Source organism: Lagopus muta, chromosome 4, assembly GCF_023343835.1.
Source record: "Lagopus muta isolate bLagMut1 chromosome 4, bLagMut1 primary, whole genome shotgun sequence".
Taxonomy (NCBI): domain Eukaryota; kingdom Metazoa; phylum Chordata; class Aves; order Galliformes; family Phasianidae; genus Lagopus; species Lagopus muta.
In genome coordinates, this window is record NC_064436.1 from 24,682,400 (window position 1) to 25,182,189 (window position 499,790).

Here is a 499,790-nt window from a genome sequence, read left to right on the forward strand (position 1 = left end):
TAAAAATGAGTTTCTTTGTTTACACCGAGGTATGACTCTTTGTGATCTGTCATGGCTTTGAGAGACAAATGTTATCCAATGAAAAAGAAGAATATAATCTAAGGAGAAAATAGCTTACCCTGCAATACTGTCCCTCTGTATGTCTCTAAATGCTTGAATATTTTGGAAGAAGTATTTAGCTTTCCAAGCAACCAGAGCTGTGGAACAAAACACTGGATATCTGTTTCTTAGCATGTTATTGTAAATAAAATTCATTATTGTAAATAAATCATGATTTCATCTTCTACCAAAAATGCAAATCTGCTTAATGCTGAGATATGAGCAATTCTTGACAGATGAGCTACAATGGACACGAATGAAATCCTTCTGTCTCTAGTATAAGCATGTGCTTGTTAAAAGCTAGTAAGAAGTGACTCAATCCATGTATCGAATGTAGAACATAGTTTTAAAAATGAATCTAATGTATTGTTACAGAAATTCATTGTAAAAGTATGAGTCTAAATACAGATGCTACCCAAGCTTAGAAGAACTGGGGCTGTTCAGCCTGGAGAATAAAAAATTCCAGGGACACCTGATAATGGCCTTTCAGTAAGTAGAGAGGACTATAAGATAGAAGAGGATAGACTCTTCTGCAGGATCTGTTGTCACGGGACAAAGGGAAATGGTTTCAAACTAAAAGTAGGGAGATTTAAATGGGATATAAGGAAGAACTGTTTTATAATAAGGGTAATGAGGCACTGACACAGGTCGCCCAGAGAGGTGATGGATGCGCTGACCCCGGAAACACTCAAGGTCAGGCTGGATTGGCCTCTGAGCAATCTGATCTAGTTGTAGGTGTCCTTGCTCATTGCAGGGGAGTTGAACTAGATGACCTCTAGGGGTCCCTTCCAGCTCAAATGATCCTGATAATTAATGTTTTCTGGACCTAAAAAAAGTATAAAAATCTACATGACTTCTGAAGAGTTTGTGGGGCAAGGGCAGAAAAGAGCTGATCAATAAATGTGCGCAGATATCTGCATGTATGTAGAACTGTAATACATGTATTATGCTCCATGGAATACAGTGATAACTAAAACAGCTACAGGTACAGAAATGCAGATGAAAGACTTAGCATTCTGCTCTTGACAAGCAAACACTAACAGGCATTATATTTTGAGTACTTAAATCTGTGCTTTTGAGAACACAAATCTGTTCTTTCTGTAGATTTCGAAAGTCTTATCCATGTGTTTTAGTCTCTAGACAGATATATTATGAAGGAATTGTGCACGCACAAAAGAATCCAAATGATTGTACGTACTGTATACAGCATGTATGTATTTCGGTTTCAGTACTTTAAAACAGTAACAACAAAAGTAGAGAGTGTTGTTCCTTGCCTAATATAATATTTGGAAGAGGTTTAAAAAAATGTTTGAAGTGATATTATTTAATTCTCAGATATATGGTTATACTGGACAAGAATGGGGTAAGTTACTCTAATCAGGTTCTTTTTAATTTCAGAATTACCACAGATCAAGATAATTAAGTAGTGGATGTTTCAGTAAATATATTACAATCTTCTATTATTTACAAAAATTAAGCACCCAAATATCCAACTTCATATGATGCACACACACGTGAGCTTTAATGCTGCTCAGCCTCTTACATCATTTATTCATATATTCTGCTGAATCTCACCAAACAGCATTAACTGATTGCTGTCCACATGCTGGGAAAAAGGGGGAGAGCATGTGAAACATTTAAAACATACAAGTATTTCTTCCTGCTCTCATCTTCTTGTTTCTCTTTGAAGCCAAATATAAAACACTCTAACAGGTTTGAAGATAAACAAAGAAAATTGGTTTCCTAGCAACAGTAATTTCTGCAAAGCTCTCTGAAGTTTCTCCTGGGTGCTTTCAAGGCTTTGCCTGTTTACTAACATCTGAATAAAAGCGCCCAAACAAGGGCAAACCTCTGTTTCTTTTCAGAATTGAAGCACAGAGTTCAAAGACCTCATTGTCCTTCAAAAAAAACCCATAAATCATAAATTTCCTTTCAAAACTGAAAAACAAACAGCCAGCATATATCCAGAAGGCACAAACAGCTTTACTTCCTTGAAACATAGTTTGTAGTCTATCATTGACAAAAACTAACAAGCTCCATTTCAAAACACAAAGCTGGCAGCAGAAGTTCCTAAACTAATAGTTCTCCTAAAGTATGAAATTGTGTTCTAGGGGTAATATTCTAGATATATTGTTATCATTATTTGACAAAAACAGTGAACTACAACACATCCTTGCCCAGGGTTACATTTCTATAACACACAGTGTTTTCCAGGCTAGGGTGTTGATACCCACCATGCTAAAGCAAAGGTTTGCCTGGCTGTGCTAGGAATCAGCAATTGTAATTGCAGAGAAAAGAGTTTCCCTTTCATCTTCTTTGGCAGCTGTGTATGGAGAATGATGGAAAATAGATTTGGTCACTCCAACTCGAGCAAACTTTCAAAAAGAATGAGAAAAAGGAATGGCGCCACCCTTCTCTTTAGGATGGTTTTCCAAAATCCCTCCGTAAATTTCATATTTCTTTAGAAAAGCACATCTGCAAACCATTTTATCTTATAAGGCTTCCCTTTATATCAGCGTACCTTATAAATACCAATAAAAGCTATGTTCTGAACAAAATCTTTGTCCTACTCAAAATAAAGCCATAGAAATCTGTTTCTGAGAAAAACTGAAAACAATAGTAATGAAAAAATCTTAGGGTACAGCTGCTATGAGGATATCTCTTCTAATATCTCTTCTAAGCTAATTATAGAAGGCCATAATTCCTTAGTGATAAAAGTAAAAGGACTTATCCAAAAGCATTATATTGGTCAGAAAGATTATTCATTTTCTCTTTATTTTCTAAGAAAAAACAACTGCTATGTTATGCTTTCTGGTCTATGTGGATCCACTGAAAAGGTCTAAAAGCTGTATAAACCCATTAAAAAATACCACTAACAAACTGTACATTATTACAGTTTTTGTATTGTACACCAATGTCAGCAGCAGCAGTAGCATAAATCTAATAGAAGAGACATATCAAAGTACCACCATTCCTAAAATCCAGTAGTCCCAACATTACCCAAAACCAATTTATTACACTACAGTAGTCACTCCTTCATATGCTTCTTGAAAATCTGCTGCTGCAAAATCATTTCAGTGTGAGCACGACAGACAATATTCAAGTGGGTTGTAAGTCAGATGTATCTGTTTTAGCTTAGAATTTGGTATAAAAAAATGTTTATGTTTCATTTATGCAGCATCGGAAAAGCCAAAAAAAAAAAAAAAAAAGGAAAAAACAAAGAAACCCAAAAAACAGACAGCGGGAAAAATAAATGTGCAAAGGTATACATCCATGGTACAATTGCTTGTTGAGCATGAAATTTTCATGCCCTATCTCAAGGAAAAGCATGACAAGGCCAGAAAAGAAGAGCAGACAATAAACAAAAGTATAAAATGAATTTCATACACATAGAAAATAAGACTGTTCATCTTCCAGGAAAGGTCGCTATAAGGAGTGAGAAAATGGCATACCACGAGTTTTCATTTCAAGTTGGAAAGTCCAGCTTATTCCTCGTGCCAAAAGTGGGCATTATGGAAGCATTGCTTTATCTCTTATCACATGTACCAGCTTGAAGTCGGACAGGCTTTCCTGGATGAAAGGATGAAATTTGTCGAAGACTGCTCTGCTCACCCCATAAGATATGAGCATTCAAGAACATTTTTCACTGCACCCATCCCTGAGATATCTGTTAATGTTCTTTGACCTGCCCTACACTTTCCCTATATACCAGACTGCACCATTATAGAATTTTTAAATTACACTAAAGTAGTTAGGAGTATTTGGGGCATCCCAAGCTGTCTTCAATTAACTGTTGTCAGTTACACAGTCATTTAACCCAAATAAGCTCTACCAGGAAAAAATATTTACCATCTGTCTATAGTTGCACACAATTCCAAATCTGAAGCTTGATAAGGAAGAAGTGTTAGAGTATGCTGCTTAGCCATTCTCACTGTCAGTTCAACAAGAGGAATTGCTTGTGCTTATGTCTTCCTAAGTTACTGCTCTAATTTTTTTATATAAATTTAAAGAGATAGTATTGTCCTGATCCAAGCAGAGTGCAATGCAACTCGGATGTGGATCTCATCTGCTTGGTTACTCCTCATCTAATTACTAAACTGCAAGTGGAAGTGAGATTGCAGAGTTTCTCTATTTTATAATTATGAAACATGCCTGGCAAAGCCCAGTATTTTGTAAGGCTCGGCATAATTCAACAGCTAAGCTTATTAAACAAAATAAGAAGGCTTTGCCGTTGGCAGCTCTACCAGTCTGGCTGCTTTTCTAGAAAATCACAGTCCCAAGAGCTTTATGTATTCTCACTTCTTAGCATGTACTGTGCAGCAAAAAACGGTTTCTTGCTGACCAACTAAACTGGCCATGAAGTTTTATCGATGAGTCATAGAAATAACAATTTTTTACCTAAAATGAATGGTCTTTGCCTTAAAAATTCATGATGCAAATGTGGCACATTTATAACCTGTTCTGAGTCACTCTGCTGTGTTTTCTGTGGAACAGATGATGCAAATTCCCCTCACTGCAACTCACTGGCCCAGTTGCTGGCAAGAAAACAAACCCAGCTTTGTTCAAACAGTACTAAGCATTCCTGGCAAACTGACACCTGGCATAAGATGCTGGCTGCCCATTTCACTGATGAAGTAGAAATTCCGCATAAAATGCAGATAATTGCTTCTAGGATCTTCTAAAAAAAAAAAAAAAAGAAAAAAGAGGATGGCCCAAAAGTTGCCTCCACTCCAGACCAGTGTTTAATTTTCTTGTTGATTTTTAAAAAAATTCTTTATATTTGTAGGTATATTTCTTCCTTTTTCTTTCTCTCTCTATTTTTTATTTACTTATTTATTTATGAAGAGCAGTAAGAAAATAATAGATTGGGGTTTTTTAAATGTGTAAATGTAATAGTACTTCATTAAATAGATTCTTTGGGGAGGAAGGAGAAGGAGCAGCAGTGTGTATATATATGTATGTGTGTGTATGAGAAAAGATTTCATATGGCCTTGGTTATCAGCATGGTAGCAGATTCTTAGATTGTATTTGTCTACTATGTGCCTAGATTTTCTGTTTTTATAATGGTGATTTGAAAATCACCATTTACAGTTGCACAACCAACTTCAAAATATTCCAGTGTCATTTCCATGAAACAAATATATAGAGTCATTTCTTAGAAAGATCAGACTGTTTTCCTCTCTTATTATTGCAGCACATGGATATGTAGAAGAAAATGGAGGCTGATTTAGTCAGCTGCTATACAAACAATGAAATAGGAAACAGGATGGTTAAGAAAGGAAACCCATACAATATCCTTACTTTACAGATAATAAACTGTGTGATATTTATTGAAAGACTTGAGACTCGGTCTGTGTACAAGCAGTTAGCTGAATAAATTGAATTCAATAAAGGCCCAGACAGACAAAATACATTATGGTGTTCTGAAAGCAAGACTAGTGATCTAGAATTATATGCCTGATGTTGTGCTGCTCTGCATATTTTACACTTGCAACTTGATTGCTTAAAGCATCGTGATGCTATGCTTTTCAATATCTTTTTGAAGAGAAGCAGTCACTAATGTTTTACAATGTTATATATTGGAAATGTTGCTGTCTCTGAAGTCCCACATATTGGCTATGCTTGCTAAATGAAATTTTAAACTCAAAGGGATGCAAAGTGAGTGCTGATGTCTGCTCAGCTAATCAGAAGAGTAGCTTCCATTTGTTTGAACTCCCATAAAGCTGTGCCGTATTTGAGTTGAAATAATATTTGCTGCTTCTGCGGACCTGTAACTGAAACTGTTCCTGCAACTACTGCTATACCAGCAGCAGTCTAATGCTGTAGCTAGAACAGCATAGGAACCAATTCTGTTCAGCTCCATGCTCAAACTGGTAAAGGTTTTCATATTTTTTCTGAGCATTAATTAATATGTCAAGGAAAGGCAACAGGAAGCTAGGAAAACAAATAAATAAACACAATGGTCCTTGAATAAGAAACATCATGAATTGTTATAAATGTAAAATATTAACTAAAACAAGCAAGAAGCTTAAAATATCCACTACAGATTCTGTATTTACTATTTTGAGTGGCTTAGAAAGCAGGCAAAATGCATTCACTCCAATATGTACATTTATGAAATATGTTTGCTGATAATAACTTCTGTCTATATTTACAGAAATAGACAAAACTTTTAGGAAGTTGTCACGGAGTTGACCAGATCAATCTATGTCTGTGACAGGGGCGACAGGCCCTGTTGAAAAGACATTTTTGATCTGAGTCAACTTTGCTCTAAACCAGAGAAAAACCTAGGATCTTTATAGTGTTTTGTACCCCCAGCTGTAAGCAGTTGAAACAGAATGGAGAGCAGTGCCACGTGTTAAAATCCAGACAATAATTATTCCTCTATTTGGGTAAGTTTTAATTTATGCACAGAACTATTTCATTACAGGTGCATTTTTTCAAATAAAGTTACTAATTCATAGTTGGAGGACAGGAATACTTTCTGCACAACAGGAAAGCAGTCTGTCATCAGAGCAATTCTTTCTATACCACGGCTTTAAATGTCTCAACTGGCAAAACATCAGTGTCTACCACCACCCTGTATCTCATCATCACAGCAACAGGGGTTCCTACCATGACAACAGACTCTTTGATGTTTTTGTTTGAACATTCTTTCCCCTACAGTTTTCTCAGATATTTTTACTGAATAATTTTCCATAATATTACTACTGTCTTCTGAGGACTCATTACACTTCCACTGAATATATCTTGAGCCTGCATACATTTACAAATCCTTATTATCTAGCCAAAACCTTAGCTTAGTTCAGGCTCTAAGATCTCGGCCTTACCTCTGTTGAAATACAAACATTCTGGTGAAAAATCTGGACGAAAACATAGCAAAAAATAAACCAATAAAATAAGTAAGAATTAATATTTCCTCTGGATCCTGCTCCAAAATGTTCTTCAATGAAGGAACAAACTCATAGCATAAATGCATAACTGTGGTGTGTCCTGGGAGTTGAAAGTCTTAGTTAACACTCCACCATCACTGCCTTATGTGCTGTATTATGGGTGATTCTATAAAAGAGAAGATCATACTCTTGCTCTTCATAAGGAAAAATATATATATAAATAAGTAATTTATGCAGAATATTAAATTCTAAACTCTAAGTGAAATACTATATGTATGCTCAATTACTCTTAGAACATTTTATATTTCATTTCAACCATGCCTTCATTTGCTCTACTGAAAGTAAAAAAAAAAAACCAACCTTGGAAACTACTTTTAACTTAAGCTACTTTTAACAAAATATCACAAAACACGTTTCTTAGAAGGATTTGACTACTACTTGTTTCACTGATGGGACAGTGTGTGTTGCCACCGCAGAACCACATCTACATCTTACATTCTAATATCTTGACATGTTTGATATCATAATCTAAAGTGAACCTTTAAGAGCAGAGGTTGAATGAGTCATGAGACTTGATTGCTTTTGTAAATTGTCCTGTGGTATGAAAACTATCCCTGCTATTACTGTCTTGTTTACAAATTGCACTTGTCTGTTGTATCAAAGTTAATGAACCAGTAGTGTTAATGGAAGAGCTAAGAGCTAATTAAAGTATTAAGTAATGCATGCAATTAAATAGTTTTAATCAATGTTTGTATGTCTTACTGATAATAAAAGTACTCTGCCACCTACAGTCAATCTCCATTAAGAAGTCAATCTCCATTAAGAACATAAATTGCTGAGATTGTATAGGAATGCACCCTTTTGCTATTACAAACTATATACTATTAGAAATACATTATTATTTTGGGACTTTTGGTATTAAAGCATTAACACCTCCACATGTGAAAAATCTAACAGATTCCCAACAAAGAGTATTGGGTCCTGATATAACTTGACACATTTATGTAGAAATAATTAAGACTGGATACCTCTATGCTTAGTTTGCAGGCAAGCAAATTTATGCAAGCCTTTTCTTTATTTGATTGATGCACGTCTCTTCAGCTTAAGTCACAATATTTCTTCCATTTCCAGATGGTTTGTGAAAGAGCACACAGTTAAATTAACATGATTGATTAGAGCTCTGGTTCTGATGCTATGAGTTTTCTGCTTCATTTATAATTATACGTAGCTCTTGATCCTGACAATGCTTATCTTCCTCTAATAAAAACCACTTTCAAGCAAGCAAGTGGAGTCGCTCTGAAATTTTTTATGTCCCTTCTGAAATAAGAGTACTACCCAAATACGAGGCCTAAGCACAGTAAAAAACTCATTAATGCCATGAATATTTTAAAGAAATTATATACCTAGTTCATGGTTTCATGTATTATTATTTTAAATTTAATTTTCTCTCATATTATTCTGCAAAAGCCATTCTTATTTGGAGTCAGCATTACAAGATGAACTTTTGTGTATGTAAAGCAACAGATTTTTCCATAATTAGCAAACTAAAATGTTTGAGTTTAATTTCAAGGGTAACAAATTTTAGACAAACAAAGCATAGGATCAGATTTAAATCAAACACGGGGAAAAATATTGAACCAAACTCTTAGAACCTGAGCTTAATAATCTGTAGGGTTAGGCTATTCAAGCTATTATATCTGTATGCCTGTATTATTTCATACATCATGTGAAAACGTACTGTGTTTCATGAATATTTTATTTGAATCCTTGAATTATACAATGAAATATCTATACCATAACCTTTGTAAAGGAGTACAGACTATGTCCTGTACAAACCTTGTTATGAAACATCATTTCAACTCCACCTTGTGGAAATCTTCTGCATACACTGTATTTTCGTATAAAAATGAATTTCTTGATGTGATCCAAACCATTCCAGTAATGTAGCTGTAGAACTCAGTGTATTCACAGATCCTCCTAAATTTGTCGTCATGTACTTTACAGCTCCAAAAGTAAGTTTTCTGTTAGATGGGCCTGAAACTGTCTATGAGAGTCACCAGAAAGGATGAGGGGAGAGGAGGGGAAATGTCACTATTGGAACAGCTCAAAAGGAAGACTCGGGTTTTTGTCCCAAAGATCATTGAATGCAAAGTTGAATATGAAACAAAACTACAGTGTGCTCAACTGTGCTGAACTGATATTGTGAGATATTTAAAATATCACTGTATTTCTGAGCACTAGTCCTATTCAGCCTCAAAAAAAATTCACTGAAGCACTGAAGAGTTCATTTCAGGAGAAAGAAATCAGGAACACAAATAAATGATTAAAAAAACAATCTTACCTTGCTCTGGAGGTGCGAGTCCGGCTGTAAAACTGAAGTGGCAGTTTCCCTTTTCCCTCTCCAGCTGTACTTCTGACTCCCAGAACATATTTTCCTCTGCCATTTAATGGTGTGAAAACAAAGGCAGAAAAGCAGACCAAGAGTGATCACTGGGACAATTGCATTTGCATCTTTACTGTTATTAAAAACAAACAAACAAACAAAGCTTACTTTAAAAACACTGTTAAGTTCTATTTTAATGCTTTCGTATTAGAAGGTTGTTACAGAAATAATTTATATTAATAGTTCAGAGTCTTTTAATTTCCATCTTGAAAGAATAATGGTTAACTTTTAGGTATTTCTGCTTTTTTTTTTTTTTTTTCCCCTCTCTCTCTTCTTTACTATTTTTTCTTTTTAGTGTTAGCTCTTAGGTTCAGCAACTATTTCTCCATCCCAGGTGTTCTCTTGTATCTCCTCAGCTTTTCCTCTGCTTGACTGAACATGTCAGTCTCTTCATGTCCTATTCTCCATTTACCTGGCCATCTATGAAGCATTTCCATGCATTATTTTTTTTCTGGACTCATCTCCTTTTCTTTAAACTGCATACAGTGTTTTAGCTAAGACCTTACCAGTCCCTTGTAATATTGCTATTCTTTGGTAAAAAATTAACATATTTATTCTTAGTTATCATACCTACACCGCAGTTCTTGAGAAACTGCCCACTCTGCCTGAGTGTGTTATGTCCAGGAGAGATTTCTTTTTCTCAAATTCTTATCTTTCCCCTAACTCTATCTAATATTTGTAGTAAAAATATTATTATTTATTTTCAAGTCTACAGAAAAAAATTGCTTTTGCTAGGCATGTAAATTAAAAAAATGAAAAAACCCGATACAGTAGTCAATATATTTTTAATAGCTGTATTTATGTATATATGTAGGGATATTTAATTAAAAAATGCACATTGAAGCAGATATTTTATTTCTTGTATTGCCACCCAGGAGAGGTAGAACTCTGGGGAGTGCCAGGTGTGCAGGCACATTTTGGGCAGAAACCTGAATGGATCTCCAGCTGATATTCTGGTTTAGCATTAAACCCAATAAATCCTTTCTCACAAGTGCCTGCGCAAGTCGAAAGACAGTACAGTTAGCTTATAATTGCCATTTTACATCACTATTAAATCAGTCAGAGGACAGGGATTGAAATACTCTTCTACTTCTGAAAACAAAATGCCCTGTACTCATTTAAAAACGATATACTTTCTCCTTGTTTAAAGACTGCTTAGAAAGTACAATATTACAACACAGATGTGGACCTGTAGCTATATGGGCCTCTCTGTGTAACAACAGCAGATGGCAGCACGAGCTCTGTTTTTTAGCATTCAATAAAAAACAGTGGCTCCAAAGCACCAATGCTGTTAGATGACCAACAGCTTCCACTGCAGTTGCATCTTTCCTGAAAACAAAACACCTTTCTTGAAAACCAAGTTACCTGAGAAAACATCCCCCCCTAAATTTTTGACTGAAACTGAAAAGTTTTGGCTTCAATTAGCCCCACCTAACCCAAAGCTACCTGACAGGTTTCATTTCAAACTGATTTTTTTATTTTTACAAATTCAAAACCACCAAATTCATTTCCTTAGATTAGATATTTGGGGAAGTAGCAGTGGGCATCTTCTCATTTACAGTCTCTTCAGCTAAGCTCCCAGAGGCTCCAAATGCTGTTTGAATCTCTACATCGCAAGATGTACAGGTCAAGCAGCCCTGTCAGCCAAGACTGAGCTACATGTCTTTCTAGCTACCATTTCTCTCTGCTTATTTCAGTATTCCCACAACTAAACTGAGAGTCATTAAAGAATGGACCAGAAACGCCTGTAGGATGCTAAGCGAGATTTCATAATTTTGTTATCATACAAGAAGTAGTCAGAGAACCATCCTCCTTGAATGAGAATTTCCACAGACAAGGAACATACAGGACAACTGTTATCACCCCAAACAATTAACAAAAGATAAAACAGAGTAAGATTAGGACAACTAGAATGATTAGATAACAAAACAAGCAGATATTGGAAGAGAACTACTGCTGTTCCTTTGGCCTTCTTATCAAAAAGATTCCTCGGGTGAAGCTGGAAGATTTTGGCACTGGCCAAAGCAGCAGCGTTAGCTGCAGCTGAAAGCTGGAGAATCTGTGTTTTCCTGAGAGTAGAGTTATCCTCACTTTTCTCCTGGTTGAATAGCACTGTAGACAAATTCATTTCTCATAAACAATATCTTTCCAGCAATATGAATGTATCACACTTTCTGAACCTGAAAGCAGCCATTTGCACAGCGCTTGGTTTCCTTGTTTCTGTTGGACTTAACTTATTCATTACTATTGCTATTTTTTGTTATCAGCAAGGTGTCCCAAGCTAATCACACAGGCTATACAGCCTTTAGTGTTCAGTGGTGCATCAGTAGGAGTTAGAAATATGAACACTCAGCCTCTGTCAAGTAAGATATTTTCCATTTCTAAAGCCATGGGGCAGAAATGCAAGCTACAGGAGACTGATCAAACAAGAGCATAAAGAAAATCTACATTTTCATGGAAAAAATTATGTCTTACTGTCAAGTGATGCTTATGACTAAAAATGAGTTCTTTATTTCTTATTTCAAGGCTTGCATTTGAAAATTATTTACTGGTCCTGTCTTTCTAGACTCACACCTGAGATCTGCAAAGAATGCTAAATAGTTCTTCATGTCTCATCCAAACCTCTGTTCACACAGATTTTTCCCCCTCTTCCTCACTCACTCACACCTGCCCTCCAGCCTCCTATCAGATGGCAATTAGCACCCCTGTGGCTGGGTTTGTACTCTGTCCCTTATTCTGGACATGACCTGTCTCTGCTCTGTGTTCACTCTCATGGTTCCCTGCTGCATTGCATCAACTTCTAATTCATCAACATCCCCTTAAGGCCCTTAGTTTTTTCACCCTGTCACTCTTCATTTTGCCTTGCTTCTCCACATCCTCTTTGCCACACCAGCAATATCCATTCACCCATTTATTCATCATATCCATCACTTCTTTCCCTCCACCAGTGCAAAACAGCACTGTCCACCAGCCTCTTTCCCAAGACCAGCTCCAACACAGGCCTACACAAATTAGCAAAATATCAACAGCACATGCAGACATACATTTGGTTATGTGACAGCTGAGGAGACACTGTCACCATCAGAAGCATTAACACACGGAAAGTGTACTGAGCCAAATAAAATGCTTGTTAAGGACATTTTAAAACTGAAGGTCTCTTTACCTGCATTTAAGTTCCAGACTTCTCCCCAGAATGCAGATGCTGCCAGAATTAACATCAAAGACAGAACAAGAAGATATTTCACACGTTTTTTATGATAGTGAAATCAGGCTTTGGCAACTAGCACACTTTTACATTCTGCCAAGATTTCCATTTTAACTAGAAACTTAACTGGAGATATCTTGCCTTTTAATTTGCTCAGTCTCTTACTTTGGTGCCTTATCCTGTACTTAAAAGCCTCCCTTCTACAGCCAGTTTGTAATTACTTTTAAGAGAGGAGATCTGCCTAGAGGCCTATGTCTCACAGACTTCAGAAGAAAAATACAGGGCTTGGGAATCCAGGTAGGACTCCTGTTTCACCCCCAGATTCACCAGGTCCTATTTCCAGCTACCTCTCCTGCTTACACTGTATAAACCCAAGTTCTTTCTACAAGTTCCTGCAATCCAAGTCCTGCTCTGTTTCAGATGGAACTTCTTTCCTCCAGTGCACAGTACCTAAACTTCAACATTTTGGCCTCTTACTTTTTGCTTCTATGTTTTTCTGCTTTTTCACATGTGGCTGTCAGGAAACCTCCTCTTCCCTATGCTCTTTGCATGAAAACTGTGGGATAGAGTTTATCTTTGGAGTTCAATTTCCCAGTATAACCTTTCATTTCACATCAGACCTTTAGTTCTTAAAAAAACCTTACAAATATTGTCCCATTGTATACACATGACCTCTCTGAAAGAAAATTTATGAATCTCTTAAAATTAAGCAATGGCCAAGGTGCATTTGTCGTGCTAAAAAATACAAAACATTTGAAAAATTTTATTTGGAACATGCTTTATGCTCTAACCTATAAACTTCTTTCTTGGAAGGAAATATTCATTGTTAAATGGCACTAAGGGAAAACTAAGAGAATCTCATGCTCAAACATTTATTTTCAGAAGTTTTGCTCTTCATAAAATTTTGCTTTGATAATGACTGAATTTATGAAAAATTCTCTTAACTGAATTCACGTATTTTTTAAGTCTTTTTCCTTGATCCTAAATTTAATAAATATTTTCAATTTCAGTCACTGAGTAATTCTGCTTTATGAAGGCACCAGACCGTAAAGCATTAGAGTTCTCATCTTAATAAACAACCCTTTATTGATAGCCTTTATTAAAAATATTCTCATTTTATTAATTAGTTTCCCACATTTTAAAATCCAACACCCTTAACTGATATTTTCACACTAGTTCATATCTGCATTATCATTACCTGGAAAGAGGAAGTGATGATTTTGAGAGCGATGCTACACATGCAGTGCATGTACATACTGTTCCTCGGGCTGGGAAGCTGGGAAGCCACAGATGGGTTTGTCTGTAGTGTCTTCTTGCCAAGGAACCCGGGCTGGAGGCTGAGTCAGAAGCAGCAACAGGGTTGTCTCTGTTCTGTCCTGTGCTGAGAAGCCACAGCCAAAACACTGGAGATAATGTAGGCTTTGTGTGCTTTCATATAACCGGTTTGGGGCTACAGGTGGGAGATATGGCCTGTTTGAAAATCATCCCATATATATTGGTAGCAGTTTGGTGTTGTTTTTTTTTTAATATTCAGAGTATTTCCTTGCAACAAGAATTATTAACAAATACCATTTTAAAAGTAAGTGGCAGAAATTCATTCAGAATAATTAAGTTTGCTGCTGAAATTCCTTCATTATTCACTTCTAAATTCACCAATTATTACTAAGATTTAAGGGATACCTTTGTACTTGCATAATGAAGAACTGTTTTGTAATGCCTAAGTTATGACACATCATAGTTTCCCAATATGCAAAACTGGAAAAGGAACAGATTGGAATAATTGTCTGAAAGTGGTTGTTTTCAGTCGCTGCAAGCAATCATCAGCTGAGCACACCTTTCTGCTGTAAGTATTTTTTTCCACCAGATGTCAGTATTATGCAAATGTTGGCATCAAATTCAACAGTCTTCCCCTTCCACAAACTCACTGTCATTAAAAGTTGTAAAATAACTCTGTGACTGTCTAAGGAGTCAACCTCCTGGGAAAATCTGTGACACAGATTTAACTCCAATTTTCTTCTTAACACAGCAAATTGTTTATCTGTATGCAATCTTAAGTTCTGGTCCGTAACGAATCAAATTGTCTGTGTGTCTGTTCATAAATATCTGTTCTACAGGTCTGGCCCATGTACAAGTCCAGGAGGCGAATGGATTTTTTCCTCAAGAATTTAACCCAGTTAAAGAGGTGAATGCATGAGACAACCAGCTGTCCATGCCATGCAGGGAAACTTAGGGAAGAGAAGACTCTCACAGACTTCAATGGTTTCCTCCGTGCACATGGCTCTCTATCCTATTTTAATGAAAGGAAATACAAACAGATATATTAATCTGTGTATCTATTGCCAAAATGAAAAAACACCAATTACCACTAGTGAAAACACGTGTATAGTTCCTGAACACTCGTAACCATTCTTGCTTTTTAAACAAGGAAATTTTTCTTCTTTTCTTATATATATATATATATTTTTTTTTTTTCATAGAAACAGTTCCTGTTCACAGAACTGCATTATATATCTTGTGGCATAAATTCACATTGTGACTTTCACCTTTTTTCACGATATATGTAGTTTGCTGCTTCAGTTATCTACTGCTTCGTCCCAGTTGAATCTCCTACCAAGATTTACCAAAACATTCTTTTGTCAGATGAAACAAAATCATACAAAACAACGTAAGAAAGAAAAGCAAAAATCAATCTTGAACACCATCTAATAAGTATCACATAGCACAGATTTACACAGCATCTAAGGTAACATGACACAGCAGGTATATAGGTTTCTCCCCTTCCTGATTTTCCCATATTTTTACACTTTGAATACTGAAGGACAATAGAAGTTGTTTTATGGGGCTCAGATTTTTCTTCTTAGTTAATATCTTCTCTGTAGCCTTCCCAGTGTACCTCGGGTTTTCTCGGTACCTGCCTTTGCTATACTCAGCATATTCCTCGAAGTTAGGCAGTCAGGATGAGAATGTGGTAGAAGAAGTGCGATGAATAATTGTGGCAGGGACTTAACTGGGTACAGCCTCACGTTTCTCAGTCAGGTAACATCAGTCCCAGTGTCACTCAGTTGCTCACAGCTGGAGCTGACCTGACCTGCAGAGAGAATGTGGAAGGGGGGCACAGCAATGGTTTGCCTGGGGACAGCGATGTGTTGGTGAAGGAACTATTAGAAAAAGAGTTGGGGGAAAGCAAAACATGAAGCTTCAGCACACAGGGTAGTTCTCCAGAGACTGTGCAAGAAGGGGAAGAACAGTATTTAGCTTGTTGAAATATGACAAAAAAATCCTGTTCATGCACATGTTAAATTCTGGGAGAAATCCTATGTACTGCTATGCTTAACACAAGTGGTTTGGAGGAGTTGAAGAGAAAAAAAAAAAAAAAAGCAAACACAAGGTACAGAGGCCTTTCATTAGTAGAAATCAAACTAAGGTGATTAAATCCATTAATAACAAGCAAAGCTGCTATTATTTTTGTAGACTATCTTATCATCTTTACAAAGATTATGGTATAGTAACTGTCATTTTAAATATGAAAAATACTTCACCTTATCATTGAATATCTTATTTTCCCATAAAGATGGCTCTAACATTAGTGAAGCATGGAAGTGCATTTTCCACAAATGCAACTGCTATAAAAATCTAAGAGGACCCATATTCAGTACAGCAGGTGCCAACGAGCTAAGGAGAATTATCATGGTCATAAAGTCCCTGAGTCACATTCCCCTGAGTCACTAATAACAAAGTCAAGATAAATTAGATTAGGAAAAGACAGAGAAGTCCAACTCCACAGAAATGACCAAATACTCTTTCTGAGAGGGATGGATGTGTCCATGCAGCTGCAGGATTGCCCTGCTCAAGGAGAGTCTAGAGCTTAAAGTCTAAATACAACCTACCTCCAGTGTACAAACTGTTGTATTTATAATGTTACCCAACACTTTTTTTTTTTTTTTTGACCTATATAAGAATTTGCCTATGGTTGATTAAGCTTAAAATCCTTTGGCAAGAAATAATGTGAACCTTTAAAAAAATAAATCATAAATATACCGTACTGTCAGTATCTATATAGCTGCTGACACCATCCAATATTTTTCTTAGTAGATTTCCATTTGTAAAAGTCATTTTGTGTCTTCTCAAGTATATTTAATTTACTCAGGTGCTCATTAATTGTATTCTTTTTTACTGAGGTTTCTAAGAGAAACAACTGAACAAAAACTATGGGCTTACAGGCTACAGGATATCAGAATACCAGAACAGTCTGCCCAGTCTGTATGGTACAATTTCAGATAACTGAGCACCAGTGAATTGCATATCAACAAAAAACAAACAAGAAACAACAAAAATAATAAACCAGCCCATGTTTTATCAGACTATATCGATATTGTGTTCATATGACTAATACGAAAATGTAATCAGTTAACTTTAACTATTACACTGCAAAAAAATCCTAACATTTTTCATTTGTTTTTCAGCAGATGATACAAGCATCCAATTTTCCAGATTGCAGACCCTGAAATTCTGGCTTTCTTCATTTCTGTGAGTGAAATGCAACCTTGATATAGAGGGGTCAAGCTTCTGTCTGTGCAGCAGGGGTCCATCCTCTTCTGCATCTGCATCTTCAAGCAGCCACAAATGACCACCTGGCTGTTCCATGCTGCTGCACATGCAGTACATCTGCCATACCATCATGCTACACATGCTGGGAAGGCAAAGCAAGAGCACATGGCCACACCACCAGCTACTTGATCCTACTGCAACAATTAAAATCATGTCATAAAAAGTCATAAAGACATGTAGCTACAGGTTTCTCTCAGCTATCTGTTCCTCTTGAATTCCTCTAAGGAGAAATAAGCTTTGGAACTGCTCAAAATTCAGGTTTTCTTGATAGCATTTGCATTTTGTATCTTGTAGGAAACTCTCACTAGTCCCAGGGTGTCCAACCTTTTGGCTTCCTTTGGCAGCATTTAATGAATAGAAAATGTCTTGGGTTGCATGTAAGTATGCTGCTCCAAAAGTAAAGCCTCCTATTTCCATAGGAAAGATAACAGCTACACCAACTGATACAGGAGGAAAAAAAATAAAAACAACACCAAAAAAAACACAAAAAAAACCCTATGTTTTAACATAGTCATCACCATTAACTATGCATTTTTGCCAGCAATGAACAAGAGCCTGCAAACTGTGATCATAACAATCTGCACCAGTGAATGTGACCCACTATCACCACTACTGAAACACCCACCACCTCACCGTGTTCACATCCACTCTTTGGTCTCCGTAAGCAAGCATTGGCAAATGTCAGTGGGTGCAAATCTTTCCACCTGGAGGAATTCAATGATACATCTTTGCTTCATATGCATTTCCATATCAGACACCATGTTGTCAGATTGCCCCTCTGCTGTCATCTGTAACACAGCAACAACGTATAATGGAATATGGTGGGAAGGTTCAAGCTCTCCTGCTGTACCATCACCACCATCTGCCTCTGATGTCATGGGCCAAATCATGAAATAGAAGGCATTACTTTCAGAGCAGCATATGCAAAATATACAATATCATTAATATGTAAGTAACAAAACATTTCAATTTAAAATGTTTGTCTTAAAATATTAAGAGAAAAAGAGAGATGATCAAAAACATAAAGCTAGTGGGACATGTGACCTTGCTTTTGTGAAACTAACACACAAATCTGAGTTGCTACATTGTGAGCTGTGCTGGGCCTCATGAGGTCTGCAGATCACGGGTTAGAAATGCCTGTACTAGTCCTTGAGTTGTGTAAGGCATACGCATGTAAAAATGTTTTAAGGCAGATGCCCTGATCCAGATTATTAGTGTACTGCTACGGCTACTATAAGGGAAAATTCTTGCATTTCTTCACTTCTCTCTTGCTCTTTTTCACTGCCCTCATCCCTGTTTTATGTTATTTGGTTCCACTAAAAATTATGGTACAAAGAGCAGCATGTCAAGGAGAAAAACAAATAGTGAAAGGAGAACCTAGCCATAAAAGAAGAACCTTAATGAGGTATTCCTGCTCAACATGTTGCTTTTTGTCCCCTATCATAAAGGTATGGTCTCAATGATAGGAGTTCAAGACCGCCTTCTTGATTGCACATGCAAATAAAGCAGATAGAATTAGAAAATTGCATGTTTTAACTGGGACATGGAATTTCTCAGGATAATTTGTTCCCCAGTGAGTTTCACTCTTAATGCTTATCTTCAAGAAGAAATTCAGTCAGCTCTAAGTAAAGCTTTTTAGAAGATACAGGACCAACAGCCTCAGAGAGCAAAATACTTTCTTATTAATTCTACGAAAATGATTCATGCATACATATCCTTTTTTCTTGGAAAGCTGAGTAAGAAAACCATTTAGATAGATGGTCTGGAAAACACAGTGCTTGTCACTATTTTACTGGTCTATGCACTAGTTCTGGCTTGAACTCAGCATGCAGAACCACAGAATATTCATGCAAACTTCTTACTTCTTCAGGACATCTTTTTTTATAGCATGACTGGGATTGAGTGGCAAAATTTTAGTTGTTGCTCTGTTATTGCTAAAGCTGTGGCAGCTGCTGTAAAAAGAGCTTTAGTTTGACATGGCCTCATCACTTTTAGAGGAGATACAGCCATCCTCAAGCCATTTCTTCCGAACAGGGAAAGTTCAGTGACATCAAAGAAAAGCAGACAGATCAGAAATACCAAATTCAAAGAGGAACCAAGATAATCTCTCCTGGATGATCTGGGCAGACTCAGCATGACATGAGGGGAAGAAGTCCACAATAGATTGTACAATTTGGGCAGAACCTTCTTCTAAAAACAGGTCTCTCTGCAAAATAGCTACCAAGATCTTGGCTGACGATCAGTCAAAAAAGATCCACTACTAACCGAGTAATCATCACACTAGCAGGCATCACTTACCGATGTTGCCATCATTGCTAATACCTGTTTATTGCCAGAATAAGCCTCTGAAGTGTTGGAATTCTCTGTAGATATCTGAAAGAACAAGAAAGAACAAGAAACTATGGTTGAAAACTTTCAGAAATGGCTGAGTTCCTCTTTTGCAAAGAATACAAGTCAGAAAAAAATCATGTGGGACTAAAGCTGCTAAATATATTGAATGCTGCTCTTTTCAAAGGACATCCACCCAAAATGACAGTGGTGCTGAAAAGGGATATCACCAGGAGACATAAATGCTGCATAAATAGTATCTGTATGCAGCATTTGGTGCAATTCAGTGGAAATAAAATGCTGCTTATATTTAAAAGAGAGTTTGTTCAAGCAAAGCCCTTCCTCTCCTGGGATGAAATGCATTATAGTCTGCTCTTTTATGGCTTAGCTGAATTGAATGTGTGTGTGAAAATCAGCTAAACCATCAGTTGTGGTAATGCAGAAATGACTAATTAGAAAAATACACTGGCACTTAACTGTGGAAAGAATTATATAATATTCTGTCACTGATTATTATGGTAAGTACGGTACAGAGAAATTCTGTTCTAAAATTTACAGTGCCAACCATAGGTGCATTGCATCCATGGATCAACAGATAATTTTGATCAATAGGTGAAGTCAAATTATTATCCCTTAAGATCTGTCCAACTACAGGGAGAATTTATCTTATAAGTTAACTTATACCTTATGACTTATACCTTAGTAGTATAAGAAAGTCTGAGAAATAACACTTGAGAGCTGTTTTTCATTTTGCAGTTTTGGCCATTTATCTTGTTCCACTAAAATGAAATTTGCAAATAATTTCAGTGTCTCCTCTTTTCAACTTTACAGCCAAACTATGTGATAAATTGACCTCAGGAATAAGATTGGTTTTAAAATTTCTCTTTTCATCCACTCCCGCTGCGCACATTCATCCCCCACATCTTTAATGCATTTTGCCATTGCCAAAATCATGCTGATTTGGTTTGTTTGGCTGTGCTGTAAACAGAGACATCAATAGGATCCTGCTGGCATACAAAGTTTCTTGCACAAAAATAAATAAATAAATAAAAGAATGGGTAAGAATAAGGGCAAACAGGTAGGAAGATCTTGTAACTCAGAGAGGTTTTTTATCTGTTTTGTAGCATGCTTTTAGTACTGTTGATGAGTAAGAGCAAACTGAAGAAAAAGGGAAACTGAAGATCAAGGGCTGTGAACTTTTAAACCAGTCTTCATCAAACCTGCCTTTCCTGCAGCAATAAACAAATAAGTAAGCAAGTAAAAATCATCCACCAAATATTTATCTACAACTGATTTTCTTGCTCCTGAAAAGCACAAGTCACAGTTTGACTAAGTGCAGCGGTGTGTATAGAAATGAAGACCCATGCAACCCACCGCAATATAAATCAGCTTAGGCTGCCAACAAACAAAAAAAGAGTGTTTGTTGACAGCCTAAACTGATATATAGTAAATATACGCAGAATTTGAAGTTAATCAGTTACGGCTGATGTGCTGAGCTTTGAGAAGATCTGCTGCTCCCTTGGCTTGTGCTGCTGATGGAAAATCACTTGCCATTATGGCACGTGTTCTCAGCTGCACACAAACGGCACATACAACAGTCAAATGAGAAGCAAACACATTTTGGATTTATAACTATTTTTCCTTAGCAATATCACGCCAATTGACATATCAATAGATTTGTATTAACAACTTAAATTACATTACGTGCACATAAGTAGTGTATTGTTACCATAGTTTTAAAGTTATAGCTGTTGTATTATTCAGGTACCTGCATCTTCATCACTCTTCAAAATGATACCAGCCCAGCTTCTGGCAAAATGTTCCAAATGAGAGCAAAGTAACACCAACCTTGTGTATCTCTTCTCATGACTTACAGGTAAAAATTACAGCAAGTATGCCCATGCTACCTTGCTTTTCCCAGGCTATGAATTCTGCTTTTAGAAATCTTTTACTCTCTTATTCTTAGGATATATCATTTCTGACAGTCGATGTTGTTTAAGAGACAGATTTAAAGTAATGTACACACTGGCAGCGATTGTGAGTTTTAATGCAGTACTTATACTACCCATAATCGAATCTCATCTCATTGGAAAGCTGCTTATTTTATTTTTACCCATTTGCAATTTGTGAGAGATACAATCCATTGGGAACTCACAGTCATGACAGGGGATGAAAATTTTACTCTCAGTTTTAGATTTTCTTTGTCACTTTTCACTGCAATAAGAATTTTTTTTTTTAATCACATATTTGACCGAGACATGATGTATAATTCATATAACACCTCCATCTCATTTTTTCTAATTCTGGTTTTTGTTCTCATAATTTCTGCTAAAGGATTTTTCTCCTGGGCTGTACAAAAAATGCATGACACCATAAGCATTGGTCCAATAGCAAGGGCAATTGAATGAACAGGACTTTCTGGTTGTTTTTGCTGTGAATGTCTTGGTTAACTATAGGCAAAGAAAAAACTACACAGTGTGAACAATTAATAAGTACACAAAGTACACAAGTGTGTTTATTACATTTTTGCAAGCACTTTGTTCTACATTTCAAAAACGCCACCATCAAGCTGTTGGCACATTTATGTACAAAACAGATTAATTGTAATGCCTGCTACAAAGCATTCTTTGTGAAAATACAAACTCTAATACCAGAGAAGAGCCAAAAGCATTAACATCATTACATGAGTTTAAAAGACATAGTTTTAAAAATCAGCACAAACGTTTTAAGACACAAAACTGAAACACTACAATATAGAATCCAAAAGAGGTTCCTAATACTTTTTGCAGAACTGTAATACTGGTACTGCACATTATGAGAAAACTGTTGACCCTGTAGGACAGCCTAAGTGTAAAAAAAAAAAAAAAAAAAAAAAGAAAAAAGAAACAGAAAAAGAAAAAGTTTTTTAAAAAAAAAAGAAAACAAAACAAAAATTAAACCAAAACTCCAAATCAAAACCACAACCAAAAATCCCCAAAACAAGCAAAAGAAAAATAATCAATCAACTAATACTACCTAATGCATTATCATGCCACACAAATAACTATAGTAATACCCTCTACTTACTACAAGAATTGTTAAAAATTACTGATGATGCATGACTAGTAATAGTACAAAGAAGAGTTTTACTCAAGAAGTTTTATTAGAAATGCACTTACACTGAGAGAGAATTCACAATGGTCCAATAAGTGCACAAACTACCTAAGTTTTTAACACTGACAAAAATGTCTTGTCAGGCTACATCACTTTAAAAGACACTTTACAGCATTCTTGTAGCATTAGAAATAGGCAAAAAAAAATTAATTAATTAAAAAAAATCCATCAAATTTGGTCTGATAAAACTGACTTAGTTTAAGTAGGGCTTTTTGTTTGGTTGGTTGCTTGCTTGCTTTTGTTTTTGATACAGGAAATTCTTTCAAATTAAGATGACTTATCTTTCTGATAAAATTTTCCTATCAAAATAAATGTTCAAATATATTACTACACTTTAAAATAATAAGCTCTGTAGTGGTCTTTCACCCAACTTTAACGTAATACAGGTAAACCAATATGAGTAGGAAAGCTAGAAGCCAAGCTACAACATTTATGGAAGTCTCCTTTAATATATCTTGTACAGTTCAGACAGGTGCAATCCATTTAAATTTTTAAAGCAGGTAAAAAGACTTCTGATTCCTACGATCACTGTATTTTTGATATATTACTTTCATAAATGTAGCTAAGCAGTAATTTCTCACATCATCACATGAACAACTCCAATTTAGCATAACCATCATTGAATTAAAGAGAGATCATTCTGTAAAAAACTATGGATAACTATATCACTTAAGTAACAATTGTCTATATACCATAACTCTTTAACAGGTAACCGTGGTATTGAACTCCTTCAAAAGGCAAGTGTCCATGCATTGTTAGCACCACGGTCGGCATGCTCACAATACAAACAGGAATTATCACCCATGGAACTTGGAACAAGAGAATATTCTTTAAAAACATCAATAATAATACAATGTTAACAAAGATAAGAAGCACTTTTTTCTTTTTTTTTTCTTTTTTCTTTTTTCTTTTTTTTTTTCCCTTTTTTTTTTTTTTACCCACTATTACAAATTTAGAAATTGCACCTTTGATCGTTTAAAATGTTCTTAGGACCTTCGTTCAAGTTGACGAGGGTCCGTCTGGCAAGATTTCCAAATATAAAGGAAAGTCATCAGTGTTTTCTTTATATATTGTACATCATGTACAATGGTCCCTTTGAAGTATACCTGTAGTTAAAGTAGTTATTGAACTCAAAACTAAAAAGTATAAAAAGCTACCTTTTTTCAAAAACATATAAGAAACAATGCAAAAGGTGTTATGCATAACACATACAAAGTGATTAAAAAAAGCAAACACATTTGTATTTGACAATAGTTTAGTATCTTTCATCTAGCGGAACTAATTAGCTGAATAGGATTCAGGAGAGGCTATATAGGAGCTCTGTGGTAGAGAACGATCACAAAAAGTAAAAACTAATTTAGAAACCAAGTGCTAGACAACCAAGAATTGCACATGGGTGATATGTAAGTCACCCAAACTATCTTTTGTGAGAAGCACTTTCAATTGTTTTTGAAATGGTTGGATGGCCTTGAGTTAAACGACAAAGCATTCACGTGTTAGAAAGTAAAACAAGGTTTCTTTTATGTGTAAGCGTTGAGCCGCTCTTTAGAGCGAGTGGAATGAATGTCATGAAGCTCTTGCTCCTCCTTTGACTTAATATCCTCATATTTTTGCATTCTGCAGGCATCTTTCACATAGGCCCAGTTGGCAGACAAGACCATGAGATAATGGACCTGTAAGAGAAGTAACATGCAGTTAAGCATCAACAGACCTAATCAAATTCGTGTTCAAACTTCAGAAATTACAGGGCTGAGTTTGTTGTCAATTGTGTTACTCTTGAACACTTACTGGTCATCATTTAATACACAGGAAAAAGAAATCAAAGTCAATCAATCCAAAAGCTGGCACCATGAGTAGCATCCAGGTCTGGGATTACTAGATCAAATGAGAGATGATGATATCCAATTTCCACAATCTCCATTCAGATTAATTAAATGCCTTACCTTTTTTTTATTTTATTTGTTTATTTATTTCTTCCCCCACTATAAAATTCTTGACAAAATTCGAAGAATGTGACTGGAAGTTCTAATCATTTTGTCATCTCAGACAATTAGACCATTGCTATTCTTTGGACAGTATGATTTCAGTTGAAAAATATAATTTGAACCTCTCAAAAATTATACCTGAGCAGGTAGACAGATGAGAATCCTACAGGCAGAGAGTATCTGAGTGTTCTTACAACTTCCTTTTTAAATCCACAAGCCAGAAAACCTCACTGCTGAAGATCATGTGATGAAAATGGGACCATGTAGGCCCTGATTTCTTGACACAAAGTATTTGGTTAACATTGCACAATGATGCTAGAGTCTTGCATTTTCAGGTGGCATTTTACTTGGCTTTTAAAAAGTACAAAAAGCCAGACGAACTACTCTTAAGATACATTGCGCACAGTTGGGCATTCATTTAACTCCAATTTTTCTCTCTTCTCTCTCTAAAAAAGTTACAGAACCAAAGTTCTGGCATAGCTGTTGAAATCTCTTGCATGACCACTCACTGTAAGTAGGTTGACTTTCCTGGAATAACTACTAATAACTACTACATCTATAAAGAAAAAAAAATCTCAAATAAATGTTTATGCTACATAATTACATATTGGTTAAAGAATCCACCACCTCTGTTGGTTTTTTTTTTTTTTTTTTTTTTTTTTTTTTGTTTTTTTAAATTTCACACCAAGTTCCCAGATAACGTTGACACAGGGAGGAGGTCATCTTTAAGTGGCTGTCTAATTGCATTTCACACTTCCCTGACCCGAATAGCCTGAAGCCAATGGGGCCCTGTCAAGGCTTATTCAAATTGAAATAGGGCAGCTTCCTCAGTTTGCCTCGGGACGTTTCAATTACAGGCATATGCAAGATAGTGCAGGGTCTTTCCGTCGTCTATTAAACATTCTTGCTTAATTTTCTTCCGAAGAAGAAAGTACATTTTCACCTTTCAGATCTGTAGAATTTGGAAAGGATTTTTTTGTTTGTTTTTTCTTTCCTTCTGGGACATTCCACGATCTCAGCAGGGTAGAAGTCTGAAGAACTTGCTTTTCTCCTCTTACCTGCATCTAACATCCTTCAGAAGAACACAATTCTATTTGGCTACAGGAACGAGCCTGCTTACGTATTTCCCTGACTCTTGTTTGACGTTTTCCTTCTCTATAAGTTTTCCCTGCCATGTAATCCTGAGAGTATATGAGTTTTTCTATGCTCCAACACTAATTTACATACTTTTTGATTCCCAGAGTGCATTTCCTTTTGGAGACTAAACAGGCAGCTAATTAATTGAAAATAATAATAATAATAATAATAATAAAAATCCATGTACAAACAAAATAAAAAAAACATCCATGTACAAACCTGAGACCAAAAGAGAGATTAAAGTAATAGCTATGGAAAAAACATGACTTGTGACCACATGGTTTTGCAAATTCTAACAACTTTTTGCTTGTTTTTGCAATAAATGCTTACATTTCTCTACTACATATATGTTTTTAATCCAGATTAATGAAAAATAACTTACTCACAGATGGTCCTGACATGTACAAGCAAACTACTTTCTCTGGAAAATTTCACAACACTTATATCAACTAATTTGGGTCTTGCAAGTGTATCTCCAGAAGTGATGAAGTGAAACATATCAATGGAATGATCAAAATGTCATTTAAAAGAGGTGATTTCAACCATTTCAGTTGTTCAATTGAAAACAACTTCATGGATAAAATAGCGTTATTGCTGAATGGTAAAAATACAAAATGCTTACTACTTCAGTCAGATGAACTACTCTGTTTTAAAGTAAATGTCTAATAAATGTTTTCAACTTCAATGAATTCATAAGCTTTCTCCTTTGTAAAAGACTAATATTTTGATCACATTTTTCTGTTAAGAAGAACTAAATTTCACAAATATAGAGTTTTGCTACTACTATGGATTCATACAAAGACACTAGAGTAACTTCAACTTAGCATTGTTCTGATTCTTTTTGCACACATGAAGAAGGATGTTGATTCTCCAGTGACTTAAATTACCCCTATGCAACGTTTTTGATACCCTAGCCCACTGTCAACACCTTCTGATTTGGAGCACAGGATCTTTCTTCGTACTGATGAGGCATTTTGACAGAAAGTACAGACAGTACAAAACCTCCTTTTTGTGGTTTAGCATCTAAGCATCAACAGCTGGTCAGTCACACCCCAGAGATGGTTGGGGAGAGAAATGAAGGAAAAAAAAGAAAAAAAGAAACTCATGTGCTCAGATAAAGGCAGTTTAAAAAGAGAAAAGAAAAAAAAAAAAAAAATCTAAAAAAAGAAGAAAAGCTCAATCCCCCTGCCCAGCTCCTCTAATGTTATTGTTTTAAATGACACCATATGGGGTCAGCTGGTTCTGCCCCCTCCCAGTTCCTTGCATATCTCCAGTTCCCCACGGGCAGGCCAGTATGAGAAGCTGAAATGTCCTTGCCTCAGTACAACCACTGCTCTGCAACAATAGAATCACAAAAGTGATTCTAAGAGAGCAAACAAACAAACAAAAAAACAAAGTATGGCTGTAGAATTCAGTGACAAAATACTAGTTGCAATTGTGAAGCACACACCATCACTAAAAATTCTCAGAGGGAATGCATCAGTATCAAGTAATAGTCATTTTTCATTCTCTATACCAATTTTTATCAGGGTTTCAGTAGAGTACACATCAGTACAGGGAATACAGTACAGAATCCCCACTCTAAAAATATCTTGATATTTGGACAGACACTGCAGGCAAAAGGCAGAAAAGCAGGGCACTGTCTCACACACTTTTTATTCCTTGGAACATTCTCACTGGCAAAAATTGAAAGTAATCTTTATTATAAAAGTAAAAGTAAGTACAAAAGTATAAAAATATGTCATAAAAGAGAAACTAAAATATTCACATATATGCACAGAGCAGACAAATAGATGCAGTTCATAAGATAGCAGCATGGTAAGCCTGTGAATATCCAGAAAGGCATCGATCATAAACAGATATTGTTTGGGTCATAAGAAAGACACACAGATTCATACAATTGTCTGAATATAGCAATAAAATGATAAAAATTCCTATTAGGTACTCAAAGGTGTATCTTATTCAAAGTAATCATGACACTCTACTTAGAAGATAATCCAGCAATAAAATTTAAATTTACATCTAGGTAGTAGTATTGAATTACAGAATTATATTATACCAATAGGCACACAAACTGAATAAGTAACAATCAGAACATATTAGTGATTTAAGTGACAAAAATAGTATAGAATAAAATAGAATAAAATAAAATAGAATAAAATGGTGTTGGGCAGCTTACCATAGCAATGACTGCTGCTCCTGCTCCAGCGAGTGCCACAATGAACAAGTGGAATGTCATGTTTAGCTGCAAAAAGGGACAAAGAAAGGGATCTTTATGCATTTAATACTAAATGGAAACAGAACAAAAAGCCTAAATAATGCAGAACAAAAGACTGCAAACCTGGTACCACTGTTCTACAAAACTGGTGATTACTAATACTTCTTACCAAAAGATTGAAATTACAACGTGACTTTGTTACAATTCTCATACTAAGGACAAAATAAATAAATAAATGAAAACAAATATTTTAAAATTAACAGGACTCAAAAAATAGTTTACGTTTGCAGTGACACTCTCTATGATAGTCATTATGATATTACCTAACTAGCTCTTCAAAACTTTAGTTTCTCTAGTGGCAGAGAGAGCCTAAGAATTTGTCTCCCTCTGCCAGCTGTAGCTTTTCATATACTCATTTGCAGATTTTCCTCCAAATTTTGCCAATAAAATTTGTTTACAGTGATATAATATAAACAAACTTAAATAATCCAAGTTATCTTCCCCACTCTATCCCAAACTAAATGACTGCATCTGTTTTTCAGATCAGTGATCTGGTTTACACTCACCATACTGACTGTACAGCAAAGGTTACATTTTCTTAAATGCTTTTTGATATAAAGAAGGGTGATTGTGTAACTGCATTCTAGAAGATTTATGCAGAGTAAGACCATGTGATACACTTAAAGAAGCACCCTCTGACTTCAGATTGATCAAGATTTTATTCTCTTATAGTTTTAGATATACATTTTGTTTGCCCTGTTTTCTACCTTTATCATTTAAAAACAGAACCAAAGATCTTAGTTGTACTGAAGTTGTGGTCTTTGCCTGAGAAAAAAATAAAAAGAGGTGCATTTATCCTAACCCGCTGCAAAATTTGGTCTAATCCATTTGAAAACATTATTCTCCTGTCACAACAGCAACTGAGATCTTCAAACAGTAATTATATATATAGTCTTCTTCATTGTGCAGCAAGGTGCATTAGCATTCAAAAACACATGCACCTTGTTTATTTCTTAACAAAAACAAAATACAAGTATGCTTAAAAAAATAATGGCCAGAGAAGATGCAGTGGCTAAATGCAGTATTGGTAAAAAAGCAGGAAAAGTACTTGATTATTGTATTTTCCACTTTCCACACCATTTTATCACTCTAGCTAAAATCAGAACATAAAGAGTAAGAAGAAAAAACACACACACCAATTACTCATGGATTTGACAAAATATCATCACATTTACTCACCTCATTTGAGTCGCACATCTTGATGAAACTTTCTGATGTGGTACAAACCTTCTTTTCCTCTCCAATTGTTACAATACCTAGAGCAGAAAAAATATTCACACTATTTAGTTCTCCCAGTCCATAGCAGTCTACTTCATGTGTGCCAGGAAAGCTAAGAAATACCAATTTTTGCCTCCTACATAGAAATCTAGTTAATAACAAAATCATTTTTTCCTAATTTCAGTCCTCAAAAAACCAAACACATCATCTTAGTAAAAATTCTACTAGGAAGCACGTGGGCAATGATTTTTGTGCCATTAAAAAAAAAGTCTTTATTCTACATCTTAATCAGCACAATAATTGAAACATTAGGAAATAATTTGCAACCAGTGTGTACACATATCATGCTGGATATTCATAAATATTCTCTACCCTCATGTTGAGAACTGTGCTGTATATTGTATTCAGATGTGTTGACCTGGTGGTACAAAGCTTCTTCCGAAACTTATAACCAAGTATTACTCAAACACATACTTGATTGTAATAATAGTTTCTATCAGCAAGAATAACCAGAATTTATGCTTCTTGCTTCAGCTAATGTCTAAACTAAATCAAAGACAGCTTGAAGAAAATCCCTATAAATCATTTATCATGAAAACCAGTAATGTTCTTTCTTATTAGAAACAAATAGTTTTAAAACAGAATTTATAGGAAACAGATATATTCACAGAATATACATTTTACATGCTAGTGCTGTATGCAGATTTTAAATAAAAATAAGAATAAAAAATAAGTATGAACAAAATAAATATGAGCAAAAGAAAAGCTAAGAGAAAGAAGAATGAATACTTTGGTGAGATCTGTACAGATAACTGTCTTTTCAACTCGCCTATCATGTTGGGGGGGATTTTTTTTTTAAATAGATCACCCCTGAAAACAATAAGGTGAAGTATTTTGTTTCAGGTTAAGTTAAATATTCAATATATTCACTCCTATGCAGTGCAGCATTTTTTCTATCTTAAGGCATCAATTAAAAACGCACCACATGTTTATATTTGGCTAAGGAGACAAAGGAATGAGACTCACAGAAGTGTCCAAGAGGAATAAGATTACCCAAGGCTCTGTGGGCTGAGAAACCACAGAGTGCAGAGTATCTAGTCTCAAATCAGTCTTATGAAAGAAAGGAATCAATATCAAATCCAAGAATTCTCAGACTTCTATAAAATTCCAAACCACTTTATGTCTAAATTCTCCACCCTTCAAAAAACAAAAATATTTTCACATTTTTTAAAACTCCACAGCTCATCCTGTAGCCCCAGATTCTTTCTCCAGAAGCCTCTTAGAAAGTTCCTATTTGTATTGCTCTTCACCTTCACCAGGCCTAATAATGCAGCAAATCTCTGATAAACTGCCTTGACTTGTAGGTAATAGCATAGAGACAGGTTTGGTTTTCTTTTTTGAAACATTGGTTGGAAACATTCAGATACTTGGAAACAAAGCAACATGATATTTTCTGTTGTGAAACCTTGCTGTATTTAGTATTCCTCACTCACATACCATACTGACGAAGATCCAAGCAGAGATTAGTTCCATCCACTAAGGTGGCATTTCGGCAAATGGTCCACAGATTGAAGTACATGTAAACAGGCAGAGAAGTGAAGGCTGTAACTCCAAGCCAAGCCAACATAAAGATGTATGTCAGCATAATAAACTGTAGTAAAAGAGGGAAAAACAAGTAAGTCAGAATTTAACTGATAGTCAAACGCAAGAAAAAGAGAATGAGAAGAGAGAGGGAGAGAGAGAAAGAGGATTTCTGATTGTTTTTGTCTCTTTCTTTGTTAGTATTATGGTTTTGGTCTCATTAGAAAAACAGAGCAGTTACACTTTCAGAAATGCAAGCTTACTCCACACATTTCTGTCACTCTTGGGTCTGTGATCATTGCAAAGCATCCCACCTGAAGTACTGACAGTGCTGCACACTTTCAGAAGAATATCTCTACCTATCTCTAATCTTTAGTTAAAACAAGAGGCAACAGTGACTGGTTTTACTACTATTGTTCACAGTAATACATATATAGTGTAATACTATATTATGCTGTACTTGCTTTTGCTATTAAAATCCAGGTATTAAAAAAAAACCTAATCCGTAGCTACTGCAAAATTTCACTGGTATTGAATGAGACCATCTATCTGTCATTTTGTTATTACGTTTAAAGAAACCTGAGATCAAAAGAAATACAAGGGAATTCATCACTGTGGACAAACTAGGGTGCTTACCTCTGTTAACAAGGAATTAAACTACTTGTTTTGTAACACATTTCCCAAAGGGTCAACACATTTCCTTTTTTAGCCCTGAGCCTCGAGAGTGTGGCATTTGTTACTTGTATAGCAATATGCCTGTAGGACGCATTGAACTCTATTTGCCTCCAGGGCTGGTAGTCATACTGGCACAAAGCATAAATATAAAATAAATAAATAAATAAGCATTCCACCTCAGACAACTAGAAGACATTCATCAGTAAACTTTTCATTTTATGCCGTGGAAAGGATATGAAGATGCTACCCTGCTAAATGTGGAAGAAAGTCAACCTCTAAATGTTGAATCCAAACAGTCTCAAGATTTGATGGTTTCAGAAAGGTTGATGGATCTAAACACACTGCTGAAACAAAAAAATATTAAGCACACTGACATTTTTTGAGCTGCTTACCACAGCAAAAAAAAAAACCAAAAAAAAAAAAACCAAAAACAAAACAAAAAAAAACCCAAAAAAGTCCAACAACATGGAATCTGAGAATAAAAAATAAGACCTATTTTTGAAAGCAGAATAAGCTAGTCCACAGAGTGCTTAAAATTAAACATTAAAGAGTAAATAAAGTGAAAATTTAATTTTCTAGTTATTCTAATGAAAGATCTCATATATGAGGTCATAAAGGAAAAAGCCTAATAAAAATACAATTTTTAGTTCTTGAAATCAAATAATATCAGATATAAAGGGTTGTAAACGGTACTGAAAATTGCTCCAGGCATAGCTTGTCCACATGTACCTGTTCAGGAAAAATAAGCCCAAGCAGAAACTAGCTTTGAATTTCAGGTGAGATAGTTTTATTACTTTGCTGGTATAGGATGGACATTCTCAAGCCATATTAAAGAGACTGTAATTTGATTTACCTTAACTTACTTCCAAATAATATTTAATAAAAGCCATTTTGCTTCTGAGCAAGTGTATTTACATAAGATTTAATGTAGCTTAATTAATCCAGTTTAAAATTTAAGTCAGATTGATTTTCCCGATTGTCCCTTGGTAGATGAGTCTTTCAGCAGTATTTTGAAAAGCTGGAGAATTTATAGCTCTAAAAATAATTATCAGAAGGATTCAAGAAACAATAAGGTAAAGTGGAACAATGAAGAGAAACATCTTTTCTTTGTTCCATCTTACAGTCTTAAAGCTGATGAGGCAACATCTGTTTGAACCTTGGGCATTTATTTACAAATAACTACTCAGAAAATTACTTGGAAATGTAGACTCACTTAAGGACTATGAATTCCCAATTAACATGCTATGTCTGATCCTCATTTATTATCATGCTAAAGAGTTTCATGCAGCTTCTGTAAAGCAGCAACAACCAATAGGAAAGAATGTTCTCTGTGTGTTCTCAGAACAGCCTTAAAAGTCTCCCTTTACTATTTTATATTCTATAGATCACTGTTTTTTTGAAGCATGTTAAAGGAAGGACAGCTTCCTTAGTATATATCCTATGAGTGTGCCAAACACAGCTATATCTGCAGCCATACTTTTTGAGCCTCCTTCCATACCTTATGAACTAATCAACATTTTAAACATTTAGCATAGTGCTCAGTGTAGTACTGCATAATAATATGACAGAGAGGACAGGGAGGAAAAAGATCAGCCTTAGTATGAGCATTACAATCTTTGTTTAGTATTTGTGAATTTTTTGATCTGTAGGAGGAGTGGATCTCTCTGTCGCATAGAACAGGAAGCCTGCTTAAAAATCTGTGCTGAGATAACACAAAGCATCGGCATAGCAAAGAGGAAAAAACAGAGCTCGTCAGCCTCTAATGAAAAAAAAAACAACACAAAAAACAGCCTGCCTCTGCCTGGGGCATAGAATAAGAGCAGCAGAATTCTGTCAGATGAAGGCTGGGAGTCATAGGAGATATTAACTCAGAGAGAAACGTCTGCTTGTTTGTGGAAGGGATTCTCTTTTGAAGACATGATTACTTGTTTTAGTGGCGCAGAAAAAGGGAATCAAATGCTGATTTAATTTTAAGAAATAATTTAGAAATAAGAAGAATTTCTTTTTTTTTTCCTGCCAGCTTTGACTGAGGAGCCAGTGGTCAATTATGTGCTCAAATTTTTGTCATAATACACTAAGCACAAGGAAAAGATAGATAAATTTCCTTCATCTCACAGAATAACTGAAATGCAAAAAAATCGTGTTAAATCATGGTAATTAACAGTTATCCCTGGAAGATGCCATCACTGACATCTGTGAGGCAAGCTTTGTAATCTGGACATGAGAACAATTTCCACCCTAGGGGCAGTAAAAACGAAAAAGTTAACCTTGCTCAACAAATTATTAGTTTCTGGCAAAAGGAAATGTTACAAATTCCTTTTATTATGGGGTGAAAATGCAAACATATTTGTTTGAAAACCATAGATGAAGGACTAAAGTATTTTTAAAAATAACTTCCTATGCCATGACAGTCTACCCTCTGCTGCAGACGGCTTGTAAGAAATGCTTAAGGAGCCTGTTCACTGCAGGAATTAAATTCAGAACTTAGTCTCCAGAGATTCAAAGGGATCATTCTGCTTTGAAGTAGCATTCTGCTATATGACAAGCCAAAGATTTATGAAATAGCAGTACAACATCTTAAAGAGGTACCACAGTTTGTTCTTTACTACTCTGTGCATTGCACTGATAATGATGATGTGGTTCTCTGGTCATCTCAATTGTCTCTGTAAGAAGGCAAACATACAAAACAAAGTGGAAGTGATGGAGAAATTCATTTAACTAGATCATAGTTTCGAAACAGATATTTAATCTATGTAGCAGTTAAGTTCTTGCACCAAGTTCTTGCTCTGTGGCTGGTAATACCTTCGTGCCAGATTTTACAAGCTTTTTATTGGCAACAAGGGCTGTCTTGAATCATGATGCATCAAAGTAATCAAGCCACCAACCCTTTTGGAAGGCTTTTATGATAAAATCTGTTTCGCAGATCAGCATCAGGAAGCAGAAATTTCACTGTGCATTCTAAAATAACACATATATGGCAGAACAGCTTTTATGGCAGTCACAGCTGGGTAAAATCCTGTTTCCATTGAAAACATTACCAAACTCTATCTGTTTTAATAAGATCAAGTTTTCAATTACTGCTTTCTTTTTAAAACATATGGATACTGGTCCCATGAAAAGCACTTTGATTGACTGTCTAATAATGTTCTTATTTTAGTTTTGTTATAAATATTTTAATACTCTTAAAACAACATTTTATGACTACTTCAGTCACCGTGGAGACAGACTGCAAAGTCATGTTTTAAAGTTCTGTTACTACAAAGAGATGAATTGAAATGGAAATAGTGAACTCCAACTGTTACTCTAGTCATTTTATTGCATGAAGAAATTTCTGCTACCTATTACATATATACAAATATAGCAGTAAAATCAGAAGTGCCTGAAAATATACTTAACTCTTAAAAAGCTCACGGTGCCATGTAATCTCATCTGTTTCAAAGCACTCATATTCTTGTTTTATATGAACTCCCTGACATAAAGCTTTACCACAGAGTTATGAAAAGAAGTACACTTCGCACTGTTTATACCTAATTTACACTTATTATCTACAGTGACACATACTTAATATTTTTTATTTTCAGCTTGGCCATCTAAGGCATTCCTTCCAAACTTCTTCCCAGACTCAGAAATTACCATTGCAGTTTTTGGTAGCAACTCAGAAGCATGAACAGGAAGATCTCAACTTCTTCCTAAAATGTTCTGTCTCTACAACACCACATTTGAATTTGAATACCTATAGATCTCATTTAAATGCTAGTAGAACATCACGGTACAGATATCTTTAAACTCACTGACATATCAATGCTTAAGTGGCTGCAAATCATCCTTTGTCATCCTAGCCATCCTCATTTTCTCTTTTTACACCCAGTTTGAAATATAAATATAATAAAAGAAGGACATTTAAGTAGATCACAACCTAAGGGACTCCTCTTACATTCTCTGATCTGTTCTAACTAGCATCTCCTACGTTCATGCCTCATGCCCCACTCCTGGACAGAAGTACATGATAAAACATACATTTTTCAACCTCTCTTGTTTTACAAACAACACTGCTGGAAGAAAGAGTCTGATGTTCACACATTACTACTAAATTTGCTACAAATCAAAGAAAATACACACTTGTAAAGACTTTTCTGCTTGGTCTAGAATATTGCACTCACTACTCCTAGCACTAACTTGTTGGTCTTTATTATTGCCTCTACAAAACATGTACATCCTCTCTCTCTCTGACATGTTATATGCCTAGGCACAGCTCCAAGACTCTTGCTGAAACATGGATACATTTCATGCTATGTTATTACTGTTCTGTGGTTAATTCTTCTTGGCTGGCATTCAAATCAACTGCTTCAAGAGAAAAAGAAAGCCAATAATATTACAATATTGGTCCAAATTTCTCTTAATAGCAGGACAGACTGTAACAGTCAAAATAACTTCTCAAGTTTGCCTAATTGCGATTCATTTACACACTAAATACTAGCCAAGGAGACATTCTCTAGATTCTTAAAAACTGTTACCAGAGAATGATGAAATCCTTGAAATTTAAACTTTTGAAGCATTCTTTTTAAGGAACTGATTTTTTTTTTTAATTTTTTTTCTAACATTTAACTTTTATGGATAGTTTAAATGGATGAAAAACTCATCTTGTTAAAATTAAAAGCAATGATCATCATTACTGTTCTCTTTTCATTTAAATGTATATTTTTCTAAAATTCCTTTAGATGTGCCTTTCAAGGCTGATATTCTATATGTGATATCTGACAAACTGAAATATAATTAGCAGCCTATAAAACAACTGTTTAACTTTCTGATTTACTGTGAAATTAATTTATTGGCAGCGGTAGGGGAGAAGATTTTCACAGCTGCATTACAAATACATTATAAAGATTAATTAATCAATATTTTGAAATTAAATAGAAAAAATTTTAAAAAAGAAAAATTGATATTTTGAAATCCACTAGCTATGAGACACTCAGTTTGAAGAATACATCTTTATAATGACAGATGAATAGGTTTTCCCTGAAGATTTTAAAGTTTATCTGATACTTTCTTGTAAACCAACCATACCCCATATTTTATTTCTGAATTTTCTTTATGATGTTGGTGGTTTTGTAGCATTAGGCTGCATAACACCTCTGACGTTCAGTATTCCACATGTTTTTTAGGCAAGACAAAAGTCTTTAAATCTTATCTGGTATTTAACACCAACAGAATTTTTCATCTAATTTTAAAATCTTCCAGATAGGATTTTTAAAAATTTATTTATTTTTTTTAACACGCTGGTGTTTTCAAAATGTCTCTTTCTCATTGACCATTTGAAATTTGGAAGTTCTTTGCCTCAAAATGCGTATACTCACTCTCAAACCTTTCCTTCTCCCTTTCTATCTCTTTCCAGTGATGTTTGCGAAACACATAAACTTGAGTCTGAATCAAGAGATATGGATTTTCAGTGAAAGTCAGTGATTTGGCTATTAATCTTATGGTAGATTCTAAACATGTGACCATCCAGACTTCTGAGAAGTATTACCTTTCTGAAACTGCAGAAACTATGGTCAACTGGCCAAACTGCTAAGATTTCTTTGCTAGCTTCTAGGTCATTTGGAACAACAACTAATTATTCTAAGAACTATGCAATCTGAAAGGTCAGAGCACCATATGAAGCTCATCTTGATCACTTTTCTTGTCAGTAGATAAACTGTTGAAGGAATTCACCATTTAGCATATATCAGGATAGGAATTTTGTTAAATGCTTTCTGTATGGAACATTGGATTAAGGCAGTTTAGACTCATACATCTTTCTCTCTATTCCTTCTTTTACACAAAGAATCAAATGTCATCATGATGCAGCTTTGCTGTCTCTGAAATAACTGCCTCAGTAAGGACAATATGAAATGACAAGTTCACACCCCTCAGATGTATTTTTTCAAGGCGTTTGTAAAGCTTTCATGATTTTCCTTGCAAAATAATAATAATAATAATAATAATAATAATAATAATAATAATAATAATAATAATAATAATAATAATAAATTGGTAAATGCTTTGGACATTTCAAGTTTTACTTTAAGAACTTGAGAATCATGAGTAAGATAGAACATAGGTATTCAGGTAACTAATACAATTTTCAAAGGCAGAAAAATCCTTTTCACTCATTAAAATACAAGGTTCCTTAGCACTAAACATACAGAAGATAATGTTAGTGACTTAAACTATTCACAGCCAAAGTGCTAAGATCACACAATGACTTTTGATTGGAACAACCAATATAAAAAAGATGAAAAAGTAGCATTACTGTGGAGCATGTTACATCTGCGTAGGAATTACAATATATTCTGAGTTTCCTAATTTCTAGTGTGTAGATAACCTGTGTACACGTTTACTATTAAGTGTCAGGATTTTCAAAGTATTCATTTTAATAGCTACTAGTATGACAGGGAGATGTGACAAGCCTATACTTGTTCCTAATCTGTATTCCAATTTAATAAATGTCCAGACCTCTCACCTGACATCCAGAAGAGTCAAATAACAAAATATGTAGTTATTTAATTGGTTTAGAACAGGCCTGCCCACCAACCTTAAAATAATCCCAGCCCCAAAAAGTCAGCAATTTCACTATGAGAAACCTCTGATTAAGTCCCTGTAAATAAATCAGATTTCTCTTAATCTATCTTTTCCAGGGTAATAAGTGAATTGGCTCTTCAAACCAGAGATAACGTAGGAATAAATAATGGACTGCTTCTTGTTCAAAAATGAAACAAAACAAAATGTGATGAGAGAAGTCAGCTTGTCCCAAACTGGAATGGGTAAGATTTCTAAGTGCCTGTGAAAATAGTAAGAAAAGTATTTATTGCCTAGTGCAGCTGAAGGCATTATAATCTTTTGGCCTTTTTGGTCAAAGAGCTTATTTTGCTGAGAGAATAAGCTTTCCCACTCAGATGGTAGAATTAATTTCTTCCTAGTTATTTTACAATTAACTGACATGGAGAGCATTTCAAACAGCCTATTATACTTTGCTAGGATTTTCAATCACTGAAATATCAGAAAATATTAAAGAAAAAAGTAATAAAAACATCACAATGCATTACAAACACACAAATTGTATTAAAACTACAAAATCTTATCCACTTACCCAGGCACTGACACATCTGCCACAAGTGGTGATTTTGAAATCTCCATAGAGATCTTTGATGGCACCAGTTGTAAAGAATCCCTCCACCATCAGCAAAATGCCATATACAAAGAATGCAGCTGCTACACCATATATCACATACTTGAAGATGTCAATCCTGTAGAGGAAGAGCAAAAGTTACTTATCCTCATAACTATTTAAAGCTGACTCTGAAATTTCATGGTGAGATAATTAGATTCAGCATCAAAGTTTCAACTCTGGAGTCAGCTTAAGTGTTGATACACTATACCAGCTGAAGCTGAGTGCAAGAGTGAACTTCTGAATAAAACAACATCAATATAAAAATACTAGCTCATTTAATTGAAAGAAAGACTAAACATTGAATCGTGCAGGTAAGAGAGCTCAATTTGTCAGAAAAATTTGAAAATCACATCAAATTCATTTCATTTATCATCTAGATAAAGTGGCAAAGAAAAAAACAGAAAAAGGTTACATATCCCCTGAGTAACACATTGCCCCTAACACTGAGGTTTCACTTCATTAGTGATGATGTATTTTGTTATAATCTTCAATAAATCTACATATGCAAGTCGTTCTCAAGTTGCAATATCAGTCACTGTTATCATCTCCTCACTATTATTTTTCTGCTTATTCCTCAATGATCAAAGTCTGACACAAAATAGCAAGATCTTCAGATCTCTAACTTCAAACCAGAAAGATATGCTTCTCAAACAAAAGCAACAAAGACAGATCATCCAGAGATTTTCTATAGTGGAGTTTAAAGACATCATTTTATAAACCCAAAAGTCAAGAAATCAAACGATAGTTTGCAGTGTAACATGCAGACCCCATAAGACTGAAGTGATTAAAAAGATTTAATGGGCTGTGCTGTGGTTGGCCTGCCCAGCACTCTCTGCAGTGCTGGCAAGGAGATACTGTCTCCTAAATGTTCTCATGAGAAAGGTTTCTGAAGAGATGCTCAGAAGGATTTCTCTGCCCTAAGTTTCTTTCCAAGCGTAGACTTCTCATGATCATTATCATGAATCATCAAGTGTCACTGTCTTATACTTGGACCTCTCTGAAAAACTAACCACAGTGAGCTTTCAATTTATTGATGCAATTTGGCAGGTTGTGTGATGTTTTAGAAGGTTATGTATAGGTTTCAGGTGTTAGTAAGTTCCAGTCAGTAAGTCCAGGTCAAGATAAAACAGCTCGTTAGGGAGTAGGATGAAAAATAAATCAGGGTGCCATGAGGAGCTACAAGATGAATTTTGACACGCACTGAACAGCTATCCACACTGAAAATCTCTCAAGACACCAATATTGATACCTCCATTATTATGAAAAGAAACATTTAACAACATTTCTTTGGGTTCACACTTTCAATTGTCACCCAAAAATGAACTCTCAATTCACAGTTGACAATAACAAGGCTCAACAGCCCATTAACTTATCTTTGAATTTGAATGGTTTTTAAGAAACTCAAAGTCAGATTCAAGTCTGCAGCTGATGTTTAAGATGTACCAGTGTGTCAACAGCAGCACTGATTTTAAGCTTGCATTATTCTCATAAAAATTCAGCTAAACTTATGACCTAGCTGAGAGGGTGAGGGATGGAACGTGTACTAAATTAATGCAATAAGCTTGTTGCAGCATTTTTGCAGGGCAATGACGGAAGTGTCCTGGGAATGAAAATGAATATACTTTCTCTCTTACATCCAAAAAACAAAGTCGTCTTTGTTTCTTTTCACATCATCCTTTATTTCACAGCCAAGTGAAAAATAATGCAAGTGGAAACTTGTGTGGAAGAGATACATAAACTGTTCACAATGGTAAAATAAATCTAGCACTGTAGACAATACTAGGTAGTGCAAAGATGACATTTATTTTAATAGATATAATTACTGATTATCCTGTAAAAATACCATCTTCCTAATTTTGTAGTAATTCACTCAGTGTAACGCTGTTTTAACAGGAAAATGATCTTTTGAGCCTATCTTGCCATTAGTGATGAAAATAAATGTATTGTAGGCAACAGACAACTTTGTGATCATGCTATTGGATACACTGCCCCTCCTACATTATACACCTTATAAAGGACAACCTCTGCCAGTGGCTGAAGTGTGGGAGTTATGCCAGCAGCAGCTCCTCACAGACCTCAGTGTGCTCAGTGCTGTAGAAATTAGAAGCTATCATTGCCCCGAAGGGATTAAGGCTTTTGGAAAGTCCAGAGACTATTTCAGCCCTTGCAACAGCTCTTTAAACCATCTGTGCTGAGCCTCCCACTGAGCTGCTCATATCAAGTAGGGTACCAACATATCTTTGTTTTTCCCTCAGCCTTATGTGTAACCAAAGGAATAGCTTTCATTACTCTTTTAACAACAAAAATATAAAGAGATAAACACTAATCAAATATATAATATATATTCAAATAATATATATACTAAATAATATATATTCATATAATATATATACTAACCAAATATATATTCCTCATACACTCCCATCACACACTCAGAAAATAGAAAAATTTCTGCTGGACAGACTACATGAAATGAAATAGCAAGACTTAATGCAAGGAGATGGATCTTGCATAATGCAGAGAGTAAGAAGTAAAAATAGTGAAACAATGATTTCACTACCTTTTAGGATATCAGAGAGAATTGCATTGCAATATATCTACTAGGTACACTATATTTAAACAAGATATATTACAATCGTTGCCCTTTAATCACACATAGTTTAGAAGATATTACTGGCATATTCTACAGCATTTATAAATTTCACATAAACTTTGATCTTCCAATGAAATTATAATAGATAATAAAATATAGGCCTTGTAAAACAGAGATTGACATCCTCTAAAAATAAAATTTAATTCTTCGTGAATGAACTCAGAGAGATCAATTGCCATCTGTGTTTCGGTAAAGTCTCAAATGCTGCAGACAGAGCATCAGAGCAGCCAGGGAGGTAACAGTGAATAGCAGAAGGAGCAATGAACAGGAGCCAATGGGCAAGGGGGACAAGGGCACAGCAGAAGGACAAACAGGGCTCACACTTGTGCAGGCTGGAGTGGGTGGAAAGAGATGCCTAAGCAGCTAAGGAAGCGGAGACAAAATTAAAGAGGTAAAGTCTGTACCTCTGATGGGACTGGAAAGATACACATTAGGTGAATGCTGAGGCTACTCCAAATGAGAGGAACAGTAAGAAATCTCAAATAGTTATTCACTAAATGCAGGAGTCCTAAGGATATTACATAACGATACATTCACAGCCATGAAACATTTCTGCTAAAAGACAGTGAGTCAAGATTACAAATTCAAACTGATAGTGCCGTCTTCACAGATTAATGTAGGTTGCTGGATTGAATAAACTGTTGAATTATGTAAACATAACTTAATAATGAAAAGCATCCTGAAATTAGAAATTTTCTTTTTTTAAATTTTAATTTTTATTTTTAACAGAATAATCTAAAATGTACTTCACATATTATCTGTGTCTGGAAGAGGCTGTCGTAGGGTCCAGGCTTGATTTACTCATTACACTGTGTTCTGAAATACTAACAAACACAAACATGTCATCTTTTAATTTGTAATTTAAATCAAGTTGATCTTTTACTTACTTGTCTACTGCTGGGACAATAATCATTCCATATTAAGCATACTTTCTAATTCATTAATCTGAATCTGGATTCTATCCAACCATATGAATGTTAAAATAGCTGTAGTGAAAACACTTTCTTTCACTAGCTGAAGCTGCTGATGGAAGCCATCAGTGCTAACATCTTAACAGGCTGTAGCTGAGTATAGAGTAGACAATCCCAGCAGACAAGTCAGAGGTGAGTGAAAATATTCTTACTGAGTGAGATAAAAGTTGTAGATTCCCTGCTGTGCATTTTTGTGGTGTTTTGCAAATACAAGAATAGAAAAAAAATCAACAAGCAATAAGATTAATTGCTGGATGATCACGTCTATTTATAGCACAATTTGGGGAAGAGAGTTTTAATAAAACAGCTAGTAATATTCTTTGAAACTCCTTCAGACAACTGGACTGGTAACTATTGTATCCTATTTTGAATGTATTTCAATATTCAAAATTAGCTCCTGTTAAATACTGTGTCTTTAAGTAACAATGCTTTGGGCTTGAAGAACTTGTTGCTTCACTGGAGTTAATCAGTATTGCTCTGTGATAACAACTGTATTTACTACACATAAACAGATAAACCAAAAAGAACTTTTACCTTTGACCTTTTATCTCTTCCAAAAAGGTTGAGTGTAGAAAGGTTACAAATTGTAGGAACTCTGCGGCGTTTTAACTGTACTAGTCTAATCACAGCAACCTTTCTACACTCAATGTTGAAGATTGACATTTACCTAGGACATACCAACATATATATTTATATCAAAATTAATTAATATTCTTTTGGAACAATCAGCATATCATCTAGGGATATTTTTATTTAACTCCACTAAAATATGACTGCATTACAGACAATTATTTGCAATTAGTAGCAACAGCAACTACAATAATAGCAACAAACAATTTTTTCTGTGACACGTGATCATCATGTTTCCCAGAAACCTTTATATCTAAATGTGTTCATTTCATGCTGAACATATCACAGAGGTTTGGGTTTGTCTGATCCACCAGGATACCAGGTATTTACGTGGAAAGCAGTTTTTCAGGCTTCATATTTCTACTTCACACTTCTCTTCCTGAATTTATAACATAACTTCTCCAAATGCAGATAATGTATTTGGATACTACAGGTGTTGAATAGCACATAATTGCCATCAGCCCATACCCATATTCTCAGTGTGCAATTAAATTCAGGCAATTATACCTATACCCAAGAGTAAAAATAATAATACTATAAGTAAAAGATAAATTCAAAGATAAATACAACACCATCAAATACAAAGCTAGTTAGATTATCACAGTAAAATTTCTCATTTGCAATTATAATTTCTTTATAACTGGCATAGAATAATGAACGTAATCATCTCCATTGGTTAAGATCAGCTTTGCTGTTTTGTTTTTCTCTTCATATTTTGTTTTCTCATCACAAAGAAATAATCAATGCTGAATGCCTTTATGATGATTCTTTCACCCCCCTGAGAGACAGGTCCTCAGAGGTTGCTAAGAGACTGAGAAAGCTTTCTGCTCTCTCAATCTATCTCAAGATCTCAGTTTTGCAGTGTTTGTTTTGTGGTTGTTTTTGCTGTTGTTGTTGTTTGTTTGTTTTAGATAAACAAGGCGCAGAGGGCTATTTGTAAGCAAGAAGTTTCGTATGGGGTCTGCAGAAGTCAAGTTCCAGGGAAGTTTTGGAAAGAGGTGCTTAGCCTGTCCTGCACACCAGCTGGGAACAATTTATTGATGCGAGTTCATGATGCTATTCACTTAAATGGTTTGAGGAAAGAGGTTTTGGTGCTACGAAGCACAGGTCGTTAAGAAGGAGGGGAGAGACAAGCAGGGACAAACTTCAGAAGGAAAAGATATAGCCAGCAGGGAAAAAGGAGGATTAACAATTGTACACAGTAGTGAGTAAAAAACTCCAGGTAACACAATACTTGAGGTAAAAAGAGACTAAAATATTCGCAATGTAGAGAAAAGAAAAATGAGACCAGAAAAAATGTCAGCATAGCTCCATAGGGGATTTTTCAGAGATTAATTTAATACAGAATCTAAACTTACATAAATAAAAACTTATATTAAACTGTATAAAATACAGGTGGGAAACAAACATACCAGAGTACAGAGCGTTCAATTAAAGTTTGTGAGAAAATGATAAATGGAGAAAGAAAGAAAAATCAATGAATGATGAGAACAATGAAGGCCCAAAGGTTGTTTTTTTTTAAATTGTAAGAGAAATGAAATGTACTACACATGAAAACAGTTGACAGAGCTGTATTCTGTCTCTGTATTCCTGAAATAAGTTTTGTAAATAAGCATACAAACATTCGCTCAAAACTGAAGTCAGACTGCTGGGATTATATAATGAAAAGATCACTGTATTATAGGATGCAAGATGCTCTTGTATTCTGCATTTTGTTCTTTTACTCTGAGCAGCAGATAATATCACATATGTTCCCACTGTTTTTAACAGATTCTTTTGTGGTATACAACTACAAAAAATGCAGAATTCTACCTTAAGTCAACCTCCTTTAAAACTGTGATGGTTGCATCCTTCCCAGGAACAGGAAAGTTGAGCTGAGATTCAAGGAGCATTTCTAAAACCAGCAGAGAAATCACAATCTAATGGAATAGTAAAGTATTGCACAAACACTAGGGTAGATAATTATTTACATAAGACCACTCTGCTGACATTCATATGTGCTCATGAACTTCTTATTAGCCTACTTTATGAAATGAACACATTTTTACTGGTACCTCCCCAGTTTTTGAACTATTGTTTCCAAACATATTATAAAACAGAACTGCATAAGCTTGCAATTGATAATCCTGACAGAGCCTTACAACTTTTTTTTCTTACAGTATAGAGTGTTTAAATGTTCACATTTGTAGAACATCAGTCTTTTGTACAAGAATGAATACACACAGTACTATTATATACTAGGTAGATGACTAAAACAGAAATATCACATGATCTAATGCAAATATTTATAAATATTGTATTTCATATCAGCTAGCCTTTACTGCAAATCGCATTGTAATACCTTTCACAGAATGCCATTAATATTAATGCAATATTAATAATAAAAAGGCTATTGTCAGTTGTACCAATATTTAACTTTTGATAACTGCAAAATCAACACAAATGAAGAAAAACAAAAGATCAGAATAACACCCATTCATTTACCTTCCTAAATTCTGTTTTCAAACAGTAGGAGTGCATGGTAGGGGGATATAAAAGCTTCTATGAATGCTGTTCTTTTTCTTCAAATCAAAACAGCTGCACACACATATGTCTTTTATTAAATATTACCCTTTTAATGAATCATGAATACACTCCAACTGACAGGAAGATTATCAGCAAGATTCAAACCTGGATGCTTCAGAATACAAACCAGGGGCTTTAGTATTTTTAAAAGAAGAATTTTTTTTTTATCTGTAAGATGGATTCTGTGGAGCATCCACAGTGCATACAATACCAAGGATAGTAACAATGGATTTACATATAGTAATTTCATTAGTTTACTACTTGGTATCACAGCTTTAAAGTGAAGTGAATTTGCCATGACCTGAAGTAGCACTAACTGTAGTAGGAAAAGGTTACTGTTCCTACCAGGAAGGTTTCTTCATTTTCTACTCCAAGAGCTTAATTCCCTTGTTTCATGGTCTATGTTTCACAAATATGTGACAGATGGTACTAACTGGCCTTGCACAGTGAAAAGAGAACTGTGAAAATATGCTGTTGGGAAATACACCAAATGTATCTTGTGCTGTTGATTGCCTAAAGACTGTCTTCTAGAATTTGCTCCAATCACCAGAAAAATGTAACAATGGAGTTCAAAAAATATATGTTTGACAATTGTCCAATTTCTGCTGACTTTGGAATCTTGACTAAGTCAGTGATAAAGTGAACCAAGTACCCATAGCTTTGTAGATATACTGTCCAGTGCAGGTTATTAAGCTATTAGAGTAACAATTGAATACCATATCTACCTGAAGTACATTATTCATTCTCCGTGAAGTCTGCATAACTGTTAAACTGACAAAGTATGCAACATAAACCATTGACCTCTTATGGTTAGAATGCTATAAAAGCAGTTTTCAGGATAAATTAAGCTACCTTATATATATAATATTATTTTATATATATATATATAAAATATTATATATATATTTTTTTTTTCTGAGAATCTCTTCAAATCACAAGAAACTGAAATTGTCACTCCATATCAATTTGAAGGAATTCACACCTCAAACACAGAGCTTAGAATATCTGTTTTGCCCACAACGCCCTGAAGTAGCTTAAGCCAGGCTGCAAGCCAGTACTTCAGAGACAAAGTTCACTTAATAAAATCCTCATTGATTTTTAGAACATAATGTTTTTAGAACCTATTGTTTTTAGCACATTATAGGCAAAGACCGCTTGTTTGTTTTCCAAATAAGCAAAAGATCATGCATTACTGTAACTCATTGCTCTAAAAGCACTACCTCCTCCCCACTCAATGTCTCTGCAGGATGTCTCAAAGGTCTAAGAAGTACTGACAATGATGTTCCATATTTCAACTTGGAAACAAAAATCACAAATTTGAGGAAATTAATTTCACTGTCTCACATTTAAGGAATTTTAAAACAAGATACAAAACTCATACTCTTTTTTTTTTTTGTTCTTTTTTCTTTTTTTCTCCAAATTGTGAATATTTACTACTTATTAATATTCCCAAAGCAGTTTTGGCTGAACCCCCAGGGGCAGATCGCTCAGAGGGGACTTGGGACACTCATTGTAGATCATTAATCAATTCAGACCTCCCTATGCATCAGAGTGCTGTGTAGGATGCGGGCCACAGGGCTAGCAAGGCTAAACCTCGTGGCCAGGGCACATCCCAGTGCCCCAGCCAGGAACAGGGCAGCTGGGGCATCCCCAGGCCTTCATCTGTAAGAGATAAGAACTGACTGAATTGAGCAGAGCATGGGAGGTCCCAGAGGAGGCCTTCTGGGGACAGTAATGGATGGCAGTTCCCTCATGGCTCTGATATAAAAATTTTTCTGCTGCTGCTGTGACATGGACATTTCTGAATGGCTTTGTTGGATTTAGGTACTTTGGGTTTTATTTTCAGGAGCATAAAGGATGCTTCAGACCTCCTTTGTTTATTCTTTGGAGAGAAGCTACATCCTCTATAGGGGTTTACTCCTTTTAAATTGCAATGAGTAACTATAAAGAATGCCTTGTGAGCTGTGTTATTTGAGCTCAGAACAAATGCAGTTCTAAGTGTGACTAAGAAAGCCTTTATCTCTCACCACCTGCATAAGTAGTTCTATGAAAAATATGAATTGATTTTTACACTGAATGGCATTCAAAATCCAGCAGGCTAATAAAAATATAGATAGCAATCATAGGTGTGATGAAACAGAACACACTTCATTCCACTGGGACATTGCCCGCACACATTCATCACTGAAGGACAGACTCCAGGTCAGCTTCGGAGTAGCAGAAACTTTAAAGAGCCAAAATATCTTAAATAGTCTAGAAGTAATTTAGCAGAACACCCCGCTGTATCTTTTCATTCTTATTATTTGAAATCAAAAAAATAAACAACTTTGTTAGATGTCCATTTTTAAGAATGTAGAAACTACACTGCTTCTTCTAATTACACATTTTTTTCTCTGCTTTTTGGTCTTTCAAAGGAATATAATTACCATAGAACTTTTGTATTGCCAACTGTTATTCAATCAATAATTATGACAAAACAATCACTGTTTCAGCATACAAGATTATTTTAAAAGAGTACCATCCCTTTAAGTATGTGGAAAACTGATAAGCAAACATCTTTGAGAATCACAGTTTCTGCAGTTTAAACAACTTTAAGACATAATTTCAGAAATATTTATCACTATTCAACGAACAGAACTTTTGATCCTAATAGGTCTTCCAAGGAAATAATTAGCTTTAGGATGTATTTAAGTAAATGAACAGATGAAAAAAAATATCTCATTTACAGTTCCTTAGTCATTTCAGTGAATTGTCTACATTTGAACAATGAGGCTTCCTGACTGATATATTTTCACTTAAGAATTTGACAGAGGGAAGCTGGAAAATTTGCCATGAAGAGAAAGCACTGACTTGTGGCTGTTCCACACTAATGGCTTCCTTAGGGACTAATAAAATAAGTTAGAGCCTAATAAAAAGGCTGACCTTTTATTTAGGATAACAATGAACCTTAGCTGCCAAGTTAAGTCAGACCCATTATTCTAAATGACAAGACAAAAAGCTTCAAAGCAGAAGTCACATACTTCCCATGAACCTAATATATTATCATACAAGAACACTTAAATTTCTCAGTCCTAAGGAGAATAAATTTGTATGCGGTGAAGCAAGACATACTTACTTGGTAAAATTCTCCCTTCTGACTGCGAATTTCAGAAATAATACTGCTCATAGTTTCAGAGAAGCTCTGGGGTGGATGTTGATGATACAGCACCACACGAGATTTCGTATTCATGGAACACATGAAATGTTGTGACAATCATAGCACCAAGTCGGATTGCACAATTTTCTTGTTCCATTTCTTATCTCAAAAAATAGATGCAAAAGCCTAAGAACACAGAAGTCAATAGGACAACTCCCAGTGCTCCTCCAGCCTTTGGGACTTCTAGGCTGGCTAAGTCTGTTACTTAATTGAAAAAAAACATCACTTGTAATGCGTTCTGAACTGACACCTACTGGTTTCCTCTGATACCACCTCTTTCTCCATAGCAGAAGAGAGAAACAGTTTATCCTTACATACACTGTGAATCATAGCATCATTACAGTTGGAAAAGACCTCTAAGATGGTCTACTACAACTCATGTCCACTAAACCACATTCCTAAGTGCCACACCTACCCACATACCCCTAACATAAGTCTCCAGGGACTGTGACTTCACCACTTGCTGGGAAGTTTGTTCTAATACCTCACTGCTCTTTCCAAGAAATTTTTCCTATTCGCCAACCTGAACATTCCCTGGTGCAACTTGAGGCCATTACCTCTCATCCTGTCTCTGTTACCTGGGAAAAGAAGCTCATCTCCACCTTTTTATAACTGCCTTTCAGGGAGTTTGTAAAGAGCAGTAAGTTCTTTCCCAAGCTTCTTCTCCAGACTGAACAATGCCAATTCCTTCAGCTGCTACTCATAAGACCTGTGCTCCAGATCCTTTACAGCTTCGCTGCCCCTCTTTGGACATGATAGAGAGCTTCAATGTCCATCTTGCAGTGAGGGGCCCAAAACTAAACAGTACTCTTGTACTGTTATTTCTAATTCAAGCCAGGATATCATTAGTCTACTTGGCCACCTAGGCACATGGCTGGCTCATGTTCAGCTGATTGCAGACTGATATCTCCAGATCCTTTTCCACCATGCAGCCACTCTGTCCTAAACCTGTAGCAATGTATGGTGCTATCACTCAATGCAATGGATGATCAAATCACTTCTTCAAAAAACATTTAAGAAAGAAAAGGCTTAAAGAATTGTGGATAAGATTCTTCAGCTTCAGTTAGGAGTATGAGCCAGACAGGATTTTGGAATTCAAATAACCAAGATAAAAATATTTTAAAGAGGCAACAAGATTATAAAGTTTATTTATTATTTACTTCATTATTAAATATAGTTAATTTACTAAACTGAAGGAGACTCCTGACAAAAGTAGTATTGCAAACTTCATAGAGACTTTCCGGGAACAAGTTTTTCAGGAGTAGCAAAGCATGACCCCTTCAAAACACATGAATTCTAAGAAAACCAGGGGAAACATTTAACACTTCAAGAACTGAAGTTCTGTAGAGCATTTCAGTTTCTTCCTTACTGCATTTATTCACAGAAGTAATCTGCTACATGCTACACATTCCTTCTGCATTTATTTGAACTGCAAAGAGGAAAATTTTACACATTTCAGTGAAGACATTTTCACAAATGAAAACAAACGTATTGAAAAGGTCTATTAGTATATGAAGTAATTTTGGTCCTAAATGATATTAAAAAGCATTATAAATTGTTTGTAATCAATAAAAATATCAGCTCTATCAAAATTTCATCCACTAAGCTTATCCAAATTTTCTATGATTTTTATACTGTAACACATTTTCTTGACTCAAATTCATATCCCTCCGTGGAATTTTTCAGCAGTTTTAAAAGGAAACAATTAAAAGAAGGTACTAACTTACATAGTAAAGACATCAATAACATCTCCTGCAGCTCTTGTCATCTCAAAGTAGGTTTGCAGAATGTTGACAGTTCCTGAAAGTGCTTCATGTCCACAACCACAGAACAGCGCAACACCAGCATACAGCAGGATGGTAGCAATCAAAGATGCATAGGGAATACCTCCCAGGCATTTGATGCAACACTCAAAGCACCCTACAAAAAAAGGAGATTTTTTTTGTTAATATATTATACCAAGGAGAAGAAAAAAGTTGCTTTTTTTTTTAATCTTGAGAAATGCATAAATTGAAGGTGGCAGGCCAAAGACAGATTAGATCAGATATAAAAATCCATCAGTTCAGAAAATCTGTGAGAGGGCACAGGTTAATTCAATTTTTGAGTTTTCTTAGTTGTTATTTGGCCTATTAAATGTAGACACGGAACATGGAACGTTCAACATTGTATTATTCCTTGTGCAGTTTCATATTTTGATTAAGAGCAGATTACAGAGTCAATTCCAGGTTACACCAATATTCACAACTCCTGTTTCTCATTGGATTTCTGAGAAGAATCCTCAATAACGGGAAAGCCACAGGGAGCATCCAATTCAGTTCCCTCTATCACCATACATTTTTTTCCATCTGCAGAGAGTGACAACAGAATTTTTCCACCCCATAGCACCATTTCGAGGATGCAAACAACTTTTCACATGTCACTAAAATAGCTAATAATAATAGAGGAAGATACCACACTAAAAAGGCACAGATTAAGACACCACTAATAAAAAGGTACAGAATAATTGCAGAAGCTGAATTATTTCCCAACTTATTTTACCCCGTGGAATGTTTCTAGAGAGAGAGAGCAATTGCCTTTTGATTATACCAGGCCAATCTTTCCTCCATTCATCAAGTTCTAAGCTCAGCTTGGACCAAAGGTTCTCAAATTTTTGGCACTTCCTTGCCTTGCTTGACAAGTAGTTTCACAAATGCAGCAATCTCTCATCCTGTCAAATCTCAGCAATCCCATAACAACTTGCACATCCTGTAAAGCCCTGCCTGTTAACTTTTGGAAGGACAGAAAAGGCAGGAACCTATAGTAGGGAGAGGGCAGACAGAACTGTAGGTATTAAGGAATCTGATCTGTAATGGGAGAAAATCCTGAAGAAAGGCACTGACTCAATAGCTAGAAACTTTATTTTCTCCTAATAATTGCTAGCTTGTGCCACAAAAGATTTAGATGAAAAACAGCGTGAGGCTTATAGATTTTACACGGATGTGTCAGCGATTGCCAATTAAAGATTATATATATGATGTTCAGCAGGTGTCAGTGTATTTTAAGATGCTCCCAAAACCTCAGGCTATGCTAAATCATAGGAATGCCAGAGTTACAGTGAAATAGCAACAACAAAAGTGCAAAAAGACATTTTTTAAATAAAATATGTCTACCTCACTCAAAGTACATGTAGCCTCTACACATAATTTGTATTTTGTCGTGCAGATTCTTGTTTCTTTCTGTCCAGATAATCAGAATAGTCATTTCCTCTGTCTGTTCAAACATTCATTTTCTACTCTTAATGAACAAATGCCAATCTGTTTATCATATATATATTTAGCAGCTGTTTATACACATCAAAATCTCTGATCAGTTGTCCTGGTTTCAGCAGAGACAGTGTTGATTTTCCTTCATAGTGTCTGGTACAGTGCTTTGATTTGGCTTTAGGAGAAAAACGTTAATAACACAACGATGTTTTAGTTGCTGTTGAGCGGTGTTGCACAGAGCCGAGGACATTTCTGTTTTCTGAGCTTCTCTTATTGCCTTGCCAGTGAGGGAGCTGGGGAGGCTCACTGAGATCGGAGGGAACAGAACCGGGACAGTTGATCCAAATGGGTCAAAGGGATATTCCATTCCATATGAAATTATGCAAAAAAACACAACCAAACAAACAAAAAAACCCCACCAATCCAAACGTCAAAGGGAGTTGGCCAAGGGGACAGCCACTGCTCAAGAAGTGGCTGGGGTTCATTTGTTAAGTGGAGAGCAACCGCTTTGTGCATCACTAGTTTTGTGTATAAGCATACATGACTATACATGTGTGTGCATATATATTTTTTCATTGCATTTATCTCTCTCTCCGTTTTTTTGTCCTAGCAAATTGTGTTTAGCTGCTTGCCAGGTTAAACAACAATTTAGGCCAATTTCAAACATACACATATTTTAGTTAAATAGAAACCTCTATTGATATTTTGTAAATAAAGATTACCTGAAAAGCAGTGTTTGAACTGCTGGATAATTTCTATAAGAAAAATAAAATAGAAATATACTAAACATACACAAGACATAATCAGACTTCATAAATTAATGTAACTGTCAAATACGTATGATGATTTCATTACAACAGAAGCAAAGATTGTTTGAGACTAGTACTTTACAAATTATATCAGCAAATCATCCATCTCCAGTTGCCTTAACACATTTGCATGATTGTAACACTGCCCTCCCTTGCAATATTTTGGCTGAAGGATATATCTTCTCTCTACTCATGACACCCTACTGTGCTGACAGGAGGTAGATTTCCTTTTCAGCAGCTACACAGGGCTTTCAACGTCAAGAGATCACTTTTTGTCTGTTCAACGATTGTAAAAGTCCAGAGTTTTATATCTAGGAAATCTGGGGGGTTTTCATTAGTGGGAGGTTTTAAGAGACTAGGAAAACAAATGCTTGTGGAGTAACTAGTTCTGCAAGCAGATAAATTACTCAATCTTTTAAAATTCTCTCATTCCCATTTTCTAAGATTACCCCTAGCAATACCTATAACTACTTCCTCAGAGCTTAAAATCCAACACAAATACTGTTTGTGGATCCTGCACTGGCTAATCTGCTCTCTAATAGGCATAGAAAATAAGAAATACATATTAAAATATATATATATATATTTTTTTTTTTTTCAAGGAAGACAAGGAAATAGATATATGTTTGATTGCAGAGATTAATGAAAAATGCCCATTGCAATGTTCAGCACAGCATAAGGGCAGAAAAAGCCTTTGGAAATTAGTACTCTATACCTCTCAGCATTGTAAGAAATAGTAATGAGGGAGAGATGACAGTAGAGTGACACTGGGAGTGAAGTACTAGGGCCTGGAGTGTTAAAAATGAAAAAGCAAGCTGTACCTAAGTAAGTGTATTGCCGCATCTCCATGCCCTCCTCCCCCCTTCCCCTTCCAAAATTGGGCTGCTGTAAGTCTTACTTCTGTCTGCCCTGGAAGTTAATTCTGTGATTCTGTGATTTACAGGGACACATGAACTTTAGAGAGCATTCCTTAATATTGCAGTGGTGTGAGGCAGGGAGGAGGAAAATTAATTCCAAAAGCTTTCTTTTTCATCTTCAGAAACAGACAAAATGGGAGTGAGAAAGCTAAAGAAATGACAAGATAGGAACAAAACCAGCTAATATTCTGAATTAGAAGAAACATGATTAAGATACGACTACTATATTCATTCTATGAGTATTGTTATCAGGAAACAGTCACCTTTGCACTGCCTCCTGAAGCTGCTGAATCTGACCCACCAGTCCAGTGACAGCTGTCACAATCTGACCCCATAAACTGCATCAGAAATCTCATGTAAGTAATATTACTTTGGCTCTATTACAGTAAAACATACACTACCATGAAATAGCAAAGCAAAGTGATATATATGGCATAGCAGAGTGATATATTGTAGTGACTAGCAGAGAATGAGCAAAAATGGATGTAATAAAGTGCTATCTAAATTTTATCAGAAATTAAATTTTTTTTTTTAAATTGTTTAAATTCTAAAAGGTAACTGAAAAATTTATAATTTGAGAATTAGAAAAATTGCTTCTGTTCCTATCTCACATTACAATTTCTCACATTTGTAAGCCTGTGACAGAAACTTCTACAGCAGTCTATTTTACCAGTTCAAGAATTTGTTGCTGACTGAGGAATCGTCAGAAAATTTCCTTTAAACATGTAGCTTTTCAAATAATTGTTTATCCCTTAAGACCTTTCTGATTTATGCAGCTCTTCCTCATGCCTATTACCTTTCTAACTACTTACTTCATGAGTAATGCTAGAGTTTTCAGTGTTGTCAAACCAAATAAAAACTAAAGAAAAGCAGTGTGTCAGGAATAAGGTGTAAAAATGGATATTGCTCATCAATCATACACCACAAAAGGTAATGTGCTGCAAGTTACATTTCCTCTGATTCTTTTTTTCAGCTATTCAGAATGTGAAAATAGATGTTTAATAACACAACAATAGAAATGCTATTTTAACTAGCACAATACTATTGAACCAGTACAGAGTATGACTCAGCTGTACCACGTGTGTATAGTATGTGTCTGTGTGAGAGAGACAGTCATTCAGGGCTCTGAACATCATCTTCACAAGATAGAACACACAGCCACAGAAATAATTACTAGGAAAGATAAAAAAATGTGCACACTGCTTTGATGTTTGTTCTCCTCTGGAAATAAAGACATACGTGCTTTCAAACAGTTCGCTCTGCAAAATGAACCTATTTAATCTCAAATATCAGCATTTAGTCTTATTATGATGTTTCAGGCAAAGTTCTAGATCTGGTGGAAGTATATATTTCTACATAAACCATAGGAAGTAACGCAAATTAGCATTCTTCTTTGGAACTTCCAATATGAAGAACTGCATCGATCACATTTTTTGGTAAGTCATTGCACAGAGAAATCATAATAACAAAGATGGCAAGACAAGGAATTTTATGTTATGTGGATAAAGTCAAAAACCAAATACCGACTATATTTAGTTATCCAAATAGGGCTTATTAAGGTTGCTTTTCATATATTTACTTTCCAGTCAGCAAAGGTCTCACACACAACCACCTCATCTCCTCTTAGTACAATCCTTACTGTCCATTATCAGTAATTATTCTCAATAAGAGAAAAAACTTCTGCTTTAAAAGGCTTATAAAACTTTCCTTGTACTGTCTTTGTCCAGACAAACCATTCACAATTCTTCCACTTTATAAAATTTTTATTTCCGGCCAGTACATTAAATAAACAGATAGACAGACAGGTACATGGATAAAAGAGAGATTTAGGACATACCTTCTACCTCATGCATTTGTGAAAGTGAAATTTAGATCAGTGGTATAACCAGATTCAGAATGCAATTATGTTACTATCTTCTAAATAAACTGTTATAGAAAACCCAATCAACCCAGAATTTTATGGAAAAAATAAACACAGAAGAAAAAAAACAAACAGTACAGAAGGATCTTTTAGGTTTGTTTCATTTCTCCTTCACAAGACATTTTCAGCTAGAACTTCTATGAGAGATTACAAATAGAATGTTCAGCAACAAGGAAAAATCATAAAACTCATTTCAAAGGAAAAATGGGGGAAAAATACAATACAGTAGTCTAAAATTAGGGTGTTTGAGATACACAAATTGAATGCATAAGTGAGGAATACTCTGGCAACAAAAGCAACATCATTTTATTAACATTTATAAGAGCTGATGTTTTCTTAGGGGACAAAATGATGAAAAAATACGAATTGAAGAAGCAGAAGTGAAATAGTTGGCCATTCATCTGACTTGAATTCCAGAAGGTACATGGGAACTTGTCTACAGTAATCACAACAAAAGGAATCAATTGATCAACTTAGTTTTTATTTCAGCTCAGTTCTAGTGTTGTTTTATCCTTAGTAGGCTCAAGGAAACAAAACTGAAATAGTGAGCTCTTATTTTCTCTACCTTATACCAATGTAGGAATGTTCTGCATTTTTACTTGAAAAGTAAAGGCTCGCAGTTACATTGCTACATACATGCATACATAATAAAATCTAAATAATATAATACACATTTTAGTATTTTAGATGAACTCACCTTAAATTGCCAGGTGTCACAGTTTTGACAAAGGCTTTAATTAAGTCAAATTTTGAGATATTTTAGTTACAGATTTGAGAATTAAGACCAACTTATGCCAGTAGTCCAATGCAAACTTGTAAGTTCCATAAAATGGAAGACTTTTTTCTTTAGTTTGCAAAGTCTTCTTGTGGAAGCACCAACTTCTTTAAATAGAAAACAATGCACTGGAAACCTTTTTTTTTTTTTTCCAATGGGAAAACAGTAGCAGTCACTATTGTGACCTTCAAATAACTGCCTTACAAACCCATTTAAGAACACCTTTTTTCTTTATTCTGAGTGCATACACAAGCTGTGAATTTCTTTCTGTTCATAATTATTTTCATTGGACAGTATGGAGCACTGCAGACTATAGGGTGTTTTAATAATACTATTAGCATAAAACAAATGAAAAAAACAACAAACAAAAGAACTCTCCCTGTCTTACTTACAGTGATAGACTCTTACTCTGAGTCTTGAATAATGGTAATTAAAGTTTAACAAGGACAATAGAATTTGTAATTTTTGTACACTGCTTAAATCATAAAATCTTAGAGTTGCTTCAGTTGGAAGGGACCAAAGGGAGTATCTCAGTTCCAACACCCTGCAGTGGGCAGGATTGAGAAGCATTAGATCAGGCTGCTCAGAATCCCATTCAACCTGGCCTTGAGCACCTCCAGGATGGAGATCCACAAGTTCTCTGGGCAATCTGTTCCCATGCCTCACCACCTTCCGAGTAAAGAACTTCCTCCTAACATCAAATATAAATGTATCCTTTTCTAGTTTAAATCCATTCCCCCTTGTCTTATCACTATCAGACTATGTGAAAAATCAGTCCTCTAGCTCTGTACGGCTCTGCTTCCTTCCTGTACTGGGGGCCCCAAAAACATGGTTAAATGCTATGCCTTCACCGTGCACATTGTATGGTCCATTAGGGCCTCTTTCATCCTTATCAAAGGGAACACTCACCTTCTTGCGTTTCATACAATAAGAAATTAGCTATAACTTCATTCAGAACTGCCCCTTAACATTATTAAGTACTCAGAATTCCAGCTGAAATTGTCATGTTTGAAAAAACAAAAATTGCTAGAGAAAAAATTCAGTTCAGTCATATGAATAATGCATCACAGTACATTCTATATCAGAAGTGTAAAATAGATTTTCATTTTCATCGGGGCATTTTCATATGCCTTCAAAACATTTTTCAATTATATTCAAGGTAATTAAATCATGAATGGATTGCTCAAATGGTTTCCCAATAATTCTGTTTTAAGGTACCATGATATTAACATGAAATAAGCTACCTAGAGAAGAAATACTATTTCAAGAATCTTGCAGTAGAATAACACTGTGCAATTCAAACAACTATATTTAGCAAATCCACCTGGCAGAGAGATGTATAATTTCTGTGTTTCTACTCTCTGATACAATAATCTTTCAAGACAAATTGAAGTCTTGTATCTGGGCTAACTCATATTAAAACAAATACAAAAAGGTTTTCAACTAAATTTGAAGACATATCTAACGTAAGTAAACATGTCTTCAATCTTTTCAAAGCACGCAGCATGGCCACTTACACATCAAATAAGAGGAGATCCTTTATTTGGTCTAGATTAGAAGTCACATATGTATCCTTACTTAGCCCAGACATCAAACATGCTTCTGTTGTGCTTCATACTTCTGAATCTGAAAAAAACAAAAGCCACCAACATCTTTTCCTGGGAAACTGATACACACTTACATCACAGCACCCAATATGAAACTGAAAAAATGAAAAAATGAGCTGCTGAATATATCTACAAAAAATAAACAAGAATTAACCAGCACATGCTACAATTTCAACTCCTCTTTTTTTGTCTTAGCCATACTTCAGCAACAATCAATTACGTGAGTACAATGTACTCTCATAATAGCCTGCACTCTTTTTATCAGTAAGTAAATAACTTGCTGTCTTCCCCTGTTGTGCCAAAGTAATCCAACAAAGGTTTCGTGTTTTTGTTATATATATTGTGACAATTTTCTATCAAATTATGAGAACTACTTGATAGCAAAACATTAACAAAACAGTACCGTGAAACAAGCTACATAATTTGTCCCTTATAGCAAAACACAGATCTAAGCTATTGTGACAGTAGAGAATCAACAAGTTGGCAGTAAAATCTTATTACGAGAAATGTCCAAAGATCTAATTTCGCATAGTGACGGCAAATTTGATCATTCACTTCATAATATATACTAAACAACTACTTTGCATCACTTCCCTACTTCACAGGTCTCAACTACATAACAAAACTATTCTGAATGGAACTGTTTAAAGCAAAACATTTTATTACCCTTGCTAGTCAGACAGGAAGTTAGCCTTTCTTTTCCCTACTTAATTTTGTTCATATTATTATTTGATAGACAGATAAATGATCATCCTGTGTGCTGCATACTTCCTTCAAGGTATCTGTGCCACCTTTCTCAACACTGTCAATTGTAGCTCTAACAAAGTGCTAATTTAAGTGAAAGCTCCTGGCTTCACATCTCACACCTTGTCAAGGAAATTGGCTCATTTATGCCCCTACACAAGGATTTGTTTTGTAAGAAAATGGGTACATGCTTGACTGTAAACATGGCCTCTCTCATCAATTTAAAAGGAAATTAACTCTATAAATTCAATAAGATATGCAGAATAGGAGATCAGGAGGTGACATAACACCACAAATATTCCTAAATACTATGGTCTCATCCTAAACTTGAATTCATTGTATCTTTGAGTAAACCCTAAGAAAACAATTGAGGGGTGAAGTCCCACTAATATAAGTGAGAATAAACAGTACTAGTTCAGGCTCTTTATAAAACACTTCCCATCTCCTCAACCACAATTGTTGCTGCTGTTCCTTAGAGAATCATGGAATGGCTGAAGCCTGAAGGGACATTAAAGATCATTTACTTCCAACTCCCTTCTGCAGGCAGGGTTGACGACCACTAGATCAGGCTGCCCAGAATCCCATCCAACCTGGCCTTGAACACCTCCAGGGTTGGGGTATCCATAGATTCTCCGGACAACCTGTTCCAATACTTCACCACTTTGAGTAAAAAATTTCTTCCTAATACTTAATCTGATCCTTCCCTCTATTTTATTCTATTTTAAAGCCATTCCCCATTTTCCTATCACTACCAGACCGTATAAAAAGTTGGTGTCACTCCTGTTTATAAGCTCCCTTCAAGTACTGGAAAGCCACAGCAAGGTCTCCTCAGAACCTTCTCTTTCCAACTCCCTTGATCTTTCTTCATAGAAGAAGTGCTCCAGCCTCCTGATCATGGCCCTCTTCATGGCCATGTGGCCCTCTTTTGGAACCACTCCAACAGCTTCTCATCTCCTGTAGTGGGGCTGGGACACGATACCTTCAGATGTGGCTTCAGAAGAGCAGAACAGAGGAGGACAATCACTGCCCTCTCTCTGCTGGCTACTCCTCTCTTGGTGCAGCCCAGGATAACATCAGCCTTGCAGGCTGCAAGAGCATACTTCTAGCTCACATACAGCTTTTCATCTACCAGTATCCCTAAGTCCTTCTCTGTAGGGTTGTTCTCACGTAGTTCTCCTGGTCATTACTTGTATCTGGGATTGCCTCAACCCAAGCGCAACACCTTATGCTTGGCCTTGTTAAACCTCATTAGATTTCTGTGTGCCCACTTTTCAAGCATGTTCAGGTCCCTCTGTAAAGTGTCCCTCCCCTCTATTGTGTCAACAGCACCACAAAACTTGGTGCCATCAACAAACTTGATGATAGTACACTCAATCCCACTGTCTGTCATTAAAGATATTGAAGAAGGACAGTCCAAAGAAAGGTCTGTGGGGGACACCACTCATTACCAGCCTCCACTCAGACACAGATCCATTGACCACAACTTTCTGGCTCCAACCCTTCAACCAATTCCATATCCACCAAATAGTTCACCATTCAGATCTGTATTACTCCAATGTAGAGAAAATGGTGTTGTGATTAGTCATGTTCTTCTCAGTACATTAGGTTTATTGCTGCTTAATTAAGCAAATCTTACTCTCACAGACAGGAGCTCTGTTCATAAGTTCATAAGCATTCAAGTTATTGACACAGAGCAGTCCTTTCTTGAAATACAAACCAGTCAGGCATAACATAGTCAGTCTTTGTTACCTTTAAAAAATATTGCCAGCTGAGTTATCAGAGACATCCATAACATCCTTCAAAATCATTCTAAACTTAATGATGCAGGAATGAAAAAAAGTAAATCCATAAACAAATATTTCTTTATTAGTGTCATATTTAAATTCTTACACTAATAAAATATAGGAGTAATTTCAAATGTTTTGTCTACGTTTTATGTCATGTAATTTGAATTTGAATGATGAATAAATTAGTAATATATTACCATTGATAAATAGATTATAAACATTTAATATATGTGACAATAATGCATGCGTGATGATTGAGTCTGATATGAACGACTATAACCATGTTTTTGATCTGCTTGAAACAGTAACAGTTTGTAAGAGCACTAATTCAAAACAACATATTGAATTGTACCACTAGCTTTAAAATGAGAGTAATGTTACAGATCAAAAGACTGAAAAAGTATCCATTTCATCTCTCTCTTCTGGAGTTCATAAAACTCACTCCACCTCCTCATCCTTGAGCAAAGCTGTTTCTCCCAAATGGAAAACTACTACAAAAAAAATGTAATGAAATGTAATCCTGCAGCATCTCTTCTCCCCTCATTCACAAATAGGCTGAGTTCCACTGGGCTTTAAGCCACTTCTTTTTTTAGTGCATTATCCAAATCTTGCACCTCAAAAAACATTCCCCCATGAATTTTCTGTGCAGTCATCTGTTTAATTGGAATAGTCCACAAACCTTTTATGTATTTAAAATTTTCTCATTTTAGCAGAGGTAGCATCTCCCTTTTATGCGTAGAGAGAGACAAACAGGTTACTTGCAAATGAGCTTCCATTCTTGCATTCCAGATAGCACGATTTCTCAGAATACCTGTTTTTATATAATATATAAATAAAATCAAAGCACACCTTAATGATGTCACTTGCAGTCATGTGTGCTCAACACTTAGAAATCATGAAAATACAGTTAGAAAATTTTTGAATGCTTTGTTCTCAGCAGCTGTTCAGGACATACAGGAAAGAGGTATCTGAAGATAATACAAAATACTCAGCTGCCTTAAATGATCTGTTTCCTTACAAACACACTGTTAGGGATAGGGTGCATAGGTTGTGTAACTGCTAGCTGACAGCAGTGGAAAAATTTTCAGATTTTTCAAACTGAAAAATCCTAGGACCTTCGGTAAATTAATAACTAAAAATTTATTTTTCTTGGTATCACATAGCTTATGCTCCTTATTCCACATCTCATGCAACTTCTGAGCCCATGTTTTCCATTGCTTTTATTTTAAAAGCCTCCCTTCATTTGTAGGCTGTTTCCACCCTGACTACTTCTATCCCCCTTACATGCATATTTGCCTGAGAGACAAACAACAGATAATCTCACTCATCCTCTTCAAAGCTGAGAGAGAGCAAGCTCATCTGCTGTGTGGGATGAGCAGTGGGAACAGAGTTTCACCTCCCTCTTCCCCTGAAATCTTTGTCTGTCTACTGAATTCCATATTTCTCGAGGGCACCAAGATACTCAATGAAACAAGCACGTACAACTTGTGTTTATTACCCAAAAGAGCAGAATAATTTCAACTAAAACAGAAAAAAAAGAAAGAATACAAAGCTCCTGTCTGAAATTTTGACTATTCTGAATATTTCAGTCTGGAAATAAAACCATAGTCCTTTAATGGAAGGAATGCATTACTTTATATATGTCTCTCATTTCAATACCTCAGGAAAAAAAATAAAAAAAAAGGTAAAGAAACAGGCAATGATTGGGCAGGCAACTGTCATCCTCTAGGAGGATCTAGATAACCCACTCATGCTGTGTGACCAGTTTTGAGGAAGACCTTTCCATGAAAATTAATGAATGCCATCTTGTATGTTTTTCAAAATAAGTATGTGAATGTGTGATACATTTAAATGTACTATTTACACCTCTGTATATTAATGCTTTTAATCTCATTTCAAATCACAAACTTTTGAAAAGAATGTTGTAGACCATTGCAGAAAGGCGTCTCGTGTTTGGAAAAAGCAAAGATAGTGGCATTAAATGTTACCTTCAAGAAATTGCTATTAAGTCAATATTTTGGGGGGTTGGTTGGGGGATGGTTCTTCAAAAGTAACAGAATTTTTTTTCTTGAATTTTCAGTGTAGTGTAGTTATTCTGATTAGGTATCAACAACAGTGAGAACATACCAACAAGCAAAAAACTATGATTAAGAGAATAAGTTAATGAAATTGATATTTTGAATGAAATTTTTCAACAAAATGTCAAAGAAGACAGATCTCTAAACAAATTTTCTATTGAATTTCTTGAAACACTGTTGATACGAGAATTTCCATTGTATGTATAGCATACTATTGAACATGGGAAGCTATGTATAAAAACTAAGACAAGACAAGCAAACTGTAAACAATGTTTGAAGTATTAATAAAAGTAACTTTATATGATTTATACTGTTATTACCACTTATTTATATACTAAATGTAAATCCTAAGCCTTTTCCATTACACACAGCCAATCTAAGACCACCTGAGGGGTTGAAGAATGCAAGTTCTCTCCAAAGCCAATGATCTCTTCCCTACACAAAGATTTCAGAGCTGTATGTGCTGCAGGCAAACATCACTGGGGAACACTTGAGAAAATTGCTCTAGCTGCTGCTGTAACAACTATAATTGTCTACAATTCCTGCTGCAGATGAACATCATGGGAAACTTTCACAATTATCCTCATTGTTAGTCATTCCACTGCATTCTTAAAAAATTGAAATCCAATATTCAATTTCATTTTAACTCAGGGAACAAATCAGTATGTTATGTGCAATGGCAGAAAGGTTTCTGTGAATTGTTTTTCAGTCATGGATTGATTTTAATTGAGCAAGGTTCAAGCCATAGAACAGGGAACAAGAATTCAGCTGCCTCTAGGGATTTAATCAGTTTCCTGACCTAACAAAATTCATCCAAACAGATGATGGAAAAAAAAAAATCAATTTGTGGTAAATGATGCCATCACTCAACAGTCAGAGTAGAGTCACTTTTTGAATAGTTACCCCGTTCCTAGGGGGCAGTAGGGTGGCTGCAGGACACATGGTCAGGGAGGCAGCTGCATAACTACAGACTATCTTGAAAGGTAAATAGAGTACCAGCAATACCACAATTTTACCTTAAAAATAACAACTAAAGAGGCTTCAAAACTAGCTTTTACATTGAGCACACAAACATAAGTCATACGCAAACAAGTATATAAGCTAAAGGCAAAGCCTTTTCTATGGTTACGTAATTTCTCACGTCTTCACTTATCTTTATTTCAGTGTTTCACATCAAGAGAAGGTTTATACAGCCAAAAAAAAAAAAACAACCTCAAATTACTTGGTTTTCTGAATCTGTAATACCACTTTTTTTTTTTCCATCAAATTTAGAAATCTGACAGTTCAGGCTAATTTCAGTGGACTGAGCTATACAGTAAGTTTTTCAAAATCATAGGGATTTTTTTTTTTTTAAGACACGTTCACAAAATTCAAATTTTTAAACAGACAAAATAATCTGAGCTAAAGTATGCAAATTATATCTTTTCCTTAAAGAGACAGTGATGACTGTGTCACAAAACTTTAAAAACTCAAAATAAAAATAAAAATGCAGGAGTTGTGAATTATCCCAAGTGCAATACACTGCACTATTGAAGCAACTTAGTCCATCATTAGAGTCTCAAGAATGACTTCTGAGAGATATTCACCTTGTTTGTTCTCTTGCACTCCAGTACAGGGAACTGCAATTCTTCAGGGTTCCAAAGCAGAGCAAGTTACTTCAAAGTACTTCAAGGCCCTGGTAGCATTTGACAGGAAAAATAAAGGAGTATTCTATATGCTTTACCAAACACTCCTTTAATTTCTCCTTCAAATTCACAAATTCATGAGTTTTTTGTGATACAGAGGCAGCCAAAAATCAACAGAACTCAACTGCTAGCATTAAGATAGAAACACCCACTGTTTTCACACATCCACGAGTAGGACATGAAGCAGAATCTGAAGGAGCCCTTAAATAAACCAAGCAATGAAATAATGCAGGATCCAGACAACATAAATGAAATGGAGACCAGGTTTTTCTTTTTTAAGGCATCACCTGCTACTAGGTCTGAAGAATACAAATACTTCTCATACAACAAGGTAAACATGAATATTTGAAGGAAGGAGAGGGAAGAAACCTAACTGCCCTAAAAATCCATCTTCACTCCGGATCTCATCTCTCCCTGTGGTGATTTAGTTTTACAAACTCTGAAACACAGACACGTCCATTTCACTTTGCTGGAAAAAAAATCAAATGTCAACAAAATACAGATGAATAGCAGCATTTCTCAAGATCCACAAGAAGGAAATAGACTCATCATGCGTTCCATTAAGGTGAACGTCTTCCTGGACAGATAATGTGCTTGATGCAAAGAAAAAATGGTCTAATTCCTAAGGGCTGCCAAATATAACATAAACTTGTATTTACTATCATTAGGGAAGACTTCCAAAACAAAACAAAGTTACAACACTGGCCAAAACCCATGAGGTGAGCCCCAATGTCAAAAACAGTTAAAACAATACTTCTATTTTATTTCTGCAGTTTTCATTTCCAGATCTATACCCTTGCACTTCACTGCAATACATATGCTGCAAGCCACAGGGATTTCTGTGACAACTGTAGGTAAGAAAATGATGTGTAGCATCAAGAGTCTCTAGGAGCAGCATAATCTAGAAGATTATTAAGTTTCCATTGAAACTCAATTTTATTCTGATGCTCTAATAGGAATTTACTTGCAGGTGTGGTTACCTTAAAAAAAAAAAAAAGTCCTAACAGAGAAAACCAGGCTAAGTATGTCACCCCGATTTTCTCTGTTACAATGCAAACAAGTATTTTCATGATTTTTGTTATTTAGGCTAATGAAACTGATTTTATCACCAAAGGCAGGATTATTTGTCAATATATTTCATACCTGCATAGAATAAAGATAATAATAGTGCTCTTTCATCAGATCATAGCTATTCTATTCTTTACCATGCCCCTAACCTCAGGTGCTTTTCAGCTAGGACTCCCTCCTTTCATCTGGAGAGTCCTCATAAATTGATTCACAGTGTCCGGCTTTTCCAATATCCCTGATTATCTTGTTTATCAACACAGCTGTTTTCCATGGATTATGTACATTCTCAACCAATGTACTAAAGAAAGAAAGTGAAAGGACTGTGAGGAAAGTAGGACACAGCCAGGGATTGAAGGAAAAGCCACTGTACTTACACAAGAATAAGTGGTGGGAGAACAAGAATGAAAACAAGATGATGCAAGTTAAACTTCAGGTCCTGTCTCAGTGAAACCCTGTGGTTCAAGACCTCATGACTTGTTTTAGACCCAGAAATGTAAAAAGTCTGGACAAGAACATAAAAGACACGAAAGGGAAAATATATTCTTAATAAATTTTTAAGAGGACTACATGCACTTAACGTTCACTATACAAAACTTTGTTAGAATGTTTCAAATACAATTCTTCCCTAAAAATAAATTTTGTGCCAAGGTCACAAGCTAAATTCTATCCAGTTGAAAACCCAATAAAGATACTTAAATTCTCTTCTAATTTTAGCTTTCATATTTATGATTTTCTCACAGCATTCCATCCTCTGGCTTGTCCATGTGAATACATTGATGCTATGATACCAAAGTGCTTCAGGATTTTTTTTTTAGAAAAATTACATAACATTAACCTACATCATTCTAAGATAAACTAAGTCTGTTGGAAACATGTAACAACTTAGCATATTGCTTATACTGCGTAGCAGATCAAGAAAAGACAGAAGATTCCAGAGCGTAGAAGAGAAAGTTTGTCACCAAGATTTTGACACTAATATGATGGAAAAAGATCTAACTTCACATTTGTGTCTTCAGCTTTAAAGAAACGCTTGCTAATATAAAAAGAAATCTGAATTTTTTCAATATTAATAGTAATTTTTTCCTCTAAAAATCATTCAAAAAATGCCAATTCAATGGTTATAAATGTTTTGCAGAAATATATTTGTTTAATTAAATTTATTTTACAAAAATTTCCTTCTGTCATTTCTAGACTAGAACATCTGCTGAAAAGTATGGTAACTGCAGACAACTGGTAATATGAAAACATGAATCTTTTTCAAATGGCAGGTATTTACTATTCATTTTCCTGAATAATTTTTGAGTCCCAATTTGTGAAGAATAGAAAGCTTGCTTCCTGCTTCATTCTTCTCTATAAAAATCAAGTGTTCTCCAAGTGCAAATAGTAATAATAGTACAGCATTTGGAGCGCAAGAGTTTAATAGCTGTAAAATGCAGTATTGCAGTAATTCTAACTAACATAGAAATATATTACAGGTATGGTCAACATGTAGCAACACAAACTCCATAATGTTCAAGAGAGATTCACTTACTTAGTTGGTTAGTTGGTCTACATTATTTGCAGTAAGTATTTATCATTATTTCTACATGAAGCACAGTCAGAAATGACTCCCAGATGTAGTTATATTTGAACTTGTTGTTTCTTCTTCCCCTTAAACTTATAATCATTTATAGATACAAGAAAATCATTTACAAAGAAAATTCTGTGTCATCGAAGAAAGTCTGCAGTCCACAAAGCAGGTGCATCAATCAGGTGGCTCAATTTGAATATTTTTTTAATCTATACCCTGTAACTTTTTTGACAAGCTTATTTTCTATCTCAGTAGACATAAAAACATCTATTTTTGCTGCTGATAGAGCAAAGGATTTTTTAATCTATCTATAGGTCTCAAGCATAGATTTGCTATTAGATCTCAGAGGTTAAATGCATTGTTTTGCACAAGTGAAAAATTTTGATGGTTTATGTTATGTCTAATCAAAATGATGTTGACAAAGTCCAGATGTTCAAACTAAACTGTACCTCCTAAAAGAAGAGAACAAAGAAGAAAACTATTGCAGTCTGAAAAGTAACTATTCAGTCAATGTTTTAGTCAGTGAACTACTATAAAGTGACTCAGCATCACTTTTAGATTCCTGTCCAGACAAACACCGTCAGTACAGAAATGATTTAAACAAGTAATTGAATAAACCAAAAATTGGGATATTTCTTTAAACATGCAGAACCCAGACGGGTTCATGTAACACATTAAATTATAATTCACCGCTCTTTCCTACCTCCGCCCAGTTACAACCCAACTTTATACATCTATATTTCTTTTTCCGGATTTTTTCCTTCAGGCTCAAGTATTAGGATTTTCTTTCTATGGAGATGTAAAGTACTGCTTTTCTTACTGTTTCCAAATTTTAGATCATCTGCCAAGGTTGGAGAATGACGTGGAATAAATGAACACCTGCTCTTGAAAAGGAAGCTATCTCAAATGCCAGGCTTTGGCATGATGACAATAGAATGAGCACGTCACCCAGAAAATCTGTTCTAATGGCCTCTTGCCAACACATTTGTTCCCAGTAAAGTAAAGGTTAAAATTGCTGTCAATAGTTTTTGTTTGTTTCTCGAACACAAAGAATTGAGTAGAACTCAGCCAAAGTCTGTGCGTGTGTGTGTGAGTGTATGAGGGAGGAACACGCGCTTTATTCTGGTACTCTACATGTGTAGCATTTAACTTACTTAAGGAGCTGTGGTTTACAAATAACAAAAGGGAAGTTTAAAAAATTCTGTTTAATCTGAATGTCAACACCAAGACAGAACTGACTAAAGCTAAATTATGGGCTTCATATAAAGCATTCAGACAAAATGCATGGTCATTTCCTGATAGCACACTAGCAAACGTATTCAGGAATCTTAAGAATTATATTTCCAAATATAGAAAAAAAATGAATGGTCATCTAACAACTTTTATGAGAACTGCACTTCTAAAGAACAGTTTTGAGCATCAGAAACAACTTTTAACAACTTAAAATTTAAATGGGTAACATACTTCAGGTCTGTAACTAGTTCACAAGAATAGTTCTCAGAAGTCTACATTTTTGAATACACAGTGACTTCAAAGCCATATACAGTATATTTTTGAAAGTCTTATTTTCAAAACTTTGGATTATTCACTCAAACAGGTTTTCAGTCAAATACAGTGAAAATTAAATGTAAGATTATTGCTCTTGAACATTTATTCAGAAAGTAAATGTGTACAAAACTGATCAAAACATCCTCCACACCTTAGAAAATAGATGACATTCATAATGGAAAAATCTAAGAAAGTCTGTCGTAAAAAAAAGTTTCTCTAAGAAACAGTTTACTGAGAAAACTTCAAGTAAAAGGAATAACTTTTTGTATATTTAATATTGAAACTAACAGGGAAATTATGTTCTCTGATAGCTATCAGACTTGTTCTGCCTTAGTACTTGTGTAAAGACAGTCTTCTGTGTCAGTATATTGCAGAAGTGCAGCTTTCTTGGGTGTTTGCAAAAAAAAAAAAAAAAACACCAAACAAACACAACCATAACTTTCATGGACCTGTTTGGCATGTGTAAATACAGAATCTTAAATTTTCTTTTGAAGAAACCAGAGGGTATTACTTTTTCTTCTTTACGAAGGACAGTATTAAAAGTAGCTTTGTTCTAAAAATGGAAACAATTATTTTTCTTCTTTTACTGACAACAGTTAAGGGGTTTTAATTTTGGTTTTTAAATTGATAAAAACATTATTCTATTCAAGACTAAATGATGAGCTGGCTAAGCTGACTTATTTTCAAGCAATGATCTGTCAATAAAGCTTTTTCAGAATTTCACCAAAATTTCCTTCTTCTGTTAGTTTTATCTCTCTGTACTGGGTTGAGTCAGAGAGCCCCTTAAAAGATGCCTACAGATTTCTTCCACAAAACATGTGTCTTGATGATCATAAAGCCAGGTCACTGCAGAATTTGGCTACGTAAGACATATCATTGGCATCTTAACCTGGAATGATCTGTACAAGATTTTAAAGAGCACAAAGTCTTGCACAAGAAAGGAATCTGAACAATAATCCATTTCCATCATTTGGGGGAGGGAAGGGACTTTGGGGGATGGAGTGCTTTTCTACAAATAAAGAGGCTTTTAAAAAATTTTATTCCTCGACATATTTCATTGCCATATTGATTGATTTCCCCATCTTACTATTTGCTTTGGGGCAATTAATTACACGTGTCCTCTACTACAGAAGTAGAACACTAAATTTCTCAGAGACCACTACAAATCAGTAGGGTAGATGTTGATTTTAAAGATAATAGCCTAAAGATATTCCAGGACTTCCAACTGAAAAATCATGTCAAATTTCAACTTGTATGGATTCCTAGTTGTGACACTTCACTTTTTCCTTGTAAAGCTGATTTTGTTTTATTCTGTCACCATTTTGTCAAACTTCTTGTCCAAAAGATTTAACAGTTCTACCACTCAAAACAATTCTATTGGTCAAAATACGGCCTACTCATCTATACATCAGTAGATGCCTTTTTTGCTTTCACAGCCATAGTAGCTATAAAAGCAATCAGGTTCCTGGCATTTCACAAACTGTGAAGAGCAGATTTTGTGCTAGCTTTGTACTTCTTCACACAGTTAAAAGAAACAATGACCTACCAAGCTAGTACAAGATATGGGTTATTTCCAGTGCAAGCATACTGATGGCACAGAGCACTGAAATACTACTACGTGTCATGAGACACAGAGAACAAGTAACACATGCTGATCTTTTTTTTCTCTCTCTAGCCAAGAAAGAAACAAGAGTTGTATGAAACGTACTCTGAGTACAGTGTATTTGGGAAGTGGAGATTTTCACTTCTATCCTAAAATAGTAAACAAGCAATAGTAAAAAAAAAAAAAGTAAGTTTCTATCCTAAAATAGTAAATGAGAGAAAAAGAATACCTACCTGCAGAAGCCATCTAGACTATTTCTACAATCACAGCGAAACCAGTCATACCTAACCTACTCATATCAGCTTTGTTAGGCTGGTCACAAAACCCTCTACCAATGAATATTGTCACCTCCTATTAAGAGGAATTGCTACAATAATATAATGCCTCAATTAACTGTAAATTGCAGCTGTGAGAAATAAATCTCTGTATTGCACTCAATTGATTTAAGATAATTCTTTTCCTAGACATTTTCCAGAACATCTAGAAATTAATTTCCAGAAATTAAGCACTTTCTAAATAATGAGAAACATAATCCAGCATTCAACAGAATCAAAGTATTTTGTTACCTAATGCCAGCTGCTTCGACTTCATTCATTCCACCAGTTCATCACATATCTGGCATCAACACATTTCTGCAACTACTTTCACAGAAACTTCGAAGAACATCTGACAATAATCCCAGATACTGCTAACACTACAACTTTCCAGAATATATTTATTTCCTACTTGTGTCTATCTGACATGTGTTGTATAGAACACAGGAATCTGTACAAAATAAAACTAAGTTCTTCAGCCCAAAATAAATCTTCCAAAGAGGTTATAAATATTTGTGATCACTGGGGACTTTCTTAAAGAGCATCAATAAAATAAAAGAATAAAATTGTAATTGTTCTGGATCATGATTTAAGAAAAAAAATAAGAATAGATGGATCTTCTTACTTGTTTTTCATGCTCATTTATTCAAATACATCATCCTCCAATGCTTACTACACAAAAATTCAGAAGCAATAGTCATCCCTCTTTATACACAATTTCCTAATAGCTAAATTCATGGACAAGCTGTAAGTAGCACAGCTTTATTCCTGAAATCATTTGACTGGCTTCATTTCAGCTGTCACTGGGGATACGAATAGAATATTAAGTCTCTCTAACACAACCTACTTGTATGAGCTTTCCCTGCAAGACTATCTTCGCTTGAAAATTAGAATTCAGGAGTGAGTCCTATTATAGTGGTTAAAAGAAATAAATAGATTTCTAATGAAGTATTGACTGTAAAAAATAATCACAAAGATACACTCAAACTCGCTATCAGTGGGCTCTTCTGCATAAATCTTTGAGGCTTTTTTTATTATTTTTTTAATGCACCAAAGCATCCATAAAAGCATTTATACATGTGTATTGCCAAATACACATGGACATGCAGCTATGGAAGACTCAAAGGATATCTGTACCTTATAAAGACCTCATCTGATATAAATGAATGTAGCTTATTCTCAGTCTGTAAAACATATCAACATACAACCAGTGTTTTATTAAATATTTATATTTCTTACATAACATGAAAAGAGAAACTCCAACATTTTATTTTTACATTCACAAGAAACTAGGACAAAAATGTTTTGGTTGTTTTGTGTTGGAAGATAGTGGGATGGATGTGACACCTGAGTAAGCGAGGATGTGCGATAATCATATAAGGGGGAAAGTTCTAGCCCTGTTGGCTCTCAATTAAGTCCTCTTACATAGATCCATGATGGGTTGTTTCCATTGTCTCACCTAATAATTTTGGTATGATATGTATTTTACAATTATGATATCAGTAATATCTAACATGAATATACATTTACAGGCATGGTGTGTTTTTTTAGATGCAAGAAATTTCAACAACAAAATGTGTATGCTGATGTGAATCATTAATGAAAATAATCAGAACTATAAAATGATGTGAAATAAAAAAGCCCTATGGTTTCTGTCTTACCATCAGGGAATTCTACTAACATACATATTGAGATGTACTTTAGTCCCATCCCACAGCAATCATACTTTACTTGCCAATTTCCCCTTATATAAACACTTCAGCATGAAACAAGACAACAGAACATCGGGGAAAAATTAAAACTCAAGCCTTATTAGGATTCTAGTCAGATACACTTGCTGCTCTGGCTTCCTGCTTTTTATTTGCAGATTTTTTTTTTTCCTAAGCTCCCACAGCTGTAAAAAAGACCAGAAATCTGCAATGTACAGCCAGACTACACAGAAATTCTTTTGGAAATAACTGAAACGGTTCCTGAGATCGTGATCAGAAAGGTATTTTTTATTACCAGTGACTGTGGCTACTGGGAGGATTTCTGCTGTAACAATTGGCATTACTTTCAAGACTGGTGATTCTAGACATGCAGTAAAACCTCTGTGTAAACAGCTTCTGCACAATCTTCAGACAGTGACATCTACATATCAGTCAATAGCCATTTTTTCTTGCTACCACATGCCTACAAGCATTTCAAATTAAAACTCCGCAAACAGAAATTACAGAAATTCCTACATATTTCATTACCTTAGGAATTATTTTTATTGCATAAGCCTTGGAACTAAATGTACACTAGCTAAGAGAGCCAGTGGATGCCAGTCTGTTCACTTCATTTTTATTCTCAGTCAACATGTCCTCACTCAGCTCAATCATCAGCAAATGTAATAGGGATATATGACCACAAGTGCCTGTTATGACATGTTTTGCTCTAATCTATGTGCAAAAGATAACCTGCCCACCCCTAGATGGTTGCATAACTGACCCTCTAATGTGTCCCTTGAAAAGCATAACAAGTATGACACCTAAAACCACAAAGAGCCATTTACTGCTCAAATATAGAATTAAATATGAAACTCACAAGATTTAAACAGATTTAACTTACCACAGTTGATAAATGGATTATGTAATATAAACTCTCATTCACAGGAAACTTAGTCCTAAAGAGGTCTTCGCTTCCAATACACATCACAATTCGTGAAATTCAGCACACTGGACTTATAATACTTGAGTGACACTCTCAGTGCAATTAAAATAACTCTCATACCTTCTAGAAGATTTATATATAGCAAATTGGCGTCATTTAAGATTATGCAAGATTGTAAGCATTATCTAAACAAATATACAGGGGATTGGTAAAATTTTGTTAATAAATTCTGACTTGAAAGGCTAGATTTAGATTAACTTTGCTTAGATCTACACACACACACACACACAAAAAAAAAAAAACACAAAAAACACCTTTGGTCACATTCTTCCATGCTGTGAACCTTTCTGAAATGCACAGATCAGTTTATCTGCTCATTGTGAGTGCAAGCCAGATTTGCCTATGAGAATAAAAGGCAAATTTTCAGAAGCAAAGTTTCATTCCTGGGTCTTACATTGCGATGTAGTTCTCAAAGTCATCTGCCAGACCTTTTCCAAAAACCAGCTGTGTTATTTATATACCCTTGGGACTAGCAATTGGTTTCCATCACATGCTAAGTAAGCTCAGACTGCCTACTGCTGGTTGAACCTTTGGGGAGGCATTAGGGGCACCCTCATATAAATGTCAGTCCTTTGAGGCTGGTGGGACAGACATTCTGGAAGTATCAGCATGGTACAGAAGTGCACCCAATCCTAAACACTAAATCATTCTAGAGAAAATTTTCATTAGAATAACCAATTCTGCATGTATTTGCAAACGCAAATATTACAGAAAGGCAACTATTTTGTCCTTGAGGCCCTGGAAGACTCCCTGTATTAAAAGTACATGCCAACTAAGGGAGAGCACTGATAGATCCAGAAGAAATCACAGTGCTACAACTCCAAAATCTTGACAGATGACAACCATGTAATTAAGAGAGCCAACAGTGATGCTTCATGTGGTTGGAATAAGCTGAATTCATTCTGGCTTACATAAAGATGATATAAATGGAATGCAAAAATGGAATGTGTAAGCTTTTTTTTTTTTCCCTCTACAGAAGTCCACCTGAAACCACAGCAGTATGTAGCAGCATTTCAGTAGATAAAAAATTTAAGCTATTAGATACATATGCAACAAAACTCCCCTAAGGTTGCCTATGTCATTCATATTCAGATAACTTCAACTTGGGATTTCTCGTACCAAGTTTCTTAATGAAAAGCCACTGAAACCAGATAGTAATTCAGCTCATATCTACTTTTAACATGGAAAAAATGAGTGGAGTGTGAAGAATTTATGGATATCAATGACTTCCACATTCAGCAATTAATCTTACTCAGAGAGAGAAAATGTTTTCTATAATCCATGAAGTGAATTTACAACAGAGGAAACTATTCATATGGTATCTCACGATCTTTGTATAATTACAAGACAAGCAAAGAAAGTAAAGACTCAGTCATCAGATATTTACATTAGTCACACAAGCAGTAATAAGTACAGTCCAGAGCACAACTTCTAGTATTATCAGTATCACATCATATTATCAATAGCATTATCATCATTACTATAACCGCAGGCCAAATATCTCTTTGAGTACTGAATAACCTAGAAAGTTACATGAGGCACTTGAGACACTATTTCTACAGCCTTAATCTTCTTGTGATGATCTTTTAAACAGTGAATTCAGCAATCTATCCTGCACACAGAACGAACACTCCTTTACATTTTGGGAGACACATAGTTGTGTGAAAGGGATGAGATTACCATATTCTTTTAACTGACTGGAAAGCACTACAAAACAGATGTGTTTGTTTACTCATGCCAGAAAGTCCTTCTGAAACTAAAATGCATACCAGAGAGGAAGGTATCAAAATCACAGGCCTATTTTATATTTCTGGTTGCCCACAAAGACATGGTTCTACTGCAAATTCGCTACAGAGTACTCATTATCTTTCTAAATGAGTATTAGTAAGTTTAACCCACTGCATGTCACTTTATTTGTCACACATTATAGAATTAACAATATTAAAATATAAAATGTTTATGCTCACACAAACAAAGTCAAGATCTTACCACAGTGCAATGCATATGTGCCCAGGCAACAGGACCTTCTCCTGTTCAGCAAGTGCAGAGACCGATGACTTTGGACACCCATACAGCTGTGCACAGCATTCATACATGATTTGTATGCCCACAGCCATCTATAGACTGCTGATGCCTTTTAGGGACACATCAAAAGGAGGAGGGTACACAGAGCAGAGAAATAAAGGACTTCAAACACTCCATGCTGCAGCAATGACAACGGCAGTATGATTTTCACTAGCAGAGGGAGTTTATCACAAAAGAGAATTAGGGAAGAGCTGCTCACATTTCGTACCATGCCAAACAGCAACTGTCTCCTATTGATGGAAAGAAATGAAACAATTTCAGGAAAACATAAGAAACCAGTCAAGACCTCTCAGAAGACTTGAAAGGTCAGACTGCCTATAAAAAGCTAATCACCTCAAAATGGTGAAATACATGCTATCATTTAGTCAGAAAGCAAGTAAAGCAAGATGAAGAGCCTTATGCACAGCTACACTGACAGATCAACTGTATTATCTGTTACATTTATCTAAGCATCTTATAATCATTTGTTTTGCCTGTATTAAGTGCTATATATGCTTACAGTTGCATTTTTATTTATTTTGGTTTGAGTATGATTTCAGGAATTGAATAATAGCAAGTCAATTCTCTCAAAAAGACATGGAGAATTTAAAAACCTTAAATGCCTTCTATTCTCAACACGCTTTCCACAGTATCAAACAGGTAGCAAAGCAGGGCCCCGCTGGAGCTGCACAGGACAGGTATGAGATGATGTGGCAGAAATGAGAGAAGCAAAAGGGACTCGGATAAGGTTTCTGAAACTTTGCCATTCAATAAGCTGGAATACATTCTAGAATCTCAAGTGCCAAGGTGACAGAACAGGACTAAGGGGACAGTAACCAATCCACAAGCCAGTCAGCAAGTTGAACCACATAGATACAACAGGTTCTTCAGCAAAAAAAAAAAAAAAAAAAAAAAGAGAGAATTTGTGTTTTGCCTTGCTGTATTCAGAATAATGGAAAGTGTATTATAAATTAATATATAATTTATTAAGTGTATTATAAATTAATTATAAAACCACCACCAATGAATAATTACTGTTCAACACTTTTCCTAGTGTTCTTCTGGTTCCATTGGTTTGGAATTGGAGGGTTTTGGAACTGGCGTTCAAAAAGGAAAAATAATGGGGATTTCTAACAGTCAGCCCCTATTAAAACAAAACAAAAATTCTGAGCTAAGATGCCAATTCTAAATGTTATGAGTTACAATCTCTTTGGGATTTGTGGGGAGAAGGGAGAAAGGGGAGAAAAAAAAAGACTTAATTTTAAAATTGAAAAAGTTTTTGTCAAATTCAAGATTAATATCTTAGGATTTGGAACTCTATCATTTTTAAATCAAAGATCATAAACTACCTCTGTTATGTAATCTAAGTTCTATTTTCTTTTTATCCATCCTTCCTTTTCTAAAGGCTTTTCATATATGTCCCCTTACTTTTTCACTGAAATGAAATCATTCTGCTTTTATTCTCTCTTTTTTTTTTTTTTATTTTTTTCTCCTTTCCAGTTTAACTCATGCTGACATTATTTTTATTGTTACTTGGTTGCTTCCCTTTTCTTTCAGGAGCTATTTTTTCTCTCAGCCTTACATCATTAAAAAGTATCATGAAGGCACTTGGCTTTTCTCCTGCTTCTTTCATTCTGTTCACTTTAAGATGTGATCAGTCATGCCTTAACTAGTGTGCTTTTTAAGACTGCTCAACTGTGTTCCATTTTGCAGAATTTTCTGATTTTCTACTGTACTAATTGAATTCCTCAATGCCTTTCATGTTTGCTTTCTCAGATTCTAAAAATCTTACATGGCCATATGCTATTATAGCCTTCATTTCCAGGTTGAATTTGAGATGATTGTAAATACAGTAATTATTTCTCCTGATTTCATACCATTTCAAGTAACTATAATGCTTTCTTTTATAATAATTTTCAATAGTATTCTTGTTATTCACATTTATTGTAATTAAGTTTTCCAATGGAGCTTAAGACCCTCAGAATACTGGAATTTAAATGATTAAGCAAATAAATAAGCAAATGTTAATTCATACAACAAATATATAATCCTAGTACACACGCTGGCAACATGATATCATAAACATGATATAAAAATAAAAACTAAAGTACTAAAAATGTATGCAAGTAAAAAAAGTCATAACATTAAAAAACATACATAAAAATTCAATTCCAGTTCCATAAAAATTATTTTAGTAGAGCTTTTCTGTTATTATTCAGATAGCACCATTACTGTGCTCGGCACTTTACAGATGTCTTTGAAAATGAGGTCACTGCCTTGAAGAGCTTATAATTAAACCCCCTGTGAATTATATACTGAGTAAGCGAGGGCAGTGCATCTATCTGCCTGTGAGCTACACAGACAGCATGATTCAGTGTTCTATATTACATATTTGCATTACTGTAGGTTCCAGGTTTTGAATTACCTAGCATGAAAATGTAGATAAGTGCTAAAGATTTAAGGAACAATTCCAGTCAGGCCACTGTTTCCTCACTTGCTTTTTCATAGATGTAAGCAAAAAAGTGGGTTACCAAGACAACCGTTTCTAAAAATCAGATTGTCAAAACCTGTTAGGAAACAAGTACTCTATAAAATCAGCCTTTGGCTAAACAAGTCAGCTGATACGAGGCAGCTTTCAAATTACTTATTAATTTCAATTTAAGCTACTTGAAATCTGTGAATGTTGACTGTTATCACAGTCCACAACTGCCTTTATCCAAATTATTAGCACTGAAAATAAGTAGTCTATAGTCTAGGAAACTTAAAAAAAAATAAATAATAATAATAGTATCTCAGCAGTTCAGCAGTTCCTTTCCCCTACCCACTGTTCCTCAGTCTGCAATGCTCAGTACCAGTGGAATACCTCTGCAGAGCTAGCAGAAAAAAGGTTATTTTTTTCCCAGCCACAAAGCTGAACTGAAGAGATTGTTTAGTATTCATAATATCACTTCTTCCCCTACTTACTCTGTTCAGGCAGCTAGGGACTTAGATCCTGAGTATGTTAACCAAAGAGAATAGTCTGGGAAGAATAAAGGCTCTGAGTTTACATTTATTTTCTCTTTCTGTCTTTGTTTCTCTTTCTCAAATTCTCTCATCTTAAGGCATCATGAAGTTTTCACTTGCCAATACTAAGAAGCAGGAATCAGTATTACTATCAGAAGAGCAACATGCTGAAAACATCGTAAACTAAATCTCTCAGGGAGTATACATCAGACTTTTTGACATCTGTCCTGGATGCCAACCTTTTCACAACTTAGAAAAAAAGAAGGCTACAGTACTACAGTCTATTCCTATATGTTTGTAATGTATCTATATATTAATGTAACATTTATATATTAACTATATAACAACAGCCTTTTGTATGCACATAAAGAACTGAACAGTACTAGATACATAAAAACACATACACTCATACACACAGCTTTCGAAGGATATCCTTCACAATTCTCAAAGGAACTTTCCTTTTAAAACAAATATATCAGCTTAACTTTAGGCCCTGAAACACTCCAGAATTTCTTTTGGAAGAGTTTCTGGAATCTCTTGAAAACACTAAGAGCTCCAGATGGAAGAATTTTTTTTTTTAATGCTTGATTCAAAAGACTTCTGAATTTTGGCAAATAAATGCTGCATATGTTGTTGTGGAGGTGATCTCCTGTGGGGGACAGGAAGATGATCTCTTAATGCACATTCACCAACTGTCATAATGCATGTATTGTACAAAGATACTTATTAAAATTTCCAGCCCATTTTCTAGTGCAAAAGCTGAAAGAAATCCTAAAAATGAATTGCCACTTTCTTAAGGGGATGAACTTAATATGCAGTTGAGTCTGTATACAAATGAGAATAAAGGCCTTTACCCCATATTTCTATCTTTCTCACTCAAAAATGTACCCTTCTAGTAGGGGAACCTAAATCTTAGCATGCTAGCATCACATGCGACAATGCAGTTGGGATACTTCAGCCTATGCGAAGGTAGTGACAATTCTAAGTTGAAGGCAAAATAACTACAGTAAATAATTGAGTTGGGACAAAAATGCAAAAAAAAAAAAAAACAAAAACAACAAAAAAAAAAACCAACAACAGAATTACATTGTATGCCAGCTTTTCCACCTAAAATTTTAACTGATTTTGATGCGCAATGTTTAAAAAAATTCACAAAAAAAAAACCCAAACCAAAATCAATCATCTCCTGTGGGATATTTCTATTGCAAATACACAGAGTTCTCATTAGGACAAAACCAGATTTCAGTCTGATTCAATTGTGCCAGTTCTTGTTGATGATGCACATGAATTTCCCTCTTTATCCAATAGGCCAAGTCACAAAACAAGGATGCAGTGGCACATAAAACTGCTTTGGAGAATATTAATAAGTATGCTTTTCCTTAGAGGCCACCATATGCTCTTACAGGACATGGAAGGAGTATCTATATAGCTAATAAGGATTTCAGTGCTCACAAGGAAACATCTTTTGCCCCAAGACGGCCATCTAATTCTCAATACTGTTCTGCAAACTGTCAGTATATTCATCAAGTCCTGCTGTTATGCAGAAGTATACACGATTGGTAAATAGCTTTTTAAAACAAAAAATCATTAACACAGTCAACCTACTGCAGTTTTTTTTATTGTCAAGTTTTTGCTCTTCATCACAAAGTTCTGAATTCCTTGGTTTTCATTACTTTTGTAGATATTTTGTTGGCTACTTCCCCAGTTATCCATTTCATATCTCCTGTCAGAACAAAATGCCCTTTTTTCATAAGTGCTCCTTTGTGAAAGCTAGTTAAATGAAAATACTGTTTCTTAGATATTGAGATTACATGTGCAGCTTTTGTTACTTTTCTTTCAGAGCACTGAGGAAAAAAAATACAATGGGTATTGCATGTACCTGATGATCTCATCTGAAAAAAAAATAAATAAATCAAGATCATATGAATGGCCTTTTATTCCACAGAGATATTCCTGATGCCTTCGGACATTAAATTCATCTTATACTCTTCTCTGCAAGAAAAAGAAAGCTTCCAAAACAGAACCCAAAGATTCAAAATTTAGGGAGGCCTCATGCATCAATCCAGGCAGTGTGAAAAAGCTTCCAGAGAAATGCAGAAGCTTATTAAGGCAAACAGCATCAATGCTTTCTTTGCACGCCACTATTTTATTCCACAGAAAGCAGGCAGCAAAAAAGGCTTCTGTCATTGACTGTCTGTCTAGAAAATGGAGCCGCAACACCAAGGTTCCTGCACATGAATGTGAAAGGCAGAGAAACTTGAAAAATAGGTACTTGTCAGAAAAACATGCTCTGCTTCCAAGAAGTTATGGTACAGAAAGAAGTCACAAGAGAATCAATCTTGCAGCACTCACTAAAAGTCAATTATCCATTATTGCAATAGTAAATAAAATATTCTCAAAATTTGTAATAAATTTTTCAAAAATGAATTTAATCTTTCTTTGAGTTATAAATGCATTGCGCATTGAAGAAAGTGGTTGAGGTATAGTATTTTAGCATCTTTGGTCTGTTACTAAAATCCATTCTGAAATAAACTTGGTCAGCTTGTCTATACCAGAACGTGAAAAACTAGTCTGAAAAGACATAATGCCAATAACTGGCAATTGAACTTGTATGGGGTTATGAGGAAAATCCAGTGGAATATACTAAGTTTTTGTACCAACATGGATCTAAAAGCCATACATGAAAAAAAATATTCAGGCAGCATTAAAAAAAAATCGATGTTTTTAAACACAAAATTCTGGATTATTTGCACAGAAATCAAAGCAAGCAAACATCCTATTTATTCAAGATTATTTTTTCAAACTTACATCCTTGTTTAATTCCAGTCAGAGACCCAAGGCATGAGCCAACCAAACTACTACTGGCACCTCAAAACAGAAATTCTGGAAACTTCCCCTGGTTTTCATGCTTTATGCAGGGTAATTAACAGAAATTACACTGGAGCTGCCACATCCCTTCCCCTTCTTGACTTTCTTCTTCGACTTTCTCCAGCCTAAGTGCATTTGTAACAGCAGTTGAGATACATTTGTCTGCAATGTTGCTCCAACAATTGTTAGAGCTAAAAATTAATTGTATTCATACAAAAAACATTAAATTGAATTGATTGGACCATTCTGTCCACAGAACTTAGATTACCGTAAGATATAAGAGAAAAAGGCAGCAGTTTCTATAGTAACAAAGCTGCAGATAAAGCACATCTTGCAAATACCATTCCTCTACAAACTCACAAAGCAGAGTCATGTTGTATGGTTAAGCACACAATAAGAAACAGCAGCAAAAGATACTAAAATTGCACAATTACAGAATCATAGGGGTTGGAAGGGACTTCTGGGGATCATCAAGTCCACCCACCAGCTACAGCAGATTCCCTACATTACTGTTTCTAAGCTATTAATATTTCAAATTGTGACTCTGAAGTCTTATTGTTTGAGCCAATGACTTCAATTTATACTTGCCATGACTGAAATTCAAGTATTTGAAAACTAGTACAACCTGAAAATTGGTCATATTACAGTACTGACCAAAATCTTTAATGCTCACTCCCTTGAATTTCCAACCATGGCTACATTAACTGCCTCAAGGAAGCGTGTGCTTCCTTTTGGTACTAAGTTTAGTAGTAGCACTGTATTTTTCATTCTTCAAACGATATTTCCAGTATTCAACACTTGATTATTTAATAATACTTCAGTAGGTCTTTAGTCAAGCTATGTTTTTAAACCAAGCTTTTATCAGTTTTAATTCCATGGATTTTATTTATTTTATTTTATTTTATTTATTTATTTTTTTTTTTAAGTCCCACACAAAGAGATTCTTTAAACAATCAGTGTCACAAGCACAGAGCTTTAAGAGCTGTGACTATAAATAATGTCAAGAAACTATAGTTAAATGAATAGAATATTCTAACACATACATAGAAACACATCTTTTCTTATTTGTAAAGACATTTGAAAAGACATTTAAAGAACTGGATAATCTTGTTTATTCTGTCAGTAGCTATAAGATCACAGAAAGAAGGACTGGACAAGATTTCAGGTCACTTTGCACATCCTTTTCCCTTAAGACAAAATAAAGTCAGCTTTAACCTCTTCACAACAAAAGATCTCTCTTGCTAAAACTATAGTTTTTAAATATGTGCTGAAATTTGTCAATTTTTCCCAAAGACTCTACACGTAGATTTTTTTCCAATACTCTCCCCCACTCCATGTCAGTGTTGGAACAGAAACATAAATCTGAGCATGCTGTACCTTGATGCATTCATACATCTTTCTATACTTCCTTCTACATGCTAAATGCTTTTTACTTTCTGTGGCCAAATATCTAGCTGTATTCATGAGAAGTTGTATATGTTGTAATGTAATGTTGTAATGCTTCATTTCCAGTGTATTAATACTCTTTCCTTTCATCATAAAAGTATTTCTTCCAACTGATTTACAGGACAAACATATCTTCTGTGAACAGAATGCTCGATACTCCTGGTAGGTGGCAGAATGCCACCTGCCTCAGGAAACAGACGAGCAGCTACATTCAGAGTGTGGCAGATCCAAGGCTACCACAGGGCGTGATAAGACTGCGTCCAGTATGTTCCCTCGAGATGCAGAGATCAGTATTCTTCCTCAATATTGAAAATTTAAAGAATTTCCTTGCCTTGATTCTCTATATTTGCTTTCACATTTAAATTACGGCAGGATCAAATTATGCAGAGAGTCAGAATGCCCAAGTGTGTGCAGGCATCTCAGAAGGCTGCACCCACTGACTGAGTATACCAGACACTTCAGAGGTTTGTCCCCAGCAATCATGAGAGAAAGGGTCAAAAAGTCATTTAGGCCTTTACAACAGATATGCACCTCAAGAACAGCTAGACAAACACTTTTTGCATATTCCTGATGTACATGAAATTAGTTTTCTGGAGTTAAAAGAATTTGTGAAGTTAGGTTGATTTTAGCAAATGCTATTGGTTAAATAGGCAAAAACTTAAGCTCAAAATTTCAATTGCACATAGCAATTTGAGTTCCCCCTCAAACAATGAATGTCCTAATTCTTAGCATTTTAAGTCATTTTGCTCTCTTCCTGAATGAAACCAAGGTCCCCAAAACCCTTCTGTTGACCAATTTGTTTCATTAAAATTTCATTACTGACAAATTTAATATTATCTCCTTAGGATTAAACACACAAATTGAACTTTGGAAGTCGCCAAAAACAGGACTGTTTTGACATGGAAAAAGATGTTCCATACTCTAAGCCATGATTATTTATCTAGTTCCATCTTTCCTTGAGCTATCAACATTTTTAAGTGTCCAAAATAGGTTAGACATTACAAGTTGAGATATGTACTGTTTTACAAACCCAAGTATTTCAACATATTTCAGCAGTTACTTAAATACAAAACTATGTGTATAGAAGCCTACAGAAATTTACAGCTAGCAAGATGTATAACTTCTGAGTTTCACGGAATCGCAGAATGGCCACGGTTGGGAGGGACCTTAAAGATCATGAATTTCCAACCCCCCCCCCCGCCACATTCAGGGCCACCAACCTCCCCATTTACTACTAGACCGGGCTGCCCAGGGCCCCACCCAATCTGGCCTTGAACACTTCCAGGGACAGCGCACCCACAACCTCTCTGGGCAGCCTGTTCCAGCACCTCACCACTCTCTCTGTAAAGAACTTCCCCCTGACATCCAACCTGAATCTTCCCTCCCTCAACTTAAAACCATTTCCCCTTGTCCTGTAGTTATCTACCATTTCAAAGAGTTGATTCCCCTCCTGTTTGTAGGCTCCCCTTTAGGTACTGAAAGGCTGCAATGAGGTCACCCTGCAGCCTTCTTTTCTCCAGGCTGAAGAAGCCCAGCTCTCCCAGCCTGTCTTCATAGGGGAGGTGCTCCAGTCCCCTGATCATCTTTGTGGCCCTCCTCTGGACCCTCTCCAACAGCTCTGTCTTTCTTGTACTGGGGGCTCCAGACCTGGACACAGTGCTCCAGATGGGGCCTCACAAGAGCAGAGTAGAGGTGGACCATCACCTCCCTGACCCTTCTGGCCACTCCTTTTCTGATGGAGCCCAGGATACCATTTGCTTTCCAAGCTGCAAGAGCACACTTCTGGCTCATGTTAAGCTTTTTATCCTTCAGGACCCCCAGGTCCTTCCCCGCAGGGCTGCTCACAAGGACCGCTCCTTCCAGTCTGTTTGGATGCCTGGCGTATGAGTTTGCATATACCATTTGGAAAGAAAAATAGGCTTATCTATTCCTCTCAAGGATTTTCAAAGTTACTTTTTGAATTTACTACTTAAGCTGTGAAGTTAAAAGAACTTGTTATCAGTAACAAAAGCTTCGATATCTTAAACTTTAAGACACTAAATCAAAAATTCTACAGCATACATTTACTCTGAGTTTTAAAGTAGCTAATTCAAAGTAACTGTATTTTACAGAAGAAACAAGTTATCTCAGAGTAAATGCAGTAAGAAACCAGTAAAATTTAACTAGCCAGTCTTATAATAGTGGAAATAAATTGGCAACGATCCCAAAACCAGAGGAATTTTGATGCTAGAATAAACCACTGTATAGTATAGTATACATTTTACTGTATAGGCATGATGCAAAATCATGATACGTTGTCTTAAAGTAGAAAGCCACATCAACAGGAAAAGCACATTAACAAATGCTTTGATTCTTCCTCTACAAGTACAAATTAATAGTCTCACCATCACATGCAGTAGTCTTATACTGGTAAGTACAAGGGAAGTTTCAGTTGAATAAGATAATTCAAGCTTCTTCAGAAAAATACACAAACCTCGAAGTCTACAAGACATCTCTTTACCAAACATCATGCAAGTATGCAGTCTATATGTCAATATGCCTATCATATCTCTACATTGAAGCACATTTACAGAAAATTAAACTGATTCATATAAATGGATGAGAACCAGTAAATGCCAAAATGTTACAAAAAAAACTGATCCAGTTAGAGAATAAATCAGTGTAAGATCTCCAGGTCCAGATTTCCAAGGAACAACCAGATTGTGTATGGTATTTTTTAAGCTGAAATCAGCTAAATTAAAAAACAATATCCTGCTTTTGCCATTGAGCAGCTATTGCAATAGACAGAAAAACATAATAAAATTTGCTATGATTTTACCACATTTTCACTGCACAATTTTGAAAAACTGAAAACCAGACTTAGTTAAGCCACAGATTTTATCTAAACACTTCAAATAAACCAGCTAGTGATATCTCCATTAGCCATCTTCAGGGTGACTGAAGTCTGTGTCAAGAGCATTATAAAATTTGACAAGGATTAATATCATTTGTCTGATGGCTTTTTTAAGTTATTAAAGGAAACCAGAAATGTAGGCTCCCTCTGAGATGAATTGCATGGCTTTGAATAAATAGACAGGGTTAAAGGAACAGTTTGAGGACTTTGATGTCCTGACGCAGGTGAGATTAAATCAACAAAGAGTACAAGGATGGACTCTACAGGATGCGAAGGGCAATATGCTTTCCTGTATTAGTTGTCTATATCAGATAACTGATTTATATCAGATATCACTGAGATCAAGACAACTGAACTCAGAAAAAAAAATTAAATGAAGAAAAGACTTAGCTGAATAAATTCCTGAGGAACTTACCTGCTTTAGCAGACCAGATCAACAAAGTATGCCAGTAAACAAAAAAAAGATTGCGAGCTTAAGCTGGGTGACTAAATCAACCATGGTTAAACATTACAGATTGCTCAACAGTTTGGGAAAAGGCAGTCATATCTGCATAACTGTCTCAAAACATAAGTAGATCTAACAAGCCAAATAACAGCAAATGTATTTTTGAGCAATCTAATAAGTACTTGCAAATTTTGGCTTAGTAGTGTAAGATACAGTAAGCAATAGCTTTTCAACTAGTTTTGACACATGCTAACATTCTTTTGTTCATTAAAAAGGCCAATGTCTCATCATACTTATTGAACCTGTTCTATTTACATAGATAACCTTTTAATAACAGCAACAAATGAAGCAAAACAATATATGCATACATACCCTATTTTTAAAGGGATATATTTGATTTGAAGGTTGTTTTAAGTCTTTTTATTGTCTTGATAATTCTATAATTTAGTCTTGTGTATTAAAAAACTCTACCAGGAATTTAGCAATGCAAATACAAAATGTTTTGAAAATCTGTGAAGATTTCAAAGATGCAGCAGAGAAAATGCTTATAGTATCTAGCCTTTATTTCCATCTATCAGAGTTGATTGAGGCCAGCTTCTTACAGCATGCTCACATCAGCAAATTCAGATAATGTAAGAACAAGATGAAAATCATAGTCTAATGAAGAATTGCAAAGAATGGAAATGCAGTCACTAATAGCATAAGTTAAAAAACAAATCAGGAAATACACAACAGTCATAACTAGTGTTAATTATGTCACTTCTTACAAGACACTGACTTTGCACAGCTTGTTTAGGAGTTCACATTTTCTGGCTATACAAACCAGCAGCCACACACAAATCCATTCAAGAATGTGCTATGCTTCTGTGAGTCACATTAGACAAATAAATGTCAGGCAGCATGCAAACTGATCATTAATATGATTTACAATTTTTCTTGCTGTGTAAGGATGATGAGGTGGAAATAAGGTGCTTTCAGTGCACATTCAGCAAACCATCCTATACTTAGGAAAACTGTACAATGTCATCTTATGCATTTTTTCACTGGTAAACTAACAATCTTCAGTTTAATTAAACAGCAGTACTACTTTATATTTTGTGGACACTTCCAGTAAAATGAGACTATAATTTTTAAATTTCTGATAGAAATAATGATCAGTGTCACTGAACTTTTCTAAAAAAAAAAAAAAATCTGATCACAGGAAATTCTAAGAGCAGCATGAATCCAGGTGATGAGGATTACACTTGAATAAATTAGCTACACACCTTTTCAGACCATCAGAAAACTGGTAAGCATAGAGTAATAATAATTATAAACCCAAGTATTTAAGATATCTTCCCTTTTCTACATTGGTTTGCTTCTTTTATAAGCTCACAATGAGTCATTTTGGATTTTTACCAGGCCATTTTCTTCTCATCCTAGTTAAGTCCAGTAATTGAAAAAGATTCTTAATGTGATTTGGAATGCACTTTAATAAAAAAAGACCTAGACAATGACAAAATAAAAACCAGCAATTCAAACTTTATAGAACTTTGTTTCTTTATTACATTTCACTGAATCATTCAAGCCTTTCTTATGAATACTTCATTTAACAATGAGCTATAAATAAAGCCAACTTCACATGCAAGATACAACAACGAGGATTTGCAGATGTGCACTGTTTCATTTACTGTCTCACCCATAATGAAAGCTTTGTATTTCATCTTAAAAAAAATCTTCCATTAAATACTATGAACTACTACTGTTTATCTACAGTTACATCAAAGAAAAATGCTTAAAATATTAAAATGTTTATTATTTGCATGGGGAAAGTGTCAACTACACATTTCATCTTCATCGTACATTTTTAATTTACAGCATCATTTAAGATTTAAGCTGTTTAGGCAAGAGGTTACATTTTATTACATATTTGGCCAGATTGAAAGCGCTTAAATAATACACGCAAAATGCATTAAGATGTGGAGTGCATTGTCCTGTGTGTCCTAATGCTATGAAAAAGAGTGAATCTAGTTGTGCATGCTGAAGTGAACCCTCCCATAAAAATTTTAAAGGAGTAACAAGCACAGAAGCTGGGCATCTGAGAGTACCAGAAGTATTTTTAGAGCTCTTCACATTCATCATCATGCATTTTTCAAAAAGCATTCTCAGAATACCTTTACAATGCACAGTGGCTAGTAATCCTACATCACAATTGAAACTGACAGATTTTTTTAGTACAGGTGTCTGGACTTACACCAAGGTACAAGTCTAAAACAAGCCTTGTTATCTCGTCTGTTTTACAGTACCCCAAAATCCTCTGGAGATGCATTTTCCCCACACAGGGCGAGGGCATGAATTGCAAGCGGGAGATCATCATAGAAGAACCCAGCACAATAAGCAGACTTGGAAATTCTTACTTCAATAATTAATTTCATGACAGTTTAGATAAAATATGCACGCAAACACTGACTTCATTATTACACACTCTTTACAGTTATGTTTTTTTGTTTGTTTTTTCCTTTTAATCCACTGAATATGAAATCATTTTCAGTAAAATCCAACAGTTTCAGGAGAGATGGGAAGGGTCCCCATTTCAGCCTGATCTACAACTGAATTGTTAGAATACATTCAGGGACCTAGGAGATGTGAATGAGAAAAAAAACTCATTTCTAGCCATTAACTTAGCACTCCCCAACTCCAGTGCATTTTCAGATCAGACTTCACAAGCTAAAACCTTTAAGTGCACACAAGCAAAGCAACACCCTTGATGGTCCTTTACAACCCTGCACATACGTGAACTGCACGAAGATGTGAAACCTGCTAAACCATTTTCAGGATGTCTCCAATGCAGCTTAGATATTTGGGTAAATATAGATTTTAGAAGTCCTCAGAATGAGACAAAACCTTTAGCAAGGATCAGAAATTTAAACAGTACATTCTAAGTCCCTTTTGGATGAATCTTGAATCATCCTCTTGTTTTACAAGGACAATTGCAGGAGATTCAGGCAGTGAACCTAAAAATACAGTGCTACTGTCCAACACAGCCTAATTTAACTACTGCAACAGATTCCAAGAAGCCTTCCCACCAGTTAAATCCAATGCCAAGTTGTGGGAGGCCATCCAGGGACAAACATCTAGGAAAGTTTGGGAAAATGAGAATGGAAAAAAGAAATCAAACAATACAGTCAGAAGTCTTAGATCTTATTGGTATCAAATAGCTTCTATACCTATGTTTTCTTTCATACAAGAATACAAGTAGCTTTTATTTACCCCAGATAAATATTTAATAAAATTAACCTCTTGTTAAGCTTTTCTGGATGAAGACTACATAAATTTATGCATATTTTCACTATCTTCTGCATATGAACTGAAGAAATTATGGTCAAGTACCAGCATCCTCATTCCAGAAAGGTATCTCAAAAATAAAAACTAGCTGTTCTTCTTTTCCTTTCATGTTGTTTGCTTATTTTTTTTTTTTATTTTGTCCTGTGACAGAACAGAAATGGAAGAGTTTCAGTTTCCAAGGATGCTTTAAAATCAAAGATAACTGTGTGATATTTTCCAGTAATATTCTACCTACTGTGCAAATAAGAAATTAGAAGAGAGATGCTTTAGTCCCCGTGATGTTTAGATCCATTGGGCTGTGGGCTATTTTCTCAAGAACTAAGCAGGAGTCTCATCTAACACTTTCAATGTTAAAGCCAAGAATAAATAGAAATGGAAAGTACTCCATAAAAAGACAACCTGCCCTGCCAAATCCCAGTACAAAGAAAGATCTTCCAAATCTCTCCCACAGTGCTTTAAATTTCTTTTCTGGTTTACCTTTCATTCCTAGTAGGCTATTAAAAAGATATCTATTGAAAAGATGTAATGATCAGATCAAAAAAGCACTTCATCATGACTTAAAAACATCAAAATAACTTTTTTTTCCTTTAAATTAATCACAATCTCATTTGAAAATGCTGTTCTTATTGTTTTGAAAAAACATACAGATTTTAAGTATGCAGTAAATTACTTGTCAAAAATTATTGTGCTAGGATTTTCAGGCTTATTTATTTTGGGACAACTAGGCATTTTTATTGTGGGAAATGCTATTTTCCTTAACGTCTTAAAATATCCTTATCCCTAAACGCCTTTACTTACTGGGAGCTGACAACAGCATCATGTATGCTCATCATTGATTGGCAGCTGATACCAGCTTCATGTACAGTCACTGCTGCCCACTCTTTAAAACAAATATTGTGTGAGTGTTGAAGGAGGAGTAAATTACATTGCTATGGGTAACAAAATCAAATTCCCAAGTCTTCTGTTAATCAAGAGTTCACTTTGGAAATATGTAACACATTGGAAGCTATATTGCTACAAACATGAAATAAAAGGTAGAGATGCTGTGACATTTAAGACTATACCATATGTCCTCTGCTATCTTGTGCATCCACCAGAACATAAACTTCTTAATCACAGCCTCTAAAAGTCTGAGGCCCTCATGCAGAAGACTGGAGTTGTGGCACGTTTTATTTACTGTTCTGGCCTTTTTGCATCTCTGTCCCTCACATTCTTTAACTTCCTCCAATTATGTATGATGTATTTATTCTTGGACTGAAGAAATTGAAAGCACTGCAGAGGTAGATAATTTAAGGTCTGACTATAAAACCGTGAAGTCCATTCAGTTTCAACACGCATTTCAGTGAAAACTGCACTGAGCTTTTAACCACAAGGGCAAAGTAGTCCAGGACTACTTGGATTACAAAGAAGAGCAATATGTCTGCCTAATTTACTCAGGAAAGACAAACAGAAAATATTGAAATAATGAAAATAAAGCCTACCTATGGAAAAAAGAAAATCTTTCATAAAAACAGTAGTAAAAAGCTGGAAAAGATTTATTTTCTTTTATTCAAGGAAAAACTAATTATCTCAAAGGACATTTCCTCCAAAACATGCACCCAAAATAAATGAGAAGAGTTTTCTATGCTCTTTTGACCAAGGGAAACATGCTAATATGCATATACTGGATTTTAAAAATGCCTGTGTATACTAGCTTACACTTTAACTGAATAAGATCTTTAATTGCCTAGGAAACAGTGATGCAGTAAAGGTGAAAGGTTAAAAATAAGCAACTTAAACTAGATGAAAAGCTTAAATTACATTAACAAAAAAAACAAAAACAAAAACTCTACTGTCCTTCTCGCTAAAGCTTTTTCTGATTAAAATATAATACTCAACTAACTTGAAAACTCTTCTATTCAAATGTTGGTTTATTTTAACTACGCAGAGCAAGAACAGAGTCAGACAGGGATTGTTCTTAAGAAAGCAAGGAGAACAGTACTGAGAAGACCAAGACTTGTTAGCACCACTTCTTCCACTTCTAAAATACATGCAGAGTATAAGTGGCATTGCACCAGATCATGACTCAATGTTCCTCCACCCTCAGTTTTAAAATTTTATAAATATCTTTTCAGCCCCCATTTTCAGCTATTTTGAGTTGAAACATATCTCCTTATTTCTCCAGTGTGCCATTTCATGGTAATGAAGTGTATGAGTATGCATTTTGAAATATTTTAGAACTCCTCTAAAATCCCAAAGTAGTTTCAATTTTGTTAATACATGACAGGGTTCCACAGCGTATTTTTTTTAATGCTACTTCTGAAACAACTACAGCTCTAAGCGTGAAGTGTTTGCAATGCAGTGTTAGTTCTTCAGCAGAAGCAAGTGATACTGAACAGCTTATAGGGCTGTGAAGCACAGGAGTTGTGAGAGTGAAAAGAATTTCATGCTCTGTAAAGTCCTCATGTGCAACACTATCACGCTGGAATCAACAGCATATTTGAACATCTGAGACTTATGCAAAAGGTACAAGGGAGCCAGGCTCCTTCTATAAAATGGGAATGATGCTACAAAGCTGCTGCAACTGTAACCAGCACTATAACTACTGTCATGAGAATACTAATCATGGCAATTCCTACCTGATTTCATTTAAACTAAATAAAATAAAAACATTCATATCTACAGAAAGTATGCCCCCTCAGTTCACTGCAGTGCTTTTATGAGATTAGCAGTGCCCATCATGTTGAATCATCCTCACTTGCATTTATCAGCAACTCCACCATCACAGATGTACAAGTAGCCAATGGAACAGCGTTGCTAAGAAAGCTAGTTTCCTGCAGAACAGGATTTTCATTGATGCTCAGGGAAAGATTTCAATCTCCATTCAATTATAAAACTCCTTCCTTTTCCCTTCATAGCCCTTGTCTTGCAAAGCCTTTTAGTGCTAATATTCAGTCTTCACCTTCAACTGCAGAAATCAGTTAATTAGATCAACCGTGAACTTGTGGATGTTTAAATCTGTTTCCGTGGCACTTGAACTACTTTTAGGAAAATGAATTCAATTATCGCTGATCTCTTTCGAATGTTGGATGATTGTTTAAACTAACCAAGACAAAATGACAATTCTTTCTACTCTGGGCTCTTCTTGCTAAATCAAAATAGCCAATTTATAGAGTAAATGCTAATAATAAATAGGAAGTGCTAGCAATTTATATTCTATTTGAGAAGTTTAGAGTCTTCCATACCTTTGAGAAAAGCTACTAAAGCAGTGATGAACAGCTCTGCTCATTTTTGTCGTCTTTATTTGCTAATGAAGATTCCTAACTTACGGGGAGAGAAGCATCTGCACTATGTGGTATAAATGCATTTCTCACACATTTCTAGTTGTTTAAATGAAAACAAAACTGGTTCAAGAGTCTGAAAATAATGATAAAAATAATTTACATTATTTAAAATAGAGAAGCATTTTATCAATTGCGTTTTTAAAACCTCCAAATAATTTCGCATTTCACGTCCTAGATATATTGGTAGGACAGAGAAGAAATTGTTTCAGTAAGACACAAAGGGGTTTCTTCCCTCACTTCAGATTTTTAAGTAGGCATAGACCTCAAATTTATTTAACTTAAGTCATACATAACTCCACTTGCTTTAAACATCACTTGTTAATTATGCAGACATGCAGAATTTGTCTTGAGGTGACTATAAATAAAGCTGACTGGCACAGGTTATTTTTACTTAACTGGTGATTTAGCAGCTGCTTCCAGGTATATCAAGACCACATCCCTACAAACACTGAACAACTCTTTAATCCCAGCTTTCTGATTTATTTTCAGTGTTCCCTTGAAATAACTTTCCAACAATTACATACTGAAGTAAATAACATTTTCAAGACACCTACAGAGGATGCAGGTACATCATGCCTCCTCAAGAACACATTATAGCATGACTATAAATTAATAATTAATAATAGCAGTTCATGGTATTACTATTCCAATACTACTAATGCTAGCAATAATGACTACTACAGAATAGCATACCATTCTTAGAATTCATTCCAAAAAGACAAACTATTTAGAGTAAATTTTTGTATTGAAGCCAACGAAGCTGTGATTTAATCTATAAAGATAATATTCCTTAAAGTAAGACATCTTGAAGCGAAATAAGAAGATCTTGAGAAATTCAGTGGCTGCACACTGATCAGTCACACTAATTGTTTCCTTCCAACAACAAAAACCAGCAAAAAACACCTCAAAAGCACTCATCATAAATAGAACAGAAATACAACGAAATTGGAAGCTTAGAGATTGCCTCTCCTTTCTTGTGTCAGCGAGAGAGTAGCTCTCCCTTTCAGTGCCCCAGCCTCTCTCTGTTGCGGGACAGCACAGACAGATGGACAGACAGGGCTGATGGCACAGTGCACATCAGCACACGTGTGGAGGGACACACTGTGACCCAGTTCCCGCAGGGCAGCCTCCATGACAAGGGGCTGGACTCCTACCAACAGCTAGCCCTAATGCTTCCTAATCCCCTGTGTGTCTGGGGCTTTATGGGGGGAAATCTCCGCCACTGTTCTCCACATGTTCATCTTTTAACTACGCTCACAAATCTAATTCAATAAATGCTTCTTTTCCATTATGATCTTTGCCAGAATTGTCCAGATTAGCACATACAAATGTTCCTTCCAGCTACAAAGAGGTAATGCTCAATTATAATACATTTGTTCGACTGCCATTGTAGAAGCAAATCATTGAAAAAAAACTGATTTCAGCAAGATAGTTATGTCATGTATTTATACTTAAAATCCACATGCAGGTTAGTTACAGGCTTCCCAGGCTCTTCTGCACCTTCATGAGCATGTTAATACAGACATGGTCAAGCTTTAAGGCTTCTCCCACTCACTTCCCAGGTTCCTTCTGTTCTTTCCATTCTCTAAAAATAGATGGCTCTGATTTAAGTAATTTGCTTTATAAAAACTGGCTACCATCAAAAGAATGAAAATCTACATAATGGTGCATTACAGAATGCACACACATAAATACCTAATGTATGCTTACCTATGTTCTTTAGTTTCTTAGTCCTGTGACTCTAAATTAGCCTATTTTTTATTTTAAGGCATTTGTCACCAGTTAACAAATGGAATTGTCTGAGGAGCCATGCAGAGAGAAAAATAGAGCTGCAGCATTCTGCAGTATACTATAGAGCGTGCTATTTCTTGAATGAGTGTAGTTTCCCTCAAATCCTGAAGCTAATTTTTCCCAAACCTGAAACACTTCTTTTTTGTAGTGTTCCTGTGGGTTGTTTTTTTTTTAAGTTTAAAAAAAAATGTACACAGTGAACCACTCACACCTCTTTCACTTTCAACCACCTGTCCCACACACATTCCTTCTGTCTCATGCTACTGAGCACTCAGTCCTTCCTCTGGACTCCTCCAACTCCCTTTTTTTCCCCACTATCTGGCATATCTTCAAAGAACTGCCTAGGCACATGCTACTGTGCCATGCAAAAGTAAGACACAGGCTTTACTTCCAGTTTCCCAGGAGGATTATTTTAGTCTATAATCTAAACATGTCTCATTCCACACAAATGCTATACACCAGCAAAATAGATACACACCTGTGTTCATTCCTATTCTTTTCCTCTCATTTTTTCACTGATTCTCTCTCAGAATTGGCGGATTTCTGTCATTATGCCAGTATTTTCCACGGTAAATACATTGGGTTTATTTCCTCATTTTTCTAAACTAATTCTTAGAGATGAGACTGTTTGTGTAAGATGTCCCTCTAGGCTGAAGTCTTTAAAGTTTCAGACAAAAAACCCTCCTGCTTTTCCAGAGTGAAATTAAACCTAAGTATATTAATTTGCCCTCAGGGGTGAGAAACCTAGCAAGCCCTTCTTTGGGCAACTTTAGGATCTCCTCTAGGCTTTACAGAAGGGACTTGAAAACAGCAAGAGGACAGATTTGGTATCAGAGATGTGCTCTCTGAAGTGTTCCTAAGAAGCTCCTCAGAAATGGGCCATGAAACCTGTGTGTACACATACACACATACATACTCAGCATTCTTGCTATCTCTGTGCAAGAAATGCTGTCAGGAGTCCCGTCTGCGTCCGTTGTGGCACAGCAATGTTTTTCTTGCATCACTGTAAAACAGGACATTGGAAGCATTATCCTGAACCAGCTGCATCACATTCAAAGCTCTGGTAAAGAGGGAATATCTAGTGTTAATTAAAAAGTCACCATGGTTTCCAATTCTCATTAATTTCATAAGAATTTGCACGGTCCTATCCACTGTTCTTGGCTACAGGAGAAGTTAAGCTTCCACTTCTTTTTTTCCTCAAGATCATATGCTTTTCCTCTGCCACTGTCTAAAGGCAGACACCTTTGGTTTCTCCTTAACATATCTCTAATGGAGAATCAGAGAACAATTTGGGACTTTGTTTTTATGTTTTTTTGCCTGTGTGGTAACCAAGCTTCACAAATTTTACTTGGCATCATCACTTAAAGGAACACTTGGGAGCACAATTAAGTACTACTGCAGCTTTATCCCTGCTCCAAGCTATCTCTAAGGGTACCGTCTGCCTATACTGCTAGAAAAGATTTTCCTGACCCCTATGCAATTCTGGTCCTTCTCCTTAGTTAACAGCACAGAGAAAACTCCCAGCAAACCTCAGTCCAACGTCTCCTACCTCCATGAGAAACAGCAGCAAAATACATTCACCAATAAGAAATACTTCCTGGCACTGTGTTGTATTTCCCAAAACCAAAGGCTGAGGGCAGTAAAAATGAGATAATTCACTCTTTTGTATTAGAAAAACACTTTGACTGATTACACATGCTGCTCTCAGCTTTTAGAAAGTATCTCCAAAAAAACAGCTTTATCAGTGGACTATATTTGAGAGTTACTGCTCAAAGCAAAGCAACATTTTTGTAAAAATTAATGTGTATCCTATGCATCACAGCAAGGTAACTAGTGATACAGGGCCAAGAGTTCATGGGAACTCTCCAACCAACAGCAGTCAGCATTTTCTGTCTCGCCTTTGTTGTTGCCTGGGGGAAATACTGAAGTCCACAAGGCTTCCTCTGTGGCTAAAGCCATGGTGCCAGCACCACCCCAATAGTACTTTGCACAGATTCAGCATAGCCTTCCAGCTGAAGAGTGATTCTGGCTTCCTTTTAATTTTGACAGCAAATAGCAGAAGTGAAGTATCATGCAGTTATCATATCACATTCTAGATACAGAATAAAAGAGACTCTCCCAGCTTAATGCCTCTCTTCGGAACTGAACACTCCTATCCAATCTATAGAAAATATCTGGCAGCCACTGGAAACTCCTGCAGCTCCCTCTCAATCATGTTAACACCATCCAAGCCAGGCAGTATCTGTCTGATCTGTCAAACAGGGCTCCTGCAAGCACTGAGGAGCTTCACTGAACTGTTATAATGACCTAGTTTGGTATACCTAGTATCTATTTACAAACTGTATTTTACAACTCTCCTAGACACACAGAGCTCTGACTCTGAACAGCCCTGTTATTACTTCACAAGCAAAAGTCCATGGCTCAGTGAAAGGAATAACTGAAGGACAGCTCTCACTCAAGCAGCAGCTGTTGCGTGCTCACAGGCTTTGCTGTTGTAAACTAATTATCTTTAAGACTACATTATTTTCCTTGAACTACAAAGGCAGGAAAATTGGGCCCCATGCCGGGTCCCCAAATTGGATGCTGAACACTTAATTTTTTTTTTTACTTGAAATGGAAAGATAAGATTGCTTGCTTTCCTTCGTTTTCTCACTCCTGAACCCACACAATGCATCCACTTCATATTTTCAGTATGTTTTCTATATTTATGACATTAAGACTGATCTTTGCATTTAATCCCTATTACACAGCACCTAGAAATTTTGTAAGCTTAAGCAGACATGCCATGAAACTCCAGGCATCAGTTACTTTGTGTACTACATAGCTGCTCAAAGCTTCACAACAAAACTACTGTTCATGCTGTTGTTTCCTTTCTCTCCAGTGGTAATTAATAAGGGCAATCATTTCTTTCTTCCAGATTAGCTCACCTCTAGACCTTGGCTCCACTGAACAGTGCAGCATGGGAATGCTGCACTCCCTTTCCATCCTCCTCTCTCCTAATTTCACTTGGCAAGGAATACCAACAATCAATACCAACATTCAACTCTACTTCACCCCTGCTTCCAAGTATAGGAAGCATTTTTTCTGAATTATGATATCAGAAGACCAAATATGATGAACTAAAGCTTGTTTCAAAAGAAAGGCAGGTACTCTACAAAGCGCAGTCTCCTCAATATATTTTGCTGAAGCTGCACTCATTATCATTTTTTAGACTTTGTACTGCAGAACTGGGAAAACCCAAGTTGCTCTGCAAAACTTCATATGCACTGCTTTTCTGGCAACAGCAGTACAGTTCTACTGACAAAGAGTTACAGAGTTGTTGCAGCACAGCTAGTTCTAACATAATATAGCCTGTAGCTCAAGAGATGCATCACCAAAGAATTTTTCTTACTAGTGAGATGCAGAACAAAATTTCCTTCAATGAAATCAAACAGAAATCAGGCCATGGCATGTAATAAACACAGAATCACAGATTCACAAGGTTGTAGGAGTTGGAAGGGATCTCTAGAGGTCATAGAGTCCAACCTCACTGCTAATGCAGATTCCCTACAGCAGTTCGCCTAACTAGGTATCCAGACTTTTCTTGAATATCTTCAAAGAAGGACACTCCACAACCTCTCTGGGCAGCTTGTTCCAGTGCAAGAAAGTGTAAGTTCCTCCTTGCAACAGTATGCAACTTCTTGTGTTCCAGTTTCTGCCCACTGCCACTTGCTCTATGGCTGCACTCCACTGAAAAGTCTACCCCCATTGACTTTACTCCCACATTTGAGATATTTATAAATGGTTATGAGATTCCCTCCTCAGCCTATTCCTCTCTAGACTGAACAGTTCTAGGCCTTTCAGCCTCTCTCATGCAGGAGATACTCCAGGCCTTAATCATCTTTGTTGCCCTCCACTGGATTCTTTCCAGGAGATCCCTATTTTTTGAACTGGGAAGCCCAAAACTGGACACAGTATTCCAGATGTGGCCTCACCAGGGCAACCCCTGGGGAATACCGTTAATTACAGTCTCCTGTACGTTACTTAAAATTGTTCACAAATAGCAACAAGCTTAGTGTGAAGTAAAATGGAACATCAACATGATCTCTGACAAAGGTTGAAGTCTGTCAGAACAAAGAGACAGGATTCAGTGCATGAAAAACAAAAAAGAATATCATTTTTTATCTAGGCTTATGTCTGAAAGCTGAACAGCCTCAGAAAAGACTAGTTTTGCTTACTCCCAATCTTTTACTATTAAGTACTATCTTAATCTAATAAGCCACAATATCTCCCCATTAATAGAAATTAACAAGGTCTCAAAATGGAGAAATACCAAATCATTCAAACTTGAGACATGACACAAAGAACAACTTTGTCTTCTATTCCTCTCACAGCAGATGAGAAAAACTTAGATACATATTGGCAACTACACTTTCTATTTTGAATAGTGGCTTCTTTTCATTTTGTCTCCCAGTTAAATATTAATCCTTGTTGCCTCTCACCACACACAACCCTCATTTTCCATCCTTCTCCCTTTGCATCCCCATCAGCTGCTTACTCTCTGATCTCCAGACCATTCATTAGGAGCTTCAGCTAATCAACCTATGGTGACTCAGTCCTAAAGAACCCACCTTTAAACTGGCTTTCCAGCAAAGTGAACAGAGCTACAGCTTTCTACAAAGCACCTGCCTTTAGAGAGATGAAATGAGAAGATTCAACCACATCTACACTACACCTGTATCAGAGCCTGCGAAAGACAAAAACTTTTATGGATGGTGTCCTTAGCTTCTTATAAACCTTCTGAGGAAACTGAGTGGGTGGGAAGAAGGACAGGATCCTTGCCTGGCTCTTACAGCAAAGAAAATTTATTTCATGAAAACATATCACAAATCATTGATTGGAAGACAGAAGAATGAATGATAAAATTGCCATGACACCTTTTGCTTCTTCATTTGCCTCTGTTCAGGACTCATAAAAAGCAGCAAAGCTTTTATGAGTAAGTTAATCTACTGTATGTTTACAGCTTCTGTCAGCAAAACATCTCTTAGGAACAGCAGTGTTTACATGTATACAAATAACAGTTTTCTATCCTGATATAAAGAACGCGCTACTTACATACAGAAAAAAATTAAAATATATATAACTTCCAGCATGCCCAAGGAACTGCCACGAGATTAGATAGAATTTTGAAAATAATCTTATTTTTCTAAATATTTTGAATTGCTAGTTGCAAGTCCATAGATTTGTAACAAATTAATACAAGTAGGGAAATTAATACTGAGGGAAAATATACAACTATATACACACACACTTGGGAATAGGACATTCCCACTTTCCTTCTTCCTCTCCCACTCCCATCACCCTCCCTTCCAATTTCTAGCATAATCAAACACTTAGTTGTACAGCATTTCAGGATACTAGCATTTAACATTCATCGTAATTTACGCATACTCAAACACTTCTTGGGAGTCTTGACAGATGTTTATGTTATCTCTATATTTGAAGATTTTGAATACATTGCAAACAAAATGTTTTTAAGAAAAAAAGCTAGTTTTGTGGAGCTCACTTTTTTTTTGCAGGCAAAGTCTGGCAAATTTTCCCCAGAATTATTAGTATTCATATTGTGTATGTGACACATTATAAACAGTTGATGAATATCACTTCGTTGCTTAAAGTCATTTAGCATGGCCTAATACCTTGTGGTTCTAGTGTTTGTGAGCAAAGAATCATTCCAAATCCACGTCAATAAGGCCTTTCTTTCGCTTGCTTGTGGTAATCTGTCTTTCAGTCATTGCAATTTCTTCACATTTTCTGGTGATGTGCAGGATTTAAACAGGCTTGATCCTTCTACTGTCACCAGGATACTAATTCAAAGAGATCACCCTTGAAAGTGATTGGATCAACTTTCAGATAATCACTGTGAGCAGTGACAAGTGCACTGATATATTATGACTAGTCTACATTTTTAATAATGGATTACAATAAAAACTCTGCTTTTTAGCTTTGCTTGTTTCTTTTTGTTTGTTTCCTAAATCCTTCCCTACCATTCAAGGGAATGAACGCTTTTGGACTAAGAAAAATTACAAAGAAAATTTGTAGTCAACTGAAACAGCAGGAAGAGGGAATCTATCACCTACTGTGGAAAGCTGGAGAAATCACTTTCTTTTGACACTCAAAGAAAGCTAATCAGTAGCATCAGAAATAAAGCCATAAAGCCATTATTTGATTTTTTTTCATCCTAAAATATACACTTTTAAAAAGCTGTTTTTATTTGTTAAAATAAAAATGCTGTTAAAAGCACTGAAAAACACAGACTTGTGACAAAAACAGTGTGGAGCCGCATTTCATCACAGATGTGATACAGATTAGTGATTTATTGGACTGACTTCTTAGCATTATCATTATTACTCTCTAGTGAGCTTCTTCCGCTCTTAAAATTCTTGGTTAGGTGTTGAACATCTAATTCCATACTCTTTTCCTCAAGCCTCATACTAGAGAGCCCTGTTTCAGAGACCTTCATGCCCTTTATTCTATCTGTTCCCTCTGAATAAATCCTTCCTCTTTTATATATATATGTCAGGAGGTGGATAATTGCTTGACACTGTATTCTGTCATGTTTGTTGTGGGCAGTCAGACCCCAAGGAAACTGGAATTGCTTGCCATTGTTATTCAGCATGTTAGCTGCAAAGGCTAGATCCGTCATGTGCTTTGACTCTAAAACTAAACTGAAATACAAAACCCTGAAGGCTACCCTTACGTATCACAACAACACAAAAACAGCATTTCAAGCTATTTGGAAGCATGCAAATGCAAAATGAGAGTAGGGCGTATGTATGTCAATAGCATTGTCAAAACCTCCAGGTAACACATCCTACTGATGGAATATGACAAATATGTAAATTAAATAATTTTTCCTTTGAAATCATGAAGTCTGAAATGCAACTGCCACAATTTTCTTTTTATCTCGTGATCTCAGTAAGAGTAATTTAGACTGGAAACAACCAGAGAAGATGCTCAGCATCTCTTCCTGTGCAGGCAGTACACCAAGAGGATTTATCTGCTTCCTTTGAACACAAAAACAGTCTTTCACGGATATTTCTAATAAGAGTTCGGTAGCCTTATTTCAGTCTGAAGTTCTCTCTATATATTTAGAATTACATTCTATCAAAAACCTTGTTGTATAAAAATAGTCTGATCATCTTCCTAAAAAAATATTCTGAAGTTTTTGGGTTGGTTTTTTTTTTTTTAAACAAACAAGCAAACATAAGCCAATTAGTCACTGTCAGGCATCAGTGCTATGAAATGAGTACAAATCAGATTAATATCTAGTATAATATTTGTCCTAGACTTTCCATATTACATGTATATTATCACTAAGACATTGAGTTCTACTGAAAGAGACTGAAGTTACAACTTTCTAAGCTGTTCCTTCCTTTGACATACTGAGCAGACATCCACCATACGTACATCATACCATTCTTCCTTAAATTATCACCGCTAAAAATCAAAGGTCTGTCACTCTTAATTTTAACACCACATTTGCCATAACCATGACAACTTCAACTCCTTTACCATTTTCCCTCTATATAAAAGATTCTAAAATTAAAGACTCTAAACTGGGGCATACCCAAATTACACTTTATTTTCACCTTTAATAGCAGAAAGCACTACTTGATGACTGAAAGCACTTTAACAAATGGGTAAGTATTGCCTTGAATTCTTTGTTTTCCTGTAGCATCTACAGATCATAGCTAAAATAAGACTCTCACTGAAGAAGTATAAATACTAAAACCAAATAAACAAGTCATAACATGGGTGTAAGAAATTAAAAACTGTCCTACGTGGTTTTTGACAAGTGGGAAATTAAGGCACAGTAAGAGCTTTCTAAATCACAATTTGGTAGTAAGTTCCATAAGTCAAACTGAAAGGTGCAAAAGGTATGTAATTTCATATATATCATACCTTAATCCAGAATTTTAAGGATACAGTAACAATTTTCTGAAACACTAATTATCTCTGAAACATTAATTCTTAAACTACTGCTTGATAGCTTGCTTGTTAATCCAATAATATAAGTTTGATTCCCTTACTATGATTTCATTCACAATTATTATCAAGCATCATGAAAATTGTAGCCGTGATGTTTTCCCATTTTTAATAGTTTACTCCTACTGAGAACTTACTTTGGATGAAGGTCCAATTTTTTTTACCTACTGAATCTGTATACTACCAAAATTACCTGGTAGAAGTTCCTCTATGGGATTTTTATTTTTATTTTTTTATTTTTTAATGTTACTTGTAAAAAAAAAAAAAAAGTTTAACACCAACCTCAGCTCCAACTCAAGATGTAAGATAGCAACTGGGAAGTTTTGCCAGAAGCTAGTTGCACAAATAAAACAAAGATTGTGTACTTAAAGCAAAATCATTAATATACACATCTGCAGCCTAACATTTTTTGAGCTGAACAAAGTTAGACTTTTTCATAGCAACAAATCATTTAGATAAAGCACATCAGCTGTAGCCCTCAGTGCACTAACTGTGCCAAGAAGGTTGTCACAATTCAGAAGAAGGGCTTATTATAAATTAAGAGAAATGAAAACAAAAAAACAATTAAGCAGCCAGAATGATGCTGTAAGGGTAAAGAAACTTAGCTGCCAAACCTTGAAACAACACTGGGAACACAGAGCCTAGAAGATGTCATTGGCATTTTAGGCCCACACAACATATTCTCCTAACAAGGAATGGGGTCAATTTCATTCATTTCTAAGCTGGGCAGTTCACTCACACTGGAACATAAGAATAGAATGGAGGTAAGCCAAAAGAGCATGTTTTACTAGCAGATAGATGATAGCAACAAAATAAACAAAGCCCATATTTCTGCTTTATCCCAATACTGAGGGTTCTGTGAAATACCAGGTTATTTTTTCCCTGTATTTGTCCTTCAAAAAGGATATATCATAAAGCATTAAACACAGTGTCCTCATTCATTATATATTCCAGTATGAAAAACAGCTCCAGAACTGCACTCTTTTAATAATTTTAATTTAGCAATAGGGTTATCAATACTTTGAATATTCATACCTTTTTTTTTTTTTTTAAATTTCCCTGCACAATTAAATAAGCAAGGTTTGTTGATTGTATCTGCAAGCTAGGTAACTGAGATGTGCACATTTTATTATACCACTGCCATTGTAAAGGTAAGAAGGTCCAGCTGGTACCAGCTCCAAACACATACTACACAACCCCTCTACATACAAATAAAAGCTCAGTTCTGCCTTTTTTGAATACCTTGGATTTACAGTGGCTTTGTTGGAATGGACAAGGAAGATAGGGCCAAACAATCAGCATGAACATTTTATTAACTCTAAATATAGGCATTTATTAACTATAATCCTAGAACCATACATTGATAAGACTATTTGTCGTGCATTATATCAGAAATCTAGTTTCAAAAAAATCGCAGATTGTGGAATGAGAGCACCCTGAATTAGTCATCTCCATTAAAACTATGAAGTAGAATTGCCTAGCAACCAAGAAAATTAATTCAGAGACTAAAATAAACACTGACACTGACAGAGCAACTGCTGCTCTATCCATAAAAGCACTCAAAACAGAATAGTGTTTCCTCATTTTTTGTTAAGGAAAAATAATTTCAGAAAGCTAGTCATAATGGACAAAGAATAAAAAAGTAATTAAGTAAAGCTAATGAAAATAATTGACCTCTTTTTACATGTCATTAAAATGAAAAAGATAGTAAGATGGTTTTGTTTTTTTTTTTTTTTTTTTTTAGAATTCTGACAATAATGAAAAATTTTACATGAAGGTTTCTAACATACTTTCCCACTTGAATAGAGTAAGTTTCTTCACATGCAAGCATTCTTAATTTTTCTTTATACTACCTGAATTTACTACAGAATTTGTGACCTTGCCTACCTGAAAAAGATCTGCAGAATGATTACTCACTAATAGCTCTAAACAAATTACTACTCATCACATTTCTGAAGGACAGAGTTTGAGTTATAAAGTTTATCACACTGAGGCTGCTATGGGGAAAAAAACAGATCGTGGACAATTAAGATACTGCAATATTTTAGTTTAGTGACTGCTACTTTTATAATGTTTGTTAACATCTGGCCCCCTGTGTGATTCATTGTCCTGGTAGAACTACAAAATCCTAGTAAGATTATCTCTTTACAGGTAAAACAGTGGTGTTCTGTAGCAACACTGAAATATTACAGGAATTGTTACCCATCAGCCATTTCTGAGTGGCAGTACTTCCAAAGCTCTCATAGCAGAAGGTCTGTCTTGTCAGCTTGAATTACCGAGTTCAAGCACTCCAAAAAGACCAGGAATTATGAGGGCAATAACAACCAAAAGAGAAAATTGAGATGCCAGAGAACAACACAAGTCTTAGCAACTGCAGCATCTACATCAAATCTAATTGAGTCTATGTTAAAAGGTTATAAAAACAAACCTAGGTAAGAAATGAATCAAGGACGAGAACTAGGAGTAACTGTGCATTACAAGATAACTCCACAATTACAGCCATAACTACAGTTTCTAACAGGAAAGAATGGGATATTTCACTACTCTGTATGTGCATAACACTCTCAAAATATGTCAAGAGATAGCTGCAGGTACTTGAAAGTCTTCAAATCTCCATATTCCAGTAACATTTAGGAAGAGATGGATTCTCTTGCAATGGATTCTGAAAGTAGTATGGTTGTCAATAAATACATAAGAAAATATGTTTTCATTCTACATGGGATGTGACAGGTAACAATGAGGATATCTGCTGCTAGCACAGGCAATGCAGACAGTATGGGTCATATATAACAGACCAGAACAATGAAAAAAATTAACAGCGAAAGTCTCCCATGTGCAAACACATACACAAAGCTGATGAAGGGCCCCAAATGTATATAATAGGTTCCCTCATGTCTTAAATATTTAATGTCTGTGGCAGATGGGTTGGGCAAAAAACATATTGTCTGAACCAATAGCATAAACACAGCTGACCTGAAAGGCCTAATCACCACTAGGTTATAATTACTGCAGTGTTTTCACAAATGAACACTGCTCATAAAACTAGAATAACTTTGAAAGATTGCATCTTTGACAAATTATAGCCTCCATATGCTGTTGAACAATTTGCTTTTATTTTCTGGCCTTTGCACCATATGCTATAGGTGTGATTGCAGCATACGTTTTAATAAATTCATAGTTTAGCCACAGTTAGAAGCATCTTTTTTTGATTAATTTCTGTGTAACTGAACAGTGTTATAAAACTGGAATTTATTCCCTAACTCTAACAATGGCTGAATATTGTATCCTTTACTAATGGTACAGCTTAGCATAGCAAGAAAAAAAACTCAAAAACAAGCATCCATTTTCTGCGTTCACTTCAGACACTGTCAAACTCCAGCAATCACAGACAACCACGTAAGAGACACTCCACTCAGAAGGCTTTAATTAAAGATCTACACTACCCTTTGCAACAAAACACAGGTAATTAACCAGCACTCTCCATCAGATCTGCAATAAAAAACTAAAAATCTCATCTATAACTCATTATAGGACAATAACAAGTACGATAATACCAATGTTGTATGTCCTTGCATTAGCAGCAGAACTCAAACTCCCAGATAATCTTAGAAAGCATACTATGCTTATGTTATGGGAGAAAGGTAAAAAGAAGGTCACTCACAATCCGCCTTGGGGAAAAATTCCTTCCGCATGGTAAATTTGATGATCAGCGTGGCTTAAGTGTGTGAACAAAACACACCAGCAATATATTTCAGTACTGCTACTACTAGGTCCAGTTTACCCCACTAAAACTCAAAAAAAAAAAAAAAAAAAAAGCAGCCAAGGAAAAAAAAGGCAGTATTTCTTGAAAACAGACCCTCTGGTAGACAGACAGGAACATATTAATTTGCTGTGATTTCATGCAAACAAAAAAAATCTGAGACACCATTCAAACTTCCTTCCAGTCTCCGCTCAGATCCCATTTAATTGCATCATCATGTCCTCTCACAGATTCCCAGCCCAAAACCTGACAGCAAGTTACACCACTGCAATGTTAGTCCTAATCTTAAAGACTGTGCAAATACTTCATTTTTGCATAAATTAATAATCTGAATAAAACCTATAGGATTTACTGACAGTGCATGACAGCAAAAACATGCAGGCAAGTCTTCTCAGGATCTGAGCCCTGGTTACTGACTTTCACCGAAGTTACACAGGTCTAGTATGCCAGTTTCATTAAGTTACACTAAAAGCAATGGCAATGTATGAATTTACAAGCAAATGCTACTCATTTTTTACAAGTGGTAGCTAGTGTGAATGAAGGCAATCCTTAATACTTGGACAATTGATCTTCCAGCAAAGGGGAAGTATTCTGCAGCAACAAAACTGAATTGAAGAAATATCTTTTGGCTTAAAGAGGAGCAGATCTCTAACTAGTTATGTAGGAACAGATTGTTCACTGTTCCAGTCTACAGAGATCAGTACAGCAATCTACTTAGGCCACATGGTAATAAGATGCTTTTAAATAGCACGAGAACAAAAAAGAGAATCTACAGTTGCTTGGATTTTTTTTTTTTAAATAAGGAAATACAACCTAAGAGAAAAGCAAGCATGGATACATGGATATGCTAGTTTATAATTTATCAAGAATATAAGTAAGATCGGATTAACTGTTTGATTTCAGGTAGCTATCAGTCTCTCAGTGAGAAATTAGAAGGCTAAGAAAATATCTAAAGACATATATTGAAGCATCATAACAAAAAGTATTGTAAGTATTAACATACTTAGTTTCTTGGAAAAGTCAGTCACTATGTCACTGAGCTAGAAATGCAAGATTCCCTTTCTATATAATTGTGTTTTTATCAAGGCATGGACAAAAGCAAACCACATTAAGAGTTAAACCACATTGTGCTAAACCTATTATGTTTAATAAAAATAAGAGCATTCAAAAAAATGATTGAATATATCTTTCTGAGCAACACAGTGGCAGCCATCTCAAGGCAATTTCAAACATTTGCTTTCACCCTCAGCAATGCATATCAAGTTGATATTTACTATTTTATCCTTATAAAGTACATCCTTGTTGTTGGTATAGTCTTTATTTTAAACACTACTACGTTAAAGTTTTCAGTTCTTCCGTACCACACGCAGGATTCAACAAGGTACTTATTTACTATTATAATTATCAGTAAAAATAGAAGTGTCTTCTCAGTTAAGGTTATTCCACAATTGACCAATTCAACAACCAGAGAGGCTAAATTGGGTTCACTACGCATAGGAGCAGCTACTGCATCCCATTTTCTTTTACAGCAGCTATCTGCCCTAACTATACATAGGCAGGGCTCAGATGCATTTGTCTGCTTAGAATGTCAGCAGCACCTTCTGATCTGTTGATCTGTCTCCCCATAAAAACAGAGTGGATTAGATATAAGCACCCCAGAGATCAGGTCCAACCTTCAGTTTGCCCCATGACCAATGATAAATAAGTTACACAGAAAAACAGAGTTATAAATTTAATATTGACCATGGACATCCAAGAACAAGCAGGTCAGTACCAAGCAAGAAGTTACTCAATATTAATCACTTCATATATATGATGCAAGGAAGCAATATTACATTTAACTGGCAAAATGAAAAAACTAATTTACCAGGACAATTAATGTTCATTGCCACTCACTAACAGGCAATGCAGTACTTCAGTGAACAGCCTAACAGTTAGTTGCATGACAGATAAACACTCTCTTAAGTAATCATGAGTACTGCCTGCTGCTGGAGCAAATGTTCTTCTGCGTCTCTAATAAATGTCTCTCATATTTACAGTGGTAAAGGTCAAGGTATTCCTTATATTTTAAATACGTATATGGAGTCACCGACCCTGGAGGTGTTCAAGTAACATTTGGACATTGTGCTGAGGAATATGGTTTAGTGAGAACTATTAGTGATAGGTTGATGGTTGGATTGGATGATCTGGGAGGGCTCTTCCAACCTTGGTGATTCTATTATTTTCGCATCATATTCTCAGGGATTAATAAGTTAAAAACTTGTCTTTTAGCAAAAATTAGGTCACAAGTATTACAACCAGGTAAAATCTGAAACAGCAGATTTCATAACATATCAGCCTCTGTGGCATACTTCTACAAGCTAACAGAGATGCAAGTTCCTTTGGTGCTTTATATACCACCATACCTAGAGCCTGGACTTTCTATTTTTTATAAGAAATTAAATTAAAACACCTAAGACCCTAGATGTTTACTAGTGTGAATTAAATATTAAAGAATAGCCTTAAAGAGAGCTTATTTACTGACAGAACAGGAACAGTATTACTGTTACAAACAACTATCAACTTCAGCACGCAGATTCCAGCTTTTAATTATTAAGGCAAACCAAAGCATCCAAGGTACCGTTGGTAACCTGCACTTTATAAAAAATGAGTTTTGACGGTGAAAAGTTGTTTGAGATAAGATTTGTAGAAGGGTAAAGGAGATGGGAAGCAAGTCATTTTTCTTTCCTGTATGAAAAACTGCAAGCCCAAGTTCTTAGCTATGACCAAACACATTTCAGATAGCTCACTTGAAAGCTATAGAAAGAGACCACAAGCTCTTCCCATGCTAGATTTCCAAAGGCTTTTAAATTGGTCCAAAATTATGCTAGCTGCTTAGTATTGCATATAGCATAACAGTAAGAAGATTTGGTGGGAAAACGGAGTGTGGCAAGTTTTAATGAATTCACACATACACACAAAAAACAAAGCTAAACTGATTCACTAGTAGAAGATAGTGTCACTGGGCTAGAGGAGTTTCCCAGACAGTGTATGCTGCCTAGCTAAGTGATGTAGCCAGTTTCCCTCACCATGGAAACTAGGCCAATGGGTCAACTGGGAGAACTTTCCAGTAATGGGAAAATGTATACTCACCTTTTCCAAGCATGAAAATTTTCCTATCACTCACTGCTTTCAGTTAAGGTAAAACCAAACTTGCTCTCCCTCTTTCAATTACCTGAGCATAGCTTTGAAATACTTAGATACTGCTCATACTTGCAATATTAGCATAAATGCAAGGTGCCATGAATGTATCATGTTGAATGTTTCCTCAGGGGGAAAAAAAGTTACTGGTGCACTGTTATAAAAAGGGAATCTGGACTTACTCTTATGGTAGCTTTTTTGTGTGTAACATTTGAAAAATGTTTTACTTCACATAGTATAGAACATAGCACAGACATAGAAACACCAAGATCAGAAAAGACATCTAAGATCATCTAGTTCAACCATCCATCTACCACCAATATTTTCCCACTAAACCATGTCCCTCAGCACAAAATCTAGATGTTTACTAAACACCTCCAGGGATGGTGACTGTGGGCAGTCTGTACCAGCACCTGACCACTCAATACCAATCTAGTATTATTCTTCTCAAACCACCCCTATGTGTTGTTTTGTTTTTAAATTTATTGAACCTTTAATCATTACATTAACACCTAAACAGATTTTTTTCCTTGAAAGACAGAAGACAAAGATTGGAAACCACTTGAAAACACCCCAGTTCAAAACACAGATTTTGTGCATAAAGAAATTGCCAACACTTCACTTGACATTCTCACTCTGAAAGAGTGGCTAGGCACTGGAACAGATTCCCCAGGGTGGTGGTCGAACCTCTATAGGTCTGACATGAAAGGACAACTGTATATTTCAGTATTTTAAATCAAATATTTTTCTCTTCCCATAGCAGTTTTAAAATTCTGGATCCCTCTGGAAAGAAGTGTTTCACACCATACTTTTTTGTTCTGATACTGATTCTCATCACTCTGCAAAAGAAAATGGCAAGAATTCTTAACCACTCCTTACACAATGAAATTTAAGTCCCTATACCTTTTCTCTTTTTCCCCATAAGCAAAGGACTTGTGACAATGCATTAATGTGGAGCTTGCTGGCACATCTGAGAAATCAGTCACCTGATGACATACTAGCAGGAATTTCGCATCGCAGTGGTATGGACTGAAGATTTTGTAACATAGAATTGTCAAACTGAAAATTAACTGGCAAAGCATTTGATATAGGATCATATTCACCACTGATTTTTTTTCTGTTTGGATTCAAATGCAAATCAGATGCTTACGTGCTTTATAATGGTCATATAATTATACCCGGTGTCTGCAACCTGTGGCAGAACAACCAGAACCATTTTTGTGGGTTTTTTTGTACTTCGTACTCCATATGAAATATTAACAGGACAGAGCACATTCTCTAACCCGTTGCAGATCAAACAGGGTAAAAAGTACATGGGCAAAACTGTATGAGGTACTTAGAAATAATGCATAGTTATACTTAAGAATAAATTTTCAGATGTGTAAGTCCCTCTTAGAACCTAAGCACTAAATTGAATCTAATTTATTTTCACCATACTTGCAGATTTTTGTCACAACTGTTGATTATTTTCAGAGTAGTTAGAAAGTTTTCCCTACCAAATTAACTTCTACTTTCACAAATCATACAAATATCTTGGTGCAAATTTATAGCACTATTTTCATTATGTATTTTTAAATAATTGATATAAACATTTGTAATATATTCAGTGTTTTTTCCTAAATAATTACACAGCTTATTTATGAAATCTTTTTACAAAAGTAGTTTATGAAGTTGACATAAGCGTTAAAATTACCATACAGACTTCAATTCTCACACATTTAACTGAGAATGCTACCCTACGGCAGCTAGAATACTTTTTGCCCTGTAAGAATTTATATAGGTCATACTTAAGCTGGCTTTTCATGCCTACAACTAGTATGACATTAAGCCTGCAATAGTAAAAAACAGTGTTTCTTAAGACACACTTTTCAATATTAAAGATTAAATAAACAAGAAAGATGAAATTTGCGTCTTTGTCTGAATAACAGCATAATATATTGAATAATAACAGATGTTCAAATTACAGATCCTAATGTAAGAATTAATTTAGTCTGATATTACTATATAAATATGAATAATTTACAGTGTTAGAACAATTTCAAATTCATATTGAATGATGTTATGGAATTTTTCTTTGATAAATGTATTGATTAACAAAGAAGTATTAAGCGTGAAATAGAGTGAGAAACTTTGCCAGATACTAAAATTTACTTCCATACTAAACATTGATTAAGAAAGAAAATTAATTACTCTGCTAGTGGCTCTCCAATTTTCAAGTAAGATTTTACATTGACCTCTGTACATCAGGCTTTAAGAAGAAAACATTGAAAAATACAGATTCAGAATGAAGAACATCAGCTGGCAAAACTCCACTACTTCCTAATTATAAGGCCAAATTTAAAGTTTCCAAATTGCTCAGAAAACTGATTATAAAATTCAGGAGTCCTAGAGGGCTGAAGTGCTAACAATCCAAGAAGAATCCAACTTAAGATACAAACATGGCTCGCACCTATAATTTGTATTTGAAACGAAGAAGTTAACTCTTCATTTACAAATAGTGTCACCAAGAAAATCAAAGTGCAAAAATGCATGATCTGCTCCTTTTTATTTTAATAAATTTCCTAACAAGATTTAAAGACAATTATTCTTTTAGAGGTGAAGAAAAAGATTTAGAAGAACACAAAAACTGCCAGCAATGTTTGCAATTTTTTAGCTGATATTTCATTTCTGAATATGAAATCAAGATCAGTTTCATCTACTCCATATTAGACTACTACCTACTTCCAGAATAAAAGGAAGTAATTCTATCTCTTATGTCTGAAGAAGCAGAATCCGTGTGCACACTGCTGATAGCATCCTAGGCAGCGTAAACCTTCCTTTTTATACTTCGGTAAATAGACTGCTGATCCATCACGATCACTAATGCAAACCAAGTGCTAACTCATTAACTCCAGTATTCAACCACTACCTGTCACAAAATATAGCTATTCTGCTACCACTGGAACCTTGCCTATTTTTGTCAGGCATACTACAGCCAAGAGAGCTAAAATAAAATCAGTTATTCACAGTGCTTGCTGTTGCACAAACAATTGCTCTATCCATTCACAACAGCATATTTTAGAAATGAATTCAAACCACTACACCATTAAAAAAATATTTTCAAATGGTGTAAACATGTCTTGCTGTGGTACAGAATAGTTTGTTTTTTTTTGAAATGGGTATGTTGTATGAGTATTCAAAGCTCCACTCTTTACAGTGGATTTACAGTGCCTGCCCTCTAGAAAGTGTTTTGTTTTATGAGGGTGAATGACAAGAGTGGGAGTCATCATTGCAACCTCAGTGCTTTCATGGAGAGAGGACCTGTGCTGCAGGAGCCGGAGCTTTCGACGTCACTGTCTTCCAAATACTGGCAGTTGAGACCTACCACTAACACGCGTGCTAATTTATGCATAAGGGTTTCACAATTAGCATGCATCCCTACGGACATCAAGAAAACTTATGCTTCTAAGTGCAGCTGATCATTTTAAAATATGTCAATCACTTAAATCACAGGCTTTAGTTATCCGGACTTTTCCAGACTGCAAATTTACAATCAAAGGTATAGAAAGTTGAAGTTTCTAGGCATATAGTACAATGCCATTGTTATAGAAATTGTTAACAAGCTGATCTTTCTTAGAACGTATTTTAGGCATTCACTTGTAGACACTCCAGCCAGGTTTTCTGCACAGCTTCAGTTCTTGGTCAGCTACAAACAATTGTATAGCAAATGTGTTTGAGACATACAGACTAGTCTGCACTGGCTTGCAAGCTTAAGTAGCAGAATGTGAACAAAGACAACTGAACAATAAAAATAGGAAAAAAAAAAATCTAGTAGCTTAAAACAGAAAGAGTAACCAAATATTCTTGGTTTAGATTTTCACAAATGAAATCCACTGGGCAACAGCAGTAGCTCCATTTATGAAAAAAAGAAAAAAAAAAAGGATAATTATGTCAAAAAGAAAACACTCAGTAAGGAAATTTTAAGTTTCTGATCTCCAATCATTAATTCAAACTGTATAGTTTCTAATAATGCATTAATTTCAGAAACCAGATGTGATGTACTCTGACAATTTTCCAAGCTAAAGCCATAAACAAACCTCGTTAAACATTAGAATGCAGCGATTGTGTAAGACGGAATGTCATTATTAAGAATCTCTACGGTAAGAATTCCATTTGCACTTCTCAGTAACTTATTGCATAACAGTCTCTCAAATAAGAGGCTTGCAGTTTTGGTAGTCTTGTTATTAGAGATATCATTATATATTTATGAAATGCATCACTATGAAACTATCCAATTCCATCATGGCTGCTAGCAAGACGTAATGCTGTTCAGTGGGAGGTTCAAAGCAACTGCTGTAAAGAGCACTGGAGTTGGCAAGCAGTGAGATTTACACACCAATTGATTTTGTAAGAAACAGGAGAAAAACATGAAAATCAGAGCATAGATATTACAGATGAAGTTGCTGAGGCACTACAGTTAGAAAAACTGGTACAGATTAACTGGAACTGTATCACTGATATCAATAAAACATTCAATAGAGCAAAAAACAGGCATTATAAAAGAGGAATATCCAGTCAGACTGATAATAGCCAACACTTTTCAAATGCAAAGTGCAAACCTTAAACAGATTCATCATTTCACGATCTTCCCTGTGTCCAAAGTATTTTGCTAAAATTCCTGGATCTGCATTCAAAAACCCACAAAAAATAAAGATTTTTTTCATTTTGCTCCTACACTAGATGTTTTCTTCAAACTCCAAATACATTTTTCAAGTCATCAGAATCTAAAGCAGGAACACAAGTCGAGATGACAGGTTAACAAATATGGTGACAGCAACTAAGCAGCTCCCCCTTTCCACACCAATCAGGAAAAAATAAATATAATTTGTCAGGTCTTAACATTCTCTTGTCACTGTCCACAATGACAGCTGGGTACCACTAAAGGAAAAAAAGGCCAAAAATATTGCATTGTAAATGGGAAGAGGGTGAGGGGGGAATAAATAGTGTTAGCTGCTGTAATCAGACTATTAATCACACCATTTTGAGTGGCTGTTGGTCATTCAGCTGCTTATAATATGAACAATGAGAACACAGTTCATTAACAATGTGCGCTTTTAAAATACAGATTCATCTTTCCATGATTTTTTTTTTTCCTAGTAAGGATTTGGGAACTTTGAATTTCAGTTTCTTCAGGCAATAACAATGAAGCATTTTAATTCAGTGACCAAACAGTTCTATTTACTCTAGCACTATGAAAAACGATCTTTAATTTCTAAAGTAACACAGACCAGGCAATGAAAGTATTGATTTTACATTCAGAAAAAAACTCTTGTACTTTGCCATTATTTCTGCCATTTGCAAATAATAAAATTTAACTCAAGAAACTGCTAAATCACTAACAAATTATAGTCCTTATATATACAATAATACATATGTACACAGAAGGTGGTCATATGTCTTCCTTTAGTCTTCTTATGATTATGTACTATGTTTCTAGACAAAACGAGAACCATAAACAATCCAAAGCTGCATTCAGTCTAAATGGGTCACTTACAATGAGAAAGCACGACATTTACATGTAGCAAGCAGATTGATCAGGGAGCAGAAAACAGAATATGGCATCAACTCAGAAAAACATGCCATTGCAGGCAATTTTCATTAACAAACTTAGTGAGTTTCTCATTCCTTCTCAAAAAATGGCAATAAATACAGAATTAAGAGTACGCATTATTTATCGTGGCCAATATTCCCCAGGATTAATCTTTGTTCTGCAGTAAAATGAAAAAAAAAATCCTTGACTCCTCTCTCACTGCTGTAATGTCAATTGTACAGAATAACATGACTGCAAGGACTTCATAAACACTGCATTTTTCAGAGAATCAGAAATCAATAAACAATCAGCAATCATCTTGTGTTGCATCTTTAAGTGCTAGCACACTGATGTTATTTTCAACTTATCCAGAAACCTTGGATGTTCAGAACATGCTGTGTACGTCTTGCTAAAGCAATTTCAGCTGCTACATGCAGAACAAAATTCAACAAGATCCAAATCTGAACAGTGCAAATAGTAAGATTACTTCAACATAAAGCACAGGAAAAAAAAAAAACGCCAAAAGATATCAGTGCTTCCTGAATATATATATACAAAATATATCCCTGTGTCTTTGTTCAGTCTGGACTCTCATTCTAGGTGTAAATACTGGCTACATTGTTAGATATCCAACAGCAACCAGCTTCAAATACTGTGTGAGTAGCTCTCTCATAGTTCACACTCGGCTCCCTTGACCCAGCTAGACAAGCGTGAAAACATGAAATAAATGAAGGCTAACAAAGACTGGTCTGGGAAGCAGCCTGCATTAAATGCTTGCAATATTCTAAGTATAAATGTAAAATTCACTGTTTAGATCCCTTTAATATTAAACATCATACAACAATCACTATATTAATAGCTGCAGAGAAACAAATGAATGAAAGCAGTACAGAAAGGAAAAAAAAAATCTTTCCCATCTGCCGCATAAGGACATTCACTAACCTTACAGCATGCTGCTAAAGCAAATAAGGAACTGCAAAATCATTATCTCTTCGCAAACAGAAAGCAATTATCACAATACCTTTCTGTGTTTGTCCCTCTTCCATATTCTCTTCCATGGTTACCTTTCTTCACTAGAAACAGCTACAGAGAATTAATCAAAGGTTTCAGTCAGATGTAGGAAGAAGTGTGGATTTTTTTTCCCTGGGAAGCTCCAACAGCAGAGGCTTAGGCAAGTCCTCAGAGCTTAGCAAGGCTCCCTCACTCTCCTTGTTTGCTTGGAGACAGGCTGTCAAGTGTAATTTCATTCAAATTACTCTTCCGTGAAGATTATCAATTTTTCTTCTCAAAGCTGCCCATTGTGTACCACTGTAAGCAGGTATTCAAATGAACAGCCTGTGAATTTTTTGGGGGGAAATTTGGTCTGAGCCCTTATGGCAATGACACCAATTCATAAGCCTTACTTTGCATATAAAATGGAGAGGAAAAATTGAGGTTTGTACTGAAATCTGTGTTTTAAATTGGAAACAGGCTGTACTGAAAACAGATGGAGGGGTGTCCTCTTAACATGCAGCAGACCACCAACCCATAATTCCCCCTATCTGCTACTGAAGTGGGAAAGCCCAGATGCCTGTGGGTTCTTTATGCTGTATTACTTGTCTCTCTCCCTCCCTCCCTCGCTCCCTCCCTCTCTCTCCCTCAGCACATTTAAGAATAATACAAGTCTTCATTTCCCTCCTTCTCATGTATCTGTATCATTTGGAGCTAACAAATATACACACATTTAGAATATACTAGAAAACATTTACAGCAAGCATCTATGTATGCACATGCGTGCTTATGCATATACACAAGCAGAATTTAACACATTATATTAATCACTACAAATGATACACACCCTATACATTATTTGCCATCAGCGTCACAATAAACAGCAACTCAGGGACAGTGCAGAGCTTTAAAACAATCACTATCTATTCCTTATCTGACTGCTAGTATCCAGATTTATCTCTATGCTTCTATTCCCCATTTTAAAGAGTAGATGTCTGAAAATGGTGAAGCACAACATGTTTGTATGGGCTTCCTTATGTATACACACACACTAACAGATTTACTCAGGAAAAGCATAGGTTAAATACTCTGTGAGGGCACACAGTCATTTGGGGAGCTCTGCAGCCTGATTTGGAATGCAAATCAGACGCTGCAGTCTAGCAGTAAATTAGCATTTTGTACCTTAGTCTATGGGTGACGTAGAATCATTTCAAGAGATTCATCGTTTCACCAAAACTGCAGTTAAATCATACTTTTTTTTTTTTAATTTTCTCTTCTCATTCTCAGAAAAATGTGACAAAATTACATACAACTAAAATCTACTATGGCTGAAAATTCCTGTTCACATGTAAATGATAACTTTCATTTTCTTTATATCGCCTAAAAAGGAAACGACAGATCAATCTATATCACCAAACATAAAGTTTATATATTTTCCACATAAAATTGCTCTTACCAGAATCACACCAGGATAGCTTCTATGTATGAATTTCAAGTTATATATATTTTAGAAATCATTCTTCCTCATTTTAATTTCACAGAATCACAGAATTGTAGGGGTGGGAAGGGACCTCCAGAGATCATTGAGTCCAAATCCCCTGCCAAAGCAGGTTCCCTACAGCAGGTCGCACAGGTAGGCATCCAGGCAGGTCTTGAACATCTCCAGAGAAGGAGACTCCACCATCTCCCTGGGCAGCCTGTTCCAGTGCTCCGTCACCTCACTGCCAAGAAGTTCTTAATTTACCCTTCTAGGATTCTCTTTTCCAGAAGAACAGAAGAAATGTGTAGTTTTAGTTCTCACATCTGACACTCTTAAAGACTACTTGTACACATGGAAGTGCTCTGACATCATAGTCTCTCATTGTCATTTGCCTTTCTAGAAATTACCTCTTCAGGCAAATAAAATAATAAATTAAAAAATACATCCTTTTAATGGCTTTACACAGCCATCTCCTGTATAAGTCACTTCTGCTGTAGAAGCGACGTCTACCTCAATTATCCACCTCAATCATTCCAGCCCCACAATCCCTTCTGGAGAAAAGGGGAAAAAAAAATGGAAAGGGAGGGGACAAATATACGTATAATGATCTAACAAGATCCTGAGTTTGGGAAAAAATGTGAAGGAATTCTGTACAGGAACACAGATGATATCACCAATGAAAAAAAAGCTTAGAAGACATCACGTCTGTTGGCTTCTCTGCATTGCACCCTTAACCACTATTAAACATGGTTATTTATACTTTATTCTCAACTTATTTTCTTACATAAACATTAGTATATCTTCATATTTACCAAAAATCAAAACAAAAACACCAGGGTGCTTAGGCTGTCTCTTGCTTCTGAAGTTTGGTTCCTCTGGGTAGCATCAAAAATTAAAGTAACTGACTGCATTTACAGGGATGTCTTCAAGACATGAATCTGTAGATTCCTTATGGCACCAAGAGACCTCATTTCTTGAAACAATCATACAAATATATTATTTTTAAATACAAATAGTACAAAGAATAGAAAATAGGCTGGAAATAGATAACTGGAAGAGGTTACAGCTTACATCCAGACAATTGCGTTGGTGAATTTTTCATCATGAAAGGCTGAATTAAGAAAGCTTGTTTACCAGTTATTTCAAAGGGAGAGGGCTGTAAAGAAAGGAGGCCTAGAAGATGAAAAGGTGTAGAAACACAGTATGTACTTCAGCTGTGAACCTTGTTTCAACTGGGTCCTGTAGAGGGGGGAAAAAAAAAAAAAAATAAAGAGAATCTGGATCACATGAAAATTCACAATCTGAAGATATCCCTTTACATCAGGAGACCCTGAGTAACAAACTATTGAATAGTAAGGAATATTTTGAAGGTTTTTTTTTTTTTTAATCTTGTACTGCTTCCAGGAACATCTGCTTTGGGACACAAAGAGATGAGATTTTGTGTTCTGTGAATAGTAGATCTCATCCAGGAAGGTCATCTTCAAAATCAAAGTGTATTTGAACCTGGTAAAATGATGGGATTTTAATTTCCAGAAGACGAATACATTCATATGTCAAAGATTAAGGTGAAATCTCAGGGACCAGTGAAATGAAGTTGAAAACTGCCAAACAATTGCTTAGAGATTTTTTTAAGAGATGTTTTTTGTTTTGTTTTTCCTTGCAGTGGTTTATTTTTTTTTTATGTGCAGACATAGCTCTAATGAAGGTATAACAGCTTCACCCGTTTAACAAAAAAACTACTTAAGTTTTGAAATTTTGTCTTAAGAGGCCTTGGATTAGTTTCCAGTGTTATTAATTGGCACCACATGCACACAGATTTTAGATCTCTTCCCTTCATATTTTGCTGTATTTTATTAACATGCTTACAGTAAAACATATCCGCCTCTCAGATTATTCTGAAAGCCTTTGCAGATGAAGTTGCAGATCAACTTACAGTTACAAAATTCTGCAAACATTAAAAGTACCAAGAAAAACAAGAAATGTTATTTTCTAGGATACAACTGTTGGGGTTTCCATCCTTCAGTACACTGTGAAAAATATTTGATACCAGTAACACAGTGGAACAGGTTGCCCAAGAACGTTGTGGATGCCCCATCTCTGGAGACATTCAAGGCCAGGCTGGATGCGGCTGTGGGCAGCCTGAGCTGGTCTAGTGCATGGTCACCCTGCCCATAGCAGGGGGGTTGAAACTAGATGATCATTGTGGTCCTTTTCAACCCAGGCCAGTCCATGATTCTATGACACAAAAGCTCCATTAAAGTTATAACCTCTCAAAGCTGCTAACCTCTTGCTGGGCACATTCCTAACACAGAAATAAGTTATTTTAGTAGGAGCTTCATATAACAGCCTAAAATTCCCTCATAACACAAGATGAGATTATTGGCGCAAATGATCATTGGATAACAATGCCACTTGTAAGTAGCAAAGCAAGACAGAACATCCAACTGTATAATGAATAAATAAACAGTTAATCAAGAGAATAATTGGAAGCTGATGACATTAACAGATCCCCTGGTATCTATTATGATATTATGAAATGTGGTTGAGCACTTACAGCTTTAAACAGAATGATAAAACCTGACTTTTACTCCCTGTTCTAAAAGGCCTCCAAGTCAGTTCACTATTCCATCTTCTATACTACTGCTTTCAATTGCATAATAAAGATAACGCTGTGGTGCAGGGATGTTTTGATCAGCACAGGGAAACATTACTTAAAAATAGAAAAATAACACTGTGTCTCAACAACTGATAAAGAAAAATCAAAGCCAGCTAGAACTATCCAAGCACTCTGCTGCAATGAGTGCATGAGCAAGCAGTGAAGCTTAACTGGGCGGATGTGAAAATAGAAGCCATATTGATGCTGCTTATTTCGGGGAACTCATTTCAAACTAACTCCAGTTTTGTCCCATAGATTCACTGTCCTGCAGAGCTCAGGTGCATTAGGTATGTTCCTAGAAAGCATGTTCTAATTTCTTTATTGGAAGAACAATTTTATGTTCTCAGAGAACATCCCATGATACAAACCAAAACACAGCAGCTAGGAAAAATTGTGACATTTTGTATGCTCACTCCTGATACAAACAAAAACAAACCTGTAGTAATTTTTATCAAAGTTAGGTAGTGGATTAGGGAAATCTGAGAAAACTTAAATTTGATTATCAAATTTGGTATTTAGAGTGCTCCGCAATTAATGTTTATATTTTTATATTCAAAATATAACTATAAAATGCCAGAACAAGAAGTCCAAATAGATTTAGTTGAAGCACTGAAAATCTGCCTGATTACATGTTCTAGAATGCAAGTTCCTTATCTACAGCTTTACATTATGCTTGTCAAATAAAAAAATAACAGTCCATCCCGGAGTCCATGCCAGACATTCATGAAAGTGTCTTGGGGAAAGGAGAAATGCTTAATGACATGACAAATTATCAGAATTAGTAAGGAAATGGTTAAATTAGCAGAAAAAGGAAGGAAGTGGAAGGTAAAATGTAACTTTGGTTGAGTGTTGTTCATCTTAGTAATGGGATGTGCATAACTCCGTTAATCAGAAATAAATTTAAAAATTATTAGATGAATATGTTGTCAGCTCAAGGAACAGAGCAGCAATTTAAATCAAACTATTACCAAAGAAATGGCAGGATGGTCATATAATAAAGCTATTTCTGAATAGGACTGCGCTTGATTTGTATCTATTGCTACTTAAAGAAATATTGAGTCTGACTAATAATATCAACTACTGACTGCCAAACAGAGAGAAACAAGTGACATACAAATGCAGAATGATATAAAGGAGTCTAAAGAGGTTATTACATTCCTACTTTGCTTGAGATGCAACAGACAGTAGTATCTTTTTTGTTTTTACATCTTTAATTTATTCACATTTATTTTTCAATCTTTCCATAATCTAACAGTTCTAATAACAGAAATTTTATTGAAGAGGGAAGTGTGAAGTGGATGCCCTTAAGTCCAAAACTAAGAGCTATTAACACATCAGAAAAAGGCTAACCCCTCTGAGAAACTTTCATCTGGTTAAAAAAAAATTCTTCAGTGAGAAACTTTTCACTACTGTATAAGATACCCAGCCTTACAACACAATAGATAAGAACTTGCTCCTCTCAGTACTTAAATACATCTTTTCTACATGCAGTATTAACCAAGAGGAGAATTATAAGAGTGATTAATAGGACCTTAAATTCAGAATACCACACTTAATAGTCTGGAAGTCTATTACCTGTAACTATTAATCACTTAAAAACTCAGTTTTGACTGCATGTTCTATGACAATTATCAGTAAGGATTTTTGAAATGGGTAAAAATTCCAAAATTAAATAGAGATAACACTGCTAATGTTATCCCCCAAAATTCTTAAGACCTTGACCCACTTTATTACTTCATTAGATAAAAGTAAGGAAATTATGGCTTTTTTTAAATGGTTAAGTCTTAAGACTTTAGGAGCAAGAATAGTTAGCCACATTTCCAAAGGATACTGGCAAAGAGGGTGATTGAGGACAGAACATGAATGTTGCACAAGAGAATTCAGGGAAACCTCCCACACTTATTGCATCTAAACATACAGCACACTGAATTGCTTGGCTAGATCTTCCAACACAGACACTCTAAATCTGACTCATATGTGAACTGGCATGTAAGTGCTACAGCGCAACAGCAGCTGGCTGCTGGCATCCCTTGTGAATACTGGAGGCCATCCCATGAGCACCGCACTGCCATCCTCCAGGAGAGCTCTTTCTCCCTTAATAGCAATGGGTGGATTGGATATCATAAAATCACACAATGGCTTGTATTGAAAAAGCTTGAAGATCATCCTAGGTCCAAACCCCTGTTGTTAACAGGGCTGCCAACCATTAGATCAGGCTGCTGAGAGCCCCACCCAAGCTGACATTGAGCACCTCGAAGGATAGGGCTTCCACAACTTCTCTGGGCAACCTGTTCCAGGTGTCTCACACACCCTCTGAGTAGATATTGAGAACCAGTTACTTAACCTGAGTCTTTTTTTTTTTTTTTTTTTTAAAGTTTAAAGCCATTCTCCCTTCTCCTATCACTACCTGCCTGTGACAAAAAGTCAGTCTCGCTCTTGTTTATAAGCTCCCTTCAAGTACTGGAAGGGCACAATGAGGTCTCCCCAAGGTGTTCTCTTCTCCAAACTAAAAAAAGAAAAACTCCCACAATCTTTCTTCATAGAAGTGCTCCAGCCATCTACAATCATCTTTGTGGCTTTTCTCATGACCTGCTCCAACAGCTCGACATCTGTCTAGTGCTGAGGCCCCCAGGTGTGGACGCAGTAATTCAGATGGGGAGTGGTTTAGCAACATCAGTCAGTTCCTTTAGGACCCTGGAGTGCATACCATCTGGCCCATAGACTTGCACACATTCAGTCTCATGAGGCAGTCTCGGACATGCTCTATCACAGTGCAAGGGAGGCACATGAGCTGAGCATCTCAGCTTTCTCAGTGACTGCTGAAACCAGTTCCCCATTCTCATTTACCAGGAGCAACTCTCCTTTATCCGTCTCTTCTCAAGGATGTACTCATTGAATCCCTTCTTGCTATTTTTCACATCCCCGCCAAGTTCAGTTCCATCTGCACCATCCCCCATCAGGAAGAGAGCCTGTAAATGCAATATCTCTTGCAGCCAAAGCAAGAAGGCCTTGTCAGGTTCTCCTCAATCAGGTAGCCTGTCTTATACCCCAGCCACCAGTTGTCCTTTGTAGGTCTGCTCCCTAATTTTAATCAACAAGGCTCTCCTTTTTTGTTACCCTGCCTACCCCTTCTGAGAAGTTTTTATCTCTCAATTATAGTACTCCAGCTGTTTAATTTACCCCACCATGTTTCTGTGACAGCAACATGTTTCTGTAATACACAAAGAACATTTCACAGGGTAGTATACACACCTGTTCTAGCTGACCCTGCTTTAATCAGGGGAATTGACCTGCAAAATCTCCACAAGTCTTCACCCAACTAACTCATACCATGATTGTGTTCTGCGATTTCCTACTGGTGTTATTATTATTGAAATATTCCAAGCAATGCGAAAATGCTGCTAAAAAAAAATGAAGATACTTCCAAAAAAAATGGCCATAGACATGGTTAAAACAAAACATCCTTTCACTTAAAAACCTTAAAATAATTGGTCTAGTAAATTTAGCAAAACAGGTTAGCAACCACCTACATTGGAATTAATTTAATTACAAGGATATTGACTTCATGAAAACTGTTCACGTTAGTCAGTATTGCTGGAATTTGGATCCAGACAAATTCATTGAAAAATTACATTCAACAGTTTTGTTTAAAACACTAGAGAAGTTTGTCAAGATTAGATCCCTGTAAGAAAAATAAGAAAAAAGAAGAATACCTCATTTTTGTAGTAATATTTCAGTTAAATTAGGTCACAGGAATTCTCATTTGTTCTCACAGTATCTGGGAGTTTGAACTAGATGACCATACTAGTCCCTTCTGGCTTTCTAATCATTAAATTAAAGCTGCAATTATGTTCGCTGAGAGATTTCATATCTTAATGTGCTGTGATTCCTTTTACTTCTGTAGTCTATATATACTAGTCTGTATTGAAATAGCTTCAAAGATGTAGATGTCTGATGTAAGTTACCACCAAAACCTTTGCTTTTTCTTCCGTTCCCACCCTTCTTTTGGAGCACATTTCTGACGCTGTGATCCAAGATGTTGTTCACCCACACGTAACTGGGCACGCCACTGTTCTACAAGTGGTATCAATCCATTAAATACTTCAAGCATCTCTTCAACTATGTAAAGTCTTTCTCACACTCAAAGCCTTAGACTTCTGAAAGTAGCTATTCATGCTTTCAAATGGTTGAATTTGGTCTAACATGGTTTGATGAGGACTACATTTGTCTCAAATTATGATACAGCTACAAGAAGACAGCTAAGTACAGAAGAACATGCAACACAAACAACATGCAATTAAAGTAGCAAGAATGGATAAGTATGGAAGAAAAGAGCAAGAAAATGGAAAAATGCACAGACAAGAAGGGAACTTTTTCAAAACAGTCCTCATACTCAGAAATACCTGGTAAGTATAAGCAAGCAAGAAAGAAAGGTTTGATTTTCCCCTTGGGAAACATCATCATCCTATAAGAGATGCCACTTAACAGGAAAAGAAAACATCAAATCTTTCCAGCTGAATTCATGCTACTTCACTGTCATCATAGTTTGGTTTGTAGAAGTACAAGCAACAAAAATTAAGCCAGCTCCAAAACACAATTCCCATTTAAATTTTACCTCACAGCTCTCTTTTAACAAAAAAAAGTTGAAATTATCTCTTCCATTTGAATCTTGTAAGCAGGGTGTTTATTTGTTAAGGCTCTCTACTGGTTAATATAAATCACTCTGTGATATGGGCTATATGCTGTAAGCTAATGATTATTTTTTTTTTTAAACTTCAAATAACTTAAGGTTATGACTTGACCTCATGACCCACAAAATGCAAAATATTAACCTACAAAATCTTGAAGTACTGAAGTAACTTTGCCTTTCTAGCATTATCATGCATTCCCTCTGCTTCACACTTCAGCTTTCTCCACAGAGATGATAGTACAGAAGGAAAAATGGATTTCTGCACATGTAAAAAAAAACCGCAGAACAGCAAACTACTCAGACTACCCATGGTAGCCAGATCACTTGAACTTATCTCTGCTGTTTTATAAATTGTAGTTTAGACACTTTATTCACACTTTGTTTGGTACAGAAACATTCTTTATAAACTTTTGAAGTTAAGCATAATAAGGAATTACCAGTGCTTAGCCTTTCACATTTTAGGGTGAAAAGTAATATCAAGTAATATTGAGAGAGTTTTATTTTGCACTCATGAAACAGCCAAATCCTAAATCAGAAGTCCATAGAAGAAAACTATTTTACACACAGCTGACACTTATTCTCAACAGAAACTCAGAAGTGAAAAAATACCTGAGAACACTCAGACTTTAAATTGTTGCTTTTTAGAACTGCAAAGAAAACTATGCATTTGAAAAAGTAATTTTGAGACTGTGTAATATATAGTTTTGATTTTCTCATGAAGAGCTCTTCATGCCTTCTAATTAACCAAATGAAAACACTGCTGCAAATTATGCTTTTAATACCATCCATACACCGTGAAGTGCTTGAGAGGCGCAGGCAAGGTACTAAGATCATACAACTTCAGAGAAGTTTCATGTCAGCTAATGCAGATTTTGTTTCTAAATTAAAGCTATAGATGGAAAAAATACAGCCAGAAAAGATGTCCTTGCAGTAGAAGTAAACACTTGGTTGCTAACAAGTTGAGATGCCCCCCTGTGGACTCTTTTCTTGAAGGCCTGTTTAAGAAGCAACTACAGTAGATGCTTTGTGTAGATGCCAGCTCCATTTCCTCAAACTGCATTTATTTCACCCAAGTTCTGAAAGGAATACAGAAGAAAAACAACCCCCCAAAAAAGGGGAGATTATCAGTCAAGGAAAAAGAAAAGAGAAATTAACAAAAGCCTGTTGGGTGGCTCTTCCCACTGGCACAGAAAGCTCAAGACTAACGGAGAATTGAGCAGCTGACAAAAATCATAGATGTTAAACAGTTATTCTAGAGTCAAGTTCAGTTGCCTGTGTTCACCACTTACAACTGGAGAGATCACAAATCTTTCATAAAACACCACAAGTTGAACTACGCTTACAGCAATTCACTAGCAAGCTTTTTACTCCTTAGTATATCTTCTAACAAGCAACACATCACTCCCTGTGATGGTCTACACATGAAAAAGTCTAAGTCTTAAACAGATATAATCATTTTCCTAAAGTAACATTCACAAGAAGAGTAAACAAAACCTAACTTCCTTAAGCAAGCTATAAGCTTTTAGGAGTATGCAATCTGTTTTTTCTTGTTTGTTAGAAAAAAAGGTTGCTAGAAATAAAGCTCCCCCACATACCTATGCATGTTTCATATTTGCATGCACATATTCACATATGATATATATAGAGATATGAAGGTATGTATACATTTCATGTATCTGAATAGAAATGCAAAGGCAAACGTGTATTTTATAATTTTACGTGTATGTATCCATAATGCACACACAAACCACATACAGAATCATAGACATACTCCTATGCAATTCTATTTGCCTGCAAAGTATTCAACAAATGAAAGCTTCCAACAATATGGATGCCCAGCAACAGAAAAAAGGCCAGTAAATCATGTCCTAGCAGAGCACACAATACGTGTTGCACTGCATCTCTCATCCCAACACATTACCACTCATAAGGAAAAAGTGTTAAAGTCAGAACTGAAATGGACTGCGCAACCATAGGCCATGAAAGAGCAGTTTGTAAATACCTTCATGAGCACTGATGTAATGATGCTGGTTCAGCAAACTCACTAAATCCTATAATCCCTTTTTTTCATCTGTTATATACTTAGTGCCTTTGAAAGGATCAAAGTAGCATACAATGTCATCATTGCACAGCAATGGAGGAAACAAGAAAGATCAAGAAAACATTTTTCTTCAAGCAGTACATTTTAGGTGGTATTCAATTTAAGATTCCTTTACACACTCTACTTGTAATTGCTTAATACAACACAATTAAAGGATCTTCCTAATCTGGAAAATTAAGTCACATAAATGGATTGCAGATTAGTTTTCAGATGACCCTGCCCCCATCCAAAAAAAAAAAAACAAAACAAAACGAGGAGGTTATAAAAAAACAAACACATAGCAAATCAAACCACATCTCCTGGACTGCTATCTTAACTATAAAAAAAAAATTTTAGACACCAGATATCCCTACACCTCCCTTACACATACTCAACTGCAGTGTTTAAACAAGGGTGGAACTGCAATCTGCAGTGTAGAAATTTTGCCAAATAAAGAATCAAAAATAACTTTTCACAAGTTCATGGTAAGTACAATAATTTAATGATCCAATACTTTTTTTTTATTACAAACATTTAAGTTTCCCTGGGCTATGTCTCAACATATGGTCTAAAGAATAAGAAAAAATGGCTGAAAAATCAAAAATATTATGCATCATTACCACATGACATCTATCCTCCTAGCAGATGAGATTGTTTGTTTTTTAAACCAAGACTTCAAATGCAGATATAGTAACTCAACTCTTTCCTGAATCACGCATTATAGACATGAAGAGTCTTTGAGTCGTCCTGAATTTATCTGCTAACATTGTAGATTCTAGGAATACTTATCCACTTCATGAACTCTTTTCTAGTCATTTCCAAAATATCTCATGTACTCACTAAGCATTACCTAAAAGCAGTAATCTGAGGGGTTCAAGTGCAGAATAATCACCTTCACGGCCAACTTTAAAGGACAAGCTTAAGGCAGCACTAACTTACTAGCACACCTTTTCAAATTATTACTAGCATGCATTTCCCCACATTTTCCTTCCTCCACAGAAAGTGGGAAAACTAACTTTTGATGCCATGTTTAAAAGATCTACCTCACAGGAACTCAGCTGTAGATGTCATTTCACAACTACTATTATAATATGAAACCTGTAAAGGAGGTTAAATTACCATATTAGAGCTAAGACAACATCAGATCCAACAGGAAGACATTATGTAATTTATTTCTGAAGTATAAACCTTTCCTCAGAAGTAACACATCTGCAGAGTAGAGGCACAAATTACACAGTCTGAAGCATGCTCCCTCCCCTTCTGACTCAGTAGAAAGATATGCGTACTTGTTTATTTTTACAGATCACATACTTACAGCATTATTTTCCTATATACATGCAGAAAAAAAGCTATTATAGCAGGAACCATGCAGGAAGATATGAGTAATTAGTGATCCAGAGATGTGTTGTCCCAAGTAAGCCTCCCTAGCCAGTGCTCGTATATTAGGTTAAGCACCTGCTGTATGACCCCTCTCCATGTCTGTTATGCTTGTTTGCAGCTATTGTGGAGGGTGTACATGCAGTCCTGTCTCATGTTCTGACGTGTGACCTGTCCTCTGCAGACATTCTACACTCAGATAACAGTAGTAGCACTGCCAGGGAAGAGAAGACTCTTAGCGGAGAGTGATGTGGTTTACATGGAGGAAAAAGGATACGGAAGTGTGGCAGGGAAGGTGTGCTGAACCTCTTCACAGATCAGAACTTGCAGCGTGCCATGGCCACCTTAAAGAGGACTGTCTGATGCTGGCACACCTCATGCCATCTTGGTTTCTGAAGGGCCCTGGGGTTAAATCATTACTCTCACTTTCTATTCAGTAAATAGCATTTAACTACCTATGTGTTTGAAACATCTTCCTTACTGAGATCCAGGAAGACCCAGCACGAAATAAAAGGCAGAAACAAGCTCAAAATGTCTTTATGAATGAAAAATTTTGCAGCAGCAAATATCCTAAGTCAACAACAATTCACAGAAAAACTGCATTGTTTTCATGACCTTCCTCCATAGCTTAACTCTTCAATTTTCATGTGTATGTAAAGGAAAGAGCTAATAACATCCACTTTTTTTGTCATGTAGTTCTGTTACCATTTTTGATTTTAATTTTATTTTTTTCAACTCATTCTTCCTTGTAAACATGACCTTTTTTGTGACATACTGAGACTACTGCCTCAGTGTGATGAAGCACACTCTTGGTATATTTTTATCTGCCAATATATTTGTTTCTTCTTTTCAACATCAAATCCTAAAGGACATAAAAGAGAAATAAAAGAAAGGATGACTACTCTTCCATGAGGTACACCACTGCTAGTACAACACCAAACTTACAATGAAAAGACTAAAAAGCAAAGGAGAGCAAATAAACCAACTTAAAAAATAAAAGCCTCCATTCCCATGGCAACAGAAGCACATCATCAAGGGCCAGAACATTTCAAAAGGATTTGTTTTATCAGAGCATACACTGGCTATTTTTGTTTATTTTTTAAACTGAAAAGTTTCTCCTCTGGAAACTTTCCATGAACAAATAAGGGTACAAGAGAAATGGTTTCCTTGGATACTTAAGAAAGCCATATTTCACTTAAAGGTAAGAAACAGTTACTGTGAACAACATTGAACACATTTGCTTCGCAGAAATCATCATTCAGTTAAAAAAAAAAAAAACCAGAAATGCAACAGAATTCTCATCAGTTCATTTAGTTAACAGGTCAGTGTAGCTCTGCTACTAAGAAACTGTTGTTCATTGTTATTTACAGCTCTGTCAGTTTCCTTTCTCTTCGTTCATTATCATGCACAGCCACCATATCATCACAATATGGCCCAACATTTTACACATTTAGAAAAGTGCAGATGAAAACAGAAACACAATCAGTCTTCCCTGGCTAGGAAAGTATACCTGCCTTCCTATTACATATTAACCTATCCAGTCACATCATAATGATCCCCATTCTGAACAAAAAATGATCTTTCATAATTTACTTGGAAACATTCTTTTCTTTATACTGTTAAAAAACACCCTTCTTCCTAATTACAAAGTCCAGCATTCATGAGACATCTGTTTCCACCAGCATCTAGATTACCTAACACTACTGTATGTCACTACTGACGCTGCAAGCTTTGTGGGGAGTAAGAGTGACTGTTTTCTTTCAGTGGAATTACATTCCAATGTCAATGGGAAATGATCATGATTAAACAAGAGAACATTATCCACTGAAAAACCAGCAGAAAATTCTAACTTTTGAGTGGTATAACTAATGTATGATGATACATATGTATCATTGTGTTAAAAATAATGATGAGTAATAATGACCACCTACTAAAAAGTCCATTTAAGTTTTTCTAGGATACATTAAAAGCATGAAATAGCTCTCTGGACCAGAAAAACAGGTGCCACACTGAGAAGAAATGCTAAGGTCAGAGGAAAAAAAGCCAGTAAAACAGAAGAGTTATTCAAGCCTTATTTAAATGAAAAAATTACAAGTATGTAACTTCATATGATTAGCAGTCAGTATATTCTGTCCATTCAGGTTTCATCCCTTTGAGGGTATGCACACCCTTCTATGTTCTTTGCTATCTTTTTTTTTTTTTTAGTTTAATCACATATACAAATAGTACTAAAATACTTAAGACAATTTTTTTTTTTTGCCTTTTCTTGAAAAAAAGAGCATAAAGCACTGAACCAACAATGGTGGCAGCTAGAGCTGCAGACAGAAGTAGGTAAGTACACAGAAGTCTTCCAGACCTATTTAAATGTTTTCATAAACATTGCAAAGTTCCATGCAGACTTAAGCAGCTACTTTACTAGTTCTACTTTCTCCACATTGTTGTTGTTGTTTTTTTAAACAAATATGCAAGCACATAATTACAAGCCAAGCCTGAGAACCTACAAATCTTTATTTTCCCTTATTTAAATGGTTTATGTGAGGGAGCTACATAAGTACCTTCAGGGCATTTCTTTGCCACTTTACATTTGTAAGGACAGCCCAGTATCATCCTCTCTTTTTTTTTTTTCAAAGTACAGTCCCAATTTCCTTGACTGACTAGGACAGTGCCTGCAGCCATCTTTACAGAACAATTGTCAAAACAAGCTATCATCTGGTTACGCTGGAAAGCTCCTTTCTATAGCAGCGCTTTGTGAAATGCTCACAGCAGCACAGCGTTAGTTGCAAACTTATTGGTTGACTGTCCAGCATGGCTTGGCTCTTGAGCATTGTCCAGCAAAGCAGGCTTCTAGCTGCACACCCAACACCTATATTTTTGCTGTTTCTGAGCATCTATTCAGTCCCAATGATGCCCCTCCCCCCCATCTATAACATGACACTGCATTCTTGAGCCTGCTGGTGCATTGAAGACATCGCATAAAAGAGTATTTGCTTCAGTTATTGGTTCATCACTTACTAACTATAAGGTCTACTTTGTGAGTACAGCTGAGCTGTAGAGAGGAGGAAATCTATTTGCCTTGTGCTTGCTGCTGCTAATCGGGACAAAATGTGCTTTCTGGAGGGCAAAAGACTGCTTCAAAACGTACCCGTGAACCTTCATTTGGCAAATGTTTACATAGTACACAATGGGGCAAGCTGTGGCTGTGAAACAAGGCAGGCAGGGAAGCTGCCAGGGTAAGCATCAAGGGAACGTAGAATAGGGAACAGAGCATACTGCCAGGCCAGCCTTGGAGATTACTGAAAGCTTTGCCCAGGAAACCCAGAGACATTGTACTACTTACCACAACCAAGAATACCCTTGAAGAATGCTGTATTAGCAAGGCAGGGTGAAGAAAGGATCCATCACACATTTTCACTTCAAACTATAATGCCCAACAGATCTGACTTCCTATTTCCTAAGTTACAATATTTTAACTTTTGGCAAAAGCTAGATGTCAAATATCTTTACATTTCAAATGTTTGGTGTATGCACTTCAAGGAAGTGACATGCTGACAAAGAAAACCAAACATAACTGAAGAAGTGATCCAGAGATCCTCCACATCCAAATAATTCCTTTATAAACACATTTGCCCACTCACAAATGGGTATCAGCTTTGGCTATCCAATGCCTAAACTTACAACCCTCTAAAACAAACCCCTTTTTAACAAATTGCCAGGAGCAATTATTTCTTCATTTGAGCTCTGAAATGTTTAAAAACTTGTCTGAAACTTTGATGCCTTTTCATTCAGCATTTTCATCATCAGTATAATGAAATAGAAATTACACTAGTAACATTTGCATGTCATACAACTTAAAGGGACTACAAGTGTCTTAGAGGACAAGAACAGAATACAAACCAATATTTACATGTAGGAAAAAAAGTCTCCAAAAAAAGTAAATGACTGCATTAAGAACAGTGCTGCTCACAGACTCCCATTCCAGTGAAAAGCTTGAAAGGATTGTAGCAAATCACAAAACAGTGCACCAGAAAGGATGGTATAAAGAAAAAGACAGTCATTTTAGTAGGGGTTATAAAGAAGATCATAGCAAGCAACAAGTCTTTCTTCTCTGCTTAACATTCTTAAGCTAAATCTATCTGCTTCCTGAAAAAAGGGGTGGCCTAAGTGATCTCACAGTATCTTTCCAGTTCCTCTTTAATAGTAGCAGAAGACCATGTTTCAGAGCAACACAAATAAGTCAAATGACTGGCCTTGGTACGTTTCTATCTTTTAAGTGAAATCTGTCATTACTGCTATGATCTAACTCTTCATTTCTCCATTTATAACATCTCTGGACTCTGGAGAATGAGAGGGAGAAATCTTTAAGTTGGTTATTTCTTAACATCTTTTCCATATCATTTCTTATACATAAATATTTTCCACATAAAAATTGAATGGGACTAGAAAAAAGTAGAAGGGAAATACTGCAGAAAAAAATTGAGAAAATGCATTTAAATATTTAATAAAAAGCATTTCAATGTTTTATTTCACTTCTTAAATTAAAATCATTTACCATAATAAGGAGTAATTTTACTACTAAAAGCTTAATTCTAGATTTTTTGTTTTCCTGTTACAGAAAAAGCAACAGAAATTCCAATGGTTCTATGAATGGCAACAGGGTCAAAACCAAGACATTTGGCCAGCGGGGAAAAAATGCTCATTTGACACCTTTCTGCAACTGTTTTTCTGGAATAAGACATCAAAAAGAGCAGCATGCATTACATGAAAAACCCCCTTCTGATTTGTGAAGGACTGACTTCTTATTTGTGAGGTATCTCTCACAAAGGATTGGGTTCCAGCAGCACTTTCTTTCCATACTTGGTCACCTGAAATGACTGCCAGTGTATATGGCCATTTCACAGTCCCATCATTGCCTTGCTTACTGTTAGTGATTTCTTACAGCATGAGTTACATTTTCTGTTGTACTTCTGCTATGAAAGGAAAAAAAATCTAGTTAAATCTACTATAGTAGCTTGAAAATACAATGAAGAGGTAACTACTGAAGCTTACTCAATTATTACTTCGAAAAAGCAGCAAGATCCTGAAAACTTCTGTTTGGGATTATTGCTATGAGAAATGAATAAATATTCTTTCACTCCTTTCCACTGACATCAGGGAGAAGTAATACAGGGAGGTTGACAGAGGTCACACACTAATGTGAAGAGCACTGTAGGAGCATCTCTAGATTGTAATCCAGACTGACAGCTATCCTATTCTTCACCAGTGTTATGTATAATGCACGTACAGCTTCTCCTTCAGAGTCAGAATACCCCTCTAACTCTTAAAAATACAATTACTAGGCTTCATCTAGTCTTCACAGCTAAACTAGTCATGAATAAACTATTTACTTAGCTATGTGGTAGTCCAAGTGACTATGCTAAAAAGTGGCTGAAGTCCAGAATGTACATTGCATACTTATGCAGTTCTAAGAAAACTGGAACATCCATAACAGCTCTATGGTCTGAAAGAAATTATGAGCATTAAATTCAAAGAATTAATTAAGAGTGCTGAAAGTAATGTATGATCAGGAGTTCTCTGAACTTCCTCACAGTGAAAAAGTGCTTGCATTGCATTGACATACATTTAATTTAAGACTGAGATAATCACTGCATCGTTGATTTACTTCAACAGTATCAATTATACGTGCATTCATCCACCCTTAAATGGATCTTTACTTCTTTTCCACATGTATCTGTGAAATCTTATGAGTTCTATTTCACCATACCCAGTCACAATTCAGCATTTATACACACACACACAGTTAATTCCTCCAATACAAATTTAATAAAACAACATATCTATATATAAATCAGGTGTAATTTTCCTGAATTCACTTTTTAGAAGTGCCTCCGACTCACAGTAAAACCCAAGATTTTAAAACTGTGTCTAATTTACTTGCACACAGCGCTGTAGAGACCTCCTGATTAGTAGAAAAAAAATATTGCATTCTCCAATGCCTTAGATTAAGACAGGTCTCAGGACCATTTTTTACTACAGCAGTAGAGAGAAGTAACAAAAATGGCTCCTCCACTTTCCTTTGCTGGTATTCTATGGTGATATAATTCTTGTGCAATGGAAATGGGGTAGCAGATGAAAATAGAGACAACTCATATCTGAGAAATAAACTGAAACATTTTGAATTCCCGAAGAGTCTTTTTTTTTAGTGGCTACTGAACATTTTCAGAACAGTGAATTTGGAAGACAGTTTCCTTGATAACAATATAGTGCCACTGCAGACAGATCTATTAGAAGACTAAACACAAAGGCTGGGATTGCTCAGGGAGACCATGGTGCTGCAAATGCTCCTAGATTGAATAGTTTACACCTTCAAATTCTAGGTTCTGCCTCTTGAGATCTCAGATTTTCAGTCATACGCAGAGCACTGTTTTACCTTACACAACTCATCTAAATAACATATAGCTTGCATTTCTAGGCTAAATATTTTCCTACCAATAGTAAGATACCCAGAACTCTCAGAAGATCAAATTGTGGGTTCAATTCCTTCAAAACAAGGTGCTTGATGTCCAGTGCAGTACCCATTCTTTAAATGTATCTCACTATTTCCTTTCTAGATAGTTAATATCAGGCTAACTGTAAGGGGAAAAAAAAAAAAAAAAAGGAAACAAAACTATCTTCAGTATTTGGGCTGAAGAAAAAGTATCCTATTTATTTCCTAAATTTACTTTGTGTTATACACTTGTCACTGCCATAGGTTTCATCTGCCACATATCTTTCCTGTCAATCTATAGTTCCACTAATTTCTACTCACTCTACTAGAAACCAAAACTGATTTAAGGTGGAGAAAATGATATTTTTCTGTTGAAGACTTCAAAGAATATTTCTGCTAGCAGAAGGACTAATAATAGCTTTGCTATATCAAATGCCAATAACTGTGATGCAACAGTGATGGAGTTACAACCCCATCCTGCTGGATTTTGACTTTCCAACTCTGATCTTTTTCAAGCATGGATATTCTGACTCCTAGATATACTTTTAACTGATCTGACTGCATTATGCACAATGAGAATACAGCCCAGTCATTGTGTAGTTCAAAAAGAAAAAATTATATAGGAAAGTGAATTCATAAACCTATTGGAAATATGGCAAGAAAATTCTTCCCTACTTCTACTTATAAAACTCAGTAACTCAGTTTAAAGTAGTTAATTGCAGTGGGAACTGTTGGGGGTATAATCTCAAAAAACACACTGCAAATTAACATTAAGGAAAGACAAGGAGCTCATACAGGAGTAAAATTAGTATCTCAAATAAGAATCAATAAAAAACACTCCTGTTCACCTCACTTCAGTTTGTTTCATGAAAATGTTTGTGATCTGGAAATTCTAATCCTTATTGTGAATAATATTATTCACAAATATTATTTTCAGGTAAAGAAGTGAATATTTTGTGTCTCCAGTGTCTCAAACAGAACTCTGAAAAAATACCTATGAAGACTTTTCTGAATTCTGTATGAATTACATACTTTTCCTTCAGTAGTTATAAGAAGTTCTGGAATTCCTGTTTGACACAACACAATATCTAAAAGAAAAACCAAAGGTATCTTTGATTTGGCAAAGGCATTAAACTATTTGGGCACAATATATTCCAAACTTCGCAAGGATTTCGTGTGTTGCTACAAGCTGCTTAGGAAATTTACATAGATAGGCACCTGAATCTTTGGATTTGGAAAGTTATTAGCTGTAATTCATTACTTGAAAAGTAGACTACAAGATAAGTGAAATAGAATCTTTCTTAGCATTGAGAATATTACTAGAACTTTCCTATTTGTTCCTCAGTTATCAACATAAGAACATCGGTCTAAAAGAGTGAAAGTGAGAGCCTTGTAAGGGGTGGGAGGCAAAGAGAATAAGAAAGTATTTTCTTCCTTGCAAGTATTTTGGGCCAGAATATACATGATAACTAGCACTGTAACAGACAGTAAAGTTACAGCTCTGACAATATCCTAAAACTAAGAAGTGAAAGTCACTCCAACAGAAGTTTCTGCATAGCAAACTGGGGGAAAAAAAAAAAAAAGCAAAAACACATTGACAAGCCTCAACTTGTTAACATTTAGAAAGCAGCAGACTTTCTTACTGTACAATTCAATTTACGCAAACTCCGCCATGATGCAGTCCACATGGATAAGTCAAGCAAGCAGCACAGTACCTGCTAGGAAGTTGTTCCAACACAAAACTGTCTGCGGCATTAAACTTCTGTCTACTTCAATATCAGTCAAAAATTTTTTTCAACATTAAAACCAAAATGCCAAAAGTTGATTGACTACACTGAATCGCTTTTCTATTTTATAGTTTTTATTATATCGTGCTTTGTGACTAGGTCATCTCAGAACCTCTTTATAGATAAATGGTGTTCTGCATTCTTGCTATGTTTCTTTATAATTTATCATTTTATATTTTGCTTCAGATTCCTGATTAAAACAATATATAATCAAAGTATTCCATTTCTTGCTTAAAACAGAGCACATGGGTGATTATACCACCTTTAAAATTAATTCAGGAGCCATCAGACAATCCCTATTCTATTTGGAGTGTACCATTTTGATTTTGTATCACATCTTTTTTTTTTTAATCAAAATGTCAAGTACTAAAAAAATTGATTCTGATTTTCAGGGTCCCATCTGCTTTTAAATACATCCTTACAACATTTCTTTTGTCAAACAAGATCTACTTACCATTTATCCCAGTTGACTGCATTAATTAGATTATATTCCTTCAGTTTCTGATTAAACAAGTCTCCTAAGAATCATTTAATCTCTTGCCTGGGATCAGCATCACACTGGTAAGAATGCAAATATTAATTTTTTTTTTCCACTTATTTCTTTTTCAGTATTGAAAACAGCTTTAACATTATAGTTCTCAGAAGCTACTAGTAAGAGTTTCTCTATCATTCTCATTTTTAGGAAACAAGGCTAGTTTTTAGAACTAGAAAGCTTTTTGCAGGCTATTTAATCTCTGATAAGAGAAATTGCAAAACATGATGCACGCTTTGACAGCAAGGAAGGTCTATGAATATCACCACCTCCAAGCACGGAGAATAAAACTACAATCATGGTATGAATTCATAAAGACTGAAGTTATTATGGTTTGGATAAATAGGCCTAAAGCTCACCTTTTGCTCAAGACTACTTAAATACCAGTAAAAGAAACATTATTGTCAGTATATGAAATAGTTTGAAAGCAACATGCTCTAAGAATCTTCCCTGTCTTTTATAAGTTGCACCATGTTTCCTAACCAATTTACCCAGTGCAATCACTCAGCTCTTCTGACAACGTACTTTAAGTACAAAGCCTTGAAATATGAAGGTATTTAAAAAATATCCGTATGTTTAAGTGTTTGACCAGCCCAACCGTTTTTCATCAAACCATCACACAACCATGTTACTTTACTGATGCACAATGATAGAAGAGACTTTTTATGACTGTTGTATTGAATTAATAATGTGATAAACAGCACTCACACTATTTCAAAAATTCAAAAATGAAATCACACACTTCCTGTACTCTGCAATAGTAAACAGTAAATAAACAACACAAATACCAAAAAGAAATTAGTTTTCTAGGTGGTTTATTAATAAACAAGAGAAGTTTTAAGCGATTGGAACTCAATTTCCGAAGCACATATACACTCTCTCATTATTCCTGAAGAAAAATGACAGGCTAAACCACAGAGCAATAGAAAGACCTCTTTTTGAAGGAGGTCAGTATTACGCAGCTGACATTGCAGCAAAGAAGAAACACTAAGTAATAAGCATGAAGAAAATTAAGTCTCCGTTCCTGAGCAGACACATATTTACCTCAGCAAGACTGTTGGGTGATAGCTGCTGATAGTTCTGACAATACAGATACACCACAGAAAAACTACAGAAGCTCCATTTCTTGAAGCATTACGGCATAATTTTAAGCCTAATAAAATTAGCATGTTATTAAAAGAGGCCAAGCAATTAATATGCAGTTTTCTGCTGAGCTCTTAATTAGGCTAATGATTTAGAAGGCATACAAAATAAAGGAGTTTATGCATTCTGGACATGAAAAGAATTAAAAGTTATGCTAATCATACACTAAATAAAGTGAGGCCAGATGGCATAACCTGTGAAAAAAGTCTCAACGTTTTCCTTCTCATAGAGCTGTAATGTGAGCAGCATCTTATGTACTAATTAGCTCAACTTGATGATCCCACTTTCAATATACATATGTACATGTGAAACATATGTATTTGAGTATATGTACAGCTTTCTATAATAAGTAATATATGTCTATCAATATTTATTTCATCTTTTTCCTTAAAATCCTCATACTGCATTTGAGATGTACATAATATGAACTCCTATTGAACCACGAATACTGATCACATACAAAGTGAAAGCGAACAACAGTACATATTGCAATACTGTGGTGATGCCCAGTAATTCAGTGAAGTATCATACATCTTCAGTACCACTGTGGAATGAGAAAAATTAAAGACAAGCCACATCCCAGAAATCTTTTATCTCAACTATTAAGCCAAATCTTGTTGCAGAGAAAGTAGAGCCATTTACATATCTCCTGAAATAGTCCTAAAAATAAAATGCCAAGAAAAGAACGAGAAGGCAGTTCAAGAGAAGATAAGGCAAAAGAATTAGAAAAAACATCTGAGCATTAGGAACATGGGTTTGATATTCGTATTTTATTATGATACCTAGCTGGCTCTTAGACTTCAGACTACTTTGATACTGAGATAAAAATCCATGCAAGATTTCATTTCATGCACATGCAAGATCAAAATTTCATTCATTTTTACTGAGTTCTATTTTCAAGATAAATCGCTGACCTAACAAATATCCCCTGCGGTGTTAATTGGAGTTATTACACCTTGAGGTACATTCATTTCTGATTCTGTGACTAGCTAGGCCTGCTAGTGCAAAATTAACACTGAAATTACAGGCTTGAATTCCATACTTCCTTATGTCTCTATACCAAGTAGAGCTACCTGTAGAATTTTCTCCTAAACAATTATGACTGGAACTGTATGCCCTCTGAATGGCAGATTCTTTTTTTTTTTTTTATTAACATGTATTCATAATACCAGGTGCAATTTTTCTGGCAAAGCATACAGCAGCTTCTGGGATCTTAAGGTATACTATTTTTTTGCAATAGTGATGGACATTAACATATGGAAGATAAATCATACAAATTAAGGAGTTTAAATTATTATGTTAGTCTGAACTGCTACACGGAATTGACACTATAGATATATATAAAGCCTTGATGAGCCTTCAGGTATTCAGTTTCCAACTGAGCAGTCCTTCCAATTTCTAGTTCTCTCCCAGAGGTGATCGTGATTAACAACCTGATTCACTGATTTATTAGCTTTGCTAAATACTACATAAAATCTAAGCCAGCCACCTACCATTCCATCACATCAAGGAAAATAATGAAGAGTTACAATGAAACACTGCAGACTTAAACTGAAGGTTATCAGCACACACTAGTTTATCAAGGACACCAAACCCTAGGGGCCAAAGCAATCTATTATATCACTGTAATCACCAGGAAGCTAAGCCACAGTAACTGGAAGTGGAAGGACAAGGCAGATTCAATTAACAAGTAAAATAATTTCCTTTTCTAAAAAAAACAAAACAAAACCATTTTCCTCAAATGTATAATACATAATAGGTGTTTGTCTGCTTTTTGTTGGTGGTATTTATAATTTATATATAAACATGTATAATCCAAACAGGTGCATGCAGAGTTGATGTCAATCCTTCCAATGGAAAAATAACTTAGAATTAAAGCCAGTAATATAAAAAGCAAAGCAGCTCTTGGAACCATAAACACAGCTTTCAGAAAGCTGTGTCTAAAAATCAACTGAATAAGAGCAGAAATATACCCTTTATGATTTTAATTCAAGTCATGCTCTGTCAATGAAAATAACTCAATGGCTGCAGAAACTAGAAATATTTTCAAGGTCTAACTACACCGATCCATTTGTTAATAATCTTAAAATGTTATTCAAGTAATCTTCATTCAACCTATCACCTTACTCACTGTAAAAGATTACAGGCCAAAAACCAAAACTGAAGGCAAGAATTCATGGCAAAGTACCCTATTTTAGACAACAGGGTTGAATTGATAACACAGCTAGTATCTACTCAATTTTATAAAGCAAGATACACTATATAGAGCATACACTATTTAATGGAACATGCACTATTTTAATGGAACGATGGTTTACTTCTGTGCAACAGCTCAGTGCTAACAAATCAAAAGTCACAGAACGAAGCCACAGTAACAAAGAACTAGAACATCCAGAGACACTTCAATTTTCATGTGTGCAGATCACTTAGGCAAGGGACTGTATCAGAAAGACAATTTATTTATTGAGATGTACAACATTTGCTTTTGTATGTAGCACATCCTACGCAATCAGTTTATTTTTCTCTAGATTCAACTTCTATGACATTCTGGAGGCTGTATCTAGATTTTAGAACAAAGTACATATTCTCATCCTGCCAGATCTTGTTAAGAAGAGGCAAATTTATTCTCAGGTCTTCAGAAATCTTAAGTTTGTCCTTGGGCACCAGGTGAACTCATCTAGATGTTTATCAGACTGCCAGCTCCTCAGCAACAGGAAGTAGCAACCCACATCTTGTCTGGCTGCAGGATGTTAATCCAGATTGGCACTACTTTCCATCATCACCACTCTTCTGCCTAAACCAGATACCTAACCAAAGAAGTAGTAAAGCGCAGCTCCACATTCACAAAATTAGATTTTTAGAAAAGCTACAAAGAGCACTGAAGTGCAGAAAAGACATGTTTAGCTTACTGTCTTCTGTATTACCTTCAGAAACTGACACAGAAAGCAACATCATCTGGGGATCATGCCATACTCCTTAAAATTTATCACCCACACTTGCACTAAGGAAATGTAATGAAGTCCAAAGGAAAAAAGCATTATAATTAACCAGGTCACTACAGACTGCCTCTGAAACTCCTAGTTCAACTAAATCTTTAAAATGTAAATCTCAGCCTCTCCTGAGAAGGCTAGACTGGTTTTAGCCTGCACTGTCATGCAAGGATTAAAGTCTAATCCTTATTTCATGGTTTGGCTAAGTAACAGTGACTTTTACTCACTCTCTAGCCAAAGTGGACAGAATTGACTGGAGTCTACCTGAGCAGGCATGTGGTAAAGCAGCACAAGGGAATGAATGAAGTAGTGGCTATACTGCTTAGACTAGCTGAGAAAGTGAATAAAATGAGTGGTGAAGAAAAAAGGCACAAACAAGCAGAGAATAAGTAAAACATCCTCCTCTCAATCAGTTTCATGTAATCTCTTCTGTAAGAATTCAAAGAAAAGGGTGAAAAGAATAAAGAATTAAAGAATGAGAAGCAGATGAGAAGAAAAATGCTGAAGGACTTGAAAGGAAACTTAGGAAAGACAATTTTCATCAGAAACGCCCCACCTGTATTACCCTCACAGGAAGAGAAACAGTCTGATGTTCTCATTACATAACCATATATAGTTAAAATACCAATTCAGATATTTCAGTTTGAGATCAGTTTACTCCACAGAAGTTCAAACAATTATTTGCGTTTCAAGATAGCTAAAAGGGTTTTCATGTCACTTACTTTATTATGCTTCAATCAAGTCCCTAAGGAACTTTAGCAGAAGGATACTTATAAAGGATATCCCCTTACTGATAGGATTCAAATAATGGCCTTCAAAAAACTACTGAAATTTTAAAACAGATCCATATATGTACCAGATGGTGTTTTATTAGTTTGCTCTTAATTTACACTATGCACTTTAACAGACTATCTAGCTGAAATAAGACACAACAGGAAAAAAAAAAAAGGCAATGGAGGTTTGAAAAAACCATTCCTTCCTCAAAGAGCAAGTCAGCATACATAAAGCAGAGCTACTTTTTATCTATTTTGAATAGAACTTGTCAGCTATTGGTGCACTGGTCTAATGGCTAAACTCATCTCTACCCCTCACTCTACTATGATGTATGAGATAGTATCAAAACGTCAGTAAAGTTCTACTCAGATAGGTTGTTTCCTCTGTGTGATAGCCATGTTACCCTAGAGAACAAAACAAAATTTTCTGCAAAGATAAATACTTGTTGATTTGACATTTCAGTAGTACAGACTGCATGTTGCCTCTCATAAGGCTTCCCCTACCCATCGCAAACTCTCCACGTCAGGGAGTACATTTGTTAGCACAGTACTTATTCTAGGACACCACAGACTTGAATGTCTTCAATCTTTAGCTCCCCTGCACTACTGTTTTTCATTTATTTATATAATCCCCTTTCTTTCATTAAGGGAACTACGCTCCCCATCTTCCTCCATCTCCGGAACTTAATTGTTACACACAAGCATCTCTACCTTACTGTGAGCAACCTTTTTTAATCATCCACATCACTTGGAAAGAGCCTGATCTACTTGATCATGACACTGAAAATAAGAGACTTGATTACATTTCAAGGCCTTTACTATCATCATCTTTCAGATACTCCACGAGAAGAGATTTTCATCATGACAACATTTTTAAGGAAAACACAACGTTTGTTATGTTCTAAATTTAAAGTTGTGTGTTTAACTATAAACTTCACAACAATAACAAGTTCACATTCTTTCATCATACTTCCTCAAAAAATTAAATCACTGGGATTAAGATTAAACTAGATATAGTATTTAGCAAATGCACAGATTTATGGAACTGAAAACCAGCTTCTTCTCTAAAGTGCATTAGATACCTTGAGGAACTTTCAAAAATTCAATCCCAAAGTATCACTTCTTTAAAGACTCAAAGTCTGCAAACTAGTATTTCCAAAGGATCTAGCAGATCTTCAAGTGAAAAATATATTTTGCAGCAAGCAAATTGGCCACAGCATCTTAGAGAATCACCTACTTTTCTCTACTAAACCAGATGGCTATATTCCACAGCAGTATTAGGCCAAGGAAACCATAAACTCAAACAACAGTCTCACATAAACAAAATGAAATGTGTCATACATTCCTTGAAACTTCACGAAAGTTTTTGCTTACACTGGCATTGAATCTACTAATTCAGATACTCATGAAGCTCTTCGTAAACTGGACTTTTTAATGTCTAAAATAAGAAAATAAATAAAACACACGACCTCGAGCAAATATCAAGAATCTTGGAAGACAATTACTGCAGCAGGCAGACAGAGGAGACAGATTACTTTAGTTTTGGTTATGCATGATGGGTTAGGGATTATAAACAAAGCCTTCTGTTGACTACTTCTTAAAATTGATTATTACAATCTACCCAGGCATGAAGCTGCTACAGAACTTTACTGGCACCACAGTGATGCTCCAGATGACAATAAAATATGAAGTACTAGGCTACAGAAATAACACTAGAAATACATAGTTCTAAATAGTGTTCTTTACTCTGGCACACATGCACCACTGATTTTATCATTGTCTATCTTCACTGATTTTAGGAGAGCTAGTCATGACTAAGTTGCAGCAAGTCAGAAAAAACCCAGCCATTTCACTTTATTCCCATAGACCACAGAACAAGATATCAATATTGACTACCCTTGATGTCACATGCAGAATTCAAATTTGAGAGCCAGCTGATATTCAACATCAAGTGATATCAGCTACAGTGAAAGACCGTCATTTTACCTTATTTGCCATCTCCTGATGTTTGGAATAGTAGTAGTCTAACTCAGATCGCTAGTGAAAAGTACATGCGTCTTCAAGACAAAATATTAATATTGTGGAATTTCACATAATGGAAAGTATCCTCACCTGAACACTGCAGGAGATGCAAAGATAACATCCTTGACAGAAATAACTTCCCGAGCTACGTAATTCATGTGTTACTACTTTAAAGTCTGCCTAATCAATTAAGTAGAAAGATCTTCAAGCTCATTAAAAGTAAGAACTCTATCCCTTAAGAATCAACAAAGCTGGGTTACTCCCAGCTAGTAAACAGCTTCCTGGAATGATAAACCTCTGCTGAATATTATCTTGCATCAGATGCACTACATAAACTGTGTGGCAGAGATTTTCTTTAAAATCCACTGGTTTGAACTCACCCACTAAATCAAGACAAAATTAAAATAACATTGTTTAATCTGAAGTTGATCTTCCTTTTTTAGGCTTCCCCAGTTACCTTCTGCCTCTGCAGACTTCATGACAGTGTTCTAACTTACACATACATCATTCAATCTTTCATCAGCCATTAAGCATGGAGAATTAAGAGTTTTACAAGACACAACACATCTTCAGCAAAGATCTGGATAAGAACAGCACGGAATGATCTTGTGTTAAACTAGCAGCAGTAGAATATCTCAAGTATTTCTATGCATTCTTATATTTTCCTTTTGCAGTCAGCCATCTGTTTCCTCATAATCCAGCAACATAAAGCAGCTGTAGTCTGAAGACTGTTCGTGGAAAAGATAAGGCCTACAGGCCTATGATACAGATAGGAGAATTCTAGTAAAGCAATGAAGACAAGAAGTTAGCCTGGCATATGTTAAAAAGAACTTTTATTTAGCAGAAGGGATTTGGAGTTCAACAGTTCTCATGTTTATTTATGATTTTTAATCAGTAAATTTAATATTAGACATTTTCCACAAGTGAATAATTTTGATACATTGTTCCAGTAAACACCTGCATCTCAGATTTATGAGGAAGTCAATGAGTGACTATGAAACAGTTCTAGACATAACTCAATACTATTGCATACACCTGGAAATTAGGAGATTTCACAAAAGAAAACATGGTATCCTATCAGAAGGGTAAATAAAAAAGGTAGTCAAACCATCAATGTTAGGCAAAAGCAAAATACCCAGACAGAAACAAAGCTCAGTGTGAAGGGTGCCCTTAACAAAACGATGATTAGGCACAGTCCAAAGCAAGGATAATATTCAACAAGATGAATACTGTCAAAAACAACCACAGAAGCATAGGGGTTGGAAGGGACCTCAGGAGATCATCAAGTCCAACTCCCATGCTGATGCAGGCTCTCTACTGCAGGTTACACAGAAAAGTGCCCAGTCAGGTTTCGTACATCTCTAGAAAGGAGAACCCACATATTTCACTGTACAGCATATTCTAGTGCTTTGTAGCTCTTAAAGTATAGAAGTTCATCATCATGTTTGTATAGAACTTCCTATGTTACGATTTGTGACCACAAACCCCTACTCTAACACTGGCCACCACTGAAAAGAGCCTTGTTCCACATCCATTAAGCACTAACAAGATCTCCCATCAGACTTTTCCTCTCCAGACTGAACAGCCTCAGCTCTCTTATCCTTTCTAGACACAGTACTCTAGATTTAGCCTTACCAAGGCAGATGAGAGGGTAAGGATAACCTCATTTGACTTTCCAGCCACGTTCTTTTTAATGCATCCCAGAATACCATTGGCTTTCTCATGATATAGTGTGAGCCTCAGCAGATCATGTTGCTTCACTTCCTCACAACCACCATCCTTTTCCTTCCACCACTACTCAATGCCTACCAGCAACCAATACCTTCTCCATGCTACTCTTGCAAGAAGCATTTTAACATTAGATTTATCTACTGATGATTTTAAACTGTCCTAACTAAACACAACCAAGTAATGGCAGCAGAGCACAGCCTGAGTTCTATCTCCTGGCAACAGACTTCAGGCCTGTATAATCCATTAAATTCCAAAAGCTGGGCTTTTGTCACTCAGACCGTAAGTCCAGTGAGATTTTGGACAAAGTTTTTAAGTTCTCAGACAATGCTGAAAGAAAGAAAGTTCTAAGCACAGGTGTAAAAGTAAGATAAATAACTAACATTCACAGTTCTAACATGTACAGCATCCAGGAAAGGTCTCCATCAAGGGATAAAAATCTTTTTTTCCACTAATATTTATACCAGTTTTCCTACTCCAAAGAATTTGCAACACATTTTTAAAAAGGTAAGTCTCAGCTATTACATATTTCAAGACACGTACATCTATTATTCTTTTAAATCAGTACAAAGATATTAAATACATATATATAGATACTGTAAGACAAACTACTACATGCTGAAAACCATATGGTCTTCTCCCCTTGAAATAGCATAAATACATATGTTTATTTATAAACACAAATCATTTTCAAATACTAGATGATACTCTAAAACACACTTAGAGTAAATCTCTTCACAGAACTTCTTAGAAGTGAGAATGCAACAGTAATAGCCATTAAAAAAATAGATTCACTGGGAAAGAACAGCATTATTTTAGATTGCCTAGAAGGCAGCATGTATTATATTAATAAATCAAGAATAAGTTCCATTTTACTCCTGGAATAAACTTGCAGACTTCCACAACTTAAAATTAACACACTTATTCTTTTGAGGCAAGAAGCCTCTGAAATAGAACTTCTAGAGTAAATGCAATTTCAGTGAAACAGTTTACCAAGTTTCACTCAAAGAAAAGAGTGCTTTACTTTGAGGCACTCAAAAAAAAATACACAAATAAATATTAAATAGACAGTATAAAATAAATACACAAATAGATATTAAAGCAATATGCTTAGACATACACACTTATTTCCTTTTACATCCCACAGAAAACTACATAAAATCTCAGAATATTCTACAACACATAATAAACCAAAATAACTTCAATTAGTAATTTAAGAGGGATTCTTGCATTCACTGTCACTTAGCAATGACTAGCCTGTTTACAGTACTATTGAAGTAATTAGTAATATTAATTCTTAAAAACTCATTTTTAAAGAATAAAGTACTTGTTGAGATTTTAAAATGTTTGTCTTGAAAAAAAAAAAAAACAAAAAAAAAACAGGAAAAGGACCTTTGAAAAGCATTACTTAATCATATTATTGTTAGAGAACTCTCTTTAGTTACAAGTAGGGATATTTAGTAGTTACTGTCTACACTCCCCTTTAAGCATCCAAACTCTAAGGCACAACTGAGCTAGGTACTGAGAACAGCATCACCATGTAAAGTGATGAAAAACTCAATAACAACATCAAAGTAAGGCCAAAAACTACACTGCATAAGGACTTAATCCAACACAACAGCAGTAGGCACAGGAATAAAGGAAATGCTTACCTTCAGAAACATACTAGCTCAGATACACAGAGTGCTCCAGTAAGATCCCCTTACCTCTGCTGCCAGCTCTTAAATAAGATTTTGGTAGGGGTGGATCCTGGCTCCACACCTTCTGGCCACTCAGATGCATTATGTGCACATGAGCTCCCTTGTGCTGGCCTGACTTCCCATCAGGTGCTTCATCACTGGTTCAAGCTATGACTTAGCATTTCCACTACACCCTGCTAACCCAGGAAATACCCAGTATATGCCTACAAAGATAAGGTCAGGGTATGCTACTCTTCTGTTGAGCAATCTATTTCTGTGACAAAAGGCATGCTTTGTATCACAGGACTATAATGATTTGGCACATTTTGTAGCTCAGACCCACAGAACACCTAATATATAGACAATACTGAGACTATGCAGGGAACACCACAGATACATCTGTGCCAACTACTTTTTGTTCAGAAATCAGGAAATAATGATTTCACTGTAAAAGACAGAAGATGTAAAATATATTTTTCACTGGAGTCCAATTGAGGAATACTCACTCGAAATAGAGGATACAAATTCACTTCCTTTTTCTGTCAGAGATCTCTGTCAGAAAAGATTGAAACAAGTCCTTAATGAAGCATAATTCTCTGCACGGCACATACATGGGAACTTTTAGGGCAGTGCTTGAACAGGTGATGGAGCACCTGGTGAAGGGCTGTGGCTAGCCTAGGAAGCACAGGTACATTGTTCACACCTGTGCTCCCCACATGACCAGAAGGAGTGAACCCAGTGTGGAGACAACCTGGGCTCATATAAGGGCCAGCCATGGATAGTAGGATATTTTTTGGGCCTAGGCTGCATAGCTAGAGACCCCCTTCACCATTTGGGTGAGTTTGATTTTTATATATTTATTTATTTTTATGGGTGACTATTAGTCTATTTGCAATGTTTTACCTGATATTGCTAAGAATTTGTTAGAAGTAATTCTGCTCCTTCATAGAAAAAGAAAAAAAAATTAAAAGCCCCGCATATTACAATTTCTTTTTCCAAATGTTAGAAAATATTAAAGTATCTACAGTTCCTTTTGATAGCTTTAAAAGTACATTCTTTTGTTATGTATCACTGATAAAGTACCAAAGTTAGTCATGGATTAAATGCTACAGCTGCCAATTAAGCAATTTCAGGTTTCTTTCAGTAATCTCAGATGAATTCTATTTAATTCTTGCAATTAGTCACTGATGAAACATTTCTTCTGCTGTATGTAATGTTTTGGGTCTGTCCCCCATTAAGTGGACTTTTACTCATCTATATTAATTAACAGTCCAGTAAATAATATCATAACTTAGCTTTATGTTTCATGGCTATATTTTTCCTGAACTCAGATTCTGTACCTCAGTAGTCTACCAGTTCCCACTTTAATAGTTTTCTTATGGCTTAAGCAAGTTTGTTGGGGGAGTTCATGCCCGTGGGAACTTGCTGATCACCTCTTTTCTCTTGACTTAAACAAAATACAAGCAACAATATTATTGAGCTTTTGTGCTTTCCTCTACTAGATATGCTGTTTTTGATAGTAAAAACTATATTCAACTCTCAACAGGAGCCTGCTTAGGACTCCTCAATTTTTTGTGTTGTTTTTTTTTTTTTCCTCCAGCACTCCTTTAAAAATCATTAGGCTCATTAAGGTCAGAGAAAACCTCTAAGATCATGGAGTCCAACCATCTGCCTACCACCAATGTTGCCCACTAAACTGTGGCAACACAGTGTGGACAACACTACTGTGCTGAAGTACTGCGTCTCCATGTTTCTTGAATGTCTCCAGGGATGGTGACTCCACCACCTTCTTGGGTAGCCTGTTCTAACGACCAGCCACTTTTTAAGAGAAGTTTTTCCTGGTGAACCAGAACTTTTCCTGGTGAAACATGAGGCCGTTAGCCCTCATCCTACTGCTGTTACTTGGGAGTTCATATCTCTGTCAATCTGCAAATCCCTATCATAACTTAACACATAAGGAAAGACTATTTTCGATTCCCAACAACACAGATTATTAAAATACAAAGACATTTCAGTTAAGCTGACTGCTGCTAAGCAAGAACTCCAACAGTTCTGATTCTTCTCATGCCACTTCATGTTGCAAAAACATGTTTAGGAAGATAATGTTTTAATATAACCGGGGCTTGGGAAGGAGAAAAGAGTTGAATAAGGAAATAAACTGTAATTGTTACTTAAATAATAACTTAAGATTGTATGCAAAAGGGGAAAACACTATCTTATTTAATAACTGAAGATCAACAAGGTTTGGCATGTTTTTCAATGGCACTGATCATCAGCTGCCACTAACTTCACTGTTTTATGTGTAGCACTTCATTACGTGACCTACCTGCATTCACTGAGCTAATCCACACTGAAATATATGTCTACTTCACCTGCATTCTGTTTTGGAACTTGAGTCCTGCATACTGCAAGATCTTCAGGACAGAAGGCATATGTAATCTGTTCTATTATTGTGTGAAGAAAAAAACACCTAATTAAAGAACGTGTAGAAAGAATACAAAGACATTACAGTCTTCACATTGACTAAACACTTTGAAAACTAGATGGATTGTAATGGATGTTCAGTCCTACCATATAAAATTAAGACATCAGCCTTGGATACACTCCATTCCTTCATCAAATACACTCCCTTGACACAGATCAAAGTATATATTTAAAAACTTAATTCTAATAAAATTGAGCAGGTCAAATACGATGTGGTAATGTGCTACTTCAGGATATGTGGTAATAGAATGCCAAGGAACAAGCTGTAAGCAGTTTGTTATTTAAGATACTCAAAGAATTAATTTTATGCTGGCATATACTGTAATTAGAAATAGCTCCGTGCATCATGATTAAACTAGTAGCTATGGAAACCAAGGCACATGAGAATAAATCTAAAATGAGAATACTGAATATACTAATCATAAAACTCCTCTAATCTGTTTATATTTCATCTTTGCCATAATGCAAATTGGAATACTAAGGGTAGATACTACTGTTTTTTCTTTTCCTTTTTATGTTTGGAAAGAATACTGCTTCTTATCAAATGCATAGATTCCACATTAGTTTCTTAGCCTACGCAGCCTTAGGTGTTAAAAGCACATAATTTAAATGATCATTTCAATTTAAATAATCATTTGTCATTAACTAATTATATAGTTATCCCTTTATAAAATAAGAGATCTATGGTTTCAAGAACATAAATCTCCATTGTGCTCCATCCCATTAGCCATTCCAGTAGCTGTCTGCTGATCTTTCTCTAGTTTACCAGTCTCCTTATAGAAGCAGGAGCACCTTGCTATGCTGGTTACAGTTACCGTGGCTGTTAGGGATAGAGATAGCTTTCATTACGAAATACTGGCTCATATTTAATACTGCTATTCATTGGGGCTCTCAGATTATTTTTCACAGCTTTATTCCTTAGGCAGTCACTCACCAGTTTGTGCCATTGAATGAGTTTATTCCAGTCTAGATGCAGGACTTTGCACCCGAATTTATCAGATTTCACCACATAGCTTTTTGGTTTGATCCTACAGCTAGTCAAGGTTCTTCTGAATAGTAGCCCTGTAGAGTCCAGTGTATAGACCACCTCTCTTCCTCACCCATTTCACTGTCATTCATAAGCGTGGTAAAAGGTACCTTCCATCCCATCATCAATGTCAAAGATAAAAACATTAAGCAATATTTGCACCAGTAGCAAACCTTGAAGAATGTCATTTTTAACCAGTCATAAATTAGGCTTCAAACTATTTACTTATTTAAGAAATACAGTGCAGTTGGCTTTCTCAACCATCCTATGGCCTCCAGCCCGTCTTCTCTCCAATCTGGCTACCAAAGTGCTACAAGAAATCATGTCAAAATATCTGATAAGTCAAGGTAAACTTCCTGTGCTGTTCTCCCTTTGTCCACAGAGCCAGTTCTTTCATCATGGAATGTAATCAGGCATGATTTGTGCTTGGTAATCCACGCTGGCTGTTTTGAATTACCTTCTTTAAATTCTCATGTCTGAGAATGGCTTCCAGGAAGATTTATTCCATAATCTTACCGAGAATTGAGGTTGGCTTTTATGTTCTTCCCCAGGCTTCCTTCCCAACCATTTTGAAGGTGGGTATGCTATTTGCTAGAGACCTCATAGTGATCACATGTTTTCAGAAAAAATGGGGAATAGCCTCTCCCATGTTGCTTATCTGATTTTTTTCAGCTCATTTTTTCCTCTATCAAAGGTAATATTTTTCTCCCCTAAGCTATACACTAGGTATAGAGGTCTGGGAATCTACTGACCTGAGAACTTTTCAAGTCTCTTCAAGAAATCTGTTTCTTCATTCTCCCAAAACATCTTACAGTGCTTTTCTAAGCTGTTCTTCATCTTTCTTCAACAAAGCAAATATTGATAAAACAATATATGCAGAGTAACACTTCAAAAGACATAGCCTTTTCAATCTTTATCTTTCCTGCTGCTTAGGCCTGTGTTTTTAGCTTCAAAAAGTCTCTCCCCAACTACCAAAACTCCCCTCAACTGTAGGACCTAATAGCTCTGCATCTCTGTGCTAGAGGGTGGAACTGGCAATTTCAGTAGGATATCATCAACAGTCATAGAATCATAGATTTGCAAGGTTGGAAACAATCTGCAAGATCATCTAGTCCAACCATCCTCCCATTACTATTGCTACCACAAGCTTCTAACCCATATCTCGTAGTATCCCATCATAACAATTTCAGTATCACAGCAGTTTTCCTTACACATTTTTAAATTCAATCTCTGTGATCTACCCAGTGACTACGTTGAACATTTTTCTATGTTTGAAGTCACGCTCTTGTTAGTAACAGCAGGTAAGCACTTCACAGAATTGCTGGGGCTGGAAAGGACCTTGATATTGTCAAGTCCAACCTCCCTGCTAAAGCAGGTCTCCTGCAATAGGTCACACTGGTAATCACCCAGGTGGGTCTTGAATATCTCCGTAGAAGGAGACTGTGGAGACTTGAGACAATCTGTTCCAGTGCTCTGTCACCTTTACTGTAATGAAGTTCTTCCACGTGTTTGTATGATACTTTGTATGTTTGAGTTTTAGGCCATTGCTCCTTATTCTATTGCTATGCACCACTGAGAAGAGCCTGGCCTCATTCACTCTATGATTAGCCTCCTATCATCCTTTAGTTATTTATAAACACTTATTAGATTCCCTCTTGGTTGTCTTTTCCCCAAGCTGAACAGCTTTTCCTGATATGGGAGATGCTCCAGGCCCATTACCATTTCTGTGGCCCTCTGTTGCACATCTTCTAGGAGATTCTTGTCTTTTTTGAACTAGGGAACCCGGAACTGGACACGATAGTCTGAATGTGGCATTACCAGGGTAAAAAAAAGGGGGAGGATTACCTCCTTTGACGTGCTGGCCATCCTCTTTTTAATGCAACCCAAGATACCTCTGCCGTTCTTGGCCACAAGAGCATGTGGTTGTTCATGGCCAACCTGTTATCCACTAGGACCACAATGTCCTTCTCTATGGAGCTCATCTCCAGCAGATCATCTCCTAACCTGTATCAATGTATGCTGTTATTCTTCTCCTGGTGTAAGACTCCATGCTTGCTGTTGTTTAAACCTTGGCAGGTTCCTCCCTAACTCTCCAGTCATCTTCCCACTTTAGGGGATGGTTACAAACATAAAACTCATTGCTTTTGTGACAGTATTTTGACAACTGAAGAAGATAAATCTTCATCTGTGGAAACTTTAGCCACATTTGTTTCTTATAGCTAATACATCATTTACTCTGAAAGATGGGAAATCGCTCAAGTTGCTTTTTTTTTTTTTTTATGATATTGGAATTATTTTAGTTTTAGAAGCCACTTGGAAAATTTTGCCTCATGGGAGTTCAGGCTCATTGCTACTGAATTTTATGTGTGGAAAGGAAACAAAAATGCATTATTAAAATGCATTAGTATTTAAGATAAAGAAATTACATCTAGCTACAATACCTGTGAAATTGTAGCAGCTTGGTTATCAAAAGAACTCCTATACAGAAGTGTCACTAGCAAAATATTTACTTTTTTCCTACACAAGTATCCATTCATTCATTCATGTTTTTATCATCCTATAATTCCCCACAGTAATAACTTCAGTGATTGCCTGAGCTGTCTCACTCAGTACCAAAGAATATTTGACAATTCTCTAACAATTATCTGACCAGTTTCACTATTAGCAACAGGTTTCTCAACAGCAGTCGAAGAATATACCATGAAAAGCATTTTTTTGTCACATTCCAGAGCATTCACCTTTTCAGAGATAACTGAAGTGCTGCTTATTCTACAAGTGACACTATGGAATCGCTCCCCTCCAACATACTCCCTCTCACTTGCTGCTAGTAAGATATGCTATTGTTTTAACTGAAAAATGATTATTGCTAGTTTGTTGGGCAACTGCTTACTCACCTTAACAACATCTGAAGCAATGCTGCACTGCTTCACAGGCTTAGAAAACAGAAACAGCTATCTACCAGAACTGGAGAAAAAAAAAGAAATCTTGGCAAGAATCAGGGTATGTTGGCATAATGCCACTGGCACCTACTATCAGTCAGTACTACTTACCTGTAGCAAGTTCTGGACCACAGCAGTCAACATCAACAGTGACATTTGAGCGCTCATACCGTGGCTCTACCTTTACTGAGCACAGCTCTAATACTGCTCAGTGGCAGTTTAAGATGTGCTCTTATACTGGGTTATCGCTCTATATGCAGACTATGATGACTGATAATAGAAATATGTACATACTAATGGAACTACGTGCAAGTTCAAAGCACTATATAAATCACCTCTGCATTTTTCTTTTTAGATGTTTCTACCAAATGTACAGAGCATACATTTGCATTTTGCAACTTCCAATGCATGCTGACTGGCAGCAGCAGAAGCTTATCTACATGAGAGAAATCATTCCATGTAGGCTGAGAAGCACAGAATACACCATATGGAGATTGTTCTTGCAACTGGAAAGAGCCCAGATGTGACATCAATAACACATGTGCATTTCCTCTATTACAAGGAAACAATTTCAGAAGATGAACAGGCATGCGAATATTTAAGCTGTTCTTTTTAGGGTTCTGCTCTTGGAGATGACAGCAACATTACCTTACTACATCTAAAAGGAGTTTTTATTTTTGGCAGCTACACCAGATTGTATTATTATACTAATGATTTTCAAGTGCACAGATATTATTTTCAAGCTGATGGAAAGAAATAGTTGAGTACTTGAGGTTCCCCACATACTTCACAATGAAGAATTACAAATATTCCAATTGGAAAAAAAAAATCAAATGAAAATTCATTCTTAAATTAATGAGCTTCACTTATGCTTTTCCTCTGGGTATTGCTGATTCTGTATTTAAAACAGAATTGCTGACAGGCCTTGTAAGAACAACACTGTAATTGTAGTTGCTTACATTTTCCTGATGACAACGTATTTTTTGGCAGAACACTATCTGAGAAAACTTGAATTCGTGTCTTCTAAAGATGTTAAGAAAACAATTCATCTCACAGAATATATTTAAAAGAAAAAGTAATTCCCATAGAGGTAGCTTGGAAAGTTAGGTAATACTTTGTTCTTTTATTGTAGTTTTATTGTGGAGTTGAAGTTAAATCCTCTTCAAAATTGTCAACTATATGCATGTCTAGGAATGAATAACAAAGTTGAGTGCTAAGCTACTAGTCTTTGAAAACTGTGACTCTTCCACAACTGAAGAGAGAATTTCCCCACTGATACTAATTTAATGCCCTATTATACAGTATTTTCTGTACAAAACTGGGGTTTGAAGGCTCAAACAGGAAAGTAGATTGTTCACTCTGTCTCCTTGTACAGGTATATGTATGAGATAGTCCTCAGACAAATAAGAGACTACAGTTCCCAAATTCCTTCTTACAACACAGCATTTCTAAATAAACTGGAATCAGCAGTACCTTGATTGAAAATCTGGTCATTAACACTACAAGCAATCTTCAGTCATTTATCAGAACTTTGTATTTTTACCCAAGTTGATTATCAATTGTAATCAGCACCACAATCTCACATAACATCACAGTTAAAACCTCCTGTAATTAAAAAGATGTGGCATACTTTTTTTTTTTTTTTTTTTTTTTTTAATGCCAGCTATGACACTGTAAACTTTTCCCAAGCCTGTACTCGTATATCAACCTGCTGACTCCAGGACCAGGGGAGAAGAGCAACCCATTCTTGAGGTTTTTGGAGAGAATGAGATTGAGAAAGCTCTGAAGCTTTTGAAAAGACTTGCTGGATACTAAGGGAAGCTCAACAGAAGAAGCACGTAAGATGGCACTGGTATCAAGATAAAAGATCTTTTCTTATCGAGAAATAACAATGCATTTCACAATATTTGGAGTATTTGTATAACCAAGCTGTACTTCTAGTCAGCAGCTAGCACAATGTGTCAGTTTATGGAAGTTAAGACTAAGCACCTTTGTAAAACATCTCCATAATGTGCTCTCTCTAAGATCTTTATCTTATTCCCCATTTCTTTAACGGCAGGCAGACGCAAGGACATGCAGCATGTCCTCAGAAAAACATTAATCAGCCTGACTTCATTCAAAGAAATCCCCATAGAAAAAGTATTCCACTCACCTGAAAAACACATCTTATAGTCATGGTTAGTTTGTATGTTGTTTTTTGTTGTCTTTCTTTCGTTTCACTTTTTTTTAGTATTTACTACCATAGGTTAAGGGAAGTGAAAGAAATAAAAGTAATGAAGAAAAAGCAGGATGGTAACAAACAAGAATATTCTAGATAGTGTTCTCATTTTCATTTTGTTCTGCTGTTTTTAAGTGCTACCTAGAAAATTGCACTCTTATGAATTCTCAGTGAGAGAAAGCTCCCCTTGGTTAAGGGGAGATATGAACAAATAGGAAGCAGGTTATGGAAATCTGTACAAATGGAACCAACAGGGCAGACTTCCGACCCTGCAGCAGAAGGCTCGCAGCGACTTGCAGAGGCGCATTGCCCTCTGCTGGGTGCACCGCCCGCTGAGGCTCTGCGAAACCTGAGCCGCGTCTCCTGGATACAGGCGATGAGAACGCTGGGACTTGCAGTAGGTGTTTATTTATTGGTACTTTAAATATGAAGTCAGCTGTTATACAGAAAATAGAGAAGTTTTTGTGTGTTGTGTGTGGGTTTTTTCTGTTGTTGCTGGCTGTATTATTTTATTTACTTTTTTAGTAATGAGTGGCATCAAAGAGCCACACTTTTTATTATATTTTTTGTCAGCTCTTGCTGTAAAAGGGGAGCTTGCCACAAACCTACTATCCATGCTTCCCTGCTGCTCTACAGGATACCAAAATAGGCAGTTTAGTTGGGGCCAGAGAACTCCAGTCAGTCCTCTAGATTTTGCTAAGGAAATGGAGAAGTCTCAAAACCTTAGAGGGAAAAACAGCAGAATGGAGCATTTGCAGCATCTCCTACTCTCAGGGACTGTTTTTTTTCATCGCAACTTTGCACAGCATTTACAGCATAGAAGCCTTCATCAGCTAACTTTGATAATGATCAACTGCTTCAGCAAGCTTTTTCTTTTTGTACAGATTTGAAATAGCTACTCAGATCAATTGTGTTGCTCTCCATTTCCATGCTACAGAACATTACAAAACTGTAAAAGAGGCCTGAAAGAAACCCTCCCCATTGGGCAGCACTCTAATAAATGAACAAGCCTGAATGAGGTATACAGGTGCTCATAGGCAGCCAGTAATACTATCAACCTTGTATGTTTTTACAGGACCAACTACCATCCTGTTGTGCAGGTAACATAGGCAGCTTACAGGAAAACAAAACCTATCAAGGAAAAAAACAAATAAAGCAGAACCAGCCCATAGTTCTTGCTGGTGCACTGATTCCTCTGGGAACAAGAAGTCAACAACTTTTATGTTGATCTTTAAGATTCCAAATGCACTGAAAAATCACTTCTCCATTCTCCAAATTAATCTTGCTGCTTGCTACATTTCTTAGTAGTGTTGAATGAAGTAGCTAGCCTCAGGAAGCAGAAAGGCTCGGAGATGGGATCTCTCAACAGCAAAGGCAAAAGCTTTGAATTTGTTACTGGAAAATAATATTCTGAAAGCTGCAAGATTTGCAGTCCAAAATGAAAACTCACTTGGCTCATCTTTTCCAGAGCTACAAGTAAAAGTAACAAGGAATAAGAAAGGAAAGCAAAGGGGGAAAAAATTATTTAAAAGAAAAAAAAAGGAAAGGAGGGGGGGAGGAAAGGAAGAAAGGAATGGATGTAGTGAAGGAGGGAGAAAGAAAAGAAAAAAAAAAAAAAAAGGAAAAGGAAAATAGTACAAAATTGCACTAATACCGGTGCATGAATAAGACTGAGTTTGTAGATACAATTAGGTAGAGACAGAGTACATAAGATCTCTGGTCACTTGGTTTTCGGTTCTGCATTTAAAAATGCTCATAGGAAAGCAACATTTCCCTGCAACAGCACAGAAGTCCAAAAGCAGGTCCACTATTTCTACTCTTATAATATTTTACATATAAGAAGGAAGCTATTCTTGATTTTTTGTAAGAGTTAGTGGGAAGTTAACAGTTGATCTTTAATGTTGATCATTAACACGTCAAATCTAACGTTCATCATTTATTTCTCTTTTGCTTTTTACTGAAGTAATTTAGAATCACACTCTTCAGTAGTTTGGCACAGCAGTTAAAAAAACTTGTGATGACTATATAAAGAAAATTAATATAGCTATATAAAACACAATATATTAGCTATTCTTCTAGGTTTGCCATACATCAACCTAAGATATGCTTGGGCACAAATGAAAGCTTTCAAAAGGTAAGAAACTGCGCACATAAATACTGTAACCAGCTTATGTCAGAAAAGTTTTAAACAAATTTTGCCTTTTCCTTGCTCTGCTTTGGTGAAAAATTACATGACAAATAAAACCAGTGACATAACCAGATACATTTGTCTAGATTAGAGTAAAACTGAACTGCTGTGACAGTTCTCAAAAGTAGAGTTCATTAATTAGAGCTCAAAAACATATAATTTCCAAACTTAAAATTGAAATGTTACAATGCATTTATCTACCACAATAGTCCTGCTGTGCTGCCCTAACGGTATGTTTAAGGTTTCAGTAGACTTTGGAGTCACAGTGCCTTCAAAACTGACCTTGATATTCATCTCTGTTTCAGTCACCTCCATGTGAAATCCTGTCCCCACTGAAAATGAAAAAACTGTTGCTTGATATAATGAAAGCCAGAATTCGTTAACCCAGTATCAAAACACTATAACTCTTTCTAAAATGCAAGATATAAGATGCAATGCCTTTATAAAGACTGTTATAGTTTTATTACATTTTATTTAATATAGATATCATAATTTTACCAAATTGAAAATAACAACATCTTTGTTCTGGAACTTAGTTCAGTTCCAGTCATATTCACTGTGTTGCTCTCCTCAAAAACACTGATTTAGCCTCCAGAAATGATTAAGTGAGCATGAAAAAATTACACCTGCATGAAAGCACTTGACAAGAAATATAATATCCTATTTTATTCAATGAATACTGAAAGATTTGAGTGGCACTAAGGTGACGTGTGGTGGGAAAGAGAGCAAGAATGAAGTTGGAAAGAAATGAGTATCAAATGAAATTGTTGTTTAATACTTTGTTCTCTGCATATGAAGGATTAATTCTTAAAACACTGCACTACGCATAAGAAGAATGTGTGAACTCCAGCTCTTTTTCTGACTCTTCAATCAAACTGTAATAGCCTGATATTGCATTACTTGAGGTTGAATATTATCCCATAATTCCAAGCTGCCGGCTTTCAATCTGTGATTAAAAGAAAATGATAGAAAGCAAAAAATAAAAAAATAAAAAATCAGCTAAGAGAACTTCTGCCAAAGGGGCTACAGTAAGTTAGATTTAAACACTAGAAATGGCACAGCAAGGCAAGAAGGCTGGAAACGAATGTGTGCCTGGTCCCTGAAAGGCTACTCAAAACAAACAGAATATGGCAGGAAAGAAGTAGAAAGAAAGCAGAACAGTAGGAGACAACAAGTATAAGGAAGGACACAGAACAGTAAAGTGATGACTTCAGAGATCCAGGACAGAGATCAGACTTTAGCTCTCCCTCATGTACAGTCAGTGAACTCATAGGGCTGTCTCAAAAACAAAGCTCTAGAACAAATGGAAAACAGACTAGCCAATTTCCAATCTCATGAAGCAGTGAGGTCTGCCCCCTGAACATGCTGCAGGCTCTGCAGTTGAAGAATGCAGCACCACTGCATGTCCCCTGCACACACTGTATGCCCCAGGGAACTCAACAGCCTGTACACAAATCAGTGTTAGCCATGGCACTGAATCTGAACTTACTAATTGAACTCTGTTTGGATCCAATTGGGGTTGTTAGAGCAAGGCAGAAAGATTTTGCTAGCAAAAGCAGTAACTTTAGTCTTTATCTCTCCAGACTGATAGATCTGGGCCTTAGCCCGGATTACATTCCTGTGCGTTCCTGACATTCAAACATTTGTAGCTTCAGCCTGTACAAATATGCATAAATAATCACTCAAATATTGCCTTGTATGAATGCATGATACAAGCAAGATTTAAAATGCAAGCAAATACCTCTGTAGCAATTTCAATAACGGCCAGACATTTTATCTTGAGCTGAAAACTGATTCTGAGAAAAGATGTGCCACTACCATGCTGGTGTGGTCTCCCACAGCCATCTGAGTGTAGCCATGGTTACAGACTGTAAGGGCACAGCCAGGCTTGATGTCTCTTCCCCCAGTCTTCTACACCATTGTTAGGACTCACTGCACCTTATATTGCCCTGTGGCATCTCATCCTATCTCATGGCATTTCAACCCTCATTTCTTGTGACCTCGTCACGGGGTTACCCAAATTCATTGTAAGTGATGAGTTTGCAGCTCAAACAAGGATAAATCCAAATCAAGGCATAATAATTGTAGTAGAGCTGACAATATGTTTTCATTCTTTCTAGCTGCAAAGAATTACTGAGAATGAATAGAAAAAAAAAAGAAAAAAGTGTATTGTTAAAGACCTAAAATTATTCCTGTTTTCTGCCATTATCTAGGACCAAAAAAAATCAGTGTTTAGTTGTTATAAAACATAAGCAACTCAAAACAAAGCTTCTAAGTCAACGGATACTTCATAGACTTCTATATCTACGAATTCATACTAGCTCCAAGATAGGAAAAAAGAAACTTAGCTTCCGGGGGTTTAATTTAATGCTACATATGAGCTGAGAATACTTGCCCAAGTTTAATTTGAAATGTATGAAATATGTCATTTGAGAGAAAAGATAATTACTGCCTGTGAAATAGGAGCTGTTTTTACTGGGACTGAGTGATAGGAAAGTTAATGCCTGTCTCTCTTTCTTGTAAATATTAGAAGAAGAAAACAACAATAAAACAATATTTCTTGTATGGTTGGAAAAATCTTGGATCTTACTACTAGAAGTATGTTTACCTGCAATTTTTTGTGTAACAGAAGGGAAAACATTTCTTCATCTTATCTAGGAGATCTTCTTACGTTTTGTCTTTTTTCAGAACATCGAGCATGGACTTTTCTAGAAGCATTACATGATGTAGAAAGAAGCTCTGAAAGCAGATGCTTGCAGGAGCCACCTGTGATTAGCACTGACAGTTGTGTTCTGTATATATGTGTGTTTGATTTTTATTTATTTATTTATTTTTAATACTTTTAAACAAATTCTGATTCTGAAGTCTGTAGAATACTGATGGAAGGTTACAGAAGTTTACGGTTGTAGCAGAAATGCTTGAACCTGTGATTGAGCACCTGGTAGAAAGGCAGGGCCAACGCACGAGAGCTCAGGTGCATACAATGCATCTGAGTGATTGGAAGGGGTGGAGCCAGGAGCCACCTCTTCCCAGACCTTATTTAAGAGTTGGCAGGGGAGGCAAGGACAAGGGCAATAAGGCTTGTGAAGTGTGTGGAAAATATGTCCTGTGAGGAATAACTGAAGGAACTGGGGCTGTTTAGTATGGGGAAAATGAGGCTGAGGGGAGACCTTATTGTACTCTTCTGATATCTGAAAGCCACTTACATGAGAGCAGGGTTGGTCTCTTCTCACTGGTGACAGGATGAGGGGAAATGGCCTTAAGTTGTGCCAGGGTAAGTTTAGGTTGGATATCAGGAAAAACTTCTTTACAGAAAGGGTTATTAAGCACTGGAATAGATTCCCCAAGGAGGTGGTTGAGTCGCCATCCCTGGATGTGTTTGAAAACCATTTGGATGTGGTGCTCAGGGTCATGATTTAGCAGAGGGTTGTTAGGGTAGTATGGTTAGGTTGCAGTTGGACTTGATGATCTTTAATTCTTTTCCAACCTGAGCGATTCTATGATCTTGTTGGAGATTCCTGTGTACCTGAGGCCTTCTAAGGGTAAGTAGATTCTTTCCTTTGCTTTTCTGTCCACAGCTGCTAAGTTTGAGCATATCCTCACTTGATGCAGCCTAGGACTTTGTTACTATGCTGTTATTGCTGTGCTTTCCTTTGCTTCACAGCAGTACAATGGCTTATGACTGCTAATATTTCAGAACAACTTCCCAACAATTTTTAAGTCAGTTGTAATGTTCTTTCTGGATCTCAGTAAGAAATGTGGCTCAATATGTAAAGGAGGACATATGCTATTTACTGAATAATTAAAAAGTAAGAATAATGAGTTAGCTCTAAGTCCCTTTAGGTGCCAAGATGGTTGAGTTGTGCCAGCATCAGACAGTCCTCTTCAAGGTGGCTATGGTATGCTGCAAAGAGCTCCAGTTCACGGAGAGGTTCAGCACACATTGCTGCCTACCATGCTTTTTCCCCCCATAAACCACATCTCTCAGCTAAAGGTCATCTCTTTCTTGGCAATACAACCACTACTTTGTTATCTAAAATGTGTAAAATGTCCACAAGGACAGATCAAAACATCAGATAGGGCCATTTGTACATCCTTCACAAGCCCAGTGTAACAGGATATGGGGGGGAGGGGTCATTCAGTAGCCACTTAGCCTAACATAGAAGCCCTGGCTAGGGAGGCTTAGTTGGGTCAGCATATCTGCCATGCGTGGGGAAGGGAGCAAAATCAGCCACAACACTTTTTGGTTTTGAAGGCATTTCAATTAGCATCAACGTAACACTGAAGTTACTTTTTTTTTTTTTTTTTTTTTTTTTTTGCAATAGGCTAGATACTGCACGTATTTCTGAGCAATAAATTAAAAGGGAATGGGGAGGAACAACAAAAAAGAGGTGTTCTACGTGAGGAATTTCTTCTCAGTTATGATCCCAGTCAGATCTTCGCCAAGAGTGTGTAAAGTATCACTTAAAAGGCTATTTATTAGAGATAACAAAAATAAAGAAATAGTAGTAGAGATAATCTTACTTCCCTTTAGATGCTAGGAATCCCAGGTTTCATCTAATGAGTCTCCATCAGCAAGGCAGTACACTGTGCAGAGTCTGTCTGTAGAAAGAGTTTCTCCATGTTGGTTATTTGAGCTACCATAGGATTTTTCTTACAAGAAAACAACTCAATTATTTCCACTGTTAAACAGAAAGGATATCCATTGCAATTTTAATGAAAGCAAGGCCATGCAGGTGCCATAACTACCAGTACCAAGTGGAGGCTGCCTGTTAAAATAAGCTGGCAGAGTTAATCCTTCTGCCAAGGGATAGCTGCATTACAGTGTAGCCTGAAGGGACCTAGCAAACAGGTTCTCCGTGAGACTGCAAAAGATCTTGTGGAGCTCTGGTGAGAAACTCACTGCAATGGCAGTTTAGATACCTTCTCATGTCACTCTTTCTCATGCCCCTCTTGGAAGCAGCAAGAGAGAACTTCACATTTCTCCTGGAGGTTTAATGGGAGGGTTCCTCTAACAAGGTGATGTGTCAGAAAGCCCGGCTGAAGTGCCTTTATGCCAGTGTGTGCAGCATGAGAAAAAAGCAGGAGGCATTGGAAACAGTGATGGACTTGGAAAATTATGAGTGTTGTGAAGCACTGGAATAGGCTTCCCAGGGAGGTGGTTGAGTTGCTATCCCTGGATGTGTTTAAAAACCATTTGGATGTGGTGCACAGGGACATGATTTAGCAGAGGGTTGTTTGAGGTAGGGTGGTATGGTTAGGTTGTGGTTGGACTCGGTGATTTTTAAGGACTTTTCCAACCTGAGAGATTCTGTGATTCTATTCAGTGTGTAACATGGTGTCCACAAAGGAAGCACAGATAGCTCAGTGGCTCAAGATTCATGTCGTGTTACAAATGAACACCTGTTGGCTCTTTCGCCTGAGGGTGTGAGGCCAGCGTTCCCCTGAGATCGTGGGAGCGCTCACAGTCTGCCTTTCCCTCCTGACACTTACAGCGCCTCCCCGCCGCCATGATAGAAGAGAGGGATGCCCCTCACCGCCGCCGAGCAACGGACGCGGAGCGGCACAGCCAGGCTCCCGCGCGCCCCTCGGCGGTTCTCCCCGTGCTGCCGTCAGTGGCTCCAATCGGCGCGCGGCGGGGCGGGCCAGTCGGGTTACCCGGGCGACGGGGTTGCTTTGCCCCTGCGCTGCAGGAAGGCAGGTGAGGACTGGCGGCCGTTAGGCTGGTCCTCGTCTCGGCGCTCGCTGCCCCGCCGCGGGCGGCGGTTGAGCTCGTTTGTCTGCGCGCGGTGCTCTGTCGCCTACCTGCGGCCTCGCCCGGGGGAGCTGCCGGGGTGCTGGGCGGCTGGCGGAGGTGCGTAGGGTCGTGTTGGGGGGTGGAGTTGGGCTTCGGCGTGGTGTTCGGCAGTGTTCTGTTTTATGCCTCTCTACAGGCGTTCTCGCGTGAAAACGGGTGCTTGTAAGTATGTAAATATGGGGGTAGGAGTACAAGTAGTTGTACACCTGGAAAGTACTCGTCCTCTGCAGGAAGAGAGCTTTGGGCTTGCTTGTGCTTCAGGTGCCTACCGTGCTGGGTGAGTGGGAACAAAAGCAAGTGTGGAGAATCATAGAATCCTAGAATAGTTTGGGTTGGAAAGGACTCTGAAGATCATCTCGTTCCACCCCCCTGCTATAGGCAGGGACACCTCCCATAGAACAGGTTGCTCCCAGCCCCATGCAGCCTGGCCTTGAGTGCTTCCAGGGAGGAGGCATCCACAGCCTCACTGGGCAGCCTGTTCTGGTGTCTCACCATCCTCACAGTAAAGAATTTCTTTCTAAAATCTAGTCTAAATCTACCCTAATGATTTTTTTCAAACAAAAAAGGCAACGTACGGTCTGAGCAAACAAGCTCATGAAGATAAGCTTGAGATGGTTGACACTGGAGAGAAAAAAGAAGTATTTAAAATTAGTTCTGTTAAATAAATTTCTCTGCTGTCTTAGGGATGCTGATTTATGTAGAAATGGTTGCATGCAATTTGTGAGACTGCTTTGGAAGGCTTGAAAATAGCAAGTGTAGAATCCAAGTCTGGCGTTTTTGGAATGCAGTAGTAAGCTTCGTAAACCTGGATTTTAAAATCAGTAAGGAACTACAGCATTAAAAATATAAATAGCTGAAAACTTGCGTTCAGTCACAAAACTGGTTGTTTGAAGAATGTATTTTTTGACATCCATTTGTTCCTGAAAGACATCATAGAGAATCTATTGTGTCTCTTTATAATTACATCTAGGGCTTAAATCTCTTCACTATTACAAGTGTGGAGCTTTCTGGTTATGAATACCTCACTTAAAAACTAAAAACTTTGTCGTGACCTCCTGCAGCTTCCTGCTTTTTGCAGAGGCATTGAAGGTGGAAGTTTCTGATAATGAGCATGTATGGCAAGCAATCAGATGTTCTTCAAACTTAGTACATATTATTTTGTCTGTTTATCATGATAAACTACACTTCCCATTGTTTAAAATTAAAGTTGGTGACCTTTGCACTCCCTATTTTTGATAGCACTAAAATAATGGAAATACTATTAGGTTGCATGCAAATATTTTTTCACCTGCTTCCTTTCTTACTAGAAATATAGCTGTATAGGTTACAGATGTAGTCGAAGGTCTGTGTTAGAGGAAAAAATATCTTGCATGAATCAGTTATGTAAACTTTTGTGTTTACATTATGTTTTGCAAGTCAGAATTGTTCAAGTATGTCAATTAAGACCATAGTCAACTCTGGCCAAATGTTGTAACCTATACGGGGGCAAGATGATGTAAAGAACTTGTGAACAAACATGAGCTATATAAAACATTAAGGTAACTTGCAGGCATTGTCTAACTTTCTGATTTATTGTTAATGTATGTCGTAGCTGCTCTCCTTGACAAGGTCTTAGAATGGCTTGAAAGGGACCCTGAGTCGCCCTGCTGGGGGTAGAGTTGCCACCTACCAGATCAGGCTGCCCAGGGCCCCATCCAACCTGGCCTTGAATACCTCCAGGGATGGAGCATGCGCAACTTCTATGGGCAGCCTGTTCCTCACCACCTCTGAGTAAAGATTTCCTGTGAATCATAGAATCACTAAGATTGGAGAAGACCAAGATCACCTAGTCTAACTGTCCATCTACCACCAATATTTCACCACTAAACCATGTCCCTTAGTACAACATCAGAGTGTTCCTTGAACACCTCCAGGGACTGTGTCTCAACTGCCCTCTCTGGGCAGCCCATTCCAGTACTTGTCCACTATTTCAGAGAAGATATTTTTCATAATACCCTACCTGAAATTAACCTCTTCTTGCAGTTTGTTCTTGGAGATGGGGTTTATTACATCTTTTTGATTTATGTTTTAAGATCCTCAGTTTTATTTCTGTCTTGGATGTAATGGTTTGCATTGTTTGCTGCCATCAGACAACATGCCTCTTATTCTGTAGTGTCTTAACGAGGCATGAACTGTCTCACTTACTGTAGCCTGGACTCTAATCTCTCTCTCTTCAGTTCCTTTTTCAGTTGCTACCAGACCTCTGAAAATAGCTATGATGGGAGGCTGATGATGGAATGAAAGAGGATATGTGAGATTACTGAGATAAATTTAATAAATAAGTTCATATGCTTAGCTATACAAATTAAGACTTACCATACTCAAGTGTGTGGTTAGTGTTCAGCAGAGCTCCATAGTCATTTGTTATTAACCTATATCTTTTTTGTTCTTAACTTGCTGGTTTTGAACACACAAGTAGCTATATCTCATTCAGATTTCCAGAGAATGGAGTGCAATCTTGTTGCAGATGAAGTGTTTTCTGATGATAAGGTTGTTTTGGGGATTTTCTTTGTGGGTTTTTTTTTTTTTTTTTTTTTTTTTTTTTTTGTGGTTGTTAAAGCGTGTGGCCCCAGCCCCACTGTGAGCTGTTCATGCTGCAAACTGTCCTGTAAAAATTCTTAGGGCAGAAGATCTCCATGTTTCAGAAAATTATGCTGGAGACAGGTGCTGCAGTGTTCTGCTGTTTTCCTAATGAAGTCATTTTTATCCTATCTGTTTCCAGCTTTAATTATTTTCCAAATTTAGGTTATTGACCATCCATATTTTTTTCTATTTAACCTCACTCAGCTAACCAAAACTTGTTAACAACAGTAATGATGAATTGCCCAGGGACACAGCTGGACTCTGAGGGGTGTAAGATACTTGCCTCGAGTTTCACAAGCAGACAGGTTTATTTCTTTTTGTCATAGTTTTCTCTCCAACTTGTAAGTTATGTTCCTTGGGGGCCTGCTTGTGCTTCTGATGCTGAAAATTGTTTGCTTTTCGCTACATTCTTAACATGTTGAGATAAATATACTCATCTGATTTATATTTCAGTGCATTTGTATGGCAGATATAGAATAAGAAGTGCAATTGTCTTAACATCCAAATCAGCAAAATGCAATTTAAAAACTGATTAAGTATTTTCTTTGAAAGATGTTCATTACACTTCATGCATTTGCATTTTTATAGTTTCAACTGTTTTTTTTTTTTTTTTTTTTTTTTTTTTTTAAACATATTAGAATGAAATAACTTGCATGCTAGCTACACCAGGACAAATTGTATGGGCATGGTATAACAAATAGGTGTAGCATGTTTCCTGCCATATTATCTCTTTTCTAACTGTCAGAAACTGCGATACTAAAGCTTTGATTACATCCAGGTTTGATTTATGTGTTGTGCTTGTGAAATGGAGACCAGTATTGCAGCATATAATTAGCTTTGGGTAAGGTTATAATTCTTCTCCACGCATAAGCAGTGTGCCTTCCTATTTTTGCTTTATTAAGAAAGTTAAAAATCAAAGATATGTAATTTTCCTTTTTCTTCGATGTTGTACCAGTTCTTCATTGAATTTGAATAGAAATGTCTGCTAAACAGTAGTAACAGTGATACTGCGTACATAATTAACTCATTTATATTTTTTTCTTAGTAGATGTTGAAGTCATTTTCTCAGGAAAAAAAGTATAACTGAAAGTTTCATTGAATTTGTTTTTCAAAATCCAGTTACAGAATAATCTTAGGAAGATGTGTGATCAGGTCCAATCCACTGCTATTGTTGGCAGCTAGAGCCTAATCTCCTTAACCTGATAAAGCTTAGTCTTAAAATTAGCTACATTTTTGCCCTTGTACTCTTACAGGAAGGTTATTCTAAGGTCTCGTGCCAACGTGGTTCTAGTGATGATGATGGTGTTTCATAGGTGTTAACTAACAGCTTGTTCTGATCACTGTGAGGTGGCCTGGCTATCCTATATGCTATCTTGTCTTGATAAATCTATATAACTTGTTGGAAAGAGCAAATGTAGGGGAGAAGGGAAGGAGAGACAACATGCTTGCTTTTGTGCTATCAGTAGTCTGGGAGGAGTGGGGGAAAAGACTTAATTCCTGACTGACCTCATATAATAGGCTCCATGAGACCTAGGTTGATTATGGCTTATTGCACAACCTTACTGTGGGCATCCTATTTTCGGATTTATTTTAGAATATTAGTAATCACTGCATACTTCATGTTCTCACTATAAAAGTTGTTAAAGCACAGATTAGTAAGTAAAACCAGATGTTTTTTTTACTATAGATACTGATATAATGAATTTGCATAATATCATACATATTATGAAAGAAAAACAGTGGCTTTCTATAGTAACTAAGGATTTTTAAATAGCGTTGTTTTTAGCTTTTTTTTGTCTTTTTATCATTAATTCCTATCAATATTATTGTTTCGAAATACCACATGGGGGGGAAAAAAAACTAATGCAAACTTGTAGTTAATCTTCAAAATATTATCATATTCAATAGTTTATAGCAATATTATGGAATATATTATGAAATAATGTTTATGATGTGGATTGACAGAATAATTCTGTGAAAAAGTTCCAAGTGAACTTAGAAAATAGCAATTTCTGTAGTCCAGTTATTTGAAAATCATTCTTTTCAAAATCTGCTTAATGGTGATTTAGGGCAAGAGTACATCAAACTTGGCCATATTGTTTCTTAAATAACAAGTAGCTAAAAATTTCTGAGTAAGTTCTAATAACTGCTTGTTTCTGTTTTAAAAATGCCTTTGGAGAAAAATAGTAATACGTAGTTGATTTGACGTAGTGTATTGAAAATAGAAAATCTGATCAGAGAAGTAATAAATCAAGGTACAGAAGTTGTAACTGCGCATCTGTTTGAAGATATTTTGTCAGAACTGAAATGAATTGCTGGCTTCAGCAGTTGTCAGGTAATACGGTAGAACAGTGTCAGCTTGTTAATTTCAATGTCATTTAGACCTTGATTTTCAGATGTAATATTCTGTCCTGTGTGTTTTAGATAAAGTATATATGAATGTTACATTTAGGGATATGTTTTAGTGTTTAGAGATTGAGGCTACAATACTCTTCGGTTTGTCCTTTCAGATTCTTTTGAGGATATGTCTTTGTAAAGAACTTAGTCTCATAGTGAAAAGTTACCTGCAGTTAAGTGAACAGACGTAAGATAAACATTGATATCGCTGCAAGAAAAACATTAGTTTTGTATGTCTTGAATTTTGTAGCTCTGAACTTCAGTGACACTTTATGGTGGTTTTATGCTAGGATTACCATTTACTATCACTTCATTTATCTCTTAGCTGGTTTTACTTTTTGTGTTTATGTCTAGTCAGTTAAACGCAGGGGGCCAGTAATTCATCTCCAGTAATGCAAATAAAACATTTTATATATGCCTTAAAGATATCTCTTTTGGTCTGATCTACTCAAATGCCTTATTAACATCCAATGCTTGAAGAAAAATTCAATATGCTTTATTAGTACTTTGATATCATGGTAGCTAAGTCATGGCTTGAAGCAGTGATTGAGCGACTGGTGGGAAGGCAGGGCCAATCGGGGGGGCTCAGCTGTGTGCAATGTGTCTGAGTGACCAGAAGGGATGGAGCCAGAATCCACCCCTTCCCAGACTTCATTTAAGGGTTGGTAGGGGAGGCAAGGGGATCTTGTTGGAGATCCCTGTGTACCTTCCAAGGGTAAGCAGGTTCTTTCCTTTGTTTCTGTGTGCATGGCTGCCAAGTTTGCATATATCCTCGCTTGCTGCAGCCTGGGGTTTTGCTTCTCTGCTACCATTACTGTGCTTTCCATTGCTCTGTGGTGTTACAATGTGCCAAGTGGATTTTTGGTTGACTGCATGCTATGTTATTTATGAAACGTAAATAACTGATGTATGCTTTGAACACCAACATACCTCAGTTACTGCTGAACTAATAAAGCTATATACCATACGAAATCTTGAATTATGTGCCCTTATCAAGAGGCAGAGCAGTCTGAAACCAGCTTTCCTAAATGTGCTGGTATTAATATACTCAAAGCTGTGGTTTTTAGGTTCTGAAAAACAGTAATAATGGTCTGTGACTAAATGACAAAGAAGTGCATATGATTCATTAAACAAGGATGTTGTTGAACATTTCAGTTGTTTGAATTGATGTATCTTATGTAGACCTTATGTAAACCTGATGTAGTTTGATATTGCATAGAATTGCACACTTTACATTGTTTATGATTGACGTGAAGTCTTTGAAGTCTGGGATAATTTCAGCAGTATGGTGGGAAGCTTCTTTTTGTTCTTATGTACGTACCTGTTGAACTGGAGGGCTATATAACTCCAGGTGACCTTTTGTTAATCTGGGAGTGTTATTTTCCATAAATGCATTGGGTGTCTTGATTTTAATTTTTCTGTGGTTTGGTGCTTTGCCTTTGAGTATGATGGTTCCACAGTAAGAGGTTGGAAAGTAGAAACGTTGCTGTTTCTCTTCCCTGCTGTGTATCTGAGGACTTAACATGCTTACCTGATTGTCTTCATGAAAACTGCATGCTTCAGTAGAACTGGTACTGACACTGAGTTGCATACTGGTGTTAGGAGGGAATTCAGCTTTTTTGAGACAATAGGTAATGTTGACCACAAACTGGGAGTTAATATTTGGCATTTCAGACTTATTTTATTTTTTTCTTGATAGAACAGTTCAGGCTCTTGTAATTATTCTATTGATAGCTTTGGAGAAACAATTCAGACTAGAAAGATGCAGGTGGTCTGGGTGCTGGATTAATAAATTGGGATTGTGTGGTTATCAAGGATCTCTCATTATGATGTGAATAACACAACTTCTTTTTCTTTATTGTGAAGTCTCACATGAAATTTACTGTAGAAGGAATAGTCAGAAATATGAAGTTACCCTGAGGGAGAGGAAAGCAGCAGATGCATTCTGATGAATTAGTGAAAATTAGGCTTCCTAAATTTCCCGGCCACTGCTGGTGACTGTAGCTGAGCCCTTCAGGCTCTGTACGCTGCAGTGAAGATGCAGTGTTTGTTTGTTTTTTGTTTTAATGTTGTTAAGCAAAAGATGTTCAGCATTTACAGTCATTGTGGCTGCTCCTCCCTCTGCCAGCTGAAAGCACTCTCTCTGTGTAACCAAAGCACGTCACACCACATGACTTAATTTATATTTTAATGCTAGCTCTTGTGCACTGAACCGCTCTTCTTACAGACAGTATATTTAGGGGAAAAAGACAAGTTGTTATGGGAGACTAATAAGAATGATTCAAACAGTACCTCATCTTCAGAGCTTGGAAGCACCCTAAAATCAAGCTTGAAGCACTAACCTGCTTTAGTTTAACATACTGGAGGATACAATCTACTGATAGTGCTGATTTCTTTTTCAGTTCAGAATCCAATATATGGATAACATATTGCTGCTAAAAGTATTTCAGACAATATATTTGAGTTTAAAGCTTTATTAGGGAATCATGTGACAGAGTTCTGTTCTGATCTTTTGTTAGCTTGTAGTTTTCAGTCAATTTTAGCATGGAACTCGTTGTACTTGCAGGTGTTAAGATTCTGTATTTTTAACTTCCACATTCAATCATGGCTTGGATGACTTACATTTCCCACTGGTTTGATGAAGATGATTGGTATGCAGGACAGCAACGAGTAAGAATTGCTTAAATTAATATTTTTCTTCTTTTGGTTTTGTTTCTCTTTAAGCTTCTGTTTATTATGTAACTAGTATCAATGTTTCTATGGTGGTGCAAGTTTGAATGGGGTTCTATATAGTATATAACATCTAAACTGTTTTTTTATTTGAAAAATTAATGTTTCTAGATGGATAAATGATATTAGAAGTTAAGAGCTGTTTGCATTTTATTTTGCATAATTTAATTGATAGAATTCTTTAATATTTAATAAGATAGAAATCGAGTATTCAAACTTACATTAATTCCTTGTGATACAATACTGTGCATGGAAAAACTAATTAGAGGTGTTAATTGAATAAAACAGCAAAAAATTTTGGGAGATAAGAAATTCACCTACGGTCATCTCCAAGTTTTACTTTGGATATTGGTGTTGTGTTTTTTTTTTCCTGACATTTTTCTGAAGAGAAGGTGTGGTTACTATAGCAACATCTGCTGGGTAGCCTGGAATTTTTTCATAACTGCATGCCTTGGGCAAGATTGATCTACATCTTTCATAGATTTAGGGTGAGAAATGAATATCAGCTTTCTTCAACTATATCAAGTTGTTTTACATAATTATGTGTAATTTCTATTTCTCATTTTAATGGTGTATTCTCAGCTATTGAATCAGAATGTAGGTGATGCTACTGAAACACAAACGGCTGCAGCTTTTAAAACCTTCTCATGTATTGCCTGCTAATATCATTTATATGCTCATGAATATTAAAAAAAGGTGGATCCTAATACTTCTTGCACTGTTCTAACATTACATGTGACTTCTGCCTTAGACTGTCTCAGAAATGGAATAATCTTTTAATAGTTGCTCATCAGAGACTCACTGAGATGTACTAGAGGTAACACCTTGGCACTTAGCCGGCACAAAAGCTGTCTAGTGATTTTGGGGATCTTTGGATTGCAAGATGAGATTCTTATGGAGAATGTTAGATGTTTTATGCTGAGGTAATGAGAAGTACATAAAATTACATATAATGTATCTGAAAGTTCAAGTTCTGGTACTTGATGGACAGTCAATACCTTTAGTTTTGCTACCAGTTATGTATGATGTCTCAAGTTGATTGTATGTACTTCAAGGTTCTTGATGATGTATTGTTAGAAGTACCAGATTTAGTCTGTTTCAAACTGTAGTATTTCTATTTAGATTGCCTTGTTGAAATCATACTTTCAAAGATATTTTAGTGAAGTTGTACTAGTAGTGTATTAAGGAAGTCAAGAATGCTTCTTTGCAAGACTTCCCTCCAGCTTAGATTTTTGTAGTGTTGAAAACGTAACAGTAATAATTAACATCTTAATGTTTTTGTTTTCAGTTTCAAGTAAGAGTTTGTTTCTGCTTTAGTATTCTTATTATTGTGTTCCTGGGAAGTTTTTTCTGTATTGTGGAAGATTGCAGTTATAATTTCAAATATTATTTATGAAAATGTTATCCTCAAAGATGTTTTCATAAATAATCAAGGTGTCTGAATTAAAAATATAACAACTCCTATCTAATTTCTGAATGCCTTGCCTTGAAACTAGCGTGTAGGTTACCTTGAATATCATTTATATGCTTATAAAGAAAAGCATTTGATTAAAATTGTTTCAAAGATTCTTTTGTATTACTGCATATCCTTAGAATCGTGTCATCAGAGATGGGCAAAAATACCAGCTTGCAGGAGGATAATTTTAACAAAAATTACACATATTATTATGTAATAGCCTGTAAGTGAGGGATTAGGGGAACAAGTGAATGGAACAATCTCTGTATTTGCTGAGCTGGCACCATTAAGGATGGTAATATTTTTTTTCCTTTTCTCCCTGCTTTCTATCTTAATGTTTTCCAGGAAGTGAAAATGAGCTTTGTGAGGAGGCTTGGTTGGTTGTTTCTGTATTTAAGTGGGGCTTCTGATTCCTTTGCCCTGTATCCTAAAGTCACTGCTTGTACCATAAAATCCAACGTTATGGGGCAGAATGCACTTTCAGTCTGATTTAAATCCAGACTTAACCAAACATCAGCCTGATGCAGAGCGTTTCTAGGACTTCTTCCCATGTGAAGTTCAGATGTGCTGTAGTTAAATCAGTTCTGCTAGTATTTCAGCTCTGGGTGTATTGTGGAGGTTTAAAATAACTGTGAAAACTAGGAGAACACGTTTCTTTTAAATTATTTTTTTCTGTAAGTGTTCTTTTCAAAGTCAGTGTCCAGATAATCGAATGATTAACAAGTTTAAAATGAGTGCATAAGTTAGAGAACTTGCAGTCAGTGTTTGCAGCTGATGCGTCTGGTTGGGGCTTCTGCTGTTCTTCAAGAGTGGTGCTGAAATTCGAAGCCTTTTTCAACTGCAGTACACTGAAAGTGGAACTCTACCTCTGGGTATTCTTCTGGTACCCCAGGAGCAGCAGGCAATGCGTGTTCTATGAATTGTGTACAGAAGTAGAAAGAAATATCTGCTTCTTTTTTTTTTTTTTTTCTTTTTTAGAGAAGCATGCAAGCTGTCTGTGCTGGTCAGTGGTAAGCTAGCAATCAACCTGGCATTTTAAGGAGTAGTCAACTAGCTAGGTTAAATCCTGCTGAGAAGTGTGAAGTGCTTAACTTCTTTTAACAGCATGTCTCGCTCCAATTTATAGGAGGGAGATGAGGTTCTTTTAATATCTGTATACTGGTGTGAGATTAAGAAACAACGGATAATTATACTGCTTTGTCACTGTTGTGATTTTATGTAGGCAGTTTTAGCTCATCTTTTGCTGAGAAGCATTCACTTTGAAGCAGTGCACATACATCCTCAGTAAGACTGTTTCAAGACCTACGTTAGCAACTGCAGTTTGATTGTATCAAGAGTGAAGTTCTTCAGGATTTTGTGGTACTCCCTGCAAAGCAGGAAGGATTTTTATTTGAAGGTAACAGTTCGAGTGTCATCAATATCAGTTCTAGTTTTAAGCACTTAGCTCTGACCAATAACATGGCCCTCTATTCTTTGTTTCTAACTTCTTTTTTTGTGAATCTGCCTAAATCCATGGCAAGTGATCTTTGATAATATTCATCAATTTGTCATTTTCATAGTGTAAGATTTCTTCAGTGCTTTCTTTTACTTTTGAAGTTCTCCAAATGTATAAATTTACAAACACCAATTACATTTTAATCTTAGGGATATAAAATTGTGCAAAATACTGATTCATGCAGGTAAGCATTCACAAGTATTTCCCTACTTTATGAACACAGTATAAAATTTAATAAATGTACCAGCTTCTTAAATGCTTCAGAAAGGATAATTTATTTAAGTTTTGGGGAGATTTTATTGCTCTGTTTAGTCTTAGGTTTAATTTGTCTGTTTACTTTTAAGTTGCATGTGTAATAGAATATTTCCAGTTATGCTTTATTTGATGGGACTGGGCAGATTACTAGCTGTAACTTCATTTCTTAACGTGACTATAATGTGCTTGGTGTTTTGTAGCCACTTTGGAAAAGTGCTGCTTAATATTAAGGCAAACACAGAGAGGAGGTAGTTTGGTTTCTGCAGGCATGGAGACTACTTGTTTTGAAAATCTCCATGTTTTTAACCAGAAGAATTTTGTCTGTTCTCTGATGTTTCAAACTGGTCTGATTAGATAGGGAAGTAGAAGTGAAACTCTAAGGCTTGGAGTTCACATTTCATCTCCAATAGTTTTTCCCCAAATCTGGTGTGTTCTTAAGGAAACTTGGTCTCCTTGAAGTAAGTCATCTTAAAGTAGGTCTTTAATTACTATATTGTCATTGACCTTGGAGCAATAGTATGGATGAAAGACAATATCTGTATATCAAACCTGCAGCTGTGACAGCAAGCTTTTCTCATAAGAAAATGTACAAACTTAACTGGAAGACAGTAAGAATTAGAAGCAGGGGACACTAAGACCTTAGTATAAATAAGGGTTCAGAAAACAGGCTTTCGATATATACAGAAGCATACTGATTAATAAAATGTTGTATACTCACTTCTGTGTGCATGCCACATTGTGAATATACATTTGCTAATGGTATTAGTATATGATAGCGGTTGGTGCTTGATGGTAATGCATTTATGGGAAAAAAAACATGCAAGCACATATAATAATTAAAGGGTGCTAAATGTTTGATCTAAACAGCTATTATTAAATAAATATTGTTGTACAGTCAGAAAAAACAACAATGAAGTAAATTGAGTAGCTGAAGCAGAAAAAGAGGGGTAATGCTGAAATTGATTTCGTGCCTGTTAAAGACCTGCAGTTGCTAGGCTACTAACACTGCCAATGTGTGATTGTTGTGCAACACAATGCTCGGTCTTTTTTCCTGCATTCCTTAGTAACTGCATTGTTACCAGTCAAGGTTTAGTTCCTTCACTGTCAAGTGAAGTCATTTTATTCTACAATCAGAACAAGATTGTGCATTTTGACAGCAGCAAAATCTTGGAATGATCGTGGAAACTCTTAAGTGGTTTGCAAAATATGGTTCTTAGGCTAAGGTAGAAATTACCTTTTATAGCCATGTCTATGTATCTAGTCCATCCAAATGTTATTTTTAAATAATATTAATTCTATGACGACCAGAATTGCAGTTTAGTGTTTTCCCCCCTATATTTAGCAACTTGAAACATTGTTGCTGCTCATACCAATTGGGTTTTTGTTGTTGTCCTCCCTCTTTCCCTCATCTCCTTGGAAACTGTGGGCATCCTTTATTAGATTTCTGTGGGCAGTATATGGTTTTACATGCGCCGTTTTTTCAGTGTGTACACTTCAGGGTCCAATATAACTACTCGGATATCTTTTATTTTGATACAAAAAATATATTTTTTAACAAAGGATGCATTTTTCAACAATGAAAAAATTTGTATCATGTGAAGTAATACTAATTTATGTTGCATTCAGTAGTTTTCACCAGATTGCTAAAGTGAATACTGCTTTTCTTTTTTCCCCTCATATTACAAGCATGTTCAGCAGAAATCTGTAATGTCTGAAAAACAATCTGTAGTAAATCATCTTTGGTACATGATGCTTGTGAGAGACATAGCAGTCAATGTCACAATTGCAATTTCTTCTCCCAAGTACAAAAACAATAGAATTAACAAGATACGTATGCTTTGAAAAGAAGTATAATTGTAAAGGATTATGGAATTGCTTACAAGAAGTTTAGAGTGCTTTCTACAATGCAGCTTAAGATATCTTACTTATGTAGTTTGTTTTTCTGTGGGTTGGTGTTTTTACACTAGGAAAAAAGCTGTACCAGAAATTGAAGTTTATAGTGCTTCTTAGGCATAAACTGTGAAATGATAGAATATCACAACACAATGCTTGTCATTCACGTGATAATCTTATTTAAAGGATGCTTTTATTTGGGTGTCAGACCTTAAGAAGAAAAGTACAGGATCACTCATATGTGGGATGCTCCAGTCACTTAGTCATCTTAATAGCCTTATGTCCAGGTCTCTCTTGAAATGGGGAGCCCAGAACAGAATGCAGTTGTCAAGGTGTGTGGCCTCACCAATGCTGGGTGGAGAGGAAGGATTGCTTCCTTTGAGCTGCTGGTAGCACTTGTGATGCAGTCTAGATCTTTTAGCCTCCTCTGCCACAAGGGCATGGTCTTAGTATTAATTCATTTCACTGATGTATGTACAAGGAGAGTTCTAAAATTCTGTTGATATGTTAAGTATTTATACTTCAAGTGAATGTTTCCTTAGTGATATGTCTTGATCTTCCTATTTGGAATTTTTAAATTCTTGTAAGCAAGTGGTTGTGCTTAATACATAACAAAATTTGTGCCTAAATTATTTTGTTGCTTTCATATCTAGTAAAAGAGAACTTTGGAATTTTTGTTTCATAATGACTTTTTCAAATTTGCTTTGGCCTGTAAAGGTAATTGTGTAGAAAGTATGCCCGAAAATAGTTCATCCACAGTGACACAGTTGCATTTCTGAATCATATGTATAAATAAAAGTCTGAAGGTGAACTAACCTTAGATTACTAGTAACTTCCTCAGAAGTGTGAGGCTAGTGCCTATTCTGCTATTAGGATATGTGCATGGAGTACTTTGTAGTTTTTCTGTTGATAGCTATAGCCCTACTACCCATAAATAAGCTTCTAAATGACTGACCAGGCTTTGTTTTCTACAAGAGAAATAATAATAATAAAAAAAAATCTGCAAGCCCTATTTTTTAATCCAAATAACTGAGTCGTAATGTGAAGTGACTATCGATAGCAAACCCATCCTAATATGTTGTTTGTTTTTGTTGAAAGTGTTTGTATCATACAACTTGTTATATTTTGTCTTAGAAGTACTTAGTATGTTGATTGTTTGCACTGATGAAAAAGTGTTTTAAGGGTAGTGCTGCACTTTAACAATCTGTCACTCTTACAAGTGAGAATGAAGTTCATTATAACATAAAATTGAGAATAAAGTATGTTTGTTAATTTGCAGGGAGGAGTAAATTTTAGCAAGCAATACCTTTGCAGATGTTTGCATTCTTGGTATGTAAATAGATCATAGAAAAATGACCAGGCTCTTGCTATATCTAGGCAGCCTTTTGATATATAATCATTTATCAAATATTGAACTAGATGTGTAACTGATCTGGCTCAGCAGAGCACTTCTGTTCTTATGTTAAGGTCAGCTATCCTCTCAATCTGAGCGGAGAAAGTAGTTTGAGATTCCTTTTGTAATATTGTTTCTCATATATATACATACATTTTCCTCTGGCATTTGTTTTCCAAGGACCTTTTCTGCTACAGCTTTTAAATTCTGTGCAAATGATTATTTCCCTCATACACAGTAGAGGAAATGTGTAGTTAGAGTGACTGACTTTGTGCAGACATGTAATGCTAGTTAGCAGAGGTGATCTAGAGGAAAATCTTGTTTCAGACACTGGAGTCATAGATTGCTAAACAGCACCACAGTAGTGCTGTAGTGAACTTTGCTTTTTATTTTCCTCAACTCACAGTAGTTAAGGAAACTTAGCTTCTCTTGAAAGCATGGTGATGTTAAGTAATTCATATTTGTACTAAGCTAGTGGTATAGAATCGCATAGGTTAGAAAAGACCCCTAGGATCATCCAGGTCCAACCCATGCCCACTAAACCATGTCCCTCAGTGCCAGGTCTACGCATTTCTTGAACACCTCCTTGAGCTGAGCAGTCTGTTTCAATGTATTACTGTGCTTTCTGAGCATTTTCTTTGTATCCAACCTGAACCTTCCCTGGAAGAACAATTTATGGCAATTAACCTCTTGTCTGATCTGTAGTTTTGTGGGAGAAGAGGCCCAGCACAACCTCCTTTCAGGCAGTTGTAGACTGTAATAAGGTATTCCCTGGGCCTCCTTTCTCCAGAGTAAACAGTCCCAGCTCCCCCAGCCGCTCCCTTTAAGACTTGTGCTCCAAACACCTCATGGCTCCACTGCCCTTCTCTGGTCATTCTGGTACAGGTTTCGATGTCTTTCTTGCAGTGAGGCACCCAAACACAGTAGGTGTTCAGTTCGAGGTGCAGCTTCAGCAGTGCTGCGTACAGGAGAATGATTACTCCCCTGCTGGCAGTGCAGTTTCTGAAACAAGCCAGGGTGCCATTGGCAACCTTAGCCACACGGATACACTGCTTGCTTGTGTTCAGCTGGCTGCCAACATCCCCAGATCCTTCGTTTGTTGTTTGACATAACACACAAGTGTTGCACATGGTTTATTTTGTCCAGATGCCTCTGTGGGTAATGAAAAAAGAACAGCAGAGATGACGTTATGCTTTGATTTAGAAAGTGTTAAAATCTGACTACAGAGGAAAGTGAAGAACAGCTTCAGCTTGTGCAACTCGAGAATGATTCGTATTTTCATTCACTGTTTCCAACTTCCCCATATCCCACAGCTCTAAGAGATTCTTATGAGGGGCATCGAAATCCCCTCCTTTTGTAATGCTGAGAGAGCCTGTGAACAAAATGAATAAATTATTTATGGAAACAGAAAGGTGTTGATCTGTTCTGTAACATGTTTTCATGCTGTATTTTAATGATTTTCTGTCTTAAAGGCAAAAATGTCACATGTTAGACAAGTGGGTCTTCTAGCTGCTGGATGTCAGCCATGGAACAAGGATGTTTGTGCTGCTAGTGGGGATAGATTTGCCTACTGTGCTACACTTGCTATTTATGTATATCAGGTAAGACTTCTTATTTAACAGACCAGTTGTTTGTTTGTTTGTTTTAACATTGCTGTCTATATCACTTTGAGCCCATTCAGTATATTTTTGTTTGGAAGCATGATTGCTGCTGAGAAGGTACCTGTGTAGTACTCAACCTCCTATTCAAGATACCTTTTCCAAATTATTTTTTCTGCTAGTTAGAATAGGTGCAAAAAATTATTTAAATGTTGTATTTGAAGTTGTATGTGTCCAGAATTATTTGCATAAAAAAAAACAAACTCAGTACAGCAAATGCCTGAGATGAATGAAATGCACTAATAGAACAGGTTTTGAGAGGGAAATGAAGAAATTACATGATTTCATTTGAAATGTAAAAGTAATCTTTTAAGGTAGCTTTAATCTGTTGTTGGGAACTTTGGACATGGGTCTGTGGAGTTGTGAATTCCTTGGCCCGCCTTTCTTTTGTTTGGTACAAGCTATTACTTCCACTGTTTCTGAACTGCAGAGCAGCGTGGTCTTTTAGAATTCCCAGTTGCTGTACACCAATGAATAAAAAATGTAAATACTGTCATGTGGAATGTTCAGACTGAGAAATACTGCAGAATAAGCTTATTTTAACTGTGCAAGTTAAACTGATGGTGGAATTAGAATAAAAACTTGTGTAGAGTTTAGGAAAAATTTCATACTCATTTTTCTATTCTGTCATTTGTAGATTACCTATAAAGAATGTACTTTAGAATCGTTATGTGAAAATTGAGTGCAATTATTAAAGGAATATAATTGTAAGTGAAAATAGTAACTTACGTTAATACTGTTCGAGCTGATTGAATATTTGATAACTTTTCAGTGTAAGTTAAATACATAATTTAATTTACTGAGATATCAAGTAGTCAATAGTTAAATCCATCATAGTTCTATCTATAAGCCTGAACTGTTCTGCTCAATAATATTTAAGGTGAATTTTCAAAATATTTATTTATTTCTAAAATGGATTTTGACTTTTCGTTTAGCTGGATCACCAATACAATGAATTCAAGCTCCGAGCAATTATGTCTGAGCATAAGAGGACAATCACAGCCATATCTTGGTGTCCACACAATCCTGACATGTTTGCGAGTGCCAGCGCAGATAGTTTAGTAATTATTTGGAATGTGACTGAACAGAAAGTCGTGGCCAAACTGGATGATACAAAAGGTATTTCAGATGTGGAGATGCTTGTTCCATACAGCTATTCTCAACATAAAATAAAATGGAAAAAAAAAAAAGTGAACAAAAAGTTCAAAACAGTTCAAAAAGAAAGAATAAAGTACTTGACCAATTCAGGAATTTGTTGCCATTGATTTCTAGTTGAGCAGAAACAAACACTTTTATCCTTATAAAAAGGATTAATAGTTAAGATTTAAACCTTACATCATGTATTTTCATGGTAACTTTACGAAAATGAAAGCAAATAATGTAGCAGTCAACAGATCCAAATAGAAAATATCCATGAATTTGAAAGACTGTTTTTATTGAAATATTCTAATGCTTGTCCAAGTGCATAATATCTCAGCACTTAAAACTACTGATTAGGAGAGTGTAGTAGACATCTAGAGTGTTAAATGTCTAGACCTGTCAACTTTTCTTGTTCAGTTCTGAATCATTCAGTCAAAACCAACTGGTTATGTTTTCGTTACCAGTTTGTTGGCCGTGTTTGACTCTTGCATTTACGTTCTTGGAAAATAGATGCTGCCTGTGAACAGTCAGTATCTCAAGTTCTTCCAGGATACTTTTGGACTTGCTACTCTCTACTGAAGAGAGTATTTAGGATACCTTTGAGTATCTTCTATGTCTTGCATATGCTGCAGAAGGAATAAGTAGGGAAGCACACAATGATTTGATCTAATCAAAACAGAATATTGGCTCCAGTTATGCAGCAATGTAAAAACTGATCCTGCTTCAACCAAGTAACATTTTTTCTAATTTTAAATTTTCTAAAAATAATTTTATTTTTAGAATAATCTGTTTAAACCTCCTGATAATGTGGTAGTAACAAAGACAGCAAAAGTATCATTTAAATATGTCCAAATTGGAAGAGTTATGAATTTTCAGCTTGAGGAGAGTTTGTCTTGTTGTTTACCCCTTCAGACACTCATTAAATTACAAGGATAATTAGTGTTGGAGTTGCTAAGTTTGAAATCTTTAACCTGCTGACCCTATTGGTAGGTGTTATGTGACTGAATTAAAACTGCCAGATGTCCAAAGGTAAATATTAAGAAACTGCCTTAATTTCCAGTTTAGTCACAATAATGTCTTTTATCTTTAAATTTCATTGTGTTTTGCAAAAATAGAAATTGTAAGCTAGCATTTACTATGTTGCTATTCACTTTTGCAAACAGCTTACAAAAAAAAAAAAATAGTAGAGAATAGAATTGTGAATGTAAGAAAGGAATGCTTTATAGGATCAAGCCTATTCTCCTTCCTCGTGTGATTGTTCTTGGCACTAATGAAATCAAGTACAGCTATCATAAATTACAGCCCATCAAAGTAGCATTAAGATAATTTGAGAAATATTTCTACTTTCTGGATAATGTAGTTTATTTTCACACCATAAGGTGTTCCTATGTTTTTTTAAATTTCAGTTTAATAATTTGTGTATAAGAACAATTGTACAGGTGTTCAGGATGATTGCTGATACTGGGCCTGACAGTAAGGCAGTGTATTTCAAATCGTTATTCTGTATGTTTCAGGAATTCCTGTGTCACTTAACTGGTGCTGTAATGAAGATGACGCAGTTGCGTTTGTGTCCCACAGAGGTCCCTTATACATCTGGACTATCTCAGGACCTTTCAGCGTGGTAACGGCACATGAAGGAGCACATAGTTTCTTGTCAGATATCTGTCTGTTTAGGTGGCATCCAAATAGAAAAGGGAAGGTAGTCTTTGGACATTCTGATGGAAGTCTGTCTATTTTTCAGCCAGGTAAAAACTGATATGGTAAAACATGTATATGTTTTTGTTGTGTATGTATGTTTTTATATGCATGTAATTCTGCTCTTTTTTCATTCAAATTTTTATGAATGCTTGCACACATTCAAAACTTATACTATATCCACTTCTTGTATATCACAAAAATTATTTAAATGAAAAGCATACAACATTTTTTTTTGTTCTTCTGCCTTTTGTGATAACACTGAGATTTTTGACCAGTTACTGAATGAGAGCAGACACAAAATTCTGCTGAACTCTTTCCCAGTAATTTTTTTATTCTGCGTAGACCAGTTTGAATTTTTCAATAGTCTCTTACTTTGCTTCTATGTTGTTTTAGAGTTCTGTCTTTTTGTCAGGCTTCCTATAAGCCTGATCTTGAATACCTCTTTTACTCATGGTAGTTATTGGGACAATGTATATTCTTTCAATATAAATTGATTAATCATAGTAACAGCTGTTTCTGTTTTTTGCTTATTAACAAAATAGTCATCTGCAGGACTACTTTAGGTTAGATATTGCGAAGTCAGCTTTCTTGAGTTCAGTGCAGCAAACAGAAGAGCAGACTACAAACAATTTCAGGGGGAGGCAAAAGTGAAATTAGCAAAGTATTCAAAGGACATATTTGTTATCACTTTGAAATAATCTGTATTCTTGTGCTCTTAAAGGGTTTCGAAACCAGAAGCATGTCTTAAGACCAGAGCCTCTTAAAGGAGCAGATGAAGAAGATCCAGTTACAGCACTGGAGTGGGACCCTTTGTCCAATAACTATCTTCTTGTTGCTAATTTACATAATGGCATTCAACTGGTTGATTCGGAATCTGCGTTCTGTCTCATAAAATTTAATTTTCCCAATGCAGCAGCATCTGTTCGGTGTTTAGCCTGGGTTCCTAGTGCACCTGGAATGTTTATAACTGGAGGTAAGCCTTTTATTTCCCAATTTATGGGAAAGTGATAAATGTAGCATCTGGTTTTCAAAACTGATATCAAAGGTTTGATCTCTGCTGCTTAACATCTCTACAAACAGAAGAGTATACATTATACAAAAAAGCCCCCTCAAGTATCTGTGTGGAAAAGAATAGAAAACTGTGCTGAACAGTGTACGTATTTACATGGAAGTGACTTCTAACTACTGTTGCTAAATATTTTCCTTATGCAGACTTCAGCAATAATACTGAAGTTACTTGGGAATAAGAAGTGTTGTGCTAGTGTGCATCACTTACTCCTCTGCTTTCTCTGTTCTTTGGGGAGTTTATCATTTTTTTTAAACTATTTCCTGCCTCTTTCTTATACCTTAAAAATTAGTGTCAAGGTAGAAGAACCAGTGAGTAAGGAAAGTTAAACTTTGAGAACGCTTTATAACAGGAATTCTGTAGAGTATGTTTGCTGTATTTTAAATAATTAATATCACTAATTACTGTTTTTAATAGTGAAATTATGGTAGAGGTGTCTGTACTTGCCTACAAGGTTTTTTAGGATCCTAAGTTCTAATTCATTGGTTTTGGTTTTCTTTGCTTCTTTGTCCTTAAATAGAATCACAGACTGACCTGGGTTGAAAAGGACCAGTGATCATTTAATTTCAATGCCCTTGTAACGTGCCTATTGTTATTTGTTATGTTGCCAACTGCTAGACCAGGCCCAGAGCCACATCCAGCCTGGCGTTGAATGCCTCCAGGGATGGGGCTTCCTGGGCAACCTGTTCCAGTGTGTCACCACCCCCTGAGTGAAAAACTTCCTCCCAGTATCTAACCTATACCTTTCCTGTCTTAGTTTAAAACCATTCCCCTTTGTCCTATCACTATCCACCCTTGTAAACAGTTGTTTCCCTTCCTATTTATATGTTCCATTAAAGTATTAGAAGGCCACAATGAGGATCTCCCTGGAGCCATCTCTTTTCCAAGTTAAACAAGCTCAGTTCCCTCAACATTCGTCATAGGAGAGATGCTTCAGCCCTCTCATTACCTTAGACCTGGACCTGTTCCAAGAGCTCCATGTCCTTGTTGTGCTGGGGGGCACAGACACAGTACAGCAGATGGGGCCTCGTAAGAGCTGAGTAGAGGCAGACAATCACCTCCCTCTCCCTGCTGGCCGCTCCTCTCTTAATGCAGCCCAGAACACAGTTGACCTTCTAGGCTCCAAGCATACACTGCTGGCTTATGTCTAGCTTCTCATCCACCAGGACCCCCAAGTCCCTCTGCACAGGGCATACAAAAATAATGTACATGCAGTAAAACAGAGTAAATAAAAACATGTTTTTATATTTGTAACTTCAGATTCTCACGTTGGTGTGTTACGTATTTGGAATGTTTCACGTTCGGCACCTATCGATAATTTAAAATTGAAGAATTCTGGTTTCCATAGTTTGCATGTGCTAAGTTCTCCTCCAAAGAAGAAGTGTAAGTGTACTTTTGATTGTTATTCATTATGATGCAAGCAAGTTAAGAGAGTATTTTTTGTGAATCTTGGCATAGTCAAGTCACTTTCTGAAATCTTGTGGTTGTTCTGTGGTTCTTAGTTAAACAGAGCATCCTCTCATGCCAGTGAATGGATGTGTAAGGGATAAAGCCCTTTATGCAGTCCTTTAGCAGACCAGGCTTTGTACTCCCCTTTATATATATATATGTGTGTGTGTGTGTATGCACATGTGCATATATGTATAAAGTATCTGGAATACAAATTTTCTCTATATAACTATTATTACATAAAAAATAGAAACACTTGTCTATTTTTCTTTTGTTAAGTATTCTCGTGTCCATCTCCTACTAAATATCCTCATACATCCTCAACAAGTGAGGCTGTTCCTCCTCCGACTTCATCACAAAAGCAAGCATTTTCTCTTCCTCCTGGCCATGTTGTCTGTTGTTTCATGGATGGTGGTGTTGGCCTTTATGACTTGGGAGCCAGAAAGTGGAATTTCCTTAGAGATTTGGTAGGTCACTTTTTTTCTGTTTTGAAATGATGTTTTGGCTTACGTAAATCTGTTGTCATTCAGAAATGAAGATTTAAGAGTTTTCTGGTTGGTGGTGATGAAGTTTGTTTGCTTGTTCTAATTGAAATATTGCTGATACTTCATGAACTTCTAAGAAATATTACCTTTGGATCTACCCTCATATCAGCTTGTTTTGAGGGAGAAGTTTGTGATTGGGTTCATCGCATATTAAGTGAACCTCTTTTTCCCTGATTGGTCCGTTATTCAAAAGGATTTTTTTCTCCACTCAGTTTTCTTTGAAAACCTTAAATAGCTTGCAGGTGTACTCCAGTATGTGTTTGAATAGAGGCTTATGTTGTTTTCATTTTTAATTGATTTTTTTTTTTCTGTAAATCAAATGAGGCTTAAAAAATTTGTGTTTATTATTTGCTTCTCATGTTCCTGTCAAGTTAAATTCCACAAGAGTGTTTTAATCAGTTAAGATGGGAAAGTTCTGAAGGGTTGAAGTATAAACTGCAATATAGAAATGTCCGGTTTTAGAACATGGAAATCACTGGAATTCTAAAAAAAAAAAAACTTATAATCTACAGAACTGGACTATTTTAGTCAGATACTCTTTACCTGAAAGGTAACATTAATTTCTGTTTTACAGTTTTCTCTTGCTTTTGTTTAGGTTTAGATTTTTTAATTATTATTATTATCAATTCAATTCCAATGGACAATGCATCCCTGGCATTGCATCATCCTATTGTTTTAGGGTAACATATCTCTGTTTTTAAAAATGTTCTTCAAAGGATAAAGTGTTATAGTCTTAGCTATTTTAATCCTTTTTTCTTTTAACTGAATAGTCAAAATGTGCAGAGGTTTTTGAACTCATAATTGGTCTAATTGCCTTTTAATAGAGCTGATTTTAGAGTTTACCTAGAGATGGACTTCTGGGGAGAAAACATTAAGTGTAATAAAAATGGATTCAACTTTTTTTTTCCTTAAAGGGACATACTGAGACCATCTTTGATTGTGAATTCAAACCTGATAACCCTGATCTTCTTGCTACAGCTTCATTTGATGGTACAATAAAAGTTTGGGACATTAATACTTTAACAGCGGTTTACACGTCTCCTGGTAATGAGGGAGTTATTTATTCCATTTCGTGGGCTCCAGGTAAGAATATTTTGCTTAAGGTATATAAGATCTTGAGTCAGCATTGATTTGCAGCAATTTGTGTCACAAAAATGTTCATTTTAGACAGAAGGGTATCTTGAAAGTTCTGAAATGTAATCAAAGTAACATATTTAAGCCTTGTAGAATCCAGTTCTTCAGCACCTGTTCAGATTTACCCGTGTGAGGAATGATCTCTGCATTTCATATTAAGTCTGTAGGAAGGAAACGCTCCAGTTTTTCTAACGTTACGTTACAGAGGTGATGAAAAGGCTTCCTTTGCCTGGGAGGCAATTGTTTAGAAGTGTTCCAATTGTATTTTATGCTGAAGAAGTTGAATATGTGTGTTTAGTTCTGGCTCGTCCTTAAGTGGTATTCTAATCACTGAGCTGTGTATTAAAGACTGCTTTTTTGTTAAATACTGTTTTTTAGATGACACTGAAGTTGGTGGGAAATTTTGATGTTGGAACTGTTCTGCAACATATTTAGCTGAATTAAAGAGAACATTTATGATAAGAAGTACTGATGTCATAGGGTTCATGTGACTGAATAGCAGAGAAATAGCACATAAAATTTTATTGTTTTTTTTTTTTTTCCTCAAGTTGAAATTCAACAGACTTTCCTATGAATTCAAACTCTTAACAAGAAATATTGTTATGGGAAGCTGAATGTAGCCTATATAAATGAAATGAATTGGCACTTCGTATCAGAGCATCTCTTGCACCTTGTTCTTCACAGATGATTTGAATTGCTCTGTGTAAATTATGACAGTGTGAAAAAGGATGTTCCATTTTTTCAGTTGCTTTGTTTTAAAATCTTTGTTTTTAAAATTTCAGTTTGTACTAGCACCTCACATAAAGAGAATAACTTGTTTGTGAGGGGGAGGAGTAGAATTGGTGCCTTTCAAGATTTGAATTCTGAATGATTAAAAATGCAAATTAGTAAATTTAGGCTAATTGAAAGCATGTCCTTTAGCTTGTGTACTCTTTAGTTCCTTACACTTCATTGTTACCCATCTCCAACAGAACATCTTTCACATCCCTTATTCCTAGCAAGTTCCTCCCAACCTTTGTACAATTGTTTAAGCTTCATTCATAAAATATACTCTGGTATTAAAATATACTCTAGTATTTGTCATTACTTGACTTTAGTCTCAAAAGAACTTTTTCTATCTTTGTCCCACCAGAATTTCTTTCCATTCTGTATATGCACCTTTTATCTAGACTCCCCTTGTACAAATTGCCTTTTTTTTTTTTTTTCTATGTCGGGCATAGTCGTTCACTGTGGTGAGGAGAAGCTTGATTTCCTGATTCTCACACTGGAGTCTTATGTTGTTATTTCCCACTTCATAGAGTATGAGTACAGACTCAAGTACAGACTTGTTACATCAGGTGCTGCCTGGTGCAAGATTTAGGAGAACAAAAGAAGTGCAGCATTTTGCATGGTTTGTATTTGTACACAGGGAACTTCAACAGCAAATGATCTGCTTGAAGCATTGAAGTTGTATGTGTTTCTCAGTTTGAGTCTTTTATCAAGGTTTTATCAAGGTTTTATGCTTTTATCAAACGTTATTTTCTTGTTACTTTAACAGCAAAGCTTTCAGCAGGCATTGAGAATACTTTTTTCAACTATACAACTTTTAATTTACTCTTTGTTCAAAACAGGAATGTAGGAAAAAGTGTGAAACAGGTATTTACTACTTAATATCAAATACTGGCCTTAAAGTGTGGAAAAACTACTGGTTTTGTGCCACTGTTGATTTCACATAAATTGTGATAGCTTAAAAATGTCTTTCTCTGAAGGAGATCTGAACTGCATAGCAGGTGCAACATCCAGAAATGGTGGCTTCATCTGGGACATCTCAAGAGGCAAAATAATAACACGATTCAGTGAGGTAAGATTATTTCCTTTTTGTCTATTGAATGTAAACTAGCTGTTCCCTCTAGTACCAAATAAATGTAGCAATTAAAAAAAAAACCAAAACATGTGAACAATAGCCTATAACAAAAGCCAATAGAAAGATGTGAGTGCCAGTTTGTTTGTGAGACCAATGAAGTCTTTTTTACTTCCTCTGATAATGTTTGCAACCTGAGAGTAGTGAAGAACCAGATAGTCTGCAGTATCTTAAAAGTGGTTCTATAGTGATATACAGCAAAAGCAATGTGGCTTCTTTCTTAGAAGTGTAAATATATATGGACATAGACTTCAAAACTGAGGATCAAAACATAAAATAGTGAGATGGTGTTCCAGATTTTGAAACATTAAACCTAGAAAAGAATTTCAGTTGCTGAAGTCTAGACTAATAAAACTGCCTTTTGAAACATGCTAAAACATGTGGCTTATTTAGAATCTTGCCTTACGTTACCAGTAATCTGTACAGGTTTGTGTATGTCCTGGGGCAATAGCTGAAAGAGCATGCAAGTGGCACGCAATGTTTTGTAGTTTACTGTTTTTTGTATTCTCACTATGTAGCTCTAGTCTTTGTGTTAGACATAGTTACCTGTGGCTACATCTGTGTCAGAGGAAAAGGCTGCTGTTTAAGAAGACAAATGTAGAAAAGAACATCTTTAATAAAATAAAGCAAACAACCATTCAAGAGTTCTAACACATCAGAAGATTGACACATTGCTACTATTAAACAACTGTTTTTGACCTCTGGTTCTGATGGACATCTCACTTAAGTTTTCACACTTACTCATTCTCACTAATTTTGATATTTGATAAAGTAGCTAGCATTTATTCAAGCTTCAGATTCATGAGCTGCTTATTCTTAATCCAATTTTGTTTTCTGTCCTGGAAACTAGGACAGTTTTACTACTGTCTGTGTCTCCCACTATGGCTTTACGCACTTGGGACCTCATGGTTTTGTACATTACACTTTAGTGGGAGAAAACGGCTGGAGCCCATAGGAGAGGGGGGAAAAAAAGCACAAATCAATAGATAAGAGAAAAGGGTGAGTTATTTCTTATTGATAGGTATTTTGCATTTTTTGAAGCATGGAAGGAATGGGATCTTCTGCATTGCCTGGAGTCATAAAGATTCCAAAAGAATAGCAACCTGCAGCGATGATGGATTTTGGTGAGTGTTACTGGAAGGAAAAAAAAAAAATTGCACATCTCAAGCCAGTAGATTTTGACAACATCATCAGTGATAAATTTTAAAACCCTACTCACTGGACAAACTTTGGGATATACTAATCTCCTGTATTTGCTAGGATATATTTTTATGATATAAAAATTACAATAAAGGAAGTGTTTCCAAAAGGAATGGTGTCTGACATTTTGGTACTGAAACCTGTTTCATAGATTTTATTTAGCAAAATGTATCTTTGTTTTTTATCTGTAGGTAGAGCAGACACTGCTCAAAAGCTATTTCCTTGTCTTCATTTTTTTTTTTTTTTAACTTTAAGAATCACTATTATAGAACAAAAAAGTATTTCCAATTTTATTATTATAGAAGGGTAATAGTTTATTTGCAAAAACTATCAAATGCAAGGGAAGAATTTTTGTGTAATGTGTTTCAGTACTTCTAAAAATCTTCCTTTCAGCTCTTTCTAATGTTTTTCTTTCAACCCTAGTCTAACAAGAAGAGGAGAAACTTCATATTCTATACAGAAATAAATCAATTTTTTTAAAAGATCTGTTCATACCTGTTTTATCATCATGACTTAGATTCTGGGCTGTAAGAATTCTTTAGGGATGGAGGTACCACAGTGTGAAAACTTTATAGCTCCGCTGGAGGAATGTTTCATAGATGATGGAGTCCAATTAAACGTTTTGCTGGGAAATATATGGAACTGTAGCTGAGGGGTAGGAGTAAAAGCTTCTTTCTGTATGCTTTTGTTGCTGTGTATTTATTTGCATAGAATCAAAGCTGACTTTTGAATAGCATACTCATAATATTCTATTGTAATTGGTTTCAGTATTATTCGAACCATTGATGGCAATGTTCTTCACAAGTACAAACATCCAGCTGCAGTGTTTGGCTGTGACTGGAGTCAAAACAACAAGTGAGTGGAAAATAACCCTGATAATTAATATTTACTATTGAAATGGATTACCAGCAATGCCCAGAAAGCTAATTTTTTTTACAAAGACTCCTTAATAGATTCCTAAAAAATCTATCTTTAAACTAGAAGAAAGAAAAACAAATTGAGTATCATGCCGTTTAATGGCAGACCTGTATGACAAGGCATTATGTAACCTGTTTTGGAAATGTATGTACTGCAATTAGACAAGGCATGAGAATCTCTTAAACTACTGTTGAACACCCTAGACATCCACTAGGGCATCATATTATGCCTGAGCCAATAAGTTCCTGTCTCTCAGATGGTAATTATTTCTAGGAAAACCATTACAGTGCAAAATGCCTTTCAGTTCTGGCAGCTTCTATGGTACTGCATTATATAATAGAATCATGCTGTTAGATCCTTCTCACAAAAACCTTAATATTTAACAAATTCCTGATGCATTTCTGACACGTCTAATTCTTGCCAACTGTCCAGTTCTGAGAATACCTTATACTACTTTGATAGCTGTTTATGGATATTTATGTCTATAAACGAATTTGCATCTAGAGAATTGTGCCCATTCTATGAAGTGTCATTAGAAGGAGCCCAATGTGTCTACGCTTTGAAGAGTAGCTGATAATTATTCTATGACTATAAATAATATAGCTGAATAAGAGCCTTGTATCAATTAGAGGTCTTAAATTAATGATTTACATATTCAGTTTGAAAGCAAAGATGAATCAAAGCAGAACATGAAGAAACTCTTCCATTAAAATTTTAAATGTTTGTACATCGTGCAATATTATAAACTGATAATAAGCATTGATTTTAAAAAAAGTATGGCAGCATTTACCCCAGTGACAAACAAAGTAGTATTTGAAAAACAATATATTGGTGTAAGACCTTTAAAATAACTAAAGAATTCTTTGCAAATACTCGAGTTCTAATTAATGTTGGAGTTCTCATGAGTGGTTTTTAAAATAATTCTGTAGTAAGGCTGTTCTTTGCTTCTCCCCTGAATTTTATCAGATTGTTTCTTGGTGAGTTTCCCAATGTGCAGTTTGTTCTAATAGCATGTAAGAAATCTGCAAGAAGGGACAAGAAAGGGCTCTGTTGTAGGCCTTATCCTCCTTGAATACTTGTTCCACTCTCCTCTACTTTTTATGTTTTTAATTTTGAAACTTGGGTTTTGAGATAGATATGAACTCTCACAATCTATGGATTTCTTTCACATTCTTTTTTCTATTTCATTAAATCATAAAGCAGCAGTAATTCAATCTAGTAATAATTCTATTTTGAGTTCTGAATACGATATACTCACTATATTCAGAAGTGTTTGATTTAGACTCCTGTACAAACACTATTCTTCACCCTTTTTTCTGATTTCATCTATTCATGAGGTTATTAGTAATGGCATTATAAAAAGACAAAAGGCAAACAAAAATAAGTTATTTTTAAAAGTGAATTGCAAAATATGCATCATATTTATTTTTAAACTCCAAAATCATAAATACTTATGATTCCAGTGACTAATGATTTACAATTTTTATTTTGTAGAGACATGATAGCTACTGGTTGTGAGGATAAAAATGTTCGTGTTTATTACTTGGCAACTAGCTCTGATCAGCCACTGAAAGTTTTTACTGGACATACTGCAAAGGTGTTTCATGTACGATGGTCTCCTTTGAGAGAAGGCATCCTCTGCAGTGGCTCTGATGATGGGTGTGTATTTCTGAACTATTAGAAGATCACAAAGGGCTGTCAAAATGACTTGAGCTCTGTGCTCTTGCTGCCACTGGCACTTTAAGAAGCTCTGGGAATAATACAGTCAGTCAGACCTCTCTGTAGGTCAGATTCAGAATGCTGGGCATTAACTCCAGCCTCTTTTGTAAAATCTTCACAGAAGTAATTATAAGTAAATATTCTGAAGCTTAGAATGTTGCTGAAGTAAGTGTCATTTCAGTAGATGATTTAATGACCATACGTCTTTTGTATCCTGTTCCAGTACTGTTCGAATATGGGATTACACACAGGATGCGTGTATAAATATTCTTAGTGGACATAGAGCTCCGGTACGAGGACTGATGTGGAATCCTGAAATTCCATACCTTCTGATATCTGGCAGTTGGGACTATTCAATTCAAATCTGGGACACAAGAGATGGAACGTGCTTGGACACTGTTTATGATCATGGAGCAGATGTATATGGTATTACTTAAAATATATTTTCTTTCTGTATTAAAATGAATTTTAAGTACTTGACCACGCTTTTAAATTCTATCTCTGCTAGGATTAACGTGTCATCCTAGTCGACCATTTACTATGGCATCTTGCTCTCGTGACTCTACTGTGAGACTTTGGTCACTGACACCGCTTATAAATCCTCTACCAATAAATATCTTAGCAGATAGATGTTGGGATGAGGTTATTGGTAATATAGGTAAGTAAATTGTTTTGAATGTTATACACGTTACTGTACTTAAAATTATGTATGCATATATAATTTATGAATCTTTATGTGTATTAGATCGTGCTGTAGAATCTGGTGCTCCTCCTTTGCTGTGTGGTAAAGTTTCCAGAGATATTAAGCAAGAAGTGGAAAAGATGGTAGGAAATCCTCGAGAAGAAAAACTAAGGTGGTTTTCAGAATGTTTTTCTGTAAGTATTCTATAAACTTAAGGATCATTGCGACACCTTAAGGATGTTAGACAACATACTGTTGGCAGTTTGTCCTGCTTTCTCCTGTAAAGTCAACCTCCAAAACAAAAGCTTTTTTCTTCTGCTGTTCTTTTCTCTCTTTATTGAAGGGAACTCAAAAAACAAGCAGAAATCAAATCTTTCTCTTAATAATTCTGCGTGCAAGAATGTGTGACTGAATTTGTGAAGACCAAGCTTTCTTAAAGGGAAATAGATGGAACAGCTTAATTTTTCATAAGAATATGAATTAGACTTCTCTGTTGAAGCAAATGAAAATACATTTTATATCAAACTACACTGAATTTTAATCTGCCAAAGGGTTGCTGGATAAGATTTAAAGTACCAGAGTCTGTGTGATACCAGACTGCTGTATAATCTTCTAACAGCTGTAGATGCAAGCCACTTTTGCTTGGGTGTCCATCTGTTGACTTTGCTTTGTTGCAGAGTAGAATTTCCTATAAATCACTGTAGCTTTTTGGTGCAGTTGAGTTAAAATTATCAACTCTTGAATCTCTGTGAGCACTTAACCTGCATGGGAGCTGAAATTGAGGTAGAAAAAGGCCAAAAATGTCTTAGGATTACAGTTTGTATGAGACACTGATGTTCTGTAAATGAATATGCTGATCTACAAAGACCAACTTCATGCAAAATATGTGTATGCTTTGATTTCTGGCTAAATTTTAGGATATGATGCTGAAACACTCTTCCTCAATTGCAAATCCTGAAATTTCCTGACTGTTCCTTTAAAATGTTCTTATACAATTCCTTGTTTGATGAAAATGCTATATTTTGATGTCTTATGTTAATTCTAGAATACTAGAATTTTATACTACAGAATACTAAAGTTTTCAGAGAATAGCTTTTTCTCATCAGCTGTTCAGTGGTTTTTAAGTCCAGCACCTGCTTAAACTACTGTGAGTAGATTCTTCTGGTTTTTACCAGCTCAAAAATAACAAGGCTTCTAAACATGTCATTTTTTTTATTCTTATAAAGGTTCTTTCAGGTCAAAGGCTTAATGATTTTTTTTTTGGTAAGCATTTCTAATTACTTATTCCCTTCAAGTATTAATTCAATATAAAGCCATTATCGTCCTTTTACAGACAAATATTGCAATACTAGACCAGTGTAAATGCTTAAAATTTTAGGAAAAAAAACTCAAAAAATATCACTGTAACCTGTAAGAACTTGTGTACTGATGCACCAGTCGTGTCTCTTTCTTAATGCAGACAACTGGATTTTGCGTTGAACTTGGGCTTGTTTTTTGTTTACCTGGCTCATGCATTTCTTCCACAAAAGATAGTAAACAACTTCTTGGATATCCGTTGCAACCCAGCAGGTACTGTTTTATGCCTGCACTAATTACAACATAGCTAGTATCCACTAGGAAAGAAAAGAGGAAGATGATGAGCCTTCAGCTGTGACTACGCATAAGCAAATACTTAAATTCATGAATCTTACGGTATCTTCTGTCTTCAGAAATGAAGGGGTTTTATTATCTTGAATGTTGTTTTCATAGTAAACTTTTTAATTTTAAAACAGTCTGGAATTATATTCCTTGGAATTGATCGGCGAGCATTTCTCCAGGTCTCAGCAAGTTTTGTTTCTCTTGAATATTATTGTAATACAACTTTCTTTTTCATCCATAACAATTTTAGCCTCCAGGAGGCAGCAAAAATTTGTGGAATTTAGTTGCTGTAATAAAAGGACAGGATGATAGTCTGCTTCCACAAAATTACTGCAAAGGAATTATGCATGTCAAACATCTTGTTAGATTTAGAATGGTAAGTGAAACATAAATGTTATGTGAAAATTGTTAATAATCTGTTTATTATTTCACTCTTAAAATAGCGTGTGATCACAACTTCATGTGTGAAAATTATTGTGCAACGTTAGTTCTCTGTGCAATACTGATCTGTTAGAACAGGGGCTTCTAGGTGAGTCTGTAGTGATTTGATAAATACTATATTAAAATTCTAAGTTATATCCTATACTCAGTAAAGTTATGTTGTAATATAGACCCAAAGTTTATATGTGTCCATATGAGGGACAGGGATATTTATGTGTGAAAAATAGGGAAGAGGCAGCAGAAATAGGCTGTCTGGAAGGAGTGGAAAAGCAAGAACCTGTCGTTAATGGAAATGCATAGCTTTAGACTGATGCAGATACGAATGCAAAATTCCAGTACCAGGAATTATTTATATGTGAATATGCAATCAAATGTACAATTTGTACAGAATACGAAGATATGTGGTTGTTTCAGGGACTTCTCAGGGAAACTAAACAATCCCATGTTCTAACGACTGAGTTGGAAATAGAGGAAGGTGATTTATTTGTGTGAATGAGGTCATGCTTAACTGCCACCTTAAAGGACTAAATACCCACTGAGTATTATGTGCTGTTTGCTATTGCATGCTGTCTTTTTTGTGTAAGTCAGAAGACTCTTATTAAGGAGTAGCCTTATGTATCTTAAGGCTGTGGTGATAGAAACTTTTTATTGCAGATGTTAACTGTGATTATAGCAACTACATCGTAGCAAAGTAAGATAGCGGAGGAATTTGCTCTTACCTCTTAAACCAGAATAGAAATTGCAGTTGTTAGAAATATCAGTTATTTATTGGTCATACGGGTGTGACAGAACATTAAACCCACTGTCTTTATTCTTTCTTTATTTGGAAATCAGTAGAAGAATAATAACTATGACTTCTGGGAACATTTTAGATTCAAAATAGAGAGATGCTTGTAATGGACATTTAGGTGAGGTGATATTACGTATCAGAGAATGGTTGAGAATGAACCAAAATATGTAAAAGATTGAAGGACATAACAAGGAAAGTCTATGCTATTCTGAGAAGAGTTTTTCTTAAACTATCGCTTTTGTATTCCATTGTAATGTTTGACTATAATGCATTCTTAACAAAACTTGTTTTCTTCATTGCAAACTAACTGAATTATTTCTTTTTTTCCTTCATTTCTGTAATCAGTCTGAAGCGCATGAACTGACAGCAGTAAAAATGTCCAAGTTTGGAGGCGGTATTGGTGCACCAAGTAAGAAGGAAACGCTTAAGGAAGCTGCAGAAATACATTTAAGATTAGGACAAGTTCAGCGGTATTGTGAACTGATGGTAGAGCTCGGAGAGGTAAAATATCAGAAAATTACTGAAAAGAATTAAATACAGAAGATTATGAAAACCATCTGGTATAGCAACAAAAGGCAAAATAAATCTTGAAAAGTGATCTTGCTCCAGTTAAATTGTTTTTAACATACAAAGACCAATCTGTAGCTCATTATTACACTTTTAACATTTTGACAAATTTATTGTAATGGAAGAAATATAAAAAAATAATTAAAGATACAGCACTTTCCCGACGTACAATCATCAGGAAAAACATATTGCTGCTTTCTTCTAGTGGGATAAAGCTCTCTCAGTTGCACCTGGTGTATCGATGCAATATTGGAAGAAGTTAATGCAAAGGTAAAGTGATGAAAATGAAGTGCTGTGTTGTAGCTTCTGTATTTAAAGTAACGCAACAAGTACTAAGATGAAATACTTGTATTAGTATTAATTGCTTCTGTTACAGCACTCTAGCAATGTTACATTTCTTTCAGTAAGCTTTGGCCTGAAACTGTCAGAAACTTCAACACAAATGTGATTGTGGATATCGAGTTAAAAAGCTAAGCATAAACTACAAGTTCAACTCAAATCTTTGTCTGGTAGAATGCAGTATCCTTAAAGCTTGCATCTTCTGAGATTTGCAAATGCAGATGGGTTTTGGTGAACTTTCTGTAACTTCATCTAACACCTATACCATGAAGTGTAGTGGTCAATTTTATACCTAGATCTTTCTTGTTTATTTATTCATTTCTTTAATTAGGAGAGCTGATCAGTTAATTCAGGAAGAAAGTGATGATGCCATCCCATACTGTATAGCTACTGGAGACGTGAAGAAACTAGTTGCTTTCTTCAGTTCAAGAGGACAGCTGAAAGAGGCTCTACTTGTTGCACAGGTATACTACATATACCAGTGTATGTAATAGCATTTAGCTATTCATTTCTGACTCTGAAGACGACAAGCATATTTAAAAGACTAGCTCTGTTCACATTATAAAATTGCTAACTAACGAAACCCTGCTTTTTACTTTCGTGCTCTATTGGCCGCTTTTTTACTAAGGTCATAAAAAATGCATCTCACTGATTTTAAGCCTGATTCTTCTAAATTGCAAAGGGGCAGCTATAATAAAAACTGATGATTAATGCTAGGTTAAAGTAAAATATATATAACCTGACTCTTATCAATCTGTTATTTTAAATTTCTTAGTTTTTCATATTTTTCCATCAAAGCCTTAGTTATACTTCTTCCTCCAGAATCATAGGGTGAAATTTTTCAGCTGTATTAGTAATAAACATAGGAAATCAGCACTTGTATTCAGGTAACCTTTTAAATTAATACGATAAAACAGTATAATCACCTTGTAAATGCAAGTTAAAGGGTATGCAAAACATGCAAGACTGGTAATTCATTTCCATTTATCATTGTTCCTTTATTTTCTGAGTAATTTTTGCCTGCTTAATTCAGCTTCTTGAACTGTCAGGTTTTAAAGAAACAAAAAAGGCTTTGCTTATGCTGCTTTGGCTTTTCTGGATTTGCTCGTATGCCTACTAAATTATGTCCTTGGATTTCATCTTCCAGTCACAGCCATTTGTTCCTAGTGGCCAAGCTAGCAGCCCTCACTATCCATTTGAAGCTGATTCAAAACCTGAAAAAACTGTCTACAAACTCATAGAAGAGATCTCTTGCTTTTGTAGACTTCCTTGTGTAGCTGAATAAAACCAGGCTAAAACTTTACTATGAATAGGTTTGTTGATTTAAACACTTCTTTTGCTATAGTTGAACTTTAGAAGAATTTTTAGAGAGCTCAGATTTATTCTTATTGAAAATCACGTGATTGGTTATAATTCACATTTTCATGAATCTGTCACATTATGCTCTTGCAGGCAGCTTGTGAAGGAAATACACCGTTCTCCACAATGAGTGGATCTTCCAATTCTGATTTAAACAATACAGATGATTATAATGCGTAAGTTGTTGTAGTTTATAATTAAAATCATCAAGTGGAATAAATCTTAGTAGTTTAATTTGGAACTGGCAATGCAAAATTTGACAACAAAAAACTACATCTTCTAGTGTTTATTTCATGGAGCCAACGGATGCTGTACTGTGTAATCTCCCCTGTATTGCCCCTTTCTGGCTATTTTTTTATTATACATATACTGCTATTGCAAGGAACATTCTTATACACTTAAATATGTCCTTAAACATTTAGCTTTATTTCATTAGAGTTTTTGGAAAATGTAGAGTAAGTTTTATTAAGTAGTATCTGGGAGACCACATATTTTATACATCTTCTCCTGAAAGCTTTGGTGTTTTTCCTCAGAAGCCACTTTTCCTTCCTTGTTCAGAACAATGCTCAAAAGTCTCTGTGACATTATCAAGCTGTATGTTTGCTAACAAAAGGAGCTTGGAGACTGTGTGGTTACTTCATGTACCTGCATAGGTTTTGAGCAATTGGACATTACTCCTGTACTTGTGAATACTGCATAAGTTTCTCTCCATGTACTGTATTTTTCTTAGTCTGAGGCATTGCTGTACTGGTGTTGATTTTGTGAAACCAATCCACTTGAATGTGCATTAGCATAGATGGATTCAGTTCAAACCAGTAGCTTTTTTGACTAGAATGTCATTATTTGTAATTTAAATATAGAAATTTCAGGATACATAAGCAAACTTGTATTTAAATTTAAAGCTTAACGTTATTTTGCTGAATTCATATGTTGTTAACTGCAGGCTTCTTCAGAAGGTCAGTGAGGAACTGGCAGAGTGGTATTTCCAAGATGGCCATGCAGTGCTTGCCGCGTGTTGCCATCTGGCTGTTGAAAACATAGAGGTAACTTCTCGTTTCTCCTTTCCGTTTTTTCTTTTTAACTCTTTATTTGCAGAAAGCCAACATTGACTTTTTATATCACCACATATTGATGATCTGGTTTGTATTTTGTTTTTCCAAATGTGCGTGCTGCATTCTAAATGCTGCTAGTTAAACTTGTTTTTTCCTTTGTATTTCTTTATACACAGGCTTGATCTTTACAATATTGAAGGTAGTGGCAAAATCCTGATTTTTTTTTAATTCTGGATTTCTCTAATGAACACAAAGGTTTCTTCTAAAGTAGTGCTTCCTGTTTATTTCCATGGAAACAACAACAGATACAGAGAGCACAATAACACTGTTTGATAGAACAGATTGTCAGCTACAAAACATTGTTTGTTGTTACCATTAGTTATGCATTTTCTCCAGTGATGAACAAGAGCCAGCATGCCGTGCTTGTAACAGTCTGAACTAGTGGAGGTGACCTGTTGTTGCCACTGCTGATAAGCCCCCCACAGCTCTTCGCTGTGCTAATATCTGCTGTTTGGTTTCCATAAACATGCAGCAAGCATCAAAGAAAGTCAGTAGGTGCTTTTTTTTTTTTTTTTTTTCTCCACATAGAGGAATTAAATTGCAATCTTTGCTTCACGTGCAATTCCATGTCAAATGCCATTTTGTCAGATTACCTCTGCTGCCATCTGATACACAACAAAAATGTTTCATGGGATATTGGTGGGAATGTTAAATTTACACTGCTGTATCACCGACATCTGCCTCTGACATCATGGGACAGTGTAATAAAATAAATGACATTGCTTTCAAAGCAGCCCTCGTAATATATTGTTTAATTGAATTTTAGTAAAGGCAGTATATATGATCCTTGAGATCCCTTCCAACCCTGGCCATTCTGTGATTCTGTAATACACTGTACCTAGATATGTTGCATATATACATATTCACAGCGTTATTGTTTACTGTTTTTGTGACCCAAAATACCTATTCAGAATTGGAACTTCATTGCACTATGAAGAATGTGATCTCCACCAAATTTGATATAAACAAAGTCAATAGGAAAAAAAAAACCTTGGCCAAAAAAATGGCAACTTGTAAGATTTTCGTTTTCTTATAATTTTTTAAATTACCTCTTTTCCTTGCTCTTTGGTCTTTTTTGCTTCTGATCGAACATGTTCTAACTTTGCTGTTCCTTCAAATGAGTAAAATCCTACTTTCTCTGAAGACCAAGTTGTCAGTTAATGTCTGTATTTCAAATTATACACTTGAAGTTTTGTATAGTCTTGCTGTTTAATGTTCTACTATTCCTATCAGCAACTCCAGTTACCCAGAGGATATGTACAGGAGAGACATTACTGGGTTTTTTGTTTTTTGTGGTTTTTTTTTTTTTTTTTTTTTTGGAGATCCATTTCAGCAAGAAGGGTGGTGAAATATTTATTCCAAATACTACTGTCCTTACCTAGAACTTAGCAATTATGATAGTGATTCCTTTATGTATGAAGTTTAATCCCTTTGATCAAATGAAGGAAGTATCTGCAAAAGGAAATCTATTAGATTATTTGAAAACTGATTAAAATATGATATGTAATTACTACGCATACAAGAGGCCTAAATTTTATGCGAAAAGTTTATTTAATGCATTTTTTAAAATTCCTTTTTGTAAAAAAGCAGTCTTGTAAATGAATGTCATGTACTGAACATGGTGAATCTTCAAAAATGATTGTGTCCTTTAATTATACAATTTTTTCATTGAGCAAGCTTGCAGTGGCAAACCTGATTCGTGGAAATGAGCTGGAGTTGGCAATCAGTGTGGGTACTGTCTTAGGAGAAAGAGCAGCACAAGCAACACATTATGCCCTAGAATTACTAGCAAGAAAATGTATGACAGTAACAACATGGTAAGAATTTTTTACTCCAAAGAAGATTTGTTTATTCCCCTCCCCTGAAAAAATAATGGTCTGTCTCATACTGAGGCTTACATACACCAGGCCACTGTGAGTAGATAAATTTCTGCTTGAATCGAAATTGCACCTATGAAGTGCAGAGAACGCAAACATTCTACTTTAACCTCACAATAGATTGTGTGGACTTCAAGTGAGAGAAGAGTCATTGTCATTTACAGTATAAATAACACTGAAAAAGCTAGATATCTATTTGGGCACTAATTAGCATAATAAGTCCTAGTCTGTACTGAGTAAAAGTGATTGCTTTGGATAAAGTGAGGCTAGTACTGAATGACAAAATCAAAAGACACTGAAATTTAAGCAGGATCTGCAAAGTGATTCTAAGTTCTTGTTTGACGACTTAAAATCACAAGAGATTGAGGAATTACTTTATACTGAAACTGGATATCCAGGGCAGCTGACAAGATTTGAAAATGAAATTAATGTTTAAGCTGGAGGAGTCGGTTATTTCTGTTACATACAGGGAAATTTCATTTCTCTGCTAGATTTTTTTTCTTCTTACTTGTAGTGGCTTGGAAAGATATGTTTTTGGTCTGTTTGTTCTTTACCAATAAAATGTTGCTAAGATATATCTGGCAGCTGTACAGTTATTGCAGAATTTACATTCAATAGACCACGTATTTAAACAGATGTGATTGGGCCTCAGTTTTGCTTCTAAACTTAAAACTTGCTCAGGCAAATAAAAAGATAGAAATTCTTGAGTCTCTTCATATTTTGTAGTACAGATACTGACAGCATAGAGTAGTATCCTTTGGTTTTCTGTATGCATGTGATCATGCATGGGTAAGATGGAGCTTGAGAGCCTCTGAGCTTATTTGAAAGGCTCACTTCTTTGCACCAGTTCTTGTTTTTAAGAATATCCACCAGCTGGAAACATTTTGTTTCAGAGAAACATTATAGAGACCTCAAGGAATAAGTTGATAACTAATGAAATCAATTTCTGATGGAATGTTTTTTCTAGAAGTGCTTGAAAATATGAAATCCAAACAAAAAAAGTCAAAACTAAATATGAATGCCCCTCCCAATCTGCGGCCACAGGAAAAACACGCAGCTGTTCAGAGTAAATGAGTGAGAGTTTATGAACACCATTTTAATTTTATTTTATTTGTTTAGCATCTAAGTACAGTTAAAATGAACTTTCTTCAGAAGGCAAGTAATATGTTACTTGAAATACTGAATTCTGTGTAACCTGATAGAGCCACCTTATTTTTTCTTCTACATAACACAATTTGAGGCCATTTTATGAGTGTTTCTTTGAATTTTTTAATGAACATTTGATTTTAGTTTTCAGCTGAGCAGTTTCTAGTCAATTTTAAAAATAGAATAGGTATTGCTTATTCAAGTGATTTTTTCCAGTCACCCTGCCAAAAGCAGGTTTGCCACCCACTAGGTCTAACTGCCCAGGGCCCCATTGAACCCAGCCTTGAATGCCAGCAGGGATGGGGCATCCACAGCTTCTCCCAGCAACCTTTCCAGTCCCTCACTGCCCTCTGAGATCTTGAAAATTTGTGAAATATGCTATATTCTCAAAGTCTTTTTGTGTCTTGGAAAAATGGCTATTTCATAGTAATTGTATAACACATCTTCCAAAGATCTTTTGGCATTAGGTTTTCTAGGTTGTCAAAAGGCACTGGAAAGATTTCTTCTGTTATTCAAGTAGGCTTACCTGATTCTGGGATATGCTGTTGTTATTTAGTTATTTCATATTCAAAATTTCTTCTGTATTCAAAGTGAGAATATAAAACAAAAATTTGTTCAAGATTTGTTCATTATTGTTTCAATGTCTTCCTTTTAGCTTTCCATCACTTGGATACAGGTATATTGCTTGTTTCTAGAAAGAGAGAAGTGTGTAATTTTGTTTATTGTTTATTGCATTGTTTATTGCACCAAAAATAGACAATAGACTCATATGTAGTTGCTTTGTTGCTTCTATCTCATCTGAAAGTAGCTGTATTGTTTGTTTTCTTCTGTAAAGCAGTAAGTGGAAAACTCTTTCACATTCTTTCTACAAACAATCAAGAGTAACTGTATGTTGTCTTGCTTATGCAGGGACTTAGCAGCTGATCTTCTTATGATGATTCCTGATAATAAGCTGCAGTTGATAAAACTTTGTGCTTTTTATCCTGGATGCACAGCTGAAAGAAATGACCTACATGAAAAGGTATGTTGAAAAAGAATTCATCTGAATGCTAGCAGAGCTTGTGTGTTGATTTGTTTCTTAATTTCAGAATATTTAAGACCACGGCCAAATAAAAATTTTAAGATTTTTGTCACTAACAGTCTTATATGTTGTATACTTAATCTTGCTTTCTATTTTGTTCACTGTTTCCATGGCACAAGTTACTTCCACAAGTAGCTTATGATCATCAGAATTACTTGTCTGTAGGGTTCATAGCCTCCTCATTACTTGTGTAGCCTAACCAGATCTTGGTAGGTCACCTTTATCTACTACCCCGAATTTGTTTTACTTCTTAGATCTGTAACTTCCTTAAATCCTCCCTCCCCTCTTTTTGGTAGTGAAGGAGTCTGCTCCATTAACTTCATTAATGTTCAACATCTATTAAGCAGTAGTAGCAAGTTTGCAATCATTAACAACTGAAACAGATGTTAATTGTGTTCAAGTTAGAGAACTACCTCTTCTGTTCTCTGGTCTAAATGGCTTCCTTTATGCCTGGTGTATGGAGGCATCTTTTCAGAGAGAGATTGATCTAAATGTTATGTATTCTTGTGCACCTTAGATAATTATTTAAATATTATAATAATTCTTTAGCAAAATCATTGTTTTCTAGTGTAATCTTCCTGATGTAGAAGAGTGTATGCGATTGGCAGAAACAACTGAGGCACTCGGTGATATATTTGAAACTATAAAGTACTATCTGCTAAGCAATGAACCAGAAAAAGCTCTCCCTATTGGCATTCAGTATGTGAAAGGTACTTGAATAAAGAAACTTTTTAAAGCATAATTAATTTGTATAGCTTGTCTCTTCAATTATTTTTTCTGTTTTTGAACAGAACAACTCCGTGACTCACATTGGACTTTAGATTCAATATGTCCATACCTTGACCTTCTAAGTTACATTCGCACTGAACAATTAATGCTGACTAACTGTACGGAGTGAGTATGTTTTCCATGTTTATGAAAGTGGAAGTTTCACTTAAAGAAACTTATAGATTAAAAAAAACATCTACTGGTTCAAACTGTTAAGTATCACTTTTGTTTGACAAGAACAGTGGTACAAACAGATTGCTGTCAATGGGTTAATTCTCAGCCTGGAGAACTGAATGTGGAATTCTCCTGAATTTTCAAGGTTTGGCAAAAAGAATAAGAGATTTGCCTGCTACTTTTGCAGGCATTTACAGTGGGTGTGTCAATATTGGTCTTATTTGGAGAAGCTCACTTTGATTAGTTTTCTGTTTCAGTTTTTTGAAGAAGAGCAGTGATATCACACACAATGTGTTTTTATGTCAATGTGTTAAGGAAATTCAAGCAATCAGTCTTAAAATTAACTCTAAAACAGACTGCTGTGTTTCACCATTCATTAAAAGATGGTTTAAATTAGGCCTGGATGGCTGCAATTATGTATTTGTATTGTATGTATTATGTATTTGAATGTGAGTTTGGTTTTTTTTTTTTTTTAAATGCTTGAAATCATTGAATCAATTGTTCATAATTAATACTTGTTCATTTATAGATTTCGGAATGAGTTGCTAATTTTGTGTGGTTATATCGGTGCTTTACTTGCTATCAGAAGACAATACAATAGCATTGTACCTGCACTTTATGAATATACAAGGTAATATTATGCTTTTAGTAACACTTCAAAATCTCGGTTCCTTTTATGGTATATGCTGTAGGCAGATCATGTTTCTGGGTAGATCAACTTCTGAATTAATGATTTCAGTAAAACACTTTGTTGTGTAAGGAAAAACTAGTTTTTTAGATGAGCATTCAGCATTACTTCCGTGCATGATTGTTTGCTGTGTAGACCTCTTGTGAAGACTTGCTCAGTAGCATCAAGGGCAAGCTGTGACTTCAGAGCTTGTATCTGTGCACTTGCTTCCTTTCCCATCATGAAACCTTCTGGTACTCAGTGAGCTAATATTCCTTATCTGCAAGCTTTTTGCTTGGTCTAGCACACTTGACTCCACTTGGTCCTGCCCAACCGAGTCACGACTTGACCTGACTTAGCCTTGCCTGCTTGTCTTGTCCTCATTAAGTTGACCTGGGTTGACTTAACTTGGTGCATTTGATCTGATGTGATTCGGCTTAACCTCACTGACGTGGCCCCACCTACCTGACCCTACCTGACGTGGCCCATTTGACTTCACCCACTTGACACCACTTGGCTTGCTTACCTGGTGAGATCCCACTTGGCCTGAACCACTTAACCCAGCCTAAGTTGTCTTCACTTGACTCTCTTGGACTTGACTGAATTAAATCAATCCACTTGACTTGAATTCAGATCAATAATCTCTGTTAATCTGCTGCTAAATAAAATGTTTATATGCAGTACTTCAGTACTCCTTCAAAAATGTAACCACTATTATTTAGTCTTCCTCTGTGCTGTCCATCTGACTAATTGCCATTTCTAGCAATAACATCTCCCTCACAGTTTGGCGCACTCAAATCTTCTTGATTTTATTCCTGTTGGGTAACAAAGCCATGTCCGAGATGTCACTGATTTCACAGTGCAGCTTGTTTTGCCTTTGCTAGATATGATATTGCTTCACATCAGTTATATATACTTAGTTGCAGTCAGCTTGTCATTATTAGGAAATAAAAGTCTTAAAGTATTGAAGGGCCTCTTAAAAGGGGAGGGGGGGGAGGAAGAAATTAAGATAATTAAAGATGAGCTTAAATATATAAACTGAGATACCTAAAGACAAGTTTAAAAGAAAAGGTACATCTTATATCTAGTAATTTAATATTTCTGTGGCTTCATACTGGTGACCATCATGAAGGATGAAATGATGAAGTTGTATAAAAAATAGTTGAATATTATTTCTTTCAAGAAAATATGCATTGTTAATTTGGGCTTTATTTTCATTCCTTTTCAGTCAGCTTTTAAAAAGACGGAAAGTATCTGTACCGTTGAAAATTGAGCAGCTCTCTGAGGAATTAGATGCGTGGAGAGCCTTCACTCAATCAACCAAGTATGTGGAAAATAAAAAATTAGTATGATGATTCTACTAGCATTTAAATGTTTTGTTATGAATACAATATTATCTCCTTCATAGAATCTTTATATTAATGTTTAAAAAAATATTTAATGGATGTTAGTTTCCAAAACAAATTATGATGTGTAGTTGGAGAAAAAAAAAGCTTCTTTTTTCACAGATCTACCAATGAATTGCCATGCACCCCACCATCTGAGTCACAGAAAAAGGTCTATTCAATACTGGTATCACGGATACAGGAGGAGCCTCTGAAAGGAATGATTGGGCCTGACTATGTCACTGGATCAAATCTTCCCAGCCATTCAGATGTTCACATCTCTTGTTTGACAGGGCTAAGGATACAGGTCAGTTTCAGACAGCCAAGGTAACTCATCATGGTGTTAGCAGTGAGTATTGATGAGATTACCATAAATCTAAAGTACATACCATCATGTACGAAGACTAATATTTTCCTTATTTTCACAGTAGCAGAAGTTAAAGATAAGGACAAATGCTGAGATCTGCTATATAAATAAGGTTATGTAAAGAGTTGTCCAGCCAAATGATTGCCCAGTTTACCAATCTGAAACTTCTTAGTTTTCATGGGAAAAAAAAGCTGCATTCATTTTGCCGAATTTTGTTTGTATTCAAATTTATTTGAATTTATTGTACTCATTTATTGTAAATTATCTCATATATATCATTATCTCATTGCAGCTTGATTAAAAAATGCCATGTTCAACCACATACTGACATTGTGTTTCCATTGTGATTAATAATAACAACAGAATAGTTAAAATTCATTAATTGAAGTCAGATATTGAAAATTGAATATTCAAATATTTTTGTTTCACTTCCATAGGATTTAAAGATCAAAACATGCTTGCCCTTATAATGCCTTTTTTGGTATTTCTGGGAAAACTAGATGGGTCCTGAAAACACTACTCTGTATGGCTACTTTCTCTAAGTGCTGCCTCAGTGTGAAATTATTCTTTTATATGAGGCTATCTGTTTTCTCTGTGCAGTGCCAGATGCCAGGCCAAAGAGTAATGGGGTTGTTCAGGGATTGAGAGGGATGGTTTTGCATTGGCAATGGGAGGTCACAAAACACTAGTAAGATCTTTAGGTTGTTGTTAATTCTGTTTACCTTAAAGTCTAAAGGATTTGCTGCCAGTACTTCTGTGTGAGACCAGTGATCTCTGCTGTGGCTCAGTGAAAAATGCATGCACATGTTAGTGGTTGCTAATAGCCACAGAAAGCTGCTGCTATTATACTCCATTTGACAAGAATAGCAAATGTGGTGTCACCAATTTGACATCTACAGTGTTTTAATCTCTGGATTAGTGAATAATGTCCTAATTCCCTGATTAGTGAATATTAGGAGTCTTTGCTTTAGGCATCCAGATTGGCTCAGAAATCATTGAGTAAGTACTAAGGTACAATAACCTAATTACTTGGTTTTACAGTTTAAGTAGCAAGTTCAGAGAGCATACCACTGTAAAAATGCACTTAAAATTGAGTTACAGCTTTGAGACCATGTTTCATCAGATTAAAAAACTGGCAGATACCTTCTCTCTCATCATATAAATCAGTGCTTTGTCCTTCATGTTTCTCATAGTGAGTACTGGATGTTTAGTAGAGTCCATGTTTTAAAACTATTCATGGAGCCTTTTTGGTTTCATTTTGTTTTTAAGATGGAGAAATCCAAAAGATACAACATCAGGCAAAATTTAACTGACAAATGTGCAGAAATTGTTAAGATTAAGAAAAAAAATGTGATGAATACAAAATTTTCAGTTTCTAGATTTTAGAGCCTATTCACTTAACAGTTGCATATTACTATAGCTTTGAGCTGACCAGGTAGTATTTTCATATGAATTTAGGTGATAGACTAAAACTTGTTCTTCACGTTCTTCTCAGATATAAATGTGGTAGTCTTTACACAATACACATGGACTGTCTTTTTCTTTCTCTCCAAATATTTCTGCTCTTCCAGGGTCCAGCATTCTTCCTTGAAGATGGAAAATCTGCAATTTCACTGAATGATGCTTTGATGTGGGCCAAAGTGAATCCATTTTCACCACTAGGAACTGGAATACGGCTTAACCCATTTTGATGCAGTATTTTCCTCTTAACATAACACTGATTGTGAAAGGACAGAAAGATGCTAGTCAAGCTCTCTTGGGAGACAAATATTTGGACTTTTAAAATTGTAAAATGAGAACGAGAAAAGATTTCTATAGAAATGTTTGTTGATTATCCAAAGAAGTAGTTATTGAGAATCCAAAGAAAAAAAATCCTAACTTAATTGACAGCCATGTCTTTTTTAATACAAATTGTTAGACAGCACAGACATATTTCAGCTGAAATTGACTAAAATCCCTTTAAAGCACAGAGGCAACCCTACACATCATCAAAATACAGATAAACTGTGAAACCCAAATACGCTTTCAAAGGATTAATGACCTCATGAATAGCCACTGCAACTTGTTTTAGAATGACTGTAATAACACAGTGACTACTTTTTTAATTTTAATTAGTTTTTACACAGGATTCTGGAGCAAAAGTAAAATTTCAAAAGTGCACAGGTGACTTTTGCGTTCATTAGTTACATGCATCATTAATAGTAGTACAAAGATGTTTATTAATGTTTTGTTAAGATAGGTTTGAATGTCTGGATTATAATAGTATATTTTCTAAGAAGTTCATCTTTGGCACTTTGTCCCCCTGTATACTCTCAATGAAATCTAAGACGTATTTATAAAACCTTTTTTTTTTTTAACGAAGCCTTTGTAAGGAACAGAAAATGTAGTGATGTTATTAAAGTTCTTTATGTACATTAAAGTGCTTTCTTTTTACATCTTATGTTAGTTATAAGTGTAGTGTGATGGACCAGAAACAAACACTTCGCATAGATTTTTATTTACTGATTGCCATGGTTTTGTGATTTGTTATTGGTAGTCTGCATCATAAGATCATGCAGTGCACTGGGAATTAAAGAGTAATTGCTGCAGATCCGGTCTCAGAAAAGAAGAATGGACCACAATTTGCAGAAGACTTCACTTTTTTCATTTCTGTTTTCCATTAAGGGGGAAAGCTGAAACTTACTGTAAGTCATGAGAATGTCTTTTTGCCTGCCTTGGCTCCATGTGTTTACTGGCTGTCTCATCTACAGGATCAGAGTAAGGCTTTCAGTTTTTAGTTACTCCCTCATTTATTTTATTAGCTTTGATTCCAATTATATTGTATTGTCTTGCATTCCATTATCATATTTAGTAAATTAGTTTTCTCCCTTAGATTGTTACCACTGTTACTGTTTTGGAGTTTTTTTCCCCAACTAGGCCCATCTCCATAATTTTTCCCTTTTTTCCAGGGCATGGTCCGTGGGTTTCAGACAGTGACACATTGGGAACCTTCACCCCATTAGTCACAGAATTAGGCCAGACCAGGGCTGGAATCATGGCGCTATTTCTGTGCTCAAACAGGAAGAAAGTTATGGCAGTACAATACCAAGATAATTTGAAGTTGTGTATTGTAAGCAATTTAACCATAGAATTCTTATGATTGGAATTACTGATCTGTAGAAAGCTTGCTTTGGTTATATTATTTTCAGCTTGATGGCATACAAGCAGAAATCTATCTGACCTTCATTACAGTTGTGACAGCTGCTTTAAAATAAATATAAAAATCCTGCTAGTTACTTAAAATACAAAGAAGTTATCTTTAGAAACTGGCAGAACTATGTCTAGAGCAATCCTTTTAAAAACAGCAGTAATACAAAGTGGTATTTAGTACCTCTTAGTTCTCAATAGCTCTATAAGGCACTGCCCTCATCTAGCTAAGGATAACAATGTCAACATGCCAGAAATGTACTATGGAGGTTAAAAATTAACAATTCTCGTTCTCTTCATTTCTCTTTTAAAATAATTAAATTTTTCATTGCCTGTTCTAGAATGGTATCATAGAATTTCTGTGATAGGAATTTATTGGAAAGAAGATTAGCTGCTTTGTTATGTGTACAAAAATGTCTGTTCATACTTAAGAGTTGGTAATATTTTACTTCTTGCAGGTGTTGTTTGAAAAATGTTTTCCTTTGTTCAACCTTGTGGAGTTTGGAGAATTAAAGTTACATTTCAGAACTAAAAATTTATATTTGGTGACAGAATTTTCCAGCATTATCTGATGGGTTGCTTCAAAGATGAAAGATTATTTCCTTTTACCACATAAATCATACAATTTTGTGTGTGATATCTGTTCATACAAAATTGGTGACAGAAACTAAGAATTGAATTTACAGTCTCATGTCTGATGACAGGATCTGAAGGACTGGCTCAACTGGCACTCTGCTCTATTTCCAAGTTTTTGCTGCATTGTAAGGATTTTTACCAGTACTTCATAACTTAAGTATCTTAAAAATATATAGTCTAATTGCATCAATTTGTTGCAAGTAATTTGTGCCTTAACACATAATCTTAGGCAGATTTTACTCCCTCTTCAAACTAGAGAGGGAGGGTTAATTTTTTGTTTCATTGATGAAATAAAATAAGTCATTGTGAGTAAAATGGTTGTGTTTTGTCTACTGCAGTTTTAACCCATGTGGTGAAGAAATGTTCTTCATTATCCAGCACAGCTAGTCAAATAGAGGTATTTTCCCTTAATATTTAAGAATCTTTTTAAGAGTCTTCAAGTCACTGTTTAATTTTTCTCTAATAATGAGTATTTCTGTTTTAATGAAGAAATTTAGCAAGCTCTATAATAGTGTTTTCTAATAACTATAAATCTCAGCATATCTGAGATGTTAATATCATTTTATCCGTACAAAATCAAACCTTTTCTGTTGAAAAAATCTGACCATTACAGACATCTTTAAGCTTCACAGACTGTAGCCAAATGTGAGTTCCTCAGAACACACTTTCCTACATGGCTTAAAAGACAATATTGAGGGGGGGAAAAAAAAAAGCAATGGTATGAACTATGCCTTTAAAATGAGATATGACACCTTGAAGTTTAATAATATGGAGTTTTCACAAGTGAAAAATATTAAATCCAGAATTACAGGAATTTAACATTACACTAATGCAAGGAAGTACTTCTCTAAAGAATGAAGTTAAACTACCCAGCTTAGATACCTCTTTCAGAATAGATATTACTATTTTTTTTTTTTAATTTGAAGCTTTCATGGTTATATAGGAATGAAAATCCAGAGTCTTTGCTCTTATGATGACTGAAAACAAAGGAACCAAAAAAAGCACTTGTGAAGACTGTCTTTATATCTTAATCTACTTCATGTACAATGTTTAACTTTGTAGACTCTGATCTTCTATCAGTACCATCTGTGTCAGAAACCTTCACTGATACATATCAACTTTAGTAAGAAATGAAGCTGAAATGGATGCTAGGCAATATTATATGAACAAGTAAGTTACAGTACTGTAGAAATAAATAAAATCTGTATTGTAGAACATGATATAATCTTTTTTTTTTAAATTAATTTGGCTTTAAATAAATTTGTGCCTAACTAATGGCCAACTTAGATTTCTCTTTATTGATTATGCAGTCAACACAATTGTGATTGAGAGATTGTTTGTATTTAAAAGTTCCTTATCTCTCTGGTTATTCCTTTCAGCAGTATCCAGATGGTTCTAAATATCTATCGTGAGGGGGGAGTTGTCAGCTGTTTCCCCCGAAGTTCTGTAGAATGAACATGTTTTGTCTCCGGTTTCTGATGAATCTATATGCAAACAGGTGGGGAAAAAATCATGACAGCATTAAAGAAGTTGTTTTAATCAGATTTAACCATAAAAATCTAGACTGAGTTTAAACTCTTAGAGTCTCATTTTCCCTTCTGAAGAAATTATTGTAGTCCTATGTATAAAGACAATGCAGTACCACTTTTTAAGGGTGTTACTATTTAAACCAACACAGACAATCCTTGATGGCAAAGAGGAAGGATACATACAAAGAGGCTGAAAGCTAATTAATCAGATCAATTTGTGACTATTGGCATCAGTGCCCAAAAGAGCCAAACAGGATTTCAGCATAGTGAATGTACCCAAACTAAATCAAAACACTGAGAAAAGTAAGGAAGGCATTTTTAAGTGTTAGAATAATTGCTACTGCTGCCGTATTAGGGAAAATCTCAAAGCAATTGATCTTAAATAAATAAATAAATCAGTTTAACACTGCCAACCCTCTCCAAGTCTCCTATTTTGTAAGAAGATGTAGCTTCAAAGTTTTTAAACACATCTATTGGCTGTCTATATAGCAAAAGTAGGAAAAAAAAAATTAACCCCTACATGATCCAGAAAAACAAACTTACATGAGGTAACAAATGGTGCTTTGGGATACTAGCTGTGTTCGTAGAGGGTATGATGCAATCCAAATGGTGAACCACACGCTGTCCAAAACTTGGTTTAATGTTAAACCGTCCTTTAAGACAAAAATACCACACTGCTCATTTCAGCAGTATGTTGAGCATCTCATCAGTTAGTTGTTTACTTCTCCAGTTTACCTGTACGCTGTAACTACCCTGCCCCCCATTTTACTTAAATGCTCAGATGATCTGGCAGCTCTATAAAAATAACACACTCAGAAGAAAAGGGGGAACGTTAAACATTGTAAGGTAAAAGTACTCTGTATCTTCTTTTCAAACAGGATATTTTTTGTATGTTTAAATAGATGAAATTGTTTCAGTGTTTTATTATTTAAAATGCCTGAGATTGTAAATAAGCATTAAAAAAATGTTTGAGATTGCACAGTATGTCTTAACCACACATTTTCACACACATTTAACACACACATGCTCAATTTGAACAACTTCAAAATATCTCAAGACTGTAATCATCAAGTCACTGCAGTTAAATGTACTACTTGGCAAAGAAAGTCTTCAACTGGACAAAACAAAAAAACTAAACAGCAAAAAAAAAAAAAAAGGCCCACAAATTGACTATTTATGTCTTGATGGTGATCCAGAGCAAATTTTTCATTTGACATGATCAAGTTAAAAACATACTTCTTGAAGTCTGATATCTAATTTCTTTCCTTAAGCCTTATTTACTCCTGCAGCTACCTTTGATACACTCCTAGTATGTGTAATTTGTAAACAATTTAAGATAATTTGACTTGGTCTGTGATATAGAAGAGATTGACACTAGAATGCTAGGTTTAAATTTGGTGCCAGAATTTTCAGAAGGATACAGAAAACTCACAGGAGTGTAGCTAGAGGCTCCAAAATGGAAACAAACCAGAGAATTCAGTTTAATTTTGGAAACCACGTCATGTTTTTACTGGAGATGGAGCATCCTCCATGACAGGGTGTGCTTTAGGTGATGTTAGTTATAAAGCTGAATATAAAGAAATTCAACTGAAATGCTGTGGCTTGCAAGACTGAGATCAAAGTAGACAGGCTCATGATCTCTTCAGACTCAAAAACCTGCAAACTGGTTGCAGTGGAACTGATGCATGTAAAAGCATGTGCCTGCAAGACTGAGGGACTTCTAAAGGTCATATATTGTGTCTTGGAGAAGAGTAACAAACATTAAAATGAACAGAGTTATCACTAATTGATTTTTAAAATGTCTTTCACTGTTGAGGATTCTTTGATAGTATCAGTGACAGAGGATAACTGATCCAACTCGTAGCATTCAGTAAGTTGAATTATCCTAATAAGCAGAAAGAGGAAATAATCAGCTTTTGTCCTTTCACCTTTTCTTAAAGCTGAAGCAACTCAGTTCTTCACTCTTCTTATGTCATATGCACTAGCCCTCTAGCTACTTTGCTGGCCCTCCCTACATTATGTTAATCATAGAATGTGCATTTGTACCAGGGAATTCAAAGCTCTTTCTCAGCCAGATGCCTGCAGTTGGTAGCAGTGTGTAGGTTACTTGGTTGCCAGGACAGGATTTGTCTTTGTTCAGCATTGAGTCCTGTCATTTCTCCAGCCTGCTGCGATATCTCTGAACTTGAAGGAGCCTCTAGTTTGCCAGTCACTCCCCCATTTGCTCAGTGTCCTCTCTCTCTCCATGTCCACATGATTAATGAAGATGTTAAGCAACCCTAAGAACTGATAGCTGAGGGAGGTCACTTGTAACTGGCCATAGCTGGACTATATTGAACAGCTCTTTGATCAGAGTCCCTTTAATCTGATGGTCCAGACCATCTTCTCTCCAGCTCATCAACCGCTTAGCCACTCACTCTCTATCTTGATAGTTCAAGAATACTGTGGGCCTTTGTGCTATAAGCATTTCTTCCAAGAGCATCGGGGCAAGCTACAGCATCTCTGCTGTATGCCTCAGCCAAGAAGAGCTAAGGAACAGCATGGCTTCTTTCAGGGGTAAGGAGTAATAGAGGGGGATGTTTAGTGATAACGTTAATGGTGAAAGTTATTTAATACACTCACGTGGATTCTCTGCCCTCTCTTGCATCCTCATTCCTATGTGCATGTTAATGATGGTAATGGCCTTCTGTCTATTGGTGCAGATGCTGGGTTCTACCAGCATCTCTGTCAACCTGATGTTACTCTTGATGGCTGTGGAAGCTGTTGCTCTGGCAGCTACTGGTAGCTGTGTCTGGTAACAGCAGTCTGTAAAGTCAATCTGCCTCTCTTGAAGACTTCCAATTCTTTTTTTTTTTAAAAAAAAAAAAAAAAAAAGTGGTGTTTGGGAATTAATTACAGTAAAAAAATGGCTAAGTACCAGTTCATTTTTATGGCTTTATAATTATTTTCACATTGACAACAGCGAAGCCCATATGCACTCAAAACACCTCAGGCACAGTGATGCACAGAGAGATAATGGACGAGCTGATGGCAGAAAGAAGTAGCTATTAGCAAAAGTTTGCCTAATATTCAAAACTCACTTCAAAACACCTTTTTGCTTGCCAAGCCGGGGCCGGGCAGGAGAGGCCTCCTGCGGGCATTGCCCACTCACCGGCTGCTGGTCAGCGCGGAGCAGAGCTCTCGCAGCAGACGCTCTGCCGCTCCGGGCTTACAGTGAATCGTTCCGTCTATCAGCTCCTGTGTGATGTCGAACTCTTGCTTTGCCAAAAACTTGACGCGGAAGGAAAAAAAAAAAAAAAAAGCAATTACAAATTAGAAGATCAAGGAAGGAGCACGGTCCGGGGCTGAGAGGGGCCGCTGGGGGGAGCAGGGGGCAGCAGCCGCCCCAGAGCCGCCCCTACGCTGCCGCGCGCCGAGGCGCCCTCACCCGCCGCAGCCGGGACCAGTTGCTCAGCTTGGTGGCCAGCGAGCAGCCGTTCGTGTAGGCGTCGGGCCGGACGTGGGCGGGGAAGCGGCGAGACAGGATCTCCGCCACCAGGTACCCGTTGGAGAAATCCCTGTCGAGACAACGCGAAAAGCGCTGGCACCGCCTCCCGCTGACGGCGCCCTCCCTTTCCCCGGCCCGGCATGGCGGACCTGCGGTAGTTCCGTGGGCTGACGGAGAGGCCGAGGCTCAGCAGCCAGCGGAGCACGGGGCGAGGCAGCTCCGGTTGTCGGAGGGCCATAGCTAGCAGGGCTGCACTCGCCGCCTCGTGGCGCTGCCGTCACGAGGCGGCCCACGCAGGAAGCGGAGCGCGTGTGGTGTGCGGGTTGTGTGAGGCGCCGCGTGGTACCGGCTGTGTTTGTCCGCAGTGCCTTACGGCAAGCCCGCGTGATGTCACAGTTGGGTTCCAGCGCGGAATGGAGATGTTACGCGATATATATGTCTTTGAGAAATTGTAGGTTGCTCCAAAAGTAACGCCTTCTGCTGATGAACGTCAGTGGGTGCCATCTTTTTGGCATGAAGGAATTTGGTGGCACGCTTCTGAGGCCTGTCTGTGTCGCACCTGGTGTCAGGCTGCCCCTCTGCTGCCATGCAGCAACGACGTATCATGGAATATTGGTGGGAAGGTTCAACCTCTGCTGCCATACTACCAACATCCGTCTCTGATCTCGTGTGTGCCAACATCGTAAATAGGAGGCATTGCTTTAAGAGCATCTGTTCTTTAATTTCTGACTAATCATGTATTTTGGAATTGCTTTACCAAACGCTGATGTCGTCTATTTGGTTAGTATGTATTTCTGGTACATGGCATGAGAATGGGCTGATCTGAAAGCCTGTTCCACAACACAGTCCTGCCACAGCAGCTGCCTGAGTTCCCAGTTTTGTTTGTTCCCATCCAACCTGTCTCAGTTTGTTGAAGGGATCCTATTTTCGTATTATTATCTGTTAGCAAAAGATTAAAGATTTAAAAGTGAGTATTACCCAAGATTCAAGTCACAAAAATACCCCTGCAAGCTGGATCTGGGTTAATCTGCTTGTCTACTGCTCCATAGAATTAAGGAGAAAGTAGTACCCTGTGGCTCGCACCTCTTAAGAAGATCTTGTTTGCTCTTTGGATGACTGCCGGAATTAGTGGCAATGGATAGTGCAAATGGCATGACAGTGCAAATCCACCTAGATGACGTAAGACAGCAGGGACTCTAATGCCTAAAGCCAAACCAACATCCTCTTTTTTTCTTATGCAGCTTTTCCCAAGTCAAGTTTGAAAAGCACTCTGCACACCTGAAGGTAAGCGTCCAAGTGATCTTGCTCTGTGTATACAGGTGGAGTAATGCAGTAGTTGTCTCGGCACTACTGTGTTTCTTGAAATAATAATGGTAATGGCATTATACAGAAAACAAAACATTCTAAGTTTCTGAGTGGGGAAAAAAAAAACCAACAAAACAAACAAAAAATCTAGACGCTACTCAACCTAACTTGCTCAGTGCATGCTCTAAATCCTTAGACTATGCACAGTATGGAATCCTATGCAGTCTCTCCTACCTGCATCCAGTCTTCCTTTAAAGGGACTCCAGAAGAGGCTCTCACTAGAGTTTTTGCAAGGAGATGAATAAAGTAAGATTCCTTTAAACAAGGATAAAAGTCAGAAAGCTGGATTTTATTAGGTGGACATAAATTAGCAACTGAGTATTAGGCTTGTAAGTAGAAGGCGGACCAACTTTTTACATGAGTATATAGTGATAAGACAAGGGGAAATGGCTTTAAACTAAAAGATGATAGATTTAAGTTAGATGTTAGGCAGAAATTATTTACTCAGGGAATGGTGAGGCCCTGGCACAGACTGCCCAGAGAGGCAGTGACTGTCCTGTCTCTGGAGACATTCAAGGCCAGGTTGGATGGGCTTTGGGCAACTTTATCCTGTGGTTGGGATATGATATTGGCAACCATGCCCACAGCAGAGGTTTGGATCTTTGTGGTCCCTTCCAACCCAAGCTGTTCTATGACACGATGCAGTAGCCTTCAAAAACCATGCAATAAATTATGTTTTTCTCTGAGGCAGATTATTTGTATGTCCCTAAGTTATGATATAGCACTGTTAAGGAAAGATTCCAAGAATGCTCTGTTACAAAAGGGGATCTGAAAGTATTTCAGCATTATGGCTTCCCTATAATTTGTAAACTTATATCTTTACAGATTTTCTGTTTTAAAAAGTTACAAATAATTTATAAACTAGATATGGCTAAAAAAAGAAAAGCTCAAAACACAAAACTCCAGTTCAGAGCACAGGCAGTGAGGAAGAGTAAAGGAAGTTTCTCACTGTCATTAATTAAGTGTCTATATAAAGAAAAGGAAGATAAAATGGCTATTTATTCATTTATTTATTTTTTTTTAATCAACATTTGTAGTGCACCTACCACCAAGTATTTTTCAGTACACAAACAACAGATATTTAAAAACACATAAAGAAATGACTCCAAATGGACAAAGTTAACAAATATAAATGAAGAAACGCTGCAGTTCCCATGTGCCAAACAGATTTTAAAGTATAAATACAAATAAAATTAACAGCACTAAAGCTAATTAGTAAGTGTTAAGCTAAACCTATACAATCATTTCCCAGAGTATCAGCACACTTATTCAATTCAGCCTTGTTAGCACCTTGGTACCAGTTGCTGAATGGCTCCCAATTGTGATTACATGCCAACACCAGGTGTCAAAGATTTGTGTCTTATTGAAGTAATATGCAAAAGGCTTTATTTTCCGCCCAGCAGTTCTTTAGGTAAAATTTACAATAAACAGAAGACTTGTTATTCAGCTTTCTAAAGGTTAATTATTATGTTATCTATACTGTAAGAAATTCTTCAGTATTGTTGGCAATTGGAGTTGTGGGACAAGATGCAGTCTAGATCTTCCTATGTAATTTCGGATACGTAGTCGACAAAGCTGACAAAGAGAAGATGGTGTGGCTGCCAAAAAAAAAACAAAACAAAACAGGATTTTAATTACATAAGGGTGAGTTTCATGCCAAAAAGAAAAGATGTTGACATATTTGCTATATGCTTCTAAAAATCCTGTAGTCTTTGATGGCCTCTAGGTAGCTAATTCACAAAAACAGTTGGTTTTAGTGTGGGTTGTTTTTTGTGGTTGGTTTTTCTTTGTTTTTAGTTGCTGTTGTTCTTAACAGTAGGCTGTTTTGAAGGAAGCATTGAAACAGTGCCAGTTCACCTCTAAAGAGATGACAATTAGCTGAGACAGTCACTTCTTTGGTTTTCTTTGTCTTCACCTGCATCTTGTGGCCTTTGTGTCTTGTCTTACCCTTACCTTAGACAGCCTGAACAAATCCAGATCCCTTTGGGATATATTCATTTCCTCCCTCTCTCAGACTAGTCATAAGAGACTATTTGTATCAATTGCTATTTCTCAGGTAATTACAAAGTAAGCAATGTTTTCTAAATTTCATTTAAATTAAAAACCTCTATGGTCTTTCATCGTATATTATTATAAAGCATTTCATATCAGATAACTCATTATTATTTGATTTTAAAAATTCCTTGTTTGTACATTCATATGCATAACTGGGAATAGACTGAAACAGTTTATAACGTTACCTTGTGAAGTATGACAAGACTTTCAAACAAAAAAATATACTTCCAATATTTACATATTTTTTGTCTACACTCAAAATAAAGGGCTTTACACGTATATTAGGAACACGTGTATTTTTTAATTTTGGGATGGTTGGCAAAAACTAAATACATTTTTAATCTGAAATTGAAGTATCCTGTTTCTTTATTGCAAGATCAGATGTAGCCAATAAAAATGCAGTTTTATTGTAGTTTAACACCTAATAAACATAAAAAGATGTTTTTTCAGCTTGAATAAATTCTGATGCTGCATGGCTGTGTGCTGGCTGTGGCCTGAAAGTAAATATTACTAGTTACTTTTATAGTTAAAAAAGGAACTTGGCTGAAAGTAAACATATTCAGTTGTTGGGGTTCTTTGTTACATGTTTGTTTACAAACATACACTTGCAAAAGCATATGTAAAGCTTACCTTCGTGGAGGAGCAGCAGCCTCTCTACTAAACTGCGAGGAGCAGCTAAATCAACAGGCCTCTCAAAATCTGTGTTTTTGGCATTTATGTCTGCCCCAAATTCAAGGAGTAAGTTTACAATCTCTGTACTTGAATGCTGGGCAGCAGCATGCAGTGGAGTTTCCAAATGCTTTCCCTTCTGCACATTGGCACCTGGTATGCAGGCAAAGAGATGTGAAGAAGAGATTAATGACAATTGTCATTGAGTAAAAATCCGCGCTGTCTGGGAATGCAACAGTGAATTTAGCCACTTTATTGATGTTATTACATACCAATATAGCTAATCCTATCACTGAACCTTTTGATCATATAGTTATCCTAGATGTTCTTACAAAGCACAAGATTTTAAAGGAAAATACTGTATAGAAGGAAGAAAAAGAAAAAATCAAACTAAGTAATGTGAGCATCGTAGTTGCCCTAACTATCAAAAAAATACATTTAAAAAAATTGCTACAGGTAAACTACTCTTTCATTACTGAAGTCCTTAAAAACAATTGCTAAAATAGAGTTTGTAAATTAAAATGGACTGAACTAATTTGCAGTGCAGCATCTATATTCATAAAATAAAGTTCATACAAGAGTTAAACAAAAATAGCTGGTATGGGAGAACTTTTCTAAGCAAGCTGTTAACCTTTCCCCTCAAACAGGATTTCTCCAACAGTCATCCTATTAAAAAAAGAATCTTATTAAAAGAACTGTACTGATCTTTTGAGACCAAAAATTGGTTTCTGTACCAAATTTTGGCACTGAATAAATGTTATTTGCCTTTTAAATTCCGACTTGAGTTAAAGAACTTTTTAATATCAGAGGCTTAGCAATCTGATTCAGAGTCTAAATAGGTCACTTTTACCAGCATGAACATTTTAAAAATGCTTCCACAGTGTCATTCTCTTGCCTATTTCATTGTCTGTTAGCATTATACCTCCCAATACACTCTAAATAGCTGATCAATTAAAAATTCAGATTGACATAAGTAGCTACCTCTGTTCTCAATTTACATACACTTCTCTGCGTTATCACAACAAATGTAGAATATCCTGTTACTGCCTTTAATCTATGCCAGCATATGAATCTCAAAACATGCCAGTTATATTTCTTGATTATATATTCTTGATAACCTGCAATTAACTAGAAAAACAACTGAAGTGCAATGATAACAAAGCAGTAATTATTCAAATATAATTTTTCATTTATTTTTCTGCAGGACACCGAAGTCCTGTATCTCATTACCTGAAACACAGCAAACAATCCTTTGTGCAGATACTGACACCGGATTCATGCTGACACAGACTGAATGTCCGATTTCTATTTTTGTTGATTAACTAAATAAAACAAGGCTTAGGATGAAGTACCTTTTACCTTACTGCTTCTCTTTGCAGTTCAGCCTCTATGCTTTGTAAAAAGACTGAATTCAGAGTACACTGAAGATTAAAAAGAATGGGACTACATTGCCAAAAAAAAAATCTGTTGAAAGCATATGGTATAAAAAACTTTTAAAAGCAACACCTTTCTCAAAGATAATTTTAACTTTTTTTTTTTTTCTACAGAAAATGAGTATCTACTAAGCTGTGGTAAGTGCTGAATATTTTGAAGGCCCATTTCCTTTAGTCTTGATCCCTTTTCCACTCATGTTTGTTATGCCAAAAAATAATAATAATAATAATTAAAAAAAAAAAGATGCAGTAAGTTGATGTAAGAAAAAATGCATCACAGCAAAGTTACAAGTGTCCTGCAAGCAAGGGTTCTAGTTCTGTTGGCTGAGCACAGATTATTTCAAAACTCAGTATGCTTAATTAGACAAATTAGCAATACTTTTATTTAAATAATGACATACCTGCATAAAGAAGCTTTCGAATACAATGGATCTGCTGTGACACACATGCTACATATAGAGGTGTTCCTAAATGAGGAAGGTCTTGGTCAACATCTATACCCCAAGATATCAGTACCTCCAGACATTCACTGTGTCCTGTCAGTACAAAGCATAATAATTGGTTCAGTAAGTTGGCTCAGACAAAATGGGACTCATTTCCTCACACTACATTATTGAGATATTTGTCAACTGCTTGTCTGTTGAGCATGTAATTTCTTACCTCTGCTGGCTGCTTCGTGAGTTGGTGATGGAAGACAGGACTCCCACTGAGCTTTGGCACCATACTCTAACAGGAGCTCAGCACATGCTGCGCTGCCTCTCGAACACGCGTTAAATAAGGGTGTCACTCCATCAATTGTTGTAGCATTTACCTAAAATATATAAAATCGAGGTAACAAAAACATTGAAAGAAGAGTAGTTTTAAACAGAATATAGCTAGAAACTGCATGAAAATAGTGACAAACTTACTGGTTAGAATAAAATAGCTTAGCTGTTCAGTCCTTGCTCTGTTGTTCTCCCATCACCACACTCCTCAGTTTACTGTTGCTCTTGTTAAATTATGTTGAATGAAAGAAAATACACTTTGTATGCTGAAGGCCACATATTATCATTTGGGCAGTAAATGACTTAATTTTCGGAAGTAATTGCACTTGGCTCTTTTCACTGATACAAAAAATCCACACCTGTTGTAGTAATGGGAACCTTCTCTCTGTAGCTTTAGCAGACTGCAAACTTCGTATTAAATGCAGGAATTATTTGCCTTTCTGTGTTTTTAATCTCTCTGTTGGAGTGGTATTTCATGGAATGAGACAAGGCTAATAGGGAGAATGACAAGAAAGAAAAATTGTGATGATGCTAAAGGAAGGAACACAGGTATTTGGAGAGGGGAATCTCGCCAATCCTCTTACGTGCATCCTCTAAACCCACTCCAACCATGAAAAGCACTACAAAAATTGAGATACGAAAATAAAATTTGTTCTTATAGATCTGTAAGTAGTATCTATATATATTCTATATATATAGAATCCCTGCACTAGCTGAAGTGGACAGAGACTGCTTTTTGGAATGCATCTGTGTTTTTCCTATCTGTACACATATTCCAGATGTTTCCCAAAAGTAAATTGTTAGGACAATAAATATTCCATCACCAAGATGGAATATCACCAATTACAACTGAGAAACTGTAACTGTTGGTGAATCTGATCTCAGCGCAAATTGTAGTAAAAATGGTCTGTGAATTCTCACTTTCTGTTTGGGATAACAGGTAGAGAGTCTATGTCATGAATACAGAAAAGAGTCAGTGTACTGACTTAGTGTACTCAGACCAAAGAATCTTAAGAGCATTTAGCACAATGTGACAAAAGTTATTCCAGAGATTAAAAGAAGAGACTCTTGGAAGCCACTCAATGGAAATCAGCAAAGGAGAGATGCATTCAGAAGTTTAAAAGATAAATAATGCAATGAAATTGTGGTAACACTACTAGCAGATTCTGTCCAGTTGACTACGCTATCTCAGTTCCTTCCCAACTCCCATCTGTTTTCCCTGTTACTGTTCTTCTGTTTGAGATCTACTCTTACATACTCGCTTAAGTAGTCCTTGTTTCATTTTTTCATTTAACCTAACATCTCTATACTGATGCTTGTTTGAGCCAAAACTTTCCTTTGCTAGCTTTCAGATGACAGCTTATTGTAATTAAGTCAATGTCATCAACAGAGTACAGAGAAATACCAATGTAAAAAAATAAATCAAGGAATATATCCTTCTTAGTTAAACCAAAGTTAGCATTGGACTTCATACACAAAAACACCCTTACATTTGCTCCTGCTTCAAGAAGGATCCTTGCACATCCTACATGATCTCCCAGGCAGGCTTCATGAAGTGGAGTTACTTGGTCAATAGTTAGTGTGTCTACATTGTAACCCTAAACAAGATATGAATGACATATGAAGATCGTATGAAAGCTGTTAGGTCACACTACTTACTATTCAAAGGAATAATTCATAACACTCTACTTGCAATAAGTAAATCTTTAGTGAGCATATAAAAAAAATCATCAGTCAACATAGATAGCAGAATCAAAGTTGTCAGCTCTTCTTTTTTAAAAATCAGAAATATTAGATCCTGGATGGGGCATAAAGGGGGTATAAAGACAATGGAGCCTGACTCTTGAGATGCACAATAATCAGACAAAAGGCAACAGAAACAAGTGGTGAAATCCGATTAGTTGTATGGGAAAATGTAATAATTTGCTATGGGGATGGTGGAACCCTGGAACAGGTCTGCAGAGAGGTTTGGGAATTTTTATGCTTGGTAATCTTTAAAACCCAACGAGGCTTCTGGGTTTAAATGGCACTGTGATTCTAAGAGTTAGAGTTCTCTGACTTAAGGACTGAAATATCTAGAGACATCAGCTTAATATTAGCAAGGAGAATACTGCTTGGATTGATAAAAACATCAAACACTGGATTTTTCTGCAGTAGGTATTGTTCAACTCTTAGGAGCTAAAAATTGTATTCATCAATTTTATGCTTTACTGTAGGAGCTAATATGACTAAACTAATATTAACACACAATGGTTTATAGTCTCTCCCTTTGCTGTTAACAAAACAATCTTTTTTTAATCACAACTGTGCAAAGAACCGGAATTTTTCAGTGCCTTCCCTCTAAACAAGTATCTTCCTGGCTAGCTATCTTTTCTGAGTGAAGCAGAGCTTTTGGACTAAATGATCTCTGTGGGTCCCTTCTGACTCGGGATGTTCCATGATTTTATGTATATTGATTCACAGGAGGAGAACACTGATACAGTTACAGCTTTGATAAGGATTGATTTTATGAAGCTTAAAACGTACAGATAAAATACTTTAAATATCAATTTATATCTTATTGTAACAAAAATTAGTAAATTTGTGTTGTTCTCAAAAATTCTGGTGAAAAAAAAGAAAGCAAAACATACTAAATCTGCATTAATAATTATGCTGAGAGATTAAGTAGCATTAAAAAGTTAAGCAATTTTAAGAACACAGCCTTCACCTGTGACAATAAAGTCTTTAGAGAAAGAAGACGTCCTTGACTGGCTGCCTCATGCAGAGGTGAGCGATCTGCCCAAGAACCTATGTAATAACAACATTTATTGAGTAAACCATGTGAATAAGAATGCTTTTGGAATGCAGAGAGCAAAGCAAGAAACATAATGCACAGAATGAAGTGAAATGTCCTGTGAAAATAATTCTTCCCCTGTAGAGACTGTATTTCAATTGATTTGTTCATAGATAAAGCTGTTATATTAACTGTAAGCATCTATAATAAATGATTACATAGAACAAAATATTGATATATAGATTTTAATAATATGATGCAACAGATGCATTTCACCACATTTTTAACTCTATTTTTCATTATTTATTTTTAATTATCTTACAGTTTATTTTAGCAGCTTGCAAGTAAGTTTACAGGCTTCAACAAATTGATATTTAAACCAAAAACAGATATAAACCTGCCTGAAAAAGTGCTGATAAAACTGAAGTATATGAAATCCAATTTGGAAATCTCCATGTACAACAAGATTCATTTCAAGCTACTACACATGTACAAGAGAAATACAGTGAGAATCATAGTACAAAAGGTTGCTATAGAAGGAACAGGATATTATGTTCTCATCTTGATAGGCTGTTAGCACTAAGAATAAGAAGTTATCCGTAGTGCAAAAGCTTGTATTTATTGCCAGGACTCACCACCCTCAAGAAAGGACAAAAACAAAAATAAAACTCACAGTATCTCTCTACCTCATGCTATCCCAACCCTTACCTCCAACCCAACCCCAGAGTCAACCAGTGGTTCCTGTTGAAGAGCCTGTCCTTTGCTATAGAAGGCTTGCTGCTGATAGGATCACAGGCAAAGCTGATACCCATTTTTTGTACTAATTTTGCAAATCAAGTTCTGAGACCATGTAAGAAAGAATCATCTTCAAAGTATATTGTGAATTACTGATACTTATAAGAAGAAATTACTGGGAATGTAAAGAGGCTAATTCAATTACTCTCGTGAAACCTGTAGCTCTCTGAATCTTTCTGACACTGACAGAGACTTTATTCTTGTCTAGCTGTCTGGAATGAATGCTAGAGCTTGGTCTAGGACTTATTTTGCTATTTCTGTTATGTTGAAATCATACAAAATGTGTTAAATAGTGTAATTCCCACTCAGTTCATTTTCCTACACCATTTTTTTCTCTGTTCTAATATTTTTTTCAGAATGATGTGCACTAAGCTCTGATAATCTTGATGTGTGTGCTCACTCTGTGCATTCTCACAAACATTGTTCCCTATGGTTTTTATTTCTAGTAGGAAAAGTTAAAAAAAACATATACAAATTGTTTGGAATTGTAAGGGATTTTATACAACAACAACTGAGTTCAGAAATCATACTGACCCGATTTTTACAAAATAACAATAGTTTTTCACTGCTATCTACCATACAACCAGCACTCATGTTGCTCTATTTCAAATAAAATAAGATTCATTAAGTTCTCCTGCTGGCAGTTGCAAAATTCCTAAAAAATTATTGAAGACTGCATTAATGGTTCCCTTTGAACTTTCTTCCTTATCTCCATACATGAGAATTTTTCTCAGTGGTTTAGCCTATTCATAAATTAACAGGAAGAAAACAGCAACAACAAAAAAACCCTGACACTTAACTATTGTATAGAAAAACATCTAGTAAGATTGTAAACATCATTAATTCTTTTCATCCATTAAGTATAAATATACTTAGGACATTTTTGTGTGTATGTCCATGTATAACTATCAGAACAAAGATGCAGACAGAATGTGAAATCAACTTTGTTTCCACCTTTCATTCCATCTTCTCCTTCCCCCATAGAATGCTCTGAAGAACATCTGTTAATATAATTCTTAAAGTGACATCTGAAATTCAGTGATGCCAGATCCCACTCTGAAGTCTGTATTGCATCTACACCCACCTTATCTCCCTGCCCTCACACAGAGACATCAGCAGCTGGCTGCTAAAACCTTTCAAATCTAAATGCTTGCACCATCTCTATTAGAATAAAAATCTTTAAGCAAAGTACTGCAGAAAAAAATTGTGCAAATCAGGCTTGGGAAAAGCTTCCACATTCCTACTGATTTATTGGTAAACATAATAATTAACCATGAAATACCACAGAGATGAAAATATGTTCAAAATAAACATGCAGCATTAATAAACATCAGATTTGTTTTAAAATAAATTTTGTATCGAGATTGCTGCCTTCTGCTATTCTACAACCTTGCTAAGCCTCTTATTTAAAAAGCATCAACAAGAATATAAATGAAGAACTGTTTTAATTCAGCATTGTCTGTGACAGCAAAATTCGTAATATAGTCTATTCCAAAACTGTTCATTTATTAAGTACCTACTGATGCAGTTTCTGACAGATGCTGAGTATGTTGAATACAAGGCATCTCTACCTTTATTTACCACTAGCCACACTAGTCCCAAGTTCTCTGGCATTCATTCAGGAAGGGCAGCCTACATTACTTTGTAAACTCTAATAAGGAAAGAATAAATAGACTAAATAGAATAAATAGACTCATTGTATTAATGGGCAAAGTTAAAAATAAATTAATTACAAATTATCATACAATACCTAAATCTCCATCTCCCCATGGTACTTCCAAACAATTGCAATTATAAATCCTACTCATTTCTTTCAATCTGGAAAAAAAAAAACAATAAATTTAAATAAACCCATTCTTGCTAGCTTGGCCTGTTCTTAATACATTCCTACTGTGTTTGGAAGGAGATCGGCGGCTGACTGTAATACGAACTTTCACCCTGCCATAAACACAGCTCTGAAGATATGAGCATATGGAGTTGCCAGTTTCTTTTCTTATACCAAAGGACAGTGACCTCTTTTTTTTTCTTTTTTTTTCTTTTTTTTTTCCCTACATTTCTTTTTTTAATTAACTTTGAAAAGTGTCAGCATCTGTGTATTTGCCTTCCGAGACTACTTAATTGGAATTTCAACTCCAGAGAAACTGATAGTGAAGACAAGAGAACCGTGAGCCGAACAAGAACAGCAAAATGAATTCCTCCCTTTTTAACCTCATTCAATTGTTTAGTATCCTCAGAAATCTAGGGGAAATGCTGCCAAATATTCCATAAGATATTTTACTATTTGCTTAGCTATAGAAAGGAAAGAAGCAGAGATCTTCTGAATATGATTTAAATGATACTTGATCTACTCACTTGACTGGGTTTTTATTTCAGCAGTTCACTGTGGTCTGTTATGTTCTTAATAATTCTTGTGTTGTTAAACTGGGTTTTTGGTAACTACTCTAAGCAGTGAAAGACTCAGTTCACTCCCAAAAATGGGAAAGTTCTGACTGATCCATTTCTAAGCCATCAGTGTTATTTTCTTCATTTTCCTATAGCCTTCACATCTACTCTGTTAGCCTGTATACATGATGACAGTAATAAAATACCTACAATATTTTAGAAAAAGTCATTAAAGTCATTAGTTGTAGTCATTCCATCCCTTTATTTCTAGAGATTTGTGCAGTCTTTGGAAAAAGAGTAGGAAAAAAAAAAAAAAAAAAAAGAAAAAAAAGAAAAGAAAAAAAAAGAAAAAAGAAATGAAAACAGGAGCTTTCTCACAGTTCATCACTGAGATGAAAACCACAGACTCTTTGGAAACTCTTGCTGATAATATTTATTTCTGCAAAACTAACAAAGATTAACTATTTATTCTGCTCATTCCTGTTACCTTTCTGTTTGTGGCAACAGCTACAGATATGATCAATACCTACTACATTGAAAATACCTTGTAGCAGTACAGTACAAAGATCAAAGGACTCACTTTGCTCCAGTTGATAAGACATCCTGGCATTTCATACATATAATTAAGTTGTACCAGATTTTTACTGAAGCACTATCTACATTAAAACTGTCCAGTAAAATAGAACTGTGTCAACTACTTAATTGATTTTTGATACTAAAAACCTATTGAAAAGAATATTAGTATTCTAAGCCGAGCCTTTAAAAGCTAGGAATTCCATCAGTGATGCTTAACTAATATGAATAGATCTGACCAGCTGAATGGTAGCCACCTCTTTTTAATAAGTGAAATTCCAACAATCAACACTGCAATATTCCAAAAGGATCAGAAATTAGGTTAGAGATAAAATATATTTGAGAAAGAATATAAAGCTCAAACACCATTTAAGTTTTTCACTTCAATATTTTGAACTGCCTTTGCTTTAATTTGACTTTATATGTTACAATAATATATAAGTATACATACATAAGCATGTAAATATACACATACACAACAACAACAACAACAAAAGAATGGAAGAGAAGGGAAGAGAAGGGAAGAAAGAAGAAGTCCTGACTGATCCAAACCAATATTCTTTGTGGAGATTTAATTCCAGAGCCAATGCCAGCAGTACCCCACTCTTGAAAACCATGCAAAACAAAATTTCTTTCCACAGTTCAAGAATGTACATTATTTTCACCATCCTGGTGCTATACTCAATGAATAAGTTATATCTCCATGTCTAACAGGATACCTACCCCCGTATTGGTTACGTTACAGTATTTGGTAATTTTGTATTTCCTTTTTCATAGTATTCTCCCAGTATCATAAAAATATTTTGAAACCCTTATTATGAAACCCTTCATAGCATCATCCATTCATGTGATTTTATAACTAAGGAACCAAAACACAGAATCTTAAGGCTCATTTTGTAAAACTAATCTGATAGCATATTTTTTCCAGAGTGCTTAGGTACTGGAGTATGCATTGAAAGTTTGGCTTAATTATGCTTATAAGAGCACTGAACTGGCTTAGGTAATAATAATCATGATCCACCAAGAAAGTTCCAGTTTTGATGACCGGTCTTGAAACATATAGTGGCCACGGCAAAGAAATAAATAGAATTTTCTTTTAGAGACAGGGCACAAAGAAGTTAAACCTTTTTTCTTGTGGATTCCTACCATTCAACTACGTGCTTTCCAACCTTTGGAACCTACAAGAATATATCTCCATATATAAAACTAACGCTCTCACAACACCATCCATCTTGCACATCACAGAAGGAGCTCTGTGGAAAAGTACAGCAGGTGACCGTGTCATCAAGCGCTACGTTATAATGCATTAGAAGATCAAATCAGCGTGGCACAACCAAGACTGCTTTTAACAGTTCCTAATTGAGTGCTTGGTGTTGCAGTTCAACAAACTTTATGCACAGAAACATCAGCCACTAAACTGTTTTTAAGTCCTATTGAAAAAAAAAAAAAAAGAAGAAAAAAGTGCCAACAGAAGCAATGTCATACTACGTGAAGGCAGTGGTAGTGACGATGGCAGCAGCAGTTGTTGCTGCAGGCTCTGTGCCAGACCTTGAACACAGAGGAAGAAGCATGTCAAGCCCCTTCTCCTGTCACATGAGAGCACAGCAACAACTCCCCTGTCTGTTACTCATGCACAGTTCATATTTTCTGTTTTCCTGGAGGATCAGCAGCTGGCTGGATATTTTTCTAGTCTTAAGTAGCTTGCAAACTCTATGTGCCATATCTACAGCACCACCATCTAAAACCACATTAACCTTTAATAGGGTAATCTTTGGAAGCTGTTGAACCCACATCAAGCTTGATTTAAACGTGTGGAGCAGCTGGCAGCATGCTAAGACTGCTGTTGTTTCCTTAGACTAAAACCAAGAGTTTTGCAGTAGACTAGAAGCTGAGAGGGGAGGAATGCTGACAGTCTGAGCTGACCTGAGGTTTTGGAGGATTTCTGCCTGAAGTAATTTTGCTCCTCAAACACAGTCTTAGCCTCAGTCCAGACTGAAAACCATTTTCCCCAAGGTGTGCTCAGATTTCTCTGTATTTCCCCAGTGTGCCAGACGAAATGCAGTATGTGGTATAATTCCTAGCCATAAAGGCAGAATCCTGCTGTCTAACAAAGCTGTGGTACCACACCATGAATAGGTTTTCTGGCATCCAGGAGATTTTGCTAAAATAGTCTGTTTATGGACCCTCGTGCTGAAAATCTTTTAATAGCTTGGCTCCACCTTTTCTTCCACTTCTGCCAGATCTTATTGTGACATATTCCCCCTGCTTCCCCATCACTTCTAGACCATTTTCCAACTTGTGTATTTTGTGAACTGATACACGACTTTGTTCTGGGGAGAACAGAATCTGATTTGGATAGCCCCATAGACAAAAAGGAAAGAAAAGCACATCCTTCAGATTTGGTATTAGATACATTTGTTATTCAACCAGAAGCACTGATTGCAACAGTAGTCTCTTGGTATTTCAAGTTGTCAACCAATACATACACAGGTGTGTTTTGTCAGTCACAAAGAGGCTTCAAGTAGCTGGACCACATTAAGATGGTATCTTCAGAAATTTTTGCTCTCTGTATTTTGTGGCACTTCTGAATTTTTCAAAACTTGGCTAACTGGGGCTAACTCTTTGTAAGAATGGGAAAGAGCCCAACCCTGAGCAAGGAACATCTACAGCCAATGTTTTAGACAGAACATTTCTAAAATTCTGTTTCAGTCTTGTGAAGAATGTCCTTGTTTTTCTGGAAACTGGCAACTAGATGAATCATTCACATGTATCAGATACAATAGATTGGGAGACCTTCACCCACATGGTGAACAACAAGAAAGTAAATGGTACACTGCATATTAACCAATCAATAACTGTAACAGGATTGAACTCAAACAGCTACTTGGAAAGCTATGTTTCTTTATTGTAATTGTTTCTTTAATTCTTGAATACTGCTTAGTTTAGAACTGACAGTCCTGAAAAGGTATTCTTATAACATATACCTATGTTTTCAATGGTAAATTCATAATTATTTTTATGTGTACTATAATCAAGTTTCTCTTTCCTCTCTCCTGTGCCTTTAATTCTCTTTTTTACTTGACTATTTTAACATCTCCACTTTTGAAACACTGTAATTTGATATATCAACAAAATCACTCCCCCCCACTCCTTTTTTTTTTTTTTTTTTTTTTTTTTCCCTCACTCAGCTTCAGGTTATGGTCAGTATAGGACTATGATCACTTTAAAAAAAAAATTCCTATTAGGCTTTAGACTGCCACAATTATTCAAAGATCCCCTTTACACGCTTAATGAAATATGAAAAAAAAAAAAAAAAAAGAAAAAAAAGAAAAATACTGCTCTGATAATAGCAGCCCAAAGCAAGTCTTTTATAGCACAGTTCATTTTCCATTGCTCCAAATGTCAGTGCTCCCTAATTTAATTTCGTCATAAGTACTTCACTGTGCAAACCCTTACATTTATAACTTTGTCCTTAGTACCTCAGTACAGAACACAATAATTCTGTCACCTGTAGTTCTTACATTGTCTCCTGTTTCATTTACCTATAAACTGTTCTTTATATATAAAGTTACTCGTTCCCCTTTCATTCTCTGTTTCTCCCTCGTAAACAATTAGCTTTCAGTATCCAGTTACCTTGTGGCAGGAGAGGAAAAGTCAGGGTAAGTCAAGCCTTAAACACATAAAACAAATAGGGCAGATAAACATGAAAAGGTATTTTAGATCAGCTGATATGAGTGCAGAAAGAACAAAAATAGCTTCAACACCCTTGTGTTAACCCCAGCAAGACAAGAGAGTGCCGTTAACATAAACATGCATTTATATTACAGCTGGAAAGAAAAAGCACAGAACAGTTCAGAGCAAGATTTTAGCATATTTCCGTACCATTTCTGCAATGGCTGCTGTACTAACCTTGACTGGTCAGAATACCCCAGCTAGATTTTCGTTTTGCAGGACACTCCCCTATACTTTCTAGGCGTCTTTTGGGGAGATTCTGGCTCCTCTGAACAGCAGTGCTTGTTGTCATTATTTGTTTCTCGAGGAAAGCCTGTCTATCATTGGTGCAGGTGCTCTGGTCTGTCGAACAGTCACAGATGGATTTCTACTACCTTTTTTTCTCCTTGCAGTTTTTCACAAAGGCTCTTCTTGTACTTACTGTAGAATGGCTACAACACTGAAATCCATTCAGTAACATTTACTAGCTTGGACTAGTGAGAACATAGTGGGGGAAGGGAAGGATTGCTCTAGCATTTTCTATTTTTAAAGCAGAGAAAGAATCAGCTTAGCTACAGCATGAGTCTTAACTATTTACACAATTTAAATGGAAAGAATGTGCTATTTTTTTAATAATTTAATCAAAAAAGGAACAGATTCTTAAATCATAAGTATTAAAGCATAAATTTTGTGGCATGAGTAACAAGCAACCTAAAACAGGAAAATAAATGTGTTTTCATCAGCCTGGCAATTTTCATAATAAAAGATAAAAACATTAATTCTTACTGCATATATAACTTTCAGTTAAGAGAGACATTATGGAATCCAGAAGAATCCATGAAATCATGAAACACTTCTGGTGTTTTTGTTTTGTTTTGTTTTTCTTAAACAGAGGAGATGGTATCCTATGGATATCATCTAGAAACTACGTCATGAATAATAATAAAAATAACTTGGCTTGACTGCTTCACTGGTTAATTTGAAAGTCTGATCCCATTACAAAAGTCAGGCTGCAGACTTATTATATGAAGCCTAAGTCAGTAGCAAGTGCAATTATTTGCTAGTAGAATTTTCTGTTTGTTTTTATGTATCATTTGGGTACTGAATGACAAAACCATGAAAATCTGCATGGAGAAGCAAAGCACAAAAAAATTCCTGCAGGGATAAAAAGAACAGTGATTTCTTTGTTAACATGCTGCCTTTACCCCCTGCCTTCTTTCCATATACTATTTCTTAACTATCCTCTTTTACTGATATAAAAATTAGCCATCTGTAAAATTTTTAAAGGAAATTCATATTACTGGGTTTTATTAATACTATTCTTCATTTATTCTTAATAATTAACTGGAATAATACATATTTATTTCATGGAATCTTTTTAGATTTCCCCATATCTCTTTAAGAGAAAATCAGAGGCAAGTTTATAGTTAGGGGTGTTAAGAGAATGAAGGAAGAGCAACCACAGCTTTTCACCTTGAAATTACAGGAGATGGGAACTGCCCTACTGGAACTGTCTGCTTATAGAACAAAAGTAGGTGGGCTACCTCTGTTCTAACAGGAGAGAAGGAAACTGCACTCTCCCAGAGGTTTTCTTCAGATTTTATCTATCTGAATCAGCCACATCAGCCATAACTCACACATACAGCGCTTCTATATGTCAAGCAATCAGACTCTGCAAGTAAAAGCTGGAAGAGAGATTTTGCAAAAGGCCATGCACATCATAAGTTTAATACTGGGATTACTTGTGAACTCATAGCATCTTCATCAAGAAAACAAATACATGAAAGATATGATCAATCAACAGAAAACCTTATTAAGCACATGTGTGCACATGACTGTGTCAGGAAACTATCAGCACTATTTTCCAGGTATGAAATAACTGATGACAATTTCTCTGCTTGCCAGGGTGTGGGGGCTCAACTCAAGTTTTACTTTTCCTTTCTACTTGGAATGGAATCCCAGGACTTTCAGAAGAAGGTGGTGAGGATTAAGATCAAGCAAAGCATCTTGGTCTGCAGGGCGGGTATTGACAGGGGTCTGAGAAGACCTGCATGTTTTTGTAGGACTTCTGTGGGTGAGGCTGTCAGCTGAGAATGAAGCTGGGTCCGTCCAGTGGAGTGGCACCAACAACATAAAAGTAGTTCATGCTACTGCTTCCCACAGACTCCAGCCCCCGCATTATTATTATTCTCACCATCCACACAGGTGTGACCATGCAGCAGCAAGGAAGACAGCAGATACAATGACAACTGCCCTGGCTTGGGAGAGGAAGACTCCCAGGAGAGTCACAACACCTGCTCATTCTGCTTCCAAAAGCAGCAATCAGAAATCAATGAAGGTAGACTACAGCAAAAATGTGACACCTCCTAGGCAAGAGTACTGGGAAAAGTATCTCTAGTCCACAGATGCTCATTAACTTATTTTGAATACTCGGGAGGACATCAAAACACAATGTTTAAAAATGTTTATTTCTTTACGCTTTAAAGCAGGCAAAGCTTCTCCCATTCAGGACTCTAGACTCAGCTTTGCACTAAATTCTGCTAGATACAACTCTTCATATTCTAGACAGAAATCTTGCATGTAAAGGAACTTTTTTTTCTCTTCCACTGAGATGTCTCTCTCACATAGGTTAGACTTAGAATTCACCATTCAAATCAATCAAGCACATAAAAATGGTCCCCAGTCCACAATGCTGAGCCATTAATGTTTTTCTCTTTAAAGTGAGAGCTAGACTATCACCATAAATTAACTAAAAATGTATTAAAATATAACTGAGATGCTACTGGACATACAGTTAAAAAGGTGTAGTAAGAGTGAAGAATTCATTATTTCATTTCCATCTATGACATTGAATTGCCATCTGGTCTTGCTCAAGTGTAACATGAACTTCAAAATAAAAAAGAGTACTTCTCTATCTCATTAGGTAATAACAGTTTTAGCATTTGAAACTACTCAGTCTTGGTACTCAGATTCTGTTCTTCAGATTTACTTTTTTTAATAGAAGACAATCACTTCCAAAATCCCACAAAAAACCTGCCACAGAAATCTAAGTAGATACTTAAGAACATAGTAAATATGGTAGACCAATATTTTGCTGTCCTGGTTGCAAGCAATTACAGACAATATTCACACTATAGATATATATATATGTACTATAGACATATATTCAGATACCCTTGGAAGCACTGCAGATAATCAGCCTAAAACCAACCAACCAACCAACCAACCAAACAAACAAACAAAAAAAACAACCAGCTGACAAGAGGACCTGGATTTTATCCAGATCTTTATTTAAAAACAAAACAACAACAAGTACAATTTCAGTATTTCTATGCCAGCAAATAGCTCCAAGTTTACTCTACAGGGGCAACTGTTCTAATAACTGGCAATGAAAATGAAAGACATTTTTATTCCTCTCTTTCCATGGGGAACCCGTTCTAATTTTGAGGCTGTTTTTCAGGCCACAGAGATGCAACTGCACTGACAAAAGGTCTTTAATGGAAATAACGACAAAAAGAAAAGAAAAAAAACAATCAAGATATGATGAAGCTCAGTGCAATACAATCTGAACTCCAATAACACTAATTTATCTTAAGAAGAACAGAACAAAACTGCGCTACTTTCAAACAGCCCAGATCAGTATTCTTTGTGTGTGTGTGCAACCCTCAGCAAAGTAGCCAACTGATGTACCACCTAGCCTCCCAAACTGTTTTGTACTGAAGCTCTTTTTATTTGCATGTACTTGCATATCTGTGTCCAATTCAATAATACAAATAGCGGTCAAGTAGAAATGCAGGCATTACCCAGGCATCATCAGTCTTCTGCCCACCCCATATCTCGACAAATGCCCACACATATGTAGATGATATTTAAATGGTCATTAATTATTTAAGCAGGAAATGCTATTTGTCTATGAGACTATTAAAAAAAAAAAAAAAAGCTAACACCAAAAAGTCCTACTACAGACTCTTGTTCATTATACACATCTTCATATCTCTTAATTGGAAATTCAAGCTATTATTATTAAAATATATATATTGTATATTGTAGTGTATAGATAGCTCTTTGTTCTACCTCTTCTGCTGAAGTTGTTACCATTTGTTAGGCCTTACATGCCTGGATGCTAGGAAGCATAGCAGAAGGTTTAGAAAAGGATTACAATTGTGATGTCGTAAATGCTCCGTCATCATAGAATTTCAGCATGGAACACTGATCCATTTATTACATTTCTTGCCTTGTGGATTTCCTGTGCACCTGCCAGATCTCTTCATGCAGACAGGCAGTCATAGCTCAGAATATTTTCTAACATGGGTCAAGTTAAAGCAAATCAAAGTAACAGTGCTGATTAAGCTAGCCAAATCAGATACCAAACAAGGCTGGGCTTCAGATATTGACAGACGTGGCCAGAAGACCAACAGTCTACATGGGAATGGTACAAAGTACCACAGAGTTAATCTTCAGCCAAGTACAATGAGAGAACACAGCCATAAAGAAAGAGATCAGATCTATTGCCAGAAAGACTCCAGACATAGCAAAAAGTAACAACCACCAGTGCAACAGATGGAGCATGCCTTAATGGATTTATGGCCAGCCAGGCAGCATTGCTGCAATCACAAATAAAGCTCAGCACTTAGGCACGTAATGCATTCCCCTAAAGCCATCATCATCAAACCCTGGCAGAAGTTCACTCGCTGTTTGCTTGCATTGCAAATGTTTGAGAACATCTCCTACAAGAGAAGAGTGTGAATAGCAGAACACTGGCTATAGCAAGTCTATTGGCAAGGGAAGGAACATCACCTTTAGGGAGCTATGCTATTTTGATATTCCCCTGGTGCCTTATGCCACACAGCTGCATAAATGACCACTGCAAATGGTACATTTGGGTCTACCTCAATTCATTACTGGGGCTTCCTAATGACTTTTTATTTCTAATTAATTTTTTTTTTTAACAGTTGTCTGTAAGGTAGGCTGCTCTATGCTTTCTTTACTCCATTGTTATCTTTCAGTCTTACTGTTATGCACTTTTAAGACTCAGGTTTCAAGCAAGCTACATCAATGTTCACAGTATTTTGTTTGTGGTTTGAAAGCTTGTTAATCATTCCACTCTAAAAAATAGACTGATGAAGGGAATTTCCATGAGTTAAATCAGAGTACACAAATCAAGCATGCCAATAGGATTAGTGTTTGTGACAACTTAATGTCCAGCTTCAGAAAAGGTACATATTAAGATGACACAGATGAATGATATTGATCATAATATAGAACCTGTAGTCCTCTCAAGGAAGTTTCAGTGTACAGTAATAAAAAGGAATCTACACGATAGGGTAACTCAGTTTCTGTCAGGAAAGCAAGCATGCACAGTCCCCAGCAGACATCTACACTGGCAGTTTCTGTAAGCCTCAGAGATTTTCTTTAAGGTGAAGGAAGAGTCAGTGCTCTCCAAGAGGTGTGCTTGGTTTTTGCAGCTGCAGATAGGTCAGGACTCTGGCTTCACGAATTTCCATGCCAGTCTAATTCTATCATGTAGCCCTCACCAAAATGCCCTTAAGGTAACTTATATTCTTCAGGGGAGAACAGTTCTGGTATCCTGTTGATACTCAGTGTGATTTGCTCCATTCTATGCATATACCTAAAATCTTGAGATGGATTTTTAAATCTGGCTCTCCCTTAGTATTTTTCACATGAAGCAGTTATTCAGCATATCAGAGAGAGTGACAACCTCCATCATAAAAAACTCCCTTGAACTTTTCAAAAAGAACGTTCACACTATCTTAAGCATTTTTACACCATTAGCTTACGTGCTGCGTATGAAAAACAAATGCTAAATGTGGCGCCTTACACTGAGTGGTATGGAGAATAGGTATGCCATACAATATTCCTATCATTACTAAATGAATCTCTATTGTATCCAGGAAGCAAGTAGAGGTCTTATATGGCTTTTATTAATAGAACTGTGATCTCTGTGGAATGCAAGTTGAGAAAATGCCTCATGCCTTTCTTCCCTACCTAACAACTGTTGCTGAGTGACATTATCAATTGCAACTTGTTACAACAGAATAATAGGAAAAGTCTCTGTAATCACTCACTGCACTTAAAAATGTAGTCAGGCTTTCTTCAGCAGTGTAACATAGCATTACTTCCAATTTTTGAGTTGCATTCAGTGAACCTGGTTTCTTGAGTCTGCCCAAGCAGTAATCAGTGTAGAGGAAAAAAGGGGGAACAGAAGACCTAGACTGTTTGCCAGTCTCATAATACCAAAAGATGAGAGACTCCAGTCTTAAGCAGCATGCGTTCATGAGCCATGAATGGCTTCATTTAGGGTAACTAGGAATAACTGAAGTACTGGTCATTTCTACCATGCATGGCTAAGGCAGATAAAGCAAAAAAAGGTTGCTGTGTTCATTCAAATATAAAGATGCCCTAAAAAATAAGCAGGCGGGTTGGAACTAAATGATCTTAAATGACCTTCCACAAACTATTCTATGATTCTACAATCTCCATTTCTGCAAAAAAAAACAAAAAAAAAACCAAAACATAGAATTAGAGAATGGCTTAGAATGGCAAAGACCTTAAAAGATTACCTCATTCACCTAGTGTACTTAATTTTTAGTTATGCATAAGGTGATATTCTATGAAGATTTTTGCAGTTTGACATAATTAAAATTAGGATATTAAAAATGAAACATTTCACACTGTCAAAAGTGCTTAGCTTCTGTACAGACACCACGTGCCTCATCTTAATGCAAAGAAAATACAAATATCAGCTGAACCTTCAATTCAGCTCTTGTAGACTACTTTAATGCTATGGCCAGCTGGTTGGAATAGTAGGAATAGGCTGAAGGTTGCTTTTGATCTTTCAGTTTCTATCAAGCAGCAGCTGCACAAAAGCCTGAGTTATTAACTCTCCACAGGTCTGGAAATACAGGAAGAGAATTAATCTTACTGTGCAGGTCATTGTCACTGCAGATAGCCTATTAAGAAGCTAATTATACCCCAAATTAATCTGCAAGCAAGTTCATTTGTGTAGGTCAGTTTATAGGGTACAGAACTATAGAAGTGAATAAAAATGTACGTGCTGTGACTTCTTCCATAAAATAAATAAATAATGTGTCAACTGTCATGATTTTCATAGAATAATAAATAAATATGTCTTCACTTCAGCACAATAAAAAAGAAAAGCTAGATATCATAATTATTTATAACTTGGCTGTAAGACCCTGACTACAAAGCACTTAGTTCTGAATAACAAATCAGCCCCTTTCAATTCAATGGGGCAAGAATGTGTATATGAGTAAGTGTTTACAAGATGAGTGCCAAAGTTAAAAGTGATCCAGTAAATGAAACCTTTACAATAGAATGGATTTTCCTTTTTCATTTGATTATTTTATAGTAGTAATACTACAATTTCACTGAAAAAAATAAATTCTAATAGCTTATTAAGACATAGTCTTTAATGCACTTTAAAAAAATACAAAAGACTGCGGAGTTATCTCCTGCATTTGGTGCTATTTAGTGTTCTAATACTGTAGATGATAGACTACTGCATTTGTTTTTTTCTGAAATCAGTATATGACACTGAACTGCAGGTGTTCCAACTGCTCAGAGGGAAACAGTTCAAAATAGATTTCAGTGCAATGGAGAAATTGTCTGCATGAAGTTAGCTAAAGGCAAGTATAAAGGAAAAAGGCAAATGCAGATGACACTGTTATAACATCAGGTTTATAGTTGGCTACAGACTGAATCCATAATACTATACTGTTGAGGAAAAAGAAAAAAAAGAAACCTCTCTCCAGAAGGTGATACATAGGTGATGCATATCACATGCATGGCACACGACCTAACTGTCCCACTTTTATACAATTGATATTTTCACCGGTTCCACTAATAAAGTCTCAGCTGAAGCACTCTATTGAACATGGGAAACCATACATCAGTAAAAATGTCTGTGAACTGTATTTGAACTAGCACAAGTCCAAAAATGGCAACAGCAATTCCAGGTCTAGAAAACAAAGCTTAGGAGCACAGACCAAGTTAAATCCTGTCCTCTTTACTCCAGAAAAGCAGAGAGGTGAGGAGAGGAGATGCATGCTAATAGTCTTTAAACTGATCACTTTTCCTATTTGGAGAAAAATTCCTAAGTGCTTTAATTATATTGTATATGTTTGGTTCATGTAAATAAAAAACTAAGTAGATCTTGGGATAAGTGGGAAGCATTCTACTGATAAGAACAGTAAAAAACAGTACTGGTTGCATCAAAATACCACAGAAATCACTATTACAGAGCATTTTAGAAACAGGTTAGACAAACATTTGACAATCCATGTATATTTGGTACTAGAGAGTCCAAATTACCTCTCAGGGTGCCTTTCAGCTTTAGAAAGTGTTACTCAGACTTCATCTTCAACAAATTTTATGACTTATAATTAGTAGAGATTTTATATGCACATTTCTGGACTTACCTATTGCTGAACACTGATCTAATTCATATATTTCAATGCCACATATGCATTACTGATTAACTATGGGCACTGAGATTTAAAGAATAAATTTAACACAGTAGTCTGGTGACAATCCAAACCAGAGAGAAAATATTTCTGAATTATTAAGGAAGAAAATATCATCTGTTTCACTACTTCTGCCTAGCAACAGGACTACACAGGCCTCAAATCCTGTACTGACCTATCCTGTACACCTTCAGTATGATAAAAGAAGTTCCATCAAGTACAACTATATAAAATGTCCTCGGTTACACAGGCTTTGCAAAAAGAAAGGTTTATTTTAGTTCAAGAACTCAGGTTGGTAAAACTGCAATAATGCCTGTTTCATTTTCAAGAGATCTTTCCTTCTTCAATACTATAGCACTCTATTGTGGCCAAATCATTTTAATAGCAAAAAGTAATTCTGTAGTATTGCAAGGAAACTGAAAATACCAGCACAAACAGGATTTTAGGAGTATATAATCGAGTTTAAACTAGAAAATGAAAACTAACATTTCCTCTAATAGGAGTTACTTTTAAGATTCTATAAATTTCAATTAGGCAATAATAGGCTATTTTTTTGTTTGTTTTGTGGGGAGGTTTCCTGCTGAGGCCTTTGTGTGCTTAATAAAAACGCATATTCAAGATCACTCATTAAGTGGATATTCAATATTTAATTTTATCATTTAATAGAAGTTGTGGCTTCACATAACTTACTGAACATCTTCTAGACATATGAGAAGTTGAGAACCAAAGTTACATGGTACTGTACAGTCTCTACTGAGGCATCCTCAAACTGTACTTCAAAAACATAAACAAACCTGATGCCACAGTGTGCTGTGAACTGAGGCAGTATATGACCCCTTCTACAAACACAAGCAAAGGTGCAGACTGCAAGATAAGGGAACACCAAATGCCTTCCAACTTGATGCATTTTATTCTTTTCCCTCTGCTTTTCTCCCAGTCCTTCTCCTTCCTTACTCAGATTTTCTGCCAGTCATCCCAGACTGATCCACCTTACAGTGAGCCTGAAGTTTCTAACAAAAAGTTCGTCCCAATTTCAATCAAAGACAAACATGTTCCCTCTGAGTGTTTCTGCCAGTGGGACAGATGGTCATTCCTTGCCATCCCACTCCAGTGAGTACGTGTACATGCATACACCCACACATACATCTATACAATTATTAACACAAAAACACACACGCACAGTAATGCACTAGTTCAAATGTTCTCATTAACATACTCAGATGGAGAAGCCACGAGCCAGAATTTTCTAAATCATGCAGAGAAGACACAATATAAATCCACCTCAAGTGAATGTGTAACACAAACTAATCTCTGCTTTGTCCCAGTATAGAAGAATGAAAAGATCTTCAGATCTGTAGCTGTTTCTGGCATATTTCTACTGTTTCCCACTTTGCATTTAACTCAGGTTATTTCTTGTTTTTTTATGGTGCCTAAAGATGAGTGGTGAATGTGTTGAGAGATGAGACAACCCTTCCTGTTATGCTGTCTAACTTAAAGTTTCTGTCATCTCAGAACATAAGGAACCACAAGACACAAGCAAGGCAGCAAGGACCCCATATTGAGAAAAAGCATGGCTCAGTTGTGCAATAGGATAGCATAATCAAGAAAAGAGTTTGTGTGTTCTGTGACCCAGAAGAAGAATTAAACGAAAATGGCATTGTCTCAGCAGAGGTGAGCTTGTGGAAACAGCAATACACAGCTCTGCCAAAATTCTGCTTGAGCAAACAGAAAAAAGAATTTTGAAAGACCTTTCAACTCAGTAGAATGTAGTGGGTCACACAGACACCCAAAAGCTCAAGTTGACAAGTATGTAGCTTCCTGATACCTGCCAAGATGTAAATTCAGAGGAAGCAGAAGGACTTCTCAAATAATCTCAAATAAATCACAGGAAACCCCTAATCAAGAAATAATTCCCATTAATACATGGATTAGTTTCACTGGAGTACTGCAAAATAATAACATACAAATGTGGACAATTTCACCCACATATGGCTAAAGTGGGATCAATTTTTAAAGCAATTAGGAATAAAAAAAGTGTACTAGAGTGGTAATATGTGTCAATCTTAAGTACAGCCTTATTAAGTATAGGCCTTTCTCTTAACAAGATACTGACTATAATACATTCTGAACATAATGTTTTCCTGCAAAAAATACTACTAATAATAATTTGCTTAAAAACATCTAACAATGTTGCTTCAGATTTTTGTTAAAAAGAACAGAGAACTACAGAAAAATCTCCTGCAGACAAGCAAGTGCCTGAAAAAAATCAAAACAAAAAATACACAGCAACAAAAAGCCCAAACAGTAGTGATTAGACTGTAAATATAAACATACCTTGTCCTTGAGGAACTCCATAAAATTCAGCAGCTATCCTTGCTGCTTCCTTACGGTTCCCTTTTACAATGTAGAAATGACTAAGTATAGCAAGGCTGATCTTCACAAAGAGTTTAAAACAAAAAAGAGAAAGTATAGTAAAATAGACATTGGATAGCTGCTGGGCAAAAGGGCGACTTTCCTCTATGACAGTCATTGCTGCACGAAAATCTCTCTCACTGTTTGGGTAGGGCTCTCAAATGTGTTGATAAGATCATATGGCTTCAGCCACGCACTCTTGGGAACAACTGGTCCGTAGGAAAGAAAATATCAGCTGGTCATGATGCTTGCTGCTCAAAATATGAGGATTATTTATACTGTACATAGTATTGAGTTCACTAACACTCCTGCTAGCCCAGCAATTGCAAGTAGGGCAGAATATAACAGAGAGAGGTTCCAAGACCCTGGATTGTACTTGTTCCTCTTATAAGGTGTGTTTTGTTCCAAATCATGCATTTCTAATCCATTTATTTATCCTATTTATAGATGCTTTAAAAGATTCTGCCAAAAATATTATTTTAAACTACAGTTTCATATTCTAAAACAGTAATTCAGGTAAATAAATCAGTTCTTACTAAAATAATTTATCCTGCTTAAGTACAACTGCTCTTTTATGTGTATTCATTTTTTGGCAGAACAATATCTTTCTTACAAAAACAGACCACATCACTAAATATTTGAAATATACTCTAATAAAGAAACATAGATTTAAAATAGACCACCTCCTGTTACTTTGTTCAGGCTGAGTGAAAATAGCTAGTATACATGGCTTTTAGCATTATACAAAAATGGCATTCGGAGCAGATGACTGGAATCCAACACTGATATATTTTTATAAATATGATCACTATCCATAATTATACAAAATTAAAAAAACATACAAAATTAACCCATAAAGGCACCATTAAATATATTGCATGGAATGTTTTTAATGGTTGTGATACACATTGCATTGTGCAGTTTTGTATTATTTTAAACCAATGACGTAACAGGCTTTATTTCTTGACCAGTTTTAGAGAAGGGAATCAAAGTTCCTCAGATTCTTTATGAATTAATTAGCTTATATACCAGAAGCTTATTACTCACAGTTATCAGAAGTTACACACAAATTGTTCCACTAGTGAGTAATGAGTAAATGCTGGTGTCACAACGTGACTCAAATGGAGGAGCTGCAGGACAGAACCAGATTCCTCAGTAAGCCACATCCCTAAAATAAAGGATTGTGGCAGCATAAGTCAGGGTCCTGTTCTAATTCCATTGCGCTTCCTTTTAATTAAAAAAGAAATAGTATATTTACTTATAATTTTAAATATTCTACACATAGTAATCCTAAACTAAAACACCCTTTCTCTTCTTCTTCGGATTCTCATGTTTGATTGTCTAAACAAAACATTTTAGAATGTTGGCAACTGTCCATGGGTATCATCCAAATGTCACTGCATCCAAAGATCCCCTGACTTTAATGAACAGCATAGCATGGATACAATACAAAAACGTATTTCTAAAGAAAAAGTGGCAAAATAAAAATCCTCTTATCACCTGGCTCCAGGAGTGATTTATTATAGTAAGAACTAATATTTTCTAAAAACTACACTCAAATAAACATTTATAAATGAAGAAAAGACAATGATAAAATAAAATATGCTTAGAAAAAAAATAATGATTTATTAACAAACAAGATCTAAATTGTGCTTATCTTGAAAGAAGCAGACATTCAGTTGTTATTCTTGGGAAAAAAGAACAAACTGCATAGAAAACAGTAACTACAAGAGGCAATAACAAAGTAGTTTACAGTGTAAACTGTATTGATCTGTGAAAAAAAAAAAAAAAAAAAAAAAAGTATCAATTTTCTCCTAAATTTTGTTTATAGACATTTTCTCATCCAGCTAGAATAGGAACTGCTCTCCTTGTACCATAGTTAGAAGTAGAAGTGAGTACTTAAAATGCCAAATGAAAATCCTTTTTTATATTTGGCACATTGTTATCTGACACTGAATTGAGGTGTCATGTTTTCCATAAGGATAAATAGGCATTATGTTCTGAGCAAGCACTGCCAATTTCCGTTCTAAGCATTAGCAGAAATGCTATTTCCCTTAATAACATATTCAGCATATGAATTACATTTGTCTTCCATATTTCTACTTCTTCCATATTTCTCACAATTCCCAAACCACCTGAAGTACCTGTTCTTACAAATTAGCCATGCAGAATAAAGAAGAATCAATTATCTAATGGGAACAACTCCCTACTCCCCTTTTTTTTTCAACCTGACTGCATATTGTTTAATCTCATAGGTGTTCTTTCTCATCTGGACTTCTCCCATGTTTTGTTAAATAACAAAAGAGAAGAGCTTTTCTTTGTAGAGGCAAAAATCCAAATAGCAATTACTATAAATAACAGAGTTAACAGCAGCATTCAGAGTTAATCATCCACTTACAATACTGTTTTCATGCTTCTTTTAACTGCAGTAGATAAATCACTGAACAGAGAAATTTCTCAGTCCTTAGGTGCCTTCTTCAGGTTGAATTTTTCAGTAAAGAGCAAAAAAATAATGAGTGCCTTTACAAAAATAAGGTCATAGATGCATGTAATTTTTGTAAGTGATTTCTCAAAAAAAAAAAAAAAAAAAAAAAAAAAAAAAAAATCTCACTGACCTGTAAATCTTTTGCATTTAGAAATAGCAAAAAGGAAAAGAAAGAGCAGAATTGTTCCTCTATCAAAGCTTGTCTTCCACGCTCTCTTAATTTTCTCTCCATGGCTATAAACAGTATGCTAAAGAAATGAATTATAAGTTTTGAGAGTTTTGGTTCACACATAGGAAGAAGCTATTTTAGCAAATTTAGCAAAATTACTGTCCTAGTAATATTTCTGTTATTTCTTTCTAGCCCCATAACTCTCTCACGTGAAAACAGATATGAAAACAGAATAATTGTTTAAATGTTAATGTTCATGTGGTATTTTGGGAGAATCAACAATATAAAGAACGAGACTTGAACACAAAATAACTGAGAGCAAGACTGGGAAAATAGAAAACAAAAGCTACAGATGTTGGAAATGAAATCAGAAAGTGTAGGTCTGAGTAAATAAAACAAGGAATTGACAATTGCTGTGACTGTCAATGTGTCTGAACATAAAAAAATGGCAATAGTAAATGTTCCAAATTTTGTAATGCATGGCAATGTGAAGCAACTGGAGGCTGATCCGCAGCAGTGCAGAACAGTGATGGCTTCCAAACAGAAATCAATGTGCAACATTATAAAAATAGGAAAGCCCTTAAAACAGCATGGTCTCAATCTGGACATTCTGATTTCTTCAATAATTTTGACATCTGAGAAAGAAATTCCTCCATGCCTCACTTTGTCACTTCAAAAATGGGCTTAATAACACCACTCAGTAGCAGTATTCTGCAGATGACCTCACTGCTGTAAACGAAATACTCAGAGTGAAAACAATAGGTGCATAGTGAAAATAGGTGGATATTGAAATATTCAGTAAGTGAGTAGTGAAAACTAACCAGGTACATAATTTTTCTTTTAATGCAAAATTTGGATAACATTAATAAAATGAAATACTGAATGATAATTCATTTAATGGTTCCAAAAGGGCTTACCACACCACAACATACAATAAACACAGTCAGTAAAACCTTTAAAAATACCAAATGTTCTTTTGAGCTGTATCCTTAATAAGTTACACCTCCCAGTGTAAGCACAGAAAAACAAGCAAACCATGTTTCTCTGATACCTAGGAGTTCTGAAATTGGAGGGCATGAAACAGCTGCTGGGTCCAAACAGGAACTCAAGCCCAGTAGAGCAACCCAGACATCACTCTTCTTTGTAAAATAGGAAGAGATGGTACAGATGCAGTGCTGCTGTTTTGGAGGAATGAAAAAAAAAAGTGGGAGAGCACAAACTTTGGTCCAGAGAAGTGCAACAAACTGTCTCAGATCTACTGCTTTTTGGCTGCTACCTGTTGGCTATCCTTAAAAATTCTATAAATTTATTCAACTTATGCCAAAGCTTGATTCTCTAAATAGAAATCTAACAGTTGTGTTGCCAATGGAGGCAAATGCAACACTGTTAAAATAAACGAATTAAAGGCCCACCTCTTTTTTCACATCTAGTTTTCATCCTCAAATGCCTTAAGGTCAAGTCTATCAAGAATCTACACAAACAATGCAGTGCTACGATGTAACTGGTATCCAAAGTTACACTTCTCTAAGAATTTTACAGTTACAATAGTTTCTGTTACTATCTTTCTTGTCCAAACAGTGCAATGCAATGGTATTTCATGCACAAGAGGAAATCAAAATAAGCACCATAAAACATGTTATCTTCCCTCTCTCAGTAGACATGCTCTGATTTCTGACATTCATTCCACTCTAGGGCTTTGTGTTTAGACACCATTCCTCCTTTCTCGTAAGACTTTGAAAGACATCAGTTTATTTAAAAACCTTTAATGCACAGTTTTGTTAGATACCCAGTTTCTCTCTATATTTTGCTATTGTACCTTATTTTGACCAGTTCTTTAATTGCTCAAGAAACTCCAAATCCATGCATTCAGGTACATATTTTTACTCCTCCCACTGTATAAAAAAAATCAGTACTCCAATGGAACTTAAATTCTATATAAATCTAGCTCTTCCATTATTGAACCACAGGAATGATACAACTTTGCATTTGTAACATCATGAAAATTTTATTTAATCAATTGCTAAATTTTAACAAATTTAAATTGATTTTATTCTAGTGTTTGGTCTTTGGAAAATAGTTCCAACATACAGACATGCAAATCTGGATTTACAGAGGATGGAATTACTGTCCCAGGATTTAAATATCAATCGATACCTTTTGACACTCCAGACACTCATTGCGTAACATATATTTAAAACCATAAAAAATATTTCAGATATTAAAATGACTATGAAATTCCAGTTTTCTAACTCTCTCAATCCTTTAAAAGAACATACAGAAATTTTAAGGCCATATCACTTTGTTACACACCCAGTGTACAGCTGCTTGTCACAATGGTGATAGATTCCACTTCAACTATAAGTCTAATATCAAACAATCTCTGCTATCAGCAACATTATTTTGAGCACCACAATACAAGAAGAACATGAAACTATTAGAGGAAAGGACAGCTACAAAGATGCTGTGGGACCTGTAGGGCAAGACACATAAGGGATAGCTGAGGTCACTTGGCTTGATCAGTCCAAAGAGGAGACAGAGAGGAGGCATCATGGTAGCCTATGGCTTCTTCATGAGGCGAGCAAAGGGGCAGTTGCTGATCTCTGCTCTCTGATGACAGTGACAGGACCCAAGGGAATGGAAAGGAACTCTGAAGGATCAGGTTGGGTGTCAGAAAAATGTTCTTCTACGTGGTGATGGCATGGAACAGGCTCCTGAGGGCAGTGGGCACAGCCCTGAGCAGCCAGAGATTCAGGAGCATTTGGACAATGCACTCAGATGTAGGGTTTGAATTCTGGATGGTGCTGTGTGCAGCCAGGGGTTGGACTCCATTATCCCTCTGGGTCCATTCCAACTCAGGATATTCTGTAATTCTATAATTATCCTATGAGCATGTTTGATGTGCTTAATCACTCCATCTACTCACTGACAGTAAAGCTGATACCTACACTACAGAAGTGAAGCATGTATAACTGACCTGCTTACAAATAAATTCAATCTGTATTCTGCTAAGAAGTGCTTTACATTTGTCCTACAATATTTATTTCAGTCCATTTGGACAACTGAGTTATTAAGAGTACTACAGCAGAAGATTCCAATAGAAGTCACGTATCTACTTGGAGACATTACTAAAACCAGAAACATGTCAGACAGCAGACACACACAGACTGTTGACAGATAAAAGTCTTGCCCCATAGAAATTTTAAAAGTTAGCACATCCAGCTGCTCATTCCATTCCTCTACTCTGAGTTCTTGCCCCTCTCTCTCCCTTCCTGGAAATTAGCAGAGAGGAATGTATATTGGCATTTAGCCACTTCAGTTCAGAATCTGGCAATTTAATTTTAACTTCTTAATAAACTAACTTGCTGGACATTACACTAAAAAGCATTTGCACACCTTATCACCCATTCTGCTACAGAGATAGCAACCTCCACTTGAAGAGTAGCGAACAATAATGTCGAAACTCATGTACAAACTGCCTATTAATAAAGAAGTTTGGCTGTAATTTTTGACAGCTGAACTTAGTGATATAGCTGTATTAATTAATCTTTGAAGAGTCTCCTCATTTTGTACATCATTCCCTTTTCCATAGTACCTTTTTTGGGTCCCCAAAAAGATATTTGATATTTGAACTGCCTTGACAGAACTAACTTTGCTGTTTCTCTAACAGACAGCTCAGTAATCTGAATTCATACAATTTATTCTGGCATTCTGCAGTTTCTACAGTCAATCTTTTCTGTAATAACAGCACAATGACATATTCTTATTAAATAGCTATCTCTACTTAAAAATAAATAAACAAGTCAGCAACATTGAAATTCCGGAAAACCCATGATGTGAAGACTTGTTTTTCATCACAAATAAGAGGTAGTATATATCTGAAAAGTAGGACCAGTGGAAATTTTGGTTCAGAGGACAGTTTTCAAATTACCATGTTTGCACCTGTAACTAATGCCTCTCTGCTATTTTGTAACCTATACGGTCCTTAGCTGTTTGAATTAATATTCCTTGGAGTTAATAAACTATCTCAGATCTACAGAAAATCATTATTTATTTATCTACAAGGGCTTCAAATGATGTTGTCAAGATAACGAGCGTTGATTATTCAAAAGTCAAAAACTTGACTGAAATAATCTATCCAAGTGGTGAATGTTTCTTGTCACCAATTTGAAATCCTTTCATAATTACTAGTTGTTATTCTACATTATGGCCTATCTTTTAATTTTGCTTTAACCTTTTAACTAATTCTTTATCATAAATTTCTTCTAAAAGGGGTGAAATCATCTCTTTCCTTTGTCTTTGTACTCTCTTTCCTCATTTTTTAAAATGTTCTTATTTTTGTTTTTTGGCCACAATTTATTCTAGACCAAGTAGAAGTGGCTTAATTTATCTCCTTTTTGTGTAAAGCGTATTTCTGGTGCCTATAAATGGTCTTAATATAATGAAACTGCTAAGACAATTTCATGACTTGGAAGCGCTGAGAGTAAAAAGATTATACAGCAAGCAGATATCCAGGAGTCACTATATCCTGACTCTCATGGCTAATGATAACATCAGAAAGGTTTTTCCATCCACTAAATTTGGTATCAGTTAAATGATATCATGACAGAGCTGGCAAAACATTCTTTTCCTCAAGCTGAGGCATGACAGTCTTTGCTTGGTGCTTTTACAAGAGATGTAAAAATACTTTGTGATGAAGAACTTGTGAATGACTTAGAGAATGAAGTAAAAGTAGGGTGAGGTGGATCAGTAGCACACATGCTTCACACCACAGAATGCAAAGCACACGGCACAGGGAAAGCTTCAGCTAAACCAGCGGTACATCAGAGGACCTACATGGCTTTTTATGTCATAGAATAGGTGATAGCAGGTCTGCTAAGAACCATAAATGAACTACACTGAGCGCTGAAATAAACAGCTGGTTTTGGAGCTAAGTCTATCTGGTCCCATCTCCAATACAACATACTTATGCGGTTCAATGAAACACTGTTTAATAAATCAAGTTCACTCGTTTTAAGTTCCCTGACATTTTCTTGCTGAAGCATTATAAACAGGAATATAGATGCAAGTGAAAGTTCATGTTCAGCTACCATAGTATTCTCCGTAATTTTTAGGTCCATAATGAAAAAATGGATGTGAAAAGAAGGTTAGAAACAAAAACTCTCTGAAGAAGTCCAGAAACATGACTACTTATGGCAATGGTCTGTCCACACCAGTTGTAAAACTGGCCAAGTCAGAAGAAGTGCTAACTGAAAGGGGGTTGTTGCATCAGTGACAAAAATTGCCCAAGCAGCTCGCGGCCACATTTGCTGTAATATTTGACAAAATCCATTTTAATTTTCATCTGCATATCCAATTGCTTCTGTGTGTTCCTGTTGCCCATTGAAGAGCTAACATTTCAAGAATCAATAGGAGATAAATTCAATAAAGGATTTAGACATTTATGGTAAAATTTAGGAAGTATATGCATGGCCTTAAACCAAAATAAGTTACCTATAAAGCCTTCATTTAACTATCTAGATGCCAAAGATGCCATAGGCCCTTAAGCTTTCATCTGTATGACCAATTAGAAACATAAGGACTGAAAAATCTGAAGGTTCTACTACCTGAGTTGAAGCAAAGTGAGCTCTCTCTCTTCACCTGGAGTTCACAAAGAATACATCCAAAATTGCCAGTCACTGTGAGAGATCTATCTCAGCATACCCCAAGCACAGTGCATTAGAACCATCCAGACTTCAGCAGAAAAAGTACTCTGAGCAATCCTTGTTGATGTTCAGTGTCAATACTTGCCACATTCTTTATACAGATACTTAAAGGAACAACTCACAAAGCTGAGCGTCGAAGTAGAACACCTCATCCAAAGTTCAAAGCAGTTTCCTCTCAGAAGACCACCATCGGCATGAGCTGCTCAGTGGGATCAATCCTGCTACACAAAAAGAGCACATGATTAGAACATCAGAGAGCAAATACTGTTTCTTTTAAGTGACATTTAATTAAAGATTCTCTTAAAATAAATTCACAACTACATAAGTAACAGCCACAATTACTCATTTCTGTTAAGAACACAGATCTAACATGAAGCCTGCCTAGACCTTTTGATTTCAACTTTCTGCATGTACTCGACTGCCGCTTTGTAAATTTTACTACTTTATTCCTAAAATTTCTGTTTTCCCAGCAGTGGAGTTCTCTAATATCTAATGACAAGAACTCCAAACAGCAACTACAGATGCAAGAAAATAATACTGTTATTATTTGGAACTGTCTTTTCCATTCTAGCAGAGATTTTATTACTTCTGAAATGTTTAATTTCCCTGGTTTGCAGCAAGTTTCCTTTTTGCTGCTAAATCTTCAAATATTTTGGTGGAATATATCCACTTTGCAGTAACAGTTATCCAAGGTTTCAGTAGCATTCAATTCTAAACCATAAATCATAAAACCTCTACCTCCCAGCAACTGATGTTTTGAATAGCAAATCAAAACATCAAACAACAAGTTGATAGGCACCTTTACACAAGAAAGTCTGAGCTCCGTATTTCTGGAATTATTTTGGAACACGAAGAAAACACAGAATTATCACATGCAAACTGGCAAAGAATTTAACAACACACTGCTAAAAAGACAATCCTGTTTGGGTCTGCAACTTATTTCAGTATCGGAGAGGCACAGACACACGGAAAACAACAGCACATCCCCATGGATACCTTCACACTCTAAAGTTAATAATCTGTAGCACAAATCTGTTGATCACTGTATTTAAGCTGTGTATGAAGAGAGAATTAGTACTAGACTGAAGGAACTGGAGCTGTTCAGACTGGGGAAAAGGAAGTTGAGGGGAGACCTTATTGCTCTCTTCCAATATCTGAAAGGTGCTTACAGCGAGAGCGGGGTTGGGCTCTTCTCACTGGTGACAGGTTGTCACAAGGGGAAATGGCCCTAAGTTGTGCCAAGATAAGTTTAGGTTAGATATCAGGAAAATCTTTATAGAAAGGGTTGTGAAGCACTGGAATAGGGCTCCTCAGGGAGGTGGTTGAGTCACCATCCCTGGATGTATTTAAAAACCATTTGGACGTGCTGCACAGGGATGTGATTTAGCGGAGGGTTGTTAGAGTTAGGGTACTATGGTTAGGTTGTGGTTGGACTCGGTGATCTTTAAGGTCTTTTCCAACCTGAGAGATTCTATGATTCTATAAGGCCTTCTATCTTTTCAGACCCCTGTGTGTTAACTCCTGTGCCAACTCCTAGCATTCATTACGCTGGAATAGTAGTGTTGGGAAGTTAAATATAAGTGAACCACTGCTGACACCTGTTGTCCACCCTGAGGAATTGGTATTAATCAGGCCTAGCATAAATAATACAGTTAAACATGCAAATACCATTGTACAGACTCTATAAAAACAAAAGCACTTATCACTCAGGCTTAGTGATTTAGAAGGAAATGGAAAGAAAACGATATAAACTGTCCCTCTCCTGCAACTCCTAACGCTCCAGCTCCATGGGGCAGGAACAAGCCCTGAGGAGGGGTCTGCAATGATGGCGAATGAACCATCGCACTGCATAAACCGCATCGTGCTGGCACCCACCCGCAGTGAAATTCCGACCTACTCACTGGGGCCAAGGACTGCCTTGTGCTGCAAATGGCGTGGGATCACAGAGTCCTTTGGTAAAGAAAAGCATTGTAATGACAAGATGATGTACACGCTAAGCGTACAGACAACAAAACGGGAATGCCAACGAAGCCCTCCTGGGGGAACGCCTCCATCACACGCAGGTCAAGACGCGGGCGACGTGCCTGAGCTCTGCCGGCCCTCTCGAGCCAGGCAGACAAGCTGTCAGGATGTCTGCTCGACACAGAAAGCAAACACACACAAAAAGCCTCACCCACAGCCACACCGAGCGGGCGGGGCTTTTCTTTCGGCATCCTTCCCTCCGACACACGGCGCTGACCGAGAGGCGGAGGCAGGCGCTACGCCAACTCGCTGCCGGCGCCCGAGGGAAGCGCGGCGGCCTCGCGCGCAGGCGCAGTGCAGGGGCAGGGCGTGCTCTCGGCGGGGCCGCGCCTCTCCCTGCCGGCCGCGCGCCCCTTCCTCCGCGGCCCAAGCGACGGCGCCGCCGCCGCCCGTGTCTGCCGCGGCTCAGGACCGGCGGAGCGGCTCCCCAACCCCGCCCCGAGCAGCGGCTGCAGCCCGGGAGCCCGCACAGCGGGCAGAGCGGGGGGGGAGATGAACACGGTGCTGTCCCGGGCCAACTCGCTCTTCGCCTTCTCGCTGAGCGTGATGGCGGCGCTCACCTTCGGCTGCTTCATCACCACCGCCTTCAAGGAGCGCAGCGTGCCTGTCAGCATCGCCGTGTCCCGGGTCACGCTGTGAGTGGGGGTCGGGCGGCGGGGCGGGCCGGGTAACGTCCGGCACCGGGACCCCCGCGGGCGGGCCCTTCCGCTCCGCTCCTCCCCGTTAATCCCCTTTTTCCGCCCGGCGGCTGAAGCGGCCGCGGCCACGGGGCGCTCCGCTTCCCCCAGCGGGGCCAATGAGGGAGCCCCACGACGGCGCTTCGCCGCCTCCCGCCCCGCCAGGCGGGGTTCCGGGAGGGCCGGGGGCTGGGCTGTGCCCCGCAGGGGCGGGCGGCTGTGCCGCGCAGCGGCGGCTTGTGCCGGGCGGTCGGTGCGAGCTCTAAGGCTCCGTGCTTTGGGGCTGTGCGAGGGCAGGTTGGATGGGACCCCGGCGGCGTGGTCGGGTGGTTGGCGGCCGGCCCGCCGCCGGGGGCTGCGGCTGGGTGGGCGTCACGGGCCTTTTCCGACTCGAGCCATGCTGTGACCGAACTAGATCCGAGCGAGCTGGTAATGCGTTCTTAGACCAGCTTGGAGGTTTTGTTTTCCACTGGACCCTGCGGAAAGCCCCATGCCCACAGGACACAGCGGGCTGATGTAACCTCTTTTTTTCAGCATTTTGGCTTTTGTTTTTTTCCTAGAGAGTTTGTCACAGGAAGCTTGCATCAAGTTCACGGTGGCCAACGCAGATGGCTGCGGTTCTGCCAGCAGCCAGGTTCCTGCCACAAAGAGCCCGAGGCCCTAACTCCTGCTTCTGGTGGCGTGGCTCTTTACCGGAGTTACATCTGAGAATGGGACAGTTCTGATCTGCTTTAGCTTACCTGAAATGTGTCTTTTATCTTTATTTATTTATTCTCCTTGCTGGGCTTGTTTTGGGCCTGGTCAGTGAGTTAAAGCAGCTCTCAGAGCTGCTCAGCTACCCCAAGGCATGTGGGTGGCTGGCAGCAGCCTTTGGAAGGTGAAATGGTCCCAAATAGAGTGGGATCTGCAGTCACCTTTTTGATTGCTTTAGCACCTTTGTTAGCTCTGTGTGTATACAGTGTGGAGGATTGCAAAAGAAAAAAAAAAAAAGAAAAGCTTAAAACTGGCACAAGGAGAAATATAGTGTTCTGCTGAACTTCACAGCATTAATTTCATGCTAATGCCTGACCTAGATGAAATGTATGCAACCTGTCCCTTCAGTGATGCATGAATCTGCTAGTAATGAAAGAAGAGGCATTATACCTGAGATATTTCTGTTGAACTTCTAATAAGTTCCACAGGCCCCCAGCTTCAGGCCCTTTACCCCAGTAGATTGACAGGCAGTTATTTGGAAATTATGTCAAGTGCTTGACAAGAATTATTACTTAAAAAGGTGTTTGCGTAGGAATGGAAGTTCTTAACAAGTCTTACATTGGTGAGTTTGGGTGGTGTTTTTCTTAATTACTGTATCCAAGAGTGTGTTTTTCACTGGTTAATACTTTTTTCCTCTGAGATTACTGAATTTAGTTTATATGAAATTACATTTTCATAGACTAATTTTAACAGCAGAATAAATGTAACTGGTAAGTTCATAATTCCCAAGGTCTTTGTTACATGAGGAATTAGGGCTCATGGTTCATTGCCAGTTTGCTTTCTGTTGCAGCGTAAGCTTGTAGCAGTAACTCTGGTAGGCTAAGTTTTAACAACATATGTATGTAAATACCTGTGTTATTTTCCACTTTCTATTTTTTTAAGTGTTTTATGGCGATGTCAGATAATTTATCAAAAAGTGGATTTGTAGCAGTCTTCCAAAACTTGTCTATGATTTCTACTGTGTAGAAGGATTTAAGTGTTTTCTTCTCCTTAATGACTGAACGTGCCAAGGAGAAATTCTCTAAGTTGTTTAAACTGCAAAATGAATGACAGTTAATCAGAATGGTTGGAGTGTCTTGTATGAGACTAAGCACTAAAGGTTTTCTAAATAAATATTATTTAAAATGATTGCCAGCTGTTGAGCCAGCCTTCCAATCAGCTTACAAATTTGAAGATGGGGATAGGTAACACGCACTTTGCTAAAGGTGAAATGGAATGCAGTTTAGGTACAAAAGAAACAGCAAATGTTTGTTAACTGGAAAATAATTTCAGGGTTTCTGTATAATTTACATAGACTTCTGTGGGGGTAAAACCCATCATTTAAAACTGGGGCTCTCAGCCTTCTGGAAGGCAGGCTTTATTGTATAATGTGGTAATATTTTAGCCAAATGCTTTTGCAAGGAAGTACAGGGAACGCATGGGGAAAGTATGCAGTAAGAATAATAATTTGCTTAAAGTGTGAGAGAGAAATAAGGAGAAGATAATCTTGTGTTTTGTTTTATCTTAGAAGAAATGTAGAAGATTTCACTGGACCTAGAGAAAGAAGTGATCTGGCGTTCGTCACGTTTGACATTACTGCAGATATCCTTAATGGAAAAAAAATGGTTTGAAAACACTTTGAAATAAGATCTTGACTTTTATTTTTGTTAACTTATAATCTTGATACTTGGGACTTGGAAAAAAAGGCAGAAATTTGTCTTAAAATCTAAGTTTAAAGCAGTGACAAAAATGGTATTTTGCATATTTAGGGCATGAAAATAGAACCTGGAGTAGTTGATCTGTAAATGGCGCTGGGTGAGCTGTTTCCTTTGCTTTTTTTTATGCCTGCTCTTAAAATAAAGCTCTGTTCTCTGTAGAGAAGTGCAGTGCAACTAATCTAAGAGAAGTGCATTTTAACACTGCCAGGGTAGTGTGAGTGTTAAGTGAAGATGGTATTTGTGTTTTGAGGTATGAACTAGTTACAGTGTTTATATAACCAGTGTTCAGACTGTCGTAATGAATCTAGGAACTCTGATGTAACTTTGAAGCTTTTCTGCGATGAGGTTTTTAAAGTTCCAGCTGCATAATAGTTGTATACAGGTATCTGTCCTCTTTGAAAAAGAAATGGTGTTTGTTTACTTTCTTAGATGCTGAACTATCAAATCTCTAAGACTTAGTACCACTCAGTTCATTCGTAAGCATACATGGTACTGCAAAATCTACTGTATTTATTTTTGCCCTGCTGATAACTTCATTCAGCTTTCTTTGTGTGTTTCTCTTTTTGTGTGTCATTCTTGTTAGTCTGATTTTTGGTTTTTTGGTTTTTTTTTTTTTGAGAAAGGGGGTGGGTTGTGGGTATTGTTAGTTTTGTTGATGAAAGGAAATCATTCTTGGGATTAAGATACAAAAATCCTATTTTTCAGAGGAAATCAGTACCAAATATAAGGTAGCATGTTTTAGCTGAAGTGACTACACAAAGCTTTGCTTTGCAGCTGGGTTCAAATTCCTGTAATTTTTCCCTGTTAGCTGTTTTTTGTCACTGTGTTAGACAAGGCACAGATTTCCTCTTTGCTTCAGAGGAGACTGATACATGGAACGAGCAAATCAAATATGGTTCTTGAGTGGATGTAAAAGCTGGATGAACCCTTGAACTGAATTTTTGCTTGTGTTTCTTGCATGGTAGTGAGAAGGTTTTGTTCTATCAATCAGCTGAATGCAGAAGTAAGCTCCTGAGACTATTTCGTATCTCTGAAATGCTGGTATTTATTCAAACCAGAAACTAAAATGCTTCTGAAGTTGATTAATTGAATCGCATATGGGGAGGGCGCAGGACAGGACCCCTGTAGATGTTCTCATACAGTATCTGCAGTGTGTGGGTGTAAAAGACTCCATGTTCTATTGAGGTTTTTTATACTAGCAGTAGTTTTAAATTTGCTTAAGAAAATTTTGACTTAATCTTTGATGCTTGGCATAAACAAGTCTCACAGTATGTAGGGTTGTAATACATAACTTTCTGATAGTTTGGGTTGTTTTTTTTTTTTGGATAAAATCTGTAAAAAGATATGGCTCTCAACTAATGGATGTGATTTGTTAGTCCCAATGAGAATTAAATACATTGACTGTTAGAAGATAACTCCCCTCTCCTTCCTTTAGATTCAAAAGCTCTCGTGTCTGTACTTAATGACTGGCTTTAGAAATCATTTTGGAAGTGTGTTTTTGTGGGATTTCTTAACTTTGTTGTTTTGAGTTAGCTGGAGCTGCTTTACCTGAATATTTTAGTCACCTATTCTAGTAATAGCAGCTATGATTATTTAATTCTTTCCTTCCTTTGCTTTTGAACTCGGGTCTTCAAAATCTGATTCAGACTTGGGATGAGTGGGACAAGATAGATTCTCCAACCAGCATCAAAATCTGTTCTATTTCATTTTTGTTCCAAGACAGAGAAGAATAGAATAAAAAGGGATTACATTCTTGTAGGCTGGAGGAGTAGAACATCATCTTTAATCTTTATTATTATTAAAGAGGTATTCACAGAATCACAGAATCACAGATCACTATTTTCCTTAGCGATCACATTGCATTTCATTGCTAAATGAACAACAGACATTTAAAATATCACCTTTATTACACTGATTGTCTCAAATGGCAGTTATCAGTATTTTACCATTGATGAGAAATTTTAGGCAGAGGCCTGTCAGTTAAATAAGCTAAAGTTCTTTGTAGAAAGTAGATTATTATATGTGATGATTTCAGGTGTCCCAGTGTGATAAGACTTCTAGTCTACTGACTTTTCTAATGCAGATATTATAGGCTCTTTGAGCTCTCTGCATTCTGTAAGTTTTGTATTATATATTGATTATTGCTATTATATCTTCATCCTCATTTGGATGCTAACGTTCTTTGATAGTATAAATGATAGCTTTAAAGAATTGCTGAAAAACTCTGTCTTGCTTTACATTTAAGATTTTCTAATAGATTGAGTAGCAACGGATCTAAGTTACTGACTTGTAATGTCAAATATAGAACTCCTAAATCATTACATGAAATAGCTATTCATGTTTTTTAATCTGATTTATGAAACCTGTGGCTTAAAAGTGATTGAAGAATGTGCTGGAGGTCTTGGAAAAGCTCTGATTTATAAATAAAATAAGGTGTATTGAAATGTAAGAACTTGCTGTAATCATCATGGTCTGGACAGATCTAGTGAAAATATAAAGTTTACAATATAATAACCTTTTCCTTAATGTGCATACATTTGCAGAGTATATTTGACTGGAATGTTAAACAATTGTTTCTATATTTGTCTGCAGAATACTCAACAAAAAACAATGTAAGTACAAACGAGAAAGTTGAAGTGATTGCCCATTTTGTACCGCATTGATTTTTAACACTTTGAAATTCTGATGGGAAGGGTTAAGGTGCTAGAGTTTCCTACTGCCTTGGACCATTTTCACTGGCTTTTATGGTTATTTTCTGGGCAGTTTAACTGCTAGGTGGGAAGTCTTTGAACTTGATATGTGCCTTGTAGACAGAAAGAAAAGTAATGCGTACCTTAAAATTGAATTATTTTCACCTGTTTGTGCTGTCTGATGTACTTTTCCCCAACTTTTTCCAGTTGATTGTTGTTACAGATGGATGTTGCAGCCTTTGGCTTGGCCACGTGTCGTGGATTTTCTGTTCATTAATTTCTGATATCAGCAAGGATGTAGTGAAGGCTTTTTTTTTTTCATTTGCTACATAAAACTTTCTAGATTTTTTTTTTAAAGTTATTTTACAAATGCTATGGATGCTGCATTTGCATGAGAACAGTTTTTAGATTTCTTTGTTAGAAACTGGGAATTCGTTGTCTTGTTTCACCTTATAGGTTTGTTTCTACATATACCTCCAGTTCTCACTTTAGCCAACTACTCTGGGCAAATTGTGCTGTATCATACTGTATGAGACTTTAACTGCGTGCCATTCTTACTACATCTCTACTTAGATCAGTATACAGTTACTTAAGATTTTGGGATCCATCTTTTTTATGTGCTCATACAACTCTTGGAATTGTACTTGCAATTGAAATAGAGATGTTTTTTCCCCCATTGAAGTTGGAAAAAAAAATTACAATACCTGAGCAATGCAGCTGAATTTGTCTTTTGAAAGAAAGTCTAAATTCTTCTCTTAAAAACTAACTTTTGCAATTCCAAAGGAACACTTATCATACTTTTTAAGTCTGACAATCATCTGACTTGTTAAAATCGTGTTTGTGGTGTTGCACTGAGCTGTTCTGTTGTCCCATGTATTGTGCCACACTTCAGTGTATAGTAGCATCAGTTTTCCTGTGTACAGCATTATTTTTGTCAAACTGCTTATGTGTGTTACAAACACGTACTTCAGATTTTTAGTGGATATGCTTTGTAATTTGAGTGACCAGACATGCTCTGAGACATAATCTTGCTAATTTAACTGTAATTGTGTTCTTAGGCTCTGAACCAAGTGGTCCTTTGGGACAAGATCATTTTGAGAGGAGATAATCCAAGGCTGTTCTTAAAAGACATGAAGTCGAAGTACTTTTTCTTTGATGATGGAAATGGTCTCAAGTAAGTAAATCACTTTGTAGCTTTTGTGTTGTTTTTTTTTTTTAATCCTGACATCATCATTTACTTGCATGCTTCTCATTTTACAAGTATTTGTATTGCTATGATAAGGTATGTGTATTCCATCAGTCTGTTGTCTTTGTACTTGTATCCCAAGATCATGCTTCTATCATCCTTGTTCTACAGAATTGGTTTTGTGCTGTACTCAACTCCAAAAGAGTAGAATAATTAAAAAATAAATGAATTCTTAACTGTAAAACAGGGAATGTTTCATGAAGTGACTACGTAAAACTTGAAATCTTTTTTTTTTTTTTTTTTTTTTTTTTCCTGGATCATGAAAATTATTCTTATCCTGCATTAGTTAATGTTAGTACTGATTAGGTAAATTGGTAAATCTTGGTACTTATGCTGATTTTTCTTTCATGTTTTTTGTTTTTGCAGGGGAAACAGGAATGTCACTTTGACGCTCTCCTGGAATGTTGTACCAAATGCTGGCCTTCTACCTCTTGTGACAGGATCAGGACATATGTCTGTACCTTTCCCAGATACCTATGAAACAACAAAAAGTTATTAAATTATAATACTGAAGCAACATATTTTTATACTTGTATATTGTGAATAAATTTTATTGCGGTTTCTTCACACATCCCACACAACCCTCCTATGAAAGGTACTTAATTTCCTCAGGTTCAGCATCATGGAAAAAGGAAAAAAATTGAATTTTTTTAAATAAAATGTTGAAACTGAAACCTAAAGTAAAGGTAAATTGTGGAGTACTGTCTTTTGGTGTTGGGGTGGGAAACAGTTGTTTGTTGTGGGGTATTTTTTTTTTTTGTTCATTTTCTTTTCTTGGCCATCTGGGTATAGATCTACCTTTCTTTGAAATAAACATTTTTACACCAGAAACTGGTCTTACTGTTGTGTTTTTTTTAAGGTACTCTGAGTTCTGCATTTGCATTCTGTGCACATAACTCCCAGATCTAAATGAAATTTCTGCGAGTACCTGAAAGATGGGTCTATTCTGTGTAATAGTATTTTTGCTGAATGCAAAAATTTGTGTTGCAGCAAGGTAACTGACCCTTTCTAATGCTGCCAACAGCCATTCATAATCTGCTGCAGTCATCCCATAGATCTCCTTTTGCGTGTCACTGATGTATGGCATATCCACATTTCTGTATTATAAAACATTTTAATAATTGCTTATAATACAGATAATGCACCTAATTAGAACAGTAAAAAGAATTCTTCCAATGTGTTGAGTTTAGATCTGTGAGGAAAGTAGAAGCTTTCATTTTAGAAAGATCATTTCATTTATTTTCTTTTGCTCCCTGCTTAACAAGAAAAACATGCTGGTTTCAGAGGGGCCGCAAGCAGGGTATTGAGGTGCCCTTCATCACAAGGTGTTGTGCAAAACACCTGTGATTACATCTAAGAAATACGATCTCCAATAGGAGCAGAGGAATTCAGAGATGTACCAGCTGGTATTAATGCAAGTGTGTCTGAAAGTTTTCCTGATGTTACACCAACCAGGGAAAAGTAGCAGTTTTGACACCTCTGCCAGAACTGTTGTGGTTACGTGTTCTGCTCTTCCCTTTCTTGGCTATAGGCACAAATGATTGTAACTGTAAAAAATGAAAGAAAAAAACACTGTTGGGATTATCTCTTGGCAACAAGTGATTTATGCCAGTTGTAGGGGAACTGTTAGGTCGTGGCTTGAGCTGGTGATTGAACAGCTGGTGAAGGGGTGTAGCTGGCTGATGGAGCACAGGCAAATTATTTGCACCTGTGTTCCACAGGTGATCAGAAGGGGTGGACCCAGTGTGGAACCACCCTCATATAAGGGCTAGCCATAGAAGGGAGAGCACTACTTGGACCTGGGCTGTTTGCTGAGGAAAAGTGCTGCATAGCTGGAGAGCCCCTTCACCAGTTGGGTGAGTTTAACTCTTCTTTTTGTGTAAAACTATTAGCCTATTTGTGAATACTTTGCTTGGTGTCGCCAAGAATCTGTCAGAAATGATTTTGCTACTTTGTCTGGAATGCTAATCAAAGGGTATTTCTTGCTTATTGTGTGTAGGGGGATCATGTGCTGTTACTGCTTTTCTGATGTAGTTATTAATGTATGTATTGAAAGTATGGTGGAAATGAATGCATTGTGAAACACTGAATCTTTTGAGTGTGCTGGGAGTTTTCAAAAAGAGCAAGCAGAGAATGAAGTGCAAGGCTTCTTTATTATTTCTTTTTTTAAATTGTGAGAAATAACGGGAGAAAATGTTGAGGGTGGTAGTATGACAAACTTCTGAAAGGAGAAAGTGCAAAACGTTGGAAGCAAAGGAAGCAAAAGAAAGGAAAACCAGTAGATAATGAAAAAGATGAATGTAAATAGGTAGAAAACTTGATGTTGACTTTGATTTGCTTAATGTTTTAAACACTGAAGTTGGAAGACTTGATTCAAAACACAGTTGTAGCTTTTGCAATTTATATATGAGCTATGTAGCTTTAAAACTGCATGTAGGCTGGCTTTTAATGATAGACTGATCTGTGATGGGACAGCTGCAAGTAATGAGAAACATCCCGTAGGAGAGTTAATTGTTCATAATCCACTGTTCTATTGCTTTGATTTTATTCTGAAAGATACAATTTCCATCCTCAAGGTTACGGAGTAGGAAGATATGGTTCATCTTTAACCATTAAAATGTACTAATAAGGTCTCTTTCCTCTTTTCCATGTGTAATGCTTTACCCCCAAGGGGGAATAATACCAAAAGAAACTAAGAGGAGCTGTGTCCCTCTGGCATATGGAGATCATGTGGTACTGTTGATTTGGGGTACAAATGCTGTTGCTTAGTGGTAGTGCTGTGAAAGGGGGACCCTAGGATGGCTGTGGCACTGTCAGTTTGGAGTGGCTTCAGTTTGTGGCTGGATGAGCTTGCATCCTATCTAGTGAAAACTTTAAAATCCAGCAGAGGGGTTGGATGTGTGCTTGTGCTGCAATTACAAGCCAGCTGCTTGCACCTGCTGGCATTAAGACGCTGTTGGCATGTGATTACTACAAGGGTAATTCCTGCAGAAAATGGTGTTTTGAGTATCAGTGTGACGTACAAAGGAGAGAAGGTTTAGAGTTGGGTATAATACAGTACAAGCATCATGTCCTGGGTAATTTCTAACTAGAGTGGAGCCAGAAGCATGGTCTCATGCCTTCCTTCTTAGAGGAGCTACAGATAATCCTTCATATAAGGAAAAGATATCTGTAATGCGTTCTATTACACCTTTCTGAGGAAGTTGTTTTTGTACTGAAAGCATCACCTTTTTTGTCCCCTGCATACTCATACGAGTTTCACTTCTGAGTCTGTGCTGTTTCCCACAGGTTTACGTAATCAGCACTCTGTAATGCACCCTATTTTTTTTTCCATGCCTTGATAAGAAATCAAAGTAAGTGCTGTAGGGGAATGAAGGACAAATTGCCATTCCTGAGTTTATGCTCAAGTTCTTGGAGGAAATTGGGTTTATCCTGAGGGAAAGGTCACCCTAGATGAGTACTTAAATAGTGCTGTAATTACTTCTCAGCTACAAAGAGGAACAGGATCTCTGTTCTTTTGATCCAGGGAGGTAAATTTGTTGGCTGATCCCTTAAAAATCTTTCAAAAAGTAAAATTACTGCTATGTTTTCTTGTGTGTGTGTGTGGGGGGGGGGGGGGGGGAGGGGGGGGGGGGGGGGAACGGAAAACCAATACCACTCTTTTAGTTATGCAACTGATCTTGTCTCTTCTGGTGCATCTTATAAAAATCAGTGTTGCTGGCAGCTGGTTGTTCTCTTAGACGTGTCACTAGCTAATGCTGTTTTGTGTTATGATGTGTACAGAAGATGTATTCCTTGGCAACTGATTCACTTCATGGGAAGGGGCTTAAAAAAAATTACATAGGACATCTGAGCCAAAAACGCTTCTGATGCATTTCAGATAGCAGCTCACTGAGGTGATGGAGGTGGGAGTTCTTGTCAGAGGACAAAAGGAAAAAAAAAAATGCACCCTTAAAGCAGCTCAGTTTTCCACTTTCTGATCAGGGCATGCAGCACAAAATTGAAAGTATGGGCAGGAAAGAAAAGTAACTATTTATAATTTCTATTTAAACTTCTGCTCCCCTGCATATTCAGCCTTACTCTATGCATTAGGACAAGAGATACTGAACACAGAAGGTCATGTAGAATAGAAATTACTATTTCTTGTGTACTTTTTATTATAAGCTCTTTCTGAACAATTAAACTAAAGTTGGTGGTTATACAGTGGAAGGTTCCTGTGTTCTTTTTGGACTGTAGATTAAAAATGTTGTGTTTTTTTTCTGCAAAGAATTTGAAAATACATCTGGCATTTCTATAAAATGAAATCAATTTAAATTGGAAGTTCAAGAGCTGAAGGGGAAATTACTCCAGATTTGTGTCAAAAGTACATTAAAAAAAAAAAAAAAGAAGAAGAAAAAACCTTTGAAAATCATGAATTTAAGGGATTTTTACTGTAGTTTATTTGGCTTCTTTATTTTGGAAGACATTTTCCCCTTATACAAAATTAGTATCCTGTAATAATTATTCTTAATTTGCTTTTATTTACTTGAGAGGGTAATTAGAATCTCTTTTTGTTGTTGTTTACTTCAAACTCCAACACTGTTGCATTTCTGATATCTAATTATCTAGTAATAAAATTCTTAATCCTCTTTGTAAGAACTTTCTTTTGTCTAAGGTGGTAATGAAAGGTTAAAATGAAACTAGGCTAACAGTGGGAACTGGCAGTGATGAGATTGATTGTGGCTGCTTGTTACGGTTGAAAAGATTAGTGGTGGAATGGCAAAAGAGACAAACGGGAAAACAATGCTCATCTGTATCCAAAGATCTGGGCTCATGGGGAAAATCTCCACAAAGGAGGGATCTCCAGAAAAAGATCCTTTCCCAGTGGCAGTCAGCCCTAAAATGGGGTCTAGGAGTTGGCCTTCATCAGGGCTGACCGATCCTTTCCCCAGGTGATCAATCAGTGGTTCAGGCAGTGACTCGACAGTTCCTGTACACTGCTTAAGTCTCTCTTGTATTCCTTTTCTATTCCACATTTATCTCTAAGAGGTGATTTCCTTCCTTTTTTTTTTTTCTTTTTGGCTCTCCTAATTGGAAAGGACAGGAGACTTAGTGTCATTGTCTCTCACCTCCCATCTCTCCTTCAGTACTGTTTTTGTTTGTTTTTGGAATCAACATAGTGAAAAACATGGGTCTGCAGAGATAGAAGGTCAGATGAAGCTGTGTTTTCCTTGTCGTGAAGGAGGGGGGACGTCTGGTTTATGCAGTTAGGGGATGAGGTGGAAAAGACTTTGTAGTTACAAGTTGGTGTTTATGCAATCTTACTATTGTAAATGAAGCTATCCCTCTTGACCAGAATCAATGCACCAGCTCGTGAATTCATCTTCACACAGTGGGGATTCCAGGTGTCTGTTTCAAAATGGCAGGCCATCATGAAAGTTAAGAAAGCAGTTTCCTGAAACTGACATAGGCTTTCAAGATTTAGTTGGCTTAGTTGCCTGAGCTTAGACAAGTATCTCACTAACATCGTTTTTGGAACAGTCTGCTCAGGGAGGCTGTGGAGTCACCATCCCTGGAGGTGATGGAAAGTGTAGATATGGCACTGGTCTAGAATTGTCACAGGCATGGGTTGGTGGTTGGACTAAATGATCTCAGTGGTCTTTCCAACTTTAGAGATGCTACAAATTCTTCAGATGCCTATAGCTGGTATGACTTTGTAAAATGCTTCAGGAACGTAGTCGTACTTTACCTAAAATGTTAGGAATATAGTACTGGTAGCAACAGCTCTAGGCTCTAAGAAAATAATCTGAGAAAAACATTTCTAACCAAAGCACTGTTATTTTTTTTAGTTTTGGGATAGCGAGGGGAGAAGGATAGGTGGAGGGATTATTGCCAAGGAAACACTTTTAGGGTTATTTTTTTTATTGCTTTCTAGATTCAAAAATTGCATACACTTGTGAAAACAGAATGTAATATCAGATAATAAAAGTACATTTTATGAAGTACTTGTGATTGAGTATTAATCCTTAATTTCCCCCTTCCTATCCAATTAATCTTTATTATTAATCTATGTACTAATATCTTGAGTGAGTTAAAGATGGCTCTGGCTGTTTTTATAGCCTTTCTGATGCTTTATGATAAATTGATAACTTATTGTGCAGTAGGATTTTGATATTTATTTATTGAAGTTACTTCAGTGTTCTTTTTTTGTATTTATTTTAGTTGCCTGTAGGTATCTTGTTGCATGAGCTCATGCAATTAAGTACATGAAGAACTGTATCTGCGTAATCTAAAGTACAGATCAGAAACTGGATTTCTATTGAATAACTTGGTGAGGTAGTTGGCCTGGACTGAGTAGGAAGTGCTACAAATACTGCTTTTGAAAAGTGTTCAAATGCTTGTTGCCAATAAATATTTTCAAAGGGAACTTTCTGCTCTCAAGCTGAAAGTGTTGGCAGAGTTTGTTCTGTATGATTTTTAGCATATGTCACCAAGTAAACAGTTTGTTCACTACAGGCAGGAATTCACATAAATAAGTCCATTGAATATTTCACACCTTTCATGATTGTGGTATTTCACTATTGGGGTTGGATCTAAGAAGCATACTGCTTATGACAGGAGTCCACAAAGGCAGCTGGGAGAATGGTTCTGAGCAGCTTCAAGAGAAACAGCTCCGTCTCTTGGAAAAGGGACATAGTAGTCAATGGCTCTGGCATCGAGAACTGCCTCCTTTTCTGTTAAAATATAAATGTAAATATCTCAGATCTAGAAACTAACTTGGACCTACGACACTATGAAAAGTCCATAATCATCCTATACTTACTGTATGACAGGGTAATGCCAATTTTGCATGAAAGAAAAGGATGTTTTTTATACTTGGTTGAAAAGTCTAAAATCAGAAGTCTGTGCTGCTTTAAGAACACGGTGCCTCTTAGATTTAGAACAGAAAATAACATTGTTACAAACATTTTCTGTATCTTAGATTTTAATATTTTTTCCATCAAGTTTATTTTTCATGAATTTCCTTCTATGTAAATAAACAACCTCATCCTATTTACCATTTAGAAATGTGTAACTAATGAGTAAAAAAACCTTACCAAATCAAAAACACTGGCAAAGCAACTCTCTACCATGCTTTTCATGTGTGTATTCTTCCTGTTTGTCCTGTTTTCTAGCTATGGGCTCCTTCATCACAGAATCACCCGGGTTGGAAGGGACCCCAAGGATCATGTAGTTCCAACCCCCCTGCCTAGCAGGGCCACCAAACATACACATTCAGATCAGGTTGCCCAGGACCCCGTCCAACCTGGCCTTGAACACGTCCAAGGACGGGGCATCCACAACCTCCCTGGGCAGCCCGTTCCAGGGCCTAACCACTCTCCTAGTAAAGAACTTCCCCCTAACATCCAACCTAAATCTTCCCTCCTTCAACTTAAAACCATTTCCCCTAGTCCTGCTGTTGTCAGCCCTTTTGAAGAGTTTACTCCCCTCCTGGGTGTACAAAATGCACAAAATCAGTTTGTAAATTACATTTTACCAAGACATGGTGTTATATAGTTGCTTCATGAAATCCACAGGGGCTTGGATATTTTAAAAATGAGTCATCCCAATATTCTTGAAAATATTCTCATGTTTAATACTTAAAAGTAGTTTTGGTGCAGTTCACTTTTGAAACCACATTACATCATGACTATAATTTAAACATCTCCTTATTTGAATAATTTGTCTTCTAAAGCATATCCCTTAATCTGAAAGCTGACCTAAAGATGGTTTAATTCAGCAATCCAGTTTACGTAATTACTAGCAGATGCCAGGGATTCTTTACAAAATTACCTAGCTTGAAAAATGCACATATTCACAAAAGGATATAGGAAGATTTCATTTTCAATTTAGGCTCATTACAGCAGTGTGCAGCTTTTTACTTGTTAGCTGAGAGAGTTTAATAACGACAGTTAAAGTGATCTGTTTGATTTGTTATTAAATGGTAGAATCTCTACAGTTGACGTCCATGCTTGGGGTTTAGGGAAAGAAAAGCAAAAACAGCCAACCAACCAAAACCCTGGGATATAATATCCCAGTAATTGCTGGCTTTCCTAACAGTCTTTTACAGATAGGGGCACTGGTTCCATTACCTTGTGAACACCTTGAAATCTAACTAATTGTGAATAAAAGCCAGATCTGTCGCATTGTACAGCAACCCTTTATCTATCCCTCTCTATTAAGAATATAGCTCCTCTTCAGTCATGCAAAAGAGAAGCAATTAACACCTTCTTAAAACTGTACCTCACAGGATCACAGTTAAGGTTGATGGGACCTCTGGAAAACATCTTGTCCCAACCCCCGTTTTCCTGCAGAGCCTCCAAGGAGCAGACACCATGGGCTCCCTGGGCAGCCTGTGCCCCATCACCTGTGCAGTTCAGAAGTGCTGCCTGAGTTGCACAGGGCCTGGTGGCAGAATGGGGCCGGCTTCTGACTTGGAGCAAGGCTGTGACTCAGCTGCGGTGCTGATCCACATCCTCTCAGGTCTTATGTTTATTGTTTTAAGAGTATCTTGTATTGATCGCGGTTGTGGCATGTGAAGAGATGCATCAGATTGTTCCCTTTTAAATGGAATGTGTGTAGAAATGCCTGCAGCTGTATGGAGCACTATCAGCATGATCTCCAGCCACGCAAATAGACCAAATGTACCAGCTCCTGCTTCCCACTGATACAAAGGTATTTTTCATTATTAATACTGCAGCATACTAATGGGACTACAGAAGAACTAACCATGAAAACACAATCTCACAGTGGAAAACGGATCAAGTAATAAAATTTCCTATGTTACTAAGTTACGTTAATGATTCGAATAATCTTTTATTAAGGCCCTCTACTAATATACTGAGCAAGATTTGTTTTTAAAAGTGACTGAGAATTTGTTCTCAGCAGAAAACACCCTCAGCAGAGCATCGCTAGATGGCACTCTTACATAGAGCTCCAGGAAGTTAGAGTTAAAGCTAGTTTTTAATTTGTGGAGAAATTGGCTTTTTAGGAGTTTTCGCAGATAGAATGCAGCAAACAAGAGGAGGGTTAATCTTATCTTAGCGTTCCCTAAAAACTGTGCATTTAAGATCCTGAAAATGGACAAGTGTTAGTGATGCTTGTGGTCAGTTGTGTTTGAGGACTGTCAGTGTGAAATGGAAATTACACTAGGTGTCTAAGAAGAGCTGACATTATAGTGTTCTTTCACTAAAAGGCGAATTGAAAGATATTGGCAACTGGTGCTTCTAGTAGCTGAGAACACTGAGTCCAGCACTCATGACATGTTAAAGCACGTAAGGCCATTTTGTTACCACTGTTCATTTGTTTGTTGAGGTTTTCTTATCAAACTTCCAGACTAACTTATAAGAGGATCACTGAAACAGTAAGAAAGCAGCACTTGGCAGAGCTTGATGTGAGGGTATAACATGTGTCATGCTCAGAAATTCCACTGGCAAAGAGAGCTTCACAGACAAAGCACATGAAGGGTCCACAAGGCAAAGACTGTATGTAATGAATAATAGAGAGGAAATTGTGCTGCAGTCTCCTTCATTTATCCCAGTGTTACACTCTGTTGCACAACAGATGGGGTCGAGTGACCTGAAATGCACGTACAAACCAATATCCATTAATCTTGAAGGGAATTAAGTTTTCATAGTATGTAAGGATGTTTTTTTCCTCTAATGCTGAAACATAGACACACAATGGGGAAATGAAGCCTTGATGGTGCGTTCACTTTGTGTAAATGCCATATTCTTTTAAGATAAAATCGTATTCCTTTTCCTTTTTGTTGTAATGGGTCATAAAACAATGTTGCACCAGATGGGTGCATTTTATCTGCTGCTGTGGGGTCAATTCTCAGTTTTAAATAAGCTTGTATCAAACAAGGAAACAAAGTTCTTAATTCCTGTTTACAATCCACAACATTAGCAACTAACATTGAACGTATACTTTGACAGGACGTTTGAAAATCTACTGCAGTAGTTTTCTCAGTCCTTATTATCAATAGATTCGTTTCCATTACTATTGCTCATTCATGAGAACAAGGGAAATGATGCAGGATGAGCTGGTGAGAAAATTTAGAGGAAACAATAGTAATGACTCACAACTGAAGTCTGTGCTTTAGAAATTCCCACCTTTCAAAGAAGGTCTGCTGAGGAAAACTCAAAGCAATGTTCCAGCAAAGTCAAAATGATATTGAAGAAATTCTATGGCATGCAAAGCATTGTTTTCAAAGAGGCAAACCAATCTGCTTGCCTCTTTTCTTTTGAACTTTTTTTAGGTTGACGGAATGCTAAAAATTGTTTGCCTGCTACATTGTCTTCAGAGACAATCTTTCTTTGAAGACTTACAGGAGCTGAGTTCTACAAATAGCAGGCTGCTTTTTCTGAGGTTAAATTTCTCCACTCTTTGCAGTTGCCTTTTGAAGTGTATAGGAGAATATGCTTAATACTTCAAAGGCGTAGATCTTTAAATTGTCACATTCATCACAACGTTACAAAAAGGCTAAAATATGAACACAGTGTAGTAAAGAAATAATATGCATCTCAATATAAGCAGTAGATGGTGATGGATTTCTGCGGGTAAAGTGCATGACAACTAGAACATTTGTGACAAAGGAGAGGTATTCATACACCATTCTCCATTTTTGTTTCTTTGGTGGTTTTTTGTTTTTTGGTGGTTTTTTTTTTTTCTGACTCCTCCTTCCTACACATTCTTCTGTAAAAAGTCTTTTTCCTAGCTAGTCTGCACAGTTCTACTGGAGTTTCCCAAACGCTCCTCACTGTGGCTACATTTGTGAACAAAGTAAGTTGCACATTTTGTTAAGCTAGTGACAAATGTACTCAAACGAGTAATTGCTCTTCTTTGTTTTGGAAAACGAGATGGTGTCGTATCTTGGGGAAATCAAGTTCACTGTAGCAAGATTTTTATCTGCTGTTGGTATGTGCCTCTGCATATGGCTCCTGTTACTTGACTGCTTGGAGGACGTATTTTCTCATGAGTGCTTCTAGCTGTCATGTTAAAGGAGACGTTTGTTTATCTGAGAGTTGAAGTTAGAATTACAGAAGTTGTATTTTTAGTGGTGACTTGATGTGTATATAGCACAGAGAACGCTAATAGGTTAAAGTTATCTGTTAATCCTCTAAACAGAAAACATACCATGTTGCACACGGTCATTTTCATGTTAATTTATCAGTGCTCTTTAACTGTATCTGGCAAACACTTGAAACTGCCATGTGGATGAGTTACTCCTAAAGTGTATGCGTTCTTTTTATTTTTACAATAAAAGCCATAATTGAGCCTTTTCTTTTATACAGGCATATTAATGTTACCAAGTTACCAGATATTTCCATTTATTGTCTATTTAAATTCATTAAATATGCTGTGACATGAATAACAATAAAAAACACAGCTTCAGATCATACGTATTTTTTTAATAAATAAACTCTATGTGAACTTTCAAATGGATACTTATAACCGTGTCAAAGTGCTTCATCATTCTTAGTTAAGCTGCTGAACATAGAAGAATTAAGTAGAAAACACAAAGCACTCTTCAGATGCTAATTTTAAGGAAATGTTTTTGGAAAGAAAATGTCTTAAAATGCGTCCTTGATACTGTAGGACTATTCAGATTCTAATGCATTAAAGCACTGCAATGTTAAATACAGAAATTGTAGTGACTCTTGTAAATGAGGCTTTGTATCATTTAAGGCATTAAAGTACAAGTGCTGTGTGTGATCACAGAAGGAAAGAAGGATTTATTATTTTTTTCTGAATGCAGAATTAAGGAGAAAAAAAAAAACGATTACCAAAATACTTTCAGTTAGCTTTCAGTTACCTTCTCCTGATTCCTGGTGTGCTGCCATTTAAAACAAAAAACAAAACAAAAAACAACTTTGAAATGATGACATTAACACTTGATTCAGAAACAAAAGCAATGGTAAGAGGACCAAGTGTCATCTAGGTTTCGCTTTTCAGGACTAAGTGTCACCCAATTTTTGCGTTTGAAGAAGAGATAGCTTCATTTCCATCTCCATTTGCCACACGTGCAGTGTCCTGTGATTCCATCACCGCTCTTTTAACTGATCATTTCTTTACTGCTGACTACTTTAAGTAAATAAGTTGATGTTTGCTTTCTGCTTGGTCACAATTTGCTGCTGAGAGATATCTTTCCCAAATGTGTTGTTTTATGCCACCATCTTTTGTGGTGCTGGTCTTTAATAATCTGAAGTACAAAGCTTTCAGCTTTAACTCTAAAGAAGCAGAGGTTGTACTAAGGTTTCAGTTCCTACATAGTAGCACACTGTGTAAACCCTGTTAGAGCAGCTCAGTTAGTGTCTCTTCCTAGCTCCTCACATACCACGACTGTCTTTAGCAAGATTAAAAGTACAGTTGATCTGCAGCCTGTGCTGTGCTTCTGGATGCAATTTGATAGCATCAAAGGTTATCTACCAGGCAATATACTACTAGAGTCCAAATCACCTAGGCTGAAATTTTGTTATGTATTTAGGTGTCCAACTCCTAGCAAAATGAATTCCTGGCTGTAACAAGTAGTAAAGTGTGGTGGGGAGATACATTGCAGGTGTGAAGGCTGGTGTTGTCACAACCTAGAAACTTACTGCAGTAAATCTCCACGTTATTGATAAATTATTTTGTTCTAAGGTACCTGTCCTGGACCTAGCTCAGGGATTTCTGCACTGCATGATGTTCTGTGCTGCATACATTATTCTATTCCCTTGTGAATACGAATTTCCCACTGTCTGTGAATCTGTGCTAAGTGTGCTAGCTGGAAGCACTAAGAGACTGACTGGTCTATAATTTCTACCAAGAAACAGTGAGATAGAAGCCCTTAGAAGGGAACACATAAACATGGAATCTGGTATTCTGTTTCTGGAACTACAGAAGTCTCTTTGTGTCTTCAGACTAGTAATTTATCCGCTATCTTTATTTACTCATTTGTGAAAGAAGGATGATAATTATTTACCGCATTTGAAGTTACGATGGTTCATTAGCTTGTTTCCCAAGAGCTTCTTGACAGCTGAGGCTGACCAGCACACATAGACAGAAATGTCCCATGGCTGGGGCCTGGCAGCTCAGTTATGCTGATCCTTGTCCAGCCAGCTGTCTCCCTTCTGCAAGAAAGCTAAAGCTGGCTTTGAGATGGATGCCTTTTATTTCTTTTTTTTTTTCTTTTTTTTCTTTCCCCCATGGATGTGTTAGATTTTTATATGTATGTTTTCCTACAGAACCTGCTCCGTGGTGTCCTCTGTGAGTGTTCCCCAAAAACCTAACTGAATTGAACAGATTGCCATAGGAAAATGGTCGTGTGTAAATGACTTTTAAAGCCACTAAAGAACTGGGGTTTTCAAAAGGCTTATGATTCAAGTTTTGTAGTAGAAACGTGACAGTTTGATCTGCTTGCAGGGAGGGACTAGCTGTCAGTAATAGTAGAAGGAAGGTAAGCAGGAATATCATTGGAGTAGCAAAGTTAACAGAATGTAAATAGTAGCATCATTCTCTGTTATGAGTGAATAGAAATAGTACCACAAAAAACTACTCCTGATCTGTCAGCTTGACAAATTTACCTTTGCTTATCAAATGAGGAAATGGATTATATCTTAAAATATGCAAGCTTGAAACAGAAAAATATGATATACATCTTAAATACATCTTTGTATATTTTTTTTAATATTTGCTATTTGTTTGTTTTCTTTTTCTCCTTTTACAAATGGGACTTCAGGGTACAAATAAAAGATTTTTTTAATTATTCTGTCCTATTATTTAAAAAAAAAAAAAAAAAAGTCAACCATGCCAGGAAACTTTTTATTTTTTCCCCACAAATTTGCTTTACTTTTGACAGTCAATTTTGAAAATTTGCCTCAAGGAATTAAACAAATCTGTATATGGAAAAATAGGCAGTAATTGATGATCTCTACTTTTTGCTGATGTAATACACCAGATGTTTGCTTGTCCCGCACTTCAGATTATCTAATGAAATAGTTGTGGTTTACAAATAATTTGCTGAAACATTAGTATAAAAAGAGTAGCGATTGATTTTTGTATTTTCACTGGTTCCATAAAAGTTGTCCTCAGATTCTTTCAGATATGGGAAACTGGTGAGATAGCACCACAGATTCTCATAGCTGGAAGTTCTATTATTTTTATGCGTTGGTTAAAACAAATATTATGTTTTTCTTCTGTATTCTTTAAGAAAATTGGCTGAGGTAAATTGACATAAGGCCCTATTCTTCCCTGCTCTTCTATTTGGATTTTAAGGTCTTAGTATTACTTCAAAAATAGGCAAACAGAATTGGGCTTTTGGATCAACTCTTGTCATTCTTGACCTTGATCTGAAGTATTCTGAGTATATTTGAATACCCTTGGCAGCTGTAATAGGAAGAGAAAGACGAGTAAAAAAAATATTTAAACGATAATTCATCTTACTGGCGGTGACACAGAGGTCTCTACTGGCAGTGTGTTTGTATATTTTGAGCAACTTCTACAGTACCACAAGTTTTTGACTGCCACTTCTGAATGGAATAAGCTTAGGATTTTATCAGCCATTTGCAGTGCCTGAAAGTTTAGTAACGGTATGCATATTTGAAATAATAAAAATCTTCAGGTTGAAAGGTGATCAGTATCAGTTTGGTTCATGAATCATGAATTTGGTTCAACAGTTGTTCATGGATATTTCTCTTCTCTCTAAGAGCAAATTTTGGCCTCCTCATGCCTTCGTATGCAGGTTATACTTTCAGGATTTTCATAGACATATTTTAGAGTTATTCTCACCTAATACTATGGCTTTTAGAAGTCATTCTCTCACTCCTTACTATTTTTAGAACACTGAATCCTTTGTTTACACAGAGATAAATTCTCTGTAATTTCAGAGCCTGATGCTTTAGAGAAGTCTCAGCTGGAAGCTGTTTCCAGAACTATTTGCAGAACAAGGACTATGCTCATGAAGAAGTATCTGCTTGAGCTCAAGGGGTAATGGATAAGTAGTTGAGAAAATTTGTACATACCGTTGTTAAACAAAAAAAATACACCAAACTTGGGGTAAACTTTGAGATTAAAATAATTGAGAGGGCTTTTTCGTGAACAAGCTCATTTCTTTTGTTCTCATTTCTTTCCAACCATGGAAGATTAAGGTACTTATCTATGTGGACTCTTGGTGTCACCAAGTATTCCTTCTATGTTTTGCTTGTTACATTACAGAACATGAATTTGTTATCACATTTCACTTATGTTTACTTGTGTAATTGAGAATTTAATCATAGAATCACAAAGTCATTTCAGTTGGAGAAAAACCTCTAACGATCATCAAGTCCAACTGTCAAACCATCCCCACCATGCTCACTAACCATGTTCTTCAGTGCCACATCCCCACAGTTCTTGAACACTTCCAGGGACAGTGACTCCACCACTCCCTGGGCAGCCCATTCCAGTGCCTCACAGCTCTTTATGAGAAGAAATTTGTCCTAATATCAAAGCTGAATCTCCCCTGCTGATACTTGAAGCCATTCCCTCTTGTCCAATACTGTCACATGGGAGCAGAAGTTAACCACAGTCTGCTTTCAGGCAGTTGTAGAGAGCCATAAGGTTTCTCCCATGAGCCTTCTCCAGACTAAACGATGACTTGAAGAAACCAGAAACATTCATAAAACTATTGCAAAATCTGTAGATATAGGGCTTTCAAGTGAGTGCGTACTCTACTATTTATTGTCTAAAATTTATGCACTTCTCATACGTGTAAAGGTGTGTATACATATGCATATACAACTTTCTGAAAATATTTCATATGGATTTCAATTGCTTTATGAAATCTTCAGTGCAATTGCATTAAAAATTTGATAACTATTCTTTTGACTTAAACATCTCTTCCAATTCTTCGAAGAGAAGGCATTCGTTAAAAGTATGTGTTGCTGAATATGTTTTACAGTATCAATTAGAAATAAATACTCTCCTGTTGCAAGTCAAGCATTTGCACATGCGATGCTGTTTGGGTGTTACTGCTGTTGGGATTTGTCTCACATGGTTTGGCAGTTAAATATTTTCAAATTTTTCTTATTTATTTTTTATTATTTCTGATTCAATCTGATTTAGTTGAGCTGGAAATTAGATATAAAACCAACTGTGTTTAAGTGTTAGGTGTGTAGAAAAAGAAAAGCATTCTTGCTTATTAGTTTTTTGTCATCAAGTGAATACATTTAATAGGACTTAAACTACCTTCAGATTTTCTTCCTGAAAAGATCGTTATTAGGTTATGATTTGCCTGGAGTGTGCTGTAATAATGCAAAGTATCAAATTTAGGAGGGGAGAATGCAAATGTGCTATTGAAAGACTTCCTTTTCTTAATCCCCAAAAGATACTTCTAAAGACTTCTATGGCTGAGATGGTTTTCACTGCTGGGGCTGGTATTGGGAAGGCTTATAGATGGACAGCGATATTGGAAATTTTGGAGGCCAGTTACCAGCCGTGGAATTTCAGGATTTCTGGATGAATACGGACTTTGTAAGGGGCAACCAAAAACACTCTTTGTGTATGGCTGTGAGGATTGCTGAATACAGTCTCAGACCAGTTTGGAAACCATTACTAAATATAGTATCCATTGTTTCTCCTTGCATAGGAGGATGTGAAATAGGCAGAGAAAAACTGAAATCTGTAAAATTTATCTACCTGTAAAATGGTTCAGTGACATTTCCTTCCTTAAAAAAAGAAAACAAACTTTGAGATCTTGATGAAAAGTATTGTAAAAGAATAAAATAGTAGTGTTACAAGTTACTAAAACCTTATCCAGAATTATAATTTGCTTAACATTTATTGGCTTTAAAATCTCATTGCAGTAGATAAACAAGACATAACAAAAAATCTGATGTTTTTGTTTTAGAAGTAACTGCTCAGAATGTTCCCTTCGTAATGAAATAAGTACAAGCCTGTGGGTTAACTGTAATATTCTACCAAAATTCAAGGTTGTAAATGCCAACATTTAAAGGGCTATTATAAATGTAATCTACTACGAGTCAAGTTTCTTTCTATCCAGAACATGTGATAATTCATAGCTGTAATGCTGAAACACAGTATTTTCTGAAGAGGTTTTGTGCTGGACACTGTTTTCTTCCCTTTAAAGGTGAATAGGAATACAGCAGATAACAACATGCTAAGGGTCTACTTACTTAGGAAATTATTGTTTGTGCAATTAATTCAAGATGTAAATATGCTTGCATAATTGCTTTGACCTATGTTAATTGGGACTAACATTCTGAGTGTAAACTTGAATCTAATGTACTAATAGAATAAGTACTTTTAGATGGTCCTAATTAGGAGGATTAAGTGATGTAATGCAGCTATCACAAGACACTTTCAAAAATACACTGATTAAGGCCAGAAATGCAGTGACTTTGTTTTAAAAACAGTCCATGTGTTTATGAGAGGGGTAGAAAATGTGTTTTTGCTATTTCTTTTTTAAGCTTTCTATAAACTGAAGATTTCTACAAATATCTGGGCTCATTAAATAACTAAAAATAAAAAAAAGAAAGGATTCCTTGGCATCTGGACAAGATGACCTCAAGAGGGTCCTAAGTGATCTTGTGATTCTGTGATTTCTGTATCTTAGGAACTTGGTGGAATAACGTGAGGGCTGCTCCAAAAGTAATGCCTCCTATTTTATGGTGTTTGTCTACCAGATGTCAGATGCAGATGTTGCTGGTACAGCAATATTCCATTATGTGTTGTTGCTGTGTGACAGAAGGCAGCAGAGGGGCAGTCTGACACAGCGGTATCTGACACGGAAGCACATATGAATAAAAAGTGTGTCACTGAATTCCTCCATGCAGAAAAAAATGGCACCCACTGACATTCATTGACACTTGCTGAGTGTTTCTAGGAAACATCTGAACAGTGGATATGAGCACAGTAAGGCAGTGGGAGGTGCATTTCAGCAGTGGTGACAGTGGTCCAAACTTCCTATCTAAGAAGCACCATTTTTAGCCTTAGGTTGGGTGATTCATGGTGTCCCATGTCTGGGCAGTGACATCTCACCCCCTAGCCAGGGAGCAGGGTGACAAGGGATAGCACTGGCTATTGGTCACCTTACTGGGAAGAGACACCTGTCAGCCTGCAGGTAAGGGTGAGGATCAAGTCCTCTGAGGAGAGCCAGTGTTAGGCATTGCCCCGTAATTGTGGCACTGGGCCATGGGGTCAGGGCCAGAGGCTGGTATGGTTTGCTGACAGCAGACATTTGTGCAGGCCCTGGCCCAGAGTGGCTGACAAAAGCCAAGGGATTGCTAGCTGCAGCTTTGCCTTAGCTGTGCTTGGCTGTGCACTCTGTGTTGGCAGCCAGGGTGAGGTGCACAGGGCCTTTGTGATGGTCTTGCCCAGTTTGCCGATTTCCTGGTACATCCAAGGGAACTCCACAATGGTTGTACTCTATATCTCTGTGCTACTGGCTTATTTTCAGAGGTGATACTTCTCAAAGGTCTCTTTACATAGTCACGTCTTTATGCTGCAAGGTATTGCTGAACTGTAAGTACAGTAGCTGTCTATCCTGAAGATGCTTTTTAACATGATACTGTGAGCTAATAAACAAGTTCAGTTGATGTCAAAATCCCAAGTCTTCACCTTAAAAAGAATTTGTGGTTCTGACTTGCCTGTATTTGAGCTGGTTTTCTTGAAACTGATGTAAGTCTAAGGGTGAAATCTGTTTATGCTAAAATTACAGAAATTGTAATTATATGTGCTATACATCCTATCTCTGACTGGCTGAAAGTATTACAGTCCAAATTAAAGATATCTAAGACTTTAATGTGTTGCTATAGTGAGTACGAAACCCCTTCTCCCCCTTATAGTGGGGTCAGGATTTGTGACCAAATTGAGAAATGTATATTTACTCGAGGAGATTCGTTTTCCTGCTGTGGATTTTAACTTCCCAGTAAGTTTAACTTCATACAGCCGTGAGTCCACGCAGGGTGGAAGAGGTAGTTTTGGTCTGTAGAACCATTCAACATACTACTGACACTTGTGTTAATAGTCTCTGTGATAAGAGTAACAAGTGCATCATTCATGCTTGAACACATGAGACAGGGAAGTTATTTCCTAAAAAACTTCCAGAAAAGACAGTGACAAAAAGTTCTTGTCCCTCTTGTTATCTTCAGTGCCTAATTGCTTTGGTTTTGTAACATGTTATCTGTGTAATTTTCCATTGTATTCTAGGTGTAGTTTGATGTGCTTGTGCCAGGTGGATTTTCTCCATGCACGTGTTAAACAGTGAATTAATCTTGAAGTTAAAAATAAGATATGTGCAAGTTGCTTTGTTTTGCCAAGGCAAGTAATGGTGTTTCTCACATAGACTGAGGATTACTTTTTCTGTTTATACTGATCATTACACCTGAGAAAGGCTAATGCTGCCATAAAGTTGTGTGCTGTTTTGGGCAAGCAGAGGAAAATAAAACTGCACAGCCGTATTTCTGAGCTGCATTTTGTCTAATACATGCTAGTGACATTAAATGTGCATAAGAACTACAGCGTCTAAGCTGGATTTTACATTTTACTTGGATTTGTAGGGTTGAATATTAATGTTCTTTGCTACATTCATTGTAAACTATACGTGCAATGTTAAAAACTTTTTAAAATATATTGGAGATTTTTAAGATTAGTAAAATGAATTTTCAGCAACTTTGTGCTGCAAGTTAACATAAAAATATTACTAATCTTAAAAATAAACAACAGTGGAGTACAACTTGTCTAAGTAAAACTGCTAAAATACCATTTTTTACTATGGTTTGCAGTGTTGAACTTTTAACATGTTTTGTTTCTACCTGCAAACTACATATATGATATGGAAAACAGTGGTGGATTGGTGTTTTTTTTTGTTGTTTTTGTTTTTTTTTTAAGATCATAAACATCTTCAGAATGTTTGTGCCGATTCAGTTAATTCTATTGCCTTTTAAATCTGCAATGAAAGAATATAATTTTCTCATGTAACAGATTTTGGATCTTTCACTTTTAATATCTATACAGTCTGTTCATAATATAGAAAGGTAAAGGCTTTCTCATGCTCTCTTAAACACTTTTAATATAGCTAAGGTGCAGCCTTCAGTGATTAGCATGGTATTTCTTGTTTCCTAGAGACCAAGTGCTAAGTCTATTAAACATTTCCTGCTATTCTTTTGAATTGTAAATACTATTCTTCTAAATTGAAAGGCCAGCGTGGGGAGATACTCATGCAATTTCCCATCTATTGAAGATGTAGATTTGAGAATGGAGAAACAATAAAATGCAGTTTTTCATAGAAATATTCACAGGGAGCAAATATTTGGAATGCCAGCATCGATAATTTTTCCTTTCTTATTATTTATTTGAAGAAAATATCAGCACGTTATTAAAGCAAATGGTCGAATGCTGACCTCAGCTATCCTGGAGGAAAGTCTGTAGCAACTCTTTTTTAGCGTCAGTGAAATTATTCAGTGACATAAGTGAGATCAGAATTTGGTCTCCAGCTTTCTTTTCAGAAAGTCCTTCAGTATACAAATGCAGATGTTGTAATTCTCAACTTAAGCGATGTGGCTAGCATTTGGAATAACAGCCAGTGAGAACACAGAGAGCTTACTGCCCAACAAACATTGTTGGTAAGAATTAATGTTTGTAGCCACATACAGCTAATCCGAGGTCAGGAGAGAATGAAGGGAAAGAAGGAGGAGAAAGTCGATTGGGGCAGGGGGAGAAAATAAGGAAGTCCATAGAGTGAGAGAGAAGGGAGAATGAAACTGCAGGACATACTGAATGTTAGCTGTGGGTCTCAGGCTGAGAGGAGGAGGACCACCCATGGGGAGGACAAGTGAACCTAACCTTAGCTTGGAATTCTGCCTTCTTCTGAATGCAGGGTCCCACAGAACAGCTGCAGCAAGAAGTGTTAACTAGCCTTCAGTGCAGGTATAAACTTCACCTTGTCCAGACTTAAAATGCATCCTGTCAGCTGTGTTTATATCTGTTGATCTCATTCACGTAGCATTTATTGGGTTCAGATTTACATGACATTTATTGGGCGCAGTTAATCTGTACAGTTAACCTGATGTAGGAGAGCTCAGACCTGCATATCCCTGCTGGGTTACTTCTTTTTTTCAAGGATTCTGCCAACAGGGAATGGCATTACCTTACAGCTTATATTCATGAACACTTATTGGGGATCTACAAAGTATTTTCTGGATTGACCTGCTTCTTAAACACTGAATCCGAGACACTTGGACAGTAACATTTTCAGTTAGGATTTGTATCAGTTCTCGTTTGATGTTCTCTCGGAGTCTTCCCTTTCTTAAGGCAGAGTTTTGAGCCCTTTGGAGCATTTTACCCGTGTGGCTGCAGAGACTGCAGAGCTAAAACAACTTTAAGTGGTTTGCCAGGAAACTATTAGACAGTGTACAGGATTTAGCTACAGACTGGGGGGGGGGGGCATGAATATAGTATGAGGGCAGAGGGAGCAGGACTACAGCATGCTCCCCTGTGATAGTTCCTTGATTATAATAATATCTAAACAGCTCACTTTAATGTGGATCTTTTTCTGCTGCTTCAAGGCGTGTTACAAATGTCCTATTTTTTCTTTTTCTGCCTGTCTGAAACAAAATAATTGGAGGTGGCAGCTGCATTCTCATCCAGAATTCCTCCACATCAATTACAAAAAAGCAAAATAAATTGTAATGGAAAAATAAAGAGTGGATTTTGTTTTCTCATGGACAAGATTTCAGTTTATTTTGCACCTTTAGCTTCCAGGCGCTCCTTAAGAAATCTTTGGAAAATGCTTTTACTGTAGGAGAAAGCTTGCAGGTGCAGCTGTGTTTTCAAAGTTTTGATGGTGAAAGCAACCCCTTTCTTTCTCCTACTCACAATAGATAAGCTTTGTTCTTAAAAATAAATGTTGTCCAGTTTACAGGATAAGAATGTGGGTTTTTTTCTGTTTCTTTTTTGTCCTCAAGACTAGCTGTGAGGCCTGGTTTGATGACGCCAATAGTTCTGCCTCCATCCGCACTTTCATTTCCGAAAGTGGTGGAACAGAATCTTCTTGTACCTCTCCTCTGATGGGGAGAGAGAGGGATTGAAAAAGGGAAGGCTTTCAAGAAGGATCACATTTTCACTGACAGCAGTGCTTTGCTGTCTGACTAGTAAAAGCGCTCTATACAAGCCTGCTGCAGGCTCCAGCTCAGGCTGTCTTTTTCACTTGTGCAATAAGGCATATTTTAAATGCAAACCTTAGTATTTTATTTTTGCAGTTTTCTGTACATTCAATATACTTAAAAGCTGCATGTGCCTGAACCATTACCACAGCTGGCCTTGATAAGTAAGAGTTGGAAGCACTGGAGTAAAACCAGTGTCATACCTGCATTGTGTTATTTATGTACATAGTTTGAAAGATGATGGATATATCTGCAGTTGCTACACTTCCTTTTTAATGATTAAAATCCTCATAGGCTGAAGGATAGGCTGGCTAAGTTCACTCAAGAAAAGACTGATATGACATAAGGAAGTCACTACTTCAGTTGGATGCTGGAAGAGCGCTCAAAGAAAGTATTGTTATACCCTTGTATTGTATTATTATACACTTACTCTTTCCAGTTGTGTTGGCCAATCTTTGAGAGAGAGGATACTTGTCCTGATGATCCTTTACTCTGAGCCTGCACCCTTTTGTCTCTAGAACCAAAATAGAAGCATCATGTACGTCAACAAGAAACTGTTCTGATTGTACAACCAATGGAGAAATCTGTCTAGTCGGATGGCTAATTTTTTGTTTTCATTTTATTCTAATACATTTTGTTTTTCAAGGCTACAGACTGACTTTGTTTTAGAAAGTCTAATAGAAAATATTATGAGTCTGGGAACTGCAAGGGAACGCTTTTATTATGGCATGTTTTAAAAAGTGGATGAATAAACATTGTTACAGGCGCTGTGTTCTTGTAAACGTTTGGGGCAGTATGTGAAGTGGAAAGCATAGTACAGTCTCAAATTGGTTCTTACAGCAAATATAACCCCAATAAATCAGTGCTGAGAGTGATGCATAGTTCCAAACTAGAATAGTTGGAAGTATGCTATTATAGCATATGTCTCAGCTTATTTAAGTAAAGAGTCTTTTTTCCTAACAAAACCCTTTTTTATTCAGGAGGATGGGAACAGTGTTTTTGGGCCACTTAAACAGTGCTGCAGAGATAGATAGTTAAAAACAAAATGTAAACCTTATTTCAGTGGAAAAACAGAATAGTTTTTTTCCTCAGTCTAAAAAAATATCCCTACTGTGTTTTTTGATAGCAACCCCTTAAAAGTTTATTTTCACCTCTTGGCACTGGTTGTATTCAGAAAAACTGTGTTGCGTATCACTGTGTTACACTGGGATATCCTGACATTAAGGAATACTTTCCTTTTCCCGTTGATACCAGTAAAGCCATGCTGGGGGCAGAACTATTATTATATGAAAATTGTAAGCTATTGTGTTCCATAGCTATTACTGTTGTTTGCTAATAGCTTCTTTCAGAAAGTTGTTGCCTATCTGGGAATCATTCACTAATCTGATATACTTCAAATGGATAACACTACTCAGACCAAATGTTTGTGATTTATTGCTCTGTACTGATCCCAATGACTGCAGGAAGTTATCATTTGTGTGATTAGGAGTTTGAATGGCACGGTGCTGGGTACGGCTGTCTGACCTTTGAAAGTGGTGAAGTAGTCTGCAAACTACTATGGACTAGGGATAAAACAAACCCAACATGACTTGCTAGCAGCATCAAATAAAACTCAGTTATGTTACACTAATTATATTCTAATGTCCTTTCCAGAGATACTCAATAATAATATATATGTAATGTCTACGCTGAAGTTCCATAAACAACAGCCTATGCAGAACAGCACAAAATAATCAGTCTTGTCTTAAGAATGGCTAAGCTGCTTCTGATAAGAGGATGAGTGATAAGTAAAATCATAATATGAGAGACGTGGAAGAAAGCCAATGTAAAGGAAAAGGAGGCTGAGAAGTTCATCTTCTCCTTTCCAGCAAGAAGAGAATAGAGAGGAATAAGAGGTTTGGCCACTGCTAGCAGTGCTAGCAGAAGACGAATTAATGATTTTGCTGCCACAGGATCAGTTAGTTAAATGAGAAGGCTGCATAAAAAATGTGCTATAAGAACAGCTGAAACTTAGCTTTTCCCATCCAAGTTTAATAAACAATCCAATGAGAAAATAAAATGCTTAGTTTATATAGTATGCCTATTCTATCCCTAGCACATTGTTGATTTCTGTTTGGATGTAGTTCTGTTGTTCATTTATTAGTTTATTTAATTATTAGCGTTAGCTTAAGTATAAATTATGACATTGACTTCTATATAAGGCTTCTGGGATTGGGTCAGTGGTTTTCTATAGGATGAACAACTTGTTGCTGTATTTTGACTATATTTTTACAATACAAATATTCATTTAGGTATTACTCACAGGAGCACATTGCAGTAAATAATATGAATTTGTATCATTTAAGTAGTCTGATGTTTCCAATGTTAAAAGGGAGCTAGGACAGTCTAATCCCCCAAACAAATAAAAACAATGAAAAAATTACAGGAAATGCTTAAATAGTATAAGATAATTATATTTTATTCAATTTTTATTTTGATATTTGCATGAAAAACTGACAAAGGGACAACTATTGTTTTCATCCCCAAATTTGGATACAAAAAAGGATGAAATGATGAAATTCTCATTTTGTTTCAGGTCATTGGCATTCTGCTGCTGACCTTAGTGGATTCTCAGTCCCATTTCCTCTGGGCTGCACTGTGTGATAGGAGGCAACCTGAAGCCATTTATCGGGAGGATTTTAAATCTTAATATTTTTGATGCCTGTCAATTATGTGAGCAGATTGTAGTTGCTTAAGGACAAAGAAAGGTTAAGGATAGTTAAAGCCTTTGTGTTGAGCTAGGAAAAGAGGTCTGCTTGCACCTCTGGCTTTGAAGTTCTAGGAGTTACATCCCTGTATTTATAGGAGACTGAAGGGAAATCTTTGTAAGCTTGTTCCAGTCTATGCTTTGGTAGTGAACTTTGCTGCTCAGGGTAAAATATTAAAACAGGTTTGTCGGATTGCATACAGTTTTTCTTTCAAGATTATTTTTCTTCTCATGTCAACCAATTGGCCTCTGAAAGATCTGGCAATTTTTTGTGGCTTGTATTGCGTTGTACACATTTGTTGTTTTCTTTGACACCTTTAAGCATGTCCATTTTAACCTTCTCATGGAGGACTGTAGCAGATCTGCTTAGAGAATGAGCTCCAGCATCTACATATAACAGATTTAATTTTTTTTTTCATTTCCTTCAAGAAAATCTAGATTTCTCTTTTACTGACTGTGATGCAGCTATGCTATTCTTCCTTTTGCAAAGTCAAACTGTTTACCCCCCAAAATGTTTTTAAGTCTAAGTGAATAGTGGTTTAAATCTTAGTATAACAGGATCTCAACATCAGAAGAACTGTGGCTAGCTTCAGCTGGTGCAGGGGTCTTTTTAGCTCTATGCTGTGTCTTTGCCACAGGTGTTTGTTGCTTTCATTCTGCATTTGGGAGCTGCTTTGGAGTGAAGGGGCACAAACAATAAATCACCTCTGACATCTGCAGAATGCAGTAGCTGTAACTCATGGTAGAGGTCACTGGTGGGACAGGAGGTTTGTCCTTTGTCTCCCCTTTTCCTGCTGCCAGTCATTTACTTTTTATAGGCATTAACTATTAAAATAAAAATAATTGTACATTATAAGCACTTCCTTTGATATATACAAATGCCATTTAAAACAAAGCGAACTAATTCTATAACTGATTTAGACTCATTTGCATCTCAGATATGGCTGCTACTCTGATATATATATTTTTTTCTTTCTCCTGCTAATAAAACCCAAATGATAATAGCTAGTTTGTAGGAGTTGAGCTCGTAGAGCTTGTTACGGTTTGAAGGGCTTGATTTCTTACCTGGCTATCAACAGAACCCAGAGTTCTGTGTGGGTATATTAATAGAGAAACACTTCTTGATGGGTGTTGTGGCTTTGAACATTATTGAGACAAATGCTGTCAATTTATTTTCTAAGTTTGGATTTTGTTATTTTTTCTTGCCATTAAAATATCTTTCACTCACACTTGGTATTGGTCCTAGGTGTGGTAGATTAAGTTAATTTTCTTCTTAGCGGCCTGATGTTAGGTTTTAGGTTTTTGAGCAGAAGGGTGTTGATAAAGCTGTTTGAGCACTGCCAGCACAACCTAAAGGCCTCCCATCCCTGGGATCATGGAGTGAGCAAGGAGCTAGGAGGGGATGCAGCTGAGACAGCTGGCCCCAGCTGACCAGAGGGATAGCCCATGTAGAGTCATGCCTGGCAATAAAAGGTGGGAGTAGGCTTTTCAGAGATAGCTGTTGGTTGGAGGTGAGCATCAGTCTGCTGGTGGGAGGTGGTGAGTTATTGCCTCTGCATCACCTGTGTTTTGCTTTTTTGTTGTTTTTTTAAAAAGTTTTTCTTTGATTTCACTTACTAAACTGTCTTTGTATTGACCCATGAGTTAGTTTTACTTTCCTCCTGGGAGGGAGCTTAGCTGCTGGCCAGGACAGTCCTCTTCTAAGGCCACTTTAATTTTGATACTGCAACTTAATGTTTAGGTTTATGAGCTTTGTACAGATGGTGAGACAGCCCAAATATAGAAACTAATGCAAACCCCCTTTTCTTGTGCCAAATCTGAAATCTGTTGATGTGGGAAGTTTCTTTAAATGCATAGACAGAAATAGTGTCAGCTACAAAACAGTGAAACTTTTCAACAGACTGGGGACCTCTCCCAGAAAACTTCAATAGTTTTAGGGGAAAATTGTTGCTTGTGATCTAAACTATCCATAGGATATACTCTTCATTAATGAATATGCATGCATTCACCTAAATCAAGATTAAGCCACTAGTCAGTTGGTTTGGATTTAGTGTAAAACAAACATGGGCACGGAAACTATTCACAGAGCCTGTGCTTTCACACTGTATTAAGTCAGCCAAATATTTTTAAGCTTTAGATCAAAGTAATCATACATGAGAGGTGTTGGAAATACTAATCCAAATTAATTCTTGGTTCCTGATCTCTCTGCTTCAGATCTTGGAGGAAAATATAGCTTAGTAAGAAAAAAGAGCCGTTGTAGCAGTTAGCAGAAGTAGGAACTTTGGGGAAGCCTCCAGGGAATTCATGTTAGAACAGAACCTTCTAAGCTGCAGCATGTGTATCCCTAGCTGAATGTAATCATCTTGGAGTGTAGGGCAAGGTACAGAGTTAAGGGTGTTAACTTCTCATAATGGTAGTTGTAGCAGCAAGAGCTACATTTGCAACTGCTGGATGAGTTTTGCCAACTCTTGACTTGAAAAATAAAACAAATCTACAACATCCCTTCAGCGTAAGTTGCTGGGCAAATTAAATGGCAAATTGGTCTGGCAGAAGTATTAAAAATAAGTAAAACACAACAGTGGTCTCCAAACCTAGAACTAGTGCATGTGGCTTGGACTACAGTTCCATAACTTACAGAGGCTCTTATAAAGAAATAAGCTTGTAACAAGGAAAGAAGAAAAATATCTATAAAGTCCCAAAAAGCAGAGGCATAGGAGACTTTCTGCCAGCCTTCTGCTGCTGTGTACCAAAAAAAAAAAGAGTGTAATCTATGGAATAATTTAATCTGTGAGAAATTTGTATTGGACTTTACTCAGGCTTTTCAGACCCAATACCTGAATTACCTAAAGAATAAGCTGTAAAATGCCTTTCATTTTCAGTGACTGCAAAGAGGATGTTTCTGGTTAATTATTTTCTCATTACGTTAAAGTGTGAAGTGCTCTCTTCAAAGCCTAAAGAGCTACAGGATATCTATGTCAAATATAGTGGTTTCTTTTCCGACTTGATCTCAGGCTATGAAACTGAACTCCTTATGTGTTAGACACGGGGCTCCGTAGTTTGAAAAAAATGTTAAGCATTGGGTTACAAACTTTTGAGTTTCAGTGTCTTAGTAAACAAATAAATAGACTGTTTCTGTTCTTCTGCTTTATGATGCTGATAGTTTTTATGCTAATCTGAGCAGTGTCAAGTTGTTCCAGGCTATGCCTTTGCTACCATTTCTTTCCAGCATTGTTTTGGTCACTTGATTAAAATAGAAATAATAAATATGAATTATTTATTCTAATATATATATATAAGAATTTCCTTACTAAGTGTAATAAATAAGGAAGAAAAATATTTGACTCCAAATGTTTATACCTTTCCCCCAGAAGACAATTTTCATGCGTATCAGGCTATTTTTTTCTGATAACACTGAAAGCACTTAAGTCCAAGCACTTAATAGATATTATGCGATTCAGCATCAAGTTCATAGTACTTAAGAATTCTGAGGTGTAATTGGGTGTCCCACCAGAGGATGAGTTCGTGTATGCTTTCTGCTGTCTCAGTTTATGCTGCTTTCTGCTTGCTCTTCAGCCTGTACTGCTTTCTTGTAGGTCTTTTTAACCAGATCGATTAATGATTATGTGTTAGAGACCCGTATGTGTGTACACTAGTATGTGTGTATCTATATTCTGTTTAGACCATCCATATAGCAGAATCAGGGTGTGTTTGTTTTTGCTTTTAACAGATTATGGAACTCTGGTCACAGTGAGTTTATCTAGGAAAAAAAACCTTTCTTGGTTTTCAGCTGGGGAAAAACTAAGTAACAGGAATGATATGCCTATATTTAAGTAATTCTTGAAGAACAAAAGTAAACTAACTAAAACCTGAAGACAAACTCATCTGTTTGTACACTTGCTTTGTACACTGATTTCTTTTGGTCGATCATTTTGTTCCTTTCATTGTGCGTGGACTGTTTTCTTAACTAGTTGTTGACTTGGCCTCTAGATATAATAGCTGATTTTTTTTTCCCAATTACAGTCATCTTTTTTATTATTTATTTATTTAATGAAATCTTCCTATATGAATGGCTAGAAACATGCAAAAATGTATACCATGAAGGATAATTACAAATGGCAAATTACAAATTACTTCTACAAATTTAAGAACAAGGTTCTGCAGTGGTCTGTCTTTGTTGTGGGTGATTCAGTCTCATGAAAAGCAGACACCAAGTAGAATAAGATTTGTTCTAAGTAATCCAAAACTTGACCATATAAAATTTGATTATGGTGTACCTGTGCATCCTCTTGTGTGTGATATAAATGCTACCTCTCAAATTTCGGAAACGTTCTTTGATTTTCTGTTTAACTGAATGCACAGGAGGTGTAATGGGACATCATCTGGTCCTAAGCTGAAGGTTTCATTATGAAGTGGTGAGGACAGTAGGGCTTCAGTTTCTTTTGTGTTGTCACGTTGACTGAATAGCTATCAAGCCAATCCTTGTCATGGGTTATGTGCTGAGTGATGTCTTTTGTACTGGACTCTAAAGAAAACAACTGGCTTTCCAATCAGTGAAAGCCTTATGGGGATTCTTTCTAGCTGTTAGAAATAATAGATGAGTGAGAAAGTCAGGCACAGAAAAACGTGCATGCTGTTGTTGTCTCTGTAGTTTACAAATTTTGTGGAATGTGCTTAATATGATCTCTTGATCTCTGTTAGAAAAGTGTTCTCTGGAGATATTAATATTTCTTTTGAAAAACAAATGAACAGCACAACCAAGTTCTTCATAGGTACTTGAGGTAGATTAGGAAGATTTTCTTTCTTTTTGTTAATGTTTTGTTATACAAGGAGTTGTGTGTTGCATTCACAGCTTGTTTGTGTCATCTGTATGGGGGTTAGAACTTACATTTCTTCTGATGAGAATTATGTTAAAGCTCTGGGATTAATATTTTGAACCTGAATTCTTTATTTTGGTCTTTCCGAACTTGTTCCTGTTCTTGGGGGGATGGAGGGGAGGGGGGGGAAGAAAAAGAAAACCTTAAGGAATAAAGAACTAAAGAAGATGGTTGTATTGGTGGACTGTGGAAATGTTAAGGGATGAGTAGTAAGGAATGGTCTGGTCTCACATAAATCCACAGAGTTCCTGGTATCAGTATATAAGTATTTCTGATAGCCAAGCAAGCTCATTTAAAGAGGATATGTTTATTTACCTTACATGGAAAAGTGCTGGAAAAGCACTGTAGTTTGTATATTTAGGGCAAACTACCTAAATTAGTAGTCAAATTCTTCCAATTAAATAAACAGGGCAAAACATCACAAAAAGTTGAAAATGAGAACTACTATGTCTAACAGTCTGGATGTTTTTGTAAATGTACATTTTGCTTTTTACTCTTGGCAACTTTCACAAAATTTTATCAGCATTCTGTGAAAAAAATATTTCCTTTAGTTTGTTTAAAAGCAACAAATTTAGATTTGATGCAATCTTATTCTTTTGCAGTGAGACACATTACAAAATACAACTAAAACTTGAACTGCTGCGCTTGCATAAATGCAGTATTATCTGCATTTCTTTCAAAATTATTGGAAGATTTAATGAGCTACATTCTGGGCCTTTGTAGCTTAATGACAGCCAAGCAGAATGGAAATAATGTTTAGTATGTGTGAGTCTCATTTAGAGGAAGAGGGGACAAGTTATTAACCCATGAAATCATACACAGGTAGGTTAGTAGTTAGATAAAGGAGGAAATAGAGAGGGTATTTGTATTAGACACTAAGCATTTTCCTTGTGGAGTCCTTGGTGGTTCAATATGATGATGAGACAATTCAGAATGAAGATATCAATGTTTCTCACTTGAACTACGATGGAACTTTATATGAAATTACTGAAACTCATAACAGAGGTGTAACTTCTGAGAAATTGTGTTTCCCAAGGCCTTGTTAGCATGAATGACCTATTCTGTCAAGTATTTTATTTTTAACAGGATAGTTGCAGTTAAGAATTGTTAAGTGTACGTTAGGTTCTTCTCTTATCCTTATGAAAGATCAAATTCCCATGCTGAAATCAGAGAGGAAGTTGAAGCTGCTGTCATTTGTAAATTAAGCCAATATTATTTGGCAGTTGCTTTCATCAAATTAAATAATTACAAATAATTAAATGATTACAAATAATCAAATAAAATATTTTTGAATTATTGGATATTTTAATGTTCTTTGTCAGAAAGCTGTGTTCATTTAAAAAAAAAAAAAAGTATTCTGACAAAGCAGAGTTCTTAATTCAATGCTGCAATTAAATTTTAGCATTAATCCGCCTCTCTTATAATTGAACTATATACAAAAATGAGGTAGTGTAGACAATTTAAGAAAGGAACTTGCTTAAAATACTTGATGGATGTGAATATGGTCCAATTTGGCAACCGTAACTAAATAACGAAACAGCCTTGCAACTTTATTCCCCCTTCTTCTCCACTAAACGTGACTAAGGAGGAGTGTTTTCTTCCTCACAATAAGAGGAAATTTCATTTGTTACTTGGCAACTTTTAATGTTATCTCTGTATGCACTACTTAAAGGCAAATTACAATACCAAACAGATTTAATGCAAAAAACATGTCTTGAACATGGGAAAAATGTATAGTTTGGTCCTATGAAAATCACTGAGGTCTTTTTTTCTGGGTAACCTGTTCTACACCAAAAAGAAAGAAAATGATGAAACTTCTTTCAATCTGGTGTCCCCAGGTTGTTTTCAATAGACATTCCATGTTTTATCTTGTAGGCAATACTTTAAAGCTGTCTGCGCTGCTGTAAGAGCTGAAGAGAGGGACAGAAAATTTAAGACTTCATTTAAAATTTTTGGAAAAGGATTTTGAAACTAATCCTGATATCTGTGTTAGTGATCCAAGAACTGTTTGCTATTATGTTTAACAAGTCCTGACTGAAAACTTAGTCTCTAGTCAGTGCATCCAAACCTCACTTTGTTAACATCAGAAGTTTATGGGAAATTGAGAGATGTAATGCTTTTTAAACTCCGGAGTTAAGATGCTATTTCAGTTAATTTTTCTTTTTAATCTAACATGATGTTGAATGATACAGCAAGTAGGAGAAGCCAGCACAGAAACCTGCTCTTGTCGGTGTAGTGTAACAATGTCCTTATCTGGGTTTTCTGATCTTGTATAAACATGCTGAAATAATTGGATAGTACACTGCAATGTATTTTCTTTTGGGGTACATTAATTTCAATGGCTTACTGATAATAAGGATTCTTCATTGCTAAACTTCCTATAAAACAAAGAGGTTAGTCATTTTCAGAGTTGGTGGGTACCACTGTGCAAGTAAACTAGATGTAAACAGTGCCACATTCTATTTTGAAGGGGGCGTGAGTTTGTGTGTTCTGCCACAGATAAGTCTCATTCAGTTTCTGTACAGCTCTGGCTCCTGTTCCATAATATGTAGTCACTTACTCTTTTAACAATATATGTTTTTATAGTGATAACTATATTCACACTCCTATTGGATATAGTTTTGTATGCAATCCAAATACTATTTTCAGCTTCTTTTTTACTTTGTTCAAATGAAAGATCCTAACATCCCATATATTTAGCAAAATACACCACAAATCAATTTAACTATTTTCTTATTTTTGTTTTATTATGTGTAACCAGCAATAAAACAGCTGAAATGAATTAATGCTGTAGCGTAAGTGCTTTTTATAACAACTACATGATGATAATCTAGAAGCTATGTGAGCATCTTATTGTGTATTTGCTTCCTTTATGTATTCAGATTTTTTTTTTCTGTGTAAATTTTACTTTACGTTTTCTTGTTGAAAAACATTTGATTTGTAGGTAATTTTTAATCCTCAAGTTTTTCTCTTAAAAACACTGAAACGTGGTTAAATACAATGCAATTCTCACAGGAAATCTACTTTAGAATACTGAAATAATGATGTTCTTAGATATTTTTAATAGTGTTTAAGTTTCTATTCAGAAACTAATAGAAGAAAATAAATAATTTGAATCAAATTATGCAATTTCAGTCACTGCAAATTTATTTGAGATTCATGGAAGTAAATGACTGTTGGTACATTTTGATTAGGTAAAAAGTCTCAAACTTAGTATGACTACTTACAGGAGGGGAAATCTGTATACATATGTGTATAGACATGTTTTTGTATTGATACATATTTCGCACCTCTTTACAAAGAAGGTATCTTTTAATTTTGCCAGCAACTTGGAGCTCCTCTCAGGAAATTGGCTTGTTCTTTGGGGCTTCTGTGTTAGAAATGATGCACATAGAGACATGATATATATATAACAGGAAGAGCAGTCTGTGAAATAAAGGAGTGAAGCCAGGTTACCATCACAGCACTGAAATTCATTCAGTGCTCTGGTGGACTGTACAACATGTCTTTCTTGCAACTGTGTTGAAAGCACTTTTTATTATTTTTTTTATATTTTTATTTTTTTCTGAATCAGAAATCATAGAAAGCTGTAGAAATTGTCTTCAGTGGAGGGAAAGAGATTGTGTAGATTATTCTCTTACTCCCAAAGGAGGAATATTTGTGTATTTGTAGCTCCTAAAAAGTATTTAAAATCCAACTGTGCATGCATCTCCAGCCGCCCTGAATAAATGGTGTGACTGTTTTGCTGTTCTTACCACTAGAAAAGGCCTTTCTGAAATTGAAGTCATATTGACTGTTGTCTTTCCATGCTTCTAAAAAGAAGCTATTGCAATATATCTGATCAAATGATCACCCAGATTTTCTGCGATGTTTCGAAGGCAGTTGTTTTTATGCATTTGAAGAATGTTGTGTTGGTTAAACAAGGATTTTTTTCTGGTTTGTGAGTACAACACAATAAAATAATTTCCCTTTGTAAAACCTACAAGCTTTTTTTTTTTCTTTTTCCTTGCTCTAAGTTGTTCAGCAGAAGTGAAATATTAGGGAAAATACAAATTCATGCAATATGTTATCAGTGGTAATTGTGGATGTAAAACAAAACAGTAATTTGCTGAGTACTGGCATTAATGCTACTTAGCAAGATAGCAATGTTTAAGTATCCTATGGGTTCAAATTAATTATATTCAGCAACATAATTCTATGTGGATTTTTATGAATACAGGAAATACTACTGGGCAGCTTTTCTAAAGGCTGGTATTTTTTAAAAGCCTTAGCTGCATTTGCTAAGAATTTGTTTTCCAAAGAGGGAAGTGATCAAAATTCATTGTTTGAATTGAACTGATCCAAATAAGTAATCCTGTTTCTTTACAACAGCAGATAGGCATGTGAGAAGGTGTTTTTTGTGTACTTCACAGTAAGACTTCCTTTAACTTCATTTTGCACCTGTTCTATTAGGAAAGTTTTAGAAAACCGTGCTGTCAAATATTTGTTTTATTGGATCGTGCCAAACATGCTCTAAGTGTCACTGTAGTCTTTAGCACCTTGGCCTTAAAACAATATTTAGCTGATTAGCTCACCAAGATTATATCTAAACTAAATGTTTTTGTTCTGAAATAGGTTGTTTTGTTGCGTGGGTTTTTGCTTTTTTTTCTTTCCCCATAGTGCTAATTGGCTACCTGCGTTACAGTGTGGTAAAATGCAATTGTTCTGTAACAGTTTTTAATTTTATTCTCTAAAATCAATCTGAGGTGCAGTATTTTTTTCTCCATTTTTTAAATAATAAAATAATGTGCTCTAAATTGGAGGTTTACAGAAACTGATTTCTGTAGTAATTGTATTTTCATTAGTGAATAAATGATTGAGAAGAAAATTCAAAAGGGTGGAAAAGAATTTTTGTGAATTTTCTATAAAGAAAAATTACTGGCTAGATTTAATGAGTGATAATGATGGCATATTCTGTGCAGTAGTTGCAACCCATTTTATCAAATTATATCAAAATCTTTTTTTGAATGCTATGCCAAAACAAAGTGAAAGCAGATGTCAATTCCTTTTCAGATTTATTTCAGCTGAAATAGTAACAATAAATTGTTTAAGCGATGCTGGAAAGAAAATGAGAACCTTTAAACAACTATATTCCTTTGTTGGAAAGCTTAATTTCACCGATGAGTTTATTTTAATCTCCTTCAATGTTCTGTTGACTCTCTGCATGTAATTAGGCAGCATTAGCAATATTAAATGCTTTGGCAATGTTCTGATTAAATGACAACTTGAATACTAATAAAGATCAAAACACAGGAACAGCTAAATCTTACTCCTACTTGAACAGCATACAGTAGTTACTTCCTTAAATGTTCAGTCTAGCAATTAGTTTTGTTGTATGTACAAGATGATTGTAATCAGACATTGTTGCAGACTGTAAAGTACTTGCTATGTTTTGATGTCCAGCTATTCTCTCTTTTGTTTAGATAGTAAACCAAAAAAGTATAAGGTATTTTGCACAGTGCTACAAAGGTTATTATTTATTTCACAACAGTGGATAGTAATTCTGCAGATGCTGTATGGAAGTGTAGGGAGATCGATTCTTAAGTCATGCTTGGAAAGTAACTGCTGTCCTGTTCCAAATTCAATTAAAGCAACTATTTACTGACACATGGAAAATTGTTTGGATTCCCCCTGGGTGGAACATGGGTCCCTGGAGGTGTTGAAGGTCAGGTTGGATGGGGCCCTGGGCAGCCTGGTCTAGTATTAAATGGGGAGGTTTGTGGCCCTACTTGTGGCAGGAAGGTTGGAGTTTGACAACCTTGAGGTCCCTTCCATCCCAAGCCATTCTATGATTCTATGGGGAACTTGCATGGATTTCAAAGAGTATGTTTTTCTTTGTATCAGATGAGATAAAGACCTGGAATTTCTGAATACCTCGAGAGGAGAAAAAAAAAATAAATCCAAACCGTTTCTATTAGGTGAAAAATATAGGACTTCAATTTGCAGAAACTTTATCTAAATTTAAGAGCCTCTCAACAGCAACTTCAACTGTCTCCAAGTCTAAAAATTAAGCTAGTATGATAGTTTATCAAAAATGCTTTAGTTCTCAGATGCTTTCTCTATTCCTGAAACAATAACCTGTAGGCGAGCTAGACTTTTTTTTGGCATTTGAGAATAATGTAATGTGAAATCTTTACAGAAGTTACAGATGGATGGTCTCTTACAGCTTGAAATTTCTCTGGAACTTGTAAAGTTTAAAATCTTTACCTGCTGTATGTGAAAGAACTATTATCGTTTTGATTTGAAATGTTTATTAGAAAATGTTTTTGTTCATGATAAGGCTAGGAAGGACTGAATTAAGGATTATCTTTTTGGGCAGGATGTCAGGATACTCCTAATGACTATCTTGTGACATTCATCTACCTAGCAGTGGAATGTGCAATATCTTATACTTGAATAGATGCTGAAAAAGATTGCCTTTATTTTACATCCAAACTGCAGTTGGGGGACCATGGTTCTCTGAAGTATATGGTGGGGAGAGCTGAACCTGATAAATTCTCGTTACTCACTGACAGCCAATGCAACAAATACAAAGAGAAATGTGAAGAGAATATGAAAATCTCTAGTCAGGGTTTCATTGTTTCCAACCACAGGGTTGGAGGGTTGCAGGAGTTGGAAGGGACCTCTGGGGAGATACAGTCCACCTCATGCTAAATCAGGTTCCCTACAATAGGTTGTACAGGTAAGCATCTAGACAGAACTTGTTCATCTCCAGAGATGAACTCTTCCACCTCTCTGAGCAACCTGTTCCAGTGCTCTGTCACTTTGACAGTGAAGAAATTCTTCCTTGTTTTAGTACAGAACTTCCTGTGTTCTACTTTCTGTGTCTTGTTCTCTTGATGAAAAGAGCCTAAAAACAAGGACTTGATTCCCACACTTGAGATATTTATAGTTGTGATGAGATCCCTCTTCGATTTCTCTTATCCAAACTGAAGAATCCCAGGTGTCTCAGCCTTTCTTCATACAGGAGATGCTTCAGATGCCTAATCAACTTTGTGGCTCATCACTGGACTTTTTTTAGGAGATCCTTCTCTTTCTTGAACTGGGGAGCCTAGAACTGACCCAGTAGTCTAAATGTGGCGTCACCAGGGCAGAGCAGAGGGTGAGAGTCACCCCCCTCATTTTGCTGACCATGCAGAACAACTTATAATTTAACAGCTGCGTTTTTTATATTGAACTCTAGTCTCTTTGTCACACACATCTATATACATTTTTTTAATCGTGTTTTTTAGATAAGATGTCATTAGTGGATATTGCTGCACACTTTATACAGAGTATTATTCCATATCCTTAAAATACTTCTTAAATATCCAACAATATTTTGACTATTGTAACATTATAGATCCTTGACATATTTTTCTAATGTCAAAATTTAATTTACAAGTTGTTTTCCTTATAGTTTTCAAGAAAACAAAACAAACATTTTTAAATGCCTAAAAACATTTATTTGATTTTTGAAAGGAAACAAGAAAAGAAAACTAATTAAGGAGCATAAGTCATACAACGCTTTATTTGTTTAGGTAGGCAGTGAAAGTTATGTGATAGGGTGGAGGCAGGATTTCCTAGCCATCAAAGTTTTTTCCCATATAATTATGAGCGCCTATCAACATTTTGTGCGCACTTTTCCTATGTGCAAACACCTGGCAAAGTTGATAGTACTCTTTCTGCATTCTAAAATCCTGTAGTGGTTACAGCTAAACAAGTGACTTTTGGATTTACTGCAGAGAACTAGCTAGTTTGAAGGGAGTTTTTTTGCCTGTGTTTAGACACATTTGTAGATGGATCACAGCAGAGCAGAAAACTGCTTGTGTGCAAAGATGGGGTTGCATCAGATAGAAGAGTTCCGGAAATGATAAATTTTAGGGAGGACAGGAGGAGGAGTTTTGAAAGCTTGTCCTCTGGCATGGAATGAGCAGAGGGAAAAATCAATTTTGGTAATGGTAAAATGAGTCAACACTAACAATATAATTGGCCTACTTAGTCTCATGGCCTTTCAAAGCAAAAAGGCAAATTATCTAATTAACTAAATTAGCTCTGCTAAATTCAGAGGAAGACTGAACCCCTAAAATATTGATGGAGATAATTGGTCGTTAATCTGATTTACAAATTCATTTCTGTTGAACAAATAAATAAGAAGGGTGCATTTATTTGTGTTTTGAAGTCTAACTTGATTTTTAGGAAGAAAAATTTAACACTTCTTAAAATAGCTAAGGGCCTTTATGCATACATTCTCTCTACTGTATTTATGAACATTTTCTGAAATTATACCATTGTGTGTGTATATATGTACACATACAACACATATATATTTTTTTATATAAGTTCCTAACTTTACTGTTAGTATTTTTGTATCCTGTAGCTTTTTGTAGGCTAGACAGTATCTAATAAATAGAAGTTAACCACAGCAAGGTAAATTCAATTCAGTTTCACTAGATGTTTTCTATGTTATACTAGGATTTTTCATGTGAATTGCTACAAAGTAGTTGATGGTAAAATTTGTTTTCCCTGGATTCTTTAATTTCGCAAGTGTAGAAAACAAGATTGATATTCTATCAAAAACATCAAAATTCATTGGGTATTTGTGGCATAATTAACCACAATTGTCTATACACAGTACACAACGTGTAATAATATATGTGATGTCATATTAAACATTTATATATGTTTTGTTTTCATTCTCAAATATAGATAAGATTTACACTGCTATTATGTGATTTGTTAGATTTTAAACTACTTTGTCTTCTGTTATTTTGTCTTATGTTCTGTACTCATACTGTTCTGCTCTCATACTTGAAAAAAGAAATTTTAATAATCGGTATTGCTGTAGAATATTTTTGTATCATTGGAACCTATCAACTGCATTTCAGTGGCATATGGTCTATTTCCAAGTTACATAGCAGTTTAACTGCTATGCAAATCTATGTATGATTAACACATACGCAGTGTCTTTCCTTTGTCTTCGTAGAATAGCATAAATAATTTACTGAAGGCTAAAGATTTTTCTGGGTATTTTTTGCCATCTTCGCCCCTTAATGTAATACTGGAGCTACTCTGGTCACTTCATGGCACTTGGAAGAGTTAAAATAGTTACGGTTTTGTGGATTTTATACTTTAAGGCTTTGTTTCTAAACGAGGCATTTCACGATAATACTACATTTGTTAACTAACTTTATTAAACATAATTATTAGGAAAACTAAGTTTTGACAACAAAATGGGCTGAGATCTGATTTCATTTCCTTTGTATTCAGGTAGACCTTTACCCTCAGGAACTGAGCTGTTGGTTTTTACTACTGAGAGTAGAAGGAAACAGGATGTCATATACTCCTGTCCATTAGTGCTTGAAGGGAGCTCATCTGCAAATTGTTCAGTCTAAAATTTTGATTCCTCTTGCAAGACATTTGAAGATGGAAAAAATGTTGTATAGTGCTTGTCTTCCTTTCATTGCTTCCAGAGTGCCTTCATTAGCAACCCTGTAAAATCCTGTGCTTTATCAGATTTCATTTATCACCATTAAGGATGACCCCATCATGTTTGCCCATTGTCCGCTTGCTCATATATTACCTCATAGCTGTCAAACAAGTAATAGGTGGAGGTCCATTGGGCTGGTACTTCCTGTTCACTTTCAGATGTACTGATAAAAAGGTTACTTGGATGTCCCTAAGGGTTTGAGGGGCTGTCAAGCTAAGGTTGAAGGGTTGGTCTTTCTCCCTCTCAGTATTTTAAAGATGTGTACACACATCTCAATATCAGGTGTGTGAAAGCAGAAATCCCGAATTTAAAAATACAGGCTTGTATTAATATGTAGTTTCATCATGAATTTCTTGCTCATCCTTGTCTTAACAATGAAAATGACTAGTGATTTCATGTAATGTTTATGAAATGTATGAAGAGCTGCAATACAAGAAAAGCAAGAAAAGTTGCTGACTTACAATATCTTATTTAAAAATTTCTACTTTTCTCCTGCACACCCTCATGAATGAGCAAAAAAAAAAAAAAAAAAAAAAACAATTGAGCACAACTTATTTTATGTTACCAGATTTTTCCTTGATAATAATAGGAAAAATACACTGACTTAGCTCGTCATCAATTTAAAAGCTTCATATTCAGAAAATGTTGTGCCGGTTTTGATGTCAAAATTGAATCTAGTTAGCACACCTCTCCTTTTAACAAGCTTGCATTGCAGCAGCAAATCATTTCAAAATAATCCTGGCTCTAAAATATTTTACTGAAACTTGGCAGCTCTCTCTGGCTATTGTGATTCTTGAATTGAGCAGCTCAATCCCTAGTAGGGTATTAATTAACTTAATCCATAAATAAATTAGGAATTATAGGTAATAATGTATCTATGTATCTGTAGAGCTTGTACATTGTTTGATTCCACTAATTAGAGGGTGGAGTTTTTAGTGTTTCAATAACAAGGAAAGGAAAGGGTGTATTTTCTTGCTTGATCAATTTTAAGGCCTATTTGGTAAGATGAGAGTTTTATGCACTTATTGACATAGGCTTTTATAATGGATCAACTGGCTGATCAGAGTATGGGGAAATGTTAAATACATAATGCTTTTCTGGATATTTTCTCCAAAGATATTGATCTTCCAAGGTGTAATCTGCCTTCCTCTCAAAAAGATGTATACCAGTGGTAAGAACAACCAACACATTTGGAAGAGTCCCTGATAAATTCTATATGCAGCATTAAAAGAAAGAGGTGAACTTCAGTTAACCTTTCTAACGAACACCTACAACCAGATATTTGCCTTTTGGAAAAGTGCACAATCAAGAAATTTAAGAACTGCTTGGTAGACAGTGATACTTTCTGTTTACGCTTACTAGAGCAAGTCTGTACTGGAAACTCAGATTGTTTTGCTGGTGAGTCTGTCACTAGATATCATTTCATGAGTAGCAAAGCAAATGATGACCAAGAAGATAAAGAAGGGTGGGTAAGGACAAGACAGATTGTTAGGATCATAATAGAAATACAGTTACAATCTGAGAAAAACCATCATGGTAAACTGTAGCAGAAGAAACAGGAAACTGATGAACTAGATTAGAAAGAAAAGTAAGTTCATGTTTACTGGAAGAAATTAAAATTGGCATGATATGCCAACAGAAGTTACAGAACCTAGTAATTTGTGAGACAGTTGTGAGAAAGATTATGGCTTGTGATAGGGGGTAAGTCTGTACTAACAAGTTCTAGCTCTTCATAAGTGCCAACAGGTGACTGTGATTACAAATTTATGAAGTCTTTCAATTTTTTCACCAAGAGGACTCTATTTCAAAAATGTTGTATTATGGAAGTTGTGCTTCAACTTTTTGTAAAGATGAGAATGATTATTTTCTTTTTTGGATTATTATCTTTGTTATTTAAATAATTATTTCCAGTAGTTACTGGACAAATATACGGAGCTTGCATTTAAGTTCTGGAGTACAGGCAGGCCACTGAATATTGTTTCTTAAAGAAGAGAAGAGGACAGCATTCTTCATGCATACCTACAGCTCATTAGAGAGGCTTTTGGCATCCAAATACAACAAATAATTACATATCCAAAAAGGGAAAATCAATACAAAGTAGAGTGATGTTATTAAAGTGAATCAACTTTGTCAAAGTAATTCTGTGATGACACAGCATAAAATATTTGCCTGTTTGGAAATAATTGTAAAATATTTTAAAGATTGATCTTCTTACTTGGTTAAAGTCTGTGTAACTTCAGTAAATATTTTAGCTCATTAAGGGTAAAGATTAAAGTCTGTGGTTCAAAGTAGATGTCAGATCTGGTAGTGAGATTATTTTCTTAGTAAATGAAAGATTTTGAAATTATCTGTCTGATGATGAGTGCTAAGGTAAATCTTTTCACGTTTCTTTTCCTATTCTATGAAGACAAAAACCTGATATTTTTTTTTTTTAGTTTTCTTTCAAGTTATTTAAAAAATGTATATTGACTTAAGAAAGTTTTTGTGAGATTAACAGCCTGCTGTGCTGTTCACATTTGTTTTTCATTGTAGTTGAAATGTCAGAAATACATGTGACTGCAAGTCTGAGCTTACCGAGTAGCAGCATTCAGTAGGATGAAACTTTTGGAAAACATCTGGTTCATTGATTTGTATGGGATTAGAAGTAATGAAAAGTGATCTACAAGACTTTTTAGTATGTTTTCTATTTTTTCAGCAATAAGACTATGCAGCAAAAAATCATTTCTTTTTTATTTTTAGTAAGTAGCATGTCTTATTCTTCTTGACAGATAGGCATGTGGATATCCGGAAATAAACCTGTGGTTGTTTGTCAGAGTAGAAGGAAAACAGCTGAGAACTTCTTTAAATGTTGAATGTTTAAGATGATCTCTGTAAAAATTATAAATTAGCTCCAATCCCCTTGCCTGCTAAAAAATGATGAAAAAGTAGCTGCTAGGCCTATACTCCATCAAGATATGTATGGTTTCTTGGGGAAAGACTGAAAAGCAAACCTCCTTTAAATATAGCTGACTTGTTGATAACTATCAGATATTACTGAATAAGAAGACCTAATGAGAAATATAATTGAAAAAAGAATGGTGCATATTTAGAACAGACTTAAATGAATTAAATTCAATAATGGTATTTTATTTTCATTGGCCAAAATCATGTGTTCTTATGGCATTTTCCAAAGTCATTACTCTATTTTTTTTTTTTTTCTCAAGGCTTTGCTTTTCTTGATTATTTTTGTTTTTTTATTTTAATAATAATAAACAAATTAAACATTTACATGTTTATTTTATTTGGAGAAACTTAACTCTCATTTTGAAATACTATTTCCACTTTAGAAATTAATGTAAATTGAAGGAAAGTTAAGCAAAATATTTCAGGTAGATTGAAACAGACCTTTCCTCCCTGCCCCTTATAAACATAACATTTTGAGAACTGAAGCATGTTGTTATTCACTGAATTTCAACCTTAGCTGGCAGGAGCTATTGTTGATTTTTGAGTGTTTTGATGTAGAAGGAAAGATTATGACGTAGTTCCATTCATTCTTGTTTGAGACATCACAGGATGTGGTACAGAGACAACTACCTTTCCGTGTAAAGCCACAGCCTCAGAAATACTAAGAGCAACAGACGTAGCATCTTTTTATTTTTCAATAAATAGATTTTCTGCAGCAGATCTATGAGTGGATGCATATTACCTTTACCATGGGTTGTCATTAGTATTTCTGAAGTTTTGTTTTGTTTTATTTCCTTTTCAGCTAGAGCAGTTGCCTTCCTTTGCATTTGGCTGATTACAAGTCCTGGACTAAGGCCATCTGGCTTGGTTGCAATCTAGATAAGGTTGGCAAGGAAGAATCTTCTGAGCAAATGTCAAAATCTGTAGCTGCTCCCTCAGTCAATAACGCCTGCCTGCAAGCTGTCAAACTGGCTTACAATGGTTTAAACATTTTTGCTGTCATCATTTTCCTCTTACTTGAGATTTTTCTTTTTAATACGTGAGGACTTTTACTTCCTCATTAATATGTTGCTGAAAGAGACATTTAAACCTTAGGTCAGTTCTCTGATGGCTTTCTGTGGGTAACGTACCTCTAGAAAGAGACTAGACTGATCTTACTTTGAACAAAGGAAGATGACATTGAAGAGAACAAGTAGTTATCTTATTCATCAGCATAAAGACAACGAGAAAGTTTGTGCTGGTTTATAAAGCTATTTTTGGCATAGAAGAGTTGCTGATAGAGTCTTTAGAGCATAAGATACAAGTTCAGAGTAAGAAAAAAAGAGATTTTCTGGGGGATCTATGAAGAACCCAAATTAGTAGTGTGAAATACAATTGGAATCTTCAGTTGGTGTTACTTGTGGGAATAGAGAGCTATAGATATCCTGAGCTTCAGCATTCAGTGCAATAACATTGCTGTTACTTCAAGGGCAAACAAGAAACACTGAGTTTCTGTTTATGAATGCGACACCAGCTTCTGCTTATCTAAAAAGCAGGTTTGAATTGCAGGTTTTCTGAAAGGGCTTGACGTGTTCTTGCTTAGAGTGGGAAGTGATGGATTAGCTAGATTTGTCTGTGATGTTCTAACCTAAACTTGACTTAAAAATGTGAAAAATTAAGATAAAAGCCTCATTCTTCTCACCTTCACTCACAGGTAGGATTACATTGTTCTACATCAGCAGTGGCAAGGCTGTGAATGACTTACAGCATAACTGTCCTCAAGTTGACTGCTCTGCTATACTAATCTGATGTTAATCTTTATTCTATTACATAGTGATAATAACTGTCTCAAAGCTGGCTTCACTAACACGCCCTTGAAAATATTCACATTCTATGGAAAAAAAAAAAAACAACTATAGACAAGATATTCACATTTTGTTGGTATAAAAGCAAAATCCTGCAAAAGCTTCATTTTTTCTCTGCATTGCACAATCTCAATTTTAATGCCTAATGACACATTTGACTAATCAATTTTCTGTTCTCTTTTTGCATTTATACAAGTGAATCTTTCTCTACATCACAACAATGAGTTATTTCTGAGTTATTTAGATAAGTATTTATAAATAGGATAGCTAGAAGGAACCTTCAAAAACCATCTTGTCTAAGATGGCCCCTTCAGGACTAGCCAAAAATTAAAGCATATTATTAAGGCATTATCCAAAGGCCTCTCGAACACCGGCAGGCACAAGGTATCAACAACCTCACTACAAATCCTATTCCAGTGTTTGACCATACTCATAATCAAGAATTTTTTCCTGATGTCCAGCCTGAATCTTTCCTGGTACGGCTCTTGAATTCTTTTACAACCCGAGGACATATTGACTTTATCAGAATCTTAACGAACCATGAGAGAAAACTAGGATTTTGTCAAAGATAAATAAAGAATGAGTCATTCATTTCATACCATCCTTTAGGGAATTAACTCAAGGTCTTGGGAAGAAGGCTGAATCTGAGGCATTTCTTAGGAATCAACTTAGTTTTCATTCTTGTTTGTAGTAGTTTTTTTTTTTTTTCATTGATTGATTTTGTTGCTTGTGGTTATGGTGGTGCTCCTTGGTTAATATTAACTTTAGTGTGCTTGATTTAATCATTATCCATGTAGTACACGATTGTCATATTGCTTTTTATATTGCATTTTTTAAAAACCTTGTTTTTCTATGAAACTCTGATCAGCCCTAGAGAAACTTTTCACAACATTGTTTACATGCCTGGAATGCCAAATACACATTCCACTGATAAATTTTGTTTTATTCCCAAATTCATACTTAGCTTCTTTACATGGTAACGATCATGATGTGAGTGTGAAAAAAATCTTTAAACAAGTACTTAACAAGTGATGATCCAGATTTTACCAATGCAGTCAGCCAGTTTGGGTAAAAACAAAAAGCAAAAACACATCTTCAGAGGAAGAGCATAAGTTGTATTGTAAGGGCAGAGAAACAATAACATTTTTGGTTGCCAGCTTATATTTATACTTGGTGGGCTTTTGGCACAAGTAGTTCTGAACTCTTTTATTAAGTGCATTTTTTCCTGTAAATTCCCTGTCGCAAGTTATATTTTAGTTGATGGTGCAGCTAACTTGTCTCTAAGGCAACTAGGCACACTTTTAACTTCCAAGAAGAAAAATCATAAGACATGCATATGAATATGCGAGAAGAATAGACATCTGTAAGGAATTCAAATACTACCCACAAGCTATTCATTCCTCTCCTACCGTCTTGTTCTCCTTGCCTGTACATAGGAGACAGTCTCGTATATTCATCTGTGTTAAATCAACTGGTACTATAAGTGAAAACTCAAATTTTATTAAACGAAGACATCAACAAGATCCTGGTTCTGAAAAGGAAAATGCTTAGGATAAAAAAAATCTTGTAGTGTCATTTTAAGGCCTCTAGATGGAACAGTTTGTTATTATAAGGAAATGTATGACAGAATTTTACTTCTATCTTTTACTTGTAGTTTTCCTTTTCTTTGCTTCAATCTTACATGTGAAAAGAAAATAAGGCCCACGTCATTTATAATAGGTATTTACTTCAGGCAACTTCCTCTGACAACTTTTCTCTGACAACAGAAATTCTAAGAGTTTTTTTATTTATGTCATCCTCAAAAAGCTTTCCTCTCATCTCAAATGGTGGTAAATTGGGGGTTGGTGAACTTATAGGTGAATTTGTCTTGATGGAATTTTTGTGCAGAAGGAAAATACGCATGTTATTGCATGTTTGTTAAATTTATCTGGGAGATTCATATACTTAAATTCTTATAGAAAATGAGAAAATCATATTAATAACTAAAAATAATGAACAGAAAATATTATATTGAATAATTACTGGACAAACATAGTAGTCTTTGAGTGTAAATTTCTGCAATGTGGTAAATGTATTGCAGTGCAGAACAGCCTTATCGTCTTTCCACTCCAGAAGATGACCCTTAAAATTGTGAAGAACTGAAGAATTTTTAGGGCAGAAAAGTTCATTTATATTCATTTTTATTTGAATATTTTCAGTAGTATACCAGAATAGTGTACAGTTTCTCTTTGTTTTTCTTGGATTGTTAGGTTGAAATTCAAAGACCAGACACATCTTTCAACAAAAAGAGGCTCACAAAAAATTTTTACACTTCATGGTTAATTTATCTTTACTGAATACAACTGAAGAAAAATTGGGGCTTTAGCTGTTCTTAAAATATGCCACTGTAACATACTACCATTAAATATTGCCAAGTTTCTGAGCTGTCAAGCAGTCTTTGTACTCACAGCTCCATGGGGAAAAAAAAAAAATAATTGATTTCATGCCATATGAAGACATATAAATAGGAAGGCCTGTTTCCTTGGAGGATATGATTTTATTTTATCTGAAGAGAATATTTCATCCTCACAATATCACAGATTGCTCTAAATGTTATCTTGCACTTCATGTCTGTTTGTATTTGTCTTGTGTCTTTTTGTTGGTGATTATGTTCCTGAGAGGTTATTGTGTGTGTATATATCTCATTTATTCAAGATAAAAAACACTGCTAGTTTTAATTCTGACTGTAAATTTTTTTCTGCCTTTACTTTGGTTTACTTTGGCTTATTCATTTCTCTCCTTTACTTGTTGCCTTGTCACAAGTCAGATATTTCTGTAATCAGTATAAAAATGTGCTAGTGTATGATATGGATAAGGTCTTGTTCAACTCTTTTATACCAACACATAGTCTAAAGATACAATAATTTAAATGAAGATTTACAAGTGAACATAACTGTGGCTTTTTCTTGTCCATTCACCCTCCATACCCCTCAACAACTTCTGCTTTGCATAATCCAACAAAATATGTTGTCTCTTGATTTCTAAGTTACAGATCATCAGCTTCTGAGGCTTCTTTAACCTTAGTATTCGCTTCAGTCAATTCCTTACTCTAAGCCCTTAATTTGATTAGAATCTTGATAGAAATGAAATATATGTTTTTATATACTTAATACTATTAATGTCTCTGATACTATTTTTTGAAAAAGTACTACTATATTTTATAACAGCATAGATGCCCTTATTTTCTTAAAATAACAAGTGAATTCCAGTCTTCTCCTCCCCCACCAATTTAATTTATTTATTTAAGAAACAGAAATCTTTGGAAGTGCATTCCCTTGTATTTTAACATATTAGTCCAAATAGATTTTGGAGACTCTCATATTCTGTACAGATAGACTGTGATTGTTAATTGATCATTTCTACATTGAACACTTTAAAATCTGAATTCTTTGAACTATTATAGAATAATATAAAGTTTGTGTAGTAAGACCATCCAGGTTCAACATTTTCCCCCCAATCCCCAAGATAGATGCCTCCTACAAGATCAGGTTGCACAAAGCCCCATTTAGCTTGGTTTTAAGCACTTCCAGAGATGGGGTTCTCATTCTGCATTCCTGTTGTTAAGAATATTCTGGTTTGTCTGATGTTTGCATAAGTTTGCCAGTGTATTAAAAAAAGAGGAAACAAAAGTGCTGGTGGAATAATCATCCTGAATGACTTTTATGAAAAATTAATCATGATGTGCGGTCATGAAAAATTAAAAAAAAAAATGAACAAGCAGTGCAAATAAAGATATTAGTAAGGTAGAACAGATTGTGATAAATGTAATTATGGTCAGGTCTGCAGTTTTGCTCTTACATACTTGGACTATTCTTGGGTTTTATTCGTTTAATATTCAGTAAATGATGTGTTCATTCTTGAGAAAGCTGTAGAACTTCAGCTTTGAATTTTTGTGATGAAGTAAATTACAGTAGACAGAGGAAATGGAATCTTTGATTCCTCTGTAGGTTATCCCTGGAGAAATTTGTTCAGAGGCATTGAAGATAAGTGCAGAAGTGATGCAGTAAACTGAAAGAAGACTGCATTGCTTCCCATGGGAAATGTCGTCTTTGTTAGGCTACTCAATCAGGTTTTCTCATGTGAGTTAAATATTTGAAACCTTTTATCATAGGGAACAATTTACTACTGAGGGAAAGCAGACTCTTACAGTCATTACAGCCCACTCATAGCTTATCAGTTGGGAAGGGTTGTTAATTCCTGGACCAGCTGATCGTGCTAAGATTGTAGAAAGATAGGTAGCTGCTACAATTGCCTTTTTTTTTTTTTTTTTTCCCCTTTCTCCATGGCTGAAATCGTAGCTGAGAAACCTGACTATCTTTATCTTCAGCATTGAGTTTAAATAACGTACAGAAAAGTTGTATCTAAAGAACAGAAGAAGAAACAATTATTTCTGAGAAGCATTTATGTTCATCAGTAAGTTCACTGTATGAGACAGGAATGCAGTGAAAAGAAAATTGTGTGTAATTATGCAAACTCCGCTTTTGCAGTGACAAGGATGAGCTTACACAATTTGAAACTGGAATTTACAAGCTGGATTTCAATTGTTACAACTTGTAAATTGTTAAATATATTTAATTATATTTAAATCTACAAACGTGTTGTGGAATACTTCATAAGATTGCAGTTTCCCAGTCCTCCTGGTCATTCTTGCTCATGGAAAACAAATAAAAAACCCATACCAATGCATTCCATTTCGGATCTTTAAGTAGCTGAATGATACAACTGATCTGTGACTTCACAAGTAAAAACTCGGTCCTGTTTAATTCGTTGTTTCTTCTTCCTCTTAAATTTTAGTTCTGTTCTTCCTTATTGATAAGTAAGTAAATAAATAACCTAACTTACCTGTTGAAATTAACCACTGTCCCCTCTTGTATAAGCATTGCTATCAGAGAAAGAGATATAAAAGGGAGCATATCAGGTATCATTATCAAAATATGCCTAAGATTAGCTGGGATAAACACAAAAAAAAAATCCCCAACATATACTTTGTTGCTCAAATACTGGGTTTATTCCATAGTTTCTCAGCGTGCTCAAGGTAAATATAAAGTAGGTGTTAATCTACTTTATGAAAAATTTGGGAATGAGAAAAGCCCAAATTTAGGGGTTATGAGGGCAGCTGGTCATACTGCTGTGTTCCTACACTGTTCCTCCTTCAAAGAGTGTAGAGGAAATTATGTTTACTGACTTAAAAGAGATTTGGAGGAGGAAAAGTTCTCTTTTCATTATGTAACAGGGGTAAGTCCTCTATTAGCAGCTGAGCACACAATAACGTAGCAATATGCAACACTTCCTCTGATGACATTCTTATGGAGTCAAAACCCATGAAAGTAATGAAATTCCAACTGTAATTGTACAATACAAATCAAAAGAATTGTGGAAAAAAAGAAAAAAAGAAATCCAGACAATCTAAGGTGAAACACAAGTTGAAAGTATTCTTGAAGGAGCTGTACCAGAACACGCTAGGTGGTGCTGTAATCCTAACAGCTATTGTTGAATATGCATTTGTTGTGCTTTCCTACTGTCAAGATAGAACTTGTTGCAGTTAGCTTTTTATGGTTTCACAAATACTTCTGAAATTTTACTGAATACTGAAATACTTTGTGAGCATTTTGAGATGCTGTTACTGATCTTTTATTTGTTAGGAAGAGCATCGCATGCTTTCATTTGTCAAATTTTAATTTTTTGGTCAATGAAATCATGGCCAATAGATTTTGATTCTCTTTGTTCTTAGGATCCAGATTTTGGACATGAGTTTGTCTTCTGTGTTGCATTATGGGTGTATATATTTTAATAATTGGTACTAATATCATGACGTTCTTCTATGTAGCATAGACTATCTTTTACCCTGCAATAAAACGTGAAGCAGAGAACAGGGGCAGGGATTAGCAGTGGTAATCTCAAAAACTATACTAGAGGCCCCAGTCCTATGAAGTGTTCCCATGGTCACAACAGAAGTGCAATCCTGGAAGCTGGGCAAGACCACTGTTGGGGACTGCAAAGAGAATAACAGAGAGCTACCTGAAATGTACTATATACAATAAATTGGTAGTGACGTGGAATTGTAAACCAGTGATGAGAGCTGTGTTAGAAAATACATCAAAAATGTACAAAGATCTTAGAAAGGTGAAAGAGAACTTCACTGTTACACTTCTCCTGGAGGAGATAACAATCAGCAAAGTGATTGTCAGCATAGGCCATAATGCAACAGTAAGATCTCCAAAACATTAACAACTCTATGTTATACTTACCCCTCTTGGGGATCATTGCACAAGGAGGGGAAAGGAGACAAAACATTTGAAGGAGTAGGATGTGTAGGACTTCATATATACCGTATAGGTATCAAGATGCAATGTTTAATAATCCTTTCATAGCGCTTTCTTGCTGCTCTTTAAGTATGTCCACTTTAAGGCAATATTAGTATTGCACCACCATCATACCTTAAGACAATTTCTTGACAAGTAAAAATAAGAGAGTATAATCTTCAAAGCAAAGGTTGTTGCAGAGGTGAATGAAATTATCTTGGAAATATTACATGTATTTTTTTTGTATGCATCGATTACAGAGTAATATGCATTCACAGTGTTCTTGTTAAGCTAGTAACAGCTGAAAATACTCCTCGGGACATGAATGGGAAATGGTGTGGTGAGATGTGAGAGCATTCCAGTCAAACGTTTAAATCAACATTTGTTACAGAGTTTGAATCTATACCCTTGAAGGAAATCAAAACTACTAGATTTTTTATTAGTTTTACACTAATTAGATACTATTTTACTACAACAAATTTTTAGATTGTTTTTCTCTTATCCAATGTCCCATATTAAACTGTAATTACAAGCCGATATCCACTGACAAGTAAGGTTTCATCATATGTTTACTGTCACGTCAGAAAGAATTCTCTTTGCTTTATATAGACATATATTGCAGAAATTAACAATAAATTAAGTCTAACAGTGTTGAACAATGAATAGAATCCTTTTAAAAGCATGCTATCAGCACTGACTGTATTTGAACTTTAAGTTAGCTTTGATACAAAAAGTGCAAATATCAGGAAATCTTTTCTCCAGCTTCTTGAGTTTTTTTTTCCAGTCCTCTATAAAATTGCTCTCTATGGACAACTTTTGTAACTGCACGGTGTGATGACTCTGCTGCTTTCAACCCCACTCTTGGTGTGCCAGAGCCACTGCCGTGCTGAAGGCAATGGCAGCAGCAGCTCCTCACTGGCAGGAGTTCAGTTGTGCTGCATAGGGGATTCCTTTTCTTTAGTTAGGCATGTAACCTCACCAGATCTGCCCACCTGCAGAGAACAAACTGTGATGCATATGCTTTTTTTTTTTATAGTGACTTGGACCAACAGGCATCAAGAGCTGTAATCAATTGAGTAAATCTCTAGAGCGATATATTTTAGATATGGGAATTGTATACAATCTGTGAGATTTATTTTTCTTTTATCTTTTTGTTAAGTGGAATTTACTTAGGGTTTCGTAATTACAAAAGAAAAAAAAAGATTTTTTGCTGTATCAGTATTGTGAATGGAAGCACCTTGCTTTTCACAGTTAGACTTCTGAACAAAATACTATGCAGTTCTCAGTAGTACTTAGTAACTATGACGACCAATTTTTTTTAATCTTTTTTTTTGTTTTGTTTTAAACTCACATCTTTAGGCTACCTTCAGTTGATGAGGAAAATTAGATAACTTGTAGTAATTTGGATGAGCTGTAATGTTACATCTTCTAATATGACATGTCAGGGTAAGAAAATGCCATTTCCCTCGAGGAAGTTGAAACAATGAACACTTATTTTGAGATGAGAAAGATGCTATCAGTTTTAGACAAAAGACCATGATATCTTAGACTTATTGTGTAATCATAAAATTATAATTAAAGCTGGAAAAGAATCTTGTAGACAATAACTTACCACTGGTATACTGCTAGTAGCTTAATGAAGTACCATTCCAAAGAATCTTTGTAAGTGATTTTGAAAAGTTCATATCCTTCCTTGTTTCATAACTGTTCAATGAAAAGAGTGATCTGTGCTACAAACTTTTCAGTTTGTTATTCTCTGTGTATTTTCCCCCTGGACTGATGTAAGATGAAAGTTCTCTCTGTTTACTTACAGTAAAATTTGTTGCTGGTAATTTCAATATCTAAAGACAGAGCATTAGGCTAGTTAGAATTTTTCACTTACGTTTGTAGGCTTGTTTGTTTTCAAAATAAATACAGGAAGTTGCTGTAATCAAATATCACTTCAATTCAGAGATTAATTCTGTCGAGTCCCTCAAAATTCTCCCCTTCCAGTGCATCTCTCTTTGATATCTCTCATTTTAATAATATCCTACTGTAAAGGTTTAGCTGTTAATGCTGGTGAGGTTTGGGAATATCTAATGTTTACATGAATTTGACAAAAATTACCAAACTCTTCCTGCCAAAGATGACGTTCAGTAGTTGCCAATCCACAGTAAAAACTGCTAAATGTGCTCCTTGATTAGTTCCTTGGCATATGAGGAGAACATCCTGCCAACTATGCAAACATGAAAACCTAGAGAAAGTAGGTGTAGCCTGCTTTCTACCTCTCCCGTTGGCCCACCATTATGTTTACTGCATCCAACTACTGGTAATAAGAACAAAGATTACTTCTGTGGATTTCAGATATAAAATGTTTTGTAAACATTCAGGTATGTTTGTATTAGCTGTAGCATTCTTCTAATGTTGTTTTATTACAGTAAGCATGACTTTAGTATTTCATAAATTAAAAAATCAGTCATTAGCTTGACCAGTAATAATCCAGATATACAGTTTTCTTTCTGTTTAAGAATAGTCAAAAATGACCTAATCTATGATTTTTTTTCTTTGTCATATCACATCCTTTGATTTTACATTTGATGTAAGATAATGTTAAGATGAATTATAGGTTGAACTCTGAGAAATAAATCTGTAGTTCCATAGAAATCTTTTAAATTTAGGTTTGTGAAATTGTTTTCAGAATTCATGCCAAAACAAAATTCCTAACATTTTTGCATGTTAATCACATATATCAAAGGTGCCCTAAATATGTTAACCAGTCTTACCCTCTTGCTTGGAGGTATTTGAAAGTACTTACCTCCTCCCTTTAGGTTCACACTTGACTGAAGTTTCTAAGAAATTTGCACTAGTAATAGGATTGTGTTATGCTTAAGCTTTTCTGTTTAGATATTTTCCATTTTCTTTAGTAGTCTTTAAGTTTTTGGAAGACAATCCTTTTTTCATTCTTTAAAAAAGGGGAGATTTAGGAGGACTATTTTAAGCTTTGTATTGTCTTAGGTTATGCTACAAATAATAGTCGTGGTTACTATAAAGTAAAAATAGTGAAATAGGCTCTGGGATATTTTTTGTAAAGCCTGAAAATGAACATTCAAAATCTCAGAGTATCGAATCCTGCAGTGTCACCTTTGGTTTATATCAGCAAAACAGAGAAGAGAGATAGTAGGTAATTTATCTCTGCAAGGGAAAAAAAAAAAAAAAAAAGTATAGAAAACATATAAATGTATTCATTTTGTCAACAATTTTCATTTTTGTATTGCTGTTCAAGCTAAAAGTTCTCAGGAGATAGAAAAGCTACACCAAGCAATTTGCAGGAGCAGTCTGAACCTGAATTGTGAACAATTCGTTAAGTGTTTATTTTTGTGGCACTGTTTTATAGTAATTTACTTTATATTTAAGGTACAGTTGAAGAGGTAAGATTAAAAGACTGAGTTGGTTAAACAGAATTCCTGTGGGTGTGATATGATGCATTCAGTTTGTAATTAAAAAAATGAGTAAAATTTTTAAAAAGTTAGAAACCCCAACAAAATAAGAAGAATTACTTTGGATAAAATATGTTCTCTTTCTTTGAGTAAATACGAGTTTCAAATCTTTCAAGCTCTTGGAGGTCAGGGAAGTCATTCGCATGATCAGTTTAATTCCTTCTTGAAGTATGTTAATGGAGGGCTTGTGTAAAGCAGAAAGAAGCAAACAAGCAAGGCATTTGCACTTAAGTCTGTTGCTCTGAGTAAACTCAAGGTGAAATAATTTTTTTCCATGAGGGCTGAGGATGAACTTGGGTATAAGTCGACCTGTCATATTTTAGAAGGAGAATGGCTGACTTTAGAAGGAGAATGGTTGACCCATCAGTCTTTGTGTCACTAGATCAGCACAGGCTGTGGCTAATTTTTTGAAGTGTTTTTTAGTTTATGCAATCAAATTGCAATGATAATACCTGTGAGTACTGGCTGGTTTAAAAGGTAACTCTGTTAAATATCAACCAAAACCTCCTGCAGAAGACTGCTGTCCTCCGCCTGTGCATGACTCAGCTGTTTACAGAAAACTGGCTGCATGTTTCTGGCTGTTTACAAATTGGCTCCAAAGGTTTATTTAGTAGTAATCTGCTTTCAGCAAGGTTGTGTGCGCTATTTCCAACTGATTTCTTAGACTCCCATGAAAAGGAGGAACAGTGTGAGTTTGTGTGCCTAAGCTTCGCTTGGGACTTGAATTCAGGGCATATTTCAGAAGAAAGATTGAGACATCTGTGGGATCTGCTGCTTGAGGAATTCTTTTCTGTACAGATAGACTTAGTGCATTCCTCATTTTTGGATCCCAAGGATAAGTAAAGAGCGACACACTTCTCTTGTGCACTTTTTACCCATTGTAAGAACCCACCAGAGTAGATTCTGTCTTAAACCGGTTAGATGCATGATCATAACTATCTGATAATACACTTTTTTTTTTTCCTTAAAAACTGTTCTTCATTTAATAGTACGTTGTTTTTTTTTTTTTCTTGTGTAAACAATTTACAGCTCTGTTGGTTGATACTGAAGCTGATTTCTCCTGGTACAATGTCTTATACATTTTTTGCAGGGAAATTTATTTTTTCTTGGATTTTTTTCTTGTCTACAGTTAATACAGAAATCAGTTGGGTTCAAGTTGCAGTAAGGACAAAAAATCAAGACAGAAACATGTCAGTGTTAAGGGCAGATAAATAGAATGCCTAGCTTGCAGGATCTCTCTCACTGCTTATTTGAATATTTCCTTCTAATCTAATTGCCTTTTTTTTTCAAGAATTGAGTGTGGGTGGTTCTTAACATTTTTGAATGTACTGTAGGTTATCTTGAGGGCACTTGGAGAAACTTTCTACCACTATCTCTTTTTTCTTTTTTTTTCCTGCTATGTTTTTAGTCTGCACAATACATGGTCTACCATATTACATACAACGTCTTGTAAGTGCTGATTGCTAATTGAAGTAGAATGGGTTCCTTATACATAGCAAAATAATAATAATCAAGACATAAATCTAAACAAGCAAATAAGAACAACAAAACAAAAGGAACAAGAAAATGTATCATGTGGAACTATTGAAGAATAGATAGATTTCCTTAGATATCTATCTAATAGATATCTAATAAATATCCTTAAGTGTGATGAATGTAGTGAAGTTTTTTTAAGAACAGGTTGTTAAAAGAAAAAAGTCCTGCTAATGAGAGAATTCTCTGTCTTTTAAAAAAAGACAATTTGTGACAAAGCAAACAGAGGTTATATTACGGATCAAGCTATGCATCTAGAACATGATAGTATACTTATGTTAAGGTGATGCTTGTAGGCAGAGAGAAGTACTATGAATGATATGAATGGATATGGAATAATTCCATAATTAGATAGTAAGCTAGTGTTCCCTAGAACTAATTCTCTAGAACTAAGCAGCAGAGAAACTGGGTATTGAAATAAGAAATACGTAACTACTCTTGGGCTTTCTGCAGAAAATGGCTGAATTACTTTCTGAGAGATGTAATACTTTTATCATAAACTAGTAGGTATATGTTCCTCGAAGCAGAAAAAAAAGGGTACAGGAAAAGAGGAGAAAATATCTGTAACATCTTAGAAATGAAAAACATAAGAGGTATGGACAGATTTTCAAATTGTTTTGACTACTGTGCACTGTGAGAGTTTTGTGCATTTATTTAATGCCTAGTAATTAAGAAAATTATTTCAGTCCGAGTCTCTGAAAAGTATTCTGGTTGTGTACGTACATCCTGAGAGATTTTTTGATTATATTAATGTCGATGTACTTAACTCCTTGCTTACACTAACTTTGTGATAAGAGAAAGTAAATTAAAACTAAGCTTGCAGTCCACAGAAGTTCAAGTAGCCTACTGTGTAATTTTTAAGTCATGCTCCCATTGTTGTGAGTAACTTGATATCCCTCACGAAATTTTTAAAGCAAACATGATCCTCAAATGCATGCATTGAAATTGAAATAGAGTTTAATAGTTAAAAAGCATGAATGCATTACCTGACATCTGTAAAGATGCTTTTCTAGCTAAATAGATGCTGGAGGAGGTATTTGTGGAGGAAAAATACATGTGCATGAAGATGTAGCATGGAGCTGGGAGAAACGAAGTAAATTTGCTAAAATACTGTACGAGGTTGCTGATCCTTGGAAACAGGTCGTGTGTTCTTCAAGATGATTTTTTACTCTGTAGTGCTCCACAGAAACAATTTCAAAGAGATTTAAAAGTTGAAATTCCAGTTTTTAAAACTATATATGTTAACATTTTGAAGCCTAAGTATCACTAAAAATGGAAGGCAGCACTCAAATTTGGGTGCGCTGAAATATGATGCTGTCAGTTAAGCCCTGGTGAACAATGAACAGTTGATATAGCTTTCCAAAGACAATACCAGGAAATGCCTTTAAGGGTGCTGTTAAAGAAAAGCCTTTTAAAATAGCCACTAAGTCATTTTTGACTCTGTCTTCAGTTCTGCAACAAGATGACAATATCTCAGGATATGACTTTTATGGTGGCGTTGAGGGTGTTTGTAAGCGAATGTTCTGTAAAGTAGTTCTGTTGTGCAACCTTAGATAAAAGATGTGAATTAAGAACAACAGTATTTTCCAGGGGAGCATGCAGAATTATTTCTTAATGAAATCTTAAAAGCAATGAGGGCAATTATAATTCATTCTCTTATAAGTCATATTAAGAGTAAAGACAAAATCAAATATTTTCCTTGAGGCTTCATTTCAATGGAAGTCAGCTGTGGGGTGAGAAATATGCCTGGACAGAACAAGAGAGGGACAGTGGGTATCTGCCCACGTTAACTCCATTTTGCAGTTGGCACAGGTCTGTATAACCTGTTAATAATTTCTCCGTATTGCTTTTTACTAACACTGTCTTGATGTCATGGCAGTGTTCTAGTGAATCTGCAAATAAATGGGGAGTTTTTCTTTTTGGCCAATTTAATGAGAGTAGTGAGACTTCTGAAGGGGAGGGTAAATAAATTCTAAGAGAGCCTCAGTATTGAAGGTTTACAGAGTATCTTGTTGTAAGCACAATGCTAGTGTAGCCAACTATACAATATATATAATTTGTCTTATAATAAAGAGGAAAAAAGTAATTGCAGTGGGGATCAGATGAGGAGACAATGGTTTTGCTGACTTCTAAGAGACTGGAAGAAGGAGTCTCAGTAGTGAAAACTTTCCATGTGTATTTCAGGTGGACACTGGTTATAATTAGAATTATTGGAATAGTTGGCATGAGTGTTATCTTGAATAGCTTCATGGTATGAAAATCGGAGGAGAGGGTATGTCTCTAAATGGCATATGCAAGACCTTCAGATTCTGGCCTGTGAAATTTGCTTTCAGGCTTGCTTCTGGATATTCATTTGAAAGAACCATTTACATGAAAGCGATGAATATCAAGTACTCATAGTTTGATTATGATGGTAGTTTGGATGCTTAATTTCATTAATTTTTAATTTCACTATTCACTACTTGTTGCTTAACCTGAAAAAAATGGTGATTTCTCCAGAAGGATGTGTGTCTTCCCAATTCCAATCTTCCTTTCAAAATAAATTAAATAAACGTTTAATAAATTAATTTAATAAATTAAATGAAATTCTAAGGGTAAGATATTTCTTCAGAGGTGGTCTTTTTAAAGAGTTATGGTAGTGATTTGATGCCGTAGTTGACTTCAGAAAACTGTCAGTGAAGCAATTGTTCATTAGCTTATCCCTACAGTTTAGGAAATGTCAGAACACATAATTTTAAAGATCTGCACTTAGGTAGACATCTTCTAAATACTGAGAGGCTGGAGCAGCAGAAGGACAAAGATCACAGTTTTGGGCAGTTTGCCTTGCCTTGAATGGAAAGAAAAACTCACACTGATTGCTTTGCTTTCATCGTGTTTTAAAAAGCTTGTGTAAAACTTTCCTCCGTTATGAAGTGAAGGAGGATTTGTCCCCTTATGATGACCTTCTTAGAGCAGTTAACATGTAAGAAAATGACTTTAGCAGATGTCAAAATTAGTGCAACTCAGGGGACTAATAACAACTGTACTGTTGACACATCAAATAACATCCTTGGGATGTGGGACAACACCTAATGTGCGTTTTGTCTGACCTACTACACACGTGTGTGTCAGACCTTGAGTAAACTAATCAACTTGGAAAGAGACATTCTGCTTGGGTTTCAAATTATTTATACTACTTAAAAGAGAGTAAATGTTTGACTAAGCCTGGGGGATCAAAATATCATCTGAATTTGTGAAGAGCTGTATTTTAGTATTAATATTTCCAGATACTAAAACAAACAATGAAAATACATGTAGAGAATACAATTTCTTTTTTTTCCCAGTGTAGAATTCAGTGCCTTTTGAAGTCAGTATAAACGAATAAATAAATAGATCCTCAAGCATTCCCTGTTAGGGAAGGTCTCCAGGCTTATCTGGGTGACTGGTGACCTAAGAAAAATTTCTTCCCTTTGCTGTCTCCTCTCTGCCCAAATCTCCCCTCTGTAAGACAGCATGAAAGAGAGGCATATCTTGTAGGTCAGATGAAATAGGAAAAGGTTAGAATTGCCAGAAGTTGATCTGAAACAGACTTTGTATGGAAATACAAACAAACAGAAAGATGATTTAGATAAATAAGGATTTGCATTGGTCCCAAAACAAGAGCAGTATTTTGGTTTAGTTTTAAATGGTGGAGCAAAAAAGTCTGCAAAACTTGATACTTAGTCATTATAAACCCGCAATAATAGAAATCACTTTCTTATTGATCAAAACAAAGCTCAGAATGTGAAGTGTTCCAAATGGATCCTTGGTGGAAAGGGGGTAAGTCCTTTCAAAACTTTTGACATTTCAGATCTGCTAGCAAGCATTAAGAAAATAAATAAGTTTACTTAACATTATTTTAACAAATATTCTCATTTAATAAGGAAGAAGTTGAAAGAGTAAGCTACAATTTAAGTTTATAAATTATATATCTTTCTGAACTAGCTTAACCTTTAAGACAATTTCTAATTCTGATCATGCGTATAGTTATTTTCTAATTCCACTAACTAAATGTTCAAGCTTTTGATATATAACTTCTGTGTTCCATAGTCACTGTGGATTGTGCTTTGTATTAAATGTTCAACACTTGCTGTGGAGCAGTGCAATGTTTTATGGCTTGTTTTGTGCTGGCATTGAGTGCATCATTTCTGTGGACTCTGTAGGTTCTCTCTGCCTGATCACTTGAATTCTGAGGGTTGGTGCCTTACACCTGCATGAAATTTTCCTCCAGGGAACTTCTCTTCCCGTACGCAGGGTGCCACATAAATTCTTGCCTTGTCTCTCATTATAAGATGTATTCTGTGCAAATATATGTAAGTGGTGATGCTAGCTGGTCATAAACAAAACCCTTCCTGAATGAACTTCTTGTAATAGAATGGTTCCTGGTGACAGAACTAGGGGCAGTAGGTACAAGCTGGTACATAGGAATTTTCATGCAAATGTAAGGAAAAACTTTGCTGTGAGGATGACAGAGCATTGGAATAAATGCCCAGAGAGGTTGTGGATTCTCCTTCTCTGGAGACATTCAAGACCCATCTGGATGTTTTCCTGTGTAACCTACTGTTGGGTATAGCAGAGGAGGGTTGGACTGATGATCTATCTCCAGTGGTCCCTTCCAACCCATAGTAGTCTGTGATTTTGTGGAAAATAATAGTAAATGGTTGCCTGCTTACCTACTGTCACAACCTGTCTATATATGTTATTGCTTACAAGGCAGGAAACAGATCTCCAGCCCTCAAAAAATAGGATTGGGCAGTTCTATCATTTTTAAAGAAGGAATTAATTATAAGGTTTGGAGAGGGATTAAAGGCTACATTATGAATGCATTATAAACACCGGTTATTAATGGAAGTTAATGCCCTGACTACAGTGAGAAACTCTTGCTCTTCAGTGACCTTGGAGAAAATCTGCTTTCCAAAGGCACAATTCACCTATTTCAAGTGGCATTGTGGAGAAAAGCCAAGAGCTTTGAACCACAATTTCTTTTTCACAAGCAACTGAAGACAAATTTTATTAGATTTTTTTTTTTTCTAAAGAGACAGTAGCTACTATTCACAGACTGTTCAGAGAAATGAGTGTAGGGGCCTGGCCAACAAAATCTTTCTTAACGTTTAACTAAGGAGTGAGATGCCTACTGTTTACTTTTTTTTTTTTTTTTCTTTTTTTTTTCTTTTTTTTTTTTTAATAAACAGTTTTGCTTTGCTTGGCCTGGGGCAATTTGAACTGTGATTCTGTGATTCTGTATTGGATACTGTCAGCTCTGAAAATCAATCACTGTCTATGCTGCGAGTACCTATGAAATTACTTTCTCTTAAGTACTAAATAGGAAATATATGGATTTTAAAATGACCAGAGCACATAACTGTAAGTTCAGATGCTTTCTTTGCTCATGTATATTTAAAGTGTGTTCAGTCCAGCACAGTTGATTGGCTCTTTAGCTTTTCCCACAAAAGTCCTCTGTCATCTTGATAACTAAGAGCCACCAGTGGGTAATAATTTATCCTCTTTCCTTTTTAGAAGGCATTTCTGCTGACACCATAATCATTATTTTAAAATCTTTTCTAAATCTAATTGCTCTTTGGAATTCAGACCTCCATAATGTGTGTTACTTTTATGTGGATTATTTGAAGAACAGATAACAAATAAAACCACTGTCAGTGGGATGTGGTAAAAATTTTCCTTTAACATGTGGTGGCAGAGCAGGAAGAGACCAAAGAAAATGGGGAATGAGTATAGACCAAGAACAAAGTGTAAAGAGAACTTGCAACTCCACTGGTGCTATACTTGGGTAGGAAGTTGTTTGCATAAATTCCATAATTGCTGTCAAGTTTTCAGTAGAAAAGGTTGGGTTGGTTTCCACTTAAAAAAATAATAATAAAATAAAAAGGAAAAAGGGAAAAAAAAAAAACCCACAAAAACAAACAAACAGTGCACTGGCTGTAGTGAAAGCTCTGGGCTGCAGGAGTTGCACTGTTCAATCTGTTCCAACAGTGATACAATCCTGAGGCAGTTACCCTTCTTGCCAATAGGAAGCACAAAGGAGAGAAGTGAAAATCAATTCCTGTATGCAATTATCAGTCAACTTCTTCCCTAATATCAAGTTGTATCTGTTGCCATGGTAGGTACGTTTATGTACTTTATCCCTCTCAAGTAATATATCTAGTAAATACACTGAGTTTTTTAATGTACTGGTGCTCCCTCCTGATGATAATTCATATATGTCCTAGTCTTAAGAGCTCCTCTGTTGCCTACTAGCTTTTTATCAAGCCATTTCAGTAACAGGAAGAGCACTTAACTTATTAAACCTCTCTGCTCTGCTGATTAAGTCAACCTTCTTCTAAATTCTGCAAAAGGCAGTTCTGGAGGCTGCTCTGTGGATGACTGTGTATACAGGATTATGTCCATTAAGCCATTTTAGGTATGACTCTGCAGAGCCCTTCATCTGCAGTGCCTCACAGACACATTGACTCTTGTGACTTCAGTGGTGTCTTGTGGCATGCTTTTCTTCATTCCTTTTATAGAAGAAATTAGTTCAGGACAGCTCTGGACAGACAGCAATAACTGATGGGTGGAGCAGGTGTTAGAACTGGTGAAACCCTCCAGGCAGTTTCAACAAGGCTTTGAAAATCCATCCTAAATTACAATGCCTTGAATTCTAGTTTGTATCTATATGTCTATGATAATTGCACAGTAGATGAAAAGATTTTTATTTTTTCTCTCTTAAGTGAAACTCTCCAAAATTATCCCTGATTTTATTAAACATGGTGGAAACATAGCCTAAAGTTTGACATGCTAAAAAGTCTATGCTGAATGCTGTGATTTCTGTATTCAGGGATGCATTCAGGGAAAAAAGTATCCAGAACATTAGAAAATAAAATTCCTACTGATACACAAAATATGTTCTATATTCATACACTCCTTACAGGTTTAGGGAAATTAAATTGCATTCACATTAGGCATATCAGGTGTATAACCCAAGAGAGTTTAATGTCTTGTTTTACACATCAGCGCTGGGAATCAGGATTTCCCAACACAACATGGTCACAAAAAATGAATTAGCACTGACGCAGAGCTCATGACCTCCTTGGCGCCAAGGGGCTACATTTAGCCAATTTCCTGCAAGGATATAGTTCAAGGAAAGTTTCTCACTGATGCCTAATATAATTCATACGATCACATTTGCTTTTTCTAACTTCTATCGGAGAGATTTGAAAAAAAATATATATATATCAATTTTTAATACCTACGTGAATACCATTCCCTGTCTGAAAATAAGATTTAATCCCATTGCTTTTGTATATGCCCCATTTGACAGTTAAGTCCAACTTTTTGTTATTTCAGCAGACTTCAAACGTGTAATAAATAAATTTCCACTGGGTTGGCACTTCCTTTTTGCTTCCTGGTGTAGGGATTGATTGTTCTTTGCATGTCTCTTGGGATTTTATGATCTTTCTCAGAATGACTGACTTGACCACAAATTCAACCATCATAATTTTCAGAAATGGTTCACACAGAAAATGCATTAGAGGCCATTTTTAGAACAATAGCAACAGCTTCATATTGTATGAGATCAAATGCCTTCTCAGGTGTAGCAGGAGATACGAACAATGATGGAATTGACTCAAAATGTTCCTAGTTCATGAGGTTAGAGTGAGTCAGAGGGGAGGTTGTAACTGAAAATTTTTAAGAAACAGTGTAACTGGAATAAGAACTTCTTACAAGGAGTGTCCTTATGTATATGCATGAAAATACTAGTGTTGATTTAGACTAGTTAGCAGAAGGTTAGCAGGTATTACAGAGATAGACAGTATTACATTTGAATGCATCTTAGGTTAAAAAATAGTAAAATTTTATTCGTAAGTCTGAATTAGCTAAAAACCTAACTGAATAATTAAATATCTCAAACAGGAATAAGGAAAGAAACCAAAGCATTATAATGGTTAACTGAGAAAGTAAATACGTCTGCTGGCATTTCAGATGTCCAAGTATATCATGATCTTTCTAGGCCTTGCATTTATATCTCCCAGCCCTGACTGATGTATCAGATATACTTGTAGTCTATAATGGAAAGAAATACCTATATTCAGTCACAGAAATCATCTTCTTATATTCTACTAATTAATGAACAGTATTAGTGTATATAGATATATATGCTTAACAAGTCAGTAATGAAATATTCATTCTTATTTAATAAAACATGATGAATAAAATCAATTATACTAGATTGCTCAAAAGTGTTTCTAGTATCTGGGTTTTCATATTTCCTTCTTTCTTGGGTACTTCTGGTTACAGGTTGGTCTAATTTCTTTGTCATGCAAAATGTTTGGAAAAAAAAGTCGATTTCCAATGGAAAAACTTTGAAGGGAAAATATGTATCAGTAGTGACCAGTTAACCCTGAATCATATGGTTTGGAAAAGAAATCCAGGATTATGAAGTCCAAGCATCAACCTGCTTTACCAAGTCCTATCACTAAACTATGCCCCTTAGTGCTGTATCCCTAAGTCTCTCAAATATCTCCAGGGATGAGAGATTTTCTAAACTAAAAAAAAAATGCTGAAAGAAATTTGAATTTCACTGTGTTGTTATTGCTCGTTATCTGTCTCTGTTGGCCAGATGGTTTATCCAATATACTATTTTAAATAAAACTCTATTCCAAATAGAGGGTGAAACTATTTAAAGTATTAAATGCATTAAATGTTTTATAACTGTGAATGGTGTGTAATCATAATTCCTAGGCAAGCTATTAAAAATACAACTGGAAATGGTTTCAAATGACCCAACAGTAAGCATCGAATGTGCATTTTATTTTTTGTAACAATAATAAAGAAAAAAACTGCAGTGTTTTTATGTGTGAGACACACAATGTTTAACACTATTTTTTTTTAGTCTTAATAGGATAATTATTATTGCTTAGTATACAAGTGGTCATTCTACTTGCGGAGAATGAGTGCTCTACTTTCTTTGCCAGGTGCTGTGACTTCTGTTAAAAGGAATAATGAAGTCTAACATCTGTTCAAATTCAAGTAAGTATAAATTAAATTTTAATTGGTATCAGCTAGTGTTGAATGGTACATATGTGTCTCTTGGGAGCCTTGGATTTTAGGGGAAGCTCTCATAGTACAAGTGACTGATACTGGCATGGCCAAGTGACTGGTGGTGGCATGGGCTGCTTGAGGCAGGGCTTACCCTATGGACTTGATGCATACTGGGACCTGTTGCCTGGAGGCACTCAAAGAGCAGTTGTCTCCTACTGCTTTTACTGTGAAGGCTGTGCCTTCTCTCAGCATTTTGAGAAACATGGTGATGGGTATGTGACTCATGCATTAGTGTTGTGTTTGAAAAATTCAGATACAGGTTTCCTCTACTTAAATGTTTAAAAAAAAAAAAAAGAGAGAGAGAAGCTGTCGCTACAGTCATTCACTTGGGAATAGGTGGATACCTGACTACTGTGCAGATGTTGTGCTAATGAACTAATGAGCCTAACATCATATAATTTTCCTACCAGAGAAAAAAACCTCAATGGCTTTGATCCAAAGCAATCATGTTTCCTGTTTTCATTCACCAGTTTTACTACGCTGTGTAGAAAGACATAGCTGGAATTATATATTCACTATAAACAACTGCTGTACAAGTTTATACTTGGGGAATAAATGAGCTCAGAAATATTTTTATAGGCTGCTATTTGCTGAGAAGCACTGAAGTAACTTAACTTGCTAATGCATCTTTTCCCTTTATAATCAAGACAATTCAACCATTTTCATGATAATTTTATGCCCTACAGCATAGCTTTGGTTGTAACTAAAATGTAAAATGTAGACTTAAAGTGAAATAAGAAAATGCACGTTCAGCAGAGCTTTTTTTTCCCCCATCAATTTGCATGAACTTAGAAAATCATTACTGAGAAAACAGAACTTAGTTTGATCTCTGTACTTCAGTAATCAAAGTAGGAGATGATGTATGTACAATTGCATGAAGGTTGATATTTTCATATCTGCTTATTAAAGAAGGTAATTACAGAGATACTAGGTATCAGTTTTGCAATGTAAGTATCTAAAATTCTGAATCATTGAGTAAAATGTTGAGACTGTATGTCTCTACTATGAGAGGAAACTAAGCACAGTTCCAACCCAAGCCATTCTATGATTCTTCCAATGTCAGCATATTACTAGGGAAGATGTAATCAGATTGTATGACACAGCACTCGCTGAGGTGGGAGCATATAATGATACAGCCAATGACTGAAAACCCAAGAGTGGGACTTTAATCGCTATTCAAGGATTGCCTGTGAGATTAAGTGCAGCAGGTAAAAGGATAGAGAAACTCAAAGAGACTTAATAGTTGACATGGAATTACATTTCAGAAGTACTGCATAATGTGTACTTTCTTAGAAAAACTAAACATACGTATAGATCTCTTACAGATTATACAGTAGTAGGCAAATAAACACACCTTGGAATTCCTCCATAATATTTACTGGGAGGAGATGGTGCATTATGGGAAAATGGAGACAATTTTTGAGAATTGCTGTGGTAATGGATAATCTCAAAGATGTAGTATCTTTGCTCATCCATAAACATAAATTGTCTAATAAAATAAGAAGCAGTTCAAAACAATAGTTTTTCCCCAATTTTCATTTTGTTTTGAAACTCAGATCTCTGATAGATGTTGACCTTGCTTACTCATATATAAACGTGGATACATATGTGCATGTATTTGCATTTTGTTTATATTATACACATGTATAATTATGCCATACTTTCATCTATAAACATGGGGAACTTGCTGTAGTGGGGGCTTGAACTTGATCTCCAGAGGTTCCTTCCAACCCCTGTAAGTCTGCGACAAAATACATTCCTTATCTAAATGAACGCCTTCAGGAATTTACAGGTACTAGCCAAAATAGAAGAAAAATAGTTTAGCTGTACACTTCAAAGGGAGTTATCATGTTCCTATTACTCTATTTACACAGTAAGTATGAATATGAAATACAGGAATTACTTTTTGGAGAGCACTCTTAACTTAAGTATCTGTTTGTTTGACTTGGATGTTGGTACCTAAATTTTGCCTATGAAGTATTTCCCATTAATCTGAGATCTACTTCTGTGTGATATTCATTGAATTCATTGATTTACACAAAGTAGAAGGAAAGCTGTGTTATGTTTTGTTTGTTTTGTGTTATGTTTTGTTTGTTTTGTTGTTGGTTTTTTTTTTTTTTTTTTTTTTTTTTTTTTTAAAGAAAAGGCTTTCTGAGTTACTGATTATCACACTCTTGTAGGAAGAGGAAAGTATTTTCTTAATGACTATTCTGGAGCTGTAGTGCATTATTTTTCTCACGGTCCTCCCTGTCGTTTTTCAGATGCAGCCATTCCCCCTTCCTCAAGAACTGGACCGTGATGTGAATTCATTTTTGGATGGGGGCAACTTCCTGCAGCCAGCTGGGATTGTATCAGGAGTTGGGCACTGAAGGTAAACTTCTTGTAGTCAATTATGGACACAATGATTGCACGTAGTTCTCCCCTCCTTGAACACTTAGTGCTGCTGGAACAACTTGTAAAGAATAGGAGTGCTTGATGACATTTACCAGGCCTTGCTACTGTGAAGACTGATCACAGTCATGCCATTAAAATGAATAATAACATTTAAATCAGAGGAAAGAATCAGTGATGTCAGCAGCAAGCTGTCTCCTGCAGATGTAATGGTTTTGACTTGCTTTTGGCTAAATTCTTCTTGATGATCTTCTCAGAGGTCAGTAGATTTTATTTTCCTTTAGATTTTTTTTTTCCTTTCTATTTGATCTCAACACAGCATAGATCTCAAGTTTTTTGGAGGTATGATCTTAAAGTCACCTTACTTGCTCCTGAGCCCTGAATTGTTTCCATGCAGTGTGTATGAGAGGTGACTACCAACCCAATTACAAGGCTAAGTGTAGTTCCGAGCTGCTGTGTTGGTCATCACTGAGGACTGTATGAGTGCAGTGTTAGACTGAAGAAGGCTTACAGCAGAACTGTAAGTTGTATTTTGTACAGAGGTATTGTAAATTTATGATGAAAATCTGCTTTTATGTTTTGAGTATAATTTGCTAGCATTTTCTGTCTATGTTGTTCTTATTTGCAAGCTTGCTTTAGGAAGGTCTCAACTGTGTAATCACTTTTATTATTATTTCCCTCTTAGATGACATTTATAGCCTTTGAAGGTGAAGCTTCAATTCATTCACTTTCAGACTTCTTGTTAACACTACTTTCATGTATGTATAGCTAAAAGTATCACTAGACATTCAGAAACATTTAAATCCCCTTATTTGGATGATTATCTGAAAGGGGTCTTAATAGTAATATACAGGAAAACAATTATGTTTTCAGTGGGAGATAAGACATAAAAGGCAATTTGGAGGAGATAGAGTTAACTGTGATAGGTTAATAATAGAACTTCCCTTTTAGCCTTTCTTATGGGGAGACTGAGATATGGTCCAGAAATCTAAGAGAAGTAATTTAAGTTGAGAAAGGGGGCAAAGGGGAAGAGTTCAATGACCACAATTGCCTGATACAAATGTAAAGAATGGATACAGTTTGCTGAAATGGGGATGAAAGGTCAGTATCTATAATGAACAGCTTCAGACCCCTTACCAGGAAAAATGTCTGAAGCTACACAATGTAACCTTCATGACGGTGTTTTGCTTAGTAGAATAGAGAATAAATTGTAATATACAATTACCATACAAGCAGAGATTTCCAGACAAGTTTGCCAACAAATGGCAATGTTCATGTAAAACAGCAAAGTATTGTGTTTGAAGATTTTTTTTTTCTGTAATGTGATTTTTTTTGTGATGCACCGCATTCCTGACCTTAAGCTTTCCTGCTTCACAGTTGCAGACTATAGATGAAATGTACATTTTTATAATGATAAGTTATTTAAATGTTAGAAACTGTGCTATTGTGAATTCGGTGCTTGTTACTGTTCAGATTCCATTACAATATTTGTATGTGAAAATACAGATGAGTCTAGATATGATACTATATAATGTTTTCATCTATCTAGAGCTATTTAATGACTCTAGAGTAGTCTGGAGTGTTTAGCTTGTATTAAACTGGCCTAATTTACTTAGACCTTTGTTCAGATTTATTACATAAGAAAAAAAGTAATTAAATACCTAGTCTACTTCATCACTCAGTCAGAAGGTTGTCCTGTATTTTTTGTTTTCAACTTTTATCTGAAATTGGAAAAGTGAACGGAAATAATCTATGCAATACATTATCAGATATCACTTTTTGTTTTTCCCCAATTAAGTAGTAATCCTCTGATGTTATAAATTACGACTATACAATATTGACTAAATTACAAAAGTTGAAAACTCTGATTTGTCTGCCTTGAAACTATTTGAGCACAATCAATGTTCTATACCTCCAAATAAGTTTAAAAAAATTTTTAGTCTGATTGATAGAATATTTATATTTATAATATATTTATATATATTTATACATACTATATTATATTAAGTCTGTTTGTGAGCTTACTTTTGATTGCATATTCTCACCTCAAGTATGGTGTTCAGTTTTGGGTCCCTCACTACAGGAAAGCCATTGAGACCCTGGGGCACGTCCAGAGAAGGGCAACGAAACTGTGAAACACTGTTTGGAACACACGTCTTCTGAGGAGCAGCTGAAGGAACTGGGATTGTTCAGTCTGCAGAAGAGGAGGCTCACAGGGAGACACTGCCCTCTTCTACTACTACTACCATCTGAAAGAAGGTTATGGTGAACTGGGAGCCGGTCTCTTCTCATCAGGTAACAGAGATAAGATGAGAAGTAATAGCCTCAAGCATCACCAGGGGATGTTCAGGTTGGATATTAGGAAAAAATTCTCCAAGAGTGTAGTAATGCATTGGAACAGGCTGCCAGGGAGGTGGTGGATTCACCATTCCTGGAGGTTTTTCAAGAAATGTGTAGATGGTTTTACTGAGGGATGTGTTTTAGTGGAAAATTTTGGTGGTGTCTGGATGGTTGGACTAGGCAATCTTAGAGTTCTTTTCCAACCTCAATGATTCTATGAGTCCATTTCTAGCTTCTGGCACAGATGTGATAGCTACGTATCATGCCAGGAAATTACAGAGAATGATGTTAAAATTCATTAAAATTCAAAGGCATCTGGAGTTATCATTGGGATTTGAAGACTGAAAAATGAAAATATTCAAAGCAATACTAATACTAAGCCTTTCAAAATGACTCCAGTAGGCATACAAGATTTCATACTAGTCCTGTAAGTGGATCTAAGAGAATTAATTTAACATCAGCATGTTTAACGTGAATTAAACAAACATGGCAGGGCACTAACAATGTTCACATTGTAAATTGTATGCCCTTTTGTTAATCAAGGTAGAAAGGTGCTGCTTTTTATGGTCTCTATACAGTTATGATAATTGAAAGAATACAGGAACTGCTGTAAATTCCTGATGCAGTGTAAGCATTAACCTGCTTACTATTAAGCATGATTGACTACAGACTTTTTCTTTTCCCTGTATTTTTTTTCTAGATGGTAGATGGGGTTTTTTTGTTTGTTTGTTTGTTTTACAAAAATGGCAGTATAATGTTTTTATTGCAGAGTTAGTGCAAAATAAATTGTATATGTGATTATCACCCATATTTTTAGGTATTTTTAGGGTACATCTACTATTTTTTTAATATATTTAATGAGTAGGTAATTAAGAACTAAATTGAAGTTGAAAATTGCAAGATTAAAATGAAATAATACCTCAAGCTGGAAATGCTGTAAATCTATCAGCTTTTCTATATGTTTGATATAAAGAAGGAGAGCATGATTACCCAAAAATGCCATCAATTGTATTTGTGTCTTATTCTGCTTATCTGTATATCTTCAAGAATTCCTGGCCAGTCCACTGCTCAAACATAAATCTGATTTGTAACATATTTCAAAAGCCAAGTCTTTGCTTTCTTCATATCTTAGTTTTTCTTTGTGATTTACACCATTAATGTTCAAAAGTCCTCCAGGTTATAAATTTTTTAAAAATGCATTCAAGAAAGTAACTTTCATTTTGGAGAGCAGCTTTAGAATATCGTCTTCAGTAGAAATCCAAATATTTGCTGCAATAGAATGATTTTTATTAGCTCTTTTGTTTTACTGAATGCATTTCAAATTATTTAAAGTGAGCGTTGCTCTGTTTGGTGGTCATTTGTTGGTTTGTTTTGCTTTTTTTTTTTTTTTTAGACAGTATTAAAATATTCAGTTTTTATAATCTACATACTTGCTGGAATGCGGTTTTGCTCTGTTGTTGCTTGTGTTCTCCTCCTTTTTAACCACAAGTGTGTATTATCTAACTTGTTAGATATTGGATTACTTGGCTTTTGTTCCTGGTTTCAGATTTTGATTCTTTCTTCTCTTCTATATTGGACGTTAGTAGAATTTAGGAAGCTTACTCTAGGAGCTTCACCTACAGTTTTTTTCACTTCAATCTTCATAACAATTGCTTTTGAATTGATTTCTTAGGGTATTCTTTTGGGATTTTTTAAGCTGCTGAGATATAGATGTTTTGATCTTTAGTAATAGTGGATGAAGTTTTGGCTATTGGTCTCTTGCTATTAGGCTCTCATTGTCAATTTAATCACTGCTGATTTGCATGACTAACAATCTAACTGAAGGGAAGTTGAGTCTGGTTGTATTATCATAAAGTTGTCAGCTGGAGTTCAACCTGCATTTGATTGCTGAGGTGATACAGTAATAAAGATATGCCTCAGTATTTGTATGCCTAAACTTCATGCTGTTTAAATAATAAATAGGTGGTCTTTTATTTAAAACAGTTTAAAGAGCTGTGTTATCTGAGCGTGCAATTATCCAGAAAAGTAAACCTCAACATTGTAGGAAATAACTGGAAGTACTAGTTACCATCTTATTAAAAAAAGAGAAGAGCTGCTGCTTAGAACCAGCACTTGAAAATAATGACATCTAAATATATCTTAGTAGATCTTCCCACTACTACAAAAATCTTGCTTTGCTTGATTTCTATACACAATAAATTTGGTGTAATTTAACAAATCCCTTCCAATTTCTGAAACGTTTTAATTTTGAGTGGATTTTCTATATGCACTGCTATTACCATACAAGTTAAAAGTCTTACCTTTTTCCCAGAGTTGTAGATGCTTGATTTTGCACTCACTTTAACAAAGAGAAGTCCTGACAACTTTTTAGGCAGACAAGATGTTGATCCATACTGGACTGGTGGAAACCCTTTCATGTCCCCAGCATAGTATAAAATGTGTTCCTTCAAATTGTTTTTTTTTTACACACAGATTTTTGACCAGGATATCTGACTGACTCTATGATAGAATAAAACTACATCAAGGCATTCTGAATTATTTTAGTAGTATACAGCCTTTACTATATATACTAACATAGAAAGGATGATGGCATTTTAACTTTCGTAGTAATAACTTTCAATAGATCATTATTTTATATTTATTTTATATTATTCTTTATTATTTCTGACACCATGCCAACTTGCTCTTAGTAGCTTAAAAGAAAAAAAAGAGACTGATTTTATCCCTTTTAATACAACTTGCTAAGGGATTACATTCTATCATGTTTCAGGTTTCGGTACTTAGAATGTTCCGGGTCTTTTTTAAGTTTGTCACTTTGCTCTTTATGGCTGTTAGAGTGTATAAAAAATTATAATCACTTGGTGGAAACATATATCTGGAGTCTATATACAATATGGTATGATTTTAACATTGGAGGTTATGCCCCAGCGGGAGTTAATAATTATTTTATAGAACGTGTGACTTTTAACCAAGCTTCCACTTTCTCCTTCAACTCCTTTACACATTTTTGAAATTTTTGGTCAATAATCATGCTGTAAAACTCCCTGAATCATTCCACATCATTTTACTCAGTATTTGTATTTACAGTATCTGGAGAAAGCCTCCCCCAAATCCAGAGAACACTGAATGGCAGGGAGTGTGGATGGACTTCGGAGAGACCTTAGAGAAATGGGCAGCCCTGGTGTGTTAAAGTTTCACTCCTGGACACCTACAGAACCCTGAAATTTTAGGCAGCTTTGAGACAGCACGGTTGCAGCCTCAGCACATCTAAGGAGGAACAAATTATTTGGGGCCTGGCTCATGTCTACAGAGCAATGTTCAACACTATTACAGAGACAGACAGAGTGTAAGTCTTTATAAGCAGATACTCACAGCTGGCCTCCTGGAAGGGAAGAGCGCTCTGCCCCATCACCCAGAACTGGAAATCACGTGAGTACTGGAAAACTGTCGTCTGGGAAGCGTAGTCTGTCTCTTCTCAGTTATCTTCCTCTCAGAAAGCCAGAACTCACGTGAGAATAGTTGAGACTGATAGGAGCACAGGACCCGGGAATCGTAGCGCTCCGGCACCAAACACCTTGCTGCATGATGTCATGATATGCAATACTGATAAAACCAGGACAACAAGAAATTAAAGAATGTACATTTTGGAACACAACTAGTTGCTGCGGACCTTATGGTTGCACAAGGTACGTGCAAGATCTGCAATGTTTTCATTAGTTACTAACTGTACTTGCTTTGCTGATTTTATTCCAAAGACGGAAGTATCACTGGATTATGAAATCTTAACTCATTGTATTTCAAATGCTATATACAATAGCTCCAAGGAAACATCTGAATTTTTTTTCTTACACAAGTGCTTTCTCTTAATATCTTTCTCTCCTTTTTTCGAGCTCTGGTAATGTAGATGAATTGTAGTTCCCTTCCATAGGCAGATGGATCAAACGTTCTCATCATTATATAATACAATTTCCATTTTATTTTAAACGTACTTTGCATGATATAAAAATATTGATCACAGTGAGCTTTAACAATTGTTACTGCTATAAACAAATGCTGCACAATGGTTTTAGTGGAAATAAATTATATAGTCATTATCTCTTCAAAAAAAATCACAAGAAGTAGAACCTAGGCTGTTTGGTCATTGGCAGAAAATAAGTCCTTACTGAGTTCTTTATAAAACATGAACCCCAGTTATTTTCTACATTTGCTTTCCACATCTTGAGAAAAGCACAATGTATTTGTCTGTGAAAGCCCCACAGGGTCTCTGGTGAACATTAAATTCCAAGTATTTGCAAAGTTTCTGTTGTTCTTTTGTTCTAATGGAAAAAATGTACACCAAAATAGCAAGTAGCTTTCTTCACTAATTCATAAGTGGTCTTTTCCAATATGTGGGTACACAGCGGCACACTTCTTCACTGAAATAAAATCCAGCATCACAGCGTTTCGTTCGGACTGTACATGGCGGTCTGTAACAACTGAAAAAATAAAGAGTGGGCATTAATATGCAGCTATCATATTCTTGCAACCACTTTTAGCTGGTCTATTCTTCACAAAACACAATGCTATATTATTGTAGATAAGCAGGTTTATTTCGAGAGATTCTCAGGAATATTTTTGAAGTATTGCCTGGTTGTAGCTCCATTCAAACCTTGTTTTTTTCCTCTCTAATTTTGAAGATAGAGTAATATTTTTCTACTTTTAAATTGGTTTGCAATCAGCTTACCATTCTCTATCCTGTCAAGCTTGAGGTGGCAATCCAGACTTGGTTGATAGTTGAGCATGCTGTTTTCCTACCCAGAACTGTTTCTTACTTCTTTACTAATGCAGTGGGCCCGCATTACCCTGTTTATGGTATGTATGTTTATGTCACATCACAACTATGATCTTGAAAATGAGAACATACTTCCTTCAGGTAGTAAACTCCTTCAGTTACTCTCTGATTTCAGTAGCGCTACATCTGTACTTCATATTACATCTATGTGCATTCTGAAGTAAGATCAGTGACTACATGCTTAAGACAAACTTAAAAAAAAAAAAAAAAAAAAAAGAACAGAGAAGCCTCTTTTAGATTCAAATAAGTTCAATGACAACAAGCATTAAAGCATACATACCTAAAAAGGGGGACAATTTCTCCTTGACTGAAGAATAGAACTTATACAAAGATAGTTATCTGTGGTTGTCCCTGAACTCCTCTTCCTTTCCCTTTTTTCATTCTTTTATTCTATTACAATGAGAATGTGACCTAAAGTAACCTTACAATAACAATGCTAAATACTTTCTCGTGTATAATGGAGACAAAGTACAAGTCTGGTGTGTTTTTTTTTTTTGTCCAGACACTGGCAATGACTCAAATGAGAAAAGTATAAGTTTCAAATTTCAACAGTTATACTTGAAACCTGTATTTAAATAGGTGCCTGTTTGTGAAAGACAGACGTTATGATCTATTGCTAGCTTCAGTTCGAAACCACTACAGTATACTCTACGACAATTTCATAATCCTTTTTTTCCCCAGGCAATTTTTTTTCAGGCTTGAGGCTAATCTTGTTATTCCTACAGGTAAGTTAACACGCTGCATGCTTGATTTGGATACCACTTTGCAATAATTTGTTTATGATACCAGGTCTGGATTACAGTTAAGTTACTTCAAACTGGTTAGTTCAACCAACAAGCTATGAAAAAAGCAACAGGGAATGAGGAAGGCTGCAAATATGGCATTTATTAACTATTCATATCTTGTTCAGTATTTTCAGTGCTAATAATCCTGGATTATTTCACAAGTGTGGTCTTTGTAACTAAGAGAGTAACATTACTTCGTGCTGCTTCAGTCTATGTAAGTAACAGCTTATTTTTGGGTCATTGAAAGATACGGAAGATAAAGACGGAATTAAGAGAGGCTTACAATTTATGGCTACAAAATGATTCAATAAAACAGCTAACAATGTAACCACAAATTTTATACTTTAGATAGATTAAAAAAGCTAAAAAACTGAATTTTTACCTGCACGTCTGGTGATGAAATCTTTTTCCTTTTAAGAAACATTTATTGGGAGATTCTATACATTCGCAGATGCATTTTGCAGGATTTAGTGGCTGATGTTTGGGACAGGTCTTTTTACATACACATTGGCACTTTTCTTCATCAAATTCTTTGTTGGGCCCACAGGAAGCGGGGAGCAGTTTGTTTTTGCACATGCATTGACATGATGCCCTGTCTAATTCTTTGTGAGGGCCACAGCTTGAGGGCCGCACACCTCCTTTGCAGACGCATTGACAGGTTTCTTCATCCAGCTCTTTGTTGGGCCCACAAATATGGAATCCTTCAGACGTGTCTGGAAGAGCACAGAAAAGTTGCACAACTATCAGAATTTTGTTTTGTTTGATTCTGATTTTGTATTCCTACTCTTGTATTTTTACATGGAAAAAAACAACATCCAATTAATACTTTGAGGCATTTCAGGAACAAATATAAATGAAAAGAGAAGCAATGTTCTTTAATGCTAGAAATAAAGAAAAATAATCAACCTCTTAAATCAACTCTTATAATTTCTTCTTTAGGCAAATCAAAATACGGAACTACAATTAATCCTCTAAGCAAAACTACTTACCAGAATCTCCAAGGTGAGTAGAGAAACCAAAATCTTGCTGTGCCAAGCATCTGCAAATTTGATTATTCCAGACATGATTTTTTGGACAGGTCCTGTTTGCCACGTGGCACCTATTGAATGAAATACACTGCTGGTTTATTGCCATAACAACAAAAAATTGATTTTGAGTGCTGTTTCCATTTGTTTCCCTCCATTACAAAAAGCTTTCATAATCTTACTTTCAGCTCCTATCACATCAGTAACTAGTCAAGGTCCTGCCCCCGTGCAGAAATGTTCAACCATTTGCTGAAGATATCATCTCACCTTTCAAGTTTTAGCTCTGGCTTCCAAAAACCACTGTGAGTGCTTTCTAACCCTTCAATGTAAACCTTACGTATCAATGGATCAGTATAAAGATATCTGTACATGAGGTACTACATAGGTGGTACCAGACAAAATTTTCTACATTACTTTTGGTGGTACAAAAATGTTCTCTGACAAACAGGCATAAGATAAATGACAGTAATTTCTGACTTACTGTTGTAAACCAAACTCAAATTTTCAAAACGTATCCAATCCAAAATCCAATTATTAACATCCTTTCTTTACACAGAAGTCATTAACTGATTATTCCTTATCAGCCGCTCAAATCTTGGACATCTTTCTTGACTCTAAAGATTTGGACTTCAGCACTAATGAAGTCACTTCAGACATGAGAGAAAATAAACCGTTTAACATATAGTTTTCTGTATTTGCTAGAGTACAGTCAAAAAGTCCTAACAGCAGCTGTTAAAGGATATGACGCTCCATGGGTAAGTTCACCACACAAAGGATATGTGAATAAGTATTTTCTGATCTTCCTTGCTTATAATTTCTTCATCACTACAGTTGCCATTACAACTTCTAATGAGTCATGACTAATTTCATGCATCCAGGCTCTGTAATCTATTCATTATTCCTGTAGTACTTCTAAAATTCTCATCTGTTAAACCAACGCACACATAATACATTTTAGGCACTTTCTCCTTTCCAGGAGAGAAGCACCATTACTCATTCACTGAAAAATGCAGGTGCTAAGACATTCTTCCATGATTATCATTCAAGGATACCACTCCCCTTCACCACATTAAACAGCTCTTTTCCTGCAGTTTAACATCACCCTGCACCACCTCATGCTTTATCAAGCTGGTGTTTCCTGATTTCACTCCACTAATGAGATCATCCTTGCTCCCTTGCTTGGCACACAATGTCCTTTTGCCTGTCTCCCGTTTCAGCTTGGGAAATGGCACAGAGAATTTACAGGCCTATAATGCTATTTTGTTTAAAAGCTGAATACAAAAACAACTTGCACCTGGAGCAGCTTGGTCATACCACACATGTTTAAAACTTACTACAGAAGGCATCCAGAGTGACTGTGTGAGAAAACACTACGCACAGATGAACTACACTAAGGCAATGTGATATGAAAGCCAAGAAGTTGAACATCAGAATTGGAGATCAACAGCAAAAGGGATGAAACTGCTTGTTTACAAGTTCTTCTCTGGCTGCTAGGAAAGAAAGATACTACAGAAAATGATTGAAACATTAAAATGACTTATTTTAGGAAAGTTCAAGAGGACTTTAAAAAAAATCAGACAAAAAACTTTCAAAAAAATTTCAATACTACTTTTCACATTTTCAACATAAAATAGTATGCTAAGCCATTACCTGATACATGAGAGAAATATGCAGCACCTACAATATAGATCAACTTTCTAAGCACCTACTTTACTTACACTACCATGGAAAAAGAGAGAATTGGATCTCTATGTCATGTATTGAAGCAGGAGAGCAGCGCCTGGTCTTTACTTCTAGCCCCTACTGCCTGTAAAATCACCAAATTTCTAAAACAAAGCATCAATTTTCTGAGCTGCAAATGTCAATGAAATTTTACATAAGCAGAGAAGGATACAGCGTAAGAAGTCATTAATCCAGAAGGTATTCTGAAACACTAGTTAGCGTGAACTGACATGCCTCAGCTGTACAAGTATGTAGAAGTAGCTACCACTTACTTATTAAAAGGAAATAAATAGAATAAAGTAGGAGAACAGGTAAAGCCATGGGCCTTAATTCAAATGATCAAGTTGTGCAGAAAATATACTTCATAAAAAAAGGTCAACAAGTTATACTCAGTCTTACAAGTAGTTTTTCTCTTCTTCCTAACATGGATTGTGTCACAGTCCAGACTACTAAATCCTAAGCATTACAACCCTAAAAACAAAAGTTTATATTCTCAGGATTTTCTTTTCAATAATTCATGAGATCATAACATCTCTCTTAAAAAGAGCACATACAGACCTGCCCCTGTAACATGAGTGCTATACGTGAGGCTAAAACCTCCACTAAAATACGCAGTGGGATTCCAAAAAGCATTCAGACACCCATCAGCAACACAATCAATTGCTTTTAGTTTAAATGCTATGACTTCTTTTAAAAAGAACATATTAAAAACAAACAAACAAAAGCATCTTAATTGCTTCGAGATCCTGGAAATGAAAGTAAAAACAGTGCTTAAGAATAAAACCTATACAGAGTTTGTTTAATCTAGCATTATAGGACAGTCAGAAGTCTGGCATCTCCATGCTTCTCTTTAACAGGTAGTTGTTTTCTGGCTAGAATAAAGCTTTACCATGATAATTGCAGCTGTTCTTAGCATGGAAGCACTGAGAAGCTGCCAACAGTCAGCATAATTTGACTTTATTATTGACTCTTAGGTTTTGAGTTTTTAAAATCTGTGTATTATCCAATTAATTAAACCAACACTAGATTTATTCCCTAATGCTCTTCTAATCCACTATTCATGATCCAAATTTTGATGAACCAGTTCAACAGTTTGAATTCAAACAGAATATAATCCGTGCTTAGCTTGAACACATCAGAGAACATCCCAACTTAAAGTGAATGAAAACACCCAAAGACAGCCTAGTTTGTTTCTATGGGTGTTTTAAACTGTTCATTCACCTTACTAAAAATGCATACAATTAATTCCAGGTTAGCTTTTATTCATTGGTCTTCTATAAAGACCCATTAGACTGTTATCTACACATCATCTACTTAATATTTATACGTCATGAAATCAAACACTCAGTCCTCTAAAATGATAGAAATGAGTGCTTCAAGTGCTGAAATAATCCTTTCAAAATCACCAAGCCTATGGACTAACTGAACAAATCTATCTGTCAGTTCAATGGACTACTTATTAACACTTTACTTCCTCTTCCCGCTCTGATCTGTTTTCACTTCTGGCAGGATTTTTCTTTTAAAAAGTGTAGGACTTTTTGGCTGTTTCTGTTTTATTTTAAAAGGAAAATAAATACAGTTTCAGGAAGAAATGTCAAACTCCTTATCTGTAAAAATAACTGTTTTTGGATAGTTTTCCTTTAATGTAACTATTACAAGTGATTTTTGTCATTTTAACACTTCAATTTCACTTTAGCCCTTTCCATTGAGAAACCAACTCATTACTTTTCACTTTCTACTGATCTACCCCTAGTTGGCACATTGGTCAGAAAGGTACTGAGCTAATTACTTTAGTAACGGTCTTTTGTTGTAAAACAGTATCAGCTCCTTTGCAAAATGTGTTTTGCTACTACTGATACATACAGGTTTACCCATCCTAACTGTGAAAGCTTCCAGCAATATTTTATATTTAATCACATAGGCTTTCTCATAACGTGAAAGGAAAGACAAGTCTCATACTTACTGGGTTTGTGTTGCTGGCAAGGAACGTCTTATGATAGAATGAACTTGTCTGTAAACATCCAACTTAGACATGCATCGGCAGGACGTGTGATTGGCAAAACTGACAGTTACAGGTTTGGGGCCATGAGAGAGAGGCACTGTAATCTCAAATAACTACAGAAGGGAAAGCAAAGAGAATAAAATAACTTGTTTATAGTCTAGTAACAGTACAACTGAAGATAATACAGATATATATACACAGATACAGCCATTGGGAACTTAATCTCTGCTTTTTCTTCTCTAATATAATTCAGTGAAATATTTAATTGAACTGATAAATCATTATTACATAAAATAATAAAATTTAGTATTTTCAATGTTAACTCCTATTACACGCCTGTTTGCATACTACTGCATTCAATTCAAAGTTACCAAAGGTGTTAAGAAAAATGCATGAAGAACTCATTCTTCTAGAGGAAATAACTTCAAATTGCCAGTCTTCTTAATATTTAAAACATAGTACTTGGAATATGCATTGGAAAGTTGGAAAACAAGAATAAATTTTAAAAAGGAAAAACTGCAATTGGTTATAATAATACATATGTTGCATAATAATAAATTGTTGCAAAATTTACAGAGCTTGTTTATAACAGCACTATGTTGGATTTAGACAAAACATTTTTGCATGAAGAAATGTTGACATACATCATAAAGTATAGTTTTTCTTTCTGGTATTGATATAAATGTAAATTAGATGGTCATCTAATGGAACATATATATGGAATATTTTACCAGAACATAAAGAAATAATCAGTTTTTAAATATTCATGTATGCTAATTAATAAAATGCCAACTTTAGTGGAAAATGTAGTTTAACAAGTGAACAAAGATTACTTCAATGGTATCTTGCTAAAAAAAGCAGAAAAACTTGAAGAGATTTCACTTCAAGACTAAAATCTCAATACTCTACTGAAAAGTTAGGACATACTTTTAGGTCAAAGCCTTGTTTATAATCCATAACTTCTATAGTATGGCAGACACACTGCATGCTAAAGTAACTGAAAAAAAACCCCAAAAAACTATAATTTTAAATGATTCAAAAAGCAAAGCACATCTACAAGATATCTCAAACACAAAATCTTGCACAGAATTACACAAGTGAGCCTGGGTGCTGACAGGCATGCAGGTGCAGCAGTGTGGTGTGTACTCATCAAGTACCCGCAAGGTATGAGTGTGCTTGTACAGCTCATATAAATATCATATTATTGCCATTCTAAATTATACAGCTTAAACCTAAACTTTGTAAAGTGTTGTCTACTATGACAAATATCTATTTAACAAAATGAATTCTGGCAGTATTTAGTAACTGAATTTTTTAAAAGTTTAAAAGTGGGAGTGCCATCATAAAATAACTGAGTTGGTAGAAATATTTGCATTATACTCTGTTACAGAGAATTACAATGCAATTAGCTTTTAATGCAAGAACTACTACATCCATTATGTTAGTTTAAAAATTTTTTTCCAGTAACATCTCAAAATTAAAATTAATCTGTATTTGGTTCTGTAGAAGGGAAAACCAAATAAAAAAAAGTTTCTCACGTAATCACTGTGCCAATAGAGAAAAACAACCCTTCTATGGATTTACCATGGAAAGAATTCCTCTTTTTAGAGAGACATTTCAAAGAATATTAACATTTGGATTCCTGCTGCAATTGCAAAATACCGTTCTTAAAATTTTGATCCTGGATCATTAATGAGTACAGGCGTAAGTCAATTAGTTTAAAGTTTGGTACTAATAAAATGAATGGCAAATCCATTTTTCCCTCTGTGATAATGATACTTATTTGGACAAGCCTCCAGGGCTTTTATTAAGTTCAACAGAGAATTCAGTAAATGGACTTTCTACTGACTTTTTGTTATTATTATACTCATTTTTGGCTTACAAACAAATATTGGATCCTTTACTTTTTGGGCTTGTTTAGCTTGGAAAAGACAAGGCTCCAGAGAGACATCACTGTGGCCTTCCAGTACTTCAATAGAAATTGAGGGACAGACGTTTTATACAGTCTGATAATGATAGAATGAGGGGGGATGGATTTAATATAAGAGAGGGGAGATTTAGGTTAGAAGTTAGGAAGAAATTTTTTACTCAGAGGGTGGTGAGGGCACTGTGACATGTTGTCTGGAGACTCTGTGGATGAATATCCCTGGAGGCATATTCAAGGCCAGGTTGGATGGGATCCTGGGTAGCCTGGTATAGTAGGTGGCAACCCTGGCCATGGCAGGGAGTTCAAACTAGGCGATCTTTGAGATCCCCTGCAACCTAAGCCATTCTATGTTTCTGCACTGTCATGTGTCATAAAGTCCCTTGTAAAAAAGCTGATTATTCTTCATACGAACTGAAGTGTGGGACAATGAATATGCATCTCTCTCTGCTCTCATAACATTATGAATTTGCTACTCCAAAGCAGAAGTAAAAGCCCATTACAGAGAGAACTAATAAAAACAGCTGAAAAGAAGCATGATTATTTGCATAAAACAATCTACAGCTATTTGAAATAAAAGGGCATGCTTTGTTCTTCCTCTGTTCTTGGAGCGCGTCACTTTGCCATACTGCAAAATCTAACAGATTCCAGACCACTGGAGTGGGCTGTGTAGGATGCTGGTTACAATCCCTAAGCACTTGTTGGCCTTCAGGAATACGCTAACATAAATTTCACTAAAAATTCTAATGCTTCCAGAGTATGAGCTGAAGATGTGAATTCATGTTTATCACTGTTTCATCTGCATTTATCCACCCACTTAAAATGAGAAAGGTATCACTTTAGAGATGAACGTTGCTAACAAGTATTACCATTCAGTGGTACACCACAAAAAAACCTCGCTAAGTAACAGAAATGTAAACTGGATTCCTTATTCTCATTGGTCACTTTCAATTTATTCTACTAAATTCTGTTAAAAGCAATGTGTTTTACAACACCCTCTAGAAGCTACGGTTTATAAACAGAGTCAATAAAACAAAGACAACTATTTATCTTAGAGATTATATTATTATACTTGTGTTACTCCAGTCCTCATTTCTAGAAATTGCTGAAGATGATACATCGGCCAGCATTTCTGAAAACAATAGAACCTGATCTGTTCTTCCTCAATGGAAATGACAGAAGTAAAAAAACAGAATTGGATTTGTTGACTTGTTCTTCCTTCTCTTTCTAGCGTGTCTGCATATATACTAGGAGACTATATTCTGATGCATACTGAACAAAGGAGATGTTTTCTATATCTAACAGGAAAGATAAATATCAAGAAGGCATTTCACAAGAAAAACATAATTGAAAAGCAGACTGTTATAGAAAATGTGCTTAAATAATCTTTGGTATTTTGAAATCACATTCATACTGAAAAATAACCAGTGTTCTGGTCTGAGCTGCGCTAGCAGCATCTCTAAATCCAATGAAGCTGTTTAAGTGAAAGTGAATATACGTAAGTTGGATTTGAATCACCATCTCAAGACATCATTTCAGGTTAGGTTATCTGACCTCCTGTGATGCTTTCTGGTTTTGTCAGCATCCCTAATTTATTTCTTGCTATTCTTCAGAACAGTGATTTCAAAATCTTTTGTCACTACAGGACATACTTGGTAACATCTAACCACCAAATACCAAGATCTAGAAAGAACTTTGAGAAAGGCACCATAACATCTGTGTATGAAGCCAGTTTAACCTGCCTTCTTTCCTGACACTATTGCTGGTTGTCTACTGTCCCTGTGGGTAGCTGCTCCTGGAAAGTAGTTCTCCAGTGTTTTGGTCTGATGCCCCCATTCAGTAAAGGACTGATTTTACCTGTATGCTCAAAGGCCCATATCTTCCCCTCCTTCTCAGCTTCAAATAAAAAATTGGACTAATTCATGCTACATGCAGTAAGGTGAAAGACATTTCTACCAGGTCTATTCTTAGTGAGCCATTTAATAAAGACAGACATTCAGGATGAAAGACTGCAAAGAGTGAGATTCTATCTCCAAAAGAACAAGAGATCTAATAGTAGTAGGTATTAGGTCAGGTTATTTCAAGGTGGAGAGCTTTTACTGCTCACAGTTTTGAGAAAAATAATAATTATAGTATATGAGACAGCAAATTAAAGTATATGAAATGATCCTAATAGACTGATCTTGCACACACTGTTCTGTACCTGTGTGCTACCAACACTGCATTAAGGTCAGAAAACAAATGGAAAACAACCACCACAGTTACACATAGAAATTACTAAAGATTACTGTATTTACAGCTTCTTGAACCAAAAAACTCGATAGCTCAGATTGAGAAATCTTGACATTTTAAAACAAAGAAGAGTAATTTTCTGTCCAATTTTTTCTGGGTACAACAAAAAAAAATGAAGAGGAACAGAAAGAGAAAATGAAAACCTCTATCATAAATAAGTACACACATCACAAATCTACAGGTAATACTTTGAATATATTTATCCCACCATAAATCTTTCAACCTAGCCAAAACTGAAATGCTTGTTTTCAGAAACGAAGAAAGGTTCATTTTTCTTCATATATTTGGACTACAGACTTTAGGGTCTACAGACTTTATAGTCCATAGATATTTTTATAAATATCTGGGCACTTAATCACTTTTTATTCTCCATAGTTCTGATTTTTAGCAAAAAAATAAAAAAATAAAAAAAAATCAAGTAGATATTTCACTATCCAATATATTTCATAAATCCTTCAATGTCAGGAAAAGATACCTATCCATCTTCAACTCATATCTTAATTTTAGAATATGTATAATATTAAAACACATACTGTTTGCAAGGCAAAGCACTGAAATACAAATACAATTTGTACTTTAAAAGGCTTGAAAAGTCTGATTTTGTTGTTGTTCAGAGGAGTTGAGGAGACCTGTAATTTCTCAAACACAGCCTGTAATCAGGTGTATTTTTGGCTTAATTAATACTTAACCTTCATGCCACTGCACCAGCCTAAACTAAAAGGCAGCATGTCCTACAGATCTCAATGTCAGCTTCTCTTGCTGGTATTTTCTGTCTCTTGGTACAAAGAGGTATGCAATTACACTACTTTTCAGACTAACACAGAGGTAAGAGAATAATTAGATCCTTTCTAGAAGCATGAATGCTATTAAAACCCATTTTTTCCCTAAACTTTAATTCTTTTATATGTAAATTAGTTTTTAAATCCTCAGAAACAGAGGAACATATGCTCTATGATGTACTTCTTGGGTGAGAAACAGCCAGAGGATACAAGGCAAAGACAGCTCTGACTTGTTCCATCCAAGCCATCTTGACCTTTAGCACTCCACAATCTGCCATTACTGTGATGCCAAGTGCAACAGTCTCCTTGCCAACCTGAAGGGTGCTCCTTCAGCTACCCTTGCAAGATCTTCCTGGCTAGAACTGTGTCCCACATATACTGCCATGTGGCTGGCTGCTTCCAGCTCCCATACTGGTGGAATTCTTCCTTCATTCGTTTACAGAGCTGGAGTTACAGAAACAAGGATGGGGCAAACTAGAACTCAGAGTGATTTGAACTGTAAAAAAAATTAAGCAGTGGAGAGGACTCTCCTACTCTTGATCAAAAAACCTATCAGCATTCCAGTCAAAGAAAAATTCACATATGGTAATGGTCGCCAAATTCTTAGTAAGACATGTATTTTCGATTCACTGCATTGACAACTCCCTTCAGATTAATAGGAGCTCATGCCACACTTTCCGGAAGAAAAATAGTTCTTGATTTCTATACAAAGTATATTTCATTGCTTCAGTAGCTAAATTGATTTATTCATTGTTATCATCATACGTGCAGTTGTATCAGCACGCATAAATTTATCAGTAATTTATGAAATATAAAATAATAAAACTTTTCATATTAAGATGAGAGAAGTTTATCAGTCTAGATTACAGAATTGGAATGGACCTTAAAGCCCACCCAATCCCAACCCCCCTGCCGTGGACAGGGCTGCCACCCATCAGCTCAGGCTGCCCAGGGCACCATCCAACCTGGCTGTAAATTAACACCTCCAGGGATGGGGCTCTTATAGCTTTTGTGGGTGTCCTGTTCCTGTGCCTCACCACGCACCAAGTAAAAAATTTCCTCCACATCCAATCTAAATTTCCCCTCTTTTAGTTTAAAGCCATTCTCCGTGGTCCTATCACTATCAGACCATATAAGAAGTCATTCTCCCTCCTGTTTGTAAGCTCCTTTCAAGTAGTGGAAAACTTCAGTCAAGTCTCCCCAGAGCCTTCTCTTCTCCAGGCTGAACACCCCCAGCTACCCCAGCCTTTCTCTGTAGGAGAGGTACTACTTTTTTTCCCAGATTTACATTAACTACATTACATTTTCTGATGGGCTGCAGTTTGTTTTGGCAGATTTCCCTTAAATTGATTGATTCAGTTTCCATTACTTGTGATCTTTGCATTTCCTAAAGCATCAGTAAGGCCAGCCAAACATAGCCTGCCTAAGAAAGCGCAATGTGTCTAAAGAGATTTTCAAGCTAAGGATATAGGGCTGTTTGATTTAAAAACACTAAACATTACTATACTGAAAAGAATGAAAATAGGTTACGTGAAAAATCTTGTATTATCGTTATATATTTTACTATCTTCTTTGAAGAAAAAAAAAAATACCAACAACTGTATTTCAAACCTTATGTCTGATATCAGGTAGTTTATCTAAAATCTTGTATTTCATATTTGTTAATATGCTATCACCCCTTCTACCTTCTCGTATTTGAATCAGTTCAGATATTTTTTTCGAGAAATTTTAACAGAGAAAATTAGAGACTGATATCAATCTATCTTCCACTATTAATAGTAGTTACTCTATCATTATGATCATTAGTCTAACATAGAAAAATGCATGGGAAAAGACATAAATGGTAAAGTTCAAAACAAGTGAAAATTCTTGTGTTACATACATCTCCAAGTCGTACAAAGGAACGCAATGTACATTTCAAATATGGCAAACAATTTCAAGCTGCTAGCTTGTTTCCTGTGAGAAAAGCTCCTCTAAATCTCATTTCAAACTCTTTGGAAAGATGTTTTCCCTTGTGGAACTATTACTCTAAACATGAAAAAAGACGATTTAGGACCTTTACATGACATGATCTGTAAGAAGCCAAAAAACTTCCATTCTGCCAGCCAAGAAGAATGGAATGAGATGGCTTTTTGACATCTGCTCATTGCTTCCCTTCACTCCACAAATAAAGAACTTATAGGTGGGGCATACTAAATGTACAGCTGAGGGATAGGCTGCATTTGCACCAGGTAGTTTCAGTCTTTGTAATTGTTGAATTACTTGCCATGTAAAAAGAGAATGAATATTTTATTGATAACAATTTAGGAAAAAAAACAATCAAAACCCCACAATGACTCATCCAATCACCTTCCCCACAGACCTTTATTAGACAAGCCAAGACATACAACAAACCTCTGCTAACCTGTGCTATTGCAGTGTCATGGATAAAGGAGAAGAAAAAGATCTACTTCATTTTTCAAATTTGACTAGAGTGATCCTCAAATGCTGTCATAGATCTTGTACCACATCTTATTTAAGAAATCGTTTCAAAACCCAGCCAAGATTGTATAAACTCTCCTTAGCAACTAAAAAACCCACAGATTTTGTTGAAACAATCTGTATTAAAACAAAGCTGAATATTTTTCTATTTTTTCTCCTAAGAAAGCTAAGTAGATAGAAAGGAGAAACATTAGAACTACTGCCAGATCTAAAGAACTGTTGACCCCTCTCTGGACTACCACACTGTTTCACAAGCTAATCTGGAAACATCTGATCTAGTCCATTTTCCTGCCAATCAACCATTTGCTCTCCATAAAAGTATTTTCTGTAATGAGCTATTTTCTTTACGACTAATTCTGATCAAAGCTGATATTAACTTTATTTAGATTTTAATGTCTGGAACCAATGCTATGGTTTGCCTTCACAGTAAGACGTCCAGCTGAAAAGTTTGCTTCACATTAAATCATTTTTCAGCAGGGTGATCAGTGTGAGGCTTGTCTTCAGGAATTTACACACCAAAAATAAGGGTACAAAAAATGATTACTTATGAATAAACAGAAAACAACTGGCTACTAAGCATTTGTTCTCCTTTCATTCAGGAAACAGAAGGAAATAGTAGTGAAAATAAGTGTGCAGGGCACTTGAATTCCATAGAAGAGCCTTGAATCCAGTACTTTTTTCTTCCTAATGCTCATCTGACATAGTACCCAGTGTCTGTGGTCATATAACTTTAATGAATTTGAGATGACACCAGGTAAAGAGAGATAGCTATAGCTCTCTTTATAAGGCTGTTGGGGTTTTTTTTGTTTTTTTAAATTCATTCTGTCAAAAACTAGGCAGAACCGGGAAACAGAAGATATAAAACGCAAGAGATTATTATTATTTTGCAGGATAGGCAAGAAAACAAAATACCATTGCCTCTTTCTTCTAATAAGTGCTGTAACATTTTCCTTTACAGAGCTTTCAATACTCTAATTACTCCTGTATCATCAATGACATCAAGAACTTAAAAAAAGAAACTCAGTACTAGTCTAAACATTTTACCCTAGGCAACAAAATGACTAATGACTTCACTCAAAAGATATGAAAAGAAAGATGAACAGAAAAGGATTATTTACCCAAAACTTACACTGTACTCCAAGACCAGAAAACCTTTGCTAAATGTAACAACTTTCTCTAACTAGATCATCCTTTCTTGCAGTAAGCTAAACTTTATATAAACTGAATAACAATAGAGGGTCATATTTGTTCGTTCCTAACGTGAAAAAAATATATTTGCATCTTTCAAGCAACTAGAATTAGGACAGCATTAGGGGAAATAACTACAGAGCTGAAAGTTATCACTGTTGTAACTTTTCCTGCTCAAGCAATTTGGAGTTGCATTATCCCTGTGCTATGTGGCTCTTTAGCCCTAGCTCACTTGGGATTTAAAAATTTTCAAATTTCAGGTTTGCTGAGAAGTGAATACAGAAGATTTATTTAAAATGAATAATATGTTTTCCTGTAATTTTCTTTTTTTAATTCCGCTTTCAAGAAGGTTCAGAGCACTGAGAACTTTCATGACAGGGATATGACATTTCCAACCTAGTAGTTGCCTATGCAGTTGTATATATGTTTTATAAACACATACTACGATATTCAACTTTAAGTATCTGGTTGGAAAATGAAGCAAGATTTACAGTAACTGAGCTTTCTTCAAAAAAAAAAAAAAAAAATCAGATAGAAGAGGAAAAAACTCTCAACCACCACCACAAAACCCTACTAAATATTGTAACAAGAGCCAAATACCCTCACAAACATTGTGATTATTTTTACATGACTTAAGATGACATCTTTCCTTTAACAGAAGTTCAAGGCATAATTCCCACATTCCTACCTGCTCACTAGCCCTGATCTAGTCCAACGAAGTTACATGAAAACACAACAGAAAGCTAGATTACACTAATATCTCATAATATATAGCAAAGTTTGGCTCTAAAAAGGTTCTTTCTGCAACATGAATCCTGTCTGCACATGTCCTAATACACTTTTCACTAACAAAACCGCAGGCTAGTTTTCCAGACATTACGTGCCTCACACAGCAGGCAAATAGTAAATGCAAAACAAGAGAAAGAAAAAGAATGAAAAAAAGGACAGAATTAACTTTCATGGATAATCTCACAAATGAGAACTGGACATAATAATTTTATTTATTTTTAAGCAAAGTGTATTTGGGGAAAGAGAATGTTAAAGGTTGTTTGTTTGTTGTTTTTTTTTTTTTTTCAGCCAGTAGTTTTTCCAGCTGTTTTTTCCTAGGTATTCTGGCATTTATTTATTCACTTTTCTCATAGTGGCAATAAGATAGATGTAAATATGCATGATCATAAATGGGTTTGCAAGGTGCATGTGGACTATAGTAAGAATGAGAACTTACTGTCTTGCTGATGTAATTTGTGCTGATATTCATACACTGGAGTCCTTCACTATTGCAGCAACCTCCACATCTGTAGATGGATACACACGGGGGTTTAAAGAAGGTGTTTGTAGTTGCTCCAAACTCTTTCCCCACATCCACACACACTTCACGTGGCATGCACTGAGTTTTTCTCCATTCAGTATCAATACCTGCCAAGTTATAGGGAATTTTGTATGTTATAAAGCAGCTGTTTAAAAACAATACTCTCTTACAGTAAATCAATAGGAGGCTTTTCATGCTTAGAATCAGAATATGTGTTGCAAGTGTCTCATCCTTTAGTGGATGAAATGCATGTTGTTCAGCTTTAACTTTGAGCTAATTTCTTCTTCACAGGAATGTGCCATGGAGAAGATGCAAAGTCACAGTGATGCTGAGAGGGAACCTAACAAAGTTGGGCAGATACACAGAAACCACAGCTGAAGGTGATACTTGTCCTTTCTTTTTTGCTTCAGGTGAGTTCTACCTTGAACTCTAGGGAAGCATTGCACATCACTATAAATTAACATGAGTTAAGCTGAAAGGCCATATTTATGCCCAGATTATCAATGCAAATTTAGGCAAACATTTCATATACAGCCTTTGCCAAATATAACCTTATGCTAAATAGGCATGAGAACTGCAGTTGTACAGTCCCTTTATTCTCTCATGGAGCCAGTTGTTGGTAGGTAATTCACAGAAAACAGGCTCTGCAAAGGTCCATGATTTCCAATATCAAGTCAAAAACGATTGCTATAAATCCTGTGTTCCCTTCTCCTCACAACTGTGAGCGAATTATATTTTTAATCAGGCCATGTGAAATATCAAGGGGCTATGGAAGTATTTATTACAAATGAATTATTTCATCTCCTGATAACGTGTCAGAGAAGAAAATGTTATCAGCCACGATTTTACAGAAAGTGAGCAAAATCATTTCACTGAATTGAACTGTTAATGCTCCCTTTGCTTTTTCCAAAAATCTTCACAGTCTCTACAAATTAGGATTTCTAATACCTAAAGACAAATATGTTTACTGAGCTGATAAAGCAATCTATACCTTCCTGGGAATAAAGTACCAAAACTACTTCTGTGGAAAAGAATTGTGTTTGAGGGTGGTTTATTGATGATGATTATCTTTAGCATATTGCTGACATAACTGACATGCCTTTGGATTTTAATTTATTGCATATTACAACCTATTTTATATCTTGCACTTACTTTTCAGGATCTCTGCATTATAATGTGCTGCGGCAAATTTCAATGAATCATCTGATCTTGTGTCAGAGCTGGAGTGTTCCCTGTTGTGTTGCCAACCTCCTTTCCTCAACTGACATTTGAACATTTTCCAGTATTCTGGGTAAAGTACTGTCATGAGTTCATCCACACTGGACACAGATCGCAACTGCTCTTCCAGGTCTTTGCTTGCATGAGCCTGTCAAAGTAACATGCAAGATTAATTACTTTCTCTATTACACAAGGTTTGCTGGAAACTAGCCTGAAAGACAACTCATATATTGTAAAATAGAGTTTTGCTCAAAGGGGTCCTCATTACAACAGCTACTTCAGTCTGTCTAGGTCAACACAGCACTCTATCAGCAAATACTGAAACCTTATAATACCTGTAGTTTAAAACATCTGGGTGAGAAAGATGCTGTAGAATTAAGCCTATAGAAGTACAGTTTTCAGATTAAAAACAAACAAAAAGCAGCATTCTTTTTTCCTGGAAACAAAAGCTTTCCTGATAAAATTTTGAATGCTTAAACTCATGCTATTTAATATTTAACATCAATTTTTTCGACAATTTTCCAAAAGTCTCGAAAAATGGAAACACTCAAATACAAAAAGGATGAAAGCAAAGTTAGGAAAAAAAATAGTTTATCTGATTTCGTATCATTTTAAGGAGAACCATGGTGAATAATTTCTCATTATAAGTACTAATTGTTACATTATTATGAATCAAGGACTTTGGTACCTTTGAGATTCTGAACAGCACACTCCTGCACCGTTAAGAGTTTCAGCTGAAATTCTTCAGGACTAAGGACAAGGTACAATGGCTTCAAACTAAAAGACGGTAGGTTTAGGCTAGACATCAGGAAGAAATTCTTCACACTGAGAGTGGTGAGGCACTGGAACAGATTGCTTAGAAAAGTTGTGGATGCCACATTGCCAGAGGTGTTGAATGTCAGTTGGATCGGGCTTTGAGCAACCTGATCCATCTAGTGCAAGATGTCCCTGCCCTTGGCAGAATGGTTGGAACTACATGGTCCTTAGGGTCTCTTCCAAGCCAAACCATTCTATGATCGTACAAGCAAGTTAATTGAAGAGAAATCTAAAATCCAATGAATTTCACTTTCTTATTTACTCACTTTTACACAGACTCATTGCAATAACATTTTCCTAAAAGACTGCAACTAAGATTTACACTCTGATTTTCCATTTACTGCAGATTCCTAGAAGATTCATCTGTGCTCTCAGTTGAAACAATACTTAGCACCAAGAGTCTGCTGTGATTGCTATGATTCCTTGCCCATCCTTTCACTCGTGAATTGTTGACTTCCCAAAAAGAAGAGCGGTAAGCAGAAAACGTTAAAGGAACTTTAGTCACCTTCTCAGCCTTTGTGGCCCTTAGATGGCAGTATGAGACATGAAATATAGAGGTGCGCTCCATAAAGGTCCAGCTGTTAACTGACCTTATGTATATACTAGAAAACTATTGCTTTGTTGACACAAGAAACACAGCTTAAATAAAATGTACATGCAAGACCAGAAACTAGAGAATTTCACGTTGATGATTCTTTATCAAAGTTCACTATTAAGAAAATTAAAAATTATCTCAACTCAATAATTCTGTCAGTTTTTCAGTGCTTAAACACCCAATTAGCTTTCATAAGCTATCAAATAAATGCATCAAATAAAGTAACTAGTTCTGAACTAGCCCATCCAAACTAAAACTGTTCCTTGTCTCACAAACATCAAGAAGAGTAAAAAATGGTTCAGGACAGCACACGCTTCCTTTCCAATAACAAATCCAGGAGAAATGCTTTGGTAAGACAGACTCAGAAAACTCATTCTCATAAGTACAGACGCAAGAGAAAATGCAGATTCCAAACTCATTTTACAGGTCCAAGTGTTGTGGCTTAGAAAAGAAGTTTTCACTCAAGCCTAGTTTTCACTCAAGCCTACCCACAATGTCATGACAAACCACTTTGTCCTTAGAGATTTTCAGTCAAGCTCTCAGCCTCATTCAGGACTTGATTCCTTTCCTTGACCTGTCTGGAGTCATCTCTGATCCAAGATATGCAGTAAGCAGGATCTTGAGCACTGTTTTCAACAAGTTACCACTCCAAAACATCTTGTATTCCATCACTCCTTGCTCTCCTAGGTTCTCAACAAGTGGGTCACAGACGAACCTCCCTGCTGAACAAACAACTACTTCAGCCAACGTCTGCCTGCTACCAGCTCCCTCAAGATGTGAAAAGAGAATGGTGTGAGTAGCCTCATTCCTGCCAGGCTGTTTCCTAAGAGCCCTTGAGTGGAAGTACACTGATGAAACAATGTAGGAAATGACAAGTGATGGGAATATGTCACACAGGAGGTCACAGCTAGGAGGCTCCTTGTATATCCAGTCACAAAGCTGGATGCTAGTCCATTACATAAAGGGTGCAGAGAGGGAGAGTGTTTGCTCATCTAGCATCTAATAGCTACACCCAGCAGATGGAGGGCTGGCACAGAATAGGAAAGGGAACCGGTACCTAACACCTTCCAATCACTTCCTAAAAACTGTTAAGTCATCTGTAGACAAAATGTTGGCCACTGCTGTTTTAGTTATCTGAATTACAGGCCTAGATCAGTAGAAAAATAAGTTCAAAATTACTTGGTTGAAGCGAGATTATATATGATTGAAATAATTTTGCTTATGAAATCCCTCTCTGGTGAGGAAGTCAACTCTGTGTGTGTGTGTGTGTGTGTGTGTGTGTGTGTGTGTGTGTGTGTGTATATATATATATATATATCTTGCTATATTCTCTGTAAGACTACAAAAGGCATGCATTTTTGAATTGAGGCAAATTAATCTGTGCCAAATTGCTTAGAAGATCATAACCGTACACAGCTTGTAGTAAGACTTGATTTTTGTACTACAGTCAAAATTTATAGTTGCCATGAACACCAAAGTAAATCTTAAATTTTGGTTGGTTAGAAAAATATTACATATAGTAAAAACACTAAATCATTTAGAACTGTTAAAAGGAGTTTATAAGTTTTAAGAATCAAATGCAACTGCTTTTGTAAACATAACAGTTGTCTGGCAACATTTCCTATTTTGTCCAAATTTTGTCTAATTTCACAAAATTTGCTGACTCTGTCCCTACTTTCTGTCCCAAATTACTTCCTCTTTCTCAAAATGTGAATTGGCTTTTAGTTTAGGACACACTTTAAAAATTATTTCAAACCTAGAAATGCAATGGAATTCCAGAATTCAACACCTACTTATAATTTATGACAAGACAAAGAGAAAGTAACAAGATAAAAAATGCGCTCCAGAGGAGCTCTTTCTTTTTTTTCGTAACCTCATTTGAGATCACAGTTACTGCCACCAAGCTTGTTATTCCCAAATGTAAGCTCAAATTAATAATAAAAAAAGGATACTAAATAATTCTCTGTTGTCTGAAAGTAACATGTCTTTCACAAGTGAAGTTTAATACTTTTAGGACCAATCATGCTTTCAAGCCACATGACAACAACCCACTGATTTTCACATGAATTAGTTTTAGTACACTCCACATTAAGTCTTGGACTAATTGCTTAGATGTTTTACTGGAAAGACATTCTGTGTTCTATGTCCAACATTGAGAAGGAAGCTTAAAACCAGTGTCTCCTGAGGTTGGAGTTTTCTCTGTCCTATGATTTTTATTTCTTTTGCTCTTTGCAAGTCAGTTGAGAGGTTGTTAGTCTCTATCCCCTTCCCTTCTCCTTTCCTTTCTCCTTTCCCCTGCTCTTTTTCCATTCCTTGCCAAGTATCACCACTGAACTTGTAACTGCCTATCTCTGTCCTTTAGTTGACCTTTATACTGTTTTTATTGTTGTTTTTTGTTGTTGTTTTTTTTTCCTATGACCAATTTTTTGTCCTGAGAGTTTGCTTAAAAATACCCGAAGCTAGGATTTAGCCAAACTTTTGACTACACAGTCTCTACATGATGACAGAAAATACTGCATAAAAGAACAATTTAAAAATACAGTTCATGGAGAACACAATAAAGACAAGTCTTGCTTCATTCCACTTCTTCCACATTATTACTAAGGATCAGAGGAAAATGGGAAATACATTCATAAATGCAGTAATGCTTGCTGATAAGATCTTCCATTATAAATTATTTGAGAACATATTATTCTAACAAAGCATGCACTTCACAATGTGTTTTTTCACTACATGGAATGTCCAGTTTTCCATAAACTTATAGCTCAGGAAGAGAGAGGAGATAAAGTAGGCTCCACAACCATTAACAAAATCACATCTCCAGTAGATTTTCCATGCATTACACTGACTGTCTCTCACATACCCAGTGTCTGCCTCTATTACTAATAACAAAGGTCAGAATACTTAATATCTGGCAGAACGCATGACACGTAATCGATGGTGCAATGTGCTATAATGGTACTTTACACATCTGCTCCAATTATAGTTGTCAGCTCATTTTATTTTCAAGGATTTTGTTGACAAACTTTAATAAGAAAATTCTGTCTATAAACCCCTCCACTCTAATATGTATATATTCTGTATTTACTGGCTGATTGAAATGCATTAAAAATCAAGCAGTTAAATTAGAATGTTGAAACAAACCTCTCAAACACATGGAAATATTGCAAAAGTGCATATAAACATTTTATTTGCATACTACTTCATTGTTATTTTCATGTATTTCAGCATTGTTTTTACGAGTTCTTATCAGTAAAAAGAGAAAATATCATAATTAGAGAAAATATACTATCCAGACTTCAAAATTGAAATCAACTTTTTTTTTTTTTTCTCCCCACAACCATCATATAATGGCTCAGGTTGGAAGGAACCTTAAAGTTCATGCAGTTCCAATCCCACTGCCATGGGCAGGGTTGCCACCTACTCAATCTGGCTGCTCAGATTCCACCCCACCTGGCCTTGAATGTCCACAGGGATTGGGCATCCACAGCTCCTCTGGGCAGCCTGTTCCAGTGCCTCACCACCCTCTCTGAGTAAAAAGAAAAAATTCTTAACATCTAAACTAAACTCACCCTCTTTCAGTTTAAAGCCATTCCCCTGGTTGTATCTCTATCAGATCATGTAAAAATAAAAATAAAAATAAAAAAATTCATCTTCCTCCTACTTGTTAAGCTCTCTTCAAATACTGGATGGCCACAACGATGTCTCCCCAGAGCCATCCCTTCCCCAAGCTAAACAAGCCCAACTCCATAAATGTTTCTTCATAGCAGAGGTAGTCCAGACCTCTGATCATCTTTGAGGCCCTCCTTTGGACCCACTTCAACATCTTTACATCCTTCCTGTACTGGGGGCCCCAGGCAAGGACACTGTCCTCCAGGTGGGGCCTCACAAGGGCAGAGTAGAGAGGCATACAATCACCTCCCTCTCCCTGCTGGCCACCTCTCTTTTGATGCAGCCCAGGATATAATTGGGCTTCTGAGCCAGAAAAGCACACTGCTGGCTCCAACTTTTTACCCTTCGGGATCCCCCAGGCCCTTCTCCACAGGGCTGCTCTCAAGGTGTTCTTCTCCCAGTCTGTACTCATATCTGGGATTGCTTCAGCCCAACTATAACACCATGCACTTGGCCTCATTAAACCTCATTAGATTCACATCTGCCTACAATTTGAGCACATCCGGGTCCCTCTGGATAGCATCTCTACCTTCTACTGTGTCAGCTATCCCACTCAACTTGATGCTATCAGCCAACTTACTGAGTGTACACTCAATCCTGCTGTCTCTGTCACTGATGAAAATTTGAAGAGCACTGGCCCTAAGATGGACGCGAGGGGACACCTTTTGTCACCGGTCTCCACCACTAATAACAACCCTCTGGCTGCAAACATCCAAATTCCTTACCCCCCAAGCAGTCCAGCTTTCAAATCCATACCTCTCTAATTTACAGAGGAGGATGTGGTGTGGGACCATGACAAAGGTCTCACACAAGTCCAGGTAGGTGACATCAGTTTCTCTCCCTTTGTTGACTGATGTTGTCACTCCATCACAGAAGGCTACCAGATCGATCAGGCATCATGTGCCTTAATGAAGCCAGCTGTCTCAGATCAACGCCTCATCTCACATGTGCCTTAAAATATTTTCCAATAGGATCTACTCCATGATTTTCCCAGACATGAGGCTCCTTGGCCTGTGCTTCCTTGAGTCTTCCTTTCTCCCCTTCTTGAATATGGGAGTGATGTTTCCCTTAAGCCATGCCAGAATAGCCTTGATTTTGAATGACTGTCCATTATTGCAAACTTCAATGTTTCTACCACATAAAGTTACAAAACAATGTTTTGCTGAAATAAAATAGTAACACTGACTGTATTAAAAATAAAAATAATAATACAGAACAAATGCAGTAAAACCAGTGAAGTTAATTTGAACTAAATCAGAGCACTATAAGAACAGCAAAGAGATGAGAATCTATACCTGCTACAAAAGAGCTGACTAAACACATTAAACAAGCACAACAAATCAGAATGGAAGTATTAAAAAAAACAGTAATTAGAAAACAGACAAAATTGTCTGAATTACATTATATTTTAAGTGGCCTTTATTCACTCTGCCATTTTAAATGTCAAGAGCAACACGAGGCAAAGAAAACAAAAATGTGCAAAGTGTGTGGGAAAGGAGAAATATTTTGTGAAGAGATTTGAAAGACAGAATTATTAAGCTAAAAATTTCTTAAGCTAGGGACAAAAAATTTATTAAGCTATTAGGGGACAAATTAAGACTATAGAATTTCACTTCTGTCCTACAAATCACACATTTTCTTTGGTCCAGAGCATTTTTGTGAGGATAAACTACTGGACAATCATGCCAATAATCTACTGTTTGATATTACTTTTCTGTTTAGGAGTACAACCACTTAAGTTTTTTGTGTACAATTTCCCATAAATTGGAAATCCAATTTTTATGTGAATCAGCATTATTTAGCTATTTTTAGAAATTGCCTACAAGTAGTCAAAGATTGTACATTTATACAAAGGCATTCAGTCAACATTTTGGTGTTACTGGGATTCTGAAACACACTTTCTGACTTATGCTTATGCCTCAAGCACTTGCATTCCTGAACAGATCTGAACATTCCCTACTAAAATGCCAGTACTCTCGTGTAAAGGGAATTATTTCTGAAAATGCTCTTTTTTTGATCTGACCCTAATTTCCTCGGGAAGCAGCCAGAAACCACCTCTCCCTTTGTAGATCAACTTCATGCTCTCCTGGATGGTTTCTTTAAAACCTTCTAAGGTGGCTGATTTTCCCAAGTTTTTGGGACAGTGCTGTAGGTGACATGGTATCTGATACAATTAGAGATGGCAATGCCACAGCGCTGTGACAGAAACCCACCAGATCTAGAATTTTATTTTTAACACACAAGCTTGTGCATGTAGAAATTAGTAAGGAAAAGATGTTAAACACCACTCCTGACTCTGACAGAAAGTAACTTAGAGAAAGATGTTGGAAGCACCATAGCCAGACCCTGAATGTCTATGACCTTTTTTGATGAGGTTTCAGCCTATTCTTTCCAACAGTCAGACATATCTCATTAAAATCAATACAAGAAAAAACTATCATGACTTTGTAAGAGATTGTTTATTTTCAGTCTTTACTGAACTTTCATTGGCATGATTTTTTATTTTTTTTTTTTTTTAAATCAACTGCCATTAACTTTGTCAGTAAAAGCAAACAAACACAGAGAAGGTTTCTGAAGAAAACTAGTAGCATTGTAGCACTGCAATTATTTGTCATCACTTCAGCAGATGTTAACACTGGCAGTGGGAATTAAAAAGCCCTGAAACACAACCAGAGATGGACCAGCTTGAAAGGTAAAGGAAAAAACTTTCATTTTAATCTGAGCTGGCCCATTCCAGCCATTCACCACACGAAGATAGCCTAGACCCAAATAAGCTAGTATGAAGTCAGAGTTCTGGCCACACAGCAAGTGTTGGGCGTCAAAAAAGGCAGTGGCTATAGATTGTTAGGTAATACTATCTATTCCACAGATCATTTTGGCATGCAAAAAGGTTTACTAGCAGCTGGAATAAAAAACTGCACGTTCTTAAGAATGTTTCTGAGTTATGCTGAACACATATGGGACATTCTCACCATGATGACAGTATTCAGTTTTAAAAATTCAATTCTCCTGTTTATTCTTGAATTTTTAACAATGTGCCTTTTTATAGAACAGAAGGATTATATGGACACATCACCTCTTATCATTGTTGCATAATTTCTCTCACAGCAAAGTAACTTTCCCTTTCACCAAGATTTTAAATCACTACTTAAAGCTCTGTGCAAACATAATTAATCCATGGTCTAAATATTTAGCCACGGGTCACAGAAATTTCTTGAATTAATTATACTTTTAAAGCAGTTCTTAAAATAAATAATTTCACAGACCATGAAACAAGATCAATTGAATTTCAAAGAAAAAGCTGAACTTTATTCTTAAACAAATGTCTTAATCTAACAGGACATGATTTCTGTGTTGTTAAACAAGCCTTTTACTGTTTACAGATCTGTAAAGAAATATTAATTAGAAGACCACCTACTTTGTAACATTGCCTATTTCAACAAATATGCCTGTTCTAAACAGAATACGCAACTCAAAACTCAACAAAAATACTAAAGAATAATGAGCAAGTTACAATACAACAATTCCAGTTGCAAAACCTCTATTTAAATTATTACAGACGGGCTTCGCACAAATGAATAAAGAAACAAAGATCCTAATAAACCTGTGCATTCTATTAAATTTTGAGTTTCTAAGCACATTCTGCTATAATTACATTACTATCTGATCCTTTTATTTAGCACGTACACAAGACTTTTAAAAAGTCTATTTAGTAACTCAAAATAACACGCAAGACTGACAAATCACAAAGCACAAAGCTAACTCTTTGGTAACTAAGTCATAAAATTTTGAGGTTTCATTCATACAAAAAATGCCACAAGAAGCTTTTTTTTGTTGTTGACAAAGTCTTACTCAAATATTTTATGTAAAGTTTCTTTGCTAAATAAAGGCAAAACAAAGAGGTCATCTGCATTTTGTTAGCCTGCAGTAGGCACAGAATAAAAAGGACTTGCTATCCACTGCACACTTGTGCCCATTCTGATAATCTGGTTTGAAATTTGTTTCATCCTAAATTCTGTGTGAAACATTACTTGGATTACCATCTGACATCTGTTACAGAGAAATTATACAAAAACAAAAGCACTTGTTTAGATACTGAGCCTATAATATGTCTGGGGTTTTTTATATGCTTTGATAGTGCAGGAAAAAATAGCCAGATAACAGAGAAAAGCACTATCCAATCTTAATCCCAAAATTCCAAAAGGATTAGAACAGTACAAAGAGAAGAAGATTTATTCTCAAGCTTTTAAGTGCAACATTACATTGAAAGCAGTTTAAAAACAGAAGACACAAACAAAACTCTTTAGTCCACACAAGGCCATATTGTTCCATTAAGAGCAAATATTTAAACACATGTAAATACAGCACTTCAACACTTCAATATTTAAAAACTAGGGAATAGTTTGGCATGGAAGAAGAACATTTTATTCCTCCTAGCCTATATCAGACTAATGCTTCACAGACTGCAGTCAGCCCAAGCACGCCTCGTTACAGAAGGGGTAAGTAAGATGGCAACGCACACCTTTGCTGTCTCTGACAGGCTAACTTCATTGCAAACTACAGTATAAAAGACCAATAGTTCTGTGACACTGTCCCATCCTTCTGTACAAGACGGCGGTAAAGTGAAAAACAACAGGGGCTTTTGATTGCAAAAAGAGAAGCAAGTCTTGTGCATCACTGGAAGAGAAAGCTTACTGTACCATGTAAAACCTGACAGGTATTAAGAGATTTGTCAGTAAAGCACGATGGATGGGAAAAGGCAAAAGAATCCTTAAGAAAGGCAAATCCAAGAACTAGTCTGAGACATGGTCACAATTCTCTTTCAAGCAACTGAATCAGGACAAAGATATGTTGCCCATTATTTTTGGCTTAAATTATTCTGAATAGTGTATTGTACTGTAATGTTACTTAAAAAAAAAAAAGAAAGAAAGAAAAGGCAGAGAACATCAGCACTATTAAAACAAGACTTTAATTTATACTGACAGGACACAGCATAATCCAGTACTGAACACAGAAGACTTCTCAAAGAAGTCTTGATTACAGAATGAAGTTTTTGCAAAAACTGATCTACAAAGCATGCCGTGAAAAATCCACTGCATTGCAAGAATATATGTTCTCTTTGATAAAAATTAAAATATGGCACCCTAGAATCCATGACAGTACCATTAGCTGAAATTTACCCTATGATATCTTGCTGAGTTGCCTGCATTCTTATCCAGGCCTAGAAACTAATGAAAAAGGGGACAGATTTATAGGGATTATATATATTAAAAGAAGGCATACAGAGAGCAGAAAAAAAAAAAAAAAAGGCGAACACTGTTTCTAGTTATTTCATGCCTGTAGAAAGATATAAGGAAGATGTTTAAAATTAAGCTAAGCACATGCTAAATCTCTTACCCTTAAGTTAAAATATTTTTCTCACATTAAGCTTTCAATAATTTCTTGGGAAAACAAACAAACAAAAAAAAAAAACAAAAAACAAAAAACCAAACATTATTATGTGGACTAAACCTGCTTTGGATCAGTGCATTTTTTAATCACTTGATCACATAGTCTTGCACTGAAAAATTGGAAATGCATAAATCCAGGTATCAAGGAAAAATGGGGATACCGCTGGGAAAAAGATGAATAATGAAGGATAGTGCATGCTAACTCCTCATCTCAGGCTCTGATCATCCCAAGGTTTTGTTCAGAAGCAAAAGTACTCATTCTGAGGTATAAGATGCACTTGGAAGTACAGATGGCCTCTAATTACAGTTTCATATTCTAATACAAAAGGAATAAATTAAAGGGCTCTCAACTTTTTGAATAAAATAGATCTTACCACACTTCCCAGTCTTCTCAAAATATATGTTTCCATTTTTTTTTTTTTTTTGAGATTTTAGCAGAAGAAAGTGTCAAAGCAGAAGACTTTATGCAGAAGATAAATTTCATATGTAGTATGATCAGAAGCCCTTAAGGAAGAGCTATTTCAAGCATACAATACTCCTTCCTGAAGTCAATTTGCAGAGATTATTTATAACAATTTGCATATAAAAACCACAATAGAGTTATGTGTGTACAAAGCTGATGTAGTAGGATTTGACTTTTTTTCCTAGCAGTTTATTGCACACACCATGATGCGCACACAAATCTTTGCAGGACCACAGTCACAGAAATTGGAATTTTGAATACATACATGTTGACATCAAGAGCCCATTGTAGTTACTGAGGTTGCTATTAACAAGATGAAATCATTAAAGAATTTGTCTGTGCCTGCACACATTTCTAGCATTTTTTTGAATTGAGAACTCCAATTTCCCCAATGCTTTGAGACTGCAGCTCTTTTCAAACAAAGTAGGTTCAGACAGAGGGAGCACACGTCCAACTAGAGTAAACTGGCAGTGAGCATGATGTTCTAGTATGTTGAGTAAAATCTTGTTTCAAACAAAATTGTTTTATTTTCAATTTTACTTTTTATTATGATAGCAAAAGAAGAAAAAACAAAACATAGATGAATGAACTTTAAGAAAGTTTTGTTTTGTAATGAAATAGTTTAAGAATAGTACTGAGTACAATTATTAATATAGATTTATTAACATGCATGGTAGATACTGCTATATGCTTTTATTAATTTACTTGGAGATCATTTCTGACATGCAACACAATCTTTTTTGCTGTCTTCAGTTTCTGGAAAGGCACTTAACTATCACCCTATATTATTAGGGGCAAAACTACACAAGTATCTATAAAATTCCTGCTTTCTGAGCAGGAAATAAAGAAAGAATGTAGAATTCTGATTTTCCACAAGACTCAGATTTCACAAATGTGGCCTTCATTCATGTCTCTGTAATTATTCAAATTTGTCATTTGGATTAATTAGAAACTTAACTGCAGCATTGTTGTATCTTTTGGTGATTTCATTAAAATTGACTATGTCTTTAAAGAAATGTGCCCAGATGCTGTGGGTACAGCTAATCACAGGCACAAAGGCCCAGTCAAGGTCAGGCTGCAAGTTTGTCTCTAATTGCCCAGTTACACATTCCTTGTTCACCCAAATCTTCTACTGACTTCAATGGGATTTTTGTTTAGTGAGGATTACAGGATTTGGCCTCCTAGCTTGTTTAAGTATTGCATCTATACATCACTATGTGTAGCATGTTTCAGTTCCTTTGGTCACAATAGCCAGTTTTACTAGCTCTAAATATCATATTGAGACTTTAGAAGTATTTGCCTCAGTTTCTTTCTGTTATACTTGACTTTCTTTTCCTATTTCACAGTCAACATTATTGGATATTTTTTTTAAACTACCTATCTGGCGGCTAACGTTTATTTCTTTGCTGCCATATTTTTCATTTCAAACATGCTAATTGCTTTGAAAAACTGTTGACAGAACTATCAGTAGTCATCCTGTTTGAACACAAAGAACATTTTTCCTACGCACAAGTCTTTTTCTAAAAGTCCTGCTTGCACTTCAGCTCCTTATTAAAGCAGTCTGCTGATTTTCAGATGAACTGACCAATGCCCATAATAGATTTTCTTGACTTCTCTAAACATTTTTGCCTGTCACAGCATGTTTGTATGATTCCCAATTCCATTTTTTTTTCTTTAGATGTTTACATCAGGTCGCCTGCAGTCCTTCCTTAGTTTACCCCACAACATATGAGCATAAAGCATTTTTCCATCATTAAGCAAACACTACAATCTAGACAAAGTGCATGCTATCATCTTTTAATCAGGCCAGCTGTACTACTCAAAGGCAAGGGTGTTTCTGTGTTGTCAGCTCAGGCCTGTTGGTCTCTTCCTCATCCGAACCAAATGCATGAGGAAACCCAGACACAGCTGATGAGAGAGTTCACTCAAGGGCCTACTTCAAATAGCACAAACACAAAATGCCATGAGTTGGGCTCCAGCACATCCCATCTGCCTTATCACTCAGAGAGCCCTCCCTGCCACCTCCCAAAGCACACAGTGGAACTTTGCAACACTGCACTGTGCAAACACCTTTCCAGTGATAGACACCTCAAAATGACAAAAAAATATTTCTTAAGTATCTCCTAAAGCAACAACAACAAAATTAATTGCACTTCAGAGATGTTACACAAGGACCAAAGGACTTGTATAAACTGCTAGGCCAAATGCGTGTGGTCCAAGCAGTATTAAGTTCCAGCATTATTGACAAGAACTGACCCACACCCAAGTAGTCTGGAGACCACTGCTGCTTCTAAATACAGTCCACAGAGATGTCCTAGAAATACCGTACAAGAGAGATACATGCAAGGAGACCATTTTATAAATTGTGATTAATTCATAATGCTTCACAAAATAAGGCCTGGAACAAGGACTTCCAAAAAAGTGGGAACAAATCAAAGAATTTAAGAGTAAATGCATATGATTTACAGCACGTTAACTCCCCATGTAGGCTGAAACCAAGCACCTTCAGGGTGTTGTAGCTCTATAATAATTGTACTTCCCAGACAAATTTCTAGGATATTTGGACTAGATGATCTTGCAGGTCGTTTCCAACCTTGCGATTCTGTGATATGGTGGATTTTTACACAGTATCCTCCTCCCTGAGGCACAGCCTGAGTGAAAATATATCTACCTCAAACTCCCAAACCAGCAATATTTGAAAGCTTTCACTGGATTATGCAGAAAATCATTAATGGTGACAGACTTTACACATCAAAGATTCTGCTACTGCAAGCATCTCAAGCAAAACACCAAAGATAATACAGGCAATGTTTCCCAGATGGAAAGCCAAGTACTTATAGTAGGAAAATATTAGTTACCTGTCTCACACCTCTGAACTACCTCACATCCCCTGTCCTACCTCAAGTCCCTACTGTGTATACCAAAGTAATGTTCTCAGAGGTATCTACTCTTCTGTTGTACCTGTACACTTTGGTATAAACATAGAGAAAAAAATAAAATAATCAATGTTAGCAGATTAAATGGGCTCCAAAATGGATTTTCAAGAAGAAATGCAACTCGCTGCTGGTCTCTACTTGGACATTGAGCCATTGACCGCAACTCTCTGGCACAACCATCATCCAATTCCTTATCTAGCAAGTGGTCCATCCATCAAATCCATTTCTCCCCACATTCTTGTGGTTAGAAACGTAACTCTAGCTATTTTTCATCGTCTAGCACACATACATTTCAGTATAATTTTATTTGAACAAGAATTTTTAAGAAGTAGATGAAAGATGAAGAATTGGATGCACGAGAATGAGCAGCATTAACTAGTGGCACACGGAATAAAGTATATTCTTTTAGTTATAAAGTCATCAGTTAGCTGCAAACAACAGAAAACCAGAAAAAAGTCACTGCTCAAGATTTCCTACTGTCTGATACCACTGTGTGAATGATCAGAATACAATTTAATTGGGTTGACTTGTGCATTAGGTTGCATTACGTTCCAAAACAGAGTAAAAAAGTTGACATGTGCACCTGAGCTTTTCAAGTCAACATATTTTATCAGTTATTTACTTTAAACACAAAAGAGCACTTAACGCCTACTGATACCCCAGAAGAAATTCCAAGCAACAGAACATGCCAACACCTTAATAGTTGAACTGAATATCAATACCTGCTATGTTTTTAAAATTGGATTTTTAAAAAATCATTGAATCTTTTAAATAACAAGATTTGCTGAAGTCTATGACAGGAATACATTTCTCCTTATATGCATTTGTTCATAAAATATCAACATTGAGAATATAATGCAAGTTACTAACTTTATGAAGTCATCTGTATTTGAATGACAGATGTTAAAAACAAACTGAGAGTGCTAACCTCCAGACAATGTTACTCCGGGATGGACTTGCTTTATCTTGAAAGACAGATGAACTCTACCATTATACCACTTTAAAATTATAATTAGTTAACAAATAAAAAAAAGTCAGCACTGGATTGCATTTCATTTTTAAAGCAATGATACAGCACAGATGTGTCTCACATTCTGTCTCTTGTGCTATTTTTGAGTTTGTGTCACGGGACTTCTATAAAAAAAAAAAATCTTACTGTCTACGCCTCTCCGCTCTTCTCCTGGATACTCAATATTAAATTTCATTTCTTTGGAATTTCATCTTCTTTCTTTCAATACTGAGTCAAGAACAGTATTTTACCACTTGAATTCATACCCATTAGATATGATTAGGGAGACTAGAACACCTATATCCATACTGAAAGTATTAATGTCAGTAGAACGTATTTCCTCATCAAGCCCAAATAAAAAAACCAGACTGGAGAACAATAATTCAGTTTAATAGCAATATTCAAAGTGCTGATGTTTTAATTGTTATTATTTTCTATATTTCTGACATCTGCACATTCCCCACTGGAATACGGGGAATTAATTTTTATGGTTTCTGAAAATAGGAATGCATTTATTTCTCTTTGTATGTCCTACACCCTCCACCATTACCAAATACTAGTTTTCATAGAATATTGTTAACACTGCATTCAAGTTGTAACAGTGTGGTGTATTTGTATGTAATAAACCTACAGCATACTTCACTAACCATTTATTTGAGTCTAGCAAAAAATGTCTGAACTGAAGAACGTTTGAAAGTAGGTTTTTTTTTTTTTCAAATCCTCCTTTCATTTGTTTTGCTGTTTGATGGCGACCAGCAATGGTTACTGCCTATTCCTCTTAGAATCATAGAATCATCCAGGGTGGAAGTCCAAGTCCTTTTCTACATAGCTGTTCCCCAGCCAGTCAGCCAACCCTGACACTATCGCTGCAGGGAATTCTCCCTTCTCAGGTTAAAGACATCTGTCTTTACTGAATTTAATTGGATTCCTTTCAGTCCATTTCTCCAGTCTTCCTAAGCCTCCCTGACTGTCAGCTCTCCATAAAAAATGCCAGTTACGCCACCTCTTCCTCTCTAATCTGGTGCTATTTACAAGATTTATGAAAATGCACTCTTCTGTTATTAAGGTTTTGTACCTTTATCAATAAAACCTGGGAAAGGCCCCTGACAAAAGACACTTGCAAACAGCCCACAGAGTATGAACCTTCAACCTACCCTGTGGAACTCAGTGTTCCAACAAACTTTCTCACCTGTTTTTTCACCCATGGAGACCACAGCATCCTAACTTGAATAGAAGAATGCTGTGGGACACAGCATCAAAAACCTTGCTGAAGTCAAGGTAGGTGATATCTACTAACCTCAACCACAGAGCAATTAATTTAATTAGAGATGGTGATCAGATTAGTCAAGCATGATTTGCCACTAGCAAAACCACAATGCCTCCAAAGATCCCACCCACTTCTAAAGAAACCAAACTCTGCCTCCTCCTGTTTGATTCCTCAGCCACGTCCATCTCTGTGCAAGCAATTATTCCCTGACAGTCTATAAGCCAGATTTATGTTTTGCTTCAGAGTTTTTCCTCAGATTTGACAGTCTGCTGACAATACTTTTCTGTCTGTCATCCAAATTCTGGAACCTTTTCTCCCAACATCTTTTTTTTTTTCCCCTCTCTAATCTGTTTCAATTGCTCACCATTCCAGAAAGAAAACATTAATTTAAGAAGAGTATAGACAAACCGACACAGTAGTGCTTTACCTGGCAGATATCGCACTTTCAAATTAGTATTACTACCTTTTGGGAACACTGCAATTTGAGCAATAGAGCTCAAACTGAAATATAGATGAAAAAACTATAGAAGTCTATGCACATTAGAGTTTTCAATTAGTATTAAATATGCAGGCATAGAAGCAGTCTTCTAGACAAAACACTAAACATCGCCTAAGTCTATTCTCACACAGTGATTTTAAAGACTGTCATGGTAAGCTGGAAATAATATAACTGTTCACTCAATGCCATATATAAATACAGCTATCCTGCACTGGTACTCCAGCTACCTCTTTTAGAAGTCACCCTAAGTACTTTCTACAAATTGCAGAGCTGAACTGCTCAACTTCATTGCTTTGCATGGGATGATCCCTGGACCAGAACATGAAGTATTCAGAAGAGACCAGAGCTGTCCCTTTAAGCTGAAATGTTTGTTGAAAAACCACGTTACAAGGAGAATGTCTTAGAGAAGGTGACTGTGTAACTGCATTGTTACACAGAAAAGGAATCTTTTTGAACTCTTTGAGATGCATAAAATGGGTTGCAGCATTTACTCTACCACGTTTCAAAGCTCAGATATATTCCCCTGTAGCTACAGCTAGGGAATCTCTGAGAGGAGAAACACATCTCAATGTGCTGAAAAAAAAAAAATAAAAAAAAAAATAAAAAAAAATCAATACTAATAGTGACTACTGACTTGCAAAATGTTTGTCTGATAGCTTCCACTGATGGGCTACTGCAATAATATTGGGAAAATTACAGATTGCTTATTGCTACTTATAAACAAAATTCAAGTTTCCAATGGTGAAACCAATTTCACCAGACTTAACACTAAGCACATTTTTTTTCCAATTCAACCAAGAAGATAATCTCCAAGGCTAAAGAAAAGCACTAAAAGCACTACACATATTTGTAGGACTGAATACAGATGAGCTATTTTAAAAATTTACTTTTGAAACAAAGCTGTTGGGAAGTAGAAACAAACAGTTCCATATTTACATACACTTAAGCAAGACCGTTTAATTGCTAATATAATTTTCCCCATTACTAGAAGTGCTTGCAGACCAAGAAATCCAATCAAAATAGAGTTGAAGGCACGATACTGTCTTCACAGCTGTTGTGACTACAGCTACAGTGATTTTAGTGAAGTTTGACTACTTACAGCGGGTGAAGATCTGGCCTTCCAATTTAAATTCTGTCTTGACTTTGAGTAATTTTGTTGAGGTCATTAGAACAGGGTTACTCAGGACATAAATTTGTCCCAAGGGCTTTTGTTGCCTAAGCTATATTTATATTACATTAATGTATAAACAGAAAATGCCTAACAAGTTCCAGTAAAGCAATTCATTTAATTAGTTTGTAACATGTGCTTATGTCTCTCAAGGGTTACTGAGGGTCAAATTAGAGAAACATATTTCTGAAAAGCGCAACTCCTGAAATAATAAAGGTTCAGTTACAATTGTAAGCAGTATCACCTCTGTCTCATGACTTCTAATAGTCTTTTAAATGACTAAATGGATTAAAATGAAAGAATAAAAAACATTAAGAAGAATCTAGTAGTTTCACGAGTTTTCATAAATAGAAAAAAACCCTAGTTAACTTTCGTCTAAAAATCAGGACAAGAGAAAGCCACACAATAGAAAATCAGACTTTTTTTATATATGCTAATAGGAAAAAAAACCCACACAATTCAGATGTAAACAAAAAGTAAGCATGGTATATCTTGTTCCATTTGTAACCTATCCCAGTCTGAAGTTGAAAATTCAGTAAAATTTGCATTATATAGAGCATATACAAGCTAGCAGAGTATGGGCCTAGAAATGCCATCTGAACTGAGCAAGATGTTTTAATAGAACTGGTGCCATTTGTCAGAGAGATGAACAGAGTGGCCCTGTCTTCTTTTGCAAGCAGAGGTGTGTTTTGAAATGAAAAGACAAAAATCCATATAACCTGAAGGTCAAGCAATAGCGCAAGACACGCATTATCTACAAGAATGTTAGCATACGGAATTTGTATTAGCTAAACCTGCCAGAGAACTCTAAGTAGCCACTAAAAGTAAAATTAAAATAAATTATCAAAGGTCTCCATGCACCAGTTGTTCATTTGGATAACTATAAAATCTGATACCAGCTGTTGATAACTCTCATTTATTGAATTTATTAACAAGCAGCTAGAACGTGCTTGTTGCATTACATGACTATGCATACTGAACAAGTGCTTCAATTCAATTCAACTTTACTAGCTTTTCTTTTATGTACTCCACAACCTTTCACACAATGCAAATATGTGTTGTTTTTTTTTTTTTAACCTATTATATCACACACACTATTTATCTACACAACCATTAGTAACAGAAAAATTGAAAGAAACAGTATGGAAGTGAAATCTTAAGCCTAAAGAAAACAGATCAATCATGATTTTCACACAGCTACTTGCAGCATGTAGATCACTGGATTTATATGTTACTATGTCAAACATCTGGATTTTTTCACGCTAAATATGTAAATCACTTCTTCAACAGCTGCTGACAAAGCACGAACTTTGAAAGTGGAGATCAAAAGGAATAAGACAGTAAAATCTGTTTCATTCCGCTTAACAACACAAAGCATGATGCTTCCATACATAGCTAGAATACCAAGTGATGCGGGCAGCCACAATCAGATCAACTTTAATGGAGAATGACAGAAATACATATTTATGAAATACGAGCAAAAATGGAAAAACGCCATTGACATAGTTCTTGAAGCATAGCAATCCCTCGAAATAAGCAGGTATTTTTGATGTTGCTTTCTGGTCTCACAGTAATATTATGTTTCTAATTTGTTAGTGTAGATAAAGCCTTAATTTGTAATTGTAAATAAAAAGTCCTTTGAATTCAAAAAGGAATTCAACCAAGTCACACAGTTCAAACTGAAATAAAAGGAAATATCATTGTTTCTGATTAATAGGGAAGAACAGCTGGCACTTGTTATGTCTATGTACTACATCAATCACTAACAACACAAACTATGATAAATCTACCTTCTGTCCCTACAAATATAAAGCTGCTTTTCCTAGACCAGATTGTTAGCTTATGTAAAGGAATAACACTCTAAATCCATCTCTCTTTCTTCTAATCAGTTGAAATGATTTACGAGGCAGAAAAATTTGCCTATTTTATTTTACAAAATTTAGATTTTTTTTTTTTTTTTTTTCCACCACAGTGATTGCATTCTGAACAGAATATTCTTACATAACTGGTAAAAAGGACCATTAATAAGTCTGACTGATTTTGGTCCACACTGCAATTACCATAGATACCACCTGTGCATATCTACAGAAGCACGTGCTGTTTATGAACAGACTGTTGTAACTGAATAATGACAAGAATGCAAAGAATAAAGGTGTGGTGCTCAGGATGCAACAGTAAGATGGGAATCATAGAATCACAGAATGGCCTGGGTTGAAAAGGGCCACAACGATTATCTAGTTTCAACCCCCCTGCTACAGGCAGGGTCACCACCAGACCAGGCTGCCAAGAGCCACATCCAGCCTCGCCTTGAATGCCTCCAGGGATGGGGCATCCACAACCTCCTTGAGCAACCTGTTCCAGTGGGAAGGACACATATTCTCAAGATCTGATGAAAAAAATACACAAACTGTTTCCCAGAACAATTTTTACATCCGCTGAGGAAAGAATGAAACAGAAGAGATTTTCCAGCCAGTTTCTGTTATGTACTTACAACATCTTTCTGACAGAGAGAAAACTTGTTTTGAAATTTGAGTTGAACTATATGGGAAAACTTAGTCCAAAAAGTGAAGGAGGAAGTCCAGCATTTGATTGAAAAGTCCATTAACCTTCGAAAGAAAGCTGATTATCTACTTGATGGAGAGAAGCTTATTGTCAGATAAACCAGAAGACACATTTTTCAGTCTCTTTTTTAACCAAAAGAATCATGCAATTGCATATGACGTGATTAACACAAAGACCTTCATTTGGAATTGGAAAAGCACTAAGTGTTCTCCAATGTGTTAACCTGGATGCTTTAAAAATCAAATGCCTTTCTCTAGTTTTCCCTAAGATACATTCAAATCTGACAAAAACAACAACAGAGCACCTTTTGCAACAGGGAAGTGATTCACACTGATTACAGATGCAGCATGAGGAATCAGATCACTTAGGATAAAATCTCATCATGGTAATAAGCAGCAGTCCAAGATTTTCATGTGGGGAAGAGCCACACTTCCTCCTTGCAACCAATAACTCCAACTCATGGCTCCTGATACTCTTCTCCCAGTACTGTACCATTTCAGTATGCAGATGCAGCGACCACATTCAGGTAGCTTTTGCTGCTAGACTTACTATAGATACTCTGTAAATGCCCATCTCCATACAGTAATGAAAGTTTGTAGCTAAAAACTGTGATAGTTGCACACAAAACACTTGTATATGCTGCTGTGTTTTTCTGTTTGTTTTCTTCACAATCCTACTCCTACACATGATTTTGTGAGGTGCCAATGTAATAGAAATCCAGTTAGAGACTGATAAAGAAACAGGCCCTTTCTCCAACACGTTGCACTGGTTAAGGATACAAGAAACAGAAGCAGATGCAGAAGCATTTCCCCCTAATTGAAATATTTTCTCTAATTGAAATATACCAACATATCATAAAAATTGCTACATGGTAACATTCCAAGTACATATAACAAAATAAGGGTGTGTTAATCCACAATTTCTTTCTTTCACAGGCCTCAGCCAGATTTAGTGGACCAGATACTGCCTCAAAATTGGTGTAGACAGCTTTATATGGGTAGCTACAAGATACTTAGTCCTAATAGTGGAGTTTAATTCCATAAAAAAGTTCTTAAGTGTGTGAATACATATATACAAAATATATACTAGTAGAAAAGTAGAACTGCTTACAGAATACACATGGAATAATCCGATAGATTGATTTTTCAGTAGATACATGGTTAGACAAAACCAGAAAACAAAATCTCTTTCTGAGAGTATATGAAGCTCTTCTAAACTATTATTTTTCATTACAGTTAAAAAATGACCTAACAACTATCATTTAAGCATCTGTTCCAAAATCAGGACTCTGTCTAACAGACTGCACCTGGTACTTTAAGAGGCTGAGGGTAGGAGAAGAAATAAAAGGTAAACAGATCTTCTTACGACTAATGAAACAATTTTAAATGCTGTTTTAGAAGCAGCTCTCACAGGGAATGTAAATACAATTTAAAATGTAAGCATCCTATTTATTTTTGATGCCCATAGAATTTATGATGCCTCTCAGGCTACAAAATCCTCACCAACCATGTAACACAACATACAGAGGTATATATAAAAGTGAATACGAGAACAAGCAGAAACACATTTGGGGTTAAATAAATCACAAGGGAGTCATGGCAGTGAAATGTAATCTTTCAGCCAGCAACACATGCTTCTATCACTGTCTGGCTACTATTTCCATTCATGAATTCAAACATAAGCCACCCATTTCTGTGCTGGGTCTATTTAAAAAATTGTATTTGTGGCTTGCCACAAACCGACCCTTTATTCCAAACTACATTACACAGACACAGTGTGAAACACACACACATATACCTGCTTGATTTACTGACTCATTACAAGAATCTGAAGTTCTTTAGAAGAAAAAGTAAAATTTAGTTTTAAAATGTTACATTCACAACAGACAGAAGTGTGGTGAAGTGATGTATATAGAGCCGGCACACGTAATATTGAGGATCTTTCTGAAGTCAAAAGTTTTGCATTTAGATAGAAGACTCCTTACTAAACAGTTTTAGTTTGAATAAAAATGTTATGACATTGTTTTCTAAAAATCGCACTGCCCTTTTATTTCATAAAATGCTTTGTGATAATACAGTAACCTTATAATGAAATAGTGAAAAATAAGGAATTTTGTTAGCTTCATGAAATCATAAGTAAACTGCCATATAAAGTAACACAATGTAATTAAAAGTAATGAAAAGTCGTACCTTACTATCAAGTAGTGTAGGGCACAGGAAAACAGAGATCAAATCCCCCTTCTCCTAAAAATAAAACTAAGAAACTCCCATGGGATGCTAAACAGAACAGAAGTTTGCAACACTCTTGCACAAGTAAAGCTTCTAATTAAGATACAAGCTTTCAATGAAAAAGAGATTGCTACACATATAAGCAATCTTGGTCCAAACCTCACTGCAGTAAAGAGCAAAATTTCTTCCAGTTCTGGTGGAACACGAAGTAAACATAGAAAGATTGCCTGAGTCTACACTTCAGAAACGGGTAAAAACAATGGTAAGTACTGACTTCATAACTTCAAAAACCTTCAGCATGTGGGTTACGCAGAAAATATTCTCAAGTGGAAGATGTAAGAAGAGGAAAGAACTTAAGGGCAGGTCCTAAACTCATTCAGCTTCACTGCCACGTGCAATCATTCATTCATACAGGCTAACCCACACTTACTCACCTCCTCCAGGGAGTTTGCAGGAGCACTTAGAACAGCCTTTGCCATAGACCTTCTTTGTTTAAATAAGCCCATAATGTAGTGATAATTGGTCAAGTTTATGTGTGTGTCCACTATTTATCTTTCCTGCACATCATCACAGTGAGGAAAAAACTTGAGCAAAAACCAATGAACCTCGAGTAACATGAGACAGATAAGGATTTTTAAAAATGAACAATTAGGACACCACAGTTTTATTTCACTTCCCAAATAATGTTTTAAAGTACTTGAATATTTAACTACAATATCAGTTTAAATTGTAACACCAGAAGCAACTCACTGCATCTCCAGAATTGAAAAGAGTCAGGAAGGAAACACTGCATTATTTAAATGATAGATACATTTTTAGTGCTATGATTTTCTTAGCAGCAGAAGCATTTTGAAGTTCTAAAACCGATAACAGTATTAATTAAGCATCAAAACACAGTCACTGTCGCATTGTGGCTTTGATCTGGAGAACCACTGCAATTAAATCAGCCTATTTGATTTGTATGACAACTTGAACTTACAGTGGTTATCTTTCGTAATAACTACGTAACACAAACCTGCAGCATTTGTTTTTTGGAAGGAATTTTTCTCTATAATAAAAATCAATATCACCACTGTTCTAAAATAACCACTCAAGTATTTTGCTGTTTTAAATCAATTTTAGAAAGAATAAACCAACAAACAAAAAAAATTACCCCACTTTTATTATAATTCAAGTTCATTTTAAAGTCCTTGCATAGAAATGGAAGAACAACATAAAACTCTTGACCACATACTTTTGAATGCTCTCTGAAACAGTTTCACCTTAAAAATTAGCTAGCATTAGGTTTCAAGTAAATGAAAACTTGAAGCTCCAAAGACCAATTTCATTTGCTGCAAGTAGAAATCTACAACAGTAAAACTCTTTTAAGATTCACCAGGATAGCATTTACATATTCAAACTCTTCTCCTTTCATGATGCATACTGCAATAGCTATCAACAGGTAATTTCCTTTCTATTCATTGATAAAAAACATACCTTGGTAAGGTTTGAGAAAGGCAGAAGGAAAGATTTGACAGTAAGAAAACAAATCTGAGTCAACTAAAACGTGTGATCCATATCACCTGTTTGGACATTTGCTTGGCATGCACACTCATTTTTAAACTCCTCCATATTGCTGGTTTGATTTTGGAATAGCTAAGCAACAATAAATATCATGTCAACAAACATCTGACAAAATATATTAACTAAAATTAGCTTCAAAAAACCCTAAGATTAAACAAGAGACTGTATTAGATGTTGTATGATAGAGCCACATGGCTCTTGTGAATTTCAGCACACCAGATCTCAGGATGTCACCTACATTCCTCCATTTGAATGTGATAAAATATTTAAAGATGTGATAGAACAAACCACAGAGAAAATCAGAATAAACAAACAAACATATTCAGTTCAATGAGAGGGGTGAGAGCTACAAACAGCTTGACTGGCTTTATTCATAAAGCAGTGAGGATTAAATCTCCCTTATGCCAAGTCTCTTTTGCCTGTGACAGCAATTGAGAAGTGATGTCCCTGTCCATAACTCAACTCACAAGACCTTCTTTATTGTATTCTCCCCCCTTGTTCTTTTGAGGAGGGAAAATGGGAGAGCAGCATGCCTGAAACAGCTACAGCAGGAATTAGTCTGACTTGGTCTCGCCTTCATATATGACACTTCAGCTGCATTTATGGGATGGGAAGGGGACTGTCTGGCTACAAGGAGCACTTTCTTGAGCAGAAGCGTTTCACAGCAAATGCTACCAGTTTTCCAAGCAGAACCTCTTAGCAAGGGAATAAAAGGGAGATCAAAAATGCTCATAGCAGAACACCCATGTCACTGCTATTCTGGCCTGCAATTTCAAAGCAGCATAAAAATATATTAAAAAAAAAAAAAAAAAAAAAAAAAAAAAACTAAAAAAAACAAAACAAACAAAAACATGTTCATATATATATATATATATATATATATATATATATATATATATATATATATATATATATATATATATATTCAAATAAATTTATTTGAATAGTTTAACTAAAAAATGGGAATCCAGTATTCCAGGACTGGCCATTAGCAGCTTATTAGCGTTTTTCCCCATTCTTATTACTGACCAGATCCTTCATCTTTTACTCAAAAATATAATCAAGAGTAAAGTCTTCAGACCTGTACTAGTAGGGATATTATCAACAGATTATGTTCCTTCCTACACATGGATCTGCATGTACATCTGTAGATTATAACATCATGGGGATCAAGTTATGCTTTCATGTTAGTGCAGACTACTGGCTTAACACAATTTTTTGAGATATATCCCTAACAAAACATTAGCCGAAACAATCTTATAAACTTTATTTTAGTTTACACCTATTAAACCCTCCAACAAATTAGAACAATTAATCTATTTTGATGCATAAATTGTATCCCAGCTTGTTTGGCATGCTTTGTTTCAGAAAAGTGGTGCATTCATACTGAATTATGAAACAAGTTACCTTAGTTGCCTAAAAATGCTGTGTGAAAGAATAATTTATGTTGTTTTGTTGTTTTTTTTTTAAAATAATATTGCTAAATTTTACTTTCATCTTCCAACACAACCTTTACTGTTTTACTTACAACTTTTGGATGCAAGCACAATTCAAGCTTTCCCTTATACTCCTATTAAAAAACATAGAAATGACAAAAAGCTCTCAAAAATGTAATACTCCTTCCAAAAATCAGTGAAGTCAGTTGGACTGAGGTGTCCAAATTACTGACTGGATTTGAACCTGTAGAATAATTCCTTCAACATACAGCTAGAGCTTACTCCCTCCTGGCCGCTTTTTCAAATACTTAAAGATATGAATATGAGCAAGGTGGGGCTGCATTAATTGCTCTTCCTTTTAGACTGCTAATGTAAAGATCATAGTTCTCTTTGCTCAACCAGAAGCAGGCATGTCATGGTGATGGCTGCTCTTTTACTTATATATTTACTTACATACGATAGCCAAACGTTCACTCACACAAAAGAAACATCTTTGCTTGTAAGAGGACATGTAAGGACAGGTAAGAGGCAGCACACAATCTCCAGTTTTGTGATGAAACACATATCCACGTGATGAAATATATATCCCTTCCAATGGAGATGTACACCTGCACGTTACTCATTGATGAGTGTCTCAGGAGAAAGGCATGCTTGGTTACATCATGCAAATAAAAGAGACTTCTGTTATCTGTTGATTTGACAGGAAATAATTACATTTTGGCCATGTACAATTATATCTCAAATAATTATCACATTGTCTCACATCATGCAAAAATTGAATCATCCCATCTTAAAATGCAAAGAAGTCTCAAGAAGGCATAAAAACAAGAAATGTCCACGGTGCCAAACCTTTTCTGAGAGCTGCAAAATGCCAAATAGGAAAAATACAACTATATACGCTATCTCTCACAAAACAAGAACTGACTGAAATCTAAAGAAACAGCCAAACAGCAAGTTGAAAACAAAGAAAAGTGAGTTCCTCCTCTCTGACAAGACAAATCCATTGTGCAACCAAAGCACATTGCCCTGGAGTGTTGCAGAAGCCAGGGATTTGGAAAACCTTGGGGGATGATTGTATAACTGGGTAACAAATGTGACTGGCTAGAGTCTCTCTGCTTCAGGCCTAAACTGCTGCCTGATGGGGGGGGGGGGGAAAAAGAAAAAAGGATAAAGATCTCTAAATACAGTCTCTCTAAATACAGTCCTTCAAGTTCCCAGTATTTACAATCAAGTTAAATGAAAAACTAACCCAGATTTTCTTGTTTCATTTGTACTTGCAGTTTGGGACGTCTTGATATATGTGTCTGTGTACAAGGAAGCTACGCTGCTTGAAGAGTCAGGTGCCACAGAAATAGATCACCTGCTCCAAACACTTTTGTGCTATGGCCATTTCCATTTATACATCACAGCATGCAGAATCTAGCACCTTGTAATCTTTAAGCCATTTATCTGAGAGCACGTAGATTTGACAAAATCAGAAGAGATGCTAAAGTCAGCATTTCCCATGTCAGTTTATTTCATCATTTAGTCACTCCTCATAGCTCAATAAATAAATAAATAAAGCTACTGTTACTGACTTCAGGTTTTAATTTACTGTTATATATTTTTTCCTATCTTCTCTTTTCTAAATACATCTATATGTTTTTATCAGTCACCTTTTGACCTGTTTTTCTTTAAGACTCACTAAAAGTTATTTTCCTTTTTCCCCTTTTATTGTTATGCTTGTCTCTCCCTCATCCCAATTTGTCAGTGTAGGTTCATCTGCAGGCATCCATATAAGGAGAGGAGGGTACTTCCCTGCTGCTGCTTACTGCTTCCCTTTTTACATTAGGTTCTTATGACACTTTGCCAGATGCAACAGTCTAATGAAGGATCACACACAGACATATTTCCTGAGGCTCTTAAATCTGTCTTCTAGCATTACTTATCAAAACATAGTCATCTACGTATCAAGCATACTCAACTCTTATGCACATGAAAGCAAAACCCATCCAACCTATATCACAGTTTTGTTTGAAGTCCCTATTTTGCTTTGTCTGACCCATATGGTTTTGGGTTGCTTTTTTGTTGTTGTTGTTTTGTTTTGTTTTCCTCGTGTTTGGGACTGCTGGTAGTTTACTATAGCAGGATGAAAATAAAACAACCTTCTTAAACTAATACTCCATTCACCTTGGTCTTACACTAGACATGGAATGGAAACTGTTTGTATAAGATATAGCAGATAAATAACATAGGAAGTACTTTTGCAACGGATGTTTGCTTTTCGCTCCCCCTATCTTTATAGGTTGACATTTTATAGGCCACATAAAATGCTATTGCAATTTATTACTAACTCCAAACTATCATGGTACAGCAGTTGAACTAATAAGATAAAGTTCTCAAGCTTTCAAGAAAGACATTTTATCATCTAATATTTTGTTTTTGCTAATGTTAATTACCAGTCATAACCAGGAGGCCTGACAGGGTCAGCATTACCAAGCTGAAAAATTAGAGTACTCCATTTGATTAAAGTACAGGTTTTAGTTGACTCACTCCAACTTCCTCTCTAACAAAGTTGGACAGCCTCTTATCATTAAAGTAACAACAACAACAACAAAGACAAAAATAAATAAATCACACCACAAGTGGGAAATACAGGAAGTTGTATTCTGTGTCTCTCACTGGTCATATTTTCTATAGAACAACCTCTTGAAGTGCTAGCTAGGGTGGAGAACTACATTTCAAGTACAAATCAACTGTTTACTTATTTCCTTATTTGTGGCCTACTAAAAACATCTTTTTCTCTGATCTAAAGCAGGAAGACCCATTCAGTTACAATTCGCTTTGGAGAAAATATGAGAAACAAACAAGGTCACTGTGAATCACTTTTGATTCAGATGAATTCACAGAAATGAGTTATTGTGACAATGTTGACAAGTCTCATTTCTCCACTCAGAAAGAAAATATTAATTAGGGAAAAACAAAGATGGGGTCAGATGAGTAGGAACAGGAGTGAAAGAGAAAACATCTACAGCAGTAGAGCGCAGGCAATTGGTTCACTGGCACTTCCACAAAGATCTCTGAGTATATTTAAGGGTACACGTACGAAACACCACAATTAATTATGAAGGGAACTATGAAAATCTATAATAATTCATTAACTTCCATCAGCGCAGATGAGGGAATAAAGACCTCAAAAACTATTTGAAGGTATCAGATAAATAAAAAGAAGATTATTAAATCGATCATGTCTGCCTCGTGTATACCTTTATTAACTTTTATACCTCAAAGTAGTAAGACAATATTTAAGTGAGAAGATCAGAAGTTAGCTCAACTCAGTCTACTAGCCATTCACACCAGATAAAGTAGACAGTGTGATTTGAGTGCAAGTCAAGCAACTAACACAACAGTGTTCCACTGCAGTAGATTTCAATAAACCATTAACATAAGAGTATACCGACTAAAACTTGACACTTATAAAATACGAATGAAAAAGGAAGCAAATATCCTCTAGTCTTAAAACGTATGTAGGTATGGTATTCTTATAAATACTGTAACATAATTATGAACTCCTAAAAAACTTCTCCATCTGCTATTAGCCTCTCCCTCCACATTTACCAGAGTTGACAACAAAGTTTCGGGCATTGTATAAAAATTGGCAGCTAGTTTTAACAATAGGCATATATTTAAAAACAAAACAAAACTTTAAATTATTTTTCCCTATGATTCTTCTAATTTTAACTGCCCAACTGGAAACCAAACTATAAAATTAGAAGAGATTTTCCCATGAGAAAAAGATAAGAGTCATTTTACTTCAGCTATAGCAGAATTGTTAGCTGACAGTTTTAAGAACACATCAGATACACTGAAAACAATACATATTTAAAAGGGGTTGTGTATACATATATATGCATTCACACGTTTACCCATATATACAGATTCACACAGTTTGTGTGTACGCGCACATTTATGTGTGTCTATACATATAGGGTGGGAAAGGCATCATTATATTCTACAGCTAGGTCTAAATTAAGCAACAGCATCCGGATACTGAACAATACATTAAAATAAAAGTACATGACCTCAGAAAATTCCATGCTAAAATTATCTCTCCCCTTAAATATCACCATATTAGCACTGAACAGGAATAAAGACCACAGTTGGTGTTGGGTATCAGATGTATTGATCTCAGGCAAGGTTTATTTTTTTTAAATGTACTTTAGATTCTCAGCACAGCATATCATATATAGTGTTCCTATTAACCTTACTTACTGCTGGGGCTGTGGTAACAAGTACATGGATTTTTCCCTTCTCCTTCCTCCTCCCTGTTCTGCTGCTGCTTTTCTTTACCCCTGTCATCCTGTCCTTTAGCCACTTGTTATTAATAACTCAGCATCAACCAACGTAATTTAAATGGCAAGCAAAATATCAGCACAGCAACTAACCTGGAGAAGATGGAATGCAGTTGAAAGGACTTGCTCTGGTTACATGAGATACAGGCACTCACATGCATGTAACTATTTAAGGCCCCCTAAATCTGTAAGCCCAATTCAAAGTGATAACTTCTGAAACTTGAAAATAGAAGAAAAAAAGAACTTGAAACAGTGGCTGAAGTAGTTTCCCATATTCCTCAATTCGTGCCTGTTTCTGCCTTCTTATTATGAAGGAGTGCAGACAGCACAAATCAGTCACCTAACTTCAACGCAGATAAAGTGTGATAAATACAGCCAGTGATTCCGAGCTCCTTCCAAAGGATTACTGCCTTATTCAAGATCTTTTGTACTCTCATGCTATTTCTTTTGTTTCATAGCAGATTGCAAAGTGGGGGAAAAAAAAAAAAAAAAAAAAAAGCCCCTGCAGCAGAGCTAGCCATACTGCCATGATTTGAAGTTATTGTTCAACAAATGTCCTGGGTTAGCCATCAGAAATGCCCTGCTCTACCTGCTTTCAGCTTCCTGTTCCAGCACCCCAAGCCCTTGTGCCCTGTGTGCACACATGAAACAAAGAGGTAAAGCAGGTTGTAGAAGCATCACAACACACCTAAACTTTCCAGAAAGGACAAACAAGTAGGTGGGCAACAGGAATGCTTCTTCAGCTAGCAGCACCAAATAACAGCTTAAGCTGTTCAACTTCACCTGGAACACATCCCGTTTTTCCACGTATAAGACATTACTTCTTATTGTTTATTCAAAGATTTTGACAGACTTTAACGTGAAGTTCAATTTTCTTCCACTAGGAACTGTCCTAAAAAACTACACAGCCTGTTTACTGTAGATGTGTAGCACCGTAAACTGATAGGGAAGTATGACCTGGAGTGGTAGGGAAGAGAAAGTAACAGGTGTCCTGGGGGGGGGGGGGGGGGGGGGGGGAGGGGGGAAGGAGGACAACACAAAAGTTCTTAACACATGGGCTTCCATCTTTCCACTTTCCAAAGAAGCTGCCCCATCCCTGGAGGTTCTCAAGGCCGGGGTGGATGGGGCCCTGGTCAACCTGAGCTAGTTGCTGGTTGGCAATTGTGCCCACAGCAGTGAGGTTGTAATCTTTAAGGCCTCCCCTTCCAACACAAGTCATTCTATGATCTGTCCACCAGCTGGATCAGTTTTGTTATGGATTCACAGCTCCCAAATACGCGGCAGCAAGGAACACAGAAGCACCAAGGCCATGTTAACACCTCCTAACCCTAAGCCCCACTCTGCCAGCCAAGACCAGGCAGAGCATGAAAGATAGAAGACAGAACCATGTGGGACCATGGAGGGCAGCAGAGATGGCATCAGGGGAAGGGCAGAGCACCTAACACACCTGCTGGACACAATGCCCATGCCCACTGCAGATGTGGATGATATAACTGTAAGCATTTTTGCTAGTCTCTTTAAAGTTGCTGGAAATTACATACCTCCAAAGTGTATTAATACAACCAAAAAAATTAATAAAAACAAAAAAAAAAAAAAGAAAAGAATTTTAATTCTAGCATTTTGTAACTTCTGAATGCTTGATTTAATTGGAATAGCAAACCAGTATCCATTTTCACATACTACATTTTAAGATGCAGTGTCCATCAGTACTACTGTTACTTTCCAATAGATACTACTTGGCCGTAGAGTGGCACATTATTTAGATGGAATCACAGGAAAACAGGGATTTATAAATCTTCACTGTAGCAAGAAAAAGGCTTTCAGACACTGAACTCACATCATTGATAGACAATTTCCAAAGCAGAAGGTAAGCAATACTTCCTTATATGCCCTTCCTTAGTTTAATACAGATCACATTCATTTCAGTTATAGTACTTCCACAGAATGCATTTGAGTAACTGCTTCCACTCAACATTAACACAAATAACAATTGACCAGGGGAACTGCTGTACAAACCATCAGCATAACTTCAGCTGTTCAGGAGCTGCATTAATACCGTTACAGTAATTAAGCTGCTTACAAATGCTATTAACCAGATCTCTCTCTCACTACACAGAACACACCCTCAGCACTAACTAATCACAAAAAAAAGCTGAGTTGGAGCTTAAGAGTTGATCCTGCACCACCTTCTGCAGCAGGCACAACTGGCTAGTTAAATTCACAGTGTGGTCTGATATCATCAGTTCTTCACTGGAATATCACTGAACTTTATATGCATATAAGAAAAAAGTATAAAACGTAAAGTCAATAGCAGATAACATGGCACTAATTACTCCTCCATAAAGTTTTTCCATCATCTTTTATTTCATATATTGTAATTTCTTGTATACGAAAATTTAAGAAATACAACAAGTAATTTTTCTGCTGACTAAGAAGTTATTTTTCCCAGAAGAGCAAAATTTCAATAACAACAAAAAAAGATATCAGAACAAAATAAATAAAACATAAATTGTCTTTCCCCAGGTACAGTTCTGCCACAATTTGGCATAAGAATTTGCCCCAGAATGGATGGTAGAAATTTCTGTGTTAAAACCAAAACCCAGTAAAGCTAGATAGGCTGTGGGGTTGTTTTGTTTGTTTTTCTTTCAAACTCTTCAAAGAATTTAAAATCAATATTCCAGTCCCAGGTAAAGCACTGTCATTTCTGAGTATCAAGACACAGATTGCAAAATAATTCTGATTTTATATATAGACATTAGCAAATAAGTAGTAAGCAGTGGATAACAGTAACCTTGCATGAAATTCAGTCACCATAATGATTACTAAAACCAGTGCTTATTAATTCCTCCTTTCTTTTAAGATCGCTTCTCAGCTATCAGTGCAAATTTCATGATAACCAATTAATTCCATGGCTTAGCAAAACTTTGCCTTTGCTTTAAGTCTCTCAACACTGCACTTCAACCCATAAAACAATAAAGTAATTGACTGTATGACAAAGACAGTAATGGATTTTGAGGAATTCATTGTACACATTATCCATGGAGGAGAAAAAAGAATAAAATCAAGGCTATTATTCTAAAACAAAAAGTAAATTTTACTTGCTAATTTCTAAAATAACTTTTGTGTCAGTGTAACATGCAGGATTCCAAGGAACAAAAGAATAGAGAACATTAACTGCAGAAATTGTTATTTCAAATACTGCAAGTAATCAAAATAAAAAATGCTCCTGACAGTCATAAAATAACTCAAAAATCTACTGACCAGTTGTGATGTCTTCGGTATGGATCTAGACACATCCACGGACAAACGGACAGTGAAGGTGCACAAAGGCATCCTTTAATACCCTGAGTCTGACAACTGGGAATGGTCAGAGGGCATGAGACCTGCAGAGAGCAACTAAGTCCAGACATTCTCCCTAAATACCACACTGCTGAAACTGTCAGAGGCAAAACACTTTTCTAGACAGACTTAAGTCTGCCCCCATAGGGCATTTCTTGTATTCTTAGGCTTTAGGCTAGGCCTGGCATGCATCTAAAAATTTGCAAGTGTGAGTATTTTCATGATAAATTTGCTTAGTCAGATGCACCGAGTTAGTACACATAACCAAGTTTCACAAATCTTGCCTGACAGTAACCTCTTATTGTTAACAGGTGTAAACAGACTGTGCAAGATTGTTGGCATATATCCGACCACTCTGAGAATAATACATCTCATTTCTTCATTAAAAAAAAACAAAACAAAAAAAACAAACAAAACAAAAAAAAAACAGCAGAAAAGAAAGTACTTAGAGACATTAAACATACAGACCATGGTTTATAACTCGTGAGATAGCTAGTCCCACTAACTCTCACTGTGTACATGTGGCAGGCAGAAAAACACTTTCAGAGCATAATGAATGCATAGATTAAATAACCATGCATCATCTTGAAACAGGCCTCTAAGAACAGCTTTTATGAGAACTTTGAGGAAGTAAATAACTATGAAATGCCTTCCTCACCCAATTCTCCAATATAAATATGGCAGATCTTTTAAAGAGGCACTTTAATCATGCTTGTGTTGGAAATGCTACAAAATACTCTTCAATCAAGAGACTTGTGAAGTAAGTGGAATTAATCCAAACGTGATGTCCCGCATCCGGAAAACTGTGAGCACTCCTGGCTCTCCCTTCTCTTTGTTACACAGTCTTAAAGAGAACCTGGAAAGCTATGAAGTCAGATGACCAAAGGTGAGGAACAGCTTCATTACCAGAAACAGGTTATATGTAAAAGGATTGTGTACCTCAAAAAGAGCAACTGAGAAGGAAACTCAATAAAATCACAATTAGTATGAACAGAATTGTTCCCTGCCTTGGCCAGAATAAGGATGAAGGAAGATTCATACATAACTAACAGGCATCAAGCTCAAGGCAAATAAAAGGAACAGTTTTTTCAGTTTTGTTACTGCTTATTTTAAATACACAGGCAAATAGAACACCTACATAAAGCTTAGTAGAAAAAGTTTTCTTAATAGAAAGAGCTGCTGATATTAAAAGCTTCCATGGGCTCAATAAGCACCTTGACGATACACAGGAGAAAAGTCAACTGAAACATTTTAAAACAAAAGCATCCCCTCCAACATCACTGAAGACAAGGAAGCCTACAAGCTGCCCTGCTGCCAACAGCCTGTAAGCATGTAGTGACACTTTCCATTTCTTATGCTCAGAAGGAGGTTGTCAAGTAGGTCCTGTAATTTGGCAGGGCCTTGAATGGTAAGGGCATAAATAAAAAGGAAAGAAAAAGTCCAGCCAAAAATCCCAACTAAGAGGTACTGGAAGAGCCAGAAGAGTGGCTGTAGCCAGGTGCATGTTGCCATGGTTGCTCTCTCACTAAAAACAACATGATGAACCCGGGACCATGCAAACATCTCCCCCACTTCCCCTGCCACTGCCTGCTGACAGATTTTCCAGCTCCAGCTGACCATATAGCAGGAACACACACACACACACAAACACACACTCAGCTTCAGGAATCCTCCTGAAATCTGTGGAACACAAAGGAGAAGAAAGAATGCAAGGGGGGGGTATGAACCTGCTGAGTTATTGCCATGGAATGGTTTGGGAAAAATCAGCTGGGTTCTGTGCAACAAGCAACTCACAGGGGAAACAAGAATGAAATCTTTGGGAATCAGGACTCACTGGGTCTGTCTTCCTGCAAGAAGAGATATGCCTTTGGCTAAACGGTAGCCTCCACCTGGAACAAACTGGGGGACAAACTGCTCCTTGTCACATGCTGTGGAAGAGGTCTCCAACAGCAACATCACTCTCCACATCATCCTGTCACATCAGTGGGCATCACTGTACACACAAAGTAGTGGATATGCAGTGAGGTTGCTCACACTGAATACTGCTGAAAAGGCCTGAAGGTCTAATTAGGCATTTTGTCTGACTGGGTGCAGCCTTATATTAGTCTTACGTTACTTCAATACTTAGAATAATTACCACAGGCTGACTATTCTTGGAGTAAAGCATCTACTTAAAAGTTCAAGAGAAAAACACAGATCATCCATCTGTCATAAGAGATGAGGATTTGAAAATTTCATTAATTTCCTGAAACTGCTATGCTAAAATATTCAAAGAGTTTCATTACTACAAAGAGCTTTTTTATGCTGTTAATCCAGATTAACCATGACTGTTCAAGTTTAGAGTTTGCCTAACTCTTTAGTTCTGCTTCATGAAATAAAGCAGCTATTTCTCTTCTCCTTTGAAGAATGTGGTCCCAGTCTCTGAAAATCCTTCCCCTGTTCCCCAGCTTATTTCCTGCTACAAGATCACAGTTCAGTGTGTTTTTACTGTCTCATCAGTCTCTCCACAGCTATTTAGAGAAAGAAGTTCTCAGAACTCCTTTTCTTGCTCATCGTAGCCAACCAGAAACATGCCTAAATGGAAAGACAATCATTGTCCATCATTATCTTCCTTCCTGGAAAAAGCACTTCTCCATCTTCACTGAACCTGCTCTGATTCAACAGTAAAGGCCTGCTGATTATTAGCAAGATTGTATCACTTCTTCCAAATCACAGAAATGTTCCAATATTAAAGATACAGAGGATTAAAAAAATAAAAATAAAAACATAAAAACATAAAAATCAACTCCTTATGACAAAGGAACATTGAAATGTTAACAGGAGTGCCTTGACATACATGATTAAAATGAAACATGAAGTAAATGGTCACGTTTGTACCACAGCAGCACTCTGCCTGTTATGCAAGATCTGCTGGGAGTGGGTGGGGTGAAGAGGAAGTCGCAGGGCTCTGCTTTCATTTGGAAACATCTGTCCCTAGGCAAAGGACAAACGTCATTAAGGCACTACCTCTATTTCATTGCTTAGTTTCCTTAGTTAATTATACCATCAACCTAACCCTCAGTAGGAATTCCATGAAGGGATACATGCAGTCTCTATGAACAGTCTTGGCACTATTGCACTGAAAGGCAGTGTAAGTTTCTATCAAGTGTATCTGCTGCCAGAAGCAAATATATAGAACACAACCAGAATGATGGATGTTACATAATTTGCCTTTTCTGTGTTATTTCTAACAAGAAATAGTTGGAATTATGCTCTCTGAAAAACAGAGAAACTGGAAACTTGCAGATTTCTACCCTAAGTATTAAACCAGATAACAAACCATCATTTCAGAGATACAAAATACAATGCTCTGACTTCCAATGAGTCCTACTTGCATGGTATCCCCCATCACCAAATTGCAGAAGCTATTACACTATCACAGTTCTCAATACCTAGCAGATGTCTGTCAAGAAGAATGACAAGTCAAAGTTTTTCTTGGAGCCTTTGTGGGGCTCCACGTGCAAGATTTGCCAAGAAATACTGACATATATATAATTTTTTTTTAAATACATACCAAAAGGATATCCAAGCACTTAAAGCTAAGTTGTTAAAGCACACTCCCCTTTAAAGCTTGGTTTCGTTTAGGCTTTCCTTAGGTTTTAAGCCACTGTGAGATTTTTCTTACCCCATGTTTCTATAATACATAAGTAGCACAAAGCGAGACCACCTATACACACGAGTTCCTGCAGCTCCATCATCGTTAGAGAACTTTTAAATACAATTAAGTGCAAATTTAAAGTCTTGGTGCTAAAGGCTCCTTGGGCACAAGAACAGTTTTGTAGTGTTGTCCACTTGGGCTTGCTTTGAGTTCCAGGAGGGGCCATAAAAGGAAGCTGTATTCAGCTGCTTCATCAGCAGGAATCCTGCAAAAACAGGACTCCAAGCAGGGAGCAGAAACACAGATCTCAACATCTGCTGACAGCACATCTCACACAGCCACCATCAGCTTTTCCCCACGTGGCTGTGTATATGGATACTTTGAGGTAATGAAGGTTAAGCCACTTATACGGAAAGAAGGAAATGGCTCTTACTTTTATTAGAATATTACTGCTCTGGCAAATCAATATTTTATCTGCAAGTGATACCTGAACCTCTACAATTTCTTTGTTTCTATATTGTAAATATTTTTGCAGCAAACTATAGAGGTTACTACCAGCTGCATCTCTCCTAGCCAGTTAGAAAAACAAAACAATACACCCATGGGGGGAAAAAAAAAATAAACAAAAAAGAAAATATCACAAAATGAGTAGACAGCAGCTAATAATGCATGAAGTTCCACTTGGCCAGTTTTCCTTTAGGCTGTTGGGATGCAACAAGCACACGCAGGGCAGTTGTGGTAGCCCACCACAAATGCAAGAAGGTGTCCTCAATTCTGCAGTTAAATAAAGTTGAAGAACAACTAGACACTAATTTTGCGCCTTCTGAATGATTTTTAGCAGGACTTCTACTGTTTCTGACTGTCTTTTCAAGAGCTGGAAATTTTCTTGCACATGCATGTGGAGTGCTACAGATCTCATTTGGAAAAGAACTGAGAAAGTTACGAAGCGCTACAGCTATTAGAAGAAGTAATCTCTCTGGGAACTGAGCACCGTTCTTGAATAAAGAAAGCTAAAAAAAAAAAAATGAAACCATTTTACAGTGTTGCTCCAGACAACAGTTTCAAGAATAAGACGCTGTCTTTGCCTGTATTTCACTACACAGACATAAGCAGGCAGGATAACAGAGACTGCAACATCTATGAGTCAAACACAAACACCCTGTGCCCTGCTCCCCAGTATAGCCTTCTGGTGTCTTCTAAGGCTTCTCCAAGCTCTTTGTCAATATTTTCCCTCATCCAGAACAAAAAGCCTTGCTCTCCTCTAGGAGGAACAGACTGCAAAAAACCCCCAATGGGATTCAGGGTGACAGCAGTATCAGGTAACTCAGGTTACTTTCAGAATCAATAATTTTTCCTTGAATTCACCCCAAACAATGTATGCACAATTACATTCAGAGGAGATAATGCATCAATACCTTTTTCCAGGAAGACAACATATTTCGTAGCAAGACGACAAAAAGAAAAGTCATACATACAGTCTAATTGAAATCTACCAACTACTACTGTTATTTTTTTCCAGTTGCCATTAGATGTTTTTCCTGTACTTTTTGTCTTCCTTTTTAATGAGCTTCATTCCTCCTGGTTACTTTGCTTACTGGAGCATCTTACCAAAACACTCACGCCATTGGCAATTGCAGTCTCCACATACTTGTCAGGAGTTACAGCCACATTAGACACATTAAGAAATTTCAAAATAAAAGGACAAATGACTAAGAAACTAGAGAGACTGACATCACTGTTATTGCAATACAAAAGTAGAACAGCAAATGACTTGTGGTTTAGCTATTTCCTAACTGAAGTCTGAAAAGCAACAAAAGGGGGGGGGGGAAATACCACAATGCATCACTATGAGGGCTGATCTGAAAGTAGTGCCCTTTTATGATACTGACCCACTAAGTCAGAAGTGGATGCTTTTGGTATGGCAGTAAAGGATGAGCCTTCCCACCAATATCCCATTACTTGTTGTTGCCATGACGCAGATGGCAGCAGAGGGGCAGTCTGAAAGAACAGTATCTGACACGGAATCACATAAGAAACAAAACTGGGGAACTGAATTCTTCCACACAGAAAAAAAAATGGCACCCACTGACATTCGCTGAAACTTGCTGAATGCTTATGGAGACCAAACAGTACATGAGAGCACAGTTTGGCAGTGGGTAGTCCATTTCAGCAGTGGTGACAGTGGTGTGAAAGATAAGCCACGTTCTGGATGGCCATACACAGCTGTCACAGTACAAAATGAAGAGCATCCTGATCAGCTGGTACACACAGGACAGAGGATTATGACCAGGGAACTGTGTAAGGAACTGAATATCAGCTTCAATGCACTGGAAACAATGGTGGCAATGTTGAGATACTGCAAAATTTGCACCAGGTGGGTCCCATGAATACTCACACAGGAACAAAAAGAACAGCATATGCAAGTTTGTCAGGATCTGTTGAACCAATATAGGGCTGAAGGTGACAGTTTCCTGAATTGAACCATTACCAGTGACAAAATCTTGTGTTAAGACTATGGAGCTGGAGTCAAAACAACAGTCTATGAAGTGGCAACACATTAATTTCTCATCAAAGAAAAAGTACAAGACACAGCCTTCAGTGAATAAAGTGATGTGCACTGCCTTTTGAGATGGAAAAGGGGTGGTCCTTCTGTATTCCCTGAAACCCAGACAACCTACCAACTCTGACTGCTACACCATGTTGCTGACTAAGCTGAAAGCTGGGAACTTTCAGAGTCAGGCCAGAGAAAAAGACAGCCTTTCTCTTGAAATTGTGAAATAGTGGGTCATCTCTGCTGGTGCACATTTTTCAAGAGTGGCACACAGGCTCGAGTTCCTCCCTTGTGAAAATGTATAGTTAATTGTGGTGACCATGTTACAGAAGAGCATTTTGATATGAAAGTTTGCTCTATCAAATACTAGTTTACATGGAAATAAATAGGAGGCACTACTTTCAGAGTGATCTATGTATCATGGCACCAGAAAACCTGTTGGTGACATTAACACAAAACCTTTCATATTAGGAAAAGAAGCTGATGAATTCCTACATAATAAGAATTCAACAAACAACACCCTGGGATCTAAGCTATCAATGTTTTAAGTTAAAAATCTGCTGCAATTTATATATCTGCATAAAAGACAGTAATTGCTGTTTGTATATGCATGAAGGGGAATTTGGTACTATATATCACTTAGATTAAAAAAAAAATTAAAGGTGGAAATCATCCTCCCCAGCCCCCTCAGCAGCAAATAACAGGTACTGAACACTTGTAATAATGAAATCAATTACAACTATCCTAGTCATCAAACAAAATTGAAGACCTTAAATTCTTACACAACTTGGAAAGAGCCTGCATCTTTCAAATAACAACCTTACTTGGCATTTCTTATAATTCATTCTACAAACAGCTGTAGCACATTTCTTATATTAAACAAGGATATTAAAGTTGATACCAGTCTGACTTCATATGGATTTCCTTTGTTCCGAGCATTTTGTTTTAATGAATCACTAACCACATTCAAAAAAGCAGCAGCTGAGCATGAGGTTCTAGACAGACTACCTATTCTGGATGCAGACTATCTATGGGAGATGATTGTTACCTCCACTTCAGCTACAACAGCAAAACCAGCTAGTCTGGGTTTATTTTTTCTAAAATAAGTGAGTACACACACCCTGAAATAACATGTAAAAGCTTAACACACATTGAACCTAAATGAGCTTAAGAATAATATTTTTGAAGGGATGTTTCTGTAATCCTCCAAATACTACAGTTACTTAAAATAATACCCAGAGCTTTTTAGAGCCTCCAAAAATGCACTTATTTGTCAGCAGCAATCTGGTGAAAACCATCACAGACACATAAGCGTGCTTACTCAAGATACCCAGGAATGTACATACTTACACCAAGAACTAGAAAAAGTGCCACAAGCTCTTAGAGCTTAGCATTGCACTCTTCTCACACAGAAGGATAGGCAAAGGCTTAACAGTTTCACTTGCAGAAGATTTTGTCAGTCTTCACAATCAGTTCGATTATATTACTCAATTTCACCTAGCTAATTTTGATACAAACCATGTCTCTAAAAAACACAGCATCTTTGCATGAACATTTGAAAAGAGAGTGGCCACATTTCTAAAAAGGAAAGTCGCAGGAGACAAAAGGGAAAAAAGATAACATTCTCCCTGCCTCCTCGTTTTTGCACTGCTTGGTCATCAGGCATGAGGTTTATGAAAAGTAGCAGTGCTCCAGCAGAGTGTAAAGCTTGCCTTCATCTCTTAGCAGCACATGCAGCATTGAGGCACATGCTCCATAAACTCAGAGGAGACCTTAGGTACTGTAGGTTTGAGATTCCACCACCAGGATAGAAAGAAAGGAAGAAATCTGAGGAACTATCAAACTGCTTTTCCTTCCACTCTCACACTAACAACATTTGAATTCCATTAGCCATCAAATAGCAGCATTTCATGATTTGGTCAGGTTTACCATAAAATGATAGTGATAAAGATATGTCTCAGCCGAGACAGCATCCAAGATAGACAGAGCTCACTAAGATAAACAGATCACATAAGCACACCTATTTTCATTTCAGAAAAGCAAATTACAAAGGCTGTTCTGGATTGCCGTCTGCACAGAGAGGTTCAATCACAACTTTCAGGGATGAACCTCAGAACATTCATACATTCAAACTTCCATTTGCTATTCTCATTCTAACGCAAAACTAGGAATTCTTCTGTATTTACAAACTCACATGGAACAGCTGATCAATATCGCCTTTGGTCACATAATCCCAAAGGCTTGAGTGCAAAGCAAAAGAAGGTGTGACTGCAGCCCTCCTAGCCGTGTCACTGTCTTCTTTCCCACTATTGTTACCGCATTACTGCTACCACTATTGTTACCATAATAACCTATTCCTGCTATTGTTACCATAATCCCATTAATTCAGCCTAGGTACATGCCAATGTCAAGCTTCCATTTCAATAATTTAAGTTCATACCCAGAACGCCCACGTAGCCCCTCCAGCTCTTTTTGAAGCTTTCAGCAAACAATAAGGTATTATTATTGAGAACATATTGACTTCCTGGGTAGATAGTGAGTACTCGTTGCATGTTCTCAGTTCCTAAAGTTTACATGAGCACAAGGCACTGAGGACATGTCCATGTGCCAGGCAGTGGTGCTGGCTGTGCAGGCTTCTGTGTGCTGGGGGAAATCCCACATGTGCAGGAAATCCAAGAGAAATGATTTATGGTCATGATGCGTTCCTGTCCCACCGCTCAGACTGATCATCTCAGGAGTATTAATCTGAGCCCTGTCATCTCATCAAATAATGAACTTTAGCCTTTGGCTGAGAGATGAAAAAAGAAGGCGGGGGGAAGGGTGGGGAAGGTACTGTTGTACATGCTTATCAGTGCCCAGTTGCAGCACAGCATGCCCCTGCAAGAGCTATAAATAATAAGTTCTTCACATCTATCTGTAACACTTCCAGGGTGCACATCTCCAGGACATTAACATGTAACACTTACACACCTGCATAAAAACACAACACTCTATTTCCTCCCTAGATGTTTCTGCCTCTTACGTTGGAGTATCCTTAGCATCAACCATACTCTACAAAAATGTTCCTACAGCTGAACTTCTTTAAATAGAAGTAAAGAGGAATAAAGATGTTGTGCCAAGAGTTGGCCCAAGATGCTGTATGACCTGCACTTATGTACTACCATGCAATCACAGGCATGGGTTGATGGTTGGATTGGATGATCTTACTGGTCTTTCCAACCTAAGTGATTCTGTGATCCTATGCAGTACTATGGATGGAAAGTAAAAACAGGAACCACAGCAGCCACAAACACAAGAGATCATACATTTTTCATTCAAGTTCAGAAAGTTCAAGCTACTGACTTTTTACTGACAATATAATCACATTTTCCTTGAAACAATTACTTACAGTTTACTTATTTAATCCTATCTAATCACTTCAGACAGCCATCCCATGTTCTCTCATTGCAGGAACAAATATGCATAATATTCACTCCCTCAAACAGTTCCAGCAAAGGCAACAAACCCACAGCTGAAGACTTCCAATGTGACAAAGCCTTCTGGGATGCAGTCTCTCATTCTTCACTGCTCTCCATTAGTCAGGCGTAAAAACATTTTCCTGTTAATGCAATGGCTCAACACACACTGTCATACTCCTTGCCCTGTCTCTTGACCTTTCCTTCTTCAACTTGCTCACAGCCCCCTTCTTTCTAGGGAACACTTGCACTTCTACATGGTGCCCTACAGCAGCAGCTCCAAAAGTCTCTGGGCTTCCTTCAAGAAACACAGTGATCATCTACAGTGCATGCATAGATTCCCACACAGCATCATTTAGAAGAATTTGTCCACAATCAGCTGTTCTGCCTCTGCCCTGTAAATACACTCCATGGCAGCTTTCATGCTTTCCACCTTTTTAGCACAAGCTCTTCTGGGGATTGGCAACTCAAACACGGGCTTCACTCACTAAATAACTGGATGATAGTCATGGACTGTAGAGTGTTGAAGCATTTTTTTTTTTTTTTACCTTTTTGTAAGTTTTGCCTTTCTTATAAATAGTTTGATAAGAGGACCACCGGCTTGATTCTGTGTTCCTATTTTTAAACACTTCGCTTTGAAGAGTGCTGGATAAACATTTAAGCAATACGATCACTGATAGCACACTAACATTTAGAACATTACAATGTAAGCATTCAACTGTAATTAAAACATTTGGAGAGAGACTCAGTAACCTTCTCCAGTGTACAACAGTACTTGAAATGCACAAGTTCTGAGAGCGGTTTATGGTCTGTAGCAGTCTGGATATCAGAAACAGACGTACAGCTAACATACGCTATCACAACTTCCCACGTAGCTTCAGTACAATCTCCCTTATTTCAGTTCAGTAAAACAAATAGCACTGGTACATTCAATTTATTTCTCCAACCAGAGAAAAAAATAGCGCTGCTAACCTAGAAAAAAAGCAATCAGAATATCAGCTTAGCTTTTAATCCGCACACTCCACTTCCCAAGCGAATAATGAATGAGCTGGGCCATGATCGCCCCCAGAAAGCATGTCGAAAATCTCCAAAACAATGAGCCGAGGGTAAGGGCTGCTATGGAGCTCAGACATCAAAGGTGTACCTAGCAATGTCACATGCTTATGCTCCACATGCTGGGCATCGTTTTTATGCATCAGATGTAGCAGGAACAGCAAAACCACAGCACTTGCTGAAAGGTACTCCAGTGCTAAGGTACAAAACTTCCTATGCAAATAGAAGTTAGCACAGACTCGTGGGCAACTGTGGCTGCAAAATAAGGATTTGAGCAGAACCTTAACCGTGTGCTCGGACAGAAATTTCAGCCCAAAGTGTCACGTTGTCAGCCCAAGGTGTCACATCTCCTCTAACTGTCATGCAGCAGTATGTCATCCAAAGTGTCAGTAACTCCACGCGACTTTTCAACAAACGGCAAGGCTAGGCTTCTGTTGTCACCGTCCCACCCCATGCCCCTCATTACTTCATTCTCCGGCCCTTTATCCGGCTCCTCACACCTCGCTGCACCCCGGGCCCACCTCTGCCCTACGTGGGGACCGCCGGGCACGGTTGGGGGCAGGCACGGCTGCACCTCAGGCAAAGGGGCAGCAGTGGAGCTGCCAGTCAGGTGCTCCGCATTTCTTGGGAAATCTGGGGATTTTCTTTTCCCCATCAACCATTTAACCCGAGATTATTTTTATTTTATTTTTTCCCCTTAAATAAATCCCCACTCTTAAGGTCTCCTATCCCAACTCTATTTCCCCAGCAGCATTTCCAAGGAGGAGCGGAGCCGGACGCCCGGAGCAGCTTACCTTGGGCTCCCCGACACCGGGCTCCTCCTCATAGTAGCCGTGCCCGGACTCGTAGGCGGCGGCGACGGGCAGCTGCCGGGGTCCCAGGAGCACGGCGCCAGCAGCGAGGCAGCAGCCCAGGGAGAGCATCTCCAGCAAGTGCATTGTGCGGAGACGGCAGGGCGGAGCGGGGCCGCGGGGCAGCCGCAGGAATGCGGGCACAATTCCGAGGCTCCTTCTTTTCCTTTTCTCCCCCCCCCCCCCTCTTCTTTCGCTGTCCTCACCCCCCTCCCTCCCCTCGCAATATCCAAGGCAGTAAAATCCGCGGGATGGAGAAGATGCGGCGGCAGCAGCAGCTCCCAGACGCCTGCAGGGGAGCTCCCAGCTTTCCCAGCCACTTTGCAAATTCTCACCGAAGTTATCCGGACTTTGCCAGGTAAAAAACCCACCAGGAAACCGGACATCCGAGGCTGCGCTCGCTTGGGAGCGGTGGAAAGCGCAGACAGAAGGAGGAGGAGGGAGAGGAAGGAGGGAAGCGGGACCCAGCGGCCGCTCGCAGCCGGCGCCCTCCCGCGGGGCCCGCCCGGCCCGGCGGCTGCGCGGCGCGGAGCGGAGCGCTCGGCCGGGGGCTGCGCGGCGCCTGGGGCTGCGCGGCGGCGGGCGCGGGGGCCGCGCATGGCGAAAGCGCCCTCTGCCTGCGGCTCCGAGCGGCGGGAGGAGCCACCCTTCCTCCTCCTCCTCCTTCTCTCTCCTGCTGCTGCCGCCTGCCGCCGGCTGTTCAGAGCGAGACGCCGGCGGTCAAGCGGAGCCCGGCTCTTCCATACCCAAGCGAAGAAGTGGGACCGGGACCTCGAGGGGAAAATCAAAGATCTCAGAGAGCTGCAGTCAATCAGCTAGGAAATCGGCTGTGAAATGGCCGGATGAAGTTGGTTAAAATGCTATCTGAAGTCCCTTTGGAATGATGCAAGATTTCTTTAACCCTAATCAGCTCCTTGTTGAGCAGTGGTGGCCCCTCTGAGACAGCAGAGCAATGGAACATTTTGTCAGATTAAGACATAGTACCCCAAAAAGCACCCTCCTCCTAATCTCTGACAGCTTGGAGCTGGCAGAAGTTCCATCCCGTTCAGAGCCCAGAATAAACAGCACAGATGCTTTGCCCCACTGAGACTATGAGTGAAAGTAATGCTCACAAGAAAAAAAGTTAAACCACAACAAATTGCACATTGCTAATGAAGTAACACAGAGCAGCCCGCACAAGGCTCAGCTAAGCAAACGGAAGCATTCCTTGTACTAGCAGTGACGTGACAGCGTTAGTGAAACATGTAAGCATTTGAAAAGCTTTTGAAATCATTCTGCATCGCCTTTAAACATTGTTTAGTACCATGCTGTATGGGAACGCGCTGTGTGGGCAGAGCCCTGGCTGCTCGGGTTGGCTGCTGGCAGGCTGCTCACATTACACTGCTCCTGCTCCTCCGAGTCCCATTCTGTGATCGCTCAGGAGCAGCGCCCCAGGGGTTACACAACCAGAGGTCCCTAGCAGGCATGTAGGCGCCTTCTGTGCTGTCTGTGCTACTCCTTATCAATTTCAAGATGGCACTTCATCTTCCTGCTACACACAGCGATTATTCTGTCGCAAGGAAGAAGTAACCAGTCTATTTGCAATGGGAATGTTTAAAGCTGCTTTCATGGTTACTCCAAAGTTATTGAAGCACCGACAATTTTTTAAACACCTTCACAACACAGCGAAGCAATGAAAAGAGGACCAGGCTAGAAGTTAAGCAGAACAGCTATGATGATATAAAATAGCATAAATACATTATGAATCCTATTGTTCTTCAATGGACCCTTGCAGCGCTGCAGATCAAAGCACAGATTAAAGCCAAAGAGCATGCTGCAGGATGCTAAGCCCCTTTACACAGAAATGCAGCACTGCTGGCTTGAGTTCAAGCATTACAGATTGGTGTAGAAAATGACAAAATCAGGCAGTTTTATTTCAGAGACAGTCTGTCATTCAAGGAGCATCTCTTTGACAGTAAATCCCAAAACAAAACTGTTCATGCTGTACTTTCACAGCATCAGCTGGCTTCACTGTCTACTTTCCACCTCACTAACACTCTCTCCCTTTTCCCCTTGATTCATAGAAATCCTAAATAGCATTAAATACTTCTACATGAGAGAGCATTTCCACCAATTACACTGTAAATCTAGTTATGAGTGTCTGGTGATGACACTTTAAATTAGGCATCACAGTGCCTCAAATCACAGCCTAAGCATAAGGGTTTTAAAATAAGAAGCATCATAGATTTCAACCATCTTCAGGTTTACAAATGACTATTCCACTGCTTTTAAAGATTTCCATCAATTCAGACTGTATTTTTTTCAGTCCCATTAAAGATGGGAAAATTTAACAGTTTTCTGGTTTAGAATCTTTTTCCCTCCCCATCATCACCTTGTGATTAATATTCTTCCTCTTGTCTTCAAATTAAGCAGAAGCCACTGCATTATGGAGATTTAATATCTTTTCCTTACATGAAAATATCCATGCAAGGCTTACAGGACAATTTGTAGATAACGAGTTCTAAGCAGCACTTCATACTCCTGGCAGTGAATCAACCCTATAAACACGAAAAACTAAAGAGATGTCCCTAATGGTGTAGAAGTACAATTCCAGGCCTTGAATGGTTATGTTTTAACAGCAATAATAGATACTATTGGAAAAGAAATGAAGTATTTGATGTCAGATGTAAAATTTCTTCTGATTAATTTTCCTGGACTTGTTTTAAAGTTGCATTAAAGTATACACATACTTCATTCTGAGGATGAAGCTAACATAAAGTCAATCTGTGAAGCATGTTCCTCTACAGCACTGAGACATACATGATGTATTCAGTGGATATATGTCAATACCTGCTTTCTTTCTATCTCCACTTCACAGCAACGTAAGAAGTAAGAGAGGAACCACTAGAAGAAACATGAGCTGAGCACCGGGAACAGGAAAGCATCAACAGCAGCAATAAAAATCAGTAGCATGCTCTTGTAATTTGGTTTATTTGTGTACTGTGGAGTCTGCTTATTTAAGATGTCTCAGGACTGAATAATAATCTGTTAAACGTTTTCCTTTCAGGATGTCATTTAAATATTTGTGTTTGATTCAAATCAATCTCTTGCACTCTCCTCTTAAACAGACAGTATCCAAGAGTTAAAATGACAGACGTTTTGGTTTGCTTTTATTTCAGTGCACATATCTTTACTGGTGAGTGCCAGTAAAATATAATTTTAGTGTAAATATCAAATATAGAATAGTTTTTTCCCCAAATGCAGCATCTCAAAAGACTCAGGAATTGCAATTCTATAGCCATTCCAAGGAATTAAGTATTTTTGTACACTTAGTCCTAAACTCCCTTGTAGCACTGACTCTCCCTTTCTTCCTCCAATACTTAAAAGCATGGAAGGAAAAATTGTTTATTGATCAATATCTTAAATATCAAAGTCCATTGTAAAAATACTGCTAATAAGCCTGATATATATATGTAGAAGAAAGAATTTCAGGTTCAGTATCAAACTACCAGAACAGTGATCACTAATGAACTTTGTGCCAAATGAACCTTTAAATCCTGTGTTTTTTTCTTATCAATTTTGTATAACCAGCCTATAGAAGAGAACATTTGGCTACTGAGAAAGAACAATGCAGTGGATTCCATGCTGTAGTCCACTTCTCTCCTCAAATCTTCTTCTTTGTACAAAACATATCGGATTGACTGGAAATGTTTAGAAGTTCTACAGTTTCAGCAATGTCCTTCAAAATAACTTTCCTAATTCCTAACCAGCCAATGGAAAGACAGCTTGGTTTTGTGCAAGCATTCAGTTGGTATTTCCTTATATGAACCTAGAAAAGGATTTAAAAGAGAAGGGGCCTGAAGATCACCAAAAGAAACTGAGATCTTTTCATGACTTTAATCTGGCATTCTTACCATATACCATAAACCATAGGAAACTGTTCTTTACAAAACTTCCAGCTAGGAACTCTTCAACGTAGCTTTAACCTAAAAATACTGACAAGATGAATAGCTTTAAAATCAACGAGAGATGTCACATCTGCAAAGCCATTTTCTGTGGCAGTTGGCCAAGTGTTTTTGTGCTTCTGGATTTTATTATTTCCAGAACTTTTTGTTGTTATTTGGAAATTTCTCTCTTCCTTTTGATATACGTGTTCATCTCTCTTGAAAATTAACTGACGAAACAGGAATCCTTCATCCTCAGCCTTTGACACTGGTTGATATCCAGGATTATAGGATTATTGGGATTTCTTTGTCCTCAGGGATCCTCTTTCTAAACATTTAAAATTAATATGATTGGCATTTCACATTAGAATTCCTTTATGCTTCTGGATAACTGCAAGAGCATAAAACCCTGGCAAATTTTGTCATAGGAAGAGGCTGATATGATGCAAAAAATGGGCAGCGCAAGGCAGTATCTTAAGGGAAGTGCTTGAATTCCCTAAACCAAATTATGTATCTTTAATGTTGAAAAAAATTTGGAATAGAGAGAGCTCTCACACGGATTTTAATGTAAGACAGCTGAATGAAGTGTTTCTCTTTGCTATATTTTACCTTCTATTGTGTGAGTCCTTATACACATGAACAGGCACGCAGAGAATATTAGCTTCCTGTAAACTAGTTAATCTCTCCGTGTAGTAATGTTGTTCCAAGTTAGAATCTCTGGCTGTAGCAGTAAAATGACCGACTGTAACCTCTTTACTGATAGCTTTGCATAAACTAATTTGTGTATAATTGAAGTAATGTCACTATATAAATTTAGGGTCAACAAATTGTATTAGCACTTAACAGCACGGCTGCTACACATCTACAAATCTAATCAGATCAGGATAAAAAAAAAAAATGTGTACTGAGTAAATGAGTAAATAAAATAAAATGGTAGAAATAAAGGAGTAAAATGTTGCAACTCTAATTCAATGGATGCAGACGTTGGAAGAGTATGAGGGAAGTGGGCAGCAGAAACAGTCTTGCATGCTCTCCCTAAACAACATTGCCAACTGCAACTACAGGAAACAAAACTAGATAGTGTAGACAGTTAGTCTGAGCCAACAGGGCATGGCATTTCTTATATTTTGAGGGAAACTGAATCAATTCTTCATTGATTGAGGTCCAAACCACAAAGTGAATTTGTTCTTGTCTTTCCATCTCATGTTCAGACCACGCACACTTAGTCATAACAAAAACACTTATTTTTACACATCAATATTGCAGCAGTAGTTAGTCCAACATATAAGGTTGGAGGCAAGTACACAGAAATCCCATCTATAAAATACTTGTTATCATCTACAATGAATTGAATAAGGAGTGCTATTGTCATTACAGTTGAAACCAGATTTTATCATTCAATCTTAAGAAGAAATACACACATGCACCATTTTTTGATGAGGAAGTCACAAATAGTTGAACTGACACCACCTGTACATTGGTTTCTATGGAGGTTTTCTTCTCTGCTAAAACAATTGCTTAATAAAAAATGTAACATGTTTCTTTAAAAAGCTGTGCTTTGTGCTGAATAAAGTGTGTTATTGTTCCTAAGGATATATTCTGGGCACAAAATCAGAACGATAAAGAGCTGCCATCTGTGAGAATTCAAAAATCAATTGCCAAGCATTTAATTTTCCAAAATCCACTAAAATAAATGAAGAAATAAGGACACCAAACATGCAGTGACAAAGAATTATAGACCTAAGGTGTATTGAGATGTACATTGCATCAGAGGCCACAAGCAATTCCTTCCTTCACTGTCTAGCCAGGAAATTTCTTTCCTGTGACACAGTGAAAGCTGTGCTAACTTTCCCCCTTATTCTTAATGAATTTATTTAGCGAGGGATATAGAAACCAATTCTTAACAGTTCCTTCCTTTCAGCATGACCTACTCGTATCTTTACCTTAGTCAGTCTCCTGTTGACACTGAGTACTTCAGGCTAGATTAGGCAGCTGATGCATGCAACGTGGACCCAGCTCATCCTGAGAAAAGAAGCCTTCAGTACAGCATATCCCTCATCCTTCTGCTTGCTTATCTCTTTGTACTTGAATTTAAGCAGCTATTACTGATTTAAAAAGCAGGTAGCATGCTGGGCCTAATCTATTTCAAAAATTCCTATCCCATCACAGTCCTACAGTTGCACTCCACAGGGAGACTTCAACTAATCCATCCCAGGGTAAAACTCTGGAGTGCAAAGGGTAGAGCAACAGACCACTTTCAGTAGCAGGTTCCAGCTGTGCAAATCAATCTAATCTTCCCCATTTATAATGAATATAAGCCCAGATGTATTCAAAAATAAAACCAATCCCAGCTCCTTTGACACTGTGCAGTGATGGCACCTTCCCAGGGCAACCAAGCAACTCAGAGGAGGTAAGAAGAAAAGATACATTCACTAACAAAACAAAAAACAAAGATGAACCTAGCCTTCTATACAAAACATCTGGACAAGAACACAAACTATTATGTTAAGTAATTTATTTATTTTTAATTTTGTGTGATCAGAAATAGCCAGCTTTTCCTTATTAGTTTGGAACCCAGTTTTGCTTTTCCTACTTAACAGTCCCACCAGCAGGTTAGTCATAGTTGTATTCTCACTCATTTGTATAACTTAGCAAGCTGCAAGTAGCTGCATCTAAGCAGGACAGAGAAAAGTCCTATTTACACATCCACGTATTTCCTGTTCCCTCAGGACAGCATGGCTGAAGCACTGCATGGACAGGGGATGCAGTGCTGGTGGGTTCTGGGCTGCCTCAGCTATAGGGTTATGAATGAAGTGAGGCTGCCAGGGTGCCTGGGCCCTTCCTACGTGCTGCTGCTGGCTACTATGGAAGCAGCTGACAGAGAAAAGATCTGGGTTACATTATAGTTTTAAACATGTTTTTATGCCGACAAGGGATCGCACAGTGGGCCATACCACAAACCTCTTGCTCTTAGGTTTCTCCTAGTAAATCTCTGATGTCTTGTAATTAAAGTTGGTGTTTTCTGGCAGATCTTTGGTTCCTCATTATTCTAGATGGTAACATAATATAGAGGTTGAAATAGTTTGAAGGCATGCTTGTTCCCACAGATCTGAGTGTTGTTCACCTGATAGTGTAATACCTGTAGCCCAGAGTTTTCACACTAAAATATTCAAAAGCAGACAGTGGGAATTAGGAGCAATTCTTAATTGTAATTATATCCTTTTGAATTGTAATAGGCTTCTTTCAAATCATGTACAATTTTTAAAAACTGATTTTTTTCCTTTTCTTGCTTTTACCCAAGTACTGTCTATCAGAAAAAAAATAAAATTCTCTTGTTCAAATGGGAAAGAGATGTATTCATATAGTGATATTAACAGCGAGTCTGTTCATATTCTTGGAAGGTCTTGAAAAATTTATTTGATCTTTAAAAATGCAGAGGAAAAGTGTGCCTTCTGCTAATCCCACTCAGAACAAGACATTACAGTGCAACAGCTTAAGGTGGTTTACTTTAGGTGGTAGTTGGTTTGTTTTGTCGTATTTCTGATGTGAAATTTTGCTTAGTTTAACTCTGTAGTTGATGCCTCATTAAATAATAATTCTGAGTGACAACAGGAAAGAGAAGATTTCTCGAGTTTGTCCTGTTCTCAGTTCAAGAACAGTTACGACGTAGCTCACAGTTTTCAAAAGCTTAATCTAAGTATACAGTATTGAAGTTTATAATTACGACTCATTTCAATCAGCTTCACATTTGCACAGCAACGGGAGTAATTATGACACTACTCATTCTTTCAGGTTGGCTTGAACACTTGACCTTACAAGCAAACTCTTTCCTCAATCACCCTTTCACCCCACAGAAAAGCTAAAATATTTGATTCTGATGAAACAAATGTCAAATAGACATTTCACATTAAACTGCTTTCTTTCACTACAAAATAGTTTAAAAAGTAATAATTGAAGACAATTTTTTTACATATCTGCAAGGATTAAAAAAGTTTGGCTTGCTTGAACTTTTCTTCAGTTCAGCAGTTGGACCGTACAATACAAAGAAATACCAAAACTCATGCAAATGACAGGATGCCTTCAGGGCATCATTGCCTTATTCCATACTCCTCTTACACCATGCCAGCATTCACTAACTCATGTGGGTCCAAAGAACATAAAATCCAAAAGGAGAATTACAACTGTTCTCAGCAATAGTCATGTGCAGGCATATATTCAACAAAACTAACCATACCAGGTTATATACCATATACATACCATAAAGCACAGGGAGCAGGATTCCACCTCCCTGATGTCATCTCAGAATTAAGGTTCTAGACTACAGCCAAATATTTGGTGTCGCACTGTATCTCATGAAGAACCATGGACCCTTGCTAAAGGGGAACTCTTTCTCCCTTTCTTCGACACTAGTCTTAGGACATGCAATAGAATACATTAGTAAGTGATAGCAGGTGTTTGCATGTAATTTAGAATATGCATCTAACTTTGAGATACCTAACATTGAAGAAAAGCCTCACACTGAGAATCTGTATCCTGTCCTTGAGAGCCCCCATGATTTAAGAAGATGTCCAAGAACATAAGTCACACAAATTTAATTATGAAATCAGTCTCTAAATCGGTAATTCAACTACCAAGAAGCAGCAGAATTATATGTTTGACCAAATAGGAATGTTTCTCAACTGAGTTCATGCTTTCATTTTAGATTTATTTCTTGTTCATCTTCCCCTCCCCCCCCCCCCCTTTTTTTTTTTTTTAATTTAAGCTAAGCCCCTGCCTCACAAAGAATGAAAGGTATAATAGATCTCATGATTTTTAGAAAGGTTTGAAAGGAAGTTCCTACTGCAAACAGCACATCTACTTGTAGATGAAATAAATTCAACGTTTATCTATGCTGCTCCTTATGCAATAAATGCAAACTACTCAACCGAATTAATAGCAGAACAGAAAGAAAGCCAACTGAGATACAGCTTTCATGTGAGAGATTTATACATGCAAGGCTTCACTACACTTTACAGGCTACCTTTTCGTAATTTTGTTATAAAATTATGAACAGACAATAATTCTGCTGAAGACATTTTGTTCTCCTGAATTTAGTTGGTCTGACAAACAATAAAGTTCTACTTTCCCTTTACACTATACCATGTATGTGATCGCAGTCATTACACAATTAATGCAATAAGAAGTACATAACCTGCTTTTTACATCCACTATTGAGGCTTATTTATGTTAATGTTTATTAGAAGAAGGAAGAGATTATTGTTACTTATCTTTTTTTGCTGTATGTAAGAGAATTATTCTAGGTCATGGACTATAACTACATTATGGCATTCATTATGAATTCTTGAAAGACACAAAAAGCTGTGTGAAGTAACATATCCATAATCACAGAGATATGAGTCCACCTAATCTTTCTGTATGACTGGCTAGAAAGCTATTGCACGCTATTGCAGTGTCACATACTATTAGTGAGGCCCTTAGCTTCTCAATGCACGCAGCAGTTCTTGCATGCAAAATGACTCCAGAGAGCCAGGAGACAATAAAAGGGCAGCAGGGCCTGTGGCCTCTGCTCTCCAGTTCAGTAAAATGAAGAAAAAGTGATTTCACCAGGAGCTGTCAGCTCTGAAACATCTCAGTTCAATGTGATATCACTAAAGATCAAATGGAAAAGGCTAATCTCGTTTTCTAGACACTTAAATCTCATTTTCCCAGGCAGACTTACCCCTGGCTTGTCCAAATACATCTTAAATAGAATATCTTATTCAAAATTGTTTTCTGTGTTTTGTTGTTGTTTGATTTTTGTTTGCTGTTGTTTTTGGCATTTGGTTTTAATACAAGAGGCACAATAGCACTGAATACATCAGTGTCCCAATTATTGTTTTCCAACATTGAAGAGGTGTCCACAAAGAATCTACAGAAAGTGAGAAACGGCACTAATACAACAAGTGTATACTTATATTTTATGAAATTACTTGCTTGTGCTTGCACGTCAGAATTTTTAAGCTTGTTATTCTCATAGACTTATCATCCTGCAACACCAGCAAACAACACAAGCCTTTATTATATCTGTTAAGTTTTCAGCTTATGTTTAACACTGGCATAAATAGTTTCATTGCTTTTTGGAAAGCATTTTGGACATGAAAGACATCATGCTGCTTAGTCATACATACGCTACCAGAATACATAACACCGAATAAATGAAACATATACTCCTATGTTTCAGTAACTGACAGTTATTGAAATGTTCAAGACAGGCTACCTAAAGGGCAGGAGAGGAAAAAAAAAGAAAAAACGTCTTGCACAGTATTTGTAAATTCATAACATAACTGATAAATATGAATTTAAACATATTATTTCCCCCTTAACATCTGATACTTAGCTAGAAAAGTGCTTCTTTTGTGCTTGAAAAATTTTCCAATATTATTGCTATTAAAATTTCATTTACCTAATAATTAATAATAACAAATAACAGCTTTCTATGATCCTCACTGAGATAATGTCATTCTTAGTGTTTTCTTTTTAGGCAGAAAGCTACATAAAGAAACCTATAGATCTTCAAATGCCTTGGACTTGGCAGAGCAAAACTGACAGCAAAAAAGATTAATTTCTAGCAAATACAACCCCTGATTTTCCATCAAGTCCTGTATTGAAATGAAGGGAAACGTTCTTTCTCCATCTTCACATGCTCAGAAGCAACTCTGTTTTTTTCATTCTATAGGAATGAAAATGTGATTTAAGGACAAGATTAGGTCTACCATAAGTTTATTTTATCATTACAACAGTACTTTCTTTCTTGGCTTAAAAAAATACTGTTTATTTTGAATAGAAAAAAGAAGGAATCTAGGCAGGTAATGCCATTCTGACAAACAGCACTCTTAAAAGATATTACTTTTTTTTTTTTTTCCCCACAGTGATAATGAACAGATGCATGCATTCAGAAAGCGAGGACAGCACTAAACTTGTTGATTTCCTCCAGCAAAATAGGACCCTCATCCTCAGCCCTGACTTTATTGTGACTGAGGGAGCAGGGAAAACAATGTCATACACAGTTCTGTGCCTCTGGAAATATTTATACTTTGTCACTGAAGAGAAAAGCAATGAAACTCCTCCTCCCAAATATATGTGTAGCTTAGTGCTCTGTTTTATCTTGCAACACTAAAGAAGAGGGACTAGTGATAAACAGGTATATAATATGTGAAAGTGCTTCTAAAGCCATGAGTTTTGTCCCAGACACCCAGAACTTACTACGTTAAGATTTTTTTTCTTTTCAAAGAGGAATTATTAAATTTCTTTAAACTTCATATCATCACAGATGTATAAAGGTGATCTAGCAACATTTACAAAGCCATTAACTTCATCACAAGCAAGGAAACTGTAGCAGCCTCTGCAAAAGCTTAAGCAGTACAGTTACAGATGACTACCAGGAACCTGCAGCAAGTAACCTCAGAACAGGAACTTAAACCAACACCACATACTACCAAGTTTCTTTTCTGTGGTATCACATAAAGTGCAATTTTTATCTGAAATGCAAGCTCTTATGTAATCTTGTCCTGCTTTCCAACCTCACGCAAAAAAATCACCTCTTATTTCTATGAGAAGGTAAGCATTCTTACATGACAAAGACACTAAGAAAGAAAGATTTATTTTCAGTCATAATGAATAGCCCACAAATATAAGGTTTATGAGTTTTTAAGACAGTGCTCAAAGTTAGAATCGAGTGCACTATATCATTTAAATGAAATATATTTGATCAGAAAAAAATATCAAGTGCATGATATAGTCAAGAAGATGTAATCCCACAGCTGAGAAATATTTTATGTCAATTCTTAAACTCTCTGAAATGAATTTGTGTTTGCTACACATATGTAACGGACGCTACTAGGATTGTTTTTCATTTAAAGGTAATATAAAATATATTGTTATTCAACAGGATAATTATGAATTACATAAGCTGTTCATGAAGAATTCAATCAGGATCTCGAAGAATTTAAGCAGTTCTTTAAAAAAATTAATGCAATATATTTGTCCTTGAGAAACTAGCTGAGCAAATTAACACAAAACTGCCTCCATAGCTAATAACGCCTTCAGAATTTAAATGAGAAATACTTCAGCATCCTTGTATCACTCATACCACTCAACAGTCACTCACATCTTATCCCTACCTTTACTAGCCTAACTTAATTATTACCAGCATACACAATATCTTGCAGTACTTCCTGTCCACCACCTATCCCCATTCCCCAAACAAAACAATGCCACAACTGTTTGAACCAAAAATGACTGAGAAGGAAAAAACAGTTAACTCTTTTTAAGAAAGCTGTGACCTCAAAGTAACATTTCATTTTCAGAAAAGCTTTTTCCAGAGGTGAATTCTGACGTAGGTACACCAAGTGTTTTTACTATTTTACATTTTCCAGTTGGGCATCTCCAAATATCTCTGAAAGAGATGCAGTTTGTACACACACACAAAAAAAAAAAAAAAAAAAACCAAAAAACTTATTAGAGTGGAGAAATTCTGTCCAGCCTGCTGTCTTGACTCTTACAGTGACCAATGACACCTAAGTTCCTTTGGAAAGATGCAGGCAATTATGTATCTATAATTCTCTAATACTTTTCTAGACAGAAGCAAGATGCAGCTCAAAGACACTTTGAACAGAACTGATGTATATAAAGTACATAGGTATATTACTTTTAAAAAATATATATACTTAAATAAAGTATACTTACTATAAATAAAGTATATTACTTTAAAAAAAAAAAAGTTTCTTTTTCCTGTTCCAGGAATTTTAACTGCCACTCTTTGAGATCGTGTAAATTTTCTATTATCTGCAACACTGTGCAGCAGCTTAATGAGATGTAAACTATCTTCTGTCATTTGTTCTGGACACCAGTGGTTTCATTTCATGCCTCTCATTCATACAGTGGTAGGGGCATCAAAATCAATCCCCATTCACCTTCTCCTTTATAAACTGAATTTATAGAACTCTTTCATATACCCAGCTGGCTTAGAGTTCTGAGAGTCCCCAGCCAGGAACCCTGTAGATCTCCAAAATTTATTTAGAGACAAGTCACTTTGCTTCAAACGCAGTGAAAGGTACTCATCACTTCATGCGTATTATACGTACACAGGTGCAAAACCAACAAAAAGAGCCACGTTAAGGCTAAAGAACACCTACCACAAAGTACAATTCACAAGCACTTGAAAAATCTGCATTAAAACATATCTAAGAAAATTAAACCTCAAATTAAGTAACCTTGACTCACATAGTATTTTGTCTAAATCACAGATGATTGTCTGTACATTACAGGCTGCCACTCTTCATACACCCTGTATTAATCTTGAACAACAACTCCAAATGTTCTGTATAACACAACAGGGGACTGAACAGCATCTCTGCAATTTCTTTCATTGCAGGATTCTTTGGAGGAAATGGTACCTTTCATGATCCTGTTCCCAGAGAAAAGTTTCTCTTTAGTGAACACTAAACAATGTCTCTTTTTCAGGGGTCACTGGTGAAGAGAGATTCCACGACTGTGAAAGACATTATACTCAACTACTGGTGGCACAGAGCAGGAACTAATTTTACATGAGAGCACAGACTCCCCGTGACAATTATTCAGCAATTCTTCTAGTTTCTGTCATTCTCTGTGAAAACTAATCTGCAGCAACCAAAACCTTTACAGAACTCAAGATCACATGCAGCCACATACTGTTGGACAAGGAAATTTTACCTAAATATGGAGTTAAAACTTGATAGCATGCAGAGATTTGAGCAAAATTGAAATTATTGTTTGATGGGATTGCTGCTTTTTTTTTTTTTTTTTTTTTTTTTTTTTTTTCCCAAACCCTCCTCCCCCCCTCCCTACCACTGTGGACATTTGGAAGTACAATAAAGATGAAAAAATCACAGACCTTTTTTTTTTTTAAAAAAAAAAAAAAAGTGAAAATTGCATTGTTTTGTAGCTGTATTGCTGATTATTTACCATACTCAGCCTGCTTTAACTCTATGTGTCACTAGAAGGTTACAGATGCTATAGTTTATTTTCTAGAAATTAACTTTCAGCCAATATTTTAAGAGCCATACAATGGAAAAAAAAAAATAGCAACCAACAAAAAATAAAAAACATATTTCCTATATTGTAATTTTAATATTGTCAGGATGGCACTCTCATAGAGCAACAATTCATTTTTCCTGAAATCTTTATTTCCTAAGCAGCTCACAGTTCATAAGTAAAACATGACACATTAATTTCAAATCTACTGATAAGAGAAAGATTCAAAACTGCATTATAAAACGTGGAAGGGCTATCAAAACACTTGCTGGTCAATTCAGAACAGGAGCTACTGTTGCCATCTCTTTTTTCCCCAAGCTACCCCACTAGACTAAAAGTCTTTTGCTAAGTAATGACAGCAACTTACAGTAAATGCCTGCAAGACCCAAGGCAAGAACTTTCATTTGCACTAGCACATTCATATTTTTGCAAGGCTGAAGGTAACATACTAATCAGAAAATACATGGAAGCCTCACCTGACCAGCAACTGACGGTGACATCTGTCAAAGTCGTTCAACTGGCAGTCATTTCTGGAAAACTCTATTCATAGACATCAATATGTATTTGTAAGATAAATTATTCCGTTAGATTTGTGGCAAGAAGTTGTTTGTGACTGTCAACTCTCCAAAGATTTGTAGTTTTTGGTATGAATTTATTGTACTACAAGACATCACTTTAAGACTCTTGTCTTGGCCTTTAGGAGTTGTTAAAGAGAAGGAAAAAATTAAATGACTGTGTAAGATGTAGGATACATCTTCAGTCTTGCCCTTATTTCAGGCATTTGGCTTTAGTAAACTCAAAACAAACAAAAGAAGCCACAAAGCAATGGAAGTTCAGGAATAAGAACAGTTAATCTAGCATGAATATACCACTAAAACCCTGAAAACCAAGGTAAGTACTACAGAACATAAGGCATTTACTTTTAACTGGAGAACATGGTGCTCACCAATACAAGCTACTACTACAGGTCTTCCAGTCAGGTAAGGGCACTCTTGAAGTCAGACTCTAGGTTACAAGACACAACATAATTTCTTATATGAAGTTGTTGCGCTAGTCTGATCAGATTCAGACCTGAGAACACAGGATTTTCACCCACCTCCCAGGGAAAGCTTCCTAAGAAAATAAAATATTAGTGCTATCTGTATTTTTAATCAGATTGCCTTGCACTCATAGCTGAGAGAATAACTTGTGAGAAAGGCTTGAAAGGCATATTGTTCTCCTTTCAAAATTATAAGTATGAACACGCTAAATTTAATAGCACTTTTTTGCAGAGTACTTTCACATTAGGGGCTATAAAACAGTAAAAACACACTATTAAGCCCACAGTGCTTCAACTTGTGTGTAATATGGACTCAGTTAGGTATGCTTTTAATTACGTTTATCTTACAAGCTGTGTAAGCTTCAGATAAGAGCTCTAGCTATATTAATTACCACCAAACTGCCAGTTATAGTTTCCTGTGCTCGTTACATTTCTGCTTCTCCTTTTCAGCAGCTCGTTGTGGAACATATATGCAAACATAGATAAAATGACAGAAAAGTATCTGTAATGGCTTGAATTATCAAATTAATTTGCTCAGGAGTAGCAAAAAACCAGTAGGCAATGAGCCCCATTTCTGACATGCCTTACTTCTGATTATTATTTGTTGTACCTTTGAGGCTCTACCTAACAAGAAAATTTCTGAAGATAATACTAGAATTGAATTTTATGAAAGAAGAATAAAATAAAAAAAAACAGTCAAGAGATCCTATCATCTTTTTGCTATCATATGACTTAAGCTACCAATATTTCTGAACGCACAACGCTATAAATTATGCAAAGTTTCCTCTAACATTTCTTCTTGATTACTTGGAGGATCAGAAAAAAAAAAAAAATTACCTTTTGCAACGTTTGTTTTGTTTTCTCTCTTTCTTAAACACAGAAACAATTTTTTCACTCTTCAATATGAAAGTCTTCAAGTGACTTTAAAAAAAAAAAAAAACAGAACTGTCTTCAGCTTTAAACAGGAAGATTTTATGTCTGCTTTCATTTATATCTTTCGAGTTGGGCTTGCATGGTACTTTCTGTTGTAGCATGAAAGCAAGACAACCTCTGTCCTCTTTGATGATACAGAGACTTTTCTAGTCCTCCCTCTTATATTGTAAGATCTGAAAAAGATACACGATTCACTGCAGAATACATGTGAATTTCCCAAGAACTAGACTGGAAGGAGAGTTTACTAATAGCTACAGCAGTTAAAAAGGAAAGCAGAGAAAGCATGGAGAGTGTTGAACATCTGAGTAACAGTCATGGTAAAAGTCCAGAATTTTTTAAGCTACAGCTTGAACTGCATGTAAGATGGCAACAATATCTGTGATGCTGGCTGAAATTCATGAAGCCTATTTCATTCACTGTAACATTTAACATTTATACAGTAATCAACAGCTGCCAGAGTTTTCAGACTGAAAATCTTTGAGTAATAGGGTTCTTCAAAAACTCATCTTACAGTGAAATCCCTAGGCTGAGATTATTGTATATTGTATTGCATTCCACCCATACTTTTTCAGCTGTGCTGTTACAAAGGAGCACAGGTGTCAGAGACATGATTGCTGATGAGCTTTTGATTATTAAATGGATTTGCTAGAAAGTTGTATGTATGGGGTTTTCTTGCTAGTTTGTTCTATTTTGTTGTTGTTTCTGGAGAAAAGACTCAAATACTGTAAGAGAGGGAGTAACTAGAGTATCTAAGGTTGCTGAGCTTTGCTTTCATGATGAATAAGCTCATGAACCAAACTGACAAGGGAGATTATTTTTTGCCCTAAATCCAGGCCTCAGAGGACTAACCCCTCTGTGTCAAGCTGCTAAGAAGCAAAATTTATAGCCTGCAGGAGAGCGTATATGGATAACCATACCAGGAAACACTGGGAACTCTCTTTACATTGCACAACAAATATGTAGAAAACAAAGAGAAAATGATTTTAGCTCTTCTAGACGCATAAGTCTTTCCCTGCTTTTGAATGAAATGACTTCTTCCCAACATAAGAACTGCAAGCTAGTATTTATTATGGAAGAAATGTTAGAGCATATGAAAAAGTGGATACATAGATCATGATGATTTTTCTCTTCTGCATCTGAAGACAGTAAGGAAGATGCAGTGCACAAGGACTAGGAGTGAAGGCTGAAGGTTTGTGCTCCAAAGAGGAGAGAGTGCAGAGAAAGGAGATATTTAGTCCTGATAAAAGTTAAGAAACATTGTCAGTTTATATTCAGAATAGAATCTGACTAGATAGTGTGTTCTCTTTTCTGGATCAGGATAGGAAATTACAGTACAGATAAAGCCCAGGACTAGTGAAATACTTTTCAGTAACTCTAGAAGAGCAAAGCAACCATCATGCTTCACCCTATAAGTAAAAAGAATGCTTTTATTTACTGAATAGTCACCTGGTTTGCAAACAGTCTGAACAGAACAAAAGAGAGCACTACAAGCATAGCTGAAGTCATCTGTAATAACTCTATGTGCAATAGCACAGGATTGGAATACTCCAGTCACTATCTAGCAGGACTTCACTGAACAAGACATTTCAGAAATTTTAAAGTATTCATAAAAGGCAAGTCTTAACATATCATGCTGGAGGTCCTCTTTTTGCTCATGAAGAAGATCATGAACAAGGGTCTGTTTCTCCTAATTGTTTGACAACATAGATGGAGAAGAAAGTGCAATGTGAAACACTTCTTTTCCCTGAGAGATAATTTATGGTCTGGAGACAGGATGGCTAGAAAGTTGCAGTATCAGTGCAAGAAGTTGTAAATGCAGTACAAATACATTTTAAGAGCTTGAAAAAACAATTGATGGAGCACAAACTCTTCCTCCAGTTTTCAGTTTCCCAGTTCTAAGACTGAAATTACTATCTTATCAAATTACTATCATATGCTGTACATAAATCATTAGTAGATTAAAAAAAAAAAAACCATCAATGGTAACAGAATTAGGGAGAAAACAGTCAGGAAAAACAACAAAGTACAGTGCTGTTAGCTCGTGAGTTACCAAGCTTCAGTTTACTGGATGGAATCTCTAAGAGGCAAAGAAGATTTTGTAGACTTCTGCTGCCTAACTCAAGCAATGAGTCATTCTGATCTTTAAGTTCTTTGATACATAAAAGAGTTATCAGAACATTTAACTTAGGTTATATATTCTGGAATCCTGTATAGTAAATCTTTATATTTTCAACAAACTCTAGATAAAAACATATCCAAAACGCAGTCTTTCCAGGAGACTGCAGATTAAACACTGAGCCAGAAACTAGTTACCTAGGGACTAGTAAGAATGGCTTGTTTATATTATAGATGAACAGAGTATATTTCCAAGCAGCACCCACTCATTCTCTCATATATCACATGTGTAGTACATCAAAAGGACTAAATGTTCAGTAACCTTGGTATAGTAAGCCAAAGTCAGTAATAGGCTAGTAGAACTACTCCCAAGAGGCACAAGTGTTTATTTGTTACATGAGCCTTAAAAACTAGGGTCACTTTTAGAATCTTGAAATGACAAATAGCTTTACAATTATGGGTATCTACCAAGGACAAAAGCAGACCACATGACCAACAAGCTGTTCAGCTTTCTGTGAAACTAAACAGTATGTTAAAAGTGAACATTCTGACCTGAAAAATGCCCATCCCTTTAAGAGAAATTAATAGTTGAATCTAATCTGCAAAGGGCTGAGAGGCATGTATAAAGGAGATAAAATGTGGTCAACTGCAACAAATTTGTGTCAATCAGTAAACACAGGCATGCCACATCCGTCCTAGAAATACAATTAAATTAGTTATCTTAAGTGACTTAGTCTTTACATTTTCCATGTAAGAGTACAGCTGCACCTATTGCTAAAGCATGTTGCAATAAGCCAATAAGCTGCACTTAGAAGAGCACATTACATTCCAATTTGCAGCATTTTTCTGTATCAATGGCAAATTACCGATATCACTGGAACAAAAGAAAATAATCTGCAAAAGGCAATGGAAGCCTTTTAACACACTATGAATGTTCAACCCCATTCCTTGGAAACGCTGTTTATTTACATACAAGCTTGTTTAATAGCAGGACTTCAATTAACATGAGGAAACATTTAGCAGAACGAAATTCATGAAAATAAATAAAAATAAAATTTTCTGAAATTTACTTGTGATAAGTGGAGCAAAATTAAGAATCAAAGCACCAATAAATTATATACAATGAAGTATAGCAATTAAATACATCTATTGACTTACATGACTACTGCTGATTATTTACAATACTATTTAAGTGATTATTTTTTTCCCCTCCTTCCTAGCCCTTCTTCAACATTTGTAAAGAAAATATTAAGGTTTTGATAGTCATAATATGATCTTTTTTAGTCCTCACTACCTCATAAAAAGTTGTTCAAAGAGATAAAAAAAAAAGGCATGTGAATGGCCTAAGAAGGAAGAAAATCAGAAAGGGTTCTGGCCCATAAAAAAAATAGTCAAATGATTTTATTGACTATACTCAAAAGCAGCTAAATAAATACACAACTGGAACAGTATGGACACTTCATTACTACAGAGTGGCAATTGAACAAGTCTGGACTTTCAGAATTGATGTGAGGTCACAGGAATAAACTCTTACTTAATCACACTTCATCATGACTGTACATCATGCACGTGATGTCACAATTGTACATGGAGAAAGATCAGAGCTGTCTAAGAGAAGCTCTTGAGGTAACATCATGAAGGGCTTTTCCTTACAAACTAGGTCTGTATTGTTAACTGTTGCACAAGGGCTTTTACCTCCATACTAACCCACCATTTACTAGCTTCACAGCATTAACTGCTCTGGTGTTCTTCCCAACCCCGACCATGTTCAGTAGGTATTGAATTAATCTACAAACTGGATTCCTTTGTAGATTTTCTTGAACTTCTTTAGAGTTATATTATCTACTGTGGATCTATGAGAGATATGTATTATATATACATATATTATTTTTTTAAATAGGGTCTTTAGAATAGTAACACTCTAACAAAACAAAACGAGAACACAGAACCTAAGGCAAGAAACAGATAAGTATATATAGAAATCTCATTGTCAAGAATCTGGTGAGATCGTCTTGCAATGGTCAGCATAAATTAAATAAAAATAGTTAAAATGCTGTTCAAATCACACTCAAGACTGGATAGGAATCCACACTAAAAATCCTTGTTTGTGTTCAGATTTTTAGCATATTTTTGGATTATTTTCCCTTGCTGCTTCATCCAACAGCTGCAGTGATAAATTCCAGATCTTTTGGCAAAATCCTTTCTTGAATCTGAGAGAGACGCGAATTTAATCAAGCTTGGGCTTTTTTGTTTGTTTGTTTTTTGGTTTTTGGTTTTTTTTTTTTAAATTGGGTAACATGTAACCTACTCACATATAATGAATTAAGATGAGCTGAGATTTTACGGATTACAAGAAAAACAGTAAGGCATACTAAAATTGCATTATTAAAACTCATTATTAAAACTGCAAATACAAACACTTCCTCTGAAAGGACAGCTTTGGCTCCTGCCTGAGATAGCAACCCAATTATCAATTAGCAACAAATTATTAGGCAAGTGTATTATTAATTTCCGAGAGCTTGATTGTGAACGTGTTTTTCATTCACATTTTGGGAAGCCAAACAGCCCCTGCAAGACACTGTTGGCAATGGAATTTTTAAAACAATTAGCGTTGGGAGAATGTTCACGTCAAGCTGCAGGGGCACAGCACAGGCACATTCAAAAGGTTTTAAAGTGGCCGAGCTATATGTACACAAAAAGGCTAAACACTGCTTGTCTCTGGGTCACAGACTATCAAGACCTTTGACCTTCGAGCTATAGATCTCTTACGCAGGCAAATTACTTACACTGCAATACTTCATAAACAACAGAAACCCCAAGTGTCCCACCAGGCAGTACAAATAGAGTGGGGTTACATTTGCGATAGATTTGATTTGGATGGAAATGAGCCACCCCAGGAAGTCTACTTAAGCCTTTTAAATAAGGTCTGAGCAATGTCATCATGATTTAGTTTTAGAATTGTAGATGGTGGTGCTAAATCTTTTGTTTTAGTAACTTCAGTGTTGAGAGTTACTATAAACTTTTGATTCAAATTTATTTATTTTTAATTAGCAAAGTTACTCAGGAGAGGAAAAGGAAACCATCAGCTCACAGTCTCTAATTTAGTACAGTGATTTTTGTTGTAGCTGAATTCAGGCGAGTATAAAGCAGTAAAGTACTACGTGGCCATTAAATAATACAACCTTATACAAAAATGGAAATAAATGCAAATTAGAATAGCAGCTCTTGTTGGTATGCTCCAAATCATATTGCCACTGTGTTCTGAAGCATCTTAGTCCTATGAATTCAGTAGGTAACTTACATATTAAGGGAAAAGAGAAAGCTCCCACTGTCACCAGTAGAAAGAAATAGTCATTTTAATTATTTCCTTCTCCATCATTTAATGTCTGACTTCGCCATATTTCTTTCTGCTGGTTTCACATTCAATACACATTTCAGGCTCTTAGAAATCTAAAAGAAAAGAAGTATCAAAGTATACTCCAGCCATACTGAGCACATCAATAGATGAAGAGTTGTAATCGTTTACCCCGAATGCAAAAGTCACAACATTAATTCTTCCCCGTCAGGAAGAGTAACAGTTACTGAGTTCAGACTACACTTTGAACTCTTTTGCCATGGCAAGCATCCTGAAACAGAGGCATTTTTAAAGGTTTATTGAGCTGAGAACAAATAGGCGACTCTCTACAGGAGCGGAAGACAAATTGTGTATTTTTTCAAGGTAATAGTGACAATGCTTACCCTTTGGGTAGCTAATACAAAGTCAGATCCTTGGGCTTTTACTCATTGTTACTTACTTATCCAAAGCTTAGCACTGATATTTTGAAAAGAATGTCCTATTTTAGTATTAAAATAACATTAGCAGATGTTTAGGAAACATGCATTGAAGACTGGCTTTCTCTTGCCCTAAACTTGAGAATAAATGTTTTTTTTTCCCCTCAAATCAAGTCATCTATAACAGAAAAAGAGCTAATCCAAGAGACAGGCAATGGAATTTAGTAACAATATGGTACATCTTACTTACAGAAGTTCTTCTAAATCTAAATTATCACAAAAAAATAGGTAATTTTCAGTTATTTTCAATACAGAAATTTGGTTAGTATTCTGCTACCTAATTAATCTATTAAAATATTGTTCTATAGTTTTATTGCTATCTTTCCTTAGGAAATGGGAAAGCTAAGGAAATCCAGATAGCCAATCAACTTGTAATGTTATGTTCTTTCTATATTTCTTACTAAATTGTAAAGACTTATCTACATTTTGGCATTGAAATAGTTGTTTTTGCTTTTGTTTTTTAAATAAAATAATCTTGCATTTCACCCTAGGCTTTTTGGTAGCTACACATGCCCTCTGAAATTACATGAAACCTTTTCGTCTTTAAGATTTTATGGCTACTACTTAAAAATTAAGCAGTATATGCAAGCATGTCCTTATTTGCAAATTTGGAAATTAATAGCTGTTCAAATGGTATTATATTTTTTTTAATCCAAAAAATGAATACTTTCGAAATAGTATAAGGTGTCAATTTGAAAAAATACATGATCTTAATAGGAGCCTAAGACAGAAAAATACAAAGCTTGAACAGTATCTTAAGCTTTATAGAGCTCTTATCTTTTCTGAGATTAACTTAATTTTGTTAAGTTCAAAACAAGTTCATGCTGACTCTGAAACAGATTATTCCAATATAATTATAGCATTTCTTAGCAGTTAAAATCTAGAAGAGGAAGTACTTCCCACCACCCCAAATTAAGCTCTTTTTGTTTCACTGACCTATGTGGAAACATAGATTAAATCAGAACTGTTCAGCAAAAAGAGGGTTAAGAGGAGGAGAACATTGCTAGTCAAACTTTGGTGAGAAGTGACAGGTGTAATGAGTTAGCACTCAGACTAACTGCACCTGTGAGACAAAATCTGTAAGGAATCTGAGGCTAATCAATATAACCACATTACCTGAAATAAAAAAGAAAATTTCATAGATAAAATAAACGAAGTTTAATTAAGAATGAATAAAGACTTAATGCCTTAACCTTTAAAAATACCTGCTTTTAAAAATAACGTGCCAAAACAAAATCACAAGGATTCTAAAAACACAAAAAATTAACAGAATATTTCAAAGTTATCACAAAAGGAAAAAGTTAATCAAGAACTATTTTGAATTAAATCACAAGGAAATTAAATGCCAACAGTTTTTGACTGCAAGCCATATTTCCAAAACTCATCTTGTTGTTCTTTAATACAGAAGAAGAGTCCTATCAAGTTCTAATGGGAATAACACATTTTTCATTGTTGTTGCAGAGCCTATTTATTCTCTAGCATGAAGAATATAGCATTATCCTATTCATCTCTGCCTAGCATTACAGTATGCTATTATAATAAGCTTAATCATCCCTAGATTCCTTCAGTTCATACATAAAATGTTTAAAATTTGTAAGAGTAACTGATTTCATCCATGTATCTACTAGCCACATTATATTTCAGACTTACTGAAAACACGTACATTAAGACCAACTGTTTCAGCTTAATTCCTGAGAAGTGTGATGACTTGTTGCGTAAATCAATAAGGGGGAAGATATTAGAGCAGCTAAAAATGTCTAATTTCTAAGGTCTTGAACCAAAATAAGAATCTGAATAAAGAATACCACACAAAACATTTTAGAAAAAAACTCTTCCTAGGTGTTCCATATATACATAATATATATATATACACACACACACATATATATATATATATATATATATATATTCCTGCTTAGTGATCTTTAGCCAAAATTTTATTTACACAGAGGCATCCCATCCAGTCAATTTAAAGAGAAAAAAACAAGCACTAAGCTTCACAAAATTAGGAATTGCATTTCGGTTCTCTTGATCTCTTCCACTGTACTATATTCTCAGTAATCAAAAATAATTACCTGCCTAAACAAAGTGGTATTTGTTAACAAGATGCAAATCTGCCATTTCAAGAGACACGAGAAAGAAAAGCGCAACAAAGAAAAGCACAACAAAGCACTAGTATTTTCAGTGTACCCTTTACACAGAAATTTACAGGTATTTAACTGATCGCTATGAAGGACAAAAAAAAAGTAGTGAAAAAAATTGATTACCAAACAAGCACATTTTATGCATACTTTTCAGAGCTCCTGAAATATGTTTCTCATTCTCTTTACCACCTAAATCCAGGAATTCACTCACCAGTTAAGAAGGTATTGAAGGGAAAGGTAAAAATTGCTTTGCAAGGCCCCAGATAGCTCCTAATATATACTGTTTTCCATTTGTAAAACCATAATTCTTTCTATGAAAAAAAAAAAAAAAAATCACCTTTCACAGAAATTCTTTCTATGAAAAAATTATTTAGTTGTGCAGTGTTCAACATAAGAAAATACAAAGACATTCACTGAGGTGAAGTGCTTTCAGAAACAGCTGTTTTGCTGAAACATGGTTATACAGAGCAAGGTAATGAGCTCAACTGACTTCAGTGGTGCAGCAAAGAAAAAAACTGTAGGGCAATTTGTAAAGTGGTATATTAGTCTCAACATCAACAGATCTGTATCAGTTTTGCTTGCAAGCTTTCAGGACATACTTAATACTTTTACTCCTATTGATCTAGTTTCACATTACAGAAACATTATCCCTTCAGACATGCTTCATTATGTTTCCTTTTTCATATAAGCGCATTTACTGTTCATCACCTTATTTTTTCCTCCATTCTACTTTATGTACTTCCCCCACTTCAGAAAGCACACAAAGTACTTTGATAAGAACACAGAGATTCATTAAACTCCCACACATCTTCAGACACACTTCTTCTGACATAACATTTTCATCTATAATAAAATAAAATCAGATCCTAAGTACTCAAACACACATACTCTCCCTTAACAACCCACAGACTAATTCCTTTTAAACTTTTCTATACTCCTTTCCAACACGCAGTAGAAGTTTTGACATCAGAAGTAATACCAAAATCTGTTTATCACAGTAGTTAATATTACTCTCGCAGTCAGTTCACTTAGAAGCTTTTGGGAAAGTCTAAAACAGATAAAGTAAAATTCGCTCTTCATGCATTGACTACATCAGACTTTTTTTCTGAAGTTGAATCCATATTTTCTTGCATCATTTTCACTGAGAAATGACCCATACACACACCACTTTTAGCACCATAGTATACTGAAAACATTAATTCGTGTTAAGTTGCTCTTTTCTCAACACTAGAATGAAATAACAGTACCAATACAGAGATAATATTTAAAGCAAAACAGATACTAAAATTTAGAAGCACTTCTTTACTTTACTCGTAATCTTCTGCATTGTGCAGTCATGGCTTTAAAATAAGACAAAAACAAAATTTTAACTAAATATACTGACAGAAAACTCTGCTAAAGTAGGCTTTCCTTCCAGCCCCAGAAGCACAAATCAACTTATCCCACTATTCTTCTAGAGTGAAAACATCAGCTTTTCTGCAGGAAAACAGCCCTGCAATTTAACTTTAAATGAATATTCATTAACTCTTACACAGATTTAGACAGTAAGGAATTAAAAAAATTCTGTTACTTACCTATCTAAACTTCTGTAGAAGAAATTGTTCTGTTAGTCGATACAGAAACAAAACTGTGAGGGCCACCTGAAAAACTCCTAACACTGCCTGTGGGTGGAAACATACTGGCTGCTCCGCAGCTGAGCAGAAGTACTCCATCAGTACTTGGGAATTAGAAATGCCAACACCTGAATCTTTCTCTCCCAGCTGCTCAGGATCAACTATGATTGACTGGTACAGGAGTTCAGATTGGGGTGGCTGGTTGTTTGAATCCTACTGGGGTAAAATAAGTCTAATGACCATTGAAAACTGACTAGTAGGGATCACTATAGATACCTTCTTCAGGAGAATAAAGGTGCTGTCCTTACAGATATTGAGGACTGGATCTATGTTGCTAAGTGAAAGCAGAGAATTTTCTAGTGGAAATAACAGTAAAAACAGTGAGGGAAAGGAGGATAAAGATATTACCCTCTACATTTGACACAGTTTACACCTTTTGTATGTTTTGTTTGTTTGCTTGTTTCACAATAAATCCTGAAATGCTTATGTTGCTTATTTCAAGCACCTGAAGGATGTTACAGCTCTGATATAGGCCTATTAGACAAACAAGGAAAGAAAATCGGGTAGAATATTTACATATGTATAGGGACAGTCATTTTCACCAGAGGTGCCTCAAAAACTGGTGTGAGTCAAAGGCCATACCATTTGTTTATTGAGACCACGTGGCATCACGTTTCTGCTAAGATTAAACACCTCACATGAATGTTTCTGTGGTTTCTCTGGGGGATTTATTTTTCATATTGCACAGGCAGTTTTGTAAGGCCAAAAAAACAACCCCAAATATGTATTATCTTACTTACAGTCTTCATATCCTCTGCACCTGAATAAAGCATTTACTTTGCTGAGCTGAACTAATTTTCAGTTGCCAATTTCATTCTTAGTAGCAATTTCTTTAGCAGCACTGGATTTGCTGCACTTAGTAAAATCAGTCTGTATATTGTGTGCTTCTCAAGCTATGTGTGAGAGCCTCTCCTGAATGTGTTTCATACGTAATAATGGCAACTATACCTCTCAGCCAAAATTGCTGTGCTGAATTTTACTCCAGAAGTTATTTAAGCATGTACATAAGTTTATCTAGTTTCTGGCTTTATTTGCTTTACTGGGTATGTTCTCAAGCTTAGAATTGCACTCATACCTAGGAGCTTTGCTGGCCTGGATTCAGCTATTGCTGAATACAGCTGTCCTGCAATGACACTTCAGTGTTCCCTTTTAGGCATGCTTTGACAGGTTTGACTGTCAGCTTCTAAAGATGAAATAAAACCAAAGTATTTTGCAATGTTTCTATATGGCATTATGCATTATTCTCCCACTTCCAGTTACACACTGTTGAATAATGGACAGTTAGCTCACTACATATGATGACATTCACCATGTATGTGGTAAATCAAAGCATTTCTGCATTTCCTTTCACTAATTAAAGCATCTTACAAAGAAGAGGGAAGCCACAATGACAAGAACTTAGGTTCTTGTTTTTTTTTTTCCATTGTTTTGAGATGTTTTTACAATAGAAATGGCTTGAAAGTGAAAAAAAGTAAACCTAATGTACAATGTAGACACAAGTAAGGACAAAGAGAACTTGTTTGCAGACAAGGAGTAAAGAGCTCCATTTGTGCAAGTCTTGAATTCATATGTAGAAAGTAATTGCTCAAGGTTACTGATCACCCATGGCCTCTTACACTTGCATTATTGTACACGTTTAAATACTATATCAGACTGGTAGTACAGACTTAGGTAAGTCGGTCAGAGAGTCATAATGCCAGTTTGTCAGACTGACTTAAGTGTAGACATTCAGATAGACTAGGTATAACATGAGAAATGTTTATGACCAGATTTTCAACTTTTAAACTTGTTCTGATCAATCTTTTTTTTTTTTTTAAGGGAAAATTACAACTTCCATGCCCATTAACCAGAAATAAATTATTCTACCTTATTGGGGAGGAAGAAGACGATCCCAAAAGGAGAAATTGTAGCAGTATTTTCTAATAGCAGGTATTTCTTTCTTCCAAGAATATGTAGTTACTATGATTTCAACTTGTCTTCATCTCATACACCACAAGAGGTTTAGTAAGCATGTTTAGACTGATATTTGTCTGATTAGAAAAAAAATGCAAACAAATGTGCAACTTAAAAGCGGAAAAAGTCATCTGATCATTTAGTTAAATCACTTAAGAGAGTACTGCAGCTCTGTATTTCACCAGTCTTGCAGTAAGCCTTGTAGCTCCTGTTTAAAGTAAGCGTATATTCAGAAAGCATTGAAATTTGCCAATGCCATTGATTCTGTGATTCTGTGAAATTTAATTTGAAAATGTCAGAAGATAAAGGATGCATTTTCTCATGTTTTTTCTCATTCCAATTATTAACCGGTCAGCATGATACACTCAAAATAAAAAGCATGGATATAACTGACTAACTAACTTGCAGTCATTGTTTTTATACTTTCCTTAATTTTTTAGCCTTTTCAGCTTTTTTTTTTTCTCCTTAAAAACAGTTACAAGTTGAAATCACTTCCTGATATACTTGGTAAATCTTACCTTCCATATTTGCCATATTCACCTTCTTTCTTTTGACAGTAAAGAAGCTCCAAAAGGTGTTTCCTGCTGGAAACAAAAACAACGAACAACCCTCTCAGAAATTCACAGAAAAAGATTCTAGTGGCAAAAAGACAAAACGACTTCTTACATTTATCTTATGCACCTGTGAAGCTTTCACAAAGGGATTGTCAAATTCAGTTCAAATCATACGTTATAGCTTTTACCCAAAGAGAAATATAGAATGGAGAAAATTCAATTTGCCAGTGATCTCTGACATATTATTTATGGTGAGTTTCCTTTAGAGACGCTTGTACCTGAAGGTATGCAGATGTGGTAAGTGTACATGTGCACTTATAAAGATGCTGCATTCTTCACTGTCTTAAAGTTTTATGAAGATTTATGTATTTAAATATCCAATTATAGGCATCAGTCAACTGTCCAAAATAAATCAGAATGACACCCATAAATGAGGTCTGCTCTACCTTCACCCCTCATATACAAATCACGGATGGCAATGCTTTTTAATTACATCGCCATATGTCTCAAAGTGTGACTAAGTCAAGGAAAGAGAGACGGATGCATCAAACATCCAAGCAACTGGAGCCAGCTGTTTACACATGTGAGAAACCTGAGCAAGCTGACCAAGATTTATATCAAGAAACAACAATTCTGGGGGCCAAATTCTTTCTCAGTTTATCATTGCCTATTTGGTGCTATAATGGGCATAGGAGATTACGTTGTCTGATGACCTCAAATGTGTTAATCTGGAAAGTAATCAGCCAAATCTTTATATGAAGATAACTGTACCAATATTCTTAGAGATCTGTGGAAATATGGGAAGTATTTAACTATGAAAACTCAGCAATGTACTCCAAATATTTCCAGTCTTATAGGCTCTGTGATTTCTTTCAACCACAGTTTTCACGTATCTTTGTATGGCAAAAATCTCAAGCTGTCACTTTGGGTACCAAATAAATCAATTTCTCTATAGAAATTTACTGTTAAAATATCTTTTTCTCTATCTGTATTCTTTGTTTGTTAGCATTATAGCAATAGCATAGACCTTACAACGATTTACATAATACAGCATTCTGTATGCAGCAGGAGTCTATCAGATATCTTGGAAACATGACTAGAAAAGACAAACTGCAAAAACTGTGATTGTTTAGGATGAAAAAGAGAAAAGCAATACTCAAAGACAGTTCTCACTAAGTAAATATTTCCGTATATTCTACATATTCCCTAAAAGTTTCAGCTTTTTATTCTTCCATTGTTTCATGTAGAGTATTTTCTTCAAGATTGGTTCCATGTTGCACCATACATAGTGAATCACTCCAAAAAAGTCTTATGCCTAGGTACTTACAAATTGATATAATGTGACATGAAGTCCTAGGTAATGACTTACAAGAAGTTCATACTAGAACTTGCACAAATAATAGCAATAAATAATAAAAGAATGTTACATTTTGAAACAAGTGAGAACAGCAGACATGGATCACTTATAAGTGCAAGGTAATTAGAATAACACAGTGCACTTCTACCTGCATTATAGGTGATATAAGATACTTAATCTTTCAAGAGAAAAAAGAAAGATGGGCAAAAAGATGACTGTGAAAGACCCATTGAAAACTGCTACTCAGTGAACACCAGCCATAAAACCAAACTATTAACATGGTATATTCTTAGCATACATTATTTTATGTTCTCTGAGATAGACAAATGTCATGCACCCACACATGACAAAAAACTTTGGATTGAACTAACCACATAACTGGAGGATCATCTGTAACCATTTCTCATGCAGTGTCTATAGAAAGACTGTATTTCATTCCTTTCCAATAAGCCAAGCACAACAAATAGCTGTTATTTGCAACATATTGAAGAGTATTCATACTTTTTCTTACAGTAAATGTGTAAAAGAAGATGTTGCTAGATTGACACAGAATGACTGTCTGGCATTACAGTCAATAAAATTGAACAACACATAATCAGCCATAAGCAGGAGACTGATGATAATGACTAGGATCACGAAGAATCGTTTGTACTGGAAATGACCGAAATAGAACATGACAGACTGCAGAAGAGATGATAGAAAAACTCATGGCATGACAGATTTTTTTTCTTCACGGTCTCTATATGAAACACAATTTTAACATGCTATGGAGCTGTAAAGTACTTAAACACTCAAGCTAATAAAAGGGAGTAATGGCTTTAAAAGATAGAGAAATAATAAACAGAAATATAAGTAATTTATGACTTCAGGTTTCAATCAATGAAAAACACATTTGGAAAAGCTGATGAGAAAAGAGTTTTGTTATTGCATATTAACACTGCATTTTTATTAGGAGTACTTGCTCTTGTTAAAGTGATCCCCTGTGCTTATTTTAATGCGCCTTGGGCACTGCTTGAACTTTCCAAATGCATTCATAAGTTTTATAATATTATGCACATCATTAACTAAGCATATTTATAAGAATATTATTAAGAATTATGGGCTCAGGGGCTAAACATATTTTTTAATATTGCCAAAAAATGCAGGCAACATTAATCATCATCCCTTCTTTTATTTTCCCTATTGAAGTAGACAAAAAAAAAAAAAAAAAAAAAAAAAGAAGAAGAAGAAAAAAAAGCCTGCTGAGGACTCACAAGAGCCATCTGGACAAGTACTTGTCTTGTTCTCTTCTCAAGAGAAAATCTTATCTTATTGTGAAGATGGATATTCAGTATAAGCCCTGTAGACCCTTATGTATCATAAAATCAACTTTAATCATATGATTAAAAGGACATAAGTTTTTTGTTGTGATAAGCCTGTCTTTGCCTAGAAATCCTAATTCAGGGTTGAGGTGGACATTTTTCTTCATTCTATTGCCAATTACAATTCCATTTATCCTAGACTGCTTTATGAATTTGTAACTGAAGTAGCAGAATAACTTGAATATTAAAAAAGCATTTTGACATGGGAGACGCTCCATGTAAGCCCACTCCATGGGCTATTTCATCAAGGGCATCAGCCCCTATAAGAATCCTCTTTTCCTAGACAGTGCTTTGGCTGTCAAAGGTAAAAGACCAAAAGGTGCTATGGGGATTTTTCTGAATCTCTTTTGCTGACATTCAATGAATTTGAGAAAATAACAAAGGAAGCTGTAACAATAGGTCCCATGCTGATGTCTCTAGAGTAGGTTTTAGAGCTGCAAATTAGTGGTTTGTCTTAGGAAATTCCACAGCTAGTTTGCCTCCAGCATCTCATTCTTGCTATTTTCACCTTTCCCCAAAACCACATTGATGCACTTATTTAGAGTTAGTCATGTAATCTGGATCACAGAAAAAGATCACAGAAAAGAATAATGACAACAAAAAGGCTTTAAAAAGGAGGGGGGGGGTAGATGGTAATTTACTGTATGCATATTTAAAATGATTCTACTCTCACTTTGAAGAAAAAATAAAAATAAAATAAATATTGTAAGCAGGCAAATTTCCTGTAATGAATATATCTTTAGATCCAGCCTTTAGAACTGGAATTGTAACGGTGCAACATTTTTCTCCTCCAAGTTTCTCATAGAGAGTATAAGAGAGATTATCCAATATTTATGCCAGGAAGTATTCGGATTCATATTACATACAGGTATTTCTATAAACTACAGATTTTTAATTTTTTTCCCACACAGACAAGCAGAAATCAGGTAGAAGCACTGTTGTATAACTCATGAAGCCAAAAAATCAGTAGCAGAAAAACCAGTAGCAGCCAAGTATGCTGAGTTCTCAGCATGCAGACCCTTACAAGCGAGGATGAAGAAAAGCATATTTGTTGTTTGTTTGTTTTTAATTTTTATTCTTCAACTGTTTCACAGGTCTCAGTAGTGTTGCAGATTTAGTTTTGGTCCTCCGTGGTACAGTTATTAATAAAGACTTGGCTAACTGAGGAGCTTTACTCTGCTTTCTTTTGGGACTGTGTAGCTAAGAAGGTCATGGGTGTTTTGTGCTTGGCTAAATCTTAAACTGCTAACGTCAGTGAGGATGAAGGGAATATCTGCAGCTGGTATGCCTTCCTTGTATACATTTTCAGACAGGATCCCCCTGTACATTCCATAAATTCTTTCGCAATTGGTTCCCATTAAACAAACCAGCATGTGCTTAGGGATTTCAGTAGCCAGCTAAAAGCAATTTTCTTCCAATCAAGTCAGTTTTAAAAGGGTATGTGTTTCCACTATTATAACCATGCTGTTATGCTTTGGAAGACAAAGCCTTAGTTTTACTCTCCCCATCCCTCCCTCCTCTTCTTGAGTATACCCCCTGCTCTGGAATGTCAGACGTTTTATTCATGTCGCCTTTCATTCCAGAGTTTTCAAAGTCATGCCATATTGGTGGGAACAGTGAAACCAGGCAGCACATCATAACTTTCACTTAACAACCAGTACTCGAAGGAGATGAAGATGCAGACTGCATGGTTGTGTTTCTTGGGAGCAAGAGTGTTGGGAAACAAAGCCCTTCTCCCCTCTTGTTGTATATTGTAAAGTATAAGAGCACTACTTAGTAGAATAATTAACACAGAAACAACTATTACTTTATCTGTTAACTATCTACTTGATTTTTGTCTTGTTATACATACAAGGTACATACTAGATGATCTCCAGAGATCCCTTCCAAGCCCTATAATTCTGTGATTCTCTGATAAAATATATAAAATATAAAATAGGAAATGTAAGCTTCTCCTCCAACAAAGGTTCTAATTTATTGTCCTCTGCTTATATATCCACTGAACACAAATAAACTTGACAAAAACTACCTCAAATTTCTCATAACTATTTAACAAAGCCCACAGCTTTCTCTAGAGATGTGTTTTAAAAGCTCTTTCTGACCCACGCAGTGCAAATTGTAAGTGGTAAGTCAGCCTCTGGGAGGTTCAGGAAACAAGCAGGATACAGAAAAATATCTTTCAGGATAGGAGCTGAAGAGCAGGGATCGCGTTGTTGCTTTTTAATCTCTTGGAAGAGAAGTGATACTCACTGTGCATAAATACTGTATTAGGTAAAAGAGTAACAATGTATAAAAAATGGCAAATCTGCAGCATATCCACATCAATGTTAAAGTGACTCTTAACTTTTTCCCCCCCCCCCCCCCCCCCCCCATTGGAGGACTCGGTAAAGATCCTAGGAACTGGGAAACTGAATTATTACAGTCACAGAGTAAGAAAGGAATTTTTTTTTTTTTTTTTCTGATGACCTAGTTCTTATTTTCCACAGACTTGTGATTCGAATGAGAGCCAGAAGAGTTCCTGAACATGCATCTGATTTGGACTGCAGTGTATCCCATCGTGCATCCCAGCAGGACTATGTAAACACTGCCATGGAGATTGAGAGAAGGAGGGTTGAAAAGAGGATATGAAGTTTATTTGTATTCCTGATAAGAGTACTTGAATACTCCTCTCATATTTAGTAGCTCTAATGATACCTCTCTCTAAAATTAGTGTGGTTTGCCCCAAGCACCTGGTGCCAATGCACTATTTGAGAATCTAAAGATAGAGTATAATGCATTTAGAAACTAAGCTTTGTGGCCCTTTAAATGGCTGTTAAGCAGACTCAAAAAGAGCAGAGATCTTTCATGCACGTGTGCTTTGCTCGAGGTTAAATTTCAGTTCAAAAAGGAACTTTTATTTCAGATCAAATGTAGATGTGCATGTTACATTATAATTGAAAAACCTATACCTCATTCCAATTGGACATACGGTGTCAAGAAAGACTCCCATTTTTACTCCAGATTCATTGTTACAGCACAATTTTAGCAAGACCTTTCTTTTTTTTCTTTTTTTTTTTTTTTTTTTTTTACATCTTTGAGGCTGATTAATTTATCAGGTTATTATTATTCTGTACTAAAAAGAAAAAAGTTAGCTAGGCAATTTCAATGACAGGACCTCAGTAAAAGACATGTATTGTCAAGTATGACTAGCACACATACGTGTTCCAGCTTATTTTAGGAAAAAGGTCTCCCTTTCCATTCCACATATTCCCTACATAACTCCTCACAGAGCTGTTGAAACCGGTGTAGTTACGAAATCACAACACTTAGCTGCTCTTTCTACCACAAAGTTTCAATTGGCAAAGGATTTTTTACATCCTGTTCTAAACCACTTTGCTGCAATTAAGCTCAAGAGCCACTGGGGCCCTCTGAGGATAAAAGTAGCTATTCAAGGGCAAGGTCATTAGGAAAACTTGGAATTTTCAAGTTGGCTGTTATGTCTTCTGTTATGAAAGGTATCTTTAAAAACCTGTTTCAAGAACTACGACATCTGAAGTGCAGCAGACGGGTGTTACTGTTCAGTTACTATTGAGTTTGCAATACAACATAATCTTCATTCCAGACATGAGAGCAACGTGATAAGAAACAAGGAATTTTGATTTTTTTTTTCTTAATTTGCACTTGTATATTTATAAATTAATTCATCTGGGAACTCTAATAGGTCATGATTTTTTTCTTTAAAAAACTGGCTTAGTACACAAGTAGCAATTATCTTCATTCTTACTGACAGGGACATAAAACGTGTCATTTAATTGGCCTAGTAGTTGCTACCAGATGGTAACACCTCATCTATTTCTCAGAAGGAACTGTAGAAATATATTTCTCAAAAGAGATTAGGAGAACAGCATTCACGAAACTTCCTTAGTTATCAAGCTCTTATAAGCCTCACAGACAGTTACTAGTTTAAGGGTTGCCCTTATCTGCCTTTGCCCTCATCTTCCTCTTCTCAAAACACACAAGTGAACATTTAAAGAAACTTCTTTTTTCCCTTGCAAACTGGACAAAGATCTTTACCTAAAACTTCTCTAAAGAACAGCAATAAAAAAATAAAAGTGGCTGATATAACCTTACAAGTAGATAAAAAAATAACACAAAAAACCTGCTGGAGGATGTTATTCCAAAGTACTTGTAATTTTTTGAAGATTTTATGAATTGATACAAACAAACTGATTATTCTTTTACTCTCAAAATCTAGAGTCAAATCTTACTTTCACATGTCCTTGGATCCCTGTCAAACCAAGGGAACTCCTTGCCAGAATAACTGCTGATTCTACTTTCGCTGCTGCTTTTGCATGAGAAGTTTATCTTACCAAGTAATCTAACAGTTGAGTGAAAATACATACTCCAATGTACCCAAACCTTAATGTATTTTATATTAAGATCTGAACTGCACAAAGTGCCTAATTTTATTATTAGCTTGTGCTAGTAAATAAACATTGTTAACATCTACATAAGGACCTCATGACCGATCAGTAGAAAGCTGCATTATAGAATCAGGTTGAAAAAGACCTTAAAGATCATTGAGTCCAACCACAGCCTAACTATACTACCCTAATGCTAACAACCCCTGCTAAATCACATCCCTGAGCACCACATTCAAACAGTTTCTAAACACATCCAGGGATGGTGACTCAACCACCTCCCTGAGGAGCCTATTCCAGCACTTAACAACTCTTTCTGTGACATAGTCCTTTCTGATAGAATCACAGAATGGCTCAGGTTGGAAGGGACCTCAAGGATCATGAATTTCCAACCCCCCTGCCACAGGCAGGGTCACCAACCTCCCCATTTAATACTAGACCAGGCTGCCCAGGCCCCATCCAATCTGGTCTTGAACATCTCCAGGGATGGAGCATCCACAACCTCTTCAGGCAGTCTGTTCCAGCACCTCACCACTCTCTCTGCAAATAACTTCTCCCTGACATCCATCCTAAATCTTCCCTCCCTCAACTTAAAACTATTTAAAACCATTTCTCCTTGTCCTGTCACCAGTGAGAAGAGACCAACCCCACTCTCACTGTAAGCACCTTTCAGATATTGGAAGAGAGCAATAAGGTCTCCCCTCAGTCTCCTCTTCCCCATACTAAACAGCCACCATTCCTTCAGTCTCTCATTGTAGGGCATATTCTCCAAGCCCTGCACAAGCCTTGTTGCCCTTCTTTGGACCTGCTCCAGCACCTTGATGTCCTTTCTGTATTGAAGCGCCCAAAACTGAATACAGTACTCAAGGTGAGGCCTCACCAGTGCCTATTATACTAACATAAAAAATGTTTCTATTCTGTAATGAGATTGGATATGAGTGTGTGATTTTCCTTGGGAATGGTTAAGAATACTAAAAACAAAACAAAGCTTACTGCTCAAGCTCAGTGGTTCTTTTTATATAACAAATTACTTAGAACTTTGATTCAAACAGAACTGACTTTTTTGGATTGTATCATTCTGATATGCTCAGTATGGTCATCCTCTGGTGATAGGGAATGAAAAGAATCATGGTGGACACAGTATTTGTTCTTGGTTTAGTTACTATAATCAAAATCAGATCTGTCTGCAAGAACATTGTTTCTGATATTTAAAATGCAATTTCATGTATCCTTTGCATGACTGTGAGATGCAGGATATAATGGTTTGCTTGACAAAACAAAAATCAGACAGTCTCATTATTAAAGATCTTGTTATAGATAGCTCAAAAATACAGATCCTTCTTTACCAGGGAAAGTTTTTATTGAAAATAAACACTTACAAAAAACAGACAAAACAACAAAACTACCCACAAACCAAACAACAGAAACAAAACACAACAACAAAAATCCACCAAAACAGGCTAAACAAACAAACAAAAACCAGCTGCAACAACCATAGAAGCAAATGCTAATAACAGTAAACTTATATGAAATGTAACACTGTTGCTCTAAATGGGTATATGGAGGATGCTCCCTCTTACTGTTAAGAGTTGTATCTGTAGGTCTCAGAAGGGAGGGGAAAAAAAAAGAGAGAGAACTAATATGAAAGATAAGGATGGGGAAGAAATTTATCATAGGAACAGCCTTCAGTGGGGCCCTAAGGAAAATGTGGAACATGTCAAAAAGGGGTGGAAATTGATTGACTAAATGAGGATAACAAGGAAATATTATAGTCAATTAGAATAGAGATACTTGGATGAAACTTTAACAGACCTTGTGGACTATGTACTCAAAAAAAGAAGTAAATCAAGACATGAGTGCTGTATGTGGATATTAATTCAAACTGTTACTGCCTCAGTGAATGGATTACAAAGAAGTGGAAATGGAAGATACTAGATGACTACTGACTAGCAGTTGCACATAGTAAACGTACAGATACAGCTTGAATACCCACATCATTATTTTAGAATGATCCTGACAAACATCCCCACTGAAGTATCTTAAGCTCTTTGAAAATCTGTGCTGGTGGTAAATTTACCACCATATCATTCACAATGTAACCATACAGAACTCTGACTTCAAGTACACTGACTATACAGGTCTATACCAGCAGTCATAGTATTAATTTTTGTGCACCATGTTGATATTTGACACCAGCATGGTTCTATTTCAGAGATCTTGCCTTCCTTGGCTTATCAGCTTTTGCACTAATACTGTGTGTGAAGATGTACCAAACAATGATTGCTAACACCCCAAACTAAACACAGATGAAAAACACATGGTAAATTTGGCTGAAGTTTATCATTTTTGATGCTTGAGAAAGGCACGGTTTTTCTGGTGCAGTATTATCAGCCTTAAGGACTGAATTACAAAGTTATATTAATTTCCCTACTTCATTAGGAAGGTTTTATCTCATAATACATAATAGCAGTTCATGTTTGGAATCTAAATATGCCACAAATCATGGGGAAAAAAATGAACAAATACAATTATAATACAGCTAAGTTCTCTGTGACTTCCTCTTAGTTATCATGAATACAGTTGTATCTGTAAGATTCCAGTCAGCTGTGTCCAGCTGTTTTGTCAGGACACATCAGTAGCAAATTCATTCCATCAACGTAAAAATGTCTGTTTTCTATCATTTTTAAAAGAGATTTGTATATGAAATTAGGTACAAAAATTAATACACTCTAAAAGAAACTTGTTTTATAAGGAACAGTCATAAAAAAGCGCTACACATAAAACCATTTAAAGCAAAACAACTCTTTGTTGTGTTATTAGACTCCTGCAGAAGAACGAGTTTCCTTTTTCTGATTTCTCCTCTGCATTCACACAGCCCTAACAGGCACCTCCCTGAAAGTATTTTTGGCTAGATAAAAGAGTTTTACAACTCTGGGGAAAATAACCTTACTATTGCTCTTAACTATCCCCTTGATACTTTCATAAAAATGTTAGACCAAACAGAATCTCTCCAGGAAATTCCTAAATTCTAACCTTTCAGGGTCAGAGAATGCAGCAGACAGTTTGTTGTCTTGAACACTGACCTCAGTGCAGTCCTATTCCAAACAAACTTTTAGATGCTATCTGTGTATTATCTCAGGGGAATTCTGTGCTAGCCCTTAGAGATCAACAGTAGCACTTTTTTGCACCACTTTCCTCTCCTTATACAAAGAATGAGGAAATGACTCTCAAATCCATATATATGTATATATATAGAGAGAGTAATTATTGATTCTCTTAGAACAATCTTAATTATGCAAAATTTCGGTATTTCTTAAGATTTCTTTGAAGATAAAAATCCACAACACTTCAGCCTTTGTGATGTGAATGATTCTAAAGACAGTTTTTGTATTTAATTAGGATATTACAGAGCTAAAAGAGGTTTCCTGGGTTACCAAGAACATTACACAACGTAATACAGAAGATACTGCACAATTTCTTCCGTACAAAAAATTGCTTCTTAAAAGCAGATTAAAAAGATTCCACACCTGACAATATGTAAACCATTATGTAGTAGGATTTGCCTTAGCATTCTTAGATGAAATGCCAATTAGGAACTCATTTCAGAAATCACTAGTTTTGTTCTTTTATGTAAATAGGCTTCTATGGAAAAATACATTCTGACAATTTGGGACATTTCAAATTCCATCCCACAAAACCTACATATTGCTTAGTAATTAAAATTATTATTAAATTGCTTATTAAATAAAATTACATAAATGAAAGTTTTGTTTTCTATTTAATTGCTTTATAAACAAAAAAATTAGAAAAGCTGTCTATAAAAAAGGGAATTATTCAATGAATTTGTCTAACATACTAGAGATATTAGCAAATGTTTGAATAAAATTATATATGATAATCTTCATAAAGCTCTGCAATAACTATACCAAAGAGGACACACTTTTGAGTATTGAGCCAATAAATAGAGTCATTTTGGAGAGACTTCTGTGAATTACTGGGGCTTCTCAGGGCAGGACACATTCCAAACTTTGATCAATCTCTTCTAGAAGACTTAATGACATTTTTTGCTATTTTACCCACAAGTTTCTCCCAGAAGACAAAAACTTGAAGATCTCCTTACTGCCCCAGCTGTAAAAGCACATCTGTCAGTTTAAATTAGATCGACAGCTTCCTATAGTCAAGGGGCAGACTAACGTCATTAACCTTCAAGCTTTACAAGAAAAATTCGGTGTTCAATTTTCAAATGCAATATATAACAACTGCTTGTAAAGATGATAAATGCCATGAAGAGTCACCAAAAAACAATGTTATTTTTCAGGGACTTTAGATGAAGAGGGTTATTTAGATTTTTATAGTACATATAATTCTAGAGGTACAAAATATAAAAAGTAAGCATATAAAAACTAGTTGATTTTTAAGGAGAAATAAGGTCTTTATCATTTACCACAGTCTTATAAACCATGAAATAGTTGCAATCAGCATTCGCCTGGAGAAAATCTCTTGAATATCTAAGCCTGGCATTGTTTGCTTGTAGTAGGAGAAAACACATCTTTGTGGCACTCCCACTTTCATAGCCAGATGGAAGGAACACAGGAATAAAAATGACCTTTCCCCTTCCTTCACATAATAAGCTTTATGCTTGCAACATCCTGAATGTGGTAGGAGCAGCCTGAATTATCTGTACAGCAAGAAAACTAGTAATGTGTAGAATTCCTATCAATAGTTGCCAACATCTTTTCAGCACATGCATTTAAGACAAATTCAGTGCTATTATCGATTGCTATGTTTATCTGTCAGATTAGTCTGCTGCTCCCAGAAGTAAAGCTGTGCTCACCTGGAGATTATTAGTTGTCAGCATAAAGCAAATGAACATTTGTTTGACAATACTTGTTGCTGAGAGAGGAAAAAAATACAGCAGTCTAAGCACTGCATAATTCTAAAGACAGCATCAACTGCGACTAGATATTTTGCAAGCCTTTTAAGAAATATTTAAAAACTCACAATTTTGCAGAAAAAAAGTTCTATTTAAAGAGTCACCAACTGATGCTCTTTTCATTTTATCCTAAGAGAGCTACTAGAAAAACGTTCATTCTCTTTTTCCTTAAGCTCCTCACTGCTGAACATACCATACTTTTTGTAGCATAAACGTAAGAAACCCTAAACTAAATTACAAAGCATTGCCACTAGAGCATAAAGAGTTTGTACACAGCAAGATTGATGAATTGTTTTATTTTCTATTCCAAATCTGGTTTCCACCTGTTCTTCCCACTGTATTCTGTATGGGTACTTGTGATTGAGAAACCTAAGTCCATGACAAAACCATTGTTATCTTGCATTGTGCACTGCTGTAGCCTCTGTGCTAACTTTTCCCATAATCAAACCAACCAAGAATGGTCAGCTTAGTGGAAATGGGGAAAGAAACAATTCTAAAAACAACAGTACTAAGTTATAGCTAAATGTTATTACCTTGTTACCCTTAGCGGAAGACCTTTACCACAAGGCTGCAAGGCCTGCTTATTTTTGTGACATTTCTCTGATTTAATAACTCCATTGTTTTTCAGAAACAGAACAGTTTAAATAGGTAGGATTGAAACTGTAGTTTTCTCTTCGTGACCTATAGGCTGGTCATCTGGACAGGAATTAAGAGTCAAAAAACAAAAAACAGTTTCAGTGTTCCCAGTGTAAATAATGCATTGAATCTGGATGAGTCTTATCTTAGGACTGTGCTTTAACCAGTAAGATTCTGTATAAAAGCAGAAGTGAGAGGACATCATTATCACCTATTGCAGACAGGTTTGGAAAGAAAGGATACAGACAGCTATCTGAAGAGAAGGATTTAGGTGGTGAAACTTGAATGGGAGAAGGCACATCTCTGCAATGCTGAGAAAAGCGCCTAAGAAAAGGACAACAGTTTGATTTAAACCACATTCCTCTTTTCAGGTTTATGTTAGGCCACGAGAAAGTAGCACTCTGCTCCAAGTGTTGTTATTTCCTCTGCACAACATAGGAATTGTGGTGAGGGAATGAAGTGAGACTCAAGCACAGAGCTGCTCAGAACTGTATCACCAAGCTTGTTTGTTATTTTTAATCTGGCGTTAAGTTTCTTTCTAAATATTGCACAGGAAAACTAGTGGAACCAGAGGCTGAATGTGTATCTGCCAAGTCACAGCTCTCTGCCATAACCACAAGGCCAACATTCCTAATGAGGAGCTACAACAGACATGAGTCACTGTGGTTGTGGTTCTGCAAAGTAATGTTTTACCTTCTAATTTAATAATTGTCACATTAACTTATGTTAATTTGTACTTATGAACACTGGTTTCTACTCAGCTTATGAATTTTTTCCCTCATATTGTTTATTTCAGAGCAGCTGCTGGAGAAGTTCTGTTTCAAAGGAAAAATATTTCCTATGAATTGTATACAGTACATCTGGAAATAAACAACACAGTTTCTCACATTACGTTAACGCTTAAACTTCATCATTATGCTACCTCAAATATTATCACTATTACATAAAGCAACTATTACACTATTACTTACCAGCAAGTAGCTTTTAACTGAAATAACATTTTTAAATCTTTATAAACCAAACATTGAGCATTTGCATAAAATTTGTCAACATCCAGTGACTTCTAAAGGTTGCATCTTGCTATTTAGGCAAGAAGATACGACCAGAAATTAATAAACATTTTGTCGCTCATTTACTGTTGTGTATGCTCTATAATTTGTCATTTTTCTTCCTATTTCAAAGATGGCCAGTTTTCCAAATACAGAGCATGCAGAATTTTCATAGATGCTCATCTGTTAGTGCTACATAAATACAACTAAAACAACCCATGAAAGTAAGAAAGCAACTGAATTTTTGATCAGTTAAATGTTTGGACAGCTCAGATGACCACTAAAAGTCTCAGTTTCCTAAGTCAATACACAGTGGTAGTTGAAATAATAGAAGTCTAAGAGGCATTATCTTAAAATCCACTGTGATAACTGTTGGGAATTTTTTTTTTTTTTTTTAAACTTTAAAAGACAGCTGACCAGTAGGCACTTTTAACAGAATAAAAGCATTGCTGGTTTTAGACCACAGTGAAAATATATTCTGAGTTAATTGCCTTGTCCAGTAAGCAAACACCACTCATTCTTGCTAACCAAAGCAAGAATTTTTATATTTCCCTCCCATATTATCAGTAATTTTCAATAGAATGTCTTTACAGCTGCGTAGTCTGCAAGAAGTGCTGGAGAAGACTGTCTTTTTGCCCTCTTTGTACCTGATTGCTTTAGAACCATTACCAACTAATGATACTAAAAGCTCTGATAGGTCAAAGGATATTCTGGGACATTTTAAAAATCAATTTACAGATTACTCTCAAATCTCTCATCATTTCTTCTAGCAAAAAGAAAAAGTCCTGTCAAGTGTGTTTAGCAGAATTATAGAAATCCATCCAAGCATTTGTTTCAGGCTATGAGTACAAGCCTATTTTTCAAGGAGGAAATCCTAAAGACTGTTTAAAGAGAAATATTTTCTCTAAAGTTAGAACTCACCTCTGTTACTTATTTTCGTTTTAGAAATATTTTGCAGGTCCACATTAAGCAAGTCTGCAATGCATGTAGATAATGCAATCTGTAAAATTATATATAGTTTCTATGATTAGAATGTTACTATCCTGAGTAATAAACACTTCAATTGCTGCTTAAGCTAGAAGACTGTTAATGACATCTACGTAGAGTAAAACCCAAAACATTTCCATAATACATAAACAGGCTTCTTGAAGTTGTTCTCTACATTCAGTATCCTTTCCTTTTCTTACTATTCCCCAATGTTTGTGTCATTTGACTGTGAAATTGCTCGTTTTTATACTAAGCTCTTAAGTTTTATTTAGGTAGTGCTGTGCTTCTACACTATACTAGAAGTGAAAAACAAGAAGACTCCTGTTTATTCCATCCTAAAACATTCCAGAATACCACAAAAACCAACACAGCTCAAAAATGACTAACAAGTTTAAACCCCATACATTCCAAGAGCTCTCAAATGCTTTCGTCTCTAGCAGGGATAAAAATAAGCAATAGAGTTTGTAGTCCATTATGTTATCCTTTATATTCAATATATTCTGCAGTTAATGCTGAACAGTGAAACAAGAAAGAAACCAGTCGCATGATCCAAGATGAATTCAGTCTTTGCCAAAAATAATTTACATGTTTCAGAATATTTTTGCCTCTACACCAAGCATGAGAAAAAAAAAAACAAATCCTTTACTGGGCTATTGTTTGTTGAATTAATTGTTTCTTATCCAGCTACAGACTTATTTCCTTTAAATCTAAGTTAGTATTTTATATATAATATATTTTCATGCAATTATACGATAAGTCATATAGAATAAAAAAATATCAGATTATGAGTTAATACAAGTATTATGTAACATTCTAGACTATTTCTGATTGCTTTCCATAAAGAATAGGAAATTGTTTGCTGTACAAGTTTATCCCCATAAAGCTTCTGTAAAAGTCATAGCACTCAATGAAAGCCATTTGCATTCAAGCAAATCTGCATGTATCTATGTAGTAGGAATATAGAAAAATCAGTGATTAAGACATTTTATGTTAATCATTGATACTGCATATCCAATGAATCATAGATCGTATATGGTATATACTTATCATATATGATAAATATGGCATATAATATATAAATTATACAGTATACAGAATATATTAGTAGTATGTATGGATATGATAAAGATTAGTCCAAACCTGTCAAAATGAATAGTTCCTAAATTAAGTTTCCTTGAATAAGCTTTATTCTAGGTTTATTTAAATAAATCATGAATGGTGCATAGGGTTTCACGGGGTAAATAAATGAAAGAAAATGAATATTCCTTCATCAGAAATACACCTTGATACTGGCATGGGCTCCAACCAATCAGTATAAGAATAAACCACAACCAAAGACAACAATTTTCGATCTGCATGTATCTCATATTAATCAAAATCTGAGAAATATTTTGGACAGGCTATAGCTCTGCTGTGATGACCAAGCATAGAGAGCAAAAAAATGTATGAACTACTAGCCAACAGCAAAGGCATGAAATCAAACAGGTACCCTTACATTCAGTAAACATTACTTAAAAATATATGTGTGTATATATACACATAATTTTTCAGAAATTTGAGGGGTAGTTATTCTCCTTATCTGTGTTCTAGCAAGCACAGTGAGAACCAGCTACATTCTTATGAGGAATGGCTGAGGGAACTGGGAGAACTCAGTCTGAAGAAAAGGAGGCCCAGGATAGACCTTATCTCTCAATGCAATTTCTTGAAAGGAGGCTGTGGTGAGATGGGTGTTAGCCTCTTCACCCAGCAAATAGTGCTATGACTAGAGGCAATGAACTCAACTTGCACTAGAGAAGGTGGAAACTTCTAGGAAAAACTTCTCTGTAGGAGTGATCAGACACAGTAATGGGCTGCTCTGGGAGGTGGAAGAATCATCATCATTGCTGGAGGTGTTCAATAAACACAGATGTGGCACTAAGAAACATGGATTACTGGGCAATACTGGAGGCTGGTGGACAATTGGACTAGATAATCTTAGAGATCTTTTCCAACCTTAATGATTCTATGATTGTTATAAATGTAGGACTTATTTATTGGAAGCATTATTTTGTATTTCAGTTGAAGCTGCACTTGAAGAAACCATGAGAAATGTGAGAGGATGAAATCCCATTGACTCAGTATGACCTCTGCTGGCCAGAGTTCTGTGTCAGCAAAAAACAAATTTGCAGCTCAAATGTAACCTTCCGAAGACTTATTAGACAGATCATGCAGTATCTTTGAAAAACAGTCAATTAATATCCTACATATTTGTAACCAATTTCAGATCTCATCCACAGATGTCTGACACTGGGTTCTGAGAAAATTTAATTGTAATGGAAAGCAAATTGTACTGTGAAAAAGTCTTTGCATTTGATACAGAAAACATTCAACAAGTAAATGTAGCAACATATATTTGCAATACGCTAAGAATCAGCTCTTCATCCCTGTAGGGACTGTAACACATTATGATCACTCTCAATAAAGTCTCATATAGATCTACTACATTTTCTGTAATCTGTTAATAAAAATATCACTTTCACTTATTTAATGCACCCTTTCTGTCATACTAAGTTTACATCCTCTGCTTTTAGTGTAGCGTTGTTGTGGAAAATAAACAATTCTGGAGCTGTAATAACCATCTCTCAAGGCACTTTAGAGATGAAAGAAATTGTTAATATTTTATTATTAGCAAATTTCTAGGCAAAGCAATTGTTAATGTGACTCCTTTTTTGCCCTCAGTAACTAATATTCAGATGGTAATGTCCTGACAAAAGCTAGAATGCACATAACAATGTTACTATGTGTAACATTGAAAATTGCTTCAACAACTACAGTCTCTAACCCAAAAACCCAGATACATGAAATCTTAGGGATTTTCAATCCTTTGACGCTTTCCTTCATTTAAGAATAATGGAGTATTTTGACAGAAAGAGATGCAATACTTGTACTTTTGTGGATCTCATCCTAGCTCTGTGTGCTACTGATGGACTGAGTGCGTATTAATACTTCAAGCTGCATGGAAGCTCAAACAATTTGTGTTCGGCAGCAGAATATAACTTGGATTCCAGCAACTTCAAGACAAAACCAATCACTGACCAGCCACAATGGTGACTAATCAGTACCACAGTTTTAAATAATATTTTAAATATTTTTGTTGTAGCTCATTGTTTTGTTCACTTGACAGAAGTCAATTAATAAAAATAATGAGAAATGCTGGCAAATTATAAATAATGTATTTAATCAGTAAGAATATCCAACAGTTACTACACAGAAAGGAATATTTGAGTGTACTGGTGACCAGCAATTGTGCAGCTGCTAGCAGGGTTAAATTTTTGTGGTAGAGCTGTGAAGAATGCAAGCAATAATCTTTCTTGTACAATAATCTTGGAACATAGTGAAATTAATCTCACGCTCATGGTGTCCAATATCTCAGATCTTTTGAGTCATTAATAAGACTTTCTAGTTGCTGCTAAAATTATCTTAGTCATGGTTTTCAACTAATTATCTCAAAGAAATGCCTGCATGAACTTGCTTGCTGATATAAATAGTAGAACTTTTAAAAGTAAATACAATTCTGTAATTTTTTCCAAATACATACATACGTTTACTCTACAACCTAAGAAAAAGCAACCATTTTTTGCCAAGAGGAGGTGACCTGCTGATACTTGAAGAACTGGCAATGCAATGTACCATAGCATTCCACACCCACAGGAGAGCAGTCCGTGTGGTGTGTTGTCATGTCACAGCATCAGATAAGCAAACACCAGCTGGTTGGCTCAGCTGCTTAAAAAACCTGTCTCAACACTATTTTTTTTAATCAAACATTATGATGGCGATATAGGATGAGCACCCAAATCAGCAAACCATTAGAACAGTTGCCTGTCTTCAGCACACTGCAATATAAATTAATGAAATGTGAGAATTGTACATGTTCAGAATGATTCCCTCCCAAATATGAAGTGAAACATTTAATACAATTATTCAAGAACTCATACAACATTTTAGAATGAGAAGCCAAAACAGTCTGTGTTGGTTCAAGGTTTAGGGCAATCTTCTACAGTTGTTTGGTTTCCCTAGGAATGGCCAATTGAGACATCATTAATATATTTTAGTATTTGAAATATGATCAATTTGTTTGTGATTCAAGCCTCGCACCGATACTGCATGCTCTCTTGTTCCTAGGAACGTGAGACAATTTAGTCTGCAGTTCTTGAATGTTTTTCTGTAAGAGAAACATTGTCTACTGGTAGGATCTTAGCCTTTAAAGGAAATACAACTCCATTAGCAATACTGTTATATGCAGCTCTGTAAAAACAGGCCAAAACGAATAGAAATGACTGTAAAGTCTCAGAGGTACATTTTCCTTCTACTCTTTAATACATGTAGTGATAAGGCTGTCATACAAATCAGTTGTGCTTTTGTTGTGTCTTTGCTATGAGGCCACTACACTTTCATGAATAACAACTGAGCATGGAGAAATGGGCTTTAAAATGCTTTTCAGTATTTCTTCAGTTTTGTTTTTGAGATTACTTGTAATATAGATTCTATCTGAGCTGCTGCTCTTATCCTATAACCACGAGTACAATGTTTCATGACAGTGCTTCAAGATGTTTGAACTCATTCTAATAACAGCAGCCCTGACTTCTTTTTTAAAAAACATATCTGAACTTCATGTTCCTACTTAAAAACAGAAGTAATGTGAATAAATATCTTCCTATTCTGTGGGGACTGTGATTACTGATAAAACAAAAACAGGCACTAAGAGCAGTGAGTGCTCCACACGTAAAAATGGAACAGTCAGCTAGACCAATGTAGTGATGGAAAACAGTGGCCTTTGACAAATATGTAAGTACAGATTTCTTCATCATGTGAAAAGGAAACATTCTGGAGTTGTGGAAAGATGTATAAGATCTAGCACTAAAATTTGGTTCAGCTCAATGAACATCAGGAATGCAGTGTACCAATAAACTGTAAAAAGAGATGGAGGAATGAAGGAAAAAAATCTAAATTTATTTCCAAAAGATACGTAGTAGTTTTATTTAAACCTTGCCATAGTTGCCAGACTGATAGTGCCCAAAATTATTATAATATTTTACCAAGGCCCTAAAAGCAGCATATAGAAGCATTTAACTTAAAATGGCATGGAATTTTAATCTTTTAATGTAAAAACTTTCCATAATTTGCACAGAAGAATATCCAAATCTTCAGAATTGCTTAGGTACCCAAATCTTATCCAAGCACGTAATTCCTTCCTTGCCAATGTACTTAGCTATATCTCTGCCTCTTACTGAGGAGATAAGCTTTAAAAATTTTCTGTGTCATTTTTCCATTGTTAAAAAATAAATCCTACGTGAAATATTCTTCTGATATGCAAAGTTAAAGGAAGGTTTCATTCTTTTAGCACTTAACAACTACCTTTTTCCTAAGAGCATTCAGAAAGCATTCCATAATGACCATTTCAAAAAGATGATCACTTATAATCATAGAATCATCATGGAATCACTGAATCATTTACATTGGGATGTACCATAGAGATCATCTGGCTCCAACCCCCTTCAGTGGGCAGAACTGCTCCACACTACCTCAGGCTGCCCAGGGTCTCACCCAACCTGGTGGTCAGGCCTTGAGCACCTCCAAGGATGGATCATTCACAGCATCCGTGGGCAGCCTGTGCCAGTGCATCACTCCCCTCTGGGAAAAGAATCTCCTCATAACATCTAAACCAAATCTCTCATCTTTTAGGTTAAAGCCATTTCACCTTGCCTTATCACTGTGTAAAGAGTCAGCCTCTCTCCTGCTCATAAGCACTTTTTTATTTCAAGTACTAGAAGGCAGTAATGAGATCTTCTCGGAGTCTTCCGTACTGCACTCTAAACCAGCTCAACTCTCTCAAACTTTCTTCACAGAAGTGATGCTCCAGCCAACCACAGTCATCTTCATAGCTCATCCTCATAGCCCTACTCTGAACCCACTCCAACAGCTCTGCAATCTTTCTGCACTGGGGACCCCAGACTTGAATGCAGTACTCCAGATAGGGCCTCACAAGGGCAGGGTAGAGGGGGACAATCACCTCCCTCTTTCTGCTGGCTCTATCTGTTGGCCTCCCAGGCTGCAAGAGCACACTGCTGGCTCATTTCAAGCAATAAAACTTAAATGCATACAATAACCATATTAGTTTATGGATTTTCTTTTTTTCATCATTTGAGGGGGAGATCACGGAAAGATAACTACCCTCATATGCTTTGTTTGGCATCAAGTGAAACCTGGAAATTGTTATAGGGGGCTGTAAGTCATTACAGGCACTTTTTCTTGCAGACAATAACTCAAAAAGAATCCATCAATTCATACTTCTCAGAACATACCTGATAATTGATTCTGTGTCTATGTAAAGCTGATTTAAAGAATGTCCTGAGATAATCTAATGTGAATTTGTATCAGATGCACCACTATTTCACAGTTCAGGGGACCATTATTTTTTACTGAAGATATTGCTATGAAGTGAGAACATTCTCCTGAATCTGACCAGTTTCTTTTTTGTACTGGGAGACTGCTCTGTGATAAATGTTGCATAACTAACACAGATGTTTAGTATCTTCAGCAATTTGATGACATGCAATTTCTTGGTCCTCTGAATTTCATTACAGTCTGTGCTTTTTAGATAATGACTGGAGAACATTCTTAGAAGAATTTTTAAATTTAGCTTGATAGCAAGAAAACAATTTGTCTGACTGAGAAAGGCTTCTGGACTACCAAGATTTAAGATACAGACTAATATTGGGTGATTTACAAAACTTTCAGTTTTTTTTATCTACATAAGTACTCTCTTCATTTTTCTTGTTGTTTATGAGTGGGTGGCCAAAATTTCAACAACTTAAAAAAAAAAAAAGAACAGCTATGTAGGTCAAACTTGACACTCAATCCAAATTTTACTAGATGAAGTCACAAGTAAAAAGGGGGAGAGCAGAATCTAAATTATTACTTGCTGATAAGGAAGTCCCTGAAAATAATTCCCTTAAATTTCACAGTTAGAAATATGACCTTTTCCAATTATAAAAAAGAATCATTATTTCTTATAAACATTAACTGGCTTGGTATAACATCAGTCATGATAGTTATGCCTTTTCTTCTGCATCTCAACACAAATATTCTGTGGGAGGAGTCCCAAATGATGTTTGTTTCTGCCTCAAATCCAGATGTGTCAAGTCAGAAGGAATTCACAGTATTTCATTCTTTCTCAAGGTATCTCTCTTTCTGGACTCTCCAACAAATAAAAATTTCTTGAAGAAAGTCAAGCATCTCCTATTATTTCGGGGCATATATGTTGATGAACAGATCAAATAGAATGCTTCATAGGGCATGTTAAATTTCCATGTTAAATTATTGTACAGTTGTTCAATGATTTTGATGCAGATATTGTCACCTAGTGAAATCAATAGCCGTAGCATTTCACAGTAGTAAATGCATTAAGAAGGATCACCAAAACTATCTGAATAGGTAGTCTCTTAAACTGGCCTGGAGATGGGATGCAATCCCAAACATATACACTTTTTTTTCTCGGAGCAAGATAATAAATTCCAGCTTTCCTCATTTGTATTTGTAAGGGCACAGGCAGAATCCAAGACAGAAGGAATAAGCAGAAACATACAGCTCTTGTAGAACAAATAGCTCAGTGGCTTAAAGGTCAGTTTAAAACGCCTTAGGATGTAGTTCCAAATCCATATTTTACCTGTCATGACCATAGGAATATTATCTGAAGTCACTTATTCTGCAGAAATTCTTACTGTCAGACCTACTAATGCACTGGTCTTAGAATGTGGTTAAAATTATAAATGACCAATAACTGGAGCAATTTTATTTTAATCTATCTGCATATTTGTGGTCCCAGCATACCTATGAAATTGATTCAACTGAGAAAGAAGGTGCTTAGGATGAGAGTCTTCCTTTGGGAATGAGCTTCAGGTAAGACATCAACTAATGGTGGTCTGGAATCTAAACTTATGCCAATGAACACAAAGTCATAGGCAGAAACTAAAATACCTATAGAATAAACCTGCCTCTGTAGAGAGGTGGCAGCTAAAGATATCCGTGTTGCCTAAACGGGCAGCTAAGTGCCTAAAGTGGTGCACATTATCACTAAAGTACTTTTGAGAAAATCAGCTCAGTGAAAACCCAGCTATACATCTATCTCCAGGTATCTTCTAACTGAACCATTAATTCATGGCAGTTTTATTTTGGTCACATTTTGACTTTATCTGTTCTCTTCTCAGGCACAGTATTTGTACTAGTAAACTCTGATAAAAAAGAGGTCAGCTGTGTTGTTTATATAACTTCTATTTCTGTCTTATTCATGTTCCAGCACTGCCGTTACACTTTGCAATAATTGAGCACAGGATTAGGAATTCTTGGTTTCTGGCATTTCTCTTGAGCTTTTTGACAGTGAGAAAAAATCAAGCAGAGGAGGTCAACAGTTTGCAATGTTTTTTTTTATCATTTTAATAATAATAGCACTGCAGTTCCTTCTAGGCATCCCTCACCAAACAAGTCAGGAAATGTAAAAGAGATATATATATACATATGTGTACTTTAACCTTTGGAAAACCACCTGAAAAATAACAGGATGAACTCGTGCCTACTCATTACAGCTACCAAGAATCACAGATTGGCCCGGGTTGGAAGGGACCTCAAGGATCATGAATTTCCAACCCCCCTGCCACATGCAGGGCCACCAACCTCCCCATTGAATACTAGACCAAGCTGCCCAGGGCCCCATCCAATCTGGCCTTGAACACCTGTAGGCATGGGGCATCCACAACCTCTCTGGGCAGCCTGTTCCAGCACCTCACCACTCTCTCTGTAAAGAGCTTGCCCCTGACATCCAACCTGAATCTTACCTCCCTCAACTTAAAACCATTTCTCCTTGTCCCGCTGTTACCTACCCTTTCTAACAGTTGACTCCGGTCCTGTTTGTAGGCTCCATTTAGGTACTGAAAGGCTGCAATGAGGTCACCCTGCAGCCTTCTTCTATCCAGGCTGAACAAGCCCAGCTCCCTCAGCCTGTCTTTGTAGGGGAGGTGATTATACTTATTTATGTAATAAATTTATAGAATATTTATAGAATTTATAGAATAAATTTGGCTTGTGTGGTCTGATTTACTAGCAAGAGCACTGGAAGTGATCTTGAACTTCTGAGGTGTATGTGAAACTTAATTGAAGTGAAACGCTGAAACTGGAAAGACATAAAAACATAGATTTCTCAATTTTTGTGTACATAAATATCATCCAAAACTCTATCAAGGAGATAGAAATGTCTCAATTTATCTCACTTCTATAACAGATGTGTGCTAACACTATGACTTAGTACGAACATCATGAACAAATATAAAATGTTGCTTTTCACGACTGAAGGGAAGGTGTTGGCAAGATTGATATTGGCTGAAATTTGTAAAATGGAACCTCACTTCATTTGTTCTTCATGTCTGAAGCTTTTACTCAACCTTGGTTTTGTTTCAAGCTGTATAGGAAACAATTTTACAAAAAAGTTTTCTCTCAAAACCCATGAGATTTCATTAAAGGACCAAGACAGAAAGAAAGACTAATCTGGCAATTCATTTGATTAGCTGAGCAGGGTATACTGGTCATAGTATTCTTAAATTTCTCTTGTGTCTACTTTAAGTTTTGCATTTCTTATTGCATGTGTTTCTCATCCCCATATTTCCTTCCTGTCACAATGGAAAAAAGATTGCCATGACAACAGTTTATTTTTTGACATATTTTAAATGGAACTGTTCACATATATATTACTTTTCTAACTTCCCATTGGCAAACATGAGTGATCTGTTCTTTAACAGTGCCAAATACTACCTATAATTATTCCTAGATTATTATTTGGTTGTTGGAATTAGAGATACACTAAGGAAGAAATTAAATGGTGTCCTTGACAGGAATGCCAGAAAAAGAGATATCCTTTTTGATTATTATTTATAGTCATATTGTGCTTGGAATTCATTCAAATTAACAGGCTGAATTGTGCTTACACAGTAAGACCTAACTGCCTAATCACTAAAAATCCTAATCGATTTTTGTCCTTTATGATTTTTTACATCGTATGAAAAAAAAGTTGCAGATAGTAAGCAAGCAGGTTCAAGGCCAAACTGAACATTTCTATTTAGTATTGAAAGTCTGTAATAAGATAATTAAGTGAATTGAAAATTATGGTAGAATGTAGGTGCTCATACTATGCTAACTGATTGTTAGAGCACATATTAAAAAAGAATAGAAACTTCCTGGACAATCAATCACCAAGGAAATGACTAAAAAGTTTGAAATGCTAAAGAACAATCAAGAAATAGGTGATGCTCTACAGATAAAACTTCTAGAGAGATCTAGGGGAAATTAAGGGTATCTCTGTTAAACCATGTAGGAGAACTGCTAAGTCTCAATCTGAACTGATGATTGAGCTCATAGTAAAGGGGTATGGCTGGTCCAGGGAGCACAGGTGCAAACAATTTAACTGTGCTTCCCATGTGTCCAAAGACACCCTAACCCCATTCCCACCCCTGCAATCATGAAGAACTTGTCAGAAGCAGTTTTGCAATAAATTGGAAAAACTGACATTTAATCTAGAATTATTTTTAGAAAAAATATATTTTTATCATCATTGTGTTTTGATGGAAAACACAATATTGAAATTATTTCCTAAAGTTTCTTTTCTCCATGGTGACCTTGCATTGTTGAAAAACATAGCCTTTACTTTGTTAAAAATAAATGCACACAAACCAAATTGCAAAGTATTTTATGTACAATATACTATTGTACTCTGTGGTAAAAGATGTAATTTAATTTCTTCTTTTTCATTTTCCTTTATGTACCAAGATACTTTAGGGAAAAATCTCTTTACTAGAGAAAGCCACAATGAATCAAAATGGAAATTATCTTGCTAGAGAGCCCACATTTAGAGAAGAAAAAGGCAACTACATTTTTCCATCACCTACTAAACAGCCATGAGATGAGAAATATTTGTCTTAGTTATTACATCCAGAAAGTTGAATTTTTGATTTCATTAATGCAAATAACAGAAATCTTGTTTTCCAGCAAGCTGTAGTTAACAATTCTATGATTTTGTTGACATGTAGCTGATAAAGAAAAAGAAATCATATAATCTACATCATTGTAAATATTTCTTCCTGGAGATCTATATGGTGCAGTCACAACTTACTTGGAATGTAGCTGACATTAGTACTTGGGTGAGTGATATGCAGGCAAGTTCTAACAGGATCAAATCAAATTTTTGTAGCTAAGTCTAAAACTTCCTGTCAATATTTAGTAGTATTTTGACATCTGTGTAGTAACAATAGCCAAACATTTTTCTAGATCCATGATTGGTTAAGAAATCATGGATTTCTAACAAACAGAATAATAGGAACAATCCTCATTCGCATACTAAAGGAAAAAGAGGTGGAAAGTATTTTATCGCCTAACTGCTTTGATTATTACTGGTAAATATTTGCAATGTGCCTGACATGCTCAAATGTTTATGGTGTAGAATGAATGCAAACTGAAAATTCAGTTGAATGTATAGGTGCTTAAAGAGAATTTGTCACCAAGTCAGAAAGTAGAAAAACTGCTTGATATTCCTGTCTTATCTACCAAGAGTCATCAATAGCAAATAGGTGTCCTTAGAAGTTCATCAAGCTTCTAATTTGTTGTTAGTAGGAATATCCTGCCTTGTTCAAAAGGTGTTTGGAAATCTGTTAAATCATTTAAATGTATATTTAGAATCAAAATTAAATATATTCTTAGTGTCTAAGGATCATCTTTTGTGTATTCCATAAACTGAGTAACATAGGAAAGTTGTATATGAGTAATCTGGTGATGAGCCTTATAGTCATGTTACTGTGTTACCTTGGGCCGATGAACAAATAATTATTCACAGTATGTTACCAACAATGACAACAGAAAGAAGACATTCCCGAACAGCAGCAAGACCAGCTTTTGTAGCTTTTGCCATACAAGAGCTTAGCATTTTAACAGATTTATTTTAGTCTTATAGAGAATTAGGAAGTATGCCTACTTTTCTGCAGATTTGGCTAGAAATTGTAGTCTGGATCTAAGAAACATTTTTCCAATGAAAATGTTCCTCCAAAAGGTTTTATTTCTGCCAAAATAACTTTTTCTTAAGGGAAAAATATGAACAAATTCCCAAACAATTTTGTAGATGATTCATGGCAATAAGCTGCACTTACACTGCAAGATAAACATGAGTTTTTTAGTTAACTTACTTGAGCAGATGAATGTTGAAAACTGTTATTTCAGAAATATTTAGAGACTGACACAATATTTCTTACCATCATGAAACAATATTGAATGAAAATCACCAACTAGCAGACTACCCTCCTTTTGGATTGTTCTACCATATACAGCTTCTGACAATGAACTCCTGGGGCTCTGACAACGTGTATAAAAATGAACAAAACCAGTACTATGCATATAACTTCTTTAACAATTAAAAGTAGTATAAGAGTTGGAAAAAACTTTGACTTTGTTTCTGACTGTGCCAGAGGAATTTTAGTCAGAAGAAGGAAGTAAAAAAAGGTGGCAATATGATAAGAAAATCTGTATTAAGGAAAGGGACAGCTAATGAAGTATAATTTGGTTTGGGAACTGGTATTTCAGGGCTACTGAACAATGTTCAAATAGACGCCAATCACCCTCAAATGTATTTACACTGTATGTATAATTTCTGCATGTATTCTCAACTTGACTTCCATTAGCCTGAGACTTTGACTAAGATTAACTCATAATACATATATAATATTTATTTAGCATAGTCAATCATTCCTGAACAAACCTCATAAACCTTTTAAGCACAGAGCCATTTTATTCTGGCACAGAGATATATTTTCAGGCATTCTGATAAGTCATTGATACTGGGATGAAATTCTGGTGTCACTCAAATTAATAGGAGACCTCCCACTGGCTTCTAAAACTCCAGTTAATAATATATAATAAATACATATTTTGTGCACAGGGGTCGGGGAGTGATTTTTTTGTATAATTTTGAGTAAAAATGACTTATATCCTGTGATACTGTAGTTTAATTATTTTCTGTAGCCACTATGACCTTACAGAATATGATATACACGTTCTAAATAACAAAACTGAGGTGACCTCTAATGAGGTTGTCCATATATGTTCTTCTGGCATACTCGAATAGTATGCCAGTTTCAGATAAACACTAGTGATGCACTGTAAACTCTACCATGATGAAACTTTATTTTACTTATTTGGATTTTCTTTGCTGTGATGAGTTTTGCACTTATCTGGTTAGACATCTAAATTAGAAATGGTGAAACATGAGAAGATGCCACTGAATTTCATCATCAATTACATACAGAACAGCTTCAATTGGATGAATAAGGAAAAATAAATCATTTTAATAAGCCAGCTGTAATTTTGAAAACTGTCTTACCTGGTCAGCACTTCAGCTGTATTCATCAGTGAAAAACCATGGAAATAATCTGACTGAAGATGGTTGCTCCAAAAGTAACGCCTCCTCTTTATTTCCAAGGAAACTACAAAAGATACAAAGAGTGCAATAATGCTATTTGATGGAATGCATTCTCAGCTGCTAAACCCTGTTTTTTAACATAAACACGACCATTATTTTGCATTTTTGCCAGCAATGAACAAGAGTTTGTGTGCTACGCTTATAAAAATCTGCACTACTGGAGTTGACCCACTGTTGACGCACTGTCTTGACTGCTGAAACACACCATCCACTCACATCTTAGTGCATTCACATCCACTGTTTGGTTTCAATAAACGTTCAGCAAGCAGTGAATGTCAATAGGTTGCATTTTTTCCACATGGAGAAAATGAGGAAATGTCACATCCAATGACACATCTTTACTTCATATGCACTTCCATGCCAGATACTATTCTGTCAGACTACCCCTCTGCTGCTATCTGTCATGTGGCAGCAAAATGTAATGGAATATTGGTGAGAAGGTTCAGCCTCTACTGCCGTACACCAACATCTGCCTCTGATGTTGTGGGCCAACATAAAAAAAAAAAATAGAGGCAATACTTCCAGAGCAGCCCTCATATCAAAGATTTGATCCTTCTTCTGCCTCTGTATCATTAAGAATGAATTTTGAAGCACAATGTTAAATATAATTTTATTGCTTATTTTATTTTCTTAGTGCTTGAGCAATGTGTTGGATACAGCTATGTCACACGTCCTTGTAGTTATCAGAAAAGCTTGTATGAGTAAACAGCATAAGTTGGCATTTGGAAATCCTATAGTTAAATATTTTTATAAGATTTTAAAATACATTTTTTTGTTTCTTAACATAATCTGAAATGGAATGTGAGAAAACAGCCATTTGTACTGTTCCCAATATAGATATACCCAACACAAAAAGTTCCATTTTCCTTTCCTCTAGACTTATGCAAACATTATTAAAAATTTTTTATCTATTTAGCAGTTATTCTGAGAAGTTGTGTGTGATCAGGAAATTTGTAGGGCAATTTAAATGTTATATAAGTAATAAAAATTAGATTATATAGCATATAAATTGCAAGAGTGAAACATATGAAAATAAATTCTAGAGGTGAATTATAAGATTCAAATACTTTAATAAAACATGGATAAATCAAACTATCAAAGAGCAAAGGACATTAATATAAAAATTTCCATGCATCTTTCCATGCTGTAGCAGCACAAAACGTGAATATATTACACACATGGTCAGGGCAGAAATGTCTTAGTCAAGTTTTGGTGTATTAAGAAATTCATTTCTGAAAATGGGAAGAAGATGTATTTTAATGTCAGTGACAGTGAGAAGCACTTAATAATACAAAATAAAAAAAATCTTATTTCTATTATGCTTAACTATTACAGTTCATTTCAAAATATATGTCATGATTTAAACACCAATTGAATAGAAGTTGTGGAAAAAAACAGGGACAGTAAAAAGTAAAGTTCACCCTTACCACCACTGAAATAGCTGGGGACTTTTCCGATTCAGCTTTAGTGACTAAATTATTATAGATTTACATTACTTTTTCATACATACACCTAGATTTGTATTACAGTGTTGAGATAAAAAGGCTCTCTTTTAAAGCTTGAAGATTATTAAGTTTTATTAATTTATTAAGTAAAATTATTAAGTGGTTTGGAGTAGCTAAAAACGTAGATAGAGTTGTTTCAAAAGCTTGAAGTTAAGGAGACAAGAAACTGCCAGTTTAGTGAGAAACCTCAAGAGAACTGTGTCTTACAAATTTGTAGTAGTCACAGTACAGAGCAGAAAATTCCCCTCTGTGTAAAATATAGTTCCACTAAAATACAACATTATCTGGAAAAACAATCAAACAAACAAAAAACCGCAAATATTGACGTTGCAGCAAGAAAAAGTTGTACAGCTCAAACCAGTTTATCTCCAACTTCTTTAGCCCACTTATGTACCCTCTTAAGGAATTACTGTTTTATACTGCACATTTAGGCATTTAAACAATTAGAAAGATTGCCAAGTAGGCTGAAAGGATTCCTAGAAAGTCTTAAACTACCAAGAAGTTCACATAAATGGGGCTTCTATTAAAACACTGTATTAGGTTTAGGTAAAAGTCGAGTATACACAAGAATATAATATTTCCTTAAGAGAACTAGGAATTCTGTTTCTAAACATCATTTTAGAACACATTTCTTTTGCTTTAAGTTGTAGCACATAACTCATCTCTGAGCTTCTGGGGAAAAAAAAAGCTATTTTTCAGATACTATGTTAAAATTTATATATATTCCCAATTTACTGGGTTACAAATGTTTCATATTTTTAGTTTATTTTTTTCATTTTTTATCATCTTTTATAATAAATGTAAAGATTTTTTTACAATTTGTTGGAGCATTATTACTTTGGCAGGAACATTTTCAATTTGTGATGCCACAAGTGCAAATTGCAAAAGAAAAATCACACTAAGTGTCATAAAACTGACTCTTAACAAACTTTCCATGGTTGTTTTTTTTTTTCCTAAATTTTAATATAAGTCTCTTAGTGGCTTCATACCAAGAATATTTAGAGCATTAATTCTCATTGAGGAAACTACAAACCAATGCCAAATAAATAATGAATAGATGTTGTGCTGAAATTGAAGGTTTTCCATTATTGGCTATCTCTCATGGCTGCACTATGTTATTTGTTTTCTTAATAAATCTATTGTAATCCATAATGACACCACTGAGGCATGTAAATTATTTTACTGATTTTATGAGATTGTGTTGCATTCTTCTAGAACCAAAAGGAGAATTATAGACTCCTTTCACTGCTGAATATGAATTATTTACATTCAGTTGCAGACTATGTGTGTAAGATATGAGTAACAAAATCTGAATTGTATTTATATTAATTATGAAAAATGGTAACTGTATGTACAGTGTATTATTTTAGTAGTTTATGCAGCCAGTTAGATTTACGGCAATGATCCATTTGGCCCTTATATCCAAATATATGGAAACTCTCTGTGGAATCCATATAATTATCAGCATGGTTGAAGTTTATCACAGTGCAATTACTTTGCCAGGTCAGTATTTGTATTATGCTATGAGCCACTCCTTTGTCTCACATGGAGATCCTATTTTGTATAATCCAAGATTACAGCTTCGCTTCAACAAATGATAAATAAGATGTACAACTTGGCCACTGTAGGATATATATTTCCTTCACTCTACCTGGGGAGATGTTACAATCCACAGAGTTTATAAAAAAAAAAATAGCTATCTGTATTTCATCAATCAGACAGAATGGTCAAAGAAGAAAACAGCGCATCTTGTATCAATAAGTAAATTAAATAGTGCTGCTCCAGATAACTCAGGATGTTGCCTTAAAGTCTTTGTTTTCTTTGTTGCCTAGAAAATATCATACTATATTAAATTTATCATCTCTACATAGAAGTATAAACAATTTTCCTAGTCAGAGTCTTAAATCAGTTTTCACAAAGAAACTTCCAGAGAAGATAAACCGCAAGTGATTTATACTTCTACAAGTTTCCAAGATTTCCAAGGTAATAAATTGTTAATTAGTAAAAAATTCTAATATCTAGCAAATTGTTAAAGATACAGTTAAAAGGTTTTTGACTGCAGCTAATTCCCAAGAAAAGCTACTCTTTCACCACTACAAAAGCTGTATTTTTCTCGTAACAGGTTTCTCCTAATCCACATGTTCTGTGTTTCAAACAAAATAGAGTTTGATATTTTGAAGCTATCTGATTCTTACATCTACAAAATAGATAAATTGTTAAAATAAATAAATAAGGACATATTTTCATGCATCTGTCTTAACTTGCCTCCCACTGGCACTAACAGCTGTCTGTTAAATATATATTACATACACTTATCTGCTATCACTCTGTTTTGGGAATGGGGCTTCTCATTGAGGATTAATCCAGTTGCTTTAATTGCAATGAATCCTGCACGACGAATGGATAATTCTCACTGCTAATGGAGTTAAAAGAACGTACCTATGATCTTTCTTTAAATTGAAAGGTGCACAACAAATTCAAGATTAATGCCACTTCTGTGCTTGTTTGTGTGGCCTTTATATTCACATGTTATATCCGCCCTTATCCTGTTTTCTATTCTTATAAATAGTCTCATAAACTGAAGAAAAGACAAAATAAAAATATTGATTGATTAGTTCTAAAAGAGCAGAACTGTTAAGTGGTTGAGATACCAATCAAAATATTTCTTCTAATAAATAGCCTCTGTTTCAGTATATCCTTATTTATCATTAATATGATGCTTCGTTCAGACTTATATGTTCATTGGTTAATTGGGCAGTTCTCACAGTATATCACAGACCTAGATATGCATTTATATTTATTTCTGGAATTAGAGTCAGAATACATTCAGTCAGAAAAAATTCCTATGTGAAGGTGTTGTAAAAATTGTAAGCATTTGTATGAAGTTCTGGTTTTCCCTTGGATATCTTACTACTTCGAAATTCATGAATTATCGTCCACTTTTAGTTAAGATGTTCATTTTTAATCTTCCTCAAAACGTCAGTTACAATAAATTGTATATGATCTTTTGAGGGAAGAACATACAATGACTATTATCTACGTTTGGAAAGTTCTCATTACTGTTGTAATTCATTTCACAGCATAATAAGACTGGACCAAAATTTAGGAGCATTATGGAACAATGTTTTCTTCCAATATTGTGTCTTTTTGTTCCTGGCTGCTGCTAAGCATCTCTTTCTGTTTCTGCAATCTTAAGTTGTAGCAAGAATTGCATTCCCTATTTTTTTTTCTTCTGAACTGACCTTTGGCAGGCTTCCTCCAGCACTGAAACATAATTCTATGGGCCATCTTGGACTGGGGGGAATAATTTCCTACAGGAGAGTTGTAGAGTTGGGATCTTGTCTTCCAGAAATATTTTAAATTATACATATTTTTGCTTGTATTTGGCTTTCTCTCACTCCTGTGACCCTGTCCAATACTGCAATAATTTTTACAAATTCTAATTTAAATTCCTTCCATTCAACAGGAAGCCATAGCTCCCCACTTCATCCAGCTGTTGCTTCATTTGGCTACACGTTATCCAGAGAATGTTATTGTGGTTTCATTTTCCAACACAGCAGAATACTTCTGTTTGTTTTGGTATACATCGAAAATGAAAAACTTTTCTAAATATTTATAGGAGAGACGTGGAACAAGATGTGATTTCTGTAGTAGAAATGTATGTCTGAGGGGAGAACATACTGAGGAAATGTTTCCAGTTCATGAAAGACACTCCGCAGGGAATACATAGTGCTGAGATGTACAGTGCTTTCATGGTATGAGATTAAAGGAGTCCATGAAAAACTGGAACTTCTTTCTTAAAGTCAGCAGATACCAGAATTGTTTATGATAAAACTTTGACAGTATTAGAGCTTTCTAGCAGTTATGTGCCAGGTTTCCTAGATCTTGCTTATTTGTGTCCCCGTGTCTTACATCTGTGTCCTTTGTCTGCCAGCTCCCAAGGTGTGAGCAGTCCAGACAGTACTTTTAGAACTGCTGAAAAGATAACTTCAATAGCGTGATTTCGAGGCTTCCCCATATCTTAGCTCACCAGCAAATCTGGCTTAAACATTTCTGAGGAAATATAATTTGAATGGAAAATGGCAGTTCATCAAACTTGAATACTGTGTAGAAAAAGTAATGTGATTCACTGAGCCACAGACAGCTCATCCTATGAGAAATTTCACACATCTGGGTTGGTGATTCTGTGAATCACAGAATGGTCAGGAGGCTATCTGGTTCAAACTGCTTATGCAGGGCTGTCAATTGTACAGGACCATGTCCAGACATCTTTTAAATAACTCCAAGGAGGAGACACCACAGTCTATTTGGGCAACCAGTGCCAGTGCTCAATCATCCTTGTGGTAAAGTAATGCTTTCAGTGTTTCAGTCAGTGCCTACTGCCTCTTGTCCTGGCACTGGGCACCACTGGGAGGAGTCTGGCTCAGTCCTCTTCATATCCTCCTTTCAGGTATTTCTGCATGCCCATAAGATCTCCCTGAACCCTTCTCTATGCTAGACAGTCTCAGCTCTCCCAGCCTATCTTCAAAGGAGAGGTGCTTATCTTTGTGGCCCTTTGCTGGACTCTTTCCAGTCTGTCTATGCCTCTCTTGTACTGGTGATTCCAGAAATCAACACATTACTCCAGTTGTGTCATTACCACTGCTATATAGAGGGGAAGGATCACCTTGCTTTTCCAGCTGCTCCCTTCTAATGCAGCCCAATTATCAGTGCCCCAAAGGTATGGGTGCATGTTTTTCTTTCTCCCCAGCTTCAAAACTTTCATGTTTTCTTACCTAAAATACTTAAATTTCCTGTAAGCTGATTTTTGCGGTCAGCCCTGGGAGCACAGGTGAAGGCAATTCAGCTGTGCTGCTAGAAGGGATGGAGCTTGGCTCTGCCTCTCCTAGACCCCATTTAAGAGCTGACTACCAGTGGGGAAGGCTCTCTTTCTGGAGATCCCTCCTTTTTGTGTTTTCCAGTGAGTCCAGGACAAGGGAAAGACCTCTATCTTTTTTCGGTGTAATAACCTACTTAGCCAAACTCTCTTGTATATTTCTTAATTATAACATATGTAATTTATTGATTATACAAGCTTTGCACCTAATTTTGCAAACCATAACTGCTGAGAATAATGGTATGATAATATCAGTAATGGAGTAAACATCCAAGAACTTATGCAACAAACAGTGTAATAAGCTTTCATGGTCCCAACCATGAAGTTACAGCAAAAGAAAATATGTATTTATGATGCAAATTTGGCCCCCTGATAAATTATTTTAGAATACTAATTCCTAAGGAACAGTTCTTCAATGATTTATAATTAACAGAATTTTTAAATAAAGTTATTAAAAGTGAATGTTTTATCTCTAGACATAAGATATAGTCTTAAATACATCAGCAGACCAAAACATCTGTTTAAACACAGACCATCTAAAGATAATTCTAACTTCCGTTACTTGAGAAATTTCAGAGCATCTAATAAAACTAAGAGATGAAAGCTTGAACAGGCATAACAACTCTGGTAGATAAGCTTACACTTTCTCTTTAGCACTGGGGTAGGTGTAGAAGTCCTAAAGATAGCAGACAATCTGTTTAAAGTTGTGCATGAATCAGATGTTAGAACAGCACAGCATATTTGATGAAAAATGACACCAAATTGGATATAGTCCATCTGAAGAAACACTAGAATTTACAGTGGGAAGAGATCCAACATATAAGCTTAAAGCTGGTCAGAATGCCTGAGCTACCAGGGAAAAGGGAGTCATGTCCCTTCCCATCCTGCCTGCTTCATCTTACTCAATTTCAGCACAGGAACATTAGGCACATTGGTCTGGATTGCACAGCATTCATATTCCACAAACAGTTGACTAGAGACACAACTGAATTATTTTGAATTCCTTTACAACTCTGAAAATGGAAACCTTGTTTTATATTTACAGCAGTTATTACTGAACTGGCACACGCCATTTCATTTCCCAGAGGCTATTTGTGTGGCTGAGGTATGTGTGAGGTACCTGCACTGTCTTTCAGCTGAGCAACTGAAGCACAGCTGGAACTTAGCTGTTATAGCCCAGAGCACAATATATAGCTGTACCTGAGCTAACTTACTTTTGATCACCTTTCAAAGCCGTCAAGGAATTCAAATTATCATGTATTGACTAATTTATCTTGATGTTACAGGAAAAAAAACAAAAAACAAAAAAAACCCAAAAAACAAAAAACCAGAAAGGGCCTATTGGAAGAATGAAGTTTATTTTCAAAAGCACTGCATGTCATTGGTGTTGGTGTCTGTCCAGCTCTACTGAACTTTGTGCCAGAGATAATGATTCTGAACTCTTTGTTCAGCAAAATTCAATCTATGAACATAAGGAGATTACTCAAGTAAGATTAAACTGAAATAGGAAACACAATCACATACAAAAACATATCACATGCTAGATTGTTAGGCATTGTAAGCACAACAAACAAACAAAAAAATAGCCTTATTAAGATTAAAGCTAATTCTCACTCTAGGGCTCACAGAAAAACAGTTTGAATAAATTCTAGGAAGGACTCCATGAGTAAGAAACGTCAACATATATGCTTATAGTGTCATTAAAAGAAACTGAAGTAATAAGTGCAGTTAAATTGTATTAGGGAATACATTACAAAATAGCAAAAAAAAAAAAAAAGATGACGAGAACTCACAGAGGTACAGAAAATGCTTTTTCTTGTAGCATACTGCAAGGGCAGTAAACAGGAAGAGCAGACTCAGGGCTGACCTAAGTGGTTCTCCTCTGCCAACGAGTCAGGGAATTGTGTGCGGCTGGCCAGGGCCATGAAGGCCTATTAGGGTGCTCAGAATCCTGATGCTTTCTTGGACGACCAGCTCTTAAAGCAAAGAATGACTCTACCAACTTAAATCCCATTCTTTAAGTTAGTTCAGAAATATCAGTTCAGTGTGATGCACAGTTTAACACCTCGTGTTTCCCAAAGTTGGTAAATTCAGTTCAAAAATATTTTGATCTTTTTCGGCAACTCAGGCACGTGCCAATCTGTAGTTTAGGAGTACAGCTTAATTCATTTTCACTGTCACAGTGCTATATGAAGCATGGATTATAATTGCTATTCTACATTGTGTCAAAAGTCTTGTCCTTGCTAGTTATTACTCCCAAAAGCCTAAGCAGAGACTCCTGTATCATTAGATATTTTTATTCTTTTAGCTGTACTACTGCTGCTATTATTTTTCTCTCAATCATTACTTCAAAAATCATTACTGTTTTACCCTGTAGAATTATAAACATTAGGTTGTTATTTCCTATATTGGCAAATTCTAATCACGTAGAAAATCACAGGTAAGAGATTAATGTTCTAATTTGCTCAATTTATCAAGATTATGTGGCTTATTTAAGATCTCTAAACTCCAGTGACTATAGAGAGAGGGGCAAAAAGAGGTTTCTAGCCATTTTTATTTTGGTTGTATTTTGTTATTCATCTTTCAGTCTCATTGTTTCCGACCAGATGTTCATGTCTACTACAGCTACAATATGCTTGTAACAGATGCTGTAGATAATTGTATAATTCAAGATTTTTGGGGGGGATTTCTTGGATGTCAGGGTGATGTTCTTTATAGAGTGGCAGGATGTTAGAACAGGTTGCAGAGAACACCATCCCTGCAGTGCTCATGAGCAGGTTGGATGGGGCCCTGGGCAGCCTAGTATTAAATGTGGAGGTTGGTGGCCCTGCCTGTGGCAGGGGGGTTGGAACTTGATGATCCTTGGGTCCCTTCCAAGCCATTCTATGGCATTATGATTCTACAATTTGAGGCTGACTGTGGTTGTTTTTGTTTCTGAACATTAGCTGAATCATCTCCAGCAGGCTGGATTTATGTCCAGTGAAACTCTTTCAAGTTAGTTCTGAAGAAATGCAAGTATCTAAAATTATTAAATGTTTTTGAAAACAATCACCTACATCCAGAATAAACAAAACAAAAATAATCAAAATATTCCTGAAAAACTGTAGTACGTACTGTCTAAATTCTTTGGGCAATAAGGTTATGAAGGGCATTAACAAATTTAAAGAACACAGAATGGAAGCATGTTCCAGAAATATGCAAGAGTGCAAATCTAGTATCTACAATATAGTCTGTTTGGGTGACATCTAGGGAAACTGTATACAGCAAGCATTTGGTTAGGAGGAAATAAGACTTGTTTGAGGCAAATAGACTTTGTTATTTGTCTTAATGGATGGGTTACTTGCCTCTATGTTTCCTTGTAGAAAACAGTACCATTTTCTTGTCTTTTCTTGGAGTGTGGTGCCATTATAAGCACATTTGGATAGATTTTCAGAAAGTATCAATAATTATAAGCACCTCTGAGATTCCATTGTAAATTGTGAGGAATGTGCGGATGTTATAACGGAAGAGTATTTTTTGTCACAATTCTTGAAAAGATGTATTTGAAAATGCTCTGTATTTTGTGCAATGAATACTGTGTATATGAATATAGTATTCCTCAAACAAATACATCTAGTAGACTCTACAACAGTAGTATCACTTACCAACAGACGCTAGGCAGATTGTTTACGAATTTTGTCAAGTGATGAATACTGTGAATTTCAATGAAAGACAATAGAAAGAAGTTCAATTTAAGGACCTACTAAAAAGCTGCAGAAACAATTGTTTGCAGCTTTCGGTCTTTAACAATCAATAGCATTTGGCACAAGTCACAGACCACTTCAGAAGCTTCTACTCACAGAAAAGTGCAGGAATTCAGCCTGGTCACTTTAAATTAGAACCACAATTTATTTAGCTGTATGACTGCCAATTGTGGATAAGTTCAATCACATATGATGAGTTCAGAGGCCATATCTGATAAAGGATTTTGACATCTAAAATCTATGTCAAAAAATGTAGTCTAAAATACCAAACTTGACTAAGCATCTAGACACTTTTATCCCACTTGAGCCTGTCTGGGACACAGCAAGTAGAATGTGGTGTATTTCTGGGGATGCCTGATGTGGTTCCAATGTAAATGTAGTCATGCATTCTTTATGTACAAACTGACCTCAGCAGGAAATTTTAGTTAACAATGTGCTGTTGAAAGCATTTGCCCAGACAACAGGGAACTAAGAACTAGCATCTTACCACCTCAGTGACTCTGTCACTGGATTTCAAATCATTTTGCTTTCAGCATTTTTTCTTTACTGGTATAATTCATCTTTTACTGTTGTATGAGAGGAAGAGAAGTTAATGAACTTCTTTGACGGTAATTTTGCATTACATATTACTCAGATTGACCTCAGAATGCATAGGTAGATAAAGTAGTCATCTCTTCCTTATGTGTGTATTATCCTTCTAGGAAGAGATTGTTTCTCAGAAATACTGGGAATCCTATGGTTGTTTGATAATCAGATGTAAATATCCAAATTCATAATTAGTGGAGAGTCACTGTCCAATGTACAGAGTCTCTAAGGAAGAAGCCCTGGGTCAGAATAATAGCTGAACAGTTTTATTTCTATTAAATTATTTTATTGGAAAGCTGTTACTGAACACCACTAGCACTTCAACAAATGGCCTGACCATATGATCAGCACAGTACTGTTCTTCTGCAGGCTGTAAATATGATAATGGTAAATGATAAAGGGTTGTGCACTTATGAATCTTGCACTGAGTATGAAAAATGATTGTCTTTCAATGGCAATATACGAAAATACTCCTTCTGGACATTTTTTCATGTACAAATTGTAAAATAGCCTTAATTTAAGTTTTATATGACACCGAGTACATCTTCTACCAAATAAAATCCATTAGGACAATAACTATTCTATGAAATATTAAGTGTAGCATCTTGGACTTTGCACTGTATCACTATATAAATATTTTATATAGAAAATTTAGTTCATTTCTGGTAAACTGCCTTGACTAGAAGAGCACTGAAAGCATTGGCTGTGTAACTTCAATATTAATAGCATTCTTTGAACTCTAAAATATTTTTCACTGCCAGCTACAAATTAGTGAATTTTACCATAATAATTTTGCTGTACTGCAAATTTCTCCAATGACAGAATCATTGCTGTTTCCCACAGAGGAAAGTATACTGTTAAACCAGGAAGAGAGGAGACTTCTTGCAGGGGGGGATGCCTAAGTTCTCTGTTGTAGACTTTGCCCCAGACTATGATGTGGGATCTACCAGCATGACATGTGCTGCATTTCTTTACTGAAAAACTGAAGAGGTTTAAATAACCTGTAAAGTTTTTCAGATTACTTTGGCAGATTCTACATGCAGGAACAGAAAATCTGTACATTTTTGAAAGCATATAAAATCTTATCCAGTTGAAAGGTCTTGTTTTAATTTGTTTGCAGACTGAGATGAAAGATATGAGTTGGATTAAAAATGTTGTTTGGGGATGTTATGGAAACAGTGGCAAAATGAAATATATTTGACAAGGAATCAGTGAGCAGTACAGGAATTGGAAGATAGCTAGGTGAACTGATCTTAGCAAGAAGGTAAGAAAGTGGGAACAGAAGATGAAGGAGCTCAAGCATATATGTGAATAAGAGGTATTACTGCTAAATAGAAATCATAGAATCATTTGAGTTGGAAAGAACCCTTAAGGATCATCTAGTCCAGCTCCCCTGCAATAAACAGTGACATCTACAGCTAGTTCAGGTTGGTCAGAGCTCCATCCAGACTGACTTTTGAGAAGAGCTGGGAATAGCAGGATTAAATACAATAACTGTGGAAAACAACCTGGGATAAAGGGATTTTTTTTTTTTTTAATAATTGAAATAGGAAACAACAGGATTAGAACAGTTAGTTCAAAGCATTAGCCCTATAGAAAATTGAAGGAAATTACACAGAAGGATGATCAAGACCAGAGTAAACAGTCTAATGACTAAAAAGTGGCATAGGTAGCTAGCATTCCAGAATCTCATCAACTCCTCATGTCTACTAGTATTTATTAAATTCACAGTCTAGAGAACATAGTTTTGTAAATATAAGCACACACCTAGAGTAGAATGGGATGGAATAGTTCCAGTTGGAAGGGACCCACAAAGATTGTCAAGTATTAACTATCAGACTAACATTCAAATCTGATTGAATGTTAAAACACATCCTTATGAGTATTATCCAAATGCCTTTTAAACACAGACAGACATGAGATATCAACCACCTCTCTAAGAAGCTTGTTTTAATGTTCAACTACTTTCTTGATAAACACATTGTTCTTAATATCTAGTCTGAACATCCCCTGACACAGCTTGGAGCTATTGGCATGTGTTCTGTGATACTTACCAGGGGAAAAAAATAGAAGCACCTCCCTCTCCACTTCCTCTTCCCAAGAATTAGCAGAAAGCAACCTTTTCAAGTGTAACAAACTTGACCTCACCTCACAGGATATGACTTTCAGCCCTTTAAAGAGTTCTTGTGCTCCTCAACCATCTTCATATTCCTTTGCATTGTGAAGCACAGAGCTGTATGAAATTCTCCAGGATTGGATTCACCAATACTGAATACAGTGCAGGAATCTAGTCTTTTGACCAGCTGCCTGTGCAGTGCTTAAAGAACCCCAAAATGCTATTTACCCTCTTGACTTTCAGGGAAACTTGCTGGTGCTATTATGCTTGGCTAAGTTGCTCCTGTTAATTGCTGTGTGTTGTTTTTCCATTTAACTTAAAAAGTAATAATAAAGAAAGAAGGTAGAGCTACCGGAATTTAATGAGAGTACAAAGAACTGGAGTATCATGAGAATAACCAGAGAATTTGGAGGATACTAAGCCAGGAAGAGCAGCTACAAGATATTAATGTGATGGAAATTAATGGTAAGTTCACCATCTTACTCAGATGAGCGTCAGCATCCAGTACATTGTTCCCTCCAGCCCATTAATTCTGAAGCCAAGCTTCACAGAATTCCTGTATCACTAAAACCTAAAATGTTTCTTTTCTAACTCCCAAGAAATGGCTCCAAGTTCAAAACTATGAAAGAGTACGAAATTAGAAAGTCTTAGAACTAGTCTACAAAGATTTTCCCTTTGCACATTGGGCAGCAGATTCCCAGTGGCATTTCCAAGGCATCTTCCATTTGTATATACTATATACAGATACAGACATTTGAAACTCTTCATTTTTCTAAACACTGTTTGGTTTAATTTCAAAATTCTGTATTCTGTGGAGGAGAAAAGAATCATGAATAAAAAGGAATTAACAAGTTCTCTTCACGTTAATGAATTGCTCTCCTCATGTTATTACATCTGTGTGTTCCTCATCTATGTAGTGATTTATATGCTTTAATGTTATTTTACATTTATGTATTTATGTGCTTAAAAATTATTTAAATCCTTTGTAGACATCCATTGGAGAACCTGCTAGTTACAATTTAATGAGCTTTCTTTGGGGAACCAAAAATTATTTCTTGGCAGTGGACTAATAATTTTTCACCAAGTTTCTTTATGAAACAGACAGTAAAATAATTTGCCTCCTTATGTGTGGTTTGTAAATGCCTAAAACATAATGTTACAACAAGGAAGCACAAATAACAAAAGTAAAACAGAAAAATGCAAGCTGAATAAGCGAATATAATCAGATGGTTGCCTACACTTTTTTTTAATTTTTCACAAAATATTGATTTCATATTTAATAAACTGTTTTTTCACTTCTTAAACTTTGTTTATTTCTTTGCTCTTGCTTAGTTTAACAGGGAATGGGTTGCTTGGCAGAAGCTTCCTTCTGTTACAGGTTATCTCACAATTCTAATTACACTTGGTTCTTGGCTAACTGAAAACATGCCTCCCTGCAGTTGAGACAAGCACTGTACAAGTTATCGAGAAATCAACTCTGTGCTCTCCTGCTGTCTTTAAGATCTGTTTGGTATTATTCCCAAGAGCATAGTGATTTGTACCAAATTTATTCGCTTCAGTCTACCACAGAGAGTAATAAATATTTTGCAATGAAGTATACATGCTTAATGCTATCACTTTTTAGTCTCCTATATAAACAACAGTTGATTTGTTCAAGCACTACTTTGCACTGACTGTGCAGTCGCATTAAACATCTTTCTTCTCCCAGATTATATAACTCACATCTGGTTTCTTAACCTTGGGATCTCTGCCATGTACTGCTATATCTATCATTGTTTTTTTGGCAGAAATCTTTATTCTGCCAGTTTTCCAGTGCATACTTTTTACATACTGTGACAAATGTGCACTTTAATTTCTTCCTTGTGCCAAGGTCAGAGGCAGTTAACTGTTGTTCCAGCTTTGACAGCTCTTTAAAGACTTACTAATACAATTCATTACCAATAATATTTGCTCTCCTTTGCATGGTGTCCAAGAAAAATTTTAGGAAGTAAAACTTTAATTATATTTTTGGCAAGTTAGGAACAGAACTTAATATAGCAATTTGTGTATGTATATATGTAGATATCAGTTGTAACTAAACAGATATGTTTCAGTTCCTGAAACTTCAGTAACAGTGAGTATTTTCTATGTGATTCTTCTAAGGGCAAAATAAGTAAAGAGCATTTTAGACTTATACTTAGCTGGTCTAATAATAGTGGATCAATTTCGCTCCCACTCTGCATAATTTATAATGAGAGAGTGGGAGAGAATTTGTCCTTCTCTGAACTGAATGCAAAGCACAGCTATTCTGATCGTGTTTATAATACATTATAAAACTGTAAACAGCAACATAAAACACCAGATAATATTATTTTGTTAAGTTATCATCATTTAGTAGTCTTGTATTTTTTCTATTAAAAATATGCCCATATATATTTATCCAAATATTTTATCCAAATGTTTACACTAGTTCTTTCTCAGTCAAGTGCTCAGTTAAATTAAATTTATGGCTCTCATGAGACTACATTAAACTTTCACTTACTTTTCTATATCAGAATCTTGATAATAGTGAATATGTTACACAGGTCACCTTGGAAACTGGTGGAAAGATTATAACACAGGAGGTGGCTTTCAGATCAATAACAGTTATCAAAACATGCTGACATTTTGCTGAGTGTGAAGTCAGTTGTGTTTGCCTGTGAACACAGAAGTTTTGTTCTGATAATGCGAATTGTCTCTTCAGGATTAAAAAAAAAATTGCCAGTGGAAATATTAGAGAAATCCCAGTAAGCACAAGGAGTTATTGAAAGAGAATAATAAATAAATAAAATAAGAGAAAATCTTATTTTGACCAATCCAGCAAAATACAATGCCTCAGTTGCACTGTTTTGATGGGTTGCAATACCCCATGTCCTCCTGCAACTGCCTTGCTTTTGGAGAACAGACTGCCACATTAACAGGTGTAGTTTGAGTAAACAATTCCAGGCTCAATACAGACAGAATAACAATTGTCACAGCTCATTCAGGAGCATAAGTAAATAGGAATATGTGGCAACAGTACATTCACTTCAGCTAATTAAACTAAACTGTAGAACTGTGTTTCTGTGATTAAAATGAAATAATTCAGTTTATTTCCTGAACAGGAAAAAAAAAAAATTCAAAGCACCAGGCACATAGAAAAAGCAGAAAAAGTCAAAAGATCCAGTAAAATAGGAAAAAAATCTGTTGTATGCAAGCTGTCCTACTATGTTTATTATGTAACGCTGAAGCTTTGGTATTAAAATGACAATTTTACTATTATTTAGGGGGGGAAAAAAGCTGTATTGTAATATTTCAAGCAATAATAAAGCTTTGGTATTAAAAAAAATAAATCCATATTTTTTATAGCTCCACATATTAGCTTAAACATAAAAATGCCTCTCAAAAGGAGCAACTAAGGGTGATCTGCCTTTTCCTATGCTAATCAAGTATTCATTGTTATATCCTATTACAGCATCCTTTCTTCTTTTTCTTCACAAACTGCTTATAAATACATTCAGAGCCAGTTTTCTACCATCCATATTCCCCAAGAACTGATGTTAGATTAGAGCATTTTTTTCTATGCTGCCATTTTCAAAAGCATTTGAGAATGCTTTGATATAAGGCCTACAACATAATTAGTATTACTTTCCATGTGAACTGCTCAATGACATTTGAAGAATAAAAAAAAAAAATTGAAAATGGGCTGAAAATAACTGGAAATATCTGCACTCCATTGGACACAGAATCCATTCTTAAAATCTAGCACACTGTGGTGGTTTTCATTATTTCATACATTAAAGCTAAAGTAATAGCCACTTTAGAAATGCAAGATGTAGCTTAAATTCTTGGATGAAGACAGACATTGAATATTTCTTGCTTCTGCTTCATACCATTAAGGAAACATAACAGTTTCAGATACGTTTTCCAATTAGTTAAATGAAGGAAAAAAAAGAAAACAACCCAAAGGTTTATTCCTTGTATCATAAATATCCTGCACAGATCCAACAAATAACCATAATTCACAGGGCAGGGATGGCTGATAGGCTTTCTTGGTCAAGTATGGGGTATGTCCTTCTTACTTGAAGTTATTTGAACAGCCTTTTCCCACTGGGAACATGAAACACTAAACATTCATTCTTCTTGCTGCTGCAAGCTGGTATTGTTGCTATCAGCTTCTGGCAAAAAGAAATTAGAACATCCTCCAATATTGCCTTTATTGCCTTTATCTTTTGAAGTAGCCCTATTGTAATGTAGAGACCTAATCTTTTCTTTAGGTTCTGAAAATCTCTTCATGCAATTAAAACTATCCCTATATTAAGAGTTTTTCTACCTCAGAGAAATTCATTCCATCAGTCCAGTTAGGAGGTGTCTTGAAAGTGTTAAAACTGTGTTGTGTAACTCAAATAACATGTGTAGATAACACAAGTTTGCCATTCATACAGTTAAGAAAACTTTAGCCATTAGTATCTAGGTCTGCCACAGTGATGAATTTCAATCACAGGTTGAGGAGATGTTATATTTCTGCTACTCACCTGCTATAGTTTCAGAGCCTTGCATAAAACAGGCTAAAACAAAGATATCTTCCTAAAACTCACTATACACTTAAACCTTAACGAACTTGGGAGATTTATGTAACACTGCCCCCTGGTGAAACTTTTTTTTTTGCAATATTTCTACTTTGAAACAAATTTCTATCAATTCTGTTAAAAAAGAAAATCTAGAATATTCTTACTTTCTTTTAATATTATCAGTGAGATTTTCAACACAGACCAGCAATAGGCCTGGGTTCCAAACACACACAGTTACTTTCACCTTTAAGGTCATATCAGAAAGAAATTTTAAGCTTACCCATATTTTTATTTAGTACCGTTGCACACTTCATAAAACTTAGTACCTCATTTACCAGACCACAGTAAAATAAAAGAAGGAATAGTTCTATTGAAGAAAACACAATTAAATAGAATACTATCTGTAAAAAATAAGTGCAATTTTGGCAGGATACAAAACATGGCAGCTATAATTCTGTATACAGCAGCTGAGGTCACATTAACTGCTTGGAGGAGAATTTTGAATTGCAGTGGGAATTAGCTTGAATTCAATTGGTTGCCTATAAAAGATTACAGCCAAGCTTTTGGTGAGATTTTGGTTTCTATTGTAAATACTAAGTAAGGGATGGATATATCAGAAGTTTGGAATCAAATACCTCTTACTTAGTCACTTGGATTTTTCAAGGAATATCTTGGGACAGAAAGAGTCAGTCTTTTCACACACTTCAGAGTTATTCTCTAAGTAATCTTGTCTCAAGTGTTACTGTTAAGTCTTTCGAATTATTCCTTTCTTTATTCCAGTGTGAAATCTATAGATTATTTGCCTCTTTAAATCCAAATTCTTCAAGTCTTCTTGAAGTTGAATTGCAGACACCACAACAGGAAACAACAGTGGTTTCATGTATAAGTTTATATATAAATATATAATATATATATAAGCTATGTCATTACACCAGATGTGTAAAATAAGTAAAATAAGTTTGTCATTTGATTACATTCATATTCTACTTCTAAATTTTATTTTTACCTAAAAATGGAAGTCATTGTGAAAAGCCTTTTGGCACCCAGGTAGCCTTACTGTCATAGAAGAGCAAGTCCGTATCCTGAATACCTTGTTTTAGTCTCAGCTTCTGCATGGCACCTTGCCAGTCTAACAGAAAGGCATCCATATAGCTGTAATATGCCCTTGCCTATGCCTGTGCAACTACTGCATTTGCCTAGGGAAAAGCTTCCATGCAAGATTGTCCAAACAGCTGTTCACTCTGAGTTTCTATCTGCATTGTTAATAAGAGATGTCAACACTTATCTTTTTTCTTTTTCTTTTTTTTTTTTTTAAACTAGATTAAAAAAGAAAAGAAAAGCAGCTTTTTAGCTGATTGAGTATGAGCAAAGTCAGTATCCTCAAGCAAGAATATCACCTTCATAGAGCTCTGAGCTCTATCTTCCAAATTAAAGAAAAATTGAAAATGCGCAGTTACCAACAATAAAAACAAGTTAGCAAAGCTATTATGTAATGAACAAACACACACACAAATAAGACCTGGTTTAGCCTGATACTACAGCCAGATTCCAGCAAACACTTGTTTCTGTGATCAAGCTGTGGCAACTGGCACAACAGCTTTTAGAGGGATCATGCTCCCCTCCTAGTGGCTTCTTGATTATATACTTTTTCTAAATATGCTACAATTTAAGGGAGAGGTGGTGAAACAGGAGGCAATAACCAGTGACAAACCATTACAGTGCTGTACCAAAACTAATGCTAGTTCTACTGCACTGATAGTAAGAGAAAAGAACTCATTGATGCGAAATTTTCTGGTACTCCAGTCTTCCTCTTTGGTATTAAATGAGTACCTACCATTCCACAAAAGACCAAAAGGCAAAGTTTCTCCCACAGACTGTTTATTTACTTACATCCCATATGAACACTTTCGCAAAGATGAGAACCTGAACTGTCAGGATCTTGAGGCTTTTAGCTAATTCTAGGCAGCTGACAAATGAAAGCTCTGAAGTTGCTAACATCGTGTAACCACTTTCCTGGCAACACCAGCTATAAGGCTTGTGACTGGGTAGATTTAAAAGATTTGAATGCAGGAGTACATGAAGTATCCAGGCATCATCACATTGTCTTTCTCAAGTCTTTGGAATGACAGCAAAACGTAAGGTCAGAACACTTGGTCTGCAGGGTCAATATCTGAAAATTGGTGGGGTTCCCCTCTGGATTGCAGGCCCTGTATAAAAAACCTGCTAAGTTTTGAGGATCTCATTTACCTAAGGGTATCCACACAGTGTTTTGTTTTGTTGTGAAAGACTCAGCAATTACAGATCATTCTGGTAGATCTTTGGCTCCTATTTACCCAGTCGTTTAAAGACAACATTTTCTATTCTAACACAAGATTGTTTGTTTCTTTGACAATGTATCTCAACTAGACTTCACGACACAAACGTTTCCAGATTTGTCATTAACAGATTTCTCTTAAAAAAAAAAAAAAATGGAACAGAAAGATCTCTGCTATTTGAGGAAATATATACATATATATCTGTAAATATTCCTATTTCCTACATACCTGCTATGAAACATTCCATATTGTTCTTGAGGCAGTATAATGCTGGGACTTGGCTCCCCATATCTCTTCTCCTTTGAACCTCCTAGAACAGTAGTGAAATTTTCACAGTGCTGATCTTGCTTCCTACATTTAAATGTTATTACTTCTATGAAGGCAGAGTATGATCCCCTAAATTTTATTCCACCTGACATAAGGGCAACTAAATAAAGTCTTTCTGTGTACTTCAACAAGCCTTCAAAGGCACTTTAATGTCCAGTGAAATCTGTAACTTAATCTGCAGCATTATGCCTTGCATTTTGCAGCATTATACCTTGCATTTTTGTGCATGCACAAGCAGACTCAAAGTCAGACAGTCCTGTGCATGGACCATACAATTCATGATTTTAATTTAATTGGCAAAATGAAACTATGATGATCAAGAATCCTTTGGGGGGTGTGGTGGGTGGTGATGAACAGTCTTATAGGCATAAGAAATTTCCAGAAAGCTCAAACAAAGAACAACAGAACTGCCACACTTAGATTGGTTTCATCCTTGTATTACCCCTAATCATTACTTTCATACCTAATAAAGAGAAAACCTTCCTGCTTTTAATGAGCAGTTTATCGTCAATTCCAAATTCTTGGCTTGAGGTTGACAGTAAGGAATGGAATGCACTGAGTGCTGTAGCTATTGCTGAGAAGGATAATTCCCTGTAGTAGCAACTGTTGACAACATTTATTTGAAGTAATCTACATAAAGTAAAAAAGCAGCAAAAAGAGACAAACACATTACATTCCTCAATCTCTTAAAATTTTAAAGTCTGCATTGGTTACTATTTGTTTTTCAATTAATTTTCAGTATTTTTCCTGGCACACTTACCATATATGCATACACGTATATGAGCAAGCCTAGGTTTGTCTATATATATACAATATATGTGAGGTACAATACTATCTTACTCAACAGAACTAACAAAGAAATTTAGGATCTAGTCACACGAACTCTAAGTGGGACATATGACAGAAGTATTTTCCCCCAGGCTTTTAAGATTTGTGTTATGCATGTAAAGGAGAAGTCTAGATAAAACAATATTAATTCATCTACAGCATTTAGCGCTGGTGACATCATCCTGCTGACACTCAACAATGCAGTTGAGTCGATGTGAAGCATGTATCAGGAAAGTTACAAGCACTAGATCAGCAAAATTTGGATACTGGTTCATCTAACAATTTTCAAAGACCTTGGATTTAACTAGGATTAGCATAAAGTATAACAGATAAGTAGGAATTTGGTAAAAAAAAAAATCTGGAATGCTCATTGAAATCTACATTTCCTCATCATTTATGCTCTATTTAGTATTTCACATATAAATTTTAGTATTTCACATACAGTTCAAAACTTCCTGGGATGCAATAAACTAGATGTAGTGAGTGTATGTTTTGACCAAAACAACTGCAAATAGCATTCAGAGGAAAATTTTAGGTATCTTATGTTTGTTTGTTCATTTGTTTTTTTTTTTAGCACATAAAAGAAAAGGTAACAAAAATAAAAAATAAATATTTCCTTTATTCTCTTTCTAAATGTCTTGGTTCCATTTAACAAATTGCTCAAACAAATCCAAGCAGTTTTCATACTTAAGATCCAAATGTTTTTTATACTCAACAGATGACTCTGAAGACTATGAGGTAATGACAGCAATAGCTAACACCTTTTATCTCTAAGAGGATTATAATCACAACCTTTACTTGTTCTGGATAGCTTAAGATACTGAAAATGCTCCGATTACTTGGATAGGAAAGGGTACATGCTGTACATTTAAAACACATAAGTTTTGTAGAACCTCTGCTGTGTCAAACTTAGCATGTATTCAGTAAAGCTGTGATTTGGGCCAAAAGAGACATTTTCTCCCTGAAGCACAGGCATCTACAGCGCAGAAGACATTTGTTCTCATCAGTCACAACTTGTTTTGTGTGCCAAGGGAAATGAGTACTTTTGAGATATGATTCACCTACATAGATAAAGATGACAACTTGTGGTAAAGTCAAGTGGACTCAGATTCTTCTGACTGTGTTGACTACCAGCAATTGGCAATAAAAAGAGGTGCACATGACTGGCTGGAACTGATACTTTTGTATCTAGAGATACAGTAACTGCATGCTGTTTCACATAATGTATCTCATTTACCTGGTATCACCTGAGGAAAATTATTCAAATGTTCATCTTAAGGTCCCATGAGCTATAAATGCTCCTTTGTACATGCAGTTTTTTTCAGTTCCATCTCCACATTTATATTTGGTTCTGATATTTTTATTCAGAAGGCATTCTGGATGGTTTCTTTTTAGGAAACTATACTCAGAATTCACAGATAGTCTATATGCACCTAGGTATTCAGTTCAGTTCTTCATTTTTAGACCTATTTCTTCTGTTTATATATATAATTGCAATTATAAGGTTGATTTATCTGTGTATTGGTTACAGATAGAAACCACATGGTTTCACACACAAAAATATTCAAATAGGCAGTTTTTAATCTATAAGAACAGTGTAATAGGGAAATGTTTCCTGATTTTGGATGTAGAACTTGTGAGAGTTCATTTTTCTTAATCAGCCTTCTCTTAATACAGTGCTAATTTATAAGTAAATTTGGGGAATTTTGTTTGAATAATAGAACCCTAAACTTGACATGTTTAGGGATATAATGGCTACAGAAAAGAGGTTGTTTTGATAATTTGACATGATATGAAATCATGTATATTTGATCTTTGTGCAAAAAGTTCTGCAGGCTGAAGTGACCTAAGCACACATTAAATGCACGCATTAACTCATGCCACTATTTTCCATTTAGACATTAAGATCTTTAATCATCTACTCAGCCCTAATTTTGTTGCATAATGTAATATTCAGTTGATTTGATTAACTGACAGGAATGATAAATAAATACACTATTGTGGGCTGCACAAATAATCCTGTATTAATATTCAGGCAGTTCTGCATATCTTTTTTTTTTTTCTTCCAGTCATTCAGACTCATTACCTCAGTACAAAATGCCAGCTGTGACATTGTAGAGTGCATATTAGATTTCTTTAATCACGTTCTGGAAATATTTGATTAACTCCGACTTCGCCTTCTTATGCTTCCACATTTGCATGATTTGGACATGAGCATAGAAGAGCTATGTCAGGACTTATGGAAGAAGGTATGAGATACTCCTTCACTGGACACTTAGAGCTAGCTCCAGGTTGCTATAACCTGGAATGAAAAATCAGAGCCCTAACTAGATCTTGGATAACATCTGAAACTGCTGTAAACAGGAGAAAAATCTCATCTATATACTCTCATGGACTTCAGTGGCTTACATTGCAAAGGGTAACTAGATATTGTTGTGAGTGACGCATAATGAAATACAAAAGAAAGAGGCAAAAAGTATTACTGGAGAGCATTTGCAATGAATTAAATTATCATGTGTATTGTCAACACAATAAAGAAAAAGAATTGCCTAAAACACAAGGAATAGATACAGATAATGAATGATAAATAGGAACAACAACAGCAACAGCAACAACAGACAGTTTAGAAAGAGCTAATTCACCTCATAGGGATTTTTCTAAGTGATTTAAGCTGCTTGAAATACAGAGCCAGCAACATTGCAGCGAACAGGATGAGAACATTTGTTGTTAGGGATTTGGTTTTGATATATTATCCAGGCAACCCACACTTGCTGCCATTTCAAAACAAATGAAAGCAGACAGCCAAATCTATCACTCACACTTGCTCTAACACTGAAACAAATGACATGTTTCATTAACCCATTCTGCTACAAGAAAACTAAAACCAAAGTGTTGGATTTTTTAAAATCTAATTATAAACCATGGGAGCATGTATGAAAATGTTGAAATATGGCATATGTCACAAAATGTTCAAAGTATTATGTAGTTTGTTCACGCAACAGAAATAGACTTGCCTGACAGTGCTGTACAGTGGAACATTTGCTATTCAGCAGCATCCACCACTCCTGTCTGCCCAGTGCCATGCACAGCAGTAATGACATTACCACTCATCACATTTTTATGTTGATTAGTTGTCAATAAAATCCAGTATGTCTGAGGACAATGTCTAAGATGCAGTCCTTGACTCAGAATCAAATGACTGACTCCTAAAAATAAGTAGTAATTTATTTTTAAAAAATAAAGAATAAAATCTGCTAACAAGAAGTTTTGTATGTCCATCATTTTTAGCAGCTGCTTTGAAAAACGCTGTAGAGGTTCACTGGAACACCAAGCACATAAAGTAAAATTGGCTAGTGAGGTCCCTGTGTTCTATTTACCAACTATCATAAGGAAGAAGGCAGCCTGCAAGCATAGTTTCTTCTGAGGCCAAATCAAAAGCATGGAGCTTAATTGCATGCTACAGACACAGGTGAAAAAATTATTTAGAATTCCTTTATTCAGTGCTTCCTCACAGGCAGACCTGTAGCAAAGTGTAATTTATTGTCAGCAGACGACAACAATTTCTGCAATTTCCACTCTGTGTTGGGAAATCTTTCTAGGGCTCCATGACCTTCACTTTGCCACAGCACCCAGAGCCCTTTGGGGGGCCACTGATCACAGGACTTTCCCTTTGCAGCACACACTGCCCTCCAGCCTGTTTTCTTGCTTTAGCTGTGAACTTTTACTCCTCTTCTGAGCAAAAAACAAGCACAAAGATTGTGGGACTACTGCTGTCCTGCAAACTAGGCAGGAGAGTTTGTGCTGTTAGTTTGAGTGCAAAAGAATGTGAGGCACAGGATACAATGACTCCTCTTCGATCGTATGTAACCCAACTAGCAGTTCTGCAGCTTTCATGCTCTACTCTCCACCTGTAGACCATGTATTATTCCACAAAAAAGCGTTGTGTTTATTCTCACTTTACAGATGAAAAAAAATCAGAAATTTTTCTAGGACACAAACACAGTTTAAACAAGAATCAGGAGTCAGACCTTGACTGACAAACTATGTCCTGGAAAGTCCTCCAGTTCCCGCACCAGACAATTCTGATGGGATATTGAGTAAGTGATCTTACTTTTCAGGTTAACTAAACATTTTGAGATAACAGTATTTTTGCCCTACACAGACTACAAAAATCTATCTTTGACAAAGCAAATTTCAATAGCACAATGAAATACGCTGAAGTTTAGTATCAGTTGTCTAAATGCTCCAGTCAGAAACATACAGAAAAGTCTCAGCAATTGCACAGTAGAGTTTTAATTTTATGTGGACAACTTGAATCATGTTGAAAATGGGAACGTCTGAATTTTCATAGGTTTGATATTGTGTAATGTATCCACTGTCAAGGGGTGGAAGTAGTTGTAATACCAAATAGCAGGGAACATTCCTTTGCCGCACAGAAAAAAAGATCATTTTTAACTCAAATACGAGAAATACAGATCTATATTCAACAGTTGGCAAAATATTTGTGTTCACAAAGAAGTTACAAGAAATCATTTATGTTCAAGGAATAAAAGCATGACTGAAATTATTTTACGTAGTTTGTGTACCAAATAGCATAGCAGTGGGCAAAATAGAGACTTCAAGTGATTGCTCACTGGTTACATTTTGGTTAGTATGGTTACATACAATGGTTACATTTTGGCAGTAGGAAACTATTAATGCATTTGCTTTGTAAAGCAAGAAACCTAACCTTGCAAAGAAAATAACCTGCGTGAATTCAGATTTAAGGGTAAATATTCAAGTGAAACACTGAGATGACAGTCTCAGAAGAGGTATGTAAAGGGGTTATTTTTCCTAAAGAAGAAAAGCTCCAGAAAAAAACCTAAGCAGTTCACATTGTCATAATGCATTGATGCTGATGCTAGAATATTAATAAGGAGTTGGAAAAAGTAAATGGATGTATATTTAAATCCAGAAAGAGTAGTAGACTTGTCACATTTCAGAATTGATAATGGAAACTATGTTTGAAATAAATCATAAAGCAGAAGTGTCAAGTAAAGTTGAGAATTAGCCAAGAAATATAGAAATACAAGATGCTAGAATTGAATTTAATTGGCATTTCGTAGCTGAGTGGAAGGTAGATTTTTGACAAAGAAAAAAATTCAGATTTCGAAAATCAGTTGGAAATACCAAGTCACAAATGCAGTTCTGAATATCTTCTTCTAAGTACTATTACATTTTCATATCTACTACCTTAATTGTTAAGCTCTACAGACTGCAAAGTGCCATCACCATCAGTTCCTGGAGAAAAGTATGTATACTTGGGAATTCTACCTTCCAGAAAACAACACTCTGGCTCATCAAATTAATGGGACAGTATTCCCTTTTCCATAGCAGGATTAATGGGGCCAAAAATTAAATTTTGCAAGAGAGAGTGCTTTACTCTGTCTTAACAGTTAGCAAATGCCCCTGTTCCTGCACAAAAAGAAAATGTAGCTGAGACATTACAGGTTTCAGTTATAGAAGCTGGACTTTTACAATGGAATCTTTGCTGTTTATGTAGTGCTGAATACCTTAGTGTCAGTTTCACCTAATCATATTATTTAACAAGGGGGAATTTAGGAGATGGTCTTGGAAACCTTGGCTGTCTCTTTTCCTGAAAGTGAATTTATCTATCCTACACTAGCTAGTCACTGCTTACTAGGAGGCTGTCATGGTTTTATGACTTTGTGATTTTTCATTATCAGTATTCCACATAATACTAATAATAATCATAACATCATGCAGTACATTAGGAGTGAAAGAGCTAATGTTCCAGTTCAGAGTACCTGGCTCTCAGAAGAGAACTACATATCCCAGAGGACTTTGCATTCAGAGGGAACATAAAATTCCTGGCAAGTCGTGAGGCTGCCCTCTCTTTTCCCTTCTGCTTGACCCGACTGCACATCTTGCAACACTAGAGTAAGGCTTTCAGTTTTCAGATACTCTCTCTCATTTTATCTGATTTATTAGCTTCAATTCTAATCATATTGTATTATATTGTATTATAGCGCATTATTTCGCATTCCAATACTTTATTTAGTAAATCAGTTTGTTTCTCCTCAGATCATTGCCGCTTTTTTGTTTTCAGGCCCATCTCTCTATCCTTTCCCTCTTTTCCTTTTCCCAGGTTGCAGATCTGTGGGTCCCCTCACCCTGCTAGTCATAGAACTGGGCCAAAACAGCCCATAAACCATTGACATTCTTGGTGGAGAATGCAGGCGTAGGCTGCTTTTTGGCTTTTAGAACAAATCTCTCTCTGCTCTCAGAGAGCTTCATTCGAAAAGATTATCAGTTCTTACTGAAAACACAACCTTGAAAGTTCAGGCGGATTGCCAATACTCTGGGATACTAGTAAACTTTTTAGTACTGCTAGCTTGCTTCTGTAAAGAGGAAAAAAAAGAAAAGAAAAAGAAAAAAATGATCCCACCTTCTCTTTTAGAACGGTTCCCAGAGTTAGCTGCTAATTCTACAGAACTTGAAGAACTTTTGATTTTTGAACAGACTTTTATTCTCTCCCTTGTAACCTTAATGCATAGTTTAAGTGCTTGTGTGATGATATGTTATGCTTCTCTGGTCACATGTTTTATCACTCTGATTGAACTACTGATAGTCATTTTAATAATTTCACTCTGTCTCTTTATTTGTGGTATTATAAACAAGTTTTCCTCAGAGACAGAGGATACAAACTGGCAGGCATTGTGGAAAGACTTAGGAGAAACTTCAGAGAGAGTGACATCCTCAGAGCCAAGTAACTGCACTCCTGAACATGTGTAAGATCCTGAGAGCCTAAGCAGATATTTGAAACAGGGATGCTCTGGCTCAGGCAGATCTGAGGAGACAAACTATTTGGGGCCTGCCTTATGATTTTTGGGCCTTAGTCAATACTATCCTAGGCAGGAATGAAATTCTCCAGATCTGAGCAAGAGTCTCTGAGTTGAAATGGAAAGTCCCTAGTCTAAGGGAGAATCTCCAGTCTGAGAGAAAAACTCCCATCAAGAAAGACTTCTGATCCGAATGAGACAGCTTCCAATCTCAGCAAGATACTCTCCAAACCAAGCAAGACACTCTGCAATAGAAATTCAATAGCCACCAAACAGAACGAGACAGCCTTTAATCGAAACTAGACAGTCTCTAATCTGAATAGGACACTCCAAACCAAGCAAGACACCTTCAAGTCCAAGTTTGATAACCTCTAAACCAAACAAACACCCTCCAATCCAAACCAAACAAGTCAAACTTCAAACTCAACGATATATCCTCCCAGCTGAATGAGACCTCCTCCTAACTGAATAAGACAGACTGTGAGCTGAGCTGGAGAGTAAGAGCATCAAAACTGACCAAACCGGTCAGTAGCAGGAGGCACTAGAATCAATGTCATTTGCCTCTGTAAAAGAACAGAAAATAAAGCAAGTATCACCTCATTCAGAACAGAAGAAAGGGAAGGAGGAGAAGAAAATAGAAGAAGCAGAAATTATAAGAGAAGAGGAGGAAAGAGGTCCAGAGGAATGGCTCCATCATCCAAAGGGTACAGAGAGAGGGCTTAGACCCTAAGTGCCCAGGAGAGTAAAAATAAGCCCTGAAAGAGTAGAAAGTGGGGAAAACAATATCACCTGTACTACTCTAAGAATGAGTAAAATTTGAGGTTTGAGAAAAGATTTTTCACCGCAACTGAATGAACCCACTGTCACCTGGTTACTTCAGTGTTGCGACAATGGGGCCAACAGTGTATTTCTAGATAGAAGCTCACCAACTGGGTAGCATTACTAGGGACTTACACATTAGCAGAGGTATTAGTGGACATCAGGATGAGGTCTTCCCCCTCTGGAAGCGGATGCTGCTAGTTGTAAAGGAAAAAACACCCCTTTGAAGATGATCTGTTGCCTTAGATAAAGAAATGGACACCTATTATTTGGAAAATGAGTCATGGTGGAAAAGTTACATGACTGCACATTCATTCCTGATGATCCAAACCAAGATCATGATCCTGAGACAGTCAAGTATACACCAAATATGTGGCATAAATCTAATGTGACTACTGGCAATTCAATTTTTGGATGATTTGTATGTGTATTTACACAATAAATGTGCCCCTTTTTCACTTACATTGATAGTAAATAGAAACAACAAGATTATCTACATGGTCTGGAAGATTAAAGTTACACTTTCAGTAAGACTCATCTCCATCAACAACTAATTTATCACAATCATTCAAAAATTGTAAGGTGAGAATACAGAGGTGAAGGTTATTTGACCTCACTTAACCAAAAACAGAAATGTAATTTGAGTAACTCATTTGATCTTTTAAATCAATAGATAAGAAGCACATTGCTTTATCAACCTTTATCAGAGGTTTCCCATCAATCCAAAGTATCTTTACTTTTGCTTAACTTCTCACACTACAAAATTGTAATCACAACACTAGGGATTTTTGAAATGACTACAAGCATCAAAGCAATAAACTACTACAGTTGTTACCCTTTATAATTGTATAAATTAAGGAAAAAAAAGTTGATTGCAAATGGACTTATTTCCAAGAATTTACAGGCTAGAAATAGCAACATTAATAAGTGTTTTCAGACTCTAAATATCTGCACATATAAAGAGAATCATGAAATAATAACTAATCGGGAGAGATTAGTGAAATCTTAACTGGGGAAAAAAAAAAAGTAGATAATCAATATCTGGTTAAGGCTTTTCTAGCAATATCTTCCACATAGACATATCCATACACAGTTTTGACAAAATAAAACTGAACTGATTAAAAGGAATCAATCAACTGACAACTTAGAGAATCAACCCACGCGTTACTGTGCTTCAGGAAGAGGGAACTCTTATTCTTCTTGGCACTCAAGAAGTTCACACTTTTAGAAAGGTACCTGTGCTATTCACTCAAACAGACAGTCCAGGTAGGGCAGCAGTATGACCTTGCTTTCATCTTAGTGTATTCACTTGTCAGAAGATGAGCTAGTTACTGGGGGAGCTAACAGAGATGCAGTTGTAACTGGTAAATTACAAATCTTTCATAACCTTGGCAAATTGCCTGTCCGTCCTTCTTTGTCATTTTCCAATGTTTTTTGAAAAAATGTATACCTAAAGCAACCCTAAACAGAATTAAGATAGGGATGTAACCCACTATTTACCTGGTCTATGTGATTTGCCTTCCACCAGAATGTGGCTACCTGCCTTCTTGACTACACTTCCACAACTCTTGCAGACATTATCATTTATCTTATATTCCCAGACAGTAACTACCTTTGCTTAGAAACAGTAAAATGGCCTATTTGTTCTTAATTTTAGACTTCTAATTGCCACCTAAATGCGTAACAGATACTTTCACTCTGAGCAGAACACAGAGCATAGTTTCTTCAACAATGCAATTTTCTCCAGCTAGCAAATATTACATGTAAATTTACATTAATTTCTTGAACGAAAAAAGGTTTCTAAAAATTTACTTTTCAGGAACTTAGGTTTTTTTTTTTAATCATCTTCAGAGTTCTGTCTTGTAGATAGACTTTGTCACTATCCTACTTTCTTTGTCATAGCTATCAGTGGTATCCTGGATGGTACTGTTCAGACAGCAGGTTAAAGATAAAAGCAGTTTAAATTGAATAAGATGTTGCAGTCAAGTAAGGTGGAAAAACATCCAGGAATACATAGCATACTGGGTCAACTTTCACTTGCCTGCCCCTGGTACTATGGACTGGCTGGCAACAAGGCAAACAGTATGCTCCTATCCTGTTCTTAGGAGAATTATTTCTCTTAGAGACTGTGGTGTTTTGTAGACTACTTGACACTATAGGAGATGAATTGGGAAGACTGAAGGCTTGTATGGACTGTTCGTATACTTGATTAATAAATCTCTTGGTTCAGAATGAGAACTACTTGGCTTTAAAATAGAAAAAAAAAAAGCAGCAAAAAGTAGAATGGGATACAGCTATGTGTTAGTTGTCATTCAGACATCTTTCTTTTTTGATGCACATTCTGCCTTGCTATGACAAACCATACTCTCCACATCTCCTTTATATTCCTGCTACACAACCCTAAATTTGATGCCATGACTTAAAATTTATTATCAGTTGTCAGTCATTAATTTGAAAAATGAAACATTAGCAAATCGACTACATCCTTTAGATTATTCTGTGTATCTACAGCACAGTAGATGCAGAAGTTGTTTTCTTTAAAAAAAAAAAAAAGAACAACATGCAGCAGCTGAAGTGCTTTCATGAGTGAAGACAACCTAGTAGCAAAGACCATCTGAGGTACATTCATCTGTACCACAAACTGGAAAAACTGTTTTCACACTGTTTCTAGAATTAGATAGTTACGCAGCCTTCCTCTTACTGTTAAGATGACAAAGTCCTCTAAACACAGTACCTCTGTCCCTGCTTTGTGTGTGGAACCATAATTTTGCAAGTTTCCTTACCTGGAAGTTCATTTCACATGCTGCATGCATTATGCCCTTGTTTCTCATAGCATGTTTTCATTAACAACACATTATTTGAATAGATATTCCATGGTTTTTATGCAGTTAATTCTCCCACTTGCCTCAATCTTCAACTAACGCTGCCTTGTTTAAACTGTATTTATATATAAAATAACCAGTTTTCAAAAGGATGATTCTTTCATTAAATGAATTTTAATGTTACATACGCATTTTCAATGGGTGAAACAAGAATCAAACATTAAAAGATGATTCCAGTAGCCAGAAAATAAATAAAAAAATTAAGTGTCTGCTTAGTCTGTCCAAAAAATAGATATCACTTAAGAATACATACATTCAAACTTGTCTCAACAAGTGCAGCTCAGTAGCACTGGAAATACAATAAAGAGCATAGCCTCTAGAAAATGCTGGCACGTACATGCTGAAGAGTTCTAGAATCTGGTACCCCTAACCTAAGCCAAGAAAAATATCACTCACAGTAAATGCTTCTGGACTGCCTTCTCCACCCCCTACAGACAGGTGTGAGTACTTTACCAACAAAACTGGAATGCTTGACACAGACTTGCACCTAATCAGACAAATGTTTTCTGTCTGCAGCAACAATTTATAATTCGAAGTGAAACTGATCATGAACAAGAGTGCTAACATCTGTTCTGGGCATCATTATGATAAAAGCTCATCCACATGCTAACAAAGGAGCAGAAAGACAGTGGCAGGGGAGAGATGTGAGGGAAGCCCAAATAATATTCTGCTCTATTCTATTCAAGGCATTTGAACAATCTAATGACTGCATTGATTTGGAAAGTAATATAATGACAAACACATACATATTTAGTAAGCACTTATGACTTCTGCACTAGCTTAAGTAAAAGGAAGTGAATAATTTTATAGACAAGTACTCATCCTTGCATATAATTTAGTACTACATGAATTTTTTTTTTCTATTGTAACCAAGGAAGTCTTTGCAGGTTTCAGTCTTCACTCCATGCTCCTTTTATTATTATTAATAATAATAATAATAATAATCAATCTAGTTATGCTGACTGTCTCTTTTCCACAAAGAAAAATGAAGATTAGAGAACATTCAGTAAATAGAGGTATAAGTAATGCTACCTATAAGAAATGCTATTTCAGGTAATAAAACTGAAAAGTTACTTCTTTACCAATTTACTAAATTACTGAAACTTCAGCACAGAAATTGTATAAGACTGGAGGAAAATCAGAGGATAGATCTAGAACAGATCTCCTGGTATGTTTCTGTACCTGGTACTTTGGAAGGGCAAAGAAGGTTCAAACAAAATAGCTTTCAATAGAACTGTACTTAACAAGTATTTTGTCTTCTGGACACAGAGTACATACTGCTACATGCACTGCTTATTCAGCTCTCTGATGTTTCTAATTTGGCAACAAGTATCAGTGGGTACTTTCTATTGCAATTCTGCAAACTGCTTCTGCAACTCAATTTCCATGAAATGGGAACAGTGTATCACCTTATCTAAGATGGCCTGGGGAGTATAAATGAGTTCATCAAATAAGGCACTGCGGACCATTTCTGCTGACAAGGTTTAAACAAATAATATTTGTATACTGAATGAGATATGGGATTTTGCTTTTAATTATAGAAACTTAGGCTACTTTCCCTAAAATCTGTACCATAATGTATAAGCAGTTCAATCAGCATTGCACAATAAACTCAAATGTAGACTTCAAATTCTTGGCTTTGAAATGTGAGTATCTCTATTGTTCTGATTTTCAAATTATCAGATTAACCTCTCTCAGCAACTCCCTCATGATATTCTTAATGATAACAATTACAGATCACATCTTTTTACTCTACCATACACGCTTTTCTTCTTCACATTGTCAGTCATAAATGTCATGAAATAGATTACCTGCCATTGTAGAAATGTTGATCATTTACTCAAAGAGGGGACAAGGAACAGATTTTTCTTGAAGGAACATATCTAACCTGACCTAGTACAGACCTACACAGAGAATAAAATATTGTTTAAGATCTGATCTAATCTGTTTGCTCTGCTTCATTTTCTCTCCTCCAAGAATTTGGTTTTTAACATAGTATCAGAGATCAAATTTTTTTTCATGTCAATTAATTCTTTTGTGCCTATCAGATGCATTTCAATAGTGGGTATTTGTTATTTTTGCAACCATAGTGATGAAATGTGTTTATTGGCTACAGTCACAAGAACATTAAGCAAGTATTTGTCTTTAAGTTCAGAAAATCTGAACATCAAATAACAGGGATTTAGGGAGTAGAGCTGCAAAAGAAGTTGTGCAACATTAGGGGTTGGTCTCAATGATCTCTAGGTCCCTTCCAGCCCCTACAGTTCTGTGATTGTGATTTTTCAGACACCCAACTATCAATGTAATTTTTCAATTAATTGAAAAACAAAGATTATAACATAGGCAAAGAGGAATCAGATAACAAGTTCTTCATCTAGTGCTGTATTATGGGTGAATTCCCTCAAATTCTTTAAATTCTTATTCTTTAATACTTTTTTTTTTTTTTTTTTTTTTTTTTTAAGTTCCACAGGTATAGTTTTTAAATTAATCTTACCAGTAGTTAACAGAAAGTATCAGGTAATGTTTCTTAATTTAATTTAGGTGGTAGTGCTGTGATCCAGCAAGTTTTAAACTATAAATTGTTAAGGGAACTTAAGAAGTGCAGTGCTCATCCCTGTTTGACCATCCAGAACTCAAAGTCAATAGAACTGTTAGCACAGTTGGTCAGACTCTCAGTCAACGACAGATGTTGTATAGAAGATCAATATTAAATGGATGATATCACATAATGTATGCCAAAGATTATCAGCATCTTTATATAGAACTGTACAGAAGAAAATGTAAGTATTGTGTATTCTAAGACTATCAAAGAAATGTGAAACACCACAAATCCATGCTAAAACAAAAATAACAATGTGCCTGGTGCCATAGTTGCTAAAGCACACAGTAACTTCACTAGCATAAGCTTTAAGTTTACTGCAGATGGGGGAAAAAAGCCCAAACTTTCTATTTCTACTCTAGCTTAATTTTAAATGTCTTTCTTGAGGTACAGAAAGTACAATCATTGTATCAACTTGAGACTTCATGACAGCTGCAGATTCCTTTAATTCAGTGAGATACATTTCAGTGATCTGCAATGTTTCCCTTCCTCAAAATTGAACATCTACCTCTTCATGCAAAGACATGGAAACAAATTAGCTTTTTTTTTTTTTTATAGTACACAGCATCATCTTGTTATCAAGACAATACGCAAACAAGTAGAAACTCTAAAGGGATACAACTGTATTCTACTTCATTTCTTCAGTACTTGTTTTACAAAGTTACAGTCATTAAACCACACAAAATAAAGCAGTATGGTTCAGATGGTATTAAAATACACATCTTCTCACTGGAAGACATCCAGTTGACTAAGACAATGGAGTAGCTCTTGATTATAAAAATTTGTTTGTTCATTGTAGTTTCCACAGAAATAAGAAGGATGCATTACTTTCAGAGTAAACTATAATATACATATATACGAGGTTACATTATTCTAGGCATCACATGAATTGTATCTCCTGAGGAGCACTAAAATGACCAGAATTATACCGTCCAACTGATATTTCCCACATATTGAAGAATTGCAGTTATAATCAAATAACATTTCAGTTTAAACTACGATGTGATAAATTACATGATGTATAAACCACATGGCATACAAACATTTCTGCAACAACATATGCAGTTATAATACTTTGACATGTAGAAACCCAATAAATAACATGAATATTACTTTTTACCACCACCAGATAGTACTCCTCATTAGTTTGAACTTTGTATCTCACATGCTAGCTACACATTTTTTGAGCAAGAGTCTTTCATCCACTGAGAAACAATAGGTGTAGCTGCCACTTAGCTGTGTAAATATTCTCCTTGTCCAGTTCTGATTTCTGCTTCAGTGAGATGGCCCAACATATTCACAGCCAGACTATTGGTAATGGCTTGTCCATGCCAATATGAGCTCTCAGTAGAATTTTTAGATAAACATTGCTCTTCGACTGCCTGGCTGAAACAATGAACATATGTTTTAAATGAATGAGTCTCTTCTGGCTAGAAAAACTAACCTGGCATTGAAGAAGGCCAACGACATCAGATAATAGCAAATATTTTTAAATATTGTAATTTTCCTTTGTCTAACTTCTGTTTTGAGTACAGAAATTAAATGTCACAAAATTGCCCATCACCAAGCTCAAAGAAAACTGAATTTTCTGAGAAAATGAACTGACTTTGATAGCCAAGTGATTTACTGAAACCGGCCTTATCATCACTCTTCATCAGTGTCCCTGTACAACAACACTATAGCATATACTGGCAATCTGATCTTTTACTTCATTTCTCACACTTCTAAACAATTTTTTTTTGTGTGTTACATAACTCCATAATTGCACTGCCACACAGCAACTAAATTTGGCTTACCGATAATCAGCCTTGTACTCTCAAACAAATACTTGACCTGGACTGTAAGAGATAAAAATCAAGCTTTTTTCCCTCTACATCTAAACACAGTATGTCACAGATTTTCAAAAGCACTCCTGAAAAGTTAGTAGAGACAAAGGCTGTTAACCATCTTGAAATAATCATTTTCTTCCATAATTAGAAAACAACATCTTAAGAGTAGCCTGTTTTTAACTTCATACGTATTACAGAGCTAAACTTGATTCTCTGAAGTTCAAAGTCACCATGGATAAGCAAAACATTAAAAAGACATCTCAAAGATGATCTCAGAATTCTGGAAGGCCTGTCTTTGTTTTCATGTTCCTAAAGATGGCAAATACGATTGAGAATTTTGATACTAACTAGACAGTTACAAAATGAATCAAGTATGAATGTTCAGCTTTTGACTGATTATCCTTACAAAATGCTTCTTCTGTTTAAAATGCTGATTTTAAAAACATTAAAGTTTTATTTCTGAAAGTTAGATTGCTATGAACAAAAGTCTCCATTGCTGCAGTCTTCATTTATCTTGCCTTCTAAAAATACACTCTGAATTTATTAACTTGCCATGTAATTACAAAGGCACTGTATCAGAAGGAATACACATTAGTGGTGGTTCTTATTTCAGTACATTGACAACAACTGTACTCATTTCATAAGATTGAAATACCTTTTCATTATACCTACATCACTTAATACAACTCCCTGGATGTGATACACAACCTGATTTTTAAACAGTTTTCAAAACAAAATCTAAAAGGCCCAAATAGCAGCTTAGGCAACTCCAAGCTGATTAGCATTTTAAACAAATGCTCCAAAATAGCCCTAAAAAAATAAAGTGTTTTAGTAGGACTAATCTATCCAACCTGATGAAGGTATACAAAAGCCTGTATTTGGCTTGTCTTCAGCTTCAGAGATCTCAGACTTCAAAGCGTTTTTCTTCTGGTTAAGAAGTGTCCAGAATATGCACATAATCCCTCCAAGAGTTTACCTAATTGGGTCAGTCCTTGTGACTTAAAATTGCCCCTACATAGAGCTATATTTTAAGGCAAGTTAAACTTCTACTTTTTCTGGCACTAGATGAGCTTGTAAGGGATCCATGTTAAACTAAATAAACAATTTTAATGTAGCTCATGTTAACTGTGCATAAGGTTCCCAGCACCATTTCAATGATACTTAAGTGATAAATAGTTCTATTCTGGAATGAGATACTGTAATTATGATGCACCTTTCCAGTCACTTTAACCACATAAAGGAATATCTTAAGCCTAGTTAGTTAACCACAGACTAAAACCAAGTCACTTGAACCACCAGTGAGTGCTCAGAGGCAGCTGGGCAAGATATATATGCAGTGTTAACAGAATTTCACAGGACTTCTAGGGCACATTAGTGAGATCCACACCGCATTAGAACATAGAGCATTCTTAATTGCATTAATCAAGTGAAGTTGTTAGTAACAGGGTGTTTATAACTTCAATGTGTATGCATCTTCTAACAAAAATACTAGGATCCTAGTATTTAGCCTACAACAAAAACTATCATGGGAAGAACTGTTGATGCCATAGAAGTTTCTAATTCAGAAAGGACAGATAAACTGCCCATTTACTTTAATCAGCAGCATAATGAATGCTTTCAAGGAAATTTCACATTTTCAATGTCTTTTCAGAAAAAAAAGAAGGAATTGAAAGAAAAAAAGCCAGGCTAAAACCTTAACTGCTCTTCTGAGGCCTTCAGCTGTGTAACATTAGATTAACAGCAAATACAATCTTTCAAAGATGAAGGATATTTTCTTTCACTGATACAAAAGTTAATTCCATTGGTATTGTGCTTTTTGTTTTTAGCCACATCTGACAAAGAGGTTTCTATTAAATGCATTGTAATGAATAATTCTAGAATGATAGAATTACAGAAAGTATTCCCTGAGATGCTTACTATGATAGTTGAATAATTTGATTAAGAAAATACAGGGAATTCAGAACTATATGGAAGATACTAGGCAAAATAAATAAATAAATATAGTAATAATAATAATAATGGAAATACACAGTGACTAAGTTCTGAACCCCAGAATAGATAGTTGAGCTCCTCATCTGACTACAATATAATTTCAGAATGCATGGAAAGACCATTAGACGCTGATGAGTAACCAGGAATAAATAGTACTGAAGAGTAAGGCTTAGTTATACAGCCTCTCTGGAAATAATTATTCCCTTCAGATGTGACCAAAACCATGCCAAATTTGGTTTCCTAATGAAGTTCATTGGTTTATGAAGGCTTTTTAAAATAAAAAAAATAGTAGGGAAAACAAAGAACCAAACCACAGAACTAGAAAACTTGTCTGGATGGGGCACAACAGCTTCAAAGCTGTTCATTAATAACACTGCTCTGTATGACACAGAGCAGTAATTTGAACTGCTACACTAAAGGAGAAGACTGACTGTCCATTTACTGAAGGGAAAAGGTCATCAGTAGCAAAGGCTCTCCCCTTGACAATGTTAAAATTTCTAAATACTTGAACAGTCATCGAGGGGGCAGGAGCAGAACAAGTGAAGGAATATCTCAGTTCACCTAGGATGCTGGAAATCATATGTGTATGCTTTTATCTGTTCATTTTCATATTCTTTCTTAAGAATGTACCTATATTCTGAGAGCAAAGAGTGGGTCTTTTCAAAAAGCTCATTTCTACAAAGAACATGAAGCAGATCTCACACTTATGCCCTTTGCAAGCTAGTTTTGCAGACAACATCTGGACTAAACCCAACCACATGATAGCTTCACAAATATTCATATGATCTTTCTCCCCAGTCATGTAGACTGTCTCTAATAAAATACAACAGAAATTGTATTCTGATTTTTAGTGCCTTTAGAACATTACCTCATTCTGGGCCTTTCCTTGTGGCCCTTGCTTTGTAATTGTATAATTGAAAACACAATGTAGGGATACATTAAAAAAAAAAAAAAAATACTACTCTACCAACAAATGGACTTTAAAAACATCTCAACTTCAGATTATTACTTTGCCAGCAATTACTTTACATAAAAATGTTTACATAAATGTACCTATTTATATTTTGAATTTAAAAAATGATTTTTCTATGTCATTGAGTTTTCTCAATGTAAATAATTTAGAACGTATGTCATTCTAGCCTATTTTTCAATTCACCTATAACTTCTCAGTGGCCAGGGCCACTATTAGCTCCACTTTACCATTACAGAAAGAGTCAAGAGGTGTTAGCAGTATTGTATCGAGAGTCCTTGAAAATTTCTTCCCTGACACACAGCAAGCAGTGGATGCAGGGGGGAGACAGAATAGAAGTGGGAATCTAATCATTTTTCTTATTTGTTGAAGAAACCCACAGCTTTCTCATAATATATTAACAAATGTCTTTCCATAACCAGATTAACAAAACATGGAAATGTCACATGCCTACAGATAAAAGCATTATAGTTGGGAAAAGCACATCTTCCAATTATCTAAACACACCTTCCCTCCTCCTCCTCCCCCCCCCCTTCTTTTTTTGTTTTATTATTTTATTTAATGAAAGTTATCACATGAACTGTCACATGGTAAGTGACTAAACTTTTACTTTCCATATGTAATAACTTTTAGGCTTCAGGAGTATTATCTCAAGAGGTAAACTAGCATTATCCAGAGAGAACAAAACTTACTGTCTTGGAAAAGTTAGCTGTATTATAGTATTTATTTTCTGACAGATCATTAAGAATTTACCCAAAGTTAGAGCTAGCAGGAAGAGTTAAATTTCTCTTTACAACAGTAGCTCCCAAACCACAGTGTTTCATTGGGCAATGTTGCCTCCATTTTCTATTTTCAAAAAACGTGCAATATCTCAGCAAAATATATTTTGTCACTCTGAAAAAACATTGAGTAACTATTGTCAAAATTATTAAAGATGTCAAATAAACATACTGTGTTTTTAAACTGTTGTGTAAGAATAATGTTCTATATGCACAAACCACCACAGTGAATGGAGTTAAAGAAAACAAACTTCTTTAATTCAATAGGGAGACTGTTGAATAATCTGTGCCTCTCAGAGAGAACATTGTATATTTGTCTAGCAACCTTCTAGACAAGCGTATCACTCCCCAAAAATGCTTGCCCCAAAATAAGTCTTAATACAGAAATACTGACAGAAGTGTACAGGTAAATTTGTAAAGAACCTTGTAATAGGTCCTTTTTTTGCTTTGCACTTATGTAAGTTTTAGATGACACATATTGCACTTAAGTATATTTGAAAGGGTATTTCTAACTGTTGATATGTTACTGAAAACAAATCAGTTGATGTGCAATTGGACTTGAATTTAGGAGGAATCTAAAAAGGCTAGTTAGAGCTCCCAGAATTACTGATCATATATTTAACCTTTATAGTTATCTAAAGTCCTCCTTCAGAGCTAACATTTCACCTGTTCTATTCAGCAATTTCTCACAACACTCAAAAATCACAATGTCAATACGCTGGTTAAGATCGTGTGCTCACATCTCCCTCTAGTGCCTGCATCTGTTCTGCATAGTTTTAAGTGAATTCTAAAAGGTGGCCATCAGTAAAGTCATCACAGAATTCAAGCAAGGAGAAACAGGTTAGATAATTTATATTTCAGTACAGTCTGCAATATTATTCAGTGATCTCTTCAGTGTTTATTTTAAATCTGCTAACTTTTCTTCAGTGGGAAAGCATGCTATTAAGATCTTTTATCTAAACCTTTTCAGAGTGCAAAAACAATACATCATTATAAAATGTACAGATGATTCAAAAAACTTGTTTGCATTCAAAAAAATACCACAAAAATTTGGTTTCAGTAGACTTTGCAAACAGTTGACCTCCTGCAATGTGGAAGACACAAAGATGGGAATTTTGTTTGTTTTTTCCTCTTACTTCCTTTCATTACTGATCAAGATTTAAGTGGCAGGAAAATCGGTAACTGTGCTTGCAGCCCCTCTCACCAGTCATATATCTCATCTACTATTATCAGACATTACAGATTCTAGTTACTTGATGTTTTGCTGTAAAATACTGGGAAATGGACAAATAAATTCTTCTGAATTAGACTGAAAGTCCCTCAATAATCACCATTCTCTAGCAAACTGAATTCACAAATAACTGAGTGCAACTCAGCCAGCATAGAAACACTGCAGTATTCTGACATTTGTTGTACTGACAATTATAAAATGGCCTGGGTTGAAAAGGACCACAATGATCAACTAGTTTCAAATCACCTGCTGTGTTCAGAGTCACACCAACCACTAGACTAGGCTGCCTAGAACCATACACAGTCTGGCTCTAACATTTGACAATGTTAGTAAACAGCCTATAATACTAAGTCATTTTATCTCTATCGAGGTAAATGAAATAAATATCTCTTGCTTCTGAATGGACATTGACTTAATTTACTTATTGCACCTAATAAAAGCTATGTTTTGTGCTGCAGTTGAATTCTGCAGGACATACTCTCCTAGATTTCATGCACAGTATCCTCAATCTTATTTTCTATAATTAAAAAAAAAAAGTAAGAGTATGGTTAAGTGCATACCAGTCAAACATATGGTAATCTTCAACACAATATTTTCCTAGACATATTAATTCCAAAAAGAGAAGAATTTAACAGGATATTCTGCTTGTTAATACTTCTGTTCTTCTTTTGTTACTCTGAGTAATTTTACACTCTATATTCAGCCTATCTACTTTATAACTCACAAATTAAAATTAGCAGCCAGAAAATTAGAAACCTAAATCAAATGAATCTACCGTGTGAACACCTAGGAAATCAAAGTCCTATCAGGTTTCCCACCCAGTGAGATGAGTGAAACTAATTTACTTGAAAAATATTTCTCCTGTGACCTTATGATTAGCTGCAGTCCCATCACATTGTGTGTTTTGGATGAATTTGGGTTAGTTATAATAATTGAATAATGTTCATTTTTCAAAGATTTGCATGAAGAATCTGAAGTAAAAATTTCATAAAGCTGTCAATTATTTATATTAGAAAACATTAAGGAACACGCACAGCATCAATGATGAGAATACCAAAGCATTTATCACATATGGAAACCAAGCTAGATGCAACAGTACCTAAATAATATGTATTATTTGTAGTGCTTCATGATTTTGAGCTGAATTAAGTAAATCAAAAGAAAATGCTGTAGGTTACTTTCAATTATAAGAAATATAAGTTTACATTCTCACACATCATTACAATTAGCTTTATACATGTAGTTACTATTTGGGGTTTGAAAACCACCTTTCCTATTCTTAAAAGAAAAGCAAATTTTAAATTGAAATACATACAAGTGCATATATATATATATATGCATATATATATATATGCATATATATATATACACACACACACACACAACTACAGGCAACAGAGGTAACTTCATTTGGGACATATATGACAAGATTGCTCAAAGCCTCTGTTTCATAGGATGCAGGCAAAAAAAAAAAAAAAGATTTTTTTACTGTTGTTTAAATAAAAGTGCCTATGGTCTATCAATAACCTTTGTGCCATTCAGTCTCCAAACAGTTGGAGGGCAGATGCTCTCATTCCTGGATTGCCAGAACTATGAGAACTTAATACTAAGTTTGCTATGTTAAGGAAAACCATTTCTGTCTAAAAATAGTCTAACTTCATAAGAAAGCATTTCTACAAAAAATATTTCCCTTCAGAATATATTTCATAAATAACATATGCAGTAGGAAAATGCTTAGTTTTATCACACTTTTCAAAACTGAAATACAAATATTTTTATATAACTGCAGTTTCCTCTTCTCCAAGAAGTCTTACACCCTTCTCTGCCCTACAGTTTAAAACACAATTTTCTATCATGTCTGACTCACTCTTAGAAATAATGCAGGGATGCTTCTGGAATCTGTGACATATAATACACCCAGCCCATAAACATGTATACAATTAAGTCTCAGACAAAAAAGCTAGGGAGAGTGCTGTTATATTATTAGTTACAATTCTCAGAGATGGTACTTTGAAGAAAGCTCTGTGGATGCTAAGAGCACTAACCACTATGCTCTCATGAGTCTAAGAAGTTATTATTAGGTAAGTTAAAGTGCAACGCTTGTTTAAGTGTTTATATTGCAAAATCTGTTTTTCACAATATAAAAATGCTTCTTAAAAGAATTTTTACATCAAAATGCATTCACCAGAAATATGCACACAAAGAGTAGCAGCAAGACGCAGGCCTCTGTGCAAGGGAACTTTGCATGCCAGTGAGCTTTCCAAGCTGGAATAGAATCTGTTGTTTCTACCAAGAATGTGAAACAAACTCCTTACTAGTATCCCCTCTGTGGGAGTAGCTGCTCAGATGTCCAGTTGCGCTCTCATCACCTACAACAATCAAGCTCCCAGGAACACTGGCAGTCAGACACTTCAACATATTTAATATTGGCCTCCCTTTGTTCAGTTAAATCAATTATTTCTTCCATCTTAGTTTCAAACAAAGGTTTGGGAAACAAGAGCAAAAGCCAAAAACAGAGTCCAAAGAGATAATAATCTCTCTTTCTTCATGCAACTCTGATGGATGTGACAAAGTTCCTTTCTCAGCCCTCACAAAGTGAATAAAAGACTCCATTGACTAGAACTAATCAAGCTTTACTAAAAATCACGTAATTAGACAATTTTTCTCCTCATTCAGACTGGTTTTACGTTTTATTATAAATAATCACTGAAAGAACGTAGATGCCTCTGTCTCAGTATGTTGCTATTGGACAATTAAAATCTCTGAAATATGATATTATAACACTTGCTGGCCAATTTATCCATTACAACACATGCAGGAGGCAATCTGTTAAATTACAATTTGCTTGGCATCCTCATAATGGCAGCATCAGATCATGATCTTGACCTCACTTATCCTAATTTTTGAATATCATTCATAACAGTGAACTTACATATGTCCTGTACAATGAAAAAATTAGCATTTTCCTCTCACTGAAATCAATCAGCCTGCTTACTATTGCAGTGTAGTGGATAAAGGCAAGGATATGAATAAAGATAAACAAGGCTATGTAAACCTACAGCTAATTTTGTATCACATTATTTGCTGTAATAATCATATTTTATCTAAAAAAGCACTTAAATGGCATTGTGTTGAGGAAGTCTTAACTGTGTCTATAAAACTCACACAGGCATTGTAGTCACAACACATTTGTTAGTAGAATTGAAAATTTCTGCCTGTTCCAACACACATTTGCTAAGTCTTCAGAGGTCACTTTGAGAGTAAGCATTTAATGAAGTCCAGCAGGTAGAAATCTGCTCCTTTAAGCTGTTTATTTTGCTAAATCAGATATAATTTTCATGTCTACTACAATGTGCCATGCATTAATGCATGTGAGTTTTTGAACAGATTCACACTGGCTTAATGATTTTCAGTATTTAACAAAGCAAAAGGACTATCTAATTTCACTTCATTTTGAAACATGGCCATTGAACACAAAGTGTTCTGTTACTGTTTTTGTTCACTGCTGTGTTTTTTTAAATACTTGCCAAGCCTTTTATTTATTTATTTGAAAGCAAGCAACTGTCAAAAATTAAAGGTTGTCTTCTATAGAATGCATTCCTTTGCTACTTCAGGTCTGCAATGCTTTTTCTTAGTATTACTGGGGAAATACATGCATTTCTATGACTTTTTATTGACTGTGTTTGTAGAGAATCTCAACATGAAGAGATACATTAATGGAGAAAGGAGAACACTTACAAGTGTTAAGGCGTTATTTCTCAATTAGATAAAAAGAATTACTTTATTCATAATCGAAATTGATGTGACACGATAGCAAGAAACTACACTCTTTACACATAGTGCTCCTATCCACGAAGGAGTCATTCTAAGAGAAGAATTTTTCAGGTTTGAGCTCCAGTACAATGAAGCTTTTCAACTGCAATGTTGGATCATTGGAATAACAGTATGGAATATCAGGTCAGTAGCAGATTGCAGTGCTAGTAAGGAATGCTACTTTACACATCTTATTGGCTCCACGGGAAAGTGACCCTGCACACAACAGGGGGGTTGAAACCAGATTATAATCATAGTCTTTTTCAACACAGGCCATTCTATGATTTGAATAAACTTGTTTGATTATGGTATTTTTTCAAGTTGAATATTCATCATTTGTGCTTTCTCTTCCCACATGCATACATGGAAGTATGAGGTTTTGACACTCACTAGCCAAAGAACCCTGACCATTTAAATAACAGTGAGCAGACTGCTCCCTGCAAACAGTCCCCACCAGAGCAAGCAAATGACATAGGAGAAATTGTGATTCTGAACCATATTTCCTGACTGAAAGTGGACTCACAGATTGAACATCTCCCACTATCCTCTACTGCATAGGATAAACCAGAGAAATACAATTTAAACAACAAATATAGACCTCAAAAATAGACCTCAAAAAAAGTAATCAAGGGAGTAGAGTGAGTCAGCTATAACTGTTAAAAAAAAATGCAACCTTCTGCATACAAAGTTCACTCTTTGAACTTAAATGTTTCTAGGACTTCTGTTACTTCAGATTTTTCTAAGTCTTCATATTAAACACACCTTGGGGAACCATTTGACAAACTTCAGACCAAACCATACTTTTTCAGAAGCCTCTAGTTTCTAACTGAAGTCATACAAATTGTGCTTTACTAAATTTTGGCAAAAAAAAAGCAAGGTTTCGTAAGTCCATGGATTCAGATAAGTCAATATGTTGACTACATGGAAGGAAAAAAGTGATGTCTCCCAGAGTCTTGCAGGATCAGCAGGAGTGCACAGTTTGCATTAAAGCAAACTGGACTCTAGGAACTCTAACATCACTGACATTTTGTCCCACAGAAGGGATGCTTTTTCCTTTTAAGTGATATCCTTATAGTCCTAAATGAAAGTGTAAAAGCTATCAAATTTTGATATATCAAGTAAATGGAATTATCATACTCTAAGCAATATTCCTATTTTAGAAATGCTTCTATTAGTTGGTGTGCTGTTATGACATTGCACATCCTACTGAGGCATTTCTAATAAGAATTATGCACTCCACTTCAATGTTGCTACTTAAAATGAATTAAAGGTGGAAGTGATGCTTGATATTCAAATCATTCCAATACCACTTATTAAAAAAAGAAAGAGGTTTACCAGGTAGTCTCAAATGTTTAGACTGTGGCACTTCCTAAGAAAGGAAATATATTTGAAGTCTCTTCTAGCTGAATCAGATTTAAACATGGTAGAGTAACCAAAGCATAAATGCAAAGTTATCAGTAGATATCCACTTAACATGACTACTATAGGAAATAGTGCTACCAAGAATCTTTCATTTTATTCTAGTTCTCTACAAGAGTTGACTGTACCTGGAATGTGTTAAGATGTATTTCAAGTTGAGAATGAGAATTAACCACAAAGTTTTGAGCAAGACGGAAATACAAAGCTATGTTTAAAAGAGAACCAGCATGTAGTTATGTGCATTAAGTAAAAGATGAATTAAACTCACTTAATACATGAAAATCATCAAAACACATTTGGTCAAAATTCAGTATTATGATAGAATAAGAATTCGGTTTTTACATCATAATTGTATCCCAGAGTAGAAACTATACAAGAATAAAGTTACACACAATCACAAAAAAAAAGTACTTACTAAAAAACAGGATCAGATAACAAAAAAATTTTCAGGCAGTGAAATTTTTAAGGTCATGCTGAACATGGTGCATTTTTAATTATGCGTTCCAGGAAAGCAATCAGAAATAGGTAGGAAAAGAAGAGGAAGGATATGGAATTAGAGCAGATGCATTTCTTTTAAATTATTCTGCTTGATCTCCAATGGAAATATAAAGCAACCCAAAATCGCAACAAAAGCTATGTTGAAAATAAAAGGTAACTACAATACCACCAATCTTCAGACACAATCCATTTAAATCAACATAAAAAAAGAAAGCAACCAACTAACTTTTCTTACTTCGAATTTTACAACACAGATCTGAGGCACTGATTCTGCACTGCATGAAGTAAGGATCAAAGAAACTTGCAGCGTTAAATCCAATCTACCATAATGTAATATGTGATCAA

General features: G+C 36.0%; 6 protein-coding genes, 4 long non-coding RNA genes and 1 other non-coding gene across 24 annotated transcripts; 6 read left to right on the forward strand and 5 right to left on the reverse strand.

Moving 5' to 3' along the window:
* Positions 1–22,065: 22,065 nt before the first annotated feature.
* GPM6A (glycoprotein M6A) lies at positions 22,066–116,465 on the reverse strand. Of its 2 annotated transcripts, none has more exons than XM_048940987.1 (7): positions 115,900–116,465; positions 50,553–50,745; positions 38,730–38,886; positions 30,845–30,998; positions 29,309–29,385; positions 28,031–28,096; positions 22,066–24,402 (listed from the first exon to the last, which is right to left on the reverse strand). In XM_048940987.1, exons 1-7 carry the CDS (start codon positions 115,934–115,936, stop codon positions 24,250–24,252), a joined length of 837 nt encoding a protein of 278 aa, XP_048796944.1. In that variant the 5' UTR covers positions 115,937–116,465; the 3' UTR covers positions 22,066–24,249. The 2 variants fall into 2 exon arrangements, with proteins under 2 accessions (XP_048796944.1, XP_048796945.1); XM_048940988.1 differs by lacking the exon at positions 115,900–116,465 and adding an exon at positions 58,007–58,030.
* LOC125692789 (U6atac minor spliceosomal RNA) lies at positions 57,310–57,420 on the reverse strand. The gene has a single exon (XR_007376838.1). It is a non-coding gene; the product is annotated as a U6atac minor spliceosomal RNA (small nuclear RNA).
* Positions 116,466–163,770: 47,305 nt separating the features above from the next.
* WDR17 (WD repeat domain 17) lies at positions 163,771–209,102 on the forward strand. Of its 8 annotated transcripts, none has more exons than XM_048940979.1 (30): positions 163,771–163,846; positions 179,656–179,784; positions 180,777–180,960; positions 182,496–182,726; positions 183,401–183,652; positions 185,006–185,128; positions 185,474–185,661; positions 186,654–186,822; positions 188,622–188,713; positions 189,815–189,897; positions 190,742–190,828; positions 192,386–192,550; positions 192,834–193,036; positions 193,119–193,268; positions 193,356–193,486; positions 195,181–195,306; positions 196,507–196,662; positions 196,934–196,998; positions 197,399–197,531; positions 198,520–198,602; positions 199,370–199,469; positions 201,216–201,355; positions 203,217–203,237; positions 203,471–203,582; positions 204,211–204,352; positions 204,434–204,536; positions 205,114–205,215; positions 206,480–206,575; positions 206,760–206,943; positions 208,575–209,102. In XM_048940979.1, the coding sequence occupies exons 2-30, from the start codon at positions 179,662–179,664 to the stop codon at positions 208,692–208,694; spliced, it is 3,864 nt and encodes a 1,287-aa protein (XP_048796936.1). In that variant the 5' UTR covers positions 163,771–163,846; positions 179,656–179,661; the 3' UTR covers positions 208,695–209,102. The 8 variants fall into 8 exon arrangements, 7 of the variants coding, with proteins under 7 accessions (XP_048796936.1, XP_048796935.1, XP_048796930.1 ...); XM_048940978.1 differs by lacking the exon at positions 163,771–163,846 and adding an exon at positions 163,853–163,999; XM_048940973.1 differs by lacking the exon at positions 163,771–163,846 and adding an exon at positions 171,153–171,631.
* A 129-nt stretch (positions 209,103–209,231) lies between these two features.
* SPATA4 (spermatogenesis associated 4) lies at positions 209,232–216,204 on the reverse strand. Its single transcript, XM_048940989.1, has 6 exons — positions 215,991–216,204; positions 215,782–215,911; positions 215,506–215,624; positions 214,977–215,197; positions 212,890–213,007; positions 209,232–209,675 (listed from the first exon to the last, which is right to left on the reverse strand). The coding sequence occupies exons 1-6, from the start codon at positions 216,077–216,079 to the stop codon at positions 209,663–209,665; spliced, it is 690 nt and encodes a 229-aa protein (XP_048796946.1). The 5' UTR covers positions 216,080–216,204; the 3' UTR covers positions 209,232–209,662.
* On the forward strand, positions 215,791–234,643 carry LOC125691560 (uncharacterized). Its single transcript, XR_007376165.1, has 4 exons — positions 215,791–215,892; positions 217,083–217,125; positions 221,478–221,501; positions 234,567–234,643. It is a non-coding gene; the product is annotated as an uncharacterized LOC125691560 (long non-coding RNA).
* ASB5 (ankyrin repeat and SOCS box containing 5) lies at positions 217,504–251,854 on the reverse strand. Of its 5 annotated transcripts, none has more exons than XM_048940983.1 (8): positions 251,756–251,854; positions 227,446–227,513; positions 224,835–224,914; positions 223,618–223,725; positions 222,024–222,174; positions 221,765–221,899; positions 219,892–220,083; positions 217,506–218,804 (listed from the first exon to the last, which is right to left on the reverse strand). In XM_048940983.1, the coding sequence occupies exons 2-8, from the start codon at positions 227,501–227,503 to the stop codon at positions 218,677–218,679; spliced, it is 852 nt and encodes a 283-aa protein (XP_048796940.1). In that variant the 5' UTR covers positions 227,504–227,513; positions 251,756–251,854; the 3' UTR covers positions 217,506–218,676. The 5 variants fall into 5 exon arrangements, with proteins under 5 accessions (XP_048796939.1, XP_048796940.1, XP_048796941.1 ...); XM_048940984.1 differs by lacking the exon at positions 251,756–251,854 and adding an exon at positions 243,200–243,299; XM_048940986.1 differs by lacking the exon at positions 251,756–251,854 and adding an exon at positions 232,560–232,666.
* Positions 251,855–253,965: 2,111 nt separating this feature from the next.
* Positions 253,966–261,409, forward strand: SPCS3 (signal peptidase complex subunit 3). Of its 2 annotated transcripts, none has more exons than XM_048940990.1 (5): positions 253,966–254,290; positions 256,593–256,666; positions 259,318–259,394; positions 260,531–260,646; positions 261,085–261,409. In XM_048940990.1, the coding sequence occupies exons 1-5, from the start codon at positions 254,148–254,150 to the stop codon at positions 261,215–261,217; spliced, it is 543 nt and encodes a 180-aa protein (XP_048796947.1). In that variant the 5' UTR covers positions 253,966–254,147; the 3' UTR covers positions 261,218–261,409. The 2 variants fall into 2 exon arrangements, with proteins under 2 accessions (XP_048796947.1, XP_048796948.1); XM_048940991.1 differs by having other exon boundaries at positions 256,596–256,666.
* A 10,037-nt stretch (positions 261,410–271,446) lies between these two features.
* LOC125692072 (uncharacterized) lies at positions 271,447–327,806 on the forward strand. Its single transcript, XR_007376437.1, has 3 exons — positions 271,447–271,521; positions 325,131–325,185; positions 327,519–327,806. It is a non-coding gene; the product is annotated as an uncharacterized LOC125692072 (long non-coding RNA).
* Positions 327,807–332,652: 4,846 nt separating this feature from the next.
* VEGFC (vascular endothelial growth factor C) lies at positions 332,653–397,024 on the reverse strand. Its single transcript, XM_048941962.1, is given in 8 exon segments — positions 332,653–334,463; positions 335,987–336,317; positions 336,594–336,703; positions 340,315–340,466; positions 350,243–350,433; positions 351,479–351,692; positions 396,369–396,718; positions 396,721–397,024. Coding segments are annotated over 8 exon segments (1,767 nt in total). The 3' UTR covers positions 332,653–334,348.
* Positions 334,476–338,202, forward strand: LOC125691947 (uncharacterized). The gene is made up of 3 exons (XR_007376366.1): positions 334,476–335,818; positions 336,544–336,606; positions 336,818–338,202. It is a non-coding gene; the product is annotated as an uncharacterized LOC125691947 (long non-coding RNA).
* LOC125691948 (uncharacterized) lies at positions 350,620–354,229 on the forward strand. Its single transcript, XR_007376367.1, has 4 exons — positions 350,620–350,736; positions 351,486–351,617; positions 352,707–352,832; positions 353,643–354,229. It is a non-coding gene; the product is annotated as an uncharacterized LOC125691948 (long non-coding RNA).
* Positions 397,025–499,790: the final 102,766 nt, after the last annotated feature.

Excerpts from the sequence above, each read along its gene's own strand:
- WDR17 (XM_048940973.1), top strand. The coding sequence starts at position 171,566 with ATGGCTTGGATGACTTACATTTCCCACTGGTTTGATGAAGATGATTGG. Across the intron at positions 193,037-193,118 it reads TCATGGAGCAGATGTATATG|GATTAACGTGTCATCCTAGT; the intron begins GTATTACTTAAA and ends TATCTCTGCTAG. Across the intron at positions 199,470-201,215 it reads TGGCTGTTGAAAACATAGAG|CTTGCAGTGGCAAACCTGAT; the intron begins GTAACTTCTCGT and ends TCATTGAGCAAG.
- SPATA4 (XM_048940989.1), bottom strand. The coding sequence starts at position 216,079 with ATGGCCCTCCGACAACCGGAGCTGCCTCGCCCCGTGCTCCGCTGGCTG. Across the intron at positions 215,198-215,505 it reads TCCGCGCTGACCAGCAGCCG|AATTGGAAGTCTTCAAGAGA; the intron begins GTGAGTGGGCAA and ends AAAAAAAAAAAG. Across the intron at positions 213,008-214,976 it reads AGAGAGGGCAGAGAATCCAC|GACGGTTTAACATTAAACCA; the intron begins GTGAGTGTATTA and ends TTTGTCTTAAAG.
- ASB5 (XM_048940981.1), bottom strand. The coding sequence starts at position 243,395 with ATGACTGTCATAGAGGAAAGTCGCCCTTTTGCCCAGCAGCTATCCAAT. Across the intron at positions 221,900-222,023 it reads TCACGAAGCAGCCAGCAGAG|GACACAGTGAATGTCTGGAG; the intron begins GTAAGAAATTAC and ends TTGTACTGACAG. Across the intron at positions 218,805-219,891 it reads GCTGCTGCTCCTCCACGAAG|CCACACCATCTTCTCTTTGT; the intron begins GTAAGCTTTACA and ends TTTTTTTGGCAG.
- SPCS3 (XM_048940990.1), top strand. The coding sequence starts at position 254,148 with ATGAACACGGTGCTGTCCCGGGCCAACTCGCTCTTCGCCTTCTCGCTG. Across the intron at positions 254,291-256,592 it reads GCCGTGTCCCGGGTCACGCT|AAGAAATGTAGAAGATTTCA; the intron begins GTGAGTGGGGGT and ends GTTTTATCTTAG. Across the intron at positions 256,667-259,317 it reads CACGTTTGACATTACTGCAG|ATTTGCAGAGTATATTTGAC; the intron begins ATATCCTTAATG and ends TAATGTGCATAC.
- GPM6A (XM_048940987.1), bottom strand. The coding sequence starts at position 115,936 with ATGGAAGAGAATATGGAAGAGGGACAAACACAGAAAG. Across the intron at positions 50,746-115,899 it reads AGAGGGACAAACACAGAAAG|GGTGCTTTGAGTGTTGCATC; the intron begins GTATTGTGATAA and ends CTTTTTTTGTAG. Across the intron at positions 28,097-29,308 it reads AGATGTGCGACTCAAATGAG|CTAAACATGACATTCCACTT; the intron begins GTGAGTAAATGT and ends CCCTTTTTGCAG.